At 38.3% G+C, this 572477-nt stretch overlaps 2 protein-coding genes and 1 pseudogene across 13 annotated transcripts; 2 read left to right on the plus strand and 1 right to left on the minus strand.

Annotated features, from left to right (window-relative positions):
* Positions 1-863: 863 nt before the first annotated feature.
* Positions 864-180257, plus strand: PLEKHA5 (pleckstrin homology domain containing A5). Of its 10 annotated transcripts, XM_086756255.1 has the most exons (30): positions 864-998; positions 1132-1208; positions 4345-4402; positions 103229-103312; positions 104278-104398; positions 110823-110927; positions 114304-114376; positions 118627-118727; positions 120096-120211; positions 128265-128732; positions 136104-136572; positions 138069-138152; positions 140785-140904; positions 141589-141642; positions 148495-148575; positions 154412-154474; positions 155576-155656; positions 155791-155940; positions 157372-157473; positions 158576-158687; positions 158954-159000; positions 159930-160118; positions 160678-160795; positions 164725-164840; positions 166863-167072; positions 169835-169993; positions 171630-171757; positions 172569-172714; positions 173893-173977; positions 177333-180257. In XM_086756255.1, exons 1-30 carry the CDS (start codon positions 901-903, stop codon positions 177349-177351), a joined length of 3834 nt encoding a protein of 1277 aa, XP_086612381.1. In that variant the 5' UTR covers positions 864-900; the 3' UTR covers positions 177352-180257. The 10 variants fall into 10 exon arrangements, with proteins under 10 accessions (XP_086612381.1, XP_086612397.1, XP_086612360.1 ...); XM_086756271.1 differs by lacking the exons at positions 148495-148575; positions 159930-160118 and having other exon boundaries at positions 173893-173997; XM_086756234.1 differs by lacking the exons at positions 148495-148575; positions 159930-160118.
* A 16442-nt stretch (positions 180258-196699) lies between these two features.
* On the plus strand, positions 196700-249787 carry AEBP2 (AE binding protein 2). 3 transcript variants are annotated; one of them, XM_086756298.1, is made up of 9 exons: positions 196700-197398; positions 217566-217773; positions 220939-221046; positions 229142-229328; positions 234771-234895; positions 241837-241904; positions 245936-246049; positions 246312-246378; positions 247687-249787. In XM_086756298.1, exons 1-8 carry the CDS (start codon positions 196734-196736, stop codon positions 246364-246366), a joined length of 1530 nt encoding a protein of 509 aa, XP_086612424.1. In that variant the 5' UTR covers positions 196700-196733; the 3' UTR covers positions 246367-246378; positions 247687-249787. The 3 variants fall into 3 exon arrangements, with proteins under 3 accessions (XP_086612424.1, XP_086612432.1, XP_086612439.1); XM_086756306.1 differs by lacking the exon at positions 246312-246378; XM_086756313.1 differs by lacking the exon at positions 245936-246049.
* Positions 249788-383937: 134150 nt separating this feature from the next.
* LOC147602139 (uncharacterized) lies at positions 383938-384998 on the minus strand (annotated as a pseudogene).
* Between the last annotated feature and the right edge of the window lie 187479 nt (positions 384999-572477).

Genomic DNA, 572477 nt, shown 5'->3' on the forward strand with positions numbered 1-572477 from the left:
GAGGAAATCCGACAGAAGTTTTAATTTCCTGTCGGAACGCGTGTCTTTAGAGACCCGGTGCGAGGTTACCAGAGGTGGTGCCTGACATTCGCCAGTTTACACGGCCGGGATGTGGGGTGTATGCCAGCAGCTGGGGGGGGGGGGGGGGGGGGCGAAGCCCCTGGCCAGCTGAGAAACCGCACCCCCAACCCCCCGCCCCGACTCATCCCCCGCCGAGCAGAAACGCCCGGTGCTCGGCTCAGCCCTGCATCTGCGACACGGGCCCGCCTCAGCCCCCGCGCCCCTCGGGCCGTAACCGGACTGTGCCCGCCCCGTCCGGGCGAGGCCCTCTCCCCACGCACGACCGTTGCCAGCCGGGGTCTGCGCACACCCAGGCCCCGCCGGCAGCCCGCCCTACGGGGCAGCCCCCACCGCCGCTCGAGCACTCCTCTCCCCCCACGCCACCCCCGCCATGGCCGAGTTCGCCCGCGGTCCCGCTCCGGCCGGGGTGCGACACCAGCCCGCGCACCCCCCTGCCCGAGCGCGGGCCCCGCCCCTGCCCGGCCTCCCTCCCGCCGGAACCCACTGCCCGCCCCCGCCGCTCCCTGCCCCGCCCCGCCCCAACGGCCGTGGCGGGGGCAGGCGGCGCGCTCCCGCCGGGCAGCCAGCCAGGGCGCCGCGCGTGCCCCCGCGGCGGGAGGGGCGGGCCCGCACGGGGCGGGGCGGGGCGGGGCGGGCCGTGCTGCTGCCCCCTCCCCCCCATCCCCCTCGCGCTGTGCCCTCCCCCTCCCCAAGGTGTTGGCGGCGGCGGGGACGCGCTCGCTCGCTCGTGCCCGCGCCGCCCCCCCCGCGCCCCCCCCCGCCCCTTCCCTGCTCCCCTCGGCTCTCCCCGGCTGCGCTGGTAGCGGCAGCGGCTCGGCCATGGCGGCCCCGGCGGAGCTGAGCGCGGAGCGGCTGCGGGCGCTGCCCGGCAGCTGGAGTTACGGGATCAGCCAGGGCGGCCGCGTCTTCTTCATCAAGTGAGCAGGGGGCCGGCGAGGAGGGGAGCGGGGCTGGGCGAGCAGGGGGCCGGCAGGGGAGGGCGGGGGGGAAGGCGGCAGGCGGTGGCGGGGTTGCGCCTGCCTGACTCGGTCTGTGTGTCCGTCCCCGCAGCGAGGAGGCGAAGAGCACGACCTGGCTACACCCGCTCACCGGAGAGGCCGTGATCACCGGGCACCGCCGCAGCGCAGGTAGGAGCCCCGCCCGGGGGTGGCCGGGGCCCCCGGCCCTTCTCCGCCACGGCCGCCCCCGCCCGCCGAGTGCCGCCCTCCTCCCCCTCCCCGTCCCCGCTCCGCGGGGTCTGGCCGAGCCCGCGTCTCCCGGGGCCGCCCCCTGCCCGCCCCAGCCCCCTTTCCTTCCCCCGCCGCGGGCTCGGGCAGCGCCTCCGGCTTCGCCCGTTGTCCCCGCGCCGCCCGGCGCTGGCAGCCACCTTGGTGCCGCCGCAGCCACCCGAGACAACTCCTCGTCCCGTGCTTTCCCCGCTCCCCTCACTTCTCGCAGTTGTTTGTCCCCCGGTCGAGCAAGAGTGACATTACAGTGCAGCCTGGCGTGTCCGGCTTGCCGTCAGTGTGCTTCTCATCTTCTTCATAAAGCGCTTTCCTTTGCCACCCGTGTTTTCCCTCCGTGTCTGTGTCATTTCCCTCTCTTTGCTTTCTTTCTGGTGTCTTGTGTCCCCCCTACGATATCGTACACCTACCTTTAGACCCCCATATTCCTCTCATGCTTCTTTACGGGCTACCCAGGTTATACACCTGCGTAGCATCCTCTCTCAGTTGAGTGTTAAACCGCTGGTCTTATTTCTGTTTCCAGCGGTACCTAGATATGACCACGATAGGTACACTGGAAATGCAGAGGCTGATTCCACTAAACGTATTCACCTAGAAACCCTTTTCCTCCCTTCACTTCCATCTAGGCTGAGAGTGTGGGTGGTTTCTAAGTGACTGAGAGAGGTGGAATAGGTGGGAGGAAAAAGAGACTGAAACGTTAGGAATAACTTGAGGGAGGAGGGTGGAATCGGTCTCCTTTGCTACTGCTGTTCGTTCCACTCTGGAGAAGTAGCAGCAGGAGGTGCTGGAGGAGGAGGATTTACAGCACACACTCTGGAGACCCGGAGCCAAACTCTGGCTGCTGGAATTGCACACAGGCTACATATGCCACTGGGAGGTGGTGGAGTGTAGTAATAAGTGCAGTTGTTTCTATGTATGTAATCACTCGGATAATCGCAGGAAAATCTGCAAGTGGATTGGGCTATATTGGATTATTTGCTTTTTATGTTTGGTTAATACTTAGGCATTAAGAAATCAGAAGCAGCCTTTTAGAAGACTGTGGGCAGCCTTTTTTTCTTATTGTTGAGTTGGGAATAGTTTAAAAAGCACAGGTTTCTGGCTATTAGAACTCTGCGGTTTGATCTGCAATGAAGGGCTGTTGCTTGTAAGAAGTCATTTAATGCCGGGAAATGGAACCGCTGATTGCTATCAGGCTCCTCTTTTCCCTGCTTTCAGTACTCAGATTAATTGAGAAAGGAGCCTTCATCTACAGTAATATGCATGGGGCAGATGTATGTGAAGTGCTTCGCTTGTTGGATACTAATATTAGCTGAGTATTAATTGTTTTTGTTTTTTTTTTTTAACTATAACCCGTGTCTCTGTTGACTGATGGTGATTTCCCAGGAATTTTCTAAGTGTCTCATTTTTTTTCTGCCATCAAATGCCTGCAGAAGGAAATGCAGTTTGCTTTTGAGTGTCTGGAGTATTGTATGTAATGTAAGAGAGTTATTGTCAGGTAAATTAAACTTGTTTGTAAACACAAGAGTGAGGCATGACCTTGGATATAGTGGCCATGATTTGCCAATCAGATGAAGTATCTGCAAAACACCTGTTTCTGTAGTTTTCCTCATTCATGTGTATGTTAATAAATCTCTCCCTACATAGATGTTATCAAACAGATTAATTCTGGGTTTTCTGTCTTGTTTTGCCCTGACCATTGTTTTGGAACTTAGTCAAAACACGTTCAAAATATATCTTCTCCTAAGAAAAAAAATTTAAGGAAATAACACTTCTTTTGGAAGACTACATTATTAAGAAGTTTCTTATTACATAGTATTGATGCCATGAAAATTACACAGGTATCAGTACTGTGGGTTATTTACTAGATGATGAGGAAAGCTTTGTCCTCCATTATGAACTGAAGTGCTTTTTATTCCGTGGGATATTCAGCACTGGAAAGGTGGTGGGGTTTTTTGTTTTGTTTTGGTTTTTGGTTTTTTTTTTTTCCTCAAAGTTCTTATAGCAGCTGTAAATACTTCTGCTAGAGAGACTTCCTGTATGCTGTACTTTGCCCTGTGCTGTTGTAGAAAGACACCTTGATTTTTGTTCTAGAGAAGACAGGAGTGAAGAAAAAAAAGCCAGCCAGAGCAAATAAGTAAACTGAGGGGGTGTCGGGGGCCACGGGGGTGGGGAATTCAATCACATGACCCAGACTGAATACATTTTTTTTTAATTAGGAAATGCATTCTTGCTTTTATGATTTAATGAGCAAGTCCTATTATCAATTATTGTTTTTATTAACTGGGCAAACTTCTCAGGGTAGTAAAGTATCTAGAGTTGCATGGAGGGGCCCAGCATCTTCAGAGCTTCCATTACATTAGGAAGCAGTTACTTGAAGAAAACTGACCATTTTTTGTTTTTTTTGTTTTTTTTTTTTATGCAGGCTTCTGACTCTTAAGAGTGATAACAGAAGGAAAAGATATGCCCACTTCCTCCACTAGATTTACGTTGAAAATTATTTTCATGTAAAATTGAATAGAGTTTGTAAACACTGCAGGAACACTTGTTAGTCACAACAGTGATGGAATTATGCTAATACAATGCTAATGCTCTGGTGTGGTTGATATCATGCCTGTTAAGATGCTTGTGACTTGCATGTAACGCGAACTCAGTAGATTGATTTTTGTTGAGATCTCTGCCTGTCAGGTAATTTGATGCTACTGAAGTTCAAGGCAGAAAGATCTGGCAATGACCGTGAGTTCTAGTTACTGGTCAAAGGAAGGAATGTTGTTAAATAAGGGCACACTTAAACTCTTATTGTTATTATTTGAGAATGAGAAATCCAAATCAGATTTTCATGGATGTAGCTCCTCTTGGATTACAGAATTTAAACTGAGACAGTATTGTGAGTCAATTCTAAAATATTTGTTTATAGGACTAAAGCTTTCGATATGTGGAACCAGACACACAATATTTTAACTACCTTAGTTTTAGGGAGTAGACCAGTATGGCTAGCATGATTTCAAAAGTTAATTGGAATGTTTTGCTACTTGTTTTCCAGACTTACCCACAGGTTGGGAGGAAGCTTATACTTTTGAAGGTGCAAGATATTATGTAAAGTAAGTTGAATGTTTATCTGTCACAATACTATAATTTTCAATTAATTGGTCTAAATGTTGCTGGAATCTTGAAGATATTCCAAACTGAATTTAAATGTTATGCTATGAATCTAAAAGGAGTGTTCAAGCTTGTCATAGTGTGTGTAGTCCTTTGTTTTCTGAATTCTGCGCAGCTGAAACAATTTCTTGAGTTTTTGTGTTAATAGTTTTAAATAAAAGCTGTTTAAGGATTGAGATTCAAATGAAATTTCTGATATGAGTATAACCATCTAGAAACACATGTCCTTGCAAGTCAAGAATGCCTTGAGTTTGTTTGACACTTGTGTGTGTACACTGTCGTGCCATAAATGCTTTCGGAAAGGCAAGATCTTACTCTGTCACTGGGAGAAGAGTCTTGATTCAGCCCTATTCTCTAGTAATTACATTGTTTAAAGCCACTCTGAAGGTTTGATGTGTTTGTTTTCTTTGCAAACCTCCTGTTTCTGCATTGATTTTTTTTTTTTTTTTTTAATTTATTTATTCGGGATTTAGTATGTTTTGAGGAGTGTGTCCACTGTGGTAGACTTGCTGCATTGTCTTTTTGAAGGAAAGGCATGGAAATAGAGCTCTTAGGTAGAAGTCCAGAGGTCGTGTTGATCAGATCCATACAAACTTAAAAGCTTTTCCTCTCCAGATAGTCAGACCATCCTTATCTGGAAAATGTGGCACCTGTGTGTATTTGTCCACTTAATATGCTGCTTTTTCTGGTCTTTAACAATCTGCAGGCTTTTCTTAATTCATTCAGGAGTTTTTACTCCCTAGGTTATATGTTTGGTTTGCCATCCTTAAATGAATAACGTTATCAGTGGGATAACTTGTATGAGTGAAGGTTACTAATAGTCATAGCGGTTATAGGCTGCAGGCAGGTTTTTCTGTATCTTGGTGTTGAGCAAAAGGTAGCTGCTCTGTGTAAGCTGTGTTGTAGATGTTGTGAGATGGGTGTTACGTATGTGTTGCATGGTTTATTTTGTAGAGGAATGTGTTGGGCTTGATCCTGAACAAAATTTAAAAAAATAAACTGAAGGATAATGCTCCAGATATCTGGTCAGAACTGGTGTCAGGCTCTCTAGGTGTCTTCTTGTTAATAGGTGACATATTTGCTCTACTTTTCTATTCTGCCTTCTTGTAACTTACATTACACTAGTGTTGTATAGCAACTGACAAGAACTGCACCAAACTGAGAACAGGAATGTACTAGGGGGTTTGCCTCTGATGTTCTGTTCAGATTATTAAATGAAGAGGAGTGAAAATTAAAGAAAGCTGGGTTTGTGTGTGTATATAATATGAAAAGAAATTCTTCTAGACTTTCAGATGGAACTTGTTCTCATAGAATAAACCTATGAACAATGTGTTAGCTGCTGTAACTGGAAAATAGCAACCTTAGTTTTCTTGGAATAAAAAATGTGTGGACAGCTATTGTAGAGTGACTGATGCACTTATGCACAAAGTTACCAAGTGGTAGGTTGTTTGTGTACTCTTGTCCTTATAAGATCTTACGTTCAAGGTGTTATCATAACTGTTAGGATGTACATTAAGCTGATTGTTTTGCTGATAGCCAACACCAAATAACTCTGTTTATATTTAAAAGTTGTGCTGCATCTTTGCAAACATGTTGCACAAACAACACTTCTCTGTGATTTGATAGATGTAGGAGGACAGGAGGGGATGGTGCTGTCAAGTCTGCTGAAAGGTTCACATGGTATGACTGGTTTGGCATCCTTAGTTAAATATGTGTTTGTTCCATAGCCTCTCAGGCTGAATTTAAACTTCTGCCCAATGATAGCTTCTCCTCTTAGAGCTGTCTAGCATTCAGCCCTACTGGTGCTAGAGAAGATGTGAGAGCTAACACAGACAGGGTGACAACATTATAATCACTATCTTATATCCAGGCAGTGTAACTCTGGATGATGTGTTGATTATAATAATTCTAGTTGTCTGAATCTAAACTATGGTGGTGCTCCCACACGAGTGGGAAACAGCGCAGGTTGTTGTGACCTTGTGCTATACGGGCGCCCTCCACATGTGGATTTTAACTGAGGCCTCGTCATTTGAGTGTACCAATTTGCGAAATGTTAATGTTTATTATGTTGACTACAACATAATAAAACTATGTTAAAACTAAAAATGTGGAAATGTGGAAAACTTGTTCGTGGTCAGGTCTGAAAGACATAGGGGTTTTTTTTATGTTCCAGTGTGAGTTACAAAGTTACAAGAGAATGAATGTTAATACAGTCTATTGATGCATTCAGCCATGTGAAACTTGGCTGTTGGGTTTCTGTAATGTGTCCAATCAGAGAGTTAGACAACAAGGACAGTCAAGTTTCCTGGTCACATAACCAATTTCACCTAGCTTCTGAGGCACAGCTTCAAATATGTGGGTTGAATAAAAAGTATTTAACAACCTTGCTTTATGGTAAGATCTGATGCTAGACTGTGTTTGAAAATAAAAACCTTTTGAAAATTATTCTTATGGTTCTTTAATAATAGGTCTTCACTGTTCCAAGTGGGTGTGTCGCTGAATCTATTACTGTGCTTTTTCTGGCTTTGATGTAGTAAACACTGTATAATCAAATTGGGATAATGTCGAGGAGACAATCGTCAGCTAAATCTTAACATTCCTTGGACTGGCATTTCAATCAAATGACTCAGGATACAGACTGCATTGAAATGTGATTATTTTTAAAGGACACTGTACTTTTCTTAGGATGTGTGCATTCTTTTTCAGAATAAGTAAATATCAAATGGTGACTACTTTACACACTTTTCTTTTTCATGACATTGAGTTTGTTCTGGCTCTGAAAAGGAAATGTATTCTGAAACAGGGCTAGATATGGAGATGTTTCCATTGCATAAGGTCGTTTTGGTTTTGTATAGGGTTGTACTAGTAAGTTGATGCTAGCTAGGACTTTCATATATTTTTTTTGCAGTTTTTTGGTTAGTACAACAACTCTTCTACTTGGTAATGACAGAATCCTCTTCCTGCATCCTCCCCATCCCTTGTAAATGCAAATCACCAAAAATAGCGTTTGTTATTTGGGGTAAAAAAAATAACGCAATGCTGTAATAGATTGTATATTTTCTCATGAGATGTGGTTACATTGTTAAAGTGTTTTGTCTCTTTGGGAGTGAGACAGTCTGGTTTTGTTTACTTGATGTTAGAAATGTGCACAGATAGCCCTTCCTCATCAATTGATGGGAAGTCTACCAGTAAACTTTTCTGAAATAATGCTTAGTTTGGGTGTTATCTTTGTTTATATGATAACCAAACTTTTATCTGGAGTATAGGGCTGTATGACTATAAGATCAACACATTCAAATATAGCCTTTAATAATTACTTTCTGATAAGTTAACTAGTGAATCTTCTGTATTATGAAGTAAAACCAGATATGGGAGAACTTCTCAGTTTGGAGATTATGGCACAGCATGCTGAAAAATCTGAGATTTTTTTTTGTTGTTGTTGTTCTGCTTCAGATACTTCACTGGAGTAGTTATTTATGCTTAGTGTATTGAGCACTCATTGAGTTCTGAAAAGTTAAGAGCTTTATCCACAAAACAAATTTAAGCTGGATAGTAGTATGGGAAGCCTAAATTACTTACATTATTTATAAGTGCATAAGGAAATAGTCCCATGTGACAATCCCAATATGATACTTGTCAATAGAGAAGTCATACCTGGTTACAGGCTTCAGACTACTTACCTGTTAAGATCAATGAGAATTTTCAACTTGATGTTTTTAGTGCCTTGTGATGTCTAATCATTAGGCACCAAGGTACTGGTTTTGAGTGCTACAAAATTATGTAAATGTGTCTTTCTCCTTGTGTATGTGTACGTGTATGTGTATTTTTTCATATGCATGTGTTTAAGAAACGCTTATTGCTGGTTAAAACCACCTGACTGTCTAAACTGAGCCATTTGATTATTTTTCTTGCTTCTTTTCCTTTTTCATTTCAGCAGTTCTGAACATATGTTAGGGGTTTTTTTTTTATTTTTTTAACATGTTTATATTATTCAGGTTATAAATTTAGCAAATAAAATTGTTTTAAAAATATTAGAGGAATTTTGCATCAGCCTACCTAGTTTGGCTTCTACAGAAGTACTCTCAAATAAGCTGTTTGGGTGTTTGAATTTAGCATTTCTTAACTCTACTGTAGGACCAATACTTTTAGGGCAGTGTAAAAGCTGACTGAAAAAGTTCTTAAGAACTTTAAGAATGAAGAAGGTTAAAGTTTTAATTTTAGGGTTTTGTGTTGAAGTTTACCTTTTTCTGTATTTATCAGAACAATTTTTGCCTATTGCTTGCTGAAGCAAGGCATTGGCAAACCCAGGCCAAAGCTGAGGTAAGCTCACTGTTGCGTCAAATAGAGGTTTTGTATGCTTTTATAGAGACTTTTTATCAATGCAGGTTTGCTTATTGTAGGCATGTAGCTTGAAAATTGGGAAGGTAAGAAAAAATTACGAAGTTATTAAAAGGGATAAGATCTTTTTCAGCCTTGAGTTTCTGTTGTTTACTAAAATAAACCTGTGCTCATTGAGAATTCAGCTTTTGTTTGAACCTTTGTCTTTTATGTGCATGCTAAAGATCATCTCCCGTTCAGCTGAGACTTTCTCCAGAAAAATCAAAGAACAGCTAGTCATGTTTGCAGAGAAGCCATTTCTTGAAAGGGAAGATGGAATTTGAAAAAAATAAGAACAGATCAGACTGTTTTCCTCCAAAGTAAGAATCACAGCATTCTTCCCAGAAATTTAGTTCTTTTCTTGTTACCTCTAGCCTTTATTTTGCTAAAAATAAGGAAAGACTGAGGTTTATTCTTGACGTTCATTCGGTTCATTGTTACGTGGTAAGACCTCTAGGTCAAGTAATGGCATATAGTGAGGTGTGTGAACTGGGTTGTAACATTACAACAAACTGACCTGTGCCTTTTACCTTTGTAGTGAGCAAAGTTGTTCAGAAAAGAGAATTTTTTAGGAATGCCTGCAAATTTCTTATCTATCTTAACATTTACTTCTTTATTCCACTGAGATATTTCAAGAACTGAAAATACTGCAATGCTGAAGCTGGGTGTGGAGGTGGAAGGATTCTAGACACAGGAAGAAACGAGTGCGAGTCAAAGGAGGAGAGGTGGGACTGCATCCAAAAACCAGCTTATGGGGTGGATATGGAAGGAAGAGGGTGGAAGTGATGTACTGAAGGAGAAGGCTAAGCGGGTGGGAGTAGTTGCAGAAGGGGAGGAGTGGAGGCTAAACAAGGCTGAAAGGAGCGGTGGCAGTGGAAAATCAGTAGAAGGAGTTGGAGTGGGAGCTGATTTCCTAGGAGCAAACTTGATGGAATTTCTCTCAGAGGGAAGGGTGGCAAAAGTTCACCCTGCAAAGACATGTTGTCTGACTCGTGTGCAGGTCTGGCAGGGCCTGTTACCCCTGGCTTATGAACCTGTTCCAAAGTTAGCCTGGCAAGTAGAATATCAAATGTGAACATTAGGAATTACTGTGCTTACAAAGTCTTTTTTTGACTGTGACGTCTGTGGTGGATATTTTGAGCTGTCTGTTTCCTGAGGTTTGTTTCTAAATTGGGTAATACCTTGGATGCTTTAGTTTTACTAAGACTTGAAACAATGAGGGAACTTACTGATGGGTTGTTTTTTTTTTTTTTTTTTAAACCATTACTAAGTTTTTAAACACTTGTAAGAATTAATGAATAATTACTTAAAAATATTTAAAAATCTATATGTAAGTTGTTACATTAAATGTTGAAATCTGTGAGAAAGACATTGAAGATGCTCAAGCTTTTTGATATTTGTTAACAAATTAGGAAGCCAGCAATGCAGCCCGGCAAGCCAACCGCATCCTCGGCTGCATCAAAAGCAGCATAGCCAGCAGGTTGAGGGAGGTGCTTCTGCTCCTCAACTCTGCTCTGGTGAGACACCACCTGGAGTACTGCGTCCAGCTCTGGAGCCCCCGATATAAGAAGAACAGGGACCTGTTGGAGAGGGTCCAGAGAAAGGCCCCGAAGATGATCAGAGGTGGAGCACCTCTCCTATGGGGCCAGGCTGAAAGGGTTGGGGCTGTTCAGCCTGGAGAAGAGAAGGCTCTGGGGAGACCTTATAGTGGCCTTCCAGTACCTCAAGGGGGCCTACAGGAAAGATGGGGAGAAGCTCTTTAGAAGGGCCTATTGTGATAGGACGAAGGGTAATGGTTTTAAAATAGAGGGAGGTAGATTTAGATTAGATATTAGGAAAAAATTGTTTACACTGAGGGTAGTGGAACACTGGCACAGGTTGCCCAGAGAGGTGGTGGATGCCCCATCCCTGGAAACGTTTAAGGCCAGGTTGGACGGGGCTTTGAACTACCTGATCTAGTTGGAGATGTCCCAGCTCCTTGCAGGGGGGTTGGACTAGGTGATACCCAAGTATTCTATGATTGCCTAGTTTTAGATCCTTGTTTTTGAAGTGGTAATGTTTCTTCCCTAACTTTGGTCTTAATTGCTGATTGAGTAATAATAACAGATAAAGCTAATACATACTTTAAATATGTTATTCCAGTGAAGTTAATTCTTCTGTGATGTTTAATTTTTGGTATCTACAGTGTGTGAAGGATGATAAAAAGCAGAGGAAATGCTGGTCAATCATAAATTTTATGTAGATGGTTGCTGCATTATTTATAAATCAGTGATGCATTTTTTTCCCCCCAAACTCTCTTTGCAAAAAAAAAAAAAAAAAGGTAACTGATATGCCTTTTAAGGATTATTTTGGGGCCCATACCAGTATTTTGTATTTCTGTTGTGTCAGTATGTTGCACAGGTTCTTTTTATTTTGCTTGTCTCTGTACCCATGGCCTGCATTCCCTGGAACTGAGGGACACTTCCAAAACCACATGAACTGGCAGGCCGGGTACCTTGTGAACTTGCTGTAGCCACTATTTGGTAGCACTTTTAGGGGTCCAAATTTACCTGGTGCACATTATGTTCCACTTTAAAGGAATTGCACCCACTTTTTTTTTCTGTGGTCTGCAAATGTTTTGTTGTACTGGATCAAAACTAGCATCTGTTGTGGTGCTGCACGAAGCCTGTTTTTCCTGCATATGTTTATGTTACTCTGGCTCTTATTATAATGAATTACACTTTCATTAAACCTGAGATACACTTTGGTTGGCAGTTCAGAGCCATCTTCAGTACACGTCTGTATGCGTGTGAGAGAGGGAGAAAGCTCCTGTGAAGCTTGAGGCAAATGCTGCCTGGAAGCAAGGCTCCACAGCCCTGACTGCTGGGATTTCTGCCAACGTGGTGCCTGTATGTGTGGTTTTTTTCTGTGTTTCAGTAAGTAAATACCTTAATTTAAACACTTCCCCCTTCTCTGTTCTCCTTCCTTCACCTTTCTTTTGAATGTGGAAGACAGCCGTTTCTCTCTGTTCGCTATGCTTTCTCTTGCTTTTGCTTGAAGGGAAGGTGTTCTGTGACAGCAATGTTGAGGAGGAAGAAGTTGCATCGGTAGCCACTTTCAGAAGTAGAAGTTTGGGGATGGGAACTTGATAGCATAGGCACTCCAATAAAACTCTTTGGGAAATGTTCCTGCTCCCCAGTACTGGGTAGGAAAGAAACATCTGCTTAAACAGTTGATTGTGAAGTTGCATCGTTCTGCTCCAGAGCTATAAAACTCGAGTTGAGTACTCATTTGAAATCTGTGAAGTGGAAAAAAAAGATTTTTAGACAGCATTTTGAATCCCTATGTGGCCTGTGATGGTCTCAGAGCTTTATCTAAATAATTAAAAGAACACTTGCATATTCGGGAAGCTCCAGAAACTTAGTTTTTCATTACTTTCTCCTTGGTGACTTAGTGAGAGCAGTTCTTTCTAAAGAAAGGTATATTGCAAAGCAATCTATGCTTTAAAATTAGCTCCCTGTTTTTTTTTCTTCTTTGAGAATATATTATAAATAATGATTAATAGAAACAAATACTTAAACAATTTTGGAAATGTTTCAGTGTGTCAGACTGGGTAAGAGGGGTCCTAGAAAACAAAGGTGTTTGAAAGGAAAATACCTGGTGAAAGTTATGATTTAGAATGCCATCTTTCAACTCCGGTATTTCATGGAAAGTTGTATCTTCTTTACTACTCATTGAGTAAGTAGGACTACTGAAATTTTATAAATACTGCAGAAATACAGCTTTTAATGCTTTTTTTTTTTTGTGAGCCGTGCCACTAGCAAAATTCTGTCATTTTGGTTTGTTTGTCTACTTTTGTGTTAAATCCTACAAATTATGCAGCCGCTGATCAATGTCTAACATTTGCCATTTATGAGAATATCTTTTGGGATGTGTAAAAACAGATGACGTATCATCTTTAAAGTTTTTCAATGAACTTGGTTTTACAAGAAGGACAGAAGTCTCACTTCAAAATAAAATGTAAACAACAAGAATAAGCACATGGTGCTCTCAAATACCTATGGGGAAGAAAAAAACCTTTTAATCTGACTGAATGGCAAAAAGGATAACTTGATTTTTTGTTGGAGAGAGTAAAGCTGGCTAAGACTTGTATTTGTGTTTTGTTGTTGTTTTTATTCATTGTTTTTACATCTTGGCCACACCATTTTGTAAGGCTACTTTACTTTGTATTTTTCCATATACAAATAAAATCCTCAAGATAAACTTAAAACTTCTTGGTTGAAATCTTTGATAAAGTTTGATACAGAAGATTGAAAAAGAAAATTACAGACAAAATATATGTTTGAGCGATAAGTGTCATAACATCAAATGTTTATTTTAATAATTAATTTTAGTCAGAACAATGATGCAAGTTAAGCCTCATTAGAAATTCATATAATCTGTTCTGATCTTAAGTCTCTTTTATGGTACAATCTCTATGTTTTGTGCTTGATGTGGGTATGGGTTGCTTACCTGGTCTGAAACACTGTAATGTTTTCAGTTGTTAAAGCACACAAATGTTAATTTTTTTTTTTTTTTTGCAATGAGTAACGTTTTAGCTTTTACTAATTGATCCATCTTCTTTATTGTATCTGCAGAGTTAAAAGAATTTGACGGTTGAACCAATACATTTTTATTTCGTTGAATTGAACACCTAAGAATATCTCTAATATTGTGAGTTTTACAAGAGTAGATCACTGAAGTTATCCTTGATCAGACAGGAAGTAGTTATTAAAATTATTCTGTAATGAATTTGAAGAGCTTGGGAGCCTAAATACACTCATCAATAGGAGTAAAAAATATTGACTTACGGTTTCTTATCTCTTTACACAAGCATACCTACAGACTATACACCAGGCCGGTGAACCTTGAGACAGTAGTGTGCTCTAATCTCAGCCATCCAGTCTGTCTCCTGCTTCTGTCCCTCCCTTTGCTCAACCTCAGATAAAAACAAACTGACAGTATTGCCATCAGCAAGGCCTCTTAATAAACCTTGCCTTGAAGTAGTGTGGAGATGAGACTAGAAGGAAGCAGAGTGCAAATTGGGGTAACACTGCTGGAAAAGGTGGTTTGACTTTTATTTCCTTTTGTACTGAGTCTTGTATTTCTTTTTCTGCAGCTCTTGTCTGTCTGATGATTCAGTTACTAAATGAAATGGGGAAATTGAATTTAAAACTTTCCTAGGTTAAAACTTTCTCTGCAGTGTTTGCCACAAATAGGGTTTAAGGAAAGTTTTTGTTGTTGTTCTTAGAAGCAGATAAACTGACCAAAAAAAACCCCATTAAATTGGCATAATTTTCCACCTGAGTACATTGCACAGTTCTGAGTAAACAGCACAAAAGGTGAAGTTTTGGAATCGGGTGAGTGGTACTTTGTGTTATGGGTAAAGTGACTTCTGTTTAAATAAAAATTAAATGAAAGAATATCCTTTTGGTGGTCTTATCACCCATAGTGGTGATATACATACATACAGGACACATTGTTCTTTATTCCTCTTTCTAGGATCTCCACTCCAAATTTCTTACATGGCACACTTGCATTTTGCTTCATTTTCAAAATATAAAAAGATTTCTAGGCATCAGGAAAAATCTGAACCTTTTCCTGAAGTGCTCTTTATTCTTGTCTCCTAAGATAAACACGAAAGAGATTTTGCAATGTGCTTCAGAACAGAGCTCACTCTGTTGTGGTTTTTGCTCAACTTCAGGTGAGAGTGCCAAACCTGTCTAACGAGAAATTCGGGCTTTCTGTTGCCTCTGATTGCTCACTTTGTGGTTTAAAACAACAAAACGTGCTATCAAATTCAGCAGTCAATTCAAATGCCAGTGCTTTATCCTCTTCGTTATAATCATTTGTTTGGGTACCTCCTGCTTCAAAACATTTTTGAACTCACATATGTAAGTTATGTGAAAATCTGGCAGTTTTGTAGATGGAAGAGAATGATGTGAAGTGAGACGTAAGTAGAAATGAAGGTATCATTGTTTTAGAAAGATATTGCAATCAACATTAACTTGTACAAGAACTCTTGCATGTCATTTATTTTATTACTTTGTTTAAAAAAATTGTCTGGTGCAATGGGAAATAGGATTTTCAAAGAAATTATGGTAACTTAAGGTTTTTATTCAATTTTTTCAAGGAGATAAAAAAAATTAATCTGGTGTTGGTTCAGAATCTGTGTCTCTGTACAGTTTCACCAGGTTTGCTGTATAGGAGATTGTGTAGCTGGCAGAGTGAATCTGTAAAGAACAAACTTAGTTTTTCACTTGTTTGAAGATGAGATAAACACTTCTAGGAAAAACGAGAGTAGGATTTTCTGACTGGCTCTTGCATTCCTATCTAATTTATTTGCCGCAGTAGGGACCTGAATTGTATGGAATGGAGGTGAATATGTTTTGAATTTCGTTTAACTGCTGGATTTGACAGGTGTCTGTGTTACAGCTGCAGTGGGAATGGTCAAAAACAGACCTAATGGGGGAGTTTTATGGTTTGGGTTTTTTTTCTGTTCAAATTTGACATAGATATGGCAACCACAACAATAAATCAAATGTAGTGCAGACAAAGCTGTATTTGGCAGATGTTAATTTGTTTTCAGCAGAAGCAAATATTTCCAGTCTTCCGATTAGTGGTGTTTTTTTTCCATGAGTTGAAGTAATTTGCTTTTCCTAGTTTGAAAACCTGTCTGTACAACAAATTTGGCAAAAAAAAAAAAATAGGGACTTCTTTATATCAGGAAAACAACTGTCTCCAACTCTTGTCTCTTCAATTCTTCTACTGTTTGACCTTCTCATTCACTTTTTTGTTTTATTTCTGTGTGTGTGCCCTTATTGTTCAGCCCACTCTTTTACTGTTACTCTGCTTGCTTCTAGCCCTGGTAGCTCAAGTAGTGTTAGACGTGATCTTCCCCAGTTGGATGGCATGCCAGATTTTCCGAAGGGGAATGTAAATACTGTGAGGTCAGTTCAGTATCAAATGCCTGGAGCCTGAAATGAACCCTGCAGGACCTTCTGCTCTTCAGTCAAAATTAGGACCTACTTAGAATATGATGCTAAATATTGGAAAGTCAAGACTTTAAATCTTATACTTTACAGATTTGGGGTTTCTTTATTTTAATTAAGCTTACTTTTTTCCCCCTAAACGAAAGTCGAAAAGAGTAAGCACTAGGGACGACTCACTGTAATCATGGCAATTAAGAGATATGTTGAAAAACTGCTATGTATATACTGATGGATTACTTGATGTATTTCTTTAACCTTGTAAGCCTGAGGAAGCTATATATGTGTGTGCATGCTCACCTGCAACATATTTTAAATGGTAGTATTTAAGCACTGACCTAATGTGCTTTTGATAACAATAAAAACTTTAGCCCATCTATTCCTTCATGTTTCCCCTCACCTCCTTCCCTTTCTCCCCAAAAAAGAATGTTGAGGAGAGAAGACTGCGGTAAGTTCACATAGCAGAGCAAAACCAAACTGCTTTTTATTGCTTTCTCCTGTACTTTGTACAAACCTACTAGTTGTTCTTTTGAGGGAGAAATGCTCGGTGTGTTTCCTTTAGAATTGTGATGCTCCTTAATTGACCTTATGATAGTTTGAGTTAATTACATCTACAATCAGCCGAGGACTTGATGCAGCACTTCTTGTTTTACAAGGAGTGAAAGTATAGATTAGCAATTGAACTTGAGGGGTTTTTTTTTTTTGTTTTGTAGTGCTGTCAGTAGATTGGCCTAGTTTACACATATTTGTCTTACTTGTCTTTTGAACTGTCTATGAAGGACTGGCTGCTATTATTTTTGGTGGAGGAATCCATCTAATTGATGAAACTAGAAGAAAATAACCTCCAAATGTTCATGGACAAGTCATTGTTCTTTTGTGCGTACTGTTGGCCACACCATGACAAGACTAATTCATTCTCCATTTTATCTCCAGGTCTCTAAGATGTCGTAATAACGTCAGTGTGAAATGACAACAGAAACATATGACTTGTGGTCGGGGAATTTTTGCTTTCTTTTTAAAATCAAAACTGTTTTATGTTTGTGAGGAGATAAATAGTATTGTGGTCATTAGATAAGTCCAAGCTGCTTCACAGTGCTTTTATACTGTTCTTGGTAAAGTTTTACCAACACATCTGTGGTTTTGTGTGGGAGGCTTTCGTGATACTCAGATGAAGAAATATTTGATTACCAAATGCTACGTTTCAATTTTCTTAGTGGATTAAAGTGGATATTGAAATTAACTGTGAGAGGTATTGATGAAAAAGTATAGTGCTGAACTGAGAATAAAACAGATTTGAAAATGGAAAGCATTTGTAGCTGTCTTGTAAGTAAAGTAATGTTAAGTTCAAATTAATGCCTTGTGAAATGACTCATTCTGAAGCAAGGATAAATGTATTATGGAATGTAAAGGCATCTTTGAAGAATGGTACTCAAATACATTTCTTGAACAGTTTTATTAAGACTTAGTTTTGTGCCATTGAAGAGCATTTTTTACTGTACTTGAAATTATTTATTTGGCGATCAGCTTTACATACCTTTTCTCTCTAAAAATGAAAAGCATAAATGCCTGTGTGCTAGTATGACAATGCTTAAAATACTCAAGTACAAATTCAGGTTAATGGCTGTGAAGTAGTAGGAACTAGCTTAGCTACTAGTTCTGTGCTTTCCCTTAAAGTAAAATAAAAAGCTATTTTTGTTACTTAATCAAAAGAATATGGGGTTTTTGTTGTTTATGAAATGATGTAATAGTCATTTCTAATCTCCATTTAGAAATGATGGGAATTTCATCAGCAGCATTGAGAAGTCTGGTATGTGGCTCGCTGTTTAAGATTAGTGAGATTTTAGTTTTGTTGTTTTACAACGCTTTGCAACAGCGCTGTTGAATTTCTAGAGCCTTAGAGTCAGGGAATAAGGATGTTGTAAATACTAATACATGCATAACTTTACCATATGTATTGACTCTGTTTTGGCTTCTGGAGCTGCCCGAGTGAATGACACAATGTCGGTTCAACTCATCGTTGCATCAGTGCTTTTCTTGTTCTGATTTTGTAACCTCAGGATTTATTTTGGGAAAGATCCAGTACTGTTGGCTGAGAAGTCTGCAAGGGAATGTAGGGGCGGGGTTTTTTTCTATAAAATAGAATATTGGTCGTCTTCAGACACTGCTTTTGAAGTATTTAATGAATCCTTCTCATGAGGTATGGTAATGAAACGTAGTTCCATGTGCATCATTAAAACTTGAAAAAAAAAAAAAGTGCTGATATTTATTTTTCATTTCAGTAGGAAAAGATGCAGGTCTGTTATCTCAAATTTCATTGCATTTTCTGTCTTTTATACAGCTACCTTCCCATTAAAACACTGTTTCTTACCATTGCTGAATGAAAAATAACTTCAGGGACTCCAAGGAGAACTGTGGCTTCCTCTGCATCTGAACTGTGTGTCCCTTAAGTGTACCCTGGGACTGGCATTAGATGTTGGAGTGTGGCCTCTGTACTATTGTCTCTCCACAAACCAGTCAGCTTTTGTATTTGTATTTAAGCAACTTAGCTATGCCCCCTGTTTGGTAGATTAAATATTGCTCTTCCTAGTCAGTGAAGATGGATTCCTGGAGCTCTGAAAATGAATTCTCTTGCAGTACCAAGAAGAGGACGGCCACAGTGCCTATACTTCAGGTGCACTTACAAGTTGCATCTGTTTGATTTTGTCTTAAGTAATTTAATCCAAAGTTAGAGGGATTTGTTAACATCCTTAAAAATATGTGGAGCTTATTGGTAAATTCTTTCTTCATATACAGTTTTTATAACAAATGAGTAAAAGTAACTCTTTAAATGGGAGGATTAAACAGAAAACAGCTAATTGTTTCAAATCCTGATCACACTGTAGACAGTAAAATGTTGTATCTGAGCAACTACTGGAGTATCATCATGTAAAAATTAAAGTTACAGGAAATTATGTTGCCATGGAAGAATTAGTTTGCTTTATTCCCACAGGCACTAATTATCATTGTTCTAAACTGAAACATGTACTTTTCTGCAAAGAATCCTTGTAAGGAAAACATAATCAAGAGCCACTAAACTCTCTGGTCTTATTTTTAGAGATAAATTGTACTATTTCATTGGTTCCATTCCAAGTTATATATTGAAATGGTAAAAACGAAATAAGTTGCTTGACTTAGTTTCATATAATGGTACATACTTAGCACTCAAAGGAGATGGGAAGGGAGAAGAATCTAATTTTGTAATACATTTCCATAACTTTGCAACTTGGGTTTCAACTATGTGTTTAAATACTTGATTTTTTTTTTTTTTTTAATTAGCATCCAAAACCACTGTTCTTGTTTCTTCATTTTTCAAAGAAGCTCGACTTTTCATGCTTTTTAGACCATGTTTTGTACTGCACAAAATATCGTGGAAATGCTTGTTCTAGATTTCTCTGGTGATACTGCTTTGAGCTCTTTCTGTATATGTTCAGATCTTTCTTTTTTGGTGTTCTGGTAGTTCTTTGGGCCACCAGAAATTATATGAGACCATTACTAGTCTGTAAGCTATACTTAGATATTTAATAAATTAATATATATTTACTTGCTTAAGGTGTAATAAAGAAGAGTATATAAATATTGTGTGGAACAATCTTTGAAGCTGTGACTTTACTTTCAGTAATTGGCTGTACTCATCTTCCAGTGTTACTACTTTATGCTATTATGATTCACCTGGTAACGTAGTAATGGCCAGGATAATAATTTGGGAAAAACTGACTCTCAGAAAGCTGAGGAGATACAAGTCCCAAAAAAGATAATGGTATCAGAGTATCAATTGATGTGCATCGGTAACTTTAAGCAACCTGTTGAGTAGTAGAACCATTTTGTGAAATAGGCACAGTAAATAGGCAGGAAGCGTAATGGAGAGAAGCAGCATACTTCTGAGTGGACGCATTTCTTCAGAATAAAATCTTTTCGTGGAAGAGAAAATCTACAAGGCAGATTGCTTTGTGCTTCTACAAATACTTGGGAATAGGATTGACGTATAGTCCCAGCTGCTGAGGAGAGAATGATTAATACCTGACATGAAGTTAGGATAGGAATTTACATACAATTACCGTTCTCTTGAGCTTAAAGGAAACAGCTATGTTTTCAAGATATGACCTGTCTGGGCAGTAGATTAACTGAATAGTGTGAACTCATCAAAAGTTTATGTATCTTTATAACCTGTTTTGAGGCAGCTGAAGTGGTTCATGTTAAATATTTCACATGGCTCAGCTCTCCCTTTCAAATATTTTTTTTTTAATCTAACCAAAATTAACCATCTGCTTGTAGGAGATCTTTTTGCTACAAAAACAGATTAAAGATTTTCATTGTGGTACAAGATGAATAGGTGGAAGAATATGAAGTTAGAGGCAAATTAAAATATTTTCTTGTGTACCCTGTATTTCAGCATTAAAAGAAAGTTCTGATGAGGTCTGTAATGACCTTCTGTAGAGAACTTACTTATTTTGGTGAATGTTTTTTCCTCTTTAAATACTTGTTAATTATGACTACTTAATTGGCTTTTTCTCTTTTTTTTTAAGCACAGCTGTGCAGTATTAGTACTGGTTCAAGGATTATTTTTTTTTTTACCTGACTTGTAGTGTTCATTCTTTAGGTAGTGATTTGAAAATTGAAATCCCTTTCTTTGCAGATGTTACCATGTTTCTTAAAAAAAAAAAAAAGTGTAATAATCTAATTATTTAAGGTAACTAGGGAGAAAATTACCCTTTCACTCTAAATGTGCCATTGTTGAGTACTGAATTCAGGAGTAACATGCAGTACACAGAGAAGAGTATAAGCTCCACGTTCTTTCAGATTCTTTCAAAGATTTCTGTATAAATTCCAGTTGTTGTGTATAGTAGTACAGATTTTGTGAAGCAGGCACTAGAGTTAACCTGTGAGTCTTGTTTCCCAGAAGCAGTTAAATAATAGCTGGTGGTTTTTGTTGTGATTAGAATATCCACACAGGCAATCTGCAGATGATAAATGCTGTTTTTAGCACTTCAGTCTATGAAGCTGTCTGGTCCTAAATTTCAGTGATGTCTTTCCAAAGCTGGCTAAGTTGTTTGTTTGGGTTTTTTTCCTTTTGAGGAAGCCATATATATATTTCCTTTTGAGCCAGTATCTTAATTGAATCTTCTGTTTCCTCTGTGTTAAAATAAACTTAGAGCGAATGTCTGTTCATAGAATGAATATTCTTGCAGTTTTAGAAAGGAAGCTCTGTGTGCATTAAAAAAAAAAAACAACTTTGCGTGCAACTATATCAATTTGTTGTCTTAGCAGTATTCCCAGAAAGTGGTGGGAACTTACCAATAAATGATCAGTGTTTCCACTGCACAGACAGACGAGTGGAAATAGAGTATCTATACCTAACTAGCATTTTGTTGTCATGAGCTGTATGACCAGTGCTGTCCAGACGTACGCGATGATAGCTTGCTTACTGGAGGGAAGCTGCGTTGTTTCTACTTCTTACCGCTTGCCACAATCTACTGGCAGTGCTGAGAAAATCCTAAGTCTTTGAGGAAAGTGTTTGTTTAAATAATTTCCTTTTGAAAATAAAAAGGAGGTAATTCTTTTTGATTCTTAGATGTGCTTTTCTTTTTGTCATGATGCCACTGATTTTGACTGACCTCTTCATGCAAGGATTTCTAGGTCTTTTAAAAAATATTTCCTGTTTGAAAGGCAGCACTGTTTTCTAAAATCTAATTGACATCTTCATTCTAATTAGGCTTCTGAATTGACAGAATTGCATGCCCTCAGGATATATATAAAAAAGTAATCTATTGATACTCAGATTATATTTTATCACTTTCGTTTAGGAAAAAAATGGAAGCTGCGGCCTTGATCCACAGTGTAGAGAAAGTAGGCTTCTTAAAATCAGAGTTGAAAAAGTCATGTGACTGTAAAGGCTTGACATCTGAAATAATATTGTTCCAGTTAAGTGTGTCAGGAAATATGAGCATAGTCTTATGCTAAAGTAGTACTGGTTCAACAGGAACATTATGTTACAAAACTAGAGAAGATACAGAGAAGTTTGAGAAGGGTGATCAAAAATGAAAGCTCTTCATTTGAAGAATACCTATAATACTTCACTGATAGGGAGAATGGATGTCTATAAAATTATAAATGGTAGAAAGGAGAGTAGAGAACACATTTGCTGTATGTTCCAATAAAAGACCTAGCAAGGAGGAATTACGAAGCAAGAAGAGTTGACCCTTGTGGCTAACATTCAAAAGATCTGAAAGAAACACATATATAATAAGGAAAGTGGCTGAAGACATTTAGAAAGTATAGCTTACAATGTTGTGGGCTGTAGGTCTGCATTCAAGGAAGAAGATATGCTCACCTCTTTCATTTAATATCCCACCTCTGAGGGTTATAATTGCCGAAGCAGGGTATTGCTGTGCGTCTCTCTTGTTCTGATGGGCTCTCCAAGACTCTTGCCACTAATCACAGCTGGGAACAGGGCCTTGTGTTATGTGGACTTTTGATCTGACCTAGTTCCACTGCTCTTAAGAACAACACTAATCACCAAGACATAAATATTCATTTACTAGTAGTAAATGAGAGGAATGTTGTTTTTAATTACGGTTATGCAGATTCTTAGGAATGGTCTTGCAGAGTATCTCTGACTGGTATCTTATCACTAAGGCTTTGATGGATGCTGTGTGTGCACAAAACTTTGCTGTATGGGAAGACTTAATCCTTTCCTTATGGTAATGTATTGCTCTTAACTTGTTTTGAAAATAGCCTATGTAAACTTGAAAATGCTACTGATCTTCCTACTTAAGCTTTACTACACACAGATTTAATGAGAGGAACATAAAACTTATGAAGTCATTAGATACTGTCTGCTAGTTGAGTATTGATTTAGACTGATGCAGCTGACTTAACTTTTGCGTGAAAAGGTTTGCGTGAGCAAGGTGGTATTGGGGAAAGAGCTTTTAAAGCTGAATTGTTTTTCAGATTGTAGATGTAATTGAAGAGTTAAACTTGTACCTGCTTTCAGAAATCCTATGAGATCATTTTAGAAATAGTTGCAGATTGACTTAGATGGTACAAGGTTGGGGAGTGTAGAGTGAGATATTTTAACAATCTAAATGACCGACTGATTGCACATTTGCAAAAAAAAAAAAAAAAAATTAGTCCCCTTTTTTCTTCCTTACAGGAAGACACGGCTGTTCTGTGTAAGCACATCAGCATTTGAAGAATGATTTTTCTTCAACTCTAAATCACTACTTGAATTATTAGGAAATTACTGTCCTTTCTATATTACCCTCTCAAGAAATATATTTTTTTTAAAAATAGAACAAATAGGATACGAATATAGTAGAGCTTTAACCATCATTTATTCAACTTTTTTTTCTCTAAAGTTTGGATTTGATTAGTTTTTTTTTTATACTTAGTGAAACTGTAGGCATTCATTTGAGCAATCAATCTGGAAGCTTTCTTACATACAGATCTCAACGTAGGTCAAATCTGAAAATTAAATTTTGGTTTCCTGCATGCAGCCCATAATTGATGTCAGAATTTAGCACTGCAAAGTAACAGGCATATTCATAAAATCTAAAAGACTGTTACTTACTTTACTGTTGCTAATATTGAATCACTGTAGGTTGTGTACCCAAAACTCCAAAAGGCTTTGGAGTACAAGAACTCTATTAGAAGGCCCTATGAAAGGTTTAATTTTTTTGAATCAGTATGATCTTATGTTGTTAAAGAAAAGAGAGAGTCTGTATTGTTATTCTCAGATATTTTGAAAAGTAGAAATACGGACTTCTTGGCCGACACAAATGACGGGGTTTTTTTCTGTTAAATTATGATTTGTGGGAATAGACATGTACACTGTCTCAATAGATAGGAATCAATTCCTAAATTTGCTTGATGTGCCTCTGGAATACCTTTAAAATATAAGGAAAAGGCTATAAAGAGAATTTAGCTGGTAAAAGCTGCTTAATGTAACACCACCTGGATTCCTAGTCAAGGGTATATTTGCATTTAATTATTCCTCATTTAGTTTGGGAGAAACAAGATTAGGAATAAATATATAATAATAATAGAAACTTATGTTCTAATTTTATCTAGTAAATGAATAAGAGAACTGAGTAACAGGACTATTGGAAACTGAAACAAATCAAATTTGTTCATCTAAGCTACTGCTCACCAGAAACTAGGTTGTGGAGTGTTCTACCAACACAGCCTACATGTAACCCTACCAGGAATTCAGCCAAGTTTTTAAAGGCATTTGATTACTTTCTTGCATGGCTTATCCATTTTTGAAGAGAGAATAAGAAAGTAATAAAACTAAAGAATAACTGAGTGAGTTTCCAAATGTTGATAAAGATCTTGCCATGCTTTCCCAGTTTTCAGGCTCTTCAGTTTGGACTGTTTTGTGACGACTGCTTTGCCCAAAAAGATGTCAGTTTAAATCCTGAAAAACAATAGAAGAATTGTTTGGCAGAGAAGTCAGCAACTAGTATGTTGGCACTGTCTTCAGTTTATTAAGCCAGGTTGCTGACAGCAAAGGCATGAACAGAACTTTGAAAAAAAAGAAAAAAAAAAAACAACCCAGTCATCCAGTCTTCTAAAAGTAAGCTTAAAGGGAAAATGGACTCCACTTTAGAGAGACTACATCTTTCTATGTAATTACTTTAAAATTCTGTATAAAATAATAATACTTGGAAAATATTTTTACTGGAAAATAAGTTCCGTTTTCTTTACAGGTTAATTAGCTCTTGTAATTACTTACACCTACATCTTAATTCACGTGATGGCACTTCCACATCAAAAATGATGAATTATTGGGGTGCAACTACATTTGCTTCTAATTTTCATTCCCTACAAAAAAAATCTTAAGACCTAATTCTTGCAAAACCCTTTGTAATAGATGAAGGAGTTGGAATACAGGAAACAACATGAGGAATTATCTTAGAAGTTATGTCAAAAGCTGCCACAGTAGCATTTGCTCTCTGCTGCTGCTTGATGTGTACTTTTTGAGTAGGCTTGAAGCAATGGTGAGTTGAGGCCGCTTTAAGTGCAGAAAAGTGAGTTCTGTAATAAAGATCTCTGTGCATCAAATTGTTAGTGGAAGTTATCATTTGTTAATCATAACCATTTTAAGAGAGTGGGGGTGCTGTGTGAGACCGTTATTTCATACTTTGTACGTTCTGTCTGAAGCACCCATAAAATCAATTATTCTTTCATAACTGTGGTTGAAATAATTTTATGTTGTGGATGTAGGTTTGCCAAGTCCAAAGAAAATGCCTCATTCTAGGAGAAAGAGGTTTTTAATTTTTTTTTTTTTTTTTTTTTTTTAGCATACCTTTGGAACACTTGCCAAGGATAGGTTCATCTTAGCTTAAAGTAATATGAAACTGTCTAGAAAAGATTAGTCCCACAGATTCCTTACCCTCAAGTCATGCAGTCCTTCCTCTCTTACGATGGCTCGTACGATCACGCAGTCATAGGGCAAGTAAAATAAAACTGAAAAATTGTCAATTGTAGGTATAGTTTTTGGTTAAAGTGTGAGCTGACTTGAACCTGGATCACTTTCAAGAAGTGCTTCTGCAAACACCAGTTCATCAGGTGGTATCAGCTATTCAGAGAAAAGACTTTTATGTGGCATAGCCCTATCTGTCCTAAAGAGTTTGTTAATGACAAAATGTTTCTTAATAAATAGCATGCTCCATGGTACTGCTATATGGGGAAAAATCAACTATGTACATTTAGTTATAGTTTTAGTTTTTAGATATAGTTATAGTTTTTATTCAGTGTTCTTATGTGCATACTTAAGTAATGCCAGCTCATTATTTCCCTCCAAATCGCTCATGTTTCTATTTATACATACAGTTTTCTTTGATTAGCTAAAATGGTAAGTAGGTGCTATTTCTAGCATAGAAGGCATATTGAAATAGAGATGTAAAAATATTCTTTGAAGTCTGCTTTTATGGCTGCCTCAAAAATCAGCAGAAGCTTTAGAATCCCGCAACGTCGTTAATACTGTTTATTGAATTGAACAACTGGCCTGAAGAAATTTGAAAAAGAATGATTAGTATATAGCTGAAATGGTAGATGAGTTAAAATGTAACCGTACTAACAGGAATGGATTAGAGTAGTGGAATTAACTGTTCTGGTTTAGCCGTGTGTGTTGAGATCTTTCGTAACTATAGAACTGTTTGAGATGAGTTTAAACCCTTTATATTTGTACCTACGAGTATAATTAAAGTTCTATGAATTTTTAAAAGTGACTTTGGGAATGGAGGAAGGCTACTTCCCCTTCATGTTTTTTCCTGACTATCATGTATGTGTGCGTGTGTACACCTGTGTGTATACATATGAAACAAGGCTTGAGATTTGTATAGTTTTCTGCTAGTTTCTATGTTAAAAATTCAGGTCCTCTCTTAGGCTTCTAACTGACAGCTAGAAGACTATTGAAGTTGACATAAGAAAATGAATGTCAAAAAGCCAAGCTGAGTGATCAGGTAAAGTTTTTTTTCAATCTCCAGGTTAATAATTTTATTTTAATTGCTGATCCCCAGTGAATAACTATGAGAAAAGGTAGAGGTGTATTTAGATAAAACGATTCATGTTTGAGGTCTCTAGAATTCCAGCAAAACCAGAAAAGAATTGACTTAACATTGCTAATGTTTCTGTGGTAAGGCGGGCAATGAGTGTAGAGTGGAATGGGGAGAGGGAAGTACCAAATATAAAATAATGGCAAAAGGAATATTTACTTTGGCTGAAAATTCTGGGAGAAATTTTAATCCTTAGATTGTCTTTGTGCTCATTACTATTATTAATTAAAAAAAAAAACCAACAAAAAATCAAACAATAAAAGAAGTTGACTTCAGAAGTGCAAGTCATTCATCACGCTGATAAAATAAACGAAAAGACTATTCATTTATCTGACTTTTTTGTGAACACTGTTTTTTTTTTTCCTCCGCAGATTATTTGATGTATATGTTGGTTTTAAAGAGAACATATGCCATATTTACTTGACCTGTTGTCACAGCATAGCATTAAAAACATGGACCTATATGCCTAGAAATGGGAAATATTTCTGACTGAATACCAGGAGTTTTGTCAGTTTTGGCAAGATGACTCAAGGAAATGGTTCTACCTTGAAAAATATTGTGAGAAACAAGTTTTCAGTGCAGAAACTCCATTATAGGGAATAGAGAGCTGCTGCTGCTGACTTTTTCAGTGCTAGTTGACATAGCAATATCATTTTATCAGTAATGGTAGGGGCTTTTGCCAGCTCTTGATTATAAGAAAATGTAAATACCTTTGAGAATTGCATAATCTATGACTTACCTCATCTCAGTTCTTGTCCAGAGAGGCCTCGGGGTCTGTCTTTGAAGAATGTCAAAACTTGACTGCACAAGGCTCTAATTAACCTGAACTAGGTTTGAAGCTGGCCCTGCTTGGACCAGGAGGTCCAACTAAATGAGCCCCGGAGGTACTTTCCAGCCTAAATTATTGGGTGATTTTTATGACTGAAATAGTGGATCTTCCATAAGAAGATAATATTGTAGCAGCTTTTTCTCCATGAGCATCAGCTTTTGACTAAAATGTGATAGGAAGCAAAAATGTAACCGCGTACACAGATTTCTTCTCTGAGAAGTGCTTGATATCAGGCTGAGCAGAGATTGGACTTTATCTGCTTTTGTGTTTTCCAATGCAGTTGCAGCTTACAGAGAGTTGTAAATGTCTCTGAAATTGCAGTTTGTTCAGTAACAGTGTAAACTGGGCACCTTCATGGATCCCAGTGCCAAGGAGAGGTGATTTTTTTAAATTTAGTCCTCATGAGCTGAAAAATCAAGATAGCCTTTGTGGAAATTAAAAGTTTTGTTTAGGTGTACCTGGGAGGGAGCCAAAGCTCAAAGTGAGATGGTTGGCTCAAACTTAGAGCAGACTGATGTGATGCATTCTGGGTTGACGTGAATAGTGTAAGCAAGCACCATCCCCAGGTTTCTAGTAGAAAGCTGTGATTTGAGTTTGTTTGCAGTGTTGGAGTTTTGTATGATGTTAAGAGAAAACTTAAAATGTGTTTTGGGGGAGAAGACCCCTTCATGTCTGACTGGATATGGTGAAAGGTCAATCAATTATAGTTGAAACATAGATTAAAAGTTAATGAGATGGGTTAAGGCACCAACTCATCCTGAATGTGTTGAGCTGAGGAGAAATTTATGGTGCTTTTTCTTTGTCTGGTATTTTTAGTGTTTCTAATATCTTCAGAGATTGGATTTTTTCTGAAGACAAAGATTATTTCTACTTCCTGTTAGTTTCTATAGTTTGTTTGGAAGCTTTAAGTGTTATAATAAAAATCCTCTCCATCCTATATTGAATTTGGAACTTGGAACTTTTAAACTTAGAAGAACCTTGTTGAAAAGAGTCTTAATAATCAAGATTTTTTTTTTCTTTTTTTTTTTTCTTTTTTTTTTTTTTTCCTTAGGACCCAAACCTGTCTAGGAAAAGGCATTTGTCCTGGTCTTGTACTTTGACAACTCAGGAGTAAATATAACAGCAGAGGGAGCTTGATAGTCTTAGCATCTTTAAATGTATCATTTAGAAAAACAAGAGCCAAACAAAAAAAATCCAACATGTTGCTTACCTTCTTGAGAGAGCTCTGTGGGGCAATTCAAAATGGAAACACACAGTGAAGTTGCAGAGAAATATTGACAGTTGCCTCATTTCTGATTTGGTCCTGGAAACTGTTAGTTGATACGACAGAGGTGCATGGAAAGGAAACTCTTTTGCTTTTTAAAAATTTTCAGTACCATGAATGATGATATAGTGTATCGCAGTTTTGTTTGTATTGATTTTTTGTTTTGTTTTCATTTGGGTTTTTTTTTTTTCCCCCTCAGACAAATGGATAGCAGGAGAACTCAAATGCTAAAATTTGTGATTTTATTCAAATTTTTTGTACTTTTAATCTTTTCATGCTTTAATATTTGCATGCATGTCTGTGAAGTATTTGATACTAAATCATTTCAAGTAAAATTCGAGGAGGATTCTGTGTGACAGGTTTTCTGGATGTTATAAAAAGACATTGATGTTACCAGGCAGACTAAGGTTTGTTTTGTGGGGTGTGTGTGGTCTTTTTGGGATTTGTTTGGGGTTTTTTTTTGTTTTGGTTTTAGGGTTGTTGTTTTTTTGGGTTTTGTTTTTTTTTTTTTTTTAATTCAGTACTCATTGAATGTTTGCTTACAACTATAAGCATGGATGTTTCTGGTTTTCTGTGTGCTATGTATTCTCTAAAATGTTGTAATTCTGTTACATAAATACAGAAGACACAATCAAGGAATGATAAATTGTACTGTATTTCTTTTTTTTTTTTAACCTAAGTACCGAATACAGCTGGATTTGACACTATTAACAGTATAATATACATTAAATAAGTTGCATTAAACTGTGATAAATAAAAATAGTACTCCAAGTATGTGTTAACAGTGCAAATGTAAGCTACCAATATGTGTTTGTTGTTTGAGCTAACTATTTGTTGATAGAATGCATTCAAGGAAACTATATATTATAAAGTCTCCGGTGCATATAGATTTTTTAGGTACTAAACATCTCTCTCCCTGACATTATTGTTTTATATTTGTTGATGTTATACAGAGGTACTTTCATTTTTTTTTCTTTTTATTCTTTAAAAATGTTTTTTCAAATATTTGTACTGACCTGGAAGTGAGTTGGAAAACACTGCAGTCTTATTTTATGTGCTTCCTTAGCTTTTATTTATATAATGTAACTGTAAATATTACCTGTGAACATGGTAAAAGGAATCAGTACTTCATTAAAATTGGGAATCTTGTTGTTACTACTTGCACTATGTGAATTTTTTGGATGGTTTGAGTCTGTTGCAGTGCTCGTTACAGGTAAACCTAGTTTAATTTATATTTCAAATATAATTTAAAAATTAAACAGTTCTCTTTATTATATGGGGTTCTAAAGTGGGAAGAGAGGAACGTGGACTTTTGTAGAAAATGTGTACTAACCTTTATTTTTTTGTTAGTAGGATATCTTTGATAGAAGTTAGATTACGTGCATTTATTTTGGAGTTTCATTTTTTCCATTTTTGACCATTTTTATGTAATTACTGCCTTTTAATACCAATAGATTAATTACCTAGTCTTATTTCATAGGTATATTTTTATTTGAAGAAGTAGATTGGGAGAAGGTCTTTGATTGTAGCTGTGGTCTCACTGTACGTACAGGATTGCAATTCAGTTGAGGTAACTTTTTTCAGTTGACTGGGTTTTGTACTCTCTGCAGGCGTCAATTAGTGTAACTTTTCTGTGGCAAATGCAGATCACTTCATAGAAAAATATGCCTCTCTATGTGGGAGAAAAGCAAATAGTGTAGGTATAGCTACCTTCTGACATCTTTGTGGTCTCATTCTTCTCTCTCTATCTTCCTTGCATGTGTGTTCCCTCTCCCCAGTATATACACGGCCTTACTTTGTCTGGTAGCTACTGTCACCTGGACAAGGCCATTGGTGTCAGCTTGAGTGCACTGTGTGTCTTACTATAGGACTACATGTTGTTATCCTTTGTCTTGATTATCAACCAAAGGAAAGCAGGGCTAAAAAATTATTAGGGGAGAAACGTGACCATGGAGAGATGCATCAATATGCGTTTCTAATTCATATCTAGTGACACATCAGTACAGTGGCTATTTTCAGGCATGCCTGGTGTGGGTTAGAGCTCAAAGATGATTAATTCCTACCAAGTTTTGTGAAAAAGGATCTATTCTGTGTGGGAAAATATTATGGAGAGCCTAAAAAATTAATTCCAGTGTTAGATGTTAGAGAATACACTATTTAATCAAGAAGTCCTTCCTGAGTGAATTTTCTGGAGCCTAAAGAGGACGTGTGTGTGTTTGTGTTTTGTTTGTTCTTAATCTCTGGCGTACTTCTGTACTAGTTCCAGACCAAAGCTGCATTACTGCATAGTTCTGTGCTGTGTGCTAGTATTTCCAGTTTGATTGCTGTTAGAGATTTCCACTGTGTTTTCACATCTTTTAAATATCCTAAAATTTTAACATTGCTAGCAGGTTAGAGTGAATGCTGTCTAATTGATGTCTTCCGAAGTGTTGTGTTCGCCAGCATTCAGAAAATAGAGCAAGCATGAACTTTTGGGCATCTCCTAGAGAGAATCTGTGCTGGTGAGATCACCACTATGGTTAATTTTAGTTCATGCTTCTGGAAGAAAATTTGGAAGCATAGATGAAAAAGTGGTACAGTGAAGAATAGACACAAGGAAATTCTAAGTAGTTTTTAGAGTGCATAGACTAAAATTTGACATTGTGGTGCAAGCAAACCCAGCTGCCCATAGCATGGTGGCAGTAGCTGTTGTGAATAGTGTAGAGGTGAAAAAAGTTAATTGTCCCCTCCTCGCCCCCAACTTCCAAGGAAAAAGAGGTTGAGACTATCCTTTTTGAATGGAATAGTTTCATATGGACAAGGCAAACTATTTGTAAGAATAACAAAAATACTCTAGGCAGCCTATTTATGCAGCAGGATGTTGAGAACGCCTTACCTGTTGAGTCTGCAAATTTTTCACTTGATCAAACTTGTTTATTTCAGAAACTAAATTCATGTGAGTCATGACTGCAGTTCTGTAACTTTATATGAAAGGCTTTGATCTTTTATCTAACTCATGCTAATTTCTTTCATGGTTGTTTTTAAGTAATCAATGTACGTGTGTTGTGGGGTTTTGGGGTGGGTGTTTTTCTGTATTCAAATCGTGCTCTCTTATTGGCAATGTTATTTAGGAAAAAACTACAGGAGTTCTGCAGAGGGCAAGGAACTGGAAATGCTATACTTAAAGGCTGCAAATGATATATGGCTATTGAGGAGGCTTAATGGGCCCAGGACAATACTTCTGGGCAGAGAGCTTGTAAAATGAGATTGCACACACCTGTACCTGGTAGGAGTGCTGTCCCTGCTCTAAAGGTGCATTCCAGGTCTGAATGTATTGTTTGGGGTTTGTTTACCTAGAAATTAATCTTAACTTTGCCGCTTGATTGCTTAAGGTAATAATTGCCAGGGTAGTAGTTCAGAAATCTGAGAAAGAGTGATTTGAGAATTTAAGACACAGATTTTTTTTTTTTTTTGACTAGTGGAAGCAGAAGAGAAACAGAAGTTAAGCTTCCTGTTGAAATGACCCAAATATTAAACTGTAGTACTCACCTTTTTCTCTCATAAGCACAACCTAAGTTCAGATGAAGCAGAGTAAACATTTGTATTTTAGGCTAATAATATGCATCAAAGCACAAAGCAAGATTTGCTTGTTTTCATCTGTGGGAGACAGTCCTGTTATTATGTCTGTTGTGGCAGTGTGTGGACGTGTCTATTTTTTGAGCTTCAGAGAATTTCTTGTAATATTTTCCTCTCTTTTCTCTGATTTTAATACTTTTTTTAATTGTCTGAAAGATATCTGAATGTTTAATCTGTTTTACAAATTAAGAACAATTCCACCCGATGTTTCTCTTAAACACTTGTCAAATATGAGCTATCCTGCATCCAAAACTTCAGTATCTTTCTCATTTGACATCTTTTAAATAGCAAGTGCTTGTGAAACTTCTTCCATAGCTGCCTAGTTTCCCTTCTGATGTGTACTTGATCAAATACAAAAAACCTCATCTTTGGGAGCAAGAAAAAGTCAGTTGCTTTTGCGTAATTCATTTTACCTGAACTCAGTCGGACAATGGAGGACATTCATCAGCAAAGTTAGATTTATTGCTTTAAAACTAACAATATTATAGCCATTATAAATTACACAATGAAGCTGTGGAGAATGTAAGGTTCAGCGAGGTTTGTTTTAGGGTTATTAGTATGTTGTACAACGCCATTGTAGCTTTCCTGGGCGGTGGTGCAGGTGATGAACTTAGAGTTTACAGCATTTTAAAACGAGTTTAGGACCTCGTCTTTCAAGTGCCTAGCAATGTGTCGTTAAATAGGTAATAGCAATAAAATGCTAGCTTTGCTGTTTGCCTTGCTTTGATTCAAACACAGTGCCTCTTAAGCTTTTCACTGTTTTGTTCCACTTCTTACTTAAAACACATGAATAATGCTGAGGCGGAGGAGTCTTGGCAATGCATTATTTTACCTCAATCTATAAATGGACAAGGACTAGCAGAGAATGAAAAAGTAAACATCCTTTTTGTACACCACTACTTAATTGGAGTGTGTTCTTCCTTGCTAAACGATGAATTTTACGGTTGGTGTGGTCAACAGGAAAAACTTGTTTTAGGCCTCAGGGCAAGTACCTGATGACTGCTGTGAAGCTCTTGTGGGGTTTTCTTTTCTTTTTTTTTTTTTTTTTTTTTTTTTTCTCTCTCTTTCTAAATCATTTGGGATTATACAAACTTTAATGCTGGTGTTGACTTTTCTGCTTTCTTGAGGAATAAAGCATTATGCCAGTGTGAAATAAGGAATGAGTGAAAATTGTATGACTTCGTAAACACAGCTTTGTATAACTGGGGTTTATAACTCTCTCTATATACATATATATATTTATAATTTATAACTCAGACCAAAATATTTCAATAAATCTGGTTTAGTGAGATTAAAGTTTAACCTCTTTGGAAGAAGATACAGCAAGATGATACAAGAAAAATCCCCCAAAGCAGGAAGTAGTTTTGTGAATGTGTGTTTTGATTTTTAATGTGGAAGATGGTATATCACATTGATACCTACCAGAAAAATGAGGATAAATGGAATTTGTAACATAACAACTCATAAGTTAAATAAGTAAAACCAGCAACAACAAAATATAAAACCAAACAACAACAAAAAAGAGCAAGTGCAGAAGGAATGTTTGACTCAATATAGTGCTTATAAAAGTTGTTCAGCTTTAAGGATTTTGAGATTTTGTATTCTTTGTTTGAGCAAGGGGGAAAGGCCAAACATTTTTAAGCAGATGTATGACTCTTGGAAGATATACATTTTGCACTGACTTGCACTTTGTAGCTGGATGCTTATGTTAGTAATAACATTGGTGATGCAATGCTTTCTTTTCCAGCACACACTACAAAGTATATGTTAGTATATGTTTGTATGCATCAGTCTGCTTTAGGTCTCTAAATGTCTAGGTGTATACATGTAAATTAAACTATTTGCTAAAGAAAAAAAAAAAAACAACAACCAAAAACCTCCAAAAGCCAAAAAAAAAAAAAAACCAAACCCAAACCTCTCAACCTATAAAATTCCAGTTTTAGTTTTATTTAGGAGGTTATGGTGGAGGTGGCAGGGGGGGACAGGGACAGCGAGATAAAGGTAACAATTCAAAAACTCTGTGCAGCGTGGTATGATTAAATACGAAAGTGGTACAGTCTTTCAGCATTTTTAATGTTTGGGCTGGTGTCAGGCAGTACTCTTCATGTGCAGTTTACTGTCCCCATTTAATTGTTCTTCAGGTGTTTTTCCTGAAGTGATTAGAATTCACCAGTATCAGTGAAATTAACATTTGAACTTCTGCAATAATGAAGTTGAATAGCCATCAAAAGCAGTAAGCAGTCCAGAACTACTTTTAAGTCAGTCTTCTGGATGAGAAGGTGCTTCAAGTGGCAGATGCAGCCACTCAGTAGTTTTCTGGAGGAAGTCTCTAATCTGAATATGACAGAAAATGGACTACACCAGTATGTTACATGAATAACTGTAAAGAACCTCTGAGGAGGGATAAAGATTGGAAACTTGCAAGGTAAAGGAAGCTGAGTTGATCCCTTAATGAGTCTACCTTCAGGTAGACTTCAGCAGTTCGTGGTGGTTTGGTTTAAGCGGTTACCTCATTTAGATGTTAAGAGGTTACCTCCCCTCTCTTTTATCGAAGATTTTTTTGTCATCCTTTTAGGGAAACCAACACAGCAAGAGTCATATCTGTTTATTTATAGCACTACATAAAGAAACTTCATGGCCTACAATTCACAAACTAGCATGTATATTGATGGCTAAGTTGCTAGTAAGCATAATCTTCTTGGAGGAACATAGGGACAAAAGCCAACAGATACAAGTTGAGCAACGGAAAATTCAATTAAGTATTAAGAAAAAAAAAATACTATGAGAGTAATCACATATTGGGATAGGTTGCCTAGAGAGACTGTTGAATCTCCCTCCAGGACTCAAAAGGACAAGACCCTGAGCAACTTGATCCATGTTGGCCCTGCTCTGAGTGAGAAACTGGTCTAACTGATTTCTAGAGGTCCATTCCAGTGAAAAGGAATCTGTGATTTAGGATTCTGCCTCCCCTGCTCCAGGCATGGAAACTCATAGGATTTAAGTAGGGTGAGCAGCTGTCTTTTAACCTGTCTTAGGTCTTAAATTGCTAGAGTGCATCTCTGAGCTCTCAGGTTGTAAATTTGTAGGTATGTTGGGGGTGGGGGGGGAGGGGGGTGTATAGAAAAGTGTTTGGAAGTCTTCTCATAACCTTAAGTGACCTAATGGAACTAATATTTCCATTTTTTCTAAGTACTACTTCTAAAAAAAAAATAGATATCAACTGAGTATATAATGTGTGAGGGGATTTTGCTCGTTTGTATTTTATCTTTAATAGATATCAGCTGGCATCTTAATTAGTTACAGATCCTTATCAACTCTTAATGGTAGTAGCTCTTATGTGTGAAAATACTGAAGTGTCTCACTTTTTCTTCTGAGAAATGTTAAGGATATAATTTTACTTTTGCAGTAATTTCAAGAGCTAAAAATTTATTCGAAATCCTGGTAATTTTAAGACTGTCTGGTAGCTACAATGTGCGTGTATGCTATGGATATGACTAACAGCCACCTTCTTATCTTCCCATCTACATTGAAGAGAATGTTTTAGCGGTCTTCTGTTAGTCAAAAAGTAGTCTATAAATGAAGCCAAAATACTGAAGTCAGAATCTTGAGTTTTACTGCACCTTGGGGGCAAGGGGAAGTGCCCTTTTAATTTAAATACACATCAAAGAGTTCTTTCACAAACTGCCCGGAGCCAGGATGGTCACTGCTTGATATTCACACGTATGCCAATGAATAATTATCAAGGTTTCTTATGGAATTATAGAAAAATATAAGATATAGCAGTTGTCCTCCTTTGGATTTTTAGTGATTTTTACACCAACAAAAAAAAAAGAAGTCTTTTAAAGTTCATTTGTTTCTTTGTCTTGCAGTCATGGTTACACCTTAAGAATCCCTTTTAATAAAGACTGTGTTGTCAGATCATTTGAAGCATGCATTAATTTGCAGTGGTGCCTTCCCTGCCCATTGGGTGATAAAGCTGCCCCATGTAAGGGTCCATTATTGGCCTGTAAGCAGACCAACTAATTGGAAAAGATTACAGAATTAGAACTGTAGACCCTTTAAAACTTTCACTAACTTCCATACCATTTGTTTACTGGAACAAAACACAGCTCTCTGCAAGGCTGTTAGAGACACTCCTAGAGCATGCTTTGCTGGTTTGTAGGCAAAAACAGAAAAAGAGAACATGTAGATGAAAAAGAACTTTTAAAAAGTGTGATAATCATATTCAATTAAAGTATCCCAAATAAAACCAAATATTCTGCCACTTGCTTGCCTCGAAATCTTCTTGTAAAGTAATGTGATATTTCCCAATTTTTAAATAGCCTGACTGCTGGCATGTTTAAATTCAGCTTCTTACAAAAGTGTGAATAAGTTATCCCATGTGGTTGGTTTACTTCTGAATTTTATTTTGAGAACAGTAAAACTACCGTGCAAGTTTGGCCAGCTCCCTCTGTTGGAAGCTCTTCAGATTTCTGCTCTGTGGTGGGCTGAGCATCTCTGTCAGCTGGAGCTGACACCCTTTCCCTGGTGTGTTTCTTGCACAGATTGTTACCCCCAGGACATGGAGACCTTCGGCTCTGCACTTTGTCAGCCAGGATGGGCCATTGAAGGAAGTAGTTAGTGGTTTAAAATTTCCTTCTCCCGTTACTCTGTATCAGATGCTTAATCTGTGGAACTAATCTGTAGTTACTGTGAAGTATCTGAAGACAAAACCAAACCAAACTGAAATGTGCAGTGTTTACATCAAGTCCTTGGCAACACAGCAAGGTTTTGCTTTAAAGATTTACTCCTATTTATTTCCTCCACACTCGCAGTGTAGTCAGTTACTGTTAAATGTGCATGTTATACTCTTTATATTTCACACAAGGTTTTGAAATATCCTAGTTCCTTACTTATCAGCAGGAATATACAGTGGTTGAAATATAATAATAAATTTCTGATGCATCTCCTTGCTTATTTTCTTCTCTGTTCCAAAGTTTTCTTGGATTAAGACTGTTCGGGACTTTATTTTGTGAAGTTATGTGCCTCTTTTTAACTAGTGAATCTTTCTAATTTAGCATACCTTTCAGCTAATTTGGATGGATGTTCTAAGCTTTTCTGACATTTCCTTTCCTCTGTGAGAGCACTGGCTCCCCTGTGGCCCCCTATGTTTCCATATGAAAAGGCTGGCAAGAATGCTAATAGTTGTTATGGCAATAAGCAATTCATGAGGGACACCACCCCCCACAAACCCTCCAGTATTTCAGTATTTATTCTTACCAATAAAACACAAACACAAGTCTCAACTTTTTGTTAACTTTTTTTCTTGTTTTGATTGTTGATTGATGGACAATCACACTTAAAAATGTTATTGTTTGAAGAGTTGGACTATTAATGTCTTTAGGTGTTAAAGAAACAATTCCAGTTTGTTATAAATGGAAATTCAGAAGAAGTGATAACCTTAAAATGCATAGCAACTTCTAGTTGCCATGGTGCTTCAACTTGAAGTAGTTTTCTTCGATATTAAAATACTTCTTGGGTGTCATCTTTGCTTTTAAGTAGTCGGTATTAAGAAGGAAATTACTCTAGGGAGAAGTAATCTGAAACTATTTTGGAATATATAATATGACAACCAATGACGAATTGTCAAGAAAATTCCTTAGTATTAAAGAATCTGTTTGGGTGCCTCTTTATTTTGGCAATATAGGTAACTGCTTTTGTGGCACAACTTCAAAACGCTAAAGAATGGCAGGTTAGTGAACCACCCCCCAGCAGCATAAAATGAGTAAATTCTTCAAGAAACAAGTATGAAGCTGAATTTGCCAAAACGTTGAGTTACTAGTCTGGGTCGGTCTCCTCTGTATCCTTCCGCTGTGTGTCAGTCAGCTACTCTGTTTCATACATCGTTGCTCTTCTCCTTCCCAGTTCTGAATTGGCAGTCCTTTTATCGGTTATGTTTATGTACCTGTAATTCTTACTTCTGTGATAATCAAAAAGATTCTTTGACTGGACATACCACTTTGGAAAGACTAAACTTCTTCCAGTGCTTTGATATCTTGCCTCGAATAATTTTCAGTGTCCGAGCTGTTAAGTGTTTGACTTGGGTCCCCCGTGTGGAATTGAGCTGCACTACGACTCCCTGCTTTCCCAGCTGAACTGCTGTTATTTGCATTGTTGGCTACTTTTATTGACACTTTTTGTTTCAAATGTGCTCCTTCCATATGCTCTTCTTGAATAAGACGTTTGCTTTTTAACAAAAAAAAAATAATAACGAATTCTGTCAGTTACTAACCATTTTATCTTGTTTTTGGAAATTACAAGGCTTGCAAAAGCCTCTGAAGTGTTGCGTGACTTTGATAAATGAGCAGCAATAACTCCAAAATGATAGTCTAGAAGCTGGCTGTAAATGAAGTTGCATTGAATTTCATTTACAGAGATTTAATACGGAGCATTTCTCTCTGATACTTTAGCTGCATGGCATATAAAAATTGTTCAAAAGTTGCAATAAATAACTTCAGGAAGTTGTGTTTTCCAGAAAATACTTTTGATTTTAAAGCAGTAACATTTAATTTTGAAAAACTTGACTTAAAATCTATTCCTTTTCTGTAGTCACACGAAGATTGCAGCTACTGGAGTCATTCTGTACTGTGAACAGGCTAATTAACACACGTTGCATAATATAAACTTCAAATTGCAGCCCTGGCTTCTTTGAAGAGCTTGCATCATGTTTATTGAAATGATTGATACTGTGTGAACCAAACATGGCAATGGATTCAAAATGACCAGGTTTTGACTGCTACCGTGTAACTACTGAAACTCAAGGTATGTTTAAAGAAAAAAAAATATTTCAGCTTGTAGGTTAAAAGTCTTACCCCATGTTCAGTTAGGGTTAGTGTTCACTCTGATTGCTAGTGAACCATCAGTAGAGAAGTTAAATTAATATTTCTAGGGGTAAAAAAAAAAGTTGCCTCAAGTGGGGTTTTTTTGGTCTTGGAAGCAACAATCATCTTTCTTTTCTACTTAGTCACTAAAAACTAATAGGAATTATTAGTAAATATAATAGATGTTTTGGATGCCATTGTTTCAGGCTAAGGCATAACAGGACAATGATCTTAACACTAAGAGTTGACCTCTTCAAAGCAGTGTCCTGCAACTATTCAAAGTCACCTAATGGACAAAGCTGAAATTAAGATGCAGCTTTATCCCTGCTTCCAAGTACAGTAGAGCAATGGGTGGTTATTTACTCTTGCTAGAATGCTGTATGCGTTCCAGCAAGGTTTTATACAATTTCCTCTCAAAAACTCCAGGAGACTACTCGCGTAGCTAGAATGCTATAGGCTATATACCACTGTCTGGGTGAATGTCTTTGATTAGGTGAGAACATGACAATAAAATTTTGCACATTTGACACCTCCGTGTTTGGTTACTTAGCTGGGAAATTATTTGGGAAATAATCAGAAAAGTAGTAGTGAAAACTGCCTTCTAAAGAATGCTTTTTTGACCATGTTATGTTGCTGCAATCAGTTGTGATGGGAACCAGAATGTTTATGTTCTGGTTCTCAGTCTGTTGTTCTGCCAGCTCAGAAGCACTGTCCTCAATGCAGAGCCAAGAATAAATCACATCACCTCAGACAGCAGGTGAATTTTTGAAATATGCCTACAGATTAGTCTTTGTGTCTGTACAACTTAAGTGGCTTTTGACTCCATTAAGGTGACGTTACTGAGCAGTGCGTTGGACGTAGCCGAGCAGTATGTTAAGCTTGAGATGGTTTGCCTGCCAGCAAATTCTGTTGGAACCTCCACATCAATAACACTCAAGTTGTTATTGTAAATGGGATAGTGTTTTGAGTTAGGATTCCTAAGGGATTTAATCTTGTAGCTTCAGGCACCTCTAAAGTTATTTCAAAAGAGATGCCTGTGCTGACACTTACACTGTAGTACAGAGATTCCTGGGCTGGCTGTTACAGAGTTAGCTTACACACCAAAAGCAGTTAAGTCATGGTGAAAGGTAGCTTCAAAAACATGTCAAGTTCTTTCTTCACAATGCCTCAGCTCTGCTTGCACCTTAAAACTCCCTTGGCAGTCCCTCACTAGTAACTTCTATGTTTTCATAGTTTCACCTGTATTACTTTAAGTACCTTCTATTGGGCCAGCTTTCAGAAAGGGCATCCATAGCTCTTCTGTGCTGCTGCTGTTATGGTGAAGCTCATCATTTCAAGCACATTTGGTAGCTCCTTCATTAACAATCTGTGCATTGTGTCCTGCTCAATTCTAAACACTTCTATATTTTTCAACAAGATTGCTTTGTTTCAAAAAGTAGAACTGTAAATTAAATAATCTTATTCGTGTAGTTTTTCTAGTTTAATACCAGATGCTTCTAAAAGGTGCTGTTACTCAAGAAGCTTCTTGTGATGAGAATTTCTCAGTTTGTCTCTTGTTCCTGTTCACCAGCAAGTATCAGTGATGAGAAGCATAACCTAAAACTGTAAGACTTTAAGTTGCTACCAGGGTGACACCACCTTAGGCAGCAGATTTACCTAAAGAAATGTCAGCTAGGACGCCAAATCCCTTGAGTTCACTGTAGCAGCTGTCTAGAAACTGTAGATCTCAGTGCCTTAACAGCTGAGTGTGTAATATCCTCATTAGATTGAGTATTCTTTACTAAACTGATTTCCTGTGTTAAGTGCAGTGTGTGATTTTGTTGCTGCTTTAAAAATACACTGAACCTTTCAGTCCAGGAGATGAGGAATCTCTTCACATCAGCATCAGAATCACCATCAGCGTCAGGCTTCTGTTTGCATCTGCTCTTTGGATCCCTGTGGCCCTCTTGTGTAACTCTGTATAAACAAAAGCCTCTTTCCACATTGCCTGAATGTGTTCAAACTGGCTTTTGGAATAAAAATGATGCCTTGAGGAAGTTGCTACCAGTGCCTTTAGGCTGTCGTCTTGGATTTGTTCCATATGAGGAAAGACTTTGTAACTGACTTAAGGGTGGGTGTCAGATTTTTTGTTTGTTTGTTTTTGAGGTCTCAAAAAAATGCCAAAGCTTCCTTAATGTTAGAAAAGGATTGCGTAGTGTCTTTACGAAGGGAATCAGAATTTATTTCTAAATTCAGTAGTAATCATGGTCTCTGAAGTAGTATATGAGGAGTAATAGTCTTAATCTGTGTGAAATGAGAGGCAATTTTGGATGTACTCCAAGAAAGAAGCTAGCTTTAAAATGCAGTGTTTCATTCCAGTCTTTATTTTCCTTGCAAGAAACTTGTAGAGTTTGTGTCTGCTTTCTTAATTTTTGATATTAAGATGGTATCGAGAGGAGTGCACCTGCCATAAAAGGAAGTAAAAATAAGAAGAGACAAATTAATGCAAGAGGTAAGTCTGACACAGAAAGGGATGTCTTAACTTGAGGAAGTTAAGGCAGTTACAGGTGTGTGAAGTGGAAAGTGAAGTGAGAAGTCAGCATATAAGAAGGGAGAGTGGAAAAAACCAGAAGGGAAATAAGAGTGCACACTCTTTTTTGTTGAGGTGGCTTTTACAGGATATATATATAATAAACATCTCATATCTAATGTAATGTTGGAAAGGGAAACCTGGAAAAGGGAGTCTAAGTCTGCGAAAGGTGTTTGAAAAATAAAATAATTGGTTAGTTTGGCTAGGGTAGCTGCAGAGTGTTTCAGTAGCCTGCTATAGGCTGAACTAATTGGTAGCTTATGAACTTGATTTTTGTTCCAGAGTTTCTATTTAGTTTTGTAACCTTGAGCTAAAGGATGAACTGCCGTGATTTGAGAGGAAGGACTGGCATTGGCCAAACGTTCTTCTATGACTGTATGGCTTGTTGGGGTTTCCCCAGGTTATGTTCAGTTTATTCCTTTATAAATACTGGACCATTTCATACACGTCTTCATACTTGATGATTTCCTTTGATGTCTGTGCATTCCTCAACTTGGAATTGATGGCAAAGCCAGACTTGCCACTGGTACAGTCTTGCACTCAATCCGTTCTCTTGTGGCTCTGGCTCCATCACATCTCAGGCAGGAGATGGGTAATAAAGACTGCAATGCAATGGATTGCTTGAATTTCAGTTAGGCTGTGCTGTTGTGCTTTTGGGAGACTTTTGAGTCTGCTTCCTTGCTGAAGCCACTCCTGTCTTATTCTTAGGAGCATCCTGGAGATTGACGTCTCTGGTCAACCTCAGTTACTGTAGAAGTTAATAACTAGTCAACTGATGCTCAAGTCCCATTAAAACCAATCTCTCTGAAGTGCTTTTGGCAGCAAAGGCTCTCTGAATACTTTGGGGTTTGTGCTGCCAGTAAGATTTCCATGTCTACTTTTGTCCTATTTTCTGGAATGATGGAGCACTCACATAAAAATGCAAGTATACATCAGTAGCTCCTAAAATATTATAATAAAGAAGAAACAACTCTTCATTTAAGGAAATGACAATATTTTTTTAATAATTTGTATATTAATGTATAAATTTATCCTTGATTAGCATTCTCTCTGTGGGCAAACTGTTCTCTTCCTTTTGTTCCTCAATTATTTATTTTTTTTTTTGTGCAGTACTGATGTATTGGTAGAGTAGACAAGTTGGATCAGTACCACTGTTGCTCCTTTGGAAAAATGTTGTACCTAAAAATTAAATATTGAAAAAGCTTGATTCATTTAGTATTTGTTAGAGCTACTTAATCTTGGATTATCCGTAGTTACAGGGAGGAAGTTATTTGGTATTTAAATAAAATATTTAATCAAAATAAGTTCTTATTAAGAAGATATGCAGGATGAATAAAGAGAGATACATTGCTAGGTATTAGATCCAGTGATATTTTGTGGTGCCTGTAGTTATGAAGCTGTACTTCCATCTAGAAGTTAAAAGCACATTTATTTATAGGCCATTCCCAACCCACCACACCTGCTAACATCACAGTGGTTTGTTTACGGTTATCCTACCGCTGCTGGCTTCTTCGTTGTCAGAAAACAGTAAGGAAGGAACCTCAAAAAACCCTTCATTTGACTGTTTCAAGGAAAAATTAGAGCAGTTACATAAGTGATGCAGATCCAGAAAATGTTTTGAATATTCATACAATTATTGGTGCTTTGGAAAGAAACTCTAAAGCAGATTTTTGGGACTTGTAGGACAGAGTAAGCATTTGTCCACAAGAGGGAAGTTTATTGACAAGTTGCATATATTTTAGTGAGATATTTGCTTTGTTTAAAAGAAAATGTTGGTATTATTCCAACACCAACGGGAGATTATCCTGCTGTATACTGTCCAGTAAGCTTTCCTTGTTACAAGATCACTTTCAAGCCTATCTGTAATTCATTGACTTTGAAAAGTATTTTGATTTCCTTGTCAGCAGTGCAGTAGTTTTACAATAATAATTTGCTAATTCTTATGTCCTTGCTGGAGGACAATCTTGTTAGTATTCTTTCTTGCCAGGAATTGATCAGGCTGGAATAGGACTCGTAACTGAATCTTAAAGGTTGCTGTATAATTGATTTGTCTTATTGTGAGAGCGCTGCGTGGATGCATCCTCAGCTGTAGAGCCTTTTGCTGGAGATGATCTAAAAATAGAGCTGAATTCCTTTGCATTTAGTACTATGCCGTGGAAGTTTCCACTGTCAGATTGTTGGTGGAAGTACGTAGTAGGCCCTGTGGTGTGTAGCAATCCTGAGTGCTAGTCAGCGTATCTTTCCAGAATTTATTAGATATTCGTGTTTATATGTGTATCTGTGACTGTATGTCAGTTGTGTAATATCTGAGGGTCATGACTGTTTAAATTTTGCCTGGCTTATAAAATCCTTTAAGATTTTGTTTTCTAAGTATATTGGGGGGGGGGCGGGGAGAGTGCGGGGAATGAGGAAGAAAACCCCTGATATTAAAAACATGGAGTGTGCCTGTTGAGGATAAGACATGCCAGTGATTTCATCAGTGCTGGGAATCTTGGATTGTGAAAGCCAGTTGTCCCCAGTCCAGGTTATTAGAGGGAGAGCCTGCGTAAGTGATCACGGTGAATTAGACCACCGTTGAAGGCAGTAATAGATTTCACAATGTGCAAATTTGTACTTTCTTCCCTGGTCACCTCAAATGTACTACAGAAAATAGTGAAATGATTGTAAATTCATGCATGTACTGTATTTAAGTGAGAATAATCAGGTGCACACAGAATTGCATCCTGAGAGTGCAGACTTTCTGATACACCAAAACCAGTGCAAGGTAATGGCAGAGTCAGTTAGGGAAGCACAACCTGTAAGAAGAACTTAGCCTACTGAAAAGAAAGCTGAAAGGGAACATAACTCCAGAAATACATTAACAGCTACAGCAAGGTGGAAGTAATTGTTTTTCTATGTCTCTGGTAGTTAAGACAAGAAATAATGGTCTTAAGCTGGAGCTGAGGAAGAAGAGTCTGAAAGGAAAAATGCCCCTGATAGGTTCATAAGCCTTGATGGGACAGCCTACAATGACAATCTGTATTTGTGTACGTTCATGATGCTAACATACCTGCAAATTGTTTTGTTTTATTAAATATACAATGAAAGCATTAAAATATCTAGCTACGGCCTAGATCTAAGAATGCACTGCACATGAACATCACTGCTCCCACTGTTAAATTAATATGTCACTTCAGACATGTTAAAATTTCTAAATCACTGTTTGTTGAGCTAGTTTTTGTTTGATTTTTATGTTGCTTTTTGTATTTTGACAGACTTTATAGATGCATGTTACTTTCAGGAGGGAGTTTTTGTTTGTTTTCCTTAAGTAAATTCTTCAGTTGCATTCTGTGGCATATTGTCTGTTTTTTCAGTCTGTCTTTCCTCTTTCTATGTCTGAATTTAATCTCTTTGAAGTAGAGATTTTATTCTGTGCTTATATGTAGGTTAAGGTACTAGTCCTTGACTACGATCCTTTGTTTTCCTGTACCGTGCATAGTGTACAGCTCAAAATCCCCCCTTGGTCTCTGGGACAAGAAAGAGGTCTTCTAAGTAAAAACTGTCATACAGTTGGTACCCTGCATACGTTTGTAACGGTATCAGGGTATCAGAGCAATTGTATATGGTATCTATGCAGTGGTTATTAAAAAATGGAATTAGTAAACTGTAACTTACTGTCTGGCATATTTAGGAATCAACTTTGCTTTGCATGCTGGAGCAAGTGTTTTCAGCATTCTTTGGGGAGCTGAATTTCTGATTTCCCTTTGTTCATCTGGTTACACAGTTTTTATATGTAAATGCTCCTTCTGCAGGAAAATTAATTTTTTGTCTTTTGGGAATACATGCTATATTTCTTATAAATACTTGTGTAGCAATGGCTGAGTAGACTCCCTGTGAAGCAAGTAAAGAGTCTTTTTAGTGCTCTTTCCTACCCAAATGTTGCTTTCTGTGGTGGTGGTTAGCAAAATTCTTGATGGAAAGCACAGTCAATTCACCAGAATTAAGAACCTAAACTTGTTGTGATATAATGTAGGGATAGAAGTCCATGCAGTTTTAAAGCATATTCTGCAGGATGCATCATAGCTTTTAATTTTTTTTGAAGTTTAGTCTGAAGTGCCATTAGTAACTAAACTTTACACTAGGGTGTGGAAATATTCCTATTGGGAATAATAGATTTCTTTTTTTGTTTGTTAATAAACAAGTGAATTTGCAGTGCAGGTTCTATGCTATGACATGAATATTGATTTAACCTATTATTTTTAATAGGTGGAGAAGAGAAAAGCCCCATAAGCATCAGTTTTGCTCTCATAAAGAATTACATACTAGTTTCAAAACAATGCTGGTGCATTCCCTAAATGGATATTCAGGGGTAGGATTTTATTGTAATTGTAAATGTTCTATTTTATTATTACACTGATACCCATGTGCCTATGGTGGAAAAAACATTAAGGCTGCCTTAGGCACCTTTGGTCCAAGTGGTTATTTTACAGCTCAATCTTAATTGTCTAGTAAATGGCCATAGTTTGTGTTGTTTTTTTTTTTTTTTATATCAGTGGTCATCTAGAGTATAACTTCAAAATGGCTGTACTAGGCAGACCAAAGACATCTGTGTGTGATGACAGATAACTATGAAGAGTGTGGGTGCAGCTAAAAACTGCACCAAAGTGTGTTGTGGTATTTGTTAGCCCTTTATTCTGCATCTGTGTGTGTGTTTGTTTTTTTTTTTCTCTCCAGAATATTTTGCGATAAGGAGATCTAGATTTTTTTAAAGTTCCATTTGTTTCTTCTGTTAAAAACTTGCTTTTCAGTAACGTTACTGTTAACATTACCATCTCTTACATCTTGAGAAATGATGACTCCTTCCTGTATAGCAGTCATTTTCAGGATCACTTTTCAGTATAGTTTGTGAATTCAGCTTTCTGGTTTATATTCACCACTTTTCATGTGTGTCTCCTCCTCACTCTCTAAGCTCAAGTCCTGCTCAGTTGAGCATCAGCTCTTCTGGACCGTTCCACGTTTCTGGTTCTACCCTATGGAGTCCTTCAGTACGTGTTCAGATTTGGGAGACAAGACTGTGTCTCCATGCCGCATCAGCTTCAATGGTGGTATAGTATCATAGAATGGTTTGGGTTGGAAGGGACCTTCAAAGGCCATCTAGTCCAACCCCCCTGCAAGGAGCAGGGACATCTGCAACTAGATCACGTGGCTTAGAGCCCCATCCAGCCTCGCCTTGAATGTTTCCAGAGATGGGGGATCTATCGCCTCTCTGGGCAACCTGCGCCAGTGCTTTGCCATCCTCATTGTAAAAAGTTTTTTCCTCATGTCCAGTCTGAATGTACCTCCCTTTATTTTAAAACCATATATGGTTGTTTACTGTTATCAGTTCCTCTAATGCGTTTGCCTTTTTGACTGCCACTGAGCTGATGCTTTTTGAAACCACCAGGTAGATCTCCAGACCTTTTCTGATCAGCAGCACCCAATTCAAGCCTGATCTTTATCTCTGTGCTTCTCTTTCCTGTAAGAATTGCTTTGCAATTAATGAGCTGGGTTTCAGTTCCTATCTTGTATCTCAGGCACAGGCTATTATGTGTATTCTCAGCAACTCTCTTCAACCTAATCTTGCCTGTCCTGAATAAATTCATATCATTTGCAAATTATTTATATGCTATTCACTTGCTTTTTCAGATAGCTTATGAATAACTTGAGTATAATGGGTTCTTGTATTTTGCATTTTCCGACCCTTACATACAGAGGACTCTGTTTTGTTTCATTACAATTAAGCTTCTTTAAGAGGTCTGAATGAAGACCTTCATAGAAATGGGATTTTTTTTTTTTTTTTAAATAAGCATATTGATCTGATTAGTATGATTCCATTGCAGTAAATGTGCAAAGTGAGGCTTTCCCTACAGAGGCGATGTTTACTCTTTCATAGTATACTGTTCAAATTCAGATATCTGTTAATCCTGTTCTTTTTTATAATACCTGATAACTCACCCAGTACAGAAGCTAAACTTGAAAAAAAGTGGAGCACTTCATAGCCTGTAGGATCACCATTTAGCATCTTAATTCTTCCAATACAAATTCTTCCAATTCTTCCAATTCTTAAGTTTATATGAGAGATATGCCGTTATGTCATACTACTCTTTTTTTTTTTCTTATTTCCTTAGAATTATTAAATCAATACTAATTTGACCAAGTAGTTTTATTGCAGTTCACTTATATCAGCTGCATAAAGTAAATATCTTCTACTGGCATTGCTTTGAGACAGTTTATAAAATTCTCTTGCTATAAAGAAACACTTTGGCACTTGTAACGGGAACTTGGTTTCTGCAATGAGAAAAATGTGGCTAGCTCTTTGGGTGTGGTTTTGTCTGTCTTGAGTGCTCCTTTTGCATCTTCAGATCAAATAACTTCTTCAGATTCTGAAAGGTTTTTTATGTATTTGAAGAAAGTCTCTGTTCAATTTTTGTGCCACGTGCCAGAGGGAATTTTTCTTGGCCTGTGGAATTGTGGCTTTACATTTTTGCTTTCTGTACTTGGACCTGAGTTCCACTTTTTGAAAGGTCTTTTTTTTTTCTTGTGGGCTTATATGTTTTAAAGATTACAACTGAATAAGAGTTAGGCTGCCGTTGTTTACCCAGCAGCTCCTCCACCTCCCTCTCCCACCTCGCTGCTTGCTTGCTGCCAGCTGAAATGGAAAATTCTCGATTTTCTGGTAGATGGCAGCATTTACTGCCTGTTCTCCTGCCTGTCCCAGTTCGTCCCTGGAGGAGCTGGATGGCTGGCTTCAGTTGATACCTGCTCGTGTAGGAGTAATATGTGGAAGCAAGGGGGAAGAGCGGGGGCAATTTTTGTTAGCTTTCTCTCAGTCTCGGAGCGAGCACGGCCAAGGGCGCAATACCAGCTGTGGCAATGTGCCTTTCTCTTTTTGGAAGCGTTAGCGTCGCTTACTCTCTGAGCACCTCGACTGAGGAACGATTTTCCTTTTTCATATCCTGGTTGTGTGGTGGCTGTTGGAGGAGGCTGAATAGCTCAGCCTTTGAGTAAGAGGTGATGCTAGTCTGTTGCGCAAGTCTAAATACTGACTGCAGTATACATATACTGTAAATACAGTGTATATAAATTATATTTAAGATTAATTGGGCTCAGGTGAGGCTTGAACTTGGAACATAAAGACTAGGATTCTTCTATAAAGAAATCTGTCATTAGTATTGCTTTAAACCAATTAGTATATGTGAGAGGGGAAAATGTGGTAAAATATTTTTGACTGTTGCTTTTTATGTCCTTGAAATGATTGAATGTTAGGGGAGGGAATGAAAATAGTTCATTGCGTTATGGAAGTGCTGACTTTTGTCTCCAAATCAATTCAAGGAACATAATGAAAATACAGTTAAAATATGTTTGTTCTTCCTGTTAAGAAAAACATTTGGATATTTTTTTGCCAATCATATCAAAGACACTTTAAAGTCATCAGAACATACATGGGAAATGAAATGTTAAATTGTGTCCTAAAGTTACTACTTTAATTAGCAGTGATCTATCATTTTAGAAGTTGTGAACTTGTTTTATTGATGATGTGTCATTTAGTTTGACAATTGCTTATTGCCTCTAAGTTGCCTCATTGTGTTCTGTAATGTTATCACAGGATAGATCATCTTGGGTTGAATATTGGTGATAATCAAAGCACATGATGTTTGGTATTCCTTCTTAACATCTTTGAAATTGTTCTCAAAAAAAATGGCATTAATAGGATATATCCCCTTATTTAATATCTGAAAATTACCAAAGAGATGGACCAGAATACGCCAGAGGAAAGATGAAAAGGTGGGGGGGGGGAAAGGTGGTGTTGTGCTGTGTTTTGTTTATCTGATTTATCACCTGACAGATCTGGATAGTTTATCTTGGCTCTAGACATAGAGTAGAACATCTAGAAGGAATTATTGAACTTGCTCTGTAAGAAGGTAAGATAGGACCAGTAGGAAGCACACGGTAATGGGCAAATTCATTGCAGCTGTGTTAGTCTGGACAAATCACAGTGTGTTACTTGTATTTGAATCATCATGTTCCCATTCCTGTTGCAAAACAGAATTTGTGAATAAGAAACTTGAAGTCTATTTTATAATTTATGGCTAATGATGGAACTTGTTTCAAATTAGCAGTGGCAGCAGCAATGTTTCTTACATAATCTTCTTAAGTGACATATGGAAAGCATTCCTAGCTTTTAATTCCTTTTAAAAAGCAATGTCGAGGAATTAACTGAAATAGGTATTGATCTTTTATAAATGTGACATGTATGATTAGACACTACTGTTAATTAGTTAAATTAAACAAGTATCTTCTTGCCAAAAGTGTTTTTTTTTTTCTTGACACACACATCTCCCTGATTTGTTGAGCTTTTTAGAAAGCTGTTTTTTATTTGTTAGAGCAGTGTTTGACTATTTATAGTAGTGGACTCATATGTTGAGATTTGAGAAACCCAGAAATTAGGAATGGCTAAATACTTAGTGACTGGCTTTGGGGCTTTTTTTTTTTTTGTGATGGTCTTTAACTGTCTAATCTGGAAAGTTGGTCTAAATCCTTAATGGCTTCATTATATATTATTTTACATCATTTGTGCATTTGCATTAATAGGTGTAGGTAGGTTTATAAGCATGTGGAAATGTGGACTGCAGTCTTATAACAAAAATTTTCATGTCATTGTTTTACTTACCTAAAAGGATAAGTCTAGAGAGTGTGTGAACAGGAACTGAAGTGATCCCAAATAAGGGGGCAGGGTAGGGGAGGCTCCTAGAATGGGGACTTAAACTCTGCAGCTCCGTAAAATCTCCTGAAGAATTCGTAATTCACTGAGTGGTAAAAGCATTAGCCTTTAAGGAGGAACTTTATAATATCTGTGCCACAAATATTAAATTGTGTATTGCTTTCCTCGTGACATCTCTAACATGTTGCACTTTCTTTGGACTGTAAATATGCCGGAACTGACCAAATTCTTATGAAGGGAAAAGTCACTGGTGTTTTTAGGAGTATCTCGGCCTGAATAAATCAAGTCATTGATTCAGAAGAGGAAAGAGAGTGACTTTTGTAATTGTAGAAGATTTGATACATAAAGTAATTCTGTTATTGCTAGGAATAGAAATTTGACTCTGATCCTTTTTTGCCCTCCTCTTTCCTTCTCTCTACCCTCTCTCCCACCTTTGAGTAGATAGCCCAGAGGCAAGAAAAGAAGTATTTTTTTCCCAGGAAACTTAATCTGTTTTTCCACGCTCTGAAGGCAAATTCTGTTCTTTGTATAAAAATCTATGTAAATCCTTTTCAGTATCTTTGAAACTTTAGATGAAGTCATGGACAAACAAATGTGAGAATGGTTTGGTTTGGTTTTTTTTTTTCTGCATAAATTCACCTTGTGTCCATTCTGCTACTTCAGATGCATGTGGTGTAAGGGTAAGAGCTATCTCTGGCAACCGTCCTACTCTTGCTATTCAAGACAGGAAGAACATACGAGGCTCATCTTAATAAATCCAGATGATCTTATATTGTGAGTTTTATATTTTCAGCTAAATGTTTGGATGGAATCGAGGTTTTGGTGGGAGGGGTGGGTGTTGCTATTATTTTAAGTTGCATTTGTGTATTAATTTACACTGCAGATCAAGTTACTTCTTTCAGATTCTTCTGTGAATAAGTTATGTATGTTCCACATTAAAATATTAATGGAGGTGATATTTGACTCCTTGGCACAGGAATAAGATTTTCCAGGTGAAGTGAGTTGAGGTAACAAGAGCCATGCCAAGTACTGCAGAGCCAAAGAAAAGGACTAACTTATGCGTAATTATTCTCAGATGTACTTCCTACAATTAATTATTGCATCATACTTTACTATCATGAATAAACTTGTAAAAAGGGAGGTTTTCCAACTCTTTAAGTTGTGCTTATATGAATCACTTAAATATGGATTGTTCGGGGATGCTGGGGAAGGAAGTTGACACCTGAGTAGAATTTCTTCATGTTATCAAGAGCAAAGAGGCAATGGGAGGTGATTTTTAGAATGTTATTGGGACCTGTTGCCGCACTAACCTGCGTTCATACCTGAAGAGGCACAAAGGATCTGTACATGGTTTGAAAACAGAAAGTTGCCAGGATGGGACACCTGTGTAGTAGTCAGTTCAGCTTCCTAAAGTAGCTTCTAAACTTTAGAACCTGAGTAAAATATTTGAGGCTTAATGCTGCTTTTGTGTTAATAAAATTGAAAGCTTTGGACTAAAAGCACATTACAGGCAAACATAAATGCTGATGCTTTATTTTTGAGTATCTCTTACCAAAGCTTAAAAGAGTAGAAGTGCTATGTCTTGTCTTTAAAAGATATATCTAGGATTTAAGATTCATATCCAGAAGGAACAAATTTGATAATCAGCAAAGGTAACTTCTGTCTTTAAACTCAACAGGAAATTCAAATGCCTGTCAGTCAACTGACACAAGTCACTTCTTAAGCAGATGGAAGTCTGAAACAGTTAGTCAGAAGAGATTAAAAAGAAAAAGAAAAAAGTAATATGCCACAAAGTAACGTTACAGAATCAAAATGCCCCTGAATCTAAGAAAAACAGGTTTGGCTTGATGTTCTTTAATGTATCACTTGGAATGTGAAGTAGTGATAGTAATTTTGAATGATTGTACAATAAAGGTACTAAAATATCTGTATGCCTGTAATTCAGATACTTGTATTTCTAACAAGTTTTTGATAGCATTTCTTTTTTCTGTATGTGCTCTCTGGCTGATTCTTACTTATATTGGTTGGCAGTGGAGTACTAGATTATTGTTTAGGGAGATTGATTATTACCTCCTATTATAAAACTTAAAGGAAATAGCAATTTTGTAGCTGTTCATGATGTAGGGATGGTCTGATAGGGTTTGCTCTGTGCATGGTTGAGTTCTTCATGTCAAACGAATGTTGTGAGTTTTTCTACAAAATCACTTACTGTAAAACTGTGCACTGCCATGATAAACTTTGTTTATAATACATTGTAGTAGACAAAGCTGCTACTGGGGAAAAAAAACTTGTAGACAAGTTGAAATACACACTTTGTCAGGTTTTATCCATTTATGCTGTTTGCACACTGATAGCATGCCTGGACTCACACTGTACCGCACCAAGGTTCTGTTTTTCCAGTGTTGAATTACTACACGTACCTCAATCCTTTCTTACATTTTTATCTTTCTTCATTTTGAGTTAAGACCACAACAGTTCGTCATCTCTTTTTTTACTTGAAGTTATGCAATTGTTTTAGCAGTTCGCTTTGGAATCTTGAATCACGAGTGGCTTAAAAGGTACAAAATCAGCAGCAGTCTTTAAACACAAGCAAATTTCTACTTCTCATCTCCTCAGCAGTGGATTAAAGCAATAATGTTCTCATGTAATCAGTGGAGAATGAAGCATTTAACCTTTGTTTTGTTCTTCTGTTTTTCAAGTAGTAAGTCAAAACACTTTTTTCCACTTTCATGTTCAGTACTGCTTTGTGACTGTTTGTATATTTGTGTGTGTATATTTCTACGTAATATTTTAAGCTTAAAAAAAAAAAAAGCCTGTCAGAAACTGATTGAAAGAGAAGTTTAAGTGAAGCTGTGAATGCATTTCCTCTGACTTCTATTGAAGCCACACGTACTGGCTATCTTGCTCATTAATTTTTCTTTTTCCTGTTTAGCCTAACAGGGTTTCCGGGTTTTTGGAGTTTGGTTTCAGCATGTAATGTACCACACACTTTACCACTGAAATTTCCTCTGTGTGTGTGTGTGTGTGTTTGTTTTTTAAATTGCTTTGGATGAGTGAATCTTTTACTTATAGGAAGTTAAATCTCCAGTGTTTACCTTCCTGTTCTTAAAGATACTGTAAATACACATTATTTCCATGTCAGTGTGAGTACATCTTAATTTTAAAGATGGATATTTTAAGAAAACATGCATAGCTTGGAAAATGTTATTGGTGTTTGCTATCTTAAGTAAAACTTGACTGTAGAGTTCAAAATGGAAAGGATTTTTAGTAGTCATGTAAACTAAATTTAATTGTTGATTTTCTTGTGGTTTTGTTTTAAACTTATTTCCTGTGAATCATGTTTGAATGGTATCCTGAGTACAAATTGAAGGACTTGAAATATTGGAGTAATAATGGAACTTCATCCTTGGGCTGTTGGCCTGAAAACAAAAGTCAATTAAAAAAGCATTTAAAGTGTTGCTCCCTCTAGTTTTTATTGATGCATGTAGGCTTTTTGATATTGAGGAGTATAAAACTCATTAGATCTGTTAAATTTACTTTAGCAAACAGGAAAGCCATAATATGATGATTTTTCATCTCTGCTGGTTTTATTTGAACTGTCACTTTGATTAGATTTGCTTTCAGCAGATTTAAGTGGTTGGTATCTGACAGTAGGAGTTCTTGGTGAGGCTAGCTCTACTGAATTGGTGGCAGCTTGTACGGAAAGAAAGCCTGTGATATTAGCGGCTAATCCGGCACTGTGCTGGATCTGGTGATTCAATTGAGAATAAAATTAAACAGCTACACACTACCTTATAAATTTGTTGTCCAAGTATATTAAATAGTATCCCTATTTTAGGCGTCAGTCTGTGGGAACTCCCTAACAAGGACTCCTACTTTTATAAAGTACCTGATTGAATATTATAATTACACACCTGTGTTATGTAGTGAAGTTCAACTGCAAATTAGCTATGTGTCATTGAGAGTTTAATTATCTTCTTCACTGGTTTAATAATCTTTCAAAGTCTGTGGCTTGAAAATTACTCTCCTCTCCCTTCCACAATCCATGCTACATTGATATCAATTTCCAGGGAAAAAGGGAACCAGTCTGTAAGCTCTGGCCTGCTGGAGGAAGATGTTCATATTTGGCAAGCTAGCGTAATTTGAAAGTCAACATCATGCCACAAGCTGGTGGGTCATTCCCTATCTTGTTCAAAAGGATGTTGGAGAAGTCAGAGAAATAGAAATAATGGTTTGAAGAAATTTGTACATTTGGGGGGGAAAAAAAAGCCCTGAGTTGGCAATAATTTGATGCTATAATACCATTACTTCAAGGCTTTACAGTAGCTGAGAAAATCAGACAAATATAGGATAAATGATGTCTAGTAGTTTGATACATCCTGTCTTCAAGGTTTCTAACAGAGCATATTTGCCGTTTTTGCAGCATTTGCCAGAAATGGAGATAGCCAGAGATAAGGATTTTTATTTTGGTCTTTGAGTATCTACACAAGAATTCCTGGCCAACAGCAGTCTGTGGTGACCTCCAGAGGCAGAGGCATTATCTTTGTATTTAGCTGCACCTGATGGGTTTGTATTCATTCCCGAACCCGTGCAAACTGTCCATGAGTTGTTTTAGAGGCTAAATGGAGCTCTGTGCTGCAACTGTATGCATGAAGGACTATCACCTTTTCCGTTTTTAATCTAGTTTCACTTGGTGTGTCCTGCTTTTTGTGTAGGTGCAGTGGTGCATTGCTTACCATTGCTTACCAAAAGCCTGAGTGATAAAAGGATCTTTATCACATCCTTAGTCTGAGGCCTGTCAATCTATTTTTGTTCTTTAAATGTGGGAAGTGTTGTACACCTTCTAGTCATCCTTGTTGCCATTTTTTTTTAACTTGTGTGGTTTTGTTTTGTATGCGTGTAAGGATTAATCTACACACAAAACTTTCTGTGAATTTTCTGTGAGGTGACCAGTCTATGAAAAGTTATCTGTTATAATACTGAGGTTTTGTTCCATAGTAGAAATGGTCAGCTCAGAGCCTATTACTGAATATGTAAAATAAAGGATTTTTTTTCATTTGCATCATGTTACATTACCACTATTAAATATCACTTGCTATTTTACTGCTTGTATTCCTAATCTTATATAGTTCCTCCGTAATTCTTCAACTGGGCCATTCTTCATATCCTGAATAGCATCCTTGGTATGAGATACTCTCTGCTAAAGTTTTACTTCTGTATTCATCACCTTTTTGAAATCAGGATGAAGAATATATGCATAAAAGTATATGGCAATCTGGATACCTTGGACAATAGATAAGCTCTGTGGTTACAGAACACCGTTTGACTGCTTCATAGAATCATAGAATGGTTAGAGTTGGAGGGGACCTTCAAAGGTCATCTAGTCCAACCCCCCTGCAAGAAGCAGGGACATCCCCAACTAGATCAGGTTGCTCAGAGCCTCATCCAGCCTGGCCTTGAACATTTCCAGGGATGGGGCATCCACCACCTCTCTGGGCAACCTGTTCCAGTGTTCTACAACTTGCATTATAAAAAATTTTTTCCTAATATCCAATCTAAACCTACCTCCCTCTATTTTAAAACCGTTACCCCTCATCCTATCACAACAGGCCCTAGTGAACAGCCTCTCCCCATCTTTCTTGTAGGCCCCCTTGAGGTACTGGAAGACCGCTATCAGGTCTCCCCGGAGCCTTCTCTTCTCCAGGCTGAACAGCCCCAACTCTCTCAGCCTGTCCTCATAGGAAAGGTGCTCCAGCCCTCTTACCATCTTTGTGGCCTTCCTCTGGACCTTCTCCAACTGGTCCATGTCCTTCTTATGTTGGGGGCTCCAGAGCTGGACAAGTACTCCAGGTGGGGTCTCACCAGGGCAGAGTAGAGGGGGAGAATCACCTCCCTCGACCTGCTGGCCATGCTTCTCTTGATGCAGCCCGGGATGCAGTTGGCCTTCTGGGCCACAAGAGCACATTACCAGCTCACGTTGAGCTTCTCGTCCACCAGCACTCCCAAGTCCTTCTCCTCAGGGCTGCTCTCAATCCATTCTCCGCCCAGCCTGGATTTGTGCCTGGGATTGCCATGACCCAGGTGCAGGACCTTGCACTTGGCCTGGTTGAACTTCATGAGGTTGGCACAGGCCCACCTCTCCAGCCTGTCAAGGTCCCTCTGGATGGCGTCCCTCCCTTCCAGCGTGTCGACGGCACCACACAACTTGGTGTCATCGGCAAACTTGCTGAGGGTGCACTCTATCCCACTGTCCATGTTGCCGACAAAGATGTTGAACAGGGCCAGGCCCAACACGGACCCCTGAGGGACACCACTCGTGAACGGTCTCCACATGGACATTCAGCCGTTGACCACCACTCTCTGAGTGTGGCCATCCAGCCAACTCCTTATTCTCCGAGTGGTCCGTCCATCAAACCCATGTCTCTCTAGTTTAGAGAGAAGGATGTCGTGCGGGACAGTGTCAAATGCTTTTCACAAGTCCAGGTAGATGATATCTGTTGCTCGTCCCTTGTCCACTGATGCTGTCACCCAGTCATAGAAGGCCACCAAATTGGTCAAGCACGATCTGCCCTTGGTGAAGCCATGTTACCAGCCACCTCCTTGCTCTCCATGTGCCTTAGCATGGTTTCCAGGAGAATCTGCTCCATGACCTTGCCAGGCACAGAGGTGAGGCTGACCGGCCTGTAGTTGCCCGGGTCCTCCTTTTTCCCTTTTTTAAAAATGGGGATTATGTTCCCTCTCTTCCAGTCTTTGGGGACCTCACCAGACCGCCACGACTTCTCAAATACCATGGCCAGTGGCTTGGCACTTCATCCACCGCTTCCCTCAGGACCTGTGGAAGGATCTCATCAGGTCCCATGGACTTGTGCACCTTCAAGTTCCTCAGATGATCCCGAACCTGCTCTTCCGAGTACAATGGGCGGTTCTTCATCCTCGCAGTCCCTGCTTGTGCCTTCCACAGCTTGGGTGGTGAGACAAGAGCCCTTATCGGTGAAGACTGAGGCAAAAAAATCATTGAGTACCTCAGCGTTCTCCATGTCCCGGATAACCAGGACACCGGTTTCCTTCTGGAGGGGGCCTACATTCTCCTTGAAATGGAAGGGCCAGATACGTCTGGCCCTTTCAGGTCCCTGCACTTCAACCTGGAGGATTGACGAGAATACCACCTGCGCCCCAGAGTCTCTGACTGTTGTACCCAGGGCCCTGAAATCCCTTTTGTTGTTTCTCAGGCTGCTGCCGGCTGTGTCGCTGGCACCCACGAGAAACACCAGTAGTGGACAATAGTCTGTGGGCTATATGAGGCTAGGTATTCTCTCGACGACATCCCTGATACGAACCCCTGGGAGACAGCATACCTCCCAAGAGAGCGCTTCACCCTGTTCAGTCAGTACTTTAATTCATCGGACAATCTTTAAATGAACAAGGGTGCCATAAAGGCTTCCTCAGCTGTGAAAACAAATACAGGAAAATAATGGTGCTCAGCTTTCTGCAGTGACTTCACCTTCTATCAGTTCTGTTGATTTTTTTTTTCTTTTATTTAGCTTTTAATTTTTTCTTCAGTTGAAAAGGTTCCTGATTCTGAAGTTTGAAAGAGGAGCTATATTTGGCTTAAGATACAGCATCGATCTCTCCCCTTTTCACCCTTTACACCCTTTACACATTTGCAAGTGGTTCCTTAGAGCCTGCAATGTATTTATTTTTTTACTTGCCTGTCTGTGAGTTTTCATTGAACCTAGTATTCTTTTTTTTCCATTTGAAAACTTTCAGAATTCTTCTTTCTTTCAGTAAACTTCTCTTACCTTGCTGTTTACTGATGCTGATCTTTATTTTGCTTTAAATAATTTTGACTTATTTCAACACATTTTCTTTGCAATATACTACATTTTCTGTAATGCAGAAGAGTTTGTCTTCCTCTCTTTCACTGCAGATATTTAGTCAATTTTTGCATATCAAGAGACTCGGGATGTGAGGCAGAGATCTTAGTGCTCATTCAGATTGGTTCAGCCAGTGGTCGTGTCTGTAATTGGGTACACAGTCAGCAAGTTGTCAGAGTAGCATGTTTTTCTAAATATTTAATTTTAAATTAATTAAATTATTGTATTTATTTTATAAGGATATTTTTACTTTCAAGTTTGTTCTGTTAATAAAAAGAAGCAGCTTAATGGGCACATGTGTAACTGTGATTCAGAACCCTGCAAAGAGCTTTGGCTGCCTAGTAAGTTAGGGAGAAGAATTTAGATATTTTCTAGATGAGATCTCAGCAGTTTTATCTGGCTTTATCAGTTAATAAGAGATTAATGCTATGTGACAGCTATTGAATAAGGATTTGAAAATGACTATAAGTTTAGCAGCACAAAAGGGCTGCTGAGCTTCAATGTTTCTTACACAGAAACTTGTATTCGATGGGTTGTTTCACTTCTGTTCTGTGTTGCATCCAAAACTGAAAAATATTTTATGCTGCTTTTGTGGATGCTAAATAGAAGGATGTGTTATCAGCCGATCAGGTCTGTAGTGATGTTGCCCTAAAAAAATTTCTTGGACTTGGACAATTTTTGCAATATAAGAAATTTGCAGAAAAATCAATTGCATTGGACGTTAAGAATAAGCATTCAGATTGGATTCCTGAGATTGTCAGTTTTGAGCAGAGGTTAAATTGCTCACTAGATTTTTTTTTTTAAATGGCAATTCTGGGAATAAATGTAAAATAAAAAGGAATGGCACTAATGGGTTGAATTTTAGAAACACTTAAGAAATTGCCTTACCAAGTAGAGTTTCTTTGTCAGGCTGTTGTTCTCTTGTGCATCCTGAATATGTTTCTAAAGCTAATGACAGTTTTAAGAAGAAGAGCAAATTTGTTAAGGGAGTAATGGTTGAGGGGGTGAATCTGTCTACTCTGAGGACAGATAATGGGTTGTCTGTTTCTGTGTAGGTAGAGCTTATCATCCGCATAGGCACATATGTAGCCTGTATTTATGAAAGGTGATTGGTTTAGACCTGGTCTTAGTCTCAGACATAAAATTTATATAAACTTAGAAAACAACACTAACAATCTGAGCAGCAGTGGCAGCTTTATATGTTCTGGCACATTGTCTGATATAATTTCCCAGATGAATAATCTATGGTCGTGTATTAAAGACCAACACACAGTCTGCTTCTATAAGCTGTGAACACTAGAAATACACCTTATTTTTCCATTCTACTTATTGAAGAGCATGAACACAAACTATTGTATCTGTAACATTCAGTATACCTATATTTAGGATGGAAATTACAATATAAATGGTAATGTATAAACTCATAGTTAACTATTCGGTCTAATTGTGGGCATATGAAGAGTGAAAGACTATTAGAAGACAGACTTAGCAGGGGCTTGCAATAACTTAATAAGGAGTAGAATACAGGTCTCTTCTCAGCTGATGTAGTAAAATATATTTCCTGGATCCTTTGATGCCTCATTTGCCTTTTTGTGCCCATGTCATGTAATTGTCCAGCCCTCCATCATGAAGCCTTCAAATGAAGAGATGAGATGAGGAAGACATCCTTTGGAGAAGGTTCTTTGAGTCAGTAATAATAATGCCCTTTTGGTAGGTTGTACAAGCTCTGCAAGATAGTTGAAGACTATCTGTTCATTTTAGGTTTGCCGCAGATGTGCTGAGAGTGCTAAACTTGGGTGGAGTAAGAGACTTGTTGCTTCTCTGAATGTCTGGAGTTAACTACTGTTGTAGTTCAGCCCCACTTGGGACCAAGCTACGCAGTCTCTCACTCAATATAAAAAAAAAAAAAAAAGGCTCGAGGTTTGAGATAAGGACAGGGAGGGATCACTGAAGTTACTCTTACAGCCAAAACAGACTCCACTTGGGGAAAACTATTTATTTATTATTAATAATAAAACCAAAGCAGGATAATGAAAAAGAGAACAAAACTACTTCCCTGCCACCCCTCCCCCTCCTGGGCAAGTTATCTCTACCTCCTTCCCCACTCTGAGTGGCACATGGGGGAATAGGGAATGGGGGTTACAGTCAGTTCATCACGCATTGTTTTCTGCTGCTGCATCCTCCTTGGGGGAAGAACTCCTCACATTCCTTCCCTGCTACAGCATGGGGTCCCTCCCACAGGCTACAGTCCTTCATGAACTGCTCCAGCACGGGTCGTTTTTCCATGGGGTGCAGTCCCTCATGAACAGGCTGCCCCAGCATGGGCCCTCTGAAGGCCACAGCCTCCTTCAGGCATCCACTTGCCCCAGCGTGTGGTCCTCCATGGGCTGCAGGTGGATCTCTGCTCCTCCATGGACCTCCATGGGCTGCAGGGGGACAACCTGCTCCACCATGGTCTTCACCACAGGCTGCAGGGGAATCTTGGCCAGGAGCTGCATTACTCCTCCCCCTCCTTCTTCACTGACCTTAGTGTCTGCAGCCGTTCCTCTCACAAGAAATTCTTCACAACAGGCAGGCATATGCCTCTCAGGTTCTCCTCACATCTCCTCTCCACTTCTTGCAGCCAGGCCGGGCTGAGTCAGGACCAGTCGGCCGCCCAGTGGGAGGCCAGAGGGTGAGGCCTGCAAGGCCCACAAGGCTTGTGCCTCCCTCCCCCTCTCTGTCCCCCGCATCTGCTGCTGCTTCCCCCCTTGCTCCCGCCTTCTTAAATACGTTATCACAGAGACATTATCACTGAATTTTTCACCACCAGTTAGCTCAGCCCTGGCCAGCAGCGGTTCCACTCTAGACCTGGCCAAGTCCACTGAACAAAGGGGAAACTTCTAGCAGCTTCTTAGAGAAGCTGCCACTGTTGCCCCTCTCACTAAACAAAACCAACACAACTACTCAGATAAACTGTGAAAACATACAGTGACAGAAGTAAAACAAACGTGGCAGCTAATAAACACTATCTTTCTATGGTGTTTTTATGTCCTAGTCCTGATTTTGGACAGGATGCCTTTAGACATATGGTAAGTGCATTAATAAAAGTTCAGAAGATATGCATGTTCCTTTTTCTGAACTATTTTTGTTCCTAGTAGTTCAAAGTTATTATTCATGAGTAATATTCAACATCTATTTAATTTACTTTTGGTATTGAAGGCACTGGGAGAGGGGTTAACAACAGGGAAAAAATAAAAGAAGAAAATTGAAGAAGGCAAAAATAGCACAGGAGATGGAAAGGAAAGCTGTGAACTGAGACAATGTTTTCAAATAAGATGCAAGAATAATCACAAAAGAAAAAAAAACCCAGGGAAATATACGTATTAGTATAGGAAGTCCTATTAGTATAGGACACAGTAGGTGCTAAGGAAATATGTAGTACAGGCAAAACTATTAATAGAAACAAGAATGTAAATGTTATTATGTAATTAAGAGAAAAATGACTCATCTTTTGAACTTTGCATGTGTAGTTTTTCTCTTGTGGTTGTCTAGACCCAGAAACACACTTTTTCTTGGTTTTGTTTGAGAAATATTCTCTCCACTTGAATAGGTCAGCTGACAGTTAAGATGTAAAAACATAATGGCAAACAAACTTTAAATTGCTTCATATTTCTGGAGAATGTAGCTTTAAACTGTATAGAAAAGGACAAAATTGTAGATATAATCTGTGACATAGTATTTGAGAGAGGCATTTTGAGGTATTACTTATGGTAGACCAAATCCAGAAAAGCTGTTTGTGCGATCATGCGAAAGCTGAGAAGAGATCTCAAAGAGTTTGTGTGTAAGAGATGCGATTGTGGAATTCTTTTTAGGATGCCAGAACATCTTGTGAAACTCAGCTGTATATGATTTACTGAAAAATTTATCATGTTTAGTTAAAAACATCAGTTACAGAAGTCAGAGCTTTTAATAAAGTCCATATAAAGCCTAGTTGTAAGCTTAAAAGTGTATCATATTTCATGCTGAATAGGGGTGAGTTTGATGCTGAGGCTTAAAATGAACCTGAACATAATGCAAAACACCAGTATTATTGGAATGAACTGCTGTGCTGTCAGAACAGGTGATCAAAGGTGTTCGTGTGTGAGCAACTGCCAAGAAGCTGTTGGAAAGGAGCAAAGATTTCTTAAGTGTTCTCCGCCTGGTTTCTTGATAAATTTATTAAAAAAAAAAACAAAACCACCACCACCTCAGTCATTAAATGTTTTCTAACATGTCTTCTGTGTGCTGAGCTTAATGAAATTAATCTTACCCCTGTAATACTGTCCTAGGGCTCACTGAACTCAGTCTTTTGTAGCCACATACGGAAGTTTGGCATAGTTCTAGTGTGCTGAGCAATAAACAGGCTTTGGCTTGGATATCAATGCAGAAACTTTAGAAAAATGTTTCCAGCTTCCAGGTCTGAAGTTTTATTTTAATCTAATACCAGCTTTATTAGGTTCAAAACAGTAATTATTTTCTGGAAGTCCTATGTATGGCAAGGGTTGTTTTTTGTATGTATTTTGTATGTATTCTTTGGTGTAAGAACCTTACCTTGGTGTAATACCAAGGTATTATGTGATTAAAAATCAAATGAATGCAGTTAGTGTTATGTGATTATAAATAAACTTCTTTTTATAGTGATGTGGTGCTATCCCTGGGATATGAAATGGGGTGTTTCGGTTTGTTCAGACAAATCAGGTTTAACTGTGCCATAGCTCTATTGTGCGTCTTGACTTCTGGATTTATGCCTGGAAGGAATTTCTGAAGTAAAAGTACTTCCTATCATTTTGTGCAAGCTCAAAGGCAAAGAGCAAGGGTTAATGTTAAAATAATTACCTTAGTAAATATTTTGGTTTTCTGCCAAGAGGGTTTTCGAAGCATAGGAGTGCAGTGTCAGAGTCTTAGACTTCAGATCACTATGGCTGAAGCTGCAGATTCTCATACTAAATACAAGCATTTTTGTATAGATATGAAAACGTAATTTTTAAGTTGGTTGTAGTTAGTGAAGCTTAAGAATAGTGTCTTGCTTCTCTACCTAACATTATATTAACCTTTATCCACTGCACTAGAAGTACGGGATCTGATACATGCCTTCCAAGTCGTAGTGTTTATTCCAAATTCAGTTAAGTATTTCTGTGCCCAGCTGTGGCACAGACCAGGAGGTAGGCTGTCTTGGTTTTTATATAGCATCTTTTAAAATACAAGATTTATAAAGTAGCCTGCCTGGCTTTGCTTTCAGCTTGAATGATAAGCAGGAAAGCATTTAGAAAAACTCAAAAGTGCCTGAGGCATAGCTTTTGTCTTTCCGCAAGAGGGGAAAGACGTGTATTCATTTGAAAAAATGAATATACAATAAATATGGAAACAGGCCTGTGGGATAGAGAAAGCCAAGACACAGAAGACCGCTGTACTACTTTTGTCTGTCTGTGGGTGAATTAAAAGATGTTAATCTCTAAAGGGAAAGGCTTTGAATGTCTGTTTTCCTTGACATAGGATTTTTGCATGTGAATAACCTGGCTTTTGATATCAAAATAAATTGTTTCATTAAGAAGCTAAATGGTTTATTTATGTATAAAGAGATTTTAAGTGGAGATAAACTACTTTGGAACATAAATCACATGTTAGACAGTTCTCTAGGGTTCATTCTTGCCTCCTGAAGAAAAAAAAAAAAGCTGCCCAGAAATCACCAGGTAGGATAATTTTTAAATTGATTTGGAGAATATTGAACAAATTTGTTGTCTTTGATTTTTGAATTGTGTTGCTTAGTGTTCAAATCATGTGCTGTCCTGAAAAGGTTTTCAATCTATTACAGTGGCATCATGTAATTACGCTGAAGCACATGATGATAGTGTTTAAGCCCTAGGATGCCTTGGAGGGAAGTAGTGCAAATAATTATCTGTGCATCAGTGTAGATTGGGAAGAAAAAAAAAAATCAATACTGCTTGGTGGCTGAGTTTTGCATATTCCAATTAGTGATTTTAGATTTGACTTAAAGTTCTGAAATTGTTTGGAAGTGGGCCATCTCATGCTGAGATGAAGCATCAGGCCATTTTAAATTAGATACCGAGCATGCTCATATCAAGTACCCACTCTTTTAGATTTTGCAGTCTGTGTCTCGGTTCCCTGTTAGTAGAGCTGTCATTCAACTGAAGTAGAGGAGAGCACAGCATGCCCTTTTGTCGTCTTTCTATCAGTGCACATATGATTTCTCTTGGAACTGGAAACAAGATGTGAGACAAGCCTTGCTGTTAGATCGCCAGTGTTTTTTGGTGAGTCGATATTCATCTCTCTCCTTTCTAATGCCTTTGGATATCGCAGATAAAACTCAGCTTCACACTTGTCTCTCTTCTCTAATAATGGTGTCTATTTGAAATGTCTCTGCCATCGCTCACTTCAGTAAAATAATTCTGGTACGTATGTATTAATTTCTTTACTGAAAAGAATGGCTTTGTTAACAGGAATGCCAGGCTGTTTCGCTCAGAAGTCTGAAAAATGGGCATATATCTTCTGACTTCAAATTAACTAACTATTCTAAATATAGCAACAGTTCTTCAACTGTGACTTCTCAGTCGTTTTTCATTTTCTTAATGTTCTTAGTAAATTGGTTTAAAACCTAGACTGTTTTGTGTATCTGATATTTTAGAGGGAGCTTGAGTAGTCTTGCAACAGATAATTTTATTTATGTAAGACAATGCTGAAGGATATTTACGGTACTTGATTTAGACACAAATTGCTAAACAGGGTAAGTTCAACTGTTGTCTTCTGTTAGTTTTGCTGATAGATGTGCATGCATTTCCTTCTGTAACCAGCTAAGAAATAGAAAAAGCCATCTCCTAGTTCTCTGTTATGACTGAGATTTTTGCACTTTGGTAATATATAATAGGAATTTCTGAACAAATGTATAGTCTTTGTAGTAGCTACAGTGAATGTTTGATATAGCTTAGCATTAAATTAACTTTTAATTAACTGTGGGAAGGCAGGATTTATGATTCAAAGTATTATCAGAGCTTAGTTCTTGCACTTGCTTTAAAAAAAACTTTATTTCTTCCAAGAGCATCTGCAAAATATAACTTTTAAATTCTTTAATGAAATGCATTTAACTTGTAGCAAAAAGTCAGTTGACAATATATTTTTAAAACATCTAAACTTGGCTTGTAAAAAGCAGTGAGTGAATTGATAAACTCTGACACCACTCACCCTCCCACCCCACCCCCCTCTTCCAAAAAAAAAGCTGGTTCCTGGTTGCACTTTTCACCCAGTGAGTAAGGATGATTTAAGGTCATGATTGAACTTCATGTGTGTTTTAAGGTTTCAGTTGTGGCATGCTAGAGTTACTTCCTAAAATAGTTAATCTCTGGATTGAGATAGGAGGTCATAATTATAAAACATTCAGATATATTTCTGGGTTGGGGAGAGCTGTTTGTTTTTGTGAGCAGATACTCTGTTGTGATTGTGCGTATATACTTTAAATATTCTTCTGGACAACAGAATAAAGTACAATGGGAAAAACTAGCTATCAGTGAATTCACTGAGCCTAACAAAAGAGATTCTTGCTGAACATAACCCCTGGTATGATTCTGATTTACTTGATTCATAGAAGTAAAATCAATAAACCCATAAGCTTCATTGTCACCTTGACAGTCCCAGTTGGAAAGGAGAGAGGACAGAGAGCGGTGTGTGCGAGTCTTGAGTACTTGAATATTAGTTTGCTTGACCCCCTGATAACAAGGTTCTTGAAGAAAATTATCTAAATGGGTGTAGTAGTTAAATTTTTGTTAAAGCCTGAGGATAATGCATTTAATTGAGGCCTTGTTGTGGGAAAGAGCTGTCATAACCTATCAGAAAACCTGTACTTTGGCTGCCAAAACAGGATTCCAGCGTGCAGCTCTGACAAATGATGAAAGAGAGACAGCGAGGGGTAACTGCAAAACTGTGTTGTGCAAAATATATTACTATGCTGACTTGTTCTTCAAAGCATGTTATTTCTAATACTAAGTTTTTTCTCTTATAACTAGAATATGTAGTTTCATAATGGTAGTGCCTTCAGATGCCATGAGGTGTGTGTCTCAGAGATCTGGAAAATGCTTCGAAGCCGTACAGATTTGCCATAGGACAGTTTCTGGATGAACAGCAAACCCAGAAAACTTAAGACCTTATAGTAAGGGAATAAAGAGATGAGAAAGGTCAAGGCTTACATTAATGGCTGCAGAGCAAGTGATGGGAATGGCACTATAAGAGGAGCAGAGTTATAAAAGGCAAACACGTGCAAACAAAGCATTTAGCTGTTTTGACAGTGTTCCTTTATCGCTTAAAAATCTAAAGTTCTTTTTATAACCATAATCTTGTCTATTTTACCCTTCAGAACGATGTTTATCCTGTCCTTTGAAGTAAGTGCTGACTCTGGTTAGCTCTCCAAAAAGAGGAATTCTTGTATTATAGTTATAAAGATTAACTTAGGTTTTACAGGCAGGATGCTGTCTACTCTGCAGTGCTACTCTTTTCTATACCTATTTTCTTTAGCATATGAGTCCACTTTTGATCATGGGTAGCATGCAGAAAAAGTTGCCTTGTGTTTTTGATATTAATGGTGATTGCACATGAACAGGTTAATTTAAGATCTCAGAGGATCTGACGCCCAGATCAGATTGTTTTGCTGTAATTTTACTCTGTTAGTTTTGTTAATTTCTTTATAGATGTGCGTGTGTGTATACACACACAAAATATGCAGAGAGAGGGAATGTGTATAAGGGCTGCTGGTTGTACAAGCTTATTCAGAATGCACTTAAATTGCGCTGAATTGAGAGCTAAAATGAAAACAATCAGTTTTATTCAATTTAAAAGAATGTTATGAATCAGTCATTTTACAAATGCTAGTCATCAGTAGGATTTTATTTTGCTAGAGATCAATATATTGTAACTTGCAGTAAAATACCAGAATGTAAGGTTTAAGTTCTTATGACTCCGCTGTGTAGACCTGTCTTTCAGATTTTCAGAAACTGTTGGTCTGAAAGGATCTTTGAGGTGCCCATTCATGTGACTGGCTATGTAAGGCATGTGATTCACCTGGTTCAGTTATTTTTTTGAAGAGGATGAAGAAACTTACTCTGTTCTCTATGTGAATAAAAAGTTACTGGCTTGTGTTGTGTTCTCACTAGGAGACCAGTATACCCCTAAGAAGGTGGTAGTGACTTCAGTCATTTTGAGGAGGCACCACTGCTGAAAGAGTGTTTAAAAAAACTTTGTGCTGCTTGAATTTTTAAAATATAAATGTTTATTTAGAACCAAGAAAAAAAAAATCAGAAGAGGGTGTGGAAGTTAGAGATGTGGACTGAAGGGGAGCCTCTTGCACATGTATCACTTAAGCTACCTGCCAGCTATTTTTTGGATGATTAAAATCTTCTGGACAGTGAAGACTCAGCCTTTTTTCATTCACGTTGTCTAAATGAAAGATTTTACTACTGCTGACACTTGCACATACTCAGTTCATGTGCCAGATGGAGAGCCTGTGACAATTTTAGACTGAAGGTTGTGTCTGAAAACCTTGTCAGCATTCTGCATAATATCTTGACCCATTTTAGACAGTATGCTACAGTCTGATACTTTCAGGAGAACAATGCCTTTTTTTAGTTACTTTTTTTTTTTAGAGAGTGGAGGAAGGAGTGGAGCTGTTTCACAAGCGTGATCTAAATTTACTTTTCCAATTGAAAAAGAAACTGCACATCAGTACTCCTTTAAAATAATTGGCTATAATGGCAGCATTGAGTCTGTGATTTTATGGAAAAATAAAGAAGGCATTATTAGTTCTTTCTGTATGTGTGTAGTATAAGTTGAAAAACAGATTTGTTAAAGTGAAAATCTAAAGTGTTTTAAATGTGGGGTTTTTTGTTGGGTTTTTTTGTTTGTTTGGTTGGTTTTTTTATTAAATCTTCAGCTTGTTTGTCCCAAGAGTGGAAATGATAAGGACCTGGCTAAGTCCTGGCTGAATGAGCTGAGAATTGGCTCTACTTTTTCAGTACACTGAGGTTTAAAGTTTAAAATCAGTATTAGATACAGTCCTGTGAATTTTGGCAGATTTTTAGCCATTAATATACTATATAATTGCAATTCAATAATTAATAGCTCTTTAGTGGGAATGTCTATCAATAAAAATTCAGAAAATTATTTTGTATGAGGGAGTGTTGAGAGCTTTTCATTTCCTAAAAGACAACCAAGAACAGAACATTCCTTTTTGTAGGTCAGAATTTCCAGCCCCCTAAAAAAGCACGGGGGGGGGTAAAAGAGAAAAAATAACAAGGAAAAAAGTATGGAGATGTTTCTCAAAATACTGCCTAAGTTGTAGTTTTTTCTGTGTGTTTTCAGCCCAGTACAACATCTTTTCCCTTATATATATGTACATACAACTGTATTTTTAAAAGAAAATTACATACCATGTATGACTACAGAGAACGCCAGCATTTGAAATATTTTTAGAATATTCAGTCTAATGTATGCTGCAGTACTGTAGGAGGCAGACAATAGCTTTGTATTTAAACATCTCAATGGCTTTAAGAAAGCTAGAATTGCATTATGTGTTCTTAAAACTAATCTGAATTTAATGGAAGTATGTGCTATACAATGACTTATTTGTTTCTAAGCCAGTCACAAATTCATTCTCTTCCAAAGTGTAATGATCAATAAAAAAAGAATTAAAAATTAATTTTAATGTACTTCAGGCCATTTGACAGGACATGAATGCAATTCTTATTGTGTGATACATTCTCATCCAGAAACCTCAAACACCAAAATGTTTCGATGTTCTATAGTTTCCTATTTATATGGAAATGATTAATCAGTATTTCAGTATTAAAATTTTGCTCACAAATCTGTACTTGTATTTCAGATGTTCTCGTTGTATCTTTTGCCTTTGTATATAATACGTGCAGGGTTTTTTTCTAGTGAATTACATAGGCATCGTAACATAACTGTTGATAGATAATCTCTCATTTGCGTGAAAATTAACATACAGGCAATTAAATAAAGAGTCTTTAATCGGTGAAAACATGGTGTTTGGTGACAAAACTAACTAACACCCTTAGTGGAATAACCTTCAAGGTTTTAATAGAACAATATTTGCTATAGAGTCTTTTTACAGAGGATTTTTTGTTTGTTTGGGGGTGTTTGGTTTGGTTTGGGGTTGTTTTGCCAAGTTAAGTGTGACCTATGATTAAGTTAAAATCAAAAAAGCAAAATGACTGTATTGCACTATTTTAAATTGTGCCAATGCTTTATGACAAGATGTGTTCAGCCTATGATGAAAGTTTTTGAGGGGAAAAATGTTTTGAGAATCAAGAAATGCAAAAAGGTTTTCAGAACTGTCATTAAAAACAGGAGATCAGTACAGTTTTGAACAATTTTATTAAATAGAAACTTGTCTGATGTAAGACATTGTGTCTTACCTGTGAAATCTAAAATAGACTTTTTGGGTTTTTGTCGCTGTTCTGAGAAATGGTATGAAATGTTTTTGGAGGTTTGGTTTTTTTAATCCTTCTGGAGAAAATAGCCTGAGACATCAAGGTTGTCGTATCCTAGCAGAGAACGAAAAGGCACGACTTAAACAATGACACTTTCTGTAATGCCATCTGTTTCATCCCACACTGCCCAGTACATTTCTATTCTCTATGAGCAAATAAAGACAGATATCTTTAGTAGCCACTCACGTTAAGGCTGTCAAAATAAGTACTTTAGTGACGCCTTTGAAAGTATGTCAAAGTACAGCGTGGTTCTAGCCGTAATGTGTTTCCTACAGAGGCAGCTTCGCTTACCTGTCTGCCCAAGTGTGGCTGCTGCTCAGTGGGTCGCAGCAATGCCAGCGGGAGGCAGGGTTTGCATAGAGGATGTGGGACAGAGGAGGTGGCGTGAATCAAAGAAAATAATTATAAGAGTGATAGAATTTCACCAGATGCTTAAAATTATATCCTAAAATGTATCTTACAGAAGCATCTGTAAGATGTAGCTGGTTACAGATGGGCGCTGCTCAAGAGGAGAAGGAAAATGGACTACTGAATGACTTACTTGAGCCTTTCAGCGTACTCCTGATGCTAAGCAGTTGAGACCTTTCTTAACTCTTTTCTAGACATAGTGAGTTTGATTTTTAAAACTGGTACTTGGTAGTTTAGACTGAATTTAATTTCTAACTGTTTAAGTGATCAGAATAGATTGAGAACATTCCCCAAAACCTTCCATTGCAGCATTAGTTTCAGTTGCATTTAGTTGCTTTAATGATGGGGAGTATTCTTTATCATGATAGTACAAACTGGAAATGCAAACAGAGGTTTACTTAACCAAAGTCACATAGAAAGTCTAACGAAGCAGAAAGGGAAGCCAAAGGGCATATCTCTGATGCAATTAGCTTGATGTTATGATCCCTGAATGACTGTCAGTGAAATACCTCAGGTACTGAAATGCATGTCAGTGCAAAGCTGCACCTGTCCCCATAGGAAGAAAAGCCAAATAGCCCCAGAGAACCTTTTTGTTCATGAGGCTGGGCTGTTTTTGAGATTTTAGCTACCAGCTTTGCGTTATCCCATCTAGAGCTTCCAGATCCCTCACAGCTCATTTTAGTATCTTAACATGGCACTGCCCTGTAACAGGGTAAGTTTAAGGTCTTCACTTCATCACCCTGAGACCCTGATCACTAAGATATTCTTCTCCTTGTTGTGTCCTGTAATGGTTCTCGTTTGCAGGATATATTCAGATTAATAATTTGATCCAGGGAATGCGGTTTTTTATTTCATTAACATGTCTGTGTTGAAATCAGGTAACAACAGTTTAATTTTGTTTAAACAGAGCTATTAAGTGTATTAATCAGTGTGGGACTTCCAACAAAATTAGTTATTTAATGTCTTCATTTTTTTGTTACAGTGACACATCTATTAGAGCAGCAATGTGTCATCTTTTGACAACTATGTTGAAGTGATATTGAGAGATTCTGACTGCAGTCCTCTCTGTTTTCACATAAAAATTTCTGAAAACTTCTACTTCTCCTATGTAAAGCTGGAAAAAAAGTCTGAGAACTATATTCCCTGACAAGCAGTCAAGGGAATAAAAGCTAAGAAATGTCAGAGTCACTGCAGTGTGAGTGCGTGGGAGTGTGTTCATATGTATGTATGTAAGTGTACCCCGTACTTTACATTAACCATCACCACCACCTAATTATCTGACACTTCTAGACTTTCTGGTCCACAACATACTTCAGCTTCCCAGACTGAAGTTTTTTCTCTTGTTCCTCCATAGTTTTATTTAAAAGGTTAAATGAAAATGGTAGAGCCATTTCCTTGAAAGACATTAGAAGAAAAATATTCTTAATAGTTTTAAAAGGTTTCCAGCTGTTTCTCTGCAAAGCTTTGATATCCCTGTGAGATTGAGGAAAAAAATTACAATTTAGGAGATTGGACCCTTTTTCAGTGAAAAGCATTTCAATCTGTCTGTAAGTAGTGTACACTTTTTCTTTTTAACTTGTGGGACCTCTTGCACGCAGCAATAGTATTCTTACTGCTAAAAATCTAGGCATGGTGGCCTACAGCTGTCTCTTATGGAATGAACATAGAAGTTTAACTGACAAATTACAGTAACAAATAACAACAATCAGTAAGACCCTGCTGCTTGTGGAAGACAGTGTAGATTCCTTTGCTCAGTCTGTTTACATCACAGTCCTTACTGTGGAGGCAGAAGTTATAATTTACAGATGTTATGTTATAAAATTGCTGACAAATAACTCTAGCATGTCATCTGTGTTAGAAACAAACCCCAAATATGTAGAATAAAGAAACTTATAACTTTTAACTAGATGGTTTTTCAGAGTGTGCAGAATCCTTTATGACTCTGGACATGGTCACCAGTAATTCTATTTCTGTCAAAATACAAAATTTGAGTTTTCTGACAGGCAGTATTCACTTGTGTAGCCAATGGATGTGGATCATCAGAATTCACTCTGCAAAGAGCTGAACCGCTTGGAATGTGAATCTGCCTATTATTGGAAAAAGTGTGTCTTCTCAGTCTTGAGTACTCAAATATTTGATATCCCGATTAGTTTTGAGATACCAAAGTGTCTGACCTAACAGTATTTTCTTTGATGTACCTCAGTGGAATGTGCTCATGAAAACTATGCCGGTGAAGCTAAATATCCGCTGTGCGCTGGTATGAATGCTTTCAAAGTCATTAAAAGAGTGGGAGAAAAATTCTTGTCGTCCTAATTGTCAAGGAAAGTCGTAGAATCATAGAACGGTTAGGGTTGGAAGGGACCTTCAAAAGTAATCTAGTCCAACCCCCCTGCAAGGAGCAGGGACATCTTTGACTAGATCAGGTTGCTCAGAGCCTCATCCAAGCTGACCCTGAATGTTTCCAGGGATGGGGCATCCACCACCTCTCTGGGCAGCCTGTTCCAGTGTTGTACAACCCTCACTGTAAAAAGATTTTTCCTAATATCTAATATAAATCTACCTCCCTCTATTTTGAAACCATTACCCCTACTTCTGTCACAACAGGCCCTACTGAAGGGTTTCTCCCTGTCTTTCCTGTAGGCCCCCTTTAGTTTGCAAAATATATTTGAAAGACAAGCATAGAAATGAAACTCAGAAATCTATTAGACCTTAAAACTCATGAACTCGGCGGTTTTATACCATAATTTTCTTGTCACTTAGCTAATCCCACCATTTAGCACCTTCCCATTTAGGGGAAGAAAAAAGGAATTTAAAAAAAATATTAACAAATCTCACTCCCATCTGCTGGACTCTAATTCCTTTTCTTCTCAGCTGGTCTGATAAACATACCTAATTTCAACTCAGCATGATGATTTTCAGATTGCCTGAGTCAGTGAGCACTGCTGCCTTTATTTTAAGCTTGAACAATGGCTTTTGCTTCGTAAGCTTGTAACTCGTTTCCAGTGTCATCACTAGATGTAACAAAAGATGCTGGTCCTCATGTAAACCTTGCCTTGCTGGCTTCAGCGCTGCTTATATCAACATCTGACGTGATTACTCCATGCAGATAGCATTCATTTCACTGACAAAACATACTCTTTCTAGATGGGTTAGTCAGTTCATTGTTTTATTCCTCAGAAAAAAAATGAGGGATGTGAAGGTTGGCTGAAACCACTTTGACAGCCCAAGGGCTTTGACTTAAATGCACATAAGAACCTCAAAGTGTGTGAAAATAATGAAGCATATTTATCTGTGTTGAAAAGTAAAGGAGTGGTCCAGGAATCCTTGGAAATAAAGGAAAAAAACTCCAAACTAGAAGATCTTTATATGCAACTCAAACCATATTTATTGTAACAACTTTTGGGGCTACTCTAACATATTAGATAGCTTTGACTTTGTATAAACATTGCACATTTAAGTATATTATATCTAAAAGAAGTGCAGCATATAACTAGTTTTCAGTGCCTGTGTTAGATAATTTTTTGATTGCTTAAAACCTCTGGTAAATTTAAGAACTTCATTTCAAGTTAACCTTCTTAAGCTGTACTTACCTGTAGGTTCAGTTTGGACCAGTGAGATTTGATAATTGATTTTCTTCAGTACAGTGTTTAAAGCCTTGTGTTGATGTTTTAGGACTTCAGATGTATGTTCAGTACCTCATCTGATTCAGTGCATGAAATAAAAAAAGCCCTGGAGTTCGTTCTTGTAATTCCTTAAGGTTACTGAAGGTGACTGGTTTGTTCAGTTTAGCAATTATGACAGTTTATCAATGTCTTTCTTCTACTGGGGGTCAGCAAAACTGGACAGAGTCTCCCAGAGGGGATAAACCCTCCCTTCCCATGAGCCACTGGCCATGTCCCTGTTGGTATGGCCTGGGAGGCCGCTGGCCACCTCTGCTGCCAGGGCACTGCTGGCTCATGCCCGGCTCGCAGCCCAACAGGCTGCTTTCGGCAGAGCTGCTCCCCAAGCCAGGGCTTGTCCTCTGTGGCCCTTTGGCCCTGTTGAATGTCACTGGGCTCCTGGGGGCCCCGTCCCTCGGCCTGGCTGGATCCCTCGGGATGGCAGCCCCCACCCTCAAGTGTATTGAACCATCTTCCCCGACTCGTGCCCCCACCCAGGCTGGTGTCATCTGCAAACTTGGTCTGATCTACCTACTTCTGTTGTTTTCTTGAAGGCTCCTGTCCTTGTGTTTTCTGTTCCCCCTTTGAATTTAAACTTCTACCTATTGTGTACTTGAACCTATCTAGACTACTCGGCCATCTCTTAGTGTTAGTCCAGACAGATCATAGTCTCCAGTCAGATCTTTAGTCACTGCATTGGACATTGGCTTCGATGTCATTCCCTGTGATTTGTCTGGGTTTGTGCCATCTGCTTGTTTGCTGCCAAGCCTTCCCTGGAGTGTATAGTTTGAACAATACCCTATCTTGACCAAAACAACAGTCCTTCCACGTTTTTTATATTAAATTGAGAAAAAGTTTGTGAAAGGGTTGCCACAGCAGAAGTATCCGCAATGTTGCTTATTAACAACTGGGAACATGCAAGTGTTCGCTTCATTAGAAAACAGCTCATGACACTTTTCATCAAGCTTTTCAGTAATATGTCAATATCTCTGCCAGAACTTGTGAAATGTTATAATGTTAATGCTACTGGATAGTGCTGTTGCATTCCTCTGTTACACAACTGCTAAATTCAGTAGTTCTATTAAAACAGTAGACTTCCCACGTCACACCCGTTATGCTTTTCCATGGCTGTTGGCTTCCTCGCGTTGCATTCGGGTTTCTAAGACTCTTAGATTAAACGTAACTTTTCATAAGTGGTGTACAAATTTTAAGTAAAGGTCAGCCAGGTGTTAGATGAGGCTGAATTGCATATTAGTTACCACTAACATAAGCCAAAAAATAGCTGAAATAACATACATAATTTTGCAGTCAGCCTTTGAATATAGAAGACTGCTACTTACCTAAGTGTTTACTGTATCTAAGGTATATCCTTAATGTTACACTAAATGGCAGAATTATTTTTTAAAATACTCATTTGGTTCATCTTTCAGAAAATATTATTCTTATGCTCACTTTTTAAAAAACTTTTTGAAGCTTATGAGAAGGGATACAACAGAACGTTGATAAGAGTAGGCAAGTGATATCTGTGCAGCAGCAGCTTTCTGTGAGGTTTTTTTATTAAACAGAAGATTGCTACTAATACATCTATCAAAAATATTTTTAAAGATGCTCTTTTTTTCTTTATCATAACCTGAGAAAATGGCTCTCAACTATAGGATTAGAGATCACTTCAAAATCTTTTTCCATTATTGACTACTTTATAGTTATCAGTTCCTAAAACTTTTTGCATAAATATGGGTTCAAGATGAATGTTGATTCAGTCTGTTTACTTTTATAGAACAAAAGTCTCCTTTAAGTACTAGAAATTTTCAGTTTACAGAACCTTCAAGTACTGTATGAGCAACTGATGCGTCTTCAATGACCTCCTTCTGGATTACTTTTTCTTTTTTTTTTTTGCCACTGGGGGGAGCAGAAGGCTATCACAGGCTTCAGGGAATGGAATAGGGGTGTTTGTCTTCTGTTTCAGAAGATTCCGTCTTAGTGCTGAGCTGCGGGAGACTGAGGGTCCTTCATGTCTGGCACATGCTTGGAAATCTGTTTTACACTGAATAAAATTCCTAGATACTCAGGTTTCATTACTTTTTTTCCACAGAGGTACACTCTGAGTTTGGACTAGGTTAAACATGAAGCATATTTTAGAAAAGTAAGAGAAGAAAATAGCCTCTACATTATTATGAAGCGTAGATTGTGACTACTGTTGGCTTAAGTAGAGTGCTAAAATTCTTCTCCGACACTTTTTGTTGCAGCTATGCCTAATGGCAAGCTCCCTCTCAGCATAAGAGTGCAGTGTAGCCACATCACTTGGATTGGCATGCAGTTTGCTTTATTTAACTGAAGATGCTGTAGCTGAGCAACATACATATTTTTTAAAATTAATATGTGCATGGCTGTTGCTTTAACAGATATTTTCTTTAATCCTGGTATTCCAGAAGTCTAAAAAGACTATTTCCTTCCTCTAAAAGCATTGGAAAGGAGGAAACAATTTCATTTTTGTTGTTTCTTTTCATTTTAAGTCCATAGAATCAAAGGCTGTATGCATGTAGGATACTATAAACATGTTATTCTAGAAACACTAGCAATTCTAAATGCTGACTGTTTATTCCTAAACTTATTTAAGGTTGTCTGTCAGTGTTTGTGTGTCACTGTAATTGAGAACAAGTGTCCCACAGTCTGTTAAGGCCTGGCCTTCCCTGCTAAGGTTGCTGGATTGGTAATGTTTGTGCTGTGTGCAGGTTCTGGTACATATCTTTAACCTGTTTGATGTCTGAGGCAGAAAAAGACATTCCAGTTGCAAGCCAAGGCTGGGCTTTCCCTTTGGAAAAATTTGTTCTATCTGTTCTGCCAACAGCAAGCAGTCAAAATTCCTACTTCAAAATTGATTAATATTTTTGTTCACGGTATATAGAGTTTAAACTAAGCAGAGCAAGCTTAAAGAAATGCTAGAGCAACACATCATTTCTTTCAGACATAGGTTTATAGCACTTTCCTGGATATAGCAGAAATAGTGGAAGCTAGCCAGTAGATCCTAGAGCATACCAGCAACTCAGGTTTGGTTGCAACCACAACCAGTGATGTTTCTGCTGTAGGGTCATTTGTTGTTACACCTATTCTTTCTTGTTTTGACAGACACAAGCTGCCTCAAGGCCCCTCACTGTTGCATTTTTTTTTTTTAATAGGACATTTAGTTGTTACCTATTTTCTGATTGGTCTTTAAAACAGCTATGGATTTTTATTCTAGGAACGTAAACTTTTATAAAAAAATTCAGCCTTTTATTCTGAGATTCTTGTAATCTAGGCAATATTTTTCTACTTATTTTGCACACATGGAATGAAAAAACAAGTGTTGCACTTCATGAGAGCCTGAGATTTAAATAGAGTTTGTCCATGTTGCTGTGAACAGCCAGACATTTGGAGCCTCTTGTTCAGCTGAGCTTAACTGTCATTTAAAAATCAGTAACTCTCATGCATGTTTACACTTGTCTATTAGTATCCACACAATGCAATCCATGTCATCTGTTACTCAACAACTGCAATAGTCTGCTTCTTTAAGAAATTCCTCAGTAAGTAGAGGCTTTTCCTGTTCTGTGTTAGATGGATATCATTACAATCCCTTCTTTTTGAAAGAGAGTTTCGTGGTCTGGTGCAGATTAGCAGTTTGTGGTTTTCTTTTTCCTCTGCAAGGAAATAGATACCTTATTGCTACTTAGGTGAGTTATGTGGACAAGCCAATGGATCCAGGCATTATCCATCTAAGGGTGCTGAGTGAGCTGGCAGACATCACTGTGAGACTTGTTTTTTATCAGCATGGATAACCTTAATGACAGGAAAAAGGCAAACATTACTGTTTTCAAAAGAAAAGCAAGCAAGAAAGAGAATCTGGGAAGCTAAACTCTGGTCAGCTTCACCTCTTTCCCTGGGAGTATTATGGAGTAAATTCTCATAGAAACTATTTCTAGGCTTGCGAAGGACTGGAAGCTAATTGGAAACAGCCAGCATGAGCATATAAAGGAAAAATCTTGCTTGACCAAACTGACTACCTTCTAAAATGACTGCCTCTTCAAGTGAGGGGAAAAACAGTGGAAGCTGCTTACTTTTAGCAAGGCTTTTGATGTAGTTTCATGTAGTATCCTTGTATCCAAACGCGGGGGTATGGATTGGATGAATGGACTACAGGATGGGTGAAAAACTGATTGCACCATCAGACTTAAGGAGTAGCAATCAATAGTTGGAAGTTTTAAATGAGTGACTGTTTACAAGAAATTTTTCTTGGAGTTGGTACTGGGATTGAAACTGTTTTAATGTTCATCAGCAAGTTGGGCAGTGAGACAGAATGCACCATCAGCAAGTTCCTGGATAACACCACCCTTGGGAGGAGGGATGGATATGCTGGAGGGCAGGGCGGTCGTTCACAGGAACCTTAGCAAACCGGAGGAGTGAGCAGCCTGGAACATGCTGAAGTTGAGCAAAGGTGAACGTGCAGGTGGAGGAGCAGCATCCTGGAAAATGGCCTGGAGGGTCCTGCTGGGCACCAAGCTGAATCTTAGTATTATGCTGTAATGGTGATGAAGGCTAACCATGTATTGAGCTGCCTTAGCGAGAGTAGTGATTATTCCCTTCAGTTCATCACTTTAGAGATTATGTCTGGAATAAGTTGTCAAGTTTTGGTTATATCAGTAAGAGGGAGGGAGAGGGAGATAAACAGGCAAACATGAGTGAGTCCAGCACGAGCATGGTTAGAGGGCCAGGACGTATAACGTACAAGAGGCTGAAAGGGATTGGTGTGTTTAGCTTGAAGAAGAGAAGGCAAAACAGGGATAAACATGCAGTCTTTCCTTACCTACATGAGCTTTTGTTGTAGTTTAGCCCTGCTCAGGGCCAAGTTATGCAGTCTCTCACTCACTCCCCCCACCCACCCACCAGTGGGACAGGGAGGAGAACTGGTAAAGAAAAGAAGACCAAAAAAAGTTTAAGAGAATAATAGAAAACAAAACAGAGATGGAAAAGAAACGAACAAAACCCAGTAACAGAAAATACTTAAGCACATAATTTACAGTACAGTAGCTCACAACAGGTCCTGATGCCCAGCTTCCTCTTGAGTAGTAGGAGCCTCCCCTCAGCACCCTTCTCATTTATATACTGTGTTTGATGTCACCTGGTGTGGAACAGCCCTTTGGTTAATTTGGGTAAACTATCCCAGCTGTTGGCTAATTAGTAACCTATTCCAGCTGTGTCCCCCAGCCACAGGTGCCACCAGCTCCAGTTCCTCTCCCAGCTCAGGTGAAAATTAACTCTATCCTAGCCAGAACTAGGACAGCTTTACAGAGGAGACAGACTCTCCTCAGAAGTGCAGAAAGAAAGGGCAAGAGGCAATGGCCATAAGTTGCAATTAAGTACATTCTAACAGGTTAAAATAAAAATAAATAGTAATATTAAAAAAACCAAACCACAAAGCTGTTGAGCACAGAGAGGCTGTTGAATTATCTTTCTTGATGGTTTTTGAAACTGAACTGGACAAGGGCCTTTGCATTCTGATCTGGTGTTGAGTTTATCTCTGAACGGGAAGTTGAACTTGATGGCGACCAGGCGTCTCGTCCAGCTTACGGTTTTTTATGAGTCTCACTGATATGGAAAATCTTTTTGACTGAAGCTTTTTATACAGCATAGCACTTACCCAGAGACTGTCCATAAGACAGCCTGTTGCATTCATTAGAAGCACATTCCCTAAACCAGATATCTAAAGACCTTAGTGATAACATGAACAAAAAACCTTGAATTCTGTGGAAGATGCAAGTAAAGTTGCCATGTGGTCATATGTGCCTAGAGCAATTTTATTTTCCCCTACTCCTTTGACCCAGCTATGTTACTTTGTCTTATATTGGCCTGAAGCAGGGGCGGGGGGGGGGAGAAAAAAAAATTCTTACTTGAAAATAGCAAATTAGGTTTACTGGAACAGTCCATAACTCTCAAGGACAGTATGCCCAATAGTGACAAATTGTGACCAGTTGTCCTGGTCTGATTTAAATTTTCAGAATTAATCTCTGCTATCTTATATTTTAATGATATTAAACTATTTGTTTAAAATTATAATGCTTCAACACTAGATGCTATCTCAGTTTGCAGGCTGTTCCAAAGTGAGGAGTTAGCTTTTTGCTATGAAGTAAATATTTTCATTTTTTACTGAAATAAAAAACTGGAAAAAAGCAGAAAGTTAGTGTAATTTAATACTAAGTTTTTCTCTCATTCAAAGTTATCACTTATCTGATGATGAGCTACCATGTCTCAAACTTGATAGTTCTTTTCTCTTCCAGCTGCCTTGATCCTGTTTGTCTTTGTCCTCAAACATCATGTACTAAGGCTTTATCAAATCTTAACTCTGAATTCAGGGCTGGAGGCTATTAATGAAACTTAAATTCTTCTGGAAATAGCAGAGAGAGAGGTGTTAATGCCATGGAACTAACAGGAGATTAATTACTTCTATAAAGCTTATCGTATGCTAAGAAAAAAGGAGGAAGACATTGCCAACTTGATTTAAAGCAGGGGATCAATTCTGTGCATGAAACATGCAAGCAAGTGAGAAAGGGAAGCATAGTCTCTAGTATCGATCACTTAACACGTGACTGATGGTAAAACTCTTCAATTTTCTAACTGATCTCTGGATTGTTAGTTTTTGGCTACAAGTCTCATGTTCCATACCTTTCTGGAAACACCTCCGCTCAGGTTTTGCACTCCAGGCTTTTGCTATTCTAAGTGTGACATGTGAAATTGTTTCAAAATAGGTCATTTGCCTTAAGGGTTAGCACTTGCTGATTTTGAAGCCAACCTCTTTCTGACACAGAAAAGTGACATGATCTCATCCATTAACAAGACCAGCCTCATTTTAAAACTCCTTCTTTCCAGTTTACATATCTCAGACAACTTTTATCTCTTTGTTGTGGCCTCAAGTGTTATTTACCTTTCTTAATGTTTTATCCATACAGCTTAGAATCATCTTTATGTAGTGTAGTCCTGTCCTACTTCACACTGCTTGGCCAGGTGAGGTGTATTCCTGTGATCTTTTCAGAGTGAATGGTTGTACTGGTAAACTTTTATTTTTGTTCTAGTTTAACGGGTATAACTAATTGGCATAGGTACATTACATAATCATATTCTGATTCTGCTGTCTTTCAACCTTTCTCAGCTAATGGACCCATTAGAAAAAGAACAACAAAAAAAAAAAGACATTGGGAAGTGCAGACTTCTCCGTGTTTTACCATGGAAGTAGGCATGGGACACAGGTAAAGAGCTCAGGTTAGAACCATCTACGTGCATACAGGATACCACTCACGTTCTTGTCTATTTTTAACAGATATTTTATTAGTTAGAGGTATCACCTTACATTTGTAGTCCTGAATTTTTGTCCATCATTGCTCCTTCCTCTTAGCTATCTATTTCTTTCTGTATGAAACTCATTTATTTGTCATATTTTATCAAATACAGCTCATATGTCTGATGATGCCACTTGGCCTTGTCACCAGCAGACTTCATTATGTAAGCCCATCTTTTTAGTTACAAATGAAAACACTAATTTTCAGTTAGTCCTCTGAATAGGACTGAATTCTGGCCATAGTGTTCTGTGCCTCAGTTGGTTCCTGGTTTTGCACTTGGCTGCTTCTCTGTAAGCAGTTTCTTCCCTGCCCCAACGGCAGCCTGTTCCCATGCTTTTATTTCTGTTAGTTACTCTGCCTCCCAGCTCCCGTGGTTGATACTGCTCACATTGAAAACTGAGGAAGAATATTGCTAAGGTTTTGGTCCTCATCTTGACTAACTCCCATTTTAACCCCTTTAACCCCTTTCTAACTACATACAAGTTTTGGGGTTTTTTACAAGCCTCCATTCTTTCTATCAGAAGAGTGTTTTCAGTGTCTAACTTGAGTTGACATTTCTTTACTTTGAAGGCCTGTGTGTTCTTTCTGGTTTTTTTTCTTTATCCTTTGCTTAGAATTTCTCATCTTACTCCTGCTGGATTGTTTTTAAAAAGTAGTGATTTATCATGTGCATTTGGAGCTTTTTGCTGCAAGATTCTTCTCTTTATAGGTCACAGATAATTTCACTAATTATAATGTCAAAAAAATCCAGCCTCTTCTGTACTGAAGGGCTTGCACTGCCCTCAGCCTGGTTGACTGAAGACAGTGCTTTCCCACACAGTGCCCCCGTTGATTACTAAGCAGCTCTGAATTAGCATGCTGTTGGTTCAAGACTGTTGAAAATCAGTGGGCTGTCATATTTAAGGATGTGTGATGTTAATTTCAAAATATTCATGAAGATAATCTTTGATGTTTATGATTTTAATATGAAAGATCCCGGTCCATACTCTGATCTAAATTTTGGGATTTGTAGAAGACCCCAGCTATCTCTGCAACTGCAATTCTAGTTTTTACTCTTACAAAAGTGAATTTTATGTACCACATAATTTATTAATACTGTTCATCTCCTTTTTGCTTTATATTTTTGAAGTAGAATGTTAGTCCATGTTTTTCCTTTCCTATATAGGAATTCCCTTCAAGTACTTCTGTTATGATCATTCCTTTCCTTTCTGTGGTGTTCTTCACAGTGTGTATATATTTACATTCTGCATTAGTAGTTTGGATGCATCCATTTCAATATAAAAGTTCCTGATCTTAGCACACAGGGATTACAAAGATTTTTGCTGATTATTACTTTCTTCTTTTCATCCAGTTTTCTAGCCTTTTGTTTCCCAATTGAATTAGGCAAGTGCTTTCTGAGAATCTTAGAGTCTTGCTTCCGAGTATTCCCTGCAACTGGGACAAGACATGCAGGATTAGAGAAAGGATAGTGGGGCGAGTGTTGGGGCAGAAGGAGGTCAAGAGAGTGAGAGGTGGTCCAGCTGAGGGCCACCATGCAGAGTTGAGAACTTCAGCTGCATTAGCTGGAGCCTTGTAGAGAGATGCCAGCCCCATAGTGGTCTGTGCTAGTCTTTGCTCTTTGCCTTCATCTCAGGAAGTGGTTTATGAATATTGCTGCAACAAATAAAAACTTTGCAGGCTGAAGGTAAATTAGTAGAGTGTATTTAGATAACATAGCCAGCATCTGTTCTTTTTCACTCTTTCTGGCTAATATTTTGTCTAACACGATGATATGCTCTTAAAAATCTTTACTATTAGCTCCTGTTGAAACTTGATCCTGTTATTATATGCTTTGTCTTCCATCCTCTAGAGGTAGATATTTTATTGGTAGAAGAGAGTCGATAATTTGGAGCTGCAGTAACATTTCAGAAGTATGTGACATCACTCTGGTATCAGCTTTCTCAGAGGCTAGCAGTCCTGACAGCTAAGTTGCTTTTTCTCTGGGTCAGGGTTGTGCAGTACTCATTGGGGAGCAGCTTTCAGGAGAAAAGGGTTTTACCTCATATCCTTAAGTGGTTTTTGTTGTTTGCGTGTCAAGCTTTTGGTAAAGAATGAATTTCCCTGGAGGCTGGTGAGTAATTCTTATACATTTTAACAACTGTTTTTCTTTAGGCATAAAGCATTTCCCTCTTCTTTGGAAAGATACTTTTTTAAAAATCCAACATTCAATAATTCACAATGTATGCAAAGTAGCACACAACATTTATAGCATCCAAGTTAAAATTTTAAATAGAAACTCAATTTTTGGTAGAAATTAAGTATTTACTGATTTATTACTTAACTGTAATAAGTAACTGTGTATAACTACCAAGATTTTTATTCAGACATACTTGTCTACTAGATCACATCAAGAGATTGAATGTAGCAGGAATTTGAGCTTTTTTAATTAGCTTGTAGCACTGAATGGGAAGTACTGTTCAAATAGACACTTATAAGTTACCTTATTTTAACATACAGCTCATACGGCAATGTTAATAGGTGACCATCTTTCAAATGTTATTTTTGGAGGTTGTATATGCGTGTAGGGGGGGGACCAAATGGAAAAACAGACGGGTTTCCAGTCAGTGTATGTATCTGTATATCATCTGCCAAGCTGTATGTTTCTTCTGTATGAATATAATATATTGAGCTGCAAAATCTGTTAGCATAAAAAATTATTTAGGGAAAAAAAAAACCAACCCACAAAACTGTATCTGGTTCACTGGTTGCTGCTTTCTCATCGCAGAACAACTGTAAAATACATACCTTCTTTTTCTCTTCCCTACCACTTAAAGGTCTAATTGTAAAAGTGCTGCAATACTATGACATTTTAAAATCTTGGTGGATTCCAATTTTGAAAGAGTTTTTATTGTAATATGCTGATAATCTTTCATATTATAGCTAGAAAATGACAGCATACCTGTCTACACAAAGGTATTTTGCAAGGGAAGCCCAGGGTTTTGCTGTGTCACTTGGGTTTTAGTTTCTTTTGGAATTTTCTTTAAGGATGTCAAGTCTTGATGGATGAATACATGCAAAAAATATCTTATTAATCTGTTTGAAGACTCTGGGGAGTAGTGAAACTCATTTGGCTGAGTTAGATACTGATTTCCAGCAGGAAATCACTTCCAGTCTGATTTTAGATGGTCTGAAGCAGAGCTGTAGGGTAGCTACGTGGATGTAATGTGTTAGCTTTCAGAAGCCTGTGCTTAGGAAAATTTCATGAATGCGTCAACTGACAATTTTTATGATGCAGTAGCGTGGTGATGATATATTGCAGATACAGAATTGATGTCATATTTATTATTTATGTGGTTTGGCAAATTACTTTTAGCATAACAGTTGCTTTGTAGCTCTGGCTCCTTATGTAGATGGTTGGCATCCAACCTAGAACTAAAAGCAATGAGCTGAGGGAAATCCTTTTTAAATTATATTGTCATGAATAGAACTATTGTCTATCTCATTGTAGTTTCCAAATAAAATTTAATGTTGAATTTAAATAAATGTTGATGTTTCATTTTAGTGAGAGGTGTATCATACCTACTTGGCTTTTTTTTAAAGCTTGATAAGTTAAATTTTATTACCAGTTTTATAATTGTTTTTTAGTGCAATTTGGGGTTATTCAAAATAGATTTTATAGGCAGTTGTATCAAATTGTCTTCAAAGATGTTTAAAGTGTGTTATGTTTTTTGATGTGTAAACCTTATTGAATGTACTATTAAATGGAAAAGAATAGAGAAGTTATACACAGAAATGAGGTACTGGTAGCATTTTAGGTTAGGAGTCATATAAGTTGAATGACACAACTGTTTTCTGATCTGTTGATTGGAATTTAGGATTGTGAGTAAAATTCTAATTTGCTGCTTTTCTTCACCAAAAGAAAACATACAGTTATGCTTTTAAATTAATCAGGATAACTTGCTTAAATCCTTCCGGGGGAAAAAAGGAATGGAATGAGAGGCCTTTCTTAAATATAGGTCTAAAGATACTTATTACATCAGTTAGCTTTATTACACAACTGTTAATATGAAACTTTCTGGGTTTGTTGGTTAACTGAGTGGAGCCACAGTTAGTCTGAGTTAGTGTGCTGATGGCTGGAATTTTCCAGTTACTTTTTCCTACCTATAGGAGTTAACAGTCTTTCTCATAAGCTTCTCATTCTCTTGCAGGATTAGGGTTTTTTTAAAGAGAAAAGGATACAGTGTAAATACGAGCAAGTATTTTTTAAACCTTAAAGTACATCTTGATTTAAATGTGTGGTTACTTAATATAAGCTAAAAGAGTGATATATTGGTGTACTTAAAGGTATATGCCACCAAGCTAAGTGATTGAAAGAAACTTCTGGCATCGCTTCTAAACTGAGCCAGTTCTATCAATCTGCCTATTTTATTGGGGTAGAAGAGGGTGAGGAAGAGGGTTAAATATGTTTCTTCTAGTATTGAAACTCCTATTTTATCTAAATGATGTGATCCCTAAAGGAACGCAAACTGAACATTTGGTGTGATCTGTGTTTTCCCTGATCTGGCTTTACAAACAAATTTCCTTAATTAAAAAAGTGAAAGCTATCATTCTGCCAGAAGTTTTGAAAAGCTTAAAGTTTGGTGTTTATTTTGGGGGATGGAAAGAGGAAGGGACAAATTTCTTTCACCTGAGTGGTGAAATAGTTCAGAGCAACGATCATTGAACAAATTCTTTACCTCAAAATACCTTCTGCCTAATAAGCAAAAGTATGAACAACACTCATGGCAAGGCATTACCACTTGTTCACACTTGCTTTTGGTGAAGCTGATGAATTTATTGCTTGGCCTTAGCATTTTATTTGATTTGTCTCATACATTGATCTGTTTTCAACTTCTAGAATGTTCTTTTTTTTTTTTTTCCAAAATACTGAAAATGCTTATTTTGTGAAGACCATATTTGCTTCTATAAAATACATACTATGGGGTTGAACTTTTAGCTTAGCATTAAATCGTTTAAAACTTCATTATGTAGCAATGTCAATCATTTTCAGGGTTGGAACTATCCAAGTAAAAGAGAAAATAAATTTTATCTGCAGTTGATCTACCGATATATATTTTGGCTGGTGCGTTTTCTGCTCCTTTAAAATGCATCAAGTGTGGAGGAGACCATGGCAAGCTTTTCTGCTGACTTGTCATTGGCAGAGCGTTTTCAGACTCCCTGCCCGAGGCAGCCAGAGAACAGGAGCAAAATGAGTGTTAGCACAGCCTACAGTCAACGGACATCTGGAAACTTCCCAGCCTAAGGCAATAATACAGCCAAACTCTCTACATTCGTACTCCATGGAAGAGTTATTCAAGTGACATTTTGTTTTCAACATGCAAGACTTACTTTTGTGCCCATGGAATGAGAAATTGCGGGTGAATTATTTTCCCTCTCACTGTTAAAATTCCTGACCCTTGCTTTATGAGACTCAAATGGGATAGAAGGAGAATTAGTAATACTCACAAATAGTAGTTAATTCTACCCAGTGAAGACCTGGGATATGGTATTGCTGTCTTTAAAGTTAGTCCTAAACATGATGCAGAAAGATTTTCAAAGGCTGTGTCTTCAAATGACTTTTTTATTGTAGTATCTGCCATTAAGGAAGTAACGTTATTGTCCATACCACTCTAGACATTACCCTGTTTTAGGTATTTCATTACTGTGTTGATCAGAGCAGGCATACATAATAAAAGGCTGATAAGGAGTTAGAGCTGGTCTGTGATACCTGTTCTGTGATCTACACTGTGCCTGAATCTTTAGTGAACACCAGGAATCTGAGTTTAAAGCAAACAAACAAGTGAACAATGCCCTTTTCTGCCAGGAAGGACCAGCGATCTTTCTAGTGCAACATCTAGGTTTGTGTTTTGTTTTATTGTTTTGGGTTTTTTTTCTTTGTAACAATAGTAAAATATTTTTCTACTATAAACCTTCTGGCTGTAAATATATTTCAAACTCTCTGCACTTCATAGCAAGGAGAGGAGGTATACCCATCCAGAGGCTGAATACCTTGTAAAGAATGCTGGGAAATTGTGGATAGCAGAAGAAAACCATTCTGAAACAATTTAATGTCAGAAGGCACATAACATGTAGAACTGTATTGATTAGCTGGAGATCTGTAAAAATTCTACATAGCATAGTTACTTTATAGATCTGGAATACCTATAAAATTGCTGATTCTGGAAACATTCTATAAGGTGAGAGATACTGTAAAACCGTCTTTTTTTACAAATATTCTGGTTTGTAGTCTTGAAATGTAGCCTAAAATCTGCTTTTCTGATAGCATGTGTAATCCAGAAAGAAAAAAAAAAATGGGGGAAGGAGTTTTCACTTCTGTGTTTCATATGAAAATTCGCTGCCTTGCAAATCTCTTCCTTATGTTCATGTTTTCTAGTGGTAGAAGGAGAAATGAGTAATACTCCATATGGTAAATTGCAGTTAATTTATCTTCTTGGATAAGATTTTACTAGCTCTTTAAAATTCTTTTTAAAGCCAGATTGAATATAAGAAAACCTTAAACAAGTTCCTAAAGAAGTTGATAGCAGATAGTGTTTCCACCCAGTACAGCGCGTGATATTGGATTTTTTGTCATTTAAAAATTCCATTGAAATGAATTTGATGTTGAGTGTGATATCTGCCATCCAAGTGTCCTGTTGTCCCTGACCTCTTACTCTGACACAAATGAAACAAACTGATTTGTGATTTTTTTACATACGGTGTTTCTTCATGAAGTGAGTCTTCACCAGGATTCTTTTTTTTTTTCATTACCATATAGTTACACTCTTGGAAATGTCTAGTACAGATTAACTGCTCTGACATAAAAAAATACCACTTTTGACAGCTGGAGGCTGAGGATAGAGTTAAGCCAATGCAATAGTCAGCTGCTGTCAAAAAAGCCGATTACGTCTCCTGTCACTGCATCCTGTTTTGTGAGCCCACAGGAAGGTTAGTGCCATGAAAGCTGATTCATTTCCAGTTGCGTGAACTGGATCACTGTGCGACTGCTTGAGCACTGGTGCCAGCACAAGAGCAAAGGATGAAGTGGGCTTGTCATTCTGGAGCAGCTAGCCATTTTTTCAAAGCAGTTTCTTAGAGTGTAGCCCCAAGACCCGGCTTTAGGCAGAAGACGTGGACCTGTACATAGAGCAGAGCATACCTGCAGAGATTACAGGGCCAGGCATGTGCGCTTCCAGTGCAACATCCATGTATCTACCTGCCTACCATGGTGCAGAAGCTGAGCTTGATGGCCTATACTGCTTCTATCCCAATTGAAGGTTGTGGGCTGGTTTTGTATGCAAAGTCAAAATACTTCAGTGTTGCAGCAGCCCCTGTGTTATATTAATTTCAGTGGTCTGTGGCAGGTGTGTATGCACTTCACATCAGAAAATTCTAGCTCTTGGAATTAAAATTCAAGAACCTGTCACTGATGCTGTTAGCATTTTATTACTCAATATGTGAGAGCACAGCCTACTAGAGTTGGCCAAATATGGCTTATGTGTAGACTTTAAATGACATGGCACAATTTTGGCAGCTTGCAGTCTCAAAACAGCTTGAAAAAAACCCACCTGTGTAAAGAAACAGCTCCTAGCTTCTGGCTTTCAGCGAGGTAGAAATCTAATGCAAGAAAATGCTAACAAGGTCATCAGAGGCATCATGTCTGTTCAAGGGGAGGTATTGTCGCACAGTTTATTTTACTGCTGCAGTTAACCTGTAATTGTAATTGGAAGAGACAACCTGGTGTGCCATTTTCTGAAGGGATATCATAGAGTCATAGACTGGTCTGGGTTGGTATTGCCCCAGCCCATGTGCAGGGCCTTGTACTTGGCCTTCTTGAACTTCGTGATGTATGTGGGGTATATGCTGCTGAGTCATCAAGAGTTCTTAATAAACATGAAGTGTTATTTCTTTTGTATTGTGGGATAAGGATACAGTTGTGAGGGCCAGGATGTAAAACTAGGAGACTGCATTGTAATATATTTTTGCCCTGTATGTTTCCTGCGTAGCCATCAAATTTGCTGACAGTGCATTTTGTAAGTAAATTGTAGTTGTTCCTTTGCATTTATGAAAGAAATGGGTAATGCAAGGCAATCTGTGTAGGTGTTGAAACAGAAGATGTGAAAATGTGAGGGGAAGCAGCCAAGAAATCCTTTTGTCAGATGGAAATTTCCAAACTTCTAGAGCTATTGGTTTGATTATGCAAGAGCAACATGCATCAAAGTGATTGACAATCTACATATAAGCACTTGGTGGTGAATGTAAACTCTTGATCAGATGGGGTGCTAAAATTTCATCTAGTAAACTGAATCATGATACAACCTACTACCTAAGTGACCTTGTTCTTATGATACTTATTTTGGCCAATTCACCTTTTAAAAGGCCTGACTGTATGCATTAAAACACATTCTAAGCAGTAAATCATTATTTCAATGTACTGCAGCCATTTCCTAAAAGAAAATACCTTGAATAGTTCATTTGATTTACTCATCATATAGGATTTTCTTTCATTTATTTCAAATGGCCAAGTTGTTTTATTCTACAGAGAAAGTACATTGTAGTTTCTTTTCATCTATTCCACTTGCTTACCTAATAATGAGTAACGGTGTTCCTGAAGTTATCATGAATTGTTGCTACTGCTTCAGAAGCCTGTCTAAATTGTGGTGTTCATTCGCTTTATGAGAAATTTAGCATTGAGATGGGAAAAAGTAGCCAAAATGCTACATAAAGGAAATAAGACTTAATCTTCCCTTCTGGTTGACTTGCTTTGCTATTTGTAGGAAGGCTGGTTCTAAAAGAAACAGATTTTATCATAATTTTTACTATGAATAATCATTTAATGGAAGCATCCTTTAACTGCTTTTTCTTTCTTAATATTCCTTTTTTAACTAAGTTGGTATTTTTGAGATCATTTGGGGGAAGCTGTTTGAAAGGTGTAAAAGATTCTACACAACTAGGAGTGTCAGATACCAGATGATGGCATTTGAGAACACTACCGTAATGTTACTAACTTTTTCTGTGTGCATTCTGAAGTAATAGAAATATATTTAAGCGTCTGGGTCTCCTACCGGTTGTGATGATGCTATAAAAACAGACCAAGTGAACCAGAACTATATTTGAAGGAGGGTTTTTTTGGTTTTGTTTTGGGGTTTATTTCCATTTTTTAATGCGGATCTGACTAATCACCTGTTACCTAACCTTGCACATTTTCTTTTGACCACTGCCTCTAAATACTCCCATTCTTCCATTTTATGCCTGGTAACAGAGGGAGGGCACCAATCTCCAGTTCCCAGCTGTAATTTGGCTGTGCCTGTTTCCGTGACATGTTTCTCGGACCTCCTCTTCCTGCGTACTGTGGGCTTCCGTTGCTCTTTGATCATATGCATCAAATCAAGGAATTAATGCTGTAGACAAATAGCATCAGACGGCATGGAAGACAGATTCCGTGCCGCAAAAGGAAAGGGCTGGTTTTGCTAATTCCTAGCAGGTATCCTTAGCACCGACAATTAGGTATAGACAGTTATTTAACTCTGACAATCAGAGTTAAACTCACCATAGGAGCGTAAGAGCCCTCGCGGTAGATCAGGCAGTGGGTCCATCTGGCCTGGTGTTCTCTCCCTGGTGATGAGTTGTGCTGCTGTTTGAGAGGAATTAACACGTCGAGGTGTGATACTTAGAAACACTTTGGTATTTTTTTTGTGGTTAATATTACGGTATTTTTAATGAAAAGTAGCATTTGCTTAATTTTTAGAAATACTTGAAACTAATAAGATGAGGAATAGTAGGGAATGATGGGTTTAAAACCAGGGAAAAGAGAGGAAATGTGGCCTCTTTGCAGTTAGGTCAGTTCTCAAGGTTTCCCACAAGCCTGATTGGCATCCCCACTCTAGATTAAAATGTTATGTCTCCTTCAGGATCTTTAACCTGAAATATGAGCAAGTGAACATTAACTGCAAGCATGAACATTAAGTGTGGACGTTAGAAGAAAATAATGTAGTTTTTTTGAAGGATATATGCAGAGAAAATCCTGAGATAATTTCTGATCCGTTTGTAATTTCAAACAAATCCCAAACCGATTTTATTTGTTGCTAACACTTGAGTTTTTTGGAGCCTTCTGAAACAACTTCCTGCTATTCTTCTAATGCAATAATATTATTATTTTTCTGAAATGATCAACTGTTGAAGCTGAACCCAAATGGACTGAAAGAAACAAGAGAGCTGAGCAAGGCTGAGCTGTGCCCTCGGACCTTGGAGATGACAGCTGACATGTTCAGCGTTCCAGTTCAGTGCCACACTTTATACCCCGTGTGTATCTGTACTTGAACTTTACGTCATAAGCAATGAATATTTTTAATAGAGTTTGTACTCTTTTGTCTGAGATGAATGCAAGCCCACACACAGTGTAAGCTTCAATTAATTATCCTCTGAGGTCGGATGCACGTATTTGCATATACTCTATGAGTGGACCACCAAGATTATTCAATTAAATCCTTACAACAGCTTTAAGAAAACTAGTGATTAAAGTGTTAGTATTGAATATTCATTTATAAAATAATTATTTTTATAAATTTCAATGTCTACCCTTGTTTCTTGCAAAGTAGGATCTATTGTGAGGGACAGCCTGAAATACAGGATGTATCTGAATTGGTACCACAATGAAAACTGATTCACAAATGGACACACCAACATTTCAGCTGATTTCTTCTGTCAAATTGTTAAAATAAGTATTTCTAAGCATTTTCCAGACAATAATTTATTTACTTTTGCAGAAGCTTACCAGATCAGCAGCTTCTCACAGGAGACTGAGACAGCGCTTATTTATGACCTGGTGTATTCTGATAGAAGTGCTTGATAAGCATGGCTTTCTTTTAAAAGTTCCACTGGGTTATTAATAGAACTGTGTTGTTATTTAATGAAAAGGCTGTTTACTAGAGATGCGATTGTGGAAGTATGCTGACTCCTAAGGCATGGGGAAAGTGATCAAGAAATCATGGAAGTCATGAAGCTATCTGAAGACAGTGTTGTGTTGTTACACTTCTGTGTAACCTTGGCTAACATTAAAAAAAAAAAGGAATTTGCTTCATAGACAGCTAATGCTGTGATTTACATAATCTTAAAGAAAACCGAAAACCAAAACAAAAAAACACAAACCCAAAACCAGAGTAATCCTAAATAATAGCACATGAGATAAGGGAAAGACATCCCTAGAAATCTGTCCAGAGGTAGAAAAGTCCTCAGAGAACTAAGATCTTTAACTACTTCTGTTAATGCATATCAGATTTTGATCCTAATATGCTTGGCTAGATTTGTGAAACAACAGTGTGATTTCACCAAATGTCTCTTGAAAACTCGCTGTTGAATTTAAGGTAATAATTTACTGAGATAATTTTTTTTTAATATATTTTTATATGTATTGCATTTGTAACTCAGTAAAATTATGCAGCTTTACTTTATTGCAGTTGTACAGCAGGAGTTTAATTGAACACATGACTGGTGCTGTGACTCCTGTGATCGTTCTTTAAAGGCCCAAGATTCTAAATTATATGATACAAGGGTTAAAAAAAAACTAGTAAGCAAGTCATATCTTTTAAGAAACCAGCAAGCAGTCCTGAGTGAAGATCTAATGAGACTAACAATGGAAGAAAAGTGAAATGTAAGTTTTCAGAGAATGAGAATCCACAAAACTGGAGTTATTTCAGTAACAGATAGTTGTATGCTGTTACTCAGGAGCGGAAGGTAGGGAGAGGGAGAAGGCACAGTGAAAGCACTGGAATCATTGCACTAGAAGAGTGGAAAGTTGGAGAAGGAAGTACGTGCACACTTAATAATTTTGTAATCCTCAGGGTTGTTAACTGGGAGGTAGGGAGAGGCAGAGACAAGGCTTTTAAGCGCTAAATATTGAAAATGGAAGAGTAGATGATTCATAGTGTGTTCTTTTGTCTATACCCTAAGCAAAAAAAAAAAAAAGGCAACAACCAAATGCCACATAATATGGTGAAAATGGTAATGAAAAAGAAATTTCATACATAGTGTATGTGGAACAACGCAGATCATTAGTAAGAGAATTATAAATAGGGAGTGACTATAGAAATTTACTAAATATATATAGTTTTTGTGAAGGGGAATTGCTGGCTGTTCTGAAACACTTGTTCTATGTCAAAGAATTTTCCAAGCTGATTGAAAAAACAGAAGTGAGTAAGCGTTGTAGGATTTATTGTTTGTGTTAGAAAATGCACAACTGTTTCCAAATGAAACCTAAAGTTTTCTTTTCTGTGCCTTCTGATTTGAACTTAAAATGGAGAGGGGGCTGGACTGAGTGACGGGACAGTCAAGGTTGTCAGTGCTTGAGAGGTACAGAGAAGTGTCAGTGGTGCAGGCTCTTCAAGCCAAATAGAAATTGAGACATTTCAGCATAACTTTGCCTTTTGTCATGGTATGCTAATTGGAGACATCTTGAGCTCTCAAAACCATGTGAGCTTGCAGAGAAGTCTGGCCCAAGTCAGACTTCATTTGGAAATACTTTTGACAGCAAGTTTGGTTTTTTGTTTTTTTTTTTTTCCATAGGCCATATATTAATGTATTCTAAAATATATATATATATACACACACACATATATATGCAGGTATTAACCTGCTTAACTTATCTGCATTCACTTTTCTTATAGTTATATTCAGCAATTCTTTTTCAAAACATAATTATTGAAAAACATGTAAAAATTGTTAAAAGGAACTGTTATTAGAGTAGATTTCTCTTGCAAAATGTGTCTAGACTTCATACAGTGAAATGGAAGCAGAACTTAAAATTGCCTTTTGAGTTTGTACTTCTGTTTCTAACACTTGCTCCAGAGCGCATTTCACTTTACGCTTCTAACACTGTAATAAATCACGAAGGCCAAGGCTTGCAGAACTGAGCGTAGTGATATACATTGGAGGTAATTTTCTGTCTAGTGAGCTTTGAAAACATTTAAAATTGTTATGGAGCTATCAAAGCATTTGCTAAATTTTTTAACTGAAATTGATGGTTAGAGTTGTGGAGGATGACTAAGGCAACTGAATTATCTCTCATTTACTTGGTGTGATGAATTGCTCCAGGTGCCGTGGTACAATTGTGATCATGCAGTTACACAGCCTGAGTGCATTTGTCCCTTGTAAGTTCAAGTCAGATTTGGTTTTTATTCTGAAAACCTTTAACATCATATGTGTAAGAAAATGTCAATTAATAGTTCCTAATTAACACATCTTAATGAAACTCAGCAATTTATTAGTCTGCTAATCTGTGTGGTCTAGCTGCAGCAGCAAAGAGAGCTCGTTCTTCATATCAGAGCAGTTGTTGACTGTGGCTTTTTGTTGCCCTCTTCACAAGTCAACTTTTACTACTTTCATCCTCTGTACCTCTTTCTGGAGAGGCTGCTGTGTCCCTCCTGCATCAAGGAAGCGAGCTTTTGGGTAGCATTAGCTGATCAGACATCTGCTGTCAGTCTTCGACTGGAAGAGGCAGTAGCAGCCGTATTGGAGCATCCAGTGCTGCTGCTGGTCCACAAGCCACCTGCTGAACCATGCTACTCTAAATCCCATTTTTCTTTAGAAAACATATTGTTGGTTTTCACTGCAGAAGTGTTATGTTACTCTAGTTCTTGGAAGCTTTCCAGACTGTTAACCATTAAGAGATGCTTGGATTTCAACAATAAAATCTGAGGCTTATATGTAGTTCTGCCTTCTAACACCCACCTAACTGTTTTCTCAAACTATTTCAAACAGCAAATGCTGTTTTAGTCATTTTTACTATAGACAGATACTTACAGAATTAAAAAATTTATTCATCTGCAGTGGTGATGGTGATACCTATTATCAAGGTACTATATTAGACGCTGTGCCTAGGGCTTAAAATGTGTGTGAAGAAATGTTACATAAATTGATGACACATGGCAAGCACATCTCACAAATTGCCATGCTTCTATTTAAAGATATGTGGCTTTTGTGGCCTTCATCAAGTATCAGTATCTTACAAATTCCCAAATACGTTATCTACAGAGTGAAAGATACTCTCCCACAAAATTTTGGGAAAACTGAAAACAAGATAATTTTCTTTTTCTGAAAATGCAGTGTTTGATTAGAAAGAAGTTACTTGTTAAAAGCTTCTTGATCTGTAATACAGTATACACTACTTTAGACAGTATTTCATCCTAGCATTTTGAAAGTGTTTTTAATATTTGCACTTGATTACATAAACTTAAAGCTTCACATTGGAAGTAATGTTGTGAGAACGTTAATTATATCTGCTTAAGTAAGAAAAGGCTTTGTTTTTACATAAATGTTTTCATTGGAATGTAAATCTGGTTTTAGAATGGTCCCATTGAAAGAAAAGGTTGCCATTTTGGGGTAGTAGTGCTTAATCTTTTGGAAAATAAATATCAATAATAAATGAAAAGCTGGAGTACAGTCAGTTATATAGAGATGTCCAGGTGCTTTTTCATTACTGCAGCAGCAAGGTTCACCAAAACTCCAATAACTAACAGCGTTGTTTTGGACTGAGGAGGGCTTAAAAGGAAAGTCTACACAATTGCCGCTTTGCTTGAAAACAAAAGCTCATAGTATACAAAAAAAAAACCCAACATGGTGGCAGCAGCACCCTTAGTTTAGGTGTTGCATTGTCTGTCAAGAAAATTAGTAGAATTTTGTATGCACCTTCCCAAGTGTTTACACATACAAAAGGTTAGAAACGCTTTGCTTTTAGCAGCATATGTGATGTTATACAGGTCTGTCAGGACTTTGTCTGCTTTGAAACTTGCTGTCTCTTTACACTGTTTTTTTTTAAGTTACCATACTTGTATGTCTTCCAGTGGAGGCATGGAGTGTGGTTTCCAAAGCTGCTGTTCAAAAAATTTAATTGAAAAAAGGCTTGTGATTGTAGGGTATGATAGCACTGACAAAAAAAAAAGTGCTTGCATTTGCTATTTACTGTACAATGCGGCATTACAGATTTAGTAAAATAGAAGAGTTGGTACAGCCACAGACCACATCCTTGCTCACGGTTGTGTGGGGACTGCATTTACTTAAATTTTTTCCAAATTCAGACAACATTTTGTAAGATAACTGTAAGTTACTGCATTTATTTCAATTAGAAATGAGACTTTCTTATGTAGAAAGCAAGCACACAAGGTAAAAACTGCTGATGTGACCCCCCCCCCCCCCCCCCCGTCCCCCAGTTTAGGAATGAAATGCCTTCACAGAAGCAGAATAAAGCTGACCTAAACTTGTCTTTTGTTTGTCTCCATTTTAATCTTACTTTAACTGTCAGTGCAAAGATTCAGCATTAATGTAGAGAGAATGACTTCATTACTCCTGTAATTTTTGCGTTCTTATCTTATCTGTAATCTTTTAAAGTATTTTGTCACAACGCATGTATGAAAAATGCATAAAATTTGTTCTCATATGAAATACATCTACATACTCTGAATAAATTTGTGATATAAAGGGATTGCATGTTTGCATAACAGAAATTAGATTGTCAGACTGTGAATCTTAGGTAAGACGTAGAATAAATGTTAGGAGGCAGATACTTGGTGTGGCATTCTTCTGAAATGTGTTCTTCCGTGTTTACTTGTGAAAAGGAACAGTCTTTCTGAATTAAAGGTACGGACGCCTGTTGAAAGTTCTGTCCTGGTTTATGGTTTTGTTTATGTTCTTTCAGTGAAGTAGAACTCAGCCTTTGCTTTGATGGTCACGTTGAGAATGAGCAAATGAGAAGGTCTTAGCATTTCAGAACACATAAATAAAGTCTACAAAGAGAGGGCATGATAGAAGCTTTGAAGTGGCATCCAGTTTTAATTTTAGTGCAAGAAAAGCAGATGTCTTTGGTAGTTTTGACCCAGCTCAAGTTTTTTTGAGAGGGCAAGGAACTCAACCAAATCATACAATGGAGAGACCCCAAACCAGCTGTCCCCACCCTGGTACTTTGATCTTTCTTGCCGCTTCTGAGTGAACTGCTCTGTTCCAGAGGAAACATGGTCTAACCCTTCATTTTTAATTGTGTGCACCCTTCTATACAAATTGATTCGCGCTCTCTCTCTCGCGCTCTCTCTCTCCCTCTCTCGCGCTCTCTCTCTCCCTCTCTCGCGCGCGCTCTCTCTCTCTCTCTCTCTCTCTCTCCCCCTCTCTCGCGCGCGCTCTCTCTCTCCCTCTCGCCCTCTCTCTCTCTCTCCCTCTCGCCCTCTCTCTCTCTCTCTCTCGCGCTCTCTCTCTCTCTCTCGCGCTCTCTCTCTCTCTCTCTCGCGCTCTCTCTCTCTCTCTCTCGCGCGCTCTCTCTCTCGCGCGCTCTCTCTCTCGCGCGCTCTCTCTCTCGCGCGCTCTCTCTCTCGCGCGCTCTCTCTCTCGCGCGCTCTCTCTCTCGCGCGCTCTCTCTCTCGCGCGCTCTCTCTCTCGCGCGCTCTCTCCCCCCAACTTGATTTTCTCTCTCTCTCTCCCCAACTTGATTCTCTCTCCCCCCCCCGACTTGATTCTCTCTCTCTCTCCCCAACTCGATTCTCGCCCCTCCCCAACTTGATTCTCTCTCTCTCTCTCCCCCCCCCAACTTGATTCTCCCCCTCTCCCCCTCTCCCCCTCCCCCCCTCCCCCCCTCTCCCCTCTCCCCCTCCCCTTCTCTCCCTCTCTCTTCCCCCCCCCCCTCCATTTTCACTGCTATTGTTTGAGTTCATTCCCTATCCAAAAAGTTGTGGTACTGTTAAAGATTATAGCTATTTCAAAATGGCAAAACTGGGCAGAATTTTGAATTTGGTGATTTTGCAGTGGGCAAGTGTTGCTCCTGGACTTCTGCATTCAGTTGCTACTTAATATTAATATTTGAGGGCTTTTTTCAGTAGTCCTTGGATCACATTTGGCCATCAAAAAGATTGCTGTTGACTGTACATTTAGTGAGTAGATTAAAACTACGCAACAATTTTTTGAACATGTCTAGAATTGGTGAAAATAAGGAAAATAATACTGTCTTCTAAAGAGATTAAGGATCTCAAGGGATGGAAAGGAGAAAGGCAGTAGATAAGAAGTCAAATAACATGAGTCAAATTCAAGGTTGCTGTCAACCTCTACCCTGAACAAAGTAAATCCTTTTGCTCTGAGGGCTTGTCCATGTGCCAAAGCTAAGCTACCTGCTATCTGATGCCAAAGCTTGCAGTATTCAGAGAAAAGAGTTGGAAAGGAGTTTAAAAAGAAGTTTGTGGAGAAAAGAGGTCAAGTTAAGTTGCTGCTGTTAAGCTGGTATCAGTTTTCTTGCACTGAGATAGCTAAAAATGGAACTTGTCCCTGCTTGAGCTATTTTGGTGGTGTTAGAGTTTTGTATTGTAGGCTTTATTTTTTTATTTATTTATTGTTAGTTTGGTTTGGTTTTGATCTTTTTATAGCAGGTCATTGTCCCAGGCCACTACTGGCATTAAGAACAGAGTATTACCTTGATACATGCAAGAGCTATATTTTATTTTGCATTGAAATGCTTCTCTCTCGTGTCATCTTAGTCAGCTGCGTCGATTTCTGGAGCCCAACACATCCCAGTAGCAAATATTAATGAGAAATAGTTCATGCCACATACTGAATGTGGAGAGTATGCTCGTGAATACCAATAAAATACATAGGGAATTCTTCCCTCTCTGGGTCTAGTGTTTAGCATGCCATTTAATACAACCTAACTATGGATGCTAAAATAGTAAGGATGAGTTATATCCTTCAGTAAAAGTGCAATAGAGAGAGTGTGTATAGTTATCCTATGTTCTCAAAGCCTGTTGATATGAAAAATTGATTGGAGAGAGAAGGAAGAGGAGTGGTTTTTCTGTATTCCTCTTGGAGGCTGTATCTCTGCATACGCAAAAAGTTAACACGCTGGCTTCTAGCTCCCTGTGTCAAAGTGAATCACTGCTTACCACGCAATAAAAGTACAGACACATAAATATGCAGAGTTGAAACTGAATTACATATTGGAGTTTGTGTAAAATTGAAGTTAGAGTTCTCAGTTAAAAAAAAAAGAAAAACAATTTTTGCTTTATTTCCCCTAATAGTTATTGGTGAGATGTGTATTATTATAGTGTAATGTATGAAATACTAAGCATGTAAATCAAATGTTGAAGGTTGTGACTATCAAATGGTAGCGTGGTTTTAATGAAACTGTGTAGTCTGCAAGACTGAGTTTAAAACAAATGCTGTAACCTACTGTTGCGTGGGAGGGTGATGACAATGATTATCAAGCTACTCTACACCTTACGCAAGTATTTTGAGGAGTCTTGTCAAAATATCAGCTAAATTAATGCCAAAAATGCAATAATTCAGATGAGTAATGAAGAAGTTTTCAAATTGAAGGACTTAAAATCTATTCATCCAGTTAGACATATTTACAGTCGTCACACTTCTTAGTTGTACAAGCTGAATTTCCAGTGCTCACTCATGAGATTTCATTTATGTCTAAGCTGAAGAGAATAAAAAAGTGTTCTTCCTTTGCCTCAACTTTTTGGGAGGAAGGGAGTATAAAGGTCTCTAAAATGCTAGGAAGAAAGTATGCATATCCTACAGGAGAATGTTCCGTGTCTATGTTATATTTTTGCCTTTTTTTTTGTATCACGTCAGCTACACCTCTGTACATCTCAAAATCAGTGTGAGTGGTAAGGAAAACTGTGTTCTGTCCAAAAACATTTGAATATTTTTGGAATGCTGACTTGATACATGACTTAAGCCTGAAACAAAATATTCTTGAGTAGGTTTGTGTCAGTGTTTCCTCTCCCCTCTCTTTCTTCTTTTCCTCCCCCTTCCTGCTTTCTCTCCTGGTTTTGAATGACCTCCCCTTCATGATTTTTGAGTGTTGCCTGTGTTGATGTGAGCCAGGTGCACTCATACAAAACTTGGGATATGCCTCTTCTGTAGTGGTCCTGAGTATTGATGGTCCTTGAGTAGACGTCCTGATCCATTTATTTATTTCTACATTTCTGGATGTCAACTGATAGCCAGTTGTCAAGGTTTAACATGAACAAGATGGCAACATTTTGGGTTTGTTTTTTTTTTTTTTCCCCCCCAGTTTGATGTGAGAGTTTCTGAAATGTCAGAGAAAACCAAAAAAAAAAAAAGTTTTTAGAAGTGAAGAAAAACAGGAATCACAACCTGGATGCTTCCTCAGGAATGTTTTTAGTTTTAATTTTCTTAAACCTAGGCCATTTTAACTTGAAAGGCATTGTAGGACCATGGCAATTAGAAATGTCACAAACATACGCGGGTCATCTCAGGACATCTTTCTGTCCCTTCATTGTAATGGAGGTGTTTCTACGACAGAAACTTCTTTATAAGTTAAACTTAGAATTCTGTTCAGTTTAGTGTGAAGATAAAATACTGGCATTTGCTAGCCCATTAGTTGATCTCCATAACACATCTACCCTTTTAGATATTAGTAGATTTTTCAAAATCCCAGTAAAGAAATTGCAAAGTATTGGGCTGTCTTTCTAATCTTGCGCTTTAGGTTTATGCAGATTTATTCAGCTATACATTGACCATGAAAGCGGTGTGAATATTTTAATAGACTTTTATTTGGAAGTAACTTTTAATTAGTAATGCTCCATGATTGCAAGATGTTATGGTCCAAAGGAATTTTCAAGAAACCTGGAGAATCTTAAGATAGTCTTGTTCAGTCTAGGCTGTTTTAAGAAGCAGGAAGGGTAGAGAGCATAACATTTTGTGAGATGAGCTGTGCTTCTTAGTTTTGAAAGCTAAGAAGGTTAAATGAATAGGTAATAAAAGGAGTAGGTGTTAAGATAACGTGCATTCAAAGCTTTTGTTCTCCATCTCTTCTGCTGTCTTGCAACTGAGGCACTTTTTTTTTTTCTTTTTATTTTTTTCTTTTTGGTCCACGTTTGTTCTCTGTCCAAGAGTATTTTTCAGAGCTGAACTTGTGATAAGAAAGGCGTAGTATTTTATAAGATACCTTACGTGAAAAAGATTATCATCACATACTCCTTGTGAAATTGTTGTGGTTTAGCCCTAGTCAACACACAGTTTCTTGCTCACTCTCCTCCTCCCCAGCAGAGAGGCAGATTCAGATTAGACATCAGGAAAACATTTTTTTTTCACACTGAGAGTGGTGGAACACTGGCACAGGTTGTCTAGAGAGGTGGTGGATGCCCCATCCCTGCAAACATTCAAGGCCAGGTTGGATGAGGCTCTCAGCAACCTGATCTGGTTGGAGATGTCCCTGCTCCTTGCAGGGGGGTTTGGACTAGATGACCTTTGAAGGTCCCTTCCAACCCTAATGATTCCATGAATTGGGGAGAAAGGAAAAACTCTTGGGTTGAGATGAAGATAGTTTACTAGAATAGCAAAGGAAAATTACAATAATAACAAAATATAAGGATACTGAAATTTCCCAAGATGAACAGTGCATGATTTCTCACCACTCAATGTCCCAATGACTGATACAGCCCATCCCGAGCAGCGATCACAGAAACAAAACTGAGCAGCAAGCAAAGGAGAAGGAGCCATGCCCCCGCTCTGGCAACCCCCACTTGTATACTGAGCATGACGTTTATGGCATGGGATACTCTCTTTGGCCAGTTCGGGTCAATTATTCTGGTTGTCTCCCTCCCAGCTTCCTGCATCTGCATATTAGCGAGATCTGGAAAGCTGGACAGTGTCCTTGGTCTCATAACATCAGTGTGTTTATCAACATTCTTGACATCCAAATTCCAAAACACACTGGCTACTGAGAGGAAAATTAACTCCATCTCTGCCAAAACCAAAAAGTAAATACTATCAAATGAAATTACTTTCTTCATGGTTTTACAGTGCTGATTTCAGATATTGGGGTTTTTGCTTTATTTACTTTTTTTTTTAATTATAAATGTTATTTAAACTATTACAAACAGAAAGGTGAGTTTGTTTCAAAGCATCTGGGTTATATCCAAATGACATGTCTGCGTTGTATGCTCATTGCCTTTTCTTAATCTGATTTCTGTTTAGACACTTCTTAATCACTGAAGCAGGTTTAAATTTCATCAGTGCATCTTTCCCGCTCTCTCTCTGCACTTCAGGGCCAGAGAGTTCAGGAAGAGTGGTTGTGGTTCAGCCCTTGCTTCTTGTAGTTGTGTAGTCTTGCTTCTGTGCCAGTTGGCCGCTCGCGCTCTCAGGTGTGCTCCTAGCATAACTGGGGCTGAGACCCTGCTGCTTGTGTGGAACCTGAGGGTAGAAAAGCCTTGTTCTGCAGCAGGGATGAGATCAAACTGTCAGCTGATTGACATATCTGGTAGGCAGTAAAGGCAACTCTTCTTCCCTTCTCTTCCTTCCCCTCTTAGGGCTGGAGGGTTCAAGTCAAAACATTTCCTTCTTGAATGGCAGCAGCTGATAGTTGTTGAATTTTGGCAATTTCTTCCAAATTGCGGGAGCTGCTGTGATCTGGCAACACCTGCATTTCAGGGGAATGGGACAGTGCAAAGTGATTGTTTTATGCCCATGAGGGTGAAGCCCTCACCCAAGAGGCTCCCTGCCACTTGCAGGCACTCCCAAGAGCACCGCTGCAGGGGACAAGCGTGCTGAATTAAAAAGGCACCAGCAGAACTGTGATTGTGACGCATCACTCCGTTCCAATCACTGAATATTTATCTGCATTATTGGAAATTTTTAAACAAATAACTTCATGTTCCAAGCTAGAAGATAATTGCATTTATTGTTATTTTATCCCTGCAGAACAGCTGTTTATGCCTTATGTTTAACTTATCCTTGTCTAGCTGAAATCCTATCTAGGAATATATAAAGACTTCTGTGAAGTGAATTATCAGTGATCATAGGTGAACTGGTAACACTCTTACTGCTCTGTTTTCTAAATTCAAGACCATTATCAACTCAGTGCAAATATTTTCCATCTGTTTCCAGAGTATTCAAGAAAACTCTTTAATATATGTGTGTGTGTGTATGTATACACATACATCGTTATAAAGAAATAATGCTAACCATTTTCACTGGGCTGATATACTCAGTATACTATGTTTATATACTTGAGGTGGAAAAAAAAAAATTACCTAATCATTTTCCTTATCTCTTTTCTGCAGTCATAATGAACGAAAAGTAACCTGTAAGCATCCAGTAACAGGACAGCCATCACAGGACAACTGTATTTTTGTTGTGAATGAACAGTAAGTGGTATCTGTTTCAGTCTATAAAATACATGTTTTGAAACTTGTTAATATTGAAGTAAAATTCAGTATTTGCTAATTGCAATATTTAGTTTATTTTTTCCAAGTTTATTTTTTTAGCGTGTATAAAGTTTCACTTGTTTAAATTATTTGAAAGTAATATTAAATATTTAATACTAATTTTAAAATAAAAAACATAGACCAAATTAGTTACGTGGTAGAAATGAATCGTGTTTATACACTGTGTGAATTACTGCTTGTCACTTTGTTTATTCTGTAGTGTTGGCAAATGACATGTATTATATATAATCCAATAAAGTTCCAAAAGGAAATAAAATTTTCACTACTTAGAGACAATCACATACCTTTAATCTATCATCTTTTGGCTGATAGTTTCTCCTCAATCAGTTATTTTCTTGGCCAGTTGAGACACTTTTAGAATCATTGGATAATAACTTGGTTTTGCTGTCTGTGCATTAGTTTTGTAGAAAACACGATATGAGAAGGTATGTATGCAAGTCATAACCGACCTCAGGATTTTATGTGTGGTTGGGTATTGGGTGTCCTGCTCGCCACCACTGCTGCAACACGTTATACAGAGCCTAGAGTGAAAACCGTCAGAACTGCAATATGTGAAATTTCACAAAAGTGGATGTTCTTACTGAAATGAGACAGTCATAAGAGGTCTTTAGAGAGCATTTCTTCCCATTTCCATCTTATGCTCATACCTGTTTTTTTTTTCCCCTCTCACCAAGACCTTAACAGAGAAATCCTATTTTAAAGTGTCTTAAAATTCATCTGTGATAGATTTAAAACACAGTGCAGGTAACTTTACAATGAAGTGTGAATTGCTTTCAAATTGGAAAAGTAGGACATCGAGTGTATTAGGCTACATCTAGGGATGCTTTTTAATAGCAATCTGCACACACAGCATGTTCTAGTGCTATTACATATTCTATTTTCAGGACTGCTGCTGCAATGACATCTGAAGAAAAGAAGGAGCGACCAGTAAGCATGATATGTGAAGCAACTAACTATAATCTGACATCAGATTATGCTGCTCATCCAATGAGCCCTGTGGGCAGAGTAAGTCTTTATGTCCAAATTAAAATAAATTAAAATTATTCAGTTACTCAGCATGGTATTAGACAGTGCTATATATCAGTATTCCATTAAAAAAGTGAAAGAAAGCATAGGTATTTTTCAGGTCACTTGGCCGCTTTCCTGTTTCATTTGAAAACGGAGGTGTCTGAAACAAATTATCACTGAAGCTGTAATTTTTATCAGATATCTCAGATCTTATGATTTGCAGATACTTAAATTGTTTACAGAATCTGACCTTTCTAATCAGTGTGAATGAGCAAAATCTTGAGTGACTGATCAGACATCTGGGTAAGCATTGTTATGGAAATCGCTCAATCACAAACAATTGACTGTATTTCTCTAGGTAAAATAGAATTGTAATTGTTATAAGAACTAGTTAAAAGAGAGATGGAAGATGATTCTGTGGTGAAATAAAAGGGCAGACAACATCATTTACTGTCATTGGACCAGTCCTGGTTTCCTAGGAAAAAATTCCTGGGAAAAGTCCTGGGAATTCCTAGGCCACTTGAGTTTGTGTCCCACTTTCTCCATTCACCCAGCTTCTTAGAAGGTTAAGGTAAATACCTAGATGTTTATCAAGGTGATGAATTCAATTATATCTACTTTAAGTTTGTTGTATAAATCTACTACAGCTATTGCTTGCTTTTTTTTTTTTCAGTTTTGCACAGCTTTCATAAAAAGGAAAGTGCACTTGCTACAAAATTCTTAAGTTTCCTTAAGTTTGCTAGGACACCAAGGTAACAGCTTTGATCAGTGATGACAAACAAGAGCCCTGTAATCTTTTCTACCCAGCAATTAACATTCAAACAGCGAAAAATCCCCATACTTTTCCTGGTCATTGAAAACTTTAACCCCAAGAAGTGCTTTTCAGCATATTAATCCAGCCTGCAAGAGAAAAATAAACTTTGGAATGTGTTTTAACTGCGTAAATCCTTAATTTCAGAAACTTAGATTAAAATAATTTATTTTCCATATGGTAGTAAACAGTATAAGCTTTCTTTAAGTGCATTTTGGAGACCTTTTTTTTGTTTGTTTGTTTTAAATATCTCGCTATATAGGCAGAATCACTGACCTACATTAGAAAACTATTATTTAATAAGAAAAGTGTCTTAATCTGAGGTAAAAAAAAAGTCAGATTATGGATTTTGCTACTGTTTATAATTAATTTCAGCTTTCATGAAATCATGTGTAAGTCCATGCAGGAAAACCAATTTAAAACAAAACCAAAAAACCAACAACAATTAAGAAAAACCTAACAGCTAAGCCTTAAAACAACCAGTCAAGCAAAAAACCCAAGATAACTTATTGTTAGAGCTGTAATAGTGATGTAGATTGCAATATTTACACAGAAAATGAGTTACAGCAGAACTAGCTAGGAAGCACTCTCAGGTTAAATGTAGGAAATTAATTCAAATTTTAAATAACACACAATTAAATTAAAACTCATGTTTTACAAACAAAAATGTATTTTACAAACATTTTTCACAAATGTCTTTCAAAAGAGAAGTTTAAAATGCCATTTAGCATGTTTGTTTCATAGTATTCTAGAAGGAAATTGAGATTGCTACATCCCAATAATTTCTTTGGAAATTATTATATTTTGAAGAAATAGACTTTTGTTCATTTTGTTATTAAATGCACTTAAAATATTAACACGATTACTGTGACTGTATGTGCAATTACTTTACATCAGTTTTTAAATGTAAATTTGTCTGAATTACTGCAACACCATTTAAAATGTTTTAGAATCATAGAATGGTTTGGGTTGGAAGGGACCTTTAAAGGTCGTCTAGTCCAACCCCCCTGCAAGGAGCAGGGACATCGCCAACTAGACGTTTTGTTTTCAGGAGATAAATGCTTGCAAAGTAGAACCACAGAGGATATTAGTCGGCATTTTCTGGTGGTTATTTAAGGCTAACAAATTGAATCGCTTTTAAAGATAAATTTATAGAAATCGCCCATTGGTTGTACCTGGATGCAGCATCTCTTTTTTTTCTATATTTTTATTGTTCATATCTATCATATGTTCTATCAACAGTAGAGCTTGAAAATTTTAGCTGTCTTATCCTTTGAATATAATACGTGTAGGCTCTGTGTATTGCAGCACAATAAAAGAGGAGTAAAAAGTTGGTGAGGAAAATAAATTACAGAACAGAAGAATGCTTCCTGTGGCTGCCACACCTATTTTTTAGGTGTTTCTGTTTTCAGAGGTAACTCATGGACATACCTAGTATTGAAAGGTAATGAGAAATGGAAGAAAAGTTTGTGGTATAACTGAAGTTTCAGACAGTTGAGGAGTAAAAAAATAAATCTTCCTTTTCATTAATGTTAATTGATCCCAAAGAGGCATGGAATTTGAGGAGTTTATATTTTGTGGCAGAAGGACTCATTGGAGTCTAATGCTGCTGTCTAGAGGCTAATATGAGGTGATGCAAAAATCAGCCTCTCCCCAGTAAAAGTCTTATTCTTATTCCTACTTTCCCACTATATACATGACGCTGGCCAAATAACACGCTGCAACTCTGTTAAGTGCTGCTTCTTCCCTATTAGCTTGAAGTGTATTTCTAAATTTGAAGCCACTAGAACAGACCTCTGACTGTGGAAAAGATCTACATAGGCTTGAGGTTGCTACAGAAGCATATATTTCCACTCCTCTTTTTAAAATTAAGAAGTTGTTTTTGTAGTTGTTTTGTTTGTTGGTTTTGAGGTTTTTTTCCCCTCTTAAAATCACTACTTAGACATATATGATTACATGTCCTGAAAGGCATTCATGGAATGATCTTTTTAATGTGTAAATAAAGTCAGTCATATTACCAGTTACCCTCCACAGTTCATCTCCCATGCTCTTAGTTTTTGTCCTGATTATCAGCAGAATAACAGTAACGTTTTTCTCACAGTAAGTGGAATGGAGTGCTAGCTCAGGACAGCTGCTGCAGAGCTCTTTGTCTCTGCTTTACAGCTAGCATATATCAAATTGTTTATGAGTATTCATCAGTTTACTTATAGATATTTCATGTAGTGCTTAAGCTAGCCCAGCTTTAAATGTCTAGTTTAGGTGTAGCTATACATGTCTTAGCAGAATTCAGGTTAGTCAGAAATCTTGGAGTAATAGGTATGAGATACTTTAGCAAACAGCATAGTAAACAGAAGCAACGTGAAGGGCAGTATTGGTGCTCAGGACCAACCATTTGTACTGTGTTTTCATGGTTTGTATTCAGATTAGTCCAGTAGTGCTCCTTGTGCATCTTACGTTTTAGTCTTACCTAAAATACGTCCAGTTTGGTCTCCTGTGCAAACCAAAGCACAGTAAGAGTGAATGACTGGGAGATTTGCCTCCTGGCCCAAACTAAAATGCTGAGGCAGAAACCCGCTCAGCTCCTGAAAAGCTGCAACATTGGAAGGTGCTGAAATTGCCTACAAAGTCCAGAAGGCAGCATCATGTTGGTTTGTGGTTTAGAAGATAATGTAAGCCTTGAAGACTGGAAACATATTTTTAAACAGAAGTTGAAAGTAACTGAGATTTAGATTTCCATTCTTCTAGTTCACATGCAGAAAACTTCTGTATCAGCAAAGTTCTCAACCCGTGTTTTTCAAATACAGATGCAATAAGTTTAGTGTTATTTATTTAATTTTGTGCTAGTTCTGAAACTGAGGAAGAAGCCTCGCATAAATTCTGTGTCGTTTAGCAGCTAAGCAGAGAGAGGAGCAGCTTGCAGAGTGATGAAGAGTGCAGCCCCAACTGCTGACTGATCTGTTGCCCAGAGTTCAAAACCCTGACAGTGTTAGTTTTCTTCAGGTTTGGGAAAGAGGGAATATCACTGGCTGGACTTCCTGGCTTCTTTCTCAGTACTGGAGCTGTACAGGGTCCTCTCTGTAGGTTCCGTTTTCAGAGGCATCACAGTTGCTGGGATGATTCCTTAGGATGGGTCCTATGGTACCAGAAGTGACTATAAACTGGCTAGCTCTGTTACCTTCTACACCTTCCAGCAAGTGATTAGGAGCTGGACCCTGCATTCACTATCCTCCTTTTCTCTTTGTCTTCTCCAGAAGCTGAAGCCATGCAATATGTCCTCTATTTTAGTGCTCAGGGGTAAAAAGTATTTGAACCCTTCAGTTCTTCCTTTTTTTCCCCTTTCTTCCTGTTTCCCCAGTTTGAAATACATTAGGTATGTGTATGAGAGGATGTGGGATGATCAGGGATCCCAGGCATAACAAGAGGAGGAGGTGATCTAAAAAGTTTGAGAACTCATAATTAGTTTATATAAACACCTACGATATTTCAATATCCTAAAATACTCATTGTCTCGAGGCTCAGAATTTGTTGTGAAGAGTTATTCTCTTTATGCGGTGTGTGGTAAAATAATCATGAGTCATCTGAATGCTCATGAGTCATTTGTAATGCTGTTTAATTACTGGAAGTTTGTGTTCACAGTAGGTAAGAAGTATAATTAACCCATTAAAACTTTGTGAAATTGGAGTCTATGTGGTTTGTTATCAGACCTATCTAAGAGATACCTGTTTAATCTGAATTTGTTAGTACAGTTGACGTTAGTAGTACTTGTGGTTGGTTGTGTTCAGAAGCATCCTTAATGTCTTAGTCATTGTACAAGCATAGGAAGTCAGGAACACTCTTGAGAGGTTTTGAACCTTTAATACCTAATACTAGAGCAGATGTGAGTGCTATAAATTGCTTCTGATCCAAATCCTGGCGCAGCTCCTGTGATATATCAGTATAGTAACCATACAGGTTACCTGAGATGGATGTAGAGTTAACTTTATAATGTGTTCTGGATTGTTTCAGATTCTCTGTGTATTCCTTGTTTTAAAGCTGGATGTCGTAATTCTCTTGGCTTCTTGCAAACCTTTGTCCATTTTGCACTGGTAGAATTTTTCAGATGAAATGTGAAAGATTTTTACTTTTAATTAGGTTTTCAATTGCTTGCTCTGTCTTGCTTTCCAAACAAAGTTGCATCAAATTTCTTTATCTCCAAGGGAAATTAAAAGCCCTTTGTTTTTATAGTCATTCCTAATTCTTTAAAAAAAAAAAAAAATGAAACGACCTTACTTCATTGTGTTGTAGGCTTAAGACAAACACATATCATTTTTGTAATGTTACTGTTTTTTGGCTACACTATGTTCTATTTTTCAGTTAATGGCATCGTTGACAAAAGCTGCACATCATTTTAAATTGCAGTTTTCAGTTTATGATTTGTAACTTACTGTGGAATTCTCTGAAGCATGTATAAAACCCAACTCAGTTTTGTGATGCATGTTGAGAGAATTTCCGTAGAAAAACCCCATACTCTAATTTGCAACAAAAACCATGTGTTTGTTTAGCCTTCCTCCTTTAGAAACTTTGCGTAACCTTATGATTAGTCTCAGCAGTAGAGAAGGAGAATCTGAAGCACAGGATTATATTGTCTCAGTTCAAATGTTGGACTTGGAGGAGAGCCATGAACACAGCCTAACAAACTTATTTGAACTTTACTTCTTCTACAGACCGGGATACTTTGCTGTATCACATCGCATGGTCTCTGAGGCATCAATTCTCACAGAATTTAGAACAGAAGTAAACTTTCAGCTCATTTAGTTGCAGAATAAACTTTCTAAAAGTGGGCTGTAAAGAATGAAATGTGAATTGGCAAAACACTGCACGTTTCTTTATGCCTTTTCCAATTTCTTTTGGTTACTCAAGTAGAAGAAGAGTAAAATCTAAAATGGACTATTTATCATACTTCTCGTAATCATCTGTGATCAATGCGTAACTGTAACGATGTAAAAGCTTTAAGCAACAGCAGTGCTGAAGTTTATGAGCAAAAGATTCAAAGTAGGCTTTAGTGCAAGCAGGTAGATAATGAATATTCAAACCAGCCAAGAGATCATAGAGCAAAGGATTGTTGAGGGGGAAGAAAGAATTAGTATATGATAGGAAAGGAGGATGCTCAATGAGAAGCCTTTGAATTATGTCTTGTTGAAATCTGAACAAATTTTAATTTATTAGACCAGTGTTGGAAGCAGGAAAGAGTAGAATTTTCTTGCCCAGATGATGTAATTTTTCATAATTAATGATAGTTCTGCTAGGTTTACTTCTCTTTCTACAGCTTGGTAGGCTTTCTACCTACCTTATAAGAAGACCAGATATGTATTTGGTTGCTTTTTCTTAAAAAAAAAAATAAATAAAAAAGTACTGGTCTTGGGATTTGTCTTTAAATTTTCTACAGAGAAAAAAAGAAAGAAATGCTGAATCCAGCAGAACTAGTATAATAATTGTTTATGTAAAAGAGGAATACAGATTTTGTACAATCCCCCAGAGGAACATGTATAAGAAAAGGATCTTAAAGAAAAGAAAATGTGCTATGATTTTTCAACAGATATTGATGTAACATTTTCTTTAACCTGCCTTTAGACTTCACGATCTTCAAAGAAGGTTCATAATTTCGGAAAGAGATCAAACTCAATAAAGAGAAATCCTAATGCACCAGTTGTCAGACGTGGCTGGCTCTACAAACAGGTACTCTTCCACTTTTCAGCCCCTTCTTATTTTTTTAAAAGGCATGTAATGTACAAAGGACAATCATCTGCATGAAATATAGTGATAGCAATACTAGAGTGAAGCTATAAACTCTGAAGAATTGACACATAGTTTTTTAATTAATTTACTTACTGGATAACATTCTGATACAAATGAGTGAAGAGATCAGATCAGTACAGACCATTGTTACAATATATATACATATTTTTCTCTAAAATGCGCAGAGGGCTTGAAAAATCTAGGCAGATGTTGGTAGTAAATAGCTGAATGAATTTCAGGCATGCTGAGATTATGGGACGAGGATGTATGGCCCAGCATATTAGTTTTTTAAATTCTGAAGTTTTTTTTACTAGGCTGCATCTTGTTTTTAACGTAAGTAAATATTTTCAATATTCAGCATATAAAGTAGTATAGAGATGTTGCTTTCCTAAAATTTTTATTCTTTGTTAGTGTCACCAAGTCCATTTTAGTGTACAATTGTATTATTTTACTAATGAAGAAACAGCAGCTATATTTTAAGATCACAGAATCACAGAATTTTGATGGTTGAAAGCAACCTCTTGATCATCTAGCACAATCTCCCCTACTCAAGCAGGCTCAGCTAAAGCAGGTTGTCCAGGTCTGTGTCCAGTCAGGTTTTGAATATCCTCACGGATGGAGATTGCATCGGAATCTCTCCTGGCAACCTGTGCCAATGTTTGATGACTCTTACAGTAAAAAAAAAAAATTACCTTTGCTCAAGCGGAGTGTCGTGTTTCTTAATCTGTGCCCATTGCCTCTTGTCCTGTCACTGTGCACCACTGGGAGAGTTTGGCTTCATCTTCTTTACACTCTTCCATCAGGTGTTTATACACATTGATAATATGCCCCCTGAGCTGCGCTTCCTCCAGACTGAACATTCCCAGTTCTCTCAGCCTCTCTTCATGTGGAAGATGCTCCAATCCCTTAGTCATCTTTTTGGCTCTTTGCTGGATTCACTCCAGTATGTCCATGTCTCTCTTGTACCAGTGAGCCCAGCACTGAACCCAGCACTCCAACCTGACCTCAGTAGTGCTGAGTAGGGAGGAAGGATGTCCTCCATCCATCTCTTGGCAACACTGCTAATGCAGTCCAGGGTGCTGGTGGCCTTCTTTGCCATGAGGGTGCATTGCTGGCTCATGATCAGCTTGTTGTCCATCAGGACCCCCCAGGTCTTTCTCCACAGAGCTGCTTTTTACTTGATCGGCCCCAGTGTGCACTGGTGCATGAGTTTATTCCTCTTCAGATGGAAGACTGAGCATTTCCCTTTGTTGAACTCAATGAGATTCTCCTCTGCCCAATTTCCCAGCTTGTTGAGGTCCCTCTGAATGACAGCACAACCATCTGGTGTATCAGCAGCTCCTCATAGTTCGTATTACCTGCAAACTTGCTGAGGGTGCACTCTATCCCAGTGTGCAGGTCATTAATGAAGATATTAAATAGTCTTGGCCACAGTATCGACTCCTGGGTTAGACCACTAGCAACTGGCCGGCACTGCTGCCACTGATCACCACTCTCTGGGCCTGGTAGTTCAGCCAGTTTTCAGTCCACCTCACTGTCCAAATGCATATGGTTGGTCAGAGTTTATGTGTAAAATGTTCTAAATGCTGTGATGTTTGATTGGTTTTTGTAAGAAAAGGAGCTGCTGTATGTTTCCATGTTGTAGCAGTAATTGAAAGCCAATTTAGTCAAGAGTTTTACCAACAGATAGTATCTTCAGAAATTTACAGTGAGAGCTTGTACAGGTTTCTTTCACAGTAAGATAACTTTCTTAACATGTTTATGTAATCACAGAGAACAGCAAGTTTTGTTTGACTCAGAGTGTCCTATCTCATTGCATGTAATGCCATTCTTCTGTCATTTTTCTACTAATTTTTAAGTCCAGACTCAACTCTTTTTTTGGAAGGTGTTTCTTGTGAACTTATTGTTACCATATTGTGACAAAATCGCAATCAAGAGGAAACAATAGTTGGTAAATCCAGTGATACAGAAATGATGTACTTTAAAGTAGAAAATGATTTAAAATATGATAATCATACAATCATTTTGTATGCCTCTCTGTTATGTCTGAAGAAGGACGAAAGATCATTCCTAGCATGTGTCATTACTAGCAGAATTTTACATGTGACCATGTAGAAACTTGTTCTTGTTTTTGAGTGGTGGGATAAATGTGATCTTATGTAACGGCCTCTTCAGAAAGTCTGTCCAAGGGTTTGTGGTAATTCTTTATACTGAAGGAGTCTGGGTATTTTCACATCATATGGTTGATTTTTATGGTCAGTGTCCTTTGTGCCAGGGGTCTGGCATCCTAATTCACTATTGAGTCAGTGACCTTATCAGTGAGGTGAGGAAGGCAATTTCCCCTTCTTGTTTCTGCTTCTCCAGCTGTGAAATAGGAGATGACTGCTATGGACAGTGCTTCCAAACTTCATTAGTGTTTGTTAAACCACATTGAGGTTCCTCAGAAGGAAAGTGCTATAAAGTGTTTAGTTATTCTGTTTATGAAAATGTTTGTGGCAAAAGATTTTTTAACTTTTTCTGAACAATATTTCCTAGCTAATGCTTGCTTTATTATTTCTTCTTCCTCCTTCAGCTCATTTCCCCACCACAAAAAGAGCCAAGATTGAAATATGAGGCTAAAAATTATACTGACTTTTCTCAAAAAAAAAAATCAACCCCAAAACCGAACCCACACCATCTATAATGAAAAACTGTGAGAATCCCTCTTCTGGATTGTCATAAAACCTATTTACTACAAGAATATTGATAATTCACACATACTTTTCTTCTTGGAACAGATTAACATATTTATTAGATTTAATTCTACTAGGATGTGTGTGCTGCGGTGCTTCAGTTTACTTACACTGCAGCAGTGGTGGCAGTCTTTCATTCTGAGTTGTGCAGTGTAAATTGGTTGTAAGTATAAAAGAAAATTAGATTTCTTCAGGAATAAACTTTATTTGGGAAAGAAATTTGCTCTAGATATGAGTAATTGTAGAAGATGAGGTTTGTCAGAGAGTTTCTTGAGAAAACAAAGAAAGATGTACCCCAAGTATTACAAGTATACTTTTTAAATTAACTGTGGATTGTAGTCTCTAGCATGCTTAAATAATGAATTTTCATTTAATTGATTCTTAAATTATGTTAACTTCAGGATTCCTGTGTTATGATCTTTTGTTTGCAGTTTCAAGTCTGTGATGAGAAGTCAAAGATGCTTAAAATATCTTAGCTAAGAAAATCAACTACTAGTGCACAACCACAGTTACATAGTACTCTGTTTACTTTATAAACTATTAACAGTCTGAAAGTTCTTGCTTTATCACTTTGATTAATACAGGATAGTACTGGAATGAAGTTGTGGAAGAAACGGTGGTTTGTGCTCTCAGATCTATGTCTCTTCTATTACAGAGGTAAGTTCCACTCAGGAAAGCTTCGTTTGCTAATTTCACTGATAAATTTTGGCACACTACTCAACTGTAAGAAAAATGAAGCTGCTACTTAACTTAGTGGGTAAAATAGGTGTATAGCTGTCAATATCCAGGCCTGCTACTTTTACGTTTTAGAGTAGGGGTTTTTTTTCCCCTTCTTTCTTAATTATCAGTTTCACATAATTGCTTCCTACCTGTCAGGTAGGAAGGGCAAACTCATTCACAACTGCTTCTTTTATTAAATTATGAATTGTGGTTTTCTCACTGCTTTTGTTGTTAGGAAATAAATATACCAGGTTAAATCTGTTTTTTTCATGTAAATGAAGTAAGTGAAATGGAGATGGGACTGGCATAGTGGAAGGGAGCTGAAAACGTTGCCTTTAGAAGGATAAAGAAGATATGTATGCCTTTTGGGAATCTAATCAGTGTTTGTGAATACTTGTAAAGTGAAACATTGTTCAATTCCATATGAGTAGAAATCTCTGCTGTATCTGGAAAAAAGAAGTCTGTTAATATCTATCACCCCTCCAGTGGGGCGAGGATGAGAACTGGAAAAAACAAAAAAGGCAAAACTTGCGGGTTGAGATTAAAAAAGAGTTTGAGAATAACAGAGGAAAAGAAAACAGATTGGAAAAAAAAAAACAAAACAAAAAAACCAAACCAAAACCACAACAAAAAAAAAAAACAATAACAGAAAATTCTTAAACATGTAATTTACGGTACCATAGCTCATAGTAGGTCCTGATGCCCAGCTCCATCCCGAGTAGCAGGAGCCTCCCCTTACCACCCTCCTCACTGATATACTGAGCTTGATGTCACATGGTGTGGAGTAGCTATTTGGCTAATTTGGGTAAAGTGTCCCAGCTGTTGGCTAATTAGGAACCTATTCCAGCTGTGTCCCCCAGCCACAGGTGCCACCAGCTCCAGTTCCTCTTCCAGGTCAGGTGAAAATTAACTCTATCCTAGCTGGAACCAGGACAAGTACCCTTATGTAGCTACATGAGACTTATTTTACATGAGAAGAATTAGCTGCTAATCTACTATCTCTGTTCTAGCCTGGAGATATGTATGTTAGAAAACTGATTCCTTCACCATTACAAATTCTTAACTGTAGTGCTCCTGAAGGGATAAACAAATGGGATTTGTACATATGGAAACATTCAATCCTGAAATAAGGTGTACAACCAGTTTACAGTTAGTAGTTTAAAGGAGGCTAAGAGCAAAGAAGATTGTTAATTAGTAGTTTAAAGGAGGCTAAGAGCAAAGAAGATTGTTAAGTATGGCAAAATAGAGGAAAATTAACAGTTAAAACACAACAGCCTTATGAAAGGTAAGAAAGGGTTTCAGCTTAGGATGAGACTTCAGAATTGGTAGAAGCAACATGGATGCTGGTGATGCTGAAAGCAATGACTGATGAATTTAAAATGCTGCTCTGTTAAAGTGCAGCATGATTCTATTCTAATCAAGACAAATTAAGTCATGAAACACAAAAGCTTTGTCTTTGTAACTGTTTTAGTTAACAAATGCTGAATTATTGAAATATAATCATTAGGCTTTGTTTCTTTACCCCAAGAAGTATATGTAGTTGGGTAAAGCACTGCTGAGTCAAAATTAAGCTATAATTTCAGTAATGGAGGCATCGATTGTGGTACAATTACACTGCACTTAGTTAAGTGGTCATTGTATACTCTGTGCTTTCTTATAGGGTTTTCTTATTTTAAACAAGTCTTCAGGTTCTCTCTTCCAAAGGTTCTAAAGAAAGTGCTGCTTTGTAGTTGCCTTAAGATCAGATGAAATTTATTTAAAGCACTGCACATAAAGTATCTCAAAATAAACCAAAAAAAACTATAAGCAAAACCAACAACAAATAAAATAAATCCATACAGCTCTATAATCTTTTTTCATTTCTGCATGTTACTGTGCAGAGTACTAAGTTGTTTGCATGATCAGCTTAGCTTTTAGCTATCATTCACTTACTAGAAAGCAGTTAAAGCTGATAAACTGTAATTAAACATGTATAGTGATACTCTTAAAGGTATTAGAAATGGCTACTAAAATGTAAAAAACTTGCACTCTAAACCCTGTGCTTTTTATGTTTTTGTTAATTCTGTCTCAGATATTGGGAAAAAAATTGAAAGAGAGGGGAGCCGTGTACTTACTCCCAGATCGCAGTGTTTCTGATTACAGGACTGTGGTGGTTATTCTTTTTTCTTTATTTATTTTGGTTTTGTTAGTAAACCCTACTGAACTCTTACAATTGTGTTACAATGGTAGCAGCTAATGCTTAAATCTAATTTGTAGATGAAAAGAAAAATTATTTCATTGTATTTTTTCAGAGCTTAGAGAATACTCTTTCTGTTTCACAAAGTGATAAAGGACTGCCTGCTTTCTCATTGGAAGGGTGTTGCAACAAATAAAAGATCTTAGAGCTGGATGGAAAATCTGCTATTTTTCTCTTGTATTATTCATACACAGCATACGAATAAAGATGGGTACGGGGCACAGTAATGTGTAGATAAAAGCTAGTCTGATGGAAAACAGATTTTTAAAATCTGTAAATGGAATGTAGCAGTGTGTCTTTAACAAAGACCAAAGTCCTCCAGACATGCAGCTCTTCAGTGCAACAAAAATACTTAATGCTTTTCTATGGCACTAGCGGGTGTGACTTAGTCAAAAGTCAGTATAATCTAGCAGAAGGGAATCTTTCCCCAAAACAACAGTCCAAATAAAGTAAACAAAATAATTTGCCTTGCATTCAGTGACAGGAGAAAAAAGGCAGATTTTGTCTGTGTGTGTGTGTGTGGCTAGCAAGAAGGGAGTATTTGAGAGGGGGAGATGGGATGGTTTCAGGCATACTTATGAGTACAGTTGAGTACCTGAAAGTAGATCTACTTCCTTCATTTCTTTTTTACCTTTTAATCGGACTAAATTTATGCTCAGTTCTCCAGTTAAATAACTATCCAAGAAAGCCTAATTTTTACATCTAATGTGTTACGTAATTCTAATATGGCTGGGCAGAGCTTTCCCCACATGAATAACTTAAATGAAAGTTTTGATTTTTCAGAATTTTGTGAGTAAACGAGAACTAGGAAAAGATTTTTCAGTCCGAGTATAAGAGACAGTCCTTTTGTGCTGTCTACAGGTATTTAAATTGTAACAGTATACATTTTCCATGCTTGAAACTTTGCAATATCTATGGCTTCATCTTAATTTCATAGATACATAGTTACATGTTGTGGGCAGTATCTTCAGCTAAGTGAAGTGTTCTGGGGAACAGTCTCCTAAGGTACTGGTTTAGAAATTCTGTATCTGAAATACGATTAAAATTGACTTTGTGAATTGCGTCCAATTATTCCTTTATTAAAGTATAATTGGATTTAAGAGCTGGTTGTTCCTTCCAATTAAAATGTCAATTTATTATTGTAATGTATTGTTCTAAAATTTTACAAAAAAACACAACTTTCTTGAAAAAGCATGCTTGGTTTGAGGAATTCTTGTTAGTTTTTTACAAATGATCTGAAACATGCTTTCTTACAAATTGAATATAACTGAGTGTAAACTGGTCATGGGAATAATAGCAATCTCATAGCTTAATATACCCAATATCAGAAGAGGAATGTGCAAATTTTCTCAAAGACCAACAATCATAAACAGTATTTTAAAATATTTCTGCTCTCATGGGTATTTACAGTTTTTACTGAGCAGACAACAGGTAGCAGGTATCATTTTTGTCACTGAATTAGAGGCTTGACTTCGTATATTTTTCAGCTTTGAAGTTGTATGCAGGTAAGTACTGATCCCAAGAAAAACTCTGTTGAAGCTTCACTGTGGTGTTTTCCATAAGGCAGCAGATTCCATAAGGTAGCTCATGTACTTTAACTGGCACTTTCAGGAGATTTCTTATACTTGTCCGTTTTGGGAAAAAGTTGAAGGTAGCCATCCACAAATGGCCTGGATTTCACAGTGCTTAGCAGGTTTTTAGGGGCGCGTATTTGTGTGATGTGGGTTCTGTGGCGTGTGTTGACCTTTAGGGACTGCACACTCTGAGACTGTATACAGGCACCTACCTAACGAATCAGTCTGGCTTTCTGATTCTCTAATGCATTTTCTTCCAAGGTAAACTTCTTGTTACTAGTCTTGTGTTGTTAAGCACAGTTTCACTGAAGGGTCTGAGTACAAGTATTATGTGTCAAAACACTTTGTTTCTCTAATCAAAGACTGTGCATTCACAGATGAGAAAGAAGAAGGAATACTAGGCAGCATACTTCTGCCTAGTTTTCAGATATCTGTGCTTTCTCCTGAGGACCATATTAACCGCAAATATGCCTTTAAGGTAAGGGAATCAAATTTTCAGTTTAATTTTCTGTCTGAAAGCACGATACCCTAGTGAACAGAACTGGTTTTACTGAGTTGTTATGCAAAACAGGATTGACAAACAGCTTCTGAGTCTGATGGTTGCATAATACAGTAGCAGAAGATTCAAGAATTTAGAGGAGGGCCATGAAGATGATCAGAGAGCTGGAGCACCTCTCCTATGAGGACAGGCTGAGAGGGTTGGGTTTGTTCAGCCTGGAGAAGAGAAGGCTCCAGGGAGACCTTACAGCGGCTTTCCAGTACCTAAAGGGGGCTTACAAGAAAGATGGGGAGAAACTCTTTAGCAGGGCCTGTTGTGACAGGACATGGGGTAGTGGTTTTAAAATAGAAGGAAGCAGACTCAGACTGGACATGAAGAAAAAATTTTTTTGCAATGAGGGTGGTGAAATGCTGAAACAGGTTACATAGAGAGGTGGTGGATGCCCCATCCCAGGAAACATTCAAGGCCAGGTTGGACAAGGCTCTGAGCAACCTGATCTAGTCAAAGATATCCCTGCTTTTTTAGGGGGGTTGGACTAGATGACCTTGAAAGGTCCCTTCCAACCCAAACTATTCTATGATTCTATGATAGACATACTTACTAGCATAAGAAAATGAATGAGTATCAGTTATTATTACTGTTTTATTTTTAGTTCGTGGACCTTAAACACTATGTGGTGTTTTAGAATTGTAAACTGTATCTGCAGCTAGACATGCTGCTAATGAAAGTTCTTTAGTTATTTAGTTATTTATATCTTTACGTATAAATAAAATTAAGGTTTTATTGTCACTTAAATTACAATATTACATGAATCATTGTTAGGAGTGTTTCACAGCTAATCTTTTTAATCATTATTTAAGTTACTCTACTAAATATTTTCTCTCTTGGCTTCTTTTTGTTTTGTTTTATGAGCTCCTTTTGGCTCCTCTTTTGGCCTCCTAAGCAACACATCATTTATTTACTATGGTAAGTACCAACTAAAACTTACTGTATCATTCAGACTGCAGAAATCTATGCCAAATTCTTATTTATAACAGTTATATTAACTTACATTAGAAACTATCTTGACTATCCATTAATAGAGTAAATAAATTTAAGTGCTGTTAATTGAGTGTATTAATGAAGACGCAGCTTTGACTGAAAATTATAGGCAATTATTTTGAGAATATGAATGCAGTGACAGAGGAGAAACAATGAAGTATTCCTTCTGATATTTTTTCTGATAGTATTATTTGCAGAAATCTTATTATAAGAATCATTAGAACGAGTATACAGTAACATAATTTGCCTCTTTTCTTTTACAGAATCTTACATTTTTATTGCAATGACCATGTCATTTCCAATCAGGCAGCTCATCCAAACATGAGGACCTATTATTTCTGCACAGATACAGGGAAGGAAATGGAGTTGTGGATGAAAGCCATGACAGATGCAGCACTTGTGCAGACAGACCCTGTGAAAAGGTAGTGTGGATTAACAAAACAGTGGCACAGTGTATTTCTTTCTTATATTTAGTTTGATTTATTTAAATGAAAGAGTAAACCTGAAAATAGGATATAAATTGGCTGAAGTAATTTCTCCTTATATTGAAGACCCCTTACTAATATAACAATGTTAGATTAAATGTTGAAGTAGTAAAAATTATCTAAGTTCTATTCTGAATATGGATGCCTGGAGTGTAAGGGGCTGGAAGAAAATAAACTAACTGATTCCTTTAGTCAGCGGTATCAAAAGAAATGCGGTGACAAATACTATGTGCAGGCATGTTTGACCTCCCCTGCCCCTCTGACTGAACAGCAATAGCAGCTTAACTGGTGGTAGTCTTTGGTTTAAACCTGTCATAAGTCTCAAATTCACAACCGTAGTTTATGGCTAAATTAAACAGTTGTACCTATGGGGAGCCATTCTTGCTCATCATTAAGCTGTCATCAAATTTATACTTACCTGATGTGGAGCCTTATCCTTTATGTATCCATGTCTTGACAATGAAAAGTAAGTTATTGCTGGAAGCCTTGTGTTCTCAGGAACTGAGTATTGTCTGCTGCTCTCCATCCAGTAAGAATTGTTTTCTCTATAAATGTGGTCCCTTGGGTCAGCTCCATAGCATCTATAATGGAAACCTCATCAACTGAAAATTTAAAAGCTCCTTTTTATTGATGGCACTGAAGTTATTGCTGATGGCTGCTGTCACTTGATCTATGCTGCACTTTTATAGTTCCTGCTGCACTGGTGTTAAATAAATGGCAACAATGCTGAGAAATTTTAAGTTAAAAAAAGAAAAAAAGAAAAAAAAAAAATCACATAAACACAAGTACCAAAGAAGAGAAAGGTAAAATTTTTGCAGAAGAGTAAGCACATTAAATTTGTTGTCAAAATACAAGCAATCTTTCTGAATTTCGCATTCCTAGTACAAGTCATTCCTGTTAACTGGTTCCTGACATTTCCATATCCCATGTTCCAGTATGGTCCTGGCACGGGAATGCAGAATGATTAGACACTTTTAATGTTACATGTTTTAATGTTTTATGAGCTTCTCAGTCAAACATAATGAAGCTTTTACTTATGTCAATCTACAGGACATTCAGAAGGATAACAGTAAACTAGGAACATTGCACCTGTGCAACTTTTTAGTGACTAATTTTAACAAAAGCTTGAAATCTTAGCATTAATCTCTAGGATCTTTTAAATAAATAGATAGTATGAAGTTTTTCATTCACTGCATTGGACAGCATAGTGAAATGGCTTAGCAGAAAAAATGCATTGTTCTCTGTACTTCGAAAAAATAACACATGTGCTTCAAGCTCTCGAGTGTCGTGTGTGTTTTTCCCAAAATTACTGAAAATGAAAGATTTCAGCTTTATAGAAAGAAGGAATGGTAGGTTCAATTACCACAATAAAATTTGGTCTGATTATATTTGATTTCATATTATAAATGAGGATGTTGCATTCTTTGTCTCCTATACCCTCCTCATATTTGGGAACGGAAGAGCAGAGTAAGATTGAGCATAAGCAAGTAGATACTTAATAGCATTTTTCACCTTTTACTTTCTCTGTTCATAGTTTTTAAGAGACTGCACTAAAAAGAGTGAAGTTACTTTGACAAAATAAAATCTCTCGTTTAGCTTAGTGAATAATAAACTTAAGCTGAAAAATCTGTTTAAATTGGCATTGTAAGTGTATTGCAGATAGCTATGGTAGTTTACAGATGGAGAAATGATTAAACCGAATCAGATCCACTTAACTTCAAACACAATTCATGTATTGATCGTATAACCACTTCATAGGGGGAATAATACTGAAATGTGTCATTCTGAATCTCTTTTTGAACCAGAGAAATGACCTTCATTTGGTATTTGCAATACTGTAAAGATTGAACGTTTGAAGGGGACATCTTTGTAGTAGAAAAAAAATTCATGTGAAAAAAGTGTGTCCCCACCTGACAGAGCCTTAATAAGTGTCGTCTTCATAGTTTCTCCCATAGTAGTCAGTGCTCTATAGAAGATATTTAGCAAACTTAATTATATAGGTAGATGTTCCATTATTATTTGTGACATTTCTTTTAACATAAGAAGCAATATAAAATGTTAATGCAAATATCCACTTTTTGTGCAGTTCATTAATACAGCTGCACAGTCCTGTTTGTTGCCTCAGAGCTTTGCAAGATTCACAGTGAGCTCACCCTGGCGCAGCTTTGCGGGCTGCTCATCCTTCCCAGGCTTGCGGTACCACGGCTGCTCTAACAAAACGCACGTGCAGTTCACTGCCATGAAGGGTCTTCCAGCCCCTCTGAGTGCTAGGCCATCCGTTTCCATCCCCTTCCTTCAGCCACAGTGCCTGTTCCAGCACTGATGTTTGCCTATTCCAGGTGTTTGGCAGCGTACAGGCAAACAGTGGGGGTTCCCAATACAGCTGAGCTTATCTAATGCTTTTCACTCAGCTATACATGCCCCTGCAATCTGCCTTGCATTGCTTCAGGTGTCAGAAAAGCAAGAAAAGCTACTTATGTAACACCATCATGTTGTTTTAATTCAGATGAGAAGCCTTAGAATGAAACAGAAGTAGGTGTGACCTCTTTGAAAAATTTATTAGTAGTCTTGAAATAATTACTTAAGAAAAAGTACATTTCAAGACCAGTGAAGCCTCAAAGATTTTCATGTCTGTTAGCTATAATAAGGAAGAAAATCCTTCAGACGTCTGTTTTCTAAAGAATCCATCTTTTGGCTATCAAAAAAAAAAATGAACTGTGTAGCAGGATATGATCTTACCCAGAAGAAATACTGTTTCTTCCCTGTAAAAATCTGTTAAGTATTAAGTATTGTATTACCTCATCTCCAAGTAACCCAAAGTTCAGCTTGCACAGAGCTCTAAGCATAAATTATTTTGATTCAGTCAAATCCAGCCAATGCCTTTGTTTCTCAATTCTGTTTTTTGAGAAGTTCTACCATTGTGCTGAATACAGTTTTCTAATAGACTAGACACGATGCAATAGCTAGAGTTATTAGGAACTCACTTCCTTAAATATTTGTGCAAGCTGATGTTGAGCCAGTTTTAAATGCTTGTTAATATAAATTGCCCAATGATAAGTCAGAGTTTTGATAGTACAATTCTTTAAATCTAGAAGTCAAGGTATTTCACTCCTTGTGATACTCTGGAAATCCAAACTCAACAGTCTGTTAAGTTGAATGTTTCAGCTTTACATAATTTCAGAGCTACAATCTGTATCTTTATTTTTCTGAGGATGTAAGTTCCAGTTTCTGAGGATGTAAGGCCCAGAAGGCCAACCGCATCCTGGACTGCATCAAAAGAAGCGTGGCCAGCAGGTCGAGGGAGGTGATTCTCCCCCTCTACTCTGCCCTGGTGAGACCCCACCTGGAGTACTGTGTCCAGTTCTGGAGCCCCCAACATAAGAAGGACATGGACCAGTTGGAGAAGGTCCAGAGGAGGGCCACAAAGATGATAAAAGGGCTGGAGCACCTTTCCTATGAGGACAGGCTGGGAGAGTTGGGGCTGTTCAGCCTGGAGAAGAGGAGGCTCCGGGGAGACCTGATAGCGGTCTTCCAGTACCTCAAGGGGGCCTACAAGAAAGATGAGGAGAGGCTGTTTAGTAGGGCCTGTTGCAATAGGACGAGGGGTAATGGTTTTAAAATAGAGGGAGGTAGATTTAGATTGGAAATTAGGAAAAAATTTTTTACAATGCGAGTTATAGAACACTGGAACAGGTTGCCCAGAGAGGTGGTGGAGGCCCCATCCCTGGGAACGTTCAAGGCCAGGCTGGATGAGGCTCTGAGCAAGCTGATCTAGTCGGGAATGTCCCTGCTCCTTGCAGGGGGGTTGGACTAGATGACCTTTGAAGGTCCCTTCCAACTCTAACCATTCTGTGATTCTAGGATTCTATGAAGTTCCTTGGAGAGAAAAGAAGATAAAAGGAATATATAAAACATTAAGTTGTGGGGATTTTGCCCAATTTTCCATAAAATATTCTTACTTTCCACATGTATTTAGCCACATAATACAGAAATGAGATACTGAGGTGAGAAAATAAAAATGTAACCATTTCTTTTGGAACTGATCTGCAGTCGCAGCAGAAAAATTCCTTCCTGATGTAGAACTGCAGGGAAGGACAAATATTATTTGATCCTATTATCTTAACTATAATTACTCCTTTCTAAACATTTTTTGTTTTAGTTTTAACTAGATAGTAAATTCAAGTTTAATGATGTACTGAGAGACCTATCAAAATAATTAAACACAAATACTTTAGTCAGTGAGAAACTATTGGAGCTTATGAATCGAGATACGAAGCCAAGTAACCTCTCTCTGGATGGGAAAACAACTTACTCATTCTGTGTTGTATTACTGCAGGCCACAGTTAAGTTGTATCTGTGAGTACTGATTGCTTGCTTGTGTTTGTAGGTGCTAATATCCACCAACATACTGATTTATCATTTTTAGCCTAAAAGCTGATTTCTCTACGCTCCTGTGTTTAAGAGCATCATTTTTCTATCCTTTCACTGTCAGCTGCGTGTGCCAGAGCCTTTGTTTCTTCTGGGTGATGCAGCGTCTACTAAGAAGAGTAGAGTTTTTTCCTCCTAGTGTAGTTACTCTCCCTGAACAGTATAAGCTAAGCTGCCAAAAAAAGCGCTTGTTAGCATAATGACATCCACAGTGGGGGTTTACTGACGTCACTGTGTTTGGAAAATTTGACTTTTTCTTTTCAAATGCCTCTGCCTAGCTTTGTTAAATCAATCATCATGTCTGTCTGATACTTGATTACATGTGTGCCCCCCTCTTCAGAACTTTCTACTTATATGAAACAATGGAAAATAGTACTTTTTCTGTATTACTGTTCCATTCATGTTATTTCTGTTTAGAAACCTAAAAATTGCGTTCAGTATATGCTGAAACACATATGTTCAGTCCTCATTCTGTCTTCTCCCTCTCCCATCCTCAAAATACCCTGCAAGTCTTGTTGAATACATCTTTGAGAGACAGATATAGATATAGAGCCAAATATAAATATGGATTTATGTTTCTTACATTTACCTGTTAGTTTCTGATAATTCTTTCCCATTTGAATCCTTTGCTGTGGAAAGAGATCTCTTGCTCACACTGAGTTGACTGATTTGGTGCACAACGTTAAAGAAGAGCCCAGAAGTTTATTTGAATGTTAGTCATCAAGCCTCTGCACCATCACAAAGAATGCCAGATATAAATGTTTGGCTCTTCTGTGTTTAACCATAGTAACAAGTGATACAGCATAGAGATTGCATGGAAAAACAATTCTGTGATTTTAGGGTTTGTTGGTTTTTTAATTAAGATCTACAGTGGAAAGCAGAATGATAGTGTGAATCGAACACTGTGCCAAGTCTTGACTTTGCCACCTATCTGGTGAATGTCCTTAGAGATGCCACTCTGCCTCTGCACCACAGATTTTCCGTCTGTAAAATGGCAACTGCTTCTCTGCTGTGAAGCACCTTGTGAAAGATTGCTATAAAATGCTATGTGAAGAGGTGGGGTGGTACTGTTAAGGCATATTGCATGTATTAATGCCTGTGTTTAGCATTATTTGCAAGGTAGTCCTTATGTTTATTTGTAAAATCTTGAGCACTGGCTGAAAACTCAAATTTTAACACCCTTTTTTGACTTGATAATTGTGGGAAATGGAGTTTGTCCTTCACTTTTCTGTTTGGGGAGTTCCTTTAGTTTGGGGAGTTTCTTTAGTTTGTGTAGAACACTGAGTAATACAGTACTGAGGGAGGAGGTGATCTAGTTTTTTTCCATAACCTTGAGAAGGAATATAGGCAGAAATGTTTGGTCTTGGGAACAGTTTAAAGTCTTGGGGAAAAACAAAAAAGGAAAACACCTCACTTTTAAATTGCAGGAGATTAGCATAGCATTTATTTGCTGATACTGGGAAATTACAGAAAAGATGAAGTAGGTGTAGCAGTTCCACCACGTGTCCTCCCCTACAAAAGTCTACATAAAAACCGGTTCTACATAGAGATTTTTCTTCTCTAAAAGTTATGGTTGGCAGAAATTTTACCCTTTCCTTTCTGCTAGCAGAAAACTTCAGATGTATCTGACTTCTGTATTTAATAGTGATGTATGAGAAAAAAAAACCACTGTGTTTAAAAATAATGCTGACGCATATAGCCAAAGAGACGTTCATGTTAGATTATTGGTATGAATATTTTCATTTGCAATATGTTTGACGTGTGTGTATATGTTTTCATGTTGGCAGCTCAGGAATAATCACTGTGAAAGAAAAGGACTATTTTGAGCTACTTACATTAATATAGTGAATTTTGGAAGATTTTTAAAACATTATGAATTATCAAGCAGAGATCGGGATCATCATAACTGTTAGGAAGAGGCACAGGGAAAAAAAATCACACCCCTTGTTAACATGCAGGGTGCATGGGCATTTCATCCTAACTTACATACACTATGCAGAGGACATTGAGATCTTGCTATTTCTGACTGGTACATTTGAAATGGTGTACTTATCAAGGCAGGAGTCTCTTGATTCCTTTCACATCATGGAGAATTCATAGCAAGAACAGAGCAGTAATGGGAGGCGCATTTAAAATTGTGTCCGATATTACTAGCAGTGGGTAATATTTTATAAGGACCTTACGGATTTCAATCCTTTATGTATTTGCTGAGGTTCTGTCCCAGGTAGCTGGTTGTTTGTTGGGAATTCATTACTTAAATAATCTGTTGAGAATGTGTAGACTTGTTGGACATTTAAGCCTCTTGTTCAAAATGGAGCAAGCAAAAATGCTTACATGTATGTAGTTAGTCTACTTGGAATTAGAGTATTTTTCAGATGAGTGGTCATACTTGTGCTCTTGGTTGTATATGCGATGGCCTTTTTACACATGGATTAGGCACTTGAACTGGACACAGTTATACATTTGCAAAAAAGATGCAAAACAGTATGAAAGGTTAATTTGACATCATCTTAAAATAGAGTTCTGGTCTTGGTTTGGTTTTATACAAAGATGTAATCTTAAAGAATTATATCTCTTCCTGTACCTCTTGTACCAAAAAAATGCTGATTGAAACTATGTTAGCTGGATGTTCAGTTCATGTCCCTGTACGGAAAAAGATATAGCTTATTGACATTTTGAAATTTTAAAAATAAGATAGCTAATAGAACTGCATACACTGAGTACTGTAAAGCAGTAACTGTTCTAAAAATATTATTTTTGTGGTACAGTTCCCTAAGTCAGCAACTATTTTCACCCTTAAAATTAGGGAAGCCACAGTTATTTTCCACAAAATGTATGCCAGCCAAAGTGATAACATACCAGAGAAAGCTAATTCATGCCAGTGACCATGCAAAGTTGTTTGCTTTTTTAAAGGAGGTCATTCTATGTTAAATTCAGCACTATTGTGAATCACAAGCTGGTCAGCAATGTAATCTGCTACCATTTTTAAAGATGGCTTTAAAAGTTGTCTGAATTTCAGGCTGTTGCCATCTGGAAGCTGTAGCTCTTGGAGAGCCACTAAATATTTTTACTGTTTGAATGTCCAACCCTCCAGGAACTGAACATCCACTTTTTCAGACTCTGGCTTTATTTCCTCTTCTGCATATTTTTTGTAAGCAATTAATGGGAAGTTGACTTTAAAAAATTACCCCATATCATAAATGCTTTTAAAATAGCAAAGAAATAGAGAAGCATGGAAGAAAAAAACACTCTCCAACAAAAAAAAAAAAACCAAAACCAACCAACCAACCAAAACACTGCCAGGAGCCACCCAAAAAAAAAAAAAAAAACCAGAAACAAACAAAAAAAACCAACAACAACAAAAACCCCAACCTGTCCTTGGTTATTGTGAAAATATAGTCTGGATTTTTCTCTCAAAGGCAAGATATTAGTGTAAAATATCTGGACAGGGGTTCACTGAAATAACCCTGATAAACACCAGTATGTTCACTTTTTATTTTTTATGATTATTTTTTTAGTTAAAGTTTTGTTGATATTATAGCTTGTATATATTCCTTTCCAGAGTAGAGAAGTTAACCACTGAAAATACACCACCTCGAGAGGCAAATAATATTTCAAATCATCGGGTGCTAATTAAGCCAGAGGCACAAAATAACCAGAAAAACAAAGAAGTGAACAAAAATGAGGAGAAGAAAGCATTGGAAGCCGAAAAATATGGATTCCAGAAAGTTGGGCAAGATAAACCATTAACAAAAATTAACAGTGTAAAGCTAAATCCTTTGGGATCTGAATACAGGACTTTACCAATAACCACGATTCAGGCTGGACACTTCAGACCGGTTCATCTAAATGGGTCTGAGAATAAAACTGTTGGTGTTGTCCTGGCAGACGCTGGAGATGGAGGTCAGCACAATGCAGTTCAGTCACATATGGAGTCTGAACGAGTTATGCAGAGAACTAATTCAATGCTGCAGTTGGAACAGTGGATTAAAATACAAAGAGGAAAAGGACAAGAAGAGGAAACAAGAGGGTAAGTACTAAGTAATTTTTTATTATTTTTTACATTTCTTTTTTTGCTAGGTTTTCTAGCAAATAATACTTAGACTGCTATCCTGGTTACATTCTTTAGTTTTTTCTCTATATTATGTAAATATGTAATTAATTGTTCTCTCTAAGAGGTGCCTGGATGACTGCTCAGAACAGGTTTATTGAAATTTCTCTTTTATTAACGTTTAAGTGATTATACTTGATAAATATATATGTACTTAAATAAAAATGGCCAGAAACCCTTTTTGGGTGTTAGAAGTTTCTCTGTCCTAGCAGAGAGGTGTCATCAATCATGACCTTGACAGGCTGGAGAGGTAAGCCCATGAGAGCTTCATGAAGTTCAACAAGGCCAAGTGCAAGGTCCTGCACATGGCTCGAGGCAATCCCAAGCACAAATACAGGCTGGGTGGGGAATGGATTGCAAACAGCCCTGAGGAGAAGGACTTGGGAATGCTGGTGGATGAGAAGCTCAACATGAGTTGGCAATATACACTTCCAGCCCAGAAAGCCAACCACATCCTGGGCTGTATCAAAAGAAGCATGGCCAGCAGGTCGAGGGAAGTGATTCTTCTGCTCTACTCCACTCTCGTGAGACCCCACCTGCAGTACTGCATCCAGCTCTAGACCCCCTAGCATAAGAAGGATGTGGACCTGTTGGAGCGAGTCCAGAGGAGGGCCACGAAGATGATAAGAGGGCTGGAGCACCTCCCATATGAGAACAGGCTGAGAGAGTTGGGGCTGTTCGGCCTGGAGAAGAGAGGACTCTGGGGAGACCTGCTGTAGTTCAGCCCCAGTCGGGACCAGACTACGCAGTCTCTCTCTCACTCCCCCCACCCTCCAAGAGAATAGGGAGAGATGATGTAAGGAAAAACAGCTCAAGATTTGAGGTAAGGACAGGGAGAAAATCCTTAAAGTTACCGTTACGGGCAAAACAGACTCGACTTGGGGAAAACTATTCATTTATTAATAAAAACAGCAGGATAATGAGACAGAGAACAAGATAACCTCCCCCCACCCCTCCCTCTTCCCAAGCTTAACATTATCTCTACTACCTCCCCCCCCGCCCCGAGCAGCACAGGGGGGAAGAGGGAATGGGGGTTGCAGTCAGTTCATCACGCGTTGTTTTAGGCCACTGCTTCATGGTCAGGGGAAGAACTCCTCACATTCTTCCCCTGCTCTGTTGTGGGGTCCCACCCAAGGGCCACAGTCCTTCGTGAAACTGCCCCAGCGTGGGTCATCTCTTCCACGGGGTGCAGTCTCTCCAGAACGGCTGTCCCAGTGGGCCCTGCATGGGCCACAGCCGCCTTCAGGCCTCCACCTCCCCCGGTGTGGGGTCCTTCACGGGCTCCAAGTGGATCTCTGCTCCTCCGTGGACCTCCATGGGCTGCAGGGGGACAACCTGCTCCACCATGGTCGTCACCACAGGCTGCAGGGGAATCTTGGCCAGGAGCCGCATTACTCCTCCCCCTCCTTCTGAACTGACCTTGGCATCTGCAGCTGTTTCTCTCACAAGACAAGTTCTTCACAACAGGCTGGCAGACGCCTCTCAGAATCTCTTCACATCATCCATCTCATCTCCTCTCCACTTCTTGCAGCCGGGCCAGACCGAGTTGGGCCCAGTTGGCTGCCTGGCGAGAGGCCAGAGGGTGAGGCCTGCAAGGCCCGTGAAGCCTGCGCCTCCCCCTCTGTGCCTCTGCCCCTGATCAGCTTCTTCACATCTTCTTTTTTTTTTTTTTTTCTGTTTTCCCCTTCTTAAATACGTTATCGCAGAGGCGTTATCACGGAACATTCTGCTACCAATTGGCTCGGCCTTGGCCAGCAGCAGGTCCACCCTAGGCCCGGCCGAGTCCACTGAACAAAGAGGAGCAACTTCTCGCAGTTTCCTACAGAAGCTACCACCTTAGGCTCCCCCTCACTGAACAAAACCGCAACAAGACCTTATAGGTGCCTTCCAGTACCTAGAGGCAATTTATAAGAAGGACAGGGAGAAACTCTAGCAGGGCTCGCTGTGATAAGACAAGTGGTAATGGTTTTAAAATAGAAGGAAGCCAATTCAGACTAGATACAAGGAAGACATTTTTCAAAATGAGGGCAATTGAACACTGGCACAGGTTGCCCAGAGAGGTGGTGGAGGCCCCATCCCTGGAAACATTCAAGGCCAGCTTGGACAGGGCTTTAAGTAACCTGATCTAGTCAAAGATATCCCTGCTCTTTGCAGGGGGGTTGGACTAGGTGACCTTTGAAGGTCCCTTCCAATCCCAACTATTCTATGATTTTATGATTCTATTCCAGGGAGCTGTTAAACTTTAAACAGTCTTTAATTGAAGAGAGAGATAAATGCTTTACCTAAGAGTAAGACATAGAAATCAAACTAACTGGATGCTTAAAGTGTCTCTTCTCATGAAATTAAACATCTCCCAGTTCTAATATTGATTTCCAGTGCTTATTCAGAAAGTTTTAAAATTATATGTGAATGATATTGAATCTTGTGCTGATAGCAATTTTTCTGTCTAGCAGAAGTGTAGGGGTATTGCTTCCAGGCTGGCTTACAGGCAAGCATCTCTAGCAGTAAAATATAAATTTTTTTAATACTACTTTAAATAGGAAGTAATGGAGATTCTATCACAAGAGACATTTTGAAGAGTTGGAAATTAGGGAGTCTGCATATAGAGGGATGGCAGAGCAGAGCTTAAGATAGAACAAAGTTCAGAAAATACATCTTCCACAAATTTTAAAATACGGAAGTTGTGGGCCTTTCAGGTTTTGCAAAAACTTGAAAAATGTACATTACTTGGACTTACACTTGCCAAAATTGGTTGAACATCCTCATTGCCTTTAGTCCTTCATTAAATATAATTAGGAATTGTTAATGTATTGTTTCGTGAAGTAATCAACATAAAGTAGTTTGATCAAGTTTGAACTTGCAGTACAGAGAGTTCCTTGCACACTCTGACTTTTATTTTATTACGCATGCTTGCATAATGAGAACTGAGAAGGCTCTTTGGTGCAATTAGATTTTTTTAAATTGGATTGTAAAACTCGCAGCCAAACAGGAGGAACTTGAATAGCTATGCCATTTTTCAGTTAAGAACAAGCATATAAACCCTAAAACTGATTTCGTTGTGGGAATCAAATAGAGAGAGATACTGTTAACAATATGTTACTAATTAACAATATTTTATTATTGACTGTAGAGGCCACTTGTTGGTTAAATAGGGGTGGCACTGATAGCACAAATAGTATGCTTTCAACTGCAGTTCTACGTAGAGGTAGCAAACAGAAAAAGAATTGGCCTTGAGCTATCTTTTTTGCTTTGTGTGAAAGTGGCCTTGAATAATGATCCAAATTTCTAACGTATAGTGATGTGTTCAGAATGTGGTTTTATTTAAATTTTTAATTTTATTTTTGTTCAAATTGCCAGTTTCTGTCTGGAGGCAGAAATTTAAGTAGAATTCAAGTTAGTGAATGAGCGTAGAAAGAAGCTCCAGTTTATGTTAAAGCTTAAGGTTGGGGTGAGTGGCTAGTAAGGCTTTTTGTAGTAAGACCTCATAACTTGAATTTTTTAGAAAAGTAGTCTTCACTTAATGGGGAAAAGTTGCTGTCTTTTAACAAAGATGCTTTCCATAAAGGAATTGGGACTTGAAGAATGCTAAATGAGGCTCTGAGCAACCTGATCTAGTCAGGAATGTCCCTGCTTCTTGCAGGGGGGTTGGACTAGATGACCTTTGAAGGTCCCTTCCAACCCTAACCATTCTATGATTCTATAAAATGTTGACAAACAAGTTTGATTAAATAACTATAAATAAAATAGGGGCTGTTAGCTGTCCTCAATATGGAATTAAAAGAATTCACTATAAAACTACTAATTTTTGTAGAGGAACGCGCTGACCTCTTAGTAGTTTGATTTCCTGAGAAATTAATGAGAATTATGTCAGTGTAACTCCTGAAGCTGTTAGCTGCCATTTCTGTGGATCTAGACATCTAGTTTTGCAGAAGCCACATGAATAGACAACTGATGCCTTGAGGAACACAAACTTTTTTTTTAAACCAAAAATAATATTTTTTAGATAAAAACATTCCACTTCAATATCATTTCATTAAATTAATTTTGCACAAATCAGTTACAAGTAAATATTTTCACAAAAAGTGGTTGACTTGAGTGGTCTTTCTCAAATGTGAAAAAATATAGAAGGGTTGCATGGTACTAAGTGAAGTTTTTTGTTGCTGCTAACCCAATGTGTGAGCCTCTGTCTCCCCACCTTGCGCATATAAGCCTCATCCTAAATAATGCCTGCTGTACAGTACCAGGTTTCCATCTTCAATCTGCCACCCTTGCTTTATTCACACATGAAAGTTCTGTATTCTGGGCCAGCTGGTATTTGCATTCTTTAGGATAAAGGGCTTTTTTGAGGTTTTGATCTGAGGATATTTATAACATTGCAGGACTGAGTCCCTAAAGGTTTAGCAGCAAAGTCACTTTCCCAAATAGTCCAACTTGGAACTTGGACACCAGAACCAGCATTGCTGGTTGTTCTAGACGACCTCTAAAGTTATCTATAAGGAGTTTATAAATACATGTGGAAGCCTTTTTTTTTTTTTTTCATGTGGTAACCTTTGTAGGGAGCTATTTACGATGACAGTTGTGGAAATATTTTGCAGACTCACAGCGTGCGTGACTGCTTGCCTGGCTGCAGCAGTCTCCCTTTGCGTGGAAGGCAGCTGTAGGCTGTGGTACTGTCTAGAGTTGTTTTTTGGATTTGACTAGAATGGCATTCTTGCAAGTATCAACGGGACCTTGGTGAATCTGTTTTGATTTTATCAAATGATGTAAACCAAGGCTTAATACTGAGGCAGTTGGCCTTTCCACAGTTTTCATGGTTTACTAATAGAAGATGGATATATTATCTTCCTACATGTTCTAGATTATAAGTATTTGCATGCAGAGTGTAAATTGTTCTCTTTACATAGTAAGAACTTCAGACGGTTTTTCTTCAAGTTGTCCTGGATATTTAAAGGAGCCAACAAGATTACAGTGCTCATTTAATTAATAAAATGGGAGAGAAGCTTCAGTGAGTGAGACATATCTAGCTACTGGGTATCGTCAGGAAGATATCAGACTTAGCCATACCCATTTGTGAATGGCTAAAATAGTGTTTTGAAAGTCAGAAACTGAACCCAAAAGTATCTTGGTTGTTTATTTTTTTAAATATGGAGATTGAGAAAAGCCCTTCTCATTAATGGTATGTTCCATGAAGAAATTTAGAGATATTTAAGCAAGTTTTGCAGCAAAAGAATAGGATTTAGAATCCTTTTCCCATTGTTTTTTTGTTTTGGTTTGGTTTTGTTTTTGTTTTGGTTTTTTTTGTGAGAACGGAAAGCTGTCCAATCTAGAAAAATGGGGATAATACTTCATTAATTCTTGGAAAGCTTCAGCAACTGTAGCAGATTTTGTATGTAAAGCTCTTTATAGCAGTTTTCATCTCCAAAAATGTTACAGGTCATCATAAATACTCAGTGAAATATTTTCAGTGAAAAGTAGGGTTTACCATCATCAATTTCCTTCATAGTTATTCCATAAGGATCTAACATGCATAATGCTGGTGTATCTTGCCATTTGTCCTACATAATTTCTTTAATGTTTTCGTGGCACTGAAGTCATTCGAAGTCATCTTCAGATTCTGGTACCTTGTGGTGGCAGGGATTTTAGTTTGAATTAGTCTGGGGTGTGGGTGGAAGCTGCTGCCCTCTGATGGCTGAATCATGCCCAATTGGAGATCAGTTTTGTTGTCCCTGGGTAAGCATCTATCATAGACATGATCAGTAGCACAAGGCTTTAAAAAGTGCTCATCTGAATTTTAGATAAGGATTCAATGAATCAATGTTTATGACCTAGATATTGTCCTCTGAAAAAAAAAAAAAAAAAAAAAAAGCTTTATCATACTTAGGCATGCATCGGTACTTAGTATGGAAAATTAAAGCATTAAAACTAATGCTGAAAGTTGCTAAATTACTGAGGCACTCCAGAATTTTTATGTGGCAACAAATTAAAGAATAAGCCTTTGAATTCATATCCAAGTTGAAAAGCAATACAGTATTATTATAAAAAAATATTTAGCTATTTGTTTCGCTTGAATAGCTGATATGGAATGGCTTGTCCTTGACAATTGCAAAGTATAATTTTGTTAGACAATTACTGCTATTTCTCCTTAGTCTGCTCTTAAAAAATTCATAATTATTTTTATATCCATAGTAATTGCTCAAGATTTTCTTATGGAAACAACAGGAGATCTTTTCACTTTTGAAAAAGAGAACATTTGAAATGGCCTTATCTGGAAACAGTACAGAATCATAGAATAGTTAGGGTTGGAACGGACATTCAAAGGTCATCTAATCCAATCCCCCTGCCAGGAGCAGGGACATCTCAAACCAGATCAGGTTGTTCAGAGCCCCATCCAACCTGGCCTTGAATGTTTCCAGGGATGGGGCATCCACCACCTCTCTGGGCAACCTGTTTCGGTGTTTCACCACACTCAGTGTAAAAACTATTTTCCTTATATCTAATCTAAGTCTACTTCCTTCTATTTTAAAACCATTACCCCTTGTTGTATCACAAGAGACCTTGCTGAAGAGCCTCTCCCCATCTTTCCTGTAGGCCCCCTTTAGATACTGGAAGATCACTATAAGGTCTCCCCAGGGCCTTCTCTTCTCCAGGCTGAACAGCCCCAACTTTATCAGTCTGTTCTCATAGGAGAGGTGCTCCAGCCCTCTTATCATCTTTGTGGCCCTCCTCTGGACTCACTGCAACAAGTCCATGTCCTTCTTATGTTGGGGGCTCCAGAGCTGGACACAGTACTGCAGGTGGGGTCTCACCAGAGCGGAGTAGAGGGGCAGAATCACCTCCCTCAAACTGCTGGCCACGCTTTTTTTTGATGCAGCCCAGGATGCGGTTGGCTTTCTGGGCTGAAAGTGTACATTGCCAGCTTATGTTGAGCTTCTCATCCACTAGAACTTCAAAGCTTTCCAAACCTGCCCAGCATGTAGACAGTTACAAGATTTTATCTAAACCTGACACTACTAAACTGTTAAACTGGTAAAAGGATGAAATGTGTATTATATAATCAGGCAGCTAATCACAGAGAGGATCCTGTTTCGGCTGCTACAGTACATTCAATCAGTATATCTGATTCTCTAATTGTTGTCCTGATTTTCTTGCATTTTTTAAAAATTACACTTGTCATATTAAAAAAAAAAAAAAATGCAAGAGTTAGCTAGATAAACCTAACCAATATTGAAAAACTTTACATTGCCATAGTATTAATGCTGTCGACTAATAAAAAGAAAACTTGTGTTTCAGCATAATCTCATATCAGACGTTACCAAGAAACATGCCAAGCCATCGACCTCAGGGTTTACCCCGGTACCCAGAAGGCTACAGAACACTGCCGAGAAACAGCAAAGCACGGCCAGAGAGCCTCTGCAGCGTAACACCGTTGAATTATGACAGAGCCATGGGAGTAGTAACAGCTGAAGAAAAACGGAGGTCGATGCGTGATGACACAATGTGGCAGCTCTACGAATGGCAGCAACGTCAGTTTTACAATAAGCAAACAACTCTTACTAGACACAGTACTTTAAGTAGCCCTAAAACTATGATTAATATTTCTGATCAGACGATGCATTCGATTCCCACCTCACCTTCTCATGGTTCAATTGCTGGTTTCCAAGGGTATTCCCCACAGCGGACCTACAGGTCAGAAGTGTCTTCGCCAGTGCAAAGGGGAGATGTATCTATTGATCGCAGACACAGGACACATCATACTAAGGTAAAAATACTTATTTTAATAGTTTAAAAACTTATTTACAAGAATTTTTGTTAGAAAGTATGCGGTTACTGTAAAACTTATGTTGTACCGTAGTATGTTTTATGATAATGAAGATTAAGTCACATCACTGTTTTCATGGAGAAAGGTTTGATTTTAAAAACAAATATCTAAAGGTTGTAAAAAGATATTTTTCCTAATACACTAGATGAAAATATGTTCTACTATTACTGTCCATGATGCTATGTTCTCTAAAGGAAAGAAAAGGATTCAATAGGCAAATTACTTAGAATATTTTGTTGTACGTACAGAAATCTCTCCTTTCTAGCTTTTTTAGCAAGAATTCTAAGAGGACTGAAAATCACAGATGTCTTTCCATCTACTCTTTTCTGTTCTTCAGCCACAAGTTTGGCTGCCTTGGGTTCCAGTAGAAAAACTGAGTGTAGTCATTCTTTTTGGTGCCTTTGAGTTATTAGGGAGATCACTAAAAATCAGTGTCTGCTTGCACACAACCTTAGCGCTTGACTAGTGTAACTTCACTGGTCTTCATCAGTGAGAGGGAGACATGAAGAACTGTAAACCTGGGTGCTGTATGCAGCTATATCCATCATGCTTGTGTTATGCATGTTTTTAATAGATTGGAGATAATTACATAAAAATACATAAAAATTACTCTTTCAGTCAGATGTAAAACTAGAGTTTGTATAAAATGCTCCTGAACATTTTTTCTAAATCTTTATCTCAGATGTCTTTATGTTTCTTGATGCAGGGGAAAAAAAAAAATCTTCAACTACATCTTAAAGCAGTTTAAACAACTTGTAGTTGTTTACTAAGTCTTGGTTTTGGAAGTTTTTAGGTCCCTATCAAGAAAGGAGTCATTTTGTTTTGACATGCTTTATGTCCCAGCTGCACTGGAAATTTAGTAATCAGTGCTTCTCACACATCTGAGAAATATCAGTAGGGTAATTGCTGCAAAGCATGTGCTTACTTGTCCTTTCAGCCGTATTTTGCTTTCTAATATTTTTTTTTCCTTGTGAAACACTTTATGCCAGTATGTCATTTCATATTTAGTATCTTTTGTACAAGACTCCTGTTTCCCTTTGGTTTTTCATGCTATTTGGTTTGTATTTTTTTAGTTATGCAACTAGCTTTTGCCATTAACTTAAAAACACCAACTATATATAGAAAGCTTAGGTTTTCTAACAGCTTTCAATGGTGGGTAAAAAAAATAAAATTGTTGTTTACACAGGCTATCAGTAGGGCAACATCTAAGAGCAAGGACTGCTAATTAAATGAATGATGAAAGGTGGGATATTTCTAAAATTTAGAGGTAGGGTACTGAAGTGTCCTAGATAGTAGATCAGCAGGGAGCATGACTGGCAAATCATAGCAAATTTGTCATGAGTGTGAGGTTGCCTTGACCTTTTTTTTTTGCATTTAATAGTTTTTGAGTCTTTAGATAACTATGGATCATACTGTGCTATTTTGTTTTTGTACAGCATGTCTTTGTGCCTGACAGAAGGTCAATGCCAGCAGGTCTGAGTTTACAGCCTGTTACTGCTCAGAGCCTCCAAGGCAAAACAGTGAGTTGGATTTTTATTGGATATATCAGGGTTTTTTTGAGAATAAACCTTTAAGTATGAAGAAGGAACACTGAAATTTTATTCTATGAAGTGCTTGCATTAAATGTAGCCTTTGTTTTAATTACAGGGATTTTTAAAGCAAATGAAGTAGTACTCTGGTTCCGTTGAGAATATTGTGTAGCTGTTGAGTCCAGATTTTCTTCTAGAAATACAGATAGGGTTTTTTTAATCATATTTGATATATTACAGACATTCCTGGGAGAGGGTAGGATACATCACAGAACACTTATTTCTCCATTAATTATTTAGAAAATCCTAGAAGTAAAATTTACCTTTTTTGGAAATCTTAAGAACACTAAAATTGCATTTGGTAAAATTGGGTCCTAACATCTCTCATTTTACTGTGGTAGAGCTGAAATTCTCATTGAAGGTATTTCATCAAAGTAGTATTGGTGAATACTGTCCACCTTCCTAAGTGAAACATGACTCTTAGCCAAAAGCTAAGAGATTGCCCTAAATTTCTGTCATTTCTTTACCATTTTTTGTCTCCTTTCCATAATCTTTCTCTGTCCATCTGAAATTACTGTTTGAGAGAGTTATGAATTAAGAATACAGATTTTGAATCATACTGTGGGCAAGAGCTCCCCAGTCAATCCTTCCACTGCTTCGACCCCTGTTTCTTGCACTTCCCAGCATGAATCCCTGGCACCTTCAGCTACTTAATGGGTTGGCCTTTGGCAGCTGGCGCCGTATTTCTGTGCCTTGTCTTCTGCAGATGTTTCTTTGGGTTCGCAGCCCCATCAGCAATCCTGCTGGACTGTGCTGCTGGAGCTGAGCTGATGAGCAGGGTAGGGAGCAAGGAGGTCCAAGCTTCTACCTGTAGAAACCAGAAGTCCTGCCCACAGCACAAGTGTTGCAGGGCCGGAGGAGGAAGTAGGTAGCTCTTTAAACAAAACTTTGTGTTGTAGTTGTTGCAAGAGTCCCAAGAGCTGTATCAAAAGCACAGCACTTACAGCAATGTCAAAAATGCTGATAACATTATGAATGTCTAGAGAGGAGTAGGAATTACTGTTTGATGGGCTCCTCTATGGAAAAAAGTTTGCTTGCAAACATTGGATTTAAGTACAATCAAATAGTTTATTCCTAATGCACTAAATTTGGGCTTTTGCAGAACATACCATGAACAGTTTTGATCTTGAAAAGGTGATTCACTGTTCCTTTTGTTTGAAGATGCTACTTTCAATTATCTTGTTTCTTGTGCTTTGAATTGATGTTAATTTTCAAAGCATTGTCACTAATTTTTTGAGAGAACTTGAAAATATCTTGTATAGCAGTCTAGATTCCTACACTTACTCTGTGAAATTAAGTAGTTTAAATCCAGGTATTGAAAGAGTAGTATAGGAGGAAGATTGGCCATGGGACATTTGGCTTTGGTGTTGGTTTCCCCTCAAAGCAGATGGTTTTGACACGTGAAGCTATGTGGAAATCCCTTGCTCCCTCTTGTGGGCTACTTTGGTACGAGCTCTCAACGGTGCCAGTGCCACGCTTGCTCTCAGGGATTTTTCTTCTTTGTTCTAAGAAACTGGTATTCGTTTTTTAGTAATTTAAAATGTGGTTCTTTGGAGCTTTTTTCCTTTGCTTTGGGGAAATTCTGGGACTGTGGGAGAGAGCAAGTGGGTTTTTGGGGGTTTTTGTATTTTAGGTTTATGGGTTTTTTAAGTCACAGAACTTGTGAGAAAATCAAAATGCTGCGTGAATACTTAACCCCTTGTAAGACTGACTTCTGGAGAAGTGTAAGAAACAGAAGCAAATAGGTTAGGTGTTTGGTTTTCTTTGAAGTATTGCTAATAGAAGTGGTTCCCAGGAATGGTTCAGGTAGTGTTTCCCAAACTCAGCTAAACTGATCTATGTGAAATTACCTGACAAATACTCATTTGAGTGTGTCTTTATTTCCATTATATATATATATAATATTGGGTTTTACATACTCATCCCTTCCTAAGGCTGTATTGTACATCTTAATCATAAAAGCAAAGCAATAAATTAACTGGTAGCCTCACATTTATGGAAAGTGGGATGGAAAATTATTTTTGTCATGCTTGTGTAGTTTTATTTTGTGAGAGGTGATTGTTTCTGATGTAGTTCAGTTATCGGGAGTTTTCTATTATTTTTACTCTTAATTTTGATGCATACATTTAAAGAATTATTTTAGAAGCTAAATTTTCTTGAGGGCATTCTTTTACCAAGCTCAAATGGCTGTCCACGTACAGGTAATGATATCCTAAGGGCTGGAATTACCTCCCCCTTCACTTAAGTCAATATCATCAATTTGATATGCTTGTCAGAAAAAGTTTGAGGGCTGCACATACTTTCTCCTGCAAAATCCGTATTTATTTTTGCCCTTTATATGGAGTGTTCCACTTTTATGGTATCAATTGTTTTGAGTAGGTAAAAGTTAACCATATATTTGAAAGTGGTCAATTTGGAGAAAAATGGTGTATCTTGTTGTTGTATCACTATAGAAATTTTTTTTTAAGAAAGATACTAAGAGTCCTTATTTTAATTAAGTCTTGTTTAGGATACCAATTAACCTTTTTTCTACTCTTTGGCTTCTCACACTGCACTCCTTCAGCCAGAGGAGCTCACGCTGCTGCTAATAAAGCTGAGACGGCAGCAAGCTGAACTGAGTAGTATCCGGGAACACACACTAGCACAGCTCATGCAACTAAAACTTGAGGCCAGCAGCCCAAAGGTCAGCTATAAAGCAATGTGTGTCATGTACCATTCTCACTAACTTGTAGTCATTCATTAATCAAAGTTTGCATTGTACTGTTAGTGCAAAGTTTTCTGACTACTCTAGGAGTATAATAGAGTAACATTGGTTCTTTGTGTATGTGATGTTCTGCTATTAACCCTTTGAGGCTTTTCTCATAGCATTTTTATATTAGCTGAGTCAAAATTACATAGGAATATTTTTAAATATATTGTAGTTAAGTTTAAAGTTTTAACCAACTGTTGTTACAACCAAAATTAGTAGTGATAGATCACGAGATGAATTTATTGTTTATATTGCCTCATATCAGACACAATCTTATTTGTAATCTGTGTATGAAAATCAGGACATATTTAAAACAGATTCATCAAAGGGTTTATAGTTTTCTATGCAATAGATATTTACATTAGCTTGCTATATTTTATGTGTAAAACCAAGATGTAATGTAGTAGTTCATAATCTGATTCGTGGCAAACTTTCATCGCTTCTGTTTTGGGATCAAAACTTGTTAACAGTTCACCAAAAAAAAAAGCCGATAAAAGCAGCATTGTATTTCTACTTAAAATAGAAAGATCACTGTCTAGTTTACATCTTTTAAAGCTCTTTTCATGCATTCTGCACCTTCTGTCCCTTTCCTTTTTCCCCCTGACTGCTGCCTGCTAGAATGAGATTCTTTCACATCACCTTCAAAGGAATGCCATATATTTGGATCATCAGGTGGGATTTGCAATTTTCTTTTGTGTTTAGATTTCTTGATGCTTTTTGCCTGCTTCTATCAAGCTGGAAATATTTGGGGAGAAAGATTTTCAGAGCTTTTTATGACTTTGGATATTTAATGTGAATCCTTTTTAAGTAGCACAAGATATCTGAATTGATTACAAATTTGACGTGTAATGGGAAAAAAAAAACCCTCAATTTAAAATTTGCCAGAATACAATAGCCACTTACCAATTAATTTTTCTGTTGTTCATTTCCTTCTTATAATAACACTTAACTGTAGCATTTTGTCATCTTTAACCAAGATTTTAATATATTTCCAAGCTCATATGACACACATGTAATTTATAGAAAATAAGAACTTCTGATAATTTTAATTTTCTTAATTAAGAGGAGCTAAATTTGTCTAAAAGGCATTAAATGAAAGGGAGGTCAAACATGAAAAAAATGTTTTAAACAAACCATAGCATAACTCATTACTCTTTTTTTTTTTCTCTTTTACTCACTTATTTCTTAAAGATTTATATAAGAATAAGGTTTTACTTTACAACTTTGCATAACTTATGGAGTGAGGGGCAGTTCTGTCTTCACTAACATAACTGCCAAGTGAAGAATTGTGGTATCACATACTTCTTTTATGGCTTTGTTGCATGATCAAATGAGATCTCTCTACAAATTGTGTGTGTGAAATAGTTAAGTGGGAAAATTTTGCTAGCACATATGAAAGACAAGTGCTTAGAAGAAATATAAGCAGCTAGATGTCATTAGTTAAATATATAAAAATCAATAGAGCAAACTTTTTCAAATATTCTTTCTTCTAATGAAATTTTTCAGCCTTACACTTAAAACCAACTGTTCTTGGAACTTTTATGTCCTACATGTTCCAGTGATAGGATTTCAATGAGTTACTAAAATCCACATGTGCACACAGAGACACAGACACATAAACGCGTGCGCACACACACTTGGTTCACCCAGTGACTTTATTTTCCTATTATCTCTTGGAAACAAAGTGTGAATTGTGACCAATTCGATTAGATGGCAATGCATTTCTGAACATCTCTGGCTTGTCTTAAGGGGCTGCAGCAGGTCCAAAACAGTAGGGAAAAACTGCTTGCTAAATGAGGTCAAAATATTTCATCCAAATCAAATATTTCCAATTTACGTTTTGGCATAAGGGAATAATTCTGTCTTCAGCAATATGATTCATTGCCAAGAAAGGATGACTGTCCACGTGAAGTGTAAAACTATGTACCATGCTGTTGCTTGGTTAGCCAAGCTTGTCAGTATAATAGACAAGATTAAACAGAGAGAATTGCCCATGTGTAACATGCAAAGTGGTTAAAAGGATTTTCTTTTTACTTGCATCAGATAAAATTTAGGGAAGTGTCTAAATTTTTTTTTAATGTGCCATAATTACCCCTACCAGAAATGCAAGAAATCACTGCGCTTACAGTAAGAAATCATTAAGTCTAAAATATATTATCTTAATCACAAAATCATGGAAGAGCAGGTTGAAATACTTGTCCCAGTTTCTGATCAGTTTTCTTTTTTTCCCTTATTTTAATATAATACTGCCACCTACCTGTATGAAATAAATCCCTCTGACAGTCTTTTTGCTTTGAGTATCACTGCTTATAGGGGTGGTATCTCATTTATATCTCTGTGTTACTTTGTCCATTACCAGATATCCTTTTGTTGGGAAAAAAAATCAAGGTTTCTTTTAGTCTAATTGAGGCCTTTCCTCCTCATTATCCACACCTGTAACCAGCTTGCATAATCCCTTGCCCTCTTTGAATTTTAAATGTCCAGTGTTCTTAAATTAGGTGTTTCCACTTGTATTTAATCTGAAAATAGTGTCAAAACCTGCTTTGCCTAGAGTGTGTGGTGGAACTCCAGTTCTGTTATCTTCAACTCTCACCTTTTTGGTCACAAAGAATTTGATACTGTACGTAACACCAATTAGTAAGTTTGTACTGAGGTTGCACAGGTGAATTTTCACGCAGACTAAACTTCTGCTAGGTTAAAGTAGGGAGGGTAACTTTTATAGTGTTGCAGTAAGTTGTTGTCTGCTGGTTAGATGGCTTTCTTATCAAGACTCAAGAATATCCCATAGGCTTTTTTAAGTCACACTTTTTTTTTTTTTTTTTAACTGCTCTTACCTTTTGAGATGCTTAGAAATTCTTGTGCTACACTTTTTCATGTTTTTGTATGATACTTTCAGAATTTTTGTTGTTGTTGTTGGAATTCAGAGATAGAGGAAAAAAGATTGAAGAGACTGACACACATATATCCAGCCGTGTGATTTCTTTGATGTATTATGGCCAAAAGAATGCTTGTCAGGCATCCTTTTGTTTTTAAAGTGAGGCTGTGAACCACTCTACTGGCTTAAGGTTTGTAGAGAGGCAGGAGAGAAACTCGTTTGTCTTTTAAGAAGTAGTTCTTTGGACATAGCTAGTAACCCTAGGCAATGATGATTGGTTTGCCAACATGGGACATGTTATGAGGGCACATATGTTCTTAGTCTTCTGCGTTATCAAATTTTAAGGGATCACTTACTGTGTATTACTAAATCCTAGCCAGCAGTCTTTCTCTCACACTAATTACAATAACAGTAATGAAATGTTGGAACATAGGTGGGTTTTTTCAAATATAATATAGACATGCTTTTATTTCTCCTTTGTAAATAAACACATGGCAGGAGGTCCCACTTGAATTTTTCTGTTACTACAGAGAATTTCAGCAAACCAATCTTTTAGTATGCTTCTTAATTTTATGTTGATACTAAAACTTCTCTTTGGCTGAAAAATACTTTTCTACTGAGCTCAATCTATCTATGTAAAACTCTCCATGCATGTTGTCATACTGATCTCAGCATATCCCAGGTTGATTTGTCACAGTAGAAGCTCTACTAAATTTCATTTAGTCTTTTTTTTTTCCCCCCTAGTTTTTGAAATGGTTATTTATGTGAGTAGTTTAGGTGTTAAGTAGTTCATATACTTCTGCTAGTACTTTCATTTTTAGTTTCTTTCAGTTTTCAAAGGGTGCATAAAAATAAACAGAACTTGAACAAGAAGTTGTCAAATACAGGAGTGAAGGTCCCACAGGCAACATTCATACTGTCCTGGAGTTTTGCTTCTGTTTTCTCTTCTTCACCACCCTCTTTCTGAGATGCTGAAGGTTCTGGGAAAAGGTAGTAAATTAAGGGAGGCTGGAATAGTACAAGAGTGTTTGGATAGAGCTGACAGAGATCCTGTATTCTATCTGATATCTTGTGTTTTAGCCTAAAATTCTATGCCCTATATAGAGAAGAGAAGGCTCTGGGGAGACCTTATAGTGGTCTTCCAGTACCTAAAAGGGGCTTATAGGAAAGATGCGAAGAAACTCTTTAGCAGGGACTGTTCTGATAGGATAAGGGGTAATGATTTTAAAATAGAAGGAGATAGATTCAGACTTGATATAAGGAAAAAAATTTTTACCATGAGAGTGGTGAAGCACTGGCACAGATTGCCCAGAGAGGTGGTTGATGCCCCGTCCCTGGAAACATTCAAGACCAGGTTGGATGAGGCTCCAAGCGACCTGATCTGGTTGGAGATGTCCCTGCTCCTTGCAGAGGGGTTGGACTAGATGACCTTTAAAGGTCCCTTCAAACCCTAACAATTCTATGATTCTATATTAGCAACATTTAGGATTCTACTCTTACTTGGATTTTTCAGGTTATCTGGAAAAGGTAGAGTGAGCTGACCCAGCCACTGCTGCTGTTCTTTCTGCTACTGCTTTTTTTCCTTTTCCCTCCCCACAGGAAGAAGGGAGGCTCAAGGACAGGAGCTCTGTAGGCTGGAAAAAAAGACTGTGCTGGAGACAGCATAGCTGTAAAAAGAAGTCAGGAAGGAAAAGTGCTTTTTGCTTCTTTTTTGGTGCAGAAGATTAAAGAGCAGAGGAAAGGTTGGAGAAAAGCTTGGTCAGGTCCTATTGCCACTGCTATTACTGTCAGAAATCTTGAGAGGAAATGGATAAACTGCCAATCTGAGCTCGATCTTTGTCACCCATAACATATGGTCTTATCTCATCAGTGAGGTCTACTGTCCTGGCAGGGAGCCATTATTCCAGCTAATCACTGTCACCAAAACACCACATACTGAAATATCATCTGTGTAGGGTGTTACCAAACACAGAAAAGAATTTAGGAAAAGGAAGGGAGAGAAAAATTTTCAATAGCTTGGCTTTACAGTTTAAAACACGAAATACCCACTCAGGTGCTCACTCATAAATAGTGTAGCTGTTCATATAGATCATATGTCAAGGAAAATGCTTTCATATACTACATCAGTAATGATAAAAGTGTCACTTCTGGGAAGAAAAGTTATTTACTAGAAGTAGAAGGCGATAAAGCCAACACTGCTGGATTTTATGTGATTTTACTGCTGTGTTGCTGTGTGGCATCAGGCTGTTTGTACCTCGGTTTACTTATGAAAATCTTAATTCCAATTTTTGTGACTTCTTTAATTGGAGAGACTCTGTGAGTATAAAACTATTAGTATTATACATAGGATCTAAAAGATGTCCTTTATTGTACAAAAACATTTTTTTCCTGAAGTGAGAGAAAATCAAGGCTTATTTGTGTTATGAACAAGCAAATGGGCTTGAGCTACCTATTCAGTGTTAATAGTGTCCAGCTTCAGTTTCCGAGTAGCCTCACGATAATGCTTTAAGAACACAAAATAGATATCCTCTTCACCTTTTAGAATATGAGAGTTGCCGTTGTGTCCAACATGTAACCCTGGTTTGCTTTTCCAGTTCTTCAGTATGCATTGCCTTGTGTGTGCACTAGCTTTATTTAATAGAAGGTTTGTGACAGATACATACTCCCTCAAGAACTTAACTTGTCAATAGTTAAATGTCAATATTTTTTGGAAACGTTATTTCCTAAAGGGGAAAAAAGATTTCTGTATTTGACTGCTACAAAGGCCCTTTGGTTGGCATTACTTTACCAATTATTTGGTTTTTTATCTTTTCCTTAAGAGCTTAAGGAACTGGAGCTTTTCTGGAAATAACTGACCTTTGCAAGCAGTGTTAGATAAGCACAGTTAAGCTCCAATGGTAGTAAAAAATATTGGAACAAGTCCTGTTAGTCAAAGTTGGAGCTGGCTGGAGGAAAAAAACATTATTTCAGAACATCTTTTGAGCAAATCCACTTTGCTGCTTTTCTAATCTGGATGAAAACAATCTTTGACTAGTTCCACAGAAATTAATTCTGGCATTGTCTGTTGTCAGTCAGAAAGGAAAAATTTGAAATATTGTGAAAAAGAATTAGCCAAAGAGCCCAAAGCTCTTTAAATCCTCCTAATAGAAATGCATCCAAATCAGTATACTCCTAATAAAATATTTCAACCTCAGAGCCCTTTTTGCTTTACAAATATTTCAGTTGGTTGTAGTTGGATTGCTTGGCTTTGGACCTTATTGTTGCTCTTACTACTGAAATATCTTTTGGTATCACACAATGCACCCACTCTCTGGACAAAATTTTAATGTAAAGGGAGAACAACTTCTTGTGTCAGTTCTAGTTTTCTCTTTATGTGTACTGTAGATGATGGAGCAAATGGGAGGAGTTGCTAGTTTGGTTTTTTCCTGCCTTGAACAAATAGAGCATCATAAGCTTGCCTTCTTCAGATAAGGTACTCTTTGCTGGGTGATTAACTTAGCAGCTGATCAGACTTCACTATGTATAAAAAGCAACAACAACAACAAAATGTCCTCTATCTATAACAAGAAAAATGTATTTCCCAGAAAAAAAAAAAAAAACAAACTTCTCCAATTGTACAAGATAGATTCCACCCCCCACCCCCTCAAATTATTAAGGGCAAGAAATTCCAAAAGGCATCAAAAGCTTAGACTTTCTGTTGCATTTCAATCTATGAAATAAAACCTGGCCATGCAAATTCATGGAGAATGTGTACATACACATAGAGTGAAAGATGAATATTCATGCACACACTTCCTTCCTGTGTAACCATACTTGCAACAGGTATTGCTAAAGTTTCCAACAAAAATAGGAGGAGGATTGTGACTTAAGTGACTTTTCAGTTTCTTTTGGAAAGGAAAATTCTGTTTTCATGATTTTTCCCTTATGGTTAGGAAAGTCTGCTTTTTAAAACAAAAAAAAATTCCATACTATTTTCTGTCTTGCATGCTTTTCTGAAATACTAAATGTATGCAATTTTTACTGTAAAAATCAAGGTAAATTTGACACTTGCACACATGTCAATAAACACTAATCGTTATAGAAAATGTCTGGCCAGTTCCAGAATAGTGGGACATGGATAGATACAATGAGTAATGATTCAAAGTTCCCAAGTATATAAACCAGTGCAGTATATAAAGGCATTTTGTGATACATGAACAGAAGTCTAAACCTCACTTCCATATTCAGAGGCTGGGAGTGCTTATATTTTTTTGATGTACATTGAGTTATTAAATCTATAATTTAAAAGGTTTTCTGATGAAGATTTGAGTCTTCCTGTTGCGTAATCCGATAATACTTTTCATTTCAATATTGTGCAAACTTGGGCTTATTTTAAGTATTTCTATTTTGAAAAAGGGAGAGTGTTGGTGAATAAATATTACATTGGTTTTGAGCGTTTATGTGGTTTTGATACATTTGTTTGATATTATTAAGCTTTTCAGATATTGATATTACTGAATGGTGGAATATATAAAAAGCATGGGATAAAATGTAATCTACTGCATTATTAGAAAAAATTAAAGTAGAGGCTATATTTTACAGTGTCGTCTTTCAAATCTAGCCATGCTGTAAACTGATGTTTGCTGTATGCTCCTCCTGATTTGAAATAGATGAAAGAGAATGAACCTTTAATCACCATGGTTCACACTATGATTGAGAACTCGGCGCTAAGACCGCAACTGTACCAGCAAGTAAGGTCTTGGATAGTGAATGAAATTGCTTTATCATCTGCGAAAATTTTCCTTAGTGACAGTTTTGGTTGTTCCTCAGATTTATTCATAACATCGGTGTTTCTCTTATTTGCTTTGGAAAACCACAAGTCATCCATGCTTTCTAAAATGCTGCAATATCGTTAGCATGGCTTTTGCTGCGTTTTTGTTGTCAAGTACTAAATGTACCCTTTTGAATACCTTTTTCTGTCTAGATGATTTAATTAGTTGATGTTTGATGCAGGTGTCCAGTAAATTCATAAAACTTCCAATAAGCTTCCAACATTCGTCTTAGCATGATTCTCTGCAATTAGTGTTCAAAGGTGCATCTTTCTTTTGACCACTACAAAAGCATGTGAGTGGTGTTTACCTGGTCATTTCTGGCAATTTTGTTTTGTTCTAGGAAGTGGATTTACAAGTTTTTGTTTGCACCTACCAGGCCTTTAGCCACTGAAGAAAGGAAGGATCAAAATTACTTTGATCTGGGGACTGTAAATCCAAAAGGCAGTGTCTGTTCATAAAGTCACAGCAGATTTAACCATGCACGCTTACAGAGTATCTAGCAATGGTTGTAAATGGTGAGATGGAAGAAAAATCAGAAATGTGAATGGAAATATTGTCTGTGAGATGAGACCTGCGTTAACTTATGAGCATGGCCAATACATATCCATTGGCACTGCAGTGTCTTAGGAATACCAAGGCTTAACTGAATAGCTCCTGTCACATCAGGGAATGTTTAAGAAGTTTCTAGTCTCAACTGCAACTAAGATGTTGTTCTTGCTTAAATGACTATGATATTTTGCAGCAGATGAGGTGTGCAATTCTGGCTGCTAGTCAGAAGGCAATATCTGACCAGTTCCCTTAGGCTTGCATGTGTGCCCTTGTGAGCAAAATGACATAAAAGGTTGCATAGTTTGAAGAAAATGAGACATTCTGCTGTGTAAAACAGTTATTTATTAGTGATGAATGCTTTGCTATGTTTCTAAAAAACACTGCAGCTTAATTTCATGTTTCATTTTTTTGGAAGTCAACTCCACATTGTAGGTTTGCTTGTGATCCAGAAAAGTTGCAAGAAAAATCTCAGCTTTCACTCCTGGTTGTGAGTGACTTTGATTTCAGGATCATCCAATGTGTGGTCCTATGTGCAAAACAGAAGCTTTAACATGGAACCTGAAGGAACTATTTGGCAGAAGAATGGGAGAAGTAAGGTCCCTTCAAGCCCTAAATGAAATTGGGGTTTGTTGGCTTTTTTAAAATAATCCTAGCTGTTATGATTTTTTTAAAAACAAATTAATTTTCTGTAAGACAGACAAGTAAGTCAACATACGTACAATGAGCAGAGGTGCTTTAGATGTGTCAGGGTAAACTAGCTTAGCTTTTAATATTGACCTGTTTGACGTATAGCTGTGCCTGGGCTACTCTGCCTGCTTCTGTAGGCATACCAATACATTTCAGAGTGCTATCTTGACAAAGCTGTGCTACACAGCACTCCCTTCACCTTGTAGACATACCTGCTGCTTCTTATTTCACACTGAATAAGCACCTTTTTTGACATTCTTGTCAAAAAAAAAAGCTGTGAATCTAACAGGTTGTGAGGCTTGAGTAACCTTTTGTCACTAGAGATGTGGTCCCTTCAGGTCAGAGTGTTTGTGATGTGTTGGCAGGCTGTGCAGAAAAACCCATGTAGTGCATAAACTGGAGAATAGCAAGACCTTCTGCTTTCACAGATGAAATTTCCTATAAAAAATACTGCATTAACTGACTGCCAGGAAAGGAGAAAAATACACTCAAAATTTCACTGCCTAAAATAATCTTCTAAACTTTTGTAATGCAAAACCTATTTAAGATTCTGGCAAATTATTTAAAGCTTAAACAACATATAATTTTTTATTCAAATAAAATAAATTGGTTTTACCAGACATCTTTCTCACTGCAGCTGTAAAGAAACATAAACAATTGCGAGAAACCTCTGTGTTAAGTGACTGAAACCTGTTTTGTTGTCAAGATGATGAACTGGTTTCTGATGACCGTAACCACTCCTGTGGGTGGAGAAAAGGATCTTTCTTTGCTTCAATTTATTCAGTACAGTTTTATGGCTGAGCTCAGAGTTAAGCAAAGGAAAGCAAGAAAAGCTTGTAGTTAATTAAAAACTAAGATGTCTTGCTTCAAGTTTGTTTGAAATGATTAACGGTTCTTTAGTAAAACAGCTAAAATATATACTATTTCAATTATGTTATTTATAAGACCTTTTTGTTGTGGTTTGTTACATCTTCACTGTTACTTAAATCACTTTGACTCTACATCAGTCTGCTCTACAGACAGTTCTGTAAATTTACAGGTATAAGCCAGGACAGTAATTCCATATGTACAGACAGGAAAAACAGAGGCTTTTCACAGCCTGGACTCATTTCTACTTTGGGGTTTTTTGTTTCTTTCTAATGCTAGGTGAGGAGTGTTAATCTTGTTTTCTAAAGCAATATATGCTGATTTTAAAATGTAGAATTATCCTCAGTTCCTAAGAGAAAAAAAACCAAAAATCTGAGTACAGTAAGCTAACATCCAAGTCTTTGCTTGCATAATTGTTCTTAATACATTAAAAATGTATAAAAATAGTCCTTCATTTTTTACTACTAGAAGGGTAGGGAGATCTTGTTTATGACATACTTCATAATTATTATTATTAATATAGCAGCTGCATACATTTAAACTGTTATGTATATTAGATTTTGAGATTTTGTACCTAGAAATATTTTTCAGGTTTCATTATGAACACATGAGATGATTGTATTTGAACTAAAATTCTTCTATTTCCAATTTGTATTTGAAATGTTATCTGTCACATTATGCAAAATTAGAGGAGAACCTTGCTTACTGTGGGGTAAATACCTATTTGCCCTTGCTTCCTCATAGTAAGAAGTACTTTAAAAAAGAAAAAGCAAAAAAAAAAAAGCCTCTTTGAAGTCCCGTTTAACCTAGTGCTCCCCACAAAATGTCCTAGACTGTCCTCTTTTAATTTCCTAAGTGCGGTAATCTTGCAGAGTGCTTAGTGTGCTCTCAGGGTGTGAAATTTCCTGGCACATATTTATTGAATCAAAATGGTTAGTGGAATCTGAAAATAGCTCATAAGGTAATGAAATAGTACTGTCACTTAAATGTTTTTAATATTGGCTGCTTAAATAGGTTTAACCCCTGATGTCTCAAGAGAGAGATTTGCCCAATCTACGTTTATTTGAGAAGAAATTTCCCTCTAAGGACTTCTTATATCACATCCATTGTGCTGGATTTATCCACTTCTGTGATTCCTCTCATACTGGCGTTTGATGGAGATAGGGACTGTACAGTGGGACTGTGAAGTAGATGATAAATTATTTCTAACGTAAGATGGAGATTCACTTAAGCTCACTTTACCTTTTCACATGTAAGATACATCTTTGGCCAAACTCTGAGTGTGCAGTTTACCTTTCAAAAATTGTAAGTTATATTTCTAGGTATTCAGGGTGCTGCTCCTTAACGTTTGGGAGCTGTGCGGTGTATTTCACCATGTTAAAAGGAATTGACTTTATTGTATTGGAGTAGGCAAATGTCGAGGAAAAGTGTGGAAGTCAGCAGCAAGTCATGTCAGTGGTTCAGTAGGTGGCACTCTTTCTCTGAAATTACTGCCCTGGTAAAGTATTTCGGGAACGAGAGGTGTTTGTTGAATGTGACATAAGATACATTTTGATAACTTGATCATTGGACCTCTCATAACGCATTTTCTAGGGTTATGAGGTTGTTAACCTTGCCTGTAATGTGTAATTGCATTTTGTCTACTGCAATTCCTCTCGTAATTCCAGTAGGATGCAACCCCATGCTACGCTTTTTGCCTTAACCTGATTTATAGATGTTCTGTGGAAAGAGAAGCTACTGTTTTTCAGAGATTGATTGTTTCCTACTATTTTTAGAGTTTTTGTATTATGTCTACGTAAAATGTTGCAGTAGAAACGGTGAAATTAAGTAGCTCTCCAGCAGTGCCTGTTGTAGGAAACTAGTACCGCTGACAAAAGCAAGAAGTTGGCAGCAATGGAAAACGTGTGATAGGATTTTAATAAGAAGAATTAGCACATGTATAGTGTTCTTTGAAAATGTTTTTGTTTTCTGAATACTTAAAATGTATTCCTTTTAGGAGGTAGGTAGGGATAAGGATGCTGAATTGGCAAGCTATTTTAAAATTGGCTCTAATTAAGGCTGAAATGCAAAAAAAAAAAAATTTTTTTAAATCAAAAAAGTATAAAAAAAAAAAAAAACTAGGTTGAAAAAATACATTATGTTTTTCCAGGCAAACTATATAAAATGCTGAGCAGTGTCTTGGGAAGATATATTTATCTAATAGTGGATAATCTTTCTTTTGTAGAAACTTTCTGTTGTGAAATATAACTAGGTTTTCTCTGTAAGTTAAAGACATTTGGCCATGTTTATGAGGTTTTTTGTTAAATATTTCCATTCCTCATTTTTTTCTCATTGTGATAAAATCAACAGTTAAAAATCACAACTCTACAATGGTAGGAGTTTATATAAATAAATTAATTTTTGTGACATTCATGAGATGCAAAAGTGCTGTGGCTTTTTTCATATTCCAACACTCATTTTCATAAAATGTCCATTTCAAAGAAAGTTACTTTGTGGTTTTAATACACTATACATACTTCTAAATTGTCACCAGGTGCATTTGCATGAGGTATGTCGACATAATGTCTTGAATGAAACACTAAAGTGTGTTGAAGATTTACTGTATGTTTGGAATGCTTGTCTGATTAACCCTTCCCTAGTCCTTTTATTTATAAGTGTCCTTTAACGTGGACTTGTGTTTTTATAGTCTTTCTTGCACTCTTAAGTCATGATGACCTAATTATAACAGATAGATGAAAGGAAAGCATCTATGTTTGGACTCAATGCACACATGTTTTTAATAATTGTTTGATGGAATACAAAGGTTGTTAGTGTTATGCCAATACTTGCTGTATAGGACATTAAGAAGTTACTCTATGTGACAACCCATTCTAAAATGGGGAGCTACCTTTCTTCATGTAAAATATTTGAAAATCTTGTTACTAGTCAGTTCAGAGATTGAAAGAGTTAAGAACTTACTGTGAGGAGTTGTGTCAAAGTAGTTTGAGGATACCTTACATGCTGACTGGCATGAGGAGACAAGTTTGCCTAGGTCTAAAGATAAAATAGAAGACGTTCCATTCATGGCATTTCTGGTAATACTCTGTTGGAGGGGAGGGAATCCATACGAAAAAGTACATAGCAAGGTATTTGATGGCACTTACTGGGCATATGTCTGTAACAAGATATTTTACACATATTTTGTATTCTTAGGTCGTTCTGTTCTGATTTCAGATTCACATCAGAATATCCTCCTTGTGAATACACTTGACCTTAGTGGGCCTAGAAGAGTTAATTCCAAGTAGAATGAGCATCCTGTATTTAGGATGCACACAGGAAAATTTACATAATGATGTGTAACTGTGTTTAGGTGTACTCTGGCAGTTTCATCTTCCTACATAATCCATGTTTGATTGAACTAGTTGTATATCTTTAAAAACCTAGTTTGCATTAGAAACATAGCCTTTTAAGTTAAAGCAACTTTATACTGACAGCCTGCTTGACATTCCATGTACTTCATTAATATGTATTGGCTAAAAATACATTGTTCAATGTGGTATGTTTGACTTGCGAGCGAAAGCTGATTTCTCTATTAAGACGCTTAAGCTGAACAGTAGTTTCATTTTCATAGTCCATTTAAGTTGTTTTATGGCAATATTGTTCTTCCTTATAGTTAACTCAAGAAGAATGTAGGGGTACGCTATACAAATATAGAACTGAAGAGCTGGATATTGATGTAAGTCATTTGTATTTCTTCTTCCTTGGAAATGCTGGTATTTGTATCTTTATTTTGATAATAATTTCCCCGTTAACTTTTGGGTTTTAAACACAGTTCATGTAGGTGATTACCCACAGAAAATGCTTTCTGAAATTGAAGGGCATAAGACTCTTTGTAATAAGCTTCTAACTTGCAGGAAGCATTACATTTTAGGCTGAAATTTCAAGTATTATATCTGTTCAAAGGCGAATTGCTTCTAGAAAGGAATTCATTATTTGAAGGGAAAACTCTGTAGCTGTACTTCAGTTATAAACATGAGAGATGTAATTTCTCAGGAAATATGACCAATACTCCAAAACTAAAATTTGGCATGGTTAGTTACCATTCAGAGTATTGGTTTGCTAGTTACTAAAGAAAAGGGGCTTGGTGTAAAAATATGCATGTCTGGTCATTCTTGCACAATGCAACTAAGAGTAGACGGAATTATTTAAGGGATGTTAATTTAAGAGTACACAAGAAAGCAGGGCTTCTAGTGTTATCTTAGAGTTAAAAAGTCAAAGCAGCCCAAACTGAATGAAAAAGATTGTTCAAATAAACTAAACTGTTTCAAATTGGTTAGAGTGCACTGAACAGTTATTTGCTTGAAGTGGAGCTGGAGTGGAACAGCTTTAGTCATAGCCAAGCCTAGACTGGAGCTAGAACAGAGCAGAGCATGGATAGTACTAGTAACTAACTATTAAAAACTACCACCTGAAATAAACCATGGGAAAGACTGTGAATGTATACAGCATTCTTTATAATACTGAAGAATATGTAAATTAAAATAGTATATAATGCCTCTTATTATGTTGTACATGTTTAGCTGTAGAGTCATAAATCACGTTTTGGGCCATGCTGTTTCAAGCTATAATAACACTTAGTATCTTAATAGTATCTTAATAGAGTTTCTTAAGGTTAATTTGAAAATGCAAGACTGATGTCTTAATAGTTTTGGAATTCATATTTTGTGGCAAGAGCATTTTATATAGATTCATATAATGATTTGATGACATTATATTTTGATTACTGAAGATGTTAAAAATGAAATCCTAATTGTGATCATGTTCTGTTACATACTAGGCTAAGCTTAGCCGTTTATGTGAACAAGATAAAGTTGTACAAGCACTGGAGGAGAAGCTTCAACAGCTACACAAGGAGAAAGTAGGACAATTGTATTTATTACCTAAAGTGGATGTTATTTTACATGCTTATTATCAGAACATTGGTAACTGAAATAAAATGAAAATCAGCCCAATGATGCAGAACATTAAAAATAATTCTTTTTATTATAATAGTACACGCTTGAGCAGGCTTTGCTGTCAGCAAGTCAGGAGATAGAAATGAATGCAGATAATCCCGCAGCCATACAAAATGTAGTCTTACAGAGAGATGACTTGCAGAACGGACTACTTAGCACTTGTCGAGAAGTATCGCGAGCTACTGCAGTAAGTAAATGCTCTTGCCAGTAAAACTCAATGAAGTGTTAAACGATTATCTTCATGTTCAAATTCTTAATTGGGTTGTCTTTGGTTATTTTTCAGTAACGTTCCAAAAAAAAAAACTCAGTTGTCTTTTACTTGCTTGTATTTTTGTCAAAGGCAGATGGAAGGTGATCTTTTCAGTATAATCGTTGAGTGGTCTTTCTTTAATTGTTTGTTTTTTGGTTTTTTTTTTTTGGCCTGGAATGAATGCGTACTGACTTTAATTAATGTGGTAACTTTCATTTTTATAATATGGAAAAATGATCACAGAAGTAGTAAATAATACAAATAAGCTCTTTTATGTGATGGCAAAATACTAGCAGGCACAAACTTTCTCAGATATTCAGTCAGACACATGACTTATTTTAAGCAAAGGCAGCTACAGGATGAAAGAAAGAAAAGGTTATACTGTCATGATACCTTTTAATAGTGGGCCATTATATTTAAAAGATCAAGTTATGCATATTCAAAAATCTTTTTTAAAAAGAAAAAAAAAAAGGAAATTAGTTGTTATTTACTGTCCTTTTCCACTTCATGATGATTTCTACACTAAAATGACAAGGTAAAGAACCATTTTTGCCTACTTACATATAAATCAAAAATGTATTTCAGTGTCAAATTCCATTGGTTTGCTGTGCTGAAATTTATATGAAGTAGGCCCTGAAATACTGGTTTTAGTCTACATGTTAGGCTGTGATTTAAAAGGATTTGATTGGACAAGGAAAAGGGAATCAGGGGAGAGGAAATCCTCAAGATACACTTTCCCTCATTAACTTTTTAACTTATGCTAAATGGAGTAAATTGCTTGATGAAGCTTAAAAAGTGAGATGGTAGAGCTGACCTCAAAGGTTTTCTTTTTGCACCTTCTCCCTTCTGGTGTTTTTAATTTCACGTATGTAAAATAATGGTGTATTAGCAGGCCTGGGGTGTTCACTGGTAACCTTACAGGCAGGGTGAAGTGACTTACATTTGCCTTGCATAATACATTGCATATACACACACAAGCTGCGCAGTCACACGTATGTATTCTATGTGATGAAAGAGGCAAATTTGCATCCATTTTTGTGGGTTTTCTGCCTTGATGGAAGGACAGTTAAAGACCCCACATGCCTGCTGACTATAAAGACACATTCTGAAGATTTTGCCCTTGCCTATCTTTTTTGTTTATGAAAAGACAAAATGCTGTTTGTTTGAATTCCATTCAGTATCATTAGACTATCAAAAAGCTTTTTAAACATTGCATTCTCTAAAATACGTATTTATTTATTGCTGCTACCTATTTATGCATTCCTTCCTGAAGTTTTATGCCACTGAATAAAGAAAAATAAATATACTTTTTTTTTTTTTTTCACTTGAATGTGCATTTGTAATTCTCTACTTCTGTTATATATGTAGGAACTGGAAAGAGCTTGGAGAGAATATGATAGATTGGAGTATGATGTAACTTTAACAAGGAACCATATGCAGGAGCAACTTGATCGGCTTGGAGAAATTCAGGTGTGGCATAGGTCTTAAAGTACATTTAAATCACTTTTATTTTCTCTTATTTTGTTTAAAAATTACACAAATGAAAAAAGGGGGATATGTGGTGCAGTAACTTGCAAGACATGAAAATAAATTAAAGTTTGTAATTTCTGAGGAGGTAATAAGCTTTTTTTTTCCTTTAAATAAGCTACAGCATTAGTTTTTCTGTGTCTGGAAGCCTCCTCTTTCTGTTTCAGTCATGATGTCCAAAGTGGGGTCGTTTTCTCACACCTTAATTGCTGTGACAGTCGTAGTAAATCTTCACACAAATCCTTCCATTTAACTGAATATTTTAAAATATAATGAAATCATTCTATCAAAATAGATTATAATAAAAACTATTCTAAGCATTGCTTCGGTTCTTACATATGAAGAGTTCTGATGTGTATCTTATTAGCTTGCTGTGCTTGGGAGGATTGGACAGTTAGTGTAAGTTCTGATTTTCTAAGGAGATCTTTCTGTGAGACACACACACACACACACAGACAGACAGATGTGCACACATTATCTGGAATGGGCAGATGGGTGTGGTCCATGCTGGGAGGCATTAAAGGCTATTTGCTCCAGGGATTGATTTTCTATGCAGCTATGAAAGGGAGATTACAAGGAAGCCCAAGAGCTGAGAAATTTGTGTTACGCAGTCCAAAGCTTGGATGGCCATGAATGCAAATAGGCCCACGGTTTATATGCTAGCGTGCAAACACTGTGTTCATCTCCACCCATTTTAGAGTTGGAACTGATGATTCCTTTTCTATGCAGAGTTTGCTTGGATTTTCTCTGGAAACAGTAGATACAGTTCTGTTCTTAAGTGGAGTCTGAACTAGCAAATTACTGTCAAATTAACTGACACATGATAATATTACTTAATCTTCTACTTTTTGTTTCTGACAATATTTGAATATTGCGTTTTTACGGGAAAGGAGAGCATCTGGCATTACTACATTTTATTTTCCTTCATTGGGAAAGGATATGCAGTGTAGTCAAAAGAAATAAAAAGATTTTCTGGGTTTTTTTTTTTTACCACTTGCAATATATTCTAACTTATCATCTGTATATGCTGTTTGTTTACTGCCAGACTGAGTCAGCAGGGATACAGCGTGCTCAGATTCAGAAGGAACTGTGGAGAATTCAAGATGTCATGGAGGGTTTAAGTAAACATAAACAGCAAAGAAGCTCTTCAGAGGCAGGTAAATTGATTGGTTTTGTCTCATAGGAAATGAGATTGGATCATATACATTTTTAAAGGATAAGCTCCATAGTTGCTTCTCTATGTTTGAAAAAATAGTACAATTGCTGAGAAAAGAAGAAAACAATCATATATTTTAAGTTGATGCTTTGTGTATTTGTTTGATTGCAACAGGTTATAGTTCATTTTTTAAAAGCTATTTATTGAAAACAATTTTTCTCTTTTTCTATGCCTTTCCCCCTCCCTCCTCCACCCTCCCATCAACAGGCATCATGGGATCAAGGACATTTTCAGCTATTAAATATAAACATGAGGTATGGTTTTAGTATATTTACCATTTTGGCATCACTGGATTTCTAATGTACGTGTGATAAAAATGAGCATTACTATAATTGTTTTAAGGATGTCTGAAGTATATATTCAGTATATTTCTGTGAAAATATTGCATTATGAACTAGTTTTAAAGACTGACATCTCCACTAGTAACTCTAAAACTTTCATTTGTTCTGTGTCTTTGTATTCTCACTGGTATGTTTCTCTTTTCCATTTTTCACCTTTTCCTCTCCTTAGGCTCTTACCCTAGAAATATAAGCCCTGATTTATGGATTTGTTTTCTACCCACCACACTTTTAATGGGAAGAAATACATTGCTTTATATGTCTGTTCACATATGGAGCCTGGTTCTCAGATGGCCAGAGCACCCACAAGAACTCTGAAACTGTGGGAGCTCCCAAATGTTCAATTCCTCTGAAAATCTGGCTGAAAGTTACTGTTTTAAAGGGACATTGTCATGGTTGTCTGAAGTTTATGCAATATATATCTGGCTTACAGAACTTTCTAAAAGTCTAAGTTATATACAAATCTTTAAAAAGATACTGAATTTAATTTTTAAAAGGATGATTCAGAGCGTTCATACATGTCCAACAGAAAGTGCTAGTGTAAGCATTGAAAATCTTGATAAGCTGAATAATGAAACTATTGAAGTATCTCAATCTAGGTGGTAGTAATAAAATAAAAAGCAAAAAGAAGATAAAAAAAAACTCCAAACAAACCCAAATAAAATCAAGCCATCTTGACCTTTTTTTTTTTTTTTTTTTTTTTTTTTTTTTTAAGTATGACATTGTCCCTTTAATTCCAAAATCTATAGCTGGTGTAGCTATGGTAATATATTTTTCTTTTTAAGTTATAAATAATTGTAACAGGTGTGCACATCTAAATAAGGTGACTATTCTACAATCTCTAGGAAGAGGAAGTAGTCCCACCTCGTCCTCCACTCCCTCGGTCCTATGACTTTACAGAGCATCCTCCCATAATCCCCCCTCTGCCCAGTGATAGCAGCTCCTTGCTCTGTTATAGCAGGGGCCCAGTACATCTGCCAGAAGAGAAGAAGATTCACCAAGTTCAAGGATATCAGAGAAATGGATCTTACTGTGTAAGTGGCTTAAACTGCCACATTGTTCTTGAAGCATCCCCCTTTCTTTGCACAGTCACAATTTTTATTTTGTCATCTGGCTACTTTTGTGTTACGTTTTTACTTTTGGCTACTTAGTTTTATTTATAGTGCCATCATTTGCTCTTCACGTTTTCCTGTCACATATTCTGTGCATATATAAAATGTCTTAAGACTTAAATTCTTGTATCTGAGTAAATTTCAGAAAATTAAATTCTTTCACTCACAAGTTCTTAAAAAACCCTAGGCTCAGAATCAGTTTCTGCTGAAGCCTTATACAAATTTGTTTCCTGAAGATCATTCAAAAGAAACAAAAACTCTCTCCATGTTTATGGCAATGTTTTTCTGTAATTTCTGAAAGTCTGCAAATGTTGTTACTCAAATTGACTACAAAGAAATACAGCTGCAATAGCACTTGAACAATGAAACATTGTTTTAAAGTGAGAGCAGAGTCATCACAAAATAACTGGTTTGAGTCTTAAGACATAAGTGCTTGTACAAAAATGCCTGTTTATTTACCTCATAACTTGTTGTTCCTCAGGGTCCTGATTATAGGCTTTATAAGAGTGAACCAGAGTTAACTACAGTAGCAGAAGTGGATGAGTCTAATGGAGAAGAAAAAATAGAACAAATTTCAGAATCAGAATCTGCAGCTAAAGGTTTGTCTCCAGGCATGGTGTTTGCAGTCTTTCAGCCTTTTTCATAAGGAATACAAAGCTTTAACTGTCTTACAGAAGTTATATCACCCATCATATTTTTGTAGCCTGTCCATTTCTTAATATGATGAAACAGCTTCCACAATAAAATAATGATTTAATTATATGACGAGAAAGATTTCAGTCAATTACACAGCAGAAAAATCAAACATTACACTCACCAACAACCCTGAAATCCTTATTGACACCATGTCTAATCACATCACTCACATTCCCCACACACCATTCCCTTGAACAATTACCCATTTTATGTTCTTGCCCTTGAACAATTATTCAGTTTTTGAATCAAGCTCCCGATGTTATGTCACTGGAACGTCCAAAAAGGCAGCACCACAGACTTTTGAGGCTCTCATAAGGCAGGAAAACAATGTCTTTTTATTTTTTTAATCTTGTAATTGTTGAATTGCCTTCTGTCCTCTGATATAATAGGAATAATGATCATGACCTTGGAGTGTACAGACAATAAAGGTCTTTGCAATTTCTGAATGCTTCGGATTCTTCTCTTCATCTAGCTTCCATAAAAGCTACTAATTGCTTGGTAGAGTCTTTTACCAGGAAGTGCTTCTCAATTCTGTTTGTTAAAACACACAGAATAGTTTGTTAAAAGTGACTTGAGGAAAAGCAGTTTGAGCATCTCCCAAAAACCATATTAAGGGCTTTTAGAAAAAGTAGCTAAACTTACTTTTTTTACTTTTTTTTTTTTTTTTTTACTGTAACAGTTGATGTTTCCAGTGCCAGCAAGATCACTCCCTTGGGTTATGGTAGTTTGACTAGGCATGTACTTAGCAGGCTGGTGTAACGGTACCAGGATTTGACCAAGAATCATATAGGGATATTTATTATCATATAAGGATATTCTTTTCATCAGAACAGTAATGGAGGTTTTTAAAACTAAGGTTAGCATACAGTTTGGGTGTAAATAATGTGAATGCCCCTATGACATGATATAATTAATCTTGCACTTACCAGGCAATTAGTCAATTCAGATTCAGTATGGTATTTGCTGAGGTATAATGTTCACTTAAGATGGATATTAAATCTCTTTTAGCTTGGTGGTGAAAAGTGCAAGCTTTAGCCTGAGATTTGCTAATCATCAGCCACCTAACAGCCTTTCTGACAACATACCTAGGTTCTATTGACCTGTGATGTTCCAGATTGTTTATAGTAATTTATGACAAGAGGGAAAGTAATTGTCAAGACGATATAAGAAAGCCTGCGCTGACTAAAGCTAACCAATACTTTTGGAGCACCTCAGTCTGCTTTCTATCTTCTTCTGTAAAGACAGAAGTAATTTTATTATATCCATTTGTAGAAAAACAGTCCTTATTAAGGGAAAGCAATAATATAAACTCTTCTAATAGAAATAATATTTGGGATTGGGGGAGAGAATAGCTGCAGAGGTAGCAAGCAGCAAGTGGCTTTTTATCTTCTTAAACAACAGTGTGAAGTGGGTTTATCATAACTGTGTTTTATCATCTGGTCCACGCTTTTGAGCATGTGAATTTCCTAATGGATATTTCTTGTTCTGTGGCATCAGTTATAATAACAATCCCCATGCAGCAGGAAAAATATAACCATTTCTGGGTTGGGTTTTTTTTTTTAGAGTGTGTATGCCATTATAACTATATGCATTTCAACAAACATTTTTATGCCATTCTATCTTAACAGTTTATAAGCTGAAAAGGAAACAAAATCAAATGCAGCTCATCTCTGCAGTTTTTCTTTCTTGCTGTTTTAAGAAGTTATATTTAAATGACATAGTTTCCTATTGAGAGTGGTTATAAAAATCAGTAAATTTCAGAGGAAATTTTAAAAATATTTTTCTAGTTCCTTTTGCGTGTACTGTACTAGACACTTCTCATGTTTCTTCTGTCAGCCATTTCCCTCTCTTTTCGAATGTCAACAATCAAAGAGAAACATTTTAATGGGACTATGTAAAGTACCCCTTACAGCTGTCTGCAACCAGAGGAATATTTATGACCTGAGGGATACGTAAATGTGACACGAAAGGAAAATGGACTCCTGTGTTTTATCCTTTTTACATCTCAAGGACACCCAAGCTGTTGCTTTATAGTTTTTATTTTGAATGATGCATTTGGCATTCAAATACCTCCAGACTGTTTTGTCAGCCTATCAAACAATTTGGAGAAAGAGTTGAGCCTCCACCAAGTAAATATATGCTCTGAAATCTGTGCAACTTCAGGAAAAAAAAAAAAAAAAAAAGGAGAAATCCTTTGGCTATCAGAAAAGACATTATATCTATTTTTAGGCAAAATCAGTGAGGAAACTATTTCCTACATGTATCAAGAAGTAAAAATGAAGCATGTGTTATTTAATTATATCTGTATATTTTGGTAAGTTTTAACTTAATTCAGTTTTCTACCAGCTTAATTACATTTTGGCAGGGCTTCTCTGAGCAGAAAAACTAGTGGTGGATATTGTTACGAGAGGCTGAATGTAGTGGACGTCAGGACACAGAATATCCTCAGCTCCCGAACAGACAGAGCCTGGCTGCTGCGGCTCCCTGTGCCTAAGAACAGCGAGCTGCGGGGCGAGGGCATAGTCCCACCATACACAAGCACAGCCACAGCTAACCACAACAGATAACGCCAGCAGGTTTGAGACTGGTGCTCTTACAGGCACCGCGTAAACAAGGCCAGCACTCACATGAAGATGAAATAGCACAAATAGCATGATCCTGTTTTCACTAGCTAGCCAGCCAGGCTCAAAGCTTGCTAGCTGATCTCATGCACATATAGACATGAGCACATGTGTGTGCACGCACAGTGAGTCCCTCCAAGAGCTGGCCAGACCTGTGGGATCTCCATCAGTCAACTCTCAGTACCTCTGGTCTCTCCATGTCTAAATCCTAGACCTAAGGTCTCTTGGACAGCTGGCTCCCACACCCTGTATTCTGCTTGTCATCTAGTCTTGTCTTAAGTTCATTAGCATCTCACAGACAAAAGGTTCTCCTGGGTAGCAGGTCTAGACTTAGAGTGCCTCTGGTAGCCAACCCACAGACCTGCAGTCTTTTCTGTCTTTGTCCCCCAGACAGCTATCCTGGCGTGAAGATCACTAGCGTCTCTCACGCTGTCTTACACTGAAGGGAAAGCATGCTCACATGGAAAATACTTAAGAATAAAGTTTAGATAGGACAGACTGCAATGCTAAGGCATGGGTCTTGGTCAAACAAGCATCCTGACAAATGGCTTGTTTATGCAAAGCTGGCCCCTTTTATTCCCCCTCCCCTCTCTTGTTCCATGCCTTTTCTTTCCCACCCTTCTTGCCCCACCCCCGTTGCAGCCTTTGTTTCCTCCCAAGTAAACAACCCACCCATAATTACTTTTTGTTCCTTGGAGTCACTTTTGCTAAATTTTATATCTTCAAGACCATCATTTAGATAAGCTTGGCCATAACTGGTAGCACTGATTCAGCTACCTAGGCACTCTGCTGGCCTTGCAACCTCTGTTCCACACAAAGTCCCCAGTATGGCCATCCAACTGTCTGTGAAGTCTGTCCATCTTTCACATAATTCCCTATAAACCATCTGTGAAATCTAGCCATTCCACATGGCGCTATCGAACTTTTGTCTGTTTCTTTCAGACAGAATTTTTATGTTTATATTTTTATGTCCAGCTATTTCTCCTCCCGTGTGCAGTAGTTTCCCATGTCCTATTCAGTTAGCTAAACCCCAGGCCAGGGGCTAGTCATCTGCCTGCATACCTTAACAGACATGATAGTTAGGCATTAAGATCTTTATTGTCTTTTGAAAAATTGTTTCCAGGGCTGACAACATGTATTTTCTAGAAAACAATAAACTGGTTTGGCAATATTTTGCATAGCACTTAGCATATTGCTTTATTTTTTTGCAGGCTCACATTTTCCTGTGGGAGTTGTACCACCCAGAACCAAATCACCAACGCCAGAGTCTTCAACAATAGCATCCTATGTCACTTTGAGGAAGAATAAGAAGATAGATCTAAGAACGGTACTTTAAAATAACCTTGGAGCATGATGTGTTCATTTCTGAGCTTAATTAGAAGGGCCATGAAGATGATCAGAGGGCTGGAGCACCTCTCCTATGAGAACAGGCTGGGAGAGTTGAGGCTGTTCAGCCTGGAGAAGAGGAGGCTCTTGGAAGACCTTATTGCGGCCTCCCAGTACCTAAAGGGGGCCTACAAGAAAACTGGGGAGGGACTTTTGACAAAAAAGGGTGTGCAGTGTTAGAACAAGGGGTAATGGCTTTAAACTGAAAGAGGGTAAGTTTAGATTGGACATAAGGAAGAAATTCTTTACTGTGAGTGTGGTGAGGCACTGGAACAGGTTGCCCAGAGAAGCTGTGGATGCCCCATCCCTGGAAGTGTTCAAGACCACGTTGGATGAGGCTTTGAGCAACCTAGTCGAGTTGGAAGGTGTCTCTGCCTGTGGAGGAGGCGTTGGAACTAGATGATCTTTAAGGTCCCTTCCAACCCACACCATTCTATGATTATAATTTCTGTAGCTACATCAAAAGTTGTAGTTATATTTTTAAACTTCTTTATGGAAAATTAACTGCTATGAAAATATAATATACTGGGCTAGTGGAGAAAACTGTAGAAACAATAACAAAATCAGAAAGGTTTTGTATGTTAAACAGCATAGAGATTTCATTACACTCAAGCTGAGCAAGAACTAAATGGTAATGACAAATCTACTAAGCTGCTGAAGTTCAGGCTTGAGTTGAACGGACAGGAAGCTGTCCTTTTTAGGTTAAAACTTTTGAAGGACTTGTATTTGGCTTCTGGGGCAATTTAACAGCCATTGTATAACAAACATTGTTTTTATTCATTTCATTACTAAAATTATTTGGGGAAAAAAAATGTGGCTAGAGAATAAGGACACTGTAAGCAATATGTGGGTAATAAGCCTGGAATTTCAGATTACAGTCCTATAGTCTCTGGGTTAAAGACAGAGGTTTACAGTCAGTTCAGGCAAAAGAGGGGAAAAGTTTTGCCTTAGCTACAGCATTAATAGAAAAGGAAAAGTTGCAGGAAGAACAGGAGAGGAGAGAGAAACTCACAGGATGTTGACTGGAGAAAGAACATCACTTTTCAGAAGTGAAATCAGTTGCTGTGTATGTACTGAATGCAGCTGGTTAGCTCAAAGTAATTTTTCTTTTTTTTTTTGTCGTACAAAGTACAGATTTATCTGAATAGAAGTGAATTTCAAGAACAGAGTAGGTAAAGAGATGGTTTTTATTTTGGGAATAATATAGTGCTTAGAACTGCAGATTTTTAAGTGGGATAAATTCATAGAATCGTTTAGGTTGGAAAAGACCTTTAGGATGATCGAGTCCAACCGTAATTCTAGCAATGCCAAGTCCACCAGTAAACCATGTCCCTAAGTGCCACATCTACACCTCTTTTAAATGCCTCCAGGGATGGTGACTCAACCACTTCCCTGAGCAGCCTGTTCCAATGCTTGACAAGCCTTTCAGTTAAAAATATTTCTTAATACCCAGTCTAAGCCTCCCATGGCACAACTTGAGGCCATTTCAGTTTGTTTCAGCCTGCACTTGGCGTTAAATTCTGTCCAGCTCTAGTTTTTCTTGAAACAAAAAGGCAGAAATCACTATTAGTTCAACTAGTACAAATGTCCTGGATCATTAAATTTCAATTATGTTTCTGTCTCAGTCAAGTAACTTGTGTTTACCTGTTGTATAATGTCTGGTAAATTGTTTCAACTTGATAGGATGGCTTTGAGAGAGCATCTACCCATTCTCTTAATGTTTAGCATTTATGGTGGTAATGTCACTGTTCAAAAAAAGCAATTCATTCCTTCCTTTTATTTTGAATTTTGGTGTTCGTTTATTAAAAATGGTTCTTGTACTTTCTTCACATACTTAAGAGATCTTTAGTTGCCCACTCTTTCTCTGCTTTGTGGTAAATCATTAGGTGATCTTTTCTGATGAGCTAAACAGTTGAGAATCTTGCTTTTTAAAAACAAACATATGTATGTTCTTCCATTTAAGGAAAGACCAAGAAGTGCAGTGGAGCAGCTGTGTCTTGCAGAAAGCACACGGCCTCGAATGACTGTGGAGGAACAGATGGAAAGAATAAAGAGACACCAACAAGCTTGCCTGAGAGAGAAGAGAAAAGGACTCAATATTATTGGTATTTCAGACCAGTCTCCTTCACAGAGTCTGCCATTTGTCAGAGATAATCCATTCAAATTGGCACAGGTGGGTCCAACGTTATTCAAAAACTACAACGTGTCGAACTAAAAAAATAAAGTTACAAAATTGGTTTTTTTCCAAAATCACATTAAACTATACGTGTCTATTTGAGACAGTTTGTATAGAGTAACAGTCACATTCTCTGCCAGACATAAGAGAAAGGGAGATGACAATGCTTATACCTAATGACAGTAGAAGTTGCTTCTTTGTCTTTTTGGAAAATGAATAGTTCAAATTTGTATATGTTTGATTATGCGTCGTGATGTTTATTAGCAGAGGTTTTTTTTTTGTCAAATTTAGCAAACAACATGAAATTGCAAGCTTTATAACTAAAATAAGTATCAGGGAGAATCATGATTCAGTTGATGTATAAATTATCAAGATTTTTCTGCCATATAATATATTCAAACATCTATAACATTTTTAGGTTGGAATGTATATTTATGATGATAGTTCTTAACTAGTGCTCTTTTGCTGTGATTTTTGAGCCCATAAATACATAAAAATAGTGCTCTTACTTTTTTTTTTCAGTCATTCTTAAAGAGTTAAAGAAAAGAAGTGAGTTTATTAAATGGTTACGGGTGGGGAGGGGAGGAAGATAGAACTGCTTGTTATTAACCAGGAAATACCATCCTGAATATATATCTGAAAAAAAAAAAAAAAAAGAAAAGAGAAAAAACAAACAAACAAACAAAAAAAACCCAAACCTAAACTAACAAACAAAAAAACACCACATGACTTCAGGACAAAAATATCAAGTAGATTCAGAGTAGTGGATGTTAGCCTACTACTTTCTAAGTGGTAAGAATTAATTTTCTTGTTCAATAGCTTAATGGGGTTATCTTTTTTTTTTTTCCTTTTTTATCTTCTGGCATAGTTTTTTCCTCCAATCAGAGTGGGTTTTGGTTTTAATTTTTTTTTTTTTTTTTATACTGATGTGGAAATGCCACTTTCTATGTTTTATATGCATTTTAACATCTGATTTTCCAAAACCATATTAAATGCATTGCACTGTTAAGAAGTCGTCTATTTCCAACTAAGTTTTACGGTTTTTGTGTTTTTCTTTTTCCTCTGAGCATGCTAAACTGCCTTCAGAGCTATACAAAAGTTACTCTTTTTTTTCCTTCAACAACATTAGATCCCCAGAAAACACTGAATTCCAGTTTTGCCTTTGCATTAGAGCATCTGTATTTGGGCTGACATCATGAATGCTATTTATGAAGGAGGCTCCCACAAATATTTGTGTGATTAACACTGCCTTTCTCAAGAAGATGACACGCAAAGCAAAGCTCTGCAGAAGTTTCTTTTTGCAGTTTTTACAGAGGTGTTTGAGCTTTACCACTTCCCTATGGTATCATTTCATACCTCAAGGTGAGGAAACAGCAGTCACGTATGTGTCATACCTGGTTAGCCAGCACATTGGGAGCGAAGTGGGGGATGCACCCAAATCCTCTGTGCCAGCACTACTTACTATACAGAACTCAAAAGAGTGTTGTTCATGTCAGCATGTTCTTCGGTCTCCTAAGTGAAATCAGTGCTATGTGGATAAGAAATTTATAGAATAAGTGAGAACGTGTCTGCATTGAATATTTAGCCAGTAGTCCGTGCTACAAAATCACTTTTTCTATCACAGCTTTAATTCTTCCACAATGCTATTTGGCAAAAAGCCCCAAGATGAGGTATTGCACTGTAGTAATAGCTTTTATTTTTAAAAGCACAGTTTCTATGCCTATTGATTTTTCTACAGAAAAAATGGTGCAATGGCATTAACTGCTGGAAGTCTTTTCAACTGGGGTTTGGTTATTTAAGAGTTGGAGGGGAAAAAGGATTTAAAAACAGCATACTGTGTAATTTTGAAGTGATTACCAAAATACAAAAGGAAGTTACTTCACAATTGTTATTGTTTGGGACAAGTGTATAATACGGATGCACACTTTAGTTAGGAAAGTAAAGAGATTGATTTGTGAACTAACTTACGTGGAATTTCCTCTTAACAGTGTGCATCTCCTAAATCACAGGAATTCAGCCACAAGATTTACTGCTTTCATGGCTCCTATTTTTCTCAGCTCAAGTACTTAGTTTGATAAGAGTTATATGAACCTCACTTCAGTTCAGTTTGCTACTCTGCCAATATAATGTTAGCAGTTCACAATCTTAAGTCACCTTTTTATATCAAATTATTTTCTGTGCAATGGAGATTTTTTTTTTTTTTTTAAGGAATAAGTAATATCCTCTGCCATTATCAGATACTATGTTGTCCTCTGTTAAATCAATTAACAGCATAGGCTTGGAAGATACCCAAGATAACTGGAGAAAGTATACACAGGTGCACTGAGAATTTTGTACTGAGAGCAGATTTTTATCTATCTCTTTTTTTGACCAGGAAAAGCTATTTTAAAATAAATCAATGCTTATGAATGCAAGAAAGAGTGCTACTAAGCCTGTGTGTGACTGAGGTAAATATGAATTAAATTTCAGAAGATAAAGGTGACTAATCAAAATGCTGGAGATTGGATTGGGGGAGACACACACAGAAAGCACAGTAATCTTACAGAGAAAAAAAATGAAGACAGGCTGAGCTATTTTGAAAGGTACAAAAAAGAGAAAATTCTAGGTCCTTAACAATTTCCATTTTCCTTATTGCAATGTGGTATACTTTAGGGTTTTTTTTTTTTGTTTTTAATCACAGTCAGAGGACAGCACAAGAATCTGAACTAAGACTGCGATGTTTTGTAAGAATACAACTATATATAAATTTTGTTCCACAGAATCGAAAAAAGGATGATACTGTATCTAGTAACATGAAGGAATTAGAGAGCACCAGTAAAGAAAATAATTTGAAACAAAATAATGAAAGTCCTGGAGAAGAAATAGCGGAACTAAAACATGATGGAGAACAAGGATATAATTCAAGTTTGATTAAAGAGGTACTAAACTGTCCCTTATGGAACTGTTAATCAGCCTGTCTTGCAGTAGAAAAAATATTTTGAGCCACTGACAGTAGAGTATGAGACAGACAGACAGTTGCTTTTGCTTGGAAGCTTAAGATACCTTTTTGGATATAACAAATATACAAGAAAGATAGGGAGAGACTCTTCAGTAGGGCCTGTTGTGACAGGACTAAGGGTAATGGTTTTAAAATAGAGGGAGGTAGATTTAGATTAGATATTAGGAAAAAAAATTTTTTACAATGGGGGTGGTAGAACGCTGGCACAGGTTGCCCAGAGAGGTGGTGGATGCCCCATCCCTGGAAACATTCAGGGTCAGCTTGGATGAGGCTCTGACCAACCTGATCTAGTCAAAGATGTCCCTGCTCCTTGCAGGGGGGTTGGACTAGATGACCTTTGAAGGTCCCTTCCAACCCTAACCATTCTATGATTCTATGATAAATATTGTATAGAGAATCACAAAATTGTATCAGATCTGTTTATATTTGAGATACTGAATTTTCTTGTCTGTGGTCTTCCTGAATTTAATTTTACTTAACTTTATCTGTTACTGTCTTGATTGACTGGAAAATTACAAAATTATGGTTTTTACTTCTTTGGAAACAAAAGTGATACTAATGAAACTTTAAATAATCATTGATCTGCTCATTGCTTAGGATATCCCGGTGTCATTTTTGACAATCACTTAATACACCTGCTATTTTTTCTTTGGTTGGCTATAGTGCATCATATAGCTTATATGAAGCAGAATAAAGCTGATACAACAATTTATACATGGGGGTGGGCAGTAACAATAGTTTGTGCTACTTGGTCACTGGATTGACTTCTGTCTTGAAATAGTCTCAGACTCACTTGGCAGTGAGTTATCTTGGTGTTTCTGTTACTAAAGTGCCCTGAACACTCAATAAAAATGGACTGACTGTGAAGAATAGATTACTGGAATTGTTTTATGTAATCATATCCTGCTTATAGTTTAATTTTTTTTTTAATTTTGTGTAGATGTTTTTTCTTCTTTTCTATCCATATTCTTTAACCGTTCTTTGCTTTTCCTTTTCCTTACTCATTTATCCTTTTGTTTTCTTATTTTTTATTTAGCTTTTTTAAAACATATGTCTGATGGAGAATGGTATAAAATCAAATAATTAACATCTGTTGTTATTCCTTAAAATCACTTTCTATTGAGAATCTGTTGCTTTGTTAAGTATGCAAATCTTTTAAAGGAAAATTATGTAATACACTTATTTTGGTTATATCTAATCAGATCTTTAAGAGCAGTGTTGAGGCTTATCAGCAATATATTCCAGTAGCTGGAATCTTTGTTGGCATTGTGAAGAGAGGGATAGCATGAAAAAAAGGCAGGCTGCAATTCAGAGAGTTAAATTCTGGAAGTTATTAGGCCAAGCCTTTCCCATTGGCTCTGGTCTAAGTTTCGGGATAACTCTATTAACCTCAATGGTATTGATAAAAATTTCTTAAGTTACGTAATTCTGAGTTACGAAGTATACATGATGGCAAAATTTGTCTGTTAATAAAACTGTTTCCTGATACTGTATTTCTTATCTGCCACTTCGTATGCGTTACAGCTTTTTGTTTCATGATTTCAATTTTTTTATAGCTGACAAAAACTGATGAACTTTTATCAGATGCACATGTTGTATCTGACTCAAAAGAAGTGAGTAATGAAGAGAAGGCAGAAAAGGAAAAGAAAAGTAAATTGGAAGAAACACATGACGGTGATATAAGGTAAAATCAAACAAGATGTTCAGAGGCTGTTTTAAACTTGCACATTGTATTTATTAGCTGAACGGACCAAACAACTAATGAAATACTATCGTAAATACTTATAAGGTATATTTATGTGGTTTTGAGTGCTTTACATATAGAGAAATCTAGTGAGAAACCTAACCACTGCAGCAGTTCAGTAAGAGGTGATGAGTTCGTGGGTGAAGCAATGTTTGTTTTCAAGTATTGCTGCAGTTATAAACAGAATATGTTCATAATCCTTGCTCTGGGATGCAAAGTGTATTTAGTAATGCCAGTTCAAGCTTCGTAACAGTTTATTACGAAAGCTTCCATAGCAAGCTCTTCACTGCTGATATCTAGGAGCAGACTGAACAGCTTATTCTATATCTCCTGCTTTAACTTTTAGTTTACTATTTTTGAGCATTACAGAATTAGAGGAATATTGTGTCTTGGATATTCCTCTTTAATGACTCATAACTTTAGTGTAAGTTGCACTGCAGATCCTAAGTGAGTTCTTATATTAGTTCATAACTTTGTCACAGCACCCTTCATCAAAACAGGTATCACACAGTAGGAAACTGCACGAGTATGTAAAGGAAAGGAATTCAGTTTCCAGTACTTTTTTTTTTTTTAAGTCTAACTTTACAAGGTACAAGGGTTTCAAAATACATGCTTAATTTATATTACACAAACTTGCAAGTTGCAGCATTTTTTTATTAACAGAAGAAAATTAAATTGTAACTCCTATACTTAGTGGTTAACACCTGAATTTAAGTTAGTGAGTTCTAAACGCTGTGCTTTTTTTAACCAGCTTGCAGAGTGTGACCACAGTTACAAACCACAAACCCAAAACCAGTTCAGAAGAAAGTGAAGTAGTTAGTGTTGAAGAACAAGAAGAGGTTATGCCTTCATTTGAATTAGCAACACAGTCTTCAAAAGGAAATCAGGCAACAGCAGGTATGGAAAAGAGTTTGACTGAAGCACAACTTATACAGTACATATGTAAAACTTTATTTCATTTTGATTATAGCTTTTGATGCTCTGAAACCCTTGTGAATTGAAAGCGCTGAGCTAGTCTATATGCAAGTTTATGGTTTTATAATGTAGAGAAGAATAGTTTCCCAGCGGACAACTGCAGAAATTCCATTTTTCTGAGGTTTTAATGTAGATGTTATGGTTGCATTTAAGTCAGGGAATTAAATAACTATTGCCAGAATTTGAGTCATGCTATAATTGTTGCTTCGAGAAAATCCTTCCCTATTTATCTTGTAGATCAGCACTTCAATCCTGAATAGTATAGATTATTTACCCATACCTCCCTGCTAATGGATGGCCTCAGATATGCCCAAGATTGAGGAATCCTTGACAGTTTCCAATATATCTAGTAGATTTTGAACTAGCAGGTAAAAGACCTCAGTTTGGTCATGTTTTCAGGAGTAAGAAAAGATGAAGAAACAGAAAAAGCTAGGTGGCTGGTAAAACAACTGCTAGTGTGCTACTTTGCAAGAAGAGGAGGTTGGAATAAAGCAAAATTGTTTGCAAAAAAAAAAAAAAAAAGAGGGGAGTGTGTAGAGAAGGAGGAAGGAAGAAGATAGAATTTAAGACATTATTAGGATATTTGGTGGTGGGAATGGTTAAGTAAGCCAAATGATTCAGTTTATGGATATAAAAGGTGACCTTTGTACTGCATTCAGCAATCCTTTCTGTGACTCAATAATCAAAACCAGAACTTGTAAATACATTTTATAGTGCTCAGCAGAATAAGAAATGCTTAGTTAATCTGAGCTAGGATGTAAAGGTGGGTCTGGGAGTATCCCAGCTAGTTAAATTTTACTTCACACCCCCTGCCTTTTTGCAAGAGAAATAACACATCAGCATTCTTGTCTGTTGTTTGTTCCTTTGGTGTTCTACTAGTCATTTATAGGCCTGAGTAATGGCCTTTCTTGAGTACAGCTATGCTCTCCTCTGAAGTTGTGCTTATTGTGCTGATCAGATTGTTAAGTCTTTATTTGTGTAACTTCCATTTGGTTCTGCTTATATTTATTATGGCTTGGAATGATGATTTTCAAGCTTATATTTATTATGGCTTGAAACCATGCCTTCTGTAACTTGTATTCTTGCTGTATGACTTGCAGTGAAAAGTTTGCCTTCTTCACCAGAATCGTCATTGTCACCAGCTCCATCTACACAGACACAGCTCACAGAAGGATCACATTTCATGTGTGTATAGTTACAGAGAAGTACGTCTTCCCCCACCCCCCCGCCATTTTACTAATATTTTCTTAAGTATATATATATTGTAGTTATTTTTCTGAGAAACATCCATAGGCTACTCTTCAGCAGGGCCTATTTTAAAATAGAGGGAGGTAGATTTAGATTAGACATTAGGAAAAAAAATTTTTACAATGAGGGTGGTGGAACACTGGCACAGGTTGCGCAGAGAGGTGGTGGATGCCCCATCCCTGGAAACATTCAGTGCCAGGTTGGATGGGGCTCTGAGCAACCTGATCTAGTCGGGGATGTCCCTGCTTCTTGCAGGGGGTTGGACTGGATGACCTTTGAAGGTCCCTTCCAACCCAAACCATTCTATGATTCTAATACTTTGCAAGACAAAGTTATCTGCAATATTGAATATAAACTAACCAGAAAACAAAACAAATGCATGTATTGATTTGCTTGCAAATCGTGTATTCTCTGTCCAAGTACAAAGAGAAAAGCCTAATTGGCTTATCAAGCACATTCTCCACAACTGGCAAGATAACAGCCCTTTGAATTACATGAGAGACCTAAGCTATTACAAAACAGATACCCAGTCAAGGTCTGAGCAGCAGTGCTCAGGTGCAAATGAATCTTGATGCTTCAGTCATAACCGGCAACTAGAGCTAGATCTCATAGTGATGCGTAGGAAGGAATGGTCTAATGGCCCTAAGAGTTTATGGCTTAAGACATGGATGACTAGGGCATGACAAACAGGAAGGGGAAAAAATTGAGGTGTAAAAAAAATGTAACTATCACAACTATTTTTTTGTTTTGTCTCTTTATAGACATAGTCCTACACAGCTTCTCTTCCCTTGTCTTTTATTCCCTTCTCTTCACCTTGTAGGTGATTTCTTCTAGGAAAGAAGAGTCAAGGACTCTAGGAGTCAAGTTAGAAAGCATGAGTTAGGCTAGATTTACATGTTCCTAGCTGTAGTGTTACCTCCTTAATGAATGGAAATGGAAATATAAGTAAGCATGTTTGTTTATACAAGTGTTTAAAGAAATTAATAAGCTACCAATGTGAATGCTTCAGCACTTTACCAGCATTTAAATAAACCCATATTTCTTTGTTGTCAGGAAGTACCTGTTTAAATAAGCTTTCAACTAAAAGAATGAGCTTTGTTTCAATGATAATGTTAAATGCCGTAGCTAATGTAACTTAAGAAAAAACTTTAAAATCAAGAAAACTCGAAAATCGAGATGTTTTCAGTCATTTACCATGAGGAGACCTGAAAATGTGGTTTTTTATTTGCTGTCCTGCTCTCTATTGCCAAGCTTTCTGCTTAGCAAAATTAGACTTATTATTCATCAGAGACAGCTTTCTTGTACGAACTATGAGCAGGAAACTATATTCTTAAAAAAAAAAAAAAAAAAAGGAATAATTTTCAGCTTTTTCTCCTTTTGAGAGAGTGGAAAACACGCTCTTCAGTACAGACATCTGCCTTGCTGGCTTCCTGATGGATGTGGTCTGTCATTATTAGATTTAGCTTGGAGTTTTGTACTTTTATTCAAAAGTTTTGTTACAAAAAAATAAGTGCAACTATTCAGCTTTTTCTGGAAATACTGTTTTGTGTTAATGCTTTTCAGTTTCACTGTATAAATACACATGCATTTATCATGCATCTTTGTAAATAGGTCACACATCACCCCATCAACTCAGTTTTGGGACAGTAGTGAAACTGAAACTGTGCTGCTGAATTCTGTCCGTAGCCACAGCATGCCTGTCTTGAAAGGGGAAGCAACCTTTAACTTCACCAGAAATTAAGTTGCTTTCAGCTCTTGTCATCAGCTCCAATGATCAGATCAGCAAATTCATTTTTTAAGGATTTATGCTAAATATGAGACTAGCAAAAGTGAAGCACTCATATAGTGATCTGCTTTGTAACTTAACGCCCAAGCTGTGCCATCCCACAGCACGGTGTATCCTCATAGGTAATACTGTAGCTCTAAAGATTCCACGTTAAGTACGATTCTACAAGTAGGCCTTAATTACTTATGACAAAACAGTGCATCTGGGATGGCACTTGTAAAACTAATGCTCTGCTTACGCCAGCCTCGCTGTAATGAAGAAAGGATTCCAGAACTTAAAATGCGTCTGTTTTGGCTGTTTAGCATTTGAATTGAGTGAGGAAAAGCATTCAACTCCGTGCATGTACACACCACGTTTCTTTGCCGCACTTGATGCCTCTGTTGGTTGTTTCCTAGGAGCTCCAAAACAACTTTGAGCCGTGAGCTGGGCCTAGTATACGTGGGAGGTGTATGAAGCATACTCTGCTTGCCTGCAGTATTTGCTGCCCCTTACCTTCTGGGGCTGTCGTTCCGGTATCCCAGTGCTTTACGCTTTGCAAAAAGACAGGTCTTCTAACGTCTGAGAGCTCAGTGTCTCTCAGATGCAAGAAATCCGATGCGGAAGAGGGAACTCCAGAGCTGTGGGATCAGCCCTGTTCATATGCAACCAAATTTTTCAGGCAGCATCTGGAAAATGTATGGTAGATTTAAAAGAATAATGAGGTAATACCTATATTTGGCTTTTATGGTCAATTAGTAAAATGATACTCTTGGCACGATGCCAGGGGAATTTGGCATAGGAAATTGGTGGCACAGGATATTGTAGGACTAAGGAAAAACCCTTTAACACAAAGCTACTTTCTTTGTCATGGCTCTTGCTTTGCAGAGAGGAATCTGGATGTGTACCGCTAACATTGTTAGGTTTTAAGCATTACATTTACACTGAGTAATGGAGGGATAAGGAAATTCTATACAGCACCTGGATTCAAAGCTCAGAAACGTTTTTACTAATGAAGTGTTAAAAGCTATTTATAGAAGTCCTTTCAGCGATTACCAAAATACAGCAAGCTCTGGGTGGAGCACTTGAATTTCAGAACACCTTACAGTTACACTGCCATTACAGCATAGCAACTGAATAATACTGCATCCCCCTTCAAGCTGTGCCTGTCATTTGTAAGAGCAATTAGGGTCTTTGCTATTATTAGCAATTTTATATGAAGAACATCTGGAGATGGCCGGGTACAACAGGATAAAACTCTCAGAATAAACAGATTTTCATACAAAGTTGTATAAATTTGAAAAAAGCTTGCTTTTGCTTCTTGCTGTCGAAGTACCTTGACAGCGGTTAGGAAAATTGATTCTGGAAAACAAGTGCTTTCTAAGATACTTTATTTTGTTCTTCACCATTGATAACTGTACGGCTAAGATGAACTCAGAAATTCCTTGTTGTGTTTAATCCCAGGAGTTGCTTTATACCATATTCTGTTGTTGCTAAAATAGAGTAACTTAATCTATGTCTGTTTTTCAGCACTAATGGCTTCTGTTGAAACAATTCATGCCCGAGATGTATGGACCTGACCTATGAAAATATGAGAAGATATTGTACAGTATATTTTAAATCTATGAAATTCATAGTTCTGATGCTTTTGGCCACAGAGCATCATTTTACCCCTTCCTGGAAAATGTTTATTCCAAGAAAGCTTTAAATGGCCCACATGTACACTCAACAACCTTCAGATTGTTCTCCTGATACCAGCTTGCTGCTATGGTTTCTGTGCACGTAAAATAAAGGCTCCTTTTAACACGCAGCCTACAGTCAGAACTTTATTTGATGTTCTCCAGAATTTAATATTCTTTTAATTATGGATCCTATGAGTTTACTTTTTGGCTTCTTCTAGATGCATAACTCGGTTAATTTTACATATCACCACTAAACCTTGTTTTACACTTTTTAAACATTACAATGTATTGTTTTAACATTTTATTTGTAAAATGTTTATATATATATACATATAGATATATTTAAAATGTGCCATTTTTATTATTGCTTAGTAAAATATGTCCTGTTTCTGCTGTAATTATTTCTTGGTCAGGTTGCAATGTCAGCAGTTACTGCCACCCCTCTGTCAATGTATACATTAATGTTAGTGATTTCTTTTTTTCTTTAATAAATTGAGTGTAGGTATTTTGAGGTACTGGGCTTTTCCTTCGTTGGGTATGGGTGTGTACAGCAATAAGCAGGTTTTCAATCCAGTACTTAGTTTGTGTACAAATGTAATTATGTTCATTGTGTATATATTATACAATGAGCACATACGATGTAAGTAGTATAAGAAGCCACTTACTATTGTTCAAATACGAATGTTCATATCCCATTTCTTTTATATCATATTAAATAAATGTTGATGTTCTTAAGGACTCGTATGGTTAGTATTTCTTCCAGCAAACAGATGTCACACTGTATTCCACCTTCTGATGTGGGGAATGCAACAATTCTTGTCTCATTGGCGACATCGCCTGTCAACCAGAGTAGCAGTGAGAGACTCTTAAGAGATTCCAGTCTTCCTCTACAGGAAAGAATAAAGCTGCAACAGAGAACAAAAAGACAACCTGAGACTGACACAGGAAATACAGGTTCAGCTCCTGACTCTCCCAGACTTGTATCATGATGTTGGAATAATCACTTAGTCATTCTGTGCCTCCATTCCCTGCCTGTTTACTTGAGAGGTAATAGCCTGTCTTACTGGGGTGTGGTGAGTAGTAATTCAATATTAGCAAATGTTGAATGCCACGTTCGTTGGGCGTAAGGAGAGAAGTATGATGGTTACTTGAGGCTTTGACATCTGCAAAGCATCTTCCAGAAACTGAAAGAAAACCTGAAATAACTTGTCAAGTGTCATCATACTACAGATGTTACTAGCTTCAGTTTTCAAACTCACACAGCTGTCTGAATTTGCCTGAGACAAAAGAGGTTTAGAAAAGAATGATGAAAAATGAAATGATTGAAGGGAAAGCTTTTGAATCTAGGATGTGAAGCTAAGAAATCTTTTAAAGGTTCAGGTAACTGCTGTGTGCTTCACTGTATGTGTGTGCTACAAGTGGTAAGGCAAGTTTCATAAGAAGACAAGTGCCCTGCTCTTGTCATGTTTTTTTAATCATACAAATCATATCCTGTTCAAATTAATATTGCAGTTAGAGACTATATAATTCATTGTGCTTTTCCATAGAGGAGTGCCTGAGATTAACACATAGTTTGAAATTAACTCTTAATCATTGCCCCCCTAAATAGAAGTTTGTTATACTCTTCTGGCACTCCCAGCTCTGCCACAAAGACACAGAGTAGGCTGTCTGTCTACCTGTCATTTTGCCATTTTCTTAGAAAAGTGAAGAAATAGGAAGCAGAATTTAGCAGCAGAGCTTAGAGGGTCAGTGAAAGAGACGGCTGAAGGAAAGAAGATGAACCATGATGCAGACAGCATCCAGCTGAAAGTTTGACCAAACAGTTGTTGGTTTGTTTTTTTTTTTTTTAACAGTAGCCCCAAATTAGTGCTTCCTTCCACCCAAAGCGTAGAGTGAAGAAGAGGAATGTGATTTTTATTGCTCAACCAGCTCAGATTTAAGTTCAGTGGCATCACTGGAACACCTGGGGCAAAGCAAATAGGACACACCCTGTTCTCTCCCTAACCCTTCCAGAGAGGCTGTTCAGCTGTCAAGCTTTGCAATCTCTTTCTGTCCTTGCTGCCAAGAAAAGAATTGCAACCAATAAAGGAAAGAATGACTAAGTGGTTTTTGGACATTTATAGATCTTGTCTGTGTTTGAAGTAGTTGTCAGTTTGGTGTATCTGCAAAGTACGTGCAGTTTATATTGCAGCTGGGGGAGAGTGGGAGAGTTAGCAAGTTTTTGCTGGTATAACTGTTGGCAAAGACAGCAAATGTAAGTGATGCAGGAATGTAGTAATGCTCATAGACTATAATTTCACTTCCTCTGAGCACTTGCAGCAAAGACTTGTAGTTTCATTGGGTGCTCTATTTTTTTTGTGTCTTACAGAAAAAAAATGTATGGCTTTGTGTTATCACAGAGCATCTACGGTCTCTTACCTCATCAGAATAACTCATCCCAGTGATCATATGCCTGAGATATAGAAATATCAGAATACTGATATTCTCAGCCTTCCAACATCTATTTTAAGTTTGTATCTAGGATATTTTTATATTTCTGACTGATTGCTTTATTGGCTATTGCACTGACACTTGTATATATGGAACATGTGCTTTTTTTTTCAAAAGCAAGAGTCCTTAGGAATAATGCAACACATTCTCTACAGATGTTCATGCTTTTCAGAACGAATTATATCTATTTTTGTCTTTTGTTCACCATTTGCATTGTTCCAAGACTACTAGAGAATGTGATTCTTTTAAGTCCCTTAATAAAGTGACATTACTCAAAAAATCATAGTTGGTGTCTTGGCAGTTTTTGTATGTCGTGGACTTGCTAAAAGAGAGAGACCTCACGAGGCAGTTGAAACCCAAACCTTGTTTATATTATTACTGCGGGAGAAAAAGTAGTCTTCAGTTAATATTTCCTCATAAATATATCTGTCATAAAATTGATCCAATAAGGTTCTGTTTTCAGGAAATCAGAAAAATGTTAAACAATTGATTTCTATCCAAATCACTAATTGGACAGTCTAGGAAAAAAAAATTATTACCCAGCCTATTGGATCCACTAGAGTACATACACGAAAACCATTAATGGATTACGCTGTTAGTACTCAATCTACTGAATTCTCTAGTACTTGGACTGGTGGCTTAAATTATATCCTGATTGAGTAAAGGAGCAGAGTGGAACATCTTTAATCAGTGGTGGTGCTGGCTAACTCTTATCCCCAACTTTTCATTATATTGTACCAATAAGTTGGAGTTTGGTTTTTTTTTTTCTTTTCTAATAAAACAAACTATAAATAGTACTCACTCAGATCTCTCTCTGTACAAGACATTTTTTGTCCCTGTGATCCTGGATTTTGCTATACTTATTTTCTTAAGTTATTCTAGGGTAGTTTAATCTTATTTCAGTTTGAATCCTCAGTTAAAATGTTCTTTTCCATCCTTTGGAAAGTTGACATTTAAATGGCCAATGAACAAATTGCCTATACCTGGCATTTATAATATATCTGAAACAACTTAATTTAACTTTTTTAAGGATGCATGTGAAGATAACAAAGCAACATCTGGCCTTCATTTCTTCTAGAGAACATTATATATACTTGCTGTTATATCCTTGGAGCTGTTTAGCTTGTCCATATGGGAACACTGAAGAAGCTGCCACAAAATAAAATGGAATATACTGGTGGCTGAAAGCAAACGTCTGGCCCAAAATGAAGGCTAAAAGCAGCTGCTTTCTGAACTTGACACGCACAACTTGTTACCCAGCTGTTCCAGATGTGTCAGTATTCAAATGTTACTTGTGGAATTAAATTTTGGGGGTTTTTTTGGTGGTTTTTTTTTGTGATGTTTCTTCATTCTGTCGTATGCCAAAGAAAATGTTTTTAAGGTCTTGTTTAAACATAGTCTAGCTGCTGTTGTGAAACTGCAAGCAACTCTTAATTGTAGTTATGGGTAAGTAACATCACCGCAGTGGCTGCTAATTGGCTTATGTGGCAGTCTTGTTATCAGTGTGTTTAAGAACACTTATTTAGGCTGGGTTAAGTTCTGCTTGGAATGAAAGAAAAAGCTGTAAGCAAATGGCACTATTTCCAGTGGACTGCTGTAGAGTGTATCAGGACAAAAACAGATGTGATCTCATTAACTTTATTATTGCTGAAACCAAACCTAAAATAAGGAATTAATTTTTTGTCAAATTCTATCCAGATCCCTGCTCTATGGAAGAAGAATACTTCAAAGAATTTCAGACTAAAAATGGAAACACTCTCTTCCTCTTTTGAAGGTGAAATGAGTACTGTTAAAAAAAAAAAAAAAAAAAAAAAGCAGACCTCGCAGGTTTAACTTTCTTTAAATGTAGAAGAAGCAAGATTTATTTATGGCCTAGAGATTTAGTCAACGAAAACTGTCAGAAAAATGCCTGATCCTCATCTGTTGTCATCTCGTGGAGTTCCTGAATCGCAGTGAGGTGACTGGCACTGTCCGGGACTCTTCTGCTACTTTAAATCCACTCCAGCCCAACGTGTAAAATATTCTGCATTCCAAGTCTTGAGAAAAAAAAAAATGCCTTGTCCGTACAACAGCTGTTTGTCCATACGTAAGCAGATGAATCCAGGCCACCAGTTTCTTGCTTGAAATCACTAGAAACTGCAGATGCTTAGCATCTTGGAAGCTCAATCTCAAAGCATATAATGTGAGGCAACCAACATTTCCAAGTAACTTGCATGTGAACCTCCCTTATTTTCAGCAATAGATTCTATTTAGAATATTTTTAAGTACTAGTCCCATTGCTACAAATCAAATAATTAGTAGGTACAAATATATAAGAATTTGAGAAAATTGTCATTAATTGACAAGAGTACATTTCAAAGGAATTGAAAAAAGCTGCAAAATTCAGCAGCTCTCAAATTATATAAATCACCTCTTCACAGTATAAATTTCTGCTGAGTCTTGATGCTGATTGCACGTGTAGTCGACTGCTCTGTATTGTGCAACTTTGTTCTTGGTAAAATCCCAAGTCAGCAAGAATGTGGAGGCTGTTTCAGATTTTGTATCTTTAAAGATGAATACTTTTTTTTCTTTAGTATTTTCATGTTCATCCACCAGTCTTGGAAACAGCTGTTAGTGGCTATTGCATTTATTCTTTTTATACACTGAAATTGTCATATCTAGACAGAAAAAAAAAAAAGACAACTGAACTTTCTGATTAATGTTTTCTGATGTTTGTGACTGCTACTATTTTGTGTTTGATTTCTGGCTGCCTGGAGACTGTCTCAGAGAGTTTACACATGCAAGGGCTGGTGCTGCACGGAAGCCAGCTTGCGTATGAGTGAGAGCTAGCTGAAGGTGTCATTTCACGAGCTAAGAGATTGCCTGGAAACTTGAGATTTTTTTGATCTAAAGCACCTTTGAATAACATTACTGGCTGTTTTCTTAGCCTGTACCAAAATACCTATAATATTTTGTAACTACTGTTTATTGTATATTATGCCAACAGATAATAAATATTTTTAATAAAGAGAAAGTGCCTGGATAATGTTTGAGATCTGGATCACTATTTACAAGGTAGCAGTTATAATTGAAGAACCAGCCTCTCAACCATTTAGGAGATTGTGTTAGTGAAGAGGAATTGGTTAATATTCAAATGAATTGCAACAGTGGGAAAACCATACTTGCTTATATAATCTGATTCTTTGGAATATGGGGGATAACTACTCTAAACTCACAGCATTTTATTTTAGAACTTATTTCATAATCTTAAAGCTATTCCATTCTGTGTGATCAGCTAAATATAACCTACTTAAGCTCATCTTCATTTCCATTCTACAGAATTTAGGACAAGGAATAACAGAGGTCATCATATTTTGATCAATTTTGCCTCATTAAAATCTTGTGGACCCCAAGGAGCACAGTTAGGTCATGTTTTTAAAAGGCAGGAGTCTAAAGCCTTCCTTTGAGCCATGCCTATTTCGGAGAAGTGCTCTGCACGAATTACCATACATCTTTCCCTGTCTGTCTGGTTCCAGGCTAGAGCACTTCAGTTATTTCACCTTTGAACAGAATCCCTAACTTTTTCAGCATTTTCAGGCAATTAATCATAGGCAGTCTGTGATGTCTAAGATTTCTTCACAGCTGATGGCTCTAAACTATTAGGAGGATGACTGCGTACAGGAGTGAATCCCAGTTAAAGCCTAAGCACTCCAGATTTCCTAGGCAATTCCCAAACCCTCAGATGCTGTAACTGCATCTTTGTCTGAATGCAGCAAACCAGATTTCTGTTCCGTTGATCAGATGGCCTCCTTCAACAACTGCTGAGGAGCTGTTGATTTTAAGAATGCCCAGCGAGCTGGATTTGTGTTTTGAAAAGTGCTGCTAGCGATCAATATTACTGCAATAGGAGGCTTTCCTTCCCACAGCCCTCCCTTTTTCCTGCAGCTGTCAGTAGGCGCTGGCTTGTGCTGTAAAAACAGTGTTATTACCTGTTGGCCTTGATCCAAAAGCAGCCAATCCAAGCTTCCTTCCAGGATCTATCTGCACTGGGAAGATAAGTTGTGTTAACAGGGGAAGCAGAAGATGAAGGGCACCTACGTTACCAGTCCAAGTTCAAGTACTCAGCCGGAAGGACCCTGAAAGAACAAAGTTAGCCTCGCTGCAGCTGCCCCTGCTGCATTCCCACTTCAGCTTTCCTCCTTTTTCGCCTCTGCCTGTGCTTTTGTCCTCCTGGCGTGGTTGCCATTGTATAGGAGTTTCAAGGGATGAAAGCAAATGATTGCTGATGGGTGACATGATAGTGCTTTAAACGGGAATGCAGATTGGTTCCAATACCAAGCAATATAGTAACACGGACAAAGCAAGCGACAGCAGCACAATAGGCTTAGAATGATTGTCATAACCGTAAGTGACTGAGAAAAGAAACTGTGATAGACAAATACCAATATGTGTTTAAAAAAAAAAAAAAAACAAAAAAAAACCAAAACCCTGATGTTAAAACGTCCAGAACTGTCAAAGATCCTGCCGTCTGGGAAACTGTGTAACCTGCAAGCTGTCCAGATGCGGCACAGACTGCAGCTGACCTGTCATCTTCGTAATATTTAGCATCCCCTTCTCTTCTGACTTTCTGGGAACCCGGGTGCTGAGCACGCGCAGGAAATCGGGGATTACAAACTTGTCTGAACTTTTACTGCCAGACATTAACATGCGGATGCAGCAGCCTGTATGTAAATGATGTTATCTGAGCTGGTTTATGCATGTGTTTCCAGGATAAGAAAGGAGATTATTTTATTGTGTGAACTAATTACCTGTGAAGAAAAAAAAATTAGAGCCTTTTTAATGTTAATGCCAGGCTGTATTTTTATTAACCTTCATACTCAATGATCCAGTGCTGTATGTTTATTGTGTATTTTCAAATATTAAGAACTTGATCCTTTAACCTAAATGAAATAAGTTCTTGATGTGACTTTGCATAAACAGGTTTCTTTGCAAGGTTGTAGCCAAATCTCAGAGCCTTCCTTTGTCCATAAAATGGGGTTGCTTCATCAACCGTAAAGACAAAGTGACTTTTAAGCATCGTGGTATTGCTGCTTAATCATGCACAGCAACAATTAAAGATAAAAAGTGGACAATCATACTAAACTGGAACTGCAGGACAAATTACTGTAAAACACAGCGAGTGTGTTCTTGGCGTAATCTGAAGTTGCATACAACCAGGGCAACAGAGTTCATATTCATCTAGCAAACCTGAGCCCAGATGGGAACAGCGCTTTTGGCTTCAGGCAGACAGCTTATATGATTAAAAGGTCAACATGCTCATACTGCAAACATTATGATATCAGAGAGAATTTGTGCGATGGTCTGATCTTTTGCAGTTACTATGTCTCAGCCAAAATTCAGCATCTTGTTTTTTAATACTGTTATTAGATAAGGGAGGAGGGGAGTAACTCTCAAATATTTCATGTTTTAATATATGTATAGCTTTTAAACCAGCATTTATTTTGTCATACTTTGTTAAGCATAATATAAGCTGGATTGTTGAGGTTTGCATATGTATTTTACTATAGCGCATAAGCTGATGATAATATGTTGCATGTAATGGAAATGAATATACATGCAATATGCCAAAGGACGTTATCACAGTACAATGCAGGTAATGGACTGAGATCACCTAGAGCAATGAAAGAATGTCCCCAGATCTGTCTGTATTAGTATGAAAAAGACATCCAAAATGCATGTTAAAATGACAAAACAAAAAGACAAGTGGCTCACAGCCATTTGTCCAGCACTTAATTTATGTGAAAATAATCAAGGGTGGTGAGGGGAATGTTGGGTTGTTTTTTTCTTTTTCCTGGGAAGTCCCATTTTAAACTGTCTGCTTTGCTACCTCTTTACATGGAACTTGTGGTAGTGAAACTGGGAAGTGACCGTGGCTGAGGAACATTTGTGTAATATCAGGACCTCAAGGTAGCAGGGAGCCCAGAAACCATGGCCTGAAGCAGTGCCAAAGGATTTTCCTTGCAAGAAGCAAGGCAGAAGTAGGTCATCGCTTTCTACAGAGCTGATACCTTAACACTCTTCAGTGCCTGAGTTACAGTTCTATAATACATGCCTCTTTGTTGTACCTCTCATGCACTAGCACAACCTAAATCAAATAGTTTTCTCAACTTAGAGTCCCCAGTTTTATGTGAAGACATGTAGGCATGAATTGTTGTAAGATGCACCACGTTTAAAATTAGATCTTTTTCACCTTCCTCTGAAGTGTCATAACAAAAATGTTTCCAACATTTTCCAGGCTTTAAATAGCTGCATCCACTTTTCACCAAGATTAAACAAATACTTAGCATTGCCAAACCCAGCTAGAAATTCAACTGTAAAGATGATGGTTCTGATAAATTATCTAGTTAAATGTAATATAAAGCCAAACTGCTGCCATTTGTCCTGATAGTAGGCCACTATAGCAACAGCTTGCTAAGAATTTATGGGGCGACATTTTCCGACTATATTTTACGTAGATTAGTAGGTTGGTTTTGGGTGCTGAACTGCCTAGGAAAAGTACTGGACAGTATTTGTTTCTTGAATACAGTTTAAATGTGTCACTAGGCAAAATTTAGCACATAATAAATGTTCACCTTCACTAAAAAAAAAAAAAAAACAAAATCAGTTTTAAAAGACTGAAAGAATCAAAAGTGCTATGTGATTAAAAACTAGGCCCATCTCTATTGAGAACACTCCACGTGTATGTATAACAACAGCTTTCACTGGAAGGCTTCAAAGACAGACAACTATACCTCAGAGCAATCCTGGGAAAGAGACTCTGTTATGCACATCCTAACCACAGTTAAATTGCTGCATAACAAAATTATGAAGTGGTTTGCCCACTCCTATACAGTTAGTTGCTTTGGAGAGTCTGTGAGCAACTGAGCTGGGAATAGACTTCACGAGAGAGGAATCGCTGCTTTGCCTATTAGAAGACATGCAGTGCATCTGTAGGGCACATCACTGGGGCATTAAGCTAATTTAGGATTTAGGTCTCCCAATTCTGCAATGTATTCCAGGCTTCCTGAGAGAGGGACCCTCTGAACTATTTAAATTCTGAATTATGGAAAGGTCACAGTGCAACTTAGACTCTCCTGTGTGATATGTGCTGAGTCCCCACCTCCTGGCAGCCATCCTCCATATCAGGATTTTGTATGAGTTCCTCAAAACTCCTTTGTTCTCCAGCTCTCAGGCTGAGTTTGACATTCTGGCCCTACTGAGGTCAATGGGAATTTTGCATCAATACCAGAGAGGCCGAAGTTTCAGACAGGGCTTGTAGAGTTAATCTGAGAGCACACATCTCTGAACATTTAATTTGCAATACTGGGGGCTGTTGCAAAATTGGATGTAAAGTGCTCAATCTCATTTTCCATTCTATTAGTGATAATCAGCAGGAGCATAATGCAAGTTTCCAAATGTTCACGTTTATATTTCCCAGTGCTTCAAATAAACAGTATCAGAACTTGATCAATACGTATATAGTATAGTCAAAAAGACCTTCCTTTCTCCTTCCTTGTTTACATTATGAAGATCTCAGCCACGCAGCAACAATTTTCAGTTGTTTTGGTAAAATAAAAGCTTCACTGTGAATGGAATAGTCTCATAGGTTCCCCAAAACTGGTGCTTGTGGCAATTATAGTGGGGCAGTTGGCATGAACGGCAGATTGCCTAACTGCAGCGTGAAAGACAATGCATTTACTGGGAATGGAATGGCCAGAGTCAACGGGATAAGATCCCACCATTGTCAAGAGTACGACCCCAAGCAGCTGACAGTGCCACATAAATCCTCTCAGCCTCTTGCCCCAAAGCTGCCATGCAAACATCAGGGCATACAGACGTGCTGGCCTGTAACATTGAGATAACAGGAGTGGCAGTTGTTGCATCGATGGAGTTGGATTGCAGAACGTGCTGGTATTTGTATACATTTTCTGCAGATTCCTGCTGCCTCCTACACGGCATTTTTGTTACCAGGGAGGGACAAAAGGGAATACAGGATGGTTAGGTGCTGCTCCTGTTAAACCAGGTAGATGAACAGAAGGTGTGTGGGGGAGAAGGTGGCCAGGAATGTTCCACCTTTGCCAGATTGCAACTATTTTCCAGCTTCAGAGGGCAAGAGTGGGGAAGTTTGTAGAGTAAAACGAGGGAGATTTGACAAGCAGGCATTCCCCTGGCTCTGTTGTCAGCATGCAGACAGGCAGCACAGTTCCTTTGGCACAGAATTGCTGCAGTGAGCTGATGAAGATCTTTTCAGTCCCTGGGCTTTCCAGTGCTGTCATGACAACAGCTACTTTCTCAGTCCTGCTGAAACCCCTTTTCACATTCAGTGAATGCCATGCACAGAAAAGTAGGTTGTTCTCATCCATTGCCCTCTCTCTCTCTCAGATTTGATTGATCGAGAATAGGGAGGGACGCTGTACTTCTATGGACTTGTCTTCTTTTCCATGAACATGACGGATTATTGATCTTTTAGGAAAGGTTTGAAGAGTTATGAATTGGAAAGAGCATTTTAATAGCTCAGAAGACAAATACACTATCTGTAATAAATATTTGTCATTAGCAGCAAATGATAATAAAGTCACCCTGCTGGTTTTGCAATTGTTAAATTAGTTTTACTTACTTTAAGTATGACTTCTGCTGTTCAGTGAATACTATAATAATGGAAAGGCTAGTTTTTGGATGCAAATCTGAACTTTTCTGAAATTCAGATGTTTGCTCGTGCTCTCAAGCCTACCAAATAGTAATTTTTATTTAAATATACTAATGCTGTATATCTAGCTGTTTGATAAACATTCCATAACCCGATTTTTTCTTGTAACATAAGCAGAGCAGTGGGGAGAGAAGAGGAATTGTCCAGCTGTTAAGGTTTTGGTAAATCTGGACTTTGACACCTTCTCCATGACAGTATCTTGCTGAAGGCTGACCAGACTGTGATAAATGCCTCTCTTAAGGATAACCTCTCTCCCGTAACTTTCTAGCATGCCAAGATCTGGCAATCATGGGAAACATGTAATCTTAGTTGGTCATCACTTTTAAATCTCATAGGATTTAGCAGGACCCTAAATTTGTCATACAGGCTATCCTGAGAATTCTGAATGCAGTCCTTCAAGCTGCATCTAAACCTGTCTGCAGGGACTCATTGCTTGGTCCCAGTCATGCAGCTCAGCTCATCTTCTGTGGCTCCTGACTAAGCCTCCCTTCCCATCTTTAGAAACCATGGTGCAAGGAGTGACTGGTGTGAACACGGTTTTCATCCCCATATGAAGCTGGAGCAAAGCCAAGGTATATGTTATATCTGGAAACTCAGAAAAAATATTACTGTTTTTGCAGATTTGATGATGCCTGTGTCTTCATGTAATGTCAGAATAATATCTCAAATTTACAGAATCACAGAATAGTTGAGGTTGGAAGGCACCTCTGGAGATCATTGAGTCCAATACCCCTGCTCTGAGCAGCTCCAGCTAGAACAGGCTGCTCAGGACCATGTCCAGGTGTGTTCTGATTTATCTTCAGGAATGGCGACGCCACGACCTCTCTGGGCAACCTCTTCCACCGCCTGACAGCCTTTACTGTGAAAAAGTTTTTTTCTTAAGTTTAAATAGAATTTTCCATATTTCATTTTGTGACCATTGCCACTTGCCCTTCTCCAGATACCACTGAGAAGAGTCTGGCTCCATCTTCTTACTTCCCCTCTCAGATATGTATACACTTCGATAAGATCCCCCTGAGCCTTCACTTCTCCAGGCTGAACAGTCCCAGCTCTCTCAGCCTGTCCTCATCGGACATGCTCAGCTCCCTTAATTATCTTCAGGGCCCCTTGCTGGGCCCACCGCAGCATGTTCTGGAAAGCTGAGTACTGTGGTTGGAAGGACGTGTGTTCACAAGAGCTTGATCTTGGAAAGACAAGAGATTCTTTCAAGAAAAAAAAAAGGCAAAAAAAAAAAGGCACGAACTTTACAACTAGATATCTGCAAGAGAATTTTCATTTAAACTTTATGAAATATTAATTAAAAAAAAATAAGGCTGTTCTGTTAAAAACTCATATTCTAGTTAGGACCACAAATCGAAGAAGGGGAGTTTTAAAGAAATCCTAGCAGAACATGGAGAAGTTGCTGTAAACTTGTACTCCTTCCAAGCCATGATTTGTATTTAATTAGCATTCAATCCATTATGCATTTCTGTTTGGTTGTAATGGTTACACACCGGTTTTGCAACATGCAAGATCTTGATTACTTTTATGGTTTTGAAAAGAATCTCCATGTGTGCAAAGAAAGGTTCTGCTCTTGACTTCACATCTACGTTTTTAGAAAAAAAAATGGGTACGATTTACTGCCTAGCGTGCTTGTGCAGATTTGCCACCACCATTGGAATGACCTCCCCCTGGTTTTATTGTAATGCTCTGTAGTAACTGACCTGCAGAAAATAAATGGACGTACTGGTGGCAACCCTCTATTTGTGGCTGGGCACACACCTTCATTTAAAGCTGGAATCCAGCTCTGTTTTGCATAAGAATGTAGAAAACATGCATTCCCCAAATTAACAGCATGTAAAGACTCTTTAATCTGGAAGCAAATACGTTAATTATCTCTGGCTAAAACTAATCTAAATTGTGCTCTTAAAGAATGTTGATTCCTCTGAGACTTAAGAATTTGGCTGCCTTTTATTGAAAAAGAGCAAACTGTACCGAGTGAAAAAATGTACACAAGGAGGCATAGGATACTTTGAGAGGAAAAGAAAGTGTCTCTGATAGTTGCTATATTTTTAAAAATTATCATATAAAATATTGACAATATTCATGACAGAGATAAGATGCTCTATTTGCTTGTACAGTACTGCACATGTTATTGATTTACCTGTTCGTATGATGTATTGCATCAGCTATTTAAATTTTCCTATGTGGCATTTGGAAAACTTTCTGAGTAGTTTCAAAGAAATGAACGATACATTTTTAGCATATACTTACGCAAAACCCTACAACTCACAAAAATTCAGAGACATGGGGTGACAGGATTGATATGCAGACAGATATATGAGTGCAGGGGTATTGCAAGTAGCTTTTGCTTTTAAAGCAAATTCTGAGTTGGTTCTCAGTGGTATCTATAATAACTAGGAGTTTATCATGGCTAAATAGTGTCTATTTGAAATTCTGTGCTTATGTGTCAGTTTTTGCAACAAGCTGTAAAGCACATAAATGAACCACATTATGAAGCCTTCTAATGGCTTGAACTCAAAGCCTTGTATCTTTCACTTACAAGAAATATCATGCTTTGTTGGTTTCCTTTTAATGTTTTCCTTCAATATAATTTGACAGCAAATTTAACATCAATTAGCGCACATTTTAGAGAAGAGTTTTTATGCACTTGTACAATATCTGATTCCTTTCAATTATATCAGAGCATCTGTGGAGCATGGGCTTCCTCTTACTGTTTGTGTTTATAGATGGCTTAACGCAAAGATGCCCTCATCTCCACTGGGCTTGCAAGTTGTTACGATAATACAAGTGCAAATACGATGACTGTTAGGATGTGCTTTTGGATGAGCTCCAGAACGACAGAATGGGCTTTTCCATTCCTGAACTGACTCCTGTGTATCACCTTAATAATTTCTTAATTTTTCTGTTCCTTTTTTTTTTCCCATCCCCAGAGTAGGGACAGTTAGATTTAACTGAGCTGTCTGGAGTTTTAAAAAGTTTCACAACCTAAAAGCAACAGAATGCCCTTTTATTTTTTTTTCTCTTAGTTCCCACTAAAAGCGGTTCCTTGGTCTAGCTCATGGCATGAATTTCAGAGACAGCTGTGCTGGCGCAACAGAAGAGGCAGTGTTGTCACCGTGAGAGCTGTAACAAAGCATGGGCAGGGAAGAGGGGCAAGAAGGACCCAAGCAGCAGCTAGAATTCATATTGCTGCAAAGTGTTTTGCAAAGCCAGTGTACAGCCCCAGCAAGGGCTTACCGTCCAACGGGGAGTGAAGAGGGACCCCCACCCAACACACATTCCCAGCAGCCTTCCTTTGCTGGACCCAACCTAGGCAAGGCTTGACATTTCCTGTAGTCACAGTTTCTAAGCAAACAGTACAGGGGAAGATTAAAGGCAACTTTAAAAAGAAAATAGCGTAGAAGCCGAGTTTAAAGGGAGAATTAACTGGGTGCTGCAGGAGAGGGTGGGGTCAGAATTGCAGAATGAGGCAGTTTCAGTCTGGTCTGAAGGGAAGGGTGAGAACAGAGTGCTGGATGCTTACTTGAAGCAATGGGAGACTGCAGCCTCTTCCTCCAGACCTTGAATTTGGATGGGGAAGGGTGGGGCAGAAAGAAGGGCAGGGTGCAGTTTCCAGGGGCTGCTGAGCAGGCAGAATGTTGTGAGCAAGGTGAGTCATGAGGTTCAAGCAGCAGGAATTTCCTGCAGTGCTTGAGACACACATGCAGAGGCAGGGGTAGGAGAACGGAGTTCAGTGACCAAAAGTTTTACAGAATTTCCCCTGGTATCCTAAGAAGTACAAGACAGGATGTCGCTTTTCCTGTATCTGAGGCCTATGGCTTTCCCCCCCCCCCTCTCTTTATAGGCCTTTCTTACTGTTTTGAAGTGTTTTGCTTGCCATACTATATATAGATCATAGTATTATGATGTTGGTCAACATTAGGGGAAAAAAAAGGTCAAAAAACCTGCCTTACATGTGATGATCTCACCTAACTTTCCTTCAGAAAAAACCCACAAAACAGCAAAATTCTTGTGACTCAAGAAAAGAAGAAAGTACTTTTTTGGAGTGTGCTCATTACTGATGCTGCTGTCGATGTGAATGCCCTGCACCCCAGTACACCTGAGGTAAGAGAATAAAATCTTAATTTATTCTCCCTGCTCTGCTGTGTCTGCAATGTTGTTTGTTCTTGCACCAGTGGAGGACGGTTCTGCTTGGACTCTTCACCTGTGAACAAGCTTCTCCTAGTTTATCTACTAACTTTCTTTTTAAAAAAAAAAATTGTTGAGAATGTCTTCTAAGTACCATAGATTAGTGTGCCTCTACATAAATATCTCAGCTTTAAAGCATCATTCATGTTGTAAGATGATCATACCAATCTAGACCAGAAGTCCTTTGTGTGAACGACCGTGTATCACCCACCCTCAAAGCCTAAGAGGATGCGTAAGTTCTTTTTTTTCCAAAGGATTTCCTAACAGCCTGTCTCCTGCTTTGAGCTTTTATCAGACTATTCAAATGCAAGTGATTTAGATGCCTTTGCAAGTTCTAGACTCACCTGTTCTCAGACAGATCTCCTCTTTCAAGAGGTTTGAAAAGTCAAAACCTCGGAGAAAAAGATGTTCACCTTTGCTAAGCTGGATGTTTTTGTACAGAGAAAGCCCAGTAACAAGAGACTCAATTAATCATTGCTGCTTGCACTTGATTAGGACTGCTTAAGGACCAAGCCTGAATTTCGTGGGTTTGAAAAACTGAGAGCAGGACACCAAGAGATTATCACAGAGCATTTATTTGATGACTGCCTGCTGCAGCAGTGACCCCTTTGGTGCCGATCTCTTGCTTAAATGCTAAGTGATTTCCATTAGGCAGTTTCACACCGTCCTTCCTATTCCTTTGTGTCCTGAGGTTTCCTTCCCTGGCCCTCTTTGAATACACAAATTACCTAATGAGCTGGCGTCTCTACCGCTCTACTTAGGAAAGTGGGAAGTGGGAGGTCTGAATCACCCTGCTTGCTTTCGGTACGCAAACACGAGGAGCCTTGCGTGCACACACGACCTCAAGAAACCCCAAGAGACTTGGGGCGGGGGAGGGGAAATTTACATTGACGGGCTGTGAACACACAGTGGAGTGGATTTGGACAATTTACATTAGGGTACACGGAGTTATTCGAGATCACCTTTCCCCCCCCTTTTTTTTTCTCATATTCTTAACCAGTGAAAGGTGTCTTTTAGGTGTTTTTGGTTTCTCATTACTTGATGCCTCTCTGCTACAGCAAAGAACTCCAGAAGGGAATTAATGGGTAACAGAGACATGGGAATTACTTCAGCTACTGCTGTCTTCCGGCTGAATCAAAGGGTGTCGTTTGTTTTTGAAACCTCACGCTTTGTGTTTGATAAAACTAGTGACAGCAATACCCACCCGGGAGTGCCACACCTTCCTCCACGGAGAGTGAAACACAGAGCACCTTGCTACCGGTAGGGAGGAGGAAAGGCAGAAGAGGATATAGATGCTCAGGGTTTGGTGGCTATTTTGGTGGCGTTAGTAGAGCAGCAATACATATATTACACGTTATCATTGTCTTTCTTTTTTTTTTTTAAAGCATTCTTACCATTTCCACTTTCTAGCTGAGGTGGTTTTCTAGAAATCTGGGAAACTATCAACACTTTTTTTTTTTTTTTTTTTGCTGTTGTTGGGTTCCAAAGTTCGCTGATGCTCCTTTGCAGGTTAAAGATGTTTATGCAGGTTTATCTTTCAAGATTAATCCAATATCGTGTCCCTTTGCTCCAACACTGCGTTGCTGTCTCAGCGCTGTGGCATTCTATTTTGATGCTGCTGCACCGCGGGTTGCTGGTGTTGCTGCTAACAGCTGCCGTTGTTGTCGGGCTGGGAACCATCTCCAGCTAAGCTAATGCAGGTCTTAGGAGCACCCTTTCCAGATTTTAATTCTACGCGGTTAACTGCTCCTGGAATCTAGGATCTCTGTGGATATGCCAGATACGCCTGCTGTAACTTGAACTGGTGAGGTTCTTCCTGTTGCACAGAAGGCACAGCGTTTTTCTGGACTGAGTTGTGGTTCTGTGTTTTGTAGTTTGTTTTTAAACTAAACTACCATCACTTCACGATTTTTTTTTTTTTAAAGTGGCAAGCTCTGTAAGTGCTGGGTCAAGACTGACAGATGTACATATGACATTTAAAATTAACGTAGAACAGCATTTCACACTTTCAGTTACCCTCTTCATCCCTCCAGTAATTTGCCAAACTACCTGATTTCATCTCTGCGTTCAGATTCTACTCACCCTCCTATTCTACTGCAAATCCCCATCCTATAAACTTTTGCTAATCAGTTTCACACGACAGTTTATCAAAGGCTTTCTTGATGTCCATGTAGACAAGAATAATGTCAAAAAGCCTATCACATTAATCTGGCATGATCTACCTTTAGTAAATGTTATCCCATTTTACATTAATATTAAAATTACTTTAATTTTCCGAATTTGTTCTGAAGTCTTTTACATGACTGACAGGCATTCTGTCCAGCTATCTTTCACCACTCCCCTTCTGCACATACACAGTGTTTTTTTTTTCAGATGGTATTCCCAACTCAACGAATTTACTAATCCCATGTCTCCAGAACTGAATTTAAGTTCATGAGCAAAAAAAAAAACCAAAAAACAAAACAAAAACCAAACCAATTTCCCCAGTTTCAGTACATTAAACTCTCTGGTTTCACTTTTATTTAAATGCAGTAATCTATATTTTGCGTTCCCCTTTATTCATACTACTTTTGCCCGGTAGCCAACATGCCTCTCTACTGCAAATGGAGGTTTAAGGCCACATCTCGTTTATTCTCTTTGCTCACTCTCCTCGCGGCATAGCGCGACTGCTTTTTCATTCCTTTGTGTCAGTATTGCTGAAAAACTTTTTCTGTCTTCTTTGTGTCTCAGCTGAGCTCGTCTTTTGATAATTCTCACTGGGCAATGTCACATCGTGACCTGCACCCTGTAGCTCTCTTTGCTGAGGAGCCTCGTTTCTCCCTTTCTCGTAAGCTCTCTATTCCGGAGGTTTAGATTGGATATTACAAAAAAATTCTTCACTGAAAGGTTTATTGAGCATTGTAACAGGCTGCCCAGGGAAGTGGTGGAGTCTCCATCCCTATAGGTATTTAAAAGACGTGTAGATGTGGTGCTTAGGGACGTGGTTTAGTGGTGAACTCGGCAGTGCTACGGTTGCAGTTGGACTCGATGATGCTAAAGGTCTTTTCCAACCTAAACGATTCTGATTCTATTTAAGTTACTACGAGCCCAGTCAGCTCCGGAGTCCCTACGGCCTCCTCCCACCTTACTCCCGTTTTCCTCTCACGGCTACAAATGTCACTGAGTCTTTTTCCCCAGCCGTGATTCCCGCTTTCCTTGCCCCCTCCCTCCGGCAGCTCCGCAGGCCTAAGGCTACCCAGCTGCTGACGGAGCCAGCCAGGAGGCCGCGGAGGCTGAGCGCTGCGGGACGCTTGCGCCGCCAGGGTTTCTCCCGGGGTGGGGCGGGGCGGCGGCCGGCGCCTCCTGGCCGGGAGCGGCTGGTTCCGCACGTTGGCGGCTCATGCTGCGGGACTGCCCTCCGCACAGGAGCGTTCGGCCGCTCTTCCCCTAGAAGCGGTGACGCGGTTCAAGCCAGGCGTGAGGAGCGCGCCACCATCCCAACCGCCGCCCCGTCCCGCCCGACCGTTAACGCCCCTCCCGCGCGCCGCCTCCCTCGACACCCCGCGCCGGGAGCCCGCTGCTCCGCCCTTCCCACGTTTTTGTCCTCGGGCGCGTTCCGTAGCGCGTGCGGCGGCGGCGGCAGCCCGAGCCCCTCCTCTCTGCGGCTCGCGCCGCCGCGCGATTGTGCGGGTGAGAAGGGCAAGAGGAGGGAGCGCGCGAGCGCGCGCGGGGTGGAGGTGGAGGTGGGGGCGTAGCGCGGCCGCGCGCACGGGCCACGCGCACGGGCCACGCGCACGCCCCCGCCGTTGCCGCCGCCGCTGCGCGCGCCCGGCCCCGCTCCGCTCGCAGCGACTGGCAGGCGCCATGGCGGCCGCTCGCAGCGACATGGCGGAGCCGGAGGGGCTGCTTCCCGGCGAGGCGGCGGTCGCCGCGGCCGAGGAGGAGGAGGCGGCGGCGGCCGGGGCTGGATCCTCGTCGTCGCCGTCGTCGTTCTCGGGGGCGGCTGCGGCCGAGACAGAGTCGTTGCTGCTGCTGAACGGGGAGGCGGAGAGCATGTCGGAGCCGAGCCCGGAGAGCGCCAGCCAGGCCGGGGACGGGGAGGACGAGGACGAGGAGGAGGAGGAGGAAGAGGAGGAGGAGGAGGAGGAGGAGGAGGAGGAGGAGGGCGGCGAGGAGGAGGAGAGCAGCCTGGTGGGGAGCAGCAGCACGAGCAGCGGCTGTTGCAGCGACGAGACCCGCTCGCTGAGCCCCGGCGGCAGCAGCGAGGCCGACGCCAAGGAGGAGCCCAAGGGCCCCCGGGGCAGCCAGGAGGACGGGCTGGGCCGCGGCGGCGGCGGAGGAGGAGGCGGCGGCGGGGGGAGTAGCTCCAGCAGCGTGTCCAGCGGCGGCGACGAGGGCTACGGCACCGGCGGCGGCGGCGGTGGCAGCAGCGGCAGCAGCAGCTGCAGCGCCACGTCGGGGGGCCGGCGGGGCAGCCTGGAGATGTCCTCGGACGGGGAGCCCCTCAGCCGCATGGACTCGGAGGACAGGTCAGTGCGCGTCCTGTCCCCGCGCCGCCGCCCTCGCCCCCTTCTCCGGGAAGCGGTGGGGGGAGGAGGGAGGGTGGTCTTTCGGCTACCGGGGCCGGCGGGCGCCATGTCCGGTCGCCTCCTCGCCTCGCGGCGCCGACGGGGGTTCGCTGGCCCGCCCCGCCGCAGCGGCGAAGGGGCCCCTCTTTTCCCGGTGCCGGCCGCCCCGCGCCCCCCTCCCGGCCGTGGGGGCTGTCAAGGCGGCGGCGCGGGGCAGCCACAGGTTTCTCCGGCCAACTTGTGTCGGGCGGGCGGGGCGGGGGGCGCCGTGGCGCCCCCGCCGCGGCTTTTGCGTCTCCAGGCCCCCTCCGAAGGGGCTGCCTGCTGCTTTTGGGAGGAGGGTACGCGCCCCTCCCGGCCCAGCACCGGGCGGCGGGCTGTGTGGGGACCGCTGGGGCTGCAGCCATCGCCGTTAGGCGTTTTGTGGAGAACCCGGAGCGGCCCCCTCTGCCATCTGAGCACGGGGCGCTGCTTATTTAAGTGGCGATATTTGGTTGCCGCTTTCGTCTGAAGCTGCTCATTTTTTTTCAGATGGTGCTTTTGGGGCTCTTCAGGGTTGTATCTTGCGCTAACACACAGGCAAGGTGGGAGGTGGTCTGTGGATGTGGTTTTACCTGCACTTGCAGCAGAGTCTCTGCACTAGAGGCAGAAAGCTAAGTGGTAACCTCTTAAAGTATAGGGAGAATTTAAAAAAATATAGTTTACTAAAATAAAAAGGAGACTATTCTTTCTGTATTAGGTGTGCAGAAGTAATAAGCATGCACAGTATTAAGCGAGGATTAATAATCTGAGGCTCAAAGTCATCTTTGGATGAGTCCTGTAATAGTAAATGTAAAGATTATTTCTTAGGTTTTTGTAGGTTAAGGGTGCACATCTCATTTTACTGAGACTTTAGCATGATTTTTGCGGATTGACACAAGCAAATTCTTACACGTGTTGAATTCTACCTTTCAGGTCTGGTTTAGCCTACTAAGCCAAGCATTTCAAAGAACATGACTTATGTAGTAGTTTTCTTGGATGTTGTGTGCAGCGGTTGAATTGACCAACTGAAAATAGGATGAAAAATGGATGTAGGAGCAGTCTTAAAATGCTGTAGGTCCCTTTACTAATTAGTCCTTTCAAGTAGTTTAAGAAACTTGTGCTGTTTTTTAATTTCGGTTTAGCATTAAAAAGCGTCAGACTTCCCTGTCAGAGTTATAGTTAAGTAACAACTACAATTTTGTTTGTACTTTCTTAAAATAGCTTCAGTGTTAAGTGTGAAGAATCACATGGTTTGATGCAGAAATGTGCTTTGAATATATGTTAGATCAAATTCTGTGTAGCTGTACAAATACCCATATTTCAGAAGTGGGGCATCACTAGATCTAACCTCAAGTGTTAAAAACAAACAAACAAAACCCTCATGAGTCAGTTCCCCAAAACCGTGTGATTAGCCTAAAAGTCTTAAAACAAGAGAAAAAAAATCAGTTATTTGGTTTGTGTCTGACTTTTGAGACTTGTAGGAGTCACATTTTCTTTCTTCCTAACTTGTGCAAGATGTTTGCTACATGTTTGTTTTGTTTTTCCAAAAGCTGAGATTTTACGTGATATCACATAAGTATGGGAGTAGACTTCTGGAAAAACAGCAGGTACAGAATAGAGTTTTAAGATAAAGTTTAATCAAATTAAAATCTAAATCTAATCCTGATCAGATCTGAGCGCATGTTAGTTTATGGGTTGAGGAAATAGCAGAAATAACTTGAGGGGTTTTCTGGAAGTACAGTGTCATTATGTCTTGCTTGTGCACTCCGGAGCTAGTGTGCTACTTTCTTTCTCTGTCATTGTTCTCATGATTCTCTTGCTATAGTTGCACAGTTAAATCTATGTGTGTACTCCTTGTTGCTTCTTTCCAGTACCATTGGTACAGACTCAGTTGCAGCAGTGGGGCTCTTTGCTTTTAGTGGATTAAATAAGGACTGTGCTTTGTTTGTGATCTTTGTAAAGTTTTATCTTGAACTGCCAGGCTGAAAACTTGGGGTTCTGAGTGGGAATTTTGTGCTGTAATTGCAAAGCCTGCTTGTTGAGTTGGATAGGAAAAGAGCAATGCTAGTGAGAATGCCATTTATTATTCCTGGTAGTTGAAAGTTTCATTTTGTGTGCGCTCCTTGCTGCAGCATGGCAGAATGCTTTATTATTTTTGCTACGTGTAGTCCAGCAAGTCACTTGCTTGACCTAGTGATCCAAATAATTGTGTTGTGCCTGGCTTCCAAGCAGCAGCAATCTCGCACCTTTTAGATGATGAGACAGACAAGGAGAGTGTTGCAAAAGGTAGGGGATGTGCCGAAGAGCTAAAGAATATGTGAGGTGGGATGTTGAAATACCAGGGAAGAGCTGGGAACAGCTTTGGCCTTACGGGTGGAGGTACAGCTTTGTGAAAATATATTAAAATCCTTAAAGACTTAATAATTCATTGATTTTTGTCACCTCTATATTAAAATATAAGTTCTTAATTATTAGGGAACGATATTATATCTGTTAAGCGATATTTTATGTGAAATAGTATATTGTGCAGAACTTCATGACCTTTGCTGACTACCTGTGTCTCTGGAGTCCTATGGAACTTGGTGTCTTCTCTCACAGTGTGTTGTAGAGTAAGATTACATGGGGCAGGGAAGAGAGGGAAAAGGCAAGAGAGAGATTGAGCTAACATGCTTGAATTTACAGTCCCTGGACTAAGCGAGAGGAAGCTGGTGGAAGAGTATACTTGGTAAATATTCGCCTGCTGTTGGCAGGTTTGGTAACCTTCAGATAATGCCCTAGGCTTGGGATTTTTTTTTTTTCTTGTTTCCTCTTTAGAAAATTTGAATAAATAAGAGGGTGTGGTGAGAGGGCCTGAATTCCACGAGGGATCAAATTCCTGTTTCCCTGTGTATGATCTCTGTCATTCTCCACAATTATCAATGTGTTATCGCGTTGATTTTTGGTTTAGTGATATCAAATATAAAATAAACTGCAGATAAAACAGCTGAACAGGAAAATCTTGCATAATCAAAATACAATTACTCTTCAGCAGCTTCTGTTACTAACGTTTTGAATGTATTTTGAGAGTGTCTGCTAATAGAATAAATAATTGGGGTATTACTGTGGGAAATTTGTGCGTAATTATAGCAACACAAGAAACAAATGTTGAATCTTGAAGCCCTGAAACTTAGGGTGAATTTTAACTAGCTATTTCCACACAGATAGACAGACTTTGTGCTTTGTTAAAACATATTTATCTTCCCCCTAAAAAGAATCAGAAACCAAAAAGCAAAACCCGAACTGATACCTAGGATAACCAGGTGGCATTTTCAGCTCAGTGGTATTAGTAGTGAGAGCTGAGTGCGATAACTCTAGGAGTGATAGGTATTTTCTTGCTCTGTAATCATTCCAGTTTTTTTTTTTTCCTGGGAATTATGCTAAATTCATACTACTGTACTGAAGTTTGTCTACAACTTTTGACCAAGCTCAGTTCAGCTGGCTCAATAATAATAGGCTGCATTCAAGTCTAGTTAGCCTCCAGATTTACAGTTAGAACAATGACTATTATCAGCATGTGAATGCTGGTAATTTTCTTGTGCCTTTTCCAAACTTCGGATGTGCTGAAAGGGTGGATGTGTTTCTCCAGAGTTCTGTGGAGCAGCAAATCTTATTACAATGCTGAGGAACATTTCATATGACTTTAAAAGAAAAAATAACAGTTAACTATAAACAGAGCAACAGAGTTCAGCATTGGTACTGAAGCTGGACCTAAGCAGATGCATGGATTTGGGTATAAATCAGCTGATGGAAGTGCGGTGAAAATGTGTCTGCAGCTCACTGATGTGTTATTGCTGAACTACAGTATTTACTACAAACAGTTTGATTACTAAAATAATTTAAATATTATTGACTGGAATGTTTATTGTGGAAGTATATTTAAATCTGAAATAGTTTCATTGTCATGTTTTGTTTGATGTAGAGAACAGTGGTAGATCTTGCAATTGTAATAAGATGTTTAGCAGAAATGTAAGTTGTAAAGCTGTATAAAGGGCTTTTTTGTTCACCCTTCTGAATTTGTCTTGCGCTTTGTACTCTCACCTAGAAGTTACCCCTGATCTTGTGTTCTTACATCATTTTTACCCTTCTTTAGCAGCTTATCCTTTGCTCCCTCCTCTTACTGACTAGGCAAGAAGCATTAAAAAATACGGAGGTATTGGCTGTTTTCCTGACTGGTATGTAAGTGCTGATTGACTAGCTGATAGGCCAAATGTAACAGGTTGTCATTGGACCTATGTAGTAATCTTTCCCTCAGGCACAGTGCTAATTAATGTCCATCTTTTTCACAGAGTGGGCAATTTAATGTAACTTGTCAGGCTTTCCCCCCTCGCGGCCCCCCTGGTTTTTTTTTGTTTGGTTGTTTTGTTGTTTTTTTTTTTTTTTTTTTTTTTTTTTTTTTTTTAGCCGTTTCACATTTATGGTTTTTCACCAACAGAATTAGTTATTGGGAAGAACTGACTCAAGGAATACTCAATAATACTTAAGGAAACTTCTAACTATCTTAACCATATTAGACTTGTAGAATACTTCTAGAAATGTTATTGTTCCTTTCCTGTGTCATAAGCGAGCAGTTTTGAAAAAGGATGTTTCAGAGAAGTTTCTCAATACTAAACCTTTTTGTGCTTCAGATTGTCAGGTCTTTTCATTTTATCGAGTGAAATGAGGCACTGTGAAACAAACAGATTGAAATATAAGAGATTTAGACATGAAAAATCCAGGATCTAGGCTGAGATTTTTTGATTACTTTTAAAATGGAGGCCTTCTCAACCTTTAATATGTATGCTGACTGTAAAATATTCGTTATTTAAAGGTTTAAATGTAGTCTTTATCTAGTGTTGAAACTCTTAAAAGTGAAGAATTTTCAAGACTGACTAGGTGATGACACATGATTTGTACAAGTGATGTTTATGAAGGCAGAATAATAAATTTGAAATATATTCAGGAAGGCAGATGGTACTAATAGGTATGCTTCATGTATTCATGTGACCAGATTAAAAAGTGCTTCAGGCCTCCCTTTGTTGCATAGTCTCACTTGTTCCTATCCAGGAAGTGAAGAATCATTCATTAACACTTACGGCAAGGTGGTTAAATCGTTAAATTTTTTTTTAGAGTGAGTGTAATATTGGCATGTCAGAGTGGGCTATATAGAAGATTACCTGAGTTTCCAAAATTCTGATGAAAATTATGTTTTCAGCATTTCTGACTGCATTTATTGTTGCTGTTACTTGCTTTCAAATTGCAAAATAAACCCCTTGTTTCTGTAATGGTTGTGTTCAGGCCTTTCTGGTGCTGAAGAAAACGGCTTTTGATGGGAAGACAAAACAGCCTAGATATTTTGTATGGCAAGTATCTTTATTACTAAAGCTGTTGGTTTGTATAATTAAGTGGTTAACATGAGGTCTTTTTGTGAACTAGATGAAAGAGCTTGGTATAATGAGCTGTTATATTTACGTCTTACTACAATAACTATACTTCATAGAATTTTAGAAAAACATTTTCCTATTCAATGTTTTATGTTGTATTTGTACATCCACACAGGTCTATGTGCATTTTGTTTAAGTTAGTGACATAATTAAATCTGGTGACCTCTGAATATAAGGTTTGATTGGTAGGTTGTTTCAGGGAGTTTCCTCGGCCGTAGTGGAAAGAACTGTCTTGGTTCCCCAACTCCCCCGCCCTTTTCCACTTTCCAGTTGAACTAAACTGGGTATTACATGTAGCCCAAACGTCCATTTGACAGAGATGTGACATCATGCATTTCTGGAGTTAATCATAGATAGAACTAACTGTTTTGGATGACGCAGTGGAAATGTTTTACCATAGCCACAACTTTCCAATAGTTTTAATATATTTACATCTTTCTTGAAAAATGAAATCTAATTTGAGAGTAGTGGTGGGGGAATGAGCAGTATGCAGAGCTGGCATGGAAGACAGCGGTATGGAATTTCACCTAGAAGCCATTGCATTGGGGTAATTGTAGAGCAATCTGTTATTGGATAGGAAAGTGGGGACATGGCATAGAAGGGAGCAGATAGAGTGTTTGAGATGGGGATAGAGGTTTCTGGCAAGGAGGGGACTTGAGATACACACAGAAAACTTTTCATATTATAGGGAATGAGAATGTCTAATAGCCTGAGGAAAACGTGAGAGCTTAACCCAAAGAAAGTGAAAAATTGGTCTCTGCCGTAAAGGAGCCAAGTAATTGCAGGGAATCTTTGAAACAGGTGGGAATGTAATTTCCAGTTAACTTGTGCAGGAGGAAGGAACAGAAGAGAGTCAGGAAGTCCTTTGTGTGAACAGTGAGTTTTATCCACTCTCTCAGTTGCTATTAAAAAGAACAAAACATGGTGATGTGACTTGCAGAAAAACAAAAGTGATAGTTTAGGAAGATTCTTTGAGGTAGAGGTTTCTTTGTTTTGTTATCTATCTGTATAACTAGTACCTTTTTATAACTTCATAGGCATTCTGTCCGGAATTGTTCATGTTTAGAATGTGTACGTGTTCAAATTATTTTTTTATTATAAATATTTATAAATATTCCATGTTATGCTTCATATTTGTACTTGGTTTTGTGATATGCTAAGATAGAGTTTACAATTCTCAGATTGTGATTTTCTAAATCCAAACCCCAACAAATAATTGGAGAAAAAAAATTTGAAGCCGCTCACTCAGGATACTGGTGTACTTTATTCCCTTCATGGTGGTAAAATACAAAAAAACCCCACAAACAAACAAACCAGAAAACCAACCAACCAAAAAACCAAGCTCCCCCACCGCTCCCCCCAAGATTTTCTTTTTCCATATCTAATTTTCTTCTGTATACTAGAATTTAAGATTTTAAATATCTTTTGCTAAAATTCAGTTGTTCCTGTTTAATGGATACTTTCTTTAATAGAGGGTTACTTAATGTATATACAAAGATATTCAATAGTGATAGAAAAGTAAAAGATTTCTTATGATCTTGAAAGTTCTGTTGTCATCCTGATGGACTGTACAAGACTGCTGTGATTCAAATAGCTTGTGTAGTGTCAGAGTGAAGTGAACATAAGTTGTTTGAGTTGAGAGACTTGTAAAAGACAAGATTATTGGCACATATAATGGAAGTATCATTTATTAAATATTCTTTACCAAAATGAAAATATAGCATGAATAATTTTTGCTTATTGTTGTTATTGTTCTGTGCAACATCTTGTAGTGCCTGTGCAGTGAAGGCCTTTTTTGATCATTAGATTCCGCATATAAAAAGTCTTAAAGGTATGAAGAAAATAATTTCATTATATACACAATAAACAGAGAAACATCATAAATATTTTTTATTTTTCATTTGAAAGAAAACTACTTTTGGCATGTTTTTAAGTAGACTTTCTTAGGCTAACTTACATGCCAAGTTGTAGATTAGACAATTTCTACAAGTAGTAGTTAATTCAGTGTCCAGCACAACAAAAATCAGACCTTAATTTATGACCTCTCTATTATGAAGGGAGTCAGTTAGTGGAGTTCTACTTTGCTGGTTTCTCTGCTTTTGATACCTGGTTAGTACTTGAAATAGCAGCTATTCACTGAGGTATGAATAGGCAAACCTGCTACTTTATAGAATGCTATCCTATGTATCTATTTTTATTCTCTATTAACTTGAACCTAACATGGTAACTGAAACTGGAGGAGTTTTTTAGGTCTTCTCTAGGAGTTTTGCATTTTTCTTTGGTGGTCTTGTCTTCTGCTTGTTTTCTGAGTTTTGTGTTCTGCAAGTGGGTGTGAGGGAAGGTGTCCTGAGGATGGGAGGGTGATAGTTGTAGTGGGTGAAACTTCCTTGACACCACATCTGAAGGCTGTTAGCTTCCAGTGCTGATTAGACTACTTTGTATTGATTATGGTTCTTGGAATCAAGAACCTGTTAAAAAAAATAATTAATTCTGATGGTTCTTCAATGACTGTGTTTCTTCTGTGCCTCTCTTAAGCTGTGCTAGTAAACACACTGTTTTATCAGTAAAGATTGAAAATTATGAACCATTTGTTGCTGTTCCCTAATTTTCCAAGGAGATTATCAAGTTGAAGATAATGCCGTTCTCAGAAATGAAAGTCAGTTTTATTTGTGTCTTTGAGGCAGAACCACTTACAGTTTCTTGATTTGTGTAATCCTTTTGCATATGTAGTCTTTGTGCTGTTGTATCACAGGGCATGCATGTTTAACCTGCTCTACTCTCTCACTATTTTTCTGATATTTTGACATTTCAAATTTTTATTGTGTGACCTGTTCCTCTGTATGCTACAAATCCAGCTAAAACCTGGGTTTGTGTTATGTAAATATTATGACCCCAAATATTCTAGGATTAAGAATCTAAATAATCAAAGCAAGTGATCCAGGAGAGTGGAAACAGCTCTACAGAGGTGGTGATTCATAACACACTTTCTCAGTCTTGTTTTGCTTCCTGTACATGTTTGTTATTTTAAGTTCCTTCGATTTCTCTATCTTGAAGAGCTTTTTCGATCTTCCCCTGGTTTTATATTACCAATCTGAACTGTTTGCACTGTTGCTCACTTTTCTAGGTATTTATACCTAATCTAGATGTAGCTTTACTCTAAAATAAGCTGCTTTAAAAAGAATTTTTAAAAAAGTTTTTTAATGTTATCACTTGTCGCACTGTATAAAATTTTCCCTTGACTGTTTTGTTTTCCACTATGTTGATTTCTTAGTAGTCATATAACTATATAGCTATTCAATAAAGACTCTTCCAGGCTTGTTTTTAAGATTGATTTATGAATACTTTTTGAGTCTTGTTCATTTTAAGAAGTTTTTGTTAGGGTAACTTATTCTGTGTAAAGCATAGGTTTGATTTCCAAAAAAATGGCTAAGTGATTCAGAAGCACAAGTGATTCCAGGTGACTGAGTGCTCTCTTAAATCATGCGGTCCTGGAAATCATGTTTATGCTTTATATAGGAATTGCCTTAATGTTGTTTTTAGTTATTTAAAGGTATCGTGAACCTGAAGGTGCTTCTGGAAAATGCTGGACCACCAAACACGACTGTTTTCCTTTTCTGTAACTCTGAGCCTCTTGGTATTGTGCCTCTTACTTGCAAAGTTGATTCTCCCTCGCTTTCACAAAGTAACTTTGCTGACATGCAATTTTTACCTGTACTTGTTTTCCTCCCTTGCCTCTGAAGAGCTGGGGAGTCAGTTGTGTTGTCTGGTATCAGGGGTCGTTGTGGATAGGAGCTGCAAGAGCAGAAGTGAACAGAAGATACTGTCTTTGAAAGATGGTGGTGGACTTTCACTTCATGTAGTTCTGGCTTATTGTTTTCATAGAATCATAGAATAGTTAGAGTTGGAAGGGACCTTCAACGGTCATCTAGTCCAACCCCCCTGCAAGAAGCAGGGACATCCCTGACTAGATCAGCTTGCTCAGAGCCTCATCCAGTCTGGCCTTGAACGATTCCAGGGATGGGGCATCCACCACCTCTCTGGACAACCTGTTCCAGTGCTCTACAACTCTCATTGTAAAAAATTTTTTTCTCATATCTAATCTAAACCTACCTCCTTCTAATTTAAACCCATTACCCCTTGTTCTATCACAACAGGCCCTACTGAACAGCTTCTCCCCATCTTTCCTGTAGGCCCCCTTGAGGTATTGGAAGACCGCTATCAGGTCTCCCCGGAGCCTCCTCTTCTCCAGGCTGAACAGCCCCAACTCTCTCAGCCTGTCCTCATAGGAGAGGTGCTCCAGCCCTCTTATCATCTTTGTGGCCCTCCTCTGGACCCTTTCCAACTGGTCCATGTCTTTCTTGTGTTGGGGACTCCAGAACTGGATGCAGTACTCCAGGTGGGGTCTCACCAGGGCAGAGTAGAGGGGAAGAATCACCTCCCTCGACCTGCTGGCCACGCTCCTCTTGATGCAGCCCAGGATGCGGTTGGCCTTCTGGGCCGCAAGGGTGCATTGCCCACTCATGTTGAACCTCTCGTCTACCAACACTCCCAGGTCCTTCTCCTCAGGGCTGCTCTCAATCCGTTCCCCACCCAGCCTGTATTTGTGCTTGGGATTGCCACGACCCAGGTGCAGGACCTTGCACTTTGCCTGGTTGAACTTCATGAGGTTGGCACGGGCCCACCTCTCCAGCCTGTCCAGGTCCCTCTGGATGGCATCCCTCCCTTCCAGCGAGTCGACGGCACCACACAGCTTGGTGTCATCGGCGAACTTGCTGAGGGTGCACTCTATCCCACTGTCCATGTCGCCGACAAAGATGTTGAACAGGGCCGGGCCCAACACGGACCCCTGAGGGACGCCACTGGTGACCGGTCTCCACTTGGACATTGAGCCGTTGACCACCACTCTCTGAGTGCGGCCATCCAGCCAACTCCTTATCCACCGAGTGGTCCATCCATCAAACCCATGCCTCTCTAGTTTAGAGAGAAGGATGTCGTGCGGGACAGTGTCAAATGCCTTGCACAAGTCCAGGTAGATGATATCCGTTGCCCGTCCCTTGTCCACCGATGCTGTTACCCCGTCATAAGAGGCCAACAAATTTTGATCCAGGTACTCTGATTTGTTCTTGCCCTGTGAATTATCTTTCTCTTTGGCAGCCATTTAGTGTTCTGCAATCTGTTTTTATTCTGTTTTTGTTTTGATGGTGGTTTATCTGCATACACTATTTTTTTTTTTTCTTACTGGTGGTAGATTTTCCTGAATTCAGAAACTGATCATTATCAGTCATGAAATTATTTTGGATACTTTCTATTTAAATTAAAGACAAATTATTTTCTCAGGAAATAATCCAAAAATCCCCTTAGAAATGTGAGTAACTGAGGTTATTTTCTGTCTGCTTTGAAGATTCTCTCTGGATTACTTGCTGGTTAGATGAAAAGAAACTATAGGCACTCTAAAGCATTATGGCATTTCCATGCCACAGTCAAACTACATCCATTAAAATAAGGCAAACAGTTTTACTTGTGGAACATAGATGTTTGATTTGGGGAATTAAATTGATAAAGCATGGAAATTTAGTAGTGGGAATATATCTGTTGCCAATGTAGATGCATCATAAAATACCAAATTCAACAAAGATGAGGAGAGGAACAAAAAGGATCAGGCAAATGTTAAACTTTTCTGCTCCATTGCTGGCTCATAGTCGTTGCTCATGTTTCATGAACTCTTCTTAGGATCTGTTTCAGTCTCTTAAATTGGCATGATTGATTGGAGAGCATAAAGCAAAGAATCTAAATCATTTGAATCTACTTGGACACCTTTGTATAGTTGCAGATATTCTGATACTAACTTCATAAAGAGGTTGCCATTAAAGTTTGCTTAATATTAATTGAAGGTCAGCAAAAGTTAAATCTTAGTACAAAACCGTATTAATTTATTGTGTAACAATTTCTATTATGAATCAGTTATATCACGTTCAGTTGTACCATTGAAATTATTAGGTTTTAAAAATGACACCTGTCCTTCTTCAGTTTTTAACAGCCTTGGTCTGCAGTTCATATTGCTGGGTGGAATGTAGAAAAGTAAAAGTTAATCATGTAATGCTTCTTGGAGCAAATACAGCTGCTCCCATGTTTGGAAGTGATGGAGATTTTATAAAAAAAGGTAAATAAAATTCCTAGGATAGATGGAGGAGCTTCCTATCAATGATGGGAGCTCAGGGTTGATAATTTTATCATTTTCAAGCTTTGTGAGGATTTATCTTCTCTTGACTGTTGATTGCATTAGGAACTAGTAAGTATAAATCACTTTGAATTTCGTGGCCTCAAAAACTGTAAAACTGCTAGGTGGTCCGTTGTTTTTATGGAACTAGTCCATTGGCCAGCTGTACACCACAGTTTTCCACCTCTTGTCTTGGAAAGGAATAAAGTAATAGTGAAACTCATGAATTTTTTGTTTTCCCTCTGGACTTCTCCCTCTGGAATTTTCCTAGTGAAATGAAAATAATGAGGTGCTGAGGTGTGTCACTAGACATGTCTTTTTCTTTTTTTTTTTTCTTTCAATTTTTTTTTCTGTTTATACTTGGCATTTGTAATTGAGTGATTGTGATTGATGCTGTTTGTTTTCTTTTGGGATTAGTACCTAGTTGCAGTGTAGTCTTCCATGTGGTAAAAGCTTTTCTGTTGCATTCTAGGTTTTAACCCTTGAAGTTGCTGTAAGAAATAACTGTTATTCGCAGAGTTTCCATTATTCTGAGTTTATTTTATCTGAATGTTACAGTAGAATTTTCTTTCTTAAGCTTCTGTCATATGTATTGGAACAATGTAGCTGAAGCTCCATGCAGAAATCACACGGTATGTCACTGACTAGTAAAAGCTAAAGAAACTATCAGCAGGGTGGCGTGGGTTTGTGTGTGTGTGTATATATGTGGTTGGTGGGGTTTTTTTGGGGTTTTTTTTTTTTTTTTTAATCCTTAAAATGTTCACCTGCTTCCAGTGAGGTTTGTAGTATTTGGATTCTTGGCTGTTAATTATGCTTTTAATCTAGTTGGAGGCAATCTTCTGTGGATTTGATGCCTTATGACTGGATTATCACTGTGTATTTTAGAAGAAACTGTTTCTGAAGATTCCTCACTTGAATTAGTGTAGTGTGCAGCTTGATGGCTACTCAGTAGTGTTAGTTTTAGCGACCCTGCAACGTATGTTCCCTGAAATCTCTGCTTGTTTTTAATTTGATGCTTTACAAGATGAGGTTATTTGTTATAGGATCTGACGGTCATTTCCCTTGGTGTTAGCTGAAATCAGCTGGGTCCTTTGCTTACCTATTGAACATCTGGGGACTGGAAGCTAAGCATTGTCAGCGGAGGTACTGTAACTCTGAAATGAGCTCCTGTTGATCAGACCGAACTAGTGCTGGTTGACCCTCAAGGGCATGGTATAAGGCCCATCTGTTAGGTCTGAATTTTGCCTGAGGGAAGGTTACTTCAGTTAAGGTCTAGAGGGAGTATGTTTAGCAGACATTAAAAGTATAATAGCAAATTGATCGGGCTTTTGTGCATGTGTTCGATGCCTGGCTTTACTGTTACTTTAAGTGGACAGTTGCTAATGGGCGTTCATGGGAAGTAAAAATGAAATTACACTGTTACTCTTTTGGCTTGGTTGATAGTCCTTCTAGACTCCTACTATCTGTTCTCAAAGATTAACAAAAAAAAGCAAAAGAAAAAATTTGGGGCATTCCATTCATTAAATTCAATGGAAGGGATTACTTGCAGTAGTAAGGAAATTGATCTGGGAGAGCCAAGCATGTGTCAGGACTGATGTGCAATACACCATTTTCTTTAATGTATTAAATCATAGACTCGTTATATTGTCATTCACATCTAAATGTACACAACAACTAGTGGCCAAATATGTGGTTTGAAATTTGTGCATTTTAAATTGGGAATAACTTGGAAATTTCTTTTCTCTTATAGCAGATATTCATATTTGCATGACTCCAACAGTGGCTTAATTTCAGATCCTTAAAGGAAAAGAATAATTCAGGACTTAAAATGGTTGAACAACTTTTTTTTGTTTTCTATAAAATGAAAATAACTTGCAACTTCTTGTAAGTTTTTAGCTATTAATTTTTGTTTCTGTTTCAGGGTTATTTTTAAATACAGTTTGGAGTGGATTAGCCAGCTAGATGCATTTGGTTCACAGGCGCTAACCTTTGTGCAGGCACTAATATTTTGATGTGAAAATGATGAAAAAAAAAAAATCTTAATCATCTTGATTATGAAGATGTATTATTTCTAGCTACAAGTAAAGTAAGTACAGGTAAAAAATGAGACCTGAAACAGTGCCTTTGAGGTAATGACTCCTCTTTTTAAGCCTGCATTAATGTTGTTGCTTAGTGAACACACTTTAAATGTCAGTATCACGTCAAAGCTGTTGATCTCTTGGTATAGGGAAAAACGTCTGACTCTTCTGAGAAGATTCTGTGTTTTCAGTTCTACCTTGCTGCATTTGGAAGGCACTGTTTGCCAGTGTTTGCAGACTTGGTAAAATGAGGTTTACTGGGTTTAGTAAGGTATTTTAGAAAGGCATTAATTTATTGCCTCTAGAGCTGTGATTTTTTTTTTTTCTTCAAATTGATTCTGGTGCTGAGATTAGGATGAAAGTAGGGATAACATGAACTCCAAGACTATGTTGTGCTTGCTGTAACAGTTTTAAATCTTAGTAATTAGTTGGTCTTCTGAATGATGCTTCTTAAAAACAGCTATTGTGTATGCAGGCTCTCTCCAGCAGTGACTGTTTTTGATGCTCTATTGTTTGGGATGACCCCTGAGTTGAACTCTCTGAAACTCAAATGTCTAATGCTCTTCATCAGGGTATGGTCTATAGATCCATTACAATGGAGCTGGAGCCTGCTTACAGCTTGGGAGCAAACCCAGACCTGTCTGTCACTAGCAATAGGGGAATGCCACAAGCGCTTAAGTTCTGCTCGTGTCATTCTGCTTTGATAGTGGCTGTCAGGATTTAAACAGAGCTCCCGGCTGGGGAAAAAGGACTTTTAAAAAGGCAGAAAAATTTGCTTTAACTTATTTAGCTAAAAATTTTTTTTAAATGTCTTTGTTTCATTACCAGTAGTGTGCCAGAATGTTTGTATTTTCCTTTGTTCCATTTTCTCCTCTGTGATACACATTATTCCTTTCCCACTTACGGACTTTGTGGATTTCAGATGAGAAAGCAGAAGGATGTAATTTCCATTACTACCTTCCCTTTGTTACAGAACTTTTCCCTGTCTTGGATTATCCCAAGCAGATAGAAAGTCAGATTGGATTGAAAAGTCCCATTCTTAGATTGAAGGATACACAGACACTGTTTTAGTAGTCCAGCCCTTCTTGGGTTGAGTTCCACTCTTTTGGTCAGGAGAAGGTTCAAGTGGACTAAATAAGATGACAGAGTGTGTGCACACATCTTACTCACATGTGTGTCCTGCCCTTGCATCCTTTCTGAAATCACAAGAAACAAAAAAGTGGATGAATCAGCAGGTCTAACAAAGCCAGTGTTGCAGTTAAGTCTTCTCAGACTTAGCAGCAGCCACTGCTCTGACTGTAAAACTACCATCATCTTTCTGCTTCATCTTGAAATGGCAGGTCAAAGGCAAGAGACCTCCCAAGTCAGTGTCTTCTCTAATGCTATATATACACTACAGACCTTTTCCTGAAAAGCTTGCTGATATTTTCTCAGTGTATAAGCTTCCTGTATTTTCTCAGTTTCTCAAACTAGAGAAAACATACACATGCTTGAGCTGTACAGGGCACTATGACAGAGGTTGCTGGTCTTCCGCAGATTCTCTTTTCAGCCTTTACCTGTTTCCTAGGTGACCCAGAACTTGTAAGCAGGAAAGCCAGAAACTAATCCTAGATTCTCAGTATTGTGAGGCACCTGATCAACTGAAATATGTTGACTCTGGAGGCACAGAAGAGAAAGCAACAAAAAAATCATTTTACATTTTTATTTAATGTTTTTTTTTTCTAGAGATAGAATGTGTTAGGGCAGTGAGTTTCTTGCATTTTCGTGGAGCCTGTCAAGAGAACCATCAAAAACCAGTAATCTCTTGTGTGATTCGTAGCCATTTTGTTTTATAAGCAGTTTAGCTATTTCTCTGGTAGGTCTGGTGACAGCGATGTTTGTCTGTCCTCTTTAATGTCTTACACAGAGTTCTTCAAACTAGAAGAAAGAAAGGTGTTTCGTCTTACATACTGATTTTTTGTAACTTAAATCCACTTTGAGTGATATTTTCCCATTTTTTTTCCATTTTTTCCATTTCCAACTATGTCTTGAATAGACTGTAGAATCTTAGTCCAATGTAGCACTTTGTCCCTGATTTCCAAGAAATTCTATATGCTAGTACTTGGTTTAAGTGCTGTGGGCAACTTTTTTTTTTTTTTTTTTTTAAATTCCAGTTCCTCTGATACTAAATTTTGATATCATGTATGCAACTCTAATCTGTGAGCCCATAGCAAACACTTAGCCTATTAGAACTAAACTAAGCAAACATTTAAATTATTATAACTGAATCAGCTTTCTAAGTGTTATTGGTTTCTCATGTCATTAATAACTCTACTTACCAGAATACCTTTTGCTGAATCAGTATTGCTAGTTGACTTTTACATATTTTTTTTTCCAAAAACGAGTAATGAGGATAGCAGGTAGGATAGCATATAAATAAAAAAAACACCCTAAATATTTCCATTCCTTAGGCTGTAAAATTAAGAGACCTGTGATTTTGTATCATAAGGTGTGGGGTCAAGGCCGGGTTGGATGAGGCCCTGAGCAACCTGATCTGGTTGGAGATGTCCCTGCTCCTTGCAGGGGAGTTGGACTAGATGACCTTTGAAGGTCCCTTCCAACCCTAACCATTCTATGATTCTAAGATATGTTGTGTTGCATTTGCAATATGAAATAAACTTTCATGCTATAGATTCATCAATTTGAGATTTTTTCATCTCTGCTTAGAGAAATTAACCAGATTGCCTACCTGTGAATCAGAGAAACCACACACACCTGCATGAGTGTGCATGTCACACACTGTCCCTGCCTCCCCCTCTTCCCGTCCCCCAGTTCTTTCACAGAGCTCATCTGGGTTATGTTTTCTCATTGCTTTCCTGCTTAAGACCGGATTGTAAAAACAAGGGAACCCTTGAGAAAACTATGCTAAATACCGCTTCACAGTCTGTCCTTGTGGTCACCAGCACCATACCTCTTCTTAGTCGGAATTACTTATGCATATTTGTGGCGTTTTTGTCAACAGTACTGATGCTGTCAGTGGATGTAGAAACTCAGACTGTAAATAGCTTGGAAATTTGAGCTCCTACGTGAAATATTTATAAAGTACTTTGGTGCTTATATAGATATATATATACTTATATAATAAAGGCACTTTGGTACCTTTCAACTGCGAGAAAGTTAGAGTTACTTATCCCCATGAAGTGGTCTGAGGCAGCTGTTGCATGAATGCTATATCTGTAGTACTTTGCCATCCTTGGTTAAGCAACTTCCTGTTGGAACCACTGATCTGTGTAACATTACAGTAAGCGACAAAAGTGGTCAGGCTATGTGCCATCTTGTACACATTCAAACCTGCTTCTAAGGACTGATTTTTAAGAAAGCTGTATTTGGATAATTCAAACTTGGGTGTGTGGGGGAGTCACATTTAATTATTTATTCAATTTTCCTACCATCCTATTGGTGAATTTTACTCTCATAACACAGTTTTACAGATTTTGCTTTTGGGGATAATTTTTGCTTTAGGCACCAGCTGAGGAAGGGAGGGGATGTCAGTCACCTAGTTACATCCTATTGTGGGCCTGGCATGGTGGAAAAATTCAAATTGCTTGCAACGTATTTTGCATTTAAAGCTTCTGACAATTTCCTAGGGGATCCTAAACTACACTTACTGGTAGCTGTAGTTAGTGACTGTTAACGCTGTTTGAGAATGGTAGCTTCAGCTCAGTGCTAGCTGCATTTTTTTTTTTTTTTTTTTTTTTTTTTTTAAGTTTCTGGTGAAAATAAAATAAGCTTTTTGGGAAAGGCAGCGATATGGAGCAGATTCAAAACCATATCTATAGGCTTCTGTTGGCCACTTTATTTGCTCATCTCAGACTGTGAGCTTGTATTTAATGAAAGGAACTTAGACTGCTTGGGGTCAGGGAGGGATCATGGAAAGCTGTGTGTATTCAGGATATAGAAAAGGGAAGAAAATAAAAACAGTGGACCCATGGAAAAATGCCGTGTAGCAGCAAAGAGCCGGTATGACTTTCATGGGTAGAAGTAATTCGTTGTACATTTTAAAAATCTTTTTTGAAATTGAGAAGGGAGAGGAAAAAAAATGTGGTATTTCCATAACAATTAGGAAGTATGTATTTGATACTCTTTTATTAAAGCAAAAAAAAAAACAGTTTAAAAGGTTTCTAAAACTTCTTTTAACTTGGAAAACAAAGGCCTAGGAATAATTGGTCAGTTTTAATGATAGGAGACTAAAGGGTTGGCAGAAGATTTTTATGGTATCTGTACTTGGGATATGGTAGTCAACATTTTCATAAATGTTACCTTGCTGGAATCTCTCAGATCAGCGTTTGCTGATGAAAATTACTTAGGGTAGTTACACCTAGAGCTTAACTGAAAACCATTGCTAAAGGGAATCTGTTATTTTGACTAAGGCAAGACTTTTTTTTTTTTATTGATAAATGCAGTGGAATCCACATGGTGGGTGAGAGGGGGAAATCTAGACAAGGCAAATGATGAAATAATCTATGATGATTTCAAAATCTATCACAGGGAAAAACTACTAGCACAGATAATATGAGAAATTGCTAGTAAAGGCTTTTAAAGCAAAAGAGCGAACATGCTAATGATATTTTCAGATTTTGAATAATGGTGTAGTTTTTGCTTCATCTGTCTCAAATTTATAATAGAATAATAATGGGTATATAAACAGTGATGATAAAAAATATGGAACAGCACCTGTACCTTTAAAGGCAGAATGCTTTAGTGTAGAAATTGTGTGGAAGAGGTGGAGGAGAAAAGGGATATGATAAAAGTTAGAAAATTATAAATATGATGTAGAGTTGAATAGGAGATTATTATTATCATTCTTTAATGTCATTTTTTTCCTTGCCCTTGGCTTGGAAGAATATGTGAAGACACCTTTGTTAAAATTACTACTGCATATTAGGCTGTATTAGCAAAAGTATATCTTTACTGTCAATAGAAGTGATTCTTCACCGCTACTTAGTACCATTAAGACTGTGTCTGGGTTACTGTGTTTGGTTTCGGACTCATCCCAGATACTGACATACTGGAGAGGATCCAGTGGAGGGGTCTCCAAGATGGTTAGAAGGCTGAAGCAAATGCTATATACATGGAGAGGCTGAGAGACTGGGTTTCTTCAGTTTTGGGATAAGGGCAGGGTTATTGCTGTTTTTAGTTACCTGATAAGGGAGATTTAGCAAAGGAGGAGTGAGAGTCTTCTCAACCCTACTGCTGCCAAGGATGAAGCAACAAACAGAAGTTACAACACTGGAAATTCTGATGTGATGTTGGGAAATTTTCCCTGTCCTCTACAACAAGGTTAATCAGATATTGGGAAAATTGTTCAGAAAGGTAGCAGAAACTCCAGCCTTTGAAAACACACATTAAGAACTCAACTAGACAAGACCACAAGCCATATAATCTCACTTGCTCGTATTTGAGCGGGAAATTTGACCACCTGATCTTCTGAGGTGATTTCAAAAATTATGTGTTCTGTAATGCTGTGGCTTTGTGGAAGACAAAAACAAAAAGGTCTTAAAAGGCAGTGAACACTTTCACAAGGTAAAAAAAAATAAGGTATATCAGTAGCTATTTAATGTTTATCCAGGAAGAACATCCATCTGTCTCCGTATTTTTTTGCTTATATGTCAAAACAGCACACTCTGCAATTTTTTTTCTAGTCCTGTTTGATACTTGACTCTGTATCTGCCAAGATACAGAGCAGAACGGCTGTTGTATATGACCCCTGCTGGCCACATATTCACATTGCTGCTTCTGGCTTCTCTGGAAGGTTTTAAAAAAAACAGAACAAACCCGTTAGTTTAGACCATGCATGTGATTGACGCCATGCTGGGGTAATTGTGGGAGTACCTTAAACCTTCTGTAGAACTTCAGTGCTATATTCTTTTTAAGGATCTAGCATTTAGAGGTGGATGCTGGGCTAGATACATCTCCAGTCTGACCCAGCATGCCTTTTTTTTTTGTCTTTTTCCTTTTCTTCTCTCCTAGGAAATAAAAATAATAAATGGCTATTCAATGTAGCTTAAAAATGACTTTGTTAATCACATGAGAGTTAATTTTCTGAAAAGTCAGTGAATGGGAGAATTTTCCATCCCCCTCTTTTGTTGCCAGTGTCTAGAAGAAGTTATACTCTTGAGTAATAGTAGCTGTTTCCTGAGTGTACATTTATTATAGTTAAAGTGGTGCACCACAATAAATAGTAAGTTTGTGTAAGATTTTCTTTTCAACCTGTCTAAGTGTATCTGAAACAAAACCCCAAAGAGCTACGATTTTTATTTGTTCCGTTAACATGCAACAGATATGAACTTTCTCTTTTTTTTTTGGTCTTACAGTATAAGCAGCACTATTATGGACGTAGACAGCACAATTTCCAGTGGGCGTTCAACTCCGGTTATGATGAATGGTCAAGGAGTTCCTGCCTCCTCTGCAAAAAGCATTGCTTATAACTGTTGTTGGGACCACTGCCATGCTTGCTTCAGCTCCAGCCCGGATTTGGCGGATCATATTCGTTCCATACATGTGGATGGTCAACGAGGAGGGGTTGGTGTTACTTTTTGTTTTCTCCCTCTTTTTTAGATGCCAGTATTTTATTCTTTAATAATAGTAACAAAAATTTTATGTTTTAAAGTATCAATCCCATAGGTAGTGGCAGCAGAGGTTAGGCCTTCAGCAGTCTCGTGTTACGTATTCAGCTATTGTCTTCTGTATAGTTCACTTGATTTGGTATTCTGTGTTTTTAATTGAATACCTAACTTTAAGAATGTAGTAAATTCTTATTAATAAACGGTTTGAGGCTATAAAGTTTTTAATAGATGTGCTAACTTCTCAACATCCTGAAGCTGTTGGTGTATCTTTAAGTGCTTATAACTAGAATTCATTTTCTTAAAATTATTAGTGTACGTGTTCCTGCATGTGAACTCAGGTGAAGTAATGAATTACTATTTTTATGAATGGAGTCTCACTAGAGAATGTATAACGGGGGGAGGACGTAAGACTCATTGACTCAAGGGTACAGAGTCTTACTGGAACAGCTCTGTCTGTAGTATTGATGACAAGTATACCTTCAGTATAATTGCATCTAGGGTTTTTTTGTTGTTGTTTTGTTTTTGTTTTTTTTTTTTTAAATCAAGGTTTGTATATAATCATGTATGTTTCAGTCTAATCCTTGGTCAAATGGTGCAATTTCTGTTGGTCTTACAATTTTAATGTGTCAAACCATCTTCTAGTAGAGTAATTTCAACTCTACACTAAACTACCTGCCCCTCCCTCAAATTACCTTTGATGCCTCGAATATGTCATGTAAACTACCTTTACATCAAACACGAGAAGTCTGCCTGCTTTTGGCACTGTATGTTGCAGCTCTTTAATTTCTTGGAGAGCTAATATCAAATCTTAACCTAGAATAGTCATTCTTTTGACTTTTTGTCCTGTGATTTCTCCAGAAGTAAAATGTTAGGCCATTACACTTTATTTTGGGTGAATAAGAGACTTAAATGCTAATTTGCATTGCTTTAAATTATTTATTGTATAGTTGTGTCACTGAGACAGCCGTGACTCTGGTTGAGTTTAGCTAAGGCTTTTTGGTATGATTGAAGTTCCAGCTTCATATTTTGTGACTTTCAGTCCAAGCTCTAAGCAGAATCTTTCATCCAGTGAGCTGACTCTTTAGGTACTCATGAAATTATTTCTGTAGTTCCGTTCATAGGTTTGTAAGATTGTTATATGAATCCTGGATGAAACAATGAAATGCATGAGGTGTATCAGTATCCTGTGGGCTTGCACATAACTTCATCTCTGGCAGTCTTTTGTTATCCCATCCATGACCCATTTTCATTTCTTAAAATGGAATTGGAAGTTTATTCAGGGTGGTGGTTTGGTTTTTTTTTAATTTTGTATTGTATTTCTGATCACTGACGTTCCATGCGACGTGATTTGTGGATATTTTTATTTAGAAAATATTAGTCTGTATTTGTCTTTCTGAAAGAGGAGGTTGTTGGAAGCACCAAGTGTCTAATAACTTCCATTTGAGTCACACTTCTTATCCCAGTACTGGAGTTGGTTTATTTTTTGAAAAGTTCTTCAACTTGGTGCTATTCAAGGGGACTGATCCTGATTGATTTGTTTCAAGTATTTGTCTGCCACCTGCTGGTGAGGTGTTTAAATGGTGTTAGAAATTATATTGTAGTTTTGGCTGGATTTCAGATACTACTTAACTATGGTGACTATGAATTTGAAGAAAAGTTGGGGTATATGTGATAAGCATCTGTGTATATTAGAATGCATATTTTCAAGCTAATGCCGAGATAATGGCCTGAATCCAGATAGATCTCTGAAGAGCCCAGGAATCTTTTTGATAAAATAGTTTTACTTCCCCAAAATATTTTTTTTCAGAACTGTTTTGGATTTGGCCTTTTGACAAGGGTTCCCAAGAAGCCTTTCCTGGACTTCTGGTGGGTTATTGTAAAACAGAGTGCTTGGGTTTTTTTGAGAGATTGCTTTTCCACAATCTGTAACTTCACAGTAGTACTCCTTTGCTGAGTGCCGTGCTAGCTGCAGTTGCTGATTGAAATACTGGGACAGTTACAGAGCTGTTGCAGAGCCAGGGATCTGAGAAATTCCAATTCTGTGGGTTCAGGAGATCTTAAAATTGAGGAGCAACAGACACCAAAAATTTAGGGGGTTAAGCCTTATATGTCAGTGGGTCTGGATCAGTCATACAGATATGCAGAGTTTTCCAGTTTTGTATCATTAACCTGGGTTATCTATATATTATATAGCAAGTACATAGCACTCCTGTGGCTGCTCTTTTGTTTTGAAAACACAGACTTCTGAGATTGAGTTTTTCAATCTCCAAAAGAGAACAAGGAACTCAAATCCCATTAGTTTCCTTCAGTTCTGAAAACCTGCATTATGGACAACGCTATTCCTGGGGACTGTACTTTGCTGCTACAAATTAGGGCTATACCTCCCTTCACACACAGACTTGTTGAGGAAATTCTAATGAAAGGCAAGTTCATTGAGCTTTTTTATTCTCTTGCTTATAGACAGACACAATGAGAGAAGAGAGAAAAGCAGCATGAGTAAGTTATGCTCCCCTTAATGCACTATTGTGCATGTGACTGATCTGTACACTGAAATTGCAAAACACCCATAGATTTTTTTTAATCCAATGAGAAATTGTAACTTTCTTCATCAGGAATTGAGTATAAGGCCCTAACTAGAGGTATCCTCTATTCCATAATATAAAACTCTGGTGTCTAACCAACTGAGTTGTAATTAAGAGTTTTAAATTTTCATGCTTAAATAATCAATTAATATTTTATTATGAGAGTAAATTATTTCCTAGAAAACAAAAAATTTGTCTTTTTAAAATGTTCAGTCTCAATATCTGGTAGATACAGATACTTGGTGCAACCACAAACTCTTTACAGTGGATGCTGTGACTCTCGATTTTGTTGATCTGCAGGAGCATCTATTTTTTGATGTTTTATTCCAGTGACTTGCTTTTTTGAATACTTATGGTTGTAATTATTCTTTCCTTGGTGAGATACGAGAAGTGTGTTGCAAAATAAATGGTTATTGTTCAATATTATTTTTGTATTATAAAATCAAGCTTTTTTGCTAATATGTTTGGGTTTTTTTTTTTTTTTTTTTTTTACTATTTCCTTTGACTTCTATGAACTTACTAGATTTTTACTCTGTTAGGTATTTGTTTGCTTGTGGAAAGGTTGCAAAGTATATAATACACCTTCAACAAGTCAAAGTTGGTTGCAGAGGCATATGCTGACCCACAGTGGGGACAAACCTTTCAAGGTAAGGTTCATTGTAATATATATCATCTGTTATTTCAAGATCCTATTTGTTTTTTTCGATACAATTTATTAATTGAAAAATGCCATCACAGGAGGATTTCCTAAAAAGTATTGAGTGAGCTGAGCCTTCGTCTTTGCAATAGTAATGCCCAGAGGTCCTATTCTGTTATGAAAACAGGTGGAGATACTGTTACTGCTTCTCTGTCCCTATTTCTTTTAATCTCTAAATGGTAAGGGAGCGTAAAACTAAATTGTGCTGAAGTTGAATATTTTGTGCGTTTTCCAGTTGAGGTGCTTACACTGTAACAGTAAGATATTTTGCCTCATGCTTTACGCTTCCATATTAAACTTTGGATCATGCCTTATGGTGCATATTCTGTGCTTGAAGGAGAGCTGGTTTTGTTAACAAAATTTGGTTGAAACACAGTCAGTGACTATTTATGGTTAACCTCTCTGACAATAATAAGGAAGTCAGGGATGCAGGACCGTTGAGCTGACTGTATTTCCTGCATAGTATTTTCTAACTTTCTCTTTCTTTCTCCCCCTAATCTGTACCTGCAATTCTAGGTATAGTAGTGTTTATCATTCCCATATCCACCAATCCGTTATTAATGAGTTGCTTCATCCTCTTATGGATACAGTTGGGGCAGTTCATAGCTGTCAGTCCTGGATCATTTGATGGTAAGTCTCACCCACACTACTTCAGACTGAAGTTCTCCTTCCATGGATATGAAAATTAATTAGGGTTTTTTAAAGTTTAGGTAGGACTTTATGCCTTCCTCTCCTCAGCCCCCACCAAATTTTAGTCATTGTTTCTCCACTTCCCTCTCTTCTCTTTCTCCTCAGGTAATATACTGTGCTTTTTTTTTTTTTTTCTTTTCTTTTTTTTGGCAGCTTTATTACTAAAAAATACTTCCAGAAGTTACTACTTCTGCATAGCTTCTAACAGTAGTTATGACAGAATACAAAACTAAACTCAAAACCTAGAGAGTAAAAATAGTGCATTGCATGTCAAAAAGTTTTTAAATAAGGATTAGACTTTTTCTTCTATCTTGAACTGTGTAGTTTAGCTTGAAAATTTCTGACTGAGAGAGTGCATAACACAAGAAACTTGCTTTTGAGGTTATCATACCCTTTGTTCAAAGGAATAAGGTTAGTGTGCTCTTGGAAGCATAGCATAAGGATCACAGATCCCTGAAAGCTTGCAGATACGATTTTTCCATCGTTTAAGAGATGGACATAGCTCAGAAATACCAGTAGTACTTTTGAGTCTGTCAGTTACACCTAGCAAAGTCAGAAAAAGTTGTTAACCCAGTTTTTTTTGGCTAGTCTGATTACAGCTAGAGCCCTAAAATTTAAAACAATTACTTCTGATAATAACAATCTGTTAATAATAATGTGTTAAATATGTGTTATTTCATCAGCTAATTTTTCTGTACTTTCTGATCATACTAAGGGAAACAACAAAACACAGGCTAGAATTGCAGTAGTTAATCATCATAGCTCGATGTGTGTCACTTCAGCATTTTTTCCTACTGTTGTCTTTAGTTCTACTGTTTGGGTTTTTTTTTTGTCTCTGTATTTCTCAGTCTGTTCCTGGGGGCTTTGAATGGAGAATAATTGTGGTCTGAGTAGAATTTTGTAACCTCTTTTGTTCCCCTGTCATTTAAGCTCACATGAGGTAGCCAAGTATGTAAGTGTCTGTGATACCAAGATATTAGTTAACTAACTCCCTTTTCTTGCTTGTTTCTTTTCTTTTACAAGCTTTTGAAATCTACTGTCTGATACAAAAACACTTAAGTTAGATATTAGTCTTGATTGGTCCAAGAACAGCCATTACTAATTGTTTTACGGCGGTCATTCAAAAACGGAGCAAGTGTTTCTGTTTGCATTTAGCTGTTCTTATAAATCTTAATTGCTTACCTTTTAGAAAAAGACAAATTTTTCAAGTCAGAGTTGGATTAAGGACTTCTCAATGATTACTGCAGGCAAAATATCTCCCAAAACCTAAATTATAAATGAAGTTACTGTTGCCTTGTGAGGATATGCTTGAGTTCTAGCATAAAAGAAAAGGAATCTGTTATTTTAGAGAACTTGCTGAAAGTGTCTGGTCATTCCGTGTTTTATTTAAAAAGTAAATAAATATCAGGATTTTTGAGGAAAGCTGTAAAAGGTAGTAAGGGAAATAGTATAGCTGTAAGCTGTTGTCTGAAGAACTGCTGTTCAGGATGTTTTTACAAAAAGCAAAGAATGTTAGCTAGGAAAATGACAAATAAAAGCATAGAAAACTTATTTTTATAAAGATAAAAGAACACTATACTTGTATAATGACCAGAGAAGAGTAATGAGTGTATGGCAGGTTGCTATATTCTTGTATTTCTACTCAAAATAAGAGACAAAAGTATTTTCTTAAATTGAAAGGCAAGTGGGGACTCTCTAGGGCATAAAGCTCTCTACGGCATAAAGCTTTCCTTTGCATTAGAATTACTCTATTGAAGGATATGTCCCTGTCCTGTCACCCTTTTGCTTACAAGTGGACTCTTTTTATGTAGTTGCCCATTTGGGGTTTAATTATCTATTTTTATGATACATAGGATGTTGTCCTTTGATTAAAAGCTGTATCCAGCCGTAAATGAATTGCTGTAAATGAGCTTTCGTATTGCAAGGTCTTAGTGAGTTTACCTGTCCTTTCCATGCGTTCATATAAACTATGTGACTGTGTAGTTCACTTGTCACAGAAATGAACCCACTTCTAAATTAAAAAGGCAAAATGTTTCATATTTTCATAATTTTTTCCTACTTTTTTTCTGTCTATGGTTTAGTGTGTCCCCCTCAGCATTAATACTGAAATACTTGTGTCACAGAAAAGGTAAATTTCCTTATGAATACCTATTTTTGAGACCTTTGTTATGCTAGCTCCATTTTCATATGGGGCAATTTCCTGGTAGCCTATGTCCAGGTCATAAGAAAGAGACTTTTTATGTCTGAGTCATCTGCTGAACTAAGGCGAGGGGAAGGGAAAAATACTCTGCCTCTTTGGGCAGAATTTAGGACCTCGGTTTGCCTTTAGTCATCATACCGCTTTTCTCTTTATTCCCTCCCTGTATTCCTAAATTTTTAATACAGATGGCCTTGAGTTTCATGTGGAACACATGGCTGGATTTTTTTTGCTTGATTTTTTTGAGGCCGTCATCACTAAATTTTGTTACTGATAAAGTGTCTTTTCTTGGGGCACCCACCAATCCCTCCACCAAAGAAAAGTGTCCATTAAATAAGACATGGTTACCATTGCAGCTAGTTCTTAGTCTGTAGTCAAATAAGATTTCTGCAAAGCAATATGCTTTTTCAATCCTACTTTTGGTAAGCATGGTTTCCTAGACTTGTTTTTCTTGTCAAGAGGAACAAACAAATAAACTGGTCTTACAGAACATGTTTCTGATTGAGAACTTACCAGCCTTCTTTGGCCCTCTCTTAGGTATTTTTGAAGTTATGCTGCTGCTCTTAATACCTGAAGTTCATTGCTCTTGTGCTGCTGGAAGTTTTCTCTTTGCTTATTGCAGTCTGATTCTAGCTATCCTTTAATTTTTTTTTATTATTTTTTTTTGTCGTTTTAGACATTTAATACAGGTATTCTCAGAGCATGTAACTGTTTCTCTGAAGACATTCAGTGTGTTCATGTTTGTGTATGATTTTACATTCAGAGTTGAGAGAGAAAATCCTAAAGATTATTATTTTTTAGTTCAGTTATTACATAATTTTTGCAACTTCTTAGAAACTGGTGGAATGTGGTGGAGTATCATCAACGTGTGGTAGTGGTCCTGTCAAGGCTTCAGCAACTTAAAAACTTTAAGGCTTTCAGCAGGTGGATCTGGAGGAATAATCTGCTGAGTTAGAAAACCGATGCTGGTAACTGTCTGTGGCAAGCTGAGAAAAAGGGAATGAAGAAATTTTATCTTACTTGTCCTAAACTTGGCTGTTGCAGATAATAAGTATTTGAATAGCTAATGTGCTGTGATGGCCTACGTTTTCCAGTGTGGTTTCTGGTACTCGGTAAACAAACAAATAAATAATTCAAAGTACTGCTCACTGTACCTTGTTGCTGTACGAGGCATTGAAAGTTACTTGAAGACCTATCAAATGAACTCTTAAAATGTAGTCTGAGTGACCAAATACAAGATGTTGGGCACGATGAAGGGCCAAATAGTAGAGTGAGCACAAAACAGTGGGAGATTTTATGCAAAATAATTGCATATAGCAATCTTCTGTAAATATAAGACTGCATGTGGGTACGCTACCAACTGCTTTCCCATACTGATTTCAGTGGCTATGCTCTTAATGTTTAAGATCAGTCATGCAAGGTTTGCTCATGTAGGGTAAATGCTTTCGGTAACAATGAATGATAGTACCTAGGTTCATTAGAGGCTTTCATCCTTTGTTTAAAAGGGGCGAAGAAAGTAATAATAATAAAAAAAAAAAAAGAAATTTGATGCTCATTCCTGAATTCCAGAATTCTTTTAAGTAGTGACTGCATTTGGTGTGACTCTCAGTGGAGTAACACTTGTTGAAATCTAGAAACCACAGCCAAGCAGCTTCAGTCCGTTAGAGCATTGCCTGAATACTTAGATGTTGAGACAATAAGAAGGTTTATCCAGATGTCAAAAATATTACCGTTAGATTTATTGGAAAAATTATACATTGAATATTCTAAAAAGGAGATTTGGTTACTTTGAATTTAGAGAAAAAAACTATATTGCTAGGTGTTTTTATATCCTGTTTGTTAAAGTCACTGGTCATTACTGCCCATTAATAGTGGTGGGTATGGGTACACTGGAGAAATTAAACTTCTTACGTGTTGACTTATTTTCTCTTGAAGTAACATATCCACCAATCCGGACCCAATCTATCATATTTAAAATAGAATGCAAAATTTAAGATTTAGGTTTTGGGGGAAAAATGAAGAGATTGATTGATTTAAAGTTGTGCATAATAGTTGAGTTTGATTTATTAGAAGCCCTCTAGATCTGTATAATTATCTGGTGGGAAGCTGATTTGGTGTGACTTACCGTCCAGAGATCCTGAAGTGACAGCCTGAACTGCTCCTTTATCTTTGGAGAGAAGAGACTTTACCCATTAGTAACGGATTGCTGGATATATTATTTTAGAGAAAAAAAAAAAAGAAAAAAAACAGGTAAGATTTTTCTCCTCTTCTGCTATTTCCTGTCTACTACAAAGGCATTCTGTGTCGTCTTTGATATATCAGCTGTTGATGATTTGGTGGCTTGATCAGGTAGTCTCAAACTACACAATATCTGAATGTAATGATTTCTGCAAATATTTCATACTGTGACTGCAGACTATAAATAGACTTTCTGGAAAAAGATAATTTCTAGTTGTAAATTGCATATATTGAAGATTTAAAGATGCTAGTTTGGGGCTTTTGAAAGTAAAACTTAGGTAGAGCAAGAAAAGTAAGCAGTAGCTTCTGTAGATAATCTGTATTAGACTATCTGTGATTGTTTTCTTTGTATGTGACTAGACAAAAGTCAAGTGAGTCAAACTGCAGTTTGTCATTAAAAAATATTTCCCATCTGACAAGAAATATAATTAAGTTTTATGAACTTGCATTTTAAAAAGTTTTAGAAATGTGCCTGGCACAAAGTTTGTGTGTTATTTTCAGAAGATATTGCCTTCTGATTTTATGCTTTAATAAACTTGTAGCATGGCAATGCACACAGTGTACCAAGACTTTAGGTTATTTTTTACCTCTAGGAGGCATTGCAAGACTGAAATTTTGATTTCTCAGTGATTTAAACTTCAGAGTATGGTGGTTTTTTTTTTATGCTCATTTTATTTCCTGTCAGTATTTGTAGCATCAGAAAGAGCTAGAAGCTGAAGTCAGGAGCGCTTTAATGAGAATTATAGTGAAGTTTAGATTTAGTTGCTGAGTTTAGTTTCATGAAACTGCTTTTATGGGCAATATAGCTGTTTCAGGCACCTAAAAACTGTAGAATAAAAAAATTGTTTGAACTAATGCACACATATAGTTTACCTGTACCTGTTGTTTAAGTTTGATCATCTTGAATACAATTAAGTGGATCAAGTTCAAAGTCGGGTTGGATGGGGCTTTGAGCAACCTACTCTAGATGTCCAACCCGAACCATTCTATGATTCTCTAAGTGTGAATTTTAATCTTCAGTATTAATTTGAAGTAATAATTATTGGACTGGGGTTACCGTAGTACAAATGAGATCAAGTTCTTGAGTGTTTTGAATTTCATAGATGTGCTGCTATTTCTTACATTGTAACACACTAAAGTATAAGTACACAATAATAATTTTGTTTGAACATGGGAAATTATAGGGCAAGGTAAAAAGGCATAGGTAGGTTTTTGGTAAAAAATCTTTACAAATCTTAAGATACTTATTAGTGGGGGAGACACGGCGGAACAAATAAGAGTGTGAAGGATCCTAAAGCTTTTCGTCAGGCAATTATATGTTTGTAGTTAGCGCAGCTCTTAGAAAACTTTCTCTAACTTCCTCTAAGGTTTTTTTTTTTTTTTAACCCCTTAAAAATGTCCTCCTATTTTTTGTCTTTTACTGTCTTGAAATATACATAAATATTTTTAGTTCTATAGCAAGTATTAAGTCCTTGGGAATAACGCAAGTTTTTGTCTTCATGGACAATGTATTGTTTTATGATGATCATGGAAAACCATTTGCTAGGTCTGAGGCAGAAATAGACTTTTCAGTTCTGCAGCAACAGTTGGAAAAACAACACAATTGGGTTTTAGGGACAAAACATGCTGAGTGATGTTCTGCTGTTGTCTTGTCTTTCAATCAGATGTGCAGGCTTGGGGCAGGTTACTGTAAGAGCTTGCAAGTTCACCCTTAGTCTTCAGAGAAAGCGTAGCACTATGGACATAATTGCAGCATTACTTATTCCCAAACTCCTGTTGGAACTGTCGTGTTAGTTTGATGTGATAGAGAAGAGAGGTACAGATGAAAGGGCTGAGGAGGAGGGGGAGGCACAAAACAGATCTAGAAGAAGGAGAACTTTCCTTCTTCTAGATTTAGAGTAACAGTGGGTTTTTTGCTACTGACTGATCCTTCTCTGATCAGAAGGTCCTTCTCTGGATCAGAAGGAAAATTGGTCATGTGGATACACAATTCATTGCATCCAAAGAGTGAATGCATATCTTAAAATCACTTCTCTTATCCTTGTGAGCTCAGAGCACAGGAGAAAAGGTTTGTGCCTCCCTCCCCAACAGTATAATTAAATACTCATTTTACAAATGAAATAATTGTAAATAGAAACCAAATACTTGTAAACATATCAATAATTATTGTAGCCAGTACTAGCCAAGTGGCACATATCTTGCGATTTCTGTTTCTGCTTAGTTATTGTTGGATCTTTTCTTATTTTTCTGTTTGAGAAAGAGAGGCCATTTTCTTTAAATAAAAACTTTTAAGAAATACTTCTGAAGTAATAGTAGCATCCCAAAATAAATGTGTAAATAATTGTTAATGCAACTTTTAAGTTACTGAAGTTTTGGACAGAACTGTAAGAAAGCTATTTGCTATGTATTACATTTACTAAAATGTTAAACTGTTTCAGATTTAATGTATTTTTTTTACTTCTGTCCTGTCACAAGAAAAGAAGACATTAGAGAATGTTACTGTTATCAAATGCAGAAGACTGGAAAGCTGTTGACAAATACAGAGTAACAGTGCAGTATTTTGAAAGATAAGGGAATGTTAGGTCTGTGAAAGGGAAGATTCTTCAGAAGCATGCATGGGAAGAGTTTGTCAGTGCATTGTTCGAGATTGATTTTATGCTACTGAATATCATACAGCGTAGAAAAAATATTATACCATGCAGTAATTATTGAGAGTTATAAAGTTCAGATAGAAATTTATTTCAGATTATGTTTCTGTTTTTCTTTTTAAGAATTGCATGGTCATTAAGAATTTATCTTCCTTTTAGTCTGTTGGAGGTTGAGCCAGAAAAGTCAAACTGAAAGATTATCAAACTCCTGTGCATGAGTGCCATCTAGCATGCTGATGCAGTTCTGTTTTTTTTTTTTTTTTTCTCACTAGTGTGTAGTTGGTGGGTGCAATGCCAGCTTTGCATCTCAGGGAGGACTTGCCCGTCATGTGCCCACACACTTCAGCCAGCAGAACTCTTCAAAAGTTGCCAGCCAGCCAAAGGCCAAAGAGGAATCTCCATCTAAAGCTGGAATGAATAAAAGAAGAAAGTTGAAGAACAAGAGACGGCGATCATTACGTAAGTATTTCCAGAAGTAGAAGTTCTCTAAAGTTTTGTCTTAAATAGGAAGTTCCTCTTCAATGTGGTTGTTTCTCTGCAGATGTGGGTCTGGTAGGGCTGGTGACCTTTAGCATTATAGTGTTGGCGTCCCCTGTGGCGGGGGGAAAACAATTCCAGATTCTGTGTTCCTTTTTAGGGTAAAGCATCTATGTGTTCAGCAGAAAAGATCATTTTTATGTGAGCAACAGTTTGAGTTTACAATTTAAAGAGGATTTCATTTTAGAGTACTTTTTGTTTACTAATTGTATCACTGTTGGAAAATGTTCTATTTAGTGATGATAAGATCTGAAGTTCAGTACTGCAGACAGAAATTGCAGATTAATGTAAGTTAGAGATAACTGCATATTATATAAGTTCTCTTCCGAGCACAACTTTTTGTTAGCTTAATGACAGTTTTATGAGCATAACCAAGATCTAATTTGGGGCGGATTTGACTTGCTATATTTTCTACTCTTTCTCCACATGGTTGATATTTGTTAATTTTGTAGGAACAAATGTGCTGAAAAGTGTGATTTATCATTTAAAGTAAGAATTATTTCCTCTAGCGAATAATAATCGCTCACTACCTTTTGTAGTCCATTTTGATCCTGTTGTTTGATTCCTGAGTTGTCCTAGCATCAGACTAATAACCATGTCAATTTTACTTCTAATGTACAGAAGTGGTTAGGAAAAACTAGGCAATTACAAAAAAATTAACTTTGTTTTATAATTGCTTTAGATGAAACTCTCCAAACTGATTATTTACTAATTTTAAACTGTTACTGTGACAGTTGCATTTTAAAGCAGAGACATGTAAAAACCCATTTCGATGTTTTTTCCTGCTGGTATGTCAACAGCTGAAGAAAAAACTTCCATTAATTTTTACCTGTGGTATAAAGCCAATCTTACAGTATTTGAGTAAAGCACAAGATACCTTTTTATTGAACCACTGGACATGCTGTATTTCATACTGTCCGCAGAAATAGAGCTCTGTTTTTATGAGCAGACAATTATTTCAGTCCTGTCTCCTCGCTGGTGGTAGGGTTTTGGTGATGGTGTGCTGGAGAACTTGTGTTACTTTGCTGGTTGTTGGTGTTTGGGTTTTGTGGTTTTTTTTTTTGTTTTGTGGGGTTTTTGGGGGGTTTTTTGTTTTGTTTTGTTTTTTCCCCTTGGAAATGCTTGGGTATTCTTAAAAAATATGTGAGCAAATTTTGTCATTGAACACATTTAAAAGTGTGAACTTCAAGAATTCCTCTATTTTTGACACTGATTCAACATTCAAGGAAGGTGGTGAGCTAATTTCTGGGGTTTTTTTTCAGAATTGGACTTTCAGTGAGCTTTCCCTTTCACTCTAGCAATCCATGTAAATGAGAAGGCTGATCAATAAAGGGTTACGTGGTCACTTTGCAGTATCCTTTTCATTTGTCTTAGATGTGATGAAGGAGAGACTTACTTGAAATACTTGCAGGTTCCTAAAGGATTATCTTGATCAGTTGACTGTATTACACAAAATATAGATGTCTAAGACTAGTCACTTCAAAATTTTCACTTTCCTGAGTGCATCCTGAGTTGCATCTTAGCTTGCTTTTTCATGTTGATTTTGTTAGGTAGCTAATTTAGTGCATCTTAATTCAGTTTTTCCCCCCAGTATGCACAGTAGTAGTTTTTCAGGTTGGCATTTTATTAGTAATTATGAACATTATTGACTTACAAGTTTCAAATCAGAGCTTCATAATTAAAACTTTAAATTTTCTGCTAAGATGTTCCTGTCATAATAAGAATTTACTGCAGAATTCTTGAATTAATCTATTGCAAAAAATGTAGCTAGTAAATATTACGGGAATGTTAAAGACCAGACTGTATTACTTGAATAGTCTGCTCTCTTGATCAAGTATTGCGCAGGAAGAGAAATGACAGCTGCTTGAACAATTTTTTTTATCTTCTTGCCCCTTGAGATAAATGCAATGCTAGCTGTAGAGTTTTGCCTTGAGGCAAAAATCATCTCTAACTGAGTTGGGAACAGACTTCTGTGATTTCTCGAGAGGGTATATGACCCAGAAATGTATCCAAAGTTGATGGCATTTTCTGAAAATGCTAAGTATTGGTAGCTTTTCTCTAAAACTTTGTGTGGATTATTGTTAATTAGGTGAACTTGACAAAAGACTGATATAATTTTCCTTGCTTTTCTGTTTCTTAGCTTAGTTTTAGTAAAATAATGAATTGTGCGAGTTTGTATGTTTTTTCTTTATAAGAATGGGAGATGGCAAGGACCCTTATCTAAGAAGCCAAAGTAACAAAATAATAGCATTAAGTATTTTAATTCTAGAGTATATAAAGCTAAGAACCTAGATTTATATTTAGATATTTTAAGTGTGCAGAAGGAGAGGTGTTGAACATATGTACGATGTGCTCTGCAAGTTGAGTTACAAGAAGTTGTGACAAATGAGAGTAAAGGAAGATGCTCTTTGATACTGTACAGTCAGTTTAAATCATTCACAAATAATCATTTGAGAAAAAATTAGTTTTGCATCACAAAAAAAAATTTTCCTTGAAAAAATGTTGTCAACATGTTATTTCTACCTCCTCATTGTTTGATTAGACCCTGGCTTTTTTTGCAAGGTGTAAGTGGCTTACTAAACACCTTATGGCAATTGATTGCTAATACATGCTGGTTTTGGAGAGCATCCTCGTGTATAAATTCTTAATAGCAAGTCAATAAACTTGCTGCTTCTGTTTTATATCTGAAGGTTATCACCCTTCTGAGACACATTAATGCATAAATAAAAAAGAAGACTTTACAATGACTTTATATGTGACGAGAACATGATCTTCTAACGAAGACTATGAAGATAATTCTGTTACTTTATTTTGTAACATCTTGCCATTCTTAAACTGTTTTGCATGTCTTTTTTTTCCTGTCTGTAAACAGTATGTGTTCTTCTAACTTTGAAAATTAGTACTTCTATGATGAAAAGCATGTTTTACTGTAGATACCCTTATAGCTGGTTAAGTTAGTGGTTTTACAGAGGCCATCTGATTTGTCATACGAATTTTGATGTTGTAGAATAATTCAGAATTTCAGTCAGTAGCTTGCTTTCTCTTCTGGATAGTCTTATGGACATTCACTGCTCCATGTAGTCTGTTGTTTAGAGGTATAGAGCCAAACATACTGAAAGTATGTATCTCTAAAGCAGGTCATAGTACTGCTTTTCTGAAGCTACCTCAAATAATTTTGCAGAACCTAAAATTGTATTTACAATATTATCATTTGCTTTTCCAGTAGCAAAGATGACACTATAGTTGTGAACAAGTGCAATAATTGAGTTTGCTGGAGTAATGTAAGTGAGATAAGAAAATTTACTGTTCATGGAATTTACAGTAAGATGGTTAGTTACGTAAAACTTGGAATTTCATTTATTAGGCTATTGATATGAAGGTTTTTGATTTATTTGACTTAATTGATGTGTGCTTGGAAGGTATATTAAGCAGGAAGGAAGATACCTTACTCTGAAAATAATTTTGAGGAAATGGATTTAAGATACATAAAAGATACAGCATCAACACTTAAGGAATAAATAAAGCTATTCATATGCCTTTTACAAATTGTGCCCTTTCTTCTTCATCTGTTTAATGTTATGGAATGGTAAATTTGCTGTATGAAACCAAAAGCAAAAATTTGGGGTTGTCTTTTCCTTTTCACCCTCCCTATCTTCTTCCCTCATATTTATTTATAAAATATTTATAAGCTTGCATCACTGGCCACCTGCAGCATGAGCTGCGGTTCTATGTTACCACTTACAGCAAGAAAACATTTCAGAGACATGATTGCCTAATTGGCAGTATCCAACTGAGATAAACTGAGGACAGAACATAATGTACAGATGAATGCTTAACGACAATTAGTCCCAGGAGTGCAGCAAATACTAGCTTTAAGTGGAATTTGTAGTTTGTTTTGAAATAATGGATACATAATCTTGGTGAAAAGGCAGATAGAAGTTGTTTTAAGTGAAGACAACAGAACTTGTAATCTGCAATAACAGTGATTCAAGAATGCTATATAGTTGATAATGGAACATAAACTAGTCTCAGTTTTAATTTCAGTGTGTTATATAGAGAATTACTGCTCTCAAAGCTTAAAAAATCTGAATACTTTCATTCATACTTCATTTACGCAATGTAATTTTTCTACTGTACTATATGATATATTTTTTGAAAAATTGTGTGAAGTATTTCTTAATAGTAGCAAATACGTGCCTAGTAGCAGTTATTTTTTAAAGTACTTTTACTGTAGAACTGCTAGACCTTCTTTACACTCCAAATCAGAATTCAATAATTTTTTACTGCTCAAGAAACACTTAACTATAGAAGTCCTTTTCTAAAAGGAAAAAGGCTTTATTAGTGCCTGCTGGATGTTAATTACACCTTACGCATTATAAATTGAAGTGTAGTATGAGATGCAGTTGGTGCTTCTTGTCTAGAAAATAATGTTTACTAATAATCAAAGAACATGGAATGACAACTTATACATAGAAACATGTCTAGCAGCATGGAGTTTTTCAGCATTATTTTGGAGATCAGAAATTTCTTGATGAGCTAGTATTCTCCATACATTCACAATAATTCTTGTTTAATCCTTTGTTTTGTGTTCCACTGCAGTACCGAGAAGTTTTGTTTTCAGTGCCATTGTTGATCTCTTTGCAGCATGTCAGTATTCCTTGGAAGTAGCTGGGCTTTTTAGTGATTATAAATAAGATCAGATCAGATTGTTTTTATTAAAGTTATGCAGTAAGATATAGGATATTCTGCTTTAAGATATTGATTGTTTACACTATCATCTTTTGAAGTACTTTAATACTATTTTGAAAAAAGTCACAGCAACGATATTGGAACTAGTGACTGTGCTGTAAGGGTGACTTGGCCACTTAGGTTCCCATAAACATCACAAGCTAACTGGGCTGGTTTTGCATTAAATTACAACTCACCTTTATTGATGAGTTCTGGGTTTAGTTTCTTTGTACTGGGGCTTATTTTTTTTTTTTTTTTAATTTTCTTTAAAGATATGATAGCAAGAGTATGAATTCTTAATTCTTAATGAATTAATGAATTCTTAATTTTGAAGATTAAGGAGGAATGGAATTCACTTGAAACTTAAAAAAAAATGAATGAGTGTAATTCACTTTGTCAAAATAGCTATTTCATCTTCAAGGAGTGTGTTTTGACCAAACTTAAATGAATTGTGCCCCTCTTGGAGTTATTTCTTCCTCTCAGATTAATGTTTACAACTCTCTGACAAGGTAGTACTACTGTCGTAATGATGAATTATTTAGTAATGACACTTCAGACTTATTTACGTGCGTGAATATGTTTGAGTGCTTTCAATATGTTGAACACTAAGGATCTCTCTTCCTTTTTTTTTTCTAGCAAGACCTCATGACTTCTTTGATGCACAGACACTGGATGCTATAAGACATCGAGCCATCTGCTTTAACCTCTCAGCACATATAGAAAGTTTAGGAAAAGGCCACAGTGTTGTATTTCATAGTACTGTAAGTATATATATTCTGTTTGCTTGCTTATGTGTCTGAAAAATCTAATAGTTCAGAAGGATTTCTGTTTGCCTCTTACCGCTGTAGGCATTTAATCAGAAATGAGTAATAGTGGATATTTTACATGGTTGTTTTGTCCATTTCTATTAGTAAATTAACTTTTAAAAAGTAGTATTAGTAGTTGTTCTAGCTTACAAATTTAATAGCTTGCAAAATTTCCAGTCTGATACACTCGGGGAAATACGTAACAGCAAGTATGTGTTGCAGAAAAATTTGATTATATCTTCTAAATAAGAATGCAATTCAGGTGGCATTTCCATAGTCATGAGTGACAGTGCTAATTTATCATAAGGAATATTTTGAGGGTAATTGTATAACTGAATATTTAAAGATGCTCATTTTAAATTTATGTTTATTCTTTTTTTTTTCAGTTTAAAAGGTATAATCCTGAATAAATGTGGGGAATTGCTCTTTAGTCCTGTTTCCATATCCTATTTTGTTAATATCACTTGTGTTTGGATAGGATAGACATTAGTATTAATTTAGAAAAGTTTGAAACAGTGAAAAAAGTACTGAAGGGATCAGAAGTTCAAAAAGCTGTATAACCTTAGGTTTTCTGAACCAAATTGGGATATAGGGGCACATAAAAGGTAGAGACACAGCTGAAGAAAAGAATTAAGAGATGGGACAAAATAAGGGGGAGTGCTTTGTATATTGGCAGACTAGTACAAGATGAACTACAGAACAAGAAAGGAATGCTGACTGCTGTGTCTTCAGCTATGGCTTAACCATGACACATGATTCAAACTATTAAACTGTCAATCTCTTTCCATAAATAAAATATGATTTTATATGTATGAAACTTATTTCATCCTGTTCTACAAGACTGATGATTGTTATAAATATCTGTGGCCTATATTCGAATTTTTTTCCCAAATGATTACTCCTGAACTTTATGTGCATTGAGCACCAGCTGCAAGTGGAGACTTGCATTTGGCTTAGCTGTTACTGTATTTAAATCTCATTCTAGTTTTCCAGGCCAACATGGATTTTACAGTGCTGTGAGAAATGTAGATTCTCTTTCAATTCACAGCTTGTTTTAATCTGAAAGGTTATCCAGACAGGCTGCTCAGTTGTGGAAGCTCACCTCTGACTATTGGAATAATTCACAAGGAGATGGAATTAGAGGGAGGAATGTGCTCTAAAATTGCTTCGAATTAACTTGGAGGAAGTGGTGAAAATCCTTTTAGCTTATCCGTGCAAGCGTCACTTGAGATGGTAGGGGGTTGATTAGATCTGAAATTGCTTAGACCTCAGTTGTGGGAGAGGTTGTACCAGCGGGAGAACTGTTCTAATATTCCAGCCCTATGCTGCACTCTTTCAACAAGCTGCTGCAGTTGCGTTGGGCTTGTGCTGAACATCAGCCATAGTGATGAGACTCAGCCTAAAAACCTGCTTTAAAAAGAAAAGGTAGAACAGAAGCAGTCTTGTAGATGGACACTGTTATACTGAGCTAATGGTCACCTCAGATGCAAACATATTTTGTATAACTTACAAGCATCAGGACATTGAATTTGAATGGCTAAGCAGTGTAATTCGGTTTGTGTTGTCTACCTTCGGATGAAGAAAAAATGTGTAATTATCAGGGACTTTAATTTGAAAGGTGAAAAATAGGAAGATAAAATTGTATTACTGTCTGAAAACTGACATAAATTATGTAGGTTTATTTTCTTTATGCAGTATAAGAATAATATCAGCACAATGCTGATATTTTACAGGATGTATTTTACAGGATGGATATCCTAGTGAAAAATTGCTAATGTGAAGAATTTCTAAGCAGTCACTGTAGATCCCTTTCATCTCGTATGAAATGGCACTCCTTTTATTTATATATATGTTTTTTAAAACCCATCATTTTATTTGTCGGTATGGAAAACTGTGGAATGCAGTCATCCATAAAGCCTTTTTGAAGAATTATTTTTGCCATCCGGATTTCACCTTTGACTTAATTTTTTTTCTGCTTAGTTCTTTTTATTGGAGTAAAATTCTTGGTACATTGGCTCTCTGAGTTGTCAGTTGGAAAAAGTCAAGCATTTCCATTTAACCTAAAGAGCAGATATTACACTGATTAAAAACTGCAGTTTATAGGATACCCTGTCCTCTGCCAACCCCCCAGCTTTTTTAAATGACTAGAATTAATTATCTAAAATATTTTAATATTAAACTGTTCTTCAGTAATTTTAGCTTTTTAAGGTATTTCGGTTCAGCAATCACATATGTATCTTAAAACTTTGAAACACAGTACGTGAATAAAGTAAGATACATACCAGTTTACAGTTTACAGCGTGAAATATTTTTCTTCTGCCAGAAGAGGTCAGCAAAACTCCATTTCTGATTTGAGACAACTTTAATGCATGTTTCCTTCACAGAGATAAATTCAAATTAGTTTTCCTTTTTATTTCTGAGGCAGTGCATGAAGTTTAGAGAATATAGTAATTTTTTAAAAAAATAAAACTGTATTGAGCATACATCTACTGACTGAATTATATTTTTAAATGCGAAACTTAAACAAACTTAAATTATTTACAAAATAGTTTTAAGTCTTCTGAGCATTGTTGTTGCAGACACGCTAGATTTCTTCCATTTCAGTTGTAACTTTTGCAGACTTGACCGTAAAACTCTGATCATTAATGTCAAAACAGCAAATCACTTTTTCAGTTGCTTTTTTGCAAAATTTTTGCACTTTTGCATTTGTCTGCACCATAGCTGTGTTTCTGACTCTAGCCTACCTAGGATATGGTAAAATTTTAATTACACTAATTGTGATAAAAGTGGACACTAGTTATATCTTTTCTAAAGACTGCTTTAAATTGGATAATTTCAAAATACATGTGGGAAAACGCAATGGCAGCTATAGGTACCAGTTTTCTGTTGCCTCCTAACAGAAAACTAACATACTACTCTTGTTATTAAACAAGAATAGGCTTGTTATATATATGGAGAGAGGATCTTTCATCCCAGTCAAAACCAAGTGAATTGCTCAGATTTTGAGTATTGGTTGTTTAGTAGGGACAAGATAGCAAATCGTATGGGGAAAAAGTCTGCAAAATTCCCATTGAGTACAAGTATATCTCTCTGTGCGAAGGCATCCGAACTATAACTTTTGTAGCTTTCATGTATTATATATGATTAGCTCTTTTGTTAGGAAAAATTACTCTTTTTTGTTTGTTTGTTTGTTTGTTTTCTACTGCTAAAAGTTACTTTCTTCTCTGATCAAACTTCTGTGAGTGTGTGTGAAAGCTGGTTCAAGCCCTTAGTTCAGCATTGATTGCCTGAAGATGTTACTAGGGCTCTAGAATAAGAGAATGGTAGTTGCAGTGGTATAATTCAGGCGCTATTTGAATTATCCTTAATTTTGTACCCTGTATCTCTTTTACATGAGTGTTTCATTTTTTGAGTTTTTACAAATATCTCTTTTCAGTGTGCTGATGGTAAGACAGCAGAGTCCTAAATTTTGTATTGCATATTCCTGAAAATGAGAAATCATTAATGTCAGAGTGTATACTTGTTTTATTTCCTATTTGAGAATGCAGGTGATGGTACTGGGTGGTTCTCAGAGATCTATGAGTTTCTGGAATCACCATGTATTATAGTGTAAATGCCTGTAGAAGCAGTGCTATTGATCATGTGACAGAGGGACAGCAACATGTCATGCATCTGTGACTTGGTTATTTTGTATGGTTTCCTAGTTTATATTCTGTTAAGTTTTAAATAGGATGAACAGCAGTTTGTAGAGAATAGCTTCTTCCTTCTAACTCTGGTGTAGCTAGTTTACGTTGTCCAAATGTTAACATTTTAAAATACCACGTGTAAACTAAAACAGTATGTGATATCCATGATGCTTCTGTTACATGAGAGAACATCTTTAAAACTTTAAGGTTAATTTGAGAATGAACTGAACTGTACCAGAAAATGTATGGTTTTGAGTGGGAAAGCTGATGAGTTTTATTTGCCTTGTAAAGTGAGCTTTAACTTGTCTTTATTTAGTTCCAAGCTCAGGCTTTTCTTTCTACAGCAAAGGAACTGAGTTTGCAGAAGAAGCAGCTGGGTTCCAGGCAAAGGCTAAAACTTGAAGTTGGAAGGGATTGGAGGGTTTGTTTAAAAAGAAGTCAGGGTTTTCAGCCTTGCTCCAAATTTAGCAAAAGGATATATCCTGTTGTGGGTATGGCTTGAAACCTACAAGGAAAAGTCTTATCAATGTTTCACATGCCTAAATTTAAGAACTTTATGGTATTCTTTGATATAAGAGTCAGTTAAACTTTGTCTAATTGGCGAAGATTACGAGAAAAGGACTTTTACTGTTATTTATCTACAGTATCCCACTATGATATTCCTATTGGAGTTCTTACAGGAGGCATTCCTTCAGGTTATCTTGAATTGCCGGATATGAAAAGCAGATTTTCTGCCTTCCAATTGCATTTGCAGATGAATTGTGAATATACATTAATAAGAGATCCTAAAACTGGGACTAACTAATGGAAACCTCCTCCTTTTGGAAGAACTGCATGTTACTGTACTTTGTTTATTGCTTCTCTAACCTTAGACCATTGGATGGCCCTTTCCATATCTCACGACAACTCGATTTCAAATTTTTTGGTGTGAGTCTTCAGTATTTTTTGGAAGCTTAGTATCTCAAACACTGTGGTGGGTTGACCTTGGCTGGATGCCAGGTGTCCACCAAAGCCTCTGTATCACTCCCCTCCTCAGCTGGACAGGGGAGAGAAAATATAATGAAAGGCTCGTGGGTCGAGGTGAGGACACAGAGAGGTCCTTCACCAGTTACATTCACTAGCAAAACAGACTCGACTTGGAGAAATTAGCTTAATTTATTACCAATAAAATCAGAGTAGTGTAATGAGAAGTATAAACAAATCTTAAAACACCTTCCCCCCGCATCCCTCCCATCTTCCCAGGCTCAACTTCACTCCCAATTTTTCTACCTCCTCCCGACCAAGCAGCACAGGGGGATGGGGAAATGGGGATTGTGGTCAGTTCATCACATTGCTGCTCTTTCCTCCTCGGGGGAGGACTCCTCACACTTTTCCCCTGCTCCAGCATGTGGTGTCCCTCCCACAGGAGACGGTCCTCAATGAACTTCTCCAATGCGAGTCCTTCCACAGAGGTGCAGTCCTTCAGGAACAGATTACTCCAGCATGGGTCCATTCTGGAGCTGTCTGGCATTGACTCTATTGGACATAGAGGAAGCTTCCAGCAGCTTCCCATAGAAGCCACCCCTACAGCCCCCTCACCATGACCAAAACCTTGGCACGCAAACCCAATATTCCAGTTCTTGTCTACGAGCATATTGATACCTTCAGATATCTCAAATATGTCTGAATTAATAATCTGGCTGTTAAATTTGTGGATACTTCTATCCACATCATTTTTGTTTAGAGGATCACTGCTTAGTTGTGAAAATAAAATTTCAAACAAATTTGTGAATTCCTTGAAATGTCGTGGCTGCATTTAATTTACCATGATATTCAGTTGTGGGGAATTTTTTTGGTTGTTGCAGGCTATGGATTTCAGTATTCAAGTTCCGTATGCTATGTTTTAGTTTAGCCTTTTTTACAAAGATCACTGAACACCTTTCTGTGTCTGTGCTTTGAAAGTTCTCTAGTAAAATTTTTTGAGTTTATACAGTATCTGCAGTGGTTGTGTATAGAATCTTTCAAAGATTTAATAAGCATTTTGTGCTCTGATGTGCAGAAGGTGGGAGAATTGGTGTTTGAAGCAAATAGGAAAATCTGTGTCAATTATTGTGATGTGTAGTAAAGGACAAGCTGAGGGTAAATCAGTAGAATAAGAAGCAAAAGGCTTTTCCCTATAGAACTGCAGGATACTGTAAATATTTGGGATACCTTTTGAATGCTGATGTTAAGTAATCCATTTGTACCTGAATGAAGAGATTTCTTTTTTTATACTTTTTGTGTGTGTATTTCTAACTTTATCTTTATCTTCAAGGTCCTGCACCTAAAAAACTTTATTGTCTGTGAGAGTGTCTTACGTGCTGGTATACTGTGAGCTAGTATGAGAAACTATGAGAAAGGAGCTCTCACTTCTGGGACCTCAGCAGTAGAGTACATATGTTCTGCTTAAATTCTGTCAATTGTTAACAGGTCTTTGACATGTCATTTGATTTGTCATTCATGTAACAACTGTAGCAAGTGTACTCTCTACAGTGTTAAGGGTCCTCGTTATGTATGCATTAACCAATCTCTGTAAGCCTCTGAGTTCTCTGGGGGCTTTGAGCAACCTGGTATAGTGGAAGGTGTCCCTGCCCATGGCATAGGGTTTGGAACTAGATGATCTTTGAGGTCCCTTCCAACCCAAACCATGATTCTTCCTAGTAGCCTTTGCTGTTGCCTCATTCAGTGCTTGGTTTAGGTATTGAAAAGGAGTAAGTAAAAGTTACCTAGGAAGTTACATATATGATGTGTCCACATGTCAAAGCGTTTGTAAGAGACTATTTTATTCTTATGCCATGCTATATAGTTAAACTATAAGCTACATCAATTTCTTGCATCTTCTATAGACATCTTGTGGACCAGCTTTAGCATATTCGTAGAGGAATGTATGCTCTTCAAAGCTTTTGGAGTAGCTGCTTTCAAAGAAAGAAGACTACTTACAGAATACTTCTTTTTTTCCTTTCTCTTCAGGGACCACTCAGTAGATAAATGTTAAAGAAAAATATTAAGCGTTGCCAAAAATGGCTTGAGTAGTGATGTATACCTATATTCTACCTATATATGGAATTAATACAACTTTCTAAGACTAAAACAGCTTACCTTTTATGAATGTCCAGTTGAACATAAAGAACAACAGTTTTTGAGAAAAAAATCTGCGGACTTTGTTTTAATTATGATTTATGTAATTCTCAGGTAATAGCTAAAAGAAAAGAAGATTCTGGAAAAATAAAACTCTTGCTTCATTGGACACCAGAGGACATGTGAGTATATTGCCAGTGATGTGATACAGGATTTAAATGGGGAAGAATGTACAGTGGGGTAAATGAACTGTCTGTCACTAAATTATGTTATGCCTTTAAATATTTGAATTACAGTTCATGTTTTAAAAAGGACTTTTTAAGAAGTAGTTTAGAAGTTTGAAAAATAATAAGCAATGCTTTAATTGATTTTTACTTTAGCTTTCAAGGCTTTAGACTCTGAAACCAGTTCAGGTAAATTTGAAGCTGTATTTTTGATGCAGTTTGTCTATGGGTATTAATAACAAGATCCTCTAATTATTGAATAGAGAGTTCGGGTTGGTTTTAAAGCCATATACATGAGGAAATTTATCACTGAGACAACTTTGTTTTACCCACTGATTCATCATGATCCTAAAATACTTTCAGATACTGAAAAATGTACACTGATCAGTGTAACAATAGAACTACAGGAATCTTTCCCTAGATCCCACAATTTAGCAGTATAATAAGCACAGTCATCCCTTTAAAGTATTAATCTCCTATTGCTACTTTGGATTCTCCTGCTGAAGCTTGGAATACTCTTCTGGCATGTTTGTCTGCTTTTTTCTCTTGGTTTTTCAAAGTTCTGCCTTGTTCCAAATGAGTAGCCTTATATGTAATGCAGGATGGAGGTACTGCCCTTGAGTAGACTGGGAACATACGAAGTAGTAAGTGTACTTTAGAAATAATTTCTAGTCTACTTCTTTGAAATAGCTGAGATCTCATCTCCTTCTGACAGTGAAAGGAAGTTGTATGGAAATATTTTAGTCTTAATTATGTGGAAAAGTAGAATAAATGTTTGATTTCCACTATGTTGTAGGAGAGCAGTAGGCAGAGTAGTTTTAGGAGAGGCAGTAGCTGTATGCTCAATGTTTTCCCCAAGTTTTAAGGTGATTAACTACTTTTCCTTCTAAAGGTAAGAACAATTATAGTAGACTTTATTTCTTGGATCCGTACTCCTACATACTGATCCCTGAATCCATAGTCCTGCATGCAGATGAAGTTACTGAGATGTGTAGTTCACATTAAGATGGAAGTTACTGAGACATTTAGTTCATGCTAATATGAATAGCTGCATAATTAGGTAGAACATGCAGGTTTAGAGGCTCTTTCTTAAAAGGAACTTCGGTTTTACCAGGAAGATATCTTTAGATTGGTAGAATTTGTTAGGTAAGGATATGTAAGTTTAGATGAAATAGTCATAGTTCATGCAGTTAACTTTTAGAACAAGGAGCTCTTTCAGATTCAGTACTGCTTTTAAGTGATTGTGTGGGATGGTGATGGAAAACCTTAGCATAACAGAAATTTACCTTTGCTTTAGTGAAGTGGTTTAAATTACTCAGTTTTGCAGTGTCCCAGATTACTCACATGTAGTGTGAACCTGACAGTGTGAGTTTATTATAACTTTTATTTGCAGAGGACTAGGTTTGCTCATAAGTTATCTGCAGCAATGTTTGGCATTTTGGTGCAATTTCAAAGTGTGTGTAGCTTTTGCTGCTCATTGCAGCACTTGTAAACTGCAAGTTTCAATTCAACTTGGCAGAGAATAACTAAAATATTCTAGTAAGAAGCCTAGGTTTTTTTCTTCCTTTTAGGACAGCTGGTAATACATGTAAGAACATGCTGAAATTATTCTTATTAAAATATTACCGATAAAGACAGTTAATTGCATTTTAAGATAAAAAGCATTATAAAGCATGTAACACTGGGAACATGAAAAGTAAGTTAAAAAATCAGAATATTTCTTTTGTGGTACAGAGTTGAGTGAATTATTTGCTCATGCATATGAGTATAGTATTATAATCTCTGCATTGAAGAAGAAAAATTATTCAGTAACATTACAATATCTCTGATAGATTGTACATTTGGTTGGTCAGGTCAAAGGAATAATGTGTTCTATATTGATACTTCTTGCATCTTGGTTGGGTTAGGTAGAGGCTATATTTCCTGCACTGAATGATGTAGCTTTGAATTACTGAGTATTTGGTAGATTCAGTTTCATCTTGATCATTACAGTTAAGAGCAGCAAATGCAAGGTATTGTGTCTCATGTCATCCATCTGTCTTACACAGTGAATGTACTCACACTTTAGAAAAGTTGAATGCAGTCATTACTTTCTGTTGTGCTGAGCTGTTCATCAGCCTTTCAGATGGAGCTGTAATAACGATTTAACTTTTTCTACTCTGAGTCATCTTGAGAAACTGTTAAACTGCTCCAAGTTATCTGTACATTAAGTATTTTTTCAGGAAAAGTACATACTTATTTTTAATCTGTTTCCTGTACAAGATGGAAATAACTTTAATTTTTTTTTTTTCTAGAGCAGGAATTTATTCTTTGTGCCAGTACTACTTAGCTTACTGAGTTGTTGTCTTTATGTATGTTTCAAATAGTCTTTGCATATGAAAAAATTTCTTATATGCTTTTGGTATTGTTTTACATCTGCAGCATATATCTTCCAGTAAAAATGTCTTCCAAATGTTGCTTGTCAAAAACCTAATTTTGGCTTTATTTGAAAAAAAAAGTCTTATGATGTTTTTTTCACCTTTCATGATCCTTATTAAACCTTAGAAGGTATATGGATTGCCTCCTGGGTGGTTCCCCCCCCCCCCTTTTTTTTTTTTTCTTTTCTTTTTTTTCTTCCACTTTCATCTGCAAAAGGAAAAGTATAGTCAGAGAAACTCCTTTTCCTACTGGGATAGAATTTATCTGTTTCATTTCATTTTTTGGATGGCTTACCCAAGAAATTGAATTTGAGTTGCAGCTAACTTTCACTGCTCAAAAATAGAGATGCAGTTTAATAGGCTGCAGAAGTCTGTAAAATTGCATATAGTTTTGGTCAGAGAAAGAAGTGTTTCATTTAGATAGTTTTAAATGTTGAGTTTCTCAATTTGAAACTTGTTTCAAAATGTTAGAATTCTTAATTACAAACTTAAACCTTTTTTTTTTTTTTGTAAAACAAAACAAAAGCCACTTCCAACAAAAAAACTGAAACAAACAAAACCAAACACCTTGGGCTGAAGATAATCCCAGGAGGTTGTTGACTTCTGTGGATTTTTTGGTGTGGGTTTTTTTTTTTCTTTTTTTTTTTTTTTTTTTTCTTTTTGGGGGTTGTTTTTTCCTTCCCCCTTCCTGCCTCACAAAGTGGATCACGTTTGTTCTGCACCACCTTAGTCAATGCTAACGTTTGGAAGGAGACAGTAACACAGGTTTTCGGTGAGACACTGGTGACCTCTGCAAGTCCAGTGCCTCTCCTAACAATGTGTAACCTGAAAACCTTGGTAGAGCCTTAAGAACCTTTACTCTCAGTAAAGGAAGCAATAATGCAGTAGGCGTGTTTGGTTTCAAAGAATTAAAGTGGAAAACATAGATCAGTTGTTTGTGTTATCTCCAGCCCTTTTCCCCAAGTTTTACTGCAAGTGACACTGAAGCAACATTTCCCTTTAATGAGTAAAGATCAAGTTTTATTCCATCTCACCAAATATTTTGTGGCGATTGTCTGGATTTCTTCAGAAGATAATGAAATTATTAACTTCAGCAAAGTTGGAGCAATTTGACATTGAAAGCTTTGAACTTGGAGCAAGCAAATTAATGTAACTCAAAGCTCGGTGCCTGCAATGTATTCTGGCCTTACGTTTTTGACAGCATGAAAGAATTTTGTGCCCAGTAAAATAAAGTATTTTCAAAGATCTAGTTCATTTCCTGCAACTCATTTTCACATCAAATTGTAAAAATGAAGATTGTAGTGCCATTATCATTGTATGTTTGGTTTAGTATTTTTTTTATAATCTAAATTCTGTTTAGTATCTCTTTCACACTGATACCTTTAAAAACTTTAAAGTGTAATGTGTAAAGATTGGCTATCTTCTTCTCACTCCAATGAAGATGCTTTTTAACCAGTGAAATGTGAAGATTACTTTAAAAAACTTCATATGTATTAGTTTACCACATAATTTTATGGTAAGAAGAGCAGTTGATCTTTTTTGAATATTTTTATTTTATTTATTTATTCATAGTCTGCCTGATGTGTGGGTAAATGAAAGTGAGCGACATCAGTTAAAAACTAAAGTAGTTCATTTATCAAAACTACCAAAAGATACTGCCTTGCTTCTGGACCCAAACATATACAGGTAACATCCTAATTTTGAAACTTTCTTTTCTTAAATATAGTCTTAAGCCTCACTTAACTTTTTGACGTTGGAAAATCGGGATTGCTAATGCATTATACATCAGACTAGGGAACCTCGATCCTGTCAGCGTCCAGGAGTTAAGTTCTGAGGTCTTAAGTCATTTCAGAATTACTTAACTTCTTGAACTGAACTCTAGTTACTGAGAAACGGGGAATGTGTGTATTTACCAAGTGTATTTTACTTTTTTGTGCTTGGTGTACAGAAATTCTAGTAAAGGAGGTACATACAGTGGAATCCTGAAAGATCACTTCTGTTAAGATCACATACTGGTTTGTATACCAATTTTTTTAAAGTCCAAATTTATCTTTACATATTTTATATTCAACTGTAATACATGCAGTATTACCTTGAAATATGTACTTGTATACAAGTACTGTTATTTTTTAATACAAGATTCTTTGGAGGGGGACAGAAGGGGAGAGTACATGTTACTTGTCTTTAAACTGCATTCACATTTGTGTTTTTAGGACTTCGGATGGGCTTTTAATCCATCTTGTTTCTAATAATTTCCTGATTTTTTTTTTTTATCCCTTCTTTATTCGTACGCTCACATAATTGCCTGTACCCACAGTTCTGTGTGTGTATGGTTTTTAAAGGTAATCTGAAATGCTTAATTCACTCTTAAGCTTTTGAACATACAAAGGTAGATATTTACGGGCTTATATTAAAAAATCATGAAAATAGGTTAAAAAAAAAAAAGTTTTTTTCTGCCGTAACAGAAGTTCAGTGTTCCTATGTTTCTTCCTTAAGATCCAGTGACCTAGTGTCTAAAGGAGTAACTAGAACACTAATCTGAGGTCCTGATATGTGATGAGCCTTTCAGTTCACCTTTAATATTCAGTATTTCACTAATCAAATTAATGAAAACTTGGTTTATAATATGAAAATAAATCATTGTACTATATCTGCTTTCTTTGTAAATGTAAGTATTTAAAATACTTACTGTAGCATATGAATTACTGTTGTTAATAGTAAATCAGAAAAATGTTATGAAGGAATCTGATTGTATATTTTAAAGCTGCCTAACACAGTGACTGTTTTATAATCTAATTTAGACATTAATCATCTTTATGTTGAATACCTTTGCAGAACTTGATAGATTAGTTTGATTTGAAAAGGAAAAAATAACCTTTTAAAATAAAAATGTAGTGATCTTTGGGATTAAGTCCTTGGAGAAAAATGAGCCACCCTTTCTACCTCTCCCAAATAAAATTAAGGCCCCATCACATAATGTTGTACTAGATTGTAGCAGGCTAGATCAGTGCGTGATTAAAGAGAGCTTTGGGACCAGCTATGAGAGATCAAAGAAATGAACTTGAAGACCAAAACTTTGCAAGGGAAAAAAAGCGGTTAAGGGAATTCAGTGACAGCTATTAATGTTAGGCTGAAGTGATGACCCCAATAGAAAGTTTGAAATAACTTGATATATACACTATGGGACTATCTAAAATGGCTTTCAGGTTTAATAAAATTAAAGCAAAGTAAATTTTGTATAGTCATTATTTCATAGTATGCTCTAGCTGACTCAAATTTACATCTCAGGGTCTTTATGTAAAACTGTTAATTTTCTTTTACAGAACAATGCCCCAGAAGAGGTTGAAGAGGTAAAAACCAAGCAAGTGGGGACACCTGCAGTCTTAGTCACTGACAATGGATTTAGAAATAAAGTTGCACATTAGTCAAATCCCATCCTTTTTTTTTTTTTTTTTTTTTCTTAGATAAATATTTATGCTTAGTGTAAACATTCTGTGAATGAAGTTGATGCTTCCGTGGAATATATTAATATATTACTGTATATCCACATTTTCATGGAATGGTACAGTGGGAGACCGAGCAAACACTCTTCTGGCAACTTAGTGGAACAACTAAAAGGCTTTGCATGCTTGCTTCTTTAAGCTGCTTTTTTCTTTAGTGAATACAGTAGTTTATATTTGATGAAAAGAAAAAGTAACCATCACCATTTATTCACAATTCCCTGGAGAACTGTTAACAAGCTATTAGGCTTCTTGTCAATGTTAACTAAATATAACACATGCCAGACAATAAAACAGCTACCAAGGGATTATCCTTTTGCCCTTTGAGTATGGTGGATAGTAATCATTTGTCATTTGTAATCTCGTGTGCTTTTGCAGATCCCTAAAATATGTTGGATTATAATGTTTAAACAAATGTTGATGGAATGCTTGTCTTTTCCAGTCAACTATGAATACATATAGTACGGTTTAAAGATGTTAAGAGTGTTGCAGTATGTCTGACCCCCTTTGCAGAAGTAGTATAGTATGGTAATGAGATCTGCTTTTATGTGATCTGTATCGATGGATGGTTTTTTAAAAACCTCTACTTAAGCAGTTAGTGTTATTGGTGTTTTATTTTACTTTTTTGACCCTATAGGATCCCCATTCACTTGTAAAGTATACTTTTTTTTTATTTGGCCTAATGTTTTCTAGATGTAAAGAAAATGGTATTTTTTAAAAAAAAAAAATTTAGAAATTCAATCCTTTATGCACCAAAGTTGGCTTTGAAAAGGAAAGTAAAATCATTTTCTTGCTTAATAAGCAAGAAGCCATGGATTTTTTTAACTGACAAATAGAGATGTGTCTAACCTGTTAGTCTTTGTATGGAGACAAAAATGTTGCATATAGATAATAGGACATTGCTTGTAAATATTTCAGCAGATTTGTAATATATTTTTATATTATGAAATGTACTGTAGATGTTTTTCTAGAGGCATGAAAGTTAAAATGTATATATTACGGTAGAAATAATATTGAAGGATATTGTAATTCACTAGTGCTGCCAGAAGAATTGTTTAAAAAAAGCACCTTCCTTAACAATAAAAAAACCCTTCTTTTACATACCTAAGGGACTATATACTACTGTTAATATCTGTTGTAAAAGCAAAAATACATTGAACATCCTTCCCAGAAATCTTAGAGGGATGAATAGTACCCATAATTAATTCATGGCGCTCCTTTCTAATAGTGAACGTGAAATTAGTTTTTTCCTTACTATTGGAAGGAACTAATATGTAAAATTTGTATGGATATATGCAGTCAAACTGCAGAGTTAGTCCTCCTTATTGGGGAGGAGTTTACTACAGTGAAACTAATAACCAGCAGTTTTTACACTAAATTTTTATTAAATAGAATAAAACTTAAAATAACCCTTTGGTTGCAGAAGTGAGCATATCCTAATATAATACAAATGCATTCTGCATTGGTACTGACACGAGAGTCTTGCTTAGCTCCAATGGGTTAAAAAATGTTACTTATATACACAAAAAGAAAATCTTATCAAACAAAATGAAGTGCAGATTAAAAGCACCACTAATATAAGATGTTCTGGAATGGTTGTTTAATAAGGGTATTATTCATAAAATCTGTAGTGATGTGACTTTATTTTTAAAAAAATGCAGTGTTTTTTTTTTTTTTTTTTTTTTTTGGCTTGAGCACTTCACCTACTGCTTTTTCTGTACCTATAAAGTAATCTGTACTCTTTGTTTCTTTTTTTTTTAATTTGTTATAAAATTGCCAAATAGAAGTGTTTCAGATATAGTTTGTATTTGTATTTTTTTAATTTTATTGCTTCATGAGTTTCTTGTAAGTCATTTATAATTGACAGATGATTGTAGACCTTGCCTGAGTATTTTTTCTAATAAAACAAAGCAAACAAACCTTAGCTTCAAAATTGTAAGATTTCAATGAAGTTTTCAAAGATAAATATAGAAATATCGCTATCTTTTTGTTTCCTCTGTAAGTAGTTAACATGCATACCTTTACAAAATGAGGAACTCGTGGATTCAAGTCATGTATTGTTCATGTAAACTGTGACTTTCTTTTCTTGGGTTTGAGAAAAGTATTATCTATGTTCTCATGGTACGGCTTCTGCCTTGGAAGGAAAAATCAGTTTAAATTCAAAACATCTGTGAACAAATGCATATATTTGAGTTAATTAAACTTTCCATAGTAGTCAAAAGGTAAGTGGTCTTCTGGCTGTTTTTTACCTTTAAGTTATCAAAGTGAATTGCTAAAACTATGTATGCTTGAATGTTGTTTGTATTCTGCAAATTTTGTAATGACTTGGTCGTGCTTTATGTTTCAAATGACAGTCACTTCTGTCTAAAGCTCTGCTTCAGTTCTTGTATGTCTCCACAGATGAATTTCAGTTTTGTTGGAGTACTAGGTACATGCAAGTGGCACAGCGTGCTGGGAGGCATTGATCGCTTGGTTCTGAAAAAAAAAAATCTTATAACTTATATTGTTATTCTTGAAAAGTGTTAATGAAATATTTGGCCCCTCCGCTTTTGAGTAGTTTTATGTGCGTTCTTTCAGGTTGTAACATTAGAGGTTTCTTTGTGTCTTTCTCAAGAACTGTTTTTTTTTTTTTTTTTTAACAGATTTTCCAAATACCTGCAGAATGCATTCCCTTCCAGCTGGAGTGTTTATTTTCTTTGTAGAGAAATCTCGCTAAGACAAACCTGGAGTTATTTTACCTTTCACTGCAGTCTGTTTCCAGACTCTTTTAATGAGGAACTATATAAATATCCTAAGTTTATACATTTTTTTTCTTAGAGGTTCTGTATTATCTGTAACACATTACAGAAGATGAGGAAAAGAGAATTACTGATTTTACAGTTAAAGGTAAATCATGGCAAAATACTCTGAAGTGTGTACTCCATGAGGAGACGCTGAGGGAATAGGACAAGTTCAGTCTGGAAAAGAGAAAGCTTTAGGGGAACCTAACAGCAGCCTTCCAGTACCTGAGAAGTTGGAGGCAAGAAGGTGGAGGCAAGTGTACTTAAAACTGCACAGCAGGAGGATGAGAGTCAGCAGTCATACATTTAAATAGGAGATTTTGTTCACTCACTATGAGGATAGTCATGCATTGGAACAGATTACTCCTAGAGATCTCAGAAGGCTCTGTGCTTGATGGTTTGAAGAACCAGACAAAGCCCTGAACAACCTCCTCTGGATTCAGTGTGATCAGTGTTGCACTGAGCAGGAGAGTGGTCCAAATGCTGCCTTGGAGATCCCTCCCAACATTAATTATTCAGTGTTTCTGTGATTCAGAACAAAGTAGGCTTTCTCTTCCAGACCACGTGCTCAGGAAGACATTAACTGTATTTAGATGCTGTTTAGCAAGCTGTGCTTAGCGAGCTGTTCATATGTTCATAGATCATGGCTAGAGTTGGAGCTGTTTGAATTGAAAACTGATCAGCTGTGGTAGTAACTTGGATCTGGGGCTTTAGTCTACATTTGTTTTGGCTGACTACGTGCCTGGCCTACACTGGCGCTGTCGTCTTAAAGCAGATGATGCTTGAGGATGTGGGCCAGAAAAGGGCACAGGATGGAATGTTTACTCCTTTGCTGTTTAGTAACACCAGCAAGGATTTTCAGAAGTCTCAAATGTGTTTATGAGTGTCTTGGATTATTGTACTTCTGGGACACCTTTAAAGAGGAAGTGCCAAAGAAGCTCTTCGAAAGTCACACTTTTCAGGAGTTGCAGTGCACCCAAATCATCCGTGTCCAAAATCACCAGTCCTTTTGGAATGTGTTGGCTTGAATTGTACAGTTTTCTGAAACTGAGTAGCAGGATTTTGCATTGAGGAGTCTCGTTTTGGGAATGAAGAACATCTCTGCCTCTTGCTTAAGTGGATGGAAGTGCTTGTCTGGAAAGACTTCCTAGCATTTGGGCATAGCATACAGCTGATTGTTTACTACTAAATCTCATTCTGTCTACTAAAGCACTTTAATAGATGGAGCAGAAACACATCAGTTCTTTTTAATACTTCCATTGCATGTAAGTTTATTTGGAGTTACTGTGATTTTTTCAGATTTTGGACAAATTGCATAATACGCAACACTATATTTTTCTTGAATTCTGTACTCTATTAAGTAATTATAAAAGTAGTTTCCCATTTAAATTACATATTAAATCTAGACTAGTGTCGTTTAGGAACAAATAGGTTAGTCATGCTTAAATCTGCATTATTTTTAATAGTAGGAATTTAAGGGGTTGATTTCTGTTCCTTTCAGCTTTTCAGTGCAGCATGTGAATTGAGTATCGTAGAAAAACCAGTATTGTTTAATACTTCAGTCTGAAATTGATGATAATATTCTCAATGCTTTCTTGCCTTGACATTTTAAACTTGTGTATGAACCTGTCATAAGTATTTCTCTTGTCATGTTCATGTATGACAAGAACAACAGAAACAAAATCGTCAGGAAAGCTGGGTTTTAGAAAAGCAGCTGAATCTATGGTTTCTTTCAGTCATTTTCTTTAAGTTGTTAAGTAGACATTCTGTGAATGGTTCCTATATGCACATGGCTCTGAAAGTAAAATAAACAATTTGATCCCTAAACCAAGATATTTTAAACAAGACATTCCAGCAGCAGAAGATGGTCTTAGCATCACATGGATTTTCTTTAAAGATGCCCTTAGGTCTGTCAGTTATCCCACTCTTTACTTATTCCAAGCAAAGAATACTCTTTAAAATATGTTGCTTCAACTTTTTAATAAAAATTTCTGAATTACTTATTTTGGGGGAAAAAAAAGCCCCACCTTGCCTTAGAGTTTTGAGTAATATGATAGAAAAAATATTTTAAAATCAAGAATATCCATTTTTTCATGCCTTTTCCTAAAATTCAGTGTGCTTGCGATGACATAAACTAAATTGAGACTAAAAGAATAAATACTCATATTAATACAGCTGTAATCTCCTAGTGCTTATAATGAGAAGAATCAGATGTAAATACTAGAGGCGAATCTCTCGAAGTGCATTGATGAGAAGAATTACTACAGTGCAGAAGGGCTTCACTATTGTAATCTGTAATATATTTTTTCAGACCTAGAATGAACTAAAATCTGGCCAACAATAAAACCTCAGACTCCTGGCAGATAAAGATTTTTTTTTTCAGCCATCTTTTCTGTTATGTTTCCCTGGGTATAGCTGGCAAACTAGAATAAAAACAAATAGATGTGCTGTCAAATCTCAGGATATCTTCTGGAGTGGGGAACAAAACGGAGATTAATATTTTGTGTTTAAAGCAGAACATTGGTTCCAGGAGACAGGAGCTGTGAATTTACTCTCTGGGTAAGAATCTGTGGTGATGAGCATAGATCAATGTTGGCAACCTGTGTTTTTGTATTTTGGCTGGAAATGGCAATACTGAGAATTATTTCCTACTGTATTACAGCAGCTGTCCTTACAGTGAAAATTTCTCCCCAGACTATATGTCCCTGTGTGTTAATTTTATATAGCTTTATCAAAATCCTCAGTAATCACTGGTTTGTCATTTTAATGAAATTTATAGTTGAAATACTGTTGTCCCCCTCTTGATGCTTTGTAATCCTTAAAATTTAACAAACTTGTTTATATTTTACTTGTGCTTTCTGTGCTAATCCATTTACACTATCTTATAGCACACAGTAGTGTAAGTAGTACAGAGATGTGGACCAAAGTAAAGTTCCACATATACCCATAATTCTTGCGTGCCCTAATTTTTAAAAACTTATCTTGCAACCTCATCTTAAAGTACTTTTATCTGTAATTTCTTAAATTATTTCAAAGTATATACCAGTTCCAGTATATAGCATCTTATCATCATTTTCAGGGATGATAGCGGAATTGGGAGTTGCCTGTTGGTAGCCAAATGGCTTGTTGTGCTGAGCTGTCCTGTTGAGTAACTTGGGCCAGTAGTGGATGTTGTCTTTCGTGCAGACTTGGAACAAAAAGGGAAGAAGGAGATGCTACTTGTGGGTTTGGTAGCTGTTGAAGATTGAGAGTTAGCAATACTGTGCTCTGCTCTAGGCTAGAAGGAATTGTGATCTAGAGATCTTTTCTAAGGTTCCATGCTTAATTTTTTTCTTTTCTGTTTTCCAGCATTTTAAGGCAAAAAGAAAAGCAATGTTTTTGTCTAGCCTCTTGTTCTGGTCCAGTGCTGTTTTTCTGTCAGCTGTATATCAAGTTTCTCATATTTATTTCCCTTTCTCTCCCACATACATACTTGCATTTCCATCTCAGTTCTTTTCTAGAGAAGAGTTAAAATCAAGATGTCTTGGATATGACAATGTAACTTGGAGCAGAATAAAGAAATCTAGTTCTAAGTGTAAAGAGAATAAAATTGTGTTGATTGTGAGCTGTTGGTTGACAGCCAGTTATGGGTAAACTCAGCTCTTGCAATTGTAAAGTTGAATGTGCTGTGATTTATGCTACATTATTTGTTTTTACTAGTTCTAAAAATGGCCCTTTTCACTCATGTAAATTCTCCTTGGGGGTAGAGTAACAAGTGGTAGAGTAACAAACAGTAAGTAATATGATAAATCTGTTCACTTCATCCCAGATAATTGCTGATCAGCATACCCTTGGGTAGGCTTGCTTATAGAAGGTTTGGATGCTGTTCAAAAAATTTGTCAAATTTTAATATCGTTTTGTCTTAGTATTTTGCCTGTGTTTGTAGTCCCAGTGGAGAATATAAGATCCGCTTATATTTGCTGGGAAGAACTGCCTCTGATTTGACATGATCAGTAGCCCTTCTGACTAACAGAGGGAAGCAAGAAAATGTAGTTGGTGATGGTTTGCTTGGTGGGTTTTTTGTTTGTGTTTCTGTTGTTTTGGGTTTTTTTTTTTTAACTTGAAAGTGCGTAATTGTGTTGTAATTTAAGGAGAATGGTTACTGTATTAGGGAGATAGGTAAATCTGTATTGGAATGTTCCCCCTTCTCTAAAACTTGCTTCTGAGAACAGCTGGTTTCAATAATATCTGGAAAAAGGCATGAAAGATGTTTCAGCATAAGTTCCAAAGGGCCTTAGGAAGTACTTGAATACTAGTAATGCACAACAGCTTTACGATCAAAAGCTAGTTCCGTAGTAGTACTACATGTTTTCTGCCACTGACCAAACTCAGAGATACCCTTCATCTGAATGTCATTGTTCAGTCATGTTTTTTTGGCTTGTACTATCCATGTTATGTCTAAGCTCATGTAGCTCAGTGAGATTTCTACAGGCATATGGAGTCTGACCAATGCCTCGTTGACTTTAGAAGGACTTCATTATGGATATTTGACTCGTCTGCTTCTGACTTGTCTACTTCTGTTCAAATCCATTGTCTGAAACCCAGATTGTGAATTCAGGGGGAGTGGAACGTAATGTTGCTTATAATTCATTTAAGCCAAAATGCTCAGCATAAAGCACTTAAATATGTCTAGGCACTGAAATATGTGTTTGGATTTACATAACTTCAAGGCCAAAAACCTAGCAAGTATGTTGTTTTGGGAGTAAAGCATTGGAATGTGAGATTAAAAACTACCCTTAAGCAATAAAGGCATTTTAAACAGTTTTAATAGTAAACACTTCAGAGCTTTTACTTTCTAGTGAATATGAAGCAAGGACTCAGACCCTGCTTGCTTTTTCTTTTGTCACATCATGAATATTCTGTCCTAGAGGATGGAAAATGTCAATTACATTTAAAATAGTGTTTATTGCACAGCAGATGTGTGCATACAGCAACTGTAGCTGAAAGCCAAAGTATTTAATTAGCAGTTGCCTGCAGCTGGATTCTTTCTTTTTAAACAAGTGGGGAGGTGGGGAAACAGAAGGATGTCAAGAGATGTTCTGCTGACAGTGAGCAAGTTCATGTGTAATTAGGTATTAAAAATTTTGTTCTGCCTCTATACTCAGAGCCCTTGTGTGTTATTGCTGCCTTTGCATTGTGCTGGACAGTTATCTATGAATTTCATGTCCTCACTGACCGGATGCATGTGCTGTCTCATTCAAATAACATTTGGTTGGGCTATATAACCTTAAGAAAGGAAGGTAGGTAAAGAAAAGGAAAGATACGGTATAGCAGCCTTCCAGTACCTAAAGGGGGCCTACAGGAAAGACTGGGAGAAACTCAACAGCAGGGCCTGTTGCAATAGGATGAGGGGTAATGGTTTTAAAATAGAGGCAGGTAGATTCAGATTAGATATTGGGGAAAAAATGATTTACAGTGAGGGTGGTAGAACACTGGCACAGGTTGCCCAGAGAGGTGGTGGATGCCCCATCCCTGGAAACGTTCAGGGCCAGGCTGGATGAGGCTCTGAGCAACCTGATATAGTTGGGGATGTCCCTGCTCCTTGCAGGAAGGTTGGACTAGATGACCTTTGAAGGTCCCTTCCAACCCTAACCATTCTATAATTCTATGATACAAAGATTTTTTTTTTTTCTTTAATAGTCTTGTGCTCATCTGTTAATCTTATTGTAGCTGTTCCCTCTGCAGTTCTTGAGAGTTTACCCTTGATTTGAAGGCTGAGGATTTATGTTACAGTTCTATCTCAAGAATCTGGAAGTGCATTCCTCATGGGTAAAATTGTCTGGATTTGCTTGCTCACTCCTTATATACATAGTCTCTCAAATTGTAACATGGGCTGCGTAGGTCAAATCTATGGTGGCAGTACTTGTTTTGTATGTTTTACTTCTCATTGACTAGTTAGTAATAGCTTTTAAAGTGAACACATGAGGATAAAAGTTGAATGTATGCTGTAAAAATTTCAAAGAGCTCATTTTGCTCTTTGAAAAGTGGCCTCTGTCTTGAAATAAACTGCATTTATTGTTGTTCAGAAGTGAATTATTATGGAGGAAAATGCAAAACAAAAGCTTTATCTTGGCTAATGCCTCGTCTGGCGTCTGGGTAATCTACTACAAACTGTACAAACTGCACATTGTAGTTTCTGGTATGTTTATTTCCTCAGAGTCCTTTTCTTTTTTTTTTTTTTTTTTTTTTTTACATTGGCTAATATAGTTGTTAATTTTAATCTTAGAAAGTCTTCCATAATTCAGTAACCATTACATGCATTCCAAGAGGAGCTTATTTCAGCAATAGAAAAAGAGAAGATATTTTAAGCTGGAAGATGGTAAGTAGATGTCAAGATGTGCAGCCATGCACTGTGCAGTTTACAGAAAGTATAAATGATGTTCCTGTCCCACCCTGCTGTTCTCCGAGATGCTGGGATCCCACACATCACAATATATATTTCCATTCTGTGTGCCTTTTAGGTACAAATTTAATTTCATACCAATCTGTAACCAAAAGATGGCAGCAATCTACTGCACTATGAATATGCATAATGTAAGATCTCACTTGATAGTGGTATTACTTAAGATGTTTAATTGCTTATCTAAACAATTCTCGTTGTGTGCAATTTGCTGACTTTGTTGATACAGGATGGAATTATGTATTGGTGTTTTAACAGCTCTCCTAACTGTCTTACTGGTTGGTCTACATCTCTCAGATATTCCAGAGGAGGGTAGAAGCTGCCTTCTCTTTTAGTGAAACTGACTAATAAAAGTGAAAGTACTTTAAAGAAATATTTTATTTTATTATCCAAGTACTGAAAGGGTTGAACGTAATCAAACTCTGTAAAATGTGGCTGAGTGATTACAGTGCTTGGTCTCTTTCTTCTTTAATTGACTCTTCTTTGCCAGTGGTGCCCAAGATTGTGCTTTTGACCACCTGGTTATTTTCATAAAGGGGTGTGATAGGAAGTATGTTTATGGAATTCTGACTTCAAGTTCCTGTCAATTGCAAAACATTTTAGATTAGTATTCATTTTAGGAGATGAGATTAAAATGCTGTTTAGAATCAGGATCACTGTTTCTTTCGTATCTGAGTACTCCTTTCAGAGGAAAAATGAAGTTTTTGTCTATAAAATGAGTAGCCATGTACAAGGCAGGATTAAAGCAAACTTCCTAAACTCAGAGCTGCAGTTGCCCTCAGAATTGTCCAATAGCAGCATTGAATTGGTGGCAGCAAGATGAACGAAACATCTTTCTGTAGTAGTATTTGTAAAACTTATCTGAACAAAACTCTTTTTCCAAAAAGTGGCGTTAGTCGATTTGCTTTCTACTGTATTTCTTCAGTGGTGTGAGGTCTCTAATGGCTTTGATGCGCCAAAACTTTGCAGTGCATCTACTGTTGTGCAGTAGTCACCTGTATAACCTTTATCAGTAAATGAAAGATGATGCAACATGGCTCTGTTCCCAGTAAAAAAAAAAAAGGGAATTACTTTGCGTCTGTCAGAGTGGTGCAAGGTAATGCAGTAGACACACAGCTGTTGACAGTGTCTGTCTTGGTCACACTTAAAGCCTGAAATCTTAAACTGGCATCTCAGAAAGATGGCCAGATGTGGAAGAACATAGCAGTGGATGGGCTGTGCTCCACACCTAGCCCAGGACCTGTAGAACCTGAGCCCTATCTCATACCAAATCTTTTGGTTGCAGCCCTCTTTCCTTCACTCAGCAATTGTCTGAAAAGTGACCAGCTTCTTATCGTCCTCTCGGTAGCTTTCTAGGGATTCTGCTGGTGTCGTTGTCAAGTTTCTGATGTTCTGATGTACTCACGGTTATAGTCTTAGACTCTTTGCAGTCTCAGGTAGAGATCACTACATCGTGTACACTTGGGTCATACTTTCCAGTTTCTAGTCACAATGATAAAGGCTAAAAATATGTGAGTAGGTTAATGGCAGATAAGTCTGACATGAAGGCAGTCCCTTGAAGTAAACTTAAATCTCACTATTGCTATGGCAAAGACTTACAAGGAGAAGGTGATGAGATGGCCTCTTTTCTCTGTTTCTGCAGATCTAGTTCTTTAATTGATGGTGAGTAAACATGACTTCACGGGGTTTTTTTGGCAAACATCTTGACTATGTAAGAATTTGTTGAGCCAAATTGGGTGCAAAATACTGACAAAGCAGAAGTATAGAATTTCTGTACCTGTTCTGCCATGATGTGAAAGGTAACGGATGATTCACTGAATGAAAGTAGAAATAATAATGGGATAGTGGTAAATGAGTCATGGCTGAAGATTTGATTTGGATATTTTGGGGGATTTTTTTCTAGTGATTTAGAACTATTTTTTTTTTCTTGACCATGACTGTTTGTGCAAAGTAAGTTGTTTTGTAATGATCCAGGTGGTTTTCATTTCTTATTTGTGTTAGCAAGGTGCTCATCAGAAGTTACAGAAGAATCAGATTGTCTTTTGTTTGGAATCCATAATGCAAGGTGTTTTTTCTATTTCTATAAACTGTCTAGTCAGCATCCCTGCCAAAGCATAGGGTGTGTTTACTGTCTGTGTGGTTCCCCTCCCTGTCCCCAACAGCACTGACATCACCACATAATCTTTAGTTTTTAAAACAGTAGTTTTATAACTTGAGTAGCTATTTATTGTTTATCCCTGAAATATGTCCTGAATGTAAGTACACAAGCAGATGCCAAGTAACTGTCATTACTTGTATGCATATCACAAAGCCTAGTGTCATTTCATGTAAGTGGTGACTTGAGTCATAATTATGTGTGTTTCCATGGTCCTTAACCATGTGTTTTGTATGATTGACTGTGGACTTTATAGTGAGATCTGTTTTGTTGTAGTTTGCGCAGCTATGAGGAGCACAGTATTCCTTTTTTTTTTTTTTTTTTTTTTTTTTTTTTTTTTTTTTCCCAACAAACAAATCCACTGGTTGATGTGTGATGTACATGTGACAGTAATCTGGCAAGTGGTGGTGTGTATGTCACTAGGTACTGGCTGCCTATTTGGGAAAGGTTCAAGCTTTCGTGGATCTTAGGAAACTGTCTTGAAGCTACAAGTCAGTGATTGGTGTATCTTTTTTGTGCAGTGTCACCTTTTGTTTTCAATTAAGGATTACTTTTTCCAAAGCTGATTTCATTCCAAGCAGTGCCTAATCATGAAGTCAGTGAGGAGAAATGATTACTTGGGCAGGTTTTATCTTTCCAGTGGTTAATTTATCACTTCTGTAAATAAAAGATAATCTGGGCTCTGAGTTTCATTGTTAAACCCCTGCCATGCCAAAAAGTATAGATAGGCAAGATATTTTGCAATCCTGTATAGAACAAAATTGCCAAGTGAAAATCCTGTTTTTATTCCAGATGGATGAGGTGATCCGTTTTGCATCCACCATAATTACAGTTTCTGAAGTGGCCAACTTAATACACAAGCTACCATCTGCACTTCATCAGTTTATTTTATAATAAGGGACAAAGTTTTACCTGCCAGTCATACATATGATGCGTGTTTTGAGTGACTGTATATTTTAAAAGTAAAAATCCAAAGTCAACATATCCTTCTGTTCTTGTGTGCGCTTTCTTCCCCTTTCCCCCTTTGAAGATCAGTTGGCTTCAGTTTGGGGGCTTTTTTGCTATTTTACCACAAAAGAAGTTGTGTTGTTTTTTTTCACAGAAAAGTGGCACTCACAGGAAAAAAACAAATGGTTCACAGGTAAAAAGCATAAAAAGTGGTCTGACATTGCCAGTTTACTTCCATTCTGACTTTCCAAGGTGATCTTCATTAGATTTCCAGTCCTAAAGCGTCATCCCTATCTGGAGACTTTTCTGGGCAAATTTGGAGTGAGGAGGAATAAGGTAAAAACAATTAATGTGCACCCTCCATTGGTATCTAGCACTTTTGTCTTCATAGGATGTCATAACTCACATCATCACTACTGCAAACTCTTCCGTGTATTTCACTGCTGCTGCAGTCCTCCACTTTTCCTCAGACTCCATTTCTCTTTGGCCCAGCTGTGTTGTGACTTCCCAGGACAACAGTGACAGCAAAGGATTTGGAGGCAGAAGACCTGGGTTCTGTTTCTGCTTGATTTAGTAAACTTGCTGGCAATGGTTGCTTACCCTTCCCTGTTTTGGCAATCATAGGGGCAGCTCACCTAAGTATGGCATGTTTGCCAAAGTTGATTGAATTTCTGGCCAGAAAATGACTGAGGAAAAGCGTGAAGGTTTGGTCCCAAGATCAACATCGCAAAGTAAAAATGAGAGGAAGAGAAGAGTGAAAGAATATGCTGCTTACAACCTTCTTTATATCCATAACTGCTTAAAGCATTAATTCTGCTGATTAATGATGGATATAAACGTGTTTTCAAGCATGCCAAACTATTTTGCTGTTATTCCATTCCAGCACATGTTTTACACTATAAAAATCAGAAAGGGTCCCTGCTTCTTTTCAAAGTGTTACTAAAAAGGAGCCACACTTGGAAGCGTTGGTGTACAACAGAAGTGTGATACAGTGGATTTTTGTGCAAGAGACTTTTTCATTGATCCATAATTGATTTTGGAAATTATCGCAAAAATAAGTTGGGACCCAATGCTTTCATATTGTTCAGATGGTCTACATCTTTTATTTTGTATCTTTATTCATTAGCATACACATCTTTTTCCCTCTAATTTTCTGAAATATTTTGATGAAGGAGCTCCCATTTAGTCTAAGCCTCCCATAAGGAAGGGAGCAGTTTTTGTCTACTGTTTCACACAAGTTTTATCAAGGAGTGACTAGAGAAACTTCTGTGTTATTCAAATACAGGGCTATAAAATGTATCTTCTGTGTTACATGACATCAACTATCTTAACTGTTCAGTTTCACCTAACCCTACCTGAAAAGAATGTGTAACTAGCTGGATGCTTTGTGATGAATTGCTGTAATGATAGTCTCTAAAGATGGACCTCTCTTGTCAGCACATTGGGATCTGGAAGAGTGAATTCCTTGTAGTCACTTTTCTGCAGTGGCACCAGGGATTTTCTTCAGCTAGATGTATGTGAGAAAGGATATCAAACCAGACTGAAAAGTGACGGGGATAAATATGGCTTTGTACTTGCCATTGGTAGGTGAGTTTAACTTTTATGGATGTGTTGTACTGGTAAAACTTTCTGCAGATAAGCTCTTGTTTTCTCAGTATACAGGCAGCTTATAGTTCAAATGCATTAAACCATACAATATTTGATGTCTGTGAGTCCAGATTCTGTAGATTTTTCAAAAAAGAAAGGACACTTTTAGAATTAAGGGGGGGGGGGTGGGGAACAGAAAAGGGCTAGAGACTGAAGAAATCTCTCTGTCATCACTGAGGGGGAGAATGTGCCCACAAACCATATCAAAATGCCAATCTACTTTTCTATTAATGCCTCAATCTGCCTCTCATTTACCCTACTAGTTAAGGGACTCTTAGTTGCCTTTGTATGAACTGTTGGGTTCTGGCATGATGGCTCTTTTTGCTACATTCCTGTTCAGTTTAATACTGTTAGATAAATGACCCCAAATTACTCCAGTCTTTCTGGACCTGTTCACTATTATTAGCAAGATTCCATGAGAAATACAGGGGCTGATGCATTAAGCGAGTCTTTCAGTAAACACGAGTTATCGGAAAGTCCTGTTTTAGCAGCAGAGGGTACAGTGTGTCTAGGACTGATGCCTGAGTTAGCTGTACTAGCATTTCTAAATTAACAAAATATTCACTGTGTTAATACTGTTTTATCAGGCAGCTGCCTTTGAGGTGATTACGTGAAAGGAAAAAATTCTTAATTTTCTTCAGTGCAGGCTTTGTTTTCCAGCCCTGAGATAGTGATAGATTAACTAATCTTATTCTGAAGTGTGTGTGTGAATGAAAGACAGCAGGCTCTGACGCATGAGTAACGCATTTAGTAATGATCAGCAGACTGCTGATGGTTATAAGATAGCAATAAAATATGAGACATTGGATATTGCATCTGCCTATAGTATAAGACCAAAGCACAAGGTCAAATAAGATTTGAAACCAGGTTGCAAAAGAGCTAGTACAGAAACTACACTTAAGCATATTATTAGTTCTGTGATAAATGTCTCTCATTCTGAATGATACCGGTGGTTCTTGATTGCACTGAAAGCACATGTGCCAGCAGAGCACACAGCTTTTCCTGGTGTCTAGGTTCTTAACTGTGATATGATGCTTAGTGCCCAGGCTGTAGATCAGAAGGCCCCAGGTTTCATTTTTTTTCTTTATGTGAATTAGTTGGAGTACCAAAATCAACCTAGCTGCTCAGCTGTGCTGACTGATGCCTTCTGATTCATGTCCTGATGCGTCAGTGGTGCCAAGAACCATTTCTGAGACCTCAGCTGTTACCAGGGGTTTGGTGTCTTCATTGGTGTTAGACCCTAAGTTCTGTTGGATGAACTTTTCTTTTTTTTTTTCCCCATTTAAAGATTCACTCATTTCCAAAATACAGCTTCAGTCTTCACTGTAACCTGGAGTTTGGTGCTTAGCTGAACCCAGTTAGTAACATGTTCTTCTGCTTACCTTGTCTGCATGCCAGATGGTGTAGTTGTCCTCATGGCATACATATCTGATCAGAGGGGTGGTACAGAGTGTCTGTTAGACTCTGTGTCCTTAATGGAAATCCCTTACAGAATATCATCAAACGACTTAAATTGCCCTGTCGTTTACTTTCCTATACCCTTCCTATGTTACTTGCGTAAACCCAATCCCTCCTGTGCAATGTACTGAGATTCCCTTTTGTTTTACGATGTTACAATTTTTAGCTGTGCACTCTCATAGTAGGAAGTGAGGCTATAGCCCTACATTGTTAAATGTGCTCCAGTTAAGCTTTGTAATTAGAGCTAAAAGAAGGATGTTACTGGTTTTGTTCCTAAAATGATGCATGATTATTATTATTTTTTTTAATTTTATTAATGTATTTCCAGCTCTAGGTGAGACATCAGTGGAGAACGAAGTGTTTAGGACTCTGGTGAAGTTCTAGGCTTTGGGAACAGGGTGTGGTATAATTTCCAACAAAAATTGCATGCAACCATAGGCAAGCTCTTTAGGTATAAATGTTTGTTCTGTACGTGTCTTGGGGATTCTTTGACTTTGCGCTGTCATATTGAAGGTGTAGGTTATTCTAGGAAGAATTTCAAGCCCTTGTTCAAATGACAGTGATGGGGAAATGCAAAAGTGTTACCTGCAGCCTGAGGATAAGGTAAAAGAATGGCATTGCTGCAGCTTTTGGCACTTCGCCTCAGCAACAGCCATTTTTCTGGAAAGTGTGTGTCAGCAGGAGAGAGAAGGGGTCTTATGAAATTTTATCTTTCTTTCACAGAGGATGCCAGGTGTTTGACACTTGGTAAATCTGAGGTCATTGAAGTTTTGCAGTGTGGGGCAGGAGACTGTCCCAGACAATATTATTGTAGGCTTGGATGTTTCAAAAAATGGGGGAGGGGTGAGGGAAAGTGCCAAAATGAATCAAAATGTACTGCAATGTGGAGTGCCTAAAGCAAGTTTAATTTTAAATGGCTTCTTTCATTCAGCTCCCTCATTCTCGAGCACTTAAGTTGCTTTTACTCTTGCTTATATTCTGTTTCTTTTTCCTATCTTTTGGGGAACTATATTAAGTTTTCACAAGCATGATTTAGTGTTTTCCACTGTCATAAAAGAGAGGCTGCCTTACGGATGGACCACCCAAGTGTGGACTATTCTGTCAAATAGGATGGTGTGGGAGGTCTGGGCTTGCTGCTTTTATTTATTTATTTATAGCTTTGGAGGTGAGTATAGTTCCCAGGAGATTGCCAAGGCTCTGTGGAATGGGGAGTTTATTTCAATTCACCTCGAGCTAATGGATGCAAGCCCAAGAGCTTCAACTGCTTTTGATCCAACAGTGACTCCAGTTATTTTTCTTTCAGTCTAGGAATTTTTTTAAAGTGGCTTTATGACAATGGTAGCTCTGTTTCATTCTAACAGGGCATGCCAATAATTCCATTCTTCAGATGCACAAAAGAAAAATAGTTATTCCAGTAGAAGTCAGTGTGAATCTCCTGGTAGGTGTGCAGAAGCCACAACTGCTGTGGTATTTTAGTCTTCTGAATACTGACGTCCTTTGGAGTGCACATGTCTCCCTGTGCTTCTGTTCAGGATCTGTGACCTTTGAGTTTGATCCTAGCACTCTTGACAACAAGATGGAAGCTGGAGAGTCTCTCATCTGCTGCTGTTTGTTTCAGCCTCTAACTTCTTATGAATTTTTTTTGTTTTGTTTTTTCTAAACTTCAGGTGCTTCAAAAAAAACCAGAGGGGAACAGAGAATGATATACCGAATACACTAATGACTGATAAGGGTGGATGTAAATCCATCCAACTTAAGCTCTATTTGTTGTGTAAAAGTTGTCATAACCTTTGTCACAGGACATCCCTCCTGTCTCAGAAAAGGAAACATCTGTGACAAGCAGTCAATCTGGTTAGTTAATAAACTGCATGCAAAAAATTGTGCTTTAAGGCTCAAAATAACATATCTGGTAGCAATCAAATTCCTCCAAGACTTGTGCAAGATCGGAAGAGAACCTCAACCAAACCATTACATTCTCCTGTGTGCCACCTCCTACGCTAACCAGCAGTTTGTACACTGGTTCTTTACTGTAAGAAAAGGGCCTTATATTCCTGTTTGTGCTGCTACAGTGTCTAGAGAAAAGGCAAATATTTGTAAAAAATGCTGCAGTGAACAATGACTCCAACTGTGGCTACAGCAGTCATCTGGGGAGTAGTCACCTACCTGAATGTAGGCATTTGGTATGCTTTCTAAACTATAGGGTATTTGCACAGAGCTGACAGAGATGATGCAGATCTTATGGGAGACCTTGCTCCTTCTGTAGCAATAGCTGCAAACCAGGTAGGTCACACTGCAATGCCTAGAATTTCATGAAATGCATACTTTTGTCACTTTAAAATACTCCCCTGATAACATCTAGGGTTAAAAGGAAAAAAGGCAGTTGAAGATGGAGGAGCACTCTTTTAGGAACAGAGCTCTTCTTAGTCTGATGAGCGAGATGCTTCCCTTGTTGAATAACTTGAGAAAACATTGCCTCTATACTGTCAGGTATTGGTCCTCAGGAGGACAGAGAATAATGTATTTTACCTGTCACTTCCCAAGTGAGGAATCCTTTCCTTCTCTTCTCTCTGCTGTCTCCATACTAGTCTCTTTCCAAAGGTGATAGGTTTAATGTGGGATGTTTGAGCAGCCCATCAAGGTCATGCTAGAGCTGATCTAGAAGCATTATCTGTTCCCCTTCATGTGGGAAGAAGTTGTAGCCAATTGTACTCAACTGTGTTCGTTCTTCCATGCTCTGGAGGAGTCTGGTTCTTTTCCCTCTGATTTTTAAAGATGTTACCCTCAAAACTGACTATTTTGAGGGTGATTTCATTTCAGAGGGTGATTCCACAGGAGGATATTGATTAGGTATATATGTGTTTGTATGTATATGAATTTGTATATGTGTATATATGACTGAAGATACATGTGTAAAGGGGCAACTTCGTGTCATGTATCCTCAAGACTGTTTTTTAACTCTGAGCTTGCAGGAAATGCATATGCTTTTACAGTGACACAAATGAGACTTACCAGAGAGCAAAGTTATTACAACACATATGTCTGTCTGCACCTACATAGCAGGTGGTTAGCAGAATATTACAGCATGAAAATAAATAAGCCTCATTTCTGTTGAATTTGTGTTCTCAGCCTGTTTGTGTCTCAGATGGTGTTTAAGTTGAGAAGATGACACTTCTTTCAGCTGTTACGGCTTCTTTGTTCATTCGTCAGATATCATTCCAAAAGAAACCAGCATGTGAGGAGAAGCAAGGGGAGGACCTTAACTCTCCAAGAGCCAGCAAGACTTGTGAATTTGCCCAGACCCAAGCAATAGGAACCACCCTACTGAACCCACTATTTAGAAACATCCTTAAGAATCTACAATAAGCTAATGATTATTCTGTTATGTGAGGGAATTGCACATTTTGTTCTTTCCTCAAAATGGCAATAACAACAAAAAATTCAGCTGAGAATGGTTTATTCCCATTACAGCCATTATCTAAAGTGGTACTATCAGATGTGACTGTAACGATCTGGTCTTTACTAACCTTCCTAGTCCATCTGCTTATCAGACCTTCAGGATTTGTAAGCAGTAGAACTTGAACTTAGTTTGGTTATTCTTTTCCAAAGTGTCTCATTAATAAAATAGTACAAGGGCAATCTGGTGGTCCTTGTGACACTAAATGATGCCACTGCATGTGGCACCTCAGCACTACTGATGTCTAAAATGGAGTTGGCTTTTGTGACCATAATATCATCCAAGATGTTATGGGGTACTAACTGGAAAGCTTGTTCGCTGCTGAAGCCCTTGAATATTTCTGTGAAAATGTTTGCTCTTTTGCTTAACTCAGCTGGAGTATGCTTAGTCAGCAAGTTCTGGTAGGCAGCCACTGACACTGTGTCTACTGTCATTGGACACTGTCCAGATATTTCAAGAGCTTAATGTTCTTGATAACTTAGGACTTATGAAACTCACTCCATCAGACTTGGAAGATGTTCTTGATGTCCTTCTGTGAAGAATTGATATCAGATGTGTAGGCCGATACACTAAGCAGCTTTGTGGAATTAAGCATTCTGCACTGCTAGGCCGGATAATACATCTAGAATATTGTGCCTTCCATCTGTGTTTAACTATGTGAGGTTCACTGCATGCTGAGGGACCTGTGACTTGCAGTGGTATCTGTGCTGACTTCTCACTGAAGGAGGGATAAATTATCTTGTAGTAAATTGTGACAGTTTGAGATGTTTCTGCTGTGGAACCTAGAACCTGCCTCTGCTCTTGGACTTCCATGTACTGTGAAGTTCAGTAAAAGCACTTTTCTAGAAGAGTCATGTTGCACCCATGATGCCTCTCTCATGGGAGGAGTAAACAGAGTGGGACATATGTTTGTGACATAGTGGGCTTCTCCCATGAAAGGGGCAAACACCAGTGGTGAGCTCTATGCCAGCTAGTCACTTGATGTTGTTACTGGTAAGCTAAGTGACCTTTCTTTACTCTGCAAACACTTTGGGCATCATGTGTATTTTGATTTCAGAGTATTGGAGTTCAGAGACAATAGTATCTTTTATGGGGTCTGTAGGATTTACTGACATTGTTGCAACTGGCTTGCAAAGCTGCTGTTATCCTATTTCTCAGATATTTCTGGGATCACTGTCTTAGCATTAAGTGTAGGCACCAGCTGAGTTAGAAATTAGTAACACCTGAATACACAGAAGGCAGGAAAATGATGAAATAGAAGAATATGTCAAGGGCCCAATCCTTCTTAGTCTAGGATGTAAGCCAATTTCAATGGGGGTCTTGTTTGGTGAGTGAGGTGCGTGCGGGATCAAGTCCTAAGCCATCCAAGAGCATGTGCAAAGCTTTGAAGAGGCCCTGTTTTAAGCTGTTCGGTTCCAGAATGGCAACGTGTTGGGCGATTGTACTCCAGCCGCTGATGCAAGTGTACATTACAAGGGGACAAACTGCCAGAAACACTTACGGCCAGTACCTAGGCCTACAGTGTGAGAGGCAGAGCAAACATCTTTTTCCAAGCAAAACATGTCAATCAATTTAAACTTTTTTTAATAAACTGTTCTTTTTCTTCAAATAATCTTCTACGCAGGAGCTTGAAGCAGCAATATTGGCTGGAGGCGTTCTGGCTATACAGTTCACAAGCCGTACCGTAGAGCAACATGCTCATTGCAGCTTGGGGAGCAATGGAGGTGGTAAGTAGAAGGCTCTGCTAAGGCTTTGGAACTGCTGTTGCTGGCTGGTGGTCCTGCTCCAGCACTGGTATCACCTGGTAGATGCTCTGGGCTGTGTGGTGCTATCGGCATTGTCTGCAGCTGCCCTCTGACCTCAAGGTGCTGAGTGAGGAGTTGCCTGCTGGCCACAGCTCAGCCCTGGTAGCACACTCCTGCTTTCAACCACTGGAGGGTGACCCACATCAACACTGCTTGTTTCTCTGTCTCAAGGATCCCAAATACATAAACCCTTTACGGGTTGATTTGTTAAGGTCCTGAGAGCTCTAGCCTAATTCTGCTCTGATCTTTTGGGAGTTGTAGAGTAACTGAAAATTTTGGAGAAGAGCTGATTTTCTCATGGCAAACAGGTGTTCAGAAAGATTAGTTTTATCGATGTTGCTAACTCTGTTCCCATGCCATCTGAAAGAACAGCAGACAGATTCATTTTGCATGTTGGTGGATTAGACTCATCCTGTCAAGCTCAGGGATTCACAAGTGCTTATGTCTTACCAGTGTCAAGCCCTTGCTTTCTGACTTGTGTTGGGGGAAAAACAAAGCTTTGCTTTAGACCAGTGAGGATGACAATGACAGTTGTTTACTATCCAGTGCATTTTTTGAGTGGTCTCTCCACTGGCTAGAGCTCTGGATCAGACCGTCTTGGAACATGCATGAGATGCACCTGCTGTGTATGTAGGTGCTAGTTAAGACTCTTTGGACAGAAGAGAATTTCACCTTGGGTGAAACCACATGATATGTGCATTCTCTGGCAGTATAACCTGCAGTTAATCAGTCTTTTCCTCACCCTGACATTAAAATGGGTGGGTGTTTGGCAGCAGGCTGTGTTCCACACGCCTCTGACGTTCAGCCCTGACCCTGTAAATTAATGGGAGCTACAGCACTTTGGAATCAAGTTGTTATTGTCTAGCTGGACACATAGATTCATTTTTCTTGGACTCTTAATCAACTGCAGTGTTTGATTAAGTTGACTTAAGTTTGCTTTAAAAAAATAGATGTTTTGAATTACCTATTATCTTGTACAAAGTGAAACTATTTGCCCAACCCCATGGTTGCCTTAGAGACTTGTTGCAAACAACAGATATAAGCATGAGCTTAATATGAGGAATGTCCAAAGGACAAGTATGTGAGTGTTGAAAACAGAAAAATGCAAAAACATCATTGCAACATCTGTCAGAGTAGGAGAGTATTTGCAATATTTCAATTTTATTGTATATTGGTTACAGGCCTCTGGAACTTTAGGCCAGCATCTGGCGTTTGTATCTCTTCCTGAAGGCCATGAAGTGTTTCAGTCAACATTAAATCAATCTCTTCACCCTGAGCCTCCAGACCACCTTGTTTGAAGGCAAGAAAAATCTGCTTGTTTCAGAAAACTTGGGGAAAAGTTCATTCTTAGTGTTTGGGAAACATAAACCCAAACTCTCAAGTTCTGTCTTGGATTTTATTTGGGATCACAGGCTCTGTAGCATTTGCCCGATGTAAAGGCTTCTGCATTTGTCATTGCTTTATTATTAGCATGTGAAAATTAAAGGTCACAGTTACTGTTAAGCTTTCATTTATAAAACAGTTAAAGGTGGTTATCTAGTATATTCTAGATGTTTATGAAAACATGGAATTTGTTACATAGGCTTATAAGCCAATTATTAAAATATCTGTGAATCATTTGATACTACACATTGCAAATAGATTATTAATGGATACAGTAATAATGTGTGGTCAGCGTAGGATCCCAGTCCTTTAATAAACTTTGCCCAGCTGGATCTTTTATGTTCATGCATTTTCCCACTTCTGCATCTCAGTTGCTTCTAGAGAGAAGTCCCAACAGAAGCTGGGGTCTGCTGGCATTAATTTAAGTGGAGCCTCAGGTGTTTAGTTCCTTTCTTGTGCATACATCTATAAGCAGTGGAAAAGAACAGTTAGCCTGCAAGGTCTGAATTTCCTCAAATGCTTAAATTAAGAAATAAATAACGACCTTCAGTTTGTATGAGAGAGGATTACTTAGTGACAACAGAAATGACTGTAGCTGACTTGAATTTAACTCTTGGATTTTATTATTATTATTTTTTTTTTAAAAACATACTAGAAAGGTTATGGTGTTATTTTCAGAGCTGTAGCATGGATACTACCTAACCTAACCTTTTGCTTACTTGACTATGTATGCAAAAGGTCTATCTTTCTACTGGCTTCCCTGTTTAAAATAGTTGTAGCAGCAATAATTCTCTAGCTAATGAGATCTTTGATGTTTCTGATCAAATTTAATTCTGCAGACTTTGAAAAGGAGGAGGAACCTTGTCTTCAGGCAGATCTGGATGGTGTTTTTGAAGCCCACCTGAACCCTGCTGAGTCTAGTGAAAGAAAGGCTACGGGGAGACCATCAGTGAGTAGCAGGGTGCCCCTTCCAAGTACAGCTGAGGATAACAGGCTTCTGATTGGTGTTTTCTCACTAAAGCTTCCTTGAAGGAAATTCCCCAGAGACATCACATCTGAACATCACGTAGGCCTACAGTGTCATGTTTCATGTGTAGAACTTGTGCATCTGTATCCTGTTCTTTCACTAAAGCAATGCACCTTGCTGTTTCTGCCCGGTTTCATGGCAGTGCACCCTCAATTCGTATCTCAACTTGCAGTACATGGCACGTGAGATCTGGGAATGGCAGGTAAGATGCAGCATGCTGCAGCAGTGGGGTAGGATGGGCTTCCTTTGTGGTGTAGCTCCATAGCGTAAGTTTATATCCATCATATGACTGGCTGGCAAAGAAATGGGCTCCTGTTTCTTGTGGCTCAGTACCTGGAGCCTCTTTTCTTGCGTCAAAAGGAAATTCCAAGTTCTGAACATGATGAACCAGCATGGTGCCTGATGCATAGGTAAGGTTCAAAACAGTGGATCCCTGGTTTTATGAATACTGTTACATTTTACCCTTCTGTGATAACAAGTTAAAATTCGGACAACTATTGTACAGAAGCAGAACTGTCATTTTAAGAGGCAAAGTAATTTAGTCAAATGCATAACTCCTGCACTGGGAAAAAACTGACAGATGTCTGGTCTGGTCTGTTTCCTGCTGCTTCCTAGATGCAATGTATTCCTACAGGATATTCCTTTTGAAAATCTTTGACATGTGCACACCTTCATTTTTTGCATAAGCAGTGAGCATGTTACTTAATTACTTAAAAAAAACCCAACAACAAAACTTTGCTATAAATCATGTGAGACAATGTTGTATGCATGTGTGCCTTGTTTCTTGGGAGAGAGAAAATAAGGCCACCTGGTAAGCAGACTTTTAAAAACATATTAAATTCAAGCATCTCTGTATGTGTGTGGTCATAGACAGCATCATTTAAATGCTACAGAGGTGACATTTGAGTTAGGAAAACTTCAAAAACCCTATTGTGGTGATAATCTGTATACCACACTATGTTCTGTGATTATGTACTTGAAACCATAAGCAAGAGTATGATATGACAAGAAAAGAAATTGAAAGGTAGCACCACACTGTTATGAATCCTTAAATTTGTCCAGCCAACAATGATGACTTTTTTTTGGTCTTAATTTGAATAACTCACTGAATTACAGAATATTCATAAGAAAAAAAACCCAACCCATCATAAATCTCCAACCCACCTACTCCCTGAAGGACAGCTGACAACCCATGTCTAGCACAGAGAATCCCAAAATGAGTGCTGTGGAGAGCATGTGTGACGCAGCATGGACGATGTGTGAATCACAAGGAATTGGGGAATGTGAGCTTCACGCTCAAAACTGGGGACTGAGATTGGAGAACTGATTAGAGTGGAGCAGAGATGTCTCTGTGATGCATTCCTTGATGAATTACAGGATGGCAGCCCCCAGGAAGCCCACTAATGGCTGGCTTGTCTGAAAGACGGCCTCTGCGTTCCTTCAAGAGACTTAAGGTCACCTCTGTCTCCGGCATGCTGTTGGATCTGTGTTATCTATAAATGAACCTATCTTTTCTGCATCTCTGTGAATGCAGAATGTCTGAATGAATTGCAATGAGCACTCATACATGGTACAAATTCATAAATGGGAGATAGCTGAAAAAAGAGAGGGAGAAGTATGAATGGATCAAATAGTTAAATACTGCATTATAAAAAAACACAAAAGTTGATTCAGCCTCAGGGAAGAAGAGAGCAATGAAGTATGGATTTTGCACGGTTGCTTAGTTTGCTGTTCACAGAAAATTGCATGGTTACCCGAGCAAATGCCACATCAGATGAATTATCTGTGATCTACATGACATCTCCTCCAGTGAAGCACACGTGTGCATCCCGGTCACATGGGCTGGTTCTCAGATGTGTTTGTTGTTGGACTAGCTACAAGAAGCACAGAACTGATGCTTACCACCGTGTGAGTTTAAAGCTGTACAACTGCCCCTTCCTCTCCCTCCAAACTTTTTTAGGTGTAAGGAGAATTACCCAGTCACTATCTCCTATCTTCTTTCTCCTACTCCTCTGTGTTTCTCTGCTCCTGTTTTCTCCAATATCCTTTCTTACAGAATCTCAGTTTGATTAACAGATTATAAAATCCTTGTAGTGCTCAGAGGCACCTATTCATACATAGTGACCTTTTCATTCATGCCTTTCATCTCCCGATCTCCCCAGTCACTCTAGCCTCTTGGTGCCTTGCTCCATAATGTGTTTTATTGCCCGTCAGGCATGGGAGTGGTATTATTCCTGCTTTTACAAGGATAATAGTCCACATCCTCAAATTTATTTAAGTCTATTTCTGCCTTCAGACAGAAGAATTATAGAATATATCTTGTCTATAAATGTTTCCTTCCAGTATTTTTTTTTTTTTTTTTTTTTTTTTTTACTTTTCAAAAGCATTTAACTAATTTAGAGTGACTTATATTCCTCCAGGGTTGTGCTGGAGCTGTTGGGATCTCAGCGTGTTCCTGAGTGGTCTGTTACAGTGCTGTTGCTATAGTTGGCTTATTCCCACCCCTGCATAGAGGAGTGATTGTGGCAAATTTTCTCCCCCAGCCTTGAGCCTCTGTAGGTATGAATCTGAGCCTTTCCAAAGGTGCCTATTCCTTTCCCATGTCAGTAACCCCACTTCTCGTTCAGTTGTAGGTAAATGTCCACAGCACAAGCAACGCTGTGAAAGGGTAGTGGAGCACGGTTGGTGAGCTCTCATCATCTAGGCTGCATCCTCTGCAAAGACAGGGCTAACACTTTGATTTCAGGTTTTGATCTGTACCTGCAACAATCAAAGCCTAAGTTCAAAGTGGAAAACCGTGATGTGCATTGGGGAGGGTGTGCAAAGAAAAATGTACGAGAACATGGGATTACAGTGCTTGAATTTTTCCCAGTGTACTTTAGTAAATTTTGCCCTGACTGACATAATGGTCATGGGATCACCAGAGTGAAAGCAGGATTTGATCCTGTGGTCTTTTAGTCACCACCCAGTAACTTTCACCTGTCCCTTTTGTTTTCCTTCATAAGTGTGATCTGAAATCGAGGAAGCAGTTGTTGTTCTTGACTTTCTTGCATCTTAAAGCACACTGCAGTGGCTGTCCTGAAAACAACTGCCAGCTAACTAAGCCATGTTTAAAACAATGAAATAGAGACAATATATTCTATCTCTCCCACAATTCAGTAAATCAACAGGAAAAATAAGTAAAACGTGTGCAGAGCTAAGATATTTACTTCCCTGTACTTGCTTGACATTTAAGGTGAAAATGCTAATAGAACTGTGGGAATGGAGTGTTGTGTGGTGTTTTGTGTGGTTTTAGGTTTGATTTTTTTTGTTTGTTTGTTTGTTTTGCCCCTACCCCCCCCCCCCCCCCCCCCGGCCCAATGATTGGATGGTAGTTTTTTGCTAGGTCTCTTAACCGGATTTTGCCCACAAAAACTGTGTCTCAGATTTATTCCTCCAGATGTGAACTGCCAGCCTGCCAGCTCTGACGCACGTGAACTGGAGCTACCTGACTCACTTCAACCCTGAATGGTCCTAAATCAATAGAGACATCTTACATCAGCAGTGGTTGTTAAGCGCTGCTAAGGGGCTACTTAAACTGCCAACTCATAAATCAAGTTATTTTTGGTACAGCTCCCTGAATGGTGTAGTTCCTAATTAAGTGAATTCAAGCAAATCCTTTATATTTTTCAGCTGAGAGAGTGGTGGTGATGCACAGATTAGACATAGCAAGTCCAGGTTAGCAAATGGTAAAATGTGAATGCAGAATGAATAATAGATAGAAGCTAGTATCACAGCGATAGTTGAGGCTGTGCTCTTCTGGGTAAAAAAAAAAAAAAAAAGAAAAGGTATTTCTGCTTTTTTTTCTGAATCAGTGTAAATATTCACCCTAAGATTCTAAATCAAAGCATGAGGCAGGAGCAGTGATAATGCCAAACTGCCAGATGTCAATGTAGAATGGTGTAAAGCAGACTCTTTGAGGGACCTTAGGCCACCTGGCTTGCTGGGATTGGACCGTACCAGCAACAGAGATGACAAACTGCACTGAGAATTTACACTCCTCTGTAGCAGCACCTGGAAAAATTTCAGTCACTGATAAGCAATAGCTTGATCATGTAACAAGCAAGAGTAAAAAAAATCCAGGCAGCCCAAGATCAAAGACATGACTAGAAAATTAGAGCAGGGAACAGAGCATAGGTCAATCTAGACAGTCCAGTCTAACTGAAAGACCTTGATAAACCCTGATTTTGATAAACTGCTTATTTTCTTTGATATCTGTGTCTTGGGCCACATAAGAGCAAAGAGGAATACTGGTCTCTTAGGTAGACTTTTGGAGCTATTTTAATCTGGCCCTGTTCACAGAAGCTGTTTAGTTGCTACACCACTCTGCTGAAGATGAACCCGTGCAATACTTCTCACTCCCTCTCCCATTCTCTCCTCCCAGCAGTTTGAATAGCCACAGCAGGGTTCATAAGCAGAGGTACTCATAGGTGCTAACCATATGTCCAGAGTCCACAACCCAAGAAAAGGACCAGAGTCTGAAAACTACACGTTCTGGAGTAAGTATGACACCCTTCCTATCTTTTCACCATGGAAAAATACCTTGACTATGGGAGCTGACCAGATAAATCCTTAAGAATGATGTAGCTGGAGAGAAAGACAGTAGGATTAGCAACATGAATTTTTTTTAATGGTAGTCTGGAAAGCTCTAGAGACCCAAACAGCCCTTTGGAAAACAACAAATGGACCTGAATGCTTTGCCTCTGTCTGACCTCATCCCTCCTGAGCACAGAGGCTTGGTTCGGCATCCTTGTGCCTGGCAGCTGGCCTGTCATGTGGGCTGTGCTGGTGGTCTGGGCTGGTGCTCTCAAAAGCAGTCATTCCTTGAAAATAAGCTTTATCTCACATCTGCCAATGTCTTGCCTTTCCCTGACCCAGCCTTTACCTAATTTCTCAGTAGAAAGTTATTCAGTCAACAGCAGTACTTTAACGGCTTGTAGATCCAGTGAAGGAGACTTGTTAAACATTGGCTTGAGTGATTCTCATGTGGTTATCTCTCTTCCAAGCATGTGAAATGCACAACCATGATGTCAGAATTGACAGATGTTGTCAAACATCAATCAGTTTTCAACTGAAACTGAGTATCTCAATCCACTCTGGAGGTTAAAATGCAGAGTGAAAGTAGTAATTATGATGACATTCATAAAGCAACAGGCAATTACAATTTGACACAGACAAAGCCCTTGTCTGGCATGAGGTATTTCACACATGAGCATTGTAAATGTGCCTAAGCTATTTAGGTGAATAAGAGCTGCTATCTTTTAGCAGCCTTCAAATGCTCCTAATGCTTCTGAAAACAGGACTTATCTTCCTGTGTCACTTTTGTGCTCTGAAAATGTTATGTACTTCTTAAAAGAGCTTTTGGAGAAGGCACTAAGTCATCCCTGAACACTGTACAAACTACCTGAAGATGCAAAAGCTTGAAAAGTTCTTTGTCATCTCAAGTCAGATATTCTGTCTGAGACAACACATCTGGTATTTTTCTTGTTAATGTATCATGAGAGTTACAAGGTGTAAAATGAATACGCCATAAAGATAAAAATTTGATAGCTTGCTTGTTTTGATAATTAAGAAGTGCAAGCACATTATTTGCAGATATCTTAGATGTTATCTACCCGTAAAATTTTAAGATCAATGTGTATATTATATCAATATACCGTTTAGCTTTGCAAACAGCTTGTGGAAGTCTAGGTAGTTCTACCCAGTCAACTTCAATAAAAATAGTATTAGAAAAATCTCTTTCCTTAACAGAAAGGGAAAATAATGATGTTGATTTGGTATGCATCCTAATGTAGTTAAGAGAAGGGACAGGGAAAAAATGCTCTTCTCTTGGAAAGGAGGTGGAAACTACAAAAGGAATGGTAGGATTTGAGCTTTCTTTGAGTTAGTCAAATGGATTCCAAGGAAATTATCTGGAGTACAGGTACCTTACATGTATGAGTTTCTAAGCCTTCTAGGTACACAAAGAGAAGAATTTTCCAACTACCCCTGAGTTCATTCTCACAAGCTGTTGCTGTGAGGCAGTCACTTGCTGGGTCTCTAGCGTGTTGTGCCATTCCAATAACATCGTTATGAGTTGTTTGTACTGTTATAATAATTAACGGTGAAAGATGAGCTAGGAGGAAGTACATGAATAAAACAATGTTGAAGCTGAAACTGCTGCCGAGGACAGTGATAGGAAGATACTGTAGTACCCTCAGAAAAATCCTCCCTGCAAAGTCTGCATGAGTTGGAATACTTGCCAAAGGCAAGCAAGAAGAGGTTTAGATACGGAGGAGTGACAAACAATGAGAAGCAAAGTGTTCAGTTGGTGCTACATGTGTAGCCTTTCTTCAGGACACTGACAAAGGAAGTGGTAGAATCTAACATCACAAAGAGAGAATAACAGGTTAAAAATGTGAGAAAGCTGTAGTCAAAGACCAAGGAATTGTAAAGAAGGACAGAAGCATATGAGGGTAAGAAAAGTGATAAAATTGCTGACTTAAATGAAGCGAAGGACCAGTGGACAGATAGGCATTACCACCTAGCTATCAAAGAAAACTATGGCAAATACTGGTGAGATGTTATGCAACGGTCCTGAGAAGAGTCTTTAAAAGACCTTATCAATGAAAGTTATGAAGGTGAAGTTAGCTTCAGCCTGGAAGATCATAAACCAACAAGCTTTCTTCTGCGAGAATCCCTGTACAGGCATAAAAGAGGCCATCAAATGAAGGGACAGGAAAGCCAGTCACACACACAGAGGTTTTATTTAGAAGCTTCCACCACAATCCATGAGGAATGTTGTAAAGTGTAATATGCCAAGAAAAATAGCACAAAGGTCTGATACTCTTCTTAATTATCAACTTGAACAATTGATCCATTGTGGATGTTATTAGCATTGACCTTGAATGCATTCTCTCACCTCCAGTAAACAGCATTGTTGTTGACTTCATTATGTGAAAACTGGCAGATATACACACCGAGTCATTACATGCTTTGATAACTATATACTAGAATAATTGCATGTAGATTATGTAGCTCTTTGATGTGATAATTCACTTGGGAACAAGTAAACACAAGAAAACCATCCAAAAAAGAGGCAGTTGGTCATCATTTTTTGGGGAGGCAGGGAAGAGCCCTACGAATAAATTTAATGAGAAATCAGAAGCTGAACTCTAGAAGACAAAGACAGAAAAAAGCTACTCAATTTATGTATCTTGGCAGTCATATCCTCATGAAAACATCAGAAGCTGGCTAAGGCAGGGTTGCATTTGGTAGCTTAAGATTTGGTTTTGGGAAATCTGCAGTTTAAAGAGAATCAGTGAATCTTCAGTGTTCCATTTTAATAAATGTATTTGAAAGCTGTAGGTCTTTTAAAAGTGCAGAAGGAGATCTAAAAACTTTGAAATAATTTTCTAAGAAATAAATTTCTAAGAAATACAGGGATTCAGCAACTGTCAACAATCCTTTAGGTTTGAAGAAGCTATTAAGAGAAAAGGTTGAAAAACTTTGGATGCTGTGACGAGAAAGAGTGTCTACTTGAATGCTTAAGTTACTGAGTAATTGCCAAATTATGCAAAAGAGACTAAGGAACATACAGTCCCTCCAGGGGTATTATTCAGAATGAAGGAAAAATACTGCTGCTCTCCAGGACACTAGAAGAAAGGCTCAATATGGGTGAACATGGTGGCTGCTGCTTTTTGGATAGTAATATCTAATACACCTGATTTTCAAGATAGAGAAGACATAGTTATTTAAATTTACAGTGATTCTTGGCATACTTTTTCAAAAATACACACAAAACTCTAAGGAGAACTAAATTCTCTTCCATGCATCTCTGATATCCTGGGAACTGAAGATTGAATATGTGAGTAGCAGCTTTATCTCTCCGGTTTAAAAAACCCACCTCTTTCATGTATAGCACACAATGCTGCTCATCACTCTCAGTACCTTACCTGAGAGAAACAAGGATATCACTTTGCTAGAAAACTTGGTGTGTTCTGAAAGGAAATTTTTTTAATAACCTCCGTTTGCAGGTTAGCATTTCTGTCAGTAAGGCCTTGGTTCTCTTTATTATGGCTGGTAAGTAGAGGCAAATAAGGCTCCTCTTCCATCTGTGTCAATGCCACTTTGGGGTATAAAGAATTGTCTTGTAGACATGGGTGGTTTGTGCCAGTGTATTGAAAGAGACAGGAGGTTCGTTGCAAGTACAGGCTCATTTCTTGCTAAAAGGAATAAGCTCTTTTTTGGGTTCTCTGTGTTGATGTCCAAGACAGCACATATGGTGCCTTCCTTCATATGGTGCTTTCCTCTACAGTAAATCAATCTTAATATGAGTGCCAGTGCTCTGGGGTTATATTTGTTATTCAAATTGTCTGCCTCTATGTCTCTCTTTATGTAACTAGAGTCATTTGAACTCAACTTAGTTGCCTTAATGCTGAAACGATATATATTAATTCATGACTGGATTTGTGGTGGCATATCCAAATTAACATTTCTGGAGAAACTTAGAAAAGCATAAATAACTGCTCTTTTTTTTTTTTTTTTAGAGGCAATGGACAGGATGTGATCCTTTGTCAAGATGTGGCCCCTTTTAAGAAATAAATGTTTGTAGAAGGTACAGATAGGCTGGCAAAGGGCAAACAGTAACTTTATTACAGAATATGAAGGAGAAAACTTCCACACAGTGCTAGATGTTTGGGAAACCAAGCCAACTGTAAAGGCCGTATTGGATATTAGTTGGGAAATCTGTCACCAAACCTAGACCAAGAAGAATAAAGAATGTTGAATTCAAATCTTGCACTTCATTCAAGTGGCTTGGAGATGCCTAGGAAAAAAAACCCACCAAGACAGTGCAGATTTGGAATATAAGGGCTTTTGAATATGTTGGTTCTAAGTGCCTGGAGAATTGACTTCAGGCTGGTGGTCCCAACACATCACAAAAAGAATTACTTCTCTCCTGCTTGTGAGTGCACCTTTCTACTTTTGTTTTGCCAGACTCTTCTCTTCTTGCAGCTCAGCTTCCAGAAAAGAGCCCAGAGGTTGCAGCAAGGACTTCATGGAAACTTGTCCCATCTGTTGCATATTCCTCCGTCCAGTTGATTGTGTTAATGGTCCTGGCTGAGCTGCCATCTCCTGTTACTCCTCAGCTACACTGCTTGCTCTTAGCCCACAAAGCCAGCATTGCCCACTGTTTCCAAAAAACGGCCCTTCAGTTTCAAAGGGTGTATTAAATCTTCCCATACAACCCGATTTCTCCCACATGACTTATCTGGCTGTCCTGGTATTGTCTGGGATAGAGTTCATTTTCTTCCTAGTAGCTGATATAGTGCTGTGTTTTGGATAAAGGATGAGAACAATGTTTGCAACAGACTGATGTTTTAGTTGTTGCTGACCAGAGCTCACACTAAGTCAAGCTTTTCATATTGTCATGCCGATTAGGAGGCTAGGGGTGTGGAGGAAGCTGGGAGGGGCCTCAGCCAAGACAGCTGACCAAAACTGGTCAAAGGGATACTTCATACCACATGATGTCATGCTGAACATATAAACTGGGGAGAGTTGGCGAGGGGGTGGCAGCTGCAGCTTGGGGACTGGCTGGGCATCAGTCTGCAGGTGTTGAACAACTGTATTGTGCATCACTTGTTTTGTATATTCATTTATCATCATTATTATTGTTTTCCCTTCCTCTTCTGTCCTGTTAAACTATCTTTATCTCAACTCATGAGTGTTACCTTTTTTCCAGTTCTCTCCCTGTCCCACTGAGGGGGAGTAAGTGAACAGCTGAGTGGTGTTTAGCTGACTGCTGGGTTAAACCACAGCACTGAGAGAATGGAGAAAAACCTCAGACTCCAGCAGAACAACATCCAGTCCCAGCTGCAACATTCTCATCTTCTCCTGGCTTCTACAGACAAGTTTAAAATTTTCCAGAATTTAATGAAGTACATGGCAGAAGTCTTAGGCATTCTCTAGAAAGCTGTCCAACAAAAACAAGAAAACTTTTGGAAATATTGCACTTGTCAACACAAGCAGTGTAACCATGCCCATCTGGCATACACCTGTATAGACCTTGGCTATGTCCAAAGAAAGCAGACAGAAGACATCAAGCTCCTGCAAAAGCTTTTTTTAATATGTTTTTTTGCTCCTGTGCCTGACTGCACTGCTTGAAGGAATCAAGTACAAGATCCACCCTTAATGCATTCTGTGGGGAAAAGACATCCTTGAAACATCTTGAAACATCTTGTATGGAAGTGTTTATCCTGCTTTTTTTTTTTTTTTTTTAAAATGGCGGTGATGGATTATGTGATATTGCTTTTGTTGGAAAATCTACCTATGCAATTCATTAAAGATTGCTACACTAGCTACAGCTCCAAACAAGTAATTTCTCTGCCTTATATGTCTCTAGGTTACACTAAACATAGCTGGCACTCCAACATATGCAATGACTTCTATGGATGCCAACATGATTTTAGCTTTCTGAAATCCTCTGAGTGATCCATATAACAGTTGAGGACATCTGTCTGAGATTGTCTTCATCAGTGGTGTATGTGATGCTTTCCACATCATAACATGCTCTCAGGCGAATTCTGCAGGGCTTCTGTGGCATCATTCCTTAGAAAACTAAACCAAAACAACAGAAAACTTGTGACAATAAGCATATTTTAGTGTGATGCTATTCTGTCACAAGCCACTAAGATTCACAGATTTAACATGGTAGATTCAGAAAAGGCAACCCGTGCTTTTGATGAGGCTTCCCACAGGTAGTAGGTTTGCCGATGACACTAGGAGAATTTTGCACTATTTTTTCCATTCTACTATCCTTGAGATCTGAGAAAGACTTCATAATGGAATTCTGTCGGATCTATGATTTTTGCTTTCATAAATATATTAGGTCAGATAAATCTACACAACATAGTATCATTGTAATCCCTTTGGCTGTTTTTTTCTGGTTTTAAATGTTTTTTCATTTATTTATTTTTTTTCTTTTAAAAATTCTTTTCACGGGAGGAGGCTAGTCATCATCCATGTTTGGACCTGCTGATGAAGGTGCTTTTAGAGTTCAGAACTTTGTCTTTTATTCCTGATGCTTTCAAAGCAGCAAAGGAACTGGAGGCACATACTTGATCTCTAGTGTTTTACGCTATTTACTGTTTCAAATTATGAATGATGACTTCAGCCATGTTCCCCTCATTTTACCCTTGTTATGGTGTATGGTTTGGAAAGATGTGAGGTGTCTGCTTTACTGTTCTAATACAATCAGTTAACCTTCTTTAGTGACTCAGGCCTCTAGAGGGAAAACTCATCTGAATGACCCTCTAATTCAGAATCTCTGAACCACTTGGAAAGCTTGCTTGTGCATAACTATATCTTAGAACTCTGAAGCCGATGATTGGTATATAAAGTTTTCTTCTCCCTTCCTGGTGGATTAATTAGTCATACAGGTGGATAATACTGTAATAACGTAACTCACTAATAAATAAGAGGTGCGAATACAACCCCTCACTTTGTCAGGATCCTTTACTACTTTGCTCTGCCCAAAGATATTTCAGTACCTACGCATATTTCTTTTAATTAGTGGGAATTTTTCAGTCTTAAAGACTTAGTCATCAAGGGTCTCTTGAAGAAGGAGGATTTCCTGGAACAGAAGCACTTGAAATAGAACAGTTGTGACCGCATGCATTGTGTGGAAGACAGCATCCTTTTCTTTTGTATATCATGACTGATGTTCATATTTAATTCTGAGAATCCTAAGAATGTAAGGCTGAGATTTCTCTATTGTGAAACAGATAGGCCTGGTATTTTGCTCTGCTGGCAGTTGCAAACTGATTGATGGCTTCACATTACTTACTAGATAGTGTCTTTCAGAACAATGAGAAAAACCTCTACCTTGTCCCTTGGTCTGTTTTAATAGCAAATTAGTTTTTGCTTGACTGAAGGTCCAATAAGAGACCTGTTCTGTTTCAGAGTTTCAATGCAGTTTACTTACAAAGCCAACTTTTTCAATCATAGAATGGTTAGGGTTGGAAGGGACTTTCAAAGGTCATCTAGTCCAACCCCTCTGCAAGAAGCAGGGACATCCCTGACTACATCAGGTTGCTCAGAGCCTCATCCAACTACCTTTGAACGTTCCCAGGGATGGGGCTTCCACCACCTTTCTGGGCAACCTGTTCCAGTGTTCTACAACCCTCATTGTAAAAAATTTTTTCCTAATTTCCAATCTAAATCTACTCCCCACTATTTTAAAACCATTACTCCTTGTCCTATCGCAACAGGCCCTACTAAACAGCCTCTCCCCATCTTTCTTGTAGGTCCCCTTTAGGTACTGGAAGGCTGCTATCAGGTCTCCCCGGAGCCTCCTCTTCTCCAGGCTGAACAGCCCCAACTCTCTCAGCCTGTCCTTGTAGGAAAGGTGCTCCAGCCCTTTTATCATCTTTGTGGCCCTCCTCTGGACCTTCTCCAACTGGTCCATGTCCTTCTTGTGTTGGGGGCTCCAGAACTGGACACAGTACTCCAGGTGGGGTCTCACCAGGGCAGAGTAGAGGGGGAGAATCACCTCCCTTTCTACCTGAGTGCTTCAAAACTAGCCTTTTCTGTTGACTTTTATAGTAATAAGTTCTTCACTCCTCCTGAAACAGGATGTGTGTTGTTTTTTTTTTTTTTTTTTTTTTTTTAAAACATCCTTGTCAAAGTCCACTAGACAGTGATACTTACTGTATTCCTAGCCTTCTTCGAGTTTCTTACTGTGGCCATACAAATCGTCATACATAAAAAACATAGGATAAAGGTAAGAAATCCTAGTTTTCTTTCCTTAACCTTGTACTAACCCAGGAAGAGAAAGCATTACATTGTGATGAATTTTTTCAAGCTATGCTGGGCTAGGGGTAGATGGTAGCAATTAAATATCTACAAAGAGGTTGTCCAATTACTTCAGAAATTCAATCAGAAACTGTTATTCTGTAGCTGGTAAAAAAAAAAAATCCTGACATGTTAGGAATTGGTCAGACTCTTTCTGTGATGCATTTTTCTGACACATTTTCTATATGGTGAAAATAATAATACAGATGGACCGAAATCCTCTAGAGTGACCCAGGAAGCTTGATGTTCGCTTTTAACTGTAACTACTCAGGCATGGGCTTCCTGATAGTATGTTGTTTTTAGGGGTGTTGTTCAGAAGTGACCCCTCATGCTTGTTCTGTAACATACAGAGCACTGATCACTTGTTCACCAAGAGTGGAATCTGTGCAGGCAGTCACTGGAAAAAGAAGAATATATTCTTTATCTTACAGTAATTGTGAGTCTTCAAATATATTTTCTGGATTGAATCTATAATCTGTTCTTCCTCCTGATATTATGGGATCTTTCCTGCTAGGATGCCATACTGATCCCATAAAAGCCAAATAGGCTAATTCAAGTCTTCACACTGTCCTCTAGAAAGATGAAAGGCTGATTTTACTTTTTATTGAGAAAAGCAAAATTATAGCAGAAGACAGACAAAAATCTGAGTATCTGAAAAGGATAAAGTAAATGGCATTCATCAATGACAGAGATTAAACCTGAAGAAAAGATTAGGCAAGTTACTTTGACCTGGAAAATCTTTAGGACAGAGACAGTTTTTATTGTTCTTTACTGGATCTGGCATGATGTTATCCTATTACAGCAGCTCTTCAGTGCTCTTGTATTGCAAATGAAATAAGAATAGTAGCTAGAGAAGACCTGAGCTATGGCAGACTGTCACTGTAGATAAGAGCGTGTAGGGGTAATGTAATGACAGTGGAAATGTCAAATAGGTAAATAGTAAAACTGATTTACTGTAAGCAATGAAAGTGTGGCATTTAGGTTACGGAACAAATGATTTGCTACTTGAAGACAGAGAGCTAAGTCCTCTGTGTTGGTGGGATGTGAGTGGGCTGGTTGATCTAGAGGATTGTTTTCACTGTCCTAGTGTTCAGGAGTAAACTGAAGTGGCTTGATTTGTTGGTAAAATGACTCTGTGGAAGAATCCTACAGCTGCAATAGCTGCAAGATATCATGGAGCAAAATACTGCTAACATCCTATAGAAAAACACCTGTCTGAGGTGTTTTTTTTAGATCTTCTGGTGATTTGTGCCATTTCACACATGATCAGTTCCCTCATGCCGGAGCCGAAAGGCCTAACTGCTCTATATGGCACAGCGCTGTAAAAGCAAGGTGGTTTTACACCTAAAAAAATTCCTGTGTTGCACATAAATCTGCTAATGTAGATGGTTTTAACATTCAGAAACAAGGAGGAGGTAATGACATATAATGTTCTGATGACTTCCTTCAAAAAACTGTGTCTCTGTTTAGGTAGATCCAGAAAACCTGGATCAGGGTGAATTTTTAAAGCTCAGCTTTGAAAAGTGGAAAATCAAAGCACTTGCTGGACATCCAGTCATTCTCTTTATGGGCTCCTCTGTGTATGCTGTACTCTTTAGTTTTTTAGAGCGTGTGATCTCGGTTTTTTTTTTTTTGGTTAGCAGCCTTAGAAATAAACCTCTTACCTATTGCTTCCCGCAGTACTCCTTGCTTCAAAGGACTGGGACTCTGAAAAGCAGCAACGCCAGTGTTTGAATGCTGAATAGCAGCAAAGCTGGTGAGATAAGGGAGCTTTTAATAGAGATGATTTTTCTTTTCACTTCTACCATCATCTGCAATTTTAAACTGAAGTTGTTTCCGAGTTTTAGCAGAGCTGACCATGCTGACTCCTTGAGGATGCCCTGGTCACAGGCTCTTAACAGGAGCGCTGTTGTCTGTAGAGAGTCTGAGGAGTTTGTCCATGGTTTGGAGACAGGGTAAGAAGCAGCAGAACAAGATGGTGGGTTGCGATCAGTGCTTTCTTTTCTTTGGCTCTTACTAGGCCTAGTTAAGTTTTTTAGTACTTTCTTCTGGGGAATAAGACTCCTGCAAGATCCCCTTTGCGCCCAGCTTTCAGGCTGCAGCCCTGGCCTGGAATGAGTGGTTTGCCATCACACCGCTTGCACACTGGAGTTGTTACAGCTGTGAGCAATTGCAGTTGGTCTTGGTAGGCAGGGCAATGCTATTCTTCACAGCTGAAATGAACAGAGATCCTTTAAGGAAACTTGAGAGAGAGATCTCTGAGGTCAGCTCTGAGTAGTTGTTTGTCCTGACTGTGAAAATAACTTGATTGTAAAAAAACATTTATGACACTTCCAACTCTATCAGTCCATATATGTTGTCAAGATTATTTTGAAAGATAGAAGATAGACTAGGGATAGAAACATACTTATTTTTTTTAAACAAGCTGAGATTAGAGCAGGCATTTACAGTTTTGCAAATCAAAGAAGCCTGCGACTTGCGTCTTTGGAGACCCTAAAGGCCGGCTTTGTCAGCCAGAAATAAATCTTGCTAGATAAGACAACATAGCTATATTCTGAGTCCTTGTCCCATGGTGATATGATGCTGCTGTGCCGCACTGTCTCAGATCTACACCATCGATGGCTGCCCCTGGGGAGCAGCATGGCCTTCTGTGACCTGTCCGTGCAGAGCGCTCCTCTGCCACCAGCATCTGCTTGTGACTCCAGTGACGGAGCTGTTTGCACGGTCACTGTTTACAATGGCATGTGGCAGTTCTGGCTGCGCTTCAGCGTCGTCTTGTTGGTTTTATTTTGAAATGGCTGCTTTGTTTCTCTGGTGCTCCTCATGCCTTTCTTCCTGCCTTCGGATAATTGACTTAGAATGCATTTCAGGCTTTGGCCAGTGTAGCCTTGACCAGCGCCTTTCTCTAGGGGAGGAAGGAAGAGGAGAAAAAAACCCCACCCCAAACAACAACTGTTGATTCTGGCTTTATTACTGTAAATACTACTGTGTTGCAAAATGGAAAACTAAGCATGCAGTTTAGATATCTAACTTTGAAATGTGTGGTAGTAATTGAGTTTCTATTTCTTTTCTCCTTTTTTTTTTTCCTTTTTTTTTTTTTTTTTTCTTTAAACATGCCTTGATTAAAAATCCTTTTTGACCAAATTTGGAGAGATTTGGGTAAAGGCTTTTGAAGAATGCCTTTCTGCTCCAGCTCTCAGTGAAATTCATCCAAATATATGAAACAGAATGATTGTTGATACAGTTTCTTTGGAAGCTGTGTCGTATTTTCTCTGCATTTCAGGCTGTTTCCTTAACACTTGGTTTCTGCCTATTGCTCTTCTTACTAAACCCGAATCCAAACCAACAAAAATTACAATTAAAAAAAAAAAAAGGAGGGAGAAAAAAAAAAAAGAAGAGGACTTCTGAATCCATTCTAAGTTCTCTTCTGTGACTCCCAGAAAAGCACTCTGCCAAGATTCCCAATGAGTTGTACGCCTGGACAGCTGTAGCAGTAAGCTGAGGCAAGGGAGTACTATGATAGAGCTGTACAGGAGCCTTTTGTGGGTTCAGTGGTTGTGGAAATGGATCCTGGTTTGACTGTGCCAAGCTCTGTGTCCCTCAGCAAGCTGCAGGATTTTCTTTCAAGCTTAATATCAAATTTAAACAACCATTCTTTAGGGTCTCCCTAAATTTTTGCCACTTTGGCTCAAATGTTTGTCATCTCCTTTTAATCTCATTGGTGGCGACACCATCCCATTCTGTTATACCTCTTTCTGCCTTTTATTGAAAAATCCTTCATCTGTGATAAGCTGGACCTTTTTCCTTTCCTCTTTCTATTCTTGTAAGCCTCTTCTGAGATGTATCAAACATTAGTGCTAAAAGTCTCTAATAAATTAAAACAATAGTGGACTTCCTTGTCTGTTTCCCTCTTGCGGACTGTATTCAGGGTTGCTAAGATGAGTCTTTAAAACCAGTCCTGAATCTTACCAATCTCTTCATCTGCATTTTGTTCCATAGACTGTATGTTGTGTTTTGTGACTATATACTGTGTGTATCCTTGACTTCATGACTAATTGTGTAGTATTATAAACATTATTACTAAAATAGTTTTAACAGTCTTCCGTAAGAATACTCTACTAGTTCTCCAGTATGCTTACCCATAATACAAGAAAATATATATTAGAGATAACGGATCTGGATACTCTTTTTAAGAGTGTCCTGTTTTGCTTTCTGCTGCTTCTTCACTTTTTAAGTGATTTCAATTGTTATAGAGATTGTCAATATTTAGACTCTGTAAAATTGTCTGGAATTTGATTTTTTACAGGATTTGTTTTGTTTTGGTTTTGAGGAATAAGGTTCTCCATACAGACTCATACAGGAGTTTTTTCGCCACTTTTCCATTAACAAGTCTGTTCCTGGGGAACAGTACTCTCTCAGGTATTGCTATAAGTAGCCTCAGCATCATACCTGTGACTGACTTTGTTAACGTGCAAGTTGTGAAAATAGATCTTCACTGTCTCTTCTGCTCATTTGAGGTAAATTCATTAACAGTTTCAACAGTTCCCACCACATCTCATGTTCTCTGCTGCTTTCTTGGGATGTAAACTACCAGTAAGTCTTTTGCATGAAATTAATTCCTCAAATGTGTGACCATTTCCTTCTTGCTGTGCTTCCTGACTCTTGGCCGTATTCTGCTGCTCTGTCAAACGTATTGTCGATTTTCAAACATTTTGAAATGTTTTCACATTTGCGGTGACTGGATTCTCTCCAGACATGGACCTATGTTCCCACATGTGAAAGCATTGATATGACAAATTACCACTTTGGTACCTGAAGTGCTGCCGCTTCTTTATTTTTTCTGTATTTTTTTGGGTTTTTTTTGTTTGTTTTTTTTTTTTTGGTTGTTTGTTTTAACCTTGTTTTCCTATTCCTTTCCACAAATTTGCCATTTTTAGGCAGCCAAAATGTTATCATTCTTAGTGCTGCCTTCTTGAGAAGAAAGCTAGCAACAAGAAGTGGAAAAATAACCACTGGCCAAATATCTGTTCTGCCAGGGCCTAGAAAGTATGGCAAGGTGTCGTAGTTCAGCCCCGATCGGGACCAGACTGTGCAGTCTCTCTCTCACTCCCCCCACAAGAGAACAGGGAGAGATCATATAAGGAAAAATTGCTCAAGGTTTGAGATAAGGACAGGGAGAAATCCTTAAAGTTAGCATTACGGGCAAAATAGACTCGACTTGGGGAAAACTATTAATTTATTACTACAAACAGCAGGATAATGAGACAGAGAACAAGATAACCTCCCTCCACCCCTCCCTCTTCCCAAGCTTAACATTATCTCTACTACCTTTCCCCCCTCCGAGCGGCACAGGGGGGAAGAGGGAATGGGGGTTACAGTCAGTTCATCACACAATGTTTTACGCCGCTGCTTCATGGTTGGGGGAAGAACTCCTCACATTCCTCCCCTGTTCTGTTGTGGGGTCCCTCCCATACGCCACAGTCCTTCCTGAAACTGCTCCGGCGTGGGTCATCTCTTCCATGGAGTGCAGTCACTCCAGAACGGCTGCCCCAGTGGGCCCTCCATGGGCCACAGCTGCCTTCAGGCATCCACCTCCCCCGGTGTGGGGTCCTTCACAGGCTCCAAGTGGATCTCTGCTCCTCCGTGGACCTCCACGGGCTGTAGGGGGACAACCTGCTCCACCAAGGTCATCACCACAGGCCAGGAGCCGCATTACTCCTCCCCCTCCTTCTGAACTGACCTTGGCGTCTGCAGCCGTTCCTCACAACAGGCTGGCAGACACCTCTCAGGATCCTTTTTACATCTTATTCACTTCTCATCTCCTCTCCACTTCCTGCAGCCGGGTCGTACCGATTCAGGCCCAGTTGGCCGCCTGGCGAGAGGCCAGAGGGTGAGGCACAAAATCTGGCCAGCATCCCTAGTTCTGTCACAGACACCATCTACTACACTGAGAAACTAACTTAATTTCTTTGAGAGGCACCTGGATGCATTTTTAGGTGAATAAAAGGTGTTGAATTTTACAAAGTGATAACTGCTGTTTCCATTGATTGTATTAGTGCCCAGATAAAGATTATTGTGCCTAATCATCCATGTTTAAAGCTGATATTCTTAATCAGTGATCACATATGTAACTTTTCTCACTTGTAAAATCACAATTATGTGTTCTTTCTCAAAAGCTTCCTCTCATTTAACTTCAGACCTTGAGTGGGACAAAGTCTCTGTCTTGTTATGTATAGGGCATCTAACAGGATGGAGCCTTAACCTTTGTTGACATCTCTAAACAGCTGCTACTTTAGATATAATAGTAAAAATGTGGTTTGCATTTTTTTTAACATGAGCATTTTCAGAATGCTACATCACAGAAGTCATAAATATCACTATGATTTCAGACATTATTGTGATGTCATAAAACTACATGCTTTGTATAGCCACTGTCATAAGAGAGTTAGATTGGACTGCGTAACATGAAATTTATGTTAGGTCAAGATCAGCCTTGTCTTGTGCCAAAAAAACATAAAACTCTCTGGTTTTCTATTCATGAGTGGCAAAAAGCTGCTCTTCAGCTCCATTTATTACTACCTGCCTCAACTGGAAGAGGTAAAAAACTAAAAAATTATAGTGGAATATCCATCTGCTGGGATAAAACTATTGTTGATTTATATCAGCCGAATATTTGTTGAGAATGATAGGGAAAAACTTTAGAGGAGGGGTAGAATTTCTTACACATGTTGTTAAACAGGGTGTGGGTTTTGTTTATCAAGGCTGTATTCTCTACAGCACTTATTTTTGGGGAGAGAAATGCACTTAGAGAAAAAACTCCCCTGAAGAAACATAGAACTGCTTTGGATAAGCTAAGTTGTGGAGCTGTCAGCAAGCTTGTTACTGCTCCTGGCGTGACTGCTTGCTGTGATTCTTACCTGAAAAGCGTATTTTTTGGAATTTTAGGTGGCATCTGCAGAAAATACCCAAAGGCATAATGGACAAGATGCCCAGAACTAATCATCTTCAACGTGGAGGGAAGTTTATAGTGCTTCTATTTTGAATGAGTAATTTCAATTACTTGAGAACACTTTTAAAGCACTGGCATATTTGATAGGAGAGGGGGAAAGTCAGAGACTGCTTGTCAATGGAATCTGTTGATGCTGGCATTTAGTGGTGTAGATATTGGATGATACTTGCAATTCATTTAGCTTGAGAAACAGAAGTATCCAGTGGAAGGCCAAGGTTTACAATAAACGAACCTCTAAAGATAGGCGCCTCACTCAATGTTTGTTTACTTAAGAAGGAAGATTTCTTTTTCAAAAGTGTCAAGTATTCATCAACCGCTATTAATATCAGCAGAATTAGTAACAAAGGAAATAATTATTATTACACCATTCTTAGTTAAGTTCGTTTTGTGCTAGGTAATCTGTTCATGTGGTCAGAAGGAAGCCAAGTATTCAGCCTGTGAGTTCTCGTCCAAATAAGTCTGCTCTCTTATGTAAAATAATTTTTAAAAATCCCAGAATTGTGTGTTAGAGACAGAAAGGTAACCAAGGTAGTAGAAGAAAGATCATATGGTCAAGTCAGGGAGGTGTATGTTTCTCTTGTAGATTTGACCTTGTATTTTAACTTGCTCATTCCTACAGGCAGCAGGGATTGGATAGCAAGTGTTGACAGAGTGGATGGCTTGGCAAATGGACTTGGACAGTATGCCATGTGCAGAAGGGGTAGCATAGAAGGTGACACTGAGGCACCTGTACGTCTTTGAAGAAGGAAGCAGGAGATACAGACAGATTGGAACACACATGGACAGTATGATGTGAGCTCAAAATGTAGGCTTGCTGTGAAGAGGACGGAATTAGTTTCAGGTGACATCATAGGTAATTGCTGATTATATTTAGAATATGTGGTAATACGGTCTGAGACCTTCCATATGTTAATTCTGCAAATGTCAATATATATCTACAGGAAGCTTGTGAAATCAAAGCAAGGTAGGGAAAATATTTTCTTTACGTGAACTTTAAGCACAGTTCTGCAAAAAAGGCAACATACAACAACTACAGTTTTTATGATCCAAGTTGGTTGTCTTTAATATATGCAAGAATTGAACACTTACATATTCAGGTTTAGTTCATATTTTGGGGCATGAAAGTATTTAATCCATATTTATCAAATGTAGTGTTTTTGTTGAAAAGTAGAGTAACCATTTCAAATATATTACATTTTAACATGAGTCTTAATGTTGAAAATACTGCCTCTGAAATATTTTAATACCTTAGTATATATGGATGAGCCATTAAAAAAAAAACCCACAAAAAAACTCCCCTGCAAGCAACAACAACAAAAAAACCCAAACAAACACCCCAAAAACTCTAGTACACTTACTTTTTATGTGTGAGAACTCTTACTGTACTTCTGTCCATCCTTACAGTGATCTCACGAGTGTAATACTAAATACTTGAAATTATGCATGTTCATCCTGATATAACAATTTTGTGTAGGTAAGTAGCCTGGGCCCTTAAACTCGGGAAGAGGGAGGATTAAATAATTTAAGGCACATTATTAATCTAGGCTGAGCTGGGACTGAGGCAGACTACCTGAAGGATATGGACCAGTTCGAGCAGGTCCAGAGGAGGGCCATGAAGATCAGAGGGCTGGAGCACCTTTCCTATCAGGACAGGCTGAGAGAGTTGGGGCTGTTCAGCCTGGAGAAGAGGAGGTTCTGGGGAGACCTTATAGCAATCTTCCAGTACCTCAAGGGGGCCTACAAGAAAGATGGGGGGAGACTGTTTAGTAGGGCCTGTTGTGATAGGACGAGGGGTAGTGGTTTTAAAATAGAGAGAGGTAGATTCAGATTAGATATTAGGAAAAATCTTTTTTACAGTGAGGGTGGAGGAACACTGGAACAGGTTGCCCAGAGAGGTGGTGGATGCCCCAACCCTGGAAACACTTAAGGCCAGGTTGGATGAGGCTCTGAGCAACCTGATCTGGCTGGAGATGTCCCTGCTCCTTGCAGAGGAGATGGACTAGATGATGTTTAAAAGTCCCTTCCAACCCCAACCATTCTATGATTGTACCTACAGAATATTCCTTCTACCACCAGTAATGCATAGATTTCAGCTGAGCATCTGCAGGACAAACTAACCTGCAAATCCCTTTTTTAAAATTTTTTTTATTTTAATAGAAACGAATTTTCTTTCATATAAAGTCTAATGAAAAAATGACTTTTCTGAAAAGACTGAGAAGTTTTGCCTGTGCACTAAATAATTTCATTCGAAAACACTACTGAAAGAAACTATTGGAAATTGTAGATCAGTTGTTTTGTGTTCCCAATCTACAAGGTGACATTTTGTCTGGATAGATCTCATAATAATACTTGCAAAATTGTTGGATAGTTAGATATAGTTTGTTCAAGGAGCCCAGTTCTGACAGAATATATGACATTTAGTTCCTGAACTACAATATTTTATCAAAAGAGACTTCAAATTTGACGTGAAATAGATATTTTCTGCAGAAAGCTTACACTTCTCTCTTTCCTACTTCTCCCCAACATTTATTAGAAAGCCTAAATTTCAGTTGAAAAAATGTTTTAACAGAAAATATTTGGCTGACCTACTTAGAGCTATCTGTTTGAGAAAAATGGTTTACTCAAAACTGTTTAAAACCAGATATTTGTTATGCAGGGAAGCTGTGATTTAGCCCAGGTTACGCAGCAACTAAATATCAGGGCTGAGAGATGTCTTTGGGAAGAGTTTTCCTTTTAACTTGTCTTTTGATTCTGCATCTCTTCTTCTCCAAATAATTTCTATTGCTATCTTCAGGAATGAACTACCACTCTGGTTGCCCACAGGAGGAGTACAAATGCTTCTCAGAATATTTTATTGCAGTTTTTTTGTAGTAAATTCCAGTGTGGCAATGTCCCACCATTAGTGTTCGAAATGTGAACCTGCACTTCACATCTGCTCAACACTGCTGAAGAAATGGAAGAAACCAGTTTCACCAATCTCACATTTTTGTGCTCCAGAAGTTTTGAAAAAGTGAACTTTTTTTTTTTGTCTCCCCATGAATAAGGTGTAGTAATAAACTTTTCCATAACTTTAATAAACCAGATCAGGTAAATGCTCTGGAATGGGTTCTTTCATCTTCTTCAAGCATAAGGAAGTATTTGCTGACTGGCACTCATAGCCCTCTTTGGTGTGGTTGTAGCTGGTGTGAAGCAGTGGGAATGACTGAATACTGACATCAGGGGGCTGAGTAACCAAATGGAGAAGTTTATGCTAGCAGTAGGAGAAATGAAATGGACACCATACTGACAATATAGACAATGTATTGCAATAGTCTTTACTGGAAGAGATGTGAAGGGTGCTTGATCTTCAGTTAAGGTAGGTGGTTTTGCGCCAAGTGTTAGCAATAAAATCTTCTGCAAAAGAAAAATGAAAAATCTTGGGAGAATGCTGGAGTAACCTCTATTGGGCAAGTCTGCTCCAGATCATTTGGGCTGACTTTAAAAGGGAATAGAGATGTCTTTCTGCTGTTAGAAAGAGAGTGACAACTGGGAATTGTACTATTATGTGAAAGTTCAACTTCCCACATTAGAGAGAGACTGTTGCAGAATCTAACAAAAAAAACCCAACAAAACAGATACTATTTTAGGTTTAGTTTCAGTAAACAGTGAAGGCCCAGAAAAAAAATAGGAATAGAAAATAACTTTGGATAATACGATTTAGCATGATTGCAGGAATTGTTGTAAAACCCATTTACCTTTGTTTTATTACTGCATTGTAGTGACTAGACAGATTATTTTCTTTTCAGGTATCAGGTATTTCTTCACTGCCTGTTTCTGCCAGAGAGTTTTTCAAAAGCTGCTCAGCAGGAACTGCAAACTGCTTCCCAAGGGCTACAACATAATCTCTTGCTTTGGTTTACAAGTATCCAGACAAGTTAATCTGCAGAACCGCTGTGTTCAGGTTTACTGTCTGTATGAAAATAATATGCTTAGTGTTTTAGAGCTTTCTGGCCTTTTAAAAGTCCTGCGGTTTTGATGCAGGAGCTGTATGTTTCAAGATACTGGAAGTTGATTCCTTGGCTTTTTGGGACATCAGTCTCTTGTTTCCAAAGACACAGGTTGGGAAAGACTTGATTTTCTTTTTTAACCTCCTTTTTGGCTTCTTACAAAAAAGAGAGATGCTTATGGGATTGGTGTTTTATAGTTTTATCAGTATGAATAAACAGAGGAGCCAAGAGATGACATCTTGGCATAGACCTTCTTATACAGTGGAGAAAACCAAAAATTCATATGAATTGAAGTCTGTCTCTTTCTACAGGCCCATCCGTGAGTGGGAATGGGGAGAATAATGAGAAAAGAGAGTTGGTATGCACGCAAAAAGCCAGCTGAGTAGCATCCTTTCCTAGTGTTACACTAAGAGGATTACAGTCTGACACTGCAACAGTCTTCAGTCATTTGCTTGTCCAAATCAAGACACCTTGTCTCTTTTGAGTACCTCATATAACACAATATATGTGTTATGTTGGATAATGAGCTGAAACAGACTTTTAAAAGAAATCCCTTTGCCTGTTACAGAAAGGAATGGAATTCCCATGATGTCTACACTGCAGAGGGAACTCAATACCCAATTAGTAGTTCACTGCATGGCATTTAAAATCAGTAATGATGCCAAAATCAGCAATGCATTATAACAGCCGCCCTTTCTTTGCTTCAGAAATATTTTAAATATTCATAGCCAGGATCTTAGTGAGAGGAAGCTCTGCAGAAGATGAAGGTATTCCTTTGTTGCTGTTCTCTGGACAGTGAATTTCCCCAAGGAGGACAGAGCAGAATTTGGTGACATCCAAAGGAAGCCACAAAATCTTACTTCAATGCTCAACTATGAACAGACTCACCTAAGATGGGAAGAGAATCAAATTATGCAATCACCATCTGCCTGTTATCTGCAACTGTATGTAGATATTGTAAGGAGGAGAAATGATGATGTTTCAGTGAGTGAGTTCATTTCCTTCCCCCTTGTAGTGCTCAAGGACAGATTGTCGAGTTCTTTCTGCTTAACAGGATGACTACCTTGACTTATAAAGTGGTCTGACTCACTCCTTACACTCTGAAAATGAGTAGCTTGGTCTCTGCTTAGCATCCCAAATGTAGATAATAGCACAGAAGCGTTCTGGGGTTTTGAAAAGAAGTGTGCGATACTCGGCTTGGATACAAAGACAATGGAAGCAACAGAAGAGGCAGAACATAATGGATAGCCTATTTGGTAAAGATGGAAAAAATGTATGATAAAAGTAACAGGAAAGACCCTTAGAGCTACTACAGTTGTTTTCTGTTTTCTGACTAAATGGGGAACCTCCTGCAAGCACTGAAAAGCATCCTTGTGGTACTGCACTCAAAGTTAGGGACGTTTCCTGGAAAGCGTCCTTGTGGTACTGCACTCGAAGTTAGGGACGTTTCCTGGAAACAGCTTAAGTGCAACTCCAGCCAAGTAATAAAATCCCTCCTCAAACCTTCACCATAAGAACTCACTTAGCTCTGATGTATTAAGACACTGGCTTAGTTAGACAATGCTGTCCTCCTATTTATTTCCCAATGTACAGGAGTTAGAGAACTGAATAGTTTTAAAACACACATTGCACCTAAGACCTGTTTGGATGCTTCTGACTGGAGGAGCTGTTGTCCTGTTATTCTTGTGTCACAAGAGCTCTTTGTAGCAACTATGTGCCTCTAATTGTGCGCATAATATAAGGCACATTAACCAAATAGGATTGCCCTACTGCAGTGTGTGGTGTTAGAAGGGCTTTGAAACTCTTTTTGTTTCTGATTTTAGAAAACTTGAAACTCTCCACTTTTCTTTGGTCTGGCTTTGTACTGTTTGATCTTTACGTTGTTTCAAAAAGAGATTTGGCTATATGAGACACTACATAACTATGTGCGTAGTCACAGGTGTGCACAGCTGGGGACTATCTGAGGCTTTCCCAAACGTGCTTTGATTTCTACCTCCAGTTCACGTGTCCAGATGCTTCCTGAGAGAAGTCTAACACCAAACATAAGAGAAAGTACTTTGCCCTTCCATATTTGAATCTCTAAATGTTACTGTTCCCCTTACTTGGGTTCAGTACAAGGTCTTCCCTGTTCTAAGCAGGGTAGAAAATTGCCAGCATACTTTTTTCCCCATCTTCACAGGATTTATGTGCTGTCACTGCTGATTGGATTCTCCCTTTTCAGGCACCCAGCTGTGCTGCCTGAATGCTCACCTCAGCCTGCTTGCCAATTTGAAATGCTTTACAGAGTCACGTTTTTACTGAAGCCAATCTGAATTACCCATCACATCAAATTTTCTGCTTCAAAAGAAAAAAAAAAAACAAAAACCAGAACCCCCCCAAAATAAGCTATAAAAACTCCAAACTGCTCCCACCCCCACACTGCCCCTAAACTTCAGCCTCACATGGCTTAATTTTCTGGCATCTCCCACTGTAGAATGATATGTCTGTTATGATGTGTCTGTCATGACAAGAGATGCATCCAAGCAGGAGTAAGGTTGGGGACCTCTTGAGAATGGCAGTTGTTGGGTTGCACTGTTCCTCCTTGACTATCTCACCTTTTCCGCCATGGCAGAACTCTTTCCTCAGTCATCACCTTTATAAGCTTAAGACGCCTTATGCCATGGCAACAAATCTCTTCTAGTGACCTTCTGCAGGACAGAAAAAACCATCTTGTCATGTAATAAATGAAGTTTCATAATTCTTTTCCCATGTTGAATGCTCCATTATTTTGTACAGAAGCTATTTTCTGTAAATACATCTTTTTCTCCTTTGATTTGAAAACTGAGCTACTTCCGTGAGCCAACTCATTATGAGCTTGGGAGAATCAAGGATAATTTTACACCTGGAGGGGAGACCTTGTGAAACTTAAAGAATCTATGGGGTTTTTTTTTGGACTACAAAAAAACCCCGGAAAAATGTCAACAGTTTCAGTCTTGATTATGAGGCTTAGATTGATGTCAGAGATATTGCTTTCTCATATGATTGTCTTCAAAGTATTTCTCCCTTGATATGCTTGAATGATAGCATGCTATGTTTTGAATAGGCTGCTGAGGCTGCAAGAGGACAAACTTATGTTTACATAAGTAGTCATTGCTATTTTTTAAAAAATGCTTTTACCAAAATGGATGTGACATTTGTGTCAAAATAGACTCTAAACACTTCTCCAATGTTACTGGAGTAACAGCCTTTGTTAAGAAGGCTTTAGGGTTCTGCAAAAAATAAAGCTAATATTTTAATAACGACATATACAAGCTTTAATTAAAAAACCTACTGGAAATAGTGGAAAACTGACAGAAAGTTGTCATGGAAACCACTAACACTTAGATATGGGTAAAAAAAAAAAAAAGAAGCTTTCATTCAGAGACCACAATTATTTGCAAAAGAATCTGTAGGTTTCTGAAACATTTTTTCTACTCAGTTCTGATGGTAGGACTGCTTTTAATTTTCATAAACGTATGTGTAGATTCACACATATACGCAAATGAGGAGCATTCTGCTTTGTGCTGAGTGAATAAAAAGTAGTTTTGGAAGAAGAAATTGCTGAGAAACAAAGAGACAGAAGAAGAGGAGGATTTTATTGGCCTCTTGTGTTGATGAAAGCTTTTTCAATTTTGATTAAATGTGTTTAATTCTTGTTGACTGAGCACAAGAGAGAAGAATGTGCATATAAAATAAATGTATGGGGATGATGTGGAATAGAGAGAGAACATCTGACAAAGCTGGCTGATCAGGAAATAAAATAGAAGCTGAAAAAAAAAAGAAGAAATGAAGATTTGTTTTATAGCCTGTATTTTAGATACTCTTCTATTGAGTTTTTCTTGCTAAAAGAAACCAGCAGTTACTCAACATTCCTAGCAAATATGTAGTATATATCTAAATGTGGATTTACACAGCTTTTTTTTTTTGTAATTCAGATTTTTAAATTATGTAACATTGTGTTGGATGATGATAGGTCTGTGTCATTTAGGCAGATTTTTTCAAATGTCACTTTCTCTGTCTTTACAGATCTCTTTCAACTCAAATATTTAAGTGTTACAATAATCTTTGGATTGTACAGAACTGACAGTTCTGCAAAGAAAGCTCACACTATGTGCACATTATGTGATTCAGTAGAAATCCCAATACAAGAATAGCAAATCTGAATTGGCAAAATCATTACTCTTGATTTAGTGGTAGAGACCCTAGAGACAGACCTTTGTATAAAGATGCAGAGCCCTAAGTACCTGGTGAGAGCTGCTTTGACTCATGCCAACAATTATATAGAAAAGTAGCATATATGTTGTGTAAAGCTCAAGGTTTCTTCTACTTTATGGGTTTGCCCATGAAACTTAGTGTTGAATAAGAATGGCATATCTGGGGTAGACCCATCTAGTCCTGTATCTTGTCTCTGATAGCAACAGTAGTGACAATATAAGGCATGATAGAAGAATAAGGCAAAGATGCAGTTCCTGAATCAAAGGTAGTGTTTTGAGTTTAAAAGAGAGCAATGTGGATGGCAGGTTGAGTATTAAGCTCTCTATTCAGTCTGCCTCATCTGGCACCAGTGTGTTTGTTGGGGGCAGGTTCAAAATGCTGCACTGACAGTACTGTGTACCCAACCAAGGTCTGCAATGTCTCAGACTGCAGAACTTCATCTGGACAGAAGGTAAAACTCTGACCCAAAGAAGTAAAATATGATTGCTTATGTTTCTGAAGCTTGAATTGTGGCTTTGTCTTGAAATGCTAAGGGACTACTGCATCAAGCCTGTTGTAGCAATAATTCTTTCAAAAGCTTAGTTGACTACTCTGCCTTGTTCTGTTGATACTAGCATAAAACAAGTAAGGATTTAATAAGGATTTCAAGCAGGTAGCCCACACTATTCATTTTACATGAATGGTTATATACTCGTGTCTGTTTAGCTATTCATTACCTTGCCCTTTGGTACAATTGCTAACTAAGGACTAATTCATTCCTGTTTTTATTAAAGCAAGTGTACTTGGTGCTGTAATGATGAGCAACAGACTAAATCCATGGTGGAAGAGAATTACAGCTGGAGCCAGAGGGGGTTTAGGAGATCAACATAACATTTTTTGGTGGAAGAGAATGATAGTTTAATAAAATATGTAACAGGATTAATGCTGTAGATGACCTTAAAATACTGAATAGCAAAGAGCAGTGTGGCAATTACACATAGATGTATAGCTGTAACTGACTGATGGTGAGTACCTCTGTTTAAAAAAGACAATCTAAATGGTATAAAAGGCACTAAATACTGAATGCTTGTGTTCGTATAGTTTAATGTGAATGTTAGCTTACTAGAGAAGCAAACAAAAATAAACTTGACTATTTCTCCCATTCTGTGAAAACTTAAACACACTGGTTTTGCAAAGAGGAATTTATTAAAGCAAATTTCGCAGTATTCAACTATGGTATTATAACTGCCTGGGCAGGCTCAACAGTCTCTCAGGTTGGCTTCCTGTTCTCATGCAGACTGTATCTCTTTCTGTTCCAAGACCTGCACTGTGACCCAGAGGTGCCCATGTGGCAGGATGTGTTCTGCTGGGAGCACTCCTTAACCTGCTCTGCGTGCGTAGTGCTGGACTGAGCTCCCACAAACAGCAGATAATTTCTTTGGTGTCGTGTTCTTGGAGGCTGTCAGCCATGGGCTGATGCTGGGGAATGCAGTCTGCTTGCAGCAGGTTCTCCCAGAATTTCGAGGGCAGTAAACTATATTTTTCCCAAGACCTCATTCGTTATGTTTATAAATGCTCATTTGTAAAAATAAACTCCAGGAAGCATTTCTCATGTGCCTTAGTTCAACTGAGCTTGTAATAGGTCCTTGCATTAGCCTTTTGTAGTAACATTTTCTTTTAAATCACAGCAACACTGAACAAAACTTAGGAGATAATACTGAGGTTTTCTTATACCCAGTGTCAAAAATAAGGCATTATAAGAATGATTTGTGGCTGAATCATCATTCACCTTCTGTTATTATTGAGTTTTAGGCAATATAGACTGAGATGGCACTTCAATGACTTTTACTAGAGTTTAAAAAACTATTTAATGTATTTTTTATAATATTGTGACACATTTTCCAAAGATGTTGGTTTAGTTTTATTAGAAATTGATCCAATTTTATTATACATTTTAACACTAGTAGTACCTAGACTTATGCTAACAGATATTTCGTAACAGCTATGCTTTACTTTTGTAAATGTTTACATTTGTAGTAGGCATATCAAGTAATCATACCCCCGCAGGTACTAAGGCCTTATTCTACTTTAATCATAAACAGTTTTCCCCAAGTGCAGTTTGTTGGTACTAAATTTGCAGTGCCAGGATAAAAGTCTTCGGCAGTTGTTGAAGGAACATGCCAAAGAGGGATGGGAAATTGAATAATTTCACTGAAACCTGGGAAACCTGCTGGGCTGTGCCCCCCGGTCCAGACAGCGCAAGCAGTCACTGAGCATCCTGGAAATGAAGACTTTGGCTCTGACAGAAAGGTCTGGGAGGATCTTGCCCACAAGACATGTTGGAGGTACTGTGATCACCTGTGTGGTCTAATCAAGTTGGGGTTTAGATATGGGTATTGCTGAGCTTTTCTTTTTGGGACATATCTGATGTGAGGCAATTGCTGTGCAAAATGGCATTGTATACATACAAAAGCAATATGGCTTCTTGTAATGATGTTCAGTTATCTTGACTTCTGAGCATTTTCAGTATTAAATCCTGATTATGAACAGTGCACGCTGGTTCCAAGTCAACAATTTTCATGTGGGCTAAACAGCCTGTTTGTGGAGCAGGGTGCTGCATGCCTCCACGTCTTTTGCGACTGTCAGGCTCCAAGCATGTTGCAGTCTGTAAGAAGTGATGCAGCTAATGTCTGTTACGTGGTGTTTAGTCTCTCAGCTTTTCCCCTGGAGGACAAATGTGCGTGCTGTTATTTGTACCCTTTTGTATGGGTTTTGTTTCAAAACAATCTACAGCCGTTTTCTTGTGGTAGAAAGAGAAAAGGGCAAGGTTAAAGAATTGTGCTTTGCGTACAGATTGGGATGTGGTAAGACTTGTCTTAGCTTCTGTGAGAATTTTTGGACTGTCCTTCAGGAAAATTCAGTATCTTGCACAGCTGAGCTTTGCCTTTACTTAAGCAGAGTTGAATTGTGCTAGTGTGTCATCGCTGCTGACAACATGATTTTCATCCTGCAGCTTTGTGAGAGGTCTTGAACATATACCTACAGTACCCGAAGGCGACTTTGTGATGAGCAGATAAGAATGTGATATGGCACAGGCTTTTTCCTCGGGGAAGCTGTGACAAGAGAGCAGAATAAGTCAGAGCTTGAATCACAGAAGAGAGATGTTGCAGCATCTTCATTTATCCAGGGCTTATTAGGAGTTTCTTTTTTGTCTGGGCATGCTCTGCTCTTGTAGAAGCTGTGTGTCAGTTAAAACTGTGGCATCTTCCACAGAAATGAGATAAATCCTTTACCTGATTTGAGACGGTAAGAACCAACCAAAAAGACATCACCTGCAGTTTCTCTGTGCAACTGAGAGCAGGACACTGGCACTGAATGGGGAATTAAACAGGAAGAAATTTTCCGTTTATAGAAAGTCATTAATACTTTTTTACATCCATGTAAAGTTCTGCAGAACTTTATAAGGAAACTAGAGGTTAATGACCCAGTGCAGCAGCATACCTAAGTACTTGCTTAAGTTTAACCAGATAGGCAGTCCTTTTGAAATCAGAAGAATAAGCCCTGCCACCAGTGGAGTCAGTAGAAGATTCCCATTGACTCCAGTGAGCCAGGATTCAATCTAATCCCCTAATTAAATAATGCTGTTCTTCAGAAAAAAAATATTAGAAAGATAAAAGTTCAAGTATTGCTTTGAGTATTTTCAGTGAAATTTATTTGCTTAGGATAAAGCTTTTCCATGGCAGTGAAATAACTACTTTCAGGATTTCAAACTGTGCAAGAGATTAATTTGAAGGTGAGGTAGTACATTTGTGGACTATTCTCTCTAGTTGGCAATATTGGACTCCGTTATTTTAGTGGGTCAGTTTCCTTCATTTGCTCACTTTTCTGTCTCAGACTGTTCAAATCAAAGATGGCAAAAGATGTTCAAAATACTTCTACAAAATCAACTCTTAGAATAACATTTTAGTTTTTTACATTCATATCTAAATACAATTATTTAAAGACAAAAGCCTAGGGAAAGAGGATCTTTCTGTTGTGAATAATTTTCCCTTTATTCCTTCTAATCGGCCTAAAGCAAAATTGTTCTATATCTTCCATCAAGAGGAAGAAAAGGGAATTTTTTTTTCCCTGTTTCAAGGAGAAAAAGCAAGATTTGGCAGCCTCAATTAAAAAAAAAAAGTTGTATTTCCTACTTTTGTACTGGAGAATTATTTTGCGTTTGTACAATTAGTCCTGAAGATTTGACAAGGTTTTCTGAATGAAGTGACTTGCATGTTTAAAAAAAAAAAAAATATATATATAAAAATATCAAAACCAAAAGTTGCCTGAACAAGTCCCACTGCCACACATGAAAGAAGATCACATTGTTACACAAATGTGGGTCACAGCAGGATATGCTTCATATGTTTAATTGAATCTTTTTATGAATAGCACACTTTCATGCATTTCTTATTAAAGGAAACATAGTGTTTTCATTTATTAGGAGGTAGGAGCGAGACTTGTATTAAAGAGATTATAGAGTATGATTTATTCATCACTGGCTGCCAGTGCTTCCGACCTGTGAGATGATACCTTATGAGAGGGCTTTCTAAGGGCAGGAGAGTTGGGATTTCAGCTGATGCCCTGGGGGAATATAATCTTTAAGGACATGCTCTCCTCCTCCATAGAGATCTTGACTCACAGCTGGAGAGTTGGAATGCCATTTGAACACTATCTCTGGTAACATAGCATTTGAAGAGAAGTTGTTTCTCCTTTTTCCATGTCCATACTGAGCAAGGGAGTACAGCACAGAGAAACTGAGTTAGCAACAGCAGCTCAGGTGAGTATTACGTACAGCATTACATTTCCAAGCAGAGATGTAAGCTGGGAGTCAGCCCTACTTCTGGTTCCCATGTTAGCTCATACAGAGAGCCATTTTAGGTGTCTCTGCCTTGCATTACATTGTCTTCCCATTTTGGACTCTGTTTGTCAGGGAGCCAGACAGATGTATTTATGTCAAAATATCCTAAGAATGGAAACTCTGATCCAGACAGAGCTTGCTAGTAGGTTAGCTACAAAATTTTCTTCTCTTCCTAGGCAAAAATCATCCAAGATTGCAGTTTCCTTGGACTTGGAGTGAAGGCAAGGCTCTAGCAAGACTGGGAAAGATGCAAAAACAATGCACCCATCCTCTTTCCTACTGGAGCAATCCACAGGGATGAGACAGAAAGACGATATTGGATCTTGTCTGTACTGGTGCAGAACTGTGCGGGGATATTTTTATTTGATTTAGATGTATTCCCTGTGATGGTAGGATAACTTGCTGAAAGGAAATAGCATCTGATTTGGACAGATGTCTGTCATTGTAATTATAAGCTTTCAGGTGGTTAGTAACAGAAAAAATGGTCCAAATCAAAATATTTAGGCTGCCTCCCAAGTGTGTTCTAAATCAGGCTGAGCCCTCGTGCAGAAACTTGAAATAAATAAGCGCATCCTCCCTGGGGACACTTGCACACAGACATACAAAACAGTTTTTATCAGAGGAAGGTAAAATGCATTGGATAAAGCCAGAAACACAATCCATACAAAAATAAAGTGCATGTATTCCTCCTCTGTAACATTAGCATGAATCCACTTCACTATTTCCTTTCCACAAACATACAGAGCTGGGCCACAATTTCAGTCCGTCACTCCTGATTTGGAGCAGTAACAATAACCACAGAGGGGTTTTAGAAAGTCTTTTTGTTTGGTCCCCCTTAGGAGGACCAGAATCACCTCATCCAGAGATTTAGGTGTTTGGTTTTAAGATCTCCGCTCTACTGCTGTCATTTTATCTCTCTCCACAAGGTCCTCAGCTGGTGCTGAGGAATTCTTGTTGTGGAATAATCTGTTCTGTGTCTTGCAGGGGAACCATAATCTTGGTTGCCTGTGTTAGTGAAGTCAAATGCAGACAGAGAATATTTGTGGTTCTTGAGCAGAATCATCGCTTGGATTTCCTGGTTGCTTGGGAGTATTTTCTTCTAGCCAAACACCCAAGCACTTATCCTTGTCCAAGCCCAGGATTCCCTTTCAGTACCAGATTCATATTAGTCAATACTTATGCAACTTTCCAAATGTTACAGGAGAAGAAAGAATTCTTTGCTAGCTATAATTTCGGGATGCAGGCATACATGATGGTAATAGCCCATCACATGAGCTAATTAGTAGATGATTACTTTAACAGGAAAAGAAAACATACTATAAAAACTTTCTTGTATTCCACTTGTCCTCATCAAGCACTAACCCTGACCTAAGCCACTTCCATCTCTTCTTTTTTCTTTTTGTTTTGATATTTCAGGAGTTTTTTTTCCTAGGCTGTTAAATCTGCTTTACTGCTTTTCCATATCTTATTTCAAAACATGACCTTATGCAGGATTCAGTCCATCAGTTAACAATTAACAAAGAGGCTTGTTTCCAGTCATAAATACTTAAGTTCTCTAAATGATGTTTATTTTGATCTCTCTTAAAGGAGAATCATTTATGCAAGATCCTCTAGCCTTGAAATGGAATTTAGATTGCCTGCAATTACCTGCAAATGTTTAAATTAACACAACAGAAGCCTTTCTCACTTCCGAAGCATTTTTCCAGTTCAAGGTCACTCCTCAGCCTCACCTACAGAAGGGTGATTGGTTTTGGTTTTTTGTGTCCTGCTTTCACATCACATCCTCCTAAAAGGATGGGCAGCACCGGCACTCGCACTGCTCAGCTAGAGAGGATTTGTGTAGGCTGAAAGACAAGTCACTGCCACAAACTGTCAACTGCCAAGTCCTAAGCGGGCAAATTGCCTGTGTCCTACACCCCATGCTCAGACTTTTCAGGTCTCTTATTGCAGTGGTTGAAATATGACTTGCAACAAGTAAGACATTTCCCTGGTTATGGGGCTTCCACAGGAAAGGATATTTTCCATGTCCTCATCCACCAAAATTTTGACATCTCCATGTCTGTGACAGAGAGAGGGTGTCGTGGTTTTGTTTAGTAGGGGGGGGCCTAAGGTGGTAGCTTCTGTAGGAAACTGCTAGAAGTTGCTCCCCTTTGTTCGGTGGACTTGGCCAGGCCTAGGGCGGACCCGCTGCTGGCCAAGGCCGAGCCGATTGGTAGCAGAATGTCTCGTGATAACGCCTCTGCGATAACGTATTTAAGAATGGGAAAACAGAAAAAAAAAAAGAGAGAGAAGAGAAGATGTGAAGAAGCTGAGCAGGGGCAGAGGCGCAGAGGGGGAGGCGCAGGCCTCATGGGCCTTGCAGGCCTCACCCTCTGGCCTCTCGCCAGGCAGCCGACTGGGCCCGACTTGGTCCAGCCCGGCTGCAAGAAGTGGAGAGGAGATGAGAAGTGAATAAGATGTAAAAAAGATCCTGAGAGACATCTACCAGCCTGTTGTGAGGAACGGCTGCAGACGCGAAGGTCAGTTCAGAAGGAGGGGGAGGAGTAATGCGGCTCCTGGCCAAGATTCCCCTGCAGCCTGTGGTGATGACCATGGTGGAGCAGGTTGTCCCCCTGCAGCCCATGGAGGTCCACGGAGGAGCAGAGATCCACTTGGAGCCCGTGAAGCACCCCGTACCGGGGGAGGTGGATGCCTGAAGGCAGCTGTGGCCCGTGGAGGGCCTGCTGGGACAGCTGTTCTAGAGGGACTGCACCCCGTGGAAGAGATGACCCACGCCGGAGCAGTTTCACGAAGGACTGTGGCCCGTGGGAGGGACCCCACGCTGGAGCAGGGGAGGAATGTGAGGAGTTCTTCCCCCAACCATGAAGCAGCGGCGTAAAACAACGTATGATGAACTGACTGCAACCCCCATTCCCTTTTCCCCCCTATGCCGCTCGGGAGGGGAAGGTAGTAGAGATAATGTTAAGCTCGGGAAGAGGGAGGGGTGGGGGGAGGTTATCTTGTTCTCTGTCTCATTATCCTGCTGTTTGTAGTAATAAATGAAGTTTTCCCCAAGTCGAGTCTGTTTTGCCCGTGACGGTAACTTTAAGGATTTCTCCCTGTCCTTATCTCAAACCTTGAGCCATTTTTCCTTATATTTTCTCTCCCTGTTCTCTCGGAGTGTGGGGGGAGTGAGAGAGAGACTGCGTAGTCTGGTCCGATCGGGGCTGAACTACGACAGAGGGGCTTGGACTTTTTCTCTACTGGAGTCGAGAAGTCATGAAATTTTCCATTTCAATAAAAATTCAGAGGTTTTGAAACTGCACCTGCATTGTATCCAAGATTGCCTGTCTTTTTTGAAGGGTTCAGCCTGCAGCCAGCCTCTGATCTTTGGGGAAAAAAGACAAAAGAGCTACCCATGCAGAGAGGCTCCTGTCTTGAGGACTCCCAGGCCCATAGCCATCTGCTGAGAAGCTAGCAGAGCCCAGGCTCATCTGCAGCAAAGCCTGGGATCCCAGACCACTTCAAGAGGTGGCACCGGTGAAGCCAAGAGCTGAAAGCTGTTTTGTGGGTGCTTCCAGGCTTTCAGCTCCCTGTCACGTGGCGAGGAAGACTTCTGGCATTAAGGGTAAGGAAGGAGTCAGTTTCCAAGCTGATTTCTCTCTGAACAAATTAAGTATAGTGGAATATTTCAGTGAGAGCCATTTCCCAGTGGAAAAATGTAGTGCTGGAACATCATCTGGCCAGCTCTGGTTCCTGTTTTAGTCAGGGCTTGAGCACTCTGGTCCTAATTCTTCAGTTTCTTAAATTTCATCCAGGTATTTACACCTGTTGGATGTGGGTTTAATAGGCATTGCTGTTCTGTTTTTAGGCCTTTCCTTGTACTTTTCCAGTATAAATAATACTATAACAGTAAAAACAAAAGAATAAATGGCAAGGAGAGATGGGGTACAATAGGAAACCAAGGGTGTGAGTAATTTTCAAAAAAGCAAGATATGCGCTACCTGTCTGGTTTCTAGGTACTGTTCACTCGAGAAGTGAATAAGGTACATCAGAAAACTTAGGAAAATCAGTTCCTCAAGCAAGGGTTGTACCTGCTGACAGATGGTTTGGTTTGCAGATACCTGTGGTTTGTGCCATGTGCCAAGAGTTTTGCTGAGTTCGTTCAAAAGATTGAGATGTCAGGAGGGAATGACAGGACACCCTGAGTTCTGCAGTCAGCTGAACTCAGCTCATTAGGTTAGTGCAAGAGGGGAGTTATCCGCCACTCTCAGTCCACAGATGCTCTGAAATTAAAGCAAGGTTTTCTGTCATCTTGGGAAGTATATGCTCTGATCTTCCACAGCATAAAAATCGAGCAGAACACTGTAAGATTAGAATAATGTAGAGATTTCTTAGCAGCTCTTTGTGGCTCTTGATCTAACTGCTAGTGGAGGATACATAGCTGGTTGCTGATGGATTTCCAGAGCTGTTCCCGGGAGCGTAGGCAGTTGGCAAACTCTTGAAACAAGCTCATTTGTGATAGCAATCTGACCAGGCACCCAGTTCTCTGTCAGGTTCTCTAACACTCTCAGTGCAGCTGAGGTTATATAATCAGAATTTTAAGGAAAGGCAGTGCTTCAAAGAAACTATTTCAGTTAAGATGACTATTGGAAGGGTTGCAGTGTATGTTTTGTGCACTCATGACAGCCTGCCTCACCTGAAAGACTGCAGTTTGCAGTAGCTAAGGCTTCTGGTGGAGTTCAGGGATCTCTTCAAAGAGAAGTAAGTTATGTCAGGTCAGTTTTGAAATAATAAAAGTTTGAATAAGCAGTGGCAAGGACTGCCTTGCTCAGTGAAAGAGTGCACTCTCCAGGTCAGCCTAGGGTAGCAGAAATAATTCAATAACACAGTTGGCACCCAGAAATGCAGCAGCAATGATAGGGTACATCAAACCTCTGATCCAGCAAACTACGAGAATTGCCTAGAGTACTGCTCTGTACAAAACGCAGAGCTCTGAAAGAATAGCTTGGTTTTTTTTCTGTAGCTCTGGTTCATAGAGCCTATACCTATGTTTGTCCAGGCCTACTGAAATACACAGCAATGCCCCAGTCCCTTCCGCATGCTGAGAGGATGACGTGCAGCTGGTTCCTGTCCTGAGCAAAAGGAGCACTCCTACATCCTTCAGTGCAGGTGGTGTCAGCTCCTTGTCAGAAATGTGGCAGTCAGAGAGGGCATCATGTAGACTGGAGAGAAGTGTGTTTGTGAAGTGGTGTAAGTGCCTGCAGAATGAAAGGAAGGCTCAAAGGAAAGTAAACAAGCAAAGAGTAATGGAAAAAAAAAGATGATTTCAACCCAAATTGAATCGGCAGCTAAATTTTCTATAAGTAAGTCCACATGTTTGTAGCATTCATAGTAAGATAATTTTGAGATAAAACTGTAACCAGGTAATTTATCTCCTAGATCACCGAGTTGAGTTTGGAGGAACTGATGTACATGTGCATTACTTTAGCAGAGAAAAGTGTAGGACTCTGAGTCTATTGTCTATGTTTGAGGTCTTGGCATGTATCCTAAAGGCCAGATATCTACAGAAGGGAGGGACTTTATACAAACATATACATATACACCACCACCTTCTTACACTAAAGCAGGTTAACTATCCAGTTGAAAATTTTAAGGTGTCTGAACATACCAGTTGGTCATAAGATGAATGGCTGTTTAAGGGGAGATGAGACCTGTTTATGCCTAATTAGATTACTGCCAGCTGTATCTGTATGGCTTAGGTCTAGTGAGACCCAAGAACATCTGGTCCTCATAAAAACTATGAGCACAAAGCAGGATTTTGGTTAATGGGAAGAATGCATTGCTCACGCAACTGTGAGGCAGATGGCAAAAAGTGTGAGGGCAGAAAAGTTCCTCTGGGAGTCCCTGGTTAAGGGAAGCATGTAAGAGTCATTTTCTAAATACTGTAGGCCATGTTAGCTAAAGGAACCTTCTGCCCAATAAATTGTTTCCTGAGGCAAACTGTATCTGAACAAAACAGATTTTTGATGTAGCTTGTTTTCTACCTGCCTTGATGAGACAGCTGGCACGTATATCATAGAATCATAGAATGGTTAGGGTTGGAAGGGACCTTCAAAGGTCACCTAGTCCAACCCCCCTGCAAGAAGCAGGGACATTCCCAACTAGATCAGGTTGCTCAGAGCCTCATCCAGCCTGGCCTTGAATGTTTCCAGGGATGGGGCATCCACCACCTCTCTGGGCAACCTCTTCCAGTGTTCTACAAATCTCATTGTAAAAAATTTTTTCCTAATATCTAATCTAAATCTACCTCCCTCTATTTTAAAACCATTACCCCTTGTCCTATCACAACAGACCCTACTGAACAGCCTTTCCCCATCTTTCTTGTAGGCCCCAGAAAGACGTCATAGCTCTTGTGTTATTTTCTTGCAAGGGATAATCCATACTGAAACACTCATCCTGGAACAGGGAGAACTTAGCCCTTTCTACAACTTGTTCAAGAAAGTGGTTGTGATTAAAATAATGAAGGAGAATAACTTAGTCTTCCATTGTTAAAATGTTCACTAAATTCTTTAATGAATTGAGCTTCAAGGTTGCAAATAGCAGGACTTTCACTAGCTGCAAGCAGTCCTGGGTCGCTGGAGCTTTGATAAGCAGAGAAAAAAGTTTAAAAGTTCAGCATTTAAGGAAAGAAGCCCAGATTATTTTTCTAGTAAATAATAGGAATTAAGTAGTATTGTTCCTGTATTTGCACATGGAAGTCATGCAATATTCCCCTTGCGTGGCATCATTTTGCCTTTATGTCCTCTCAGCCTGACTATTGCAGCTCTCTGGCTCAAATCCCAGCTCTTCAGCAGGAGCAGAATGCTGCAGTCTGCCCTCGTATATATGTGTCAGGAAACATGAATGTCAACCTTATTTTCCAACAATTATGTTGGCTCCCATCTGCTTTAGAATCCAGCTCAAAGCACCCTGAATCTATTTAAAACTATTTGACAATCTGTATATTAGCACAAAGATGCCGTTTAGCTTTATCTTGAAAACAAAATACAAAAAAAGGAAGGAGTTTTGTTGAAATATATTAGTGGATATTAAAAGCTGGAGGTTGTTTCAGCCACTGCGTTCTCTATGCATCTGGCAAAAACAGTGCCTGGCTTATCTATTACAGAAAATTCCTGTGATCAAAACATATTTCTGCTGCTGGAAAAATTCGTAGTTCTCATGATGTAAATAAAGAGCAACAAGAAAATGAATCCGAATTAATTTTTGTTAGGTACTTACTGTGATTGCTCAGCCTTCTAAAGGGAAGATGGAGGTCAAATATCAGAGTTCATGGAAGGATTTGCTTTTTTGACATTATTTCCAAAGGTTTTCATTGCACCTGGAATTTGTCAGCCATATCCTTTTGGGCTGTACGGGGGGAATATTATGCATGAACTCTTAGAGCTAGCGAAAGAGGATGCTCCTGGATTAGAGCCTTAAGCAGTACCACATGCTTTTCTTCCTGTTCCATTTCCCCTTCTTCAGTTCCAGCACTCCCAGCCCCGACCTGCATTTCTGTGGCAGAGACGAGACTTTGGAGATAAGCAATGTCAGGACTATGTAGTTAACATGTGAGTATCTTCTGAGACAAAACTCTCAGTCTTGCCCAGATCAGGTGAGATTAAAACCCTACAGCTCAACTAAAGATAAAAACATTTATGGTTCTCTCTTGTTGGTCCAAAGACAATCTTACCTAAAGGAGATGAGAGCTTCTCCTTGTCTTTGGAATTCCTTATTCTTAAAATTTCTGCTTAGAAAGAAATTATATCTATTCAATGAAATGAACTCTAATTGCATCTATACTGTACAGCAGTAAGAAATAAAACTTTGCAATAGTGTATTATTTAATGAACAGATAAGCAGCAAGTCTTCTAACATACTGCCATGAGTTTAAGGAAATGGATTTTTTCATTATGCTTATTTTTTTTTCTTTCAATGACAGTTGAGCATTTAAATTTTGGGCTGCTTGGAAAACATAATTTTTACTCCTTATTTGGCATAGAATTCAAATATGAGAGAAAAACTATCAGAGTCTGGAACAGGACAAAAATTTTCCCAGATTGTATAGAGGCTTTGGACTTGAGATTTTAATTTCATTCATTCTAAGGAAAGAAGCCAGGTAAGATGTTACCTGTGTTAAAATATTTTATCTGTATTAAACTATTTTTATGGCTCTCATCACTAGTTTTTGAGTGAACAGATTTGGATATGCATTTCAGCAGCAGTCAAGAGTCTCTAGATCAAGTCTTTACCTTAGGGACATCTTTCATCCTAAGTGCCCTCTGTGAGTTTATGATCCTACTTGGTTTTTATTGTTTGAAACTCAATACATTTCAGAGATTTTAGGCAACACATTGATTTAAATTGGCAAAGTATAGCAGAGTTGTCTGCAGATAATGAACTTGTGGCTATCATGGGAAGCTGACACCTGTGATTATCAACCTTGACCTCCAACCCTCTTTGCTTTAATTAAAATCTTTGTGAAAAGCTTTGTCTAGACAAAGATCTCTGAGGAAAGGGCAAAACATAAGTACCATTTGTAGTGAATACATCATAAAAGCTTAAAACAAGAAACCAATTTCTAGTGAAGAAAAAAAAAAAGGAAAACAGAAAAGGATATATATACCAGCTAAGCATCAGGACAAATTGCGTAGGGATATGGGAAAATCTGAAAAGGCAAAAAGTTCTGTGTTGCTTCCTGACATCTGAGCAAACAGGTTTTTGCAGCTGTGTATAATTACAAGGAATTAGAGGACTGTTTATTTAACAATGATATATTTATACATTTACTAGGAAATACAGCATTAGTCAGAGAGACATTAAAATATCTGTTAAGCTATCTGTTATAGTATCTGCAAACTGAAGCCTTTAAGAAGTAGTATTCTTCCATTCAATCATTTTTCAGTTTCCTGTAAACATAGTAAGAAAGGCATAATCCAGGGAGGAAGTTAATGGAGATTTACACAGTAACAGAGATGTGCACCTTCTAAGTTTATTTCTGTCTCTGATATAAATTTAACACCTGTTTACAACTCAGGACTTCAGATTTTTTTTTTTTTTAATGTTTGTCTTTGTGTCACTTTTGTTAGGTTAGGAAATTGTAGTATCTCCATTCCTGATGGGGCAAACTGAGCTCTGGACTGATAAATGCAAAAGACTTTAGGACAGAGGGGAGATTTAGATGTCCAAATCCAAGACTAACATCTTACCTGCACAGCTAGTTCTACAGACACATTTGCTAGTGAAGTTTTTTGTTCACATGAAGTAATGCATGTCCCAAATGGCTTCTGTTATGTTACAGTAGAGCAATCTGCTGGACCTCTGTGTGGTTCCAGGCAGAATTTTAACACCGATTGTGCTTTCCCTACAGTACGTGGGATTATAGTTCACGTGCTATTCTTGAAAAAGTGGCCCAGCTATCAGAAGACAGTTAATGTATTGAAGATCGTAGAATTTCAATTGCTCCTTTAAAAGTTTTCTGTTAAGTTAAATAGCACAGGGAGCTGAAGCCAGTTTTTCAACCTCACAGGCTAGCATTTCACCCATTCATATTAAAACCAGAAGATGGAATTTAGTTTTAATATTTTTCTTGGGTAATTTCTTGTCTTTCTTCATCTTCTTGAATTAATTTAGTGGTGCTGAAAAGTTCTGAAATTATTTTCTGGACTAGATTAATTATTTAAGACAATGGGAGTTGTTTAGTTTACTTCACTGGGAATTAGAACAAGTAATTTATTAAAAGGCAAGATACAGCACGAATGAGCAGTAAAGCCAACTCTCCCTTCTCTTCTTCCTCCTACAAAGACGCACAGGCACTCTTGCATGTAATTGTGAAAATAGGTTACTCTCCAGACTTTTTCATTTCTTGGTGATTCGAGGAGAGGTTACTGACGATCATGCGGCCACATTCCTGCTGCAAACTGGATTAATATCCTGAATTCTTCTCACAAATTTTATCAAATAAGTGACAGATTATAATATGCAGTATTTAGAATAGTGGGGTTTTTTTGTAATTTTTTTTTTTCTGGTTTGAAGCAGTTATGTGTTGTGATGTTCATAAAGTTTAAAATGACTCCCTTGCTGGATTTTAGGGGTGGGGAACAGAACAGAGACTGTTACTGAAAATGAGCAAACAAGCACTGGGATGGATTTGTAATAATGCAGCATCTTATTAATAGTACTGAAGTGCATATTGCCCCTTTACCAGTAGACAGCATAAGTCACTGCTGTTGAGCTGTTGTCACAGCTGCAAGAGCGTTTACTGATAAATCTCCTGAAGTGTGCAGAGCTCCCACACAACTACTTGCTTTATGCACGTGAATGGTAAACGTAAAAGCTTTTTTTTTCCCCACTCTGCCCCCAAGAACATAAGTACTTGCCTTAATTACTGATTGTTGCAGATCCTGCCCCTGTTCCCCTTGGGGTCAAAACTTTGCAGCTGATTTCAATGAGAAATCAGGGCAATAGAGAAGAGGGTGCCTCACAAAGAAGAGAAAACCTTTAATAATAAGCCTCATTAACTATGATAGACATTATATCTTTCTCTTTCCTGCAGAAAGTTGACTTTCAGTTTCATATAAAAGGCAGAATACACACTCTTAACCCATTCTAGGTCTTCTTCCATACATAGAAAGCTAAGCAATCTCAGAAGTAAAAAATAAAAGACGATGTGAACCTAGGGAAAGAACACCTGCAAAAATGCAAGATTGTCAAACAGATGGGAGAATTTCTAAGTGGTGGAAAGAGTACATCATATTTTGTCTTACAGTGGAGAAAGATGTCAGTGCTCTACCTGACACATTGTGTTGGGCCACGGTTAATAATATCATATTTCTTCTGATACTGCCAGTTGTGGTTAGAAAATCAGCACTGAACAATTCTATGACACTGCAGGGGAAAAAAAACCCACTGACCTTTTATTTTGTACTTATTCTTTTAAGCTTTGCTAGGGAGGGATAGAACTGAACGGAATTGACTTTATGGAAAATCTTAAAGAATATGCTGTAAGACTTTTGCCTCTTTCTGCTGTTAGCAATAATATTGGAAGGTTGCATGTGTTGCTCTGCTAGAACAATCATAACTACCCATTGACTTCAAGATTCATCTTCTTTACTACTGTGACTTGTGCAAGCATGATTGTATTCAGACAGGGTTGTTATTTACATGGCATGTTCTGCCATAAAATTATTAATGCCTGCTTATTCTCCTTACTTTTAAATGTTATGATGCATCCTCCCCTTACCCTACAGATCAATCTGAATCTGGTTTTGAACACCCATGATTTTAATAATACATGAATTTTCATAGTGTTAAGAATTTTTTTAATCTGTCTGCCCTAGGATATGAATCCTTCTCCCACTGAAGTTAACAGGAAGGCTTCCGTTAAATCAATGGGAGGCAGAATTAGGCCAACTTTAGTCCTTTTCAAAACAGTACCTGGTTCATAGATATGCTTGCTGTCTGAGCTCTCAGATAGGAAATTATAATTGAGATTATAGTTTGGTAATAAACCTCTTTGTCATAAACCAGCTGACAGGCTGGATCCCAATCTTAACGGTAAGGGAAGTTTAGGTCCCTACTTGTTTGCTGCTTAAGTCATCTGCAAAACAAACCAAACAATTTGTCACTTTTAAGAGCCAGAAGCCTGTCTTGTAACACTTTCTTCTGTTTATTGCTCCTATGTTTGTACTCAGTGCAGATAAAAACTCCTGTAAGTAAAGATTCCAAACTTCATGTTTTCCTCATAGACACCCTAAATCAACTCCTTATTAATTCTCTGTGTTTTCTTGGCTGTATATAGGGTTAGGAATGTAGAATATATGGTGGACTGCTGTAAGGTTACTCTGCTGATAGCAAAAGATATATTTCTACAATGTATTTTCTGACTCTGAACCTTTAATTCACAAAGTGGACATAATAAATTCTGACTCTTCCTGTAGACTCCAATAATCCTCAAAAACACTGGAAATCTTTGCTTTTTCATCCTCTTTAATACCCAGTGGTCCTATATCTTTTACAAACACTCAACATTCTTATTGCTTGATCTTGTTGCTGCTTTCTGACTATTTTAATTCTGCAATTAGTCACGTGTCCTCTGCAGAGCTGTGTAGAAACATAATCAACTTTTCTGTACAGGCAGGGGACGAATTTTACAATTGGCATGCTGTGGTAAGTCCATTTGGGACCTTAACAAATGTATTAAACAGGTTAGAGAAGATGGGAACTCTTTTGGATTTATGTGAAAACAATCTTCAGAGCAATTCAGCAAAACAAAATTTAAAAAAATATTTTTAGCACTTCAGTTGTGACATGGTTTACTTCAAAATCAAATGCTTCAGTTTTAGGTGACTTAAACTTCAGGTCTAATTCCAAAGGAAAACATATTGGTTTAAGAAATAATATTTTAGCAACACTTTTTGGTTATTTTGATTCACTGCTCATTCTTTGTGCCTTTCCTTTTCCTGTGTCTGAAACTGCCAAAGTTGTGGCACTAGAGTTGTAGTCTGACATTTACTGTTTGCCACTGCATTTTTGAGTAATTCCAGTTGCATTGTCCTCACATCACACCAGAGCAGAAGACAGCACTGAAAGCAGAGCCTGGACAGTCAGAGTTAATCCTTGAGTGCCCTCATAGACCTTGTCACATTCAAGGCCACATCTCTGGGCTTCACTTATGTAATCTACAGAACAAATGGAATAAAGATAAAGGCTAACAGAAATTGCATTAAAGGAAAACATCCTGGAAGATATTTAAAAACTCCTGACTCAAGGGTGTAACCCTACCACTACTGTAACTACTGGAGATGAAGTGGTTATAAACTCTACCGTGCTTATTTTCTGGTTTCTGATTCTGCCTCTGGAGCAACAGTGCTGTCCATTGTAAGGAGTAGGAATGCTTAACTAAATGGAATTACTAGTTTAGGCCAGTATGGGCACTTCTAAAGTCTTCCCTCTGTAGCGAGATTGTTATAATTAACTGTCCATGGTGTTTGTGAAGATACTCGGACAAAAAAAAACCAACTCTATAGAAGAACAAAGTGCTATCAGTAGGTAATGCTGATGAATGCAGTTACTGGTTCAACAGAGCACTCATGGGAGTTTGACCAGGTTTAATCTTGAAGTCCCAGCACATTTGCAGGTGAGACATATTCTGAAATAGAGTAAGAGGTTAATCATTAGAAGACAGCTGCCTGCTTTAAGCAGCAGCCTTTTTTCATCAATGCTTGTGATGCAAATAAAAAAACCAAACAACCCTACAACTAAATATAGCATAAAAGTCCTCAAAAGCTAGTCAATAAACAGTAATTATCTCTCACAGCTGGAAGCCTGTTTTGCTTTGAGTGTAACCGACAAACTGTGCTTGACTGTGTGATGATTATTTCAATCAGGTTATAATGGAGAACGTTATTTGAGAGCTGCTCTCTTGGAAGGTGTTCTTGTAAATGCCTGCATATTTACCAAGTCTTCTCCTTCTTTCCAAACTGCTACAGACCTTGATAAATGGTAAAGCCTGGCTAATTTGAATACAAAGTCAATTTGAGATTCAAGTACTGATGTTGGGCAGAGCTTCATCAGATCTCTCTCCTGTGCTCCCGCTTGCTACTCCTGTGCAATCCTGAGTCTCAAAATAGCAAAACAGATTTTCAGTATTTGATTGATCCTGCCAGGTCCCATGCATGAATGCTGGTTGAGAGGTGGTGAAACTCAGTATTTCGAGAGAGGAAAAAGGAAGGGAAGAGACAAGAAGGCAGTTCTTGGAAAAGTTAAAATATAAGTTAAAAAATAGCCCTGGTGCGTTTCATGGTCCCTGACAGTGATTTTTTTCAGACACCTCAGCAGTGCTGGGGAATGGCCTAAACTACGAGAGCCCGAGAAACATGATCCTCATGACTGGCTACCCTAATGTTGTCAAACTGAAGGACAAGTTTTAATTGATTCTCAAAACTAACATGTCAACAACCAGATCAGGAAACCTAATTTTGTAATGCTCCTATAATGCAGCCTCCTTGTCCTAGGAAACAAAGTTCTCGGTGTCCTACTACCAAAGTATTCATAGAAATCCTGGGCTGGTATACATATCTCCCATTTCAATAAGAGCCACATTTTTCGTGGGACTTGTTTTAGAAACAGCATGACCTTTGAGGGTTTATTTTTCCATGCTAGAACGATGGTTGTCTTTTGGAAAACAGTATCTATTCTGATATTTCATCTCTATTTCTGAAAGTATCTGCATATCTGATTGTTTTTTCAGTGCGTAAATAAAATATTGCAAGGCCCTTGCAGATGAATGTGCAGTACTTGTCTATACTCCAAATTGTTATAGACCTTCCTGTTTGTATTGTGCTGAGTTTTGAGGTAATTTCTACCTGAGTTACAGCTGCGGCTTTGGATACTTCCCATATTCTCATCTTCCTAACTAGGTTGGTTGAAATTTTTCCTTTTGTTTTCATACCTTTGCTGTACGTGGGAAAGAAAAGAGGCTGCCAATCATTTTGCTTATTAGTTAAGCTGATCTCTGTTTTGCTAGAATGACATGAGCAAGGAAGAAATTTTTAACTCCCACAAGGGATATTTTACGTTGTTTGGTTATTTTGTGAAACAATGGCCTCTTTTTCTTGGAAGACATTTACATTTTCATAATTAGCATTTTAGGATGCTGAATGTAACTTTTACTCCATTGTGCTGTTCAATTTGTATTTCATGACTATAAAAGCATTTAAACTGTCATTAAAAGTTAGTTGAAAATAAAAGCTAGTTCCTTTCTAGGTCAGGTGCTGCTTTATTCTCTTTTGATTTTGAATTATTTGTGCCGTAGGTTACATACGAAATTACTTCAATTCACATGGGAAATATAAAGCTGAGAAGTTTTGTGAAACATCTCCAGACACAGCGTATTTTTTTTCCGTGTTATAGCCAAAAGGGAAGGATCCTCACTGTAGTTAAAAATTGTATTTGAGTTTTCTCAGTATTCTGTCTTACCATGCATGTTCTAGGGCTCTTGATAAACTAGTGCAGGACAGCAATATCAGCAAGGATTTCCAAGACAAAAAGAAGTAGACTAGCAAAGCAAGGGAGTTGTTGATTGACCAGTGGAAATTCATGTTGCTTGCTGTAAGATGTAATATGACATGCAACTAGATGGTAGTGGAGTCTTGTTGGGAGTTTTTACTAAACTAACGATTCTTCTAAACAGAATGTCAGTCAGGACACATTAGCTATGTCTAAAGGTTTTGCAGTGGTGCCATTTCCAATGTGTGCCTGATTGATTCTTGGGAACCATAAAACTTGCTCTACTAGAGAGATACCTTTTGCTTTCTTTTTTTTTTTTCTTTTTTTTTTCTTTTTTTTTTTTCAGTAAAGGTTTGTACGTGGAATGAGTCTCCCTTGATCGAAGCTACTGAGAAACAGGATAGATAGAGTTGTGTGGTCATAGGTTTAGGTAGCCCAAAACATTACAAAACTATGATAAAGCGTAGAAGTATAATACAGCACAGAAATGAATCACAATCAAAAGAGGTTCTCCCGAGATTAGTGTAGAACAACATATCTTGGTGTCCATCAGATGTTCTCTCAAGGCTACATTCTTGGCAGCTATTCGTTTTGGCTGGTCTTTTTGTTTTTCCAACTGTATATGGACTTCTTTTGTTTCAAATTAGTCTGTTGATTGGCTGCAGATGTACACTAAAACAAAGGACATTTTAGTGTACGTTTTCAAGTGACTAATGATTAGCATTGGTTGGAAACTTCTCTGTTGAAATGATTTGACAGACATTTGTGGTTACAGCAAAATTGATATTTTGTGTGGAAATGCATCAATTTCACCAAGGGAAAAAAAATAAACTTTTTTTTTTTTTGTCAAGTCATCCTGAGATTCATGGTTTATTTTAGGTCAGCTTGTTAATGGCTTTAAGTTGTTGCGTTGTTTCAGGGCACAACTTAAGACTTGTTTTTTATGACCCTTTTTGTTTCTCTGGGCTCCATTAATCAGTCTACTTCATAATTCAGTATCTCCTGTTGGAGATGGTGTGATAGTAGCCTGGGAACTGTAGGGTCTGATGCCTTCAGAGAGAGAAAATGTCTCATAGAGGAGGTAGTGGTTAAGTTACGAACTCTTGTGGGGAAGGTGTACCAGCACTAAGTTTGTAGTTGCAACTTGGTAGGGGTTTGGATGCTTCCTGTGCAAAATGTACTTGTGGAAAGCATAAAACTTCATTTTGAAAACACTTCTATCCAGTCCTAATAGGATCATAATCTTATTTATATGATGCTTCCTGTTAGCATCTGTAGTTTTAGCACTTTATTTCTTTTTGCAGAGATGTCTTTGTGCTCAGTTTTAAGGCTTAAAAGCCAAAACAACATCAATAATAAAAACTTTTGCTTCTTTTTATTTTAATTTTGAAGGTATTTAAAAAAGCCTTTAAAATTCCCTTAAGTCTCATTTTCAAGCTCTTCTCCACAAGCACAGGGGCTTGAAACTTAGCTTTCATTAAGAAAATAAAAGATCTTAAGTAATTACTTTTCTTCGGGAACTGTGGCTCTAAGGGGAAAACACAAACATGTAAGATTTTCATTTATATTGTGAGAACTTGATAGCTTTCCAGACACGTGTAAGAGCCAGTGCAGAGGAGTAATTGTGAAACTTGTTTTGGTGGTGATTGCGGTAGATTCCAAGCCTTTAGGAAAAAAGAGAAGCAAGCTTTCCATTATTATCTTTCTTCTTGCTCCATGGGTGCAGTAGTCTATACATGGCGCTTGTGTATTGTGGGTCATGTGCTTGTGATGCAAAGACCAGATCAGACAAAGGAAAACCCTTCCTCCTTTCCTTCCTCAAGAAAAAAAATGGATGGAGAGAGAAAAGGAAGGAAGGAAGGAAAAAGGGAATATGGAAGGAATGAAGAAATTAGTGAGGAAGAAGACTGGGAGAAGGCTGCCAGACCCTGCCCTGGTGTAAACTGTTTCCACCGATTTCAGTGGAGCTGCGCTTACTCGTTTTCCAGAGGGGAGACAATCGCTCAGAGCACATGGGTTGGCAGCTAAAGTGGCATTGGTAACTGGAAAAATGTAAGATGCAAATCCTTCTGTCATTGTTCTTGACCCTCCCCAACCGCAGTGGTCATTTCAGAAAGCCTAATAAGTGTGTGTAGTTGACCGAGATTAAACCTTCAAGATCACTTTTCAGCATCCTTTTGCGTTCTCCCACTAACAGTTATTTCTGCTCATAAACTACAGTTCAGAGCTGCTGCAAGCTCAAATTTGTCTTTACAGTGAGAGTATACTGAATACAAATAGGTTTCCTTGAACTCAACAGTGGGCCAATGAAATTTCTCTGAAGCCTGCAGTGGTACCCCTGGGATGAATTGAATCCACCAAGTGTAACGGGCCAAAGTGAGATGGGGCGTAAGTGGGTGAAGAACCCAAACTCATTGGAAAACTTTTAATCTCCAACATGTCAGTGTCCTGAGGTGAAAGATTTCTAGTATTTATTAATCTGAGTTGGAACTAAGCTCATTTCTTCTTTACTCCATCATTTGTATAACTCACAGGGAATTTTGTTACTGTTTGTGCAAGAGAGGAAGTTTTTTTTTTTTTTCACTGCAAACTTACTTTATAATAAAATTTATAAGGTTTTTTTTTTAATTGAAAACTGCTTTTTTTTTTTAACAAAAAACTGGATAGATTTTTATCTTTTGTATCCTTTCTCATGCTTTTGCTAAAACAGCTAACTCTAGCTTCGATTTTTGCAGTGGCTCCCATCTCTATGATTATAAGTCATTAAATGTTCACAAAAATGAATAAGCTGCTTAATGTCCTATTCCCCTGTGACTTGAGTCTTTATCTAAAAAATCCTCTAATAAACATCCTCCCAATTACTTAAACATCTGTCCTAGTATCATGCAATTGGAGCATGAAGAAAACAGAAGGGACACACTAACCAAATGTAATTCTTGTAAAACAGGGACATAAGGAGATCAGATAGATAACTGAGCATATCAAGGATTTAATATTATCCAAATACTTAAAGTCCATGCTTATGCAGGTACGAATAACCTCAGACAATATCTTACAACATCCTTCATTTGAAGAGAGACTAGAAAAGCCCGCTTATTTGCACCCAGTGGTGTGCACGCATAGGAGATCTAAATTATTAAAATTAATTTTACAATTAGAGAACACACTGAATCTGTGAATTAGCACCATAATGACAGGAACAGATGTCACCTGCTGCTGAATGAGCAACAGAAAATATCAGAAGCGTACTGTGCAATGCTGTCTCATGCTTTCCAACAGCTAAATCAAACTCCCTGAAGTCAGCCTGCTCCTTAAAAACCTTATCCTAATGTTTGTCTAGCCAGAGGCATGTTGCAGTGGTGACAGAAGGCACCCCCTCTGCAAGTCCTAAACCCTTCCATCTCCTTTTCTCAATCTGCCAGAAACCCTGGGCAGAATCTATATGATGTAGTCATTCCCCTCAGGGATGTGTCAAACAGAAAATCAGAGTTCATTCTCCAGAGACCTTTCTTGGACCAAACCACATACAGACCTTATCCTAATTATATAATTTTCTATTGTCAAACATCATTTCACTGGGTCAAGATGTTACTTGACCTCATGAGAATGCAATTTTTTTTTTTTTTTTTTTTAAGCATTAAGTTAATTTAAAGCAGAGGTGTAGACTCTTGGTCCCACAGCTCTGTGATGCCAGCAAAATCATAGGAAGTTTTTTTTAAAGGAAGGGTAAAAAGACTGAACAGATACTTTTATGTGATTACAAAGAGAAAAGTGAAAAGATGATGACTAGATTGTAAAGGGTGAACAGTCTACAGGTTCCACTAGAGCAGACATTGCTCCTGCTTTGGTGATGGGAACCATGCTGCAACTTTTGTCTATTTGATTCATAAATAAGATAGGGTTGGAAGGGTTGAAAAGTTATGCATAACGTAGGCATAACATTACTAAAAATGTGAAAAGGAGTAATCAATAGCTGGGGATCATCTGTAGGGTATCTGAAAAGACTTGGTGGAAAGATCAGCTATGCAGTCGCTTTTCAGCCTCCTCAACACCACTGCAACTCTGCAGAAGGCTATTTCTGTTTTTCCCCGCTGCTCATAACTTCACAGCAGAAATGGTACAGACAAATTACCATCAAAACCAACGTGAGTGTTGGATACTATGCAGTTTTTAGTTGAGTGGTGTTAAGATGAGAGAGATTCTACGGGAGAAAGACCTCATTTCCAATCTGTTTACACAATTACATTAATCTGTCATGGGCATGGATAGTCGCATAATCCAGGTCTACTTCTTATGAACAAGCCAAGGTCAAGTTGCTTCCCACATGCCCTGAAAATGGGAGAAATGGTGTTTTGTCAGAGAGTGCCCTTTGCAGCAGTATGATGTGTGATGTTAGGCACTTTAGGTTTGTTTGCCATACGAACCCTGTTTCCATTCTTGTTGCTTGGTTCAATGCCAGTGATTTTGTAAGGAACTAATTAAATCAAATGAAAGCATTATGTTCTCCAAAGAAACAGCAGAAAGCTAGCATAGTATTTACAAACTATATACTCTTGTTGAGCCTCCAGCTTGTTCAGGAGGGCTTTTCTGCTCTAATTCTTTTGCTTTACTTTGGTGAGTCAAGAAATTGTATGACTTAACAAGTGTTCCAAAGGCCTTGGATCATGTGTGGGTTAAGACACTGAGTTCTTGTGAAACAATGCTGTGGGTGAGATGGAGGTGTTCTGATTCTGTCTCTTGAAATGTTGAGCTTAAAGTTCCGTGTTTTGCAGTCATCACTAATAGCTGCCATGTCCTTATTTCTTATTTTAGAATCATAGAATCATAGAATGGTTAGGGTTGGAAGGGACCTTCAAAGGTCATCTAGTCCAAACCCTCCGAAAGGAGCAGGGACATCCCTGACTAGATCAGGTTGCTCAGAGCCTCATCCAGCCTGGCCTTGAACGTTTCCAGGGATGGGGCCTCCACCACCTTTCTGGGCAACCTGTTCCAGTGTTCTATAACTCGCATCGTAAAAAAATTTTTCCTAATTTCTAATCTAAATCTACCCCCCTCTATTTTAAAACCATTACCCCTCGTCCTATCGCAACAGGCCCTACTAAACAGCCTCTCCCCATCTTTCTTGTAGGCCCCCTTGAGGTACTGGAAGACCGCTATCAGGTCTCCCCGGAGCCTCCTCTTCTCCAGGCTGAACAGCCCCAACTCTCTCAGCCTGTCCTCATAGGAAAGGTGCTCCAGCCCTTTTATCATCTTTGTGGCCCTCCTCTGGACCTTCTCCAACTGGTCCATGTCCTTCTTGTGTTGGGGGCTCCAGAACTGGACACAGTACTCCAGGTGGGGTCTCACCAGGGCAGAGTAGAGGGGGAGAATCACCTCCCTCGACCTGCTGGCCACACTCCTCTTGATGCAGCCCAGGATGTGGTTGGCCTTCTGGGCCGCGAGGGCGCATTGCCTGCTCATGTTAAGCTTCTCATCCACCAGCACTCCCAAGTCCTTCTCCTCAGGGCTACTCTCAATCCATTCCCCGCCCAGACTGTATTTGTGCCTGGGATTGCCATGACCCAGGTGCAGGACCTTGCACTTGGCCTGGTTGAACTTCATGAGGTTGGCATGGCCCCACCTCTCCAGCCTGTCAAGGTCCCTCTGGATGGCATCCCTCCCTTCCAGCGTGTCGATGGCACCACACAACTTGGTGTCGTTGGCGAACTTGCTGAGGGTGCACTCTATTCCGCTGTCCATATTGCCGACAAAGATGTTGAACAGGGCCGGGCCCAGCACGGACCCCTGAGGGACGGCACTCGTGACCGGTCTCCACATGGACATTGAGCCGTTGACCACCACTCTCTGAGTGCGGCCATCCAGCCAACTCCTTATCCACCGAGTGGTCCGTCCATCAAACCCATGTCTCTCTAGTTTAGAGAGAAGGATGTCGTGCGGGATAGTGTCAAAAGCTCTCCTGCAGGGCAGCAGGCTGCACGTTGGGATCTCACCTTGAGTAGGGACACCTCTTAAGGTTACTCCTCCAGGCTGAGAGATTCCTTGCTGCAACAGATTCTCGGTAACTGACTAATCGTATGCTAAACTTTGAAGTCTCAGCTAAGTGATATAAAGAATTTACTGTGCACATATAATCCTTTAGACGTAAACCACTGGTCAAGTCTCGGACTAGGATTGGATACAGCTGCACCTAGACTTCTCTCTGAGAAGCAGTGTAGAAAGCAAGGGGGTTCTTTCTGAATCTCCTGACTCAACAGGAGGCTCTTCCTGACAGTTTTCTCTGACCCTGTCCTCTGTGCAGTAAATAATCCAGTGTACCTTTCCATCAAGTCTTGTTAAATCACTGTCACATTTACCATTTACCATCAAACTTTGTTAAATCACTGTTTTGTATAAAAAAAAAGTATATTGTTGCTTCTCTCTTATGACTGAAGTGCATCTCTCCCACCTGTGATATTTTGCAAAGCTCAGTTTCCTCTCCAGATCTTCCAGCAGAATGACTGGAAGGTGTCTTTCAACTACAAGAGAGAATTGCAGGCATGATCTCCAGGATCTAGCCTGTCCAGCTTTAGGTTTTCTTTTAAGGCATGTTTACAACTTGAATATAGGAACATTGCATCTTTATAGTCCACCTGTCCTTATCCCTGTTTCTGGGGGGAAATAAACTTAACTGTTTCTGGTGGCACCTGAGTGTACTTGGATAGTGCGTATATAAGCTCCGACCTTTCTTTAAGCTAATTCTGTTTACAGTACATGTCCATTGTAATGCTGGGAAACCATACGAGGGTTCAACCTGTTGAGTCTGCTATCAAGCAGAGTTTTGTATTTGACTTCAGTGAAACCACTCTGATCCCTTAACATTGTTCACTACGATCTTCAGTAAGCGTTGGTGGGCAAGATAAAGAGAGTAGTTTTTTGAGATCTATTTTTAAAGACCTTTAGGACACGCGGTTAACGATTTCTTGTATTTTGCTTGTAGTTTAGGTGAATTACCTTTGTTTTTTTCCCCTCCCTGTGTTCCGGCCTGGGTGCCTCCGGGCCCGGCAGCCCCGTACCAGGCGGAACCAGGAGAGGGCGCCCGGGACACACCGGGCAGCCCCGCCGCCCCGCGCTCCGCAGCGTCTGCTCTCGCTGGTTTAACTCAACGGTAACTTCAGTGGAAGTGATCGACGAACTTCAGCTGCTTTATCCCATCCTTCCACAGGTGAGGGATGAGCCGTCTGCATGTGCACTCGCACCTCCGTGCACTAAAATCAGCGGTTTGTTCCGTGGAAACGTGTAGGACACCAACATCGAACCGGCAGTCCTATGTCATCAGCCTATTCCCATACTTGTCAAAGCACAAAAGCAACAATTTTCTAGTGAAGTCGGGAAGCTCAGAGAAATATTCAAGCTTGCTAAAGGTGAAAAATGAAATGAGGCTGAACTGCTTTGAATTTCTAAGTGTAATGAATTTTATTCTCGTCTTACTGGGCAAACTTTACTGATGTTCCCGAAGTACTGCCATGCATACCATTGGTTATGGCAATCATTCTCTAACTCCTAATTCAGGTAATAAATTTAAAAAAAATAGATGTAGATCCAGGCATCTCTCATGAGAAGATGTAAATCAGACAATCCAGTCCTCTGCATGTGGTGTTTTTTTTTATTTTTTTTCCTATCTCTAGTTGAAAAGGGCTACTGCTGGAACCAGAAAGAAGTTATCAGAAAGGTTAGACAGATTAGAACATGCTTCTGCCATCTCCCCTTGATTTCTTGGGAAGAGATTGATCAAACCTTAGATTAACTGCCTAAAGCTACAATCCAAATAAATAATCAATCTGCCGTCAAACTTTCACAGAGACAAACACTTCCCTCTGGGAGTGATAAGAAAAAGCCCAGGGGCTTGATTTTTAGATAGCTTTGCTGGCCAAGATGAATGCGAAGCAAGAGGACCATAACTGGCTGACATTAGGTAGGTGAAGAGAACCCAAGATCCTTGTTGTTTCCCCAGCATTACTGACCTTGTCATGCCATGCCCAGCAGGTAGTCTGTGAAAGCTCCATGAAGCGATGTTTATTTGGCTGATAACATTTTGTATTTAAATTCTGGAACTCTCCTTATGGTAAACATACAATTTTCAGTTTGATTTTATAAGAGAATGGATCTCAACAAAGGAATAAGTCACATGTCATGAAAAAGACACCTGCTTTTGCTTTTTCTCCTATTTTTCTTCTTTTCTTTTTCTTGTTTTGCTAGAAGTTTTAGAACAAAATGTGACAGTAATTTTAAAACTATAGGAGACTTTGTAACATCAGAAATAGGAAGCTAAACTTTGAGGCTATGCTGAAACTGCACAGGAGTTGAGAAGATAATGAATATATTCCATAGCCTGAAGGTAGGACTAACACTAAACTTTCTACACTTTTCTTTGACTGTGAGTTCCCTGGACAAAGCCTGTCTCTTTCTTTGTGTAATATAAAGATTTGGACAACATGAGCTGATGCCCCAAAGGACTGGAACTTTTTGTCATCTTGTAATAAGGGTTATCAGTGGCAAAACATATATATCTGTTATACTCTACAATACAACAATTTCATGTTTGTCTTGTCATGGGTTAGGCATAGAATAATTTTCATTAATATTGGGATCTTTATGTATGAAAAAGGCTATCAGTATACATAGAATGTGCACATTTATAAAACTATGGCCAGATTGCAATGTTCTTTTCCTTCTGGAAGTTGGATATTTTTAGACAAGCATTATCTATCCTTCTATTATGTTTCCATAAAGTTTCAAAATGCAAGATTCAAGAGAGCTGTGATCACATTTTAATTCATCATATCCTTTCTGTAGCTGTAAAGAAGTTTTATTTTTTTTTACCTACTCCTTAGTTTACTTTCTCCATTTGCAAAATGTAGATAACTTCATTTTTTCAGGGGTAACGTGAGGGTAAAATCTATTAATGATTTTGAGACATTCTTATTAAAGTTGTGAGGGCCATATAAGTACTGAGATGTCAAGAAATATTAAACAATCTGCTGCAAGCATCTCTGCTTTTTTCTGCATAGTTCATTAGCGCGCACTCAAAGATGACCTTAGTGTTGCTGGTGGCACCCTTTCAGATCCTGTTTAAAACAACTGCTGAATGACTCACTGTTGTAGGAATATGGAAAGTTTCCCAGAGTACGTTTATGCTCTACTGTCTTAGCCTTCAGAAGATGAAGCTGATCAGGAAGGCTGTTAGAGATGACTAAATGTACTTATAATGGGTGGACTATTCTCTCCTGCTTTGGAACATCTGCTGACGATTTTAAAAATAAATGAATTTTTAAAAAATTTGTTGGCTATGCCTGGTAGGAGGCAAATATAGGTTGTTTTGTGTCATTGGTGAGGTATCTTCAGAGGATTACGCATGCCAGTTGCTTGACTTCAAGGAAAATTTTCACAGTGGAGTGATGACACAAGTGTAGTGTTGATCTAAAGTAATTTTTCTTTTTTTTCCAGTACTTCTGTTCTCTCTTTGCTAGTTTAGGCATGGCACTAAGCCTTACAATTCAAATATGAACTCCAAGATTCTTAAAATGTGAGTTAAAATGTAGGTTTTTCACATGTGTTGTTTTCAAAATTGACATCTCGTTCTCCCCCTGGCCAGGTTCTTTTCTTCTGTTTGTTCCTTGAGTGAAATTTATAAGCTCATGTTTCTGCCATGGCATGCTGTCTCTGTGGAAATTAGTGTGATATCATAAACCTGGCATTACGACTTCAGATTCAGAGGAAATAGACTGCCAAGAAGCAAACAGAAGCTTGTTGAGTATACAATTGTGTTGAAAACAGATGAGTGAAACTTGAACTGAGGATGCAGAATTGAAATTCTAAAGGGAATTTTCCCAGAACTGGAAAGAGAGGAACTCAGGATGTGGTCTCCAGGTCTGTTCCTGACAGAATCTTGAGGGTGATGGATATGGCAGGTCATGTGACAGTCATCTATTGTCTACAAATTTATTTAGAGGAAAAAAGGAAATAAAGCAGATATGAGTGGCATCTGAGATTTTCATTTGAAAATGAAAAGCATTTGAGATTAGTGGGATCTGGTTTCTTACTTGAATTACCATTTTGCTTTCTAGATTCTCCTTTTCTCTTTTCCTCTTTTTTTTTTCTCTCTGACTGAAAGTCTAGTAATTTAGTTGGGAGAAAAATTTTGAAAAAAATGACAGAAGTGTTCGCATCTGCCTACAAATGAAGGTAGTATGAATCAATTGGTCTGGAAATGAACAGATCATCTCATCTGGAATAAATGTAAGTATCTAGTTTAGATGTCCACATTAACTATTTTACTGCTTGTCAAATAACTAAAGAAGAGTGAGATGATCAGCGGAGGAAAATTTGCATGAGTTCTTATCTTCATGCAGCCAGTAAAAAATACGTACAATACTGAGTGGATAGCTTTTCTGAGTTTTGTTTATTTTTCTTTATTGAGCATGGAGGAAGAAAAAGGAAAAATATTAGTGAAGAATGGTGTATCCTTTGGACCGACTAATTAGTAGATGACGTTATAAATCTGAATATAGCATCCGAGCTCAACAGAGAAGCAAAACACCTGATGCTCCTAAATTCTGCGAAGAGTTAAGGATACTGAAGGTGAATTATGTGCATTTACATTTTGAACATCTGCTGCTAACTAGCACTAACATCTTTCTTTCTGTTGAATTTGAACACTGGAACACAGAATCACAAATTCATATACATATATTTAGCTGTAGTGATGCTCTGAGTGGGTAGATAGAGGGACAAGATGGACTTCACTGGTAAAAAAAATATCTCCAAAACTGGAAAGTTAAAATATGTTGTGTTTTCTCCAAGATATTCCTATTATATGCGAGGTAGCACTGCCTGGACAAGACACTGGAGTAAAAAGAATCAAGATGGGAAGATCACAGTGATGATCCATACTTTGCTTTACAATGAAAGAATTAAGATACTTGTAGCTTGTGAAAAAGGAATGGCTTATTCTTGGTATGAGTGCTTGCACGGTGGGAAGATAATGACAGGTTCTTGAATTTAGCAGGCAAAGAAATCACAAAATTGTGAAGAGCATAAAACTCTTAAATTGAGCAAAGGTGCAAAGGCTGTTTAAAAACCAATGAGTAGTGAAGATTCTTTCATTGGAAAGCTATAGATATCTGTGGGATGTAGTTCTTAGTGATACGCATTACTGCAGTCAGAAGTATTTGACTTGATATACGAGTTTCATCCAAGTGCGGGGCCTGAGGCACAAACTAGTGTTTCCATGTTTCCCAGCCTTGCAGTTCACAAGTCTTGAATGCATTGTTGGTTTTGATAGAGCAAAACCGTGTTTGTGTAGCAGGAGGGCTGCTCCTATGATTAGACATGATAATAGAGACATGTTTCATATGTGTATATGATTTACCAATGCATTCTTGTGCTCCGGAGCTGAAGAGGGGAAAAGAGAATTGGTCTTTAGTATATCAGAGACACATGAGGAAATAAATTCAAATAATGATTTTGAATGCCCTTATTAGGCTTCATTGTTATGTTTCATCTCTTTATAATGGTTTTGATTGCATTCTAGGTCACTATTTTGTTAATCATAGTTTTATTGGTTTTTACTGTGTTATTACTGTGGTTGTAAAACGTTGCAATATAATACAAAAAAGACTAATGAACTGTTGTGAAGAAAGTATCAAGGCTACTCAGTATAAATAATATTTGGAAGAGTGAATTTGGCTCATGAGCTGCTATGACCTGAATTTTCACTAGATAGGGTTCTTTTTAAGGTAGTGTGAGGCTATATGACTTGTCTAAGTGCTAGCAAGATACTAGTTTTAACTTGCAAGAGGAACCTCACTGCACTTTCAGAGACATCTTTCGCTCTGCTTCTTTGATCAATAGATTTTATTTTTAAACTTTATCTAAGTAATAACTGTGCATGTTTATGTGCATAGAAGTTAAAGTGTTATTTCAATTGTAGAAAGTGTATTTGTGAAAAATGTTCCAATAGTCCAAGAATAAATATTACCCTGCAAATAGCATCAAAGACATATCAAGGACATTTTCTTGGATGAACTTTTTCTGTGCTGCTCGTTGATGTTATGTTGTGAAATGTTCTGGCAATTTGTGAAGCCATGAACAGATGAGTTTCCTGTGGTTCTAAGAGGTGTCATGGATATTGGACCACAGCATTTCTTCTAATTACAGCTGAACACATTGGTGCCTTGTGGTCAATGTGACTTAAAAAGGAGAAAATAGATATGCCAAGTTTTTGTGCGTATTCATTAGACTGATATATTAAGAGAGAATTATTTATGAGAACATGCCATCTCACTGAAGTTATCAGAGGTCATTTGTTTGGAGGGTTTTTTTTGTTTGTTTTTGGGTTTTTTTTAAACTTTGTTTTTTTTTCTAAAACACTGCCAGGAAAAGAGATGTTCTGGTACATGGATAATGAGGCATTGCATCAAAGGTATTTCTTAAGAACAAGTAGTTAAAATAAAAATTGCCAAGAGCGGCGAATTATCTGGAACACTTGCTTTTTAAAATAACACCCTTTCCCGCACACCCATATAGATGTACTCCAGAAAAATGCTGTGGTCCCACTGATCTGTATTACAAAAATTTTGCCCTAATTTTCCTTTACTTCTGATTAGGATTGAAAAGATCTATGCTATTGCCCAGACTGCAGTGTAAGGTATCTCCTTGATCATAACCTTACCATGGCAACCCTGAGTATTACACTGAAAAAACTGTGGCCTCTATGAAGTAATTTGCACTGAAAAGATATTTTCATGGGTTCAGGTCTGCAGGCTGAAGCGTGCCATGAAGCACATTCAGGGTTTTGGCCATTTCCCATCTTCCAACAGCCAGGTTTGGGTGAAATGGGGACCCTTTTTGCGCTGCCCAGGTTTTAAGTGCAAATAGACTGCTTTTTATATCTTTGGATTCAGTGTGGACTACTGGTAGTCTTTTGAAATCAGCAGGAGAGCTGATGGAGGAATGTGCAACTCATCAGAATGCGGGGAGAGAGAGGGAAGAGAATCAGGTCAATTGCTGGCATTTTTAGCAGAGGCACCTAAGGGGCTTTTGAGGCTGAATTCCTTTTTTTTTTGGTTCTGCAGCTGGCTTGGATTGGTCTCAGTTGGAAAACATAGGGATGGATCTCATATTGGGGCTTATCTTTGGAGGAAATAATTTTAAAAATAAATCAAGGTATTATCTCAGATCGGAGTCATTATTCTGCAATAACTTTCACTCAGATGCTTGTCTTACATTTTAGCTCACATTACTTTTGGATATAGATTAAATTAAATAGTGTGAAGGCAGGTTTATTGTGAAATAAGAATGTCCATATGGTGAGCTAGTGCCAAGTTATTAGTTGGAGCCATCTACTAATATAAGACAAGCTCTTACAGGTGTTTATACAAACCCTCTCCTATGAATAATAAAGAATATGGGTCCCCAGAGCTGTCAATCAGGCCCTTTCATTCTATTAATTTCTGGTGTTGCTAAAAATGATTTTTTTTCTATTAAGAATTGAATGTGATGAGCTAAAAGCCATGATGAAACACATAGTCTAAATCTTCAAGCTGCCTAAATATCCATTTGGGACGAAGAGTTCATCGTATGACAACATACGTGTGTAACGTTGAAAATGGCACATGGGAATTTTAGATAGATAAAGAAGTTGTTTGTACAGTAGGTGTAAAACATAAGAAATTGAAGCTTATAATATAATCACAAATAACTCTTAACTGATTGCAAAAACACTTGCCCTTAAATGGCAGCCCAAAATATTCATTAGAGAAAGATTGTGGTTTTTTCCCCATCAGAAATACTGAATCATACAAAAAAAAAAAACAAAAAAACAAACCAAAACCCCCAAAAAAACCCCCCTTCTCATGTTACTTCTAAACAGCCTTTCAGAAATGGTTTTGAAGAGTGTGTGAGAAATTGTAGTGAGGAAATCTAATTCTAATTTTGTAGAAGTAGTAGATACAGATACTGTTGGTTGTAAACACTAAGTTCTTTAGACACCGAAACAGAATTTAGTTGCCCAGAAACCTTTGCAAAGCTTGGTCTTTAGAGAACTGAAGTTCATAGAAATTCTACACATCCTTCTCTGTTTGATTCTGTAAAATGCCTTGAGATCCTTTAGATCCTTAGTAAGTTGACCTGCTTATGGTAGAAAGACTGAGGATAATAAGCACGTTAAATACTACAGCATGAGAGAGAAGAGGTGAAATGTCTGGCCACATGAAAAAGATGGATCTTGATATGGGAGCTGAAGAATGTTGTAGGGAGGCTGTCTTACATGCTGAGAATAGCAAGTAAAGACCTATATTTAGGAACCTGACACATTCCTGAAATGTAGCTCAGTAATTATTTTGTGTGTTATCGTATGGGTCAGATTCTTAAAAATTCATCTGATGTTGGATACTAAAAATGCCAACTGTCATGCTGCAATAACTGTAACTAATTGTTGGTAATAGTTAGCGCTATACACTCTTGTTTATCTACTGATCTCAGAACAGTTCATGAAAATCATCAATATTACTCTCCCAGCTGGTAATATGTGCTTTTTTTTTTAAAGGAAGCCAGGTTTTGAATTCAAATTTTCCTAGCTCTTTGCTGTAGTTCTAAACTTGTACTGTCAGGGCAGCTCCATTTCAGCTTTTTGCTCTAGCCTCAAAACTCTTTCTTTCTATCTCTCCTTACCCTCTTATGAGTGACTTCAGTTCTTTTTGTCCCATTTTTCTCTGCCACTCGCCTCTGAGAGTAACCTACTTTTACCCCTTACAGTAGGCTTAAGTAATACAAATTCTGATGTCTACATTTAAACAAGCAATGCTTAGGTTTGGGCAAAACCTCCTTGTGCAGATGTGAGTGCTTGACTGATTGATTTACGAGAGGATGAAATTTAGTGGAAGTAGAAGATTCAGCAAAGTTAACTGTAGAGAGTCAGAAATCTAAACTGCAGAATCCACTACCGCTGTTATCAGCTGGTGAGCATTTAAAATGAAAAAGGGAATTATTATCTACAGAGTATGAACCATCAGAACCGAAGCATGTATGTGAATTTGTGTAAAAAATCATGCTGTTTTTCTCAGCTTTTCCTGTAATGTTGATATCATTTGCTCTTGTCACAGTTTTCTTGCTTTTATACTGAAGGTAGTAGAGAATACTTTGTCTTCTGTGGCACTGTCTAATTTCACAGCTGCTTTTTTGACCATTAAATACAATACCATTTAAAAGGTTTTTTTTTTTTCCAACTGTGATTTCTCAGCTATGTTGCCTCTAGTAAGAACCCCCCAAAATGTTCAGTATTCCTGGCAGATCAATACAACTAATCTTTTTATTTTTGCTGATCGGCAACAAAAATCAGTCCCTAGGAAAGGCTTTGCTTTGATTATGGAGTGAACTCTCCCATAGCCATACCGTACATTTTGAGAAGAATTTGTTTTCATCATATTATCAGTTGCTTTGGGTGTCTAACAGTGTTTGTAACTACATCAGTGCCTACCTCTTTACTCTCCTGTGTACTCTGTATCCTACAGAATAACCTGCTGTTCCAATTTACTTTCTGTATGTTGCAGAAATTCCTCCCATTAGAATTATTGGCCTGCCTGTGAGCCAGACCTGAAATGCAAAATCCATCATGATATTTTGTTTCAAACCAGGTGCTGGATGGTAGCACGTGCTAGCAGCTTCCCTCGTCACACACATCCCTTTGTACTGTTAGTTTACGTGTATATTAAGGACACAGCTGAGGTATAATTGCTGTCATAGTCTTTTCATTAGTTCTCTTTTGTTTTGCACCACCTGTTCTTTTGGGGTATTTAGTATTTCTGAAAGGTATTAGATAAGTGGTGTACAGTCTTCCAGATGCTCCCAAACCATCCTGGCAATGTGTTTCAAAGCTCTTATTGCAATGTTTTCTTTTTAAATGGCTTATTTATAGGTAAGAGGTTTAGGAGCAAGACATATTAAAATCTGGATATTCTCAGCTGAGACTCCTGCCCAGGCTAAAGTGAATTCTAATAGAAATAGTTATGGATATAATCTCTAACTTAGGAAGTGATCTGAGAGAGTGTCTTCATGTAAACCATTGAAAAAATCACAAACATCAATAACTTTTGATCATTATTAAGAGTGTCTAACAATTTAGGAAAATCTCAGTTTTCTACTATGGAGTGATAAATAGTTCATGAAACCACCAAATCTTATGAGCTTGTCCAACACAATATATTGATCCAACCTCAATGGAATATGTACTGGCCAGATAGCAACAGTCAGTTTGTTTAGGGAAAGAAGAAAAATTACCAGAACTAAGAGAATACAGAAATGGTGAAAAAAGCTGTACATCTGGAGCAAGATATTTGATGACAAGTATTTGTTTACTGTTTTCTTTAAAATTTCAGAGCAACTATCAAACTAGTCTTCAAATCCAAATTGGAAAGCTTTTTTTCCCCTGACACACGTTCATGGACCAGTATAGTTTAGAAACCATGACAGGTCACGAAAGAGCATTTATTATGAGAACTAAGTCTTTTCCCTAGTTCCTAGTAGCACTCTGGACACTTGAGCTGTTATATAAAACAGGTGAGATTTAATCATCTGTCTGCAAATGTAACTATCATGGTTTTATATTTTTAAATCCCATTGATTTGGAGTAGTATGGAGCTGTCCCAAACTAATTTATTTAAGCTTGTTTTATTATAAAACATTTGACAGCCACTGGAGTAAATTCAGGCCATGTAGACTTTAACTACAATTTTTGTTTATACTCGTGGACTATAGGAAAGTTCTTTGTAACAGTCTTTCTATTGTCAAGATGTTGGTACTTTGCTTACTCCAATTTGAAAGAGAAAAGTTAATTGTAGTTCCAATTTATTAGGTTTCAGATGTTTCACAGCTGGCTTAATGAAGGAACTGTTAAATTTCTGAAGTGACATTTTGGAGAAACTTTATTTGTGAAATTTGTCTATTTTACACAAATATAAATTTTATGATTTGAAGAAAGAAACTGCATATATTTAATGAGGAAAACAAATACAGGTTTGAGATGTGTGTTGGATAAAGGTATTGTTTTCCTTGAAGTTCAAATTTTAAAATTCTGTTCTTACATGCATTTCTCCATGTCACATTCAGAAATGGAAAAACCCATGTTTTCACGGATCCTGTGTTGTGGTAACTGTTGTTAAAGTTGACTTCTGAGTAACAACTGCTGTATGTCTGATTTTATGAAGTTCATGTTCTCATAGCTGGCAAAGAAAGCTACTAGACGACTTTCACAGCTAGGAAATTAACTCTAGCTCTGAGATTCCCATTGAGTGAATAAAGTCATATTCATTAAATTTCCCTTACTCATGTTTTAAGTAGAATTATAGGGATTGACTGCAATGGTCACTGAAAGGAACTAAAGAGAATACTTGTGGGAAGGAAATTTAAAGTTTGTAATAATGACTATCTGCTCTGGAAAGCTGATTCAATTCTGGTCATCTGAAAAAAATGGAACATGTGACCTGTATGTTAGCTCAGTTGAGGTGGTTGTGGAAAACGAAATGCTAGAACAAACTTGAAACAGAAGTTTTGTGCTGAATGTGCCTGGAAGCGCCTGATGTTTAGGCGAAACACCTCTTTCTTGTTTGTGCATGGGAGTTGTTGCTTCTGCTTTGTTTGAGTCAAAGCATAAGGCTGAAATTAGACAGAGTTATGAAGAGGCTGATTTGAAAACTGTGGGAATAGTTACCCATCCAGCTCTTGCTAAAGTCACCCTGTAGCCACTGCCTTTGATTATTGAGAATTACTTTCCCAGGAGAGTAGCCCCAGATAATCTGAATTTGCATGTAGAAATACTGGATTGTAGTTATTCAGTAGATTATGTATTATTTGTAAATTATGACAACATATACACTAAGATCTATATTTTCAGTTTAAGTACTGTCTAATAAAGAATGCTATTACATTCCATCTTATTTTAACATATGTAATGTTATAGTGACTAGAAGTGATGGAAGATGTCCCTGCTCCTTGCAGGGGAATTGGACTAGATGACCTTTAAAGATCCCTTCCAACCCTAACTATTCCATCATTCTGTGATTCTAGAAGCTTCCAGTTGAGAATGTGATTTTTCTGTACTAGGTGCTATTGTAAAATGCAAATGAAGATGCCTGACAGAAGTGTTTTACAAACTTAACATTCAACTTGAAATTCTGTATTTTGTTCAAATATACTCTCTCTGCTACTGAAGTCTCTCTATCCTTCCACCAAGTTCTACTTTCAGAATTTAAAGAAGCTTTACTGATACCTAAGCTTCATGCTTGTCTCTCACTGGCTTGCAAAAACCACACAGTTCTGGAAAACACATTTTAAATTCAATCACTGCTTTCAGGACTCTGTTACTGCCCTCAATACTTCCTGTGACTTCCATGTAGCAATTGGATTTTGTTTTCAAGGTGTATGCAAATTAGTTTTAAGTACTTATGGGAAATTAAAATTTGCAAAAACTTGTATTTGCAAGGTTTTTTTTTAATGTTTGAAATTATTGATGGATTGAGAAAGATTCAGACTAACGGTTTACTTTTTGTAATAGTTGAGAGTTTGAAAACACCAAAGGTACAGAGCCCTGCTATGCTCCATAGCGAATACCCCAGTGGTACAACTTACCTTGATAAATGTATCCATCCATCTGTCCATGTGCTATACTTAAACTTTATAAACTTGCCTGCAGCTATGTACTTAAGCCTTAAAAACAGGGCAGATTTTTCCCTTGTGTATTTGTCCTGGCCATGAATGCTTAAAGTTATCCCTTTCAATTCAGGACAATGCTGCTCAGGGCAGGCAGATACAGTTTTTCTGCAGGGAAAGTTGTTGCTTTGACCAAAGGATCAGTGTAATCCTCTGTAACTGTATGCTGGCTACCATGACAGTTTGAGTTTGGGAGACAGAGGGTCTAACAACATACTTTGCCCCAAGTTTCTGCCACTACACACTGAGAAAATCAAGCATTTAGTCTGCTTTGCCGTGTTGCAGTTAAATGCCAATACCCCTTCACCCTTGCTACTGGTGCATAACTCCAGCACATAGGAAATGAGAGTTTACTACTGAAATCTATATATTCAGAGAGATTCAGACCACTCTGGTGAGAGAAGAATAGTGCTTTTATCGCTTCATCCATCTATTTTCCTATTAGACTTGTGTTCAGCAGGACTTTTCATTAGTTTTGATGAACTTGCTTCTAATATTATCACTGGCACTTCCAGACCCATCCTAAGACAACATTAAAACTGGTCAGAGGAATAACTGCAAGCTGTGGTGGTATAATCAAAAGTTGAATACAAACCCTCTTTCACCCCCTTGTACCTCTTAACTCTATACTTCTAGGGAGATTTCAGCCTCAGTAGATGGGAGTAAGATAGAAATTAACAAAGATCAAACGTGGTTCCCTTTTCAGCTTATTGGAAGAATCATGTACAGTCCCCATTCAGTCAGACTTGTTGCGGTTAAAATCAGTAGTCAAGTTCTGTGAAGAAAAGTGTGACCTTTTTTGTGCCCTAATTAGATATAGTACCCACATACTACCTATGTTGACAGTCTCTCGTGCATCGAACAAGTCTGATCTCACTCCCACTCAAACTGCCAGGAGACTTTCCATTAATTTCTATGGCAGCTAAATGAGAAACTGTTTTTAACAGGTACTTTGATACTTAAAATATTGATCAATCTGAAGGGTATTTGGAGACTTGGCCTGACAGAAGAGAAAAAAATTGATGGCAACAGAAAAATTTGTGCCCTGAACAGTCTTGAAACAATTGGTAAGCAGCGAGCAGTAATGGAAACTTGAAGAGGCTCTGATCTTCAAAAATGGAACTTGAGATGTTTTACAGTGCATCAGTAATGAAGAGCTGGTTTATAGACTACAAAATTCTAAGACTTATAAAAAGTGGAATTCCTGGCACAATGCAGCAGTACAAAGTATGCTTGTGCTTTCGATCTGCTCTCTCTGGGACTGATTCTGCAACCAGATCAGTGGCATGCATCTTTGTAACTCCACAGTTTCTCTCAAAGTTAAATATACTCTGTACAGACTCAGGGTTCTGAACAAATGGGTTTAGTTGCAAGGCTGAGACCTATGCTTATAAAACTGAGGTCTCACCAGATGAAGCAAGCATCACTGCGATAACCCTGACACACAAAGAGCAAAACACATAGCTCTGAGCACGTAGTTATTTTTTAAGACTGTTTACTAGCAGGCTCAAATGTCACCTACCACTAGTGAACCGCTCCCTTCTCTTGAAAAATCTTTTAGCTAGGTGTTCCTATATCAGGTCCTATACAACATGTTTGGGATAGTATTATCAGAGATGGTTCTTTCATTTAGTTTTGGTGATTATAACATTATACATATGATTATTCCATAACACACTAAACACATTTACTAGAGAAGAAGGTATTTCTGGTATTTCTTCCAACTCACATATATTGCAAAATCTCTAAAAGCAGTGCAGGAGACAATGCTCATACTGTTTTCAACTACTTTTTAAAGTGGTTTTGCTTTTGTTTATTCAAAAACAAACATGTTCTTTCTAAAATTTGGTAAAAAAAAATGTGGAATAAAGAATTATTACAGAGATATTCTTAGAAACTGGTATCAGTTCAGCTGGTAGAGCTGATGTGTATTATCTGTTACGGCAGTGAAAGGACAGCAGTAATGCTTCCCTTTCAGTAAAGGACACCTATGGTGGAAAATGAATCTCATTTAATCTAGCAGTTCTTACTTTCATACACTCAGTTTCAAAGCCTTTTACCTCTAATTCTAATAAGCTTGAACTGAATCCTACTGAATTATTGATGCTTTATAAAAAATGGTTTCCAGGCTCTGTTTTCCTATGTTTACAATGTAGTTATTTTTCCTGTTAGATAAGGACTTATTGATTGACCATCTAATTATGAAACATTGTTGATACAGGTAAGTCAAAAGAGGTGTGAGACTGATAGATGTAGAATAACACTACTGATAACTTGCTCAAATATTGTATTTGTTTTACTTAGTCTTTGCTAGCTTGTATGTTTGAGCATTACAAAAGATTGAGCATGTGTGAGCAAACAAGCTTCTTTCTACAATCTAATAGCCACTGTTTGTAAATGTTTGCATTCTGGTTTGCTGACATCGGAACATATTTCGGTCCTCCAGTTCACACCTTACCTTTGGTCCTAGGGGCGAACACTTGTGTAAGTGAAGCTGAGATTCTTGCACCAATTTCAGCAGTGGGAGCTTTGGCAGTTATCAAATCTTGTGAGAATCTGCAATAACATGCAGGAATGGTTATCAACAGTTGTTCTTTTCTTTTCTCAGGAATATTTTGTGGGAACTTTGAGCTAGGAAGTTGTGCAATCTTTGGAAGTCAATGTGGATTATAATCTACACATTCTAGTTAACCAGGACCAGGAAATTAGTGAGATCCTTTCTGTCATCCCCATGGATCACCATGTCTACAGTGCCAGCATGGAACAAGTGAAGTCACCTGAGCCTTTCACTCTGATGAAAGACTGGGAAAATGAGTGCAAGGTCTCCATACTTTCCTAGAAGCAAAGAAGGCTGAGTGGCTGATTGCCAAGTGTACCATGCTGTAAAAGACTGTCTCGAATATTTGTCTCAACATTGTCGAAACATCAAACCACCATCCGAACAATGGCTTTCCGTTATCTTGCAAGCCAACTCCTGTTGTCCTGCGAACCCGAATGCAGAGCTGATTCTGAGAAATTTAGCCCTACACCCTGGCATGTGCCCAGAGATGATAGTGGGCATGCATATCACCCGGTAATGGGCATACATATCACCGCCAGGTGAGGGGTGTGGCTAGGAAAACCAGCTCTTGGAATACAATGAGTACATGAACATAAAAAGGGAATCCATACTGGTGGAATACATGTCGACGGAACCAACATCCACGGAACCAACATCCACGGAACCAACATCGAAACGACCAACATCGGACAGATCATTCCTCCATCGAGTGAACTGGACTGTCGGGACACCGCAGCTCCATAGTGGTAGCTATTGCAACTGAAACTCTTTTCTTTTCTCCCTCTTTCCTTTCTTTCTCTCTTTTCTCTTGCATTTGCAAACTTCTTGTCAGGTTAATAAAGTTACCTGGCGCTTGACTCCGTTTTGAGTCTTAATTCTGTTCTCGAGAATATGAGCAAAACCACGCTCCGGTGTGTGAGAGGTTGGTCTAGCAGCCCCTAGCCTCCCAGACTTGTCTGAGGTCGGCTAGAACGCAAGGGGGCCTTCCTCTCATCTGAAATCGGAGCGTGACACATGCCAAGAGTTGCTGGGACCTCTGACACATTCCAGTGGGTATATTAACAGGTCTGCGTATTGCTGGGTAAAGTCTTCCAAACTTTCAAGAGTGCTGTGAATTTCTACTCTTTAATGTATGTACGGTTTGTGGTTCCTAGCTATCCGGAAACTCTCAAAACTCTGCAAATACCTTATGAAACTCTCACACCCAGACAGCTCTCGGAACATTCCTTCTTCACTCTCTGAGCATATGTGGTCTCTGAATCCTAAAACCATCTGGAAGCATAAGCTATAGGCTTCCAATCATCACCTTGTAATAGGATTAGCACCCCATCAAGCCCACAGATGCTGGGCATCTGCTGAAATAGCTGTAATACTTTGAAATAGAAAATATCATTAAAGGGGTGTGTGGAGCCTGATCCAAAGCTCAAAGCCAGTGAATTCTACTACTCCACAGGTCTCAGTGGGTTTTGGGTTAACTCATGGTCAATAACAGCTTTGGATCTTTTAGTTCTTTATCCCATCTGAATATACTCTGAAGCAGCTCATAAAGACCAACTGAGAGGTATTTTGTCCCTTTATACTATGTGAAAAGACTGAAATAATAGAAATGACTATGCTCTGTGGAGAACCTCTAGAGGAGCCTTTTAAATCAATGGCCTTAGGATGGTGATGGAGGAGTGTGCCAGGTGTAGATGCTGCCATTTTACTTGACTAACTCCTAGCAGTACTGTAGCCTGCGACAGGTCCAGAAAAGTTCTAACTTAGGTTCTGGGTTGTCTAAATTATGTTTCAGACAGAAGTCCAACGGCCTAGAATTGGGACATTTGAAAGCTTCCTTTGCTCTCTGTCCTGCTGCACTGTGGGTGCTGTGCTCCACCTCCCAGAAGGGAATTAAGGAAACTTGCCCCTAGGCTGCTTGGCACCTGTTAAACTTAAGTTTACGCTGTGATTTTATCAGAGTGATAAAAGACTTCAGTTCTAACATTAAAAAAAGAAGTTTCTGTTGAAGACCTGCTGTGGTACACATCAGACTTCCCCATCTGATGAGTGGCGTCCCTCAGGGGTCCGAGCTGGGCCTGGCCCTGTTCAACATCTTTGTCAGTGACATGGACAGTGGGATAGAGTGCACCCTCAGCAAGTTAGCCGATGACACCAAGCTGTGTGGTGCTGTCGACACGCTGGAAGGGAGGGATGCCATCCAGAGGGACCTTGACAGGCTGGAGAGGTGGGCCTGTGCCAACCTCATGAAGTTCAACCAGGCCAAGTGCAAGGTCCTGCACCTGGGTCGTGGCAATCCCAGGCACAAATACAGTCTGGGCGGGGAATGGATTGAGAGTAGCCCTGAGGAGAAGGACTTGGGAGTGCTGGTGGACGAGAAGCTCAACATGAGCTGGCAATGTGCTCTTGAGGCCCAGAAGGCCAACTGCATCCTGGGTTGCATCAAGAAGATCATGGCCAGCAGGTCGAGGGAGGTGATTCTTCCCCTCTACTCTGCCCTGGTGAGACCCCACCTGGAGTACCGTGTCCAGTTCTGGAGCCCCCAACATAAGAAGGACATGGACCAGTTGGAGAAGGTCCAGAGGAAGGCCACGAAGATGATAAGAGGGCTGGAGCACCTTTCCTATGAGGACAGGCTGAGAGAGTTGGGGCTGTTCAGCCTGGAGAAGAGGAGGCTCTGGGAAGACCTGATAGCGGTCTTCCAGTACCTCAAGGGGACCTACAAGAAAGATGTGGAGAGGCTGTTCAGTAGGGCCTGTTGTGATAGGATGAGGGGTAATGGTTTTAAAATAGATGGGGGTAGATTTAGATTGGATATTAGGAAAATTTTTTTTACAATGGAAGTTGTAGAAGACTGGCACAGATTGCCCAGAGAGGTGGTGGAAGCCCCATCCCTGGAAACGTTCAAGGTCAGGCTGGATCTAGTCAGGGATGTCCCTGCTTCTTGCAGGGGTGTTGGACTAGATGACCTTTGAAGGTCTCTTCCAACTCTAACCATTCTGTGATTTTCTGATCCTCCTGCATCACCCACCAAGCACAACCAGGTCCTTGAGCAAAAACAATCAGACAGATAGGTTTGCCTTTGCCCAGGGAAGGAATAACCCAAACTGTCTTTCCCAGCATATTCCTTACATGCACCACAGAGACTTTATGCCCTTCTACAGTAGGTAAAAGTTTTGATTGGGCAGGGCCAGCTCAATTGGTGCATCCCCAAGTGTTAACTAACCAGGTGGCTTTTGCTAAATGTGTATCCCAATTTCTGAAGGTCCCACCACCCATTGCTCTCAGTGTGGTTTTTAGCAGTATAGTTCGATTTTCCTGGAGGCTGGTGCATGGTAGGGGATGTGATATACCCATTCAATGCCGTGTTCTTTGGCCCAGGTGTCTATGAGGTTATTTCGGAAATGAGTGCTGTTGTCTGATTCAATTCTTTCTGAGGTGCCATGTTGCCAGAGAACTTGCTTCTCAAGGCCCAGGATAGTGTTCTGGGCTGTGGCATGGGGTACGGAATATGTTTCCAGCCATCCAGTAGTTGCTTCTACCATTGTAAGCACATGGCCCTTGCCTTCGTGGGTTTGTGGGAATGTAATATAATCAAGTTGCCAGCTCTCCCCTTATTTATATTTCAGCCATCATCCTGCATACCACAGAGGCTTTAATCGCTTGGCTTGCTTGATCGCAGCACATGTTTCACATTCATGGATAACCTGTGCAGTAGTGTCCATGGCCCTCAATCATGAGCCCATATATATGTTGTGTCTCTTTCCTGATGGCCTGAGGTGTCATGAGCCCACCAAGCTAAAAATAGTTCACCCTTATGCTGCCAGTTCAGATCCAAGTGAGCCACTTGAATTCTAGCAGCCTGATCCACCTGCTAGTTTTGATGTTCTTCAGTGGCCCAGCTCTTGGGTACATGGGCATCTACTTTTACAACCAGATTCTGTAGCTGGGTGGCAGTACCTTGCCACAATGCAGCAGCCCGGATGGCCTTGCCTCTGTGCTGCCAGTTGCTCTGCTTCCATTGTTTTAACCACCCTCACAGAGCATTTGCCACCATCCATAAATCAGTATAGAAAGCACTGGCCATTTTTCTCATTCAGCAATATTTAAAGCCAGCTGGATGGCTTTCACCTCTGCAAACTGACTCAATTCACCTTGTCCTTCAGTAGGTTCTGTGACTTGTCATGTAGGACTCCACACAGCAGCTTTCCACCTTTGATGTTTTCCTACAATATGGCAGGACCTATCAGTGAACAGGGCATATCACTTCTTATTTTCTGGGGGGGCCTCTTTGGCACACATCACCTTCTCTGATAACATTCCAAAATCTTTGCCTTCTGGCCAGTCTGTGATCACTTCTAAGATCCCTGTGTGATTGAAGTTTTCTATTCGAGCCCGCTGTGTGATCAGTGCAACCCATTTATTCCAAATAGCATCAGTTGCATGATGTCTAGAGGGGATCCCTTTATGAGGTTCAACAAGGCCAAGTCCCCAGTCCTGCACTTCGGTCACAACCTCGTGCAATGCTCCAGGCTTGGGGAAGAGTGGCTGAAAAGCTACCCAGTGGAAAGGGACTTGGGGGTGCTGGTAGACAACCAGCTGAACATGAGCCAGCAGTATGCCAGGGTGGCCAAGACCAACGGCATTCTGGCTTGCATCAGGAACATGGCCAGCAGGATTGGGGAAGTGATCATGCCCCTGTTGAGGTTGCATCTCGAATACTGTGTGCAGTTTTGGGCCCATCAGTACAAGAAGGACGTTGAGTTGCTGGAGTGCATACAGAAAAGGGCAACAAAGCTGGTGAGGGGTCTGGAGAAAAAGTCTTGTAAGGAGCAGCTGAGGGAACTGGGATTGTTTTAGTCCAGAGTAGAGGAGGCTGAGGGGAGACCTCATTGCTCTCTACAACTACCTGAAAGGAGGTTGTAGGGAGGCAGGTGTTGGTCTCTTCTCCCAAATAACTTGTGATAGGACAAGAAGAAATGGCCTCAAGTTGTGGCAGGGGAGGTTTAGGTTGGCTATTAGGAAACACTTCTTTACTGGAAGAGCGGTCAGGCACTGGAACAGGCTGCCCAAGGAAGTGGTGGAGTCACCATCCCTGAAGGTGTTCAAAGAATACATAGACGTGGCAATTCAGGACATGGTTTAGTAGGCATGGTGGTGTTAGGTTGACAGCTGGACTTGATGATCTTGGAGTTCTCTTCCAACCTTAAGATTCTATCATCCTCTCTTTGAACATCCAGTCCAGTAGTGTCAGCCAGGGTGCTAGGAGGAGCTGTGTTTCACTACCAAGCAACCACCTCCAAAGCAGCTCTAACTCCTTCATACACTGCCAGTATCTCTTTTTCAGTTGGAGTATAGTGAGCCTCAGATCCTCTATATCTCCAGCTCCAAAACTCAATGGGTCAGCCTTGAGTCTCCCCAGGTGCTTTCTGCCAGAGACCTCAGGCAGGGCCATTCTCCCCAGCTGCAGTGTAGAGCATATTTTTAACATCTTGTCCTGTCCGGACTGGCCCAAGGGCTACTGCATGAACAATTTCTCATTAAATTTGTTCAAAGGCTTGTCATTGCTCTGGGCCCCATTTAAAAATCATTCTTCTTTTGGGTGACTTCACAGAGAGGGCTTACAATCATACTGTAGTTTGGAATACGCATTCTCCAGAAACCCACAACATCCAAGAAAGCTTGTGCTTCCTTTTTATTAGTTGGTGGAGATACAGCTGTTATTTTCATCACATCCATCACAATCTGACAACATCCATCTTGCCTTTTTATTCTTAAAAACTGAATCTCTTGTGCACATCCCTTGACCTTGCTTCATTTTATGGCGAAACTAGCTTTCAGGAAGGTTTTACCTATTTTCTTCCCTTTCTCAAAAACTTCTGCTCTATTGCCCCACATGATGTCATGAATGTGTTGCAGGTGTTCTGGAGCTTCACCCTTTTCCAGTGCAGTCTAGATCGGTCCATGGCAAATGGTGGGGCTGTGTTTCCACCCTGGGGCAGTCAATTCCAGGTGTACTGGATGCCCCTCCAAGTAAAAGCAAACTGTGTCCTGCATTCTGCTGCCAAAGGGATGGAAAAAATGCATTAGCAACACCAATCATGACATATGACTTGGCCGCTTTTGACTTGTTCATATTGGAGTTCTAGTATGTCTGACACAGCAGCCCTCAGTGGTGGCGTAACTTCATTCAGGCCATGGTAGTCCACTGTTAACCTCCATTCTCCATTAGAGTATCGCACTGGCCATATGGGGCTGTTAAAAGGTGAGCAAGTCTTGCTGATCACTCCTTGGCTCTCCAGTTGACGAATCAGCTCATAGATGGCAATTAGGGAGTCTCAGTTTGTGTGATATTGCTGCAAGTGCACAGCAGTGGTAGCGATTGGCACCTGTTTTTCTTCAGCTCTCAGCAACCCTACAACAGAAGGATCGTCCAAGAGACCAGGCAAGGTGGACAGCTGTTTAATTTCTTCCATCTCCAGAGCCCACCAGTACTCTTTCGGGTCCTTGAAATACCCTCTCCTGAGATAGTCTATGCCAGAATGCATGGAGCATTTGGGCCAGTCACAATAGGGTGCTTTTGCCACTCATTCCCGTAACATTGAGCAGTATTTGGTAGATACTAGCCAGGGCCCAGCACAGCTCAGTAAGTTGTGCCTCTTTAGAATAGCCACAGCAATTTTTCTTCAAATATTCTGTCACTTCATCAGGGTACTTCAGTTATAATTTTACTTATAGAATGTTAGAATTAATTGTGTGATTGCTTAGAGATGAGCTAAATTAGAATCAAGTGTAGCTGCATTGTAACTTGCTTACAACTTAGCATGAGTAGGCCTTGTCTAAAACTCACTAAAAAGTGAATTTTAAATGAACTCTATTCCTTAGCCTGGATGGCTACTGTCCACAGCCACAGGTGCCACCAGCTCCAGCTCCTCTTGCAGCTCAGGTGAAAATTAACTCTATCCTAGCTGGAACCAGTACACATGCCCTTAACTATTTTGGAGGCTCTACTTAAGCCTATGTCCCTCTTTAATGTGAAGAACATTTTTAACAGTTACTTATAGCTTGTTTGTCCCAATTTGATACATTTTTTAGTTTTGAGTGCTTGTTTGCCTTTATTTTTTGTTCCTTCTTGGGCATCCCATTAAAAAGTATGACTTGTGTCAAACAATTAGTCCTTCCAGCAAATTTTAAGCTGTTTGGAAAACATCTAAAGTGTTGCTACTTTCACCAGGACATGACAATGGCTCTGTCTTCCAAGAGGCATAAAAAGGTTATTGGGTGCTATTACTTGCCTAATGAAAGGTTGGCATGAGTTCAAGTACTTTGCTGGGTCTGGAATATACTGAAGAAACATACATCCATCACATTAGGATGTTAGGGGGTTGTTTGGTGGGGTTTGTTTGAGCAATATGGAGTTTCTGCTGGAAAAAGTGAGATATGAGTTAGGATCTAAACTTCTGCAAGAAACAGCAGGTATCTGTGGTTTATTTGGCTTTTTTAAAAATTTTTTTTTTCAATTTAATGTTTTCATTTCGCCAATCAGAGGAAGGAATCTAAGGATGCTTGTTTCCAGATCTGAACATCATATGTCTTTGGTGTTGACCTGTCTAGTTTTTAAAGTAAGGTCAAGAGAACAGTAAAGGACTGGAACTGAAAGTCATATTAGAAATTCTTCAAAAGGGAAGGCATGCATTAGCTGACAGCAAAGGAATTTTAAGAGGCAAGTACCAGCTGTTACACTACTAGAAAAAAGACGGAACACATTTGACCTGGCAATTGTCTGGGGACTTCATTGTAGTAGAACAAAAGGACAGCCTGAAAGCACATGAAAACTCTTATGATTGGCAGGGCCAGGGAGTGGAAAGCAGGGGAAAAGAAAAAAGGAAATGACACATGCCTTCAATTCTCATTTACAAACTGGCCTGGTCCTAAATGAAAATTAAGATGAAATTGTTTTGTCTTTTCTCATAGACTGCAATAGTTATAAGAGTTTATAAGTTATAAACTTGACTCAGTGTATTCACATTGGACTTAATTTGCTCATTGAATTGTATTTTCCTGGAACAGTTGAAGTGCGTAAATACTGCTTGAGCTGTCACCTTCACTTGAGGTTTTTTTTGCCAAGGTAAATACCTAGAAATTGTAGACATAGGTTGCCCATAGGATGAACTGTATCACTGCTTCCCCCTATACCTCATCTACCCACAACAGTTTTTTGGCTGGCACTCCTTCTTTGGGGTAAAATTGGGTAGCTGTGAGCCCCAAGCAGAGTTAGGTGATGGAGATGCCAGAAAAGCACATACTCGCATCCCTAGAGAGGCTTTCTGTCTCCTGGGTTGTTGTGGCAAGCATCACTAAGCAGAGGAGTGTCAAAATTTAAGATTAGGACTCTCCCTGAATGACAAGGAGATCTCTTGCAAAACTTGGATCAGATTTCTGGCTTAAGTTTGCAGTTATTTGAATCTGAGATTTTGGTCTGCATTTCTCTGTAGTAGGAATAAAGAAAAGTGATTTGAACAAAATGAGAAAAGAACTCAGTGTTCACTCTCAAAATGAACTGAAAGAGAAAGTTTTCTTGCTGTTTGATGTTGCTTTAACTTTACATTATTTTAAAAAATAAAAACAACAAACACTTTTAATCATCTTTTTTTTCCCAGATTTGGCAAAGAAAATTGGCTACCCTTGCAGAATGTCTGCTGCACTGGTCTTGTCAGCCAGGAAACGCACAGTCTTGTAATTGGTAAATAAATTGTTGCTTTGCTCCCTTCATATTTAGACTGGTCATTTGTTATTGTTACTACTGTTAATTAATTTAACAATTTGTCAACTCGAACAAATATAAAGCTATACATCCAAAATTAAAAACAAATATACAAATAAATACAAATACTAGAATAAGAAAACTTTGAGATTAAAAAGTTGAAAAATGCTTAGAAACCGTGACATTTGAACAAACTAGTATTTGTAGTTAGAAAATATTCCACTGAGCTCTGATAGCCATTTTTTTTTCAGTTATTCAAATTTAAGTGTTATGTGTAGAATATTGAATTGATGGATGATAAAGTCAGCCACTCAGTTTCAACAGATTGTGAATCAAGCCCTAAATGCCTGTAGACATTTCCTAAAATTTCTTTTATACATCTTATATGGCAAAATGAACCTTTTCAAGGGTGGCTGGTACTATGTTAAGACAAATACTTTTAAAAATGTGAGAAGTTTTAAAAAGGCTGCCGTCATTTTCTGGAATGTAAACAAAATTGCAACTCTTGTGCTGGGTAAGATGGTAATTATTTCTGTACAACAAGAAATGCTTAAAAATAAATGCAGGATGAGTGGATATGCGAGATCAAAACTAGGATGCCATTAGCATAATTTAGGAATAAATTTGTTTCAGAAAGAAAGGGTGGTTTTTTTGGAGTATATTAGGGATAAAAAAGCCACTCGTTTCTCATTTCAATGATATGTTTATAAGACAGAACAAATATGTCTGGTAAACTAAAACATTCTGTTTAACATACAGAGATCACGGCAGTAATCTGAACCTTTGCTTTATTTATTTCTGTGGTGCAGCTCTTTTGCAACTCTTGACTTTATTCTGACGGTAACACATTTTGAGGAGCACACAGGCTACTAATTATATTGCACAGCTACACAAGCAAACTACAACTTCATAGTGCTTCAACGAAATTATAGTTTATATTTTTTGATTTGGTGTTTGTAGTTGTAATGATCATGTTGTTCTTTCATTCCAGGAGGGGCTAATTCAAACCCCAAGGAAGCTGTTGAACGAAGTGGTGGTGGTCTTTGACGTCATAAAAAATTGGAAGTATTACGAAGTGGTGTATTGGATTCAGTCAAGTCATTCTATTTCTAATATCACAGTAGAATGTACTAGGTGATTAAGTTTGACCTCTTTGAATGCCAGAGATTAAATTGTCAAATTATTCAGGTATTTGATTTAATGAAATGGTGCAAAAATATGAAAAAGATAGATCCTAATAAGCAGGGAATTATTTGAGGCTAGAAAGGTGAAGGCAGCTAGTGAAGTATGCAGACCGGGCTAAGGTTCTGAAATAAAAAGGAGAAATCCCACCTTATAAGGCCTAAAGTAAGATGAACTCACAGAGCTAAAGAGAAGAAACATTAATCTGTGCCTATTGAATTGGGTTCCCATTAGCAAGCCAAAATACATAATTTGTGATTTCAGTGTTAAGTGGAGGGAAAATACAGTACAGACAAAGAGCAGAACTGAAGAAAGAGCATGGCATGGGCCCTCATTTAGTACCTAAAAATATTTTTTTACTCAGTCATTATAATATATGTAGCTGGGTGATGGTGACCAAGGAAGTAATGTAAAGCTGTTTCTAACCTTTTTCCTCAACCCAGTTGGGTGGTAGCAGTTGTCTGAGAATAGGATGCTAGGGCTCAGCTGTCCTGCCCTGTGGGAAGCAGCAAATTTACTGCCAAGGAAGGCTCAAACCAAGCGAGTTCCCACCTCTCCACACATCATCTGGGGATGCTCCAGGGTTAGAGAGTCTCCATCAACCTCCAAGACTCAGTCCAGAAACAGATGGCAACAATACCTAGGACAGCAGAAAGAAGTGTTTCTTGGCAAACGTAAACCCATGTGCTTGTGATGAGCAGTAGGCAGCTTCGATTCAAGAGTAACCTATCATATGGAAGTAAGTTAGTCTCACTTCCTGCAACTATTTCAATCTAGCACTCTTCCTCTGAATGTTAATTTTGAGCATGCCAATTAGGATGTTGTCTCCTTTGCCTGTGGTTTTTTTTTTCCCATCAGTCTATTCTGGTTGCAGACTTGTATTTTCGCCTTTTCTGTAGTACCCCCTATGTCTTGCACTTAAGTGTTTTTCTCATTTGTTTCTGTCCAGGGGGGAGGGTGAGAGGGAGGAATGTGCCACATACTTTAGGAATGATAGAGTGTTCCTGGACTAAAATAATAAAGGATCAACACATCGACCTTTTCCACAACTCTGGCAATAACGGCTATCAGCTGCTTTGAAAGGAGTTCCAGTGAGATTAATAAAATGGCAGCCCCACTGCAACCAGCTACACTGCCCCAAGTAACTTCTTGTCAGCCAGAGAAATCTGCCTTCCAGTGACTCTCTGTTCTGTATCCAGTTTTCAGTTGATGGAGAAATAACTTCTTTCTCTTGTGCCCACTCTTCAAGACATTTGTTGCATCTGAAACACTAATCTCCTGTGAAGTTTGTTAAATGTTGTCTGAGTATCTCAGGAAATGCTCTCTACACTATCCCCCCTCCACGTGTACCCTGGCCGACATCCCCTGTGAGAACTCCAGCCAGTTAGAAAGACATGAACTCCTTTTCCTGAAGCCCGGTTGGCCATCATTAATCAAGCTGTTCAAATAGCTTGCTTTGTTTTAATATCAGCTTCAGCTAATGTGTGTGTAATTTCCTGCTGTGTCTCCAGGCTCTCTTAAAAACAATGACATGATCTGGGATCTTTTCTGGTTGCCCAGGCTGCTGAGGGATCTCAAGTGTTATAACAGTCATCTCTAAAGGAGCAACACCCTCTTCCTCAGCCCTGCATGAGTGGCATGCTGCAAGGTGATGATGCTTTTCCAAGAAGAGAAATAAAGTCACTTGGTTGCTGTGGGGATTCAGGGTACCCTGCTCATGCATGCACCGGCATCAGAAAAAACCCTCTCTCTGTATGATGCTGTGGGTCACCTGCCTCTGGTGGCTCCATGGCAAATTATTGCTACCTTTTCTGAAATGACTAATGGACTTCTGTTAGGATTGTTGACAGCAGAATCTGTTTTCTGTTGCGCTTAGGTCTGCATTAATTAATACCCTAGCTGAAGGATACAATAAGAAATAGTTAAATCATGGAGAAAAATTCATCCACGCCTTTTATGAATCATTGAAATTAATCTTGGCAGGGAAGGGACCCTAGAGTGGCAACAGTTTCTCTCTTACTACTAACCTGAAGACAGAAGTAGACAGTGTAGGGAGGACTTACCCCAGTTTTGCCTTTTACCAATGAGGTTTCTGACCTTAATGATGTATCCCAGAGTTTTATGTGGCGGGTCACCTACTAGAGGTATTCCACTTCAATACTGAATGTTCACTGAATGAGTCAATGGCAGAACTTACTTACCTGCAATAGGAAGCCAAATATACTCAATTTCTGATATATTCTTTTTATCTGATGAACATTAAATTATTTAAACCAAACAAAACAACTTTCTTGGGACAAACAAAAGTGTCCACATAGTAGTACCCTATGGTTAGATGAGAATGTGAGAAAGCCTCAGTCTTCAGTATCCTGGAGATGTCCTATAGTTCCTCTGTTCCTGAGTGAAAGGGAAGCAATCATGAGTACTTCAAATGTAACTCTTAATTTGCTTTGTCTTTCTTGATTGTAAAAAAAAGATTTCTTATTCAACTGCAGGGAATGTTTCATGTGATACAAAACAGATTTCTCCCTCTCTCTCTCCCTCTGCCTGACCCTGCCTCCCTCCCTCCCTCCCCTCTGCCTCTCTTTCAGTGAGATATTTTAAGTGTTTTCTGCAGTTTTATGACAAGAAGTTTTTTCAGAGAAGCATTTTTTATTCAAATGCTGAACCAAAAAGGATTTATTACTTAAGGTAAAATTGGAAATTTAATAACTTTTTTTTTAGTCTATTAACTGTTTTTGTAGCTTTTGGATGCTCTTTCTCTACATTCTACCATGCAGTGCAATGTGTTGTAAAGCATTTTATTTAGTTCATTATTAGTTCCCTTCCACTTCAATCTTCACAGTCTCTGTGCTGCAAGCTAGCACTAATCCTAACATAGTGCCGGTGTTGACCAAACCAATCTGTTAAATGAGCTGTGAGATCATCTTTGTTAAAAAAAAAAATAACTAAAAAGTGGATTTGGTTCACAGGAGTTCCTGTTATTCACTTCCTTTCATTTTTTTTTTTTATAATTCCTTTTTTTTGTGTGTGATAAATGAATTAAAGATGGCAAAGATGTGATACTGTTAGACATGTAGGATGGGTCATCTTAAAAATCTTCCAGTTTTTTTGCAAGATGCAATTTGGTGGTTTGCATCAATAGAAATGTAGCATAAAAGTAGCTTCTTTTTTGTAGGCGAAGAATTATCCATGATTAACACTAGAGGAAGCAAAACTTAAGGTGATATCAAGTAATTTTTAAGGTGGCAAAATGCTTGTCAAACATCTATCTTATAACAGAATTCACTTTACATATGCTAGTTTTAAAAAACATCTTTGCAAAATATAAAGGTGTTCTTATATGGAGTTTTCAAAACTCAGTTTTCTTTACACCTTTCACATTCTTCACAAATCTCTCTTTTAGAAGGCTGTAAAATATGTATCAGTCTTCTGCATCTTGTCTTGTTGCTTGAGAGGCAGCATTCAAAGAAAAGTACATTATATTAATCCATAGCATCTTCCTAAGTACTTATATGCATTTTTGAGTAAGTGTCAGAACTGTTATGGTGTATCATGAGGGACACCGCTGCCGTGATAAATGCCTGTATGGGAAAGATCTTTTATGGCAAGAGGATGCATGATCAGCTCAGGGGCAGGGGCTGTGGGTGGGATCAGCTCAAGCCTTTGGCAAGGCAGTGAGTTGTCAGAGCTCCCCAGCTCCTGGGGGAGGCTGTGAGTGCACATGAGAGCTCCTCACCAAAGCCACTGCCTTGTCCTGCCTTCCGAGGAGGCAAAAGCCGCTGCCAGCCTGACCCTTTGGCTTCTTACTCCTTCCCATGTCAGGAACGGCCTTGCCCAGGCTGGGCAAAATTCAATTCTACCTGAGCTGGTAAGATGACTCAAGTTCACCCTGCCTGCGAAGAAAATTTTAATGGAGCCACAAAGTGTGGAAAAGCTGGAGGAGTGGTCCTTTCTGTGCTGAGGGTGCTGAAGTCTTGTCAGCACTGGCTGCAATGGGACGCGTTAGGTGACATGGTTGGGAACTGGAGCTGGTTTTGGTGGGCTGAGTAGCCTTCACATGGGAGCCCAGCCTCCTGTCAGACCTTCACATGAAGAGGGAAAGGAGAGGCCTGCAGAGATGTGCCAAGAGGAACTGGGAGAGGAGGGAGAAAAACTGTAAATCCTCTCCGGACACATAGCGGTGTGATGCTTCTGCTTCCTTGCTGAGTGGGGTATATCTTCCCTGGCACTGCTGGGGACAATCCTCACATCCACTCTCCTCTTAGGGGGCCTCTTCCTTGTTCTGGAGGTCTTTATGCTTAAATGTTTACCTACTCTGCAAATAGCAGGCTGCTCTGTATGGAAACTATACTACTGTTTCCATCAAGAGGCTTTGTTTACTAAACTAAATACTAGTTAAATGTAATTTATCATAATTATTTACCAGCTGGTTATTTAAAAAGCAAAAACCTTGGTACTACGTACTTGGTGCCTGAAGCTGTTTAGTTTAAATCTTTGTTAATAATGTACTCGTGGCTTTTTGTTTTAATTCTCATAATGGCCGGATACTGTGCTGCACATCAAAGGAATTTTGGCTTTAAAAGCAATGGTGAGCGCTACGCACAGCATTCGCTCCCCTTTGATCGCCATCCGCAGCACAAATAAATCTCATTAATCAATATTTTCTCTATTTCCTCCTTGCCTTTCTGTCAGTGCCAGAGATCTGTTTCTGATTTTCTATGCTTTGTTTTAAATGAGGGGAAGACTTCTATGGCTATCTTCTGTCTAAAAGGTAAATTTCTCATTACTTTAGGAATGAAACTGTATCTGTTGTAACTAGGGCTTGATCTAAGCCTCCTCAGCTTGCATGTCAAAGCGGGAATATTGAAGCAATTAGCACAGACATAAGTCTGTGAGCAATCCATTGGCCAGGATTCATTCACATAAAATATTTGGTGAACCCTTGCCAACTGGAGACAAATTAATAGAAGTCACAGACTGTTCACAAACAATTCTTGAGAAAAGTGATAAATTTACTGAACAAATTGTGACTCGTTCATCCACTTCCAGTTGTGACTAGAAATTATTATGAGTAACTGGTGTACTTTCCACACAAGCCTCTGAGAGACAGTCCTCTTTAATTTCCTCCTAAACCGCTTTGTAGTTTTGTTGTGCGACTCCACGCACTTGCTGCTATGATCTGAATGGTGTGAATGGATAACCTGTGAAGCAGTTTCAGTGTAGCTTGCAAGTAAATGTGAGGAGGAACTGGAGACCTTTGGATGAAAATCTCTGTTGAAAACTCCAGTTGTTAGCAGTCTCCATCTCCAGACTACCCAAATTCTAACTTTCATCAAACCGAGTATATAGGCTATACATCTCCCCAGCATATGAGATCATTGAGTGCTTCAAAGCACTGTCTGCCCTTGAGAACTGAGCGTGGCAGAGGGAATCCAGTGGTGGTAAGGAGTTGCATCTACAGAACAAATTTTGGGGACAGGGAGCACACCGTGACTAAAATAGAATGTTTTTAAGGTAAGTTAAATTACTTTTAACCTCAGAGGTGCCCTATACCTAACCTTTAGTATATTTTTGCTATGCTGTACCTGCCATTATTTCACTATTCCAAGTGTGTTATCTGTTTTAAGACTTCAGTGTAAAACACGAAATGCGGCTTCACTTCTCTGCATTACATACGTTTGTGGGTTTTTGTTGTTGTTTTGGTTTTTTTTCTTTTTTTCCCCTGTGTATGTTTTCTATTTGTCTTCAATTTCTTGGTGCCAGACATTTTGGTGCATCTGCTGCCACCAACAAATGGCTGTGCCGGGAAAATCCGACTCCTTAGGGGCGGAAAGGGAGAGAATGGATGATTAGTTTTCCATTCTATTGAACAAAGCTGGCTTCTGTTGCCATTTTTAACACTCCAGTATTACTGGAATTAATTTGATGCATCTGTTCCTGAATTACCTCCCATAGTTCTAGTCCTTAGTAGACTTCCAAACCAGTGTTGATTTAGGCCTGTTTGTTCCAATCCATATTGCATTCCCATAAACTCCTTGCTATTTTAAAGCAGTTTAATTGCTTTTTAAATCCTTCAATATTAAAGTTACAATAAATTTCAGACTTCATTATGTTATTAAGCATACATCTCTAGATTCTCTCTAGAGATGTATAAAGCCTGACACATATCACCTTGTCCAAGTAAGTTGTAAATATTCAGGTTCCAGAGGCTGGTCAGGGACAATTTAGTGGGAAATCTCCAGTGTGTAGCACAATTTTTGTAGGGATTCTCCAGATCCCAGCTTAGCTTTAACCTGTTACAATTGACTTAAATAGCAAAAATGTTGAGAGAATAAATGCCTGTTGGTCACAGATAGCATTTTCTCACAATTAACCCTTTCAGGCAGCATACCATTGACAGATAGCTGCTTCATCTTGAATTTAATGTTTTTGTACTTAAAGCTGTGAGGAGATAAAGATTCATTTAATCTATATATATTTGAGCTGAGCTTGTTGAACACACATTATTTCATCTCACTGTAACTCGTCCTCTGTGAGCTTCCAGAGTTTCATCTCCTCTTAGTTCTTACACATGGATTAATTCAGAAGCAGGAGAAGCAAGACAGGAGACAAGTGTCTTATAGAGAAGGATTAAAGAGACAATGCTGAAACTCCCATTAAAAACAAAGGTAGGCTACTAAAATTCAATCTTTAAACATAGTGCTGGGGAGATCTGTATTTTCTGCCTTCCTCAGGTTAACTCAATTTCACTCCCTAGTTGATATTTCTCCCTTCCCTTTCCCTTTCCCCTGCCCCAGGAAACAGAGCTGAAAACGCAGCGGGAGACCTAAAAATTTCGCCTAGTCTTGGTCCAGCCTGGGACATAAATTTAGAACAGCATTACATTACACTTCCTATGGCCCCGAGAGGCTGATGGATTGGCCAAGAATAGCTGAAATAGAGCAATGCTCTGGCCATGTTCCCTCAACCTCTCTCACAGTGGGAGCTGAAGAAGGAGAGGTACCAAATTATTGCAAAGGTCCCACGCTACCTGGGGAAGCCAGCTGCACTAGCTGTGCCCTCCCTCCCTCTTGCATCTACTGACGCAGATGATTCATACCTCCAGAAAGAGTCAGAGTGCGTGCGACATGCTGAGTAGCTGCTTTTAAATAGGCTGCCCATATCAGGAGTGAGAACGGTGAGGTGTCCAGAAGCAAAAGATTTATTTTAGGCTGGAAAGAAGTAGAAGAATGTAGGTTTTGAACATACATTTTCCTAGCATTTCCATTAAATCTAGCCAGAGTTTCATGCTCCTCAATTAGGCTAAAATACATTGGAGAGTCTCCCCCAACCCTCGCCCCCTCAACTAGAAGTAAAAATAACCACTTTACCCAGTCAAAAGCATTTTAAATATCAAATTTGAAAGAAAGCAGTCGCTTATTTAAAAACAAACTGTGAAGAAACTGATTTTAGCCATTTCAATTCTAAAACCTGATATATGTATATCAAGTAAAATACATACCTGTATTAAGGTAACTTGTTTTGATTTTAGTTTATCTATACTATTTTTCCTTTGTATGCATGAACAAACAACAGTTTCAGATAGGCCACTTACAAACAATTGTAATGAAAGTACAAGATCCACAAACATCAAGTCACTCTGTTTAAGGGATAAACTCCTTGGCCTTAAAATGTTCCCTGAGAGTCAGCCACCTGAGCAAAAGTGGAAAAAGAGGTGGTAGGGTTCCAGATAAATATTTCTGTTCTCTGTCCCACCCTTTTAAAACATAAACTAGGCTGGACCTTTTCAGCATTGCACTGATTTTGAGCAGAAAGGTCTTCCTATAAATAAAAGGAATTACATTATTTTATTCTTATGAAAGAGGAATGCTGGTGCTAATCCTTCTGATTTTGTTGGGGGAAAGCAATAACAAAAAACTAGTGGTGCTGATCTATCTGTTTTTTATTCTCTTTCTAACTAGACCCATCAATGAATGAATATTTCCTCAAGTATCATTTATACTCCTGTATTGCAGGAACATTGAGAGAGAAATTCTTCTTGGACCTTTGCTTCACTGTGTGCTCCAAGGTATGTTTGATCTGGAAATCGGACTTCTTAGGGAGAAAAATGCTTACTTGTGGTGATGTTCACTTATGCTTTTTGTCCATATAAACTCGGGCAAAAGTAATTAATTTTTCTTTCCCGTGCAAAATATTGCAATGCACCTTCCCTTTGAGGAGACAATAACTTTCTAACCCAAATCAGGAGATTTAACCTGAATCAGAAGACTCGATCTAATTCCTTAGAAATTTCAGAAATTTCCAAGTGTTACTGTGCTCAACTTTTTTTTTTTTTTTATTTTTAAATTCACCCCTCTGACATGATATCTTTTGCACCCTCTTTCCCTCTCTCCAGCAGCAGAAGAGATTGAGTTGCCTACGTGGGTAGGACAGTGTCATTCTGCCTTTACTCAATGTAGCTGGAGTGACTCTGCACTAGCTGTGGCATCTCCTTATAACTGAAGACCTACTCTTCATAGGCCCATGCATTATGATGGCATGGTATATGAGTCAGGTAAGTACGCAAACTGGGGATTGCATAAGGTGTGCACGTATCTATCCTTACATGAGCCAGAAAGGCCGTCAATTCTTCTGTGGGAAGAAAGGAAAAGCAAGTTCTGCTGCCAGACCCAGCTGTCAGCTCAGTTCTTTTCAAGCACTTTTAACCTACATTTGTGGCCATGAATACTAGAGATCAGAGTGGTACTGGATAAAACAAGGACTTTAAACCTACTTTTCCTGGAAGTGAGGGATCATGCCAGGTGCAGGAGAAGAAGTAGTCAGGTTGAGATTGAAAAATAAGTTACCGTGTTTTTTTTTTTTTTTGTATTCTTGGTCTTTAGAAGCAGCTGATTCCTTTTGGCAACAAGCAGAAAATATGCATATTGTAAGTTTTTTTTCTTAAGTGCTTAGGGGGTTTAGGAAAATGAGTCCCCTTAACTTTCAGTGAACTTGTTCAGCTCAGCCCTAAAGATGTTTTGGATATTTTTTCCTCTAAGAGATGGTCCAAAAAGTTCCATATCATGCTCAGTGGAAATACTGCTCATGTTTTCTTTACTGTTTCTACAATTTGTGGAAATCATCTGGTGTGAAATTAAATCTGTTTCATTCTGTGTCTCTGTCCTTGCCCTTGCCAGTTCTTCTTGCCATTTCTTCCCTGGGCAAAGCCTGCATTACAACAAAAGCATGACAGCAGTCTTGCAGCTCGAGGAAACGAAATATAGATTAACTTCAGTCCTGCATTTTTGGAAAACGTCTTCTTGATCTTGGGGAGGAGATCATAAATAACCTTTGGCTTCTACTTCAGTCAATCATTTTACCTGGGAAGATCAACTACATACCTCCTTTCCCATTTTCTATGGTTGTTATTATTGGAAGACAAAACTAAAACAGTAAACCCACTGGCACTATGAAAATGCGGGGAAGATATAGAGGCAAGCGTCCTCTCTAATTGCAGTTTATAGCTACTTTTCTTTGTGTATGACTGCATTACTTGTTGTGGAGAAGCGCCCCCAGGTCTGGGCGTAGTGCAGTCCTGGGTGAGTGATGTGGCACCATATGCGACCTCCCAGCCAAGGGTGTCTGCGTATCGTACTGGCCCAAAAAGCCATACACTCAGACTTGGCATTGCGTGACTGTTCTTATTTCTGGTCTACCTCTGTGTAAACTAAACCGTGGAGATGTTAAGTTCATCCAGGCTGAGCCGTTAATTTGCTTTATATTAGCATAAGTCATAAACAGAAAGTCCCTGATTCCAGACTTGCTCTGTAAATACAGCACTGCATTATCTCTCACAGCTGCTGATTGATGAGCCAGTATTGAGTGCTATGGTACCTACTCTGACTTTTGGATTATTAAGTGAATTTGAGTATTCACAAAATAAAATTAAAACATCTTAGCCATGTAGAAGCTTGGCTTAGCAATTTGTCCCTTTTTCTTTATGCTCCTTATACAGTCATAGGAGAGAGAATTAAGTTGTTCATGCTTTGCGTGACTATTTGAAGAAACAAACCATCAAATCCTATCAAATCAGAGCAGGCTTCTGGCTTACATATCCATATTTAGAAACTTAACATAGAAGGTGTGAGCAATTAAGGAGGAATTTGTCTGTGCTACTAAACCACATGCATATGTAGCTGAGTGCACTTTGCTAACCAAGTTTGAAAATGGTAGCGAATGGGTGTCCAAACAAAGGGACAATACAAGCATCACTTATAGCAGGAGCAAGTAGAATTTTGATTTTCCAAGCAGAAAGATTAATGTGTCAACCTTTTGCAAGCCAAGTTGTTTATTTAGTGTTTTTTTTCCAAAGTGTGCTGAAATAAGAGTTCTTCAGAATTCCACCCACTGAAATCTGTGAATTTCTGTAGTTATCTGGTCCTGTATCTTATATTTTTTTTTTTGTGAGCTGGAAAGAAAGCAGAACTTGTCTGGAAGGAAGCTTGTACTGAAGTTTCAGTTTCTTCTGCTGAGTTAGATTCACTATTTGGCTATGGAAATGATCCCCAACCTATCAACAACTTTCTACACCGATTAACTTAAATTTGTTTGGTAGAATACTGATTTTTTTTTTCTACACTGAGTAGATTCTAGAGTGCTTTTTATATAGTTCAGTTCAAGTGGTTAAAGAGAGAAAGCATGAGAAATGTAAACATTGTTGACATGAGCTGTTTTCTATTAATTAACTTCAGCATATCAAACAGAATGTTGTTTCCAGCACTTTGCATGTTGTTCCCTTTCCCCAGAAGCTTGTTTGCCAAATACAACACAGGTTAGGTGGTGGGAAAAATAATCAGGGGAATCAAGTCTCGGTCTAAACTTCTACTGCTATGTATGTGCCTGGCACTGGCATACCTGTGAACACGTTTACAGGAGCAACTAGTTTTGCTACATATACACAAGGAGCTAGACTGCTGAATTGCCTCACTGAAGCTTTCTACTAGGTGTATTTGGAGGTTTTGGGTAACAATGCTAAACAAGATCTCTACACTGCTTTATGCCTTCTGGGATAACTGGTAATCAAAGACGATACTGTTGGCTGGGTACTTGCAGCCTTGCTCTTTGGCATCCAGCCCTGGTATTCTTTTGTCTCGATTCTGCATAGCGGTTATCACACTGGCTCAGCAGAGAAAGAGCAAAAATATTTTCAAAAAGTGCAGAGGAAGAAGTAGAATTAAGATAAACATTTACATAACTGGGGAAAATTACCCAGGAAGGACTGGAAATCTGATGACATTCTGTTTACCTAGTGCAGTATTAAAACATTTTGTGAGAGACAGAAAACAGAACACTTTGTATAAATCACTGTGAATGTAAGGACCTGTGAAGCGAGACAGTAAACACTAAAATTATCAGGCTGGCTCAGCATAATATAACTTACTCAAGACAGTATTTTGCACAATACCTTTACTAAAGCTCTCTTGAGAAGGGAAAACAATAAGATGGTATATAGCTTCACATTAAGAAAAGACACTACATACTCTATATGTAACATCTACAAACTTTGCCCGTTCAAACCAAATCCAGGCCTTGCTATTCTATAAATGCAGGTCTTTCTGAGACTAGAAAAGGTGCATTCTCACTTCATTTTTGTTAGGATATTGTTACTAACATTAGATAATCATAAGATTTGTTTGCACTTTTCATCCATTTTAGCCAATAGAGGTAGAGTTGTGCAGAAATCTAGGCTTTATATTGACCAGTTCACTTGTCTGTTTGATACAACCTGACTTTGGTGCCCCAGAAATGTGTTCACCCTTCTAAGAGATCAGACCACATCTAAGAGATGCACCCCCTTTTTTTTTTTTAGAAGCAGAGATTTCATTTGGAAAACTATTGCAATATTTGACTTCTCTTTCTGAAGCTAGTCTGAATTTTTCATGCCCTCAAGTTAGATTAGATACTTGTTTTCTCTCAAGATTTCATTGTAATCCTAAACACAATTTTTCAAGAGTTAGAGTTCAGTTGCAACATTGGAGGAGGTGCTGGCCAGCGTGGAAATGGACATTTCCAATTTTTGGCTGGGCTAGTCTAGCAAACCTCTTGAACACAGCACGTGATGTGTGAAAGCAAACATCAAACTAATCAGATAGGCAAGGCTGGAAAGAGAAACAGCTAAAGATGTCTGGGAAAAATCCACATTGGCAGATCTGAGCAAAAAAGAAGTCGGAAATTGTTAATGTGCAGATGGATCAGAAATCGTTCTCCAATGGGAAAGGACCACAGCAACCACAAATTTCATGTTTTCAAAATAAAATACAAAGATTATTTCTTTAACCAAAGCTTCTCAATAATAATGTAGGACAAGCATATTCATTAAAATAACATAACCACTCTTCTCACTGCCTGGGAAGACAGAGAGAAATAGTTTTGTGTACAACTTAAATTTTGTAATAAATACTGTATAAGAACATAAGCTAGATAACATATGTCATGATAAAAAGAGTCTAGTCTACCAGGAGGCACTTATTAATAAAAACTACAGTGACAGCCAAAACAAACAGGCCTGCACAGAGCTCAAGTTTCTGCTTCATGTTCTTTATTTGCCAGTGATGTCTAGAGCTCTGTACACAGCCATGAGACATATAGTAGCTCAACGATAAGTCAGAAGATGGATACAAGCTACTCAGTTACACCAGTAGATATGGAGACACAGGGAACGGTCTGGTGCTAGATAAGACGAGAGAACAGAGAAAAGAGGAGGAAAGGAAGGCTAATGAAGCACAGGGAACACAGAAGCGTGACAACTGTGAAAGGAGTCCTGGGAGGAGGAAGGATGAGTGGCTTGAGTGCTGGAGCTGATTTATTCACTTTTTGTGGGAATGAAAACTATCTGTAGATTTCAGTCCACTGTCAGTTCTGAACATCTGGACATATTGTGGACTTTGCATCCAAACACTGTGTTCCCATTTCCTTCTCACAGTTTCTTGCCCTTCTTTTTGTATTTCTTAGGTGTCTCTGCTTGCTCTGGTGGCAGATGTATGCTCCTTGAAGACGTACTGTTTGAGGATTTCCCTGCGGGAAATGTTTCTGGACTTTCTCAAGTCAATGGGAAGCTGCTTCTTGGCTCAGTACCTGTGATCAATGTGGCACAGTGCCCAGCCCTATTAGCTGGAAGTAAAAGGTAAATACACCTTTCTCTGTCCTGTCTTTGTCAAAGGAGCAATGTTCAGCATACCAGGAGGGCATCACAGGAGTTTGTATGCTCTAAGCATGTTAATATAATATCTTATTTTTTTTTAGTTTAATTTTTTTTTCATTTTTTTTAACCTTTGGAAACAGGTTTTATTTTCTTCCCTTTATAAGCAAACAATTGATTCCAAGGCCAGTAAAAATGTAATCCTTTCGCAAGGCCTAAAGCTGACCCTTTTCCACTAATGTTATGGTAGGTCATTGTTCTGTCATAAGATTATAAACTTTTAAAACTTGTGTTACAATATAAATAAATAAATAGGAAAGTTGTACGTGTCCCCAAGGCATTAGCTCAGCTATGAAAATACAAAGTACAAGTACATTTCTCATCACAGAAAGGAGAATGGGGATATGTATGGAACAATAGTAGTCAATTTCAGAATTGCTGTGATTTATTAAGTGTGGCAGCTTCAGATTTTTGAGGCATGCATAATACAATCTATCCCCCCCTTCCTTTTCCACAAAAAGATAAAACTTTTGATTGAATTAGAACACAATTCTCATGCTGCTGTACGCTAGAGGAGCAGGTAACCATTAATTCATAACAATTTAGTGTCCACTGTAATAACTTTTTTTTAGATATGGTTCATCACTTTCATAGAAGTTAAAAGCCATGCACATACTGTGAAGTGCAAGATGATAATTCTTCTCTCTCAGGCCAGCTAATATTCAGGTACATGACAAAAATGCGAAATTCTTTTTGTCTCTGTATTTCCTCTTTAAGACACAGAGTATCATAACTCAATTTATTTTCCATTAGGATGGAAGTAGCTGTTATCAATAACATAAGAATATTGCAATGTAATTCTTGCATGAAAGTGACATTTGAAGAAGTTTCTTCTTAAATGGAAAGGCTACTTGATCCATAGTTTCCAGGAGCTCATTTTTCACTAAGAAACTCCCCATCTCAATACACAGAGCTGAGCTTGCTGTTGGAGCCCTGACTTACCGGTCAGCTAACAATTTTTGGCACTTGGAAGTAGAACATATAAAACTGATTGGTGTTGAAGCTTAGGTTGGGGAAAAAAACCCCAGTTCATATCTGATCTTTTTTGTAGCTTTTGCACTTGGGAGGTCTCTGACTTACTATAGCAATCAGATAAAATTGGCAGCCAAAACCAAAAGTCATAACAATCTACTTAGCAAACTTGCCAGATTTGCTGAAAGATCTAACACTTGATCTTCGGACATCTGCCTTTACTCTCTCTGTCACTGAGTAAAAGAATATCGTGTTCTAGTTGGGCTTGCTCCTCCCCATATTCAGCAGGGCCATTTTTGTTGTTCTTCCAGAGACTTTGTGGCCCTACTTTGACTGCTGTAGCTAAAAAAGATTTTAAAAACTAATAAAGATCATTCTGACTCTCATTTACTGTGAAGCTGCCACCACCAAAAATGACAGCCTGGATTTTTGCCTTCCTTTTTCACATGAACCCCTTAGCTGTCTCTAGCTCATGTCAAATCCTACTTTGCTCCCTGGAAACTTGCTGGCAGAGTAATGGCTTTTATACTTGTCACCTCTTAAGAGATTAATTATCTTCATGTTGAAAACATTACCTTTTGGCCAAAGGTTGTGATCTGCCACATCCACTCTGTTTTTTTTCACTTGCTTCAGCATTAGGCAGGGCCGGCGTGATACCAGCAGCCAGAAAGGTTGTTCTGGGACAATGGAAGCAGCAGATGTAGCCAGCAGCAGGGTATGACTCACTGCGCAGAAGAGTCCTCATGCCGGGCTGGATGGGGTCCTGGCAGGCTCCGCTCTGTGACTGGGAATGTCATGGCTGGCTTTGGCTAGATGTGCATGATAATTGCTGAGTGGGTTAAGGAGGAAACATAAAATAGCTGGAGGTTCAACCTTAATGAAAGCAGGGCTATTTTGTTTCAGTGCAACTGCTTTCCCTCAAGCTAACTCATGTATGGCTTTTTGTAGTTGTAACATGACACTCACCCTGTTTCACCCCAGAAAGCTAAATCTTCTTTTTACCATGCCACTTCATCATCTAATTGTTGGTTGTATGCATTATGTGAGGCAGTGCTTCGGCACAGCAGGCAGAACTGATCCCTGTTGCAAGTCCATTAACTCGGATAGAGCTACCTCCAGAGATGAATGTGTATAGAACTTCAGTGTTACCTTAATCAGAGTATTTCATATTCATGAACCTATGTGTAAAGTGAGCTGTGTAATTAAGATTGTTCATAATGCTGCAAGGTATTCGAGCTGAGATAAGGAAGGTAACTTGTTTTTTAAGGGCACAAATCGATCTCCTGCTGTGGTTAGGAAAGCTTGATCCAGACAGTGTGCTTAGAGGAAGATTTAATGGTTGTGCTACAGCTCTCTGAGTGGATGTAACAGGAAGAATAACATTTTCTGATAAAAGACAAGTTTATTTTGCTCAGTGTTGATGGCTGTAATCAAGGCTAAAACTCAGTAATATGCATAAAAACTGCATTGAATCAATGCAGTGCTTGTCTACAGTCCTCTCCTGAATACTGATCCTGAATACTGGGAAAGGACAAGAATTTGGGAGACAAACTGCTGAGCCTTTCCTTTGTCTCAGACTCCTTAGAATTCCTCAGCATGTAAAAATATATGCACCTTTGTCTGAAGGGGAAAAAATATACAACAGGTATTAGGCATATGCATAGTCTCAAAGCTGCTCTTTGCCTGGCTTGTTTGGAGCCTACGAAGCTCTCCTCCACCTAAAATATGACCTGCTATGGGAAAGCAGAGTTTTGTCCCTGTAAGTCTGCAAATGGTACTTATGGAAGAGGTTTTAAAATGTTTCCTCGCTGTTTTCAACACATCATGCAATTAATAATCAACTCTATTCCCTTCTGGCTTACGCTATGAAGGAAGGAGGCATTCAGCAAGGTTCTCCTTGCTTTCCACAAATCTCACAGCAACTTGCCATTAAATTTTTGAGGAGAAAGGCCTGAGAGCTGATCTGGGGAGGCTTGAGGAGCAGTTTGTCTGTTGTTGCAGAGTGAACCCTCTACTTTTGGGGATACTTACTTTGGCACTTTCCTTGAGAAAATTCATCTGAGGAAGAGCCTGTTGGATAGGAAAACACCACCTCCTCTACCTCTTAGTGAAGTGTAGATCCTATCTGCAGAGGGAGCAACACATTTTTCTCCCATTTCCTTGCATGCTGATTCTAAGATCCAAGAGGCAAACCCTCCTTCTCCCATGGCGTCACCTCTTAACACGTTGCATTGTCACTTCCTTCTCCTTCAGTATGGAAATCTCTAGGGGACTTGTGCATCCCACAGCCTACATCAAGTCCTCTAATTCCTGACTCAATCCTATGTAGTCCTGAACTTCAAGCATTTTGTGAAAGTGAAAATGGTACTGTTGAAGTGGTATTTGGGTTTTAGATTTTCACATATGGCCCTGCACTCATTTTTGTATCACTTTACCAAAAGATGGCTTCTTGAATTTGATTTTTGGGGTACCATTCTTACTTCCAGTCTACCAGTTTTTTTGTCCTCACAAATAATCCATATACAGTTTCGGTGAAGGCTCATTAGCAGTCTCTCTGATACTGTACTTTAGGAAACGTAACCTCATTTTTGCCATATTCATTTCTATGCCTTGCACAAACGCTGTTCCAAATGACATTGGGAGACCTGAAAAGCTAGTCCAATTTTATATAGTAGTGTTTATATCTCTGCACAATAAGACAGGTAGAAAACCACTGCTCTAAAACTTTTACATGGATGAGAGGATGGGTTTCAGATTAAGCCTAAAACAAATGTGGGTACTTTAATACAAAGGTATCTGCATGTGAGCTAGAAGTTTGCCATTTTAGGCAATACAGATCTAGTAAGTGGCATCAATGAGTCTAGAGAGCTAATCAACTGACACATCACTAAAGCCTTGTTTCATACACTAGCACCAGTGCAAATGCGTAGTCCCAGCAGTACCATACCTGGCCTCCAGCTTCTTCTCCGGGAGAGCCTGTGTCTCCCGTTGCCCCTTTGACACATGTGCCAGGCCCACCTCCAAGTTTCAGATGGTGGTAGTGTTCTGGTTTTGTTAGTGAGGGGGGGCCTAAGGTGGTAGCTTCTGTAGGAAACTGCTAGAAGTCGCTCCCCTTTGTTCAGTGGACTCGGCTGGGCCTAGGGCGGACCCGCTGCTGGCCAAGGCCAAGCCAATTGGTAGCAGAATGTCCCGTGATAACGCCTCTGCGATAACGTATTTAAGTAGGGGAAAACAGGAAAAAAAGGAGGAGAAGATGTGAAGCAGCTGAGCGGGGGGCAGAGAGGGGGAGGCGCGAGCCTCATGGACCTTGCAGGCCTCACCCTCTGGCCTCCCGCCGGGCAGCCGACTGGGCCCAACTTGGCCCGGCCTGGCTGCAAGAAGTGGAGAGGAGATGAGAAGTGAATAAGATGTAAAAAGGATCCTGAGAGGCGTCTGCCAGCCTGTTGTGAGGAACGGCTGCAGACGCCAAGGTCAGTTCAGAAGGAGGGGGAGGAGTAATACAGCTTCTGGCCAAGATTCCTCTGCAACTCGTGGTGACGACCATGGTGGAGCAGGTTGTCCCCCTGCAGCCCATGGAGGTCCACGGAGGGGCAGAGATCCACCTGCAGCCCGTGGAGGACCCCACGCCGGAGCAGGTGGATGCCTGAAGGAGGCTGTGGCCTGTGGAGGGCCCGCTGGGACAGCTGTTCTAGAGGGACTGCACCCCGTGGAAGAGATGACCCACGCCGGAGCAGTTTCACGAAGGACTGTGGCCCGTGGGAGGGACCCCACGCTGGAGCAGAGGAGGAATGCGAGGAGTTCTTCCCCCGACGATGATACAGCGGCGTAAAACAACGCGTGATGAACTGACCGCGACCCCCATTCCCTTTCCCCCCCCCGTGCCGCTTGGGAGGGGAAGGTAGTAGAGATAATGTTAAGCCCGGGAAGAGGGAGGGGTGGGGGGAGGTTATCTTGTTCCCTGTCTCATTCTCCTGCTAATTTTAGAAATAAATGAATAGTTTTCCCCAAGTTGAGTCTGTTTTGCCCGTGACGGTAACTTTAAGGATTTCTCCCCGTCCTTATCTCAAACCTTGAGCCGTTTTTCTTATATCATCTCCCCCTATTCTCTCGGAGGGTGGGGGGAGCGAGAGAGAGACTGCGTAGTCTGGTCCCAATCGGGGCTGAACTACGACAGGTAGGTATCTGTGCTTGGACAACTTAACTGAGCCCTAGATATCTACTTTGGGTTGAGCTCAGATTAGTAAGCTAGTTTGGAGAGACCTCTCAAAGCTCTGTTGAGTGATTTGCCTGGATCTGCACTAGGCTGTAGGTAGAGTTGAGTCTTATTCCTCAGCAAAACCCCACCTTGAATTCCAGGAAAACTCCAAGGTGTTTCACAAGAATAATCATACTAGCTCTGATGTTTTTAGAATCATAGAATCATAGAATGGTTAGGGTTGGAAGGGACCTTCAAAGATCATCTAGTCCAACCCCCCTGCAAGGAGCAGGGACATCCCCGACTAGATCAAGTTGCTCAGAGCCTGATCCAACCTGGTCTTGAACATTTTCTTTCTTGTAGGTTTTGTCAACTTCTAATCAACAATAGTCAAGTTCCAAAGAAGACTATTCTTGATTTGCAAAATTTACCAGATATTCTTAAATGGCTGTCACCTCCATTGGTCATGAATTCACTGGTGGGTGAACCAACCCAATATTTAGCTCACAGAGCAGTAAGTCAGGTTTGTGAAGGAGTTTGAGATTCTCTAAAGAGAGAGACTGCTGAATATAAGATTGTAATGTTCAACAGAACAATCGTTCTGAATACACTGCGTGTTTCATTCAGACAATTTACAGCAGCTGAGGAAGAAAAAATGACTCTGCACATTGCAACACTTACAGAAATTTGTATTTTAATAAAAATAAAATTCTAAACTTTTTTCTTGACATATAAATTCAATAGTAGTTTAACTTCCAAATCTCTTCTCATGCCCAGAGAAATATATTTGCAGTTTATTAGGGGTAGATGTTTCACAAAGTATAAACTGCCAAACAAGAATGATTATATGTACGGCCTTATGCAGTAATGAAAGCTTTGAGTGAAAGCTAAATGATTTTGCCATAGAGTTTTCCATCAATTGTAATGGAAGATGTTTTGTTAAACCACCCATACTACAACTTCTATTCTCATTAGAAGTTCTACCACTACCTTCTTTCCCTGCACTAAGGTCTTTATTTGTTTATATATGATTTTTTATTTTCTTTTTTTTTCCTTTTTCTGCTCCAGACAAATACCACAGTGATGAATATGGCAGAATAATTTATAACATAATGGAACTTCTATAGTTTTTCACTGTTTTTTCACCTCTGTACTTTACCCACGCTTATCTGATGGTATTTACAAATAGATAACCAATAGCCGAAATAATTCTTTTTTTTTTTTTTTTTCTCAGAGGACTCCAAGCAAACCATTCTGCAGATTCTAGAAAGCTCAAATAGTTTATTTCACAGCAACTCATATATTTATATCCCTGGGCATCTCCTAGTTCTGGAAAGAGGGAGAAACACCAAAGTACTGTGGCACAGTCACTTTTTTATTACTTTCCTGCTCTAACCTCAAATGGGAGAACTTACCATCTAGACAAATGTCCTAACCACCTGGACCTGTTCCAGTATGAGGTGCTCTAAGTTTCTGTGAGAAGCTTTAAAGTCTTGGGGTTTGTAAAAACCTGGGAAGTTTTTAACTTCCTGAGCCATTTCAGGACAAAGAAATCACTTTTCCAACTCTGAGACTTTCCTAATATTAGATTTTATAGGTAGGTGGATCAGTACCTTTTTGTTTCTGAAAGCAATAACTGTTAAAATGCATTTCTAAGTAGTTTTCCAAACAGTAAACTTAATACTGGCATATTAGTTCAGCTGTAAGCAAATAATATCTAACTAGCATTTTATATAATTTTGGTGAATATGGGATAGCAAACTAAGATTTTGTCTAAAAAGCTGTGCTTTGAAAGGAGATCAAATAGAGTTTTTCTTCTGATTGCAATTTTGTTTTACTTCAATGTTTTTCTCAGGAGGATTTGGATTATTATAACTGTGATGGTTTAATCTTGAATAGAAAAAGATCTTTTCCCACTGATTTGAAAGCAAAATGTAAAACAAACTGGTGTTGAAATAAAATTTAGTCCATAAATACAGAAAAGGAAGAAGAAAGGAATACCCTCAAACCAAACAAACAACTCCGTTTTCTTTGTGGTTTGTTTTTTTTTTTTTTTTCTGGTGATGACATTCAGTGGTTGATTAATGTTGCATTGGGCCACGTTTTGTTTAGCTACACAGCATCTTTATGCAAACTCTTTTCACGCCTTTCTGTGTGGTGACAAGGGCTTGGATTTTCCTAGTGATGATTAATGTCTTGGGGCTCCTCTCAGTGTGATGAGTGATGCTCTGATTGTCCATTCTCCTCAGGCATCATTACAAGAAAATGCTTTCTATGGTATATTTCTTGTGCCAGAGGATGTCCATCACTGCTCCAACTCTCTGGTTTCTCTCCTTAATTGAGATTAATTTGGATCTGCAGAGTTGTCCTTTGAACAGGAACACTCTTTGTGCAATCGGATATACCTCATTCCCTTCTGATTGCTCTCTCCCTTTATATCCATTTGTACAAGACATGCTTATCATTCACACAAAAAAATTTCTTCTTTCTCCTAAAATTAAACCACTGAATAAGGCTAGGTAGATTCTGCTAATGCTCATATCACTTATTTTTTTTTTATATTACCTGGCATAAGTGACCTGGCCTTTTGGTACCTCAGCTGCCTCATGTCTGAAATAAGTATAAGATGCATTCCTGCTTTCACTTGTTACTGCTATTTCTCAATCAGACCAGCCAGGTCTATGACTGAGAGAACTGCGTATTTTTCAGGGTAGAGTCTCGGTGGCAGGGAATGGGAATAAGGCAGCAGCCTGAGTGAACCTGAAAAGGAAAAACAGAGAAGCCATGTTTCAGTGTTCAGTCTGTGTGGTGAAATGCTTCTTCCTGACAGCCCACCTCTACTCCACTTTGCACTCCCATTTCTGTACTTGGTTAGTCTTTTATGCGATGTCTCAGGACCTAGAACCTGTGCAGGGCTGCCCACACACCTCTGGATCTACTGGCACCTGAGCCTTCCTCACATGTTCAGTAGAAGTGTCTGTGACATGGCAGAAGAGCAGTCAAAATCAATATGTCTGCCCAGGTAGTACTGATGCATTGAGTTCAAAGCATAGAGAATTATGTATCTGAAGCGTAATTTTTCAGAGGTCAATTCAAAAGAGCTATAGAAAGTATATAATATATTCTGAAGTAACTGTTTTGAAATTTTCATAATTTCATAGGCCAGTCTCCAGAAATTAAACTTGAATGTTTCTTGACTTGGTTCATTTTGAATACTCTAAATTCTTCTCCTTCATTTTCACCATGTGGTAGAAAGTCACACAAGTCTGCTTCAAGGATTGGTGTTGCTTCATTTCAGTAGTAAATATAAATGTGTTCAGTTTCTTTTTTAAAGAAATAGATTAATTTAGTACATAATTTCCTGCTTACTTTACCTGTGCTAGTATCTCTTTTGCAGTATCTGTTGCAGTACCCTTGTAAATAGGGATTTAAAATATGAAAAAAAATAAGTGTTTGGTTCCCACAACAGGATCACAGAATACAACAGCATTCACAAAATCGTAGAACAGTTGAGCTTGGAAGGCACTTCTGGAGGTCATCCAATCCACCCCGCCCCCGCTCAAGGTAGTGTCAGCTACAGCAGGTTGCTCAGGGCTATTTTCAGTTGAATTTTGAGTATCTCCAAGGACAGAGACTTGACAACCTTCCTGGGCAACCTGTTCCAGCGTTTGATTGCCCTTACACTAAAAATCTCTTTTCTTATGTTTAATTGTATTTTCCTGTTTAAGAACACTGGCTCTTATCTTCTTTACTATCTCCTAGTGGGTAAGATCCTTTCATACTGGTAAGATCCTTCTTAGCCTTCTTTTCTCCAGACTGAACTGTTCCAGCTCTCTCAGCCTCTTTGTATGACAGATGCTCCAATTTGTTCATCAACTTCATGGCCCTTTGATGGGCTCAATACAGTAAGACCTCTGGTACTGAGGAGCCCAGAACTGGATACAGCACTGCAGATATGGCCTCACCAATGCTCAGTAGAGGGGAACGATCACCTCTCTCGAGCTAGCTGGCAAAACTTTTCCTAATGTAACCTAGGATGTTGGCTTTCTTTGCTGCAAGGACATGTCACTGGCTTATGTTGAACTTGGTGCCCACCAGGACCCCAAGCTTCTTCTCTGACAAGTTGCTTTGTAGCTGGTTTGTCTCCAGCATTGTCCTGCTGCATGGCATTATTCCTCCCAGGACTCGGCATTTTCTTCTGTTGAGTTTAACAAGGTTCAGTTCTCTGGTATATATGTCATCATCCTCTCCTCATGGTTTTTAATCTCTGCAAATTTGTTGAGGATGCATTCCGTCCATCCTCCAGGTCGTTAATGACAATGAACAACAGTATCAATTCCCCTAAAAACCCCTGGTTTACAACCCTAGTGACCTGCATCCAGCTGGATTTTGTGCCTCTGATCACAACTTTTTCAGCCCAGTAAGTCAACCAGGTTTAAATCCACCTCACTGTCCACTTATCTAGCCTGTACTACTTCCGTTTGTGTATGAAAGCACGTTATGGGAGACTGTGTCAAAATTGTTGCTGAGGTCAAGATAAACAACATCTGCTCTCCACTCATCCAGAAAACCATTAATCTTATTGGAGGAGGCTATCAGGTTGGTTACATGTGATTTGCTCTTCATAAATCCGTACCGACTATTCCAAATCACATTTTTATCCTCCACAGGTTTGGAAAGGGTTTTCATAATTATTTGCTCCATCACCTTCCCATGCACCTAGGTAAGGCTGATTAGTTTGTAGTTCTCTATGTCCCCTTTCTTGAAGATAGGGATGTTTTTTTTTTTTTCTTTTTTCCTTACAGTCCTCAGGAACCTCTCCTGTTTGACATGATCTTTTGAAGGTAATTAAGACTGGCCTTGCAAAGATGTCAGCTAGCTCCTTTAACACTCATAGGTGCACCCCATCAGGTCCTATATGTTTGTGTATGTCCAGTTTGTTTCAGTGTTCTCTTACCTAATCTTCAGCCACTGAGGGTAAGTCTTCCTTGCTCCAGACTTTCCTGTGCATCTCAAGGGCCTGGGATTTCCAGATCCTTCAGGCAAAGACTGAGGCAGAGAAGGCATTGTCGTCCTCAGCTTTTTCCATATTTCCTATCACCAGACCCCTGAACTGGTCTATAGCTTATAGTTTTCCTAATCTTTTTTTTTTTGCTGCTGATGTACCTGTAGAAACCCTTCTTGATTCCATTCTCATCCCTCACTACAGTGAAATCCAGGTGGCTTTTGGCTTTCCTCACCCCATCCCTGCACGTTCAAACATCATCCCTTTGTTTGGCTGCAGCACTATGGCCATGTCTGCTATCCTATCACCTCTCTATGGTCTCAATAATCTTGCAGCTCTGCAACTGCACACAGTCCTCTAATACTGTTTGTTCCCCACACTGCGTGCGTTAGAATACAGGCATTTCAGAGATGCTTCCACTCATGTAAATTTCTGAGAAAAAGTGAGAACTTCCTCCATAAAATGTGCATAAACATGTAAAAAGTGGTCACTTTATCTGGAACAACAGATCTTTCTTATTTAACAGCTGATTCAGCTATCAGATTATCATTAGGTAATATGCTGACATACACATCCCTGAGGATTATGATTGTGAACTGCTGGAGGAAAAATGATCAAGATTAGTCTGCCAAATATATGGTAGGTATTAATCATCATCAAATAGAAGCTGAACCAGCATTTTAGCTCAGAAAAGCAGCAAATTACATTTCCAAGCTTATCACTTTGTCTGCAGAATTGCTGTAGCACACAGTGAACTGTTTTTTTTTTTTTTTTTTACAGAATCAACTGTGACAGCATATTGATCTAATAATTTCACTGTTGCTTTCTAGCATTTTGGTGCTTTCTGTTCTCCCTGGAGTTCCCCTTCAACACATAAACACACAGATTTTGATAAAATTGGACTGAATTAACTTAAAACTCACATTATCTCCATTAAGAGATTTCAGATAAAGTCTTTTCTCTCATTAATTGGTATTTCCCATTATTGAAAATACCAAAACCTACTAGACCTTTTCAACATGTGTGTACCTTCTTACGCTTGGAACAGAGCTGTTGTGTTTTAAGCCCAGCTGGCAGCCAAACACCACACAGCTACTCACTCACTCTCCACGCTAGTGGGATGAAGGAAGAGAATTGGCACAGTAAAACTGAGAAATCTCGTGGGTTGAGATAAGAACAGTTTAATAACTGAAATAAAATTTAAAGAAATAGTAATAATAATAATAGTAATAATAATAATGAAAAGGAAAATAACAAAGAAGACAAGCAATGCAAATGAAAACAACTACTCACCAACAATCGACCAAGGTCCAGACAGTCCCTAAGCAGTGGCACCCCCACCAGCCTTCCTCCTAGTCTTATTGCTGAGCATGATGTCATATAGTATGGAATATCCCTTTAGTCAGTTGCAGTCAGCTGTCTCAACTGTGTTTCTTCACAACTTTTTGTGCACTTCCAGCCTACTTGCTGGTGGGGAGACATGAGAAGCAGAAAAGGCTTTTACTCTGTCCAAGCACTGCTCAGCCATTAACTAAAACATCTCTGTATTATCATCAACACTGTTTCCAGCACAAATCCAAAACATAGCCCTATACTAGCCACTATGGAGAAAAAATAACTCTACCCCAGCCAAAACCAGCACAAGAGCTTGCTTAACATTGCATTTTTGCGTTCTATATCCACTACTGTATATACACAGAATAAATACTAAGACACTTGTATGAAGTACTTGAACTTAAATTGGGACTTGAAATCTTGAGCCTAGTGAGATTCAGATTCCAAACCGAGCAATATTTGTAAACTGAGGCTGTACAAGCACAGCATTAGACTCTTTGTAAAACAGTCTCTCCCCATCCCCTGAGAGATATTAATGAAGTATTCTGAAATTCAAGTAGAGAAAAAAAAGATGCAATAAAGAACTAAGACAGTTTTTATGTGATCATATTCAGTTTTTTTCCCTGAGTAGATTGAACTAAACCTTGAATGCATAGATATTACTTAATTTTCCACTTCTCATTAAAACCATTTTGCCCTCACTACAGATATTGGTCTGCCTTTCTTTGAAATAAGTAAGTCCATCAGACATTACATGTGACATCAAGGAGGGAGCTCTAGTCATGCTGATCATGATCTAAGTAGCATGGTGCAGATCACAGTTTAAATAGTGGCATCAATAGAATATAAAAGAAAAAATATTTTGTTATTATCTATTGCTTTTAAATTTGCAACATCTTCAAATAAATATTTGTGTATTTAATAGCTGTTTAAAACTGTGTTGTGGGCACCTCTCAAGACTGGGAACTCAGTATTGCTAACAATTTGCCACTAAGATTTTGCCAGGAGTCACTAAATGGCACAATTAAATTTGTCATGTTCCTTCAAGGTCTATTTCCTTTCAGGGAAAGATCAGCTGTCAAATAGAACAAGAGCTGTTCTAGAGAAACAGGATAGTCAATTAGTGACTGGTGGAGTACCGTTAGCCAAATGATCTTATCCATTAATATAATATTTTTTGTAGCACAGTTGAAGAATGCCATTTTATCTGAATAGTTAATGTTGTTAAACTTCAAAGCTCAGATGAATTTCAAGCTTCGGACTGTGAACTGAACATTGTAGGGAGCATAAAGCTAACATTTTTTCCAGTTTTGGCCTAGAAAGAGAGTCAATTTCTCCAGTAAATGACACTTTGAAGACAATATCTTCTTCTATGTAAAAATTGATGAACTATTACTGTAATACCATTGAAATTCTTTTACTTCCTACGTATCAGTTGGCATAAAGATCTTATGTTATTCTGCTGACAGCATTGCTACAACACAGAAATATGTTAAATAAATTACTGGTTCCATTTAGATTTGCAAGTACTCACATCTGAACAGAGGAGGTTGGAGGATGACTATTTAAAATGCTTTTTCGTTCCTTACATCAAACACAGTAGGTAAATCCAATGTTGAAACAGATTAAAGTATTATTGTGTTCCGGTCATGAGCACAAAGTACCACTAAGCACTGATTTAAAAAAAAAAATCTTGCATAGGAAACCTTCTGAGAATAAATTAGGGAGTGTATGGTCCCATTAAAATAAAAGGATTTGTGCAGCAGTAGCTGGAGTCAGAAGTTGGTTTGTTCTCCTGTCAAATGGATATATACTGACTTGCACTGGGCTTGTTTAGTGCGTGAGAACCAAATAGTGTTTTTATTGAAGCCAGTGACAGAACTCCCATTGACCTGAACAGGATCTGGAACTAATGCTTTTTTTTTCTCTGTAACTTATGTTTTCACATAATTTACAAGAGGGAACTTTTTCTTCTTGGTCAACATGGTAGGAACTTGTCAGAACATCATGGAGATCTATGAAGTAACTGCAGATTAATGTGACTAGAAATGAGAGGAGAGTTTGACCTGCTGTCTGTTGGAGAGGAAACTTGAAGTAATGAAACTGGAGTGCAAGGAGACCACTAGAACTGGAAGATGAGCTGCTATTTGGAAACAGCACGGTAAGGTTGCAATAGCCACCACAGCGCCAGGACTGCTGTAGCTCATACGTGGTCTGGAATTTCTTATCCCTCACAGTTTCTCCTGAGAGAGAAAGGGCTGGGCATAAAAAATAGCCTGAAGGCAATTGAATTTAGAAAGGGTTTGGCTGTAATATATTTTTTTTTCTGAAGTTCAGGCAGGAATTGTAAGAAATAGGTACAACTAGTGGCTTTCCACAGCAAATTGAGTGATACATTAGCTGAGCATTTCCTATTCTCTCAGTTCCCTGGAAAATTATGTACATCGTAACGTGTTCAGAGATGACATTGATGCCAGGTCACATAGCTACTGGCTGAGAAGTGCTGATGTGTAGTCTGAGAATGGTTACTGTTTCTTTTTCATTGCATAGCCAAAATAAGACAGAGCTATATTGCAGACTTTCCCACTTATACTCTGGGGATTATGAAATATTTCACTTTTCCTGGTGGCTATATGCAGCAAAACAAAACATCAGGCAGTAGTTTACATTCTTGCCGCCAGCTTTATTTAGCACCAACCCTGAAGTTACTCTGGGCATTTATAAAAAGAGAACTCTCACAACACTAAGCCCATGTGAAAGATGATGTTGGCTTTGCTCTGTGAAGATTAAAAACAGAGGGTGTGCTGTACAGTGCCAAGCCTAACTTCATGGCTACAGTAAGTTAGGGATCCTATCTTCTGTCCCATCATTGACCCTGGAATGGTCTCTGCAAAAGTGCGTTGTGGGTTAATGGTATAACTTTTCCTGACAATCTTTCTTTCCACGTGGTCTGAAGATGTGACCGATACCTGAAAATGAGCCCTGAATCAAAGCAGGACAGCCCTCCCTTGGAGAAGGAAGTATGTGTTGCAGAATTGATCTGAATTAGCATTGCCTAGAGCCTCCTGCGGCACTAGTAAAACAGGTACTAGGTTAGAACAAAAACATTTTATATCCCTAAAAGTTAAGGACTTCTTACTGTTAGCATAACATGACATAATTCGATAGAAAGTGGAGGATGTAGCTTGCTTCCTTTTTACGTTCCAGTGTCTTCATGTCAATAAAGGACAGTGAATTACGCATTAATGCTAGGAAAAAACTCAGGTTCTTTTTAGATGTCCTGAGTGCAGTTTAACAGCTAAAAGCAAAGAGGAGAGACAGTCTGGTGGAAGTTTTCCTTAGGTTGTTATTCATCAAAGGCCATAGTTCAGAACTTCCCCAAATACCATCAACACCCCTATGAACAATGAAAAACAGTCTGGTGGCATGGAGGAGAACTACATGATGGTAAGGGCTCTGAAGAAAGCATGCTCTGACAGCCTATTTTGCTTATAGATGTGGATGCTCAAACCAAGAATCTCATTAAGAAGGGAACAGGGCAGAATACAAATAAATCAATACACCAGAAATGCTTGTGGGACAAAATATTTCAGTCTTTCTGGCAGCTGAAGTCCAGACATTCAAGGGAAGTAAGTTAAATAACTGGTGGTGCATTTGAATGAGAACATTCATCTTGTTTGTCAAAGCCCCACAGATATTCTTCAAAATGACAGAAGTGTCTGACCACATTTCCCCCCTTCCCCTACCCTGAATGAACTTGTGAACTAGTCAGGCGCTGTCTGGGTTCCGGACATTTCAATAGTTTTGGCTCTATTCTAACATTCAGCCTAGAGGAATTCCTGTTAGTTTTGTTTATTACTTTATTAAGCTTTTGTTTTGTTACTCCAGGCCTTTGCTGTGTGTTGAATGCACTAATGGGAAAACCATTTTATCTGATGAAATCTGTATTTCCATAATTTTGAGCAATGTCTACTTTCTCTGAGAACATCCTACGCAAAGATCCAGAGGACAGACATTCCCGAACTTTTTGTTGTTTGGGTTGTTTACAAGACACATATGGATCTAGACTTCATTCTGCAAGTGACTTTTCTTTACACATAACGGGGAGAAACAAAAACTTAATGCTCTGCATCTGGATTTGCTATGGGTAGCTCTAAACCCCAAACAGTTTTAGGACTTACGCCGTTAAATGAGTGTGTGCAGAACAAGTGACTGGGAGGAGTGCTTTCTACTTCCTTAGGAGTGGGCAATGGTGTAAGCAAACATCTGGGGTGTGCTGGGTATTATGATGTGGGAGCCTACAGTTAGCAAATCCAGAAACTTGTATTTCAAGCATGTTCTCTTGGCAAGTGTTGCAACATCAGGACAATCACTTCAAGGAGCCTAGAAGAGATCAAATTTTCTTTTGCAAAGCATGGTGTGGAACTAGCCAGCCATCATCATATCACAAGTATTGTGCAACCTGCACCGTCGAAAGGAACATTCTTTCAGTTGCTTTTCTGGATAAGCATCATCATGCAAATATCAAGATGAAATTACGCCAAATTCATCAGTCTCATAGATCTTGGATTAGTCTGGCAGGTGTATATACTACCTAAAGTCCTCCTATTTCTTGTTTGTTTAATGTGGTGAAGTAATCCTGCTAAGTCTTCTGACTTACTAAGTTTGTGGTTGTACTGACTAATTCACTGAAACTGCTCATTAAATGCTTTTAATGCAACTGAAGGCATATCTATCCTTTTGCCTGATAAAGCTTTTAAATATGCCCCTTTTTAAATTTTTATTTTGGGCATGTCAGAAAGATTTGCAAAAATTTGTGTTTGGATCATTAAACTTGGCTTAGAGGCTATGACCAGGTTTTTTTTCCTGTACTTTCAAAGTCTATAGATATAAAGAGATTTAGAAGGTTGGGTTTTGCTTGACCATTGCTCTTTTTCAGCCTTTGTTTTCGTCTCCCAGAATGTAATACACAAACCAAAGTAAATATCCCTAGACTATCAGGAAGAAGATCTTGAAGGCAATTAAAAAATCTGTTTTGATGCTCTTTAAATTAAAAAAAAATATATATTTTACATAGAATCATGGAATGGCTAGAGTTGGAAGGGACCTTCAAAGGTCATCTAGTCCAACATAATCCCACTATTCTCTCTGGTAGATAACGCTAAAATATGAAGTGTTAATGAGGACTGTATTATATTTAGTGGAAGCTTTTTATTCTGAATCTACTTGATTTACCTGGCTAAGATGGATATTTCAGAAGAAAAGAAGCATAGTAGAGTCTGAAAATCTTGAGCCCTCATGAATGGTACATGTTTTTTGAATGACATTTCAAAGAAGCTGAGTAGCAATTGAGTGAGGAAGTGAAAAGAGTCAGTCTGGTATTAGTTTATTGCTTATAAGACTTGCATATGTAGAAACAAACAGATTATTGTGCTTGATGCACGTTAGCCTCCTGGCTGTGTTAATCATCTGACTCATCTTAATTTCAGTGAGCGATGCCATGTGCGGCACCACTCAATCAGTATTTGCCTGAGCTGTTTCTGCAACATCTGAGAGAGAAGGGCCACTCCCTTCTCTGTCCCCTCATACTCTGTGCAAGACCACAGAAAAAGAAACTTGTCATCTATGTTGATTTGCCAGGTACAGTGACTGGTAGTTACCTGAAGCTTTGAGATCAAACTGGGAGAAACAAATCTACTGCAAACAGCGAAATGAAACAGAAATATATTTCAGCTGATTGAAAACTGTGTTTTCTCCCCATTTCACCTCAGGTCATCAGACAGATTATATATCTGTTCTTCTCATAAAATAACTTGACAGTTCACTTTGGAAACTGCCTTCTAGGAAAGGTAAGACTGCGTCATGGACTATGTGACGAGGTAGCACCCTGATTGGACGGGAGCTAACAGACTAGCTCAATATATTACAAACCAAATTTATAAAGTTGGCTTTGACTTGACTAGGACAACAGGAGCCTTGTCCAGGCAGCTGTCACCAGGACTGGCACTAGCCGTGAAACTGGGCTTGTTCTTAGAGTTTCACTGGGGAAAGATTTAGCACAGGAAGTTTCCATTTACTTGCCTGCTTGTGTAATGGATGGTACATCTTTTTCTTTACTATTTCAGGTTTTTCCTGGCTTACACAGCAGCATCTTGTGATATCATAACATGCTTTATTTAGATTCATGCAAGGAGGAACTCAGGTTGGTTGTTTATTTATGCTTGGAACTGGGTTACTTTCGTTCTGCATGGCTTTCCTTCACCATAGAGGTTAGAAGGGACTGACTCACCTCAAAATAAGACAAATTAATCACTAGAAAAACTAAGAGTAACTCTGATTTCACCATCAGACTACCCTAAATGATAACTTGATCTACTGATTATTGGAAAAACTATTTCCAGTAGAAAAAGACTTGACTTGGTTTTGCTTTTAAAACTTGAACAGAGCTATGTATCAGACTTCTATAATAATAAACCTCTCTTAAAAATTTCCTTCCTCTATTGTTTTTCACGTGTCTCTGCATTTCCTGATTCTGATCTCAACTGAAATTAGCATGAATGTGTCCACTCAGGAAGCCTGGATGTTACAGTAGGTACTGGACAAGCATCCTCACCTAGTGATATATGTAAGCTATCGTAAATCAAACCTTTTTCTAATGTTAGCCCATATATTATCTTGCATGAGTAGTCTTCACAGATGTGTGTTAATGCTAAAGAATCATGGTAAGACTGAGGAAAACTTTTGTAAGTACTTCCTTTATTGTATGAGCATCTCTGATCAGATTGCTCAGAAAGAAAATTTCTGTGATAAAAATAATAGTGACCCAGGTACTGCAGAGATAAATGACAGGACTGATGAAAATACAGACTAGGCCTGCAAAATAATTTGAGTTCAACAGCTTTAACTGTAAACACTACTAATGCATGACATGGTTGGCACTTCTGTTTGTAACTTAAGATGCTCATCTCCACTGACCCACAAGGATCTCACCAGTTTGGTGCTTATTCTTTGAACTTTCTAGGAGGCAATCTGGCAATATGACACTGCCACTCTGGAACCTGATAGTAGGGCCAAGCTCGGTTGTCTTCCTCAGCTCTAGCTTTGGCTGTAATGTGGTTTCTTCCTGAGTATGATGGTGACACTGTTGGAATGCATTTGATGCATTTGTCATGAGGAAGCTGATGCCACCTTCAAGGCCTCTCTTCTTCCAGTAAAAAGAATGGTGCTCATTATATGGTGGCGGGAAAGGTCTGCCTTGCTGCTGAAAGCTGTTGAGTTGTCAGGCAGACACAGAGGTCTCTGTAACCTATTCATTACTTGCTTTTTTTTTTTTGGTGGTAAGTGCCAGAAAGTATCTTAAACCATGTCAATTAGGTCTCCTCCTGCTCCCATTTAATCACAGGCGAGACTCCAGTTGACTTAACTGGGGCAGAATCCAGCCCATCGTGCTTGTGGCTTTGTTTTCAAGAACTTGACTGAGACCGCTAATTCACTACATCCAAGCCAGATGGTGGATTAAATTAACAGCTTTTTCAATGAGAAAACTGGTCTCTACAGGCTTTTTCCTGATTATGTCTCATACATGGTTTGCTTTGTTGTTTCTTTTTAAATGTCTGGCAGTTTTTGAGATAAATCTATTTACTTTTTTTTCACTTTCTAAAAAGTATTTGTATTTAAAAAAATTGTAAGCCTCCTTCCCCCAGTGATAAAAGTTCCAGTGAAAAGTACGTTGTAACCCTTTGAGGAGAAGTAGCCTTTCCAATGGCAGTGAGAGATCAGGCTCTAAAGGCATATTTTACCCCCAGCCATTAATTAAACTCTTTGGACGGAATTATGCCTCTTGACCCCTCTCAATTAATCATTCATCTTTGCAAAATCAATATAAGTAGTCCCATGGACATTTACTAACACAAATATTGTCAAGGTGAAGTGCTGGACAAGAAGTGGACATCCTTTAAGGGTGACTTCCATAGAGCATAGGTCTCGATCCCTAGGTGTAAGAAAGCAGGCAAGGAAGGCAAGAGACCAGCATGACTGAGTCGAGACCTGCTGATCAAACTAAAGGGCAAGAAGGAAATGCACAGGCAGTGGAAGTAGGGACAGGTATCCTGGAAAGAGTATAGGGATGCTGCCTGGTTTTGTAGGGATCGGGTCAGGAAGGCCAAAGCGTGGCTGAAGCTGAGCTTGGCAAGGGACACAAGGAATAATAAGAGGGATTTCTACAAGTATGTCAGTCAGAAAAGGAAGTTCAAAGAAAGTGTACTCCCTGATGAGCAAGACTGATGAACTGATAACAGACAAGGAGAAGGCTGAGCTTTTTTGCCTTAGTCTTCACTGGTAGCCCCTCTTCCCACAACTCTTGAGTAGATGAACCACAAGATGGGGACGGGGGCAGCAAAGTCCTTCCCACTGTAAGAGAAGATCAGGTTTGTGACCTGAGGAACCTGCATATACATAAGTCTATGGGACGTGACGAGATGCATCCCAGAGTCCTTAGGGAATTAGCTAATGTAGGTGCCAAGCCACTCTCCGTGATATTAGAAAAGTCATGGCAGTCAGACGAAGTCCCTGCTGACTGTAAAAAGGGAAATATTGCACCCATTTTAAAAAAGGGTAAAAAGGAGGATCCTGGGAGCTACTGATCTGTCAGCCTCACTTCTGTGCCTGGGAAGATCATGGAACAGATCCTCCTAGAAGCTATGCTGAGACACATGGAGGACAGGGAAGTGGTTAGAGACAGCCAACATGGCTTCACCAAGGGCAAGTCCTGCCTGACTAACCTGGTGGCCTTCTATGATGGAATCACTGCATCAGTGGACAAGGGACGAGCTATGGATGTTGTCTACCTGGACTTCTGAAAGGCCTTTGACGTGATCCCCCACAATATCCTTCTCTCTAAAGAGAGATATGGGTTTGATGGGTGGACTGTTCAGTGAATGAGGAATTGGATGGTTGCATCCAGAGGGTAGTGGTCAGCAGCTCAATGTCCAGATGGAGGCTGATCACAAGAGGTGTCCCTCAGAGGTCTGTATTGGGACCAGTACTGTTTAACATCTTCATTAATGACATAGACAGTGGGTCTGAGCACACCCTCAGCAAGTTTGCAGATGACACTAAGCTGTATGGTGTGGTCAACATGCCTGAGGGACAGGATGCCGTCCAGACGGACCTGAACAAGCTAGAGAACTGGGCCCAGGTGAACCTCATGAGGGTCAATAAGACCAAGTGCAAGGTCCTGCACCTGGGTCGGGGCAGCCCTCAGTATCAATACAGGCTGGAGGATGAAGAGATTGAGTGCAGCCCTGCCGAGAAAGACTTGGGGGTACTGGTGGATGAAAAGCTGGACATAAGCTGTCAATGTGCACGAGCAGCCCAGAAGGCCAATTGCATCCTGGGCTGCATCAAAAGAAGTGTTTCCAGCAGGTCAAGGGAAGTGATTCTGCCCCTCTGCTCTGCTCTGATGAGACCCTACCTGGAGTACTCCGTCCAGCTCTGGAGCCCTCAGCACAGGAAAGACATGGACAATGGGAGCAGTTCCAGAGGAGGGCCACAAAGATGATCAGAGGGCTGGAGCACCTCTCCTATGAGGACAGGCTGAGAGAGTTGGGATTGTTCAGCCTGGAGAAAAGGAGGCTCTGGGGAGATGTTATTGCGGCCTTACAGTACTTAAAGGGGGCTTATAAGAAAGATGGGGACACCTATAGTGATAGGATAAGGGGTAATGGTTTTAAACCAAAAGAGGGTAGATTTAGACTGGACATAAGGAAAAAAAAATTACGATGAGAGTGGTGAAGTAAGTAGTCAGGTGTTCCCTGATAAAATGTGATACAGTTCCAAAAGAGATGATCCTTGATGTCAAAAAATCAAGAAAAACTGGAGACATTATTTATTTCAAAGGCTCACTTTCTATGAGAAATTCCAAGCCATGCCAGCTGAATCCAAGAAGAGGACCAGAGATGTTGGGATGTGTAAAAGTAGAACATATTTTATAATTTATGGTTCTAAATACGACTTATTTGAGATATTTACCAGTGAAGGCATGGTGACATTTAAAGGGAATTTGTGTTTTATCTTGACATGTCTTGGGTAGCTTATTTAGTACAAAAGCCAAAAAGTTAATGACCAAATCCAAGATATCATGTATTTTTATCTGAATTTGCAAACATCTATCTCTGCTCCAAATTAAGAACCTTGAGTACAGTAAATTAGTTATAGAATATTAGACACTGCATTACATATGGAAAATGTATTTCATTTTTTATAATAACACCAGTGTGTAAACTAGGACAGGAGTCTAAAATTATCAGTAATATCTGTCCATAGAACTCACTGGCTGTCTTTAATCAAGACAATTAACTCAGTTTTGTTAGAGACTTGATCCTGGGATATAAAGACTCCAGCATGTTGTTTGTATAAAAGTATTTATTTGTAAGAAATAAGAACATCTTAAAATTTTCCAGAGAAATCAGCTCAATTTTCTAAGTGTGTAAGTCAGTTGGTGAGGGTCTTTGCCAAATCAGTCAGTGAATGACGCTCCTCTTGTGCAAAACCAATGGAGTGGATAAGCAAGAGATGACGGGCTAGAGAATGGGGTTTTTTTTTCTCCTGACGTGGGTACAACTCAGCCTTTTGGAAATGACGTACTGCTACTGCAACAACGAGTGTCGAAATTTACAAAATTTTGCTGCTGCTTAATAGTCTTGGAAGGAAAGAGAAATCTTCAGTGACTCAGCCTGATTCTCACGTATTTTTACACATGAAAATGGACTAGCATGTATGAGTACTGAGTCCTATCCTGAAAAAAAATCTCAAAAGAGACATATCTTTTTCATTTGTTACTTTTAAAAATTAACTTTCCCACACCTTAGCTATTCCTGTAAAATTCCTGCACCCTCAATACCCAGTTCAAAGAGATCAAAACATTTTTTAGAATTTCATATAAATCATGGTGAACTGCTTTACTCTGAAAAATCTTCTGAACTATTTCAAGTTTAAATTTTACAGAAGTACCTTTTTAGTGTTCAAATGGTTTGAACAGAATTAAAAAAATCGAGCACACTACTGAGCACTTCCATACTTTAGAAAATTAAACTCAAACAGTAGATTAGTTTATACCGTTTTTGAAGGTCAAGCAAAGTAAAATGTACCATTTGTGTATCTCTTAATGTGAGCTTTCTTGCATGCTTCCAATAACAATTATTTTTAAAGAGTTCTTCATGTTGCCCTGTGTGGCAACGTGTATGTAGTATGTAGGTAGTATGCTCGTAGTATGAAGGTGGCTAATCAGAGCTTGCTATCAATTCTCAGTGGAGTGTGGAAAGTAAGTGAGATATCTGCAAAAAGTGTTAAGGGCAAGGTCCATGAAGAACCAAATGGGGAAAGTGTGGTGGGAAGTGGAATAGAAAAACATTTAAGCTTCTATCTGCCCCAAGGAGTCCAACAGTGCAGATCCAAGTACTCTTGCAGCGAGTGTTTGGGTTTAGAAATGAGATGGCAGGGAATTCTGTCTTGCTTAATGGAAATCTTGACAAAATATCTGGTTGGCTTGTTTCCCTGATAGTCATGAAGATTGCTCCTGTCTAGTTTTCCTTATGCAGAGGCATTTTTTCCCCTGCCTTACTAGGGCCCTGAGAAATAGAAAAGAAGATGTCATCTCAAGCTAATTCTATAAACACTGCTATCAGAAAAGACATTTTAAACTATCATAAAAAGACCCATTGTGCAACTGGAGTCTTGGAATAAGAATGGATTATAGCTCAACCATTGTTAAAGGTTAATGTTCCTATTATTGCATTCCTTTTTCTAGTTCCCATAACCAGGCTGTAATGGTAGATAAATATATGAGCTATTTCTTTGTGTTGGCAAAATCACAATTCAGAAAGACATAGTTTCCTAAGTTATTTTTAAACTAATATGATGGTTTATAGCTAGAAGAACAAAACCATCTTTTTTTTTTCTAAGAAAAAAAAAGGAGGAAGATTTTTTTATGTTATGCTGCTCTTGCAGAAAGCAAGCATGTTTGTCTATCTAAACAGAGTAACAGCTTTCTGAAGTCAACTCATGAACTGAGAAGGAAACTAATTAAAACAATAACATTAATTTAATGCTGCCAAATGTTAACCAGTCTGGTACTTTCCATAATTATTTTTACTGTTATAAAAAAATTCAAACGTTTTCATCATTGTTTTGTATTGTTATGTTCCTGCAAGTGTTGAATGCTGATTCCAGGGCAGAAGTTCTATTTACTGTTAGCTGACTGAGCAACAGAGTCTACACATATCTCTTTCCAGCTCTTCCAGTCTTCATTCAAGGAGCTAAGTAATGTCTCCTATATTTTAGTGAGTTGGTGTGCTGCTTGCTTAGTGCATGAAGAGCACTTTCTGCTCATGAGGTGTTCTGATAAAAAATAAGAAGGACATGGACCAGTTGGAAAAGGTCCAGAGGAGGGCCACAAAGATGATAAGAGGGCTGGAGCACCTCTCCTATGAGGACAAGCTGCTCAGCCTGGAGAAGAAGAGGCTCTGGGGAGAGCTTATAGCAGCCTTTCAGTACCTAAAGGGGGCCTACAGGAAAGATGGGGAGAAAATCTTCAGTAGGGCCTGTTATGACAGGACTAGGGGTAATGGTTTCAAAATAGAGGGAGGGACATAGATTTAGATTAGATATTAGGAAAAAATTTTTTACACTGAGGATCTTTGAACACTGGAACAGGTTGCCCAGAGAGGTAGTGGATGCCCCATCCCTGGAAACGTTCAAGGCCAGGTTGGATGAGGCTTTGAGCAACCTGATTTGATGGAAGATGTCCCTGCTTCTTGCAGGGGGGTTGGACTAGATGACCTTTGAAGGTCCCTTCCAACCCTAACCATTCTATGATTCTATGATTGTAAAATAATAGCTTTCAAGCAACTCTGTGTATCGAGGCCTAAAAGTTTCCTTATGACACGGCAGTGGGAGAACATCTTCTTAGCTCAGGCTTTATTCAAAAGTCAGGAGCGAGAAGGCTCAGTCTTCTCAGTGTCATCAGACTTAGAGAAGCTTCTGAGTTGCTGAGAAATTAGTCTTGCCCAACTCTACCAGTCTGCTCAAACACTTGCAAGGTTGCAGGTGCTTCTGAGCTAGTAGGTCCTAATGATGTTTCCTCGGTGTTTTGAAGGCAATTTCCCAGTAAGTCCTTAATGCAGAATAGCTCTGCTGTACTCAGTGCCTGTTCAAAAAAAGTTGTGTGCCGTATTACTGGTTATAGATTTTCTGGTTCAGGGACAAAATGAGAGGAAGAAGCAGGCCAACTGCAGCTACCTCCTATTATTGAGTCCAGTCTACTGAAACCATGTTTGTGAACTCAAAGTAACCTCAAATCAGGTTTTTTTTTTTTTTTCCCAGGGAAGGAAAGCATTCCATTAATTCTTCCATGGTTTGTGACAGATTTGAAGAGAAGCAAATAATTCCTTCTTTAATAATCTCAAGCAATATACCTGTGAAAGGTAAGTCAGATGAGACTTTTTGATAGCATTGCAGCACGACAGTGATATGTCCTAGTGAACAGAGCCACTCAAACTTGGGCTTCTGATGATGTCTGAGTAGATGGCCCTTTTTTTCCTGCAGAGATTCAATGTACCAGATTGTTCTTTGGAATATGTGTTAAACCATCCTTAAGCAAGAGATGGATGGTAATGCCTGTTAAGGAAATTCTTATTGAAAAATTCTTGCAAAAACTTGAACTTTCAATTTTTTTTTTTACACAAGATGAAATAATGAAGATCCTTCTGTAATTGCTTTACTTATATGAGTGGTACAGCTGCCAATCCTGTTTAGGTAACATTTTATGGAAAATTCAGACTCTCTTTAAAAAAAACCCCATTCATAACACACAAAAAAAAACCCTCAACCCAAGAAACCAACCAAATAGAAAAGCAAACATAAGTTAACCTTTCAGCAAAGAACAAATACTGCCTGTGCATCTCCATGAATTGTGAACTAGCCTTTAATAATTTTCTGAAGTTAAGCCTGAAGTCTAAAAATACTCAAAAACTCAAAAAATATTGGCATTAGCTATTTGATTCCTGATATAGTGATGCTGAATGGAAAGAACCAATAACACATAGTTTTCAGCTTTTGTTATCATTAAAGAAGGTTCCTGCATCTGTTCCTTGTGCAGCTCTCCCACTAACAGTGCTGTGTGTTCGCTGCTTATGCAGAGGAGCAAATAATGCTGTTTACAAGCTCCATGTGGTACGAATTAAATTTGCCCCTTGTTAGCACTGAAGTAGCAACTCTAATATATTGTTCAGGTTATACTTTTTCTCTATAGAATGCTTTTAAACTTCTGTGCAACTCTTCTGTTGTGTCTATCAGAAATATCAGAGAAAAGAATCTGTGGTATTTGAGGAGGAGGTTATGGGAGACAGAGTGGCAGCAGCAGTTTGGGCTAAATATGTTTTAACAGATATAGTGATACACAACTGTTATTTCCATATCTTTTGCCTTTCTTTCAATGATGTGTTAAAGATCTGAATTTCTCCTTTTATTCCCAGTTGTGAGGTTTACTCTTTTAAAATCGAACAAACATTATCTAGTAGTATTCTTTTATCTGCTGATGAATCAGATATCACTGAAGGATGAGACAAATGTGTCATATCTGTACAGCAGGAGAGATACAGGGAGGAGATACTTGCACTTTTAAAGTTCTTCAGTCATAAGTGCTTATGCGGAAAAATCATGTTAGTTCAGCTTTTCTTGTCAGACACCATGTATTCACCTCTTTCCAAAACCTAGAAGTACAACATAGAACATCAGTATCTGGTTTGCCTTCACTGTGATGTTGAAATTAATATGGTTTCAGATGCTTGTTTGGATACAATCTCTCTAAAGCCTAAGCAACTGTGCAAATCTTAAGCAATGAAGTAAGCCTATAGATTTTGACTTATGGTAAAAGATTGACTATAATAACACAATTAATTGCACGAATGTTTACCCACAATATGCAAGTATTTGCAAGAAAAGAAAATATTAATAAAATTAAAAATATCTAAGAGGAATTTTGTTCAAGAGGAATTTTGTCTCTTCAGAGTGGAAAGCTGTAAAGTGGCATGCCCTTTGTTTACAGAAAATACTATGTTCGTTTAAATAGGGTGATATATAATTTACTACACACATTGGTGGGTGACATACAATGCGAAGATTTTGGAGGTTATATAGTAAGTTATATACAATTATCCTGTGCTCTCAAGGCTGTTGCCTGCAGTTTTACTAAAGATGTTTTGAAAGTTTGCACAACTACCAGATTTCAGGAGACTTCAGACATCCGTGCTTATGCAACAAAGTATATTCCTCCAATTTTTACAGAATATAATCCCAAATACAGAAGTTTTACAAAAATCAGCATGATTCTAGTTTTTGCTCATTTCTATTCAGGATAACATTTAACCTAACTCAGAAGCATACTGTTTTTAGGAACAGCAAAATTATAATACATTTTTGCTAAATTGAAAGTTAGTATATGATTTACTGGTTTCAGAGTTACAGATATTGTTTTCTTAAATACAATTTTCATTTGGTTTTGCTTTAGGTTTGCAAGCTTACTTGTGAACTTTCCATACCGAAAGTGAAATATTTTTTATGTAATAGATTTTTACCTGGACTGGTAATGAAATTTAAAACTTCAACATGGACATACAAATTTTAAGTTTTAAAAGTTTCACAAAAGGAGAAATAACAGCATAATGAATTGTAAGAAATTAGAGTATTATTTTTTTCACTGTAGGTATTCTAATTAGCCTTTTTGTAAACTAAAAATGGTTTCTAAAAACATATTTTGCAAACTGTCTCACTCCTTCTGAAAGTACAGTGCTTTAAATCAAAACAGTTCAATTTATCTTTAAAAAGTAAACACTCAAAATTTTGCAGTAAAGGAAACGTTGACAGATATTTTAAAATTATTACATCTGAATATCATGGTTAAAAACATGCAATATGTTTTTTAAGTGGATATGAACAACTTCAGGCAGACTTTTTTAGAACATTTGTCACATTTCCATACAAAAAGTGAAACATATTTTACAGTAAGTGATTTTGTTTTCATATTATGAAAAATAAAACCTTGATCCTCCATTAGCACTTAGATATTATTAAGTATTAAATATTTTAGATATACACATAGAACTTCTTGATTTCAAAGAAGCTACCCCTGCCTTGGTGTTAGTAGGAGTATGTCCTGGTTCTGGCTAGGATAGAGTTAACATTCACCTGAGCTGGGAGAGGAACTGGAGCTGGTGGCACCTGTGGCTGGAGGACACAGCTGGGGTAGTTTACTAATTAGCCAACAGCTGGGATAGTTTACCCGAATTGGCCAAAGGGCTACTCCATACCTTGTGACATCATGCTCAGTGTATAAGTGAGGAGGGTGGAGCCTCCTGCTACTCAGGAGGAAACTGGGCATTGTGATTTGCTGTGAGCTATTGTACTATATTTTTTTTTCCATCTCTGTTTTGTTTTCTTCTGTTATTTCTCCTAAATTTATTTTTTGTTTTGTCTCAACCCAGGAGCTTTTCTGCATTTTTTTTTTACCAGTTCTCCTCTCTGTCCCACTGGAGGGGGGGGATGGTGAGTGAGAGACTATGCAACTTGGTCCTGAGTGGGGCTAAACTATGGCAGAATACTAGTTTTGAATTATCTTTCTTAACTGTTTGGGGATTTAAGAAAAAAAAATAATAAGTCTAATATTTCCAGAAAAGGACAGTGTTTGTTGTGATGTTCTTTGGTAGGAGAAATCACCTTCCAGTAGATATGAAATAATGTGTTTGCTTGGAAAGATTAACTTCAGAGACATTAAAAAGTTGAACACAAAGAAAAACTGATAAACCACAGTTTCAATACACCTTGGCTTCTTGGTGAGACTTTATGGCAGCTCCTGAAATTCTTCTATTGTGTTCTTCTTTCTAAAACATGCTTTGCATACCGCTTAATATAGATAAAACCCCAGAATTTTCATTGTCAGAAATTACAGCATTTCAAAATAGATTTTTACTTAGTGCAGATAGTTAAGATGTCTTTTACACAGAAAAGTCAATTCCGAGTCACTGGATAATTTCAGGTAAACATCCAGGATGACCACCATGCATTTGTTGCAGTGCTCTCACTGGTGCAAGCTTCCCTTAAGCCCTATACATCACCGAAGCAAACGCCTTACATCACCATTCCCTGCCCCTCTCCAGAGCATGCTGCATCGTTCTCTCTGGCTTCTGTGCACTGGAAAACTTTGGCAATTCAGTCACATTTGTGTCATTCTGACTTGATTGTCAGCTATGGTTAGTGTGAAAAAAAGGTTGCTGTGCACATGCAGCTCTGTTTCATGGTGGAGTTTTGCAGATCAGAAAAGTGATCTGAACATGCATTCAGAGCCCTATCTTTGTACCTTCAGAAGGCTGTCACAGATTTAATTGTCTTGTCAACAACTTCAGTTCAGCAGTAAAATTGTCTGTCTCTTTCCAGCCCAGACAAGGTCAGAGTTCGTCCTTACTGGAAAGGGAGGCTGCAGCCTTACTGAAATGGTTAAGACTTTTCCCTAGGTCTTAATTGGGACTTTGAGCCGGATGCTGCGTCAAAGTTGTAAAGAATGTTGCTCTGCAAGCTGAAAGGGGAAGATTGATTAGGCAATGTTTGCAAAATCAAAACAATCCTTCGCTTTCTCTCCCCTCTCTCTTGTTCAAGCCCTTCTCTTCAAATTACCTTCTATGAAAAGATAAAAAAGTATTACTTAAAAATGTGTGACAAATTCTAAGGAAGATTACTGGACTTAATTTCCATTCTATTTTTCTTTACCTCCCTATATAACCTTCAATGTCACAGCTCCAAAGGTTTTTTTTTGGCAAGAGGCTAGGGTTGTGTCAAGAACAGAGATAGCTAGTGATGTGCTTTAGTGTCTCACAATACATACACAAACAATACAGCAAATGAAGAAACATTGAGGCTTGCTGGGGAGAAAGAACACGATGAACTTGACCAATGAAAGGTGCCTCTGTAGAACGTCATCATGCTTTTGATGGTGCAGGTCTTGGTCATCATTAATATTTTTTCTTACAAATAATTTTGTTGCATACGTAAAGTTACTTTTGTAGAAATAGACCACAAAAAGACAAGTCTGTCTGTGCTGTGTAAAACTGATTCAAATACCAAAAAATTACTGACTCCAAAGTGTAGTCAGTGCCGTGTTAGCAGTCTTTGTGTGTTCACATTTACAGCACAATCCTCTCAGTGTCACCTTCATCCCAATACGATGTCAATGGACGTTAGATTCCATCAAACATCATAAACGGCAATGACTCATGTGAAAGCATATGTAATTAATTACTGTTACATTTTTAATGCTGATACTGCTGTTGGCTCTTTATATAAAAGAAATGAGAAAGAAGGAAAAGGGACAGCTTCTTCTTTCTGGTAGCTACATTGTAGAGTATTTGTAGCTTTCAAAATAAATGACTGGTTTTTTTCCAAATTTTTTGAAGGGGGAAAAAATCCTCCTGAGATGCAATCTTAGGCAAAGTACAAGAAGTTCCCAAAGGATGCTGAACACGAACAAAAACATTTCCAGCATTCTTATAATAATGCTGTGTTTACTTTGTCAATTAATGATTCATGACCCAAAACAGCTTGTGCATTACAAATAACTCTGCACTGTATTTATGGAGCTGCAAACTGTAAAAGGCTAAAATGGCTTCACTTTTCTTGCAACCGTTTGTTTGTCTGAATACTGGAAAAGAGAGTTGTAGATACTGTTTTTTTTTATTTAGTCCTCTGGTGCCTCTTCTTTTTAATGAGGAGCTCCTATCCTATAAAATTTACCACCATAGGAACTACCAGATCTGAGTTATCTTTATTTTCCTTTACAAAGTGCTAGTAGGAATGTAGGGAGGGCTTGCAGACTGAATGCACAGCCTGCAGTTAGTCACCTAATTCTACAAGTATCAGGTAAAAGGTGAGATGTGGTTTCTAGACCTGTTTCTTTAGATCTAGAGAGCATTAGCACCGTGTCTAGCACTGCTGTGGGTGAATAGGGCCTTCTTGACTCTCAGCAAAGAGATCTGGGCCACAAATAATGTCTATTTTCCTCTCAAGAAGACATGTTGCCTCATCACCTGCATCAGCAGAGGAACAATGTGACCCCATTATTGCAGAGTGCCTAGAAGTTAAAGGCACAAAGGCAGTTGATTTCCAAGAGCCATTATAAGTCGGCCATGCAATTACTGCAAGACAGGAAAGAGATCAGACCAAATATTCAGTTGGTGTAAATCAGTCCAACTTGTCATTGACTTTAATGGAAATGGTTGATTTATATCAGTCCAGAATCTGACCTATAACACACAGAGATGGAAAATGTAGCACAGTTGGCTTCATTGCCCTTCCAAGGCACAGCATAATCACATGTATAATATAACTGAGTTCCTGCAGCTGTGGGAGATACATCTCGGATTTCCCCACTTTGGTGTTCTTAAAATTATATCAGAGCTTCTCAATCACAGAACATTTTTGTTTTATTTTATTACCATTGGGCCATCTGAGCTTGGCTAAATATGTGGTTGTAACTTTATTAGGCTCTTTCTAAAATTAATTACACCCCTTTCACCCTTGATGGCTTCCACCTCAATAGATTACATCATAAATGGACATGAGTGAGAGCTGGAATCTTCTAGCATTAGTCTAAAATAACAGGTTTAATGCTTTAACGTTGCACATAATTGTTACAGAATTTGACCAAAAGCCCAACATGAAGAAACTCTCTTGACTTTGAAAAGCCGTACTAAACAGACATTGCCATTACTATTGCCAAAAGGTTCAAGTTGTTTATTTGCAGTTTATTCTTCAGTATAGTTTGTTGGGCATTCAGACACAAGTCCACAGAGGGATTTGCTCAAAAAGCCTCAGACATCCAACTCTTTCAAGAAAGTCCAAGGTTCACTGACCTCATTTCTAACATCCAAAGGAAGAGTCAGTTCTTCTGGATGAATTGAGAAGCACCCAGTGCATTTCACACCAGCAGGTAGAGAAGATGGAGAACAGCAAGTATCTTATACCTGAAAAGGAGGGGAAGGACACTTTGCTCAGCATCACTAGACTTTAATTCTCTCCGCTTGGGACTTATGTAACGGAGCTCACATATGAGATGTGAGGGAGAAGACCTTTGGATCTTCTTACAGAAACTATCATTGCTATAAAAATAAACCTACCATTTCCTGACTGTGCAATATTTACACATTTGTTGAATACTAGTCTATCAACACAGTGGTATTAATCAATAGTATCAGATAATGTCTGTAAATCATCAACTTTTTTCATCCAGAACTATTTTCTATTCTCATTGTTACCAGTTTTTATAAGTATTGTCAATGTCAACTAGTGTGTTATAATTCTTAGAGCTGTGAGAACTCAAAAGATCCTTACAAGCAATTATGCAATAACTATATTAAAATAAAACAAATTGGGGCCAAAGTCTAGACCTTTGCTTTTCAGTTATGGGATTCTTATCTCTGCCACTCAGTTTCTCCATGGAGGTTGTCAGTCAGCAAAGTCTCCCCATAGAAGAAATTATAAAAGGTCAGCAGCAGAGTTGGCCAAACAGTACAGTTTAAACTGGTATTGTGTAATTTTTGCATGAATTAACACACAATGTGAGTAAGCAAAGAGTACCTACAGCTACCTACAGAAAAGACTGCTCAAGAAGTAATCTTACATAGACTTAAAAGTATGCTGTGGCCTGAGAACGTATTCAGTTTACTTCCCATTAACTTAACATTAGAAGCCACTGGGTGTTGTGACAGAAGTGGTGTTAGGAGAATCTGGACTCCTAATTGGATTTTACAGCTCTAAAGAGATATACTGTGAAGTGCTTTGGATGCTGTAGAGGACCATCTGTCCTCAGAACATATAGTGAAGGAAAGAGCAAAAATGTTCTTTTTGGAGAAAACAAAATCAAGAGAAAGAAAGCAGTCTGATGGGGTTGGTACCAATCATAAGTCTGATGGCATCCAGTTTTCTATCCTTCCTGAATAATTCTCAGTGTTTCCATGGTGTTTTGATTTACGAAGAACACTGTGGAAGCTTCATTTTCTGGCAATGGACACTAGACAACCTCAGAATACAGCTGATCTATTGTTTCTTTAATGTCAGACAAATAGATAGAATGGTGGAGAAGTCCTATGCTCATGGCTTTCTTTCCAAAAGCCTGTTGCCTTAGGCTACCAGAGGTACTAAGCTACAGAAGTACTAAAACCAAAGATGAAAGCCTAGTGGCTATACAGAACGGCTTATGATAGGCTAGGTGGACAACAAACTCAGCCACTTGGGTGAAACTGGACTAGTGTCTTCATCTGTAGGCTATCTAGGTAAGTTTTTATTGCATTCATTGATGTCCTGGTACTCCAGCCACACAGTGTGATAACTTTTTTTTTTCTTTTAATTTGAAAGCATATTTATAAAGTATATTATTTTTATTTAATGGTTCCTTCTTTTGAAAACTCTGGATAACCATTAAGGCAGGCACGACTGATGATTTTTTCTCTATCAATCAGCTATTTACATTTTCAGTACTTGAGCTAGTTTATTTAAAGCTACAGCAGTTTTATCTATTTGAGCTGCAGACAATTCTCTTGATCTTTTATTTTTTGAGGGGGAATTGGAAAATAATTCTTAAGAACAAATGTTTTCATATATAATAAGAAAAAGGGTCATATAATAAGAGAATGGCAGGAGAATTGCTCACAACACCTAATAAAGTTATCTCAGAGGGTATTAATCTTTAGGCAGTAGGTAAATCTACGTAATAGTTTGAGGCAAAAGGGAAATGCTTAAGAAGTGGTAGAAATATTGCCTGTTAATATGTAAAATGAGAAGCTGTGGTTCTCATGGGTTCTTGTGAATTGGCAAGTTCAATAAAAACATATTTTCACTGTTTCCACAAATTTTGCTGTTTTGAGAACTGAAGAGATTTACATGTACTCAAGCAAAACCACTGTGTGCTTTTACAAGCAAGTTCATGATTCCCAGCAGACTTTGCCCCTACTTATTCCCTCCCATCGTGATTTCTTGTCACAAACAGGTAGTCAAGACTTATGAATAAATCACCTGCTGTCACCTCAGGCATATTGTTTTGAGGTTGTTTTCTAGCTTATTTCCACACTGAAGTCTCGCAGTCAAGTTTCTCTCTGCAGCCTTTAATATTACTGCTTTTCCGAGCATTGTTTCCTGAACTACTTGAGACTGTTGTTAGAAAACCACTTACTGAACAGGTCTATCAACATCACTCATAAGAATGCCAGAGTAAAAAAGACAGAGGATACTGTCTTTATTGGCTGAAATATTTGAATCAATAAAAATATTCGTTGTCTTTCAGAAATACTTAATTTCACCCTAAATTCATTGTTTAGCACTGAGTGAAACAGTAATGGAAGTTATTTCTTCTTGTGTGATTCTTTTTTTTGCACTTAATTTAGGTGGAGATCAGGACTATTATCTTCTCTTCAAATTTTTCTCTCACTGTTAGATCTCCTTCCTCCAAATTGCTCAGATAGTGTGTTTATAATTACAATTAGTCTCCCATACAGCTTTACTTTTGTATGTCTTTTTAAAGAACACCATTTATGGGATTACCCTGCTAAAGTAATAAAAATGTAATTTACTGCAAGTCAGACATAGTTCTTCCTCTCTCATAACCTAACTGGAAGTGTTGGAGCCAGTGACAACCTCTTCAGCAGTTTTTATTCAGTGAAGTTTGCACGGGAGCTGTGTTCTGTCTAGTATTCACGTAGAGGTGTGAGTACAAGCAGAATAAACGAGTGCTAGCCCAAACATTCTAAGCCTCATCTGACACAACCTCAAGAGAGGCAAATAATATCTTAAGTTTTGAACTACAGTAATTTAATAACCCAACACTGCTAAGATTGGCACTTGACAGGTTCCATCCACTCTCCTACTGGCAGATGAGACACTTGGCATGCGAAACATTAAAAATCCTTCTCTTTGAAGTCCACAGTCTCAGTGTTATGCTTGGATAAAAGAAATTATTTTAAATCTCATACCTGCCCTCCAGAATTTGGCCTGTTAGCATCTGAGGTTTTGAGTTCAGGCTTATTGCTAGTGGATGTATTCTCTCTGTTTATGAACTCTGTTCATAAAGCCAGTGTTTCTGTCAATAGTATATTTTTTTTATGTTTCTACAGAAATGTAGAACAAAATGTCATTCTAAATTGCACAATCTCTTCCCTTTAGGACAGGTGATAAAAGGAAAGGCTCTTCCAAAGGACTTACTATTGTTGTATCTTATTTCTGTTTCAGTTATCTGAGACCCCAGTGAAAATCATCCCATGTTATTCTAGGTATTATTTTAATACATAGAAGCTACACGTTGTAGTTGGTACAGGTACTAAACAGAGATGAAACACAAACTAAATGTAAATAATCATATACAAAATTTAAATACATATTTGTTAAGGTCTTCCTTATCCTGTGAAAAAATACTGCCTGGTTTTGGTCTATGTTTTTATGAAAAAGACCATTCAAAGGGCATTTGTATGAAAAATACAATTAAGAAGATCAATTAAGCTCTTATTCACTTTCCCTGTCTGATTGATCTTAACCACATCTCCATGTATAGTATGTCTAGTTAATTGCTATCTCCAAAGCTAAATATTGATTCTGATGTGAGCTGGCTAGATAAGAGAGGCTACCTTTCACAGAATATCCATGTTCAAACCTAACTTTCTCATATAACAGAAACAAACCAAATTCATTATTTGTTTCTAAATTATATTATAGGTCTTTGTAATTTATTCTAATTCTATTCCATCCTGTTATGGTTTCAATGGGGTGCTCTTCTTTGTTATCGCTGACCCACTTCCAGTAGTGCATTAAGCTATGTGATTAACATCTGTCACATGTTGTTTGTTCTCTCATCTTCTCCCCAGGGATGTAAGTGTGTGCAGTGAAGTGTTAATTTGTTATTTTAAATATGCAGGTTGTTATGTATTTATTAATGAAGACAAGGTCATGGAAATCGGCTTTACATTTGGACCAGAAAATGAGCAGGTTTGTGATGTATTTTTCCCTCAGCCCTGATGTAAAATAATAATGTTGGGAGAAAATTAACGTAGAGATTTTATTTTATAGGAGTGATGTGATGTCACTTGTTCTCTTTAAAGGCTCTGTCAGTGTTTTGTTTTCTACATTTGTTCTTACAAAAATGCATTTCTACTTACCAGGGAATTATCCTGAGTTGAAAATACTTTTTGGATTATATATTATCTTTTATCTGCAGTAGTAACACTGAAGATATAATAAGCACATATACGTATGGTACTATCTGACTGTATTTTAACCTTAGAAGGATTAGGACTGCCAGTAAAAAAAACCAGACTTTCATCAAGAAGTGATGGGCATAGTTTTACAGCAGTTTAAATGTCTATCTTATTTTCCCTCATCTGCGGTTTCTGAAGTGGTTCCTTGTGCAAGTTGTCTTTGCTTTCCTTGCTCACTTTTTGTCCAGTTTATTTCTGGTCAGCTTTGCTTGCATAAAAGTTAGAAGCTGTGAGCCATTAGCTTTTAAAAATGTGAAAAGTTGATTTTGTAGTTATTGGGCTGTTTCAAACTGTGTTGGAAACAGCTGGGAGGCTAATCACTAACTTTCTGAGAAATGTTAATTAATGAAAAATTTAGTGGTCTGGATTGCTTTTAGAAAATAGACTCATTCTTTGTCAGGTTTCTATATCCACTGGATCTTTGTTTTATTATCCTAAGAGCACCTTCTAAATGGAAAAAGAAAAGTTTGGAAAAAAATGCATGATAACAGAAAATGAGAAGATTATAAATATGAACTCTGGCTCTCTTAAACTGAATGGCTAAACTTCATTTAACCTCGTTGGGGCCAAGATTCCATTCTGAAGGTTTCTGATAATGTTTTTCAAGCCACAGAATGCAAGTGTGAATAAGTATTGTTATCAATGATATACAAAAGAGAGGCATGCCAAGAGTTACAATGTATTTTATGAGATTCAGAAAGCTTTCTGTATCTTTGCCCTGTCACCAGACTTCCCACAAGGGACTGATTTTCTCTGTCACACTCAACTCTTTGAAGCAATCACAATTGTGAAATTTGGCACATCAGATTTCAGTACGGCCACTTATATCCCTTCTCCTTCACTCTTCGTTGTCTGGTCTAAGGTAATTGTTCATCTTTTTCTGGTTTTGCCCAGAATATCCCACAAACTACAAAAATATCCATTAGCTTTGATTAGGGTTATCTAGGTTTTCAAAGCTTAGCAAGCTGATTTAATAGTTCTTATTTCATGTTACATTATCAACTAAAAAGAGACCTCTGACCTTTTGTTGATATAGCAAGGACAGCTAAGATTACAAGAGGGAGAAGACCTGGATACAGGAGAAACTATTTACCCCACAAAATCAATTTCATCATTTACCAAGCTAGACCAAGAAGCTGTCATTCATTAAGCTGCTATAACAAGCTATCTTTGAGCAACCATATCCTCAGGCAGAGAGACACGAGATTAAACCATTCTGTCAGAAGTAAAGTAAGATAGAAGATGGCCTTAAAATTGGAGAAGAATTTTCAAAAATAAGAAGAAAAATCCATTCCTGATGTTAAGCTGAAAGGCTGTCAACACTTCAAGAGCATAATCAAATTAATCTTTCTCTCCCATAGCATGCACTTAGGAGACCAGAATGAAAGATCAGGTTTGTGCCATAGGATCTCCTCAGTCTGCCCCTAGGATTCAGCTTTCTCTTCTGAATCCTCTCATGCTCTGCAGCAGTAGGAGATGGTAGACAAGAGTCTTCACTTGCAAGAATTTAGTACCACAGACACCTGGGCTACCCAAAATATCCAAGCCTTCTGTTGTCTGGGTGCTGGACTTTTAACCTTCATGTCAGGTACTTAATCATTGAACCAACAGGAACTTTGCGACTGCACATAGTACCAAGCATGAGTTACTGAAGATGCCATTGCTTCCTTTTGAATATTATTATAGGAGTAATTTCTCAGATAGGTTATTATGTCTAATGTCAAATTAGAATTTGCCAGTGTTGATTATAATTGGTTGTGTTTTGCTGCACATGGAAATTCTTAATGCTTTCTTTAATCATAGTTCTGGAGTAGCAGTTAAGACGGATTCTTCATAGTGAAGAACTGACAACTGTAATTGTGCAATGGATTAATTGAAGCAAGTTAAGCAATTGAGGAATTCTATTTATAGCCAGAACACATTTCTCACTCTTCTTCCCATCCTCCTTATTTGTTACCTTATGTAAAAGAGAAAGAAATAGCACAGCTTATGTTCTCACAGTCTCAACCAGAAATGATGGATGTTTTGCATAAAGGTAGATTCAGGGAGCAGCGTTGAGATCTGGATCAGAAATAGATTAGAATTTGGGTTTCATGGCCGAGTCAGGGCCAGGACTCAGGTTCTGATTTATATGAGTCAAAGAACTTGCCAAACTTCTTGATGAGATTTCTTGTCAGAATGAGTGCCATCCCTTATGTTCGTCTTCTGGGACAGTCCTCATCTTGAGCAATGTGGGTCAGCTGCTCCTTTGTGAAAGTTTCATAAGCCATCTCAGTCTCAGGAAAGTGACAGACTGTTCCTTAAAGATTTTGGCAATAGCTGAACTTCACTGGAAGAGAAGCCTCCACATTGTTTGCACAGGGGCCAGGGCCAAAACCATGAATGTGGTTTATGATTCAGGGATTGGAGTCTGAATAATCTGGAGGAAATTGTATTTTGAGTTCTGGTTTTGGCCTATTGTAACTACTTTCTTGTTTTTATTTCTTGTATATTGATGAGGTGTTTGAGCAGTATAATTCACAGTGAATCAAGAAATACATGACCCAGCCTGGGGCAAAGAACATGCATTTTTACTTTGTCCTCTGACTGTTACCTATCCCTTGGCCTCTGTTTCATGATCCTAGGAAGACAGGGTCCACATTTCACGGGAGGGGAGATGATTATCAATAATGCAGAGAAGGATAAGAGATGGTAATGAAAGAGCTAAGGTCATAGTCCATGGCAAACAGATGAAATAAAATTTTAGCTGCTGTAAAGCTGGTAACTCTTTAGCAGTCAGGAACTAGTTCTTGCAAATTGTATTTTATTCTGCCATCACAATTTTAAGTCAGAGCAGGGTGCATATCAGTGAAAACTACTGTGATATCTCTCACAATCCATTTATTTTGCTTATTTTAATTATCATTATAAATTATACCAAGGGTCTTCTCTTGGATTGCTCTTCATATCAAAGAAAATATAATTTATTGAATGGATCATTTCTAGATCTCTCTGTTTTCATTTAGAGGTAAAAATTACTCTTCTTATTGTGGCAGAAAATTCCTGTGCATTTAGTTTCATAGTACAATTAAAGTTCTTTTCACTTGTAAGACTTTTTAAGGACTGAGATGCTAGTAAGACTTGAAGATTGTTCACTGCTAACTCAATTTTACTGCAGTAACAGATTAACATTAGTTTTCAAACACTTTTATCCCTTTTTAAGTTCTTAAGTTTTTAAGTTAAACACTTAGCACAGTAAGCATTATGGTCAATTGTCAGCAGTCCAGACAAGATCCGACTTTACCTTCTTACTGTTTCCAAAATGACATTAAAATAGTCCTTTCTACTCCTCTAAAATTCTAAAAAAAAAAAAGAAATAAAAACTTTTATGTATTTCTATTTGTCTAGACATAAACCCAAGTATTTATTTTTCTACACTGAAAACTTCTGCTGTTACTATTAGGCTAGCATTTAGAGACTAATCAAGGACAGAGCGCCAGAGATGGTTTCAGTCCCAATAATCTTACTGTTAGAGATGGTGGAAAGCAATCTAGCAAGTAATTACCTCACTGTAGTCTCCCATTTTGACAAATCTTCATAAGGAAGGGTGATTTCTGGTTTTAGACCTTTGTCAACAAAGTGGCTTGATTTCTAGGCTGGTTGGCCCTAAGTATGCCACCAACTCCTACATCAGCTGGTTTTCTGGGCTTTTTTGGTGAGCAATATCCCATCTCTGTATCTGAAGAATGGTGAAGACCTTGAGACTCTTCCTAAACAGGGACTTCTTTAACTGGTCACACAGAGAAAACTCTCTACATTAACAGCAACATCTAGTAAGCTTAATGGCAGAATGCGGATTTGTGGGGATCCCAAGTGCTGTGTGAGCAAAGCATTTGATCCATTCCTGTATCCACTGTTTACTGAAGAAAGAATCTTTCCAGTACTGCTGCACATTGTCTACTGCACTAGTGGGTGATAACTGACATCAGTGATGCCAGATAATCACCAATTTTTTAAGAGATTCCCAAATCAGGTATCTCCACACTGGAATTTGTACTGTACCATGAGCTTCAGAGAATGCTTGCCACAATTATAAGCATCATAGCATCCTTCAACAGTGTGCTGATTGTAGATGCAGCTGAACCTAAACTCACTAAGACACTCAAAAAAGCAATAGGTGGATTTGAGAAATCAGCTCTTCTGAGTTAAGAAGGAAGAATATGCAACTAGATTAATCCAAGTTGTTTTATTGTGCTGTGGCAACAAAATAAATGTCAGTGATGCATCTGAAGATAAATTCAACAAAGGCAAATATAAATCCTTCTTCTAGATGGAAAAACTCTATGCAACTGCCCAGCTGAAGTGTCTCTATACCAATGCACGCAGCATGGGGAATAAACAGGAAGAGCTGGAGATGCGTGCGCCCGAGCAGGGCTACGACCTCGTTGGCATCACGGAAATGTGGTGGGATGACACATACAACTGGAGCGTCAACGTGGAGGGGTATAGACTTTTTAGAAAGGACAGGAGGGGGAGACGAGGAGGGGGTGTCTCTCTCTATGTCAGCAACCGGCTGGAGTGTGTGGAGCTCCGCCTGGGGATGGAGGAGGAGCTGACAGAGAGCTTATGGGTCAAGATTAGAGGATGGGGACGGACAGGGGAAGTTATGGTGGGGGTCTGTTACAGGCCGCCTGGCCAGGAAGACAGAGCAGACGAAGCGCTCTATAGGCAGATAGGAGCAGCCTCACGGTCATAGGCCCTGGTCCTCATGGGGGACTTCAACCACCCTGACATCTGTTGGAGAGACAACACGGCAGGGCACAGGCAGCCCAGGAGGTTCCTGGAATGTGTGGACGATAACTTCCTCCTGCAGGCGATAGACGAGCTCACAAGGAGGGGTGCCATGCTCGACCTTGTGCTCACCAACAGGGAGGGGCTGGTGGGGGATGTGAAACTAAAGGACAGCCTTGGCTGCAGTGACCATGACATGGTGGAGTTCAAGATCCATGGGGCAGCAAGGAAACTACATGGCAAGCTCTCTGCCCTAGACTTCAAGGGGGCAGCCTTCGGCCTCTTCAGGGACCTGATGGGCCAAGTGCCATGGGAGGCGGCCCTGGAGGGAAGAAGGGCCCAGGAAAGTTGGTCTATATTCAAGGAGCACCTCCTCCAAGCTCAGCAGAGGTGCATCCCGACAAAGAACAAGTCGGGCAAAAAGGCCGGGAGGCTGGCGTGGATGAGCAAGGAGTTCCTGGACCAACTGAAAGTAAAAAAGGAGGCCTATAGAGGGTGGAAGCGGAGACAGGTAACCTGGGAGGTCTACAGAGGGGCTGTGCGAGTGGCCAGGGATAAGGTAAGGAAGGCCAAAGCCGTGGCAGAACTGAATCTGGCCAGGGATATAAAATGCAACCAGAAGAGCTTTTATAGGTATGTAGGGGACAAAAGAAAGTCCAGGGAAAATGTAGGCCCCCTCCGGAAGGGAACTGGTGTCCTGGTTGCCCGGGACATGGAGAAGGCTGAGCTACTCAATGACTTTTTTGCCTCAGTCTTCACCGACAAGAGCTCTTGTCCCACCACCCTTGCACCTTGTAGAAGGTGCAAGCAGGGACTGCAAGGATGAAGAACCACCCATTGTACTTGAAGAGCAGGTTCGGGGTCATCTGAGGAACCTAAAGGTGCACAAGTCCATGGGACCTGATGAGATCCATCCGCGTGTCCTGAGGGAACTGGCGGATGAAGTTGCCAAGCCACTGGCTATCGTATTTGAGAAGTCGTGGAGGTCTGGTGAGGTCCCCGATGACTGGAAGAGAGGGAACATAACCCCAGTTTTTAAAAAGGGGAATAAGGAAGACCCGGGTAACTACAGGCCGGTCAGCCTCACCTCTGTGCCTGGCAAGGTCATGGAGCAGATTCTCCTGGAAACCATGCTAAGGCACATGGAGAGCAAGGAGGTGGTTGGTGACAGCCAACATGGCTTCACCAAGGGCAGATCGTGCCTGACCAATTTTGTGGCCTTCTATGACGGGGTGACGGCATTGGTGGACAAGGGACGAGCAACTGACATCATCTACCTGGACTTGTGCAAAGCTTTTGACACTGTCCCGCACGACATCCTTCTCTCTAAACTAGAGAGACATGGGTTTGATGGACGGACCACTCGGTGGATAAGGAGTTGGCTGGATGGCCGCACTCAGAGAGTGGTGGTTAACGGTTCAATGTCCATGTGGAGACCGGTCACGAGTGGCGTCCCTCAGGGGTCCGAGCTGGGCCTGGCCCTGTTCAACATCTTTGTCGGCAACATGGACAGTGGGATAGAGTGCACCCTCAGCAAGTTCGCCGATGACACCAAGCTGTGTGGTGCTGTCGACACGCTGGAAGGGAGGGATGCCATCCAGAGGGACCTTGACAGGCTGGAATGGTGGGCCCGTGCCAACCTCATGAAGTTCAACCAGGCCAAGTGCAAGGTCCTGCACCTGGGTCGTGGCAATCCCAGGCACAAATACAGTCTGGGCGGAGAATGGATTGAGAGTAGCCCTGAGGAGAAGGACTTGGGAGTGCTGGTGGACGAGAAGCTTAACATGAGCAGGCAATGTGCCCTTGTGGCCCAGAAGGCCAACCACATCCTGGGCTGCATCAAAAGAAGCGTGGCCAGCAGGTCGAGGGAGGTGATTCTTCCCCTCTACTCTGCCCTGGTGAGACCCCACCTGGAGTACTGTGTCCAGTTCTGGAGCCCCCAACACAAGAAGGACATGGACCAGTTGGAGAAGGTCCAGAGGAGGGCCATGAAGATGATAAGAGGGCTGGAGCACCTCTCTTATGAGGACAGGCTGAGAGAGTTGGGGCTGTTCAGCCTGGAGAAGAGGAGGCTCTGGGGAGACCTGATAGCGGTCTTCCAGTACCTCAAGGGGACCTACAAGAAAGATGGGGAAAGACTGTTTAGTAGGGCCTGTTGCAATAGAACGAGGGGTAATGGTTTTAAAATACAGGGAGGTAGATTTAGATTGGATATTAGGAAAAAATTTTTTACGATGCGAGTTATAGAACACTGGAACAGGTTGCCCAGAGAGGTGGTGGAAGCCCCATCCCTGGAAATGTTCAAGGCCAGGCTGGATGAGGCTCTGAGCAACCTGATCTAGTCGGGGATGTCCCTGCTCCTTGCAGGGGGGTTGGACTAGATGACCTTTGAAGGTCCCTTCCAACTCTAGCCATTCTATGATTCTATGATTCTATGAGATTGGAGGCCAAGTGGCTGGAATGCAGCCTTGCAAGAAGAGACCTGTGGGTCCTAGTGGACAACAAACTGGATATGAATCAGCAGTGTGCTCTTACAAAAAAGCAAGTCAAACACCTACTCTATTAAATTGGTGAGAGTGGAAGCAGGTCAAGGGAAATGAGCCTTCTCCTCTATTGCTCTAATCCCTACTACAACAGCTTTGTTTCACAAAAGTCAGTAATCATTATAATACCGTACTGCCTGTTAGCAAAGGTGATCCTTAGAGAGGGATTTGCCAGTGTATAGAGGCATTAAAAAATATCAAGCAACTGCTGTCCAACTCCATACTAATGCATTCCAATGAAGAGAGGCTGTTGCTGATAACTAGCTATGCATCTTTTTTTTTTGTGGTTTTGGAGCCATTCTCACCCATTCAGTCAGAGATGGAATTGAAGCACCTTTTTCTTTCTGTTGAGGAATGCTGACACCAACTGAACAAAACACAAATTGATTAAGGGCTTGTTACTTCTAAGGATTTACTTCAAAGACAAGCCAACAGCTTTAGTCATATTGCTGTGCATGTTGCTTGTATGCAGTAATTGAGCGTTACACTAACTGCTTATGATCACACAACTTTTTGTGAGCCAGAAAAATAGATTATAAATGCCAATGTGTGGAGATGACTGCCGTTGCATATGCCAGATTGTGCTCTTCCACCTGCAGCTGAATTCTCAGTGCTGGAATTCCTCCCACGCCTTTTCAAGCCAACCATGTCATGAAAATGGCTGCCAATGATCTATCCAGAGCTTGGCGTGAGACCTTGGCTGGGTGAAGAGGAAGAGATTGGCCAACAGAGTAACTGAATGGAGTTGAAATAATTTTTAACCCAGCAAGCCGATCTGTTTGCTTATGAAGAAAACCTTTTATTTTGCTGTTCCTACAGGAAATCGACAAATTATTTTGGTTTTAACTACATTATATGTAGTAAAGTCAGTTATAGTGCACCTAAAAATATTGACCAGAAGTTGCATATGGTGCTCTGTAATCAGTGCTATGATAGTCATAGTTGAATGTGTCATCCACCAATAACCACAGTGTTTCCCTGGGTTATGGTCAAGAATCAAATTCACTGGCCTCTTCTTTTGAAAAAAAAAATCCTGAGTGTTAGAGGTTTCTGAACAAAACAGCTTGTACTGATTTTTATTGTCACCATGAACTTTCATTTCAACAGGCTCTGCTGTTTCTCAATTATTTGCACATAATAATTACTGAATATGCAGTATTTTACATCAGAATTGCCTTCAGTTCTTGTGAGTTCAAGGGCTTTCCCCAAAGCAACCTGATTTGAACTGTTACTACTGCATCATGCCTTTTCCAGGGAAACACTCTGATCAACTGGCTCAGTCAGAGATGTTTAAAAATGATTATAATAGGCTCACTCCTCATTCGTCAGCACAGTTGCTCTTGTCCAACTACTAGAGTTGGTCCACATGAGCTAAACCTGGGACTGGTCAAGCCAAGCAACAGTCCTTTCAACCCTGCTCTGTCTGAAAATTGTGATACAGGTAAAAACAACCTGTAAAGCCATGTCTATAATCTTACTTTGTATTTGCAGAGTAAACCAACTCAGAATTGCAAGAATCTGTGAAGCTGGACCAAATTAAGTTCTTTTAACACTTATTGATACAACTTCATTGGAGTCTTTACTTAGATGGAAGGAATACTGCCAAAGTGTCAAGAAATATATAGAAAGATCACAGCAGAGGTGAGTGCACACTGACAGATGACTATGTTATCTATAGGGGAAAGCTATTTGATGTATGCATAAAGGGAGGTCATAGGACAAGAGGCCATTTGTGATGCTCTGTTGGTATGCACAGGAGATTTCTCTTGATGTAGAAAAAGCTACTGAACTAATGAATGTTGTTCTTTCTTCTCTTTACTGATAAAGCAGCAACCTGAGATACAGGAGGGCCTCATTTTTTTTTCTTTTTTATGCTATGTTGATGATACTCCAGAAGTCATATTCACTTGCTGTTGACTGCCTCTGTGTCATGCTTTCCAAGCACAACTGAGAAAGATAGAGAGCATATAACAGGCAGAGTAACGATGTGAAAACATTGCATTAATTTAATTATTATTTAATTTATCATTCAATGCCTTCAGCAGGTTTTACAGAGGATGGGATCAACAGGAAGAGAAAGATATTGAGAAAGATATCTGGAAGAAGAAATACGAGGTTGTCAGGGCACTCAGAATCTGGGTGACAAGCAATCGTGAAAAGCACGTAACACAAGACTAAGATGACAGACCTTTTATCTTTTGCTGTTGAGCTAACTATTGACAAAGGAAAAGAAGGAATTATGCAGACCTTCTAGGATCCAGTTAGTTGTATAGACACACTGCTCTTTGGTGGTACCGATATCACTTCTTTACTGGCAGATGTTTTTTTTGCCAGATCTACTTGAGCCCTTAGGTTCAAGCTCCTACTAGAAGCTGAGGGAGGTAGGAAGGGTGAACTGCAATACTTCTGGGCTCTGGGCTAGTAAAAAGGACATTTTGGTGATTCTGAGAATCAGTCTATAAAATGTTAATGAAAAACGGTCTCTTTTCCCTGAGATAAGATTAACAAACCCAAGTAAAACCACCAAGTGCTATACAGCTGTATCTAAGCTGAATATCATGAGGTCTTACAACAAACTTTAGCGCATAAGTGAAATGAAATTTCTCTAAGAGTTTATTATGTTTCCCATTATGACACAGTGCATATGCTTAAATTCATTCAATAAAATTTTATATAAAAAGAAAATTAAGCTGTAATTCTGCCATTAACTCTTAACAATTAATATTACCTCTGCAGGAAGAAAGTCTCCTCAGTTTCATTCTTGAAAATTCAGCCCCAGAAATTGGTAACTTATCTTTATTGCATAAGTGCACATTAATAAAAAACAGAGAATGCAAGTACTTAAAACAATTTCTAATTTAATTATGTGCTTTTTAAAAAGGATATTTCATATTAGTGATATCTTACAATGGAAGAAAAAATATCACTCTGTAGCCTTTCAGGAAACACAATATATAGATAACAAATCTCTTAATGATATTTTTCTTTTCACAAAACTTCTTCTATGAAGTGTTTTGAGAATTAATATATAACCTGCTCATCTGAGTAATGCCATAGTGAAAGCCAGTTTTATGTAGCCTCACCATAGCATGCTTATGAGTCCTTAGAAAACATTAGAAGATCCTTATTGCCTTTGCAAACACAGGGCTAAATTATTAAATTTTTTTCTTCTAATTATAGAGTAGTGTTTTTTCTTCTTTAGAGACTATAGAATTTGGACCATATGAAATCAAGAAAGGAATAACAAAGCTAGAAAGTTCACCAAGAGAGAACCCCTCTGAAACATTTTTGTCTTCATAGGAGAAAATGAAATTAGATTTACAACTAGCTTTTACCCTCTTTCATTTTGATGCATGTGATACAAGGTTTCCTACAATGAAGGATATTTCTATGTAATTTTTTTTTGTTCACAGTAAAACATGTATGCTACAACTATCTTGCTAATAGTGTGTAACACAGTAATTTTTCTCCTCTTTGTTTAATTTCCAGTAAATACTTGAGTTAACTTGTAAACAAAATGACAGCAAAAATCATAAAACAAAGAAAACATTAAAATCATCCCCCAAAGTAGGTAAGTCCATGTGTAACTCAGGTGAGCTTTGCATAAGACAGATTTAAAGAATGCATGCACATTTTTTGCCACTGACTCACTGGAGATGATAAGAAGAGTAGGAGTTCAGAAACATCACTCTAAATGCCAAAGCTGTCTTCCATCTGATATATTACACCAGGTTGGCCATATATCCTTACTGAAGCTCACGAGTGCTTCATGGCATGCCCTGGGGTCCTGATGCAGTGATCATTCAGAATTGGCTGAAGCATGCTGTATATCCATTCTAGTCTGCTCCTCTTTCCCCAAGAGTAAAGGTTTGAGAAGGAGCTGGTATGCATCTGGATTTTATCATAATATAGGGCAATATGTTCAATGTTTTTTTGAAACACTTCTAGAACCAACTATTTATGTATAGCTGGTGAAGAGATAAAGATGAGTTACAGATTCACTTTGATAAGATAAAATGAATTATTCTTATGGTACATAATATATTCCAGTACTGTAATGCTGGAAAACAGCCCTAACCAATGAGTGCTGGGAGCTGAAGTTTCTTTAAGTCAGCCCAATGCCGTCACCTCCAAACCAATGCCTAAAGGAGGCTATGTAAGAAAACCATTTTGTCACACTGCCCAGTTTAGTGAGTAGTATCAGCAGGGGTGGGGAAAAATCTTGTACTGACCTTAGCCCATCACCCCTGCTACTCAGAGTTCAGATACTCCTATTAGATATTAAATCATAAAAGCAGAGGGATCTAAATGACCTGATAGACCAAAAGAGATTGTCTTAGCCGTCTGTTTTTCCCATCTTTTGTCAAGTCTGTCTAATCTGTTCTTTAAAGACCTCCAAAGACAGGAATTCTCCAAGTAGTATTATATGCTACTTTATGATTTTTCCCAATTTTTTTTTCTTTTTTTCACTGTCATTCAAACCTATCAGCCAGAGCCATGAAAAAAGTAATCCTTTCCTTTTTACAGCTTTTTCTATAACTGAAGATTTTTTTCATGTCTTCTCTCAGTTGTTTGGGTTTTTTCTTTTCTTTTTCTTTTTTTTTTTTTTTTTGTATTTTAGGTGGAGCAACACCATTTTCTTCAGACTTTTTTTCATGTGTTATGTTTTATGCACTTACATTTACATTTGGTGTTCTGTCCAGAGCTGCTTCACTTGGTCCACTTCTTTCTTGAAGTGTGGTGCCCACCACTAGACAACTACTGCCGAACCTAAATAGCTTCGAAAGAGAGACTGTCATCGTGCTTTTGCTCTGATTGCACATCTTGTTACATTTCATGCCTTTTTCAAAGCAGTGCTGCCCTGTTGACATGCAGCTTCAATGGCAAGAACAGCCTCTGCATCTTCTCTGTAGAACTCAGCCAGTGTTTCTTCCCTCCTGTTCACTTTTTCAACAGAAAATGAGAGCCATGTAGTTACCCTTGTGAAATATTGTCCTCTTTTCTCAGACCTTCAGTTGTCTAGTTGGTCATTCTGAATTGTCCCCTCCTATAGCTTATTGGCAGAAGTTCTCAAGATAACCTGCTCTGGAAACATTTTCTACTCCATCATTCTACAGCTGCTTATGGTGATGATGATGATGTCCCTTTTTTTGCTGCTTTTTCAAAATTTTGAAACTAGAAATGGAACAATCTTTTGTAATTAACTTCTTATTTTCTTTTTAATACTGCGACTGAAAATATCCCTGTACATCCTAGAAGTCAGATAGGTGTGCAGCTGAACATTTTGGGAGCTGATATTGCAAAGCACCACATCTTGGCAAGAAGCCTCCTCTGGAAGTTGTTAGCATATGACCTATTCTGGGTTTTGGTGGTGAGAACTCTTAATTAAGAGACACCATATTGTCATAGTATAAGATACTGTCATAGTGTAAGATACTGTCTGAATTTAGTGACATGTACACAGAGAGTGGAGCCTCCAGTGCTAATTCTGAGAACTAAGCTCATGGGAGGCTCCACTGACACTACAACTACCTCAGGTGAGGTGCCTAAAATTAGGTGTTGTAGTACTTTTCCCTCTGTGCCCCAACCATCCTGTGGACATAACTAATTTAATCTAGATTCAGCTGCCTAGGAGCTAAAGATGTCTAGTGTAAGCTAGATGTCTAACATAGCACTATAGCCAGGGGACCCTCCAGAGGATCATTCATCCTTTCTTAGCCATTGATCTAACTTTTGAATGAATTCTTCCCTGGACAAGCTTATTATATTTTCTTGGGCATTTAAGGGACCTAGATGACTAAGACTGGGACTATTAACATTAGGTAGGATTAACATAGGTTCACATTTGATGTTATCCATATGTAAAGCCAGATACCAATACTTCCTGACATTTAAAGCCTAAATGGTGTTGCTGAATGGACTCAGTTGATAAGGTATTTCAGAAGCATGAAGGTAAATCATAAAAGAAGGAAGGTATGAGTATTTTTATGTCCAAGTGGAGGCTGGTCACGAGTGGCGTCCCTCAGGGGTCTGTGTTGGGCCTGGCCCTGTTCAACATCTTTGTTGGCAACATGGACAGTGGGATAGAGTGCACCCTCAGCAAGTTCGCCGACGACACCAAGCTGTGTGGTGCCGTCAACATGCTAGAAGGGAGGGATGCCATCCAGAGGGACCTTGACAGGCTGGAGAGGTGGGCCCGTGCCAACCTCATGAAGTTCAACCAGGCCAAGTGCAAGGTCCTGCACCTGGGTCGTGGCAATCCCAGGCACAAATACAGTCTGGGCAGAGAATGGATCGAGAGTAGCCCTGAAGAGAAGGACTTGGGAGTGCTGGTGGACGAGAAGCTTAACATGAGCAGGCAATGCGCCCTTGTGGCCCAGAAGACCAACCACATCCTGGGCTGCATCAAGAGGAGTGTGGCCAGCAGGTCGAGGGAGGTGATTCTTCCCCTCTACTCTGCCCTGGTGAGACCCCACCTGGAGTACTGTGTCCAGTTCTGGAGCCCCCAACACAAGAAGGACATGGACCAGTTGGAGAAGGTTCAGAGGAGGGCCACAAAGATGATAAAAGGGCTGGAGCACCTTTCCTATGAGGACAGGCTGAGAGAGTTGGGGCTGTTCAGCCTGGAGAAGAGGAGGCTCTGGGGAGACCTGATAGTGGTCTTCCAGTACCTCAAGGGGACCTACAAGAAAGATGGGGAGAGGCTGTTCAGTAGGGCCTGTTGTGATAGGATGAGGGGTAATGGTTTTAAAATACAGGGAGGTAGATTTAGATTGGATATTAGGAAAAAATTTTTACAATGAGGGTTGTAGCGCACTGGAGCAGGTTGCCCAGAGAGGTGGTGGAGGCCCCATCCCTGGAAACGTTCAAGGCCAGGTTGGATGAGGCTCTGAGCAACCTGATCTAGTTGGGCATGTCCCTGCTTCTTGCAGGGGTGCTGGACTAGATGACCTTTGAAGGTCCCTTCCAACTCTAACCATTCTATGATTCTATGATTCTATATTTTATCTTTAAGCACAGAAAGACTTTTGTTTTTGGAAACAGTCCATGAAATAGCGATGAAAAGAAGAGCCTCCTGATAAGACGAACAATTTTACCAGGTTTTATGGATGTCAAATTTAATCTATCAGTAATTTATGGATGGTCAGGGGAGTGAGAAGAAAGCGGGAAATGAAAAAAAAAGAAATAATGAGACTAGAATCGTTCCTGCTATTATGGGTTCAGTGTAGAATTAAGTTGTGCCAGTTATGTGATTTTGGTACCGAATTGAAAGAAAAGTTTGCATTCTTCTGTGCAAAAATTCGTGTCAAATAAATGGAACAATAAGATATGGCTCTACAGCCCGGAGCAAGTTTTGCAGAAGTATATTAGGTGACCTCTGTTATCTTCTCCTTTTGTGGGATTCTTCAGGCTACTATGACAAGGTTACTTTAGTGTAACTGAGCTTTAAGAAGCTTGGTTTTGTTTGTGTGAGTTGAATTCTGTCCTGCATTTTGTACGTTAGAAGGTTCTTTCATCTGAATTTTTTTTTTAAATCTGATTTATTATCTTTCAGGGAAAAGTGTAAAATAAAGCAGCAGTAATTTATGGATGGTCAGGGGAGTGAAAAGGAAGTGGGACATGAAAAAAGGAGAAATAATGAGACTAGAATCATTCCTGCTATTACGGGTTCAGTGTAAAACTAAGTTGTGCCAGTTTTGTGATTTCGATACTGAATTGAAAGAAAAGTTGTTTATTGAAAATCTGTGAACAAAAAGAGAGGTATGACTGTTGTTTTACATGGAAAAAATCTGCAATGTAAAAAGAGCTATAGAAGTTCCTAAATAAGTGGTTGTCTTAGAACTGTCATTACTCCATCTGAAAGGAGCTTAATTTTTCATATTTATTACTTCTATGGGTAGTGGAAGATGTTAAATGAGTTTCTGAAATTGGGAAATATCCTATGCTTTTCATCAAGTATTATTTACAAAAATACGCTTCTCTGGACATAATAGAAATGTGAACATAAAAATATCTGCTTGTGTCATATTGACATGTGCTGAATAAGAACATCTGAGCAATATCATTCCTATATATTATGCATGATTTTAGAATTCTTTTTTTTTTTTCTTTTACAGAATTCATCCTAGCAGGTAGTGGACCCCAGCAGAGGAATCAGAATCTTAAATGGGCAGAACAATAAAACAACACTGATAGCATGAATATTTATGAAAATTATGATTAGAGAGAACTTTGAGCTTTTAGGGGCAAAATTAAATCTTGATTTAAATTTAGTAAAAATGTATAGATGTTTCTCAAGATATCCTTGAATTAACACTTGAATAGGCAAGTTCACTGCTATAAAGTTTAAAGTTTTGTAGCCACTTTTCCACTTTCTTTTTCAGTAGGCTTCGAATTCAAAGGATATTAAGTCCACCCCTGATCCATACGGACAGTCTGTGTCTATATGAACAGTGACTGTTCAAAGATTTGAGTAGTCAAATACAGAACCATACCATGGTTTAGGTTGGAAGGGACCTTTAAAGGTCATCTAGTCCAACCCCCCTGCAAGAAGCAGGGACATCTCCAGCCAGATCAGGTTGCTCAGAGCCCCGTCCAACCTGACCTTGAACATTTCCAGAGATGGGGCATCTACCACCTCTCTGGGCAACCTGTTCCAGTGTTTCACCATCCTCATTGTAAAAAATTTTTTCCTTATGTCCAGTCTGAATCTACCTCCTTCTGTTTTAAAACTGTTACCCTTGTCCTATCACAAAAGGCACTGCTGGAGTTTCTCCCCATCTTTCCTTTAGGTACTGGAAGACGGCTATAAGGTCTTCCCAGAGCATCCTCTTCTCCAGGCTGGACAGCCCCAACTCTTTTGGATTGTCCTCATAGGAGAGATGCTCCAGTGCTCTGATCATCTTTGTGGCCCTCCTCTGGTCCACATCCTTCTTATGTCCAAGTTCCCTCTAACTTGGAAAAACCGTCCTCTGAGTAACACATAAGCCTTGAAATGCTCTAGTTTGGGGTATCCCAAAGATTAGATTTTTCCTTTTTTTTCCTTTTTCCTTTTTTTTCTTTCCTCCTTTTTTTTCTTTCCCTTCAGAAATTTTGAAATCAATATATACCCTCTACTTCCAGTCTGTTACATCCCGTGAGAAAATCTTTGGCTTCTGTGCAATGAATCTGGGATATTTCACGTGGACAAACCAGGAGTAGGAATGCAACATCAATACATTAGGTTACAATAAATGTTTGAAATCTGTGATATTGGTTTTTTGATGGTTCTTAGGTCAGCAAAGGCTCCATTCACTTCCTGTATTTATATTCCTGCTCTGATATTTCCTCTGTTAAGATTTCCTAATCCCTTCAGTTCCTTTCCCTCTTTTCTTTGAGAAGGAAAACTCTGGCAGTTGAGTTAGCTAAAGCTTCAGACACACCATATGAACATCTGGGAAACTTGACAGTAAAGTGTTGAGTGCAGCAGCCAAGTAGTTGGCTAAGTCCTTTGCACTGCAATTGCTGGGTTATCTCAGTCCTTGGAGACCGATATCAAGCAAGTCTTTTTTAAAGAGTATTCGTAGAAGTATCATCATTTGCTTATCCTTTCTGACCCTTTATTGAGTTCAACGAAGGCTTGGAAGAGGTTCAGAACAAATGCTGTAACAAGAGACTTTCTGATCTGTTTATGTCTGGCTGTGATTCTGTCCCCAGGCCTGATGTAGCGGTGGCACCAGGTGTACACTGTTGATCCTCAGCTGTTCTTCATTTCCCCATGCAGTTGTGGGAGTAGTTCTTATGTTGGCATAATGTTTCACCAGAACTAAACCAAATTAAAATGTTCACCTTGAAGTCTGATATTCTTAGTTTGTATTTGTCTCCTTCTATACCTTTACTGGATTTAAAAAATTATTTTCCATCAGAATCATTACTTGCCATAAAAACTGCCATTGCTCTATCTAGTTTATCTCAGAAATCAATCTAAGTTTGCTGCCTTAAAAAAAAAATTACAGACTCTGGGGACTTAAGGCTTTCGTGAGTTGCTTGTCTCAGCAAGAGACTAAAAACAGGCAAAACAGAGAAAAAGCACGAGGTAGGGAAGACATTTAGTTACTTGTCTTCTACCACGCAACACTGCCACCAACATGGCTAAATGTTCAAATGAGATGAGTTTATAGATGAGGAACAGATGGTAATAACTAAACAAGAGGGACACAGGAAAACACTTGCAGAAGTTTGATCCCATGAAAGTTCTGCCTTTGGGTTTGTATTTCTTTTCCGGTTTTTCCAGGTATTTTTACATTACTTTTCCATCAGGTAATGTAGTTACCTGTATCATGCAGCAAATCAGAGGTGATCACAACATTTGATTAAAAGTAATAAATCTAATCATGACTCTTTTGGATGATAAAGAAGTAAAATTAAAAAGTCTACAGGGAAACATGCAAGGGTGCTATGGAGACAGCAGCAAGGACGAATGCAGATCAAACAGTAGAAATGACAGGTGAGCAGTCTGCCTAAGTTTCATGAAGTTCACTACACTACTGCAATCGCACTTGCGTTAGGTATTTGTTAATTCTTGCACAGTGCTGTGAGGATGCATGCCTCATTTAGCACGGGATGTATCCTTTGGTAGAATAATCTCTGCAACGTAACCGGTATCAAATCTGGTTTCTATAAAATCGAAGCTATGAAAGAGAATGTAAGTATTTGTGTCAGGGCCCTGGGGGGAATGACTGCCCCTGCACACCCCTCCGGGGCTCTCCCTGCCACAGCCCAGGACCCCATTTCAGTACCATCTGCCCCGGTACCCCCGGCTGCACTGCTGGCCTGGGGATCCCCTGTAGCTCTCAGGGAGTTGCCAGCCCACGCTGCACCCTGTCAGTCTGCACTGTTACAATTTCCCCAAAAGATATGTCATCGTCCCCAACTCCCACCTCCATTAAACTAATCTCAGGGAAGTATTCACAGTTTCCTGTCTCTCTGAAACTTCTATCTTACTGCATCATACACTGAAGTATACTACCTGGAGACACTTGAGACCTTCAAATGTGGTAATGCCTCTGCTCTTCATTCCTCAGAGCTAAAGACCCAGAACATTTAAATGTCCCCAGAATGCGTCTTTCAAGATTAAAAATCCACAGTAAGTAAAAATACTTTTAAAAGCATGTTTTTATGATACAGTTAGATATAGTTACAAGCAAGGACTGAAAATATTGCCAAACTTAACTCTTAAATGGTGTTTTTCATTCGTGGTCTTTTTAATGGTTTCCAGAAAATAAGGTGGAAGTAAAGGTAGAGGGAATAAAACTTTAGCTTTTTACTTTTGATAATTATAGATAAGTGTAATTATGCTAAACTGTATATGTATTCTGAGAGATACATTTGGAGTACTGCAAGTACTGGTAAGCAGAGTGAAAGTGTAAAGGAAAACTTAAATAAGAGTATAAAGAAACTCTGAATGTTCACATTATGCTAAAAGCATGAATGGCTAAATCATAGGATATTTTAGAGGTAGAGAAAATAACACTGATTTATTAACATATTTTGTACAAGTAGTAATAGTCTCATTTAAATGAATATGACTATTTATTGAGCTTAAATGGCAATATTCCATGAATTATATTTCATGAGATGAACGGAGCACCCGCTTGCACTAGGAACTCATCTACACCTTATTTCACAAGTATTGGTAAAAATTCAATGTATTTGTCTGTTTTTTTTCACCCATGACAGCATATAGATATGCTTATTGTCAGAAGTCTGTCAACGACTTATTAGTTTGGACGTCAAAAATACAAAATTGTCCATCAAAGCCTCCTAAAAACTACCCTGGTTTAAATTAACTCCCATAAAACCTGCAACTGGACCTACACTCTGCTGTTTCTCTGCCCTGTGCTAAGAAATGGGTCTTCTTGCATCCCTTTTTATAAATACCCAATGTGAGATTCCCAGCTCGTCCAGAGGGCTGACCGTTCCAAGCACATCAGAGAAGAGGTGCAACTTTTAGGCTTCTAGAGGATGCTGAGGAAAAAGCTGACTACCGCTGACTACGTACCAGCAAAGCTCCAGCTCAGATGTGGTCACCCATAAGACGTGACTGTATGTAGGTTATCACCAGGGCTGAAACAAACTGACTAGTTGTGCATTTCTGCCAGCAGTCTATAAGTGTTCTTTGAATATTTTGTTTGATTATTTTATTTTGATATTTTTAGTTTGCATTTGGAAAAACTCCTTGGCTGTGTCTTGTAGACTGTTCTTAACAGTATACTTGACTCTTAGCTCCACAAGTGGGCAACAGAAACAACTTGCTAAAGTCTCTTCTCTTTACAGCTTCTTGTTTAAGTTCTATCTTAACAATTCCAATGCCTTTTTCTTTACTTTTTTACAGACTTCACACTAAAAGGTCCTCCAGCTAAGTTATGCGCCTTCGTCATGGAATTCACACCCCACCCCCTCCACTGACGCACACTTCGAAGAGCAGCTCTACAGAGGATAAGCTAAGTGCTGCCTCCAGAGCTAAGTGTGCTGTCCTTGCTTGTTATTGTAACATTGATATACATATCTTCCTTTCCTCATTTGTTACATCCTAATGTCATTAGGACCAGCCTGCAGCAATTTTAAAAGCTGGCTGCACAACCTCTTTGACGTCATTGCAGAAAGGTCTCGACTGCAGACCCTGCATATACTGTCTGTGATATAGCGTATAAAAATCTATGTCAGTGCTGGCTCTCAGGGAGCACTGGAAATGATTCAACTGTCTGGAATGGGCAGATGGCTGCTATCAAAATTTTATTATCACCATCATTATTATTACAGTGGTTTGTGACACATGTTGAACTTTCAGACTGGTGTTAAAGCTCAAGTATTTGAGAAACACTTTCTGAAATTCAAATCCTTTCCAATCTGACTCTAAAAAAGCAGGAGTAAGTTTAAAACTAATTAGACAGATTGCTTGGTTCCACTTCCAACTTTCAGAATAATTATCTCAAAACTCTTGTTCTCATATAAATGCAACTGTTAACTATTTTTAATTGCCTTGATTTATTGCAGAACTTAAATTCAGTACATGTTGAATGTTCAGCAGGGTGGAAAGAAAATTTGAGTTAGTTAAGGGTGCATATGGATTGGATTGTCTACCATGGCCTCTGTTTGGAAAAGCTTGTAGTTAACCCAGGCTACCCTGCTGGAGGCATCCTCTGTAACTAAGCATACTGAGGGATACAGAATTAATTGATATAGGTTTCCTTTAAACAAATGAACTTGCAACGTAAGTAGATTCTCTGGGAATACTGTAAGAGTGACACTTGCTTTTTATCTTGTAGCTGCTACCTCCATTCTGTTGGGTATTTGGGCATTTCACCCCTCTCATGATCTTCTTGTGACACATCAGCAGATGGCTGAGGCTTTTTCTGGTTCATCCTGGTAGTGGCTCAGATCAGGTTATGTTGGCTGTCTGTCACTGGTTTGTACTTGTCTTTGGTTTTGTCACCACTTCTGTCCTGTAGCTTACCCATGTGAGAGATACATAAACCAACACTGCTTGTGCCTTTGTCTTTTGCTCTCCTTCTTCTGGTTGTATTCAGTCAATGACGTGAATGCAGTAGTGCTGACTTCTGGATCCCTTAATTTGGTCACGTTTCCTGTTTAACTTGGTGTGCTTTTCACTCTATCTGCAACTGGCCTGTCAACAGAGGTCCCCTCAGCAGAGGTATGATTCACTGGCATATTAATTTATATTTCCAGGAGGGCCAGAACTGCTAGGCAGACATCTCCTGTTTGTTTTACCTTCACCATCAACCTCTTTCCCCTCACTTAGTGATGTCTCAGGCAAAGTATCTAGTGGGCATGCTTTAATTTCTTATGGAACAAGAGCCAGTTTGTATCACGGTTATCTCCTCTTCTTAACATCATCTCCTCCAGTTCATAATGCCCTGGAGTTCCTGTCAGTGTCACGTTCAATGTCAGAAACTCTGTTATACATTTGAAATTTCTCTTCTAGCTTAGGTTGGGTCTGATATGCACTTTCACAGAGATAAAGGGAAATAAAACCACTTTTCATTCCTCCTCTTCCTAAGTCTGGATCTATTCTGCCTTCTGTAACAGAGTTTTGTATCCAGGTAGATACAACAGCCATTACATGCATCATTTCACTACCCTTCCACTATGCTACAGTTGTGGAAAAGTCCATTGCAAATAAAAGTCTAATTTTGAAGTGGAGGAGAATGGGGAAGGAAGGTTGCTCTATTACCTGATTGACTAAAGCTGCTGTACTCTGTATTCAGCACATGCAGTTATAAACGATACCAAACAATGTTTTCCCCTACACCAGCTTTTCCCGGGCATTGATTGCCACCAGTGACAGAAGCTGCTGTCGGTAATGGATCTAGAGGTCAGCTTCCAGTGACGCAGTTTCGAGGAACACGAACAGAGCCAGTCAGAGCTCCAGAAAATCAATCACAGGGAAATAGCTCCCCGTTTGTAACCATCAGAAGCAGTGGCAATGGTGAGGCATTATGGAGCGTTACCCAACAGCTTGTGAGCTCAGTGTCTCTTCCAGAAGAGCAGGGTCAATCCCTGCACAGCTGTTCGGACTCTGTCACCTGTAACCAGAGAGAGCTGAGCTGCTGGAAAGTTAATGTGAAGAAGGACTAGTGATAGCCATGAATGTTTCTTCTTCCTCTGTCATAATAATCTGGAAAGTTACTTCTCTTTGTACCTGGCTTTCAGAAAAATCAGCTGTGTAACCCTTTGCAGTGCCAGAGCTCAACTCCTTCAACTGTTCAGGGAAACTCAGTGAGTCTCAGCCTTGTTCCTCTCTTTTTCTGCCTACGGAGCGTGGCTCTGTCGTGAAGATCACAGACACCACAAACCTCCAACCGGGAAGGAAAGAGAATTGTATGTTACTTGCTATTCCAGATGCAACTGCTCTCAGAGTATCATTGAACACGTCTTCTCATGCTACATTTAAGTGGAATGGAATCTCCTGAGAAATTTAAAATAACCTAATCACCAAATGAAGGCAAGTTTAGTGAGCCTACATCTGTGTTGTTTTCAGTTAAATTCCCTAGCAACCTTGAGCAGTCTGTCCAGGGAGCTGTGTCTGAAGTTTTTCTCAGGCTCTACTCCCACTTGATAGCAGGCAAAAAATATGTTTTACTGACATCTTTCATATACATTCTCCTGTCTTTCCCCAATAATTAACATGACAGATAGTGGCACAGAGAGATAGAATGACTCATGTAGACTAATTTACAAAATGCATAGGGTTCAAGGGATACCTTACTAAGATATGTAGCCTCTCTCCTACTCCCTCACCTAAAATATCTGGCCTGACTTACTCAGATCCCTACCATGAAAGCTTACTTCTGTGGTTGTGCAAGCATAAGCTACTTGTCAGATATGTATCTGACCTTGCTTACAGATGGAAATGAAGCTGCAAGAAGATTTGCAATCAAAACCAGTTAATAATGAGAGGAAACCACATAAGAAAAGTTGACTTAAAAAGATAAATGAACTTACGTTGAGCTGTGTAATGCTGCAACTGACCTACCAACTGCACCCAAGCTAGTTCACTAGCAGCTAGCTCAGGAAACTTCTTGCCCATTCCTGGGACAACCAGCTTTTGACACACCTTCATAGGATGTGCTCGAGAGTGGCTAGCTTTCCACAGCCTCTGAGTTGCACTCTCAAATCTTAGAATCATAGAATCATAGAATAGTTTGGGTTGGAAGGGATCTTCAAAGGTCACCTAGTCGAACACCCCTGCAAGAAGCAGGGACATCTTGAACTAGATCAGATTGCTCAGAGCCCCATCCAGCCTGGTCTTGAATGTTCCCAGGGATGGGGCATCCACCACCTGTCTGGCCAACCTGTTCCAGTGTTCCACCGTCCTCATTGTAAAAATATTTTTCCTTATATCAAGCCTGAATCTGCCTCCCTCTATTTTAAAACCATTATCCCTCCTCCCATCACAACAGGCCTTACTAAAGTTTCTCCCTGTCTTTCCTGTAAGCCCCCTTTAGACTGGAAGGCCGCTATAAGGTCTCCCCAGACCCTTCTCTTCTCCAGACTGATCTTCTTATGATCAAGACCACAGATATCTATTTCTCCAGGTATGAAGGTGATCTGCAGGACACTTTCACAAGCAAGAGATTATGTTAATGCCTGAGACTTCCCATCACTGCACCCTAGGGCAATGTCTGGTGTGCAGCTGAGTCACATAGCAAGCTGGCAATGCCTGTCTTGGCAGCTCCTTCTGGCCATTTCCCCTTGTAGCTGGGGATGTGGATTGTCAAAACTACACTGCTCTTGGCCATAGCAAAGCCATGCTTAGATTGCTCATGGATAGCATCTGATTTGGCAGCAGTAGCTGGCCCTCCTAGAGAAAAGACATGTCACAGTGAATGGAGAAGTGAATGAAGAGGGAATTCTTTTCTGCAGGGGTCATATCTGTCCCAGGCAGGTTAGCTTATAGCCTAGCCATATCCAGCAAGTAGTATTACTGTGCAGGACTCCTGAATTCCAGCCCTCAGTCAGCAGCCCGTTTCTTGATCACTCATTCATCTCCAAAGACTGCTATGATGAGCTGGAATCAGGACAGACCATTCAGATTAATCTGTCTGTGTGCCTGGAGTCTATGTGGTCCGAGTTAAGCGTGTTCTTGAAATAGGTTTGGCCCAGATCAAAGGGAAATAAAGCAGAGTTTGCATATTTTACTATAGAATTAGAATCAGAGAAATCTGAACAAAAACAGACCAAGATTTTTTTTTTTATGTTTGGATTTTTATTTTTTTTCATGGAAATCCTAACAGAGTGCCTCTTTCCCATTCCTTTAAAAAACATTGGCACTTGACCTATTTTCTTCTGAGGTTTACCTACACATAGCATTTTCTGTAGCTCAGGAGAACATGTCAGCTGCAAACAAGAAGAAAAAAACATTAGTCTCATAAAATTACAATATGATCTCTGAATTTGATTGGTGACTATGCTCTAAAAACTACAACAGTTAGGACACAGGGTCAGTTGTGAGAGACATTTAATATTCTCAGGCCTGTTCATAAAAAGAAAATCATTCCTTTATAAATAATGAAAACATATGTGCATGCGTGTGCATGTGCACAGATTTAGTAATCCAGAACCAGATGTGTGCTAGGTGAAGTAGTATTTTAGGGAAGGGGGAGGGAAAGTAGGGGAAGGAATGAAACAATGAGGTGCTCAGAAGGTGGAAAACACTGTTTCTCTGTAACAAAATAGTTGATGTTTAAGTTTGGGGTCCATATTTCATAAGTATATAATTTCATGGATATATAGCAAACGATATTTTGTAAATACTAGAAATATGTCCTTGTGTCCTTTAAAAATCCTGAAAAAAAACCCCCAACAATAATGGGATTTTAACTTGTTTGAATTGTTGGAGCTTTACTGTTGAAAGAATCCCAAAGACCAAGAGCTGACCTGGCATTTGAAAGAGATGAATGGGATGGACATTAGTTTTCATTTAAGGTTATTTGGCTGCAGCAATCAAAAAGAACATTTTCATCAGTTACTACTTAGTTAGAATTTTAGGGTATGGAAAAAAAAAAGGCAAAAATGACTGTGAAATGCAGTCTCTAGATATAGTTAGATTTTTGGCCATCTTGATTTCCTGGTCCTCTGTACTCTACACACAATACCGTGGCCAGAACAAGCTACTGTAGATGTGAGAAGAAAATGCACATCATCCTGATCTAAAGCACATGTCTCAACCACTCCATCTTTCCTCAGAATTTAGCCAGTCGTAACACATAAAACACTTACGAGTCCATTCAGCACGGGGCTGTGTTACATATGTATGCTGGCCTATTTATTAAAATTCATGAGTAGTAGTGCCTTAAACTTGCCTACTACAAGGATTTTTTTGTTTGGATAGTCCAGACAGGCTCATAAAAGCCACTAGTGTTTTATATTCTAGATCCAACTTAGCAACAATAAAGTTCTTTAAAATTACATATATAAGGGACTAAGCTAAATGCCACGATATAAAGAAAACTATCGAAGTACCACACTGCATTCTTAAACTGCCAGCTTAATCATTCTCCGTAAGATTAGTGTTTGCACACTGGCTGAATTAAAGCAGGTCTTGTATTTCATGGCTAGAATTCCAGTAAAAGTGGAGCGTGATACGCAAATATTTTCCTCTCTGTTGAAGACTTTATACATAGCCTCAAAATTAATCATTTCTGGAAAGAGTTGGTTTTTTTTTTTTTTTTTTTTTTTTAAGGAAGGTAGCATGAATAAATGCTTAAACTAGGCTAGTAGGGTATGTAATAGACTGCCACTAATTCTTTTAGCTAATCCATCTATTTTATCATTCTCACCTGAGAATAAGTCTTTTTTTCTTCATTTCTCATGGAAGGTGTAACATTGGATTTGCACATTCTGCAAAAGACCTAGCCATGTGTATAACATAAAAAATATGTGGAATCCTGCTAGTGTGGTAACCACTGTGAATGAGTTTTCAGACCTTATGGCAGAGTCGCCTGGACAGCTGCAGAATGAGTCTGCAGGCAGGTTTAGGTCTAGAAAGATTTTGATCTTAAAATGATATGTTTTTAGAAATGATGTACAGAGTACTTAATGGAACACAGTGAAGTAACTAATTAACCTGTCTAATTAAGACAACAGATGATATGAGTTTCCCACTGAAACGACAATCACAAAAATGGAAGAATCATTGAGTCCTGGATTATGGAAGAATTTCTACATTTTTTCATATCAAGTTTGACTTAAATTCTCAACCAAGATTACTTTCTAAATATATACATAAACACACATGTCCATACTTTAGCTTATATGTGCAGGCTATAAATTATATCTTTTGTAAGTGAATTCTGCAACTACCTAGAGACTTTGTAGAAAACCCTGTAAACTAAAAAATGCAGCAATGATGAGTAACCACTAGTATTTCCATATGGTTTTGATTTTTATATTTCAATTGAATTTATTTTTTAAAGTTCCCTACACTTTCTCCCCAACCTTTCCTGTTTTTTTTTTCCTTTCTTACTGGTAACCTGTAGTTTGAATAGCTCTTGGGAAGGTACACAGGGCTTAGTGAGGGATTTTGATCTCCGGGTGTCATTGCAAGGGGATATTTGCAGTGTTTTGCACAGTAGTAGCAGCTGATGCTTGGATGATTAGTGGAAACTTGCCAAGGAGCACCTTTACTCTTTCCATTCCCTGTGAATCACAATAACAAGTGTGTGTCATTGTGTGTTTATGGGTCACTTGAACTTCTGGTGCTTCCTGTGTGGCGTAGGTAGTCTCTACCCTCCCTTTTTTATGAGACTTACACTTTGTATGTCCTCTGTGTTTTTAAGCTTTCTGTCATGTTGTATTCCTGTATTCAGTGCTGCTTTAAACTGGTCAAACCCTATAGCAGTGCAAGCAACACAGTAGTGATGGCGCAGAACTTGGTGTGTGTCAGCTGCTTAGGTACTCACCTGGCATCTCAGGCAGGCCTGGGGGCTGTGTTTGAGTTCTTCATCCCTTCAGCTGCATGAAGACCAGTGGTTTCCAGCAGTACATGTCCATGGAATTTCCTTCATATACTCCTTCAGACAGGAACTCTGACTGTGACACGTAGCTACTCCTGAGTGTCTGCTTTTAGACTTATCAACATAGTGTGTGTTTTTCAGTTAATAAGCCCTGGACTCCAGTAGTTCAACGCATATCCTATTCGCCTCATCCTGGTTGGGAGGATTATGGTAACCTCTAGCAGAGGAGCAAGGGGGAGGCTGGGAGTGGTGACTTCTGTAGATGTGCCAGTGTCAAATGTAATGCAATGGGTTGAAGCTAGTTTGAGAACATCTGTGAGCTGCACTTGAGGAAATGACAACTCTGCAGGTATCCGCTTGGAAGCACAGCTAAAAGCATGTTGTTCCACTGGGGGAGTCCTAAATGAGATGTGGTATTAGATTTATTGTCATGTGATACTGTTTAATTTAATAAGATAGGCTAAAGGAGAAAAGACCATTTTTATAGCTACATGAAACAAAGGTGAGACAGGCTTAATAGTATTTCCCCTACCTGTACGCTTTTCTTCTGAACTATTTAAAAAAACCAAGCAACGGACTCTGTGTGGAGATGTAGCACAAAATCTCTTTTTCTCTTTCCCTTTCCATTCCTGCTTCCTGATAAAGCTGCTGGACTTTGCAATTAGCAATGCATTCTACAGGCAAAAAGACTGCAGCACAAATGGCTCCATGTAAACATAAAATGTTAGAAAAGCCTGGTTTTCTTTAACTTCCTTTCATGCTGTAGCCAAGGAAGACAGCAGAGAAAAGGTGTCTGTCTCTGAGTTTTGTCATCTTGAGAAAATCTGGAGCCTTCCTGTTTTTACAGGCCTGATGTTCGTTCTTCCCCATTCTTATTCTCCATGTTCTCCTGTTTACTACACTCTGCCTTATTCCTGCTAGCTTGGGCTTTCAATGTGGATGAATCTTTGACCGATCTTCCTCATACCTTTTGCTGTGGCATATAGCTCTGTCAGGTCTGAAGTGCTTTATGGATTTTATTTGTTTACATAGCTCCAATGTGAAGATTACTCTGTGAAAGTTCTCAGAGTGTCCTGAGTGAACACAGAAGTTCAGCTCCTCCTTCAGGATTCTTTAAAATTGGTATATTTTGGAAGAAAAGAGGTGAGTTATTTCTTGTAGGTTATCTGGGAAAGTCTTATTTTCTCACAGCAAATGTTAGAGTATCTTTCATTTTTGACTCATCAGGTGGCTTACTGACAGGACTATGGTTGCTAGTGTTTGTAGTAAACGCAGCTTGAAACTCATGCCCTGTCCATCACATTGTTATTACAGGCATAAATTTAAATAATATATATCTGTTTCAAATAAGTTGCATAGTTATGCTCTTGACTTGCTTTTCTGCAGTATCTGGGATCCATCAAATTATTAAACAGCTGTTTAGATGTCAAATACTTTTGTGTACACAGTGCCTGAATTTTCTGGTTTTGTTAATTCTTAGTATGCTATTTTCTCTTTGTTTCAAAATCCAAAATTTTAATACTTTACATTTGGATTTTATGGACAGCTTAGTTTGGTAACATATATCATCCTAACCAATTTTCTATTATGGAGAGAACTAGGTGACATTTTATAATGTGAATCTACCATTAACTTGAGTCATTATGAGAAGCAAGAGATCGTGTAACTTCTCATAGATATAAATAGATATGTAAACACAAATTAACATTATTCTGTTTATCTGTTATTGGAAATAAATTTTATTTATGCTTAGAAGTATAGCCTCACTAGTTTTAATGTTATGGTTCAACTATATTTTGAATTTTTTTTTCAAATTAGAGGAGCTAATTGGAGAGAAGAATTCATCTCAGAAGCTGAACCAGCTGGTGATCAAGCCAGCAGGGACATGTACTCCTTCACTCCGCCTGGCCCTCCCTTAGACTGAAAGCAATACATCAACACTAATAATGCCAACTTCCATGACCTCAGTATTCAATGATGTTTTTCTTACAGTCTTACCCTTTTTTCAATCCCATAATTTTTTGAAGCCCTGCTCATAATTTTGGAATAGCTGAGGTTAGCAAAATGGATTTTCACCAGGGGTAGTGACTATAGAAGGTGCCTGAAGTCCAAGTTGTTTTGAGAACACAGGAAAGGGTTTCTTGCTTTCTGCTCTTTATAATGCTTTATGCACTGACAGTCTTTCCTAGAGCAATTCAGATGTTTCAGTCAAGGGATTAAAAAAAAAAAATCCACTCTCACTAACTGCAGTACTAAACATTCTACTTGTCCGTGTATTCATGAAACAACTCTTGTTGTCTCACTGCTTGTGAAAGAGTTAAGGACTCTTTCGCTAATTTTGAACTTAATGAAACAATGCCATGCCCTCTCTGTGTCATGAACCATCAGGTTAATAATGTTGTTTCAGAGCGCTGTGGTAATGAAGCTTATATAGCTTCATGATAAGGGATGCATTTGCCATCAAAAAGAATATGTGGTTTAGGAGAGTCTTAGATGAGCTTGGAAGGCAGAATCTCAACTCCTAAAGGCAGTGTGCTGTGGAATCATGTGGCATCAGTGCAGTGATGTGTTTGTTGACAAATGTGACATAAAGAAATTTAGGAGGAAAAAGAAACCACATTTTCTTAAAGTGTTTTAGATCACTTTGTGGTCTAACCACATGCTCAAAAACTTCCTGAGCTGGAAACATCTCCAGATGACCTACAGGCTTTAAAACTTACCAAACCCAAAAGTTCTCTACCACAAAAGCATTCCAATGGTTGTGCTCTGGTACTAAATAGTTTCTCATCATACATTTAATATTGGAAAATGTTCTGTTTTCTTGTCACCTTTTCTTCTTCTGCATAAAATATAAAGTTGTTACAGTTTAACATAGATTTTGGCTTAAGGAATAGCTTTGTATACACAGCAATAAATTGGGACATACAGTAGAACTTCTCGGTAACTTGCCAAATTATCTCCAATGTCAGCCAGGCACAACTGTTTTTCTTGGCATCAATTTCAGGAGCATTTAAACTGCATAATGCACATTTCTAACAGCTCTTTTGTAGAAATATCAATTTCACTGGAAAACTTTAATCCACTGGGAATCGGGGAATAATTGACCACCATGTCCAACAGTAATTTCAATTTAACAGTCTAATTTATCCATTATTTCAGCTCTGAGCTAGAGGATTTATCATTGAGATTAACATGGGTAGAGATCTTTTTTTTCTGATCTTTGACCTGCATCCTTCTTTTACAAGCTTCTACACTGTGAGGGCATCGACACTTCTGCCATGAAAGACTTCATGGTACAGTGCCTTGGGATTCTGGGTTTCTTTGAACATGCTGAATTGTACAGGTTATGTTTCTCCTCTATGCTGTTACGTATGTCTGCACTGTAGTCAGATGTAAAGGCACCTCATTTAGACTTATCTGGCTTTAAACCAAATACCTTGGGACTGGTAATCTAGAACTCTGCACAGGCAACATAACCTGCTGAAGAAATTTGGCTCTACTCTCCCAGGGCTACATTGTTATTAATACTGGAAGCAGCTGGTTTAAACCCAGTTTGTGAGTGTTCCCATGAACTATTCACACTTTTTCAGGTAAAATACTCTTAACAAGTTAAAGGTTTATTGAAATCCAAGATGACACTTGGAGCCTGATTCTTCCTCTAGTCCTATTGCTCCTATCTTGGTGGTTCAGAGAGACCTTAAATGGGATGCATTGTCACATTTGTATGGATCTACGCAATATCAAAGCAGGAGTAAAGGATCAAAGTTCAAGGCTTCTTATCTTAATACTGTAAAAGTATTCCCTGCTTATAAGTACACTTGTGCAGCTTGTACAACCACCTGTAAGCTTAAACAGGCACGAGTCTTCAAGAATTGTGGTCACAATTTCTCATTAACTGCAACCCTTCCCTCCCTCTTTCTCAGTAAGCAGTTGATCTTGTCTCTGCTCATTTGAGAAAATAATCATAGGGCAGTCTAGGTCCCTCCAGTCACAAGTTGCATGGTATAATGTGTGCATTTTTCACCAGCTGACCAGGATGCAATATGGAAGTGTGTTCATCTCTCTTTCGGTCAATAACCTTAGCCATTCTGAAGGATGTGTCTTTATGTGCATCAAAGCTCTTTAGCTACCTCAGTTTTATCAGTGGCTTCACTTCTGCTCCTAAAAAGAAAACTTTTTTTTTTTTGCAAAACCTGGAAATTAAACTCAAATAATTTAACAGAGTGGCTTCAGGTTTTCTGTTGAAGATGAATATCAATGATCTAAAATAAAAAACATTATATGTTTCAAGGTCAAAAAAGAGCTAACTGTTTTTCAATCTTCTTCAACCTGTGACTTTTAAAATCTATGTTGATGGTGGAGGTTGAAACCTGCAGAATTTAGATTAACTGGCATAATATTTTTTAATTATTTGTGACTATTTTCTATTCTTTAGAAATAGTCTGTAGACTACCAGAGTTGAATATCATTGTGTTAGAACACTGACTAAAAGGTCTGATTCTTGGGGTCCATTTTAATCTCTGAAGAGTTGGCCCCTGCTTCTTGTTAGTTATATGGCCCTGTCTTTACTTTGTTTAAGCTTACAGATCTGTAGAACTTGGAAACTTAGCTAACCCCCTTTAAGAGACACTGTTAAACATCATTATTAGAGAAACACTGGCTAAGTACACTAAAAATTAAGTAAAACTGATTTACTTAAGAAAGCAAGCAAAACTGAACACACGGTTTGACAAAACTTGGTAGTGGGACAAACCGTACCTAACCCATATAGTTCTAACACTTGCAATTCTGAAAGATGAAGTGGCATTGTAAGTAAAGGATTCTTACAGCGCCATTTGAGATTTACCAGCAAAATATCATAAAACGCTTCCTGAAGCATACTTTGTTTCCTTTTTGAAGCAACACATGTATTCAAAACATTGCCCTGACTGTGGGAAATACATTAATCACATTTCTATAGTATATTTCAAATTTTCTTGAGCTTTGTGTAAGTTCTGACTGGCTGAACTGCTATGCTCGCTAAAAGTTGGACTACAATAAGGTCTTGGGAAAGCATGCCTTCAGTACGTGCTTATGCCTGCATTATAAGGTCCTGCTTTCTGCTCCCAGACTCCCTGATTTTCAGATCTATTGCACATTACACCTCTGTGGTTCTGCTGACGTCTTTGCCTGAACTTTATGATGTGGTTTTTATGCACTTTGTTACAGCTGAACACAATAGAGGTTTGTGTTGGTTTAGAATTAATTGTACAATTAACTGTTCTCTCCAACAAGATAAACAGTACTGCTTAACTATTTCTTTCTGTGTAAAGATAAATCACTATAACCAGTTCCTGATTCTTTGTGCTGTGTAATACATCAGCCTGAATACTCAGTTACACAAAAGAGAGCAAGCAATCATATCCACTTTCCCACTTTCCCCTCCTTTCTTTTTTTTTAATGAAAAATGTGGTAAGTGAATTAGAGGCTACATTCTAAAATTTGATCTCTTTAGAGTATTATTTCACTGGGCAGATTCTGTGCTATTTGGGAATGAATAGGACAAGTGCATTGACAACAACCCAGTTTGTCAGACTGGTCTTAGTAAGAATTTCTGTGCTAATTATTCTGACCCAGTGTTACAAGCTCACTTTTTCTACCCAGAAATCTATAGAGGTTTATGGTCTGTTTCTTTCATCTCACCATAGAAAATCTTCTTTGAAGTTGGAAGTTGTATATCTTCCTGCATAGTCACTGTTGTAATGGCAATATTGCTTCTAAATCTCTCGTGTGATCCAACACTTTGAAATTGCTGTTATGACCTAATGAATTACCCAATGCAAACAAATAAGATCTTTGAAAAACTACTAGTTCCATCCCAAGCATTTTATACCGGGAAACTACTGTGCCTTTGTGTAATTTTTTTCTGTCTTTGACAAAGTACTGGTTTAAATTTAGTGCTTATTTCCTTTGTGAGCTGATGAGCAGTACATTTGGGTTTATATTGCCTTGTGTAAACCAACAGAAAACTATTGTGAAATCCCTGATCTCTGTTCCCTTCTCTCATTGTGCCATGTTTCCTGATCCCTGAATTTTTATAGTATGTGAAATGTGAAGCAGATACGCAGCACACAGTGAGTTTCAGTATCACTTGAAGCAGAGGCTGTGAGTGACTGATATAGAGCTTGTACTCCTTGATCTAAAAGTCTCAATAACTTGCCATGCACAGCTTCTTTTCATATGCCTGTCTCTTTGTCATACCATTCATATTCATACTAAAGAATTTCCAATGAAAAAAAAAGCATCCTTCATCTTCCCTCCAATTTTTCTGCAGTGCAATCAAATGCAATTTTTCTGTAGAGTAATACATGTTGCTTAAAAAAAATACATATATCTCTCTTTACATTGCCATTGATTTAAAGAAAGATAAAGCCCATCACAGACTTGGGACTTCTGATACATAACACACAGCCTTGAGTTCACAAAGGGTCAAATACACCGCTGTGCAGTGGGTTAGCACAAATCTTATCACTTTGTAAGTGCCTCATAAATCTTGAAAATAGGAATTTTCTCTTTATGGAGATAAATTTTGCCTAACTCAAAATATACCTTGTAGTGAGTGTAGATGTTTGGAAAGGTCTTTGAGCTTTGATTACAGTTAAGAAGTTGAGAACAATGCAGATACAGATATTTCAACCCAATCTTTATTAATCTGTGTTCACAATGCAGATTTATTCATGAAGTTCAAAAGAGAGAGGTGTGTCTTACTAGACCAGACATGATGTACTCCTGAGTGCCTAGTACAGACTTGACATTGTTTTGTGCATAGCCAGAGTGAACCACTCAACTTCTGTAGGTATGAAAAATGTACAGTAGTATGTATATTTCTTTTATGCCTAGCCTGGCAGCAGATATTAATTAGTTAATGTATCTGCAGCTTTATAAGGTATAAGTAATATATAAAAGCAGCTCCTATGGAGTTCTTTCTTAAAGGCATAGAAAGCCATGTCTTCTTTGGTTGAATTCTATTTTCTCCATGTCAGTGTTTTTAATCTTAAAGGACTGGAATTCAGGCTGTGTTTATGGATCACGAGTGGTCACAATCCGTAAGACTTGTATATCCCTGACTATGCTTATCTAATTCTGATCCTATGTTTCTAGAGAAACTGCTTGTGGAAGCAAGATTTAAAATTTGTTTTCCATTAGAATTTAAGCTTCAGATTAAAATCTGCACTAATTAAATTCAGATGCACAATTTTGCTTAGAAGCCAAATATGGGAGTATCACAAAGCTGGCTGGTGTACTCTGTCCCATTGTCCAGGACAATAAAGAAGAAGAGGTTAAATGGTAAGGACACAGTATCAACCCCTGAAATACATCACTAATGATCGGTTTCCATCTGGACTTTCTGTGACTGATTACACTCTTCTGGGCATAGCTGTTCAGCCAGTTTTCAGTTCACCTCACTGCCACTTATCTAATCTGTACTTCATCAGTTTGTCTACGGGTATGTTATGGGAGAGACTGTCAAAAGCCTTACTAAAGTTGATAACACCATCCATTGCTCTCCTGTCATCCATCAAACTAGTCACCTCATTGTACTCGTCTACCAGATTGGTCACATATGATTTCCCCTTTGTAAATCCACACTGACTGTTCCTGATACCACTTACATCCTTCATGTGTCTGAAAATGGTTTCCAGGATTATCTGCTCCATCACCTTCATAGGGACGGAGATCAAGCTGACCAGCTTGTAGTTCCTTGGATCCTCCTTCTTGCCCTTGTTGAAGAGATGATGACATTTAATTTCTTCCATTCCTCAGGAACCTTTTCCAGTCACTATAACCTTTCAAAGGTAATCAAGCAACAACACCAGCCAGCTCCCTCAGCTCTCATGGCTGCATCCCATCAGGTCCCACGGACTTGTGTATGCCAAGTGTGTTTAAGTGTTTCCTAACCTTGCCCTCCTGAAGGTAAGTCTTTCTTGCTCCAGAAATAAGCCCATTAAAATGAAGACAGAGCATCATACAGCCATTAGTATTAAGCCCTTTGATTTAATTTAATGGGGCATTCTGATTTTTTTTTTTTTTTCCATTAGAGCAATCCTGCAAGGTGCTGAGCATCCAAAATTCCTCTGGTAGTTTTTTGACATCTGGATTCCCAATACTATTTAGTAGGACAGATCTCTCCAGAGTTCCTCCTGGATCTCATGCATAAACTTGAGAAATGAATCTTGTAGATATGACATACATTTTGTTTGTTATTTTAGGCCACTTTATACTCAATCTGATCATCAAGGTCAGTGTTCTTGTCTCTTTTTTAGGATAAACAAATCTGTATCCTTCTTTGACCAGGACATCACATCTTGAAAGTTATGTGTGACAGAGCTGCAGTTTACATTATATCTGTTTCAACAGTTGTTTCTGAGAGCCAATATGAAAGGAGCATAGTGTTATTCCCTGCTTGGATTTATGACAGTGCCTTCATCGTTTCTGTAACTCTTTATTGCAGCAATGTCCTGGGAAAGTTTTTATCTCACTAGGGTAGGTGATAATGCAGTGGTCACACTAATGTGAAAAAATGTTAATGTTTATGTACAGTTAGCAGGGTTTGCAAGCTGTTGTTTTCCCTTCACACTATATTTGTGGTTTTTACCAAGAACCTTCACATTGAAGGATATTCTTACTCTATTCTAAAATTTCCATGCTAGGCCTTTAATAGAAAGAATTACTGACAGTTATCCAGGTAATTTGCATATGTCTCAATATATTTATTTTGCAGTTTTTGTTTGTGATCTTTTTGTGTCTTGTTTTGTTAATCTGCTCTCACTTTTCAGTCAGTCCATTATGACTTTCTGGAGTCTTCATGGACCAAAATGTTAGGCTAAAATCTTGGTCAATAAACAGAATTTCTGGTGGGAAATGTAAAATGACAAAAAGTCTGAAAATTTTCACATTCCATTATGATTCATTGTTTAAACATAGTATTGCATGTAATACAATATTATTTAAAACAGTGATGGTGCAAAGGGATCCAAAATGACAGAGTTCAAACTATTTGCTTTCTTTAGAAAAGCCAAATAAGGATACAAAACAGTAAGAAAATATAAAGTTTCATTTGAATATTTTCTTTTTCCTGTTGAAAGTATATTAGAATTGGGACATTATTTTAATTTTAGCTATTTCTCCTTGGGAAAATGATCCTTTTTTATTATCACTACTATTTTAACAGCAGCAGCATTTGCACAAGTTTTTGCTTTTTTGTGTGTGTGTTCTGACTGATGAGCAAGCAAAGATGATAGGAAAAATTCTCTATATCTACATGGAGTTCATACTAGCTCCATAGTCTGTTCTTCCACACTTCTCTCAGCTGTTTAAAAAAATTATAGATATGTAACATGAGGTCATTTCTATGGGAGACTCTGCTGGGAAGAGCTGGCAATCTAAACAAAAAAAAAAGCGAAAGAGGAGAAGAAATGCTAATGTCACCATTTTACTAATGGAGTTATGATAAACACACTGAAGTCACCGATTAACCCTGCGACATAGCCAGTAACTGAACCCTGTGACTCAGCCCCAAAATAACACAATTTTTTAATAAGGAGCTTTGCCATAGGCGGCAGAGAGTGAGAGGCAGTAAAAACTTAACAACTTGCTGTTTACATCTTTATGATGGGTTACATCTTACACCTGTAGCATCAATACTGAAATGCACTTATAACCATTATATTTAATAAAGCCATTGTCTCAGCCATAATCTCTTTACCATTTAGGATCATTTTATTTAATTATTATGACACCTATGTGGTATAGTACTTCCTGCCCCTCTCCCCCACAAGTATTCCTAGTCCTGGTCTGACAAAAGTAATTAATGAAACATCAGGCCCTACTTCCCATTGTAAATAGGTTTACTCATCTACTTCAGAAAGCTACCATTGTCGTGAAGCAATGAGAACTTCCGTCTATTATTCATAAACTGCAGGAGGCTGAATAATCTATTGCATTACAAACAGCACTCACAAACACAGATATTCACATACACTGCAAAAGAATTCATGCTTTGTCTGGAGTAAAATGAAGTCCCAGAGGTAATTTCTGTACTGTGTGGGAAATAATGTCTCCTGTAGGAAATTTATAGCCATGATTGTTTAAAAGAAATGAAAAATATAGTGTTAAATGTTTTTAACAAAAGCATTCAATTGTGTCGTATTTTTCAGCTGACTCCTACCACTGCCAATTTATAGGAGTTATAAATCCTGCACAAAGTTTTAGGTCACTTCATAGGAACTAGTTCGACAAATTCCAATATATTGTTTAGTTTACATTATAAAATTATTTATTGAATAAACATTTAATTTGAATTCATTGCTGGCCTACACTGAAAATAATAGTGTTTATACCAAAGTTCAGAAAAAGCCATATAGGAACAGCATTATATAATTATATATAATTGTTTATTTTGTTTTATAAATGACAATAGGAGTTGTCCAAGAATTAACAGATTATTTGTCCTGAGAAGAGTCTTTACTACCCTTATTGAGATGTAACTGCATCCTATAGGTGTGATGACGAAACAGACAAAAGCCTGTCACTACAAATCCTGAGGCTTCCATTCAGTTCTTGTCCTGGACTGATACCATCAGCCTCCTCACATGACCCTGCTGTGGTTGGATGGGAGGCTTGAAGGTGATCAGATACAATGATATTTATATGGTCCCCCGCATGCTGTTTCCTATAGAAACTGCCATCGGCATTCTTAACCTAATGAGTTTTCTCATATGTTATGATGTTACAATACAGCTAAGGGTCATCTTCATCTGTATAGAAAAGGGGAAACTCTGAAATGAAATTCAAGTTTGTACTCATTTTCTTGAATGAGAACCAAGCACAATGATTTTTTTATTTTCTGAAGAGAACAGAGTGTGGTTTCCCAACCTGATTGCTCTCTAAAAAAAAATTTAAAATAATCCATATCAACATGTCTTTTCCTTGCTTATCCCAGAGTTGTTAGCAAACTTTCAGGGAGGTGGATCCAAAAAACCACCCTCTTACCTTCATTGTCCTTCCCCTTTGCAGCCATCCTTCCCTTCTGAGATCTCTGGCAATGTTTCTTTGGAGTTTGGGGTGGTTATCAGCAGGTGCGCAATTTCCCTTTTGCTTTAAATTCTCTGTCAGTAAAAGGAGCATAAAACCAGCTTGCCTGCTCCACAACAGCTGTGAGCCAAAGCTCATGGTTATAGAGCGCATTAAGCTTGCTACATGCTAATGTCAGATAAGGATAGGTTAGTGATTGTTATTTCTTTGGATTGTTTGATTATAACAATTGAAATTAAAGATAAAATTTAACCCTTTGGACTTATGTAGATTTGAGAGACTGTATTATTTTTGACCACTGACCCTTTCTGCTGAGGTGAGCTTTACCCCTAAACAGAAAAAAAATATCCAGCAGTAACACTAAAGAGAAATCCTGTAATATGCACAGAAAAAAAAAAAGTCCTACATGCCCTTTAGAACATCTATCCCATTCTCATCAAGTCTGGTTCTATTTTTCCTTTATATAAGACTGCCATTAAAGTATGAAAAGCTCAAGAAACTTATGGTCTAGCAGTCACCATTTAAGGGATGCTTGGAGTGAGAGTGAAGCACTAAATAGCTTGTCTACATATGAGCCAAAGCCACCATTCGATGCATGGGGTTTGAACCAGGCAAGGGGCTTATTTTAACTCCATACTCACAGACATTCCTCACGGTATCTTTTTCACTGCATTTAAATCCCTTGCTGTTATCCAAGCAGCTCACTGAGGCTCAGAGCAGTTTTTTTTTTGTTGGACTTTAAGGAGAGTTAAGTGTAGATGGATGATGCAGACACAACCAGGTATTTCCCTGCAAAATATCTATCCAACAGCTATTCAACCTCTCTTGTTTAGTTAAACTAATAATTTAAAGATAACCATCAGGCATTTTTCAGCAAACCTCTCACTGAAACAATTGCATGTTTCATAGTTTCCAAAAGCTTCCACAAAAGGCAGCAGATTTACGATTTAAAGAAAAACACCCTATCACATTCAACAGCTTGCAAAAATAAACTTCCTCCTGAATTTGACGTTCCCTCATCATGGTGTAAGCTTTTTTAAAGGGCAAGTACTGCATAAGACCTTTGTAACTGTTTAGTTGAAAGTCACTTGTTGTCTCAGTGAAGTGTTCACACTGAGGATCTACTTCTGTTTGCTCTTTCAATGCACTTGAGCTATGCTTGCTCACAGCACTAAATGCAGCTCATTGCGAACAAGTTGTGTAAAAGCTGACCTTTAGCAAAGACGAAGTAAACTTCAGCCCTTGAAGACTCTGAAACTTCCATAGAAATTAATCATCACTTCTCTAGCAGGTCAACAGGCCTTTTGGGCTTGGACTATGCTTTTGGGACCTAGCCCTAACCTCACAGGGTCACAGCACTTCCCACGTGCCACCCTTGTGATTGAGAAAAGTAACTATGAGCAGTTCTGGAAAAGGGGCAGTTTTTTTTCTCTCCAGGTACCCGATCTCCTAGGTGTGAGTATCTCCATGATACTGTTATTTTTTTACTTGGTGACTGAAAGTGATGTGAGGAAAATTTATTACTAGACCCAACTCAGTAGCTGGTTAAAGCTAGTCTTTACCCTCTTCTGACTCTTTCTTATTAAAAAGAGATGTACTCTCTTCTTTGCATAAATAATATTCATTTGCCCAATGCACTTATTTGTCAGTTACAGTCCCAATGTTTCCCTGTCCCTTAGGAAGTACCTCAAGGGGGCCTACAAGAAAAATGGGGAAAGGCTGTTTAGTAGGGCCTGTTGCAATAGGACGAGAGGTAATGGTTTTAAAATAGAGGAGGGTAGATTTAGATTAGAAATTAGGAAAAATTTTTTTACGATGTGAGTTATAGAACACTGGAACAGGTTGCCCAGAAAGGTGGTGGAGGCCCCATCCCTGGAAACGTTCAAGGCCAGGCTGGATGAGGCTCTGAGCAACCTGATCTAGTTGGGCATGTCCCTGCTTCTTGCAGGGGGGTTGGACTAGATGACCTTTGAAGGTCCCTTCCAACTCTAACCATTTTATGATTCTATGATTCTAAGCTAAGTCTACTTCAATCAAAAGATGGCAGCAATGTTTGAACTTGCTTACATGGACTTGGCTAAAAACAACAGTGTAAACAAAAATGCTTTCAGTTGCTCAGCATAGAATGCTGCACACTACTTGGGAATATAACCACAGTAACATTAGGAAGCTAGGAGATCTCTCAGAAAACATAACTGGAGTCTATTTCACTTATTCTCTGAGGTACCTTTAAAAATTTAGTTATGTAATAAATGTGGTCGGGAATTATTTGTTGAAATGGTTTATGTGTGTGTTGGAAAGTGGCACTTCATCAGAACCACAACTTTTTTTTCTGAAGTATTCCAGCTTCAATAAAACTTTCAACAACACAGATTCTTGGATTCAGAGTCCAAGGCAGAATTTGGTGGGACTAGAACTGGAGCTGGTAGCTCAGGGTGCCTGCCCTAGAAATGTGGCTAGCCCAGAGGCTACTGTGTTTGTGTAAAATGTGATAACTTGTACTCATATTCCTGGCCTAATCAAGTATGAGTGTCCTAGCTACCAGTGTGTCAGCTAGTCTGTTACAGGCATTCATTTCTCGCTTGCTTTCACTGAAGTAAACAGAAACAAATGAATGTTCATAGTCCATAATTATAATTTAACTGGAAATTAAAAGACAGTGTGTAGCAATGAGAAGATTAATGTAATGGAACGACTTTCCAATAGGAATAGTGAAAATACTAATCTGATAAGGCATAAATCCTAATTTAGTTAAGACAGGACTTCATAAACTTCTGTTTGTGAAAGGAGTTATATATGCATTTGCCTACAATTGCAGAAAGACAATTAGATATGCCAGCAGGCCCATTCCAATCTCATATTTTTAAAAAGCTTTGTAAATTATTGTCTTCATCTTGGTGCCATATGGGGACAGTTTTCGAGCTTAAGGTGAGATGGAACAATACAACATCTGTTAAGTCTATTATATAAAGAGTTGTAAACTCAGGTTTTATACAAGCATTGAACAGTTGTCCAAGTGGCAGCTAAGTCATAATATCTAACTTTTGTGCATTTCCACGCAGTTGCATTCGTAGGTATACTAGCATTTCTCGAAGTACCAAAACCCAGGTACAGAGAAGATGTGACAAAGAGCTGATGTGAAAGACAGAAATTATCAATGTAAGAATTCTAAAATTCTTAGACTGTTCTTCATTAACATCAAAATTCTTCAGCTTCTCTTTTCTGTCTATTTATTTCTGATCTGAAAAACCTGAAAAATATTACAAAGAAATGTGTCGTATTTTCACCAGGAAAATCTGTGAAAACATTGAAAGGCATGATTACAAGTGCAGTAAGGCACATTATATTCTCTTTTTCCTCCTTTGAAATGACAGACAGAATGAAGAACTTGTTATTTATGTATCGTGCAATTTTAGAATTTAATGAAAACAACTCAGTGTTGTTAAAAGCATAAAAAAAATCATCTTTGAAGAAGTTATAGTACAGTGGGTCCCAGTGAATGTAATTGACATCACTAGGCCAAAACTGACTCTAAAATTAAATTTCAAGACTATCAATTTTAGGCTTCTAACAGAACATCAATTCATTTGAATTTTAATAGAGTAATAGAAAATGGCAGATGGTTTGTTCTGTATTATCAAAAAGACAAATTCTCCTGAGAAGAGAGGAGTATGAGAACTAGATAGCCTGTTCTGATAGTGATGTATTATAAGGAGTACTTGTTTTCAAACTAATGCAGGAAAACATGAAGATTTACAATTAATTAACCTAAAATAGTTACAGGTACATCTTATCTGCTAAGTGGTTTGTCATTCACATTCTGTAAAACTAAACAGTTTTAGCACCTAAAATGCTAACAGAATGAAATATTATCTGATAAGATGTATCAACAAACATTTATAGAAATGGGTCCTGGATGAGGTGATTTGAGGTCTTTAACAAAGTTAAGTAACTATTAATGAAGTCTTATTTTTCCTTTCACCTTTGAACACATGGTGATATTATTCTGACAGGATACGAGAGAGTCAGTTCCTTCTTACATGATTTATGGGAGGTCAGTTCCAGTAATGTGTCCTAGTTATATCATTTTTAGCTGACAGGAGAAAAATGTAAGATTTTACTAAGTCTTAATTTAACTTAGCCCAAATCCTGCACTAAAGCCCTGACCCAATAGGTGCTAAACCTTGGAAGTTTGAATTTGATGGTAGTTTTTCTAAGTTTTCAAATTTCTCTTTTGCAATTCCAAAACACAAAGACTATGAAGTGTCTTCACCGTTCCTAACTTTGTCCATCCAAAAGTTAGGCCCCAGTCTAACCTAGTTGTCCATGCTTCCAACTTTGTCAAGAGAACAGAGAGAAAAACAAACAAACAATCAGAGGGCAATTTGCCCATATTATTTTAGAGATGTATTTTAGGGTTGGCCTTAATTTCTCCATCTCTCTCTATTAGTCACACAAGGAGCCTAGATTAGTTGTACGGTTTCATACGGGAGAGGTGTGCTCCTCCCAAAGCTGTGCTTCTGGTAGCGCAGAGCTAGCAAAGCAACTGCAGTCTTTATGTTTACCTGAAAAATCCAGCTCTGGAAAAGTGTGATGAGATTGAGTTGCTCTAAATATTGTTCTTTTCTCATCATCACCATTTTTCCTAACCACAGCCTATGTTTTGCTTGTTCAGGCTGTCTTCTTATGTCTTTTAGGAGAAATATAATCACCCTGTGTGGAATTATGGCTCTTCAGAGTGATGTTTCTCTACTATTCCTTACATCAAAATGGACATTGTCTTTAATGAAAGCACAGTCTGACCTTCATGGCTTTTGCTTTATGTGTCCCATTACATGACCAGTTTGAATTTCTTCTGCCTGTTAGCTCAATGCTCAAGGACAGGTGACGGTATGGTTTCACTAATAATCTTGTTTCCTTAGGACTCTTTAACCTTCCTCAGTTATCTCTTGCTACTTGGTCAACAGCACTTGAAATAGATGTTTATTTCAGATTGTTTTGTACTTTTGAAGTGGGTATGGGGGTAGGGGAAGGGGGAGGCATCCCTAAATAGAAAAGGTGGTTCACAGGTCACACAACCAATGGTGGTAGCACTCAGCACTGAGATGAAAGAGACACTACAACCATGCATTACTACGTGGTAGCATTAATCCTACTGCAGAACTTACTAGTTAGGGACAAGGCAGAAATATTTCCGCAGTTTGTTTTGGGTAGCTGTTTCTTTTAACTTTACTTTTTGTTGAATTTTGCAGAACCCTCCATGTTGAGATGAGGAAAGGGGTGTGTTTGAGAAAAAGGGCCATCAGGAGAGGATCATTGAGGTACGGCATGTGGGGCTGGGAGACCTGTGCTAAATTTTCACCTCTAACAAGTTTTCTTGACTCAGGGTGAGCAATATGCTTTTCCTTGGATTGCTTCCACACTTAGAAAATGAGCCTACTCCTGAACAGAGGTGTTGAAAGACTACATTAACCTTTGTGGGGTGCTCAGACACAGCACATTAAGCATCTGGATAAATGGCTGACAGCCAAGGCTAGGTGACTTATAATTGCTTTCTTTCAGCTCAGGTTTTTAGGTTACTTTGTGACCTGTTATGTCGGAAGACACCAAGATACATGATTTAACCTTTGAGTATGAGACTGTAAAATAAAGGTTTGTCTATGACAGTGCCAAGATACAACTGAATGACAAAGAGAACCTTCACTTTTCTGCTCTATTACCTTTCTTTACACAGCAGAATGAGTATTGGTTACATGAAGATTTGAACAACATTGCTCAGAGGCAAAATAGGAAGGAAACTGAAGAATTCTGTCAAGAGTAGCTTTCTGGGATATGATCCCTCTCCGAAATAAAATTAATAGTGCAATATATTAATGCATGAATTTCCTCATAAAGTAGCTGAGCCAGCTTTTGATTGCCTGCTTACAAAGATTTCCAGTGAACTAGAACTGATCTCAGCATCATTTTCCTTTCAAGGAAATCTATTGGGCACATTTTCTTGACTGAGTGCCACTGTATTTTTGTCATATGCTAGCATCTGATTTGTCTAATTAAATACATTATAGATGTTACTGTTCTCCAGGAAAAAATCACTGGACTTTAGAGCAATATATAATTATGTTTCTGACTCAGTCATTGTACTTTTTAACAGTGAGAGATAACAAAACTAAAATCCGAAAATACCTGGAGCGTTAGTTCTGGAGGTGAATTCTTGAAGAACTATAGTTGCAACAGAGGAAAACAGAAACTCCATTTTTGTGCTAAACATTAACAGCAGCAACACAGTTACTGTTCCTCTAAAATGTTGACAATGTGAATCCAGAGGTAAGAGATATATATGTTTCATCCGTTTGGGCTTTTGACCTTTTCAGTATTTGTTTGCCATTTCATTCTCCCACCTATAATCTGGAGATTTATGGCAGAGTAAACTTATTAATCCTAACAACCATATTTTCATTTGGAAGCTGAACCGACTGTCGATAAACATCAAAAGAGCTACTTGATCTTCAGAAGACGTCTGTTAAAAGAAAAGATTCGTATGTCACACAGAATTGCTAGAGTGAACAATTTTATGTTTTATCTGTTGCTTCATGGCAGATCACTTGGGAATCTTGCAGGTCTCCCCAGAGAGTGGGTAGCTGAAAACTTAAAACGTCTTTGAGTTTTTTTGTACATATGGCTTTTGATGGCAGGCATTTCAGTAATGTCTTCATCTTTTATATTAACCAGAAGTGTATTTTACATCTAGGTCTACAACTCCTCCACAGACAAAGAGTCTTTACCAAGTTAACTGAAGTTGTCTGACATTGGTGAATATGCCTCACATGCTATGGACTCAGTCCAAAGCCCATTAAAGTCAACTGCAATCTTTCCACTGACTTCTGTGTATTTTGCCTCACATCCTTGGGGCAAAATACTGCCACTGTGAGTCACATGAATATATTTTGCCCTATAGTCAACTAAAATGCACTGAATTCCTGAGACCACTCATGAGACCAAAATGTTAATCAATATGAAAGTGAGGAATTTGCAATGAATATTTTCATTACCACTACATAGTCCACATTTTACACTTATCCTTTGGCTTTTGTGTTATTTTATAATCAAGAAGTAACAGTTTTATTTTGTGAGTATCCTGCTTATTTGTGTTTGGGCAGTGTGCATTTAACAGTATTTATGCACCAATGGAATTTGTGATGAAAACGTATATCTCTTTAAATTCTAAGAAGATTTAGTGCAGAATTTCTATGATACTGCAAAAATATATAGAATTACAAACATTGTATTGAAGCAAGTGGTCTAAGCTTCAAAAATAGTCCTTTGTATACTAGGATAATAATTTAAATATTTGTGTTTGAATGTACCTTTTAAAAATGTTTGGTTTTTTTGTTTTTTTTTTTCATGAAGCTTGGGCATCTTGGCAAGAAATAGTTTTGGATTTCACAGGCCATGGATATCATGTTCCATTTATGTGCAGGATTTCTAGGTGCCAGACTCTACTCTTACAGAAATGAAAGTTGATTCTCTTTGGTGCTAGCAATACAAGTACTCATTCACATCTAATCCTCTTTTTCAAAATTTGTAATTTCTAATTGTGATGTTTATAAACAAATAACTTAATGCAACACCGGCTGTGAAAAAAATTCAGTAGGGAATGCCACCCACACTCTTAATATTATCCTAAGGGAAGTATGCTTTATATTTTCACAGACCACTTCAGAATGGCCTCCTAGACAGACCTGATTATCCTGCTCCTCAAGTGCTCCAAGTCACTGTCATCAAGCCGACTCCTGTGGCACTCTTACCCTGTACACCTACTCTGCAGTCAAGGTGACTCTAGCATGCAACAACATTCCCAAGATTGCCTGGTTACAGGTGCTTCAGACAAAACTATCATGATTTGCACTCCAGTGTGGGTGCCACGTCTCTGGGAGTACATGAACAACTCTGCACTCTACTCACGCTCGTATTGGTAGCATCCACGCTGCATTGACACTTTCTGCCACTGTGTAGACCTGCCTGCCAGAGTAGGCCATCCAATGAGTGTGAGCACAGCATCCGGCATCCAATAATAATATTCTATGATGTCCAACAGCAGTTTCATTTCTGGTTATAAACAATTTGCCGCAAAACTGAAAAGTACCTACTGTTCTCAGAACTTTTTTTTCCCGCAAATTCATGTTTCTTTAGTCTTCCTAGGATTTTTCGCAGTTTGTTTTTCAGGAGTTTATTTGATTTATGGTTTTATTAATTTTCCAATATCTTTTACTACTAGCATGATTTGCCTGTGTTTTTCCAACAGGAAATGAGATCAAGAATGGTGCATGATGCCAATTTTCAAAATTTTGTTAACAGCAGAGAAATGTTTCATGGAGAGATGATGAGTTTTACCACCAGTGTTTTCAGTTCTGAAGATGATAGTTTTCTGTGAGTTGGGCAAATCTCTTCACAACACTCTGCCACAGTTTTCTTCTCTATAAAATTGGAATAATAATGCTTTATTTGGCCTAGAAAAACACAACTGAAACTACAAATAGAAAACCTGATGATATGAATGAAAGCTGTTCTATCTGAGGCAAATCTTGAAGCCTTGTCAAGGTTTTTACAAAGTAGCTTTTGATGTCCTGTTCTTGATTCTCAAGAGCTTAAAAAATAGTAATTAAAAGAATAAAACCAAAGTTAATTTGACAGAATCCTTCACTTACTTTTCACTTGGGCAACATCTAAATTGTCAGCCAGAGTTTCCTTACGTGCATGCTGAGCAAAAACTATTAAGCCATTATTGCTGGAGTCCCTAGAGGGGCAAATAATTTTTTGTTGTAGTCTGTGAGAGTGTCCTCACTGACATCTGCTGAGTTGTACAAGAAGAGAAGAAAAAAGAAAACCAAAACCCAAATTCAAATACCACATTACTCAATGGAAATTTGCTTCCAAATGTTTTCAGTGTCTTCAGGGTTACCCTTGTTACAGAACAGCAGTTGCTTCTTCCAGCTGGATAGGACAAAATGTCTCCTTATACCAAGAAAACGTTAGCAAAAATTATATTTCTTTACTAAAATATGCTAGTTCTACTATGGTTCTTTTTTTTTTACTCTTAGGTTACAGTTATCTTTTTAAAAATTAATATCAGTGTCCTGATATTAACAGGACTCTACGGGTAAAAGAACAGAATTATGTCCTGTCTCCTGAAGTCTGTGCCTTGAGTCATTCACAATTCCAGGGAAAATGCAAGGGTGGTTACCATGCAATACAGCTACGTCATAGTTTGAAGCTTCGAGAGTGGTAAGAGATGGACTAGGGCCCCACAGTGAAAGGATAGGTTTGTTAGCAAACTCTTCAACACCAGTATACTGGCTTTATTAAGATAAACTAAGGTAGATAACTAGAACCATTTGTATTCTTGACAAAATAAAAGATAGAAAAAATATTTTAAGGAGAAATAGAATCAAATGAGAAGATTTGGTCTAAAACATATATAATATGATGCTGACAAGCCTAAGCAAATGCACTAGAACCTGAAATATAATCCAAAACAGCTTTGAATGAGATTCTGAAAATGAAGACTACAGAGCATATCTTGTAGTCTGACAAACAACCTGATAGCTGTTTGAGGGTTTGGCACTAAGCCATCCAAGTATTGAGCTGAGAGCAGATGGTGCTACTTCTGCTAGAAGTAATAGTTAAGAAAATTGCAATAGACTAATTAATCTTAAAAACAATGTTGAAGTGATACATTTTCTTCCTGATACCACTAGCAATGTGAAAAATATGAAAACAAGTGCTGGTCTTTCCTTCCACCACTGATCACAGAGCTTTTGTTCTCTCTACTGGATTGACTCACAAAGTGTCTTTTTAGAACAGGTTATTTTGATTACATTTTCTGGATATAAAACTTTCTTCTGTAAAATAAGTGTGTATTTGCATTCCCAGTTTATTATACTCCTGTTACTGTTCTTAGAGGGACTGTAATTTTTACTGGGTGAAATGAAGAGGGAACTTGTTTTTAATACTATGTTCTTTGTGTCATTTGACACAGAATTAGGGAAGACTGATTTGGGTGTGAAAGTTGTGCACAACAGGCCTGAGATAACATGCTGGTATTACATCCACGGGGAGGAAGCAGTGAGAAAATCTTTGGAGCTCTATATAAACAAAATCAGGATTTTGATGGCAGTATATGGAAATTCACATTTGCGCCCCAGAAGTAATTTCTTTCTCCTGTATGTTTTGGAAAAAAAAATAGCCGCGCAGGTAGTAATATTTTTTTTTCCCATATCAATGATCCCAAAACAACTTTTAAAAGCATCTATATGTAGCAAAACAAATATGCCTTTGTACGGGTTGCAGCATAACTACACAGATAACCAGTGCAGATCAAACTTCCAGATACAAACACTGTTTTGTCCTTCCATCCTTTTTTTTTATCCTTATTAAAACAATCTACATTACCAAGGTACCACAGACATAACCAGAATTGTTAAGTGTACACACTGGTGTAACTGGTGCAGTTAAAGCAGTGTAACAGAGAAATTAAGTAAGTTCTGTTTTTACAGAGCTGGATTTTTAGTGATTTCAGTGTTATAAAATTGAATAAGACATTTTTGAATTACGAATTATGGAATTAAAATCTGTAGATCTACTTTAAGGCTACCTCTACCATTAAGTTAGAAAGAATCTCATTGAAAAAAACACATTTCTGTCTGACTAATGTTTTATAGGAAGCAGAGACTGTACCATAGGATTTTTTAATATGGAACAGAACCTATTAAGCACCTCATGATGTGGAGGCAATTCCAAATTACGTGAACAGAATTTTCTTGATTTACTGGCAATGTTATTTTTCAGTGCTACAACTAGTGGCCACCGACATGCTTTAGAGCCAAAACAACATTCAAGTAGTCCCACCCTGGTAATTTTCTAGCCTGGTTTTGGATACAGTCTCTTAGAATTCCACATCTAGTAAAAAAAGCAATAACAACTTGTCTGTTCTTTCTTCATAGTTCAACAGTATTGTCTTTCTGGAAAATGTACACTTGTAACTTAATGCTATGTTAAAGGAAAATGGCCAACATAATCATCTTTTTAATCTGAATCATATCTCCTTTAAAGAATCCACTAAAAAACAGTACATGTTAATTCATTTTGGTCTGCATGACGCACACAAGATAGGGCAGAGTTGACCAGCTGCAGTTAACCTACTGCTAAGCTCGGCCAATAGATTGCTCCATACTCCAAGCAGATGTTTCTCTTTTAGGCTAATGGAACTCTTGTAGACCGTATCCCTCCCCAAGAGAAAACACCAGCACAGTTGGAAGCTGGAAGGACTCATCTCAATAACAGAAGCAAGGTGCCAGCAGCATCAGCAGTTTATTAATAAAAATCCATGAACAGAACAGCAATTGCATTTTGGTTTAGTTTCTTTTTAAAAAATAAAATACATCAAACCAACAGCAAAAACCACCCTTTTTTTTTTCTCTGCACAGATCTCTTAGATGTAGTATTTCTTTTTCCTATAGCAATTGACTTCTACATGAGAGAAGAGGAAATTAATCTCTTGCTATTAGCTGTAACGTTGCTGTGTGCCAGTCACAAAATGAAAGAGAGAACTGCATTTATGCAAATATTCGTTGTTAAAATTCACACATGTCACAGATGTTAATTGATATACTGTAGCTATGTCCTAGTCTAAAATAAGGAGAACTTTATTATGCTTCAAGAGCATAGACTGGATTTGACTCGAATCTTATACCAGAAGTAGCTCTACTAATGTCAGTCAATTCACACTCTTTTGTGTCACTGTAAGAAAAGAGTAATGCTCATTATATCTGCTTTAGAGGATGAATGACAATAAATAGACCTATGCTTCTGTATTAGACTTTGAATAAGAACTGTTTCCAGCTCATGGAAACCTTCTCTTTTCTCTTGGGACTTCTACATCCATTTTTGTTCAGTCAATGGTACTGAGACTTACTTATGAAATGGTAATTAATGTCAGGGTTCTGTATCTTATGTAAACATGACCTGAACCCTGGAGAGCCAAGTTTCATAGAAAGGACATACAAGACAGGGAAAATTGGGGAACTATTTGTCTTGCTTCATTGCTCTTTTCCAGAAGCAGCTGCAAAGGATTGAATCTCTTCTCTTGCTATGTCTGTTGGAGAAAATGTTACAAAATTCTGCAAAGTTTTTGGAACAAAAATCTCTCTCTCTCTCTTTCTTTTCCTTTTACAGGATATAACATAGTGGGGTCTAAACTCTACCTGGCTTCAACAATGCATACATTTCTCCCCAGGGAGAAATGATGGAGAGGAGATGCTAAGAATTTTCTCTAACAGCAAGAAGACAAGAGTGAGGAGAAATAAGATGTTACTATCAGAATACAGCTTTTCAAAGTGTTTAGGGAAGGTAGAACACCCAAGAAAACCTCACCACAAAATGGGAACTGCTGCACCTTCCAGCAGCCTGGAGTGGAAGTGTTGGGGAACTTGCTGCTCATTTTTTGTTGCCATGTATGCTGGATTGTGGGGAAAGTAGTGTTTGCTAGCACTCAGATGTGTGGGTTCAGCTAAGCAATGAGGACTACACTGTGGCTATCAGCATCACTGGTAAGCTACTGGTGAAATCTCTGCTATCGATGTCGAGGGAAGGAGCAGGGAAATAAGTAGTTTCCATTCCTGTCCAGTTGAAAGGGAATGGCAAACAACACTGTATCTCACTTTTCATTGCCTGCATATAAGTGTTGGCTTTTAATAATATTCTTCTTAAGATTATTTATATAGTCTATTTGCCATTATCCATATCAGTTCATGCCCTTTGTGTGTTTTAGATAACAATGTTGTGTTTCCTTTGACTTAACATTTAGTGTGCTGTGAACCTGCCAATAGTCAGAACAGTTCTGGGCTGCGTCTGTCTGATCCCTTCCATAAGGAATGATCCAGTATTACAGATTGTAAAGTCAGTTGTCACACTGGAGGTCTCTGTAGCTACACTTGCAGGTTTTCTTTGCCTGTGCTGCTTCTGGTTAAGTTTATATCTAGTATTTAAATGCTGAGAAATCTTTTTAGAGAGAAAGGGAAGAACTCAGGCAAAACCCAGCGTCCTTTCTGAGTGATTCTGGCAGACTGTGCAACAGCCAAATCTGAAATTCCCTAAAGCCTGATCTTGTTCAGTTCTGGGATTTAGACTTGCCTTTCTTTAGAAAATTGGCCACCCACATGAGTTGTAATCAGATGCAAACTACTTTTGCCTGCTGTATGTTTCTCCAGCCAATTTTCATGCAGGATCGATGAAGATCCATCGAATGCACTATTTGGAGCAGCCCCCCATGCGTTAGTAATACTGTTGAAGAGCTAGCATGGGTCATGGGACACAATAATCTGAACAAAAAAAACATGTATAAATAAAAGCTTAAGATACCATCTAATCATAACCAAACAGTTGGCAAAAATGAATATGAATATTGACTGGATTGCTAATGACTTACTGATGCTGATTGCTAATGATTAAAAATGTAATGATAAGAAAGAAAAGAGGCTTTCAAGCCCTACACAGTCTAAATACTTGCTGTACCTGCAGAAAGAGGTTCCTGATTAGATAGGCAGTAAACTAATACAGTTCTCCCTGCCTGCCTAAAAGTAAATATTAAAAAATGCAGCAAAGATAGGAAATAGCTCTTTTCAGAGTATAGGCATCTGTGAACCATCAGGATAGTCTTTATCCTCATTTCTGACTCCCCAGTCATTTAAGAGTCCAGCCCCTGCTACAGGATTTGTACAATCTTTTAAGATTTGTAGGGATTGAGAAAGGTATTGTGGTTTTTTCTCCTTCTGGATCTCATACTGCACATGAATCTGATGGCCAAATCATAACTGTGAGACTGTGGGACTTTAACTTATGTTGACAGCGAAGCGCATGGCATTTTGTTTGTTTATTTGTTTGGTTTTAATTTCTAGTGTTTTTAATTTCTAGTGTTTTTAAAAAGTATTCTGCAGTGTAGACTTTAATTTGTATTGCAAGACAGCATGCCTCTACCAGAAGAAAAGCAATCTTTGATACAGAAATTTCTCCTGAGAAAGGCTTCCAAAAATTAAACAAAGGAGGAAAAAATTATTCTTTCCAGAGTCTGTGCTGAGAAAGACTCAGAGCAAACTCCATCAGAGAGAGTAACTGAGAAGCAACTTCTCTCTTTTCAGGACTGTAGAAGCCAGCTAGAGTTCTCCTGTGTAGTGAAACCCAAGAACAGAAGGAGAAGGACCATTTGAGGTATTCTAGGTCATTGCCTCCCAATAGTCACCGGAACACAAAAAGCAGCCACTGCCATGCACCATAGGCAGGATATGTTGCCCGGAAGGCACTTCAATCATACAATAAGCCTGTCTATTGCTTCTTGGTGTGCTGGAAAAAGCAACTGTGTGCAATACACCTTTGCACTGGTAATATCCATCATCCAGCTGAGACAATAGCTGGAGCAGGTGGCATTGCACTAGGACTGAAACAGGGGAGCACAGGGACAGCAGACTGGTGACACAGTGTTTGAGAAATGACATCCAGAGTGAGTGCCATGTAGCAGCTCAAATCTGGGTGGAGCGCAACATTATTAGAAGTTGCAGATGGGCATTCTTGCCCAAGTGAGGGAGCCCACTAGCACCTGTCATCAAACCATGAAGGAAGAGCAGCAGAGAAGGAAGACAGTATCAAGAGCCGTGGAAAGAATGATTGATTTTGGGTATGCCCACTAGGCTAGCTAGCAAGAGCTCTTGGGCCACAGATGACAGGTGAAAAGAGGAAAAGTTTTTCTTAATGCTTGTACAAACATACTGTTGATCCGTACATGTATTTTCCCAAATCAATGCTGTGAGATCCTTTCCCCTTTCTGAGCTCTGTTTGTGCACTCGAGGGAAGGTGTTCAGTATTTCCTGTAGGCTGGGTGGGATTGTGAACCAACAGTACTGCTAATTTAAAAAGGAAACAAAGATATGTAATTCTAACTCTTTTTTTCCTATCAAGTACCCTTTGCAGAAGGACTATATTTCACAGAATCATATAATGGTTTGGGTTGGAATGGACCTCTAAAGGTCATCTAGTCCAACCCCCCTGCAAGGAGCAGGGACATCTCCAACTAGATCAGGTTGCTCAGAGCCTCATCCAACCTGGCCTTGAACATTTCCAGGGATGGGGCATCCTCCACCTCTCTGGGCAACCTGTTCCAGTGCTTCACCACCACCACTGTAAAAATCTTTTCCTTATATCTAGTCTAAGTCTACCCTCTTTTAGTATAAAACCATTACCCCTTCTTCTGTCACTACAGGCCTTGTTAAAAAGTTTGTCTTCATCTTTCTTATAAGCCCCCTTTAAGTACTAGAAGGCCACAACAAGGTCTCCCAGGAGCCTCCTCTTCTCCAGGCTGAATAGGCCCAACTCTCTCAGCCTGTCCTCATAGGAGAGGTGCTCCAGCCCTCTGATCATCTTTGTGGCCCTCCTGTGGACCCAATCCAACAGGTCCATGTCCTTCTTGTGTTGGGGCCTCCAGAGCTAGATGCAGTACTCCAGCTGGAGTCTCAGGAGAGTGGAGTAGAGGGGCAGAATCACCTCCCTTGACCTGCTGGCCACACTTCTTTTGATGCAGCCCAAGATACAATTGGCCTCCTGGTCTGTGAGCACACATTGACAGCTCATGTCCAGCTTCTCAGTCATGAGCACTCCCAGGTCTTTTTCAGCAGGGCTGCATACAATGCCTTCATCCCTCAATCTGAATTGATACTGGGGGTTGCCCTGACCCAGGAGCAGGACTTTGCACTTGGTCTTATTGAACCTTATGAGGTTTGCACGGGCCCACTTCTCGAGCTTGTCCAGGTCCCTCTGGATAGTAATACTGTCCCTCAGGTATGTCGACCACACCACTCAGCTTAGTGTTAAGTGGTGTCTTTTCATGAGTCTGTTCCCACGGACATGTTTCCTCAGCTCACTTGCAGCCCTTCACTGGTTGCATCTACGTGCTTTCACTAAACATGAATTCCTTGTTCCAATCCTCAAGGTTCTTCACAGCTATTTCTTTGCCTGCATCTCTGCTGTCCCTGCCTCCTACCTCCTGTCCTCCATTCCTTAGGCTCCTCTACTCCTTCAGCTCATTGCTCATTTTCTGCTTTTCCCACACCATTTTGCATTTTCATATTTTCTCCCACTTCTTGTGCAACAACCCTGGCTCCCTCTTCCAAGTTTGTGTCAAAAGTCTGTCCTGTTCTGCACTGCTGATATCTTGCTCACTGGGGTCCTTCTGTCAAGTGAAATGATGACTCTGTTTGCCCAGAATAGATTTCAAGTGCTTGACAGAGGAGAAAACTCAGTGGTTTTATTTGTTGTAAAATACCAACTGCATTTTCAGCTCTTTGATACTAAATGCACAGACGACTGGGGTAAAACATGGTATGGTGCTGCTTGCTCTTTATTTCATTGAACTGGTCTGAATGTGAATACTCTGAAAGACAAAAAGAGTTAAGCTGAGATATGGTCTAGGGCTTCATGATAGTGTAAAGCTGGAAGGGCATTAATTTATGGATTTCAAGACAGAGTTCACATTTACTCGCTTATTAACCACTCCCATTTCCTTCATCCATTCAGCAGATAAAGCTGCTATCTAAGTAAATAGCTGCTAGGCTTAAGATATTTCCTATCATAGTTCTGGAACAAAAACAATTTCATTTGTTTCAAATTGGAGTCGTTCCCAGTTCTTAGTGGCAAAACAAACACATATACATACTTGTCTATATATATGCACACGTACACAAAAATATGCACTAAGAGTGCTCATGCAGTGGAGTAATACTCGATCTATAATGTGAAAAATAGAACTGGAATGATTAAACTGTATTTATTGATTAATTTTAACATCAACAAAAAGTACTAACTTGTGTAGAGGATACTGTTGGTTCACTGGGCAATTTAAAAATGAACCTTTAACTACCTCAACAAAGAGATGCTTGACTTCTAAGACATTTGGAAGATTTATATTTTAATATATACTTATACTACTTTACATTTTTATTGTCAGTATACTTTAATTCCATGCTAGACTCTGGATTTTGAGAGTGGTAGTCAGGTTCATTTTCATTTGAACGTTTCAGCAACTACTGTTGCTGTTTTGCTCTTTAGCAGAGTTGTCCTGTACCTGAGTTAGATGTCACTTTCTTGCTTTTCCCCTAGAAATCTCCCAGAAAAATTCTGAAGGTATTGCATGCCTCTCTAGCATCACATGCAACTACTGTCTTATTTTTTCTTCTACTTTGCCTTCATATCTTAATTCTGGAGGAGGATGCCCAGCTCTACAGCCAGCATAATCTACCATAGAAATCTAGACTTTCTCTTGTCAGAGTAACTGCTTAAAAAATTTTACATCTCTGCATGACACAGTCCTTTCTCCAGACATTATGACCATCCACCTTGCTCTCCACTGACTCTTGTCACCATTCTCTGGCTTCATAAAGTAAAGACCCTTTTCCAAACTACAATTAATAGTATATAACTGACTCTCTGCCATGCCAGTTAGACAAAGTCACTAACCGCTCCATCTCTACCTATCCCCTCTTCTGCGGCTTTCAGTATTATTCCTGTGCATTCTGATATGCCTCACATTTTTTTCTTATCTTAGAAATTTATCTGCCTTTCAGAGTTACTTACGCCAATCTCCAGTTATCAAAACCTTATGTTAAATATATGTAGTCTTTTATAATTTCTAATCAATCTGAAATGCTATTCGAGGATTTATTCTTTTCAAAAGTTAGTACTGAATAATTTATAGCTTATATTTATTTGTAGCTGATATACACATTCACATTTCAATTTGTCCTATAGCTTTAATAGCAAAGTACTTACAGACCTATCTCCTAAAATAAGCTTTTGCTCGCCAAAACAACTCAAGATTTTGTTGTTTTCTTTTAAAATAGACTTTCTATTTCCTTGTTTATTCTGAAGGACTTTATCTGTACCTGCTACAGTTTGAATTAGTATTTACTGAACACAAATGACTATACATGGGAATTACTACTGTGCCTCTGTTTATTTATGTAGTAAATTCCAACTTCCCTTCATTCATCTTCAAGTAATTTAATTTTCTCCCACAACTACTATTCTCAGTCTTCTGTCTCAATCATAGTCTCTTTACTGAGCCATTCCTGGTCTGATTAGTTTCTAAATTTACATTCTAATATCCAGGTGTTGTTTACTCCTCATTACTTTTAATCCCTGCCTTCATCCTTTTGTCTTAGTTTTCACTCTTCTCTACTTACATGAGGTTTAACTCAGCAATCAAATCAGGCTCTGAAGTACAAGAAAGTGTTTGCCAAAGATCCAGAGCTTTCAGGTGTGGTGAATAAAGCTTAGTCCATCAGCAGCAGTGCATTCGTGTGCCCACACCTGGAAAATATCTAGTGAAGAGTGAGTCTTTAAGAAGCTGATTTGGTAAAGTGAAACAAATCTCTTTTCAGCTGGTGTTAACTGTGAATTTTCAAATGGCTATAACTTGGACAAATTTGGTGAATTTTTAGAGGATGAATAAAAGACCATTGTAAAGAGCTGTTCTTCTTCTATGTCAGAATTGCTGCTCCCAAGTGTAGGAACATTCTCTCATTCTTGGAAAAAGGTAAGTAAACTATTCTTAAAAAGGATAGTATGTTGTGTTTTCTTCTGCTTTAGTTTTTAGTAATGATTGAACCATTTTTGTGGAATCCTTACACCTTTCCTTCCATTTAACTAAAACAAAAAATTAGTCTAAGCCAGAAAATGAGCCTGGAAACTTTCAACCAGAACAGTTAGTTTAGTATTGTTGTAAGTAATGGGAAACAGTGTTCACTGAACTTTAATAACATAGGTACTTCCTATTTTACTTATAACAAGCATTTTAGTGTGGAATAAATGTGTCTATAAATATGGTAACTTAGTCTCCAGTATCTTAACCTGTAATGATTATAGTATGTATCGATTATTGTATTGTATTATTGCAAGAAATGTACTGAAACTTACTGGAAATAGTGAGAGCATGGTAGCTTTCAAGTTGTTTCAGTTTAATAAATCACTTCTGTAGGACATACTGGATAATAAAATTTGGTGCAATTTATAAAACAATGTAAATTTTTAAAGAAATTGTATCTCCTTAGAGCAAAATCCTGGAGTAAAAATAATTGTAACTTCTTTTCTTGGGTCTGCCATGAATTTCCTATGAATAGGGACAATAATTTAGCTTTCTGTTTTCATTTGCCTTATCTTTAAACACTTCTCTGTATGTAATCCTATTTCCTACTCTGCTTCTTAAAAATGCTTATAGAGTCAGGATTGTTTTTTAAATGGGCCTCTAGTAATTTGCATGCTTGATGGTCCTTCTTTTTCCTATTGGCTGTTGGCAGAATTTTAAATACTGCTGACATTTTTTTTTTAAACCGATTTCATATGACAGTGTGCTTGACTTAAATTTTGGTTTAAAACTATCCTTTGCAAATAAACATAATTCACTGTTTAGGAATTACAGAAGTGATGCTATATTGATTCTGGGCTCCTTCACTAGCCTGGCTGGGGCAGCGTGTATTTTGTACTTGCACAGTGTTGGTGACTGGTATTAGTTTGTTACTTTTTTCCAGACAATAGACAGATATTTTGTTAATTCTCTACAGCCTTTATAAAACTTCAAAATGAGTTAACATAATAACATTTATTAACATGACTCTGTGTCATACACTTCTGGAATACTCAGCTGATGCCATAAATACATGTATGTTACTCATTGTGAGGTGCGCACTCCTGTTCAGTGTGTGCCAGCAGCTAATAGGCTGGATGAAAGGGCTTTGTTCAACTCCTTCACCAGTCTTTAAATACAAGTTGTTCAGTACACTTATATACAAATCATTCAGTCCAAGAGTTTCAAACAGACTCTGCAGGAATCTGAGAAGAAACTCATTCATAAAGAACTCTCTTCTGTGGTCCTTCTGGAAGGATCTGCATATTGATTTAGGTCAACCAGAAAGTCACTAGTCTATGTGTATATGAGTAAATGTCTTTGATACGCCGTTCTTTTAGAGTAAATTGAAGTAAACTACCTCCAGTAGACTGAAGTAGATGTAGAAACCAGAAATAAGAGGGAAGATGGTCTATGGCATTTTTTTTTTCCATTTTGACTTGTTAAACTTGATTACTTGAACCTTTTATTGACTATGTGTACACTTTCCTTACTTATGAGACTTCCTTTGGGCAGTAAAGACCCCCATTAGGAAAGGAAAATTCATGGCTTATTGAAACGGAGCCATCTTGACTGAGCTGCCATAATGTGATTTGATTTTTCAGTAGACAGGTGAATTTTCCATGGGCTCAGAGTTCTAGTTAACAAAAACACCTTGCTCCAAAACCATGTGCTTCAATAAAACAAAAAAAAAAGTATTATGTTTATCTAAATGTTTCATCTGAGGCAATCCAAGAATTTAAGCTTCTCTTGAGAAGGAGGAAAGCTCTTCTGTTCTCTTTCCAAGAAAAACCCAGGAACTATCGCAAAAGTGTTTTCAAGAATTATGAAAACACTAAAAACCAAGAGGGGCTATCTTGGTTTACTGTAGCGCTTATAGTACTAGCCTGGAAGCTGGGATCTGTGGCTCTCTTTCTACCTCTCTCCTGCTTCATATGCTCTTTTAATTCCTCAAGCTTTTGCTCTTCCTCTCATTTCTTGTTGACCAAAATGGAAGACATCACCGTGCCAACATGTAAATGTATGGTTCACTCACACTTTTGAGTAATGAGCATGTTTCTTTTCCTTCATATTAAAAGGGGCATCCTAGAACTAGAGCTGGTTCAAAAAAGGCAGCAACGATGACTGATTACACAGCATCTGCATTGAAGAATGGCTGAGTAATTTAGACTTCTCCACCCTGAAAAAGACACAACTTCTAAGATATAGCCTAGAGGTTGATAGTAGTATCAAGATGGTTTATAGATATAGATTGTTTGCCATCCCTTTCAACCAAGTGGACCTAATAGAACACCAGCTCAAAATAAAATGAGGTGGTTACTCAGGAAATTGAGAACCAGACCTGTGGAACTCCTTGAAAAAGGATGTGGATGTTAGGCTTTTGTGTGTCAAGGAAAGCCTGCATAAGTATTGAGAAGGCTTAAATAGCATCATGTTCAGGGAATAACAGGAGCTGAAACAGAGATAGGAGTATCCTTAGTGGAAGTATCATATAGCCTTTCCTCAGCTGCTTATGGTTGCTATTTGCTGCAGGATCTAGGTTTAGATGGACCTCTAGTATTAACCAGTATGGCTATTCTTGTATTTACTCTGTTTTTCCAAGTGCAGTATTGAGACTACTTTTCTTATATCAGAAATTATTGTCTTTTTCCTACTTAATGACAACGTTATCTTGATAGCAACAGTACCATTTTGTCAGTATAGGACAGTTTCTCCTATGGCAGAGAATGGCTTGGACAAAAAGCATTCCTGGAAGGCATTCTGGTCTCTCTCTCTCTCTCTCCCCTCCTTTTTTTTTTTCTTTAAAAAAAAAAAAAACCACCAACAACAAAAAAACCAAAACCATGAAGGCAGAACTCAACAATTAGAAGAGGCTTTCTGCTTTGTGTGCTAAGTGTTTGTGGAAACAATATTTTCAGTATTAACCAGTATTGAATCGTAGAACAGTTAGGGTTGGAAAGGGACCTTTAAAGGTCATCTAGTCCAACCCCCCTGCAACAAGCAGGGACAGCAAATTACTAACCCAAACGTTTGGTAGACAAAAACTTAATTCTCTAAGTACAGGTCTGAACCTTCATTTAGCTTGGGGGAAGGTGAATCAAAGTGTACTTGGAGTTACATAGAAGTCTCAAGAGGTTTTACAGATTGGCCGTTGATAATATAACTTGATAATTGGTCAGGAGGTGTTCCAAGCCACATAAAAAGAAAGCTTGAGAAAACAGCCACAGTTAACTCCTGAAGTCTCCGATTTGGCTTTAAAAGCTTTTGGCTATTGTGAGCATAATCTTGGCATTGCTTTGTGACAGCGCCAAGCTCAGGTTGAATCATCCTGAGTTATTTGGTTTCTGCGGCTTTAGGAGTAATAGGAGTTGCTGTAATATGTGCACAATTGCATACTGTTAATATGCTGATGGTGCGTGAAAATCTCCAGATGAGTGAAGTACAGTGAGCAGGAGAAGATTTTTGGTCTCAAGCAGGTGAACAAACTAAGAATTATTGAAATCCTTGCAACTGAGTCATGCAACTTTAGCTAAATCTAGTCATCAAGAACGTGTCCTTTGAATACATCAGAGTACATTTGTATTGGTTGTGCCAAGCTAACAAAGGTGTTTCCTGTTCAAAGCAATCGCAAGAAGGCAAAGCTACATAGTGATTTCTGGTCATACTTCAGTCATGTTGCTATTCTTCAGGAGGAAGAAGAAAAGACTAATTTGTGGCCAGTCATCTTGGTTCTCTTTTCTCATACTTTGCTTCATATATTTTCTTTAGGTGTTTCCTCATGGAAGCCATGAGGCTGTGTGCTTATGCATGTTGTTCTGATTCAAGTAGATGAAAGTTTCCATATGCTTTTCCCCTAATTGCTGACCTGTTGAAATACCTCTTCATTTTGAGGCAGACATTCTGGAGACAAAGCAGTTCCCAGCGAAGTTACTTTTGTTATCTGTTTTCTTGGGATCTGAGGTGAGCTTGCTGTAGGATTAGTTACATTAGTTTCATCTAAAGTTGTTTGTAGTATGTGAAACAAACTAAAGCAAAATCTAGAAGCTGAAGCCCCATTAGGTGACTTCTCACACAGGCAAAAAAAAAAAATGGTCCCAATCTAGAAGACCTCACAAGCTTAAGTGTAGGACTAAAGGTAAAAGGTGGACGTGACAAGTATATGGCAAAGTAAGAATACCTTACAGTATGACACCTGCTTCAGTTCATGTCAAGTGCCCAGTAGGTAACTTGATTTATGTGTGGCTGAAGATCTCATGTGAATGAAGATAGCTCGCACAACATACAGATGCCACAGGAGATTATCCAGTTATTTAACTGGGTATGTTTGACAAGTGAGCAGTCATGATATGTCTACTAGTGAGCTAAAGACAGGAGCTAACAACTTTACATAGTTCTTAATGATTGAAAAGGTACAGATATGCCATGAAGCATGTCAGAAATCAAGACTGGGATCTTGAACCTCATACAATTAATTTTTTATTCCATATTTCTGCTTCAAAATTACTTCGAATATAAAATTTTACTTGTTTTTTTTGCTAAATGTCCAATCAAAATAATCCAAAGTTAAAGTGAATGTTCTAAAGTAGATTCAAAGTTGTAGCTGTCAGTTATACATTACATATTTCAGCAGCAATACCTTTCAGGTGCCATAAACTAAAAGCTGATTTTTCATTTTATTCTATGTCAGGAGGATACATATCATAGAAAGCTATTATCTTACAGTCCTGTTCTATTAAGTTCTATTAAGTTCTATTTCTTTTATCAATATTTGCCTTTCTTTCCCTATAGTATTGAGTTTGAATTCTCCCCTGCCTGTCAATTACTCCAGCCAAGCGAGACTGCAAGTTTGGATACATACTTAATATGAAAAAACTTCTTTCTATCTAGATAAACTTTTTGTATACCACATCCCATAGAAATTCTGCTACTCGGAAGGGATTTGGTTTTAGCTAAACTGGCTCCAGGGCATTGTTGTGTTTTCTAAAAAAAAAAAAACTTGAGGGATGTTTGTGGTTTTTTTTGTTTATTTTCTGATTCTAAGGCAACTCTTGCATCCATATCGATGTTAGCCTCAAAGCACTTGAATCTAGGGAGCATTCAAAACCCCTTATGGATCTTAATTCCTAGTCTGTTTCTCATTTGATTTTTTTTATATTTTGAGATACAAATGTGCTCAAAGAACTCTGGTTGTGTTGGTTGGGAGTGCCCTCTCCAGCCAAGCAGGAAGAGAGTGAGGAACACTAATGGGCAATGTGCTACTGAGGCTCTGGACATAGAAAGCTGCAGAGAGATACAGGAGGTAGTGAGGCAAGCTTAGAGCAGGTACACCAGAACTTCTAGATAGAACAAACATTAGCATAGCAAAAAGCAAGAGAAGTTTAGTAATCAGAAGAGGGATACCCTTAGATAATAAAACATCACTCAGGTGTGTCCTGAGTTTGTTTGCTTTTCTGCGACATTTTTTTTTTTAATAACGAAATCTTGAAGCATTTACTCCACTAATAGAAATTTTTCTTTTTCCAATTAAAAAGATCAGTATATCCATTTGACCAATATAAACTATAATTTATGTTCTGCGGCTCTGTGTACGGGGAAGAGTCTTTACTGTATCTGTTTTTAAAATGACAAGTAGGACTTTATTCTTGGCAGTTATCCATCAAATTGTAAACCACTTTCTGCCAATTATGATGATAAGGAAGTTTACAGCTGTCTTACCATTTCTATTGGTGGCTGTCTTTTTTGTTGTTTTGTTTCAAATAAATATTTAAATTTCTTCTAGATAGAACTAGACCAATAAAATTAATATTTTGATGTTCTCATACCCATATTTTAGATATGGAGATTATACAATGAACTTTCTATAGCTTAAACTAAAATACTTAATTTATTCTCATTGGACTACACTGTAAATAGGTTATCTGTGGCATATCCATGTTAACAGAAATGAAAAATTACATAATTTATGCAAATAAGTACAAGAAAGCTTCAAAAAATACTTCTGGCTACCAAAATACACAGGTCAAGTATATAAACAGTCTTTGTAAATGTGCATATCTTTCCAATACTGCAGCACTAACTTGGTGCTTCCACAAACATACGCTACCTAAACATCAGTGGCAATACACCCAATGCAGTGTTGTGCTTCTGCTACTCCTCAAGCAAACATATTCTTCCTTTTTCTCGGTTTGTTCCTCCAAATGCTAGGTGCAAGAAAACTGCCTCTTGCACAAATGTCTCTGAAGGTTTCTATTTGTGAGTGAGTATATGTATATAAAAATAAGGTATGATGCACAAATGAAAGACTAAGTCAGTGCTATTGCATGTTCCTTAAGCCATAACACTTTGCAGTTCATAAGAGTTATCAATATTAATGGACCTCAAAAATTAAAAGCTAAAAAGCTAAAGTTTCATGCTTCATTCTTATTGGAAGAAAATTAGTCTTTCATTTTACTTAGCCTCCTTGAAATTACTGAATTAAAGATTGTTGCTCTGCTGGTAAATTGGATCTACTTTATGGCGCTGATAGGCTAGTTGTCTTATTCACATCATTAATCACGAGAAGAAAATGATATGACAAAGTAGTTTTAAATTGTGCTTATCTGAAAATAAGTTTTAAATTAAGCCATCCAGATTGAATAAATAACAATACACTACAGATAGAACACTGAAAATGAATCCAGTACAAAGTGATGACTCATTCAGAATGTAAAACACAATACTAGTTTTAATACAGTTGTACAGAAACATCAATTTGAAGCAGAATTGCCTGTGAAAGTACATTGACATTATCAGTACTTTTAGGACTTTTTGTTCAGGTATTCTTGTATTTTTAATATGTGCATGCACATTGTAAACATTAAGAGTGGTCACTATGCCTTTCCTTGAAAATGACTTTGAGCATATTTAAAAGAGAAATTATCTTCAAATAATCTTCAACTACGTTTGCACAAGTAAAAAAGTGAAAACACTCAAAGCTTTGTAAAATGTGCCTATTTTGAGCATTTTGGACATCCTGTTTTGGAAGAAAACAATTTCACCATTTCTTCTCTAGTCAGCTGTTGCCGTTTGTGTATTGCTGTTGTGGTACCTATGCATTAATGCCAGCTCCATGTACTGCAGGGCTGTGTGAGGCTGGCTGGTGCACAGGGACAACGGTTGCTGGAGGGTAGCAATGACCCAGTCATTTACTGACAGCAGCAGGGAACAGGGAACATCAAACCCTACCTGTAGCTTCAAAGCAGCTCAGGGCAGTAATGAGATAAGTTGCTTCCAGGGTACCTCATTTCTGATTGTATGCTAATACTGTAATTTGAAGTGCCCTGGTCTGCTATCTGCACAGCAGTGGCTATGTCTGCTACATCCTGCTTCCGCTAAAAGTACTGTTGAACCACCCGCCCCGCCCCCCCCGCAACAAACCCCCCGCCTTTTTTTTTTTTTCTTCTCTCCCTAGGCAGCATATGTTATCGTGTGCTGCAAGATTAGTATTAGTACTAGCTCAAGAGGCTCTTTCTGAGCATACTTTTATTATGTCATCTATTAACTCAGTTAAGATTAACCAAAAAAGTATATTATTTCTTACGGATTTTCAGTTTTTGTCTTCACTGCCTTACCTGTATGCGTATTATTATAGGAATCTAGTTTAAGAGTTCATCTTATGGTAGTGAAACTCAAGTTTTACAAATTATTTATGAAATATTGGAGGGCTAAGATATTACTCAATCTGAGGTGAGTTTGTTCAAACCTAATGTAAATGAACAACTCTAGCACTGACATTGCAATTGATATAATCACTTCAACAATTTTTCCTCTGTCTTCAAAAAGTTCCTGTAACTTTTTTTTCAGAAGAGACTGGTTTATCTAACATATTCTGAATACACTTTTAATACTGAATATCAGAATTGTTTTTGAGTGGGTAATCTTCAGATCAAATTTCCCATGGTTTTGGGGGAATTGTTTTGCTTTGTTTAATTCCCTATTCAAACTTTTCTTCAGGGCGCTATGTTAACGATGAAACCAAAGAACTCCTTGCTCTTCATCTTAATTCCTTTTGGAAATGTTCTCCTTTTTCAGGATTGGACTATAATTTTAAAAATGCTGAACCCTTTAATTCACGTAGAACGACCTTCAGAACAATGTGCGTTTAGCAGTTACATTCACATAATCTTGAATTATGTTGCTGAATTTTGATAAACAATCTAATTTTCCATACTGTTTAATTATCTTTAAAAGATTAATTAATAAAAGATACAGCACTTAGCCGGTTACTTGTTCTTTCTTACCTAATTTCCAAGCGTTACTAATTATATTCAGTTCTAGGGCAGTAGAAATAAGATGTTCATCCATTGCCAAAGCAGTAGTGAAACCTAAGTAAGTTACTATTTTACTTTACCATCAGCTGCTTGTTACAGTTCTCTTTACCTAGATAAACTAACTTTCATTTTCATTCCCTAACTTTTCATTTTCAGACATTTTTCACTCAAAATAACCAAGTTTAACTTAAACAGTGGGTGATTGCTAACCCAACATAGGAACGTGTTGCTAACACCTATGGAATTTATCCATCTTGAACTGGAATTTACCCATTTCTATGTGATTATATTCTTACCAGTGTTGATATTTCTCCTTCTTTTTGTTGTGCCTGGGAGTGCAAAAAAAGAAGTCTGCAGGCTGCATGTAAATTACAGGCACTTATGGATCCTTCAGCAAGAAAGATATTATAGGAATGCAAATTATTATAATTACTGATGCTATAATAACATACTACAATACGATCCTTTTGAGTGGTGATCGTGATTCAGAGCACTGAGAAGAATAAATCAAAAATCTTTTCTTCCTCTTATCCGAACACAGTACTACGAATTTTACTTACAAGTAGTTGCTTACTGTACAAGGGTACATACTATTACTTCTTAACATTAGTATAGCATAAGCTTCTGCTGCTCCTTGTTCTATTATTCTGCAATCTGGAAGCAAATTGTAGGGAAGGTGTTTAACATAATTGTGTTGGTTATGAAAATATAATAAAATATATGAATATATTTTTCATATATTTGTATATGAAAATATTAAAATTGTTATTTAACTCTATTACCAGTTATAACTTTTACTATTTTAGCAAGCAACATGAATTTACCCATCTGAGTCATTGCAATCAAAATAAATGTAAAAATAACCATATGCAATTTGAAATATCAAACATGTAATTATTTCACAATATATTTTTAAATACCTCATTTACAAATACTTTTGCACCAAGAACTGCTGATCATAATAACCACAGGTTTTAAGCCTCCAGAACTTACATAAAAGGCAGAAAATACTTCATTTTAACTTGGATAATGATTTTTTTTTTTAAAAGAAGTGGTATAAAAGCTATATGTTTGCTGAGGGGGAGGGATAGTATTGTTTGTGGCTCACTTGGTCTTTATCAGAATAATCAGGCTTTAGGCAGTGCCTGACCATGGCAGCCTTGTTTCTGTGAATTACCTGTCTGCCTGCAATGACTGCTTCCAGCAAAGAAGAGTCATCTCTCAAAGCTAGTTGTAAGAAAGCTAATTTGTCTTCATTATTGAATTTCTCATGTAAATAGAGTGGATTATGAATATTTGGGAATGTTTTAGGCACCTTGAGCTTACCTATCCCTAGTCTAATCTGCTTGATTAATGACTGCTGCTCACTTTTTCCAGTAATACTATTTTTAGTATACTTTCTGGTCTGTAGAGTTAGGGTTTTTTTATCCCTAATTTTCTGAAGATAATAGAGTCTAATTTGCATTTTGACATCATATATGAGTTACAATTTTTCTAAACTCTAACTGTTGACAATAAATATACATTTCTTTACCATGGCAGAGCAGAGATCTACTCCCAAAAATGTCTTTGCCTATATTTTAATCTCAGTTATGTTAAACCTTGTACAGAAGTTACTCAGCCTGTCCATAGCACTGTGAATTCTTTAGAAGGTAATGTCTTTTGCATTTCCTTTCACATCTGGAAAATATTATCAATATTTTTTACTTAACTCGTAATAATATGCCATCCACTTTGAGGTGAATGTCTGAGCTCAATATTGTTACTTTTTTAATATGCATGAGTTAAAAGAATGGAAAGACTTATCTCAGATTTTTCTTCATCTATATCCAAGTGTATAATCATCTGGTTTTAGATGTGCAATTGATTCCTAAAAGTATCAATCGTTTTGTCTGTATCGTGCTGATTCTAGGAAAGCTGTTTTGGAGCCAGAAGGGAAATGTATGGAAATCTTTGTAGTAGCACCATTCCCATAACAAACATCAAAATAGTATCATGTTTGTTTTTGGAGGGGATATTAAGATAGCAGAAAAAAATGGCAATAATCTGTTCTGATCATCGTAACACCTGGGTGTTTTGTGGTTTTTTTTGGTTTTGGTTTTTTTTTTGTTTTGTGAAAACTGCAGCAGGTGAAAGAAATGAGAAACAATGCATAACAATGTGGGTTTGCTTGAAATCAGGCATTCATCAACAACTAGAGAAAGCATACAACTTGCAAATAGTTTGCTCCCCCTCCCCCTCTTGATGTTCACACGCTTCAGAAGGAGCTGCTTTGTGAAAAGGAGACATTTGCTGGATAAGCTGTGTTGTATTTTTTTTTCTAAATGCTTCTTTACAGTCAAGGAATTGAGGAAATTATTAATTTCAGACTTAGGTACGTTCAAAACTTCATGTTTTATTATCAATAATTACTAAGTTGACCAAAGTAAAGCCACTCCTTCTTTGCCTGTGGGCCATTCCTCAGCATGCTTGTTCTTTGATCTATTTACTTCTGAGCTTCCCTTCTGCTAGAGCAACTCCAGCAGCCTCTGCTAAATAGTTATGACTGTAGCTTCTTTGTTATTTTAAAGATTATGAACTTTGACTTAAGCCTTTCCCTCACCTAACATGCATGCTTCTGAAACTTTTTCAACATTTTGTGCATTATGGGTTTTTTTGCAAGCTTTTAATAGGATGACATTTAATTAGGACTAGACAAGATCTAAATGAAGTAATAAGGTCAGACGATATATTTGTCTACTGGATTTTCTTTTTCCTTGATTCTCTCATTCCTCTTGTCAACTTTCTCCTTCTGATGTATTTCCAAGCAACCTTGACTAGTTTATTCAGTGGAACAGATCTCAGTATAGTCCACAGGAAGTCCTGCTTCCAGTGAGTTTCAGTTATTGAAACTGGTTTGCCCTGGTTTGCAGCCTTTGGACCCTATGTCTGAAATGCCTCCTTTTGACTGCACTATTATTAAATTTAAGAACTTGGTACAGGCTTATTCATTCTCTTCTAGATTTTTTTCTCTGCCTCAGGGTAGAGGATGGTGGACATCACAAGTGGATGCAGTCTAATGCAAGTATATCAAGAAAGCTTGCAATAAATAACAGCTTCACAGCCTAATAGATGCATCCTCCAACCATCACACTTGGTGCAATATGTAGTATCTGATCTTAAAACAGATGCAGCTGTTTCTTAAGAGGGGAATGAAAATGTGGTGCTACTTCAGTTTAGAAGCTGTTAAGTTTATAAAATTTCTTTACTGTCTGCTTGAGATTTGCTTATAGTAATATAGCATCATTTTACAGTGGTTTACAGAAAATGGTATGAATTATATTTTAGAAATTGTTTAAGGTATTAGGAAACTTGTCTGCAAGTTGTGAAGTTTGAATTTCTTTTTCTCCAAGGTGAATAAAATGTTGTGCACCTAAGTAGCTGGGAAAGCCAGTTTCACTAACTTATCATAGAGTGTTAGACCTGACTGAAAACCAGTTTTAAATTCATTAATCATACATGAAAATTACTTGTTTTGGCAAACTGCTTATCAGAGTTGATGGCAAACGTGCCAGACAAAAAAAAAACCAACCCAAAAAAACAAACAAACAAAACCAAAAAACCCCCAAAACAAAAAAAAAAAACCCCAAAACAAAAAAAACCAACCCAAAACACAAAAAAAAAAAACCACAAAAAAATCCCCAACCAACAAAAAAAACAAACCAACAAAAAAACCCCAAAACAACAACAAAGACAACCAACCAAAAATAATCATACTAAACATAGGGCCTGCCATAAATTCGGTGGCTGACTTACACTTATTAACTGAAAGCAACCATATTAGCTGATCAAGAGACAGTAGCAGGAAGCTCTGTAGTATGTCATTTAGAATTCCTTGTAAATGGTACCTCTCAGTAGTGTAGGTGTGGTTTTGTTATCCATAAACTCTTGATTCTCTTATGCCAACACTTAAGTATGATTCATTAGTTGCATCTTCTACCAAAGAACTTCATTGCTACTTTTGGATTTAAATTTGGACCTCTTAAGGATGGACTAAAAATAATTTCCAGTTCTCTGGGGAGAAAATGGATCTGAGTAGACTCCATCTGTGTACAGACTCTGTTATTTTATTTTAACTATTAGGTACAGTTACTGTATATCTTGTGGAGGACAGCTGCGTATGAACAGTGCAGGATTAAGGAAGTAAAAATGTTTTGTTGTATACAAATAATAAAAGGAGTTTTCCATAGCTGCTTTTGGACCTTTTTAGGCCCCTGTGCTTAGATAAACTCATATGTTATCCAAAGAAATTATATCAAAGTTATGTCTGTGTCTATTGGGTCACTTTCTGTTAACAAGAATCTTACACAGTGGTTAATATATACAATATTCCAAAAGTAGCTTTTTGAAATAGAAGTTGTACTTTGCAATTTCTAGCCCAAACAATGGCAGTTACTCTTTGTTCCACTGGGCATCAAAAGCTTAATCTGATATGAACCAGGGAAAAGCAATATAAACTTTAAGATGCTGAAGAGTGGGATTTTGTTGTTGGGTCTTTCTTTTGTTTGTTTTATTTTGGTTTTTTTTTTTTTAAAGAAACATGTGGTAAACATATATATAACACCAGCTGCCACAAGTAACAATAAAGATGAGTTTTATTTTGGGTTTTTTTTTTTGTTTGGTTGGTTTTTTTTGAAGAGTACCAAATCTGCACCAAAGCATTTATGGGTGTATAGTATTAATTACAGTTTGATATAGAGAGTAATTAGTGCAAGACTAGTTCTGGTTTTTTTCTTCCATGTATTTGCTGCTTTCATAAGTCTAGGAATAAGTTTTTGAGTAACAATTTATAGAGAACCCAAGTAATATGGTCAACTAGATTCTCCTTCTGGGCACAGCATATCACTTACCAATTTGCCTAGTGAAATTGAACCTCATAGCTCTTGCCTGCAGTTAATCAACAATTTTGCTACATTTGAGGCAAAATAGTGAACTCCGTTTCACTCTGGCAGAAATGAGGCAAATCTATGGAATGCCTAAAGCTGCAATTTGAGAAAGCCCTCATCACAAGCCGAAGTTAACTGTGCTCTATGCCAGGATATCAGCTGCAGCGTGATGCTCTCTATGCTTCAGTTTAAGGTCCTTGTTCAAATATTTCAATTACTACTTCAGAATCCTAAAAATCTTCCTTCTTGCTTTTCCTTCTAGGTAGTCCAAATCACCCATTATAGAATTGTCTAATCTATTCTTAAAGAGCAGCCCACAGTCTCTTTTGGTAAACAGGTCCCATGCTTCACTGTCCTTGCTGTTAGAAAGCTTTATCTTTGTGCCAATGCTTAGCTGTCCTTCCCAGCAATTTAAGCTCAATACTTCTTGCCCTGTTACAAAAGAAAAAAACACTACCTTTTTTTGCAGTTACTTTTTATATGTTTGAAGACTGCAGTTAATCTCAAACCTCTCTCAGATTCAAGTGCTTTGGTCACTCAACCTTTCCTCAGGGGCCGTGTTTTCATCAGTTCTTACGGTGGCAATGAGAGCCTCTTTTCACTGCTGTTTTGTATTGCTTGTACATGCTACTAGCTTGCAGGTGCATAAAAGCATTGTCAGGAAAGATTCAAGGCTGAATATGTGATGTGCTTACGTCAATAACCCAAGCTGCAAAACAACCTTATAACCTGTAGAAAACAATAAGTCTATAAAAGCTGTATGAATAAAATTGGTTTGTTTCTCAGTGCTGCATAATCCTTCCTCAAATACAGTAACACCCCAGCAGACCCACACAGCTTGCTTGGCCTCCAGTTAAATCACACATGTTCAGACTTGACTCTTTCCTCAAGTAAGCAGATGAAAGAGCTGTGCTTAAAGTATGTTTTATTTCCTTGCTGGAAACTCTTTTGGATGGGTTTCCTTGCACTCCTTCAAGGCAGTGACATGCTGATTCTCTTTGGCATGAGACAAGTGAGCACGCAGTTCAGTTGCAGCTGCCTTCTGGAGGTCATCTGGTGTCTTCATGTCCACCCTGGCCTTGTGTAGCTGAGAACCTGTGACCATCTTGCACAGGGCAGCTGGCTTAGCCCTTTAAAACAAGAGCTGTACAAAGGGGTTTTCCAGACCACCTAGTTCTTTAAGCTACCATTGTTTTTCCCCTTTGGAGGGCAGTTTCATATTTGCTTTAAACCCACACACCTGGGGCCTATGAATAAAAGGGATGGGTTTCCCCTGTCCCTAGCCACAGATCCTCCTTTGTGTTGATTGTATCATCTGTATCATCAACAAGATCATTGAAATGATCCAGCTGAAAATGAATTCAGTGACAAAAGTAACAATTTTCTGCACAGTATCTTCTCTGTTTTGCAGTGGGATGACACAAACACTGCTGGAGGAATAAGGAATAAATTTGGGCTGATATGGGGTCAAAGCAGGGCAGCAGCCTGGACTTAAATTCACGGAAGGCACTGTGCATCATCAGCCTTGGAGGAATCTGATCATTGTCTGTCTCAGCCAGGTCATTAAATTTCATCCTTACCCCCTCAGCAGAGTGTTGCAGCAGGTTATTCTTCCTCCTCTGCCACACCTCTGCAGGACTGGTGCTTTCAGTGCCTTTCCCACCTGCTGACATGCTATTAGGCAGGGCATCACTCTCTTCTGCCTATCCCAGCACACCTGCATCACTGGAAGTGTTGTTTCAAATGTGTTTCTCCCCACTTTTTTTTTTATAATAGCAAGTTGCTGTATGCCAAACCAGTTTTGCTGAACTGCTTCTGAATGCCGTGTTTCGGCATAAGCACAACAGATACCGCACCCCTATACCAACTTGTGTGCCTTTAACGTTGCTTGAACTTTAGGCACAGACATTCATGTTTGGTTGAATTTGGGTTCAACTGACTTACCCTTCATAGGAGACGTGACCAAAAAAAAAAACAACTGAGTCCACACCTTGATTTTCAGTACAGCACTGTAGTCACAAGATGTTGGTTCCTCTTTGCTTTTTTTTTTTTATGCACCATTGTGGTGGTTTAGCCCGGATCACCACACAGTTTCTCACCCTCCCCCTACCCAGCAGGATGGGGGAGAGAAATTGGGAAGAAAGGAAAATTCGTGGGTTGAGAAAAAAAGAGGTTACTAAAATACTACGAACTACAAAGATAACAGAATATAAGGATATTAATATATACAAAATGAACAATGTACGATTTATCACCACCCAATGTTCGAATGACCGACGCAGCCTGTCCTGAGCAGTGTTCACAGAAATGACACTGAGCAGCAAGCAAAGGGGGAAGAGCAAGCTAGCAAGGTAGAGGGAACAATGCCAGCAAGCAAGAGAGAAGAAAAGGATGCCAAGGGTGCCCGAACGGATACCCAAATGGATGCCAGAAAAGAATGGAATGGAACGGATACCCCCTCCCATGGGCAACCCCGACTTATATACTGAGCATGATGTTTATGGCATGGAATACTCTTTGGCCAGTTTGGATCAATTATTTTGTCTGTCTTTCACCCAGCTTCCTGCATCTGCACGTGAACGAGACTTTAATGAGACTTGGAAAGCCAGACAGTGTCCTTGGTCTCATTAACAACAACTCGTATCATCAGAATGTTTTTATCAACATTCTTCACACATGAAATCCAAATCACACCAGCTACTGAGAAGAAAATTAACTCCATCCCTGCTGAAACCATGACAAACATTGTGTTCTGGATCCTATGGGACTATCTTTTTAGAGCCAGATAATTAATTTAATGTTCATGTGCTCCCTATCTAACACAATGTACTGTACAATAATGTATAATGTTTTTCATCCTTGCTTTCCAAATCATTACATTTCAAGAATGGCCTTCTGCTTGCACTGGTAACATAATAAAACCATGTTCAAGGTTGCTGCATAATTTTTTTTTTGTTAAAGTCCTTTTCTCGTAAAACCTTATGTTGAAATATTCAACGGCCTTAGGAAAACATGTAACTTCCTCCCCCCACCAGAAGTTCGCCTCCCTATTTAAAATGAGACCTTTAGATCATTTGGGATTTGTCTTACTCACAAGAAGCCAATAGATGAGGTTCCTCCTTCACCCTGCAGCTGATCATGAAGCTATCAGGAGAGAGTTATGCACTTCAAGATGGCATAGCTCATGTAGTTAATCATAATTAAATGGCAGAAGTTAGACAGGAATCAGTTAAAGGCACAAAACCAATCTAGCAGCCATTGCAGCTGCCCTTTTTGCAAATCCATAATTTGGAAAAAGATAAGCATCCAAGGAAAAACAAATAGCTCTTGCTCTCCTGCTTGAATGCATAAAATGATCAATACAGAGGTGGTTTCCTTGAAATCCCAGCTCTAAGTAATTTAATTTGCTTTATTCAAAACATGAATTAGAGATGAAGATGGGTGGAGGTTTTTGGTTTGGTTTTGTGGGTTTTTTTGTCGAGCTTTTTTGGTTGGTTTTTGTTTGGGTTTTTTGGAGTGTGTGTTGCTTTCTGGTTTGTGGTAATATTTTTTTTTGTTGTTATGTTTTTGGGTTTTTTATTTTTTAAATCATACTTGCAAAGTTCCCTCTCCTGCCTGACCTAAGATATTATTGGAAAATAATGTTTTCCAGACTTCTAAAATCAATTAGACATAGGATTGAATGAGCACAGACCTGGGTTCAGAAGGGATGTGCAAAATTCAAACCTGAATTTTCAAGTTGCAGCTGAAACTAAGTGTAAAACTTTCTACGCTCAGATTTTTGAGTCTCTTGTTAACATTTCTGTCAAAAGCTTTTCCTGTGGCTGTTACTTAGGGACTTGGAGCAAATGGAGCAAGTGCAGTAACGCTCTAGCCAAACAAAACTACAGAAAACAGGGCTTGGCACAAAAATAATTTACTGCTTGACTGAAGTTGGGGGAGGTAGCGGGGTGGGAATCCAGTTCCATACTGGGGTAAAACCAAGCTCATTGCTTTTATGTATTTATTTTATATTAGGGTTGATTTTTTTTTTAAAGTGCGGAGAGGGAGAAAAGGAAGGAGGAGGAGGAAGAATAAGAGATCAAGAATAAAGATTTGAACCCAAGTCTCCCTTGTCCAGGGTGACTGCGAAGATCAACTGTACTATTGGCTTCTCTGGCATATTTTTAAAAAATACTTTTAAAACACTTCCATTTTATATAAAGAAATATACATTGGAGAAGAAGCTTTATACCTCACTGGATCCAGTGTTCAATGTAAATGAATGTTCCATGGCAACTGGACTGTGGGAGCATTTCACACCAAGGCCCAGTGGGTGTTAGCTGTTTACACAGAATAAAAGATTTACAGTAGGAGAAACAGAGAGCAGCCCACCAGTAAGCCTGCTCTTAAGCTCAGCCACCTAGTACAATGGCATTAAAATTACTTTTGTGGGTACATTCACTTCTGACCAGGAAAAGGGGAAACTGAAACTTGCTCATGTTATGGATGTGCTTTAAGCACAGGACTTTTCTGCTGTTATTTTTTTTTTCTTCTCTGTGCCTCTCATCCTATCTCTGTGTTTTTTTTTTTCTGTTTTTTTTTTTTCTTTAAACTGGAAATTTCATTTTTCTTGATGCAACTTGCTTTGTGCCTTGTAGTGTTCCATGAAAAGTTTTGCTCTTCATATGTCAACAATTTCTGACAAAAGACATAATTCTACTAGAAAACCCCTGATCAAGCCGTAAATGGCACACTGCATCCCAAAGCAGTTCTGTACAAAAAGAGAGAATGCATATTGCTATGCTTTGCTCCTTATGGTCCCCAACTCTAATTAAGGATGCTTTGCCATCTGTGAAACAGTTGCAGTGGGAAATGTGAAGGAAATTCCAGTTACAGTATAATCACTTCTAGCCTAAATTTTCCTCTAATGCTTGCTCTTTTTTCTCCAGATAATTTGGGAATAAAATCCTTGGTGCAAATACTTTTTGGGTATGTCCATTTCTGAAATGTCTGGTTTACTGGTCTGCATTATTCAGGAAATCAAATCAGATGATCAGTGTTGCCTTCTGGTCATAGGCCCTTTTAATTTTTACCCTTTCCCTTACCCTTTTCCTTTAACACTTTCCAAGCATGAAATGCAGGCTTGACACTGTGCAAGAGCTCTATGTAGAGTGTCTCTTTGTCATCCCACTTTTTTTTTTTTAATATATTTTCAGCTACCGCTTCTCAGAAGCTCTCTGGGATAGCATGTGTACTGGATGTCTACCATCCCAGGAGAGTACGCTCAGCTACAACAGGTCTGAATTCACAGGATACTCAACTCTTTTGGAGAAAAGACCTGTAGAACTGACAGGAATGGTTAAAGGAAGTTGGTTAGATATTGCTAATGTGCTACCGTTGGGTTTTTGTCTTGTTTGTTTTATTTTTTTAAACAAATGAACAAACCAAGCTAATAAACTAAGATTTAATAAGGACTCTACCTTCCAAGAGAGATTTGATGAAGGAAAAATCTGCTGTTTCATTTCAGAGAATAGTTTAAAAACTTGCAGAAAAATCAAGCTTCTCTGTGATGTTCTCCAGCACCTGCTGGTGTCCAGTAGATGGTGCTGAGGAAAATAGATGTTTCTTATTTATGAAAAAAAAATAGTGGATGTTATTACTGGGTATGTTTCTCCCTATTGGCTAATGCAATCTTTATTGCATTTCCTACGTACATGCCGAATGGCATGAAGGAACCTTCCGCAACCATCAGTCACTAGGTGACCTTTAAAGGTCTCTTTCAACCCTAATGACTCTATGGGGAGACACTGGAGAAGGTGGCAGGTAGTAGCCACTGCAGGTAGTGCAGGCACTTGTTTGTGACTGATCAATCCATTAGGAGATTTTTCAGCAGGACTTGCCTGCCTGCTCTTGGAATTGAAAAGTAAAGGGTAGTGTCCTGGGGTAACAGTTAAGGCTGTTGTGTTGATGGGGGCTGGAACTTGTAAGCCTGTATTCAGTTCCTCATTTCATGCAAATTCTTTCTGTGACAACAACCAAGCCATCTAGCCTCCTTCTTTCTCACTTCCCTATCTACAACCTATAGAAAAAAGCCTCTGCATTATCTCAGCATGGACTGAAAATTTAAATTAGAGTGGGAGGATCTGTTCTAGTAGTAGTAGGGGATAAACTTGGAAGAAAATATGCTGGACATAATGGAGAATGGATACTCTTGGAGAAGGAGAAAAATATTGTCTTTTAGAAAATAAATGCAATTAGAAAACTCTGCAAAAGAAACTCTGATGTTTAAAGACAAAACAGAGATTATATTTTTCCTCTCTTTGATTCCTCTTGATTTTCTGGAAATTTTTTCTTTCTGAATCAGCTGTTTACTGGCTTGTTATTAATGTCTTACTGAAGGCTTACCAGACCTTATTTCTTATTTGCTTTGATACAGCTCTAAGTGATAACATCACATCCTGTGTTAATTTGACTTGGAAAACTGGATGGTTTCACTCTGTTATTTGCAGAATAAAATAAAGTACCCATATCCTCCCTGGATAATCAGAATGTTTATCACCTTAATGCTGGGCTTGTCAGCTGAAATATCAACATATATTGTTACAACAAAGTTCAGTGAGGAGATTCCAGAACTGGTGCTGACTACGTTGCGCTGTACTGCACAGGGAAAGCTGGCTGGAGTCCTACAAATGTGGTGGCCGCACTAGTGCAAGTAGACATCAGCACTAATAAGTTCTGCCTTGCAATTACTGCTGTGCCTGCATGTTTGATCTGTTTCAGCTAACACTGATGACTTTCTGTAGGAATAAATGTGTGCACGCAAGGAAATAACAAGGGGCTGAGATCTGATGTGCTACAGACCTGGAAGTAGGGGATGCAGAGGCACTGCACCCCCCAGATGCGGTGTGTGCTGCAGGGCAGGATGCCTGGTGGGAGCCTGCGTGCTGCCATCAGTGCTGCAATGCCTATGAGCCCTGCCATGCCAGAGAGCTGTAATAGGAATTTCTCCCAGAATGCAGAATTATTTTACCTGGCCAGAATCCACAGCTTAAGTATAAAGCTCTCGTCTCCACCTTTATGGTCAGACTTGTTCTTTGAACTCTCTGCTCACTTTTGATTAAAAGGCTGATGACACAGAAAGGGAGTATTTTCTTATCCATTAAGGTGAGTTTTCTAAAAACATTGCATATTCAGCAGTGTTTCACCATGAATACACTCAGCTGCTTGCGAGTCCAATGAAAAATGAGTTCAGTGTTTTGATAAATGGCAGAAGAGCGATCTATATATTTCAAACTAAAATGACAAAATAACTTGGCATATTTTCCTAGCATGGTCACATGATATTAAAAATGTTCTGTGGAGGAATTATTTTAAGCTATAAAATATTCTGTTTGTTTTTTCTTTCTACTGAGATAACAGTAGAATGTTTTGTCTACACGTATCCAGTTTTTGTTAGCTGCTGGAAGATGTAAAACTGATTCAAACTTCTTGGAACTTCAACTCAAAACAGGCATAATTCATAATGCTTTGGATGGGAATTTACTGAGAAAGGAACTTACTTAATAGGGCGTTTTGTTGGTTTTCTTTTCTTTCTCTTTTTTCTTTCTTTTTTATTGGGGGGGGGGTGTTGGTGTTAAGAAAATACTTTGCATTAATTGCTGTTAGTGATTATGTTACTTTTCTTTGGTTTTGTTTCCATCTATGTGCCTAGACCTCTTGCTCATATTTGAACTGTTGGTGCTGTTAATGAATCTTATTGCTGGTGGTTATCTTTATTATGGTAAAACCTTGATGGCATTTAGGAATATGATTTTGTTTCCCTAGATGCTGTATAAACAGACTAAGACAATCAATGGCTGAAGACTTCACAGTCTAAGTATGCCAGAGTAGAGCAATGGATTATAATAAACAAGCAGAATAAACATTACGTAGGGACAGCAGGTTTTTTTTAATTGGTTTATTTAATTTGATTTGGTTTATTTAATTTGTTTAAATTTTAAGTAGGTGGTGCTTAGTAAAAATGGAAGGAGATCATTTGATTAGGCAAATAAACAATACAGAAGACATGGGAAGGGAAGCACTGAAGTGAACCCAGCGAGGAATAAGAGAAAGGGAAACAAGGCAAGTAGATATACTAAGGGCTAAAGTGAAATGTCAGAGGAAATTTGAAGAAAACATACAGATTGAAAGCTATACTAAAATGAACATATAGTACGATCAGTGGGTATTTTACTGTCCAGTTTCCAGTTTATGCATGCATGTTGCATGTTGATGCATGTTGCATGTTGATGCATGTTTCTAACACCAACTTGCTTCACAGTGCCCATGTAAATGCTGGTAGAGGGTTGGGGCAGTCCTCTACTGCTCAAGTAGTCCTTCTCTGCTGGACCGGTGCTTCTAGGCTCTTGGCAGTCTGCACAAGTTTAAAGATAACTTTGAGTTTCTCTATTAAATATGAGGGATTAGACCAGCTTAAACTGATCTTAATATCAGGAACACAAAAGGAACTAAAACTCCCTTCTGTAATCCTTATTGCAGCTGAGGATCTTGGTATCTGCAGTTTGTTCTGGTAAAGGAAAGAAAAGGAAGCTGTGCCTATCTGACTGTTAGAGAATAGATGTGTTTTCCATTGTCTCTCATACTTTTCATGCCTCTTTTATTAAAATTCTGGCCATGACATGAAAACTAGATATGTCCTTTGACAGTGATAATGGTTCAATTATTTCGTGCCTATATTAATATGCATATGAATATTTGGAGAAGTTAGTTGTTTCCATACACTATTTTTAGAGAGGAAATCTTAATCTGGAGTCTGGTCTCTCACATTGATGCTTTTTATTGAAGTTGATCCTATGCCATCTGCTAGCCATACCGATTACTTGGAGAACTTTCATATTGTTATTCACATAATTTATGTTTTATGCTAGATAATCACCTTGAGGCATTTCTTCAGTGATTCTAATGAAAACGTAAGTTATCTTTTGCTGTAGTCACTGCATCATTATTGTTATTTTTTTAAAGCAAAAATTTAAAGAAAAAACAGTTAAATATGTTTCCTGTCATAAACCTGAAATCTTGAGCCAGTACCTTAAAATGTAAGAACAAGCCATTAAAAACTGACTACAAACATGAAACAACTGTTTTAATTTGTTGCCAAAAACAGTTTATCAGATTAAGATAGCTGACTGGCCTTCCTAATGTTTGTGCCACAAAATTTTTCTCATCTGTGGTTTGTTGCGTGGGATGCTTTTGTGTCACTGGTTTAAGAATCTGACCTTTAGTTATGAGAAATAAATATTTTTTTTTTGTTATGAATAGAAAACAAGGAAAGTATAGCTTCATTTTTCACTGTTACCTTTAACATAAAAACTCCAGTACAGCTGAAACTGCCAGTTCCTACACTCTACAGCAGCGTTACCAAATCTTTCCTTATCTCTGGGTAAGGATGGGTGAGTATTGGCCTGCTGTGCAGACAGAGGGTCCACTCTTACTCCAGAGATCTGGTGTCTTTAGTAGTTGTTTAGCTACTCCTATAATGTTGTGAAAATGAATTTGTGCTTGCAGAGGGCTCCAAGATGATCAAATGAAAGGCTCTGAATAAGTCCAATTATAATTTTTAGCCAAAGTTTAACAAGGACTTATGATTAGCATGCTGCTTGTGTAAATAGTATTTAACTTAAAGTTAACATAGAGTGAGAACTGGGTGTCCTACTTCACTACATGCTACTTTTTTACTCGTGTTGAAACTCATCTTAAAGCATTTGAGATCTTTGTCTTCAGTTTGTTGCGGGTCAGTTGAAAACTCTTGAATGAGGCTACTTTGTTGATAAAACATTGTTTACTTAAATCTTAAAAATAGGCAGGAAAGAACCACTTGATTTCAACAGCTGCTTTTACGAGGATGTCTTGGCAAGAAGCAGTCATTTATACAACCATCAACAAAGAATTAACATGTTAAGGTAAAATTTAAAAAGTTTCTTTGAGTTCTCTAAAGAAATGCATATTTAAAAGCAAGTCTTTAAGTTTGACACATTTTGTGTACACTGAAGTACACACTAAACTAATATTTCTGGCTTAAATTAGCATTCTTGGGTTTCTGAAGAGTTTTGCTCTTTTGCTGTAACAGTGTGTCTACTTCCTAATCGCTGTTGATATTTGACCACCCCAGGAACAGGCTATAGACACACATCACCCGACAGTGGTAAAGTTAGAAATACTTTGGTTGAGGAATTCTTATCCAAAGATCCATACCAATATTTCTTGTGATTCTCAGTGCTTCAAGTATCATTGTGGTTGCAATTCATGCACTTCATATATTAAAGAAGATATTTAAGGTAATAAAATTCAGCAGGTAATAGAAGTGCACTTTCAATGACATGAATATCATAGTCGTGTGCATATCTATGTCTCTGTTCCATCTTACACTGTGAGTTGTTGCTCACTATATTTATTCAAGACCTGTGCAATAGTTTTCATGGGAATAAGAACTTGACATACCTTTCTGCTCCCTGACAGAACTGACACCCAGAAATTTCTGCTTAAATGCCTACATTTTCATTAGAGCTTTTTGGTAAGCTGCTTTTTACCTCATTACTTAAGAAGAAAGAAAAAAATTTCTTTTAATATAGTTGAACAGGGGATAGAACAAGAAAAGAAATGGAAAAAAATTAAAAGGGTTAAAAACTTGTAGTGTCCAAGAGTTTGCTAGGTTTCAGTTCTTCAGAGTGTCTACCAACTTCTCCATATGTCTTCGTCTTTGCTTGAAACCTGTCCAGTTTCCATTCAGCAGATGTAGCTACTTCTAATGCCTTTGGTTCCTTTATACGTTCAAGAATTCCAATATACTGTAGAGGAGAAGGGAGAGGGTGAGAGGAACATCCTGACAAACCTTAAGGCCTTGTCATAGCTTATCACAAAGGAAAAGGTGTATTGCTGTGAAGGTCGTCCCAAGGATGGGCAGAGCAGCAGCATGTCCACAGGCTAATATGGCACAGAAGAGCTATAAATAGAACCTCTTCTCTCCCTGGTGCCAATTAGATGCTAGATTTGTGATCATGGCATTTACAGTCCAGCTCCTTTCAAACATTTTCTGTGCCAAACAGTAGGTGAAAAAAGCAAGCAAGCTTCTTTAGATCTCATCGCAGGGGATGTAGAAAATTAGATGATGAATTCATTATAAGCTTAGAGTCTTTGTGGCTGAAGTAAATATTACTCCTGGGTCAGATCCCATTCTGTCTTCCCTGATAAATGAACTGGTATCAGTGGGCGTATTACAAAGGCTTTATGTTTTGGCTTTAGTTTATTCAGGAATAGACAGAGAAAAAGCATGCATTTTTCACTCAGCCAAAGACCTGTTAAGCATAGCTTTGTCTGCATAAGCTCTGAGAAGCTAGGTCTAATATACTAATAATTTTTTAAAAATCACATTCAATATTCTCCCTCTTACCAATTTGCCTTACAATGTGCATTTCAGTGCTCTGTCGTTCTCCAAGAAAGAAACAAACATTAGCAGATAACACCGAGAGCAAAGAATCTGTAGCATTGGACATAGACTGATGATTTCCCAAGTGCATTAAAATTTTGTGACTCAATAGCTTAATAGGGTTTTTTTCGTTGTTGTTATTGGGGTTATTTATATCAAGTCAGAAGACTTCTGGCTTTGTGTGCTGAAAAAAAAAACATTTTTTGCACAGGTGTGCTACTATGTCTATGACTGATTTTTAGTGGCCACTGTGAGTGTTGCATGCAAGATGACGGTTCTTACTCTTGCAAGCTTACAGTCCAAAGGTGAGAGAAAGAACAGCGGGAAACATTGCAAATGCAAGGGAAGCTCAAAGCAAGAGCAGAGCAAAAGATTCAATAAACAGCACTTCCAAAACAGTAAACATCTATCTGTTAATAAAACCTCTGTTGCAACAGCATCTTCAGAGGGGAAAGCAAGAAGGTAATCTAGAGATCTATTAGCTGTGTTTAAACACCATTTAAAACATCTAAACTATTCCATTTACAGGCTTAAAAACAAGACAACCTTCTTCCCAGGCTTGCATATTCAGCTGGTAGTCTTGAGTAACGCTCTTTCACATGTTTGAGTTATGATGCCTTGCCCTTGCTACCAGATTTGCTCTTGGTTACACCTGTGCTACTTTATGGCTTCTAAATGAGCACCAAGAGATTGCACGTTGCTTTAAAAAAAAAAAAAAACAACTAAAAAGCATCCACAGACAAAAAGCAGCAAATATTAGCTTGCATTCACCAAGGTTTGACTTTGTAGGACTAGCAAAAGAAAAGGTAATATGGATTCAAAACCATCCATGGGTGATTCAAAGCGTGCATGGGAGATGTGCTAAATAAATTGATGTCTTGTAGGAAGTGGACGTTAGCTTCTGCCTTAGACATAGATACCATCAGTAGTACACCTCAAAGAGACAAAGGGCCTTTGTGGCTTGGAAGTAGGAGAGTTGCAATTCTGAACTTGCTGGTTTGCCTTCAGGGTGGAGGGTAGGAGGAGGGAGTTAGGGATAGTAATATTTCCACTAAGGTTTTATCACACATCAAAAACCCATCTGGATTCTGTAAGGGCAATAATTCGGGACTTTGAGGCAAGTTTTCCTGCCTATCTAGATACTGATTTTATATCATAAATTACAAAGCTGCAGTCGTTTTTTCTTTCTGAAGTAATTTCCAAACCTTTTTGATTCTGTCAGACCTTTCTGACTTCTGCCCTTTGGCACGCCTGTACCAGTTTCTCTGAGTAGTTGCCATTTGGGGGTATGGCCATTATATCTTAAAATGTTTTGTTAAAGGTTGTTTTTTTTTTCTAGTGGGGGAGGGGTGAGGAAGCATAAGTATTTTGGTTTCCTTCGATGCAGTAAAACAGCCTTCTGTTTCCCGTGAGTTTAGAGCTTTCACGGTAATGAAGTTGCACCTACAACCATAGCTATCTAATGAAAGATGGGAGGATTTTTTTTGTTTCATTTTGGTTTTTTGTTATTGTTGTTTAGAGGAATATAAATACAAGCAAGCCAGTAGATGAAGAGCTGTACTTGAGTGTGTCCTTGATTTCCACCTCCCCCCTTGGCCTCTAGTTAAGCAACCTTCTGTTCTCTATTTCAGGTCCCTTCTTGAGCTCAGGGGTGGACTCCAAGATTAAAAAAAAAATGCCACTAATCCATTTATAAAAAGACTTCTTAGAGAGTCACACTAAGAAAGCTTATGAGCAGTTATATTGAGAGTTAAAGAGGACAATCGATCAACATTTGTATACATTTTTCTAAAAAGTCATTAGGTGACAGAGACTGTTAGACCTGGTTGAAGAAAAATTCCTGTGCAATTAACTACAGGACCAGATTCTTTAATAAGATATGCTGGCATAAATTTTAAGAAAGTCTACTGACGTCCAACAGTGACAACACGGTACACTTCATACGGCCTTACACACAGTTTACAATAGCAGACGCCTCTGGGCAAACAATCTATGCTTCAAGCTTTACACTTGTGTATCTCTCTTCTAAATTGTTTGTCTAATGAAAGACACTGGATTAACTAAGCTACCTTTTGTTAATTAAGCAAAGGCTTGCCGTCCAGTTATGTAGCCTTACCTGGCACAAAAGCTAGTGAAAAAAACCAAATACAACTACTAAATTGTTGTCTACATTATCAGAGCTTCCCCAAAAGAAAATTGTGCCAATAGCACTGTCCTTAGTTTTGTTAATTGCTTGAAAAATGTTTACAGTGCAGGCAAATATTTTAAAGCCTGCCAAAGAAGTGGTTTATTAAAATAATCATGGTTCACATGCTTATCTGAAAGATGTAATTTGCCTAAATATGAGCATGTGACAAATAAAATAAGAACATCTATCACTTATGTACAATATGCACAAACAACTGTGGGATCATTGATTTCCACTGTTTGATCTCTCAGCCTTAATTTTCTATCAGATAGATTTTCCGTGTTGTTTAAAGATGGGCTTACAGCCAGATGTGGGATACAGAAAGCCACAATTATTTCTACTTCATAAATGGGCAGTTTCAAACATGATCTCTTCTATGGCTTTAAAAATACTTTATCTGCATTTTGTGCTTTGAGCCCACCTCTCATTTGCCAAAGAAAACTTTCTGTCGTGTGTTAAACCAGTACAGCAGAGCCATAACCAAGAGTTTTACCTTCTTATGCTATGTTGCTAATGGCTGCTCCAGGTCTGAGACACCACAGACCTTCTAGTCTCTATACCTTTAATTATGGCAATGAACACTAATAATCTTCATTCAACACTTTCACTTGTTTTTAGGAATAGGTAGATGTCAAGTGGGGCAAAGGTAGCTGTAGCACTCACTGGGGAAGATGGCAGGAAATGGCAGGGGGGATGGTGGGGGAAGATAGAAGCATCTGGCCCATCATCATCAGGACTGCACAATTCGGAATTTCAAAGATGTATGTATAGAGTCACTCTATCAGCAAAGCAAGTGGCAATGGACCAGATACAGAGAATCTAAGGTGTTCCATGAGATTTTCTGCACATGAAGGTGCTCTTCTTGTACAGCAGGTGGAAATGGGGAGAGGGTGTGGACAAGGACTTGGTTTTGAAAGAGTGAGCTCTATATGTTTTCCACCAACTTTAATATTAAGATACCAAGATCCTGCACAGTGCCAAAGCATCTGTGAGAAGAGGCAAACACTGGGCTGTCTGAAACAATTTCTATGCCTATGTACTCAACATTATATATCCTAACTCTCCTCAGTCCTCTTCTACCTCTGGAGAAAACTGCTTTGTGCCCTAAAGAGCCTCTGGACATCCCAGTGCCCTTTATTCCACCTCTTTTTAGACTTCCATCAGGGACCTTCCCTGGGCTTCCCCATATTGATGCCATGTGCCACTTTCTCCCGTGTCATCAATGGTCTTCCTGCTTATGGTCTTTCTGTTTTTTTATCTCTGGACAGCCTTTGTACAATCACTGATGTGAATGCACAGCCACTAACTGGTGTATGAGATTTGAGAAGGGACTAGGGATCAGCTTTGCATTTTCTTAGGGGGAAAAAAAAAAAAAATCTCTTGTGGAAGGGCCTGCCTGCCAAGGCCTGGGTTCCGCAGGACAAGCTGCTTGCACTTGGCTCAGGGCAGATGCAACAGTCTGCCTCCAACCCTCCAAGTAGCCAAGGCCTAAATGCTTCTTTATAAAGAGTGTGTTTACTTTATAGAAACTTAAGACAAGACTTTTGAAGACTTGATTTTAATGGAAGTTACAGGTTAGCTAGATATTTAAAGGGGTACCAGGATGGTTTACTTTATCTTACCTTTAAATGTTAAGGTTAGTTGGTAGAGCAAAGACAGTGCAGAAATTAATGGAGTGTATACATAAAATGGGAATGCTGTCAGAGCCAATTTTCTCACGCATTGTGAATACTGCTGACGTAAAATGAAATAATCTTTTTTTCATTGCTGTGCTCTTATGAGTGCCTGTGAACTTATTGGAAAGTCAGGGATGAAGTTCTGGGTACTTTTTGGAGGGCATGTACAAATAATAGGTGCAGATTATGTAATTTTCATGTTTATAAATCACTTAAATAGTCTTGACTCAAAGAAGTTTATTCAATCTAGTGCTGTATTTTATGTAAAACAGTGTGCCTGTAGTCTTGCAGCTTTTAAGGATCTATTTATTTTTTTCTCCACTGTATATTGTAGAGTTGCGTACTTTCCTAATATGGTGTTTAAGAGATGTTTTAAAAATAAAACATATTGACATTTGGATTTAATTATACATTTCAAATATAGGAACACATAGTTTATACAATATTTCAGCATGATGTTCATCTGAGTAGTACACAATGAAAACAATTTTTATGAAATTTACATTATTCAGGGAGCCTAAATACTTAAGTTTTCAATAATTTGTATACTGATACGGAGAAAGGTCAAAATAACGGCCTGTTGAAATCAACAGCAAACTCTTAGTCCTCTACAGAAATAAACCTGTGGGGTCTATGCAGCTTATTTGAGCTGGGGAGCAAATGCAAATTAGCTTTCCTTCACCATTTATTAGAGGATTTTTTTTTTGAGAGGAGAACTAGAGAGAGCAGTTGTAACACTGCAGAATTTTAAGACAGTATTGGTACACTCATCTCTGGCCAGTGGTATTTTAACACATTTTTGCAGCTACAGAGGCTCACAAGAATTTCTGTCTAAGGCTCTTTGGTGCTGGATCACTGCAGGGTAACTGAAATACTTGACATAGGATTTGTCTCATGACTTTCACCATAGTTTACTTAAAAGATAACAGAAGCTTGTTCTGCGATCAGAGCTCTGCCATGATTGACATTTCAAAGGATTGCCTGGAGCAGCAAATGTAGGAGACCAAGTACAGCAAATGTGTCTATTTAGCTTAGTCTCCTGCAGTAGTATCCTTATAGCCAAATTGGTGAGCTGTGGACTGGGTAAGAGAATTATAAGCTGGGTGGAAAATCGACTACACTGTTGGGCTCAAAGGGTCATGACTATCAGTGTTATGAAGGCCAGCTGACGGCCACCCACCAGTGATATAACTCAGGATTGATATGCATGTCAAAATTTTATAACATCTTTAAGAGTGACTTGGACAATGGACAGAGAGCACCCTCAGCAATTTTGCGAAGCAATACTGCGTTATGGGAGGAGCAACTGAGAATGGGGCTGCTATCCACAGAGACCTAGGCTGGAGAAAGGGGCTGATGGGATCCACATGAAGTCCAGCAAAGGCAAGTGCAAGAGTCCTGCACCTGGGGTGGAAGGTTGAGAGTTAATGAGCACAAAAAAAGTGAGAACATGGGAAACTCCAATTTGATATAAGAAAAAACTTTCAACCATGGGGATGGTTAGACACTGCAACAGAGACCTGGAGAGGTTATGAACTCTCTATCCTTGGACACAGTCAAAACTTCACTGAATAAGTTTCTGATGAACCTGCTGCAACTTTGAGCAGCAGGTTGGATTAGGTGTCATCCAGGCAACCTTTCCCACCAGAATGATTTTGTTGTTCTCTGCAAGTGGGGAAAGAAAAACAAAAAGCAAAACTAAGGTTGTGAAATTTATGTAGACCAATTAGCATATAACATTCTAACACTTCTAACATCCATATATTTCTTTTTCTTTTTTTCACTGAATAGTGTGCCTCTGAAAAACTGAGTTAGTGCCGTGGTGAGCTAGCTCTTGTCTCTCACACCCATTTTACTATGGACTATGTTCCTAATGATCAGAATTCTTAATCCATGAAGTATACTTCCCTCGCAAACCATCAGTTAAAACATTTTTGCTTTACTGTGGATGTTTCTCCAAACTCCTCAAGTTCCTTTGTACTTCCAACTTTATTTGTCTCTGCAGACCTGTCACCTCCTTTTTATAAAGTTGTAGGCTCTAGGCATGCTATTTTATGCAAAATATTGTGCTAGATTCAAGAAACCTTTTTCTTTAAGCCTATCAAGATGATTTATAAGAAGACCTGTGTGTCATATCTCCCAAAATATACTGACAAATGGGAATCTTCCAACACTATAGTCTCCAGGGTGCCTCTAATGACTTCCGGAATGTAATCCAATGTATTGCAGGACTCTGAAGCATATTTTGTCTTCCTAATGTTTCCACTTCTAATATTTGTCATTGATTCAACTGTATTTTCAAAGTCCCCTTCAAGAGCCTTGTGATATAAGTGAAGATTACATTTTCATTTATTTCAGAAGCTGCTGTCCTTTATATTAATGGATGAACTTAAAATACAGACATAAAAATATACAAGAAGAGAGAAGAAATACAGGAATGGTGAAATAACGTATTCCTTCAACACTTTCTTGAAGGAAACTAATGAGATTGAGAAAGTAAGGAGTTGCCTGAGGCATTGGATCAGGCAACTGGAGGGAGTGAAGGTGGAACAGCTAGGAGCGGCGGTACAGAATTCCATTTCCCTGGAGAGAGGATTTGTCTGCCTAAACTAGGAGGAAGGAAAGATGTGGGAAGGCAAAAACATGAGGAGAATACTAGCCTCATTACGGAAGCTTGGTGAAGCTGTAGAAGGGGAAGGAGATGTTAGGCTATGTTGGAGCTGGGATTTAGCAAGAGTAGATGTAGTGATGGGGAACAGAATGATAGCAGAAATTATTATTGAAACTGAGAAGGCACAACAGTAACCTTGCTGATGAAAGCCCCTCGCAAATTTTAAGTACTGTGGTCAATAATGGAGTTTTACTCTTGCATATATGTTGGTGAAAATACAAAGTTATTCTAGTAAACTTAGTATCATAAAACCTGGACAAGAAGTCAGTGTGAAGACACACTTGGAACAGTATAAAAAGTGACAACTGTATCTCTGAGACTGCCTTCTGCAGAGGTGCAACAGGCACTTTCACTGAAATATTAAACTCTCTTTATTCTAATATAGATCAACATAGTAGACTATTTTCCATTGCAAATTAAGTGTGTGAATAATCCTTAATTGCCAAAAAGACACTGGATTGAATTTTATTTTTTTGAAGAACTAGAGGTGAAATGTGTTGCTTAACTGATTCTGCGTGATGTAACTGTTGATCAGGTTCAGTAGTGGCTTAATATGTTTTTATCCCATTAATTTACTTTAGAAAAATTGATTTTTGACTCTTTGTTGGATGGACATCTACCCTTCAAACTGTTAAAAAAAAAAAAAAGCAATGAATTGCTCCCTTTCAGCCAGTCAAAATGAACAGCTAGTGACATAGAGGAGTGGATAAAGGAGGAAGGAACAGACCTCAAGGAATAGTTCAGTGGAAGGTATAGCCCAGTGGGTAGGGGAGGCTGAAGTGCAAGTTCCTTTCTTGATTAAAAAAAAAAAAAAGACAAAACTCCAAGAAATAACAATGAAACTCTTTAGACCAATTTATTATAAGGATGGATCTGAGCCCAGATCATGACAGTTGCTCTGGGCTGTATTGGTTTTCACTGAAAACAAAGCCTACCAAAATACTTCACAAACTTTCAATACCAAAGTGCTCCCCATCATGTTTCCAGTGACTGAATACCTATTTGGCAAACTTATCAAGGCAAATCCTTCAAAAGACAATTAAATTGGTTCTCTCAGTTGCATGAATCAGTTGTTTGGTTTTTTTAATTACAAACTTTTAATGATATATTCATGAGGCCTAATAAGATCACAGGTCCAATTGCTTTAGCAATTGGATATGAACTGAAGAGCTGTCAGATGAGTTTCCGTTTTAGTTACAGCACCACATCTGCACTTCTGAAATTGTACTTGAGTTGCTGACCTTATCTTCAGTGACTGAAAGGAATTTTATTATATCCAATAGCATTTAAAGATCACCTGATGTAATGTTTTTATCTATTCAGAAAATAAAAGTATTTCAGTCAAGCTTAATCTTCCCCTGCCTTACATGCATGAAGCTAATACATTACAAAGTTTTTAAAATTAATTTCCATTAGGTTTCCCAGTATGCAGGATCCAAAGATGGTAGGTAGGATCTTTTGAAAAAATACTATTGTATAGTCTATAATAATTTAAAAAGCTGAGATTTAGCAGGCTCTTAATTTCTACTGAGTTATAAGAGACTGTCTAGTAAGATAGAGATTCTTAAGGTACTTAAAACATTTTCCATATTCTTAACTATTCACTTGAACAATTTAATAATTTTTAGTATTATATAACTGTTATTTTATGCTTATATATCTCCTGCCTTGTGCAGGAATTCAAGAACATTGTACAATTAAATTGCTTCAACATCTCACCAAACCAGCCACTGAAAAGTAATTCATAAATGCCTGTCTACACGCATGTGTGCCTTCTACCTGATATGTTAAAGATGTTGTTCAAAGATTGTGTGGCTTCCCATTGTTACAACTTGCAATGGAAGCAGTACCCCTTTTTATTACCTTGATTCCTCTTTTGGAAGTACAATACATTGCTATGCAAGAGGTACAAATCCTGAATTAAATAAAAAAAAAAGTACCTTCTGCATATAAGAGAGGTGTCATGAACTTTAAGCCAACAGAATGTCAAGGATCTAGGGACACTCACATCTGCCTGAATAGCAGAGTAATTGCACTTGTTCTGGAGGGGATTGTTCCAGATTTACAGTAGTATGAAGGGGGGGAAAAAAAAAAAGTGGTGGCTTGTGAGTTTTACTCAAATAAGAACTGAAAATGACCTACTACTTGAGGTCAATATTCTATGCACTTGATTGTCATGTAGAGACAGTTGTCAACATTAAGAGAAGATAAGGAAGCAAGTGAGTGCGGCCCAATGTGAGTATACTTTACACGCTTCTGATAAAGACAATAGCCCCTTGACCAAAAGCACAATAGTTTGGGGTTGGGGGGGTTTGCAGTAGGAGTGCTATATCCATCCAGCTTCTCTGGCAAGCCACAGCAACTCTAAAACAAATAAACTTCAGTGGCAATTTCCTGTACTGACTTCCTAATGTCAAAATTGCAAGTGTCTAAAGTACTTAGAAATGAAGCAATTGGAAACACTGATATAATGGTCCAATATTATACTGAGCCTGGTTTTAATGAGGCTTTGTCTTCAGCAGAGGTACAAAAATAAGGGCAGAATCTCGCAGATATTTGGAGTCACGTTCAGAAAATGTACACAGCTGTTAGATGCTGGTATGTAAGAGAAACAAAGGAATTAGAAGCATGGTGGTGGTAAACCAGGATATATCCTTGTCTCTGAGAAATCCCAAAGCAGATGCTTTAAAATGTGTTCAGTTTTGCTTTGCAAACAGGTTCATTATCCCACACAAAGGAGAAAATATCCAGAAGATATGGTGCATTGCATTTATTCATTAAATTACTTTTAGCAAATTTGACAGAAGGAAATTATTGAAGTCTTTTCTGCTCCTTTGCGTATTCTCAGCATCCTCTGTACGTCCAACTGACATGCTCTGGTTTTAGTTCAGTACCTACAGATGTACACTTGGCTGTCCATTTAGGAAAAGAAAAATATATATTTTGGTATTAATTCACTAAACTGTTACCGTTTTTGCAAGAATTGCTATTTGATAAAACACTGTCTTTCTTCACTATATTATAATTTCAACTTTCTAGCCACAGGCTAGCAATTCCAATTTTTTTTTTGGTATTTCATCAATGAAAAAAATATTTGGCTAGTCTGTAACTTGTATCCCATCTACTTTTTGGCTTTTTCTACTTGTATTGTGTAAATACTTTGAATGCTCTTACTTAATGTTTTGGGGGATATTTGCAGTCTCTACATGATATTAAAAGGATTCTGTCTGTAGACTGCAAAGGCTCAATTGTGCCGAACTTTTATGTCAGCTAATAGATACATTATTTTGATTTTTAAAAAAATAAATAAATAAATAAAGGATTTTTCCACTGGCTTGCTAATTTAGTGATATTTCTGCTGGAAGGATGTGAATTATTTTCTTGCTGAACTATTTGCTAACTTATTTGTGTTGAGGAGGTTTTCAGGCAATAGAAAAGCCATAGCAAGAAAATTGGGCTTTTAATTCCTTCTTAAACCCATTATTTTTGTTTGTAAGCAGACTGCAACAACAAGAAAATCTGATGTAGGTAATAATGCAGCATATAATCACCTTTGGACAAAAAATCCAATCTTTTCATTAAATAGTGAAATTAATCAAGAATTTTAAGTTCCTTTCAGGGTTGTCTGGTTGGTTGTTTTTTCTAAACTTTCTGTAATAATCACATTCCTTTCAAGAACTGAGGAAGGAATAAAAGCATGTATCTTTTGTTTCACAACCTTTTGAAAAATCATAGAATCACAGAATAGTTTGGGTTGGAAGGGACCTTTAAAGGTCATCTAGTCCATCTCCTCTGCAAGAAGCAGGGACATTCCCAACCAGATCAGGTTGCTCAGAGCCCTATCCAACCTGGCCTTGAATGTTTCCAGGGATGGGGCATCCACCATCTCTCTGGGTAACCTGTGCCAGTGTTCCACCACCCTCACTGTAAGAAAAATGTCTGTCTTACAGCCAGTCTGAATCTGCAATGGTTTTAAAACCATTACCCCTCGTCCTATCACAACAGGCCCTGCTGAAGAGTTTCTCTCCATCTGTCTTATAAGCCCCCTTTAGGTACTGGAAGGCTGCTATAAAGTCTCCCCAGAGCCACCTCTTCTCCAGGCTGAACAGCCCGAATGTTCTCAGCCTGTCCTCATAGGAGAGGTGCTCCAGCTCTCTGATCATCTTCGTGGCCCTCCTCTGGACCCTCTCCAACTGGTCCATGTCCTTCTTTTGTTGGGGGCTCCAGAGCTGGACATTAATCAATGTTGACCCACATGTACCCTTCTTCAATTCAAAATTTTCAGAAGAACAACAGATACTTTATGTCGTGTTATGGTTTCCATTCAGTGTGACTAAATAATTCTTTGTTTGCCTAGAAAGAGAGATCAATACCTACGTGGACTTGTATAACATTTGTTCACATCAGTGGAGTGTCATTAAAAGCAGGACAACAGTGAAACGTAAATCAACAGAATTGAGAATCATTGCTAATATGAGTGTAGATATAGAAGAGCAAGGGCAAATTAAGAATGTGTTTTGGGTGCTCTTTCAAAAAGGATGCCAAATAGATATGCCTCACTCTGGCCAGTACCTTCAAAAAATTAACTAAAGAACTGCTAAGAGCTTGGGGGCAAAGTAAAGGAAAAGCAGTATTCTGGGTGCAAAAATGTCATGTGTTTTGAAGTTATACTGAGTGTGTAGGCATTAGCAAGGTTTTAGCTGCCTTCTGTCTCACTGGTTCTTCAAAGGGATACCTTGCATTGCCAAGAGCCACTTTAATATCCATTAAACATTAGTAAAAGTGTCAAGCCAATTTCTTTTGCTTCTGTCTCTTCCATAATAAGCAAGAAAAAAAACCTTATTTGTTTTTAAGATCCTCGCTTGCTTCCTTTGTTGCTAAGATACTTTACCGTAGCTGAGAAGCTCTGCTGATGAATTGTTATAGTTCTATGCGTTTCATTTTCCAGAGTGGAAAAAAACCTAACACAGTGATCAGAAGAAACTAGTTTTGGTTGACTGTAGCAAGCTTGCGCTCCAGGTTCCGAACTTGAGAGTTGTGTTTAAAAAGCTATACATTTGCTTCTTCTGGAAAGCTGTAATAACTCTAACCCTCCTTGCACTCTCCTATTTTTTTTTTTGGTGGTTTCCTGTGCACCCTTCTTGAGATAGTTCCCATGTATAGGAATGAGATCTGTTGAAGCTGTACACTCTTAGAATCATAGAATAGTTAGGGTTGGAAGGGACCTTCAAAGGTCATCTAGTCCAACCCCCCTACAAGAAGCAGGGACATCCCTGACTAGATCAGGTTGCTCAGAGCCTCATCCAGCCTGGCCTTGAATGTTTCCAGGGATGGGGCCTCCACCACCTCTCTGGGCAACCTGTTCCAGTGTTCCATCACCCTCATTGTAAAAATTTTTTTCCTTATTTAGTTTAAATCTGTTTCCTTGTATTTTAAAACCATTACCCTTTGTCCACAACCTTCTCTCCTCTCTCTGCACACTCACAAAAGAGCTATGAGGGGAGCAGAGTTGAGATCAGCAATCCTCTCCAGAGCTTCTCTAACATAGACATTCAATCATGGCTTCTAAAACTATTATTGCAGCTTCTTAAAACCACAGAATGCTGGGCCAACTAGTACGGCTGTTAATGATCCCAGTAACAGCAGATTTCAGTTTCTACAGTTTTGTTTCTATATATCAATGTATTTGGGTTTATGTCTTATAGGAAACAACCTCTTTTCCTTAACACATCACTTTCAGAAAATAGGAAAATGTAAGGCAAACAGGTTTTCTTGCAAGTTGTTTGCAGATCTGCATTCTCAGGCCTCTTTGCTTGTCTTGTATTTATTATCTGTTGCATCCAAGTTACAGAAAAGCTTCTTGGATTCCCACTAGTTTGCTTCACCCAACATCCTGTTAAGGGCACAGGAAATGTAACTTATATGCAAACTTCACCATTAATCTAATCAAATTCTTAACAGTCCAATCAAATACTTATTATTAGTCGAGTCAGAATTATACTAATACTTATGGCTGCAATCTTATGCAGTTAGTGTACAAAGAAACTGTAGTATCTGTCTTTCTCTGATGCTACACTTGCTCTTCTGCTGCCCCTCTGGGTCCTAGGCTTAAAACCTTTGGTATGGCAGAGGCTTGGGACTTGGCAAGTGATAAGCATCCCTTTAGGAGGAGAAGGAGGATGTAGTTGTTTCTTCCTCCTTGTTTCATTTTCCATATGTGGTCATTTTTGTTTAACATGCTCTATACTCCGCTTTTTCTTCACTTATCTGCAGTTTCATGTTGTGTCCAAATCTACAATGTTTTCTATATATTGACTTCTTATTCTTTTTTTACCCCCAAAAATGATTTTTGCCCAATTCTTTAACTGTATGAGAGTGGTTTACAGCCCTGAAATCTTTCTGTACCCTTGCTCCTAGGACCCTATGCCTGTAATTCTCCTCCACACTGCTCCTCCTCTGGTATTACGCTGTGCCTGTGTTCCTCCAGGAAAAGTCTTTGTGCTGGGATGATTGACACCTCATTATTCAGAAATAACTGTTTCTTGTTACTGTTAGTTACAAAAGTACATATAGTAATAAGAGTTATGTCACACAACTGTACAATGCTAAGCAAATGGCACAAAATAGGTGAACAGTCACTAGACTATCACATAATTTCTATCACAAGCAAATAAGCAAAAGCAAAGCTCTGGGTAAGTCAAGACAAGTCCAGACAAAGCCTGAGAAGCCCTGAGGCCTGGTTTGTCCACATGACACAAAGCCTGCTGCCTGTTACAAGCAAGGCCACCACTGTATCTACTGGTCTACAAGGCTTTGGGCATTTAAGCACCTCCACTGGCACAAAGTGTCTCTTTGTGGTACCCGAACCCATGGCAGCTGTCGGTGAGGGCAGTGACAGTGATGCCTCCTGCTGCAGGTGGCCCATTGCAGGGGATATGGACTCCTTCCTCTGTGCTGTGCTTGTGACTTTTCCTCCCATTTGTGGACAAGTTGCTTGCTGTAACTGATCAAGATCATTTTAGCCAAAGGACTAGAGGTTTTTTTTTTTCTCTGTATTTTCATCTAGGAAGACTGGTACTTTGAAGGGAGACCATTTCATTTTGGTATAATAGGGCAAGGTCATACTATTTTACACTTTTTTGTGTCTTCTCCCCCTCCTCCTTCTTTTCTCTTTATCTGATGCCGTTATTTCTGAAGTCTTTGTATTGCTTTACTTGCTATTAAGTGCTTCCTATCAGGACAGTGGACTTCAAAAGGGATTCTTCTGGATTCTTAAGGGTTTGCAGAGGAAATATTTGGAATAGGCTGTAAGTTTGGGATAGCCAGAGGAAGAGGCTGCTGACAAAGCATACCAGTAACTGTAGCTGTCAAAACTGCCACTACTTTTGGAAGTAAGCCTCCTAAGGAAAAACCTTTTTTAAAAACTAGTTCCTGTTTTCAATGTTGCAGGTAATAGATGAGCATTATTTTCATTAGCATACAGGGGTGGTTTCTCTCTGATGAAATAATTATTATTTACACAAATAGCCAAAAAGATAGGCTGCTAATAGAAATGTACATACGGCCCTTTTTTGGGCCATATGTACATTTTTGCTACACTCAACATAAACAAGCAAGATCTAATTCAGAAATCAGGCAGTGGTGTTAAGGTGGTATTATACTGGGCTTGACAGCCAAGTAGTTGTGCCTAGCAGTTGTCAAAGTTAATTTTTACCGTGTTGCTACCTGGTTTATTTTTAATGTATTAAAATTATAACTTTTAATCTAGATACTTTCATAATGATTGCAATCTGGAGAGCAGCATCATATTTATCTGGTTTATTCCAACTCGCGCAGTTTTCCTAGTCTGCTCTGTTTATGCAGCCACTTTGGACTAAGAATGGGTTAAGAATGCCTATCTACATGAAATTATTCTTATGAAATATACTTATCAGAGCCCTGAGAAATATACTGTTTTGAGGTAAATGGCAACTAGCAGAGAGGTAATTGTGTGAAGGAACGAAGAACAGATAGATGTCTGTAAATTTGGTGCTATGACTCAACAGAAAAAGATGGCTCTGCTGAGATATTTCAGTGCAAAAAGTCTTAGAATTGAGATAATAATATATTTTATGTTTTGAAAATGCAACATATAGGCAAAGTATCCAAAATTTGGGCAATGTTATACATGCTTCAACTTGATTCTGCTTAACTTTTATTAGTAATTTAAGAGTATGGAATGTGACAGTTTATAAGGAAGTAGGCAGCATTAGAAAGACCTTTTGATTGCTAACTTCAAACACAGTCTCTGTTCTCTTTGGTTATCAGTCTATTTAGGTAGGTTATAAATAGCAAAGATAGATTGTTAGATACTTTCAATAGGAAAGAGTGGGGGCAGGACAGGGAAGTAATAAGTTATATGAGATACCCATCGTATTTCCATCAACAGAAAATGACTCATGATTCATAAAAGCCTTCTTTATACTAGAATACATTGTTTAGAATTTTGTTTAAAAATTAAACAGAACATCTAACTTTTCAGCAGCTGCAACTTCCTGGCTTGATTTCCAAGGGACATTCTATAAATAAAACATATATTTCAAAGCTTCAGTTCTCTTTAGAAGAGCCTGTAGGCACCTTTGGTGGGAAATTGTTTTTCAGCACAGTCTTATTAATTTGCCAGCTGAATAATGCTTTTGCAAGGAAAGCAATGAGTAAGAAGTGTGTTTTGAGTTGGCAAGACAGAATAAGGCACCTTGTGAAAACAAACATGCAAAGGAAAAAAGATCTTTGCAAAATCCAAAGGAAAACTTATGCCAAGATTGCTGTTCTGAATAGCAGTATACAGCAGCACAGTGAGGTTTCAGTCAATTCACCACCTGCGAGTAATCCTCTAAATAAAGGTATAAATTTCACAGTAAATCCTTCTGTGACATTAACAGGAAAATATAGAGTGCACAATTCAATGTGATCTATGGGGAAAGAGGAAGGCTAGAAGATAATCCTTCTGTCACTTTCTTGTCACAGAGGCTATTTGCACATACTTACATAAAAGAGCCAGTTTCTTTTATGATGCCTTTGCTGAGATGCCATATGACTCCATAATACAGAATGCATCACAGGCACTATAGGGCAGGCCTTAACTAGACACTGTAAAAGAGGAAAGTTCCCTCTGAAAAGGCTTTCCCAACCTTTATTATTTAATTCCGGTGTTAGGGATGCATGCTCACAATATCTTAGGAGCAACTGAGCTACCTTGGAGCCAACAGAGGCAGAAGGTGGACACATCACACAGTGCTTGTTGGCAGGCTGCCTTAGCATAGGGAGAGAAAACCACACCTCAAAGATATTTCTCTATTTATGATGTGCATTAATATACTTTTTTTTTTTATTTCCCTGTTTTAATTGCATATACTTAGCCAGAACAATGTATGAGATCTGGTGTATCTCGTAACTTTAACAGCTGTATCTGCACCATTTAATAAATGAACCAAGTATGATGCCCTGGCCAAGTGGCACAACATAGTGTGGCTTGGGTCTGTGCACTGAAGCTCTCATCCTTCCTCACACCCCCTGCCTCCAACTCCCCCAAACAAGGTGGCTAAGTCCAGGCTGCTAACAATGAGCAGTGCCTCACATCATATATCCCCTGAACTAGGGCCAAGCGCTGACTGGGAGAGTAGACCTTTGAATGAGCCATAACCGTGCCAGGGAATGTGCCCAGAGCGAGGAGGTACACATGACTATGGCCCAGTGCTCAGTCTGTGTCCTGGCCTCCTTCTGTTTACTGGAATAGACAGAGCACATAGCCAAAGGGGTCAGGATGAGAGTACAGCACTGAATGTTTTTAGCACACTAGGGACATTTGCCCTGCTGGCCTTGGCAGTGTTTTCTCATGCACCACTTCTGTGCATATGCTTGTTCCCTTCCCTTCCTTGCTTTCCCCTATCTGTACCCTACCTTTTCATGCACGTCTGAGAGAAATGATCCAACCAAAAAGCCTGGGATTATAATTAATCCTGATCGTGTCCTCTAATGATTGGAAACATTTCTTGAATTTTAATCTGCATAGCCATAGGAAGGTCAGGCACATCTGGAGCAGGAGTCCCAGTCACAGACTTGGAATGAAGGACTGAGACTCTACCACCCTTTAAAAAAAAAAAATGTTCCCAGGAATGTACAGGACTGCAGAAGGCTGCCTGCTGCCCTGCCAAGGAGCCTGCAGTAGTGTGTGTACTCCTGTGAACTTCTGCAGAAATCACATAGTTTAATTTTTTACTTGGTTTGATTCCAAGGGAATATAGAGCTCTAGCCCAGGATGTTCTGTGTTGTACACCAGTGACTTTCCCACTGATGAGCAGTATGTGCCTCTAAGGTTACAAACACAAGTTATGGGCAACAGTAAAGAGAACCTCGTTAGAGTGGAATAATAGTTATCACAAGTAGTAATGATGGAACTAAGCATTTCCTCTTGTTAACGTGGCTGCAGTTGTACTGAATACTGCAAAGATTTGTCTTGACCAGTCAAAATCCAGAACAGGGATCTAGAAAACTAGAAAACAAACACAGGAACATGGACATAAAACTAAACAAGGGAGAGGAGGCGTGTAACTTCACAAACTCCAAAACAAGAGAGCTGATCCTCTTCACATTGACATCAACGACAAACTATCTAATAGCTTTGAAAAAAGAACCGGTTCAAAATTAAGAAAATAGGAACATTTCCTTTTTATTTATCTCTCTTCTTTTTTTTTTTTTTTTAAAAAAGTTTATTATTCTGCTAATTTGAAAGTCTATTGTCTCCATTCTAAGAAGGCTTGCTTTTTTTTTTTCTTCCAGGATCAGATGTCTTACCTTCCTGAAGTGCAATTCGTTTCCAGTAAAACATTCTATGTTCCATATCAACCATTCACATTTTCAGACGGTAAACCTGACAGGTTTAACAGATTTATTCTTGTTTTCTATTAGCATGAAGCTAAGATTTTGAGCTTAATACTTAGCATGTTGTGGAGACTGGGCCACTCTATCTATGTCCATGACTTTGCTCTGTGGTGAAACTAGACTGCCAAAATAAATCAGAAAAAGTAACTCTTTCCTGAAATGGCTGAGGTCTGAACAATTGTAGTTTTAACGTTCAATGCAACAACAACAAAAAAACCACACTAAGGGCTTTTAATTTTTTTTTTAATAAATACGAAGAAATAAACCTATAACCAGAAAAACATTTGTATGTTCATTAACAGGAACATAGAATTATAGAACAGCAACAAAGTAATGTGGAACATAAGTTTTGATCCAGTGTATGAATATGAACACAATGTGAACAAACTAGCCAGTTTCAGATGTCTTAATACTTGGGCTGACTGGCTGCCTGTATGTGTAACTTGATATATTTCTTACTTAACCTTCTGTCACTTAAACGCCTGTTGATATGGGAAGAACTTTGAAAACTGATTTTAGTGCAGCGTGGCTCATAGAGATATTTCTTCAAATCTTATACAACACTCAAAATGTAAAGGACTTACTCTCTGATACTGGGAACGTGTAGCAGAGCTTTTTAAGAAAGAAAGAAAATGATGTTAACTTTAAGGTTAATTCAGTGTACTTAATTCCACCTTCCCAGGCATAACTGGAGAGATGGAAAGGAAATGGTAATGTGAATAGGCATGAGTTTAGGAATTAATATTATTTTACAAGAAAATTTTGCAGCCAACTGATCTTTGTTGATGGAAATAATTTGGTAGAGAACATAAGCAGTAAGGTGGATCCAATGGGTCTCATATTTGGATCCCAAGATTGCAGCCTGGTTTCATTTCTAACATTAGCGATGGTAGGCTCATACCACACTTGACCAGAGGACTACAGCAGGTCCAGCTTGGATGTGCAGCAGTTGTGACTTAGATCTTTGCTTAAATAAAAGAATGACTATTGTCTAAGCCAGGTAAGGTGAACAAGAACATATTTATCCAGCTATGAACAGATTATTTTTTTCTTATGCTTTGGGGTGACTCTATGTAAGCAAAATACATATATATATATATATATATATATATATATATTCTTCCCCCCCCCCCCCCCCCCCCCCCCAAAAAAAAAAAAACATCTAGCGTGGTTTTGTATTTATCTCAGCAGAGTGCATTTAATTGGGTTCAGCACTGCCATAAGTTGACAGTACAGATTTCTGGTCTGGAGCAGTTAATGTTAACTGCAGATGTATCTCAGGACTCTTACATGCCTGCAAAAATGGAGCTGCAGAGGAAAACTACTAAGCAACATGTTTGTGTTCCTGGTGGAATAAGTAAGCTGTAACTTTAGGTGTATTGGATTACTTGACGTGCTTCATAGGTCAGCTCATGGAACCTAAAACCTCCCAACAGCGAAACAGTGATTCTTTATCTCTTTCTTTTCCACCAATCAGGTGGAAAAAAAAAAAAACAATAAATCTGGCAACTGCAATCTTTTATTTAGAGGTGACTCTGGTTGACTTGCAGCAAACAGTTCATTGTCCTTTCAGTTTCTGCTGTGTTTTTCTCATATTCATAGATTTCAAATAGTCCAGTATTTTTACTACTTTGGTAGCTAAGTTATGGATTATTAATCACATTTATTACTTTTAATGTGGTTTCTCTGTCCTCAGTTTAGTGTATACTTTACTGCAATATGTGAGCATGCTTGAGAACTAGGATTATTTTTTAAGTACTGGCAGCAATGCTTTTGTTAAGAATTTCAAATCCTGACAACGGCACTAAAATGCTGAGCAGCAAAATTTCAGTGTTCAGTTTGTATGGCACCTGGAGGTAACTCTGTACTAGCAGCTGCTCTCATTATCTGAATTGGGTATCAACTGAGAAGTTTAATACAGAAGATTCATTTCATTCATAGAAGCTGTTATTAACTCATCCTTTGTGTAACAGAGACTGAAGTGTTTTGAATGCATATGAAAAATATTAAATACAAAAATATTTAAACGTTAACAGACAATTCTGTACTCTTACAGATGTGTTAAGTACTAAATATATATGTGAAAGTGCTCAAAAAACACAGTATGGTGTGCAACACTTACAGCAGAGTCGTAAGAAAACTACTTTATTTCATCTTTTTTACAAACACGGCAGCGTTTTTAAAACAGCTCTTTCACTTCAACTCTGTACATAATTGTTCTGTTTTGACTGGCTATTATTATTTGCTGAAATACCACTTCTTATCTTCCATCTCTTTGCTGGCTGTTGTTCACTTTTCAGCTACTCCTCTGCATCTTCTGACTTGTTGGACCTCTTTGGGAGACGATTTATAGTGCTTTAGATTGTCTTTGCATGCTGCCTGCTTTTGTTATTTTCTTTTCCTTAGTAGTATGTCCCACTGTTGTCTTAGTAAGGAGCATTTAGATTTTTTGTGAGTAACTGTGAAGGTGGCTCTCAGTGTGTTGCCACTATGTGGCAGTGATGAAGGAATAAGGTTATTTAGTTTGAAGCCATAGTTCTTACATTAGTTACTTAAGATTTTCTTCTGATAGGACAGAAAAGTTTCTATGCTTGCATTTCAAACTGGATGACTTACTGTTTTCATTGTCACCATTCTATAATTTTTCATGACACTAAGAACAAGAAATATCTCATACTTTCTTTTGCAGGAAATAGTATAGAAAGATGTCTCCTCAGGAGGAATGATAGAGGACAGTAAGGAATTGTTGTAACTTTTCTTTTATTTTTCTAAAAAAAAAAAAAAAGCTGGTTTTAATAAGAACCTGGAATTAGTCATGTGTAGTCCATCAAGGCTTTTATGATCTACAAAACAGGGAATGCTTTTTGTTCCAGCTGAAGTCACATACCAGAGTGATGAGCATCAGAAACCCTAGAGAGGCAGGAAGAGAGATGTCCTGTAAGGTTAAATTCTTTTCTTCTCCGTGTTGACTTTTTCTGTAGAATATACCATAATGTGCAATTAGCTCCAACTCTCACTTTTAAGAGTACACTGAAATAGTTATTTCAGGCCTTATTCTTATTGTCCCTCATTTTAATTTCCGGTTTTACGTGTGTTGTAAAGCTCAACAAGACTATTTCTGTTGTGAGACCTAAATACAACTCTATCATAGTGTATTAAAAAACATGATGACGATTATTTGGTTAGCCACCAATTTCCTTTCTCATGCTCTCAGTCTCGGATTACTGCACTATCATCTGGCATTCTCAGACATGTTAACTAATTGCCCTGTAGCAGACAAATAAAGATCATATTTTACAAGTAATGTGTGGGATGTGCTATCTAATATCAGTTCATACATTGCCTGGATACAGCTTTTATTTGTGTTTAGGATTATTTAATTAACTTCTTAATTGTAAAGTACAGAGAATTGAAGCATACAGTCCAAAGTCTAGTCAATGGAAAAACTCAATCGACTGTAATAGACTTTGGCTTCGACACTTACTGCTGTGGTCATCAACTACGTCGTAGTTGCAACTTAAAAGATGAAAATTAAAAGGCATTTGATGAAGTTGAAGGAGGCTATGTGGAGGAGGAAGATGCCATTAGGCATATCAGATTAATGAAAATGCATTTGTAGAAAGCATTGTTCACATGTGTCATATTGAAGAGTAAAACAACATTGAACAGCTGCTCAAGTGAACTTTGTTAGACTTTCTAATAGGCTAAGCATGAAGATCCTGTGGAAGAATAACTATACATGGTAGTGAGTAGCGATCTCTGTCTAGCTTATATTGGCCCTCTTATGTTTTTTGGGGTGTAAGCTGCAGGAAATAGTAAGTTTGATATTGGAATATATTGCTCAGTGGTCAATGAAGAGACAGAAGGAAGTACAGAAGGCATATAGGTAATGTTTAAAAGTGAGTCATGGCCCCCTCTCTGTAAACTTCTGGAAACACATGGTGTAGAAATGTATCTGATGTCTGAGTTAATTGAGGAAGGTGGCTGGTGCTGAGGCCTCTATACTTAGAGATGTTGATTCAGGAAGAAGAGAACTCTTCATTTGCCCTCGAGGTACGGTGAATTTCTATCCAAGAGAAGGGGGAAATAGAATAATATAGCAAATTTGTCTGATTTAAGGAATTCATAACACCAGGTGAAACATAAGTGTATCACCAAGTTGCATTAGATTTCCTGTGCAAGATGAGATCAGATCGTTGGCTTGGTTTTTTTTTCCTGAACTCAGAGGTACAAAAAGTCCATAAAACCTGAAATGTATGCTGTCTACTCTAATATCCTCTCAAGCAAGGTTAGAATAGATGAAAACACCATAATAGTAGTGTAACTTTTATTATGGTTGTGTCTACTATACCTGGTTTGTGGTGAAATTAGGCAGTGTAGTGGAAAATATATAATTTTAGCGTTGTCATGAGTAATAAGGAAGAGTCAAAACAACAACAAAAAAAGCTATTGATAAAATGAACAGTGAACCGATGACATAGTTCAAGAGTATGGTGAAAGACTATGTCCTGATTTCAGGTGGGATGGAGCTAATTTTCTTCTTGGTAGCTGCTGTATTTTGGATTTAGTATGAGATTTTATATGGGAAGAATGTTAATAATACACTGATGCTATTAGTTGTTGCTAAGGAGACCAACAACTTTTTCCAGCTTCCCAGGTTTCACTAATGTGCAGGGGCAAGAAGTTGGGAGGAGTATAGCCAGTATGGTTGACCGAAACTGGCCAAAGAAACTATTCCATACTATAGACATCATGCTCAGTATATAACTGGGAGTTGGCCAGTGGCCACATCTCTTGCTCTTTCGCTTACTGCTTGGGATCATTCTAGGATCGTTTTTCAGTTTTGTTTCTGTGACCACTGCTTGGGACAGGCTGTATCAGTCGTTGAGCCATCAAGTGGTGAGAAATTGTGCATATTTAGTTTTGTATATATTATTATCCCTATATTTTGTTGTTACTATAATTTTCCTTTGCTATCCTAGTAAATTGTCTTAATCTCAACAAATGAGTTTTCCTTTCTTCCCCATTCTCTCCCTCACCTACTGGCAGAGGGAGAGGGTGACCAAGTGGCTGTGTAGTGCTCGATTGCTGACTGGGTTTAAACCATGACAGTACATTTTAGTAGAGACAAAAGAATCTAAAGGAGAGCTTTCCACATACAATGGTGTGGAAATAGCTGTCCAAGCTATATTGACGTTTTCAAAGTACTGCTGCCACTTAGCCATACCTTGTGACGTGTCTAGGAAGCTAGGTTTTTGTTATTTCTTTTCTCTGCACTTACTCAGTGTTACATGAGGCCAAGGACCTTGCAGGTGATGTATAGCTTAACTGATATGTCAGATGATAATTCATGGCATTACCTGGATAGATTTACTTAATTTGCCCAGGAGGAAGGAAAAAAAAGAAGCAGGGGAATATTAAATGAAAAGATCTATGTATGGCCTTGATAACCATAGTCAGACATGATCCCATGAGTTATGATGTGCAGAACTGTTGGATGGTAAAATTCTCACCATATTACTCTGTGTGGAGAGAGATGGCAATGGGCACTGAATCCACCCAAGAGCACTGAAAACTCAAAGGGTAATGAATGCCTGGTGCAGTTATAGAATCACAGAATAGTCTGGGTTGGAAGGGACCTTTAAAGGTCTAGTCCAACCCCCCTGCAAGGACCAGGGACATCTCCAACCAGATCAGGTTGCTCAGAGCCTCATCCAACCTGGCCTTGTGTGTTTCCAGAGATGGGGAATCTACCAACTCTCTGGGCAATGTGTTCGAGTGTTCCACCACCCTCATAATAATTTTTTTTTTCTTTTTTTCTTTTCTCCAGTTGATGGAGAAGATGCAGAGATGAGGGCCAGGAACCAATGGGCGCAGAGCTGGCAGCCTCTGTTCCCTGGGAAAGGAGGCAGAGCCAACTCAGAGCAAAGTGCACTTCTCCTGCTCTTCTGTGGAGGCATGACTGCCTTCTGTATTCATCCTTGTAGGTGCAGAAACTTTCTGCTTGCTCAGTCTAACTCGAACCTGCAGCATGACTGAAAGTAGTGGGAAATTTGTGTGTGGCCTTGTCTAAAACAGAGCCATCTACAGGTGGTAAATGCCCCATCTCTGGAAATATTCGAGGCTGACACTGAGTAACCTGATCGAGTTCAAGGTGTCCCAGATCCTTGCAGGGGGGTTGGACTAGATCTTTAAAGGTCCCTTCCAAAACAAACTATTCTATGATCTGATGGGATATAAGGTCACTGTATTTGTTTTCCAAAATGTTTTTTACAGAGGCTATGGTTTACTGGCTATGAATACTTTCAAAGGCCTGCTTAAACAAAAGCTGTGAACTTAAACTATTCTGCTTTATTAGAAACCAAAGGTTTGCATTTGCTGTGCCGAATGGAATTTTCTACTACCCTAATCTGACAAGAATGGAAAATAAGATAAAATTTACACATTTAAAAAGTAAACAAAAAAGTGTATTTTTCAGTAGTAAGCTAGCTATACATTTGCACACATTAGGCTGAACACCACCTCTCTCTATACTACTCCAGAATTTTGCTCTCATGCTGAATCCCTTCTGACTTTTTGCAAATGGGAGATTTGACTCCTCTGTAATGATGATGTGGTGGATTTGATTCACAGTCTGACAGAGTTAAGGTGTTTCATGCACCACAACTTAGAAAAATAAAATCCTCATGATGTTTATTTGAGTGTTACTTACCAGACTTTGTTTACTCCAGTACCAAATCCATCTATCCACTGGATTTTTTTAGATTATGTGCAGTTGAAATACTAAAGACTAAATTCTTTCAGAAATATTTCCATTACTCCAGTACAATCTGTCCCTAACCAAGTTTTACAGACTTTTATGGTATCTACCTTACAGCCCATTAGTCCTTCAGAAAAGCCAATCCAAGTTTTATAGTATCTTCCCCCCCACCCCACCAAGATGATCTTACAGAAGCCAGAAGTTTCTCTCTGAAATCTTTCTTGCCTCATTATTTCCTGGCGAATCTGAGCTGGTTCTTTGTTTTCTCTTCCAAGAGTCTGGAATGCCACAATATTTCTCATTCAGTTTTTGAGGAAGAGCTGTCTGGCTGTCATGTGAAAGTTTCAGTGTTCCATTCCAAAAATTCATCATGAATTTATTTAATATTTTAACACATCAGTGGTTTCACTTGAAACAAAATATTTAGTGTTTTGTAACAGTGATGGTATGGTGATTTAAGAGAAGTAAGGTGTGTAACGATATATTGCCTCCCCTTCTACAACTTGCTTCTTTTAGAAGAAAAATGAAAAGAAAAGAAAATTGCTTCACACGCTGCTGCCTTACGCAGTTATCCTACAGCAACTGGAAGAATATATTTTTAATAAAATATTTTAGAAGAGTACAAAATTATTCCTGGAAGCCAGTTCCTGTCAGAAGTTCTCTTCATCTGTTTGTTGCCCCTCTTTTGCCCTTCTGAGCTCAATGGGATAATGAATAACCTTTTGGGGCTTTTTTTTGTAATTTTTTTTTTTTTACCTAAATTCTGTGTGAATGGTGACTAGCATACTGTAAATATCAACATCAGGTCATAGGGAAAAGAACATACACCTGGAGGCCAGTATGTCCAAGACACACATTTGCACGGGAAGGAACATGACCCTAAACCTCCTTTCCATCATGCAGTGCTTCAAGCAATTATGGCCATCAGATTGCTGACTTGTAACAGACATCTTACTGTAAAACCTTAAGCGTGCAGGCATGGCACTGGATGTCCACTAAGTATCTAGATGAAAGAAACAAAACTGGCCTTGTTCACCACCAAATAAAATACGAAGTCCTGAATCCAATCTTTTAGCGTGCTAGCTATTTTGCTGAAAAAAAAAAAAAAAAAAAAAAAAAGACCAAAAAACTCACACTCTTTTGTCGTGGATTGGCACAATGGAAGAGGTGTTAATGTATCTTTGCAATGAAGGAAGTTTCCAATATTAAAGTGCTCCATAAGGACAGCTTTCAAGCTGCTTTTCCTCAGGGCTTTGGCGTTGAAATTCCAAATAATAAGGTATTGAAAAGAATAATGCTTTAACTTGAAAAAAATCTCTAAGAAAAAATGCACTATCTTTAAAAATAAAATAAAATAATAATAATAAAAAAAAACCAAACAAAAAACCTCCACAAACAACAACAACAACACAACCCACCCAAAATCCCACCACCAAGTATTTTGCCTCTCACACACTCTCCTTCAAAAAGGCCCTCTGGAGAAATCAAAAAGAACATACTTTCCTCTGTCCATTTCAGGCTACAAACTACACAACCTCTTTGCTTTTTATTTTGTTTAGCAGCTTGGACTCCCTTACTCCACAACTAACCTGAACAAATATTATGCCTTGGACCATTTCAAGAGAAGAACTTCCAAAATAAGCAAAGAAACAATCAACAACAATTTTTTTTTTCTTAATGAAAAAAATAGATAATTAATTATCCTTCTAAGAAAGATAGGTAATCATTTGCAGACTTTTTTTTTAATCAATAAAAGTACATTTTATATAGGTTTTTAAGTCAGGAAGGAAAAAAAGAAACCCATGCACAGTAGTTTTTAACTAGCTTCAGCCCTACTGTGCTGTGTACATAGTGTAATAATATCCTTAGCAAAACAAGGAATCGTTTATACAGCCCCATGCTGCATAGGAACCCTGTAAATACTGGAATTTTACATTATGTAAAAGTGTCACGCTTTATAGATGGTATTACATACTTCTGCTACCAGGAATGAAGTTCTGTGGTTAGTAAAAATATTCATCTATAGACCTGTTGCTGGTGTTGAGCAATATTGAATTTTAGAATACTTGTTCAAGTTCAGACCCTTGCATATCTCCTGCTAAGAAAAATGCATGGAGAGTGATGACAGTACGTCCAAGTGTGTTGACCCTTTCCAGTTCCTTGTGATGATCCCCTGGTAGAGACACAGCAAGCACCTGCTGATTTCATGCTTCCTTTGAAAGGGAATGCAAATAGAAGGCCTCATTACAAACTCATAAGCGCTCTCAAAATCTGATTAAGCTTTGGCTGTGGTGGACAGCTTTCCTGCTAGCTCATGCCGTCTCTCTGAAGGGCAGAAAGGTATCTGAATACCTAGGGGGAATACAGTGGCCAGCACCTACTGCAGCTTTTGCACAGTGATCCAGCCTGGGGCTGGATACACTTAAGTGTTTCTTGCATGTGATGAATATTTATAAGTTTTTGTGTCTCTTGTTACATTTTCAGAGCTTCTCTGGGAAGCTCCAGTCTTGTTAAATGCAACAGGGGAAAAAAAGAATTCTGTGAGGGGAAAAAAAAGGTTTGCTAATCAAGCTCGGTGATTGTAGCAAATGCCATGGCTGGGGAAGAACATGTTCAGGACTTTGCTTGTTCTGCTTTCTTGGATCTCCTGGCATTTTTGAGCGTGAACCATCTGCCGCTAAGAAATTCCTCAGGAAGGCTTGTGCTCTTTGTTTATCTATCCTATCGTCCCTTAAAAATCTAACTAGAAACCAAAGACTTACAGCCCTGGTACAAAGCATGGTTGCCTCCAAGGGAATATACCTAAGCAGCTAGAAGGCTGAGTTGGATGACTGGATCCACTTGTTTGGGGATTCAAGGTACGTGAGCCACAGGACCCCCCTCACTGCTGCTGGAAGAGGTGCCAGGCATGAGGTCACTCAGAGGCATATTTCCCTGGATGTATGCAAGCAGTCATGCATCATTTTTACTCACAATTTAAGCTATTCAGGCACAAGCTGGATCAGGAGGAGTTGAGTTAGGCTGGTGTGTTACTGCGTAGGCCAGAATATTCGTTACCTGGTGCCCATGGTTGTGTTAAGATTGCTGCCCTACTTTGGCACAGAGCTGGCTTGTCTCCAGCAGGTCCAGACAGTCAACGCAGCAAATATACGATTGTCTCACACCAACAAGAACGATCAGCCCACAGGAGAGGGAATTGGAAATCCTTTTAAGTCCATGAACAGCAGGGAGGCACAGATGGCCAGCACCTCTGAAAATCCTGGTACTTAAGAAGGTTTCTTACTGTGGATCTAGATGCCTCATTTTGGGCTTCCTATCCCTGCTTATGTTGTCTCTGTTTCTCACCTGGATATCTTCAATGTTTTTCCTGAGCAGATCTTCCTGTTTATCTTTTACAAGAATATTTTGCCTGATAGTTAACCCAAAACAATTCTGCTATTGCAATGAAAGAAGAGAACGTTGCTGTTCCCAAGGGAACATTCTCTTCCTATGATTGTGACAAGATGCCTCTGAACAAAAACTCAAAATAAGCTATGTCTTTTTAATTTGCCACAGCCTTGCATTACGCTTTCCTATCTTACACTCTGCCTCATATCACTCTTCTGTTTTTGCCTTCCTGCCTGCAATGATCTACCTCCTGTGAATTTTTGTCATTTGAAGTCTTCCCTATCCTGACACTAAGAGTGAGATCACATGAAGTGTGAATATGACAGACAGTCATGAAGTCTTGATGCAATATGTTGTAAAGTGAGTATGTTCTGTTTGGTAGCTCAGCCGTGTTTTTAAAAACATAAAAATGAAAGTTTTGACATAAAACCAGCCCATTTAAAATTGTTTTTTGTTGTGCTACTTTTTGGAAGCTTTTTGGCCCCGTCTTCAGGAAAAAAATGTGTGGTCAACCCAGCTGGTTAGAAATGTAGGGTACTTTCACATAGTGCTTTAGGAACCAAATACAGAAACGATGTTTTTTTCTTCTTCCATGAGATATCTGAGACCCAGGGTGGCAGGGCTGTCTGCTCTGTGCTTATGCTGCACTACTGTCTTAATAAACATAAATAAGGAGAGATTCTATGCTTTTGGTCTGGTCCATTATAGCCCTCACTTGCAGTACTACTTCAAGAATTTCGATCTTCCTTTACTTTCATTTTTTCAGCTGCTGAATAAGAACAAGATTCTCTTCATATAAAGTGCTTTGATAGCTTCCAAATGGAATTTCCGTAAGTACACTGTGGATTTATTATAATACTGGGCTTTGGATTTCACTCTAGGGAGAGAGCATTAATTATGTAAAGCAGACCAAAATTTAGTAATTGTAATGGAACTCAATCTATTAAAAACCTCTGAGAGGTGTCTTGGGACTTTGGACTGTTGCTCCTATACTTTTGAGCTGGCTCAGAGACAACACAATTATATCTGTTGTGCTCTTCAAGTGCTGGGTTGAGACTCATATGCTCCTGATAATTTTAAGGGTGGGTAAGCAGAGACAGATATTGTTACTCTCTGAAAAAGAGTGCGATGACAAGTCTGTGTCTTCTCTCTGTTGGAAGTGCCTATGCTCATTTCTGTCCTTAGACTTGTAAGCCACACGGAAAATCTGTTCTCAGACATGGGACCAAGGACCAAATGGAGCCTTCTAGGATTACTGCAGTTTTTAAAAGGTGCTGACAGGGATGTTCACTTGGGCAAGTAAAGAGGTAGCACTAGTTTGCTGTCTGCCATCTAGCCAAGGGTGGTTGTACCTGATAGCTTAAGAAGACCTGGAGACCTGGACAAGTTTCTCCAACAGTGCCTAGGGAAGGTTCAGAAGGACCAAGAAATATGACCAGAAATTTTGAGTACTCTATCCCTTTGCAGTAGGATAAGAAGGGGAACGTGGGCAAACATTCAACCTACACCATGAACAAGCTTGAATGTAGAGTTTCCCAATGGCACAGAATGAAGAGAAAGCATTCACTGACTCCTGCAGCCTCAGGGCTGATGCACAGCAACAAGAGCATTGCTTCTGAGTGAGGATCTTGCAAAGGTCATGGACTAAAATCTCCAGTCTTAATGCCCAGAAGCTCTGACAAAACTTAAAGCCTAAATCTGAAGCTCAGATCTGTTTCTGAAACAATATCTACCTGCCTAAGTGAGGATTAAACTGTTCTTAGATTTTTCTGCTTTGCTGTATTCCTATATTGTGGACAAAAGTGCAAAGATCCCACAAATAAGATCTTGATTAGCAAGCTGAGATCGCAGAGTTGGAAGACATAGGAACAAATTACCATGGTCCTGAGATAGGAAACTGACTCAGTTCCAGAAGACAGTGATGGAGAGACAAAGCATTTTGTTTCATCAAACAAGATGGGTAAATCTCTGGAAGAAGTGTTTCCAAACTTTGGAGGTCAATCCACTTAGTTTTTATTTTTAAACCTAAAAAATTTTGGTTGGAACTAGCATCACAGAAATCCTATGGTCAGAGTAGCTTAGGACTAGGTCTTACGGGAAGTATTCACTTTTGAGCTCATATTCAGAGTCTTTTTATAGTAAACGGAGAAGGGGAGAGGAAGGCACTTACTACTAGGACTGCCTCATTTGATCCATTTTAGATACTTATTTAAGGATTAAATAATCACACCTCAGAAACACTTCCCACTGAGAAGTCTAGGTGAGTGTCTCAATTACAGACACATATATTTGTACATATCTATATATGTACCCCACTGCAAATTGTTATTGATATTGATTTTCTATAGTGGTTTTCCATAGTTTAGCCTTTTGCACAGAACTTTCTCTTCTACTTGTCTCTCTCAGCTAGAGAGTTGTTTTTGAATGTTGACTGTGAAACAGGACATTGCCTATAAAATCACTGGGAAAGAAAATCAAATCAAAATCTTTTCAAACAGCTCTCTAAAAATTAAATGGAAATTGTGCCTTTGCAAAATGTGTTGCTTTAATGGATATTCTAAAAAGGGAATATTTCTTGTTTAGTTTAAGCAAGTAGCTTTCAACAGAGATTCTTCTACAACTCTACTAGCAAGAAACAAGGCAACAGAGTTCAGAAAGTGTATAATACAGATGTTAGAATGCTGTGTGTGTTTTCCACATCTATGTTATAGGTAAACACAATATGGATATCATTGAAATGTGTTTTCTGGTTCTTTTTTTAAATTTAAAATTATCTGAAAAATACTCTCCACTTGCATAGCAGAGAAACACTTAAAACTATTCTAATTTGTTGAAGTGTTAGAAATTTTTAAGTGCAACCTTCCACACATGTTCTTATTCATATTTTTCATTGATGCTAATTTATACTTCCACCTAGAAAACAGTACTTTTCCCCTCACATACCTCAGATACTGAAGACAATAACTCATTGAAAAATAGTGTGTTAGTTTTTCTTTTTTTCCTAATGGTACTTCCTTTATGTGTGTGTTTCTAGGATTGCTCCAAGGCAGTCGTACTAACTCTTGTGTGTTTTCTAACTCTTAAGTATTTGACTTTGTATCCTTAACATTATGCAAGGTCAGTTCTTCATTTAATATACATCCTGCTGACAGTATGAGTGCTTGCTGAGTAGCTCCCACACACCAGTTCCTGGCCAGTGACTGAAGGAGCCACTTCTTTTTAATGCTCCAAACTCCTTTAAGCTCCCATTCCTTTCTCATCTCCCAAGGTGAGGTAGCTGGCTGACAAGTAAGAGGTCTCAGCCTCTCTGCTGTGTTCTCACCAGCTGAGGTTAGGTGCGAGCAACAGTTTACATTTTGTCAAAAGTGGGGAGGTGATTCTGTGGTGTTTTGATGGAAATGTAAAAATGTGAAGTAGTTCAGCTTTTGTTACTTGTGGAGCAAGGTTAAAAACTCAGTAGGTGCTGTGTATTGCTCTGGTAAGTGTCTGGTTCAAGTTGCAAGGCATCCGTCACTGCCTTAGTACCAGCACTGCAGCTTCACCATCCTCCCAGATGGGAACAATCAGTACCAAAGATTTCTATACCCTGTTTAGTCTGTGCTTTTTTCACCTCTGGTTTCTTTTATTGCTCTTACATGCTCTCTGTGTTTCTGATAGCTGGGACATTTGTACGTGCTTTGCCTATTACTTGAGAAGGAGGTTCAGTGGGAAAGAGGAAGTCAGTCCTGGTTGAAAGGGAGGCCTCCATGCAGCATCCTCACTGTGGCTGAGTTCTTAAACTTCCCAGTGTTCCCCCTGGGAAGAGGAAGAGGAAAATGCTCTGACAGGCTGCAATGTTATCTGAGGGACGTGAAGGAGGGAAAGATTTGATCCTTTTGAATAGAGTTTGATTTTTGGAAGGACAATTGTCCCAAGGCCCTGAGAGGGTCTCACTGCCCCTGCCCAATCCCCTAGGGCTCCCCTCACTCTGCCCATGGCCCAGGACCCCATTTCAGCCCCCTGGGGCCATCAGTCCCTGCCCCAGCGATGCCACAGCAGGGCCAGTCTCCCCCTTTCCAGAACCCTGCCCAGACGTGGACCCCCAAGCTGGGCCCACCCACAGGCCCGTATCCTGGCCTGTCATCAGCCCCTCCCCAAGGATGTGTCCGATGCCCGGGCCTGCCCCCGGTGCCCCACACTGCCCTGCTCCCGATCAGGGCAGTGGGACAGAATGTGGCTGTGAGGCCCTGCCCAGCTGGCCTAGGAAAGCCCCCCATAGCTCTCAGCCCCCAGGGAACTGCTGGCTTGTGACCTGCTGGCCTGGGCCACTTTTTGACGCTGGTGAATTAACCACCATGAATGCAAGTGGGTAGGAAAGTCCTCTTGAGCCGAGCACAGATCAGAGACATCCACTGCAATTCCCTTCTCCACAAATCCACCCATTTTATTATCGAAGGTCAATCAAGCCGGCCAAATATGACTTACCCTTGGTAAATCTATGCTGACTGTTCCCAGTCACTTTCCTCTCTTCCATCTGCTCAAAAGTGATTTCCAAGAGTACTTACTCCATGATTTTTCCATGGACTGAAGTGAAGCTAACGACCCTATAATTCCCTGAATCACTCCTTTGAAGGACTCTAAAGAAGAGTCTCCAAAGGACCATTATTTTAAGAGGTTTTTTAAGTGTGTTTTTTTTTTTTAAATCTCAATAGTTCCTTTAATTTACTTTTATGTGTCTCTGTGTAAAAGAATTGCTATGCTATCTCACAGCAGCATTCTGAATTGATTTAAAGGAATTTCAGAGACTCATCCATAAATGACATGGAAGTGTTTATACTGCAAACATTTTCTTATAGTGTAACAAATCCAGAGCTACAATCCAAATTCTGCCTCTGGAAAAACTGTTTGATGCCTTCCAGAAGGAAGTTGTTTGTAACTATATGTTTCCATGTGTGCATTCAAACAATATGAATAGAACATGTTTTCAATACAAAAGGTGGTTTTTTCAATACAAAAGATGGGATGTATAGTTTTTATGTATGCACTTACTGAAACATTCATCATGTCTCTCTTTCCTATATATTCATACAACAGTTAGCCTAACAAGCTGTTATTCCATTTAATGTCTTTGCTCCTTCCATAGACCAGAATTATCTCATTATTGTGTATGTGGGCACCTGTTACAAATTATTTCTAATAACCTTAATTAGGCTTATTTAATATTTGTAATTATTGCTTTTCAGCCTTTATTTAGAATCAGATTCCTGCAAATTTGTCAGAAATTGCAGGAGTTGTAAACAAAGTTCCATGTACTAACAACTGATGTAGCAGCTGTAAACAATATGCACAACTCCCATAATGTTCTTCAAGTTGCAGTAAGTTTATTTCTCTGCCTGCCTCGGTGCTTTAAATACTTGAAGTTAAAATTTTTAAGTAATGACCTGTTACAAAATCATTGCAAAAATTAGCGTAATAACTACCTTCTTAACAGTTAAAGAGTGCAGCCAAAACAAACAAACCTGTTCACAAAAGGAAAACACATATACATTGATATAAACTGTAAAAACATGTTATCAATTGTTTTCTTAAATAGTCTTTTCTTTTCTTTTTTTTTTCTTTTTTACTTCTTTTAAAAATGCTAGGCTGAACATCATCCTGTCTTTCACAGGTAGTCATGTGTATGGCAGTGAACACATCTTCAGAAACCTGTGGAGTCCATATATGCTGATAGAAAAGAGGCGTATTTTGGTATTGGTCACTCATTTAATCAGCCTGACACTTGTTGATTCCCTTTTGTGCACAGCTCTTCCCTTGGAGTTAAGAGCAAATTTAGAATGGGAATTGTGGAGGTCAAGTTTTGATTACCCCTTCAACTGAAAGGAGAGCCTACTGTAAAACATTGCTTCTGCCTTGTCCTATATCCCTTCTTTCCTGTACATCAGCCACTTTGCAGACTGTGGAAACTCAACTTTCAACACTTTAAAGGCTAGAGACCTGCTGTGTCAGTAGAGGACAGAACACTGCCAGCATCCTTCCATCTCTCTTTATCCTTTGCCCATCCTCATTGGTGAGGGAGGAACACGGGCCTGGATCACAGGGCCCTTACTTCACGCATAAGGAATGTGGCTTTCAAAGTTCAGCCAAGTATGAGCTACCAAGATACAACACACTTTTAATTGTAAACTTTCAGCCAGCAGCACCTTATTACATGTATCTGTAGCGCTCAACACAATGCAGACCTCCTTTTCACTGGAAAATGGAGGCAATACCACAGAACTACTGATAGTACTGAAAACTTACCAGAATTATATAGCACAAGTCTTTTGTCACAATGCTGTGAATCACTTTGTGAGGCTGAAGAGGAATGAAGCAAGCCTGTTGCGCAAGCAAACTTTTCTGGTAGAGTCAGCAGTAGTTTTATCTCCACTCTGACTAAAGAAACATTACCTTAGTGAACGTTTCTTTTTGATTGCACTAGTTTATAATCTCACTCAGCTAAGTAACAGGGTGCTTCAATGTTTCTCTCAAGCTCATTGATGCGGCAGAATGGTGGGGGTTGAAAGAGGGTGGCCAGTCAAACTTTTATTTGCTGAAGGTACTTCATGTATTAGTTTCATTTGATTATCACTAGTCAGCACTCAATAGTAGGTTACATATATTTCAAATCCAAATTACAAATTGTTATTCTAATGGACTCTGATTTCATTTCACTTAGACACGATTGCTAAACTCCAAAAGTATAACTTGGAACCAGAGGGGTTTTTTTCCAGGATGAGGAATTACGGTAACTTTTCAAAATACTGCAGGAAAGTTACTACTGAGAAATTTGCTTGGGGATTAGAAATACACTGTGTTTTTGTACATTTACTGTGGGACATGGTCAACACTGACTTGGGGGCAGCAGTAATCCCTACTGGAGTAACCTAGTGGGTTATCTTTTGGTTAGCCTTCCGGTTTTATAGTTCCTTTAAAAGTGAATCCACACATAGTTGCTTTCTAGGAAAGAGCAGTGTTTCACAAATAGATGTAAGAAGTTTGTTTCACAGTAGCATTTCCTACATTTTACTTATCTTTCTTTTTCTCACTTGAGTCAAGGAGGACATATTAAACATACTTTTGTTCAAGCTGATAGCATATGGTGATTCAACTCTCTGAATTACAGGATTTGTGCATCTTTATATATGTTTTTATATCCTTACATCACTGAGAATTCTTAAAAACAAGCATTTCCTGTGTCCTTTACGGCTTAGAGATAAAAATGGCTACGTAATAACTACTGACAGTAGAATAGTCCATCTTTAACAAAGGTTTCCTCTAATTATGACAGCAATTACAATGGTACAGTTAGATATGTGCCAGGACTTAGAGGTCTCAGACAAATTTCTGCTACACTATCACATAGATTCAGATTTCAGATTTTTTTTTTTTTTTTTATTTAGGGTGATATATCTGACAATGTATTTTTCATAGTGATTGGACCAAGTAAGTATGAGATCAAAGTGTTTTGTTACCCTCTCAAGATGTTGGTAAATAGCAACAGAAGCATGATGTGGAACAGATGGATGTTCTCACTTGTTTAGCAGGTGAGTAATTTCTCTGCAAATGGAAGGCTTCCAGCTCAGCTTGGTGGCACTGCAGCATAGTATAGTGTACAGTGCAGAATACAGATATCTATCTGCCCAGCTTACTGGGAAAATAATGAAAAGAAATAACCACAAGAAAATGAGGTGATCACCTAGAGAGGGAAGGAAGCCAAAAAACATATGCGAAGGTATCAGAGATGGTGAGAAATAATGTGATGGACTATTTCTGGTAAGATTGACACCAAGAGATACTTGACTACAGTGTGTGAATTATTAGCTTGTTAAATTAGTATTATTTTCAGCTGATAATGTTTTATAGAAAAATGCATCCTCTTTGGAGGGAAAAAAGTCATTATTCTTGTAAGTTTGCTCTTTTTATGAATGGTGTTTTTATTGTAAGTTCTCTCTGGTTTTATTTTCTTATTTCAAATTTCATGGAGTAACAACAAATCTGCCTGGGGGTTTTTTCACATAGGACTTGTTACCAAACTAATTAAACATGGGGCACTGCAGTTCAGTTCCTGCATGTTAAAGTTTAAACCTTAGCCACTTAGTTGTTCTGTTCCATGCCTTGGACTACTGATACCATAAAGCTACATGGCATCTATTGAAATCAAACTGTAACAGACTGATAGAATATGTCTGAAACACCAGGTAGAGTTAAGACCTAGAGTCTGTTAATGTGAATAATTACTACCTCAGGCAAGTTAAATGTTTCTGCTCACACCATCGGCCTCAGCTCAATTGAAGACAGAGCTCATGGGTAGACTGAGCTGCTCTGCAGATGCTCTTGAGAAGTGCCCTGTTTTTGTGAGAGCTTCAGACGACACTGTTTTCTATGTTATCTGTTATTAAAACAAAAAAAAAAATCAAGCTAAAACTCCACAAATCTAGAAATAACCTGGAATATAAATGATCAATGGGGTCCAAAATCCCAAAAAAGGAATTCAAGTTCAGAACTGAGCTGCTAAATCAGGATATACTACAAAGGCCTCTAGCTATGTATCCGAAGATGTATAATTGTATACAAGAAGATATACTCCAAGTGAAATCCAGTAAAGATTATGGTGGTAGTTATTGGACTACACTGGTACTCAGAATCTTAAAATAACTCATTAAAAAAAAATAATCAAGCAAAATATGATAGGGCTTTTACAGCTTTAGCAGCAGCAAAGATATTGGACAAGGTATACAAGGTATTGGACAGTATTAACTACAGTGAACTGATGTGTGGTGAACTGAATGCTTAGAGATGTTATGCAAGGTGGATCATTTAGAAATATACAGCTTTCTCCTGTGCTGAAAGGTCTATTTGTTTAGAGACTTGAAAATACAGTTTAGTTTTCTGTTTTTAAAGCCTGAAGATACTGGGATGAAAGTGCTGCCTTCTAGAGTGCTCCATAAAGAAGTAAATTTTTATTATTTTTCTCTTTCCTATTTAGAAGGATGTAACATGAAAACTTAATTTAATGGGACTATACTGATCACTCCTCCCATAGTGTCAACTCTTGGGACTGTATCATGGTGGTGCTATCAGTGACACTGATAGTGAACAGATACCATGTCTAGGCAGTTGGAATGTTTGCTTTGGTGGTATTCCCGAAACTTGCTCAATAATAGCTGGCATATGTTCATACACATGTGTCAAATCTACAGAAGACTGAGAGAACTCGCTGGTAGTTTGACTGCTTTTGTAGCAGGGTTATTCTGTGTCTTTTGTTAGCTGGTGGTTCTTAGTTTGTTTTTTTGGGTTTTTTGTTGTTGTTGTTGTTTTTTTCTGGAAACGACTCCAGCAGGATAATCCTTCTTCTATCAAAATCATAGTATTTGAGCGGCTGTGAACTTACTAAAAGACTGGTACCCAAAGAGTTACCACTGAGAGTAGTTTGTTTGATGCCTGTAACAGGGTAAATAGCTTCTTTTAAGGATGCATCCAAGTATCCAAGCCCTCTTAGGAATGAAACAACACATATTGCTGAGGACAAATATAGAGTCCTGTTTTCCAGCTTTCAATTGCACTCTGGCCCCAAAGGAGTAGAAAAAGATTGATGGTGTAACTCTTGGGAAGAGATTTTTTGGGTAAGGGCTGGATTCAAATGAGTTGTCTGTAGCTGGAGGTTTTCATTCTAAACTGGATTGAAAGGCACTATTGCCTAACCCTAAGGAAATCAGAGAGGAGAGTTGTTCATTGGGATGAGTTTCTCTATTCTTCTGTTTGTTTTCTACAATAAAGCTTGATTATTCAATTAGAATCCATCTTGTGGAGTTATTAGGCATAATGAGAAGTAGAGACATGAGAACTAAGGCACTAGGGCAGAATATGGGAAAGGATATAGTTTAAAGTTCAGACATAAAAGAAACAGTGGTAAGACGCACCTCAAGATGCCACTGCAGAAGTATACTAAACACATTAAAGGCTAGGCTTTTCGAAACATGACAACAAGCTCTTTAAGTGGTGTGACTTTTTACAAAAGGTTTCTTGAAGTATCTGTTTGATGGAGAAGACAGAAGTAGAGTACTACAATGAGTCTGGTACAGCTGCAGCCAGGTCAGTTGAGTATGCATTGCCTATTGGAGTCACCCTCTACAGGACAGTATATTATTATTGTTGCTAAGCAGCTTAAATAAATTGAAAGTGAGGTGGCAACAGTGCCATGAAATAGCATATGCAATAATTCTGATATGCACTACCACTTTTATGAGCCTTGTGCATATTAAGCAATCCAAACCAAACATAGATATTTATATAGTAAAATCATTAAGAATAAGGAATGGCTCCTGATTTCATTTGAGTTTGCTGGTAGAGATGCAGGACACCAGTTAATTGTTGAGCAGGACATTACTGGATAAGAAACCACATAATATGTGACCTAGAAAATATGATGTTTTTCCACCCAGCCTTGGAAAACATGAAAGCAGAGTTCCTAAGGCAAAGGAGACTAAGTGATGCTTCCAGAAGAAATGAAGAATATTAAAAGTGACTTTTTATGTTTCAGCTCAGTTTAAGAAAGCATCTTGCTGTGCTCTTTTTGCTGGTTTGTGTGGTTTTGGGGTCGTTTTTTTTTTTTTTTGAGGGCACACCCCAAGACTCTTATTAGTGGAAATACAGGGCTCGGTTACTAAGAGAAGTAGAGAACCTCATAAAGTCTTAATAAATTGGACTCTTGTGCTGTTATTTGCTGCCATACTTTATTATTTGCAGAGTCATGGCAAAATTTTGCGAAACAGAAATTATATTACTGACAGATGGAATTGTTTCTGTTTAAGGACAGATGCTTTTTATACAGCATTTATTTAAAACTAGATTTTTTTGAATGCTTGTTTATGAAAATCTAAAACAGCAAATTAGCACTTTCTTCATAAAAAATGTGTTTCCCTCAGTAGACTCTAGTTTTCAAGAACCTCACATACCATGTAACTAAATTAATTACACAGACAGCATTTTGAAAATATTCAAATGTTGTTTGGGGAGAATAAATACTTCCTGAAATAACTCCAGAAATCCTTCAGCATCCTTTGCTTATAGATGCATAAGTTTCCCCATCTCTTCTAATAATAAACATACCACAGTAACACTTATGTAATGGAAATGCATTTTCTGTTGTTCCTATAGTAAGACAGAAGCAAGGTATGGAGGAAACTCACTCAGTTTTTATCCTAAAGGTTGAGCAACCCCGTATGAACAATGGGAGAATAAATAAAATAGCAATGACAATTTATTATAGTTGTTTGGGCTTCATCCCCCAAGATGCATTCCATGCCGTGAGCCTGGTTAATGTGCATTGCAGTTTGGTCCCCTGCATTTAGATTGAGTTCTGGCAGTTACTATTTAATGCAGATATAAATTCAGTAGTTAATTGGGAAAGATGAAGAAACATAGGTCACATAGAAGAGAATGAAATCAATTAGAGGAAAAAGTGAAATAACTGCATGTGTGATCATTTACTGTGTTTTCTGGGGAGAAGCGGTTTTGCTTTTTCCAGCTCTTTAATGCTTTATTATTTTTAGGAAGATGGAAGAAGGCATATTGATTTTTTTTTAAAGTTAAGTTTGACCAATAAACAGTGCTTAGTACAAGAAAGACAAAAGTGGCTTTGGCTGAATTATGAGCCTTTGGGTTTGATCCAAACTCTGGCTCCACGGGGCTGCACCCTCTGATAACAGCAGAAAAGGAGAAACTGGATATACCGATCAGCAATCATTTCTTTATTTTAGAAAACTCAGCTTTACTTCAGGGATCACAGGTAGAGCTGTTGCTTGTGGAGTGGTTGCAGGATGTTGACAGTCAAGTCAGGTGTCATTCCATGCCAGTATTTCCTTACTGTTCAAGCTGATGAGCAAGTTCTGGTTGAGTTACTTGCACTTCTTACTTCTTGGCCCAGGTAATCTGAATAGCAGTCCCAGTGCCATACAGATGGTGAGTTTGATCTTTTAATATGTGCTTTCAAAATCCTGATGATAATCTAAGAGCTGTCATTCTCTTACCTCTGACCTCAAGAGGACATTAATTTCTCTCTCTGGACTGGGAACAATACATAGTCAATGTGAAATGCTTTCATTCTTTGTGCCTTGAAAGGGGAATTCTAAAGAATATTGTTCAAGAGGTTTTGGACTTTTTATTTAAGTCTTATTTCTTATGTGTGCTCTAATCAGGTCCTTTATAGAGGGTTCATTTAATCTTCCTTTGTGTTTACACATTGGAATGGCTCCAAAACCAGTAAAAATGTTACTGAAGAGTAAGTAGTTGAGCTATCTTTCATTTATGGCTGAATTCATCATTTGCTTTCTCTCTTGGATGTTTACATCCTAGTCTGTTAGGAAACATCTGCCTACTCTTGATAGACTGAAAAGTAGAACAAAATTGAATTTGTGTCTTTCTGATCAGGAGCATTTCCTTGCATGTGTTTGTAGCTTGGGAGTACAACCAGGTCTGCAGCTATCCTTGGGTGACAATGATCAAGCTGTAGCCAGGACAGCTTTCCTTTATTTGAATTTGGCTCTGGTTGGTATGTGGCCTTCACTTTTGGCTGCCAGATCCCCACTCCCAATCATGCCTTTCTCATCTGAGAATCTGACTGTTGTAGGCCTTTCTGCTTGGATCTATCTCTTTAATATATTTGGAAGCAGATAGTTATTAGCTGAAGTCTTTCCTGATCATTATGTCATTGAATTTGCTAATTGAGATTTTCAGCGGATTCGGAGATGTTGGTCTTGCTCTCAAAGCTCCTATATAATTTGATAATTGACTAATCCTCTGCATACTGGTTTTAAATAGAAATGCTAAGGTTGGAATTTCTTTGATTTGAGAGGGCCTATGAGCACCTATGGACTTTGGAAAATTTCTTCTCATGGGCTTTTTTTTTCCACTTAAAATATAATCAGCAATATTTGAGGGGATATTTGCTGCTGTCAGGTCACAGGAATATCAAATGTGCCCAGAGCACAGGATAAAGGTTTACATGTCTCCTCCTGAACCTGAGGAAGGGAATCAAATAAATGTAAACAAAAATGTACAAATGAAATTGTGCTTTAAAATGTTTCTTGGAGTACACTTTAAAATTGGCACTATGTTTAACATTCAGCTATGCAGCAGTCTCTTCTTCGTTATGAAGCATAGTCAATACGGCTAATGCAAAGTACATTTATAGGTGAGTCAGTGAGTTCAGTAGTACAGTATGAGGGATCCCATGAGTGGCCTTTGCTTTTCAAAGAACAGCTCTGTGTCACTTCTGACTGACAGTCTTCGCTTTATAAAGAACTGACTGGAAAAGTTTGTGTGGAACAAAGTGTCTTTGAAGTGCGCAGCTCCAGTTTATTTATTTCTTTTTGTTTGCCAGTTCAAAACCAAAATTTTAAATCATGCTATAATTTTCTTTTCTGTTACATAGAATAAGAAATAATGGTAATGAACTTTTTGCTGTTAATTAAAATAAGGAAACAGATATGGGCTGAGACTGAAACCCCAACTCCTGAGTTGAGATATGTGTCTGATTTCAAGTTTGCAGTTGGTCTCCACCTACAAAATGGGATGGTAAAGAACCCTAAATTTAAGTCTCACCCCCAGGCTTTGTAGATGATTGGATATAAAGCCTAGTAAATATGAAGACCAACAACTGGATCCAGGAGACCAGTTGCATGCAAAATTCAGTGGGGTTTAATTGTCAGCTTTAAGCATGGGATAGAGGTCATTTCCGCCCCGCCCCCCCCCCCCCCTCAAGTCTTACGTAAGTGTACTTTCAGAAACCTCACTGTCTATGTTTTGGAACGGGATAGGGTCCTATTTTACTTTGCAGCTGAAGTGGAATTATTTCAGGAGGACCTCTGTTCTGGTTTTTGGCTTAGCTCAAGAGGCCACAGACTCAACTCAATGGCATTTCTCTGTATGCCTGTAAAAGACTAACTTCTGAACATCACATCTGATTGCTTTCAATACTTTAGGGAAAGTTACAGGTTTTGATAGCCAAAACCTTGTTGATTTCACAGAAAAGCAATGAGACAAAATAGGAGACACATGGACCTTCAGCTTTCTTTCAAGTACAGCCACAGTTTTGGTCTTTTTAAGTCAAAGACCTGGTTAATTGTTCCTGTACAGCAGAGTAGAAATGCCATCTCCTTCTCACAGTTGTTTAATGTGTTATGATTCTGACGGACTGCCTCCTGCAAAAGTGTCGGTGGTGGGAGATGGAAGGGAAAATGGGAGATGCCAGAAAGTGTGGAAGAGTAGTTTGTGGAGTTAAAATATCCTAGTAAAGAGAGACAACAGCTCAAATACCAGCAGGCATAGAAAGAGCGAACAGGAGTATGTAGAGCCAAGGAAAGAGACTGCTGTTATTGAAGACAAGTGGGTGGTACAAAAGCTAATTTTTCTGGCCCTTGTGGACCAGAAAAAAAAAAGAAGATTCAGCTGTGAAGAAAGAAGAAATACTAGGACAAGTTCAAGGCCAGTAAGGAGGTAGTAAGAGGTGGAGTGGGAACTGGAGGGTGAAGGTATGCAACATCAGGAGTTTCTGTAAGGTACACCTGGAGGATCCTGCTCTGCCAGAGATGAGGAGGTGCTGTGCTGCATGGGGGAGGACTCACTGCTATGGAACAGGACAGTGCAAGTGAATGGAGAGAAATTTGGCGTGTTAACTGGGGGCAGTAGAAGAGACAAAGATGTAGAAGACACAGCACCTCTGGGAAGGGGGAAGAAGGCTTTGTAACAAAGGTTGATGTGGACAAATGAGGAGTGTGGAGAAGAGGCTCAAGGAAGAAGGCAAGAAACCTCTATAGTATGCTGCAAGCTCAGCTTACAGAAGCTACAGAGTGTGACCCTCTCGTTAACTTCATTTCACAATGTTCCCTGCATGCTTTGTGTGGCTTCCAAGTAACGCATGACATCAGCAATCTTAATAAAAAACACCTGCTTGGTACATTTTATGTTCAACTCTGTTAAACTTTCCTAGTCCAAAATACCCAGTGCTATCTGGAACAGGAGTATAATTAGTTTTCTCTAAATGTGCTGAGCTTCATTAAATGAGTTCTTTCCTTAAGGATAAAAATGGGAATTTACATGCTTTACCTCTACATAATTGAAAATCATATTTCAGCTGTTCAGCTTTGTACAGTGATAAATAATCTGTCAAAATTAACTCCTGATCCTTCTCTTGAACCTGGTCTACCTCTAGGTATGTTCATGACCTGTGTTTCAAGAATGAGTGAATGACCCTTGTGCACTAGGGAATTATAGGATGTAAATGGCCATAGATCTAGTGGGAGGAATGTTCAACACACCCCAGAAGATCTCTTTAAGCTTCAGGTTGTCTGGAATCTTTCAAGTCAGACAAGAAGCTGTGTTTATACATCCCTCAGCACAAGGAAGAAGCTGCTGTGGGCCAGAGGTAATTAATATCAGCAGTTAAACTAGCTGCTTCAAGAAAATAAGTAGCATTAGAAATAATTGCTTAGCTTTCCACTATTATGCTCCAAAACGTCTCACATTGTGATGTTCCTATCTGTTAAATATTAGCTTAATCTCTCTCAATACATAACAAAAGATAAGAAGGATCACTCTTTTTCCCAAGGCTACTTTGGAAAGTTTATTCCAGATTTTGTTTAGCTGTGAAAGAGGTTCACAATTTCTCAGTACTGAAGAAATAGGTGCAGGGGCCTGTCTTTTTTTGAGTAGTCTAAGTTTTCACTGCAGAGCCAGAAGTCAGAGCTCCTTCCTGTAACTCCCTTGCTCTCTAGTTTAATCTGTTACTAGTGACTGAAAAGTGCTTGCTTCAAGGTAGATTTTTCATTTTGAGTGAATGGAGCCATTTGCCAGAGCTTTTTGAACCTCTTTTTGTTTTATCAAAAAAGTCAGGCACAAGACTGCCTTCTGAAAAATTATTTTAGGAAAAGGAAAGGGGTCATGACCCTGAGGCTTTGCTGTTTAAATCAGCAGAACATCTTTGGAGCCTAGCTAGGATAAAGGAAAGGGCATGGGCTCTGCTGGTTGTGTTGCAGATTTTCCAGAGTTCTTTTTCTGAACAAGCCAGAAAAAGATTTGCCTGAAGGGACACATGAATATGGGGGCACGTGAATAACTTTTTAACATAGAAGTACTGGGTTTTTTAAGAGATAAAAATAAAATGACTAAAAAGTGGGTACCCTAGAGACTAGTGGAGAGAAGAAAGCAAGAGGCTGACCTCTGTGCGCTTTCAGTAGGATGTACAGCATGGTGGGGAATTTGGGTGGTCTTCTGAGACTGCTGGGTCTTCCTTTAAATCTGCTACCAGAGCTCAAGGTCTCAGGTAATGAAGTTCCTGCTTAAAACATGGGGCTCAGTCTGGAAGTAAAACGTGGATGAGATGCCGTAGATGCCGTTTCCCCTGGTCTCCTTTAAATTACCTGCAGTGAGGAGACAGAGAGAACATCTCTCTCCCTGACTGAGGATTTCTTGTTCAAGTCTTTTGGAAAGAAATGGGGTAAATTGATCTTTGTTTACATGTAATGGTCCGTAATCAATACTGCTCTCCTTTGCTGCCTTCTTATAGATGTTGGTACCTTTTGGACTCTTTTGAGGACAGACCATGACCACATTACCACACCTAGTACAAACCAAAAAATGACTGTAAATAGATCTCTACACATAAATGCCCCAGAACTCTCTAGACACATACTTTTTCATTTATTCCTTTATCTTTCCCTCTCTATTTTCATATTTAGATATGGGTAGCTGTAGTGTAAAAGAGAGGTATGTATTTTTGTCTGCTTAGGACATGAGAAAGGGCAGAGTGCTGTCTATTTCAGCAGCTGTTCTCAGAGGCCAGTGTGCTAACTGTATTTATTTATTAGTGGGTTGTTTTGGTTAGGCTATTTTTTTCCCCCAGTATAGCTTGTTGCAATTCTGCTGTAATCGGTGGACATGCTTTCCCTTTCCTACACCAACAAAGAGATTGGCCCAAGAGGATTTCATGGACTATTCCCTTTTGACCTCTAAATTCCTCAGGTTGTATTTTTTCCTATGTGTTTCTTCCATTATCATCCAGCTCTGAATGCATCCTCTTGGTACATGAAATAACAGAAGTATATGCCATGTGTTTTCTGAGGACATGAGCCATAACCCTCAGAAATGAATTTGCTGCTTCTGTAACCCAGAAGCCATTGAAGAAACTGCATTTGGATAAATAATGAAAATATATTGCAGATAAAGAAAAACTGCAGATTCTTTTTGACAGCAACTGTAGTTTCTAATGCTTCCTTAATTTTCACCTACACATATCTGAAGTGATGACTAATCCAATGAAATGTGCAAAACTGGCCATTTAAATCTGACTTTCATAAACAGGAATTATCGTAAAGTTTCATAAACTGTTCCAACATTCAGATCTAAACTTACTTTTGTGAAGCAAATAAATATCACATGTGTATCTTTTCGCTTCTCAAATTTCCAGTAGTTCTGGAGGAAGAACTTTCATCCACTTGAAAACAACATCTTTTTCTGCAAAGGCTTACTCATAGCAAGAGCAACTGTGTTTCTTCTGAACAGTAGCAGAAATGTGTTGCTTGCCCCTAGAATAAAAAAAAAAAAAAAATCTCAAACTGAAGACTGACTTCCCCTCTCTCTTCTTGTTCAAATTGTGAAATTGGCTTGAAAAAAATATTTTTCTTTCTTTTCTTTCCTGTTTCCGAGTCATTCTGATGCTCTGTGTTGGGAGTAACTGGCCTTTCTTAAAAATGAGTGTGAAATGCTGGCCCTCTTGCTTGATTCGAACTGCTCAGGCCTTAAGATAAAACAAATGTCATGCATATCACAATTAAATCCTGAAAGCTAGTAATGAATAAACGTGTTCAGAAGCTGTGCAGAAATGCACAGATGGAAATAATGGCTTGAGGGCTGATAAAGTTTTTGCTGACTTTTCTTCTGATGCTTCTCATGTGACAGCTGCTAGCATCGGATGGAGAGAGCAGGGAGCAGCATATTCACCCTACAGCGGTTGGGGCTCGTCTAATTGCCTGATCTCCCTGATTCTCTGCTTTTAGGTCTCCAGAGATAAGACAGTGGAGAAAAACACTAATTGATATGCCTATATACTAGACGCTAGTGTATAGCCACCTGTAAAATTGTTATATTTAGGCATGCTAATTTTTCAAGAATGGGATAGTACCTCCTTAAAATTTATCATGAATCTTGTAGTGATGGTTTGTGTCCTGGATTTAAGTCTTCCAAAGCAGGAGATCTTCCATTTGCTGTGTGTTTTTAGTCAGTACAGCTATTTGGGCTCTGCTACCCTTGTACTTTTTCATAATAGATTTGTTGCACAAAGACTTAAAAAAAAAAAAGCAAAACCAAAATGATCCACATAAACATTTCCAAGACAATAGACTCTGAGGTTGTAAACACACGCTTGTGACCTTATTAAGATGAAGAGAATTTTGGTGTCAGAAGAGCGAAATATTGTAATTAAGCAAATACAATCACAATAATAACAAAGGAAAACAGAAAATTACTGTCAGCATTATTATTATTTTGGGAGTCTTGCTTCTTTGTCCTGCCCAATGCTGCCTCTTTGTGATAACCTTTATTTCAGGAGAGAATATGGAGTTCAACTTAACTAAAATCTAGAAATGTTGCAACTCAGGAAAGTGAGTGTTAATTTTTTTTTACTTACTATATTATTCAAAGGAACAAAACTACATAAAATTAATTTTACAATCCAGAATTGCTACAAAATGGAAGTTGGTGCAAGCACTTCCAAGTGTTATGAAAATGGCTGTTCCTTGAGGGATCACAGATACGAAAATTATTTGTGTAGTTCCCATCAACCTAGAAAGATAAATAAAATATGTGATGAGGTTTTAGTAATTCAACATTGTTCCTGTTACTAATTAACCCTACAAGCAGCACCAAAGATCACTGCAAAAGTAATTTAGTGGCTCCACCTTTCTAACATGGCATTTCAAATAGATGATGTGTAAATGTTTGATTATTTTCTGGCCTTTTGTTATTATCAGCATTGTGCTACTTTCTATTATACTACCTGTGATGAAGATAGCATATGTAAATAAACCTGAGAAGAGATGGAGCTGGGGACAGCTTGTATATGTCAGTGTTCATTTAAGTGAATCAACCAGCTGGTCTTTCATCCTAGTTTCTTGTTCTCCCCTCTTTTCTCCTCAGAGCAAGAGAGAGATTCATGCTTCCTGACCGCCTGCACGAAGAGGGTAGATTATGTCATTCTAGTGGCCAGATGGCCTGACCACAAAATCCACTATGTCAGCCTGAACAGTCTCAGAAGGGAAGGTCCTGGCCTTAGGACTGTCTCTTCATAGCCAGTGAAGAAGCACAGTGTTACAGGCATTTTCAGAAGCTGACCCAAAAGTTTGCAGGCAGCACTTGTTTTATAGAGAGGGTTTTCATCTGACACCTCTAATAAGTGGCTTCTTCCTGATGTGTTGATATAAAGGAACTGAATAACCCAATGGCGCGCACAGCTGATGCAGAGACACACAACATTGCGCTACCACCTTAAGCACACACGCATGCACCCCTGCCATCCTTAGGCTGAATTTTGGATGCAACTTTTGTTTTGGCATATCATTGTACCAGAGGTAGGTTTTGGTGTACAATCTTGCCCTAACTTTTGTAATTCTTTTGTGTATATGGAGCAAGCACACCACACTAAGAAACAAAATTAAATATGGGAACTTACTTTAATTGAATCACAGATATTGATGGAGAAGGAAGGCAAATGGAAATAAAGCACAGAGATGCAGTGGGAAAATGTTCTTACTATTCCTGTCTATGTCATTCTTGCTTGTTTTCCTTAGATACTGAATTACCTCTTCAGCTCTGTTTCTCTGACATCAACCTTGTTTTGTTGCTGTTAACTTACAGAGGCTTAAGGTTCATCTCACTGTATTTGCCCAGCCCTTGATTTAACAAAGCCTTTTCCTCTATTAATACTTACTGGAGTGTTGGTATGAAAATACTTTGGAAGGAAGGGCCTCTGATAGACCTTTTTTAGTCTATTGCCAAATTAGTTCTCTTTTTAAGGGAGCTTTGCGAGTTTTAATTATGATATTTCTACAAAATACTTGAAACAAAATCCTTGAAGTAAAGTAATAGTTTTATGCATTTTCTTACTTTTCAAGAAGGAAGGAATAGTTATGGCTCAATCACCGAACCTAAGATGTTTGTTTAAAAACATAAGATTTCTGCAATCCAAATCCACATTTAATTAGTGTACAATATGCGTTTTCTAGTCTGTTTGTGTTGCTGGTGATGTGTGACAGAAGCTTAAGTTGTAAATGAAATCCATCCCTAAAAGAAAAAGTGACAAGGCAGTGTAAGATTTAATTCCCATTGCATGAGTCACTTCATTTTCACATGTCTCTTTACACTTGATTGGACACACTGATATTTTAAATGCATTACAAATTTAATCAAAGGCATCAAATAAGATACACAATGTTGAAATTACATCCAGGAAAACATCTGGGACTATGGACTGGGAATTATTCTTGCATAAAAAAATAGAGCTTCTGTACTTTACTAGATTAATTGAATAAAAAAAAAAAAGGAATATTAAAGCTCTTCAGAAGTTTATCTGGAAGGTCAACTCATGGCATTTCCCAGATTGCAAATCAATGCATTGATCTTGAATAGACTTGTGTATTTAAAAAACTTCAAGGATTACTCCACTGGAGTTTTTCCTGCACAGTCTATTGAGAGTGTTCAGATGACATCAAGAGGACTAATCCCATGCGCAAAGTCATTCAGAGTTGTATTATCAGGTTTGGGCGGGACTAAAGGTTCAGTCTTGCAAATTTTATTCACACATATATGTTTGTTACCCTTTGAAGAACTGTAGCTTAGAAAGGAACAAGCTCTTGAAGTGAGGTTGATAATACGATTGTTGCTTTACTGTCAAGATGTAATACTCTGAAGGTAGCTGAAGCTATGTTCTTTAGCTTCCTGTATAGTATATAATCTTCCTCGTGTTTATAAAATGTACTTTCTTCTATTGAAACCTAGCTCCAAAACATTATTTATTTTCTCTCCCGATTTTATCCACATGGAAAACATGCTAGACTATGATAACAGCAAGAAAAATCAGAAGATATAAAAGTTCAAAATTCTGTTCAAAAGTCTATTAGACTAAATAATTTCAAATAATTCAGAAATGGCCTTCTCCACAGTTCAGTCTGTATTATGGATACTTTTCTACTGATTTTTTTTTTAAAACAATTTAGGCTTAAGAAGTAGAGACTGAAGAGATTAAAATCAACCATGATGGCATAATGAATATATATAACTTTCTTACTATACATGGAATCTACACAGTTACCTTTACTTATTAGAATACTATTAGAACAAAATTTGTAAGTTAAAAACATCACAAATCTCATATTTGACCTTGTTTAAAACTCAATTGCACAGTGCATGTTGAAAGAAACAGATTGACAAGTTTATATTAAACAAAAGGTGGTAAAATTAATTGCGGCTGACCTTAGAAAAATTTCCGTTCATTGCTTATGAAACAGGTTATAACACTAAAAGAGAGTGATATTAACTTAAATATTTCTGTGCAACTTCTTTAACTCTACAAAAAAAAACCAAACGTGTACTCTGTCTGCCAATATGTCTGACTAGAATTGTCTTAAGTTCTTGTGCTGGAGGCCTTTTCTTGATTTTTCTTTTTCATTATTTTGGAAATAATTTACACTATCTCAGCTTAGGTGTCAATATTTAAGTGTAAATAAGGAAAAAAATAGTAAGTGTTGAACTGGTATAAGTTAGTAGTAAGAGGTTTCTTGTCCTATAGTCTCTTATTTTACAGACTTCATTGTTGCATTTTGCATCCTGTTCAGTTTCAGTGAACGCCTGTGCTGTACCTTAATCATAGGCTGCTCCAGAGATATTTTAGGATATAGCAAACAGGAATGCCCAGGTCTGAAGATGACATACATGAAATGATTGCCACTCAAGAGCTGATAACCTGGAGCTCCCATTTGCCCTTTCTTTTATTATTAGGATCAGGTTCATGGAAGATGAAAGAATTAAAAATTTTGGTAAACAGAAGGTTATGTCTGCAGAACGAACAGCCATCAATGATGTACTTGTGTAATGTGCTATTGAGAGCAGATTACCAGAACTGAAACCAATTATGAAATCCAGCATGATGAAATATTGTAATTTACAGGACAGTTATTCTGTAAATCTGTGTTTTCTTTCATGAGGTGGTTTCCGAGTTGCCTTGCTCTAGCCTAAGCTGGAAGATTTATTTTGAAACAGGTCAGTCCTTCACTTGATTAGATGTAGCAATATTCAAACCTATTGTGTTCATCTCTGACTGTATAGAAGGTATAATTTTAAAAGTTGCCTATTACTTTAGCTTGATTTGTTTTGCACAAAAGAGTAAACTGAGAAAAAGCCAAGGTTCAGTTTTTCATCAGGTGTGGAGTATTCTGTCTTTTTTTTGTCTTTTTTTTTTTTTTTTTAAACTCAGACATACATGAGAGATTTCTATGAGTATTTCAACAAAATGCTCCAAAAGCAGAAAGTATTTGAGAAAAACCCCACTTATAAGCAAGTTTCCCTTCCTGCTGGTGTGATCTACCACAAAGACTGAGGGCAAATATTTTGCCTCTCTTCTTAGGTTAAGAAAAAATGTTGAAAAGTATGTTCTTCATATATCAGGCGGGAAGGAAATTGGCCTGAATGAATATACTGAACAGATGTGTCACCTTCTATTATGCAGATAAAATAAATAGCTATGTTTTGTGAAAGCACTATCAAATTACCAACTGCACAATGCCAAAATACTCTTGTAGAAATTAGCTGGTTTATAGCACCCATGGTAAGCTCAGTAGCTGTAAACTTGCTTCTTTCTATGGTTATGTGCTGACTTCATGCCTCTTCAATACTAAGCAGTTTATGAGCTCTGTCTTTGGGTTATGAATATCTTCTAAATCTCGATATATTTGTTTAAAATAGTCTCAAATAATCAGATTGAAATGAGATAATGTAAAAAAAAAAAAAAAAGCTGTTGTTTTCACTGTAAGAAGAAAGTGAGTATCATCAGATTTACTTGTTTCAGTTTCTGTTTATTTTCCTGTTTTGTAGAGGATTTTTTTTGTGGAGGAAGTTTGCTTTTAAAGCAGGAGAAGTCAGAAACCATCCCTACATCTAGTTTGGAGAGAGATGAACAAAGAAAAATGGATTCATTGAAGTCTGCTTAAGGACCTGGTTAAAATTCTGGCTTTCCCTAACAGTAGGGAATGTGTTCTATTACTCACTTTCTTGGATTAGCTCTAACAAATCTGTCAAGGCAAAAATACAAGTTATTTCCTTCTTGCATTTGTAATAGAGGCTGTTCTAAAGCTCATACTGAATCTGTGCCTCAGAAAACTTTCTTGCTAGAGTTGCAGTGTTTAGGGTAATAGGAAAAACCTAAAGTTCTGTCTGTTTCTGGAAATGTAAGCATCTCATTGCACCTTTTTTTTTTTGTTTTAGTTTAGGTGTGGCAGTCCTAGGGTACACGGAAAATTCCATTTTGGTTAATTATGTCCTGTCTTACCAATTGTCTGCAGTTAGACACAGTCATTTCCTATTCTTCCAGCCCTGTTTCTCACTGTGATGTTTATATGAAATGTTAAACAGCTGCTTTCTTAAGATCCAGAGGTGGATATATTTACAACATAGATAAAGTAATTCCTGTGAATACTCTGTACTCTAGAGGAGTGCGAGTTTTTTTAACCCAGAAAACCTTGAAGTAGTCCATAAGCACTTGTGACAAAATTCAACATCCTTTTAGGAAATAAGTAAACATCCTTCAGTCAGTCATGCTTTTAGCTCTGAAAAAAATGACCTTCAAAAGAGGTGGAAAGACTCATTTAATAAACAGAAATTACTTTGACACCTTTTGTTAAGAAAACTATGGAAGTTAAGAGCATCATCGCTGTATGCTGTGCCTTACCAAAATGGGAGGAGCTGACTACAGACCTTGTTAAATGTAGAGTCAGGCATTTTCTAGTGATCTATAATAGATGTAAGTAGGTTGTATAGAATTGGGAATATGCACTTTATGCAAGTCTGTGCTCATTATTACAGCATGACCTAGCTTTGACTTGGCATAGTCAATTAAAAGAAGAGCTAAGTCAAGTGAAAAAGGCTGTATCTGTGTACAGAGAAACTATCCATTCCTTCATTGTAGATTTTAAAATACTAACAGCAAGTGAAGTTTTTAAAAAAACCCAACCTTATGAAGCCTGTAAAATGAAGAATCCATGAAGTAATTCCCTGCCTGCATACTTCTGCCCACACAGTTTTAATTCAGTCTTTTTGCCATATATAAGGCCAGTTTTAATTATGATCCCGTGCTATTTTTCTGACAGGGTGTCAGCTTCATTTGGTACACAAGATAGATGATGCTCATTTAATAATTTGTATTAACTGTATTAACTTCATTTTTTGGCACAAGGCCTTCTGCACCCCGTTACTAAAACCCTATCTGAAAAGATAATTAATTAGTTCTCCTTTTGCTTTTTTGGCAGTGCTTATCACTGGATGTTTGAGCACCGCATAGCCTTTCTTCTAGTTTCACACCAAACCCATGAGGTGAGGGGCTGATATGATTCCCATTTTATACCCAGAAGAAACGAAGCCCAGGGCAGACTTGAGTTGAAATTACACACTAGTGTCTTAATACAGGAAGCCTACATTTTTTTTCCAGGTTCCTAGCTGTTGTACCAGAATTTTATGATTTCAGTACCTAGCTCCTCATAGGAGTTGCATCTAGGATTTCTGTGGAATTATACATTTGACATCCATAAAACTAAAGCACAATATTAATGACTACTGCTAAAATTTATATTTTTAACCATTACTCAGCCTTTGACAGATGCAGGCTTAAAAATCCAAGTTTTGGTCAGCTTTCACCTGCCTTTTCTTCCTGTAGAGCTCTGTTTTAATACTGGACCCAGCCAAGAAACAATGTTCCAAACATAGGAATATTTTCTTGAGCTTCAGGAATCTTTTCATTCAAATCCAAGCTAACACATCTTCCCTCTACCTTTCCCCTAGGACCCAACAATTGCAGTTTTTGCCCATCCAAAACTCAGCAATATTTCATTTCAGAAAGCAGAGACTGTTTCCACAACACAAACAGTTCAGTGTTTCAGAAGCAAAGTATATTCTGCTCCTTCCCTGGCTCTCAGACTGAGGGATTATTGAAACACCAGAAATTCTTTCTCCTCAGTGGTCTACTCAATCACATGGAAAGTATGGTCTCCCTGGCCAGCCCTGGTGTCTTCTCCCCTTTCTCCTAGCTGTCTCTAGTCCTTGCCTAATCTTTTCTCTTCCTGTCCTGAAATCTCTTTCCTGTGTTGCATTCCGAGAAATGGCTACTTGCTCACAAGGCAAGCAAAGGGAATGTATGTAGGGGAATGGAGAGCGCAGGGGACAACCTTCACGCTTGCTATTCAGGTGCCCATTCTCCAGCGGCTGGAAATGCTGGTCATGTGCTCAGTAGTGACATCTTTGGGGGAGTTTTCACTGCAAAATTGAAGAAAATACTGCTGAGCATGTGCAAACTGGTTTTTCGAGTGCTTTTAATGTGGTTAAATTAGAGCTCAGTTGAAGCAGATGAAACAGCGTGCCTTCCTGACATAAAATCACCTTCTTCTGAATGTTAATCTCAGTGTTTCAAAAATTTTCAGAATGCTTCAAAAGACAAAAATGACCTGAGAAAGTGTCACTGGATTATTATTCTTTTTTTTAACAGAGGGGGAGTGGAAGGAGTCAAGTAACAACAGATATTTCTCTGACTTTGTGCTTAGAGATGACCAAAACAATTTTGGCTGTAAATGTCCAACCAAATTCAGCCAGAGGCATATCTTAAGCATGGAGAACTTTAGTCTCGGTGGCCTCAGTTCTTTGACTTTCCTGGACTTCAAACAAGATCATCTAAATCGGAAGTATTATGCAATCTTAATAACAGACTTTGTTACCAGTCTGCTCACAACAAACCCGTCAGCATAACTGAAATTCCTACGTATACTGTGGTTATTAAAAATGAGTTTTTTGTGAGTGGCTGCTGGCCTTCCAGCACATCTTAAATGTATTAAAGAAAAAAAAAATATGCTTTTGTGCTTTAAACTTAACCTGATTTTCTGCAACTTTCCCCAAAGCATAGTGCATCATGTATTGCAAAACAAGTTTCAGTTGTACTTGGCTTCTTACTCCACCCCTATAAATGATCCCTCTCTTTTAAATGATAGTCTCTATACACTTGACATGAGCAAAGATGAAACTATCAGAGACTAAGTTTTCACCCAGATGAGACAACTTTGTTCTGGTTGTATAAAAAGTTTGGGAAAATGGCCCTAGTGGCTACTGTGAATAATTCAGGGATGTAAACTATAGATCGTACTTTCTACAAGCATCAGTACTTTTTTTTTTCTTCTAGAGGTGCAGGTGATATTCCCAAATAAAGCAGCCATTGAGATGAAGTTTTTCTTCTGAAACAAGCTTGTGAATTAGCCAAAACAGGCTTTGGGCACAGATATTAAAAACAAACTGAAAAACTGAAATAATGTCTGCATCAGCAGTAATAGGGCCTGGATTTATCTTGAGATTATTAGTGTCTAACTCAAAATGGTACTGAGCTGATCTCGTGGATATATGCTTTGGTACCCAATGGCTGTTTACTTACCTTGATATCAGCAATTTGTCCTCTAGAGAAATGAAAGCATAGTTAACCTGGATTAAAACAGCAGTGAAACAAATTTATTGGATTTTTAGCTAAGTAAATTCAAGCTCAGATTCTCCCACAAGCTTCAATTTCTACTGAGAGCTTAGTTTAAATGACAGATTTTACCGCTGTTTAAAACTGAGGTAGTCAACCCAGGTTAAGAACCCACAAAGACAGGCATTCCTCCAGCAAAGACAGGATATGAAGCATATTCCCGTACAGTATGATTGAAGTCTTGGAAAACTATTCATTTGGAGAATCGATGAAAGAAGTTGCCATGACTCACAGTCTCCTCTGAAGCTATCAGAAAAATATGGTTTCAGCCTCAAACACTGTAGGCTGTTGATTTGTCTCAGCTCCTGTATTTTGTTTTCTTGTTTTCTACCATTCCCAGGGGCTATCACAGTTGTTCTTTTTCCTTAATCTTCTGTTTAGTAGAGATATTCTGGGACTTTCCTTAAACATACCTGCTGTAAGAAAAGTGTTCAAGGCAACTTTGAGAAACACTGATGTGGCCATTTTCCAATTAATTAATTATGTTAACAGATGCTGAGCTTTGTAAATTCTTTTTCAGGAACCTATCCTATTTTTCTAAAGTGTCAAATTTAGTGAGGCATCTCTGAAAATCAAGACACATGAAACAAGTTTCAGGCTCTGCTACTGATCTGCTGTGAGACTTTGATCCAGGCGTCTTTTGTCTCAGTTCTCTCACTTGTAAAATGTGGATAATACCATTTTTTACCAAGCTGTGTTAAAGTACCTGGAAATTTATATGCTGTTGTAGTTCAGCCCCAATCGGGACCAGCCTACGCAGTCTCTCCCTCGCTCCCGCCACCCTCCAAGAGAATAGGGGGAGATGATATAAGAAAAACCGCTCAAGGTTTGAGATAAGGACAGGGAGAAATCCTTAAAGTTACCGTTACAGGCAAAACAAACTCGACTTGGGGAAAAATACTCATTTATTTCTGATACTAGCAGGAGAATGAGACAGGGAACAAGATAACCTCCTCCCCCCCCCCCCCGCCCCCCTCTTCCCAAGCTTAACATTATCTCTACTACCTTCCCCCGCTCCCCCGAGCAGCACAGGGGGGAAGAGGGAATGGGGGTTGCAGTCAGTTCATCACACGTTGTTTCACGCCGCTGCTTCATGGCTGGGGGAAGAACTCCTCACATTCCTCCCCTGCTCCAGCGTGGGGTCCCTCCCATATGCCACAGTCCTTCGTGGAACTGCTCCGGCGTGGGTCATCTCTTCCACGGGTGCAGTCCCTTCAGAACAGCTGTCCCAGTGGGCCCTCCATGGGCCACAGCCTCCTTCAGGCATCCACCTCCCCCGATGTGGGGTCCTTCACGGGCTCCAAGTGGATCTCTGGCCCTCCATGGACCTCCATGGGCTGCAGGGGGACAACCTGCTCCACCATGGTCTTCACCACAGGCTGCTGGGGAATCTTGGCCAGGAGCTGCATCATTCCTCCCCCTCCTTCTGAACTGACCTTGGCGTCTGCAGCCTTTCCTCACAACAGGCTGGTAGATGTCTCTCAGGATCTTTTTTACATCTTATTCACTTCTCATCTCCTCTCCACTTCTTGCAGCCGGGCCGGACCGAGTTGGGCCCAGTTGGCTGCCCGGCAGGAGGCCAGAGGGTGAGGCCTGCAAGGCCCACAAGGCTTACACCTCTCTGTCCCTGCTCAGCTTTTTCACATCTCTTCTTCATTTTTTTTTCTGTTTTCCCCTTCTTAAATACATTATCGCAGAGGCGTTATCACAGAACATTCTGCTACCAATCGGCTTGGCCTTGGTCCCCCCGAGGCCCGGTCGAGTCCGCTGAACGAAGGGGAGCAACTTCTAGCAGTTTCCTACAGAAGCTACCGCCTTAGCCGCCTCCCCCCCCCCCCCCCCCCATTTAACAAAACCAGAACAATGCTAAGTATCATACTCATTATAAAATGTGCCTTACTGCATAGCAAAAAAGTACATGTTGCGATGTTTTATGTTTTATAAACAATTCTGAAATCTCAGCAAGGTACTGCTTATAGTACTGATAATCTATTATTACTGCATACTTATTCTGGGCTTTTTCTTATTGATACAGACTGTAATTTACTATAAGTTTTGCTGACATTTCCCATGTGTTGGAAGATAGTTAGGGTATGTCTCTGTTAGAATTAGGTCCTGAAATACACTGCTTATGAAACAAAATAAAGAAATGAAGCTACTGTTTCGGAAAAAAAACCCCCCAGCATTTATATCATAGATTGATGTGATTCTCAACCAATGTAGAATAACATTTTTTAAAGTCACTTCCTTCTAGGTGATGACAGATTTCAGGGATTAAAAGTAAATACAAGTTGTATAATTTCATTTCCAGTCTTGCAATTCCTTCCATTATAATAGACTGATTACTCTTTTCATTTTAAGCTTCTTGGCCTTTTGCTGAGTAGTGCTGAATAACCACTGCTTGCAAGGAAATCAGAGTTGTACATGCTCATTACCTCTCTGAACTAAATGTCTAGAGTACAAAGCTTTGTGATGAAGCCATGGATTAATTACAAATCACAGCAGCAAGTATGATGAGTTGTTCTATGCATTTTGTTCTATTCTAACTAAGATAATATAAACCATTTTTATGACTGTTCATTTAATGCAGACTTCTCTGCATTAGTTAAGTAGCTGTACCACCAATCACTGTCTATACAATAGGCCAGAATAGCAATGACGAAATTTTATTATGTTCTTGGGTGTTTTCAGAATTGACACAAGCAGATATAGTGTATTGTATTAGGCCTGAATTTAGTCCTTCCTCATTTGTGGTTCTTCTGCGTGAATCTTCGTAGAAGGCAAGAAACTTTTAATATTAAGATGTTTCTTTATATCCTACCACATGTGGAGTATTGTGAAAGATTAGCTCTAAATTGCCGATAAAATTAGATTTTTATGATAATAGGTAGCAAGCTATTGTCATGCAAGACAGTTTGGTTTACCCAGAGTTAGTACTGTTTCATATCCAAAGACTCGACTTTACTCCTTCCAGAACTGGGGTCTGAGTTGCAAAGTTTTTAACTCCAGAGTTGAACTTCACTTAGAGTATAGCATACCTGGATTTCACATATGTTATGTAATACTGTCTTTATTTTATTTAAATCTAATCTAAGTTTTGGACTTTTTAGAAGCAGATAAAATCAAGGAAATTTTGCATAGATTTATTTTTTCGTAGCTTGGGTAAATGTTCTGCATATATTACTGTTGCTGAGCTATAATCCCATGGAAGCTTTAGAAAACCACTAGAAGAGTCAGTTGAACTCATCCCTGTTTCTGTGTATGTAACATTGACATACATGGTAATTCAAAGAGTACTGTCTACATTAGAAAGTAAAATATTTTTCAGTCTGTACATAATTAGATGTATAATCTTTCTTCCACGAGTAATTCAAGAGTTAAGTTAAAATAATGGAAAATCAATTCTGTAAGGGGAAATAAGATTATCCTTTGGAAAAAAAAAAAAAACAGCTGGAGGAAAGGTATTTGTGTACTAAAGGGTCATAGGTTATTTGATGAGAGAACTATCAAAAATATTTTTAAGGTCTTGAGTTTGGGGTTTTTTTAGTAATCTTTTAAGAACCTTGATATTTTTCCTGGAATTGAATTTAACACTTGCACTTTGTGCAGAAATTAATTCTGAAAGGCAGGACTGCTGGGAATTCAGGTAAGCAAGGAGCAAGTGAAGGACCTCTATAACTGCTTCAGTCTTTAAGCAGAAAGGATATACACCCAGCCACAAACTGGAGCTGTTAAGAAACAACAAAAAGTTTATGAAAATGATGACCTTAAGTGTCTTCTACCATTTAGGGTTAATCATATTGAACAATCTGGTGCCCTTGTAATTGAACTTGAAGCCTGGCCAAATTTCAAATCTAGGTCCCACCTTATGGTTTCATTTAAGTCTATAACCAAAGAGCAAACCTGTGGCTTACCTGTAACTTCTAAGAGATCCCACTGTGGCTCTTTTATGTTACCAGGAGGAGATCTTGGCACTATGGCTGTACTCCTTTGTTGATTGTGGGGAGCTCCATGGAGGTGCTTTGAAAAATCGAGTTCAGTTGGAAAGAGTGCTAAAGGCCACGAATTCTCACTCTTTTCCCCAACATTGGCCAAATTCTTTTCCAAGGTGGAAAAAAATGTATAATTTATTGTAGCAAGAAGTGGTAGTACTCTCTATATTAAGAATATCTTTACTTTCTTTGTAGAGTAAGTTTAGCAGAGCTGCAGTAAGAGCTCCCTGATGGTACATAGTAAGGAAGGAGCCTCCCTCTAGCTGAGTCTGTGGGAGCTGCACTAGCCTATTGTCTTCTGGAGACAGTTATTTGCTCATCTGATATGCCATTAAAATGCCAATGAACACATTTTACACATTTTGGGGCTTTTTATTGCTATCATAACTTTACACAGAGTGAATGAATGTAGTTGTAATTCTAGCTGGAGTTGAGCTCATTCAGCTGAAGTAGCATAACCCGCAGCTCTCATTGTTTCCAGCTTTGGAAATTCAGAGCATCCATTTGGTACTCAAAACCTAAGGATACCTCTTGCAGTGATACTTTCTGGGACTGGTGGATGCACAGTGTCAGCTGTGTGCTGCTCTTCCAGTGCAGATGCACTTCTGGACACCACTGGACTCACGGTACGGCACTGTGATGCTGCAAACCTGGCTCATGCATTGGTGTAAAGAGGTTTCGGTGTTCTCACTATAATGCTGATATGAGATTGGTAACTGCTGGTAACGATTAATTACATGAAGGGAGTAGCACAAGTTCAGTCTCCATTGCATCTGCTGTACAACAATGGCCTACATTAAAATGTTCAATAGCACATGGCTGACATTAGCTACCTTGTGTTTTGTCAGTGTGCATATTCACAAAGTAACAGGAAAATCTACTGCCGTGGACTAATATGCTGAATCAACAGTGGCTATTGAACTTTCACTGAATATTAACTTCTTCTGCACTTTGCAAACATACTTAGCAAAAGGTGATCATGCCAGCCTGGGCTATTGATTGTAATGTAGATCTGCTACCACTTACCACTGCCAGTTCTTCCTGTAGAGAATGCCAAGCTAATGCTCTGATATGCTTTTCAGTGTCATGGTGATGAGGACCTGTGAACTGTTCTTTATTTGATGTCAGGTGGTTTCATTTCCCTTTCAGGATAAAGCCATCTTTTCCTGCTGGTGGTAACTGTTAGCAGCTTACTATCAAATCTGTTTGATGTTGTGCTTTTTTATTCGTTTGTTTGTTTGAACTATTCTACAATGCTGATTAGATTAAGGGTCAAATTTAGCAGTTTCCTCCCATAAACCCGAGAGTAAGCCTTTCTGATATCAATGGGATTGTTTGGATGTAACTAGTGGAAGAACTGGATCCTGTACTCTTGCTTAAGACAGAAGTCAAAAGGTTGAAGTCCATCTAAAGATTCATGTTATCATCTGAAATGCGAATAACAGGAGATGGGAGTCACAAGACTGAATGAAGGATGATGAATCAGCATCTTGGACACTCCCAGATGATGGCTTGTGGAAATCCTGGAGGGCACTTTCAGACACTGGATATAGGGATATAATAAATTAGTTAACTCAGCATACTAGTGAATTAAACTAGCAACTGTCCACGGTGTGTGGGATCACAGCAATGTGAAGTTTTATTGAGATATTTCTTGTGCTCCAGGCTGGAGAGAGCAAATGAGGCATGCTAGTTTTTCACCCTAGAAACTTGCTATGCAAATCCTGCGCCCTTTTTCCATGAAGTAATTTAATTGACTGTAGTCCATTAATTTATATTTGAGCATCATTGAGCATTCAATGACAGTTTTTCCTGGTATTTTATGTTGAAGAGTATTAACTCTGCAATATTGTAGGCACAATTAATTAATAAATTAGGCTTAACCTTCATAACATATTAATAGTAAGCATCGAGTATTTCCTTATTATTTGTCTTTGCAAAGAAGCAGTGGCTTGAAATGAGTATATCTGCATTTTGCTAAACTTGCAGAGATGTCTTTGCAAAGAATAGTTTTTAAATTACAGGCCACTTCAGTTATCTGCTTTACATTACTCTACTTTAATGTGATTGTGACTTTGAGGAGCAGTGAAGCAACCTTTGAAAGCTGGTTCACTTGGACCGCTTGCTCCATGTTAGTAAGCATTTTGTATCTGATAAGATCCCGTGACTTGAAATACATGCAAAAGTGAAATGAACTGGTGTTCCTACTGATCATAATGTGCAAGGTCAGTACAAACTACCAAAATATTGGATTGCGAAACAATATGCTCTTGGCAGTAAAAGTCCAAACTCAGTACAGCTTGATCATTATAAAGGAAACCATAGCTATGCAATAAAATGAACACTGTGTTTGAAGTCAGTTTCTAAGAAAGGGTTATAAAATCTGAAGGAAGTTTAAAAGTGTTTTGTTTGTTTTAATGCTCTGAAATTCTCATTCCTGTGCCTTTTTATTTGTGCACTTCACCTCAGTGACAGTAGCAGCTGAGGAACAAAGTCCAGCTGAAGGCCAAAGGATGAATGAAAGGGAGGGAGAGGCAATTCTCTTTTCTTTTTGAGTGTATTGGTGTCTTTTTTCAACACTAGTGGTGAATGTGAAAGCCATAAAGACTGAGAAGCTAAGAAGCTGGGACTTAAGAGAAAGAGCTACTTCCCATAAGGATAGCAAACACAGGAATGTACTGTCAGTAAACTGCTGGAAGCAAAGAATAGAGTAGAAGTAAGTTTAAAAATCACCAACTTTTTTTTTTTTTTTTTTGTGAAGATACAGGATGATGAAAGCAGGGCAGTGGACTTACAATTGGAAAAATAAAAGAAATAAAAGCAAGCCAGAGGCTACATCCCATCCATAAATTTCAGCCTTTTTTAAAGTGCTTTTAACTCCAGTAAAACAATAGTCCAAAGGACTGAAGACTTTTCCATATTAGTGGAAACTTCACTGAAGTTAAAAGAACTTCAGTATGAAGTTCTTACTGAATGACTCATCATATTTGATCATTCCATTAGACACTGAGAGGACGGAAAAACTGCGAGTCTGCTTGTTCTTTCCTTTTTAATCCCCTAAAACAAGTAAAGGTTTTGCTCCTCATCTAACTCTACAAAAGATGGTGGCCATATCATGCTTCAGTGTGCATCCTGAAACTCTGATTTATGCTCTCCGTTATATGAGTAAAAGGCTCTGGCAGTACTGCTGTTCCTCTAGTTCCTGGATGCTTGCAGCTTTCCTACTGGCTGCTAAAAATGGAGCTGGAGTGGAAAACTTGATTAGTAGTGACTATCCAGATAGCTGAAGAGACTGCAAATACAAAAAAAACAAAGTGGCAGGCCTAGCCAGGCCTGGGACACACAGCAGCGGAGCTCCCTCAGTTTAGGAGCATGGAAGAGGTCTGTTCCTCACAGAGGCCCTCCCTTTCTGTGAAAGCACTGCACTCAACCTCGTGTTCAATGGTCGTGTTCACATATAAGCAGATATACATTAATTTTAATGGCAGTGTGTCCCATGCCCCTGTTGTGTTGGTGCGCATAAATGACAACCGATAAGATTACCCTACAACCCTGTATGCCAGCAGCCTGATGTAGTGGCTTCAATAGGTCCAACCTAGCTCATAGCCCAGGGTAGAATTTGTTCTTATTTACCCAAGAGTGTTAGGTGTCAAAAGGACATTAAATAGGACATGAAGCATAGGAAAACCAAATAAACTTAATTTCCAAACCTCTTCAGCCACAGTCGCAGTGATCCTTGCACAGTCATGTTAGCTGGTTTCCTTTTGCCTTCAGGCAAGTTACCTCTCCCATTTACTCTTTAAGAATGAGAATTTGAGTTGACTTTGCTGAGAGATGGACTCCCAGTTCCAGGAAGGAGGCTTGATGTTCTCCCAGCCCAAAGGTTAAGGCTCTAATCCGTCCCCTGGAGCTAAAACAAGACAATGATAAAACTTTCCCAGTCCTTACAGAACATAATTGTTGTCAGAATATTTTGAAATGAATAAACGTTACAGTTAAAAGTTTCCATTCGCATGTCTTCCCTATTGGCTTGGTTGCTGCCATTGTTCTGATTTTGAGAGTACAAAGATTCTGTAAAAACATGTTATTCGTCATGACACTAAAGAATTACTGCTATTCACAACTTGGGGAAACACCATCCTCCTCCTCCTCCTTGGCATGGTTATAGTAGTTATTGCATTTGAACTCACTGCCAATCCATCATCAAGATCCATTCAGGGCTGCTAAAAGTGCCCCATGTACCCAACAAAGGGCAAACATTGCATGACTATGTGTATACCTAAACGTTACTCTTGGATTCCCTTTGTCTGTTACTTTGACTGAAAACCAGATTTATAGGGTCAATTTAAAGAAATTATAGAAGCAATTACTTTCTTCTTCCAAGGCATCTAAATGTTGTTCCAAGCACCTCTGGACTACAGTTTTATGTAAAAACTTTTCTTTCTTGTTCCTCTATTCAACTTTTGCTGTCTTTTATACCATGGCATGAAGATTACTGAGGAAGTTCTTGATTAGCTTAGCTGAATCAAAATCAAGTGTGGTTTGGCCACGTTCCTCTTAGGACCCCATTATCATAATGTGTCTGGCCTTTCTGTGTAGTTAAATTACTCTGTGGTTTGAGTAGTGAGGAAAGAGTCCTGATGTGTTTGTACTGTCAAACTTTTCAACACCATACTGTTCATTTCTCATAAGAGCACACTTGGAAAGAAAAATTCCTTGTTGCCACGTGGCTAGATTTTAGGCAACTCTTTACAAAAGCAGACACCTTAACAGAGCTGGAACAGAAGTTTTTTTTATAAAACAATTAAATGCAGCCTCATAGCATTATTTTATTGAAATATTTAATGTAACCCTATACAGCTGTTAGTTGTTTATACAAGAAGATAGAACTACATAGTACAAGTCAACTTAGTGTGAACAAAGCTGAGCTAAAATATGCCCATAACCTGCAGCACTAAAGCCTCTTCTCTCAATGCCATCTTCAAGCAAAAGCTATAAAGTTCAATCCTATAATTTTTACTGAGTGATTAGCTCATGGATATCCAACCTGATTATTATTGAAATCAATGTGCTTGTCAAGTTCTTATGACCTACTTCATCCACTGGTAACATTAGCAGATTTGTAATTAGCTGGAGTGAACTTTTAAGGCCATTTTCTATCCTGTAGGATAAAAGTTGTGAACTAACCCCATTAGTCAGTCAGTTAAGTCTTCAGTGGATGGGAATTCAAGTACATCTTTGAGCTCAAACCCCTGGGCCTGGGGAGGAAGTTAAATCCACAGTGAAGCTGCAGAGGAGTATCAAAGCTCCTGCATTCTCAGGCCTGGACTTACTCATTAAGAAGGTAGACATAGGAGATGGTAGTCTACCAAGTAGTCTAATTAGTACATCAGCAGCCTCCAAATTGCAGGGCTTTGTGTATCAAAATAAAAATCATAGTTTGGCAAAAGACACGCTCATAACAAGCCAGAATTTTTTTGCACTTCTTCCATGCACCCATCCTGTCCTTTCTTGATTTATTTGTTAATAAATATGGAGTTTAATTTTAAACAGAAAAACGAGAGACAAAGTTTTAGAATATGAGTTGAGTTGTATTCTGCAGGCCTGATGAAGAAAAATCAGACTCTAATTTCTCTTGGATTTTAGTGGGGTGTTTTGCTAGCTGTGGAATTGTCTGACTCGGAGTCAGCCTTGAATCTTTGTGTGAAATTGCCTTTTAGGTAAACTTCATCACTATTTTTTTCCAAAGAGATGTTTTAAATACTGTGAGCTTTAGTCAAAATAATGGAAAATTTAAATATCTGTGAGTATGCAAAGGATATTTGTAGCTGTATTGGTCTAAGAGCAAGAATTGTCAATTTAAGGCAGTATAGATAACATGATACCTTTTATTGAACCAGGAGTAATGAATATAATCTTTATATAATAACACATCCAGAAGAGGAACTTCTGGGCCCTCAAGCTTGAACATTCTAAGATATTCTTGTTCCAATAAGAAGTATCACATTATCTACCTTGTCTGCTTCAACACCTGTTCAAAATGATGGATTAGTGGCTATTTTGGTTGCATTTTTACTGTGTTGTTTTCTTGAGTTTCATTTAACTTACACAACTGTTTTCAAAGTCATAAACATGTACTCTTTATATGCCAAACTGAATCATGATCTCTTTTCTCTCTTTGCTCTAGTCACACTTTCAAAAGAAGTATAGTTTACGCAGTTACAGTGTTGTATGAATGTATTCTTGGTTTATTTTTATTATACTTTATTTTTTTTTGTCAGCAAAATAAAATACTTTCAAAAAAAGAGCACAGCTTTCAGTGAATCTTATGCAGGAAAACCAGGTGAAAAATAGCTAAGAGCCTCTATAAAGTGATTACTATTGGAAGTGTGATAACTTTAGAGATACACTACAACCATTTTGGTGTAGATTGTGTTAACAATCACTGCAATTATCAGTCACTGCATGATTGATAACATTTGCAGACGCCAACCCTTTAATTGCAGTCTTTTTATTGTTTGCACCACTAGTTAGCTGGATCTGTAGAGAGATAAAGTAATAGATCTAGCCCACATAGCTTACTGTGATTGCACATGGTCTACAAGACTGGTCTACATCAAATAGATACCTAGGGCATGAGAAAATTAGAGAGAAAGGAGTAAACCAGCAGCAACTGTAGCAGAAAGGCATCCTTGCTTAGTACCCTGGCGCATTTACATGGCAGGATTCCCAGGGACCATGTTTTGAAGGGCAGTTAGAGAGTACCATTAAGGGGAATTTAGGTGCTTAAATGCAGTTACAGACTTTGTCTTTCATCCACAAGTAGTCTCAATGAAGTAAGAGGAGAGTATTGCCTACTGAACAGAATTGTAATAAAAATATAATGTTCTCTCCTTGAAGACCTAGCTGACAAATGCGTGACGTGAATGTCCATGCTTAATATTACCATTGGATAGGAGAATTACAAGTAAAAGAGAGGACTTGTTCACCTTAGCCAGTTTGGGTTCAGAGAGAGCTTGCACAAGGATGTGAACCAGTCCCCATTGCACTAACAGGGAAATCCTAACCGAAAATACCATTGCAATTTTTCTCAAGGTCTCCCTGGGGGAGTAATCTGGAAACTGCTGCTAGGCCTCCCTTGGAGCACTTCCAGATAGGGGCTGTCCAAGAGATGTGCTGCATCAGAGCATCTCCCCTGCCGAGCCTGACCACTTTGTGGGCTGTGGCATCTGGCCTGAGGTCTTCTGGAAGAAGGAAGCTTGCAATGAGCTTTTATCACTTTATGATCACAAAAGACACAACTGTGCTAAGTGAAAGATACAAGGCTGCAATATTCACTGAGGCCTTTATAACGTGCTTTATTTTTTTATCTGAGGATTTAAGAGTGTTTTATAAATCTGAACTCTCCTCTGAAAAATAGTGGTATGTTTTAAAAGCTGGTTTCCTGCTGAAGGAGAAGAAAAAATTACAAAGTCTGAGTATATGCTATGTTGACTAGGCTACAGACAGGTGGTTAGAGAAAGTCAGACAATATGCGGATAGATTTTTCTCCCCTCTTTTAATTTTCCAAATTTCAGTTAAAACAGTAGTCCACTCCCTGGAAGCAACTCTGCTCCAAAAGCTTTGTGTGCCTGGAGAAATTCAGCACTGTACACTTCTTTGCTTTTTGATAATGGACTCCTGAAGTACTTCTTCTTGTTTAAAAGTGTTTGAATAGCAAGAGATGTTACCTCTGTAACCATAAATTCTGCAGTAGCAATTAATCTTTGGCACCCTCAGGAGGTCCTTCAAATTTGTAATATGCAATGATCACACAGTACATCTTTGTAGCTTAACTGCACGTATGCTATGCAGAAACCTTTGCTAGGAAGCAGAGAAGAAGAAACAACTGAAGTTGTCAGGAGTACAGGAAGCCAGGAGCAAAGATAAAACTAGGGGAAAAAATCAGGAACAATCCTAATGTTGACACATATGTCATAGGCCTGTTAAGGACCACAAGAGACCTTGAATTAGAACTTAGCCAAACCCAAAATGAAGCTGAGATCAGGTATGGCATGAGTATGTGGGACGTCAGCAATCAGCTATAGAATTCCTACTCAGCCGTCAAAGTACTCCTAGTAGAGAAGCAGGAGCTTAAGTGCTGAGCAAGAAGCCAAGTTTGGGAGGTGTAAGGAAAAACAACAGCTGCCACAAAACTGCTAGTTTTGCGGTTATCATCTATATCGCTCACTTCTGGGCTTTAGATGAGGAACCTTTGGGGCAGCCCCACATCTGTGGGAAGAGAGCAGACACTGCAGCTGCATTTCTCTTTGGCAGCCTGAATGTGCACGTGTTCTGTGAGACTAGGGAAGGGAGTCTGTCTGTAAAAGCAGCTACTTCCACCTACATTTATCCTGGCTCCTTTCAGTTATCCGTTCCTAGATAAATTATTTCAAATGTGGTGCCAAAACTGCAAGGTGCTGGTCAATTTTTGCAAGCTGCCTGAATGACTAACCTCATTTCTCAGATTACTGACAAAACAGGAAAAAAAAAAAAAAAGCCTAGCAGGACTGAAAGCATTTGTCAAGCCTGTACTGTCACTTTTGTGAATCAGAATGGCTCATTTATGGTGACTTTCTTCTCGTGTAGCAATTTTTTGATAGTGGCTGTCAAGATAAACATATGGCAGGGGCTCTGCTAAGTGCAAGAGGTGTAACAGCAGTTAGGCCTTCTGTGTCAGGGAGACACAGAAAAAAAAAAAGCTGCTACGGATGCTTTTCTGATGATAATACTGTGGTGACTCTGTCGTACCTTAGCTACAGTCAGCAACTGAGTACCACACTGCTACTCAATCACCCTTCCCCTCCCCAGAGGATGGGGAAGAGAATTGGGAAGAAAAGAGAACACATGGATTGAGATAAAGACAGTTTACTAGGATAGCAAAGGAAAAGTTAATTTTAATATATATAAAATAATTATTATAATAATAGAAAAACAATATTATTATTAATAATAATAAACACACACACACAAAAAAAAAGGAAAAAACCGCTATGATGCACAATTTCTCACCACTCAACGACCCGATGGCCAATACAGCAGCAATCATGGAATGAAAAATAAAACAAACCTCCCCACCGTAAAGACCCCAGAATGATTCCAAACAGTGTGAGAAAAAAGAGAGCCAGCTCACCAGCCCACTCCTCACTTAAGTACTGAGCGTGATATTTATGGCATGGAATACTCTCTTTGGCCAGTTTGGGTCAACTATTCTGGCTATATCCCTCCCAGCTTCCTGCACCTGCACGTTAGCAAGACCTGAGAAGCCAGTGACCTTGGTCTCTTCAGCAATAACTTATATAAAATCCAAAACACATCGGCTGCAGAAAGGAAAATTAAGTCCATCCCAGCTGAAACCAGGACACTCTGCCAGGTATAAAGACAGCACAGGAGATGAGGTGTGCAACCATTCTGGAGTTTCTGGCTAAGGCTGTGGAGTTACCCTTGATGTAATAGGATTCAGGAGAGAATCCCAGAGAATATGAGTTACGGACTATCAGAGGCTGGTGGGTCCATGGGGAAGCCCCAATGTACCAGGGTACAATAGGCTCTACTAATGTACTCAGCAACCCTGGAGCACCCACAGCACCCACTATACCACCCCTTGGCTTCAGAGCAACAACCACTGGGGATTCCCAGTCAATGTAGGGAAGCCACATTGTTTTGTGGGACGTGAGCAGCATTGTGAAGCCTCTCCTCTGGGTGAGACGCCCATTTGTGCCAAGCACCCTTAAATGCACGTGGGTTTTTTGGAGAAGAATCCTTTTAGGATGAAAGACAGTTCAATGGCTGCCTGTCACAGACCTAGTCCTCACGTGTGTTTGCTGCAGATGGCTGCCATCACTCATTTTGCAGGCATAATTACTGCTGGCTGAGGTGGGCCTGTGAAACGTGAGGCTGAAGTCATAATGGAGGTGGCTTAGGTTGAATTAGAGGGATTAACGTTGGTGAACAAAGTCCTGTCTGTAGATATAAATGAAAAAACCGGCCTTGAGCTCCCCTGTTGCTGGCCGCACTAGTCCTTTTCCGTGAATATGTGCAGTAGAGGGCACTAGTATGTTAATTCGTATCTGGTCACACACTTTGTATCTTTAATGGGATTCACCAAGAATATAATAAGGGCTAAAGGCTATTTAATAGTAATTGTGTGTTATTAGAATATATGTTAGTCTTTGCTAGAGAAATAGGTTGATTACTCAGAAGTGAATAATTGATTGTCATCTGTGTGTGCAACCTTCAGAACTTTGGACTAAATTTCTCCATAAAGCCCTACTGAGAAATGTGGATTTCAGTCAGTTGGTATGAACACTTCAGCTAGCTGTCACACCAAAATGCTTGATGACCTCTCAGCAACTGGTGTGAGTACAGTTTAATTAAGACAACTGAGGGAAAGATTCTGCTAGGAAGAAACTTCCTGTATGTAATTTTACCATGGCCCTAGAGATCAAAACAAAGGCTAAAAGGTTACTCTCTTCTTACAGTAAGTGTGCAAAATTTAGTAGTTATCACAGATAATGGATGTAGCTCATGGATGAGAATTCATAGCTTGCTTGTTATACCTTTGATGAAACATTCCAACAGAAGTCTCTGAAGCAGCAAATACTTCAGTCAGGTTGCTTAGAAATCACGTCAGAAAGTTGGCTGCTTAAGGGAATTGGGAATATGGCAACATAACCAAGCCATGACGAGTGGATACAGGTCAATGTTTCACGTCCAGCCCAATTCTTTGGTAGCTGGGCTTTTCATTTTCTCATGATGGCTTTGGACCTTTATGAAATAGTTTTGCTAGCCTGTTTGGTAGTAAATATGCCCAGGTATTGATAATACTGTAATAAGCAGCATTTCCTACAGAGAAGCCAATGAGCAAATAAGGTAATTAAAGTTCCTGCTCCTAATAAGCCTCTGCAAGGAGGGCATACAAAAGAATTCAGAGATTTATCTCTTAAAACAGATGCTACTTGCCCACAATTGTAACACAGTTCTGATCTAGGATGGGAAAACTCTGTCCCTGGCAATTGTTCATTTCTAAGAAATGGATGATAAATGAACTTTAAAAATAACAGATATCAAACTGGCATCTTTCTCAGGCATTGGAAGTAACTTACTAAAACTCAAGGAAAGTATTAAGGTTGGGACTTGCTAAATTTATATGCAAAGAAGTTAGAAAAGGGACATCCTCCCAGCTGGATTTTTCCGGACTCTCATTGGTTTTTTTTTTTTGTTGCTTTGTTTCTTGAACATTTCAATGTCTTCATTTGTCTTCATAGATCTGTTGTATACATTGAAGACAATTACAGCCACAGCAGTGTGGTTTTGGCAAAGATTAGTGGCAAAATTCGGCAAACGTCATTCATTTTCCTTCTCTGCATCACATTATAATATCCCAAAGTCCTTTCTTCCTCTGTTTGTAGCAGTCTTTTGTCACATGAAGAGATGTTAGCTTAAATTCTGGGGGAAGAGGCCATTGCTTCAGCGAGTGATGATTAAGCCCTTAGCTTCAGCATCTACAATTCTACATTCTAAAGACACATATTTGAGTTTCCTGTGTCAATTGTGTGTCGTCACATATATGTTTTCCTTTCCTCCATAATAGTCAGCAAAGATAACTCTCTCAAAACTCATAGTGAAAAAGGAATGATGAGAATTCATGATCCGTATCTCAATGAGAAATGAGATAAGGAATTTTTTTTCACACTGCAACCAAGAAAGACCAAACTGGCCCTTAGTTTCATTTGAATCCTTTGAATACAGTGAGTCTGACTCGTTATGACTGATACAATTTCAGGAAAAAAAAACGCTCACTCTAAACATGGGCAAAAAAATTGTGATAATTTTAACACACATTCTAGCAAATTCAACACAAAGGCTTTGTCCTCTCTCTGCATAGATAATGTCATCGTATACAGTAATTTAGACATTATCTACAACTGAACAGTGAAAGGGGTACCAGTATGTCTCTCAGGCAGGAGTGGAAGAAGAACCCTAGTGAGGACCATTTCATGGTGTGAGGAAGCAGGAAGGAGGAATGTGCATCTGTGTACGTGGAAGGAATGATGAAAGGTCTGTCTTGCCCAGCTAAAGGGTCATTTGGGGCCACTTTTTTTCTGAGCATTTTGAAAGAAAAAATTAGGCTAAATAGGTTTTAAAATCAACTTTGAGGATGTGTTAAAAAAGAATGTTGGTTTTGGAAACAAAGCTAAACTTTAGGAATGCAGAATTAAAGGAATCGAGGTGGAGTACCAGGGAGAAGTTACAGAAATGTTCAGCCCTCATCATGTGAACTGGTTGACTTTGTCAACACCTTGTTTTCATCATAACTACTAGTAATTTGAGTCATTTATATAATTAGTCCATGATATGTGCATACTTTGGAATAGAAAAACATTCCTGATGGTTTAACTACGTTTGTGGTTAACTGTGATTAGCTAATAATTTTTTTCTTATTTATGGCCTGATTCATTTATTTTCATTTATTAGTTACGAAAGTCTCCCCTCAAAATATATATACAAAACCCCAATGCACATCATAGTAAACATTGCACCATGTTGTTCTAGCTCTTAAAATTAAAAAAAAAAATAATGAAATAGAGGCAGTAAAGAAAGGGAACAGCATAGTAATTTTGATCTGTGCATTTTGTTTCTAGGACTGACTAGTATGACCACAAGAAAATCCTGTAACATTTCTTGCTGCAGTAACAAGTCAAGCTTACACATATCTGTACCTGTCCTGAACTTAATCCGACTTAATAAATTTCAATAAATTACTTTGATCGGTTTATTTAAATGCAAGGAACAACTGAAGCAAAGTCTGCTCTTAGTGTTATATTTTCTAGTGCTGAAATGAATGTTCATAGATAAACAAAAAAAAAATAGAAGATAAATACAGAAGCAATGCTACACAATAGCCTGGAAAATTGTTCTGCACATTCCCTGTATGCTTTATTTTCCTTATTTTTCCCCAAGGAAAGAAAAGTAAGATGTAATGTCAAAAAGTAGGATATTTAGCCAATTTATTATAAAGGAAGAAAGTAAAATGCCTAACTGAAAAGTAGGACAATTCTACCAAAAGTAGGACAGCTTACTGCAAATTAAATACCTTTGGATTATGTATATTGTATCATGCTTACTTTACACACACAATTAGTTCCAGTGACTTCAAAGTGGGACTTCCCACATGAGCTAACTGAGGAAGATTTATCTCACATGATAAAGGTTTAGTACCATATCAAACAGGGTCAGAATACACACCCACCAAGAAAAGAATCTGGAGAACAACTGTAACTTGTTGAGCTCATGTAAAAACCAAAAACGTCACTGGCACTTAGTCTAGAGATCAAATCAGATGAGAAAAACAGAATAGCTCAATGATGCAGGACCAGGTTACACAGATTAAAATTCTAGACCTGAGCAGCTAAATTTAATCTCAGAATTACTGTCCAAAACCTGTCAAGTCTGCGTGCCTAGGATGAGATCATTTCAGCATTGTCAAAGGGTGCAAAAGACACAGCATGATGGAGAAATTTTCTTAAATGCATTTTTTTTCTTAAGATATTAATTCATTAACAGATAAACAAATTTTTAGTATTCCAATGGCATTTTGAGTACAGTATTTGGAGGAGCCCTTCTCCAGAAGCAATGGATCTGTAAGTATGTCACATGCGGACTGATTATTTATATTCCATGAGGTAGGGGGTTTGAGTTGTTGGGCTTTGCCCTTGTAGAGTCTGCATGTGCATGGTCCAGTTAAATCACTCCTGGCTAGACCTATAAAGGAGCACAGCTCCAGAGAAGAATCTAGAGTTTTGAGTCAGGCTACTTAGCTCCTCGCAGCACGTGGGGAATTAGTTGGTACAGCACAGAATTCACAGGGACCAGTACCTTGGGAATAGGTATTGTCTGAGCTGGAAATAGAGGCTGCTAAGGAAAGGATACCTCTTGAGTCCCCTTTAGTGTTGATTAAAAGGGTAAATAGAGAGCTCAGAGACAAGTGGAGTGGTTAAGTGAGGGGATTTGAAGGTTGGCAATAGTTATTTTATACAAAATGTTTGACCTGCTATCTTGAAGGTTACAGCAGGCAGTGTGAAAATACCAGTCCCAAAGTATTCCTAAGTCCTATTTAGTTGCCAGAGCCCTTATCTGGATATAAACCTGATGCTCTGGGTCTCAGATCCCCATCTATAAAATACGACAGTTAACAAAGCGATGCTATAGGTGATGTACAATATATAATGTTTTACACAATATCAGGACCTGAGGGCACTAATAGACCTTAATGAGTGGTGCAGTTAATATGCTTGAGGGAAAGGATGCCATCCAGAGGGATCTTGATAGGCTTGAGAAGTGAGCCAATGTGAGCATTATGAAGTTCAACAAGGCTACATGCAAAGTTCTGCACCTGAGTCAGGGCAATCACCAGTATCAGTACAGACTGGGTTACGGATGCACTGAGAGAAGCCCGGCAGAGAAGGACTTGGGGATACTGGTAGATGAAAAATTAGATATGAGCCCACAATTTGCGCTTGCAGCCCAAAAAGACAATCCTATCCTGGGCTGCTCCATTCTTGTGAGACCCCACCTAGACTACTGCATCCATCTCTGGATGGATGCAAGGAAGTGCAAGGAAGACATGGATCTATTACAGCAGGTCCAGAAGAGCTCCATAAAAATGATCAGAGGGCTGAAGTGTCTCTTCTGTGAAGAAAGGGTGAGAGAGTTGGGGTTGTTCAGCCTGGAGAAAAGACACTTTATTGCGGCCTTTCAGTACTTAAAGGGGGCTTATAAGAAAGATGGAGATGTTTTACCAGGGCCTGTGGTGATAGGACGAGGGGGAATGGTTTTAAACTAAAAGATAGTAGATTTAGATTAGATTTAAGGAATAAATTCTTCACTATGAGGGTGGTGAGGCACTGCAACAAGTTGTCCAGAGAAGTTGTGGACAACTGGAAATGTTCAAGGCCAGGTTGGATTGCGCTTTGAGCAACCTGATCTAGTGAAAGATGTCTCTGCTTATGGCAGAGAGGATGGACTATATGATCTTTAAAGTTCCTTTCCAACCTAAACCATTCTATAATCCTATGATAATGGCCCAGCCTCACCTGCGACAAACACCCTTGCCCATGGTCTCAGAAGCCCTATTTCAGCTGGGGCTGCGCTATGCTGCAGGGGTGCCTGGGTCTGCCCCTGCCTCTCGCTGCTCTGATTTACTGCTCAGCCTGCCTGGATGGACCCTGAGCTGGCAACTTGCCTGTGGCCCTCACTCTGGAGTGCACCTCAGATGTATATGACAGGTATTTCTGTCTCCTGGGTGGACTGCAGGCCTGACTTGTTACCTTTCCTTGTCTGGGACTGTTAATGGGACCTGTCTGTGTCACCACCCCGACCCTGTTGAACTGTACCCATTAGCATGGGTGGCTCTTGGCTTCCTTCTCATCTATTCTCATAAGGCAACCCCACTCCTGTGGCTCCCTGATGTGTAGGCCTTTATGCAAGGGATCACCTGGTCTATGTTGTACCAAAAATTGTTCAAGACTTTGGTTTTATCTCCTGGAATTACCATTCTCTGTCATTCTCCATGGAAGGGAAAGCTTAAAGCCTGCTGACCTGCCTCTTCAGTAGAAGGACCCCTTCAAACACACCCTTCTTACCCGTGTTTTCAGCAAACGCTTAATAAGTGTCTCTTAACACAGAAAGCCTTGTGGGTATTATGCATAATTTCAACTTAATCCTTAACATTATCAGTCTTGTGTGTGCCAAGCAATGACGTCAGCCCTGGCTCCTGTCCCTCTCCCCCGGGGAGACCTCCTGAGGTTTGAATCAGAGCTAGAAATCCAGCATAATGTGAAGACTGCTTTTCTGACACAACTTCTCAACTCTTATCCCATTCCATTTAAAAAGTAGCTTACACAGACATATCTGTGATTTTTTTTTAGGAGGTATGCTGAATTATTATTATGACTGTGCAAAAAGTATGTGGGAGAGTGAAGATGAGGGCATATTAGTATGCAGAAACTTAATATAATCCCAGTGCACTACTCCCTTCAAAATAAAAAGACACATTTGCAAGCAGGGCCTGCTTGACCTGCCTGTCTGAACCAGGAATCTTCCAGTTTTGTCTGTATACAGTCAAAATGATGCTTCTATTGGTAGGATGAAAGAGCCAATGCTCCTTTACAAGATTATCTATAGATAAAATTTTAAAGGGGAAATTTCCCCACATCTGTGTTGGAAACAAATGTCAGCATCCAAGGGACAGAAACCATGTTTTTCCTTGATTTGAATTTGAAAGACTTAATAAAACGAGTTAAGTAAGGCAGTGGCTGTGAAGGGAAGTCTCAGAGCGTGGAGGTGGAAGCCAGTAAGATCCAAAATGTAATTTACACTTGAGAAGTGGTGTAGCCAGAAATTAGGCTTCCCTTAAAGTTTCAAAGAGATTGAAAGAAAAATGTGGGTTCTCTCTCTTAAAAAAAAAGCTGTATCTGACCCACAAAGTGTCTAGTTGAGTTTTAAGTAAAATAGGCTTGAAACATCAGAACTACTATGCTTCTAAGCCAATGAAAGGATTTGCTGTAGGGAGAGCCAATGTCAGCTGAATGATGAAAATGGTAGTCTTTAATATTACCTTATCTCTTCAAGGAATGAAGGCTGATCCCAGGTTCTCCATTGACAGGGAAACATGAAAAAAGATGGCTCACCAACTGAAAACACCGATCTGCAGATATCTCCAAAGACATTGAAATATGAAATGACACCTCTTCACAATCTCCTGAGGGCTGAATGAAGCTATCTTTGTCTAACAGGTAGGAAAACGAGGGTAGACCAAGTATTAAGTGCTAAGACTATAGAGAGAAACTAAATCAGATTAACAATTTTCCAGCCCCACAAAACTGAACAATGATTACATCTGTCTTATATGTTTAGCTGTGCTATCTTATAAGGACTGAGAATGTAAATGTTTGAAAGTCTCCATAGCAGTTCCACGGATCTAGTGAACACATGGGTTCCCTTTTTAAATGTGAAATCCGGTACTTTAAAGGGGTAGTAAATGGAAAGCCAGGTAATTTCTAAGTCTAATTGTTCATCATAGCTCTTTGTTGACTCAATTTTAAATGACTCTTTTTATTAGTTTAACAGTAGAAGATTAAACTTAATGAATGTGCTCATTAATAAAATACTGCTCAGCCCTAAACCCATCCACTTCATATGCTATTTTACTATGTACCACTGTAATAATAGAGATGTTTTAAATGCCTATTAAAAGAACAGTAACTGAACTGAGACAGACTGACTACATGCAGCAGTGCTATGCTTAAGGGAGAAATGGTTAACAACAGGTAAAACAGGTGCAAAAAGAACCAGAGTTTGCATTAAAGCCAATTAATGGGCAAAGTACATTTAGAAGCTCAACGGGAGGGATGACCAAGTGCCCTTAATGTAACAAAAAGTGCTGAGGGGATGAATCTACTGCCAAAACCATTAGTTTGTGTGTAGGTCACATCAGAGTTTATGGAGAGCCCAGTTATCGCCTGCTAACTCTCTGTGTTGAAAGTAGAAAGCCAGGAGAAAAAGTTGGGTGCATTTTTCCAAGTGTATCATAACCCTCAAATTCTCCCTTTAATATAAAGAATCTCTTAAAGCTGTGAATTTTGTTTAAGGTCTCAGGACAGAGAGACTATTCTCTGTGTTTTTAATTCCTAAGATTTACAATGGAATATGTGAGACCTCTCAACCGGCTTAGATGAAATCTGAGGAGCACATTTTATTTCCTTGATTTATTTTTTTTGCTTTTTACAATTTTGTCTGAGTTCTTCATCTTGCAATCTTAATATTGCATTATTGTCCAATACAGATAGAATGCTAAAGGCAGCCATAGAGAGATGCTACTTTGAAAACAGATACAATGTTGTGTAATATGGAATTGACTGACCCTCTAGAAGTCCAAGTTCAGTAAATCAAAAATTTTACTTTAAGAAAAGGATTGAGGGAGCTTAGGGGAAGTGATTTTGTTGTTATGTAAACTGTTTTCTAAAAAGACAAAACTAGAAATTATCACAGGCTTTGAAGAATAAGTGGGAGAGTTGGAGTTTCTCTAGCAAAGAGGAAAACATTTGTCAGCTATCAGAAAGACTAATCTTCTTCAAATGCTTGAAGAAATACAATCACAATCAATACTTTCTTTGGCTTCCTGCCAGCCCTGTCTGTTTAGCTGATGGGAAGCCTTCAAGGCGGTTATCCCACAAAATGGAGAAGACCTATTTGTCCAAATACTGTAATGTCCCAACAAAAGTTAGGATAAATACAATGCAACTTTCTTCTTCCCCAAATGCTGTGGCTTCTGAGGCACTGGAGTAGGTTAATTCAAAGCTGAGGATTCCAACAACTGAGATAACATGCTTGTGATGTCTGAAGTGCTGTGATGACACTGAAAATACTTTACCCAGAATTAAATTACAACAGATAAAATAGCTGGAGTTTCTTATGTAGATGTGATTTTTACTTACAACTCTTTAAAAAAATTATGGTTTGGTTCTGCAAATTCTTATTTGAATATAACTGAAATTGAAAAATGCATGTATTATACAATGCCTATATGCATCCTTCTGCAAGTAAAAGATTATTCACTATGCTATTTTATTTAAAGAACTTATTCTGACCCTTATCCTGTCGCTTTCAAGTTGGTACCTCACATTTGCAATACGTAACTTCCACTTATGATTTTTCAAACATGAACACATTCATTATGTCTTGATTAGTTACTAAATGATCAAGCTACAACTATTTAGGAAGGCATAATAAAAGACTCCATTTCTGAAACTAAAGAACTACATCAATGCTATGCAGTTTCACAGATGCATTGCAATAATTTCTGATTTGAATAGAGGTTATATAAATCTCCCAGTCCCCAAATTATTGTATAATATAAAATATCATACATACAACATTTATTCTGCTGAGCTTGATATAACTTATTACTAATGATACTCCCCTCTGTGTGATTCTTGTCAAACTACATTGTATATAAGAACAGTAGATTTACTGTGGTGAGGAAAGATTCAGTTTTAAGGGGTTAGTGGCACAATGAAGTTAAAGAACTGCAGAGTACAGCTCTAGAGACATTTTGGACTACTGTTATTAAAATATTCACAGAAATATGTGAACTTCTGCAAGCTGAAGAGAAGTGTCAGATATATCTAATAAACAAATATTTAGGCTCAGACACCTCTAGACTTTAAATCAAACAACATCTCATGAGGACTCTGTGACTTCTAAAGGCTACAGATTTTTTTTCTTATTTAGTCTTTCCTCATTAGTTTGTCCCTTCTGACCTTTGTATGACAAGGATTTTCAGGGGAAAAAAAATAGTTCATCATGCAATTGAATGAAGAACTGTTAGCTGCCATTTCAGCAATTCCATTATCTGTTTAGACATTATTAATTAGATAATTAAGCTATATTTACTATATGCACTAACTCTAATGACTATAGGATCACAGAATCATAGAATGGTTAAGGTTGGAAGGGACTTTCAAAGGTCATCTAGTCCAACACCCCTGCAAGGAGCAAGGACATCTCCAACCAGATCAGGTTGCTCAGAGCCCCTTCCAACCTGGCCTTGAATGTTTCCAGGGATGAGGCATCCACCGCCTCTCTGGGCAATCTGTGCCAGTGTTCTACCACCCTCACTGTAAAAAAAAATTTCCTAATATCTAATCTAAATCTATCTCCCTCTATTTTGAAACTATTACCCCTTGTCCTATCACAACAGGCCCTACTGAAGAGTCTCTCCCCGTCTTTCCTGTAGGCTCCCTTTAAACACTGGAAGACCGCTATAAGGTCTCCCCGGAGCCTCCTCTTCTCAGACTATGACTGAGACCACCCTCTGCACCCTAACTGAGATGTCACTGAAGACCTGAATGGGCACAATCATTTCTCTGTAACCTTTGGAAATCCTTTTTTTCAGCAAATGCTCCCCACTACTACTATTCTCTGCCTTTGTGGAGAGACTATGCAATCTACATATTTCATTTACTATCCATTTACTCACCCTTTCGTAATGCACAGCTCCTTCCTAAGTGGCTGACAGTGGGTTTTTTTCCCTATTTTATGTGTGTCCATCCACCTTGTAACTCTTTTTCCTTAATTTGAGTCTCCAAGGAATTCCTTTCTGTAGATCATAGGAGAGGTTTGCATATGTCTAAGAATAAAAACCACTGCCAAACATGCAAATTGCAAACAGGTGCCAAGATGTCTTACTCTTTGCCAGCATAAGGGAAAGGTTCCCAGTACAGTGAAGAAAGATCATTATACAGAAAAAAAAAGTGGGATCTGTTGACAGAAACTACAGTTTGAGTGCCATCAAACATACCTTATTCCCTTTCCCTCTCAGTCTCCTCTCCTTCATGTCACTGCTGCTCAGGATTTCACTTTCAAATAAATATTTGGCATTTGTATCCAAAAAGACAAACAAATGTGCAGAGAAAATTTTGCCTAAGTAAGTGAACACCCCTATTCAAAATTCTGTGGCGAGATGAATGGATAAGTGACAACAGTGATGAATAAATAGTGCCTGGGCCTGCCAAAACCCAGCATTAGAAAGTATAAACAAAGCAGTACTGAAAACAGATGGATTAATTTTAAGTTTTATCCCCTTTCAGTCAAGAGATGCTAATAAGGCAACTTCACTTCGTACCATGACCTTGACACATTGTGTGCTCACACCAGCAAGGAGCTGGACTGATGCGGGGTCTGAGTGCCAGCACACAGCTGCCTTTCCGCAGGACTAAGTAATTATAACCAAAACTACAAAAAAGCACGAATCTTCCTGCTGAATAATGACAGAAGTGAATTGCAATAGGCATCAGAGCTATGTAATTCCACTAATTAGGTATTTGTGAGTATTTGCACTGGATTCATTGCAGAAAGCTAAAACATGGGGATTTGATTGCTGGGGCGGGGGAAGGAAGAGCGGGTTGCTGAGATGAACCGAAATCTGGTGAGATTTTACAGGCATGAGAACTGATCTATCAAATCAGACCCGTTGCCTGTTTACTTTGATGATGGCCAAAACTCGGTGGGTATCAGAGGCAGGTGCAGTCTGTTCGGCAACTGGCAGCAATACAATATGGCAACTTTTTCCTGAGGAAATAATTCTTTTAACTGCTCCTCTTAGAATCCAAGTAAGAAAGGTTGTTATGAAAAATATAGGTTATAGGAGTTTCAATTTCCAACTGGTTAAACTAGATTTTAAATGTAATTAATTCATGCTTGAAATAAAACTCCAGATTTGAAAATTATGTGTATTTGGGAAGCTCTGGTCCAAATACTCAAAATATAATAATGTGTCTGGACAAAAAGCCAAGAAAAAATATATCTACTTGTCTGGACGTATGGATTTGGATACTGTTTCTAGAAAAAAATTATAAGAGAAATAATATTTCTCAACGACAATAGTTTATTCTTAAAGTTCACAGGGGAACATTCTAGCAGTGGGTCTCAACTTTCCTGTGGTCCAGTTCCCCCCAGAGACAGCTGCTGCCTGCTGCTCTTCTGCTGCTGCTTCTCTCCTCCCTGTGCTGCACCTCTCCGGCTGTGTCTCCTTCTCCTCTTTGACGCTGTTTCCTTCTGAAAGGAGAGTTGTACACCTGTTTTGTACAGCCTTCTCCTTGCATCATTGATGGCTCCAACAAAATTATTTGTAATTTAAAAAAAAAAAAAGTATTATATAGAATCATAGAATATTTAGGATTGGAAAGGACCTTGAAAGGTCATCTAGTCCAGCCACCTTGCAAGGAGCAGGGACATCTCCAAACAGATCAGGTTGTTCAGAGCCCCTTCCAACCTGGCCTTGAATGTTTCCAGTGATGGGGCATCTACCACCTCTCTGGGCAACCTATTCCAGTGTTCCACCACCTCATTGTAAAAAATTTTTCCTAATATCTAATCTGAATCTGCCTCCCTCTATTTTAAAACCATTACCCCTCGTCCTATCGCAACAGGCCCTACTGAAGAATTTTTTCTGTCTTTCCTGTAGGCTCCCTTTAGGTATTGGAAGGCCACTACATAAGGTCTCCCTGGAGCACAATGTATCCAGCCTGTGCTGCTAACAGATGAAATACCTTCTGACAGAGCTATGTAAAGTCACTTTTCACACATATTTTCCTTCCAGACATTGTGAAAACTACTTCTGGCCTTTGATCCTGTTCTGGGAAGCTCACGTGTGACTCACATATAATTACGGCGTTCACAGCCAGCACTGCTGAGATCTGTGTCGAGACACCTGCAAGCTGGAATGTGTCTCACCTGTTGAAAATAAGTATTTTATAGCTACACGAAATGTAAAGGAAATCATATAGCTGTAGAGAGCAACATTATTTTAAGAAGAAGCCAAGAAAAACCAAGCTTGTGACTTCTCAGCCAGCAGGGAAATCAAATCATAAACCAAAAGTGTTTGAAAACAAAATACATGACGCTCCCTGCATTCTCTTCTACTTTTTGTGTGATATAACTCACCTTCAATACACTTGGTTATCTTACAAGGATTGTTGTAAAGTAAGACATTCATATATATACATGTATAAAGTATATTTTCCCTACAATAATTTTGTAGTACTGTTACTGTTATCACTAAATGAAGAATGGACTCTAATTCTTTGACTGCACTAGAGCAAGAGGCCTAATGTCTCATATATTTGCTGAATGGAGTTTAATAACATAATAATGTTGCCGCCTTCTGTTGTCATTTCTTAGGTTATCTGTCATCTAGTTGATTGGACCAAATTCCTGAAAGAATTATGGTTTCCTAGATAATTTCCTAATCAAATATGGTCATGTTACTTATGTAATTTTCCTTATCCTACAGAGGAGAAAACATCTTTATTTTGTTAATTCCATGGACACTTTGAAATCAAAATCATATTACAATACCATTTCTCATCTTTCCTTATCCTTTACTCACTTTTGTGTAGTTACTTGGAAAATGCCATTACGCTTGTACTTTCTTAGCAAGGAAATTGCATTGTTAAATACACATAATTTGTTGACCAACAGTGGGGGATTGATGAGACTGCAAAAGATCCGTATACCATATTCATCATCACATCTGGTAAGTTTTCTTGACTGTTGTTGCAATTTTGTTGAATTGGGTGTCGCAATGGTTTTCCATCAGTAAGAAGATTATAATAGTCATGTAAAGTGAGCAATTACTAAGTTTCCTGGGGATGGTCCAAGTATGGGGAATATTCCTAATTTAAAAAAGCTATAACTGCCACTATATAATTTATATTTTCTTAAACCTTTCTAACTTTGGCTATGAAATGCAATAACAAATTGTATTCCCTGTTAGTTTTGTTCAGGGACTGTGCCTAATCCTGGAATTAGTGGCATCTGTATATCATTTCAATGGCAAATTACAGCTGGGATATCCTAACCCCCAAGTGTGAGTAAGACCTGTTTCTGAATGATTGGAAACTTCTTGGCACTTTATAGTTGATATATAGTAATTACCTTAGTCTTCATTCTCTTTTGATAGTTTGTATAAAATTTGTGGTATTTTCTTAGCACCGGAGTGGATTGTTTTCTCAACAGAAGAATGGTCTTTCTGGTGAAAATTAGATTTCAACTAAACCTCATTTTATGTTAATTGTCTTCCCTCATTAACAACTTCCTCTCCTTTTCCCCTCCCCCTAGTGTTAGCAGAGGAATGATGGAAACCTGGAATAACAATTTTTCACTAACATTTCCATGGAGAAGATGTCATTTCCTGACCTGTTCCAAAATAATTTAAATTTCAAAACTCTTTTAACTACTAATTTGACCAAAAAGGTAATAAATAATATAAATATATTAATGGCTAAAATTTATTATCTCATTTTAGATGTCTTCTGCCCAGTTCTCTAATAATGCATTCTGTGATTGCCTAACAAGAAACTAAGCACAAGAAATGCAAGAGTGTAACTCAGAGGAAAATTTGTGCAACTTATCTCTATTGCCAGTAAATAAGATTAGAGTAACTGTTTAGACATCTGTTAAAAGCTACTCTCCTTGAAAACAATAATGAATAATGACTTTGTCACTTGGAGGATGGTGGAAAACCTGTAAAGAGGTTAGAAATTGACTTTATTTCTCAAAACAGGGCTTATGTCCATGACACGGCTGTCCAAGGAAAAGTAAAATTAGAGCTTTATTTAGATAAGGGCTAACAGTGCTAACAGCTATACAGTGGTCTAACATTTACACACAGCAGTGAATTTGGCCTTTGACTGCCATATTTTGTATTGTTCTGTTCATTTGTTTAATAGTAGTTATAGGACAGCTTTGTTCACCATTGGAGAGATGTGTTTTCATAAATCTATGCTGCTAACTGGTAGGAGGATGAAAAAACTGTGCCACAGGGCAGATGAATGAGACTTGTTTCATTAAGTATATCACATGCTTAATTGAGAAACTAATGAAATTCAGGAAAACTTTTCCAAATCGCCTTCCTCCTTGGAGAAGCCTAAATTCTGGAAGTTTAGAAAGCTTCTGAAACTTTTCAACAAATTATATTTTGTAAGTGTGAACTAGAATCTGAGGAATAACAGTTAGAAGAAATAGAAACCAGAAGCTATTTTTATACGATGATCCTTATTGTATCTTTATACATAAAGGATATATAATTCTATACCTGTAAATGTGGCACTTAGGGACATAGTTTCATGGTGGACTTTGCAGTGCTAGGTTTATGGTTGGACTTGATGATCTTGAAGGTCTTTTCCAACCTAAATGATTCTAAAATAAGTCTCTCTGAAATCTGTAGGATACATTTCCAAAAAGTGCCGGGACATCATATAGAAAATAGCTAGCTCTACCTCCAGTGGTTTAAGATTATATTATACATGGGTCAAAAAAAATGTTTCTTCTTATGCCAGTTATTCTATTCAGTATGTATGTTCTCCTTTAATGACCTTTAACTGTTTATTAGTGCTTTTCAATAAATCATATTTCAGAGACATCTTCAAATAGTCTTTGACTCAGAACTGAAATATCTGTACCCTCTTTAGAAAGAGTAGCAGAAATCATGTTCTAAAAAATGTGAAGTATACTTATTACTTCACTAAATATATAAAAATTTGATTCACAGTTCCTCTTTCTCTTATTCAGTTTTTGTTGAGAGTTTTCCTATACTCCCTAATATTCTTTTGTAAGGTCCCTATTACGTGTAACACTTTAGAATATGTGTCAGTTTAAGGACACTAGTAATGCTGTCTCTGCCCAGAAAAATCAATTTTGCATGTGCTTAATTCTCATATTAAGTATTAAGTATTTTATTATTCTGTACATGACTGTCTAGAGGAGAGAAGACTTCGGTAAATTTAGTAAGCCAGAGCACTTTGGTGGAGTCTTGATTTTAGCATAGATCTCTATCTACATTATAATTGTATGTATTTTATCTTTCTAAAACATACCAGAAATAACTCTATCAGTTTCCTAGCTCTGGTAATTGTTCTGTGGTCACTTGTTTTTAATTTCCACATTTGTTCACTCTCTGGGAATAATCACAAACATTATAATTTTACAAGATTTTTGTAATTAAAAGAGTCCCTCCCTTCTATATTGTAAGCTTAAACATTAATGGTAAACTGTTTCAAAATCAAGTTCAGGTTGTTTCTAGGAAGATCCCTTAGTGCCATATGGAATTCTTATGAATGGTGGGCATGGGAAAAGAGTTTAATTAAAATATTCTTTCTTAATGTGAGAGATGAATCTCAGAATGATATTTGAGAACTTCACAGAAATTAAATTTTCATAGTCAGGATTCAACTTGGATTTCTCCTTAAAGGAACCGTTAAAAGACCTAGTGAATTTAAAATGTATATGAAGTGACACAGAGTTTGATAACTTAGCAGGATTATTCTGTTCTAATGTAAAAGAAAACAATAGTCAAACTTCTTCATCTTCTCAAAGCAGTGATAAATTTCTAAATCTATTCACATCTTCCAAATACTCAGAAAATTTAATGAAAGTTATGCTAATCAGTGTCAAACAAATAGCACCAACTGTGAAAGCAAGCCTTAATAATGTGCCCTTAATAATGTGCAAGATATCGTACAGTCAAACCTAATCACATGAGTCATAAATTCATTAGCTTGTTCATCCTAAAAAAGCTGGAGTTTAAATCAGAAATATGGATAATGCAAACCACCAGTGTGGTTTGGTTTGGTTTGTTTTGTGAAAGTCTAAATTTCCTTGTCACTCCATTTTCACTAAGAGACAAGTTTGTGCTTACTGAAATTGTAGTTGGAATGAGTTTCCATATACAACCTACCAAGGCAGATATATACAACTATACATGCATCTATGTATATGTAGGTATGTAAATATTTTTTCTTGATCCAGTCAAGTATGCAGTTCAGTAAGCCTGCCCATAGGCAGAAGTTCCATACATATATTTGCAAGACAGGGAATGAAGTATTGAAAGAATATGTTAAAAATTGAATGGCCTACATGATTTTTGTTTTATGTTACTTTGGATTTTGGCCAGTATCTGAAAAAGCATCTGTTTTATATAAAATATTAAGAGGTAAAATGGCAACAGTGGCCATGTGTCTGAAAAGCTTGTTGTATTTCAAGCAGCTGGGAGCAATATCTTCCCTCTGTCTTCTCCTCATCATTTCATTTTCAAAACTGGTTCTAAAAATAATTGGTGTCAATGCCCAAAGTGTTATAACGTGAAGATACAGTTTTATATTGCTCTGGTGTGTAACCTCATTTTTATTATTACCGTTAACATGAATTTGTATGTGTATAATTTTAATACGTTACTTATCAAATACAAAAAATAAATAATGCTACAATATTGTATTTAAATGGCAATATATTTCTATTATTTATTGTCAGTGAATGGTAACAGCAAGTTTTTAAAGTAGATCATATATGATTTCGTGCTGCAGTCCCTATCAGCTTGATGAAGGAAAGATGCAGCAATTTTTTTAAAGTGATTATTCCCTTAATAGATGTATTTCCGCTGAATAAGGCAATTCTTCCTTTTTGTCAAACATCTTCAGAATCATAACTCTTATCTTAATTTGGGAAAAAAAAATTTAGACATTAGATGAACATTCTTTCCTTTTCTTTAATAATGTAAGATTTATATGCAGCCTGATTAAATAATCTGTTGCAGATGCATGCTCTAAATATTGTGCTTAGAAACCTTTTCTTCATGAACAGTGCAGGAAAAATGGATTAATTTCTTCAGCTGTGATTATATTATCTAAAGGTTTGTCTGAAAGACAGTAATTGATGATTTAACTTCAGTTGATTTATCTTAACTTTGAATATTCCTTTGTAGACATAGTCCAAGAGTAGAAATTTGTATACAAGTAACTGTACCTGTGACCACATTCATAGGATGCAGCAGTGTCTTGTTTTTCTTTTGTCTTACTACAGCCTGCTATCATAAGGAAACTCAGAAATATTTCATGATGTGCTGTGATGTAAGAACTATTTTTATATCCTGAATGGATTTAATGTCTTTGGAAGAAAAGTGCTCTCTTGCTCACTCTCTCTCGTGTACACGCACATTCTGTATGTTATCAGAATAAGATATGAAAACATATTCAGATCTTTCTGAATATTTAATGATGGTGTGTTACTGACAACTCAAAAAAGCAACAGAGGCTACAAGAGGACTATTATTCCATCCTTCTCCATCCTGATGAGTACTTCAATTTAGAAGTGGACTTGTTCTCTAAACTCTTTTAGACAGGCTTTTTTATTTTTAAGTGTGCTGAGCACAACTTGGTTAGTATGATGAAACAAGCTTGTAACAAAAAGAGAGAAGGGGAAAAAAAAAAAAAAAAAGACCCTTGAGAAGTTCTGTACTTTCTCTCCTGATGGTGGCACCAGCCATGGAGGTACTGTTAGAACACCATAAAGCACTCTCTGAGGTAGACCTCAGTATATCTTTTTTAAATTAAAAACCTTTGACTCCATGTTCTTATTCTTACAACAGTAATAATCTGTTCTGTTACTTTTATATTTCCAAATATTATGTTCTGAAGAAGTGTTAAGGTATTAGTATCTATTCTAAGGAAAAAGAAAGCCTATATAACTGGACTGAAAATCCATCTTTGAAATAAGTTAATTTTTCTGAATGTTTAAAATTACAGACAGGTGCTCATTGTAAAGGAAGGCAGCAGTATCTTGCTCATGAAAGGCAATGAGACTTAGATGGCAGCCAGCATCTTAGACATTTATACATCTTGGCTGAATCTCCTTCAGAAAAAGTAGCAGGGAGGAGAATGTCCCCGCCCTTACAGCCCGTCTTGAGGCAAGCATGATTTTTAGCCTTGATTTCAGAAACAGTACTGCAAGAGCAGCTTGCCATAACTCCTGTGTACTCTGCTCCATTACAGTTTTATCCCCTATCATCTATCAGCTAAAACAACATGGACCATATCAGCTTCAAGTAAGGAGGGAATGGAGAGGGAAACAGTGATTTGAAATGCAAATTGTAGCCTAACTTTTTGGTAGTTTTTATTAACTAAGCCAAGCTCAGCATTGTAGGCTTTCTCCACAGTAAAGGGGGAAGAGTGTTTCCCCTAAAGGGCCATTCAGAGCAGGAGTCTGATCTAGTCACCAAAATGACACCAAGAAGAACCTTTGTCTCCCTCTCCCCAGGCTTGTTGGAAGACTTGCAGGAGATTAATCTCCCTAGGATAAAGTTATCTTTTGTGAAAATCTCATGACACGTCATTAACAAGATGCAATCTTGCTGTTCATGACATAGGATGCGTCAAGACGGCGTAAGGCGCGCGCGCCAGCCTTGGTTCACGACCCGCTGTCTGACCATGTTGGTGTGACAGCAGACGTGTACAGTAACGTGCTGCGTCTGTGTTTTATGAATGTTCCAAATCTGGGTTTAACAATATTTGCTCAGGCACTGAGAAAGTCTGGGAATTTGATCTTGGCACGCACTTGGAGCCAAAAATATAGGGCAGCAAATGGGCACATGAAAGACCTGGCTGAAATTCACCCGTTATCCCAAATGTCACTCTGAACATTCTCAGAGACTTTTAGACTCCTGATAGACTTTGTTGTGCCAGCGTATCTGAATGTAATGAGCTAGACCTGTCAGAAGCAAGTTCCAGTCAGTGTATTAATTCACTAGATTTACAAATGTGATTGTTTAAAAGATTTTTGTATTTGCATTATAGATTTTTGTGATTTAAACTTTGAATTAACACTTTCTGCAATATCTGTTTTAACAGCCTGTGTCCCATTACACATACCTGCAAGCATGCTTAGGAATGCAAATAAATTACTGTTACTGGAGGGATACTTTAACTACCATTATTCAGTAAAACGTATTCACTGAGTGGGAAACCGTGTCTAATTTTTCAATGCTCTAGCAAAGACTCCTCAGTTGTTCTGTAAGATAATATAACAAAGATATCAGGAGAATGAGGGGTATGCTTACATTTTGTTGCTGAAGTACCACACTGCACTTAAGCTGGCCTTCAATCCACGGTAATCTCTTCAAAGTTTTCCTTTGTACATTATGCTCAAAACAAAGGCAATGTTATGTGGTAATAGATGCCAAATTCTCTTGCTAAACTAGTTAATATTAACTAGTCCTGTGACTAGTTAATAGCTTCCTGATCCATCACTGTTGCATGTTTCTTGCTTTGCAGGTAGCTCTTCTGTCACTTTTGAGACTGAAGTATCTGGGTTTTTTTTTCTTTATCAATTGTGTTTAGATCAGTGTCAGCTGTGTATGCAACTTGCTTGGATTAAGATTTCATTATGAATTTGAAATGACTCAGATTCATGTAAGAGATTGTCTTAAAACATCTCTGATAGACTTGGGCAATTTTTGATTATACTTCAGAATCATATAGCATTTTCACTTTCTAAAAAGATACGCTATGCAAAAAATTCCACAAGCTCTAGTAGCATTGATGTTCTTGTGTCTTGCACCAGCACAGTCATGTTCAGGAAGTATGAAAGTTTAAGATGTGCTTTGTTTTCTTTTGCAGAAATAATTTTTATTTGTAAAATCTGAGCGATCTGAGAGGCAAAAGCAAGATGTCTCTATTATGTTTCTAGGTGTAGAGGTTCTTGACAAGTTTCACTGTTATATTTTAGTTAATACAAAGATTTATTATTAGCTAGAGGAAAATAAGATGCAAAGATGAATGCTAAAGCTCTACGGATATTAGTAAACACATTGTGAGTGAACCCTTGGCACTTTTAAAAATTAAATATTTTTTTCTGATCTGCATTTCAGACCTCTGGAATAGATCCATAGCCAGCACCCAGCTTGGGTACTTGGTCTAGATGCTGAAGCTATAGAGTTAAGAAACTGCCTGAAATATCTTCATGTACTTGCATTATGGTTATGAAAAGGAGAGGAAATTTGTGGAGCAGTGAGTCCTTTAGTCTCAGCCTTCTGACATTTGCTGCATTCCCCTTGTGTGTATCTTCTCTAGAGCTGCCCAATATTGAGTTAAGTCTGGTTGTTCAAAATATACAACTCTAGATTTTTTTCTGTTATACATGGTTTTGAAAATGCACAGAAGTTGTTGAATAGACTGTATTTCACCTAGGTTTCATTTAGAGCAGCATTTTTTAAATCCTGCTGTGAATGGGATTTATACAGCAGTAATAACTTAAACTTACAGCCTCTCTCAAACTGAAGGTTCTCAACATATTTTACAAACTCAATCTATAAATGGAGAAAACGGTAGTGAAAAAAAAAATTACAAAGAATACCATACCAATGCAGATATTAGTTATACAGCATTTAACTGCTGTGACATGGGAATTTATACTTCATAACCAACCAAAAAGACTTAGAAGAGTTTTAAAACCAGTAAATGGTCAAACATTGACATTCTGCTTTACCAGAAAATAGTACTATTCTATCAAATGAGTATCTAACACGACAAAAGAAAATCCACCTATTCCCTATTCGTAATATTAACAATATTAATATTATTTAGTAAAGACAGAAATTAACTAACTCACTGGAATACTTCATAAGAAATAAACCAGACATCATTCATATGATGGCCACCAAACATTGGTGAGCAAACAAATGTCTTATTTAGTAATTTTAGTTTGCATGTTTTTATGAATGAAGAATTGTTCTTTGCTTCAAGCTCTGATTCTCCTGTTTTAGTTCCCTGTTAGTGTACCTTCCCTTTGAGGGAACCACACATTCTGAATCAATCCCTTTTGTCTCTCTGCAACTTGAATAACCTACTATGATGATAGATTTCTGTCTTCTCTGGTTCACCTCTGCATATTCAGTGCTCCAAAAGCCATGCAAGTTCTTCCCTTCTAGATTATCAAGATGAGCTGGGCTTTCCTGAAGTTGTAGGATGAGTCGGGGGGGCTTGACTCCAAAACTCTCTTGGGCATGAAGGTTTGTTTAGCCAGCAATGAACTGAAATATGAGTGGAGCCCTTGCTCATGCTGTTCTAAAACCAAAAAAAATACTACAGAATTTGAAGACAATTATTAAGAGAAAAAAAAATTACTCACTCTCTTAGGGTGAGATATTGCTAATTAGAGGAGGTACAATTAAAATTTTACAAATGTTGTGGAAGAGTCAAAGTTGATTAAAACATTTTGTGAAACTTGACAGATCTGGCTCAGGTTCTGAGTCTGTAGCAGTCCAGGCTCTGGTTCACTTGATTCTGGGTACTTTCCACACAGCACTGAGTATGTTCAGCAGCCTCCAAATTTAATAGGAATTTTTAAATAATGCAACAGACTAAATCCTAAATTTGGGCCTGTCATTTTGCATTCACTTTAGTTGTACACTGAAATCTGCAGTCTGCAAAAAAAAAAAATCAACCATCATGCAGTGTATTGGATGTAAGGATCTCTCCTGCTGGCTGGGTAAGCATGGGAGAATTGCTGCTCCTGCATGCCCGCTGCTGCTGCTGTTCATTCTGTCCCACCATGCTGCCACGTAGGAACAGGAGTTGCAATCACGACCCAACTCCCACATCCAGCCACCGTACAAGAACTTCAGCTGGACAACTAATCCCTAATCCGTTCCACAAACAGGCACCAGGTAGGAGATAAAAAATGTCACATCTTCTAATCAACTGTTTACGTTTGTTCAGAAATGGAAAATCACCCAAATCCTGAGCTCTTGAGAACCAGCTACCAGTGAGGTAAAACTGTCTACCTGGAAGACTTGTGTGTGCAACTGAAACACAAAAGATCAAACTAAGTAGTGCCAGTTAACTCTGTCTTACTGAGAAGTTCTGTAGAGGTGATAAACTTATAATAAACCAAGCTTAAGGAAGTAAGTAATCTAAGTAATTTTCAGATTTTTAAGTAAGGTTCAAATATCCCCTAAATTTGTTTTGAAGATGGTTACTCAAGCAGTGCTAATAAATGAAGCATGATCCTGAGGGAAAGGACTTCAGTTCATGGTGCATCTTTCTTGTTCCATTTTTTTCACAGAAGCTTTCTCTTAATCAGTCATTCATGCTTTTCCCCCTCTTACTCCTGAAGCGAAGAAATGGCCTTTAGTCTTTTCCACCTCCGTGAAACTTTTGATTTTGCTCTTTTTTACTTAAGAAATCAACAACAAACAAAGACATCTCCAAAAAACCCAGCTCACCACAGCTACTAACAACAGTACTGGTAGATACCCTGTTGTTCAATTGGTTAAATTAAGCCTGTAAACAATGAAAACCAAGGTGTTTAAGGGATAGCCTCTCTAGCTGACATCTTTGTGTGCCTTCAGCTGCCCTTCTGGGCATTGCAGCCTCGCGGAAGGATCTACAGTTCAGCTGTTGACCACAGCAACTGCCCTCAGTAAACAGCTCCAGTTCTGCAAAGTGGCTCATCAACATCCTCCTTGAGCAGAGAAAGAAACTGATGGAGACATAAGTGACATCAGCTTGTAAGGCCATCCTCTAAGCCTTCTTTCAAATATGTGGAACGGGGGATATGTCTGAGAAGTGAGGGGATATAGAGATAGGGATGCGATGTTGTGGAGACTATAGACACAGCTCCAGCATCAAGTATGCCACAGTTAAGATACAAGGGGTTGCCCAAATTGGGATAGAAGGGCCTTTCTCCACCCAAAGGCTGGAGAGTTACATGTCATAGAACTTGCACTGTGATCTCCTGGTGATGTTTCATCCATAAAGATTATAAAATAAAGAAGTCCTCATGTTTCACATTAGAGTGAAAAAGCGTTAACACATACCAAACAGACATTAACTTCACACAATCTCATCATGTGCCTGTCACTGCTGTGCATCACGTATTTTCATTCATTTTGAGTGTTTGTTATTTTATTCTTAGAATGCCTCTCTGTGCAATTCCATTGAGATATTCCTATTTTCAATAATACATTTGCCATAAGGCTTTCCTTCCTCCT

The sequence above is a fragment of the Chlamydotis macqueenii genome, chromosome 1, assembly GCF_036417535.1.
Source record: "Chlamydotis macqueenii isolate bChlMac1 chromosome 1, bChlMac1.mat, whole genome shotgun sequence".
NCBI classification, from domain to species: Eukaryota; Metazoa; Chordata; class Aves; order Otidiformes; family Otididae; genus Chlamydotis; species Chlamydotis macqueenii.

Coding starts and splice junctions, on each gene's coding strand:
- AEBP2 (XM_086756298.1), top strand. CDS start 196,734: ATGGCGGCCGCTCGCAGCGACATGGCGGAGCCGGAGGGGCTGCTTCCC. Junction 221,047..229,141: donor GTGGGGACAAACCTTTCAAG/GTAAGGTTCATT, acceptor TTTTCTCACTAG/TGTGTAGTTGGTGGGTGCAA. Junction 246,050..246,311: donor CTGGACCCAAACATATACAG/GTAACATCCTAA, acceptor CTTGGTGTACAG/AAATTCTAGTAAAGGAGGTA.
- PLEKHA5 (XM_086756255.1), top strand. CDS start 901: ATGGCGGCCCCGGCGGAGCTGAGCGCGGAGCGGCTGCGGGCGCTGCCC. Junction 157,474..158,575: donor ATCGGCTTGGAGAAATTCAG/GTGTGGCATAGG, acceptor GTTTACTGCCAG/ACTGAGTCAGCAGGGATACA. Junction 169,994..171,629: donor ATTCAAGTTTGATTAAAGAG/GTACTAAACTGT, acceptor ATTTTTTTATAG/CTGACAAAAACTGATGAACT.